The sequence below is a fragment of the Asterias amurensis genome, chromosome 1 (genome assembly GCF_032118995.1).
Source record: "Asterias amurensis chromosome 1, ASM3211899v1".
In the NCBI taxonomy this organism is placed as follows: domain Eukaryota; kingdom Metazoa; phylum Echinodermata; class Asteroidea; order Forcipulatida; family Asteriidae; genus Asterias; species Asterias amurensis.
In genome coordinates, this window is record NC_092648.1 from 30132261 (window position 1) to 30541496 (window position 409236).

A 409236-nucleotide genomic window follows, 5' to 3' on the forward strand; every position below is an offset into this window, starting at 1 on the left:
CATGTGGGTGGGCCACGAGCCACCCCTCCCCCTTGGTTATTCCGCCGCAATATTTGCGTTTACATTAGTCAAATTGTGCCCACGTATTTAGTAAGAAAACATTACCAGCATATATGCCACGTGTGATCACTGTCTATTGAAAGGGATGCCTTTCAGGTGAAACCCATTTGCTGACTGTTACTATTATCAAGACTTATACATGACAATTGGTTTTTTTATTATATATTTTGTTCAATTAATTTTAACGATACTGCATACGCTTACAATAACATTTTAACGACGACCCTGTTTCCCTGTAGAATTATTGGTTTTTCTCGACTCATTAAAGCCATTCACTGTAACAACCATTATATATATTAATTAAGCGGAAGAATATCACAAAAGATATTGTGGGATCATTTAAAAGGTTACCACAGAATTTAATCGTGTAGTGGAAGAAATGACAAAAGAAAACACCACCAAGTGTTCATGTTTTGTATTATCAACCGCATAGGCCTACATAAAACATAAATCATGTGAACATTCGGGCTTCTGTTGTGTTAGCCAGGAGAAAGTAGTGAAGATCGTACCCAATCAGCATGCAAACACGTTGTTCTTAATTAGATTGGCTACCAACTGAAATCTTGGTTGGAAAACCTTTTTTTAAAGGTTTACAAGTCCAGTTTTCTCGAATACGTCTTCATTCAACATGAACATTGTTCGCAGACAAAGAAATGTTCTATTGTGAACTTCAAATGGTTTCCTGGCTAAAAATAGACATCGATTTGTTTTCTCCTTCTTCGATCATCCTGTATAGTCTGGTTTTGCTTGTGTTTTAATGATTTATTTTGTGTGATTTTAAAATGCTTCAGTGCAATCACCTTTTTATATTGTATAAATATATTTTTTATCGTTGGCAGGGGTCTGGTTTTACACATCTTCTGATGACAGTTTTTATACTTTTGTTTTAACCTTGACAGCCCCTGTACAACTTGTAACTATTGTGTATGTCTAAAGATTTAAAATAAAATAAAAATAAATAAATAAAATATACAAATATCTTCAGTAAAGGCATACAAACGGTCTGCATCTGTTTTATCCCCTCAGCTTGCATTTAATAGCTTTTCAATTCAAGTTATTTCAATTTTCGCTCCGGTCTTTTTTTTTATTACAATTAATACAGGAACCATAGAAATAAAATACCTCAACGAATGGAGCGTCTAGAAAACAATCATCGTCCAAGACATCTAAGGAGTAAATAATACACCCAATCTTACCGTCTCCACGCGCGCCAAACCTGTTGCTTAGCAACGTCAGAATAACATGACGTCAAAGCCCTGTTTGACGAATGGTGTGTATACCGTGGTTTTACAAGAGCAGGCGCAATCTAATTTACACCTCGACCAGTTGTTAATTACTATTGATGAGTTAAAGCATTTAAAGTGTGGGCGTTTGAGTGCGTGTCGACGATGACACAACACTCCACCTTGCCAGTAGTTTAATTTAAAGATTCTTAAAGACGGGTATAAGACAAATGTTGAGTAACCTCGACTGTTATTAACCTCTCAAGTTTCAATCGAAGTTCGTGGTGATTTTTGTTTTGACACGTTAAACGCAATAAGCAATATGAAGCAAATTGTCACATGTTAACGTAAATCGATAGGCCTAATGCCCGTTACGGCGGGCACGTTCGTAAAGGCAGAACAAAACCATTGGTTCGCAGGCTGAGTGACGTCATCATAATCTCTAATGCCACCGCAGCTCTTTGTAATAATGGATTGCATCTAATTCCCATAGACCTTATCGCAAATACCAATGCGCAAGCGCAGACTGTTGAATGAGGTGCATTGTGGGATAGATATGCATCAAATTTTGCTACCAGCTAGACCACAATGCACCTAATTCCAAGCTTTACGCGCGCGCCCCGGTATTTGCGAAAAGGTCTATGGCAGTGGTGTCCGATCTTGCCGTGTCATTTTGTACTTTGTCTCCAGAATGCCTTGCTCGATTATAGTGAAGAGATAGCTGTCCATGGTAGCGAGGCTGGGATTGCACGATATGTCATCGACCGCCATCTTTGATGAAAAGCGAGGTCATTGAGGTTGTTTAGTGAATGTGTTTATATCGCTTTGATCGGAAGTTAAGGCCATCTACCCTACTCATTATAAAATATACATAAAATATGTTTAAATAAACGAGTCACTCAAACCCCGCCCAAACAAGGCAGTCATCCGTAGTGTATTTTCAATTATAATTCTTCGAACAATTGAATTGTGAAACGACAACTTGTCTCCATGATTTCTGATCTTTAAAGTCCTGAAGCTTTGTACAATAAAAAAACATTACTATAATTAGTTTTTACCATCAAGACGTGCCTCGTGCCATATTGCTTTTAGGGCGGTCAATTGACATTTAAAAATAAACAAATACAGGAAAACAAAACTTTCTATAATAGGAACAGTGTTAGATCACGGACTCGTAGAAATAGTTGGTTAGTGCCCGGAATAACCAACCGTGATGAAGAATTCCAATATACTACGACCGCGGAAAATCACAGCGAGTCGAGAGTAAAGTCAATTTGCTTTTGGTTCGAGTGTTGATCTGCTATAATCAATTCCATCAGATCAACTGCATCAGATAGGCATGGGTCTGTAAATCTCGCGGCCGATTTGTTTAGTAGAAACGAAGGGTTTGGATGAAGTTGTGTGTTTTATTACTGGCTACACTATACTGATATGGCACACTGATGAAAAAGATTGTGACTTGTGATTTTACTTGTCAAGTTAGTTTCCAAAGCCCAAATTACAAGAAGCCCAAATAACAAGATTCAACGGCTATCCACTGCTGTGTGCTGCTATTAGATATTACTATAGAGATATCGTCATGTACAAAATTATGATGTGTGGGAAACTGAGTTTCATTATTGCGTAGTCCCAACTATCGGATACAACGATCACGAACTCTATAAGCTTAAGTTGTATCCAATATATCAACCGACCTTATAATTTCATACCGTTTATTGCAATATCGCTCTACCTCTCGTGGAAATGTATCATGGTATGTATCATGATATCTGCACGACGTGTAACTTCACGGTCGATTTGCGCTAAGAATTTCTCTCACTACATCTTCAAACCCCCCGAAAAGTATCAAGTTTTATAAGTATAAAATTAATAACATCAAATCCACTTCAACCCTGAAAAGCGAAATATAACTTTTGTGGTGTGTGTATTGTGATAATGCTACCACTGAGTATAGCTAGTTATTGGGAACAGAATTGGCGCATGTTAATGCGCCCATACAATGGTATCAAGGAGCGGCCATCTTGATTTTCTCAAACAAATCTTAATGTTACCAAACCGAGGCTTGAAGGAGAATTAGTCGGTTTCCGGTTGGTGCCATGAAAATTAGCATCCTTAATTGCCAATTGATACATGAAACACGGCCAATATCGTGGCAGAATGATAAAGATCTGTGCTAACAATTCTTGACAGCAACGCAACAATGTTTATTTTACAAATTTACACGCGTCGAGTTTTGAGTCAATTTTTACGCGACCCGTATTAGTCTGCAAATGTATAAGTCTTTATGAAACACACGTACGCTCAATTGTTTCCAAGCTAACTTCACACAAATCTAACTTCCCAGAGAGATGCAATTACTCGAATGAAATTTTCCCATTTACTTCTCACAACGGAGAGAATTAGAAAAGACTACAAGCCGCAGAGGCGATGATTGATTTCTTATTGCTTGTTGATTTAGGTGTTAAACCGCTTGATAAAGCACGTACTTGAGTTCATACCCAATGCACTGTTACATCGTCTGCACCATCAAGTGTTCATTTCCTCTAATTGCAGTATGCGAGCGAGCCTTAACTTAAAGGCCTGCCTCAACTCGCTAAAAAAGCACTAATACCAGACATTCTATGATGTTAATTTGAAGCGGATGTGAAGCAGAATAATCTGGTATCATTTATACTTCAATAATTTTTAAAATAGGATCAAAGTTTCATGAACAAGACATGGTTGGAGTGCCATAAATTAAAGGCGGTTTTAGACGTCACCTACCAGGTTGTAGTTTCCTGTGAACGGACTAACGAGGCTCGTCATTAAGTACAATTAATTGTTAAGTGCCAATTAATGCAATTTCTTTCACAAAGTTAATTTGGGTGGGTTTTTAATAACTGTACTTTGCACTTAAAGTCACCTGGAAGTGGTAATTTGTCAAAACAAAGCTTTTGTTACTAAAATATTATGTGTTTTGATGAGTGGAATATGAATAAACAGTTAACTAAGGTTTAAAAAAAATTGTTTCCATTTTATTTAATTTAAAAGAGGGCGCTGTTCGTGACGTCAATAGAGGCACGATATTTGAAGAGAAAATGTGTAGTCTGGCCCCGTACACTACGTCTGGGTACCTGATCGGTATGATGCCTACGTACAGAAATACGGTCACGGAGCAGACTGCACGTAGTGTATGGCTGCTGTGCGGACGGTCCACTCGGATTACCCAGCACGGTGAACACATGCAGTGCCAACACAAGATAGTGACGCTTGGCGCAAGCTAAAAACATGCCTTCAAAGTTGAAACAATACCCAATTTTTTTCACGTTAGACAAATGCTCCTTTAGGTTCGTCACGTCTTTCAGGTATTTTAATTAATGAAATACTAATGTTGAGAAAAGTTAATTTCACCTTGTGCGTCAACACTGTATGTAAAAATAGACACAGTTTAAAGATGTTATTCAGTCAGACTTTCTCAGAAGGTTCGGGGTCATTTTCAACTTTGATCCGCCGCGACCAAATTATTTTTGTCCGTAAAAAGTGTGGCGTTATAAGTACATTCTTCCAGATAAGAGGAGTGTCTGTCCTTTCCCGCGTTTCCCACGTTTGAACGAATTGCGAAGAAAAACAAAAATGCATCTGCAGCATGCAGCACCTCCAACATGGCCGCAGTCATGACTTGTAGACCGGCACGCAATCCGACTATTCGAGAAGCGTCGAAGGAAACATCTCTAACATTCATCAAGGGAATTGAGTGCCGGAGAATAATGGGAATTTAATCCAGAATATCTCCGAATGGAATGTAACTAATCATAAAGATAAGCTCCACATAACGAAAGCTCAGCCTGTTTTCTGAAAAGGGTATTTTTAAATCATGAACCACGTTGCAGTTTCACGGTCTTGTGAGTAGACTTTAAAGTTAATAATAAAAAACACATGCTGGGCTTGTTTTTTTTTTAACCAGAAATATTGAATTTTGAGCTTGTGAGTTGGTCCGTTCTGAGATTAGTTCCGTTGTCTGGCAGGTGTTTTGCTATTGAACATTGTAGACAGTCTTAAAGACATTTGTTCACAACTGTCAATGTATCAAGAAACTCAGCTGCCCGGTAGATTTCCCGCCATAAATCTGCAGCAGTATGTCCTTCTATCGTCTGGAGGACAACATTATGAAAACGAATTCAGAATGGAATTATATGCGTATTCAGATAGACATATTGTCCTTTATAAGAGCTAATTGGGTGTCTTTTTTGTATTATAACACCCCTTGCAAAGATTCTGCCTGCTCATTGGTTTAGAGCGCGTCACATGACATGTCTTAGTTTTGCTACACGACGGCCGTCGGTTTGCCATGCGCTAGTCCGAAGACTAGCACATGGCGCCGTGCGACAGACTAGCACACGGCTTGCAGTACCCAGACGTCCGTTGCGTGTACGAGTATGATAAATTAATAGTCTGTAACCATTTCGGATTGCACGACACGACATGCAACACATTCAGCAAAAGTGTTTGCAATCTGTATTCGGGTCGTCCGTGGATTGTAGCATTCAGGTCTGTAACTTAATAATAATAGTACAGTATTTAGAAATGTTTGGGGTGTTATAAAACAAATATTGACTGCTTTTACTCGTGCAATGGTTAAAAACTATGACTCCCTCGGTGCGGTGATCCCCGGAGCGTTCTATTTTCCCTCGGCTTCGCCTCGGGAAAACAGAACGCTACGGGGATCACCTCGGGAGTCATAATTTTAACCATAGCACTCGAAGCAGTCAATATTTGTATACTACACAATTCCTCTCTTCAATGCTTTTATTCAGAATAACATGATGGATTGAAGGTTCTTGATAACGATAGTCCTACATATGAAAAGGAAGTAACACCGCGTGTATTATGTTGAACAGAACTGGAAATTCATTGATGTGTCGAACAAGCCTGCTAAAATGGCTTGTTCGTGGAAAGAGAAATTGAGATGGAAACTACAGGTCAATGGCAAGGTGTATACCCCTATAAAAAAAGGTGTACCCCATGTGCCCCCTAAAACCTTACCATAGATTCTGCACAGAATGTATATTTTTGAAAATAAAACTCGTAGTAAATTAGAAATTACTCAAGGTCGGTCAACAAATTTGTCCAAAGATCGCCTATACAGGCGATTGAAAAATTTCTTGATGTACATGCCCCCTCCCCTAATACGACCAGTGATGCGGTTGGTACCAGCATTTAATATACCCCTGGTGTTGCTGAGCAGAAGGTTGCTAAACATTGCAGAAAGTTGCTTTATTTTCAGCACTTTTAACCAATGTGGCGTACAAACTGAACACTTATGTCTCCTGGAAATATATTGTAAACAAACTCAAATCTGCACTATTCACACTACAATTATCTACCCTTCCTGTCAACGCATTTAAGAGGAAGATGTAATTCCATAATGGGGCATACGGATGCAATTTCCAAAAAGCCTCGCAGCTTAATAAGATGAGAACAACACGTACGCGTAATATGCCAAGGGGAACATTTATCTTGAAATTGGACATTTTTTCTCTCCTCTTTTGTCCCCCTTCAAAATGGCATTTAATTTTCAATTTCCTTATGGAAAACCCTAATTGAATAATGGTGTATTCGTTGCAGACAGAAACCCCATCACAACAACCAGAAATTAATTTCCGCTCGAAAAATGTCATTAATTTGTGCATCTTGCTGTTACGCAAAACCAATTCCGACTTTATGATTAGCCCGCTAGGTGCTATTACAGGAAATTACTTCCTGACTAAAATTTTTCAATTTCATGTGGTGATTTATCTCTTTTCCAACAAAGATTTCTAAGTGGTTACGGCTCAGTCTACAGCCTCGGCCAAAGCTAAAATCAAAACTTCGTTTCTTGCATGTTGGTGCAAGGCAAGTCTAAGACGCCAAGGTCTTGCGTGTAAGTCGGTTTTAAGGAGCCCGCTGGGCTAATAATAAACTCTGCATTTACGTGCCGGAGGAAGTTTAAAATAGCCCAGACCAGAGAACACAGATTTAATGTTGTTGTTCTCATACAATATATCTTTCGGATTGATTAATAAAAGCGATCACAACTGGTACATTAGTAAAATGAAGTCACATTTAAACACCTTTAAAACAAAGTGTAATATTCACATCTGAAAAGGAAGAGTTTGCGCATGTTAAATATTCAAGTAGGTTGCTCTTGTTTGTAGAAGCACAGAGCCGCACAGAGCCGCACAGAGCCGCACAGAGGCAGGGCGAGTCGAGAGTGGTGTTTTACTACAGCCCACAGCAGTTTTTATTAAAGCAGTGCAGGCCCGTTCAGCGCTCATTAAAGGAGAGCACTGCCATGTTTTCCTCTCTCCTCCGCATACAACTTTGTTACATTGCCAGTCACTCTTTGTCATGTCGTCCCCTTTCACTGAAACATTACAACGACCTCCATGTTATAACCAACCCACACAGAAGACCATACTAACATTCCTCAAGCCTCGTTTTGATTACATTGTATTCGAACATGAGAAGGCAGATAGACTATATAGACTTGTTTTTTTTTTTTTTTTTTTTTTTTTTTTTTGAAAGAGCTACTGATGAGATGGACGTTTTTATTTTTTCGTTAGTTTAGAATATTCCTAGCACCGGACACGTTTGGTAATTGCCAAAACCAGGCAGTATTTTCACTTGGTATATCCAAACGTAATGCATAAAATAACAAACCTATGAAAATGTTGGCTCAATTGGTCATCGTAGTTGCGAGACTTTAAAAGAAAAACACCTTTGTTGCATTACTTTGTGTGCTTTTAGATGCATGACAAAGGCTTTAGCTGCTGAAGTCTTATATAGTTTCAAACGTTACTTTAAGCATGGAGGAATAATTAGAATTTATTCCTCCATGCTTTAAGGAACACGTTGCCTTGGATCGGACGAGTTGGTCTATAAAAAGCGTTTGTAACCGTTTGTTATATAATGCATATGATTGGAAAGATGTTTTAATAGTAGAATACAATGATCCACACAAATTTACCTCGAAATTGCGTGGTTTTCCTTTTACTTTGCGAACTAACACGGTCGGCCATTTATAGAAGTAAAAAATTTGACTTTCATAAAATGGCCGACCGTGTTAGTCGACGAGGTAAAAGAAAAACAGTGCAATTTCGATGCACGTTTGTGTGGATCATTGTAATCTACTTTTACAACAATCTTTCTAACCATATGCATTTTATAACAAACGGTTACGAACGCTTTTCAAAGACCAACTCGATCGATCCAAAGCAACGTGTTCCTTTAAGAGGGAGCCGTTTTTCACATGGTTTTATACCATTCATAGTCTCTTTATTGCTCGTATGCTTACAATGAGTAATTTCCAATGATGTCCAGAACGGGCAGTGGAGCTTTTCCTCGTCCGAATACAACGGGTTATGATTCACTTTGAACATCATGAGTTAAGCTGAATTCATGGCTACCACATAAATTACATTCACGCTGACTCCTGGGTCAATATATCAGTCACGAAACCCAGGGGCAAAACAACATTGACGCACTTCAGTCGGCTGGCTATAAACACCATGCACAAAAACCGTTCAAAACGTTTGAGATTAACATCCTTGCTGGCTCGCTTTGTTTGTACATGCTCCATGGTTTGTATCCTTTCTTCGAGATCGGGTTTTAGTTGTACTGAAACTAGTATGTGCCGTTTATATCGCGCATTGTACAGAATAACTATTTTTTTAAATGTTTATCCAAAGCTCTTTTTTTCCTCTCAGTGGTTCACGCGTCAGAGGTTTAAATATATCTATATACCGCACACATAGATACTTGTTATTTGATTGGTGGATTACTTTCTTTTTTTTTACTGTTCAATATCGATCAATATAGGACTTTTGGGGTGCTTTGCGCGTATGACTGTGCAAGTCTCGCACGTCAAACGAAGAACTTTATAAAATCAAATCTTTGCTTTTTAAGCAATATTTTTGGGGAAAAGATTTGTAAATCGATTCGCGGACAAGATCAGAAAAAAACCTCTACCTAGCTATGAAAAGAGGGATAGAAACAGACCAAAATTCCTATGAGTGGCCAGCAGCAAGTGCAGAAAATTGATTCTCGTGCCGAACTGTTTTGGAATTTCGCATGCGGTTCCAATCGGCACTTTGTCTGAATAAAGACGCAGCTCAACTTCAAAGCCAAATATCGTTAAGATGGCGTTTTGTTGTGAACTATCAATGACAAATATTTCAACCAAGTGTTCTTTTGTCCTAATACAGAAAAACATGTATATTTAAAAAACAATTATGCATAAAATACACAGGCTAGCAATCAGACCACTGGTTTTATCATAAATAAAACCGTGTACCATAAGTGCTATAAACAGGAAGTCATTTTTGTGTTTGTTGAAAACAATCAGTTTCTATGTACACATTGGCATTGTTTGTGAAACGCGAGTGAAATTTTGTTTATTAGCCCAACTGATCTAACTCCCACAGACAGTGATAATTCATGCAATATAGGCATTCAGTAACTGAAACCCAATGAAGATACGAGAGGTGTCACACAACCAGCTGTTGTTCTTCTCTCACTCTTGCTAATGAGCGGTGAATACACAAATCCCCTCGAATTTGGCTTTGTTGCATGCTAAGAATAATAGTCAACGTTGTTTTTTAGTGGTTACGATATCGCCTGATACCTTCACACCCTAGTCGATTGTAACGCAGGAGCGCAGTGCGATGTCATTTTAATTAGCGCTAGTGCGTATCAATAAACCGAGGACGGCCACATAATCATTCTTACGCTACGTGAATGGGGACTATTAATTCATTACGCTCAATGCAGTAATTTTGATCAGTGCTTGACGAAGAAACACCATCCAGGTTAGACTGGCGCTATCTTCACATACAATGACCCTGTATTGAACAATTTTTAGGATTATAATTTGTCGTTAGTCATGAAAGTCACATGGCAGGTGCTGTAGACGTCGTGGAGTGGCCGTGGATCTGGTATGGAAATGAACTGTTGGAAATTCACTAACGGCTAAACGACCAATAGAAGGACACCTTCTACGATGCATTTTGTTGGGTAGCAACGGACTTCACTCACTGCCCGCCTAGCCTGCACACATCACTATACTGCACGTCGTCATGAGCACAGTTATGTTGGAACATTTTATGATGTGGACACTTCATTTGTATTTGCGATATTAGTTCCGTCGCGTAACGACCAGTAATGCGACCTTTGTGTTTTGGGTTGTTTTTTTCATCAACACAGCTAATGTTCCACGCGATAACACCATATTTTGACATGATGTATATTTGCTCCACTTCGGTGTCAGGTTTTCGCCTACGTTTGCATCGACGCGGTTTGCATACATAATAACTGCACCATAAACCATCGCAATGTAGGCATACACAGTGCAATGATCTGTCGCTTTTCGCAGTACGCACCATGTGGACAGTAACTACTCGTATTGGTACGCTCTACATGTACATTCCTTGATTTGGTCATGTGGAATGACAGACGGGACCGCAAGCTCCCGTCGGCGATATTCCGTCGGCAATCCGTCAGACAGGCGAAGTCTACCCCGAATAACAAATCCATCAACAAAATACGTGTTCACCCGCAGCCGAATGTGCCGCGGCCGACATTCACCGGGGCTCAAGACTGGGTCCAACGACATAGGGGCGACATCGATACCGTGGTGCAGTTACTGGATATATACCCGAATCTCATTCAGTCGGAAGGGCTCGACTCTTTGTGGAATTTCCTACAGCCTGTGTTGAAGGGGACAACTTCGAAAGATTCGGACACCAAGGAGGAGGGGAGGACACGAAAAAAGAGCAAGGGAAAGGGACACACACCGAGTCGGCGAGAGACGTTCAGCCGTTCGGTACCGGACAAACTCAACGCACGGTACGTTTATGTTTGTGATGTGCATAATTCCAGTGAGTTAGTCCATACCAAATCTATTAAGGAACGTATCGTCACAGCACTGTCTAGCTACTGCTACGTCAGGGCAAATCCCGAGTTACCAGTCAGCCAAACAGATTTAATGGACGTTCTGAACACTGTCAGTTCAGCGGATGCTTTTTTGTTTCTGATGAGCGATAGGTCCGTTGGTAGCTGGTTTTGTTTACATCAGTTAGGCATTGCCATCGCTTATAACATACCGATTATTGCCGTTCGAGAGGCAGGCTATAACCTCCCCACAACCCTACCCTCGGAGTTCAGCCGACTTGAGATCGTCAAAGCCACTGTCGACGAATCGACATCCCCTAAAATACAGCAGCACGTCCGGAGCAAGTCTTCCGAGACCTGGCCGGAAATCCACGCCAAAAGTGAGTCCCAATCGAGTGGCTTTCATTCCGATTCAGAGAACGTTCTCTCTCATCAGCACACGGATAATAAACCAGTGTATGCTCTGTCGGATGTGATCAGGGATTGCTTCAAGACCTCTGTGGTGTACGTACCTAACTTCCACGACTCGTGCATCGCTAAACTCTTCGGACGCCTTTCGGATTACCTCGGCGATATTTTCTTGGATGCCGAGATAAGCAAAACGGAGAAGCGCCAGCGAGTGAGAGACTCTCAGAGCACCGACAGCGACGTGAGCGATCGACTCCCGGATGTCAAAGGGAGTTCGGTGTTTAGAACGCTGTCGCACCACCGCAGCTCAAATGAAAAACAGGCGCAAAGGACACCGTCTTCGGACGGCAGCCATGACCCTCCTGATACCCCAACGTCCACGGAGAAGTCCAGTGCCACGCCTTCAAGCTCACCCGTTAAGTTTCCTCCCATCGTCCCGGTTCCTGAAGTCCCGGAAACACCGATGCCTCGCAAGAAGAATCCGGGAGAAATCAAAAACACAGCACGGACGAAACAGAAAGGTAACAACACTAAAAGGACGGTACAAATCCCAGACCCTACAAAGTTTTTCATTTCTCCTCCGTCTTCCCCATTTATGGAAACACGGTACCTAGTTTTCCCCGGCGGGAACAACATTGGGGCATCATCTAAGAAACCTTATTTGGTATCTTTCCCGAACGACGTTTTTGACGATTTGGATGAAAAGACCGACGATAAGGAAGAAGATGAGCTGAAGTCCATTCAGATGACGGATGAACCTACATTCGATCAAATCAAACTAGATGTGCGTTTGAAACACGATGTCATAAATGACAAATCGCCTTTCAGTACCCCGTTGCCGTCGGCCGAACAGCACCCATCGTCCGGATCAACAACAACCAACGACTCGGCTCGTCGCCCTACGCGAAAGGACGGACGAAAGGTCGCCAAAGACCACAGTCTGTCGTCGTCATCGTCATCGGGTGACATGCCCAGACCACCGAAAGCAGCTGAGAGACGCGATAGGTTTCACACAAGGAACGGTATGATTCGTGGGATTCAGCTTGCAGAACAGAACAAGCAGGCCCATCTTAATACACACCCTACTAGGAAGTACATCCGCAATGATCCTGACAGGTGGATGCCCAGTGACACGTTCGGTAAAAAGAACATCAAAATGGCCAAAGTAACGTTGCAGTATGGACCCAATGGGAAACTACCGAACCCCTTGATCTGAATGTGGAAATCATTTTTTTGTAACGAAACGATTGAAACACATTTTACAAGTGTGTATATATTAATAGTCTTTATTGAGAAATTGTAATAATTCAACTTTTATAAAACTACTGACGTCAACGTGAGCATTGACCAAATGTTTTGGCATGTTGCTCTACAAACCTTATTCGTGCTAATTTTGTTGTTCACATTGAAGCCAATTTAAAGATACTGGACACTATTGGTAATCGTCACAGACCAGTCTTCTCCCTTGGTTTATCTCAACATATGCACAAAATAACAAGCCTGTGAAAAATTGAGCTCGATTGGTAGTCGGAGTTGCGAGAAAACTATGAAAGAAAAAAACATCGTTGTCACACAAAGTTGTGTGCTTTCAGATGCTTGATGTCGAGACCTCAAATTCTAAACTTGAGGTCTCGAAATCAAATTCGTGGAAAATTACTTCTTTCTCGAAAACTACGTCACTTCAGAGGGAGCCGTTTTTCACAATGTTTCATACTATCATCCTCTCTCCATTACTCGTTACCAACTAAGGTTTTATTTTAATAATTAGTTTGAGTAATTACCAATAGTGTCCACTGCCTTTAAGTCTGAAACGAGGATGGACCACATTTCAATCTGTCCCCTTTAACATGAAAATCAGTATTCCTTGTCATCATTAATTTACACATGGAATAATACATTAATATGAAAGCAGCCTAAGGCATGTACATGTACACACTATGCCGTGTCCGAACTGGCGGCTACGGCCACTGCTATGGCTACTGCTATGGCTACTGCTATGGCTACTGATATGGCTACTGCTGTGGCTAGATTGCCGCATTAAAGGCAGTTGACACTATTGGTAATTACTCAAAATAATTATTAGCATAAAACCTTACTTGGTGACGAGTAATGGGGAGAGGTTGATAGTAATAGTAATTTTTCACGAGTTTGATTTCGAGACCCCAGATTTAGAATTTGAGGTTTCGAAACCAGCCATCTAAAAGCACACAACTTCGTGTGACAAGGGTGTGTTTTTTCTTTCATTATTATCTCGCTCCTTCGACGACCAATTGAGCTCAAATTTTCACAGGTTTGTTATTTTATGCAGAGGAAGACTGGTCTTTCACAATTACCAGTATAGTGTCCAGTGTCTTTAATCCGCGGTGAAGTATAGGATGTCCATAAAGCAATACCCTTAGCAACAGTTGTAGCCGTAGCTGTAGCCGCCAATTTAGATAAGGCTTAGGCTTCGGAGTCAGACACCGTCTGTCTTTTCGAAGCCCCGATGGAGCATAAGGCCCCGATGGAGCATAAGCCAGTAGCTAAAACCGATCGAAATGGTGGTCAATACATATGCGGTGTCTGAATTGATTGCTTTTGGCTTTGCCTGTTGCTACGGCCCCTTTGCTTTAACGCATTTAAACATGGCGAGAAGTCGTAGCCTCTAGTTAAAACTGAGCAGTAGCCTAGGAACCATAGTCACCTTGACCGTTCTCAAAAACACGCACATCGTTCTTTATGGCGGTAAAATAATTGTCTGCAAGGACACCGTATTTATGCTAATTTAGCTTTTGGTAATGCACAAACAATACGATTTAAACGTGCTATTTTGAAATGAAGTGATATTATTTAGGCACATTCCAAAAACAAGTTAAAATAAACAATTCCCTGCCTTTTTCCTTTATCAAAAAACGAACATTTTTAATGAGATGCTGGTCTTGCATCGGGATTATTGGGGGAGGGGACAGCAGCACCAACGGTTTTCCCCAGAAGTACATTACTGCTATTTGAACAAATGATATTCAATCCACCAGCTATTTTAGCTTTTGGTAATGCACAAACAATACGATTTAAACGTGCTATTCTGAAATGAAGTGATATTATTTAGGCACATTCCAAAAACAAGTTAAATAAACAATTCCCTGCCTTTTTCCCTTATAAAAAAAAACGAACATTGTTAATGAGATGCTGGTTTTGCATCGGGATTATTGGGGGAGGGGACAGCAGCATCAATTTGTTGACGGTTTTCCCCAGAAGTACATTACTGATGTTTGAACAAAATGATATTCAATCCACCAGCTTTCATGACAACATCGATCTAGCTGCTGTGCAGTGCCGAGTTTTCTCATTAACAACCAGACATGAAAACATTTTACCAAATTGCATTTTGCTTTTTGCGAGATGGTTGATGAATGAAGAATGCTCATTTTCATTATAAAAATGATCGCTCAAAAAATTTCATTAGAACTAAATTCTCCAAAACTACGAATACAAATGCCTTAAATGTCTTGATAAACAACAACCAAAATTAAATCCTTCACCTTGATGTGAATTTCAATCAATTCGACGTGATCAATTTGGGGAGAGCAAACAAAGACAGATATCTTCTGACCTTAAATTACTTCTTTTTTTGAACGTTACATCAGAGGAAACCGTTTCTCACAATGTTTTATACTATCAACAGATCTCCATTGCTCGTTACCAAGTTTATGTTAACAATTATTTTAAGTATAAATATCAATAGTCAATAGTGTTTGTGCCTTTAAGGAATACAAGAAACGGAATGTGCACTTGTTTGAGGTTATATCTTATCAAATAATAAACTGTTCGAGCATTTTTGTCTGTTTTGATTACATTACATTCTCACAGTCTTGTTGACATGGCAGGTCAAGTTATCTTTTCTGTATACCTTAGCTTTACAACATGTACTTTACGGATATTGATAACGACCCTCCTGGACTATCAAGTACAAGATATCGACTAGTATCAAAGTAAACAGTTGATAAAGGTCATTTTAAACCACCACAATCGTTGTTATTTTTCTCTGTTAAAGGCATGGACACTATCGGTAATTACTCAAAATAATTGTTGGCAAAAACCTACTTGGTGACAAGCAATGTTACAAAATGGAGACCTGCTGATAGTATAAAACATTGAGAGAAATGGCTCCGTCTGAGATAACATGGTTTTTGAGAAATATGTAATTTTCACTCAAATAATAAAAGACTTCAGGCAGGCCTGAAGCCTTTTATTACACATCTGAAAGACACAAATCTGTGCAACAAGGGTGGGTTTTTTACGTTCGAAATAATATCCTGCAACTTCGATACCAAATTGAAATTGAGTCAAAATTTTCAAAGACTTGTTATTTTAGATACGTTGGGACAAGAAGTGAGAATACGGGTCTTTGACAATTACCAAAGGTGTCCAGTATCTTTAAGGGATGATATTTCCAACCCACAGAGATGTACGCATTGTTATTGCTGATTGATTATTGTGACTGAACGGTTCAGATTCGTGTCCGGACTCGAGCACACTATATGTACCGGATCGTGTCGTCAGAACACATATAGGGGTTGCCACCCCACTAATAACACTCCCATATCAAAACAGTTAAACCATGGAGGATTCAAAAATGTCCAGAAGCCTTGCAGCTTTTAACTGTACGAAGGAAATTATCCACCAACTCTTGAACTTTTATCTTCGGCTCAAATTGGCATGGGGTGTCCCAAGGCAAGGTGCGTCGAGTTATTCTCCCGTCAAATGAAAACAAACCCACACCTGTGTCAGTTTCCAAACATCCGAGCATCAATGTTTGAAAAGCTACCTCTGGGCAAAAACAACAATTGTTCCGGTTCCCAGTCTTCTTATTTGGTTCTCAAAATCGTTCCGCTGTAGAATGTTTTGTTTGGGGGCCTTCATGCACGAGGCCATCGCTCTGTTTTCTCCATTATTAATGGGGTGCACCCTTAGGCACGAATCCATGTAAAAAAAAAAGAAGCTTATTTCAGGTTGACATTTTGTTCAAGGTAATAAATAGTCGCTTACTATATAAACACGAAGAATGTATTTATTTTTATAACCATTTCTTTGTGTCTAATAACATAAATTGTCAAAGGATGTTGGTCGAAAACAGAAATCGATTGTCTCATTAGTAATTAATTTTGCCACAGGGCAAAATTTCATATAGCTGCGAAAGCAGCGCTGTTTAAAATAAATTCCTTATTATTTATTTTTGAGGAAAACAGTTATAATTGGTGTCAGAGTGTTTTTGCTGGTAACCGTTCATAACTTGGTAAGCAATTGTTGTGTGCTTACCTTAATTAGTTACTCTATGCTTATGGAATTGAGCCCAGAAACAGTCATGACACTTACTTGCCTGCTAGTGCAACTGTTTCTCGTTCAAATCAATTTGTACAAAACAGTCCGGCTCCATTTTGGTGGAATGACGTTTATTTCTGCTTGGTCTGAATCCATGCGTCCGCAGCCGTAGCCATATAATGATGTCAAATTTAAGCGGTAACTTGTGATAAACCAAGTCAATTGTATATTTTAATCCAAACCACACAAATGGCTAAGGCCATGTCAGAAACGGCGACATCGGCTAACGACTACGGCTAGATCACGCCCTTCTGCCTATTCTTCAACACGCGCTATTAGCCGCAGCTGTAGCCGAAGTCGCCGTTTTTGGACACAGCCTTACTATTTGCGTGGTATCTCGCAAATAATAATAATAATAATAATAATAATAATAATACTAATAATAATTACGTCTTCTATAGCGCCGGCATCCACACAAAAAAGTGCTCAGTCATGGCGCTTGCTACCATAAAAAAAAGTTCCCTCCGGACACAGAATGTTCCTTGTGAAGGTTGTCTCAATCTATGACAGGTACAGCTTTGAAGGAGGAAATAACGATTTTGCCAAGCAAAAAAAAAAAAAGAATTGCAGAAACAAGTGTTTTCTCTATTAAAGCCAATATACACATTCGGTAAACAGTATTGTCCAAGTCCCACACTTCGTGTATCACAACTTTTATATAAAATAACAAACCTGTGAAAATTTAGGCTCAATCGGTCATCGGAGTCGGGAGAAAATAACGAGAAAACCCACTCTTGTTTCCGCACGTTTCGCCGTGTCATGACATGTGTTTAAAATAAATCCGTAATTCTCGCTATCGAGAATTGATATTGTTTTAATGTTTTCTTAAAAAGTAAAGCATTTCATGGAACAATATTTCAAGAGAAGTCTTTAACCATTACCTTCTGTAAACCCTGTAAATTATTTGTAAATCTGTGATTTTGATTTTTGTTTCTGTACCGAAAGTGTATAATGGCTTTAATGGTTGTGAATCAATCTCTGAAAACACAGTTTTGTGAAAGCTTTTTTTCTGGCAAGCAATGTCAAAGTTGTCGTATATAAAGAAACGTGGTTTCTCTTTCTGGTAATTGAGTTATTAAAAATTAAAATACACATTACCGAAATAACAAGCGCAGTTTGATCGCTGTCTCCTATAGTGCACTTTATGTTGGTCATTTTTATAGACCTTGTGTAAAATGTCGAATATAGTAAACTTTCCTGCCGAATTTAGTTTTCTTTTGTTAATAATTCTTTTTATCAGCAATACTTCTAGCTGAGAATGATATTTCCCAAGGTACTTTTAATGCGATAACTGCCGCAAGCTTCCAAATTACGAACAATCCCCATATTTTTTAAATTAGTTAACAAGGGACGCTGGTCCGTCCCCCTTTATCGTTTAAATTGAATTGCCGTTCGCAGCATTTGAAAGCATGTGAATGACTGTAGAGTGGGGTCGACAAGCACAGGTTGCGATTATTCTGAGGAGTGTTTTATCTGAAGGAAATTCGTTTTTTCTGTTTTTGTCACATTAAACGTTGGTTGCATGCCCGAGAGGCAATTTGCATGTTTTGTTTTTTTTCAAAAACGAAAGGGCTTTATAGTTATTGGTTTACTTCACATACTACTTTCTTCTAATGAGCCTTACATCTTCACGAACTATTATACGTTTTAGTTTAAACTGATTTGGTTTGTGTTCTTTGTAAGTCTACTTTTACTGAGAGATCGCAAACCATCAGTGCTGTTTTGAAATGTCATGCATGTTTATCAGGGTCTAGTTTTCAGTAAAAGTAGATTGTTAGACCCTTTAAAGGCAGTGGACACTATTGGTAATTACTCAAAATAATTATTAGCATAAAACCTATACTTGGTAACGAGTAATGGGGAGAGGTTGATGGTATAAAACATTGTGAGAAACGACTCCCTCTGAAGTGCCATAGTTTTCAAGCAAGAAGTAATTTTCCACGAATTTGATCTCGAGACCTCAGATTTAGAACTTGAGGTCTCGAAATCAACCATCTAAACCCACACAACTTCGTGTAAGGGTGTTTTTTTCTTTTATTGTTATCTCGCAAGTTCGATGACCGATTGAGCTCTAATTTTCACAGGTTTGTTATTTTATGCATATGTTGAGATATACCAACTTTGAAGGCTAGTCTTTGACAATTACCAATAGTGTCCACTGCCTTTAACATTCACCGGTAAAATACGATAATTAAAATCGATTGGGTTGCAAAGATCATTCAATGTCGTTAAAGAGAGCAGCGGCAGAAGGCTGTTAACATTCTATTTCATCACTTGTAAGTAATTTGTAGTGAAAATTCATCTGAAGAATGGTGAAATGTAGTCTTGAAGGTCTATCAATTAAATAGAATGACTGAAACAAGCCTGAATGACGAGAACGAAATCACGAATGTGCACGAAAACGAAACTAAATAAAAAAGGGCCTATATAATTGCTGAAAGAAAAAAACAAGTTTTGATTGAATTAGGGGGGACATTCGTAAATTTTAATGCGTGTTATTGAAACAAAAGTACTGTTTTACTGACAAAGACGGAAATCTGTGTTTGTTGTCACTGGTCCCCTGAAATTTCTTGCTTAGGAGACCAATTAACCAAGCGATGTTTTTCTGCGTAATAAAAGATCTATGAAATTTGGCCTTTTAAAAACATTATTTCAGTAAACGTACATATTCTTGTTCCAAAAACTAAATGCAACAGCAAAAGGGGTTTGCAAGGGACACAGTTTGTTGAAAAAAAAGATGCAGGAAAACTAATCAAACTCTTAATTTGTTTGATGTGTGCCATGCATGGAACGTGCAGTCATTTTGAATAACGATTATAATTATCATGTTACCCTTTAAAATCTCACCGCTTTCTCCGAATTACTTCTGCCCGTGTTTTCATATAATTTCACATTGATTCGTATTGATAAACTTGTTACCATGGCTACCTCTAGTGGTGAGGATGCAAGGCAAACACCAAACTTTAATATAATGAGAGCATGAGCTATTAAAACCGAAATGCACTCGCGCTCGTGCCAGGTGTTCTGGCGCGTCCCGATGAGTAAATCGGCACGTGGCGCAATGATAATTAGCTCTCCAAGTGTGAAGCCACACACTCCAAAATAATCGGGTTTTTCTTCTCCCTTTTTCCGCGTTGATGTTCATGGGTTCTTATAGAAGCGAAGTGGCGTGGCCATGCACCGTGAAGAGAGCGAAGGGTAGGAACACTAGCGACGGCACTTCCTTCCTCCCGTGTTGCTCAGTAACAACTAATACACGTATACTGTGTTTATAAGAACGGTTGCTTGGACAACGCACCGCTGCCTATTTATGTTTGCACAGCTACCCAACAAAATCGTTATTATTTTCAATGATTGATTGCTAATCGCTCGGTTTTGTTTTTGACACTTCAACCGTCTGTGGCTAGTTCGTTCTGGACTGTGTGTATTTGATGAACAGAGCAATGCAATCAGCGAGGCCTTTGACTGTTAATTATTCGTAGATTTATTGTTTTCTTCCGTTAACTGTGGAATTCTGATTTTTAATCAGAGCATTTCAATTTCCCCCTAGAGGTGTGAGGAACTGTTCTATTTGAATAAGGACACTGTTTTGTTTTATGTTATGTAAGCATGACACCATAATTGAATGATGTTTACTCAGAGTTGCATACTGTACTCTGAGATAAACTATTCCGAAGGCATAATGGATGTATTTGGTCTAAATGATGAAAGTCCAAATTGCTACTCGGCACACTCCAGTTTTGTTTATAATTGTTTGTTTGTTATTTGTTGGGGTGTTTGTATATTTGTAGGTGTATGTTTGTTTGCTTGTTTGTCGCTTGGGGTGCAAAATAGCATTACTCGATTAATTGATTGATAGTTTAGGCTGTGGTTCACTGAGAATATTGAGTTTAAAGATTGGTCTATGGCCTGTTTATCGTTCAAATTTCGAACGATGAAAAACACTGTTGAAGAAATTTTAATGGATTTTACACTTGCATTTGGGCAGCACTATAGGGATACCTCTGACTTCTTCATCAGTAAGGGACAGATTATTGTTCAGGAACTCTATAACTATGCAGGCCTTTGTCTCATGCATTAGCCTATTTCAAGCGCTTTACAGTTTAGTGTACCCAAGGTGACCACCTGCTGCCTCCAGAAAATCGAACATCAAGATTGCTGATAAATGTCTAGAAAGCCATTTGGAGGCCCTAATCGATGCTCTGATCCTGCTGACCTGGTGATGTAGCTGGAAATTTAGTACACAAAATTACCGTTGTAATTCTTTCATCTCTTTCCAAATCTCATCTTTGCCCTGAGAATTCCACCGAGTCCCTCTAGTCATTTTGATATCCATCAATTTCAAACCTGTGATGCCTCCGAGGAAGGAAACACAAGCTCAAATCTCGCCGTTAGCCGGATCCTCTACCGCCGCCCAAAAGCACCAGAAGACCTGCCGTCAGGGTCACGGCAACCAGTGTAACAACAGAGGGTCAGCCATTGTGCGATTTCTGGCGCGCAATTCAAGCAGTTACATCTGAGATCTAAACCTGGACAAAGCCCGCCGTCAGCAATTGGACTCCCTGCTACTGCTATCCAGATTGGTAACGTATAAGAGACGGAGGGCGCTTAATTATCTTTACATCGAAATCCTTCGAAGAGTTAGAGGACAAAAATGAGATCATGGCGGATGGGGATTTCACCAAGCTGGAGTCCGCTGGAAAGGAACTCACCGACGTTTAATCAGCAAGCCACTCTCCAATTCAAACGGTATTCCCGAGGTTTCAACCTGAGATTCGATGGCATGCATGAGTCCAAACCAGACAATCCATCGGTCTTACACAACAAAGTAAATCAGCTTTGGCTAACCACTTCAACAAGCCCGACGCATACAACACAAACTGAACTGTCAAATCTCCCAAGGCACCAACTGACAAGCTGAGAGACTTTTTGCCTAAATTCCTTTACAATCGTCCAGACGGAAAAATTATGAGTCGAGCAAGGCCGACCCTTGATTAAAAAAAGTATTCGTAAGTTGGTGCTATACAAATTGTGCTTGTCATTCTTTTTGTAGTGCAGCAATAGTGCTGGTCATTATCATTTATTGGTAGTTCTACAATTAAAGGGGTGGTTTCCGGAATTTCTAAACCCGTAACTGTTGATATGAAGCTTTCAATCTCTACCGCAATCGTTCCAGATGCCATGGAAACATTTTTTGCAAATGACTCCTATTTTTCAGAATGGTGGTTCTAAGATTGCTGAAGTACAGATGGACTCATTTCATCAAGGATAACAATGTTTTATCTTATTCTCAATTTGGATTTCGTTGGAAAACACTCCTGCCATTAGTCAGTCATTAGAAAATATCACATGTAGTAATAGATACTATAGGTAAATGGCATATTCCCGGATACCTCTGAGGCTATTGACACTGTCAATCATGATACCCATTTATCCAAACTTAACTATTATGTTATGGATTGCCTTGAAGTGGTCCAGAAATCACCTTTTCTAGTATAAAATATATAAGATACGTGGAAAACAAGCAGCATGGTGACAAGTCCTGCCGATAGCACAATGCAAATAAGGTCTAACCATCTTCAATCACGAAGGCTGCACTACGAAGGAAGAAAGAGAAGGAACGAAGCGAGTTTACCAAAAACAAGCTCTCGGGGGCAATAGCACGGGGATATTGACTAGAGTCACTTGATAACTTCAAACCGCGGGGGGGGGGGGGGGTTGAAGTTGTCTGGACGAGAGATAGGTTCGTGTCTTGACAAGCTCCTCCAGCACGTCAAATGGCGACTGTTCTCTGATCGTCCTTTTTTTCTTTAAACTCCGATCTAACGGGATATCATTACAGGATTTTAACCCTATTATTAAGGATGATGTTGACAATCAAGTGATGGAACTCGTGCCTTCCACCTTGCACTCGCTGTCTTTGGATCACTTCAGCTGCAGTGGTACATTTGCTGCGCGGGGCCTGCGAGGTGGGAATTTAAAGCCAGTTAAATCCCAAGCTAAGAAGCTGCTTTGAGACAAACTACGTTGAAATTCATGTACCCGTAAATGATAACTTAAAACAGCAGTTCCAAAGACTATATGTAAACCGTACACATTGCGTTTTACACACTTTCTGATGCTCTCATGACTGTGTTGTATAATGGCTTGTCAACTGAGTTTCGACAGCCATCATTCGTTTAATTATTTTAATCTGACTGTCTCCATTTTCATTATTTGGCAATTTACGACCGTCCAACGTTCCGTCATGCGTGTTGTTGAAGGAACCGAATGTTACTTCAAAAGGGCAACTTTGTGATGAAAACGTTTAGTAAATAATTGATTGCTCCGAGAGGCAGAGCCAACTGCTATCATTCTGTGTATGTACCAATCTCTTTTTCGATGGAAACGGAAAATAGTTGAAGTAATAAAAGAAACAAAATGTCCGTAACTGCAGCGGAAGCTTCATGATGCAGTGCAAAATACAATACATCTCCTCAGGGATGGGGGTGGTACTATTTTTTCTCGATTCTTTGCCATTCTAATCTATTTATACCTGGCTGGACAATTTTGAGCCAACGCGTAATTTCATGACGATGTACTCACCCACGTCTCCTCGTACAAAGCCCGGTCAAGCGAAAGCAAAAGCGAGGTGTATCTTCTTGCGTCACAGTTGGACATACGGAGCGTACCGATTATTGCGTCACTAAAATTATCTTCGCATTCACTTTTGCGTGACGTCATCGACCGTCAAAATGGCGGCCAGGATAGGCACGTGGAAGTGCTCCCGTGATAGTGTGCTGCGCGTCGTGCAAAATCGTACGTGTTCCAAGAACACTTGTAGCTTTAACCTTCCTACAAAGTTGTCAAAGTAAAGAGCGTATAGTGTAGTGGTGAGCAGCCGGAGGGTGGGAATTCGGCTTCAATCTGTCCTTGTAATGTGGTTATATGGATTTGCAATTAAGAAGTTGAGACTTTCTCGGAAAATCTACAGCATCACGCAATGTGACGTTGGTACATTATGACAGTATGGGACGTAAGGGATTGGACATGTTAAGAGGACACATCTATAATTGTCTGTTGACCCCTTGCAAAACGCGCAGCTATAGTAGTATACACTTACTGTCACCTTTCCTTTCCGCCATTTTGGGTTTCAAAATATAGACTTGGGGATTGACTCACCAAAAGGCGGAAACGGTGGACTTTCATTTTGCAAACGTATAGTCAACGTTGAGCAAGGAGTCCACGGATTACTTGATTGGTTTCCGTTTCGATTGAATTAAATAAATCTGACACTACACGATACATATTTTCAACGATTGTTCAAAGAAATAAGAGCAAATGTTTTTTTTAAGCCATTAAACTGTGCATACCTTAAAGAAAATTCAAGACCCACCCTTCATATTGCCTTCTTCCCTGTGCACAATCTGTATAATTATATCTGACTGAATGCACTTTTTCCATTTAGGGCCCATGAGAGAATGCTCCTTGAAAATTAGGCACAGTTTTAGTAGCGCGCAATTCCCATTAGTGGCGTCGTCTGTGAAGACACAGACCAACGAAGACAGACCAACGACAGTGTTTTGTTAGCGCAGCAGTCAAACTAATTGATCCTCGACCGCAGGGACTTGAGTAATTCTATCTCTAATTTGTGTCCCAACTCATCCCCGTTTATTCCATTAGGTTCAACAAAATATCATTATCTTTTATCTGCATGATGTGCGTACACCGTTATCAAGATATAGACCTACCCAAACCATCTGGGTTCTCCTGTATTTTTAGAACCAAATGTAACAAACCAACGCCGAAGGCCAAACGAATGATCTGTTTTTTGTTGCTATTGTGAGATGAATAAACAGAGATGGCGTGAAGAGTGTAATCATAATTTATAGCAAGGAACCAGGTTTAAAATCACTGGACACCTTTGGTAATTGTTAAAGACCAGCCAGCATTCTCACTCATAGTTTATCCCAACATAAGCATAAAGGAAACAAGTCTGTGGAAATTTTGACTCAATTGGTCATCGAAGTTGCAAGAGAATAATGAAAGAAAGAAAAAATGCCTAATAAAAGGCAATTTAGGCCTGAAAGTCTTCTAATATTTGAGTGAGAAGTTACCTCTTTCCCAAAAACTAACAGTACTTCAGAAGTAGCCGTTTCTCACAATGTTTTATACTATCGAAAGCTCTCCATTACTCATTAAAAAGTAAATTTTAATGCTAACAATTATGTTGAGTAATTACCATTTGTGCCCATCAGAGCCTTTAAACCACAGAGACAGAAGACTAATAATGGCACCTTTATGTCTAGATAATATAAGGCTATGTAATCGCGAAGATCGCAAATTGCACTATACTTAAAAACGTCATGGACAAAAATATGTCGTTTTCTTATGATGTCTGTCACTCACTCATAATACGTTTATTCAATGTTGCAGAAATCACCATTATTCAAAATGAATAATACAAAATGCTAATGACTATATGGCTATGTTTATGGTCCGGGCTGAAGCATCAGCTTTTGTTCCCTAGGCCAAGGACGGACATAAAATAGCATTGCTGCCGATTATGGGCAGACAGACAAAAATTAATGACAGACATACATGGAAAGACAGGACCGAAAAAGGGCCGCTGTCATTCCCATTATCTACAAAATTACATATAGTGTCTAAGTTATTATTGAAAATAGACAGAGTTCGCAATGATTCAAATCAAGAAATCGATAGCAATGGGGCATAATCGGCAGCAATGCTATTTGAAATCCATCCCTTAAAGACACTGGACACTTTTGGAAATTGTCAAAGACTATAGTCTTCACAGCATAAAATAACAAACCTGTGAATATTTGAGCTCACTCGGTCGTCGAAGTTGCGAGATATTATTGAAGGAAAAAACACCCTTGTCGCACCATGGTCACACGAAGTTGTGTGCTTTCAGACGCTTGATTTCGAGACCTCACATTCTAAATCTGAGGTCTCGAAATCAAATTCATGGAAAATTACTTCATTCTCGAAAACTACGCCACTTCAGAGGGAGCTGTTTCTCACAAAGTTTATACTATCAACCTCTCCCCAGTACTCGTAATCAAGAAAGGTTTTTTAATAATAAGTCCAGTGCCTTTAAATACCGATGTGGAAGTCTTACAACGTGTCACCTGCCTTCCTTCAGGCGGCTTTCCTGATTGTAATTGTCTTGTTTCCTATACTCTACTATTACAACTACTTTCTGTTTCATTCATAACGCCAGAGTTCCTTCGTTGAATAATAACAATTTTATTGATTTTGCATTTTCGGAGGTCGTATTTTTCCAATTCCAAGGTGACGTAGCCTAATTGTGTGTTTCCAATTAGTGCGTTGTTGTGTTGCTGAGGAAACTCTCACGATGTACAGCGGTTATACGTTGGAGGTTTTAATTAATAATTCACCAGAAAATTAAACACTTCAAACAATCAATTATTATAGCATGCTGATACTCGGGCAAAGTTTAAATTAATTTTTTGGTTCACTGTTGTTGTTTTTTTATACCGTGACATTTAAGAACTAGTATTTAATTATTCTCAAGAATTTGTGACAATGATATCAATCTTTTTTTTTTATAAAAAATCAGTTTATGAAACAGTACTTGAGTGTAAAAACATGTTATGACTTTTTAGTTAACAATAGTTATGACGTCATCTGCACCATTTTTGTGCCTGTCTTGTGAAGCCACATCATGTGTGTCCTAATATTGTCGAGATCTTTATAGAATGAAAATGTATTTACTTTAACATGTTACAAGTTGTGAAACCTTGAAGCGTGAGTCGCATGTCAACGTAATTTGATAAAATGAGTTTTTATAAAATGAGAAATATGAACATCTTTATAATGAACAATAAGAGATACCTCTATTATCACCTCAAATTTCTTTACTATTAAAGAGGTATTTATGTTATTAATAAAGATAGGCTCTATTAGACATATAGCGATATTTATATATATAACAGAGATACCCATTTTACAGGAATAAAATGTTGTAATGAATTTTGGATTAAAATAATGTCAGGGACAACCCATGTTCAACGGTGAAACCTTATAGCATTCTGCAATGCAGCTATAGCACGACCTATCGTTTAAAGCCATTGGACCCTTTCGGTACAGAAAACAAAAAAGTTCACAGATTTACAAATAACTTACAGGGTTCACAGGTAGTGGTGAAAGACTTCTCTTGAAATATTATTCCATGAAATGCTTTACTTTTTGAGAAAACAGTAAAACAATATCAATTCTCGATAGCAATTACGGATCTATTTTAAACGCATGTCATGACACGGCGAAACGTGGGGATACCGCAAGGGTGGGTTTTTCCCGTTATTTTCTCCCGACTCCGATGACCGATTGAGCCTAAACTTTCACAGGTTTGTTATTTGTATATATATAGAAGTTGTGATACACGAAGTGTGGGCCTTGGACAAAACTGTTTACCGAAAGTGTCAAATGGCGTTAAAGCTGGATACCAACAGGTATTACTGTAAGGCACTATAGGTAATTACTCAAAATTATTGTTAGCGTAAAAAACTTACTTGGTAACGAGCAATGGGGAGCTGTTGATCGTATAAAACAGAAATGTAGTTTTTCGAAAAAGAAGTCATTTCTCACTCACAATATAAAAGACTTCAGCTGAAGCATTTATTAGGCATCTGAAAGCACACAAAGTAATGCTACAAGGGTGTTTTTTCTTTGTTGTTTTATGCATATGTTGGGATACACAAAGTGAGAATATTGGTCTTTTTTGACAATTACCAAAGGTGTTCCAGTGTCTTTAATACTTACCTCGGCGCAATGGAACTGTTAACATAAGGAATGAAACAACAATATAAAATGTTGACTTTGTAATGAAGGTTACTATACAGTGTAACGAAGGGTACCAATAAAAAACACATCATCAGTTAACTGCATAGGCGGCCAGTCGTGACGGGCACAACGGTAAAAGCGTATATAGGCTACATTTACAGAAAATGTTGTTTGTTGTAGTTTATTTTAACATTTCTCAACCAAGGGGAGAGAGAAAAGTATCAAAATGTAAATCAAGACATTGAGATTAATTAAGACATTAAGTGGAAATTATGTCATTTGTCAATTGAATTGAATTGAATTGAATTGAATTGAATTGAATTGAATTAAATTGAATTGAATTGAATTGAATTGAATTGAATTGAATTGAATTGAATTGAATTAAATTGAAAGACTACTGAAGATATTGTTTTTAAAACATGCACATAAACCTAAGTTAAATGAGGAGTGCATTTTACTTAACGATAGACAGACCAAAAAAAAAACGAGGTGAAGTCGATGACCGAGAATGAGTGTCGTTATGGACATTTCTGAATTATTGTGCAGGTTCTAGAAACTTTCGTCTGAATTATTCTGAAATTAGAGTGGGATATCAGATGACAATATCATATCGTGTCAGTGTCTGAGCATAGACGTGTGAAATTAGATTAGTACAGATTGCACTCATGTAAAGCCGCTAGTGAGTTTAGTGACTTCTTTGCTATATAGGACATTACGGGCAGTTGATGTTATAATCAACACCAAATGAAAGCTTTTTGGTGTCGTTTTTCACATTTAAAAAGGAAATTTGAATCCACGTAACGATTTTGTTTCTAAATTGTGTATTCTGGGAGATTTGGCCCCTTAACATGTTTTCTTTTTGGAGATGGGACCATGTTAAGGACAAATATTCGCTCACCACATGACGGAGTGCAACACACTTACTTTTTTCATCGGCCGCCAAAAGATATCGCTACCTCAGATCGATAACAAAAATATGCACGGTCTGAATCCGGGCAAGAACCCTGTCATTTTTATGTTGGACAAAAGCTTCTCAAAGCTTTCGTAATATTACGATGGAAATGATTCAAAATAAACGGTATAAATACTTTTCTTATGTGCGGATAAAGAGAAAATGTACGGCAGAGAGCGGGTGGGAATGAGAAGCATTCAATATGAAGTTATATTTACCGCTAATTGGGTAGTCATTACAGTCAAGGAGCGGAATAAGTTCTAGTTTGAAAACGTGTTCATTTTGTTTTCGAGGTCTTTAGTCTTTTAAATTTTTGCTTAACTTTTAGTGTGTTTAAGTTAATTGGTAATGATTACCCATTTTAAGTAACGGTAAAATAACTAAAAGCTTTGATGTCAAGCCGTCTCCTTCCGTTTCATAGTGAGTGGCTACTGTGGCATTTATAAAAACCACTTCAACAACACTAAAACCATCTCGACTAAAGCACTTTCTTGTACATTGAACTATGACATTTCCCACCCCTTTTTCCAGTGCGGATTCTTGATCATAATTGTCATAATTGTTCCCTTTTTCCCCCTCCCTGGTCGTGTATCGTCGATGTTGGACTTAAGTTATATTTCCCGTATGGGGACACTATGACAAGGATTAGCTTATAAATGCGAGACACAACAAGTCCACAGTTTCTTACAAAACAGTATCCATCCAAAGCTGATTCTCTAAACTGCACAGTCCTCTTGCATTCACTTTAAATTTCCAATTTTACACGCTATGTAGACCAACGTAATTTCCCATGGTGACAATAATGGTGAGAATGTGTTGGAATTGAGGACAGTCGTCTGATTATGGCGTCTAGTTTGCTACTTCGCGAAGTTAGTAATAAATTAACAAAAAGAATAACATTCACCGAGGCTTATAGAAAGGTTTTGTTTCTGTATTTTTTTTTAATCTACCGTGAATGATGGGTGAAGAACCGTATTATCACACAGTTCCTAGTTAAATCAAAAAAGATCCAATATTCTAGTCTAGTCTTAATTTGAATTATGTTGTTATGAAATCAATACACGGCAGAGATACTTGTTTTTAAAAAAAACTAATAACTGTAGAGTTATATTTATAGCTAGCCGTTCACAACATCGATCAATCTTTTAACACAAGCTTTCAAATATTTCATTAGCTAAAAAGCTTGGTTGACTTTCGAGTGTCAGTAAAAAAGAGATATATTGTGTTTCCCGCCTTCTATTTTGACAAACGATCACAGCGATGAGTATAATCAGTTACTTGACCTTTTCAAAATAACGGCGTTGCAAAGTTGAGCATTAAAGATATTAAAGATGGAAGCGACAGTGGTTCAGATTGTTTACTTTTGTGTGGATCCCGGCAGGTTAGCGAACCTGTGATTATTTAGATATATTTTGAAAGGTTTTTAACTTGACAACTATGGCCAGACCAAAACATTGTGTATTATTGTTCTAAACCGTTATTGTGTGTATCATCAAAATATACAAATGACTGTGCATTTAGGATCTGATTGGATACTCGTGTGTTTATAACAGGGGAAGGTAAACGTTTAGTAATCGCCCATTAAATTAATGGCAATAATGGCATCTGTTGTTTAGAAGCATATACAGCTGATTTCGATAGTATAGAGCATTTTGAAAAACATTTCCCTTAGAACAAATGTTGGTTATATAAAAGATATCAGTGTTTTATGCACCAACATTTGAATCTGAGAAGCGAACGTTTCTCGGTTTGTGTATTATTCTTCCCGCGCCTGGATATATAATCGCTCCAGATTGTTCGGCGGTATCTCAAAAACGCGAACTTTTTAAATGAAAGTTTCAGACGTCAGTTTTGCTGTATAGGTCTACATCACAGTTCTTGTTTTGAATCTGCTTTCCCAATATTTAAAATGAACAATATTTAGCTACCCAAGTGTCTCAATCACAACCAAAAACTTAAGTTTACTACATGTATAGTCAACTTGGCGAGATGACGTTCTGACTAACCAAAGATTATTCACTGTTGATACAACATAAATTCGTCTGAGCTACAATGAATGCAAAACGAATCTACACTAACAAGACATGAACCATGCCTGTTTTGCCTGTTCATCTCAAACCGTATTGATTCAACGGATTGAAATCGGATGGTTATGCCGGTGTCGCATGCAATTATGTCCTCTATGCAATACTATCCGGAGGACATTATTGCATGTGCAATAATGTCCGCCGGACTGTTTTGCATATGCAATCGTGTCCGCCCGGACGCTGCTGCATAATGCAATTGTGTCCGCCCGGACACATTTGCATATGCAGTTGTGTCCGCCCCCGTGCAAAAACGTCCTTGCAGTAAAATAAAAGCCTTGGTCGACGGAACACGTTCGCCTTTTTACAAGCTAAGTGCATGTCATGAATGACTATCTCACTGCCGCGAGAGGCCATTAACGACTTGTCCACAAGTCTAGCTTAAAAGGGACATTGAACATTTTGACGTAAATATTAACGTAAACATTCAAGATTTGATTCCAAAATCGCAAACCCACGTAACTATTAATTATGGTTAGTATTATTTCGGTCGTGTTGCTCGTATTAGTACACGTGAATATTCATGATTAGCGTACCCCAATCGTGAGTTCTTCCGTAAATATTTTCGATTTGGGGGTACAAATCGTGAACATTAACTTATGAAAACGTTTGAAGTACTGTGGATGGTTCAATTTTAGCAAATGACATCTATGGTGAAGAGAAGGTCAGCAAACTGCGACTGGTTTATCCCTCGGTCACGGCCTTGCTCGGGTCACTCTACGGTGGAACTTTAATCAGGACGAATGACCAACAGCAGCGTCGGCTGTGAGCTCAAGAGCAGTAAACCCCCAGGAATTTTGTCCCCCACGTCTTCTTCCTTTCACTCGAAATCCAGTCCGGAGTTTTTTTTAATCAGGGAGCAGAATAGATTCACTTAGGTCTAATCCCGTGGGATTTTGATATTATTCCCGTTAATTGGAAGGGGATGAAATACGGGTACGAGTTGTGTTACTTAAGTTGACTCCTTCGGACGCCTTGGGATGGAATTACAGGTGGCCACATGAAATATTCTGATTATCAGCAAAAACTATGCTCTAGGATAGATGCTCCCTCGGATGGAATTCCTCAGCAGAGATGAGGAACTTAAAACGAATGTGAAGTTGATATCGGTTGACTCTGCGGTCGTTGGTGTACGTTTCAAGTGAATTAATTTTTGTATCACGTGCATGTACAAGATGGCTATGGTTTCACACTAAGGTTCATCGAAGATGAGTTGTTACTGTAGTGGTGTGTGTGTTTCGGTATCACAGTTTGTTAGTGATTCGCAGTTGGATCGATCTCTTTGTAAAATCGAACCCAAATTAGTTTTTTGTGTCTCAAAATCAATATGACGTGGGGCTACATTTAGGTCCGGGCTACATTTAGGTACATGTTTGAGGCTACATTTAGGTCCGGGCTACATTTAGGTACACGTTTGGGGCTACATTTAGGTCAGGCTACATTTATGGCTCGGGCTAAATTATGGTGCCGCACAGACGTCTGATGTACATCCATATTATATACCAATGACCATCATCGCCTTTTTTTGCCATGACCTTTTCCTTATCAAATATTTTGATAACTAGACTTTAGAAAAACCTAAGTTGAACCTCTCAAAAAAGTTGTAGCATTCTCATCCAAAGGAGTATAATTTGTTTTAAATTTAGGGTATAGAAAACCAAAAAACACGTTGTTTTACCTCGAGCTCGCACATGACCACAAGAGGGCGCTATATCAGGCTTTCAGACTGACATAAAAAACCACACACCCAAAACCCAACTAATAAACAAACATGATTGACTTTGAGTCTGAAATCGTGGTTAACACAGTCGGCAAGAATCTGAAACCACCCCAAAAAGCTTTCCACCATGGTGACGAATAATTATGCAGATGATACGAAAACAGAACATCGCTTCATACGAGTCTATACTGGAGCATTACTAACTTAATGAACAGTTCCCCTTGTCATTTACAATAAAAAATAAAAAAGCTTAAAGGAACACGTTGCCTTGGATCGGACGAGTTGGTCTATAAAAAAGCGTTTGTAACCGTTTGTTATAAAATGCATATGGTTGGAAAGATAATTTAAAAGTAGAATACAATGATCCACACAAGTTTGCCTCGAAATTGCGTGGTTTTTCTTTTACTGTGCGAACTAACACGGTCGGCCATTTATGGGAGTCAAAAATTTGACTCCCATAAATGGCCGACCGTGTTAGCCGACGAGGTAAAAGGAAAACCGTGCAATTTCGAGGCATGTTTGTGTGGATCATTGTATTCTACTTTTACAGCATCTTTCTACCCAAACGCATATCATAACAAACGCTTTTCAAAGACCAACTCGACCGATCCAAGGCAACGTGTTCCTTTAAATAAACTATCACTTTAGGTCCCAAGTCCACATCGTTTTGCAAAAACAGTTTTGCGGATGAACAGAATTCCCACACGACCTATTAATTAGCAAGCCAAGTTCATTTTGTTAAGTGGCCATGGTTTAATTTATACTAATTAGCTCAAATTGAAGATGGAGGCATTCCATCCATGAGGTTGTTGGGTGCATCCAGTTGTATTATTTATTTACTCTTCAAAAAACCCACAACTAATTATTTTGTTCACAGGAAACCCACAGAAATGTTTGCGGAATTGATATGTTAGACAAGGGAGAACAGAAAGTGCTCATCGAGACTAAAATAATAACTAAACAGTTTTTGAAATCACAAAAATCTTTATTTAAAAGTCAATCAAAACAAGTTTAGAAAATTCATGATTAAAAGAAGAAGATAGGAAATGTAAAACTGTTATAGAGTAACACTTATTTGCATAATAGTGGGTTTCTAAAGCCGTATACTACATAGAAAGATATATTTGACTTTATTTAAAAATTCACAACAGCCATTTTGTAATTCTTTAAAATCTGTGAAAGCATTCCATGAGTGGTCAAAAAGTGAAAGTTATATCTCAGTCATAAACAGAAATACTTATTGACATTGGTACAAACACATATGGATCAGTGGTAGATTTCACAAACAAGACTACTCTTATCTCGAGTTAGGACGAGTTGGTCTACTCGTTCTTAAGCACTAGCCATAAGTTTCCAATAACTATCTTTTCTTTGTGAAATCAACCCCGAACTCTTAAAAACTATCCCCTTCAAATATTTTATCACTGATTTGATGCTTGTGTTTTGTTACGGTAAATCAGAATCTTAACCGCAAACTTTAGAGTTGCGATAATACTGTTGTAAAAAACACCTTGATCTACCTTCTAGGATATTGTTCTGAGGCAATAAAAGTGAGGAACAAACCTTGAAGGATATGTACGTTATAAACGAAATACAATCGTTGAAACATTGTAAAATTAAGCCACTTCGAGTAGAACACTTGCTGCTGATTTGATGGTGAAGATGGCAACAGATAACTGCTTTTTGACATGATTCCATTTCTCAGGGTCGGGATTGTTGTCGATGTCGAACATGGTGTCTACAATGCCAGGGAATTTGTCGTTCGAGTAGGCATCCCTGCTGCTTGGCGCAAACACAATATGTCTGGGAAAGAATTAGAGATAAACTTCAGATTTTAAAACACCTAAATAGCTAAATAATAATATCTTTTAGAAGAAGAAAAAAAAGAAAAAACATCTTTTTATTTTTGTTCTCTAATATATTATGCGATATGATGGTTTGAGGAATTCTTTTTAAATGTTCATGTTCTTTTCCTATACTTGTAAGCTTATTTTGCAAAAGAAATGCTTAATTGAATTGATTGGATTGGATTAAAAGGGCGCTTATTATCAACTTGAAGAGTTGATCAAAGTGTTTTGTGTGCCTCTATTTTTATTCCTGAAAATGCATAAACTGATCGAAGAAAAGTTACGAATGTAAAACACATCACTAAGCAAGGCACATGGAAGTAAAATTATTAACTAAACAAATAAAACTACACATTTTAACCGTGGGAACTTCGAAGTCTCACTCGTGCTGCTAATTTAAGAAGTGGCAATTGCTTTAAAAAAAGTAATCAAATGACAAGGAAACATTTCATATCATCCGTGACAGATCACTTACCTGACAAAGGGGCGACCCGGAAGACCTTGAGGGTCTATAAAGGCTCTCTCGAACCTGTGCATTTGGTCATTCAACATTCGCACCTGGAGAACACTGTGTAAAGAAATAAGTATGAATTATTTAGTGTTTTCTCTAAAAACAGATGATGAGAAATTACGCTTGGTTTAGGCAGAAAACTTGGTTCTTTTGACAGTTTGGGACGCTTGGTTGCAGCAGACTTACCAGGGGTGCGTTCCACTCGCGCAGACGTTGCCAACAGTTGCGCACGTTCGCCAACAAATTCAAGTGAAACGAGTTGTTCGACGTCACCGTTGGCGAACGTTGGCAACTTTAGGCGAACATACTTCTGAGGTGTTGGCGAGTGGTTTTTAAAATGGCGGCCAAGCATACGGTATTATTTCTTTGTCACAAACATAATTACATTGTATTTTCGGTGGATGATGATGCAGATTTGGGTTAACAAAGTTAATTAGTTGATGTAATGATGTCAAAAAGAGTTCTATTGCAGCAAAAACAAAGTAAAAAAAAACTACGTATGGTGCGCGCCATCTTCATTTCAGGGCGCTGCCATATTGACATCGCGTAAACGCACCAATCGTTCAAAAGATAAAAAATGTTTGCGCGAACAGTTGCGAGTCGTTTGCGCGGGTGGAACGCACCCCAGGTAAAATCCATTGTTCTCTGTCATGTGCGCACCTGGTAAGTCTTCTGCCACCTATAGCGCCTCAAAGTCTCCCATTATATAATATGTTGTGTAAGTATCCCATGGGATAGTTAGACATGACATTGATGTAATGACATTTTGTGTCCGGGTTATTTCAAATAACCTAAATAATGAGACATAACCTTGTAAATGATTCCATATAATAAACAATGAGGTATGACCTTTTAATGGGAAATCATGTGTCAGTAGGGCCTATCCCAAAATATGATCTTGATAAATAATGAGATATGACCTTAACGAGCTAACCATTGTGTGTAAGTACAATTTAAGATAAACAGCAATAAATATGACCTTATAACGAGAAATCATGGATCTGTATCCCAATATGTGACACTGATAAATAATGAGAAATGACCTTGTAATGACCAACTCAAGTATATTCAAGATATGACCCTGAAATATAATGAGATAGTCTCATGATCTTTTAACGAACTAATCATAAGTGCATATAGTTATATATAACCTCGATACATAGGATTAATGAGGTATGACCTTTACTAAATGATATGAACTATACTGGGTTTAGAGAATAGTATCAATAAAATGACAGTCATACTCAGTCCTGTCAGCTGCGTCAACTCTCCGTACAAATGCATTAGCAGCCTCAGATAACTCATTCACAGCATCCTGCATATAAACTGAAATGAACCAAGAAAATACTTAATCTTTCATTTTATAGCTGCTCATGTACTCTTGCAAACATTCAATTGATGACAGCTACTCAACCAAACGTAAATCACTCGTTTGTTGAGTGCAACTACTCATCGAAGCTTTGTTAAACACTCACTGTGTGATTGCAATCACTGCTCATTAAAACCAGTGAAACAATCACTTGCTGGTGACTCAAGCTAAATTTGTGAACTAGTTAATGAACTGAAACTAATTTTCCGAGTTATTAAACAAAATACTTGATTTGTGGCAGCTTTTGGCCAGCACTTAAATTTTGGCCAGCACTTAAATTTAATAGTTTTCCCTTTACAATTTTTTACACAAAAGCTTAAAAGAATTTCTAGAGGTAAGAAAATTACCCAGTGAGATTCCTTCTTGGGTGAGTCTTTGGCCAATGTTTCCCTGGCGTAGATTCTCATAATATCCCATGACGTATTCAGCATACACCCCAACATCCATAGGGAGTAGGATAGACTCCGCTAAGTTACGAGCAATCTCTCCCATAAGCTGCGACATTGCTTTGTGATACTTAAAACCAGGATCGAGGTATCTGTCCACCAACGTGAAGGTCTCATAGACGGAGTGGTATAATGGGTAGAATGCAGGAATCGGAGTACTTATCTGTAAACAGCGAAAAACAAACAAAAAAATACCACAATAAACAAATTTAAAAAAAAGAGTAGTTGAATGCTCGTATAGCCAAGTAAAACAACAACACAACAGCAATCCATAATGTATGAATATTTGCTTATTAATTGTTGTTGGTGATGGATTAACGAAGCTGTATAACTTCCAAGCAAGCAAAACACATCCACACAAAATGGTGTTGCTTTTGCCTTTAATAAGAATTCAAGCTAATATCTTGGTAGAACATTGACAGGTTTTGGACGATAATCCCAATCATTTAAGTCACCAAAATCGAAACGTTAAGCTACAACAGGTGTTCTCATTCATCCAATTCATATCTATGAATTTCTTAGCATGGATATTTAAAAAACGACAACCATTGTTAACAAAGCTTCCTCAACAAGGGAAATTCAACAATTAAAACGTATGTCAAGTTAATCATAGCATGAAGTGTCACACCCCGATGAAGTGGCATATATAGCAGTATTGGAGCACAGATCACTGCTCCAATACTGCTATTGGTTGACTATGTGGTTTGTAAAACGTTTGTAAAGGGAATGACGTCAAATTTGAATTACTATTGGACATTTGACATTCACATACCTCTGTACAGATAACGTGAATGTAAACGTGAATGTCCCATGCCCAATATCGGAAATAAGAAAGTCGACATTTGCAGTGACGTTAACGTCCAATGTGCAATTTCAAACTAACTTTACTGTCATTCAAAGGAAATACATGTTTAGGGAAACGAAATTAAGGGGTCAAGTATTTATAATTGACATAGGGGACCGTCAAAGAAGAGTAAAACAGTTTTTAGATATAAATTCCATTGTGCTGTAAATGCACATGATTATCACTGTTAATGGGAGACTTTTGGGACGCTTGGTGGCAGCAGACTTACCAGGTAAAGTCCATTGTTCTCGGTAACGAGCGCATGCTCAGAACTACGTAAACAATGGAAGTTGGCCTGGTAAGTCTGCTGCCACCTAGCGTTCAAAAGTCTCACATTCCTACCCGATCAAAAGTGTATCTGAGGTCGATTGCTGAGATACCAGCAAGCTGAAGGAAAGATGCATAATCACTGCCTGATCCAAGATCACCAACACTGAGGGTAGAGGGGAGGGGGGGGGGACCAACAGAGGGGGGGGGGATGATTTAATTGAATTTCATTAATTAATTTCACATGTAAAAATGCAAATTACAAAAATAAGAACGATAAAGAAAACACATATTATGCACATACTACAAAAATGTAACAACCCTGATGAATTTTTGAAAACATTAAAACTAAATTACTGTCACGTTAGTCTCCTGATGTCACAATTTAAGAAACGGACATTAAAGAGCATTATGAACACTTAGTAACTTACGGCTATGGCCTTTATTGTGTCTACAAAAAATAGTCAGTTGTGGGGAGGTATCGTACAAAACTTGGTGCAATTATTGCCAAATCCTCATACTCGTGATCATGTTTGTTCAAATTTTCTTCTAAAAGAGCTTTCGATCAGGGCGTTTGAAGTTTCAAGAATAACTCCATTAGGGGGGCATAAATGTTGAGTTCGCAAGAGTAAATACGTGTGAAGTACATGTTGAGCGTGTGACGGTGACAGGTATTCGGAATTGGTATAGAGCTGACAAAGTAGTCCCAGTATGATAAATGTTTTGGTGACCAGCAACATACATGCAATAAACACAACTGTGGAAACTTTTCGTTGTCATTAGTGGAAACCATACAAAGTAATTATTGTTCATGTAAAACAATTTGTCCTTAACGTTGGTTGTTACAATCAAAGTCAGCTTTTGCTTTTCTTTTTAAGAATTTCAGAGGGAAATGTTTCAAATACAAAAATGCTCTAGTATGAACTTATCAAGCAAACTTCGGAAGGCAAAATGGTGCGCTTATCATGTAATGCGAAATGGATACCGGCGCAGTTATAGATAATTCGAGGCAGAGGCCGCCCTAAGCTGCGCTGGATAGACTTTGTGACAAAGTGGAGTGGCAGTTGAAGCTTACGAGGGCTGGGAAGAGCAGCGGTTTAAAGAAAACAGGGCCCAACTTCATAGCGCTGCTAAGCACAAAAATTTGCATAGCATGAAATTTCTTCCTTGATAAAAACAGGATTAACCAACCAAACTCCATTTGTTGCATGTTGGTTCTTACACCGGATGCAGTTGTTGTTTGCTTATCCTGAAAATCACGTGGAAATTTGGTTGGCATTCCTATTTTTATCAAGGAAGAAATTTCATGCTAAGCGAATTTGTGTGCTTAGCAGCGTTATGAAATTGGGCCCTGGTGACGGCTGCAACTCCATGGTGTGCGCCCCCATTACAATTTGAGCATGAGAAGGCAACGGCCCCAGTCTTTGCCAAATGATGATGATTATGATGATGATGATTATGTTATACAATTATACATTTGCGCTATGTATCCTCACCAATTCTGTATTTAACACCTTTAACCTCATCATATGAGTTACTTACGTTGGATTTCCATCGACGGTATTACCAAAGAAGTCTCTCTCTTTCCACGTGTCATAAACGGTCATTCGTTTGCCCTCTGGGTTCGGGTCAGGAATCTTAAACGAACAATAAATTAATGCTTAAAACAGATTGTGGACCTTTTGCACATGACTAAAATCGAGTTGTTTGCCTCCAAGTAGCCTGGAAGTATTGCCCCATGTGACACGGTATGGTGGTGTGATGACGTCAATGCGTCAATGCATTTCATATTATGTTTAGTGGTTAAAGGCAGTGCACACTATTGGTAATTACTCAAAATAATTGTTAGCATAAAACCTTTCTTTGTGACTAGTAATGGGGAGAGGTTGACAGTATAAAACATTGTGAAAAACGGCTCCCTCTGAAGTGACGTAGTTTTTGAGAAAGAAGTAATTTTCAACGAATTTGATTTCGAGACCTCAGATTTAGAACTTGAGGTCTCGAAATCAACCATCTAAACGCACACAACTTCGTGTTATAAGGGTGTTTTTTTTTTCCTTTCATTATTATTTTGCAACTTCGATGACCGATTTAGCTCAAGTTTTCACAGGTTAGTTATTTTATGCATATGTTGAGATACACCAACTGTGAAGGCTAGTCTTTGACAATTACCAATAGTGTCCACTGCCTTTAATTTGTGTTGTCAGTTTTAGTCGATATTACCTTCTGAGCAGCCTGATGTACTGTTTTGTGCAAGTTTGGCGTTCCGAAAGCCCCCAGGGTGTAAGTACCTATTTTATTAACAAACGAACAAACAAACAAACAAACAAACAATGGTTACCATGCTTGATGTTATTGAACTTGAAATCAGTTTTACATAATGTGTGTGGAAGAACCAACACTTACAAAAATTAGATAATTAGTCCCAATCGTTATGATCCAATTATTCCCCATACTGGTAGCCAATTAGGGCAGACGAATCAAAGGGCGAACCTACATGATTAAAGGGACACACCGGCCGAATTGGGCTTTTTGGGCTACAAAATAGACTAGGATATGACTTCAACGGTCTTCCAGGAATGAAGAAGAACAGTCCTTAAAAAAAATCATCAAATTTAGCCGTTTTTGAGCATTTTAAGACAAAAACGCAGGTCGCGTGATTGTTCTAACCAAAAACTTTCAGCCGTCTAAAAGTAACTTACTTAACCAAATTTAAATATTTTTTTTACAAAATTATTTACGAATAATTGACGAAAAAGACCATGTATTCAAATTATCGCTACAAAATGTAAATAATGGTAAAAAATCTAACGTAAGATTCACATTCAAAGAGTCCGTGTAACGGAAGCTTGTTATATGGCCGCTTTTTTTTTTCTTTTTTTTCATTTTTCGCTAAGTACGTGACATTTTGATGATTTTCTTTTACAGCAACCATCTATAAAAACATTATTTATGATTCTACACCCCTAAATTGCGTAAACGGTGAGCCGGTGTGTCTCTTTAATGGTCACGTTCATATGTCCCATGACACCCGGTACATCATGAGGCACAGTGACTAATGGTATTGGCATAAAATAGCGAATAGTTCACACTGGTGAAACACTGGGTACAAGTTCAGATCCTGTTCTAAATTTACAAATGTAATCAACACTAATGGCATTGAAGGCATGTGCTGGAAGTAGCGTGGGACCAAGAAGGGAAACAACAATGATTAATCATTTTTGTAGGGAGGTTTATCCACACAGAATATGCGATACACATTTGATACAATATAAACATCTACTATGAAATCTAATCACGAGAGGGAATACTTTGTAGATTCTGTCAGGTCCTGCAAGAAAGCTTTTGCCTTTATCACATCTTTCCAACGCATGTTTTCTTCATCAACAAGGGACAATCTGACCCTTTTTCAGATTTCTCCTTACCTATTACAGCAGTGTCTACATTGAGATATGCCACAGCTCTGCCTCCTAGTTTTTGAATATATTCCTGTAAAAGCAATCAGATTTAAAAAAAAAAATCCATAATTGCTGCCAAAAAAATTAAAGTGTCTAAAAAACCGCTTATACGGTACGTGCATTCATGTTGAAAATGCGGTTTGAAATTTCTCCTATAATCGTTTTTAAATGTTACTCTTGAAGTATAACTAACAGAACATATGCCTACGGTCCTTGGTATAAAAAAAACATGTTCTGCAATTAAATTACACGAAACACACACAATTTAAAGGAACATTTACGTGAAAAATTATGAAAATATCTTCCTAACCATATTATTATCTTTCAAAACGATTTTTCTTGTATAGCTAAAAGCACCCGGTCCAAAGGCAACGTGCCCCTTTAAACCTTAATACTGACCACACATGGCGCCAACGTTTTTACACGAGACTCTCTTCTGGGAGATACAATTCTTCTACAAAATTAACATCAGCATTTGTTGCACTGGTCAGAAAATATTTTTGATCACGATATGATCATCTGGGTGCCAAATAACCAAATCAATGTGAATTCCAATGTTTCCAAAAAACATGTGTGAGCTGAGGAACCATGGTGCTTTGACATAGCATAGAGAAAGGATTGATCAAGTAGGATAGCGTTGGGACCAATAAATTAAAGGTGAAGTTAATAACTCGATCCACCAGGCCGAATTCCCACCGATTTCTAACTCCCAAGATAGAAATTAATTTTTCAGGACAGAACTCGGGAAAGTACAGAGTTATATATGAGTGCTTACATACATCTGTGTTTATCCTATTTATCTTTCGTATATCGCCTGTATATTGTAATACTTCTCATAAATGTTTATATTATATATTCGACGTATTTGTGTATAAATGGTAAATTTTTTAGTGTGCGTTTTTATATAACATATTTTTAGACACGTAAAACCAAAACGCATTTCACTGTACAAACATTTTGGTTTGTTTTTACAAGTGACAATAAAACATTATTCATTATTCATTTTTACAAGTGACAATAAAACATTATTCATTATTCATTATTATCTGTGTAGGGGAAACACCAAATTATACTCGCGGAAGTTGTTTTCAGAACTCACTCTTCCAACATTCACAAATCACTCCGTGGTAGTGAAATATAATTATAGCAAGCCAAGTTAAAAAAAACAAGAAACCTACACAGAAAGTACACAACTTGCAAACCGAATAATACAGCCACAAAAGAAATACTCACTTCGGCTGCAAAAGCAACATGTTTGTCAAACTGGCGTTGTTTGTGAGACTGATACCAAAGTGAATATCATCACAAACTAACTACAGACAAAATATAACGGGCAATAATTTGTTATACCTCAACCCATTCATTTGATCCAATGAGTCCATACTCCTCAGCTCCCCAACTGGCAAACATGATGGTGCGTCTTGGTCTCCAACCTGACATAAACCAACATTTAAAAAGAAATTTGAGTACATTTGGTCATAACTTTATGAAGGACTAGACTTTGAAATGCATAGGTTTTATAGAAAAGGCCACATTCAAACCCTCCATTTCAAAACGATATAAGCTTCAAAGTCAAATGTAACTATACCGTGAACTTATCGCCATGTTCATCTTATATTAAGAGCATATAATATCAAAACGTCGAGACTCAATATATTTAAAGGCAGTGGACACTATTGGTAATTACTCAAAACAATTATAAGCATAAAGCCTTACTTGGTAACGAGTTATGGGGAGAGGTTGATATAATAAAACATTGTGAGAAACGGCTCCCTCTGAAGTGGTATTTCAAATATCATGTAACAAACCGCAAGGGAAACTGACTAGGTTTATTAATCAAACTGACCATCCTTCACGAAGGAGCCAAATAGACGACTGATTTCCATCATACAAGCTGTACCGCTGGACGGATCCACGGCACCATATCCCCACGCATCACGATGGTTGCCAATAATCACATAACGATCTAAGACATCAAGGAAACATCATAAAAATATTTATGTTAAAGAGCTTTAATTTTCGTCTTTGAGCCCATTGCAAAGATAATTTTGGTTATGATAATTTCTTGGGAAATTAAGACACGTGGTGGCATAAGGGTTTGAAGTGCCCAAATATTATAGAGGACCGAGACTTCAATTGATGTGGAACTCAAATGTAATGTGCACCATTTCAGCAAGCAACTCTGTTGATGCAACAATAGTTCACTGCAAGCAATGACTACATCAATACATTTGCCAACACTGCCTCCTGATGGTGTAGAAATCAGCCATATTTTGTTCGGTAAAAGTCCTCATCGCTACTTTGCACAATGTTTAAAACATTTGCTTGCTAAAATGGCACCTGTGAGTATTTTACCTTCCAACAAAAACATAGAGTTCCAGATCCCCATGTTGCACCTTGTCACTTTATAAAATCTTTAAGATTTGGAATTGATACATTCCCATGACCCTATACAAAATTTTACCTTTGGATGTGTTGGTAGATAGTCCTCAACAGTAATATAAGACAATACCCTCAAGTTAATCAAGTTATGAAAGGTGCAAGCGCACTATCAAAATGAAAAGGGGAATAACAGAAAGAGTGAAGCACGCAACGAAACCTGGTTCAACACTGCCTCTGATTGTCCCGATGGTGTTGTAGGCATTAGCCATTCGGTTCTCGGTGAAAATTCTCATCGCCACTTTCCTGCAAAATATTGAGAACAAAAATCATTTAAAAAACTACCAGTATTATGACACAAACTGAAATGAGTAATGTTAGGTCTGAAAAACCATTGACTGTGATTGTTTTGTTATAGCTGTTTGTGTTAGGAATAGCATGATTTGACTGACTGTCTATTCCAAATTCATACCCCCCCCCCATAGTGGGGAGCTTGGGGGTGGGGGTAACAGCAATGCTATCCACTAAGCAGAAGTGCATCGTGAACACATTGATAACAAAATACTTAACAATAATAGTAATACTTCGAAACATTTTGCCTCGGAATCTGTGTTAAAATGTCCCAGAAATTGGTCAAACTGATACAGAATCTCATTAAAAGTCCAAATCTGGACCAGTGTCAAGGTCAGCCTGAGCCATTTCTGGTTCCATTGGACTCAGAAACTGGTTCTAACCAAGGAGATTTTAGAATGACTGTGTAATGTCTTCTGAGGTAGCTATGTGATAGTATTAATGTATACTTACTTGTCTTGGTTTGTGGCATTGAATCCAGGTCCATACCTGTAGGTGACATTAGATATGCTCCCTGCCCAGTCTGAACTTGTTTCTTCACCACCCATAATCCTTCGGGGGGAAATAAACAAATTAAAGGCCTGGGTATTTTTCTAAACTAATGTGTACGTGTGTATATAAATTGTCAGAATTTCAATTTCAATTCAATTTTGGTGTATTTGAATAAATACATCAACAGATAAAATCTCAAAGACTTAAGGAATTTGGTTTACAATTTAACAATTAAACTACATTAAACATTTGTACATACTGCTTTTAACACAATATTAAAAAGATTACTTGAGTGAAGAAGATAATAGGAAACAAAAAAGAACTCGGAGTAAACTGTATAAAATCACTAACTTACCCGAGGAAGTGTGCAGCATCATTGTACCCTATGGGATGGACTGGAATGTTGGGTAGATTGGTCTCATTTATTGGGGTACGGTATGCAGAATCTATCAAGAGAAATACACATCAAGGATTGCAATAATAATTGACTTGCGATAAAACATGTGTTATGAAGGAGTTCATGGTCCAAATATACAGAGAATGCTCAGCTCTGATAGCGGCTGGAAATGCCATTTAAACCTTTTGGTGAGAGCTTCCATAGACCCTTCCCAAATCCTCCATTATACCTCACTTCATATGATGATCACTCGTCAATTTTTATCACATTTGATGATTGTTCCAACGATAAGCAATTCTTATACCGAGCTCTTTAAAGCCATTGGACACTTTCGGTAAACATTATTGTTCAAGGCCCACACTTCGAGTAACACAACTTATATATAAAATAACAAACCTGTGGAAATTTAGGCTCAATCGGTCATTGGAGTTGGGAGAAAATAACGGGAAAACCCACCCTTGTTTCCGCACGTTTCGCCGCGTCATGACATGTGATATCGAAAATTGATAATTGTTTTAATGTTTTCTCAAAAAGTAAAGCATTTCATGGGATAATATATTAAGAGAAGTCTTTCACCATTACCTTCTGTAAACCCTGTAAACTACTTGTAAATCTGTGACTTTTTAATTGTTTTTCTGTACCGAAAGGGTCCAATGGCTTTAAAGTCGGACAACTACTTAAGGACACAGCCGTCGATTTCACCAAACTCTTCCTAACTTAGGATTAATCTTAGGACTTGGACGAGTTCAATAGACGTTAGGACGCATTGAACCCATCCTAAGTTAGGAAGGGTTACTCGTCCTAACTCGAGTTAAGATTAATCCTAGCGTTTTGTGAAACCGACTGCTGGACACTATTGGTAATTGTCAAAGGTTAGTCTTCTCACGTGGTGTATCTCAACATATGCACAAACTATCAAACCTGAATATTTGAACTCAATTTGTCGTCGAAGTTGCGAGATAATAATGGAAGAAAAAACACCATTATCACACAAAGTTGTGTGCTTTCAGCTGCTTGATTTCGGGACCTTAATTTTTAACTCTGAGGTCTCACATTCAAATTGAAATATTATAGCTGAAAATTACTATTTTTCTCAAAAACTACGTTACTTCAGAGGGAGCCGTTTCTCACAACGTTTTATACTATCAACGGCTCTCCATTGCTCGTTAATACCAAATAGGTTTTAATGCTAACAAATAGTTTGACTAATTACCAATGGTATCCAGTGCTTTTTAAAACAATTACGGCTACTCTAGTCTCTGGATCTTACCAATGGCAGGGTATCCAGGGGTCAAGGGGTCACCAGTACCAGACATAAGTGTGCCTCTTTGTGTTCCAGTTCCTGGTAGGTAGATACCATCTGGATACACGGGTTCCCCTGCTACTGTATAATCTAATGGATCGCTGTAAAGAATCAACCCAAGACAACCAGATTTCTCTGCAAAAGCAGCCTGGGAAGAAAAGAAGAGCCTGTATCAGGATAATCAACAGGACCTGGACCCAATGCCAACTAAAAATTAGCAGGGCTTCGTGTTAGTCAACCGTTTCAGCTAAGCAAAACTAGTATAGGAAACCAATCGCAAAATGTAAATCCTCACTCTCGATCCCGGGTCAGAGGTCAACGGGAGCCTGACCCATTTCCGGGTCAGGCTGACCAAGAAAATGGTTTAAAATGTAATGATGTACCTGGATTACGTGATTGTTTGATATTGGGGCATTCTGAGTCCCGAATCTTACCCAGAAATGGGTCAGGCCCCACGTGACCTGGATCCTGGACATCTCTGACCCGGATGTTTGTTGGCCGGTAACGGTAGAAAATTGTTTTGTGCTATAGCATGAGTAAAGTGCTTACAGGCAGGGCAATTGGCTTCGCAGATCCTCCAATTTTTTTATGTCAAAAAGCCTTGTTTTATAAGCATGTTACTCCCAAAATAGAGTGCTCTCATTTGACGCAATCCTTTGTAAGACTTATTCTCATTAACTTAGTGTGTAAATAATTCAATTCAATTCAATTCAAGGTATTTTATTCAAATATTTGTAGCCAAAGGCTAAATTACACTTGAATTTACAAGGTAAAAAACAACAAGATTACAAATAAATACCAACTTTAAAGGAACACGTTGCCTTGGATCGGTCGAGTTGGTCTTTGAAAAGCGTTTGTAACCGTTTTTTATAAAATGCATATGGGTAGAAAGATGTTGTAAAAGTAGAATACAATGATCCACACAAACATGCCTCGAAATTGCGTGGTTTTCCTTTTACCTCGTCGACAAACACGTCGGCCATTTATGGGGGTCAAAATTTTGACTCCCATAAATGGCCGACCGTGTTAGTTCGCACAGTAGAAGGAAAACCACGCAATTTCGAGGCAAACTTGTGTGGATCATTGTATTCTACTTTTAAAACATCTTTCCAACCATATGCATTTTATAAAAAACGGTTACAAACGCTTTTGTTTTGACCAACTCGTCCGATCCAAGGCAACGTGTTCCTTTAATATAGACTGCATTCAACAGTCTAGTACCCGTCTCACCTTTGTTCCCCTGAAAATCTTTCCATAGCGAGCAATACATATTTTACCAATGACACTTATGTTAAGTTCTCTTTCTAACTTATGGAAGTCTTCAACCCGACCGTAGTTCACATACACAATATCTCCCTGAAAAAAAAATAGGTAATTGAACCAGAGCTCGATTTCACGATTTATCTTAAGATGAGATGTGGAGAGGTTTGTATTGGACATCACACTTAGCTTAACATTAAAACAAATCTTAGCTTTTTGTGAAATCGGCCCCACAATTAAAGGAACACGTTGCCTTGGATCGGTCGAGTTGGTCTTTGAAAAGCGTTTGTAACCGTTTGTTATAAAATGCATATGGTTAGAAAGATGTTGTAAAAGTAGAATACAATTTGGCCTACACAAACATGCCTCGAAATTGCGTGGTTTTCCTTTTACCTCGTCGACTATCACGGTCGGCCATTATAAAGTTTTTGACTCCCATAAATGGCCGACCGTGTTATTTCACAAAGTAAAAGAAAAACCATGCAAGTTCGAGACAAACTTGTGTGGATCATTGCATTCTACTGTTAAAACATCTTTCTAACCATATGCATTTTATAACAAACGGTTACAAACGCATTTTTATGGACCAACTCGTCCGATCCAAGGCAACGTGTTCCTTTAAACAATTGTCCAGACACACTATGGGTCCAAATCCAAAGTGGATACATTATTCAATTAGTGTTTTCTTCACAGACAAACATTGCAAGATAAACCAATTATTCCATCTGATGTTTTGATTACAGTGTGTCAGTAGAAAACTGACATGTGTTTCTAAGCAAAATTAAACAGTAAACAATTGTTTATTTGTGGGTTTTGTTTTGTGTGTGTTTTTTTCTCCTAAATATCCTCCAGCTGAGTCAGGGAAGTATGAACGAATAAATAAATAAAATCAACGAAATGTCTACAATTAATTCGATTTTCCTCAATTAGAAACAGTGCAATAGGCTGATTATCATTAAGGGCCAATTTTAACCACAGGAATTACACAACATGCAGGAAGGCTCTACTGGTTTCTGGCACAAAGCAAAGGCCGACATTTTTTAATGTCGGGGTGGGGTTGAGGTATTGGAAATCTCAGAAAATAGCACAAGCTGTAATTAGGACATCTAGAAGCCTGAATTAAAGAATAGATTGCCCGCATTGACAGAGTGTTTAGATCGGCTTAGGTCTGTATTTGTTTGTTTCTACAATTTGTGAATAGAGTATTCGAGTAAAAATGTTGTTCCTTATTTCTGTGACATGGTCCCCCTTTTAAGTGGAACGGTCCTGTCTGTCAATGACCTTGATCTCCCCCAGATATTGCATTTCGGAGAGAGAAGGTGAATTACATACAAAGTGCCATGATTTCAACAATCAAAAAAGTATAAATCTTTGCTTTTTGAAGTACACACTGTACCTCAATTTCACCACTTCCTGAGTATGCATTGAATGGTGCCAAGATGTCAAGATCTCCCACTGGGGTGTCTGTATCTGGGTCCAGAGGGGGTTCCCGTAACTGAGTGGTAAACTCAACAGCACCTCCGGATGACGTCAATAGTTCAATCTACATGTATAGCAAGAAGGAAGGATTGGTGTTAGTGAGCATTGAATGGTGCCAAGATGTCAGGATCTTGGGTGTCTGTAGCTGGATCCAGAGGGGGTTCTCGTAACTGAGTGGTAAACTCAACAGCACCTCCAGATGACGTCAATAGTTCGATCTACATGGATAGCGACATGAGGCAGACAGGCATAGACCCCACCAGCTGTGAGGAAGCTGCTCAAGAACGCAGCGCCTGGAGGCAGACAGTTGCCACAGGGGTCCACCACGCTGAAGAGAGGCGCACTTCCTTGCTGCAGGAGAAGAGGCAGAGGAGGAAATTGCGAGTAGCAGCCCCACCCCTGTGTCAGCCCCCTCCCCGTATGTCTGCAACAACTGTGGCAGAGACTGCCATGCAATAATCGGACTTCTCAGCCACAGCCGCAGCTGCAAGAGAGAGGACAACCCCCCGGGCGCAGTCCATCGTCAGTATTGACGGACGGATGCCTACTACTACTACATGGATAGCGAGAAGGAAGGATTGGTGTTAGTGAGCATTGGATATTGCCAAGATGTCAGGATCTTCCACTGGAATATCAGTATCTGAATCCAGAGGGGGTTCTCGCAACTAAGTGGTAAACTCAACAGCACCTCCAGGTGACGTCAACAGATCAATCTAGGAAAAAAACAATCAACCACCCTTAGCTTTACGTCCAATCTTATGGATCCTGCTGATTAAACCAACGTAAACGTAAACGAAAACGGAATAAAGTACAACTAAACCATGAAACACAAATTAATGCTCGTTTTCTTAATTCTTCAGAAATAATTTGCAAAATTTTAGTAAGAGTAGAACTTACCAATAAGTGTTAGGAAATTAATAGGACCCTACATGATTATTTGTAGAAAGTAAAAACTAAGTTTCCAACATCTTTAACTGAAACTTAATCAAGGTTTCCAAATTGAGAAAACCATTTTTGAGCATCACTTTATTCTTTCTTGTATCTTAACAGTCGTGAGTTTTTACATCCACGGATCTGTCCGAGTGTGATACAAATCTATTGAGATCTCTTATCCCCAGTATATTTGGCTACAGATCCCCTTACCCGCAACCGTCTCTACTCTATGGTGACTTATCACCGAAGTGTTTGGTAAGATTGGTGTCGCTCTTGACTCAATGGAAAGCATTTTGTTATTTGGCTTGACAAGTATAATCCTACAATGCCAGACAACTTCCTAAAGTTGATTTTTGAGGTTTGAATCATGTAGGCCTACACTGCAAAAACATGGATGTCAAATTTATTATCTTGGTATTATGTGACAACACCGACGTGGTGTTAATTTCACCAACGATATTAATGGGAATAATTAACACCAAGTCTTGGTGTAATCAGATCCCAGGAATAATCAATTTAAAGGGAAGGTACACGTTTGGCAATTACTCAAAACAAATATTAACTTAAAAACTGACTCGGTAACTATTGGAGAGCTGATGATAGTATAAAACATTGTGGGAAACGACTCCCTCTGAAGTAACGTAGTTTTTGAGAAAGAGGTGATTTCTGATTAAAATAATAAAAGACTTCTAGCTAGAAGTCTTTTATTCCTACCTGAAAGCACACAAATTCGTCCAACAAGGGTGTTTTTTCTTTCATCATTTTCTCCGATGACCAATTGAGTTCAAATTTTCACATGTTTGTTATTTTATGCATATATTGAGATACATTAAGTGAGAAGACTGGTCTTTGACAATTACCAATAGTGTACCTTCCCTTTAACACCCCAGTTTTTGCAATGATACGATAAAAGCAGTAGTTGTCACAGCTACGTTCTGTATGAATCTAAAACAATATTTCAACGGTTCCAACCCTGTTTTGTTGAGAGTCGTTCTTCTCCGGTGGATAAGAGAGTAAGACATTGTAGGTTGTCAACTCGGCCTTGTCCAGCCCTTGCTCCAACCATGAATCTCGTATCCATTCAGCCTGCTCTAGACTGACCGCACTGCCAGCTACATGTGACTTCGCAGATAGATATCTGCAGCACAAAAAAAAACCATGTATATATAATATGTTCGTGGTGTACTTCTTTAAGTCATTGGACACTTTCGGTAAACAGTATTGTCTAAGGCCCATATTCGTGTATCACAACTTGTATATAAAATAACAAACCTGTGAAAATTTAGGCTCAATCGGTCATCGGAGTCGAGGAAAAATAACGGGAAAACCCACCCTTGTTTCCGTACGTTTCGCCGTGTCATGACACGGTGTTTAAAATAAATCCGTAATTCTCGTTATCGAGAACTGATATTGTTTTCTCAAAAAGAAAAGCATTTCATGGAATAATATTTCAAGAGAAGTCTATCACCATTACCTTCTTTAAACCCTGTAAATTATTTGTAAATCTGTGAACTTTTAATTTTTTTCTGTACCGAAAGTGTCCAATGGCTTTAAGAAAATAATCAGGCATTTGCAGAGCGCCATCACTCTAATAACCTGTTCTGCGGCGCTCATCAAAGTATATGAAAACACAAATTTAAGACAACAGAGTTCACACAATGTCATTCGAATATGAAAGTGCAAGAGATGGAGTCTTGAGCGGCATTTGAAGATCTGTAATGAGTCAAGTGTATAATACGGTTGTTGATATATCATCCCATAGCTTTGGTGCACATTATGACAAGAAGCTTCTCATCTGAAGAAAATGAGTTCTAGGAATGTTTTGTGTGATGATCTCAGATTGGGCCTAGTATGTTCACAACATGTCAATTATTGTATCAATGGGGCTAGGCATGAAGTACCAGTTTCCGTAATTTTTTTCCCCGTGGATATTAAGCGCTGGTGGTTTTGGTTCCCCATGTCCTGTTCATAGGGGGAATGCGTAGACGCGCATATGTACCACGAAGCCGCTACTTTTGAAGAAGAGCATTATAAACCGCCTCGCTGGTGGTAAACTGAAGCCCGTAGCCGGTGTCAGATGTAATTGTGTCCGCCATGCAATACTGTCCGCTCCGGACACTTTAGCATATGCAATCGTGTCCGGGGCTATGCAAAAACCGTCCGGTGGACAGAACATGACTGTACATGTATGTGCGCGCGTAAGCGAGCGTGCATGCACTGAACCTACATAATATGCAGCATGAATATTCGCGTATTTTATGATTGCAGCGAAAACCCAACGGATGTCATTAATACCCAACGGCCGAACATTTCCCATGTCATTCATGACATGCACTTAGTTAGCATGTAAACAAAATGGCGAACGTGTTCCGTCGACCAAGGGTGTTTAATTTACTGCAAGGACGGTTTTGCACAGGGGCGGACACAACTGCATATGCGAATGTTTCTGGGCGGACACAATTGCATTATGCAGCAGCGTCCGGGCGGACACGATTGCATATGCAAAACCGTCCGTCGGACATTGTTTCATATGCAATAATTTCCTACGGACAGTATTGCATAGAGGACATAATTGCATGCGACACCGGCCCAGTGAACGTGGATATGTACACACCAACAAAGCTGGCATCCTAAGTGAACGCTCTACGGACATCGATTTGGACTGATTGCCTGGAGAATGTCAAACTACCAAAGCGGTGAAAATGCGGGAACAGCTTTTTGGTACAGAATTACGTCGCCGCAGAAAAGAGATGGATAACATGATTGCTTATGGATATGTAATTGATAAAGATAACAGACATTCCGTAATGTTATCACTAATTGTATTGGTCATGGTAACAAACATCATTGCTCATGGTTTTCTCATTAGAAGAATTTTATAGAGTGTGTGTGATATTGGCGTCATTATCATTTACCATTTCTGGAACTTTGTGAGAATATAGCGCCGATATGTCAAATAAATTTTATACCAAAGATATTAATAAGTAAGGGGACATTAAACTGAAAGGTGAACCCAATTTGTCATTATTTTTATCTTATTTATTGTTAGTTTCCTAAACAAGCATTCACTATATAGCTTAGGCGCATATCACGCACTTATATTATTTGTATACATTAATTACAAATTTGGTTGAATATTCAAAGCATACCATGGTACCCACTACAAAAATCACTCTCCTTGTTAGCCACAAAGGATATACTGTATACGTTTTGTGGAGCAATATTATTGGCTACCTTCACATGTTAGGGTTTAACCCCTATCTCCCAATGGCACATCAGTCACCTTACGAACTATAAAAGGTCCACCTTGTTCGGTACAGTCAAGAGAGTGTCACTTAAAGGCAGTGGACACTATTGGTAATTACTCAAAATATTTATTAGCATAAAACCTTTCTTGTTGAAAAGTAATGGGGTGAGGTTGATGGTATAAAACATTGTGAGAAATGGCTCCCTCTGAAGTGCCATAGTTTTCGAGAAAGAAGTAATTTTCCACGAATTTGATTTCGAGACCTCAGATTTAGAACTTGAGGTCTCGAAATCAACCATCTAAACGCATACAACTTCGTGTGACAAGGGTTATTTTTCTTTCATTATTATCTCGCAACTTTGATGACCGATTGAGCTCAAATTTTCACAGGTTTGTTATTTGATGCATATGTTGAGATACACCAACTTTGAAGGCTAGTCTTTGACAATTACCAATAGTGTCCACTGCCTTTAATAGCTCGGAATGTTTCCATTATGGGTTGAATGCATTTTGTATTTCCCACATGACTTATGCTAGCCGTGTAATGAACCCCAAAATACCATCTGGTACACCCGTTGCTGCAATATTGGTTCCTTAACACAAAACAGTAGACTTCTCACCTTGCAAAAGCGAGCTGTTCGTATTATTTCTAATGCTGGTGCCCGTGACCATACGGCTCCATTATTTTGTAATCTTAGATTACTACAAATTATTGACCTTTACCAACTAAATTTGGGTAAATTTATGTATAAAGCTATGAATAACGCATTGCCAAGTTGCATTAATTCACTTTTCACACTAACATCCAACATCCATTCACACTATACTCGTAGCACTGCCAAAAAAAACCTGTTCATTTCCCGCCAGAGAACAACATTATACTAAAATAGTCTTGTTCAACGTGGCGTTATGTTTTGGAATAATTTGAGTTACTCAATTAAATCTTCAATCACTCTTCCTGCATTCACAAGCAAATTAAAAAAACAACTTCTTTTTGCTAATTTGTAGGTTTATTTAAGTATATTGTTAACTTACTCACCATCATATATTAGCCTCTGTCGTGTATTTTGTTTGTCTAGTCTGTCTTGTGTTTTCTTTCTTCTGTATAGTATTTTATGTTGTTTGTCTGTCCATAGGTTAAGGCACAAAAGCCTCTGCTTCACCCTAACCTAATTGTTGTCCTAATTTAAAAGCTTCCTAATATATAACTATCTAAATCATTGTAAACTTTCATATCCTAAGATACTAAGTAATACTGTAAACTACTCATAATTTGAATATATTTATAAAACTTTGTAAAATGTGTAAGTTTAAATGTAGGGCAGCAATGAAATAAATGTGTGCAAATACAAATACAAATACAATATTGTCCATTTAAAAAAAAAGAGAGAGTAAGCATTCCCTGTGCAAACGTATGCGAATAATGGCTACAAGCTCATGTTGAATTTGTTTAGACATTTGCCGTGTGACATGTGTTTAACTTAACTGCCGTTTTAGTCGACTCCTTCGAAAACAAATGTCCGACCTTTTTGAAACCACGCCCAAAGAAAACATTTGGCGGATTATTTTAGCCTATTTGACTCGCAGGAGTAAAAGCCTCGTCACAAAATAGTTCTGTTTTTCATGTATCCTGCGCTGTCTGTTGCAAAACAAATGCCCCTACAATATTATTCGTTCAGATCTCTATCTCTTCTGTATTGTCTCCCTGTTTTTTCTTGAAGTCCAATTGGTTGTTTTTACATGTCCACCTTTTATCATACCTCGATCTTATCACACCTCTTTCCTATGTGGCCTCATGCCCATCTCTACTTACGCGGACTAAACCCGCATACAAAGATATTTGAATCTTGAACTGTGTGGGTATTGGTAAATAATAAAAACACTAGAGTGTGTGTGCAGGCGGGAAGTTTACGGGAAGGCGGGAAGGCTGTTACAAAACGCACCTTGATAATTTTGAGGTAAATTTTCCATTTCAGATAATAGTGAACACATTCAATTAACCTTTTGGGGTTTGGGTAAATTTATCTGCATGTAGCCTACCCCAAAACCAAACAGTGCACTCCTATGGTGTCCACCATACCTCAAAAGAGGCTAATTACGCTTCCACATAACATTTTACGTCTCCCCCTGAAGAACTCATTTGTTGTGTCTTTATGACCTATTCAGGAAGTAGTGGATTGTCGATGGAGCCATGCTCTCTGTAGTTTTGATTCAAGTAGGCCCACGTGTCGAGGACAGCGGTAGGCCTGTATAATTTGGTTTGCGGTTACACCATGTGTGTATCTATACTTGCTATTGGATTATGTTCTTTTGAGAACTTGTCTAAGTCATGCTTCATATTTTTGTCTACTACATACCGCGGAGTAAATTTTCGGAATTCGGGACACTTCTCACCAGTTCTGAAAAGAACTGTTCTGCTTTGTAACGGTATTGAAATGAACAAAATGAATGGCTTGTTGCGAAATGGTGTACTATTGATATTGATCAAGATTTACGACTTTGCCTTCGATTGGTTTGTCCTGTGTTCCACATCAATGGCTTTAAGTACAAACCCCTCAAAAACAGCACCTATAATGGAGAAGTAGATATGAATTGCCCACAAAGATTTATATTTTAAAAAGAACTAACCGCACCGTTGGCTTCACTCTGGTTTTAAGAGCAACGTCTTTATATGATCCAGCTCCAGAAAAAAAACCGATTCCGAATTTAAACCACGAAAATTAAAATTTACAACTACTATAGTTGCTCGCGTTTTGAAGGCGCATGTTAAAGTCTCGCTCACGGGATGTAAAGTGATTGTGTATTAGGCAGGATATATAGGCACCACATTAAACGATAAAACGTACTTGGCAAAGGGTGATATTCTCAAAACATTGTTAAGCACCCCCTTCAATGTGTTTTTAAAGATCGAAATAAGCAACTTGTTCACAAAAAGAATTGTATCTGAGAAGAGCATCAAGCATCAAAGTATTTCTAATGCATCTGAAAGCACACATGCAACAAGGCTTTCTTTTCTTTACTATTTTTTTTTGCAACTTCGATTGCCAATTGAACTCAAGTTTTCACAGGTTTGTTAGTTGTATGCTAATGATGGGATATAGACCAAGTGATGATATAGTACTGGTCTTTGACAATACCAAAAGTATGCCGATATACACTGCCTTTGAAATCGGACAGCATTTCATACCGGATAACTTTTTGGAAACATAATAACCTTTACATAAAAAGAGTTCACAAAGTAACTTTTGTTCCCTTTCATTGTGTGTCTTCCTTATAAGCTTTAAAAGACCTTGAATTTACCCACGGTGAGTTGGATTTATTGTATATGAATGGTGTCGAATAATACTGAACGCGATTATTGGCATCAATTTGACCTCGTTATGGGCAAATCAACGAACCGTTGATGCTGTTTTTGTGATGTAGGTTTGGTTCAACTGTGCTTGTGCACTGTCTATTACACACCCGGCCCCATCCAGTGCACTCCAAGATCTCCATCAGTGTCCACCATCTTAGCAGGGCATGTAATGGCTTCACTGAACTTATGAAGTTGCTTGTAGGTTGACCCTTTTCATTATAAAGCACGAAAATAGCCATACAAATATTGACACTCTCATTAAATTGACAGCAACTCACGTTTCCTATACTATGCAAAGAATCAGACATGCATTTTTTGTCAAAATGTTTGACGGGTGTTTTAAGGCAACAAACCCATAAACTTTTTGGAACAGCTTTACAGAAATAAATACAAATTTTAAGTTGGATAAAAAAATAAAGTTTCAAAAGGTGGTTTGATTTCATTTCAGGTATAGCCTACGGTCTTCATAAATTCGTCTAAAACTTTAGTCGGTGGTGGCCATTGTGGTAAATAGGACTGCTTCGCTTCGCTAGAGACGATAGCAGAACGAACATGAAACCATGGAGAAAGTTTTTAGATAAAGTTTTGGGCGGGGTGTGCCCTTAATTGATTTCAATATATCGAAATGTCTTGAGTCCAACCATTAAATAATTTAAAGAAAACATGAAAACTGAACTCACTCGAGATTTTCTCTGATTTTGTCCGGGTTTATGCCATTGATAAGCCGTCCGCTTATACTGGAGTCCGGTTTCCTCACCGCATCCTGGTAGCTCTTTGGCACCGTAGGTTCGGAACTCCCGCTCGGGGGTTTATTACCTCCTGCTGCGGGAGCAGTCACGTAATGTCCAAGTAGGATCCCAACCACGAGTCCCACTACTAGTAACACTACAGACACAGCAAATACAACCTTCCCGCTCGCCATAATGACTGTGCTTGGTTTCGAGCCAGTTGCAAAACTACCGAGTATTATACCCAAAGTTCCCTAAGAATAATGTACTATACAGAGGCCGGTAGGTGCCAATATAAACTTCGCGTGTACTTAAAACTTAAAGCCGCGTTTTGGCGGTCCTAACCAATAACTGTTTCGGTTGAGTTTCCCATTTTTATGACCGAAACAGTTATTTGCTAGTCTGATGAACATCTGACGTCACATAATTCGCAGCTCGTGACGAAAGAGAGTGCCGTTGAGCCCCTGCACATAGTCACCTAGAGATGTTTTCGACAAAGAAGCAATTTTGAGGTCTCAAAATCAAGCATCTGGGAAGGCACTTTCATTATTAGTTTGCAACTTCGACGATCAATTAAGCTAAAAGTTTCACAGGCTTGTTATTTTATGCACATGAGATACACCAAGTGAGAAGACTGGTCTTTAACAATTACTAAAGGTGTCCAGTGCCTTTAATGTGGCTTTCAGCTGGAGATTTGCAGTTATATCTGATCCGTACATGTGTATACGTCCTTGACCTTCAGATAAGGAACGGCTGTGTCTCAACATGGAGGACGAAATGGAACTATATTGTACTGACAATATAAGGAGATCAATGGTCTAACTCTAATATTATTTGGTTGCGCCATTTTTCGGAGTCGCCTACCATAAATGCAACAATAAAATTGGACTCTCAAGCCACATGTGACGTCGGTGCTTTGAACTTAAACGGGTCAAGTGACATAAACCATGGAGGAACAACTTCCTCCATGCATAAACAAACTATTTATAAAGTCTCTAATAAATGCTCGTTAGTCAAAGCTCCCCTTTTGGTTTTTTCTAACAACAATTAACCATTCGGTATTTTGCCTGAAACACAAAAACTAGCCCAACATCAAGAAATATCATAATAAACAACACGCCTTCGAGATGGTAGCTATAGGATCGATACCACTGAATAAATTAGTTCACCTTCCTTAACAAAGCTTGGTATTATAGTCGTTTGGTAATAAATGACATAGAAGCTGATACAAAGTCGTCACTTCGGCAAACACTCAGTAAAAGCACGTAGAATGGTCTCTCTTGGCTTCCGTATGTTTATTTGCTGTCGCTTGAGGGCGTGTTGAGATTTACTTTGACTTTGGTGCTGCGCGTTTTTTGAAACTGACTGTGCTACTCACTGTGTGTACGGACGGTGGTGCAAGACACTTCACTACACTTAATTCTGCTGAATATTGTGGGACTACAAATGATATTTCTCCACCCACGTCTTAGCTTGATATTGAGTATTGACATTGTAAGTTACGTTATCAACCCTTTCTTTTTCAAATCGTGATGAGATCTGTATCTAAATCTGAGTCTCACCTCTGACCTGACAAGTTTTTTGTTTTGTTTACAAATTTCCGGCAACAACGCAAAAGAAAAAAAGTGCCTCCTCAATTTTCCCATTCTCAGTCAATGTTATTCTTTAAGTGTGTGTGTGTGGGGGAGGGGTGGGGGATTCCTTCCAGAATATTGCGCTATCTGCTATTGGAAAAGTTTCCGTATGGCGCCACCACTTTTTCATTCGATATGAGTTAGTATCTAATTTACCTCAACGAGATATCCCTTTTTGTAAAAATTAGTGAACAAGTGGTGGCGAGGTGCGGAAAGTTATCCCTGCTATTAATTGTGTTATAATTATAAATAAGATTAAGAAGCTACACAGTCATGACAGTCCAGAAATTTTGTTATGTGCCTTCATAAACGTAGTAATGTTCAGCTGATATTAAAGCTTGGTTGACATGTAATGATGGATGTATGTTGTAATAAATTTAATATTGAAACAATCTACTCCTACTAGAACTTAGTTGCGATAACGGAACCCTCCTGACGGAGAAGCGGATGAGTGTTACGTTATCGCAACTACCTGAACTAGTATGAGAATGAGGTTCGATCCGCTATGGGACGATAGACCTTATGCATTGACGTCATCCAGCCCCCATCTTTAAGGTCAAACAGTGACGAAACAATCAAAACGCACATAGTTTGACCAATGAACAATCTCCTTTTGACCTCAATGCGGGGGCGCCGTACTGAAATGACGTCATGTGCATAAGGTCTATAGCAGAACGAACCACATAGTTCTACTTCTAGGGTTAAGAGTAGAAACAATCATGACAATTTGAATCAGGATTCAGACGATAGCGCTACAAAAAGCAAAGTTACACTTGAATTTCTGTATCATCATTTAACAGTTTACTGACCTATTTGAACAAATTTTGTTTTCATCTTTTCAATAAAATTTTGTTTACCATGCAAAGAAAGTAAGTTTGGACCGGTTAGTAAGTTAACAACAACAATAACACTACAGAACAACTCTCTTCAATCAGTCTATGTTTTATTACTAAGCCCTACAATTGTTACCGATTCAAAAATCATGACGACACACATTCTGAAATAAGATCACAAATTTGATATTAAGTTTGTTTTGTTTGAATAAATTTAGGACAAGGAAACAATCATCGTGATAGTATTTTGAAGAAAAGAACCTCAAAAAGTTACCAGAGAGTATACTCTCTATAGAGACTGACCAAAATATCACTTATGATAAAAATGTCCGTGAAATGTCTGCGAACAATGAGCGCTCTTCACTACATTTAGGTGCATGTTAGTGGTGCAGATTGTATACAGAAACGTAGGCCCTATGCAGAACAAGAAGACTGCATACTGTAATGAAACTGCAACATTACTCTTTTTATCTCAGACAGTTTGTTGTTTCTCTTTCTTTTAGAGAATTTAATCCCAGTGTTAACAGGACTTCATATGCTGCCCATTGATTCACCATAATTAAGAATGGGTGCAGAGGAAGAGGACAAGCTACCCAGTGTGACGGGTTCATACACATTCCGTGGCATGGACTATGTGGTCAGTATGTGGGTGGATGATGACCAGAACACAGTGACCACTGAGGTTGAAGACAGACTGACTACTGACCAGTGGAGGGGGACATTTGATGCTGCTTGTGAGTAAATAATAAATAAAAAAAAATAATAAAAATAATGATTGTTTACCAAAAAATGCTTTCTAAAGTCACATAGACATCACAAAGCAATACAGTTAAAAATCCACAATATATACAAATACAAAGCAGTCAAAACAAACTAACAGATTTAATTAAGTAAAGTTAAAAGATGGATCTTAAAAAGGTGAGGTGGTTTTCGAAGAAGTCCATCTTCCTCTGTTAAAGTAACATTACTCCAATTCAAACTTATCATTTTCCATTTCCACAGTACCTCTTGGTAAAATGATTCTTTAAAAATTGTACACTGCTGTCCTTCTTACCAAACAAGTTTTGTAGTGCCTTTAATTTTTGTATTGCTTTTCATTTTAGGAGTGGTTACCAATCGTATTCTTTCCCTTTAAGCTAAATATTTATCCACTTTGTCACAATTTCCTTAGATATTGAAGATTTGACCCACAAGACTGGCAACTTCAAGCAGTTCTCAATATTCACCAGTATGTTGGAGTCTGCCATCAAGAAGGTGTAGTTGAAAATCTCTTCACGAATATTTTATTTCTGTTTTTACTACCATCCAACAGCACAGTTGGGGCCAAAACAGGGATGAAAAGAAAATTAGAGGAAATTTTCATTTTTAGATGAGGGAGGAAAACCCCAATTGGGAAACCTAGTCAAGTTGGTAAGGGCTGAAAATCCAAAGTACATGAGAGGTTCAAGTTTGGGATTTGAAATCGGGGTCCACAATAGGGAAAATAACAACTGTAGACAGCCTGTTCCAAATAAATGGACCAGGTGGATCGTATGGACCAAATGAACGTCATTGCTAAGGGATACCTGTTTAATGGATTTATAGTAATAATTATTGTGTTTTTACTCTTTGTATATATGCATCCGCAATTCGGCTTTTTGGCCGCCATGTTTGCATTTTGAATAAACCAATAACAATAATAATGTTTTTGATATTTTTATATGGAGCCGGTCTGCTATTGTGATTGCCTGCAAAGGATGATTAAAGTTTGTTAAATTGAATTGAATTGAATTGAATTGAATTGAATTGAATTGAATTGAATTGAATTGAATTGAATTGAATTGAATTGAATTGAATTGAATTGAATTGAATTGAATTGAATTGAATTTGGAGTAAAGAAACAACTGCTAGTCTTATGGGACAGACTAATGCCTATAAAATAATGGCAGCACTTACTGTAATACATGTAATCATTCAGGTTTGTCTAATTTTCTCATGTAACAATCTGGCATTGTTTTAATTGGCTTTTCACCATTATTTTTTCTGAACAGTCAAGTGATTCAGTGACCCTTGACCTGTTGACCTATTCTGACCTGGAGACACTGAGGAGTAGGAAAGCGGGTGTGACTAGAAGCAATATACCAGGAGCTCAGAAGGCTGCTCTGAGTGCCAAGCGGTACCTGATTGTTACATACACAGTGGAGTTTGACAGGTAAGATAAGATGAGTAGAAAATCTTAAAGGCAGTGGACACTATTGGTAATTACTCAAAATAATTATGGGGAGAGGTTGATGGTATAAAACATTGTGAGAAACGGTTCCCTCTGAAGGGACGTATTTTTCGAGAAAGAAGTAAATTTCCACGAATTTGATTTCGAGACCTCAAGTGTAGAATTTGAGGTTTTAAAATCAAACACCTGAAATCACACGACTTCGTGTGACAAGGGTGTTTTTTTCTTTTATAGTTATCTCGCAACTCCGACGACCAATCAAGCTCAAATTTCCACAGGTTGGTTATTTTATGCATATGTTGAGATACACCAAGTGAGAAGACTGGTCTTTGACAATTACTAAAAGTGTCCACTGTCTTTAATAGGATAAAACCTTACTTGGTAATGAGTAAAGGGGAGAGGTTGATAGTATCAAACATCTGAAATGACATAGTTTTTGAAAAAATAAGAAAACTTCCACAAAATATCTTTCTAATCATATGCATTTTGTGACAAACGGTTACAACTGCTTTTCAAAGACCAACTCGACCGATCCAAGGCACTGCATTCCTCTAAATAAATTTACCTCAGAAAATGTTATTGTCAGTGTATTTCTTCTTGTTGTTTTACAGGATACACTATCCATTACCCCTGCCATACCAAGGCAAGCCAGACCCTGTAGCTCTACAAGACACAGTCAGGGAACTCAAGAAGGAAATAAGAAAAATGCAGTCACAGGTCAGTTGAACAATCTTAGTGGGTTTTTTCTGCATTTTTGTGACCGTAACCAATTGACATCTCCGCTACAGCAGCAAAGGGTGATAAAATTATGATGTAATTTACAGTTGAACCTACGCCCAACTCGGTAAATAGGAATGAATAGTTAGCCCTGCAAAGTGATGACACAACCCTCTATCTTACATTACAGGTGCATTCAGATTTCAGGAGTAACGAGCTTCAGAGACTGAAAAAAGAGTGAGTTTTGCGCTGACAGTTTTTTAGCTTTGTTTTGGTGTTTTAAAATAAGGGCTAGTCTGTGGTTAGCGTCCACACTCAAATACTTTCTCTTTCCTGTTGTAGCTTTCAGGAAGTTTGTTTGAGAGTTAGCTGGTTTTTATAAACAGAGAATGAGGTTACAGAGTAGCAGGATAGCTACTGGTTTTCTGGCTTTTACCATGGTGTTGGAATCTCACCTTTGGCAAAAGACTTCAACATGGCTTTTATATTTAATTATTTTCCTCAATTATTATGTCTATAGTGGTACCCACTGCTTATTACATAAACTTAAACTGGCCTTTTGTCACAGGACATGCTCAATGGTCTAATGGTAAAGACATCCGTGCTAGAATGCCTGGGTCGTTGGTTGAAATCCCATGTTAGTAGTAAGCCACAATGCTTACCGCACAAAGAGCAAATCAATATCAAATAAAGGGTTTCCCCATCATTTTCTCCTCACAGGTTGTTCAGGCCTCTGAGTTACACTGCAAAATAAGTGTTTTGTACAGATACTTAACCAGAAGTAGAGAATGATAATGAGAAAAGTTACAATTCAAAACATTAAATAGCTCCCCCAAATAGCTCCGCTTGCAACCCCCACCCCTCCTAAAAAACAAACCTAGTTGCAAAAATATACAAATGTTTAGTTATGCCACTGGATAGAAAGTCATTTAGAATGGTGCTTAATAGGCCCTACTTGTATGAATTGAATCCCCTAATTACATCCATCTTTTGTTTTATCATCTCTGAAGTTATGAAGATCTCCTAAAAGAGAAACAGAACCTCGATGATGAGTTCTTACAGTACCGGCGAGAGGTCAAGAACACGTCCAAAGGAACAGCAGTTAAAGAGGTCCGCATCTTGAAGACTGTGGTCAGAAACCTTGAGGAGGAATTGATGAATGAGAGAAGGAAGTTTCAAAGGTCGTCCAGTAAAAGGAATCAAGACTATAAGAATCTTATGGAGGAGGTAAGTTACAATGTATTTCATTAGACCACATTTTAAAGATATTTAGTCTGGTATTAAATGTTGCGCCTTTGCATGTCAGCTCCCTCTCCAGAAGTGTTTCTTAATGTACCTTAATGTTTTTTTAACATTACAATTCTGCTTAAATGTATTATATAGAATTGGTAAGGATCAAATACACAGATTATGAAGTTCATACAAGAATCATTTTTGTTCTGTGAACTGAAATTAAGTCAAATGTGAGAAAACTTTATCTGAAAACCTAGACAAAAGATGCAACAGCTTAATTAAGGACATTGCTGAACGTTTTGCATGGTTTTTCACTCTTTTGTTTATAACATCATTATTTTTTGAGTGTACAAATAAAAAATGTACGTTCATATTTTGCAAATATCTTTGTTTTCAGGTAGAGGAGTTACGTGCCAGTGAGAGAAATCTGAGGGTGCGAGTCAAGAGTCTGATCAATGAACTTGCCGTCATTAAAAGGTCATTGAAGAAGCTAAGAACCAGACAGAGATCAAAGACCACTTATTATCATTTACTATATTTTGTTCAGCTTGCTTGTATGTATGGGTTTTCAGTAATTGCATGGTGAAGTATCAATCCGTGTATACAAAGTTTTAAGGGAACACCATGTGTATTTATCTACCATGATGGAATTTGTTCTTTGAAACCTTGTCTTGCTATTTATTCTAATTCTACTGCCGTGGAGAAGATTTTTGGAATTTGGGAGACTACTTAGATCTGAAACTGTCCTGCTTATTTTACTTCTACCTGGGGGACTTAGGAAAATCTCTCAGGACTACTACTTCTGCTTAGTGGATCGAGGGGACTTCTCTTTAAACTTCACTGATGGAGTGAGTTCTTAATTGGTCTCAACGTTTATGTTGAGTCAGCCTGATCCAGTCATCGCTGTCTCACTTTTTACATAAGTATGAAGTTTTCCTTTTTCTTTGTGAATTTACAGGATTCACCATTTTGTAGAACCAAAGTTGTTACTACACAAAGTACGGACTAGTTCTCAAAGTATAAGGAAAACCACACAATTTTTCAGGGAAATATGTGTGAATCCATAAATTCACTTTAAAGCCATTGGACCCTTTCAAACCCTTACAAATACTTTACAGGGTTTAAAGAAGGTAGTGGTGAAAGACTTCTCTTGAAATATTATTCCATGAAATGCTTTACTTTTTGAGAAAACAGTAAAACAAAATCAATTCTCGATAGCGAGAATTACGGATTTATTTTAAACACATGTCATGACACGGCAAAACGCGCGGAAACAAGGGTGGGTTTTTCCGTTGTTTTTCTCCCGACTCCGATGACCGATTGAGCCAAAATTTCCACAGGTTTGCTATTTGATATAGAAGTTGTGGTACACAAAGTGTGGGCCTTGTACAATACTGTTTACCGAAAGGGTCCAATGGCTTTAAATCATCTTTCCAACCACTTATATCATACAAACACTTATACAGCCAAAAGCGCCCAATCCAAAGGCAAGGTGTCCCTTTAATTCACACATAAAAACGCAGCCTATCCAAACCAGTGAATAAATGACTATGATATTCATTTCCTAACAGCTCATCACGACGAGTTAGTAGGTCCCCCTCTTTACCACTTCCCATCTCCCAGCGGTCCACCTCCAGACGTTCCATATCCACCCAGGAGAGGGCTCGCCTGGCCAACGCCAGGGATGCAAGTCGGGAGAGGGCTAGAATGGTCAGTAGGGAGCGGTCAACTTCAAGAGATCGGAGGAGGCCTCCATCTGTCTCCTCAGTTGGGAGCCGGTCACCATCACCTGCAGGTAGAACTGATGCAGATTATCGCCCAATGTATTTATAAAGCTGATCAGCTGAAAATACTGCTTAGAAAATGTATTTGCTAAGCAAAAAGTTAGGTGGCACCAATCAAAATAATGCAAAGTTCATGGAAGTTTTGAATGTATTTCTGCTAACAGGCTTTAAGAAGTTCGGCTAAGATAAAGCTGCCTAGCGGCCAATTTGCATTGAGAAAAAAGAACTGTTTTTGTTTCACCCATATACCAATACTCGATATTTTCCAGAGTCCTGTGAAAAAATCCACTGGCGTGTTACTCGGGTTTTAGTTGAACCCACAACTGTTGCCATTCCAGAGCAGATGTCTTAGTACTAGACCCCAAGAATCTGATGTGGTATTTTGTTGTTTTATTTCATGACAGGTGCAAGAGTTCCCCGATTTGACCCCACAGCGTACACACAGGAGAAGAAACGGAGGCAAGATGAAGCCAAATCAAGGAGGTTTGTCACATGACCTGTCTGTACATTCTTGAATTCTGTGACCCTTATCTAAATCAATTAATGGAACTTGTGGTTTCTCTTGTAGTGTTTTTCTGAACAAGAAGTTAATTTATTGACTGTAAAAAAGAGAAAAACTTCCTCTACCTTCCTCTATCTCTTTACCATTTGGTCAGCCACAAATATCTCTGCTGTAAACGCGACCTCTAATCTCTCTGAATTGCGGTTGGCCACTTATTTCTCTGCTGTTCCGTCAGCAACATCAGTCTCAGCCACTTATCTCACAGCTGTTCTGCCAGCCACTTATCTCTATGCTGTTCTATCAGCCACTAGTCCGTCTACTTTTCTGCCAGTCAGTAATCTCTCTGCTGTTCCGTCAGCCTCTTATCTATATGCTGTTCCGTCAGCCACATCAGTCTCAGCCACTTATCTCACAGCTGTTCTGCCAGCCACTTATCTCTATGCTGTTCTATCAGCCACTAGTCCGTCTACTTTTCTGCCAGTCAGTAATCTCTCTGCTGTTCCGTCAGCCTCTTATCTATATGCTGTTCCGTCAGCCACATCAGTCTCAGCCACTTATCTCACAGCTGTTCTGCCAGCCACTTATCTCTATGCTGGTCTACCAGCCACTAGTATGTCTACTTTTCTGCCAGCCACTTATTTCTCTGCTGTTCCGTCAGCCACATCAGTCTCAGTCACTTATCTCACAGCTGTTCTGCCAGCCACTTATTGCTATGTTGTTCTATCAGCCACTAGTCTGTCTACTTTTCTGCCAGTCAGTAATCTCTCTGCTGTTCAGTCAGCTACTAATCTCTAAGCCTAACTGCCAGCCACTTATTGCTATAATAATAATAATAATAATAAATCTTATAAAGCGCTGGTATCTAGAAAACTATTCACTGCGCTAAAATATGACCAAGGGAAAAATTAATGGTAGGCTTGACTGAAGAGGTAAGTTTTGAGATTGGATTTGAATGAAAAAATGTCAGGTTGTGATCTAAGGGTGAGAGGCAGGTCGTTCCACAGGTTGGGGGCAGCAACCGAGAAACTTCTATCCCCATAAGTTTTCAACCTGGAAGGTGGAACGGCAAGCAAGTTGGCATCACTGGACCTTAGCTGGCGAACGGGCTTATACGGCAGGAGAAGCCTCTGCAAGTACAACGGGGATGAAGTCTCTGTCATACAACGGTATGTTGTACAAAGGAGTTTGAAGATGATGCGTTGCTCAACAGGGAGCCTTGAAGTGCTTGAAGAACCGGGGTGATATGCTCAAACTTTTTTGAGCGTGTTAGGATACGAGCTGCAATGTTCTGGATTCTCTGAAGGTGATGCAAGGTGGAAGCTGGAAGTCCATATAAGAGTGAGTTGCAGTAGTCGAGTCGAGACGTTACAAGTGCGTGAATGAGTTGCTCTGCTGTTTTGTCAGAGAGCAATGAGCGGATGTGGTTTATGTTCTTCAAGTGGTACATGGCGATTCGGGAGGAGTTTTTGACGTTGGTTGTGAAGTTCATGTGCCTGTCAAAGATGACACCAAGGTTTCTAGCTGTGTTGCTACAAGGAATGACATGGCCATCAATCAGGATGCTGTGAATGGTGTTGTGGCGATGTTGACTTTGGGAGTTCAGCAAGAGGATGACTGTCTTATCGCTATTGAGTTGAAGTTTGTTTGCGACCATCCATTCCTTAACTTCGGCAACACACGCTTCTGTACGAGCAACTGCAGTGTTTGCGTCCGTGGAGACAAATGGCAGATATAGTTGTGCGTCATCCGCGTAAAGCTGAACGGACAGACCGTGGTTACGAGCAATGTTCGCAACAGGTGAAAAGTACAAGGAAAATAACACTGGACCGAGCACCGACCCCTGAGGGACGCCAAAACGTGATGTAGTGTTAGATGAGAAGGACCCGTCAATTTTTACATTCTGGGTGCGATTTTCCAGATATGAAGTAAACCACTTCAAAGCAGTTCCAGTGATACCGAAATTGTAGTGAAGACGTTGAAGGAGGATTTGGTGGTCGATAGTGTCAAAAGCAGCAGAAAGGTCAAGTAGCACTAAAATTACAGAGAGTTTCTTGTCAATGGCTCCAAGGATGTCATTTTGAACACACAGGAGCGTAGTCTCGGTGCTGTGGTGTTTACGATACGCTGACTGTGCCAGCTCAAGCAGGTTGTTAGATGTTAGGTAGTCATTGAGTTGACCAGCTACCACTTTTTCCACAACTTTTGAGATGAACGGCAGATTCGACACAGGTCTGTAGTTACTCAGCTTGTTCTTATCTAGCTTTGAGTTCTTTAAGATGGGGGTGACGTGCGCCTTTTTGAGCTGCTGAGGCACGATTCCTGTTTCTATGGATGAGTTGACAATGTTTGTAATGGCAGGTAGGACGGATGACAGACAAGTTTTCAACAAGGAGGTGGGTATTGGATCGAGGTCACATGATTTCGAGGGTGAGCGGCGGATGAGCTTTCCAACAGTTTCTTCCGATTCCGTCTCGAAAAGTTGGAGTACCGATGTAGAATGAGTATCATGGACAGAGACTGCAACTGATGATATCTGACCATCAAGCTCCGACCTGATGTGCGTAACTTTGGTTTCGAAGTGAACATTAAACCTTTCCGCGAGGTCTAATGCAGATGGACTGTCAGGAAGACACAGTGATGGTTTACTGTGTAGCAAACCATCAACAATAGCGAAAAGTTGTCTTGGATTTGTTGCATTGTCTGATATCTTCTGTTTGAAATGTGCACGTCGGGCATCTCTAGTTAAACGAAGAACCAGGTTTCTTTGCTCTGTAAACATTTGGCGGTGAACAGTAGGACTAGATTTCCTCCACTGCTTTTCGTACATCCGCTTTTGCTTTTTGGCCTCCATGATGTCATGCGTATACCAAGGGCTATGGGGACGTACGGGTAGTAGTCGCCTCTGTATTGGGGCGTGTCTGTCAATTAGTTGTTTGAGGGTAGTTTCATAACACTCTACCTGAGCAGACAGCTCAGAATCTGGTGCAACTTGTAGTAGATGGGTCATGTCCCTGGTGAACTCAGTAAGATCTATTTTGTTCAATTTACGGTAAGTAGCTACTTTCCAAGAGCGCTTTGGTTTACCTAGTTTCAGTTCACAAACCACGCTACAGTGATCAGATATAAAGGTAGATACCTTGACCGAAGATGAAATAAGTACATCGTCACTGGCTCTCCCTATGACGTAGTCAAGAATATGGCCACTGGTATGTGTAGGTGATTCAACGCACTGAAGTAAGCCCATGCTGTCTAAAAGTTCGTCTAACTTTTTGGTGCTGCTGTCTTTCTGTGCCCAGTTGAAATTAAAGTCACCAACCACAACCAAGTTGTTCTCAAGTACCATGGACTCAAGCAACGTCGAGAACTCAGTCATGAAGTTGTTGTGAGAGGACGATGGTGGTCGGTAAAGTACAATTAAAGTTACCGCAGAGTTGTTGTTGCCCGAGGAAATGTTAATAATCATGTACTCAAATGAAGCAAAACACTGAGTTTTCAAAAGTTTCACATTGAAGCTTTTACGCAAGATGACAGCAACACCCCCACCACGCCGGCCGGTTCTAGGGACGTGTGTGAAAGTGAAGCCACTGGGACAAATTTCACCGATGTATTTTTGATCATCTTCAGTTCCAGTAAACCAGGTTTCTGTCAGTGCCAGAATATCCGATTTGCTATCTACAATGAAATCATTTATCAGTTCAGTTTTATTCCTTGCAGATCGGCAGTTAAGAAGGGCTAAGTTCACATTTTCAGTATCTGGAGTTGTGGTTTGGCTTTGTATAGGGCCGATGGTGGTGGTGTGCAGTGGAGTGGTGCCTATGGTTACCTCTGATTGTCCAGTAACAATAGGTGAAGCGAGTTTCCTTTGTTTACGTGCACCTCCACGGCAACCCCGTCGTGTAGGATAGCGAAGCGCTATCCCTGCATCGCAGGCCGATCTCCATGCTGCATGGTCAAGTAAGCGACAAGAGTCAGGCCGTAGTTCAAGCAGTTTCCTAGGGGTGTAGGTCAGGCCCATAGCAGTCACGGTTGGCTGATCCCCGAAGTCACCCGGAGTCAAAATCGCGATGGATATTCCCAGAAAAATCCACCACATAGTAATCAGATTTATCACCAATAATCAGTCAAACAGCCTGTGTACTCGTAATATGACCATCATTTAAAAAATCAGCCACATCAGGAACAGCTACGATGAAAAATTCAAATTTTTCCCAAGAACAGATGGAAAAGCAGTGCAGCCTGACAGCGCTCTAAAAACGCCTTTTTGAGATATGGCGGACACAATGCTACAACACTACTGGCGCGTATGTACGTGTGGCCGATCTAGGTATTATGTTCTATATCTATGAGTTGCCCCCGTTTGGGGCGCGCGCGTAAAACATTGTATGTCCGCCACACCTCAAAAAGACTTATGCTGATCTGTCTGCAACTAATCTCACAGCTGTTTGTTCAGCCTCTTATTTCTCTGCTGTTATCCCATTTGTAGGGAGAGAAGGAGAAGTCGAACATTATCATCTGGGTCTCAGCCACCTCGTTCCCAGGAGAGAGGAAGACCAAGAACAAGGCCATCACCATCTTACCCAGGTACCTAAAGCTAAGCAGATTTGCGCTATCACATCAGTGTATGAAATATGTAGTAATTATCCACAAGGAATACTGATTGGGGTGAACTTCAAAATAACTTGGGTTAACCAAAGAAATTTTTCTTAAAGCGGGACTTGAACTGCGACCTCCAGATGAACATTCTGACGCTCTACCAACTGAACGATCTAGTCCTATGTTGGTGCAGGGTGGTGGTCTCCATATTTTGGTAATATATTTATTCAAAGGTGCCAGTCAGAAGCCATTCATTCTGCAACTGCTCCATAGCCAGGGATTACACCAAAGTTTGTGATACAACCTGGGAAGCAGCAGTAATATTAAGAGGGTTGCAATTTTTTATTTCAAATACCAAGTAAAAAAACTGACTGCGTATTAAAACCTATTCGGGTTGAACAAAGAAAATTTGACTAGAGTGGGACCTGAACCTGAGACCCCTGGATTTACATGCCGGTACTCTACCAACGGAGTACTAACCCTAATCTTGGCAGTGTCTCTTACCAAATATACAATATGATTACATTTATTTACAATTCTGGTTGCAACAACCAAAATGATGAATTTTAAAATCTTTTGATCGTTATCAGAATAAGACAGGTCCATTATAACCACATGATAATCCTCATTGTCTCCTGGGGCTACTGCAAACTTCACAATCAGGCTACCTGGGAGTTTCATTAGAATAATCTCTGATCCTTTTTAAATAATTCTTCAAAGCTTACTCAAGACCTCGGTCCAGGAGTAACTCATCAGTTGGAAGTCGTGGCAGTCGAGTCTCAACGAGTGGATTGAGTGACATCGATGTTCTCTCGGATTCCTCACAGAAGAGAACAAGGTGAAGGAAAATCCCTTTAAAGTGTATCCTCTTCCATTCTTACATAATTTTTCTGTTGAAAATTATTTTGGTTTACCCTTCACACTATATGTGTAGTGTGTTCAGTTATTTGGATTGTACATTCATATTTGAGCTATATTCCATCTCTGTATCATCAATTAACACTGTAGTAATAATAATAATAATAATAATAATAATAATAAGAACTCTTATAGTGTGCCGGTATCCAGAATCCACCACAAGTGATACTCCTGGCGTAAGGAAGAAACACAAAATTAGTGAAAAGCAGCTGTGGGTTTTGAAGGCCTCTTTGAACTTATGAATAGAAGACATGTTACTGATATTAAGAGGTAGATTATTACAAAGTAAAGGACCAGCTTGAGAAAAAGCCCTGTCTCCCCAATTGTTGTTGTGGTTTTTAGGTACAATTGTCTTTGTTATTTTCATAGGCCCCAAACCAGGTTTTCATTGTGGATATCTTATCTAAAAACAGGACTATGTTGGTGACTACCATTGATTGCATTGAATCATTCACTGTAGTAGCACGTGTTTTTTGTTAACAAGTTGTAGGTCGCTTTATAGTGGGTGCGTTCGATAAGCTTCCCTGAGTCTACCCCTCGGTGCTCACTCCTGACAAGAGCTAAACGAACAATCACTCGCCGCTCTCGCACCTGGGGCCAGCCCCCAAGTGACCCACTATACAAGCAGGGCACTTGGGGGCTGACCCGGGTGAACCCCTTGAATGACCTCAAAGCTATTTGAATGCACTAGGGGCAGACCGGGGTCGACCCAGGGAAGCTAAACGAACGCACCCAGTGTAGAGTAGCACTTGGTCATCTGAGTAGCATGGTTGAAATGCTAATCATAAGCAGAACTTGAATTTAAAATGTTTGTTTTTTCTCCTGTAGAGTACTTAACAATGTAAGAAAGCAACGCAGGACTGCATCTACTGCCTGGGACAACCCAACAATAGTGAGTTTTTTGTATCTCATTAAATTGGTCCATCTCTGACCTAAATTTTTTGCTGTGATGGGTGAATGTGCGATTTAATGTGCAAATCAAAATTTATAAGAAAACCATTTCAAATGGTACTTCCACCTGGCATGCAATTTCTCAGCTGATTTTCTCTCGTTTTCTCATTTCAATTCCATGGTTTAATTTGTACACAAAATTCTGGTCCAGTAAATATTTTGAGCTTCAAGCCTTGCGCAATCTTGTGGTTCCGCCCCCCCCCCCACCCCCAAATTCAAGCCCTGCCTATTATAGCCTTCACAAATGATAATATTTTCCAACTGTTTATTTAACATGTTTTGATTTCCTTTTACAGCCGTACAGGAGAGCTGCACCAGTAGGCAAGCCCAAAAGATATCCTTTTAACAGGTTCACTTATAACTCTTTCAGTGACATCACCTTACAGTGTACGCAATTTTTCAGCAGAATTCCTCTAGAAAAACAATTAAAAGCTGCCAAAATGAAAACCGAAAAGCACTGTGCAAAGTTTTCTGTTTTTGTTTTCATATAGCTACTTAAGCACAAAATGATGCCAGGCACAACAAAATTATGCTCACCAGAATAAGGTTACCAACCAAACTACGATGTCACATATACTATTTATGGCTGGTATGCTGCTCATTTCTGCTTAGCAGAAAAATGTTTAAGCCATATTTTGTGCTTTAAGCGGCTGTATGTATTTGGGCCCTGTTGGCCAAGTCATCAGGGTGAGGGCTCAAATCTTGGCCATGACACCTGTGTCCTTGAGCAAGACACTTAGTTATATTTGCTCGTGTTCACCTAGGAGTATATGGGTACCTGTGAAACGTAGAGATGATTCTCGTGATTAATTTAGCTTGGTGCACTACTTGCTCGGTGGCACAGTCGCCAGAGAGCAGAGATGGTTTAAGGAATGATCTAAATGGCCCAGTGACCAGAGTAATATTGTTCATGTGTTATGAGCGTCGTAATTGGCGGATACCCCCGGAACGTAAATATCCATTATCATTACTATTAACCACTAAATGCAACGCAGTAAATGGTTCTACCTTAACCACTTAGTACGATGATGAGTACGCCTGATCCACTCCATGATCCTGACAGAGCCCAACGAGTAACTAATCAAGCTAAGATCAGGCAAAAGGATCTATACGACTATGGAGTAGACAGAGGTATGCATCTCAGCCTGTAAACAATAAAGAACCGCGTCAACATTTGTATATTTGGGGGGTTTACCATACACTGATGTGTGATCTAGCAAACCAAGTTCAACTTGTTGTGGCTGAGTCATCACGATGTGGGTTTGAATCTCAGGCCCGGCATTTGTGTCCTTGACCATTGGTGTCATTGCTCCTTAGCTTTTATGTCCTAACTTATCAATCCTGCCAAGTAATAAGGTAGAAGTAAGCACTGTATTCTCTGCACGACATGGGCATGAGTAATTTGTTAACAGTGCTTTTCACACATTTTTTATAGCAGCCGTATTTTTCACTAACCAGTCGTCAGTCGTGCAATAAATTTTGTGAAATGTGGGGGTGGTGCACATGCGAAAAGCACAATTGTGTGTTCTATAGTGATCTTGTTTTCATGTTCCTTTTTTGTATCATTCAGATCAATCCATGTACAACCGCTCATCAGAAATGACCGAGATTGACGCTCGTCTCAACGCACTTCAGAAGTTCATGAGTAACATCCCCCAGTGATCAGCCTACGAGTCTTGGCACAGTTTGTATCTTGCTATCTGGACTGGTTTCTGCAAAAAGTTCATCTCTCAGGTGGTTATGTCCCAGAGATTCGGTTTTCGAAAAATAAAGATTGTGATGGTCTTACTTATGACACCGACACAATTAGTGGGGTGGCGTGGCAGAGCAGTCTACGGGGATGAACCCAGGTTCTGTAGTTTACAGAATGTGGGTGTGAATCCTGCCCTGGTCAATCGCGACACTCGTATCCTTGAGCAAGGCACTTTATCATAATTGCTTCTCTTCACCCAGAAGTACCGGTGAGAGTTGGGAAGTAACCTTTGATGGACTGGCATCCTGTCCAGGGGTATACAAATATTCTCATTTGTTTAATGCCAAGGTAATCGGATATAAACACCAGCCTTTACTTACAGCTAATTAGGGGGTAGAACATCCGAGTGCTTATTTTTGGCAGGATAGTGTTAATCTTTTAGGAATTTTCTGGGGTTTTCTTCACTGAGAATTGCCTCTGTAGTGTGAAAAGGGTTTATTACAAATTGACAAAAAAATAAGGCATCCCTCTGATTTCCGCAGAGTTTTATCATTGATTGTAAATACGTACAGAGACATTAATTAAAACAATTTTATTTTAAACATTTTAAATAATTTTTTAATCAGATTCTTGCAGATTGCATTCTGCAGGTAAACCACATTCTTCCATTTTAAATACAATCTTAAAACATAGTTTGCACAAGAATATTTCATTTCATACAAAGGGAAAACTAATATTAAGGTCACAATAAAAAACTTAAAACTTCTTGGGGCTCTGTAATCGTGATCAAAGCAAGGCTTTGGCTGTACAATGAACTATGGCTGCTCACCCAGTTACTGCACACATGTGCGTGCTCTACATAGATTGATATGGTGGGAGAGCGCACAAATACAGTAAAGGTCTAGTCACACTGCAGCGATAATGAAATCGATAACGATAACGAAGCAAAGAGAATGCATTCTATTGGTTGAACTGCTCCACGCAGAATACGCCCACGCTTATTCAACCAAACGAGGGCATACTTTTTAAACGTTTTTGTTCTTGTTATCGAGGCCTGTGTGACCAGGCCTTTTCTCGGTAAGATTTCCTGATTCCATGTACAGCCACAGGCCTGCATTGATCAAGACGACACAGAGTCTTTAAAATTCATACCAAAACCAAAACTTATTGGCGGAAAGCAAGAAATTGCTGTGTTGCAAAAGTAAGGTTTGTGAAAACCAAATTACTATTCTAACCCTTCATAGACCATTCATTTTTGTTTATACACCCATACATGGCTCAAATAATTTTGAGAGAAATAGAAACCATGGTTTTGTACATATACAGAATTGGCGAGATAACGTGTAAATACTTTTATATTGTTTGTTTTTATGATAGTTTTATATTGAATAAATACATAAAGTATATAATAAAACTTTTCCCTTTGTCTTATATTAAAAAAAGTTATGTGCACGGGAGTTTTGTAGAAGTAACACAAAATTGATTGTACTCCGGCATCCAACTTGTACCAAAGAAAATTCACCCTGTCAGTTTCCCTTTATGGTTAAAAATCTTCATACCGTTTACGGTACAACCACAACCATTCAAACCATCTATTTTACAAAGCATTCACAAAGCATTCACTACATCTCTCGGCAATTATTTTATCTGGCATAATTTTGGTTGATCAATGATAACTTTTAAGTATTCCAATAAGGCTGTTAAAAGAGAAAGACACACTTTGGGGGGAAGAGTAAATTTCTATACATCCTCTACTTTTCAATAACACTCACCAAGCTACTCACCATCAAATTAACCTGTGAACATTTTCTCAACAGTATAGTGTAAGCCAGAGGGGTGTATGGCGTATTTTAGACACCCTGCTTTGAATCTGTCATTTACATGTAATCCACGTAGCAAGTGAACAATTAAAACTCGGTTTACAAATTTCCAGCAAATTTTGACAACATTTAACCAAATCCTGCCTAAAACTTTTATCAATAGTCACATTTCAGGGGATTGGTGCTCATTCACATCTGGCTTGTTTTAATTTCAGAAATTTAATTTTGAGGAAAACATTTATCTGGAGGATTGGCACTGGCATGAAATTCATAATCATGTTTCTTTTAACTTGCAATCTTTTCAAATACTGTAAATGCAAAAATATTTTGGGGAAGTCTCCGTTTGATACACTACATGTAGTTGTTGTAAAGCATCATGTTTTACATAAATCTAGGAAAGGTATGTTTATGATTATAATTTTCATAGTGGCATCTCCCCTCAGACTTTCACCAATGTTGTCCCTAGTTCACGTCCCACCCTCAAACCAGAGCCTCAAAGGTGTATACTGGTACATGTTGATTGGTGTTTTTATTGTTGGATTTCCATTAAACACAGAACAAGCAGCATCAGATTCCATCTTTCCTCCAAAGACAATCAAGGGGATACTGAATGAAACATTAAGTTGTTAGAGGGATTATTTCATGGCGTTACTGCAAACCTGAATTTACAGATTGTTTTCCAAGATGGTCTATAATTTGTGTCACTGTTCTGTCCTGGTAACACTATCACAATGGGTGCGTTCATTTAGCTTCCCCGAGTCGACCCCGGTCTGCCCCGGTATGTTCGAATAGCTTTGACGGGGCTCACCCGGGTCAGCCCCCAGTGCCCTGCTTGTGGAGTGGGTCACTTGGGGTGACCTGAGGTGCATGGCCGCACCATGAGAGGGTGAGTGTGATCGTTCGATTAGCTCTTGTCAGGGGCTCACCTGAGTGAGCACTGCGGGGTCGACCGAGGGAAGCTAAACGAACGCACCCTCAGTCAGAAGGTGATCCCAGCTATTGTTGGGCTGCCCCAACTGTAACACCCAATCAGGGATCGGTCCCAACTATAGTTGGGGTGATTGTCAAGTTGGGGTGGGACGTCACCGCCAAGTAACAAATGGCTCTTTATTACAAAACTAATAGCTCCTCACATTCATACCATCAAGTATACCAAGAGCAACTTGATCATTTCCTTGTTGGTGTAAGATTTAACATATTCCTCTGGAGTTCCCTAATCTTAGCATCTTGCTGTTCTACGAAGATTCCCAGTTCTTCAACTCTACTCTGTAGTTCACTAATGGCCGACGTCTGCTCCCCTTCATGCTCTTGTTCCTTCCTCTGTTGACGGAAATATTCAAACGATATCGTTCCCACGGCTACCGAGAAGAGAAAGGTCTCGCCGATGATTTCTGCTCCTAGCTCGACGGCTGCTTCCTCGCTCAGAGGTTTGACCGAAGAGGCTTTCCCAAGACCCAGAATACGCATCTTGAGATTGATTTCCATCCAATGATGTACTGTTGAAATAGAAATCAAAACAAGTTAACTATAAATAAATAATCTAGAATTATGTACAACAAAATCAATTGCAAAAGCATGCTCTAAAAAAATAGGAGACCTGGGAAGAGAAAATGAGAGCTTAATGAATTCTTTCACCCTGTAGTAAACAAATAAAACATTTGAGGCACATAATCGATGTTTACTTTAAGAAACTATTATAAGGCTGATCCCCATGAGCTCACGAGGGAGTAGTTAATCGATGGTGTACTCAGTCGATATTGGGGTACTATCTTCAAGCAACCCTTGATTGTTTTAACTCCGCGTATTCAGCTTTTGAAAGCTTAGTATGCGCCAAACTACTCCTAGAACTATAAGGTTTCTTCCGCTATTGGCTCCTGTCGGGAGCCGATACGGAATGAAACCTCATAGTTCTAGGAGTAAACGAAACCTCATAGTTTTAGGAGTAGTGCCATTCGTACAGCTTTTCCAACACTGCGTAATGTGCATCAAGTTTTCTTATTTAAGACTATTTCGTTATCACACTCGCGCTCAAGGAAGATAGCGCATCTCAGCATTCCATTCTGCCTATTTGGATATGGATGCAGAAGCGCTATATTTTCCTTCTACTTGCACGTTTGTGTAGTTGCGATAATGGTTACTCTCGATCCACTTGTTAGTCGGAGGAGGTGTGATACTATTTTGGTCCAGATAAATATCAACCTCTTTCATTTTTCCCTGGCCGGACACAATCAGGCGAAGGTAAAAGTTTCTACTTACACTGAGCGGGAGGCATGCAGATGTATTTGCGAATGAACGGTCTCGTCTTGGCCATCAGCTGGATTCTCTTTGCCAGAGGTTTACTGATTTGCTTTATGGCGAGTGATGCAAGCTTTATGACTGGAAAGGCTGCCTGCTGAAAACCTGCCATGTTGTCGACACTTTGATTCGGGCTTGATTTAAATCATCAGTTGATATTTTTTATAGAAGATAAGACAGAAGTAAGACAGAACTTTTTCAGCTGTACAGTAGTTTGTCAATTAGTTTTATCATGGAGGTATTTCACTCTGTGTCAGACTTCATCATACACAGTTAGTAAGCATCTGACATGTCTGAGTTGATTTGTTACTGTTCCACTCCAGTTGACACCTCCATTCCACACAACACTGCCACTGCAACACTTGTGGACAGTTATTGAGTTTTTAACTTTTACAATTTCTTGTAGTTGTACTAAAAAATGTTCAGTATCATTTGTTAACTGTTTCTTTGGATTTTTAAGTGTAGTCACCAACTCATGAACAGTTCAAAAACACCATACCGGTACAACAAATTATGCAATACCGGAAAACGTTACAAATTACTATGGAACGCCACATAGAAAAATAATCTACACCAGTGACCGTGAGGAAGGCTGCCCATAGTTGTAGAATGGTCATTGAGGAAGATCACGTTGTAATCAAAACCTGCTTTTTTCTTCACAACAATTTTTAAATTAATCATCTAACAATAATGATACGTTTTTGGTTGGTATCAATTTTACGTCACCAAAAGTAATCGAAATTTGACACAAGAGGTGTGCGGAAAAACTTTAGAAATTTATACCACGGCGCCCTCTGTTGGTTTGTTGAAACCAATTCACACAGCGCCACCACCAGCAGCAGCCGACCGCAAACCACACAAACATTACCTAGGCAGGGTGTGTGTGTGCCGGTGTTTGTCTGGTCCGATGATCGTCTGTCCCGACATCTTCGCCTTGAAACGAGAAGTCCTTCAAATGAATTAAAACCTCAAAATAAACATGGCAGTTCCTGAACATCAAGGTGAGTAATCAACATAGGAATATTGAAATTAAATATATGCAAGGCATGAATTTTACTAAATACAAATTATAACCCACGTCGCAAAAAGAAGTGGGGTCAAAAACGTGAAGACTGCCTCTGATGAAGGGCTTTCGGACACACACAGGAATTATGGGGATTCTGATTGGTCCTCCCTTAATCTGTAGTCCTGTACTGTCAGTGTTATGACTGTATGTTTTTGTGTAAACTTGTTCTTATGTTATGGTAAACTTACATGACTGAAGTCTCTCTTTTAAACTAGAAGTTGAACTATGCCAGTCGGCACAGCATGCAGGATTAGAGGGCAAGGGGATAGGCCTACATGTACTTTAGATTAGACCTAGTAAAAAAAATGACTGGGGCGCTGTATTCCTGTTTTTTCTTTGAAATTCTATTTTCTGGCAAATTTTACGATAATTATATTCAAATATTATTTGTAATGTTATTACTAATAACTTTATAAAAATAACAGAATCAAGCTTTTTATGGGACTATCTATGCCCCTAGGTAGGTGCATGGAGGAAAATTCCTCCATGGTCAGATGGTAGGTGGGACTGAACTTTTAGTTTTACATTTATATAATAAGGCCTACCATGCAGTGTGAAAATCGAACTTTTTTAACTCGGTGCCGAGTTTGTTTACGTACGTACATGTGCCAAGTTTGTGGGTGCCGAGTTTGCAAGGTGCCGAGGTAGGTGCTGAGTTTGCAAGGTGCCAAGTTTGCAGGTGCCGAGTTTGCAAGGTGCCGAAGTGACCGGTACCCACTTCACTTGTTAATAATTCTAAAGTTGATTTGCATAGGCCTACTTTATTCAAGAAGACGTGACTTCCAGCGGCAAAATTTAGTTTTCTTAAAATCTCTCCCCACTAATTACAACATGAAGTAAGTGTTTTTAGTGCACAAACAACTTTCAAAAACTACAAGCGATAAGAAGAAATTCCAAGCAATGCAATCTGCCTGGGGTTTTTTCTTTTTTTCTTTTCAAAAACATGTGATGAATCGCAGTAAAATTCTCTTACTTATCATCAAAACAAAATCACATCAAATTGAAATTGGTAAGTGTGACTATTGCTTAATAGTAGGGTCATATCTTTGGATTCCGTGACCATTTTTTGCTACCTTTTTTTCTCGATGGATTTGACTTCAGGAACCATTTAAAAGGAAAATTAGCTCCTATGAACCTCTGAAATGTGATAGGAACTTTTTTTATTGCGCAATATTCAAAATGGCCGTCGACGCCATCTTGAAAAACATAAATTGTAATAGCTCTGGCACCAGATGACCTAGATGGACAAAGGAGATGTCCTTTTCCACTATATCTGACATGACAAATACACTGGAGTGGTAATTGTAAGGTTTGGGGGCCATCTTGACCTCTAAATCCAAAATGGCCGCCGGACGCCATCTTGAAAAAACATAAATTGTAATAGCTCTGGCACCAGATGACCTAGACGGACAAAGGAGATGTCCTTTTCCACTATATCTGGCATGACAAATACACTGGAGTGGTTATTGTAAGGTTTGGGGACCATCTTGACCTCTAAATCCAATATGGCCACCGGAAGCCATCTTGAAAAACATAACTTTCATTAGCTCTGGCACAAAGATGACCTATATAGACGGACAAAGGAGATATCCTTTTCCACTATATCTGGCATGGGCCATGGCAAATACACTGAAGTGGTTATTGTAAGGTTTGGGGACCATCTTGACCTCGAAATCCAATATGGCCGCCGACGCCATCTTGAAAAACATAACTTTCATTAGCTCTGGCACGAGATGACCTAGAAGGACAAAGGAGATATCCTTTTCCACTAGATCTGGCATGGCAAATACACTGGAGTGTTAATTGTAAGGGACCATTTTGACCTCGAAATCCAATATGGCCACCGAACGCCATCTTCAAAATTTGAAATGTGAAAGCTGTGGCACAAGAAGAGCTATAAGAACAAATAGTGTGTCATTTCCCACTATTTCTGGCATTACAAATTAATTTTTAAATGTTTTTCATAGTTCTGGAGTCATCCTTACCTCTAAATCCAAGATTCACATCATAGCAGCTTCACTATCACAACCTATCTCACTTTTCACTTACGCTACCGCTATCACTGTTGTCATGTGTCTGCGGGTTTGTTGGTAGGGACATGGATCAGGGAATGGGGGGCTTAGTATAACGGATTGGCAGACACAAGCCATTTGCAAGATGCAACCCATGGCCTATTGGTGAGGGGGTGACTTCTTAACTTAATAAGTATGCACGCTCCAAGTGTGGACAGAGACTGTCCAAGTCAGGCACAAGCCAAATAGTGCTCTTTTTCCTGCACTCTTCACTTGGCAGCTCGGACTTCTCCCAGGGCCTTGCTTTTACAATCGCCATACACGTATGACAAATTGCTCCAAATTGCTGATAATCTTTTGTGTCACAGGGAGCTGTTTAATACTGCTAGCAGGTCTTGTGCCTCTTTGGACTTTTCAACCCGATTGATCCATAGAAACCAGAGTTATTGTCACACCCAAAGAACATAAAGTGGTATGATGGAAGTGGCTTGATAAGCTGATGTTTGCGTTGTACACACACATGAGCCCTGATGTATTCTGAGAATTATATGCCACTTGTACAAAGTTGTCAGTGTTCTCAGTATCAAAAATGACTGCTTCTGAGTAGCCATCAGAACAAAGCACAATGTACATGGTGAATATGGCAGTGTCTGCCTCTGCATGGGCACAATATTAAGCTCTGGCATCAGACTGCCTGCGAGATTCTTAGCAGTGCTGCCTACTACACGTTGATGATCTCAATACTGGTTGACTCTGCTGTTCTCAGGAAAGCTTCTTGGAGGAAAACTTGAAGGCGGATCTTGCCTTGTTCTCACGTGTGCTCAGGAGAGCATGGAAATCTTCTGATTTCATGAAAACATTGCTGATTGGCAGTTTGTCTTCAGTGGTAGGAATGGTCAAGCGCCATATGAGGCCCATATCGATGATCTATGTGAATACATCAGGCTCTGGAATGGCAATCGAAGTGAGATTTTTGCGGGAGCTTGCTTTTCTGTGTCTTACGCATGGTTCCATTGACGTTGAAGATTGCAAGGCACAACACGATGCTGCAGGATGTCTTCAAGATTGGGCACCACTCGTTTCGACCAGCCAGAGAACAGAGGCCAAAGCTTTACACTCCATTTCCTCCATCCTTACTGCAATTCTCGAGTTGAAAAGTTCTGATGCTTGCTATTTCGAGTCTTTGAAAGGAGTTGCTTTTCATTGTTTGGAATTGCCAGTCATCCAGATTTCAGCTTAGATATCAGCTTAGAGCCCTTATTCATTGTTGGCTCTATCCAAATGTCAAGGGCGACACATGAAAGGTTTTCCAATCATTGAGTGCGCAACATACCATATTCCTTGAATGCAGCCTGGTCTTCAGGAAGGGTATCAAGTACTGCCGTAAAATCGAGAAGATGCCGACCATACGTGTCATTGTCATAGATTCACATCCATGGAAGCATGAGGTTGAGTGAAGACTTGAACTCGTAAAATCGGGAAGATGCCGACCATACGTGTCATTGTCATAGATTCACATCCATGGAAGCATGAGGTCGAGTGAAGACTTGAACTCTGTCCAGTTGCTCGTTTTGAGTCAGAATCTCCACCATTTCCATGAAGAAAATCCAGTATTCTGCTTGTTGGGAACCCTCAAAGTCCTTGAAGAGAGTGTCAACTACAATCATGTAGGTCAATCAGATCAGCATTGTACTTAAGTTCATCATGTGAATCTGAAAGTTCTTGAACACTGTTTGAAAGTCGGAGCTTAGCAAGAAAGCCTCAATACGCTTAGCAAATACGCTTCAAGTCATGTGTTTTTGTCCTGGCATGACGGAACAGTCTCGTAGTAGAGTTATACAGGCACGAACCCGCTCTTTTCCCACGAAGGGCCCGAATAACAGAACAATCTGCAATGACACCCGCTGCAACCAAAACATCTAAGATGCCAGATCCCTTTAAACCTCTTGAATATAGCGTAGATGAGTGACATTGATGTGGAAAGGTCCCGTGAAAGGTATGATTTTGTGGAAAGTTTACAGGATGGTCACCAACAATTATTGCGAAAGGCATATTTTTCTCTTTGATTGGCTTTCCAAGTTTACACATCACATCAAATAAATCGTCTTATCAAGTGGGTTGGGGTAAGTCGTATGAAATTGCTCGACTTTCCTCTGGTTTTGACATGTTGGCTGAAGCCCTGAAAACCCTGGCACAGTCTGTTCTTCTGGTTTAGGTCTCACTTGGTCATCTTTGGCCCTGGGCCAATGCAAGGATTACACAGCGAGTTCTTTGCCCGTATGTATCGAGAGTGCTTGAATCAGTTAAAATCAGTTGTAATGCCAGAAATAGTGGACAATTACACCATATTTGTTTGTACAGCTCTTCTTGTGCCTGAGCTATTACAATTCATAATTTGTAAGATGGTGACAGCGGCCATCTTGGATTTGGGGTTTAGGATGATCCCCACTCTCTACAATAACCGTTCCAGTAGACTTGTAATGCCAAATTTAGTGGAAAATGACATATCTTTTGTCTGTCTAGGTCATCTGGTGCGATAGCTAATGAAAGTTATGTTTTTTAAGATGCCATCCGACGGCCATATTGGATTTCGAGGTCAAGATGGTCCCCAAACCTTACAATAACCACTCCAGTGTCTTTGCCATGCCAGATATAGTGGAAAAGGATATCTCCTTTGTCCGTCTAGGTCATCTGGTGCCAGAGCTAATACAAGTTATGGTTTTCAAGATGGCGTCCGGCGGCCATATTGGATTTAGAGGTCAAGGGGGTCCCTAAACCTAACAATAACCACTCCAGTGTATTTGTCATGCCAGATATAGTGGAAAAGGACATCTCCTTTGTCCATCTAGGTCATCTGGTGCCAGAGCTATTACAATTTATGTTTTTCAAGATGGCGTCGGCGGCCATATTGGATTTAGAAGTCAAGATGGCCCCCAAACCTTACAATTACCACTCCAGTGTATTTGTCATGTCAGATATAGTGGAAAAGGACATCTCCTTTGTCCATCTAGGTCATCTGGTGCCAGAGCTATTACAATTTATGTTTTTCAAGATGGCGTCGGCGGCCATTTTGAATATTGCGCAATAAAAAAAGTTCCTATCACATTTCAGAGGTTCATAGGAGCTAATTTTCCTTTTAAATGGTTCCTGAAGCCAAATCCATCGAGAAAAAAAGGTAGCAAAAAAATGGTCACGGAATCCAAAGATATGACCCTACTATAAATAACAATTCAGCAATTTAAAACTATTGTTCATGTTTTGGGGCCTAGGCGTAGGAGTACAACTTACGATTGTATTGTGTACATGTGCCAAGTGACCGAACGACGTTACTCTAAAAGGAACAGAATTCCTAAATGGAAAGACAGAACAGAGACAACTCTTTCACAACAATACAAATATTGATTCCCCCCCCCCCCCCCCCTTTTGGAAGCGAAGAGCAGCAACAGATCTTGTGAAGGAAGAGTAATCTATATTGTCAATGGGCTTAACTGTATTCTTCCAAATCCACTTTGTCAATAAAGGAGTTCAAAATGCTTTTAAAAATTGATTAGTTTCGTGTTGTGTTTCAATATGCAGGATAGTAGGGCCTAATGATACATAGTATGAAAATTACCATTTACTGTGTCTTACCATAGAAAGCTTACCAGGGTGGCATGAAGATAAAATTGAGGAGTAGGCTTAGTTCATGTACTGCAGTGCTTAAAAGTTTGGAGAAAAATCCACACAAGTCTGCATGGCTTTTACATGTACATGTAGCTCAAATTTGTTACTGGTCCAGAATTTCAAAATAACGGACAAAATATCTACAGTTAATCAATCCCGAAAAACTTGTTTATTTGAACAAGTAGGCTGTTAAGAGAAGATTTATCTATTTGATTTTAGAATTTAAAAATATTTATCAGGCTCAAAGTCAACAATAGAATCATTTTTGTAAATAAAGATAATACACTTGATACTGAAAAATTGGAGACCACCAGTCTGGTCGTGAGGTTACTGGCCCATTAAACACTGGCCTCTCAGGCTTCTTGTCCAGGGTAAATTTTGAGCTTGGAGAAATATGTATGTGTTTACATGAAACAAGTATTTTGAGCTCTAATGATTTGTAAATATTATTTATGGATGTTGAAGGTCATACCTTGTAAACCCTAACTAGTGATCAGAAAGCTCCCCACAATGATGATGACAGTGGCACTGTTTCCTACAATGTTATGTACTTTTTATGGGATCACCCAAATCCAAAAACACAAATTTTCTATTAATCTGCCTCTGTTGTAATTCCTCTGTAGGCCTAGGCTTATTCTAAGATATTTTTTTCTCAAATTTATTCTTCCAAATTCTCTCATTTTTTCGAATATATTGAGTAGCATCTTGACAAAGCAATTGAAGTAATTTGTTAGACACCATTTGTTTAGACATTAATTGATACACCTTTGTCAAAAACCTACATGTAGGATCGATAAACCAAATTCTCTAAAAATGTCTTCTGTATGAAAATCTGCTTTGGTTTAATCCTCTTTTAAGATCATAGTTTTAAGATTAAGGCCTTAAAGTAAGATGCAAGTATCTTAAGTTTTTTGTTTAGTATGAACCAATGACACTATGAGTAAATGACAAGTGTGTTTAAAAAAGAAAAAATTATGTAGACCTTCTGTCGTGTCATCTTTGATGGGATAGTCCTCTAAAAGCAATTTGACACTAATGGCTTAAAGGCAGTGGACACTATTGGTAATTACTCAAAATAATTATTAGCCCAAACCTTACTTGGTAACGAGTAATGGAGAGAGATTGGTAGTATAAATTTTTGTGTGAAACGGCTCCCTCTGAAGTGGAGTAGGTCTCGAGAAAGGAGTAATTTTCCACGAATTTGATTTCGAGACCTCAGATTTAGAATTGGAGGTCTCGAAATCAAGCATCTGAAAGCACACAACTTCGTGTGACAAGAGTGTTTTTTCTTTCATTATTATCTCGCAACTGTGATGACCGATTGAGCTCAAATTTTCACAGGTTTGTTATTTTATGCATATGTTGAGATACACCAAGTGAGAAGACTGGTCTTTGACAGTTACCAATAGTGTCCAGTGTCTTTGAAATAGAACTCAAACCCAAACTATCCTAATTAATTCTGTGTTTTATGTAAAATGTTCTCAAATTCAGGATGCATTCATTTTATGTGATAATTTACATGGTATTTAGGTTTATATTCATACAACCAAGGTGAATGGTGTAAAATGCATTAGTTACATCATGGAAATATGTCCCAATAACTATTTACATTGATGTTTGATCCTGCAGAAGTTTAATCACATTGGGAGCAACATTATTCTGACTGGCACCAGCATCTATCTTCAGCCGATTCCATCACATAATAAGTGTTACTATAATTAGCAAAATGGAAGACACCGTTGGAGGCAGTAAGCATGTTTTATTGTATTATTCTTGTCTTAATCTACATTATAATATGTCATCTTGAATATACATGTAGGCTTCAGTCTAAGTGTGTGTTCATTTGTCTTCCTCAGAGTTGGCTGTTTTGTCATTTAAGAATAGCTTGCACAATATGATTTATTTACCTGTAATCCGAAATCTAGATAATACATGTACTTACGATGGTTCACGTACTACATGTAGTTGAGTCCAAAAGAGTTAAAAACAAAAAATATTGGCTGTGAATTTTTGCCAGCAGTGGCATGAGAAAGATTAAAACATATTGTGCACAGCCTTAGAAAATGGCAAAGCGTAAATGTCTCGCTATAATCATGCGGTAGCTGGGGTTAAGATTGAATCACTTATACTGATGGACAAGTCCATTTGAAAATGAAAATCACCATTTTTATTTTTAAAAAGTATCTTACAAGTCTTGGACTGGACTTGTAGCTTGATCAACTTATTATTTAATACAATTTTTAGCTCAACACAAACAGTAAGTCCAGAATTTGCTGGAGATTTGGGTGGCATTTCTGTTTGAAAAGTGGATTTTTCCATCAGTATGTTTTTGGTTTTGGTGAAATAACCCCAATATTCATTTTCATATATTTTTATCCATGCAGAAAATATTAACCCAAGCTTCACCCTTTGTCAGGTACATTGTAGAAATTTTATTTATAGCAGGTCGCCATTAGTCATTGGACATGTGGGGCATGCAGGGTCATTCCTTGAACATCGTCATGGACCCTGTGTAAAACAGTGAAAAATGAGTTTATTGTTTAAGACTCTTTCAGTCTTAGATAATCTTCTTGATTTATGCAATTTGTAATCAAAGACGTTAAACCAATATTTGTATGAGAGTAATTATAAGTTATCACACAAGCGTGAGTGGAATACAGAAAAATATAGCGCTTCTGCATCTCATATCCAAAGAGGCCTCGTAGGATATGGGACACAGACGCGCTTAATTTTCCGTATTTCCACGAACGTGCGTGTGATAATGTATTTATCTTCAAGCAAACTTGGCGCGTGACATAGAACACACAGTACGCATGGTAGTGATATTAGCCGTGCAATATAGGTTTTATCACCACTCCATTCTGCGAATGTGATTGGAGGTTTAGCGCGTACTTGAAGATAATATATAAGTTATCACACAAGCGTGAGTGGAATACAGAAAAATATAGCGCTTCTGCGTCTCATATCCAACGAGGCCTCGTTGGATATGGGACACAGACGCGCTATATTTTCCGTATTTCCACGAGTGTGCGTGTGATAATGTATTTATCTTCAAGCAAACTTGGCGCGTGACATAGAACACACAAGACGCCGGTAGTGATATTAGCTGAGCAATAGGTTTTTATCACCACTCCATTCTGCAAATCTGATTGGAGGATTAGCGCGAACTTGAAGATAATGCCTGTTTCCAGCATGGTGTTTATATCCCTACTTTGGAGTTTGCCTATATTGTCAGGAAGACCATCTAAAATAAACAAACAAACAAACTGGAACAAATCTCAGTGTGCTAACATAACAAGTAAATTAGCAGTCACCCAGAGAATGATCAACTTACAAATCCAGAAAAAAAATTCCATCGCAATTTAGCTACCAGTGAATTTTTTAAAAGTAAACAAATCACTATAGCTCTGTCTAAACACATAAGTGTACATATCACTTGCCACATGATCATTTGCTGTTTCACTTGTATTTATAAGAACAAATGCAAAGAGAGAAAAAAATCCATATAGTATGCCACAGCATCATCAGGCACGGGATTACACCGAGGCCAAAAAAGGCCTCTTGAAATTTGAGGTTGGTTGAATTATGATTGATTTTAAAAATCTTTTCTTGGGCAGGAAGATTTACACACTTACCGTAAAGGCAGAAAGTACATGCCCTGTTTTTCCTTGGAGGGGGGGGGTCTGAAGGAAAAGAAATAAGTACATTTTGATCAAAACATTACCCATAAGGCAATACGAAAGGAGAATTGTATAAAGTGATTGCTTCAAATATAGTATGGTATGTCTATGACACGTATGCGAAATACATTTGTGGAACAACACACTTTTGGAAAGTACGGAATACATGTATTACAATCCATGTAAGTTTTTGCAAATGATTAAAAGCAGTGTTTGTATTTCATCCATTTACTTGTTTCATATTTGCCATCAGTTCTCTAAATCCCTGCTTGTGTGGAGGAGTAGCCCCCCCCCCCCTTTTGGCCAAGTGTATCTTCTTAAGAGACTTGCTCAGTCTTCCCCTATTGTAGGTCCACCAGGCAGCTGCTCAAACTCAGCAAAATGCTTCGTGAGTTTCCATCCTGCATGAAATCTGCCTGATTGTCTCAAATCAATATCTAACTACCTATAAACAATGTTTCTCTCTAGAAATCACTCCAAACCTCACTCTTTAAAAACAACTTTTACAAATTTCTGTTTCTGTTGCAACAGACTCTTATGATTTTTTTATCTTTCTTCTGTTGTGCATCTTTCTACATTAATTACTTGTGGTTTATATTAATTAGTTAAAGGAACTTTACAGAATTGGTAAGAAAAAAACTTGTCGTAGATCACAGATACATAAAACTCACATGTTCTAATGATGATGCTAGTAGAAAACATCCTCGAAATATTTTTATTTGAAAAGTTATATTTGATGAGAAATTAATGAAACTTATTTCCCGTTTTGATAAGAGTTTTATGCTCAGTGAGCGTAATATACCTCTTTTTTTTTTAATCGTTGTCATGCGAAATGTGTTATCGGCTTTTCACGATTTGTTTGTGACCCAGATGGCCGATCAATTACAAACTTCTACAGGTTTGTCAGTTTACAATGTAATGTATGTATAGGTGGTTTACAGTAGGGCTTACACTGACAGCAACTGATTTGTTAGCAGAAAAAAACAACAATTTTGTAATGTTCCTTAAATCTGCAATTAATGTCAAAAAGACATGTAACGCAGTACAACAACACGAAAATTCATTATTAAAAAAAATGATGCTTGTTAATTTACTTGATTTATTTGAGACCAAATGAAGGTTTTTAGTCTTCCTTTCAACTGTCTTGAGTAACGAAGTGCAATCCGTAAGAACGCATTACATGTATATATAGAAAAAAGATGCATGGTAGTTGACTTAAAAATACATTTTACCACAAGCAATGAAAACAAACTGGTGTTAGTCATCCAATGTAACATGTGCATGTAGCTTCAGTTAAGTGTAAAATTAGCTGGCACATGTTTCAAGTAATTTTAGATGCGCATTGAAAACTTGCCGCATTGCCTGTCCTTGTTATAAATACATTTTACAAGCACCATCAGTTTGTAATAAAAATAAATATTGTAAGTGGCACTTGCATGAATTGCTCTACCATTCCCGAAAGGTCATCAGTGATCGCATATTATAAAAACAATTTATAAACAATTTATATGCTAAAGGCTATTATATCAGGGCATTTTTTTGTTGTTTCTTGGGCAACTTGGAAGCAACATATTCCACTGGAACTGTATGCAAAAGGAACACTTTGGCCGCACAAGGGACATTTTTTTATTCATGTTCTGTGTCACACTCACTATCCACTAAGAAATTAATTTCAGAAATCTAAGGTGTGAATGAATTTTCTAATTGGAGGTTTTTCTGGGGTTGGTTGTTTGTAAATTGCCTCGTGTGACATGGCCTTAAACCGGACAGGGCATTGACAATCTGAAAGTCACAGAACATAAATAAAAAACCTACGCAAACAAGTGTTATACTTCATAGAGCTTTATTCAACCATGGTTGGAGCATGGAGATGCGCGCGCGTAAAACAATGTAGGTCACAGGTATAAACCAGAGCACTCGATTTTGGCGCTGTGCCAGCCGTGTCTTTAACGCACAGAAAGGAAACTGTCTGTTCGTGAAAACGCAAATCAAGGATCTTGAGGTTTTTGTCCTTCACCATCTTAGCATATCTAAGAAACTAGACGACTTTTAGGTCTATAAATTAGAGAATTGTTAGATACCGTTAAACTAATTCGAAACCACCAAAAAAAATCAAAATGAGTTTTTATTGATTTTTCACAATATTGTCCCTTCGTGAAAACAGTGACGATGTGTTACAATTCATGGAACTTCATTCAACCATAACTACGCATTTTTATGTCTTTAATAGATGTTAATCATTAAATTTCTTCTCTTGAAAAAATAAAAATATCCAGGGTCAGCCATATTTTTTAGTGTAGCATAGGTCGGGTTACGCCAACATAACATTTTATTCAAGCCTAACCTGTGAAAAATGCTGGCACAAGCACATAGTTGTCCTTTCTCTATGGTTATAACGATTGCTTATCATTAAGGAGTTCTATCAAATTGACTCCTGTATGCTGTATTGAGTCTCATGTAGCTTTGACTACATGTAGCTTTATGTAACACAGTACTCCAACAAATTGTCAATTTGCTGTACCAGTATATCTTGCACTAGGCCTGCCCGCCATGGCACACTGTATGGAAAGGCAAAAGAAACTTCTTTGCATGACTGCATCATAGTACATCATCAAAGAATGTGATTATTGTCACTAGGGTAGATTCAGTCGTTTCACAATCAGAGTGGCATACACTACAGGTAAATAAGACACTCCCACAAACTCACACAAAAAGTAGAAAATAAACAGTCTGATGGATGCGTACTTGTTTGTTCCAAGATTTTAAATTTTGTAACTTTGGATACACACATGGCACTGGTCATCAAAACTGGCATCAGAGAGATGCGCCCTCCCAGACCCCAGCTCATCAAACACGTCAAATATGCTACTTTGTTGTAAATTAAATTTTAAACACAGACATCAAAAGAAAATTGTTCTTTGGCCCATCCCGAGGGCCACAAATATGTGAATTTGCCATCATTACATTGGTGTGTCTCCTCTAAGATTGATATCAATGTATTTGGGCTCTTTTGACGTTTTTGAAGCCTCGTTTTATTTTTGTGTACATCTGAAAATTTTCTTTACCCTGATCATCAGTATCTGCAAGGTTCATACCTTTTCAAAGAAATATAGTCCTCATAAATCCTTTAGTTTTTGCTAAAATATCAAGAGTTATCTGTGCCTAAAAGACATACAAGTGTGAGTGAGGAAAAAAAGAAGCAAAAAAACCACTAAATTATAAGCAATCACTGAACATTTAATCATACTTCTATTTCCCTTTCAAATTTTATTTGAATGAAAACATTCATGAATAAAAACTGGTTTAATGTACTAGTTGGTGTGCTAGAATTTCTAATTGTTAAGAAATACTGTAAGTAAAATATCATGTATCATGACTCCAACATGTCTTTACAGGCGAAGTTAAACACAAAAACTTTATATATAAAAAAATTATGATCAGTCTACACAAATATAGATGTAGCTGGAAGAAAACATTTCAGACTATCTTTGGGGTTTTCCTCCCACATCATATACTGCAACTTCCTTCCATGTCTTCTCTCCATTTGGGTTCTTGGCTAGTACAGTGATTAAGTTCTCTTTTCTGAGAATCCTTTAGCTTCCAAATCAGAACAAATTAAATGAAGTGAAAAATTAAATTCAAATGGTAAAACATAAATAAACCAGCGCTGGAAAGGTTAAGTATGTTACGTTTCAATATAGTTTTGTGGTTTACTCTTAAGAATATCCTTGGTTTCAGTTGCTATATTTCTTTCTCAAACTTTTGTATTCTTCTTCTTCTTCTTAACAGGAGTTCAATCTTTCTCTTGGATTCTTCCGTGGTGAATAAACAAGCATTTTCTCTTATTGGTGGTAGTGCTATTTATTGCATGACATGCATGTACTTCCCGCTCCGCCCAAAATGTTTTAATGTAGTTGGATGTGATGTTGATTTCTGTTGTACAAATGTTGTATTGCAATGTGTAGATAACTTACTGATGAATGAGTTATGTTATCAGGGAGTTCCACCATCCAACATTGACCGTTAATGAAATCACTGATTTGGTGTAGGCTGTGGCTTAGGCTATGGCTTAGGCTCTGGCTTGGACTATGTCAGTAATTCTGAAAATGTACAAATGTGAACCGCTCTGTGAAAATGAGTCAGATGTAGGCAATTTCAGGAAATGAGTTATATGCATGGCTGGAAAGAACACATCAGCAGCAGTAATTTGGTATATGTCTAAGCTTTGGGGTGTATCGTGTTGCTGAGTTACTTCCGTTTGAAATTAGCCACTACACCATTTTTTGTGAAAAACGAATTACAAGTAAAATGATATTTTAAACTACCATTGTGTGTAAAAGGATACAAATTAGACATAAGTTCGATCACAAAATTGTTGTATTCATAGCTTTATTGCCTTTTTTTTTTTTTTTTTTTTTTTTTAAATACATTTTCCACATTATTAACTGTCCATAACTTAATATTGCATTGGGCGTCATGTGACTCATTTTCATAGAGTGGGTCACAATATACTTTCAGTACAGGAGGACCATGCCTAAGCTGGAGCCAGTGTCAAAAGCTTAAGTCGTGGTTTCGGAAAAGGACTATAGACAAAGCCGTCCTCCATGAGTTTTGGAAACACTGTAGGTTTTATCATTTTTAAATACATTGTACAAGTTTATCTTAGTGTTATTATTTTTCAGAAACTTTTCGAGCTCCTGGAGTAATAATGTCCCTGCAAATATATTGTTTTCAAAAATGAAACCCTGACTTCCAAAGGAAAGACAGTTTCTCATAATAAGCATTGCGATTTGCTCCCTTTGGGAGAATAATATGAGTATGCGTTAACCATGAATCGGAAAACCTGCTTCGGTATGCTGGAATTTCAGAGCACTTGGTAGCTCTAAAGGTAGCTCTAAATTATGCCATCCATCATCCATTTCAGAAAAATTTGGCGTAAAAAGAGAAGGCCCTTAACAAGAGTAGGCCCCGAAATAAGGGCCTACACTTTATCTGACACAAATTTGTTAAAACCCTTGCTTGTAATTTGCAAATAAAACTGACCAACGAAATGTACAGTATGGCAGGAAAGTTTAAGTTTGAATGAATTTATATGCAAACAACTAAGGTGGAAATTAGTTGTTTGTACTAAAGACCGTTTGGTTATGTACATACTGCACACTACTAGCAATTATTATTGAAAGTAATGCATACTAATGGAAGGGTTGCCAGCAGTTTGATGTTGCAATGTATTTCAAATGGTGATCCCTTGTGCTATTGGAATTATCAGAGCGTCAGCTGTCGCGCACAAATGAAAATCTTCATGAAATTTTAATTTTGTTTCAAATACATAATGAATACGACAATGGATAAGTCACAATCCTGCAGACTTGTTTTTATAATTATTGGAAACTTCAGATGTCCACTGGATAAAATTACACAAAACTGACAGAAGTCTGTGGCAAAATGCAAGTGGCATCATGCGTGCAAAAGAGAGATAAGTTTCTATCGTAATAAAAAATTATAATTGCAGGAAAAACTGACTAGTAGCTGCCTGTAATATGTCACGCATGAGCGATGCGTCATGGATGTCTTCTAGTACATGCCAATAATGCAATTTTACTGCCTTCTTTATTACCACCAAAGGACCGAGATGGCATTATTTACATAATTAAAAGCAGTTATGGGGAACAAATATTGATGACACCAGACAAAAAAAAAATTGAAAAAAAAAAACGTGTACATTTATGTATTTTGGGGAGGTTTTATTTCAGAAGACATTCCGTTACATTAATTGTTTCATAGAACCTTTACTTGCTGAGGGGTTGTAGTATACATGGCCTTGTTGAAGATATGTTTGCTCACAATTTGTCTCTTGCTGACCATTTGACTTGAGAGAGTTGGTTGGCCTTTGAACCCTTCACAAATAGCCTTGAATGTAGTAATTAACAACTTGATGATAACTGCATTTAAATGGTCCTTGAATATGTCAACAACACTTTTACTACACCAGTGGTGTTAGTGTTAATGTTAATTGTCAAATTACATGTAAGTGACCATAAGTGGTTTTTTTTTAGCTACTTACGTGTTCATGATTGATAGATTGTATTGTGTTGTGTAGTTGCTTCGGTCATTCTTGTATGATTGTCATGGATGAAGATGATAGCTTTCAGTGTACCTAATTACATGTGTATGTCCCCTCATAGATTTATATTAATACGTGCCTGTACAGCCCTGTGCCATTAGTGTTTTACCTGAAGTACATTTTATATTATTGTGTTGGTGTTAGTGGAGAGTCAACGCAGCGTTCAGCAATTGAGAATTTGCCTGTAAATACACATGTACTTGACATAGCTTTTTTTAATACTCTGTACTCTATGGTGTCTGAAGAAAAAAAACGGAAAAGAAAAAACAAAATGTTTCCATAGAGGAATTCTAAAGAATGGGTGCTCCACAAGGATTAAAGGAATTTTAAATGAAGTATATGTGAGGAATTAAAGTACAGGGAGAAAAAAGGATCATAAATTGTCATGGGTGTTAACAATATAATATGTGAACATTTATAATGCTTCAAATGTTAGTGACAAGTTGTTTATGTGTGTGTGTTGTGTCATTTATGTGGCTGTTGTAAAGTATCCGTTTATGCATCTAGGGCCCTTGTTCTATGTGGCTTGTGCAATTGTGCGTGTCTGTACTGGGCATCCTATCTATCTGCATGACACCTGTTACCAATCAATTTATTTTAACTCTGTTTATTGTCATCACTTTTAATTCTGGTTTGCTTTGGATTGTGTTCACACCTGTATGTAGAATACAGCAGTAAGTATGGTGTGTCGTGCTTTTTTATAATTTCTGGCGTGGTCTCGTCTGCAGTTTAAAACAACTATAAAGGTACACACTAATAAAATAATGGCTAACCTCATTATTATTTTTATTTTTTAAGTGCTTGATACCAAATGTGTCTTTGTAGCATTACCAATCTTACAATCGAGCAATATTTTCATCTGAAGGAGGTACAGAAACAAATAAGTTTTATTACTTTGCTTCTTGTTTCTTCCTATTGGCAAGTAGCATAACTCCTTATAACTTTTGTTTTGCACTCCGCAAAATTTCTGCCGTCCTATTACATATAACTGGACGGTTTTTAAAAATCATTTTGGTCATGATAATGTATGGAGAGAAAAAATGTTACTTTGCCACTTGTTTCTTCCTATTGGCAAATAGCATAACTCCGATAACTTGTTTAATAACTCTGATAAATTGTTGGTTGCTCTTCGCAAAATGTCTGCAGTTGTATTACCTGCACATGTTTTCATAATCATTATTTGGAAGATGTGAACCTCTCCAAAGTTTTCAAGCTGAACTTGATCTCAGCAAAACAGCACCCAATTAACTTTGGTTAATACTGCACAATAACAAATTTCCAATGAAAATATTTGTTCATGAATTCACCTTCATCTAATATCTGACACTTGTGAATATTTCATGCTGTGAACGTGAGTAATACAACCTTCAATGCCTAACATACTAATTTATTAATTTGAAATAAACTTTGCATTCAGTGTTCTGAGTAGAATAATTTGTCTGATTTGTATGAACAAATCCCAAACATTGGCAGCATAAATTAGTGAATATATCCATCAACTCATTATCGGATAATTAAATTTAACAATACCCTCTCGAAGGACAAAGGGGCAATTAAATTAAATCACTAATTATTTGCTGTGCAATAGCTTTATGCATTTGAAAGCTCTCGAACATCACCACACACAAAAAACTCTGCAGTTATTTCTGGAACGTTATCCTCAAATTCTATTTGACATTGTTGTCTTGCTGTTTTGTCCAGACCCAGCCCAAGACATTCTGTCAGGTTTTCCCTGACCACACCTTTCACACCCCACCAAATCTTTTCGTCCCTCACACAAATCACCCTCTATCATACTGCTTAAAATCATTTAATGTTAACAAGTGCCTCCTTGAATAGTCCAATTTGTTTCTTGAACACACGGACGCGAGTATTTTCATGGTCTTCCTAGCCCAATTGTCTGACCCCACTACTATATTTTGTCTTTTGACTAGTCCCGTTAGCGGCCATCATTTTCATCTCCGTCATCGCTGGGATGCTGGTGGTGCTGCTTCTCTTCTGCATGTACCTCAACAAGATGGCCTGCTTCGTCAACTGTGGAGGCTGCGATTGCTTCGAGGAGAAGAAGGAATCAAAGAAAGATAAGAAGAAGTCCCAGCTGGGTAGGTTTGAGGGCAACGGTCCTGAAGCTTTTGCGCCATAGACCTTATCGCAAATACGCGGCACGCGCTCCTTAGGCATCAAATCAGGTGCATAGTGTTCTGATCAAGTTTGATCGCTTGCTAGACCAGCATGCACCTCATTCAACAGTTAGTGCTCACGCAATGGGTATTTGCGAAAAGGTCTATTTGCAAATGATATCATTTAAGTAGGGCGCCCTCTGACTAGAGGTCAAAAGAAGGTTGGTCATTGGCCCAACCTCTGCGCCACGCATACAAAGCTGGGTGTTTTTATTGTTTAGAGCTCTCAAGCCCGACTCATACTTCCTGCAAATGCTAATGCCATATGCATGTTGATGTCGCAGGGCTGTTTTCCCAGCAGATGTTTCGCAGGAGTTGAGCACAAGTCCACTGATGCAAGTTATGTGTCACATTCGCAGGAAGTAAAAACCAGGCTTAAGATGGCTGCTTGGTTATGTCAATGCCTAACCTCAATCCCTTTAGAAAGTGGTACACAATGATACAGGTGCCTTCTTATACATAGCACTCATATCTGTCACTAATTGACATTCGAGGCACTTCAAAATTTAGTATTTAAAGGCAGTGGACACTATTGGTAGTTGTCAAAGACCAGTCTTCTCACTTGCTGTATCTCAACATATATGCACAAAACAACCAACCTGTGAAAATTTGAGCTCAATCGGTCATCGAAGTTGCGAGATAATAATGAAAGAAAAACACCCTTGTAATACAAAGTTGTGTGCTTTCAGATGCTTGATTTTGAAATTCTAAATCTGAGGTCTCGAAATCAAATTCGTGGAAAATTATTTCTTTCTCTAAAACTACTCCACTTCAGAGGGAGCCGTTTCTCACAATGTTTTATACTACCAACCTCTCCCCATTACTCGTTACCAAGTAAGGTTTTATGCCAATAATTATTTTGAGTAATTACCAATGGTGTCCACTGCCTTTAAGTAACCTCCCAGAATAAAAAAACAAAAATTTGAAGACCTGTAAAAAACAAGCTCTTTTTCCATTTTGGACAACAGGTGTTTCTGGGTAACTTGTGAACAAGACTGATAAATAACCAAATTCTAGATGTATAGACCATGTGCTCTTTGTTTACCGCCCTCTATTGAAATGATAATTTGATATCTACTTGTAACTTGGACAAAGGGATGACTTTACATGTTAAATTGTCATTCTTTAAGGTGCTTCACCTAATTTTTGCCACATTGTTGGGAGGGGGGATGTGTATTAGAGAGCTAATTTTGTTTAGCCGAGGCAGTTGTAAACTTTCATTTTAGGGCAGTGAACAAAGTAATCCGTCAAAGATTATAGTATTAGTTAGCTAAATGTACAAGCTATTTTTTAGCGTTTTTCACTTTGTTTCTCTTTCACTTTCTAAATGGCATTATCTGTCAAACCTTTGGGAGAAAATGTGCATAATTTGTTGGTCGCTTGGCCAGATGCAAAGACTTCAAGATCACGTTAAAGGAACACATCGCCTTGGATCGGACGATTTGGTCCATGAAAAGCGTTTGAAACCCTTTGATATGAAATGAATATGGTTAGAAAGATGTTTTAAAGACAGTGGACATTATTGTCAAAGACTACTCTTCACAGTTGGTGTATCTCAACATATGCATGAAATAACAAAGCTGTGAATATTTGAGCTCAATCGGTCGTCGAAGTTGCGAGATAATAATGAAAGAAGAAAAAACACCCTTGTCACACGAATTTGTGTGCTTTCAGATGCTCGATTACGAGACCTCAAATTCTAAATCTGAGGTCTGGAAATCAAATTCGTGGAAAATTACTTCTTTCTCGAAAACTACATTACTTCAGAGGAAGCCGTTTCTCACAATGTTTTTTACTATCAACCTCTCCCCATTAGTCGTTACCAAGTGAGGTTTTATGCTTATAATTATTTTGAGGAATTTCCAATAGTGTTCACTGCCTTCAAAAGTAGAATATAATGATCCACACAAGTGTTACTCAAAATTGCACGGTTTTCATTTTACATCGCGAACTAACATGGTCGGCGATTTATGGGAGTAAAATTTTTGACTCCCATAAATGGCCGACCGTGTTAGTCGATGAGGTAAAACGAAAACTAAGCAATTGCGAGGCATATTTGTGTAGATCATTGTATTTTACTTTTACAACATCTTTCTAACATATCGATTTTATAACAAACGTTGCAGAACGCTTTTCAAGGACCAACTCGATTGATCCAAGGCAACGTGCTCCCTTAAATACGTCTTTAAATACATATTCAACCATTTTTAAATGCTAATTTATCTCTTAAAATTAATCCCATTTCCACAGGTGAGAGTTATGGTTATGATGAAGATGATTCCTCATCAGACAGCGATAATGAGATGCTGCTACGCTATGAGCACTACGTCAGCAGCGCCAAGGACAACGGCAACGGCAGCGGACTCGCCAAGAAAACCAGGGGTGGAAGCTTCAGGGCAAAGAGCTCCTCATCTATGATGAATGGAGGTATGATCCTAAAGTGTTTTTTCTTTAATAGACCCCTTGAATACGATAAACCTTTTCGCAAATACCCATTGCATTTGAACTACCTGTTGAATGAGCTGCATGCTGGTCTAGCTAGCAATCAAAGTTGATCACAAGTCAGACCAGCTTGCACCCCATTCCACGCCTAAAGCTGCATACCAAGTATTTGCGATAAAGTCTATGTCACAGACGTAAATAGCCCCCTCGCTGAGGTCAAAAGGAGGCTTATCGGTGGTGGGCAGTTTGTTTGTGTGTAGTGAGAAGTTGGTACTCTTTTCCCCTATTGGACCTTGGCAATTTCAGCTGAAGATTGACGGAAAGTGCTTGTGGTTCTTCATTTTTGTTTCAGTTTTAATAATTACATTTCAGATATTAAAATGGTATCATAATCTGGTTAAGCTGTATCAAGTACAACAACCTGCGTTTAAGAAGCCATGTTTGGTACCCAAAAGTGCATGTGTATACACAGGGTGCTAGACTAGGCTGCACTTGGGTTGTGCTGCATGTGGACAGAAAATGGGCGTCCAGCAACCACTGGACTGAAGAAAACTGGTCCCTCTCACGAATGGAATTTTTTTTTGTGGGGGGAGGGGGAATATAGCTCAAAATTTGTACCGGACCATACATGTTATTTATTTTACAACACCAGAATCAAAATCAAGCACTAAGAGAAGATATTCACTATCCTTGATACTCGACGGAATTGAAAGACATTAAATCAACTTTGACGTCAAAAATGTTTTCACAAAGATATTCCACAATAAGGTACCTTAACAATAACATCTATTAAAAAAGAAACCTTAGCATACTACTATTCAATAAAAAAAACCACACAATACCACCGGGCTTGCCATTTGCGAATTTACTGGCCCTTCGCTTGAATCACTAGCCTAGGGCCTGTGGTTCAGTGTTAATTTTGAGCCCTGCCTCCATGCCGCAACTCTTAAAGCCAGTGGACACTATTGGTAATTTTCAAAGACTAGTCTTCAAAGTCCGTGTATCTCAACATATGCATAAAATAACAAACCTGTGAAAATTTGAGCTCAATCGGTCGTCGAATTTGCGAGATAATAATGAAAGAAAAAACGCCCTTGTCACACGAAGTTGTGTGCTTTCTGATGCTTGATTTCGAGACCTCAAATTCTAAACTTGAGGTCTCGAAATAAAATTCGTGGAAAATTACTTCTTTCTCAAAAACTACCTCACTTCAGAGGGAGCTGTTTATCACAATGTTTTATATCATCAACCTCTCCCCATTACTTGTTTTCAAGAAAGGTTTTATGCTAATAATTATTTTGAGTAATTACCAAAATGTCCACTGCCTTTAATACATAGCTTTGAGAATCATGACCAGTCCAAGTCCATTATTGTGTTTTACGAACAACAGACCACAACGTCTCTGGCTAAAGCATTGGGCTTGGATTTCTTTCTTTTATTGCAGCAAAATCATACATCCTCAACATCTTTCAATAAACCCCTTGGTTCAAATATTTGTTGTTGGTATTGCAATCAAGAATCAAAAATGATTCTACCTTGTTTTTTGACTACCACTGTTAATCAACATATTTTCAGTCGCTTATATGTACATAAATGTTTTTGTAAACAAGAAGTTGTTTGTGGGTATTCCAAACTGACAGAGAATGCATTTACAACTGCATAGTTAAGTGGTTAAATGAGTCAAATTGGTCCCAACTGTGTAATTTGATGACGATCACTTAACTGCGCTGTTTAAAGAATCCAACTCTCTTGTGTTGAACTCTCGTTTAATAATAATAATAATAACCGGTTTTTATGTAGCGCTTTTCACACCTGGAGGGCGTCCCAAAGCGCTTCACATTATTACCCATATACTTATAGCATATGGATGATCGCTCTTGGAACACTCCCGATTACTTACGACAAACTGTAATCTTGATTGTTCCCGGTACTGTAAGGCAAGAGGAAAGAGATCTCTTTGGTCCGATTATTTTATTGTTTGTTTTATTGAATAGTTTCCGACAACTGCCGCATTTACTGAGAACTTGGGTTGTTGCATTTTATGGGCTGTGCGAGCATTCTTTCTTATACTCAGCCAAGAGGAAGTTCGAGTTGGCATAATGGTTAACAAAAGGTTGACCGTTTGCACTCGAACCCAGGCTGTTCGACCATGGGTTGACTTCTGTGGTCGACCATTTGGAACCAGCCTCAAGCCGATGGTTTCTTCAGTGGTCCCAACAGCATGTTTCATTCTAACATGTGTGCTGCTAAACTAAAGGTTGACTAGACTTCGAAATGAGTCGTTCGAGTAAGTGCATTACTGCGCATGTTTGCTGGTCAGCAGTCAACCACGGTTCGACTCTATATGCCCACTCAAACTTGCTCCAAGTGGCTCAACAACCAAATTTCAGGTTAAAGAACGTTTTCTCCACAGGTATGAAGTTTTCCTAAGAGCCTTGCAATGACCTTATAGAGGATTGCTCTGAACGTTGTCTAGTACCGTAGCTGCACTTTTCATTTAAACAATCAACCAGAACCTGTGGTGCAGTAGACTATGTCATGTCTGTCAAACATGGACAAATCTGCACAATGATACTTGTTGATTATTTCCAAGATGCATTGTGAGATGTTAAGAAGGCGGATATACATGTAGGAAATCATTTGGCTGGTTTATTTTGTCTCGAAAACACTTTACAGGAAGAGCCTCAAGACCCTTGCCAATATTCAAGACCGTGGATGAGCGCCAGCCAAGAGTTCAGTTCATTTATCAATCAGTTTGAACTTTCAAATTGTCTGGCAAAAATTTGACGATAAATTAATCACATGATTTAATATGACTATGGCTGTCTTTGTTTTAAAAAAGGTATAATATATTACAATGTTAAAGTTTCTGGAATTTCATTGAGGCCAAGGAGGCACTGCCTCTAATAGTATTTATGATAATGGATAGTTATATAGTGCTGGTATCTAAATGTTTTTACATTTGTGGCACATAAACGTGTTACCATATTTACTGAGACTTTTTTTTTCAGTCCTTAAATCATCCTAGCTCTATGCTTTAAAACCAGCTTTCTCGGAAATATGCAACCTAAATCAAGTAAAATTAATAACAAGACACTTACATGTAGGTGCATTTTTTTGGGTTGTAAACAACAACTGTTTCCGTCATTGTCCCGGGATAAACCAATGGCCAATTCAACTGAAACAGTTGGTTGCGTCTGCAAAAATGCACCCCCATGTCCTGCCCTCACATGTTATACCCATTTACTTGTGTGTGATAAGACGGTGAACTGTCTTGCTCAAGGACAAAAATGTCATGAACAGGATTTGAACCCACACACTGATAACTTGGCCATCAGAACGTTTGTCTGGTGCACTAGTGTAGACCGCTCAGTCACAATAACCCAGGTCCTATTCTTGGTAAACTGTCTTAAAAGTTTCAATTTGTGCTTATGGACCAGCAATATTTTCTCTGCCATTTATAATAATGAGTGACAAAACAAAATGGTAACGCTTGACGCGGGTGTGGTATATTGTGTGCACATTTTAAAATGCATGAGTCGTTTTTTGTAGCTTCATGTAAACTAGCCTATCCTCATTATGAAAGTTTATTCTTAAAAACTAATTATGGTTGATATTTTGTGTGAATTTATATCGTTTTCTTTTTTCCTTCCACCATTGCTACCTAAGACATACTTGTGGAACACGACGTTGATAATGAAAGCATGAGTTCTTTTGGTATGCATTTATTGGGTGTGATGTTTCTGCCGTGCTGTTCACTACTAACTAACTCATCATTGTAACTAGTAAAAAACATCAAGTAAATACCAGACTGCATAATGTGAATTGCTTTTATCCCTTAGGTGTAGGAACTTCAGGATATAAAGTAAAACTTTAACATATATTATGAATAAATTCTGCATAAAGTTAAAGCTGTTATTTTCTGAAGTTGTTTTGCAGTGATTGATACACAGCACCAGTACAAAAGAATAAGAAGATGTACATACCAGTAACATGAAGGTTTATTAATATTTTTGTTTTTTACCCATACACCGATGTGTGTTAGCACTGTATACTCAGTACTTTCCCGAGTCCTGTGAAAAAATATTATGGTTTATATGCCCCTTTCACATAAGATAAACTTCCCAAGAAATTAAATGGTTGACCTCTCTACACCTAAATTACTAACCCTGGCAATCTCCTGGGATATAGCAGTTTCCTTGGAAATAGCTTAGGGTTAATGGACATAACCTAGGGGTTAGCATTTTAAGTCCTCATTTTACACAGGAAAATTGCAGCAAGTGTTGCGGTCCTGCGGTTTATTTTCTGGAAATTGGCTCTTTACTGTGAAAAGGTCTTAATTTACACCAGAGCATTTGGACTGATACTTTCCCTGCACTATGTGATACTGTCATTTATTTGAATCAAGCTTTCAAACTTGTATGAACTGGACTGTCCGATGACCCTTAATGAACTTTTCTTGAAATCATTCATGCATGACACGCATTCCCATCTTGATCCCTCTAAAAAGTCTTCATTCTTTTAATCAGTTTTACAATGAGAGTAGCTCCAAACCCAGAAGCACCAAGGACACCAAGATAAATCAGTTAGTTGTAACAAGCTTCTTTCTAAACTCTGTTTTGTACACCCTGATGACACTATGCATGGTTGAGGATTAACAAAAGGACTCACAAGAATGAGTTGAGATTTGGAGTTTGCATCTGAATGACCCGCCCACTGAAGGGCAGCTCCTGTGGTTTGTGACTTTATCTGGTAACTTCTACCCGGAAAACAACTTTACAAGGCTTGCTTCCCAATGTAAATTATAGTCTTTTAAAAGGCTTGCTTTGTTACATGGCGGAGCTGTTGGGTGTGGCAAGGATCCAAGAATGTGTCTGCTTGTTAGGATCTTCTATTACAAGTCTGATCATATCATTAATGATCCTTCCTCAAAACCCCTTAAATCCTGTTTACTTTCAAGAGTCTGATTATTTTCAGTGTTGCATTGGCTGCTTCAGTAGTCAGTACCACTAAGAACATGAAACCATGATGAAACTAACTTGTATTTGTTTTTTTTACAGACAAATACGTGTAATGTAGACCAAATCTTACTGTATCTTCATTTGTAATCACTTTAACTATGAAGGAAGTTATTCAGTCACACAAACTATTACTCATGTTTTTTTTTTCCAGACAGACATGAACAGTATTATTATTTGTGTTATTTTTTTTACAATTATCATTATTATTATTATTATTTAACACACTATCCCTCAGTGGTTTCTCATATTTTGAAGAAAATGTATGCATGCTACTTGGACCATTGAGGTAGAAATGCTTGGACGATGTTTAAACCCATGATCCTTGCATCTCTTGACCACTAGACAATCAAGCATAACCATGGCATAAGTATCTTAAGTGGAAGGGTTCATTTCTTCTCTCTTATTTCATGTACAGCTGTTGCTTTGGCATAAAGTTAATCATTAAAATCCTGAACCTAATCTTTAACAAGGTGTGGATTATTAACACTTTTGCGTTTACTTTTTGCTTAACTCTTTACTATGATCATACATTCAGGGTTTTTTTCCACTTTCTTCCTGACAAAATAAACAAATATTTATTATTAAAGCATTAACATAATCGGGTAGTTTACCATGATGCTATTAACTTGAAGTCTTTTGCAAACATTTCCAGGGTGTTGCCTGTGAGTTGAAATCAATTGAATTGATCCTGATGAGAATGTGTTCGTTTATCAGTCATTTTCCCAATCACATCAGGCAATATTGATCTCGTTCAGCTGTCTTGACACAGTTGTTTTCTCTCTTGGTAGTCTTGGCTCCAAGACGTTTGTTTGTTTGTTTTTCCTCCCCACAAGTAAAACTGACAAGTCTGCCCTCAATGCGAGCCTAGTTTCTGTAATATAAATCAACTCGTTCGGACTTGAATTTAACTTGAATTTGGTTGTAGTATCTCTAATGGATATTGATTCACTATTGATTCCCAATGGACTTCTATTCGATTCTTGTTGACATCCACGTTACGTAACACTGTTACGGTTATGCTTTTATCGTGTAAATTGCTCCCTCTGTTGTTGGAATTCTTTTTAAAGTGCAAAAGTGCTTGTGAAATAATCATGGATAGTAACATCTTTGAAACAAGGCAACTCGCGTGGCTTTGAAAAGTTGCAGTGTTAGATCTTCTGGGATGTCCTGGTGCCACGTTTCTGCATATAGGATTGCACACTTTGAGACCTCTTAGGAAGGACTGTGAGGCCATTAACTATTTTTTTGCATTTGAGACCTTGTGTAACCATCCTCCATGGTTCCATCTACTTGTTTAGTGAGGCATGGAATTAAAGCCAGAAACCAGACTCATGCATAATTCATAACTTGTTGGCCTTTGTTCCCATTTGTCAATTGATTTATTGTCTGCCTCTTCAACTCCAGCACATGAGTACAATGTACCAGGCATGCACTAGTTGCTCTGTGGTTTGATGATATAGGTCTGCATGCAACAGTATGTCTATGGTGTGTTATGCACATGTAGTAGAACCCAATTGCTTTTAGTAAACACTCCCAGTGCAAGTCCATGTGGACCGGTCTTTCTCTTGCTGGTATCACCGCACGCCATGGGATTACGGTTGTGATTTCTTGTTGATTTCTCTGGAGAGGACATCCACCGCCAGAAACGACCATGTTGGACATGCTTACAGACTGGTTTGGCGAAGTCGTCCAGTCTATGTCTTCGGATGCACGAGTTGATCTACAAGTACAGCATGATGTAGAGGAAGCTAAAGAGAAACCAGTCTCTAATAATAATAACAATGGGAAGATTGGTATTGATAACCCCGGACTAATATTGGAAGAACTCGAAGACATCGATGGAGAAGTTACTGTCGTTAGTTGGTCATGTCAGAATGAAGTGACCGACGATAGGTCGGATGAAGTTGATGCCTGTGAACTGGATGATAATCCTATAACTCCTAGTGAACTTGAACCACAGACTCCGACTAAATATTCATACAAAATACCTGGTTGGTTTGATCCAACTAATAGTGAGGGTAAGTTCTGTGATAAAAAAATAACTTGAGGTAAACATATAAGCATCTAAAAAAATATATCTACATATTAAAATGCAATGAAAAAGTAAATTAGTAAAAAAGTAAAAAAGTAAATTAGTACGTATAGCTTATATTCCGAAACAATTGTTTAGATACATGTTTTTAAAAGGTTAGTATTTAGGTTCATTACTAGTGGCTGAAAATAAAGGCAACCCTTGGAAAAGACCAATTGGATTTATCATTTGTACAAAGGGGTAAAACTAGTTTCCTGTTGCTAAAACTTTGTGTGCGAAGGGAGGTTTGTGGGGGTGGTATGTGGACATGCATAATGCTTGTGTTAGTGCACTATAAGTGAAAAGTAGACAGGTATGCTGCAATTTCTGGTGCAATATAGAACATTGTATTAGATTTAGGTTAGATAAGATGGGATTAGGTTAGATTACATTAAATCAGATTAGATTGGATTGGATTAGATTAAAACTTTTTGATCCCCTACTGCAGTATACTGGGGATATTAAAATGGATTTGACAAAGAACTGTATACAAAATTATCTGTAAACAAAAGGATTTACAAACAGGGTAGTTAAATGTTTTGGTGATATTGTCCTTAATTTTTTTCCCCTTTTATAGTTAGGACTATAACCTAAGTAATAACAATAACAATGATAAACTTAAGTGTGTAGCATTTTTTTACCATCAACAAATTGGCACATGTTTTCATAAATTTTAATAGTTTTGTTTATAGATTTAAAAATTTAAAAAAATCAAAATTGTAAAAAGCGCCCATGTCTTCATTGTGTTTGAACTGATTTATGAAACGCAAATGTAAAGTTACAAGTGCAAGCAATACTAGCTAAAATTACTACATCTATATCATAAACAATAGCCATGATATTAATGATGATTTGGGTATATTCAAATTAGCATACACAGAAAGCTACATTAGGGTTTACAGGCCTACTTTATTGCAGAACTATGCGTTTATGTTGCCTTGCAAAGTGTGTGATTCTACAATTTGTTAGTTCAGAATTAAACTGTAAGCAGGGACATGAAAATATACCTGGGTTTCTGTTGGTAGTTAAACCTAAAAAAATAACATAAATAAAACAATACACTTTGCTGAACCAGGGGTTTTATGATGCACTAAAAAAAGAAGAAATTATTAGATAGATGAATAAATGTTGGACAGCAGTAGTAGAACTTAAATTCATTTTTATTACTGTATGTATTTAGGTATATAGTATTTACTGTCAATCATTGGTTGGGTATTGGGATAACTTACCATTGAGTTTATGAACCACTGCAGTTGGTCATACGTGGACGTAACACCTCAGTAAATGTACCTCATTTTCAGGTCAAAGTCAGCAATATGTCTCTGTTATGAGTGGTGTTTCTCTGAGACCTCAACCACAAAATGATGGCATTTGGTATAGCAGCTTTGATGGACAAAGTAATGGTACGCTACATGTAGATTTCAAATGGTGGTTCTCATGGTGTATTAACATTTAACTCTAACCCCCAAATATCTTTGCGGAATTTGTCCTACAATCAACAACAACCCTCAGCAAATATTATTTTATTTTAATTTATTTGATAACACATCCAACAGCACAGTATGAGCTAAAAACAATATGAATGGGAAAGGAGAAGAAATGTTCAGTTTTATATGTGGGACTGAAAACCCAATCCACATGCAAGGCTCCGGTCTAAAGTGAGTTTCTAACCAGGGTCCACAGGGGTGAAAGGCAGGGGAAGAAACCACTGAGCCAACCTGATCCACTGATCTGAGTTGAACTTTTCGACTTGTTATCAGACCAAAAAGGACAAAATTGGTTTATGAGCGAGTGCTACAATAAATTTTAGGTTGATGTTTGTATACCTGAATTGCCTATTTATATTGATCTCAGAAAGTCTCATTTCATGTTAACCTAGATTAACTGGTGGTGGAAACTTAAGTCCTGTATACTTAATGATATTTTGTATAGCGTATTGTATGTTATGTTCCTTATGGAATAAAAGTAGACATCAAATCAAATCATTTTTCACACTAACATACAACATGTAAACACCAAACTAATGATAACAGCACTAAAACTAGCACAATGTATTTTGACAGTTGTTAGTTCTCAAGTTGAGATGATGCATGTCTAGAAAGCACAAAGTCTGATGTACATAGTCTCTTGACTATCTTTCTTCACTTTTTGAAATCCAAGGCTGCCTGTAGTCACTTCCAAGCTATAATGCTATCTCCCTCAAGGTGAACAAGCCATGCAAACTCTAGTTTGTGACACGCCTTTTCCTCTGGAAATGGTCTTCCCGGCTCCATTCAAGGTTCTAAGACTGTTTTGTCTCAAGGGTCTCAAGACTCACTTGTTCTCCATCTTGTAGCTGGTTGTCCCCCTTAATTTTATCTTCTTCCTGAAGCGCCTTGCATCCTTTGGCAATTTTGCGCTATATAAATCCTATGGTTATAACATTGTACTATATTATTAACACTTATTTTATACACATTTGGTCCCACATGTTCATGCATAATTGGCACACATCGTATGTAGGTTGGCACATGTCACCATTATGTACCAAATGTTAGTCACAACTTGTGTTAATAATTACTTGATTCTACTTTGATTCTACCTACCCTTGAGTGTTGTTTGGTGTTTTGTAGTGACACAAAATATGCCATATCATTTTTTTAGGCATGATATTCTTTCTACTTCAGTCTGATTTCCGATATTGGGGCCCTTGGAAAATCAGGAAAACTTTGACTTCTAAAAAAGTCTGTTTGCCTTCACCATAGGTATGTAAGTCAGCCCAGTACTCAATGAAGTTTTTGTTATGTTTCAAAGAATTGCATTTATCAACTTGTTAAGAAATAGACTAGGCAGCTTAAGAGGCATTTTAAGCCAATTTCATCAAGAGGTAACACAGACATCAACAAGATGTGTAAACAGAACCTACTCAGGGAAGAGCTGGAATGTTGTCATGGTTATTTGCCATTTGCTGCCTGTAGATTATTTGCACACATCAGTGCCATCACTGTCACTTTTAGGAGAAGTGTCAATGTCATGGTCATTTAAACATTGGTGTTACTGTCAAGAGAGGACTCTTCAATGCAACTACATAACGCCATATTGATTGATTGATTGATTGATTGGTGACAGTATCAGTGCTGTTTTTTTGTCACATGTTGTCATTGTCATGGTTCGGTGTCTGTGGCACTCTTCAATACCATCTTAGCCACTCATCAAGACATTGTAACTTCAGCTACAATGATATTTTACATACAGTAAGAAGCACTAACATCTGTCAGTAAATTTGGTGTACGCACCACCAATAAATGTTTAAATTTGTTGAAAATGAATTTTCTTTATACGATTTAATCTAAAAATTGAGGGGTCTATTGTATTTCACTTCCTTGTTTAATTTCAAAAGGAGTTGATGATTTCTTGCAATGAATTGTAGCATCACACCAAAGTTGCTATTTGTTTGAGTATTTCCCGTGTTTCCATGGTGATGTGGTGTGATCGAACCCACCAAGGTTGAATGTGGTGGTGTGAGGTATCATCATCCCATCCTAAGTCCGTCAACGATTTTATTTTTTTTCTTGTACATTTTAATGCAGCAGCTGTAGTGGATTGGAAAACAATAGAAATTATTGATCGAAGGTCATGAACAAAAGGTCCATCAACACATTCAACTTGTTTGGTCACGTTCAAAATGCAGGGATTTGCAGGGAGTTGTCATGTTACCATTGTTTCATTTTTACACCTCATCAGTGTGCCGAAAAAAGTCTTTCCAGCATTATCGTGTTATGTCTGAGCCATTTTGTGTATAAATATTTGAGTTAGTACGGGGGAGCTGAAAAGATTTCTGAATCGGATCGTTGTGTTGTGTTGAAAGATGTTTTCAATGAAGTCAGTGTAAAGAGGACAGACCATTTTGCTATGGCGCTGGATCGCTTCAAGCAGTGGATGGACGATAAATTGAACAGTATTTTTGGCGATGAGGAGGAAAATAGCGCAGAGGGGGATGCCCTTAAGACTGATGAGACCGACGCTGGAGAGACAGGGACAACAAATAACATTGAGACGGGGACCACTGACAAGGAGGATGGGGAGCAAACCAAGGATACCAAAGGGCTGTCGTCATTGCTTGCTTTACCTGATTTCTTACTAAGGAAAGGAGAGAGCACGAAGGATTTGGATTGTAGTACAGATCATGATAGCGGTACCTGCATGTCTGAAGGTAATCATTGGGTTACATTTGTATCCGGAATGTCTTTACTTGAGTCACTGTTTCATGGTCTTCCGACTCGATGGATACTCAAACTTGGAGCAGTGAATGATTTCCCTTGTCTAGCAGAGCAAAATGCTACTCAAATATCATCATTTGCTACTCAATATTACCATTCAGTGTGCACAAAATCTGTTCACGGGAAACAATTTGCTATGCAAATGTGCTGAGTGAAATTGTTAACAGTGGAGTTTATCTATCAGACCGTCATCTATGCCAAATATGCGGTTTGCCGTGTGTTACTTTGGTCCCAAAAAGTGTTCTGCGGCTGATACACCTTAGGGCGTATGTGGTTATATGGTTATAGTAGTTATTATAACTCACACATAAGTTCTTGATCGCGAGCCGAATTCTCACTGATACATTCACTATCACAAACATTGCAGATGCTATTTTTGTTTTACTCAGCGTGCATACCAGTATTTATGCATAGTAGACTGTCGCTTGTGCAATAGAACACTAACTGTGCAGTTCTACTTAAAGGAACACGTTGCCTTGGAGCGGACGAGTTGGTCAAAACAAAAGCGTTTGTAACCGTTTTTTATATAATGCATATGGTTGGAAAGATGTTTTAAAAATAGAATACAATGATCCACACAAGTTTGCCTCGAAATTGCGTGGTTTTTCTTCTACTGTGCGAACTAACACGGTCAGCCATTTATGGGAGTCAAAATTTTGACCCCCATAAATGGCCGACGTGTTAGTCGTCGAGGTAAAAGGAAAACCACGCACTTTCGAGGCATGTTTGTGTGGATCATTGTATTCTACTTTTACAACATCTTTCTACCCATATGCATTTTATAAAAAACGGTTACAAATGCTTTTCAAAGACCAACTCGACCGATCCAAGGCAATGTGTCCCTTTAAGTGTGCAACTGCACTTTATGAAGTGCTTTAAGTACCGGGCACAATTGTAGTTCATACATACAAACATCCCCATACCTTAAGGTGGTGCTCACATAATCATCAGTTTGGGTTTCACAGAAAAAGATGGTATTATTGTGCCAACAATATGACCCAAATATTCAGATTTAAAGCCATTGGACCCTTCGGTTCAGAGAAAAAAAATAAAAGTTCACAGATTTACACATAACTTATAGAGTTTACAGAAGGCAATGGTGAAATACTTCTCTTGAAATATTATTCCATGAAATACTTTACTTTGTGAGAAAACAGCAAAACTATATAAATTACGGATTTATTTTAAACAAATGTCATGACATGGCAAAACGCGCGGAAACAAGGGTGGGTTTTCCGTTGTTTTCTCCCGACTCCGATGACCGATTGAGCCTAAACTTTCACAGGTTTGTTATTTGATGTAGAAGTTGTGGTACACAAAGTGTGGGCCTTGGACAACACTGTTTACCGAAAGGGTCCAATGACTTTAAGTTTGATATAGCTTTTTTTATAGGTTCAAAAATTTAAATCTGCAAATAGTAAGTGGTATTAATTGAAACCCTCAACATTTATTAATGATAGCTCATGTCCGATAGCCATTTTAAAATAAGCGAGTCGCATGTATTTTGTGAAATTTCAATAGCATGTATGCAACAGGTTTGGTTTTGGTTAGTTTTTAAAAATATTTTTAACAGCATCTGTCAAAATTCATTTGTAGAAATAATTTGATTTCACTCAGCAAAAATTGGGTTGTACAACTTCTTGACTAATTGTTTGAAGACTTGATTACAATGCTTTTGATTAGTTGATCCGAACAACAATGGTGCTAAAAACATTCTTAGAGATCAGCTTAAACTAATTTAACTATTTATCCTTGTTTATTTTGTGTTAAAATACTATTCAATCATAAAGTGCAAAGTTTTCTTCCCTTTGATTTTGTTGACATTTGATCGGGGAAAAAACTAGTCCACCAACCCTGCCCCCCTCACCCCAATTTGCCATTAGAGAACTGGTGTTTTTTCCCGCCGTTGGCATTGCCCTGCATGGTTCCCAGCACAGAACCGTGTAAAATTAATTTAAAATGGAATCAACACCGGAGTACCAGTGCCTCGCCTCATCAACGGTTGTAAAACCAGCCTGTGTTGTGACATAAAGACTGTGTCACAACACAGACTGGATGAAAGTTGTTCATCTTCATTACTATGCATTTTCCAATGTTTTGTTTGGATGGAGTCTGTAGTGCCACAGTGTTGTTTTGATTCCTAGGTGCTATGGGTCTTTTCGTGACACTTATGAAAATGTTGCGTGTTTTTTTTGGGTTATACTTTAACACAATTTTTTTTATAATCATACACTTTTTATAACGAAAGAACAATGTTCATTTTGTTTTTAGTACTCTTATCCTTTCTTTGGACTATAAATTCAAATACCTCATGGTTGTGCTAGGTATTAGAGATGTATTACCTTAATATATGGTACACGAGCCACAGAACCCCTTCCCCTTTTTGAGCCCCATCTTGTGGTCTTTCTATAACACTAGATAATCTGGCAATAGTGATGTGAAGGCATTGCTCATTGGTAAACGCACAAGGCTCTCTTGTTTTCTCATTGCTTGCAAGACCGAGATCATAGAATTGAAGTGTAGGAATGTTGGCCTTGTGGTCGTATGAAGCTGACTTTATTATGTTTGGCGTGCTTATAGGATCTGAAACTTACTCTATTGACAAACAAATAAACTGTCAAACTGCATTGCCATGGAGATAGCAGTGGTTAATTAATGTTACCAAAAGCCACCTAACCAACTACCTAACTTTCTGCCTAAGATCTATCGTTTTTTTCTTTATCTTTTGTGTATAGTTTTATAAACTATCTATACCTTTCTCTAACACCTTTTGTTTGTAGGTCAAAGAATTTATCTTAATTTTTACAGTTACTCCGTTATGAAGAAAAAAAAATTAAAATATGAAAATATTTATTATTAGTTTCTTCATGAATTAATTTTTTTTTTACCTGTTTGACTGTTTTTCTAGCAAAGTACCAATTGTTTTGTTTTTCTTTATTGAAATAACACCATTTTATTATAAATGTTTAACCTACAATGTATTCCACAGCTGAAAAACAGACCAAGCAAAATTTTCAAACCAGTTTTTACAATTAAAAATACAACCAGTCTCCATCATCAACAAACAAAATAACCTGGATACTAGTTGTCTTGGGTTTAAAAAAAATGGGGAGGGGGTATGAGTTGACTTGGGTTTGAGTTTGACCTGGGAATGAGTTGACTGATTTCCGCCATAAAAATAAATAACTATTGACGAGTCTTAAAGTTAGCTCATACATTTTTTTTTTTAAATAGTCTTAGAGTTACCAGCAACATGCTTCTTGTTCCCCGGTCTCGTCTAGCCAGCTACGGGGACAGGGGGTTTTCCCATTACAGCACCCAGGCCTTGGAATTCACTCCCTGAAAACCTCAGGAAAATACATGACATCTCCATCTTTCAGCATCAACTTAAGACACACCTGTTCACACTTGCTTTCCCCAACACTTGAGAATTGTCCCCCTTTCCATCTTGACCGGTGCCTTTGAATGGTTTTTCACCAGATTAAGCGCGTCTTTATAAATGCTGTGTTATTATTATTTGTTATTATCTTCCTTGTTTTGTGTATTGAACCAAAACTGCTACATGTATATGCATATTGTTATACCTCCATGTTTAACAACCAGTATGATGTTTGAAGTGAATTGATGAAATACCATCACAAATTCCTCAGCTGAGGTAATAGTGTGTAATTGTATGTCCAGCCATGCATGTGGGTAGTATGGTTTTTTTTCAGCTCCAAATGCTCAGTGGCTAAGTCTTTTATGTTACACCATTGAACCATGGGTCCTACCTCCATGGTTGAATCATACAAAGAAGCCCTAGAACTCAAGCTGGTTGAGTTATGCAGACGTTGCAGACCTTGCATACAGTGCAGATTTCTTCCAGCAACCCATTCAGCATATTGAATTACATTCAAGCATGTACATGTGTACTTCAACCATAGAGTTTCCTCTATATCTACCTCAATGCTTCACACACTCAGTTGTTGGTGCATGAAGGTCCCTTTCCTTCCGTATTGTTTGTTGACTGTGGCTCCAACTGTGTACACCAGTATCTCAATACATGTTTCTTGAGCTGGGACCTTCCTGCATAGCTTCATGGAGGCGAACACAACCAGGCATACACCATTGTTACATTAACTGGACTCGACGTTAAACTTTGTTTTCCTTGCTCAATGATTATTGGTAGTTCATAATACTTTGGTCTGCACCTTGGTGTTGAAGACTAAACTATAGTTAGAAGAGATGGGCAAGGCTGGGAGTCTATGCTGTTGCTGTAAGTCTCCTACTAAGGATGATGATGATGTGTTCTCTGTGTCTAGTGGCAGTACGCTGAAAGAAACCACACCCCTCCTGTCCTCTGCTCTAACCTCTGTATCCGAGCTGCCAAAGAGCGAAACCCACTCCCAGAATAGCGACACCAGCGGGAAGCCGGAGTTGCTGCTGCTTGCCAATGCTCCGGACCTTGTACAGACAAATTCAAACGATAAATCTTATAATAACGGCAGGGATGAGTTACGGAAAGATAACATCTATAACCAAACCAAAGACAATGGATCTTGGGGAAGTCGAACTAGGAATATTGATGATGGAAACAGTGATGTCTCCTACACATTTAAAAGGGTCGGTAATACTCAAAAAGCGACTGGAACAACAGGTGAGAAGACTCCTTCACCTTAATTTTTTGAGGGCAAGGGTTTTGACCCATTTCACCTGAGGTCATCACATTAATCTTGATTGTGTAATACTAAATCGATAATTTTCTTGGGTGTAAAAATGTGTTGCTTTTTTTTACACAAATCTGTTATTCTTTTTAGACTTTGTGACTGTTTTCTTTATATGAAAGTTTCGGAAAAGTTTCCGTATGGCGCCACCACTTTTTCATTCGATATGGAATAATATAGTATCTAATTTACCTCAATGAGAAATCCCTTTTTGTAAAAATGAGGTAAAAAGTGGTGGCGCCATAAGGTGTTTTTCCGAGATATTTTATTTGTGCTTCCTTTTTTATGTGCTCAGAAGCCCTCAATCATTTACTCGATATTAAGGGTTTTATTATTATTTTATGCACGGAGTCTATTACTACTGATATAAGTTCAAGCGATCCATATGTGAAGGTTACGTTCTGTGCAAAGTACAGTGATCCTGTTTTAGATGGAGTGTACTTAAAACTGCACCATATATCTTACGGAGAAATTGATCATATGTACACATTTATTTGTTTAACCCTTTCATTTACAAATGGTGACCCCCCCCCCCCCCCCCCCGGTAACATTTTTCAGATTCAATTTTGGGGGATAAAAACATCCTTTTCTATAATTGCATTACTTCAAAGTGTCATTTTTCTAAACAAAAAATACTCCATACCATCGAAAGCTGCTGAGTTTCTAGCCAACTAAATTTATTATTGCCATTAAATTTTAACACGAGTGGACTACACTTCCATAGTTTTTTTTTCAATTTATTGTTAATCTATGCACATGTACAGCATATCGGAACTGTTATACAACTAGTAAGTCACTGACTCAAATTACCATGTGATGTGGGAATTGAGTTATTACAGTGTTTGGTGACATTTTCTATGGTATTGGTGATATACCTTTTGCTGGTATTCAAGTCGAGGGCCATTGCATTGGCAACAACCCCGTGATAACTCTGCTGGTATATCGTAGAATTAACATTTATCGTGAGACAAAAACTGGGCAGTCTCTCTGTATTTTCATTTGCGTATGAAGAGTTTCCATGTATGGTAACTCTTAATCTCCAGGAAGCCTGCATTGATGCTCTGTTTGTGAGCCACTAAGCTTGAAATGTAGAAGATGAGACCTTTGTGTGACTGATTAGTAATTGATGGATATATCAGTGAAAAATGCACGATACATTTCCTGTGCGGAGTCAGACCAGATCCCATTGCTGGATGGCTGTAGTTATCATGTGTTTATTGTTCACAATTTGTCTGCCATTCAAAGGGTACAGCTTCAAATACTGCCACTTTAACGCTGCCACAATATAAGTCGTTCTGATGCCGGGAACTCCGAAACATGCAAGTCTCTGTTGTGTTGTTGGGGTATTCCCAACATCTTTCAACATAACATCATCAGTTCCAAGTTTCTTATGTTCTCAAGAACAAGCCTTGCCGGCAATAAGTCGATGGTCAGATTGAACCGATTTTCTCAGTGAATGTTCAGCAGCTAGTATCATGCCCATTGGATATTACCTTAGAAGGTACGTAAGTTGGTGTAGCTGCACTACTCTACCAATCAGCGAGACAGACTCGGAGCTCTCTTTCGGTGACCCCGTTCTACTGTTACGAGACTGGTGCGTGATAAATTTATCTGCCGAGTGTTCACCAGTCGTAGACGTGCATGGCTCTGCTAAAGTCCACAGTTTGGATGATCACCGATCTGACACAACCAGTAACCCTGAAATTATTCTGACTGGAACGGATGCATCAGTTGAATATCTGTATGCAAAACCTCTGAATCAAACTAGCAACTTGAGAAAGAGGACGCTTGAGGATTCAAGCTTCTCACGGTCAAGGCAACATCGAAGCGAACCCGGCCAGGGGGTTAACGAAATGGGCAGCAGGACTCGGTCAAGAAAAAATGCAACCACATTTAAGCCACTGGAAGAGGAATTCTTGTCGAGGGAACAGATCTACAGGTTGTATGGTGAGCTTGGATTTGAGTCATAATCAAGAGTCCTTACATTGTATTTTTTTTAATAAAGTAGGTACAGATAAGGAGCCACAGACTTATGGATGCACCGCACCTGACACAACGATAAATCACATATTGCAATATTATCTTTGATTTGCCATAATAATAATAATAATACTGGGATTTGATGTTGCACTTTATCACGCCCCTAGGGGCGTTTCAAAACGCTTATTGTTTGTTTTTCAACATGATAAGAGAGCCATGTTTTTTAATTTGAGCCCATTTATGTAGCACCTTCTAATGACGTACAAGGTGCTGCTCCGCATTCAGCAGCCACTACCAGAAACACTGGGGCAAACTCCTTGTCTTAATAAATAAATGTAACTTGGTTCTTTTACATGCATAATGTGCAATGTACAAAATGCCGCTTCACATGCTTTACGTCCCATAGGAAGGACAAATCAATACTGGTTTTTAAAGCTTCTTGCTTTGACACAAGTGTCAAGACCTGGACTCAAACCCACACTCTGCTGATCAGAAACACCAGAGCTTGAGAAAAAACCCAGATCATGGCCCATTTCTTAGAGCTGCTTAAGCATAACAAATTGTTAAGCATAAAACAATTTGACCTACCAGAATAAGGTAACCAACAAAAACACCCTGTGTTATACCTCCTGTGAATGTTTTCTTGCTTAAATGTTTGCTGCCAATGTTCTTAGATACAACTATGTGGGTGTACATAATTGTGAGTAACTTCTTGGGTCCATTTTATCTTTCTACACCAACTTTGGAATTTCTATAAGTCCTTTTTTTGGTTTCTACATGAAGTTTGTAATGTATTTTTTTAGCTCACTTTTTGGTCAAAAAGTAAAATAAATGCAAAAGTTTTAATTGTTAAATGATTTCTTTCAACACAGCACCCCTACAGCTATGAAATGGTAAAGCCCTCCGCCGCCCTCGGGTAAACAACTCCTTATAAGGGAATGCTGTGCGCATCGCACGTATCGCGTGATGTGGCACAAATGTTTCAGCCGTTGCTCTTGACCAATAGGAATGAAGAAACTGTCTTATAAGAACAGGTGCAAGGTCGCGTGTCACGCTCATGAATTAACACTTTTTACCGGTCATAAACAAAGGTTTATACACACCCTCGTGACGCGCTCTCCACCAATAGGAATATCAAAACTGTCTGAGGTATTTATGAATATATTATTCTCTTGTCATTATCAGCTTAAATATTTTTTCATTTTATTTTGACCAGCAAGTTTAAAACACATTGGAACTTTTTTAGGTTGAATTCACATTCATTTTGACGGTTTCATTATAATTATTTGCAACCACTCGCCATGAGTGTGTTTTATTGATTTGATAAACAAGTGCAGTTACATTACAACCAGCACATTGTGCTCATATTTCCCCACTTCTGTAAATGTACGTACTTCAAATTTCTTCGGTTAGCATCTGTAATAAAGAGTACTTTTTTAAGTCCCAAATCTCTTTTCTGCTTTGTGTTTTGCTGTCCTTGTTTCTTAACAAAATTTCTTGTATGAAAAAGTAAGTTTGTCTTGTCCCATTGACTGTATTTTCTATTGGTCTGATGCTTAAAAGGTTTCTCTTGCATAAACCAAGGACATGTATTCATCTAGTAATCTCAACATAGGCTAGACAGTTGAAAGGCGGTTTTGTAAACCCTAGTATGCAGCGCATTTTGTAACGTTTACAAAAAATATACATATATTTTTGTGCACACTGAATGCATATACTGGGTAGAAAATGATGTTATTGTTTGTAACATTTTGCTCTGCAATTGTCTCCAGGAAGTACATTGTATCATTGGCCTGATGTTGAGGTAAACTACCATCAACAAATTTATTTGGAAAGCAACAAAGTATAACTGTAGTATATCATCAGCAGGACACTAGGAAGCCAATTCAGCAAATACTTTGCAGGCCTGCATGGAATTACATGGATGCCATTGCGTTAGGGTCATGGCCTTGGTGCCCCTTTGAAAGTTTCCAATAGAATTTCCAATGGAAGTGCCCTTTGCTAAATGCAAATGGTCTTGCCCTCTCAAAGATAAAAATCCTGGCATGTTTTTTGGGACTTCATAGTTATCTTTCTCCGTCGGATCATGGAGGTAGAACCTCCATGGTCAAATTTGGACTTCAGTTTCCTTTCAGTGTTGTCATAGCTCACTAAACAGCTAAAATAAACTGATTGTACTATGAAAATAATGAAGATAATTTTTTGCTGCAGAAAAAGTTGAACTTAAACGTTTCCCAACTTTGATAAAGCGCAAGTGGGTTAACTTCACAGAGTTGTTCATGTTGTTATGATTTTGTCATTTAAAATATGCTCACATCTACAGCCGTGTTCAGGTATTGGCTGCTGTGATTGTCAAAATAAAGTGGATTTCTTTTGTGGCGTTGGTTCATGGTATTTATCACGCTGAATAGTGCCCAGGGCATGTTTAGAGCCGCAGCCCTTGTGACAGGTGAATACTCCCAGTATGTGGGACACAAATTTTAGCTGGTATTTGTTATGTAAATGATTAACCTTGCCTGTGGATTGGTAGACCATAGCGCTTTGACTGTATCAGAGCCTTTGCGGTTCACAGTGGTATGCAGCAGGGTCAGTGGTAGATGTGTGCACAGACCACAGGTATGATGATCATGTGCTTGTCCTATCATGCAGTGATTGATGCAAAGATTTTAAGAATCCATTAAGCCTGTGTTTGTTGGTGTTTGTCAGCGGCAGCATCATGTGCTTGAAGTGTATAACTTTGTGCCCTCCGTTTGGACAATCTTTTGGTTTACGAGGGTTAGTCTCTAAGCGATCAGCCCCACCACCAGACGACAGAGATGTGTATGAAAAGAGTGAGTCTGCAAGCGCCGATGGGGTCGAGGTGGCCTCAGCAAAGGATTTATTCAATGGGTCTCTGAGAGGCTCGAGTCATGACTCTGGACATTATGAGAATGGGATCGGTCTGGAAATTGAAACGGATGAGGTGGAACATACAACAACAGTTGATGGACCAGCAGGTAAATTCATGTCAGACTATGGCTAACATGAAGTTTTAAATAGGAACTGTTGTAGCATGATCTGCAGGTAAACTTTTCCTCTGGTAAAAGCATGTGTTTACAAAGAAAGTGTTAACTTCTTTTAAATTTACCTTGGAGTACCACCATCTAGACTTTTGGCATCTGTGTCTTTGAGGAAAGAACCATCCTCACAGGTAGCACAAATTTATATACAAGGTCTGAGACACTTACGACGAGGGAAGTTTCTTTTGAAAAACTGGTTGCGTAAAATCATTCATATTTTTTTATAATGAATATCTGCATTCTTGTATAATTGAAACATGTTGACGAGAGTTCATTCATCACTGAACTTTAACTAGGATTTTCAGGCACATACTGACTGTACGGGCAGGCACATAAAAAATTTTCTTGAAGATAACACTTCTTAGAAAAATTGTATACTTGGTTTGGTGGCATTTTTGAAGTGTTTTAAAATCCATGTAACGGAAGCAGGTTTGGTGTGGGTTTTTTACGTCAAACTTCAAAGTACATGATGTAAAAGATACAACCAGAGTGCACACAGGTAACATGAAGGGAAGACAAGTTTCATACAAAAGTTATGTTGAAACAAATGAACTGATTACTCTTGAAAGTTGTTTATATTATTTGATTTTACTTGCATATATATAAAAATGCTTGAATTACATCTGCAGTACAAACTTTTGGCTATATGTACAATCAAATATCAGTTACCCTGTAAAATATCTGTAACACAGATTCACAAAATATTCTGCATCTTTCACGTGTACCAGTTTACAGGATATATAATATCCTTTGGTTTTTATTTAATTGTTGAACTTATTCCAGACTAATTTTGTGTGATAGTGTTGACGAGGTGTACTCAATTCACTGTTAGTAGATCGTGTTGACATTACAAGGGAGTTCCATTGCATGAATAGAAATACCTTGGTTATACCAAGTTGACTATTGTGTGCCAGTCAAAGTAAACACAGTTCTTTCATGAACCCACATTGCAGTAGAATACATGTATGTGCGTACCTTTAAATAACTACACACAATTTTCTGTTGGATTTCAAGTTTTCCTGTCGACGAGCAGAGTGTACTGTTTGAGACTCCTTTGTGACCACACCAGCTCTTTCCAGAGCCAACACTCCTACCAAAAGAGATTTAATTGTGGTTGCAGTGGTTGTACCCGCAAGTTTATAGTTACCTCTAACACCAATCAAAGGAAATCAAAAGCTTCAAACATCACTGACAACTTTTCCTTTACTGCTACAGTCTTGGAGAAATATTTCACTTTTACCGGTTTGTTTGAGGTTGGTGTTGGTTGTAAGATGACATCAGGGCAATATTTACTCTATTGTTAGGATCTTGTTTGCACTCTTTGTACTCCTTTCCAATGATCTGTGTCCAGCTGCTCACACTCAAAATGGATCAAACTAAAGCAATTCAATTCTTGTGGGAGTATTCACCCAGTTGCACTTTTAAGGATCAAAGACTTGGGCCATTCCAATCTTGCTTATTTATTGAACATTCAATTGCTTTGAAGAAGTTGTCTATCCTGGGCTCGATTTCACACTAAAAGATTCCTTTTAAGATTTTATGCCATGGTCACACTTTTCTTAGCAATTAAAACTGATACACATTTGAAGATCAATTTTCATTCTTTTTCAAAATTTACCCCAAGTTTGAAAAAAGTTACTTCTTGTTGCAATTTGTGAATGGTCATGTAATCTGGATTACTCTGCACACACAAAATCATAACAATAAGTTTTGAGAATATAGAATTAGCTGCTTACCAACCAAAAGGATCTATGGTATAAATGCACCAAAAATAGTTAATGGCCTCAAATGCTAAAAAAGTATCATGGTTATTATGATGCTTTTAAGTTTACCAAATACTTCATAATCATAGATTAACTTATCAATTTGACTAAAAGGCATATCAACGTCGATAGACTGTACCCATGCACTGTAGAATGGGTGCATACAAAAACAACATTGATCTTGCCACATACAGGTATGTATCAAAGCCGTCACCCTTTCAATCATTTTCATATCAATACTGGCAATGGACCTTGACCATTTGTTTTTGTACTGGTATAAATGCAAGCGGGACATTGTTATGTGCACATTGTGTGTGGGATGGTGATATTAAACTGATATACAGTAGAAACAGAGACGACTTAATTGAAAAACAAAATTGTACGCTCATGCGTAAGCAAGTGTTTTTAATAGATGCCAGCCGAGTGCTGCTATCCTTCTTATTTAAAAGCTTTCCTGATGTCATAGTTCTTTATTTAGTTCTGTTAAGTTTATATTTAGTGAAATTTCTTTACATTGTAATCTGAGTTAGTAGACATGTGCAGTAGATTCTTTCTCTTGTTTTTATAATTCTGGTAATGAAACTATGGAAGGCCTCATAAGTGAACTTTATCTAGCTCAGAAAACTTAGGAAACCTGTAATTAAAGGTCCTTGTGAACCAAAAACATTGGGGTTAACCCCCACTCTTCTGCAGTAATTTTTCTGAGTTCATTTATGTGCACAATCCTAGCACACCGTACCTATAGCTTAATGTCCCATCCGAAGGAACAACAATAATAAATATTGCTCAAGGACTGCATGTCACGACTGAGACTCAAATCCACCCATCGCTGATCAGAAACACCAGAGTTTTTGTAGCTTTGTACATTGAAGAAACTTGAATAAATTTCCCCCTCCAGGGAAAACAAAAACAAAAACAAAAAACACCAGAGCTTGAGTGCGGTGCTCATAAGCGCTAGGCCATGACAACCTCCCAAAATAAGTGATCGAAATTGCTTCCCAAAGTTCATCAATTGCTATTCAATATGAGCACTCAGTGTGCACAAGACATGTTCAGTCTTAATATTTTGCTATTGGAGAATGAAATTGTTCCCTGGTGTACACACACGCATGCAGGCCTGACACGCTTCACAGAGGCAAATTTACAATTTCCTCATAGGATGCCCTTTACCAAAGAGAAAATGCACTGGTACCATTGCCCTTAAAAAATGAAGCATATAGGCCTGCTGCATGTAGTCTGGTTGACCACACCTAGTTTTACATTGTCTAGACTGAGTCTGATTCCAGACTGATCAAGATTCTGGGCTGCTGGTAGTGGTTACCTTTGTGTGCTATTATTTGCTTCTTAATGGAGTTGATGAATTGAAGTGCATTAAAGCAATCCATAAGCCATAAGAAAGGACCAGTTCACAATACAGTCCACTCTTATTATGTAAAATGCCGAGATTTCTTGGCATGGCCAGGTAACCTCTTTATACTAGGAAGGTCGTTATGAGAGGACAACTAAACCAGACATACCAAGCAGAAATGCAATCCAGGACTCTTTAAAAATCAGAACCTCGTTATGAGAGTGCTCTGTACCTCTACAAAGATGATGGTCTCAATATTCAGCCGATTACATAATGACGTTGGGCACATCTGATTAATCTGATTAACACGTTATTGCTTAAAATGTTTAACTAGTTGGACATTAAAGTGCTGCATTTAAGCGCGTTCTCCTGTCTGACGTAAGACCTACTCACAAACTTTATTGAGTTGGCTACCCAATATCAGTACTTGTGTAGTTCTTCTTAGGGAGTAGCTAACATGACTTGGTGTAAACAGAACAAAATTGTAACCTTGAGGTTGGCCACTTTCAACTTTTCTAAAAGAGATGGCATAGATTGCTGGGCCCAATTTGTTATCTGTTAAGCCAGGAAATTGCTTATTACAGCACAAGTTTGCTTTGCAGAGACAGGTTACCAGCCAAAGTATATGATGTATATTGTTTTCTCATCAGAAAAATTTGCTAAATCCCCATTTTGGGGGATAAACATTTTTCTAAAGAAGGGCCCTTACTTATCGTTACATTGAATCTTTACTTATTGTTACACAAACAGAACATTACCACAAAAATGTTTACCACAAATTGTTCAGACAAGTTGTTTTGTGTTGGACAAATTACCGTTTTGATCACAAGTTGCAGTTATACAAAAGCAGGGCTCACTCACCCTTAATGTTAGCCTTGTGTACATTGTCAGTAAAAACTGCTGCAGGCTAGTAGACACCACTTGTCAACTTGCCCTGTGGGCTACTAAAAAACTGTGCAACCTACTTTAATGAAAAACACTTAGATTTCTTCTTTTTCAGTTGTCTATAATAAATTCTGTAAATGCTTTAACTTATTTATGAGTGTGTGAATGTAACTTCATTTGACCCTTAAAATTGTTGCGATTGCTACCATGAATACATCTGAAAGACACATTGACAATACATGTTGAAAACCTAGGGGCCATTGCACAGAAAATGCACAGTTTACAAGCCCTGTAAGCTACTTAACAAAAAGCTTAAGCGATAGGTCTGAAAAGGCAACCACATAATACAGGGAAGTTTGCAGGCCTGTATGCTTCATTTTTGGAAGGGCAAGGGCACCAGACATGTTCTCCTTGGTAAAGTTCACCCTTTGTAAATTTTACTGTACATGTAGCATTTCAATGGCACTAAAGCGATGACATGGATGAAATTAAAAGTATTAGGCCTGAGTTTGAGACCCGTTACTTACGAGACAACCTTCTTTATTTCTCTTTCTCCGGAAGGTGTTCGAGGAGATGACGTCTCATTGGCAGAGCAGGGTATGACTCGAGGAAGTACAGGTTCTTTGGAGTATCACGATGATCCAGAAGAAATCCGGGAGGAACGCGGAGACGAGGCCTACCTTGTGACTGCAGAAGAACCTGAACCTGTGCCTGAGGTGGGTAGACACATCTTTGGTTTTTATCTCTCTCTTTACTCGGTGGGGTTCGAACCCACGACCTGTGATGTTGTTTTCTGTCATGCCTGTGATATTTGTTTCACAGGACTCCGGGAAAGTACCGAGTATACAGTGCTAACACACATCGGTGTATGGGTATTAACCAAAATTAATATACTTTATTCCCGATGCAAATTTAACATCTTTAATCTCTCTCTTTGTTTCTATCTTGTTTCTCTCTCTCTCTGCTCTCTTTTTTCACCAAGAAACTCCAGATGGTTGTACTTAATTCCTTAAAGCCATTGGACCCTTTCGGTACAGAAAAAAAAAAAAAAGTTCACAGATTTACAAATAATTTACAGGGTTTACAGAAGGTAATGGTGAAAGACTTCTCTTGAAATATTAGTCCATGAAATGCTTTACTTTTTGAGAAAACGGTAAAACAATATAAATTCTCGTTAACGAGAATTACGGATTTGTTATAAACACATGTCATGACACGGCGAAACGCGCGAAAACAGGAGTGGGTTTTCCCGTTATTTTCTCCCGACTCCGATGTCCGATTGACCCTAAATTTCCACAGGATTGTTATTTTATATATAAGTTGTGATACACGAAGTGTGGGACTTGGACAATACTGTTTACCGAAAGTGTATAATGGCTTTAAAGGAACATTACAGAATTTGTTTTGCTAGCAAAAAAGTTGCTGGCAGTGTAAGCACTTTATGTAATCCACCATATACATAAACTGACAAACCTGTAGAAGTTTGCGATCGATCAGCCATCTGGGTCTCGAGAGAATAGTGAAAAACCGATTTCAAATTTTGCATTGCACCGATGCCAAAACAAAAATGAATAAAACGCTCACTGAGCGATAAACTCCAAACGCGAAATTAGATGATTTATTTTTCATCAAATATGAAATTTCAGACAGAAATATTTCAAGGGATGTTTTCTACTACCATCATCATTAGACTGTGTAAGTTGTATGTAAATCTGTGATCTTCACGATATTTGTTTCTTAACCAATTATGTAACGTTCCTTGAATACCCAAAGTGTTTCTAAGCCCTTTCAAGTTTTATGATTTTGTAATAAGCTTTCAGGTGATAAGACGCCTATTAAAGGCAATTACCAGTTGTGTATAGACTCTTAAAAGTCAATATAGTTTTTATCATGTAATTGTTGGTGAAAACAGTTTATGATTCACAATAAAAGTTACAAGCATATGTGGGTAATATTTATTTTTTTGGGGTGGGGGGGGTAGGGGGTGGCGGGTAAATAACAGAAAAGTGCTGTTGCTCATGGTCTGTTATGTGACAAAAGTTGTTCGCCTGTAACACAACAATTCACCTTGCTACAAGTGATTTGGATTTTTTTGCCAAGGTATAAGTGTACAATAACAGGCTCTGCACAGAGGACACATTTTTAGGTGTGACTGCAATCATGCCTTATCATTGGAGTGCAAACATTTATTTTGTAGAGTTTATTGTTGGTTTCTGCTATCTAAAGAGCAAACAATTGTGGTGGTCACAGTTGACCTATAGAATACATGCAGATTATTTATCAAAGATAATGACACCTTTCAAGTTCGGAGTGACATATTAATTAGTTTGTGGTATTTTTTGGGTATATATACAGGATGTTCTCAACTATCAGGAGTCTGCCCCCACAATTGGACAGTTAGAGGTAATCTTCGACTACAACGGAGACGGTAACCGAATGAACGTCACCATCATCAAGGGCCTTGGACTGCCTACCAAGGAGAACGGGGGCGCTTCGGCGTGGAGGTTGCGCATCATGCTCTATCCCAAGAAGCAACGCACCAAGACCCGAATCCGAGAGAGCGAGGAGCCCATCTTCAAGGAGCTGTTCCGGTTCACCCGCATCCGACCCCATGAGCTGGTCAACTCTGCCATACGCTTCAGGCTGTACGGTGCCGAGAGAATGCGCAAGGAGAGACTGATCGGCGAGGGCCTCGTCAAGTTCTCATCCCTCAACACCTCCTCAAAGGAGAGCGTCATAGTCAACCTTGTCTCGAGAAGTGAAGCTGTAAGTTCTCAATTTCAGACACATATGAAAACATATCTGTTTTGAACTTTGGTTGTCTTTTTTGTATGTAGCGGAGTTCTTCTTTTTTGTGCCAAGAGTGCCGTCATTGACAGACAAGACACAATATTACTTGTATCTCGTGTTACATCTTCCAGTCACTAAGATTCATTTTAAATATCGGTCAAAAATTACAGGTACTGAAATATCTCCAGTATTGTGATCAAACCTTCCACGTTTATTTGTATTTTTTTCATAGGTTGGAGGTGGCACGGCATCCCCTTATTCCAGTAACTCAGACCTATCAGCCAGCGGAGAGAGTAACGCTTCGCTACAGTCTCTCGCTCACGGTGGACTACCTGAACTTCTGGTTGGATTGACTTACAACGCCACCACGGGGCGTCTCGCTGTCGAGCTGATCAAGGGAAGTCACTTTAAGCAACATGCAGCAGGCAGGGCACCAGGTTAGTCAGTATACCAGTTTACCCTCTCCATTCCAACCCATCTCAATATTTAAAGATGTACATTTGGTAATTACTTATAAAACACTTTTGGCTAGAAGTGCACTGTAGCTTTCAATCGTAGAAAGCATTTTGAGCAAACAATGCACGTCAAAGTAATGTGTTCAAATGTAATGTGTCCAGAACGTATGAATCTGCGTTACTGTCAGTTACGTTTTTTCGGATTGTGTATACAGAGATTATTCTTCCTGCGTGGACATTTTTGATCCAGATTTTTGGCGATAGTATTTCCAGGATACAACCACCTTTTAAAATGAGATTTTCTCATGGTCGTTATATTGTTTTAACAAATTATAAAGGATTAAAACAATTTGAACGGTTCCAAAAAGGTATACTTTGCCTTTCAATAGACCAAGAGCAAACATTTAGAATTTTAAGGTTTCAGAGAATATCCAATCTTTGCTTCCCTAGTTTTTACATGTAAATATGTTGAAGAATAGTGGAGCGCGAACAATTTGTGTTTCTTCCTTTGTCATTGTGGCCTTGTTCATTGTTATATTGTGGCTATGGCATAGTGCTATTGTACCCATTATTGTTATGACGTTGCTATTTTTTTTTTAACCTCTATTATCCGCTCATAAACACACATTGCAGGCAATTTTATAAAGTTCATTCAAGGAAAAACATATTTTTAATTTTGAGGTTCAAGGTAGGCATATAGTTGACATAGTTGACAGGTAGTGTTTGCGGTATGGGAGGTATTCAGTGCCTATACAAAGTTTCACACATGGATCGTTCAATTACAAGGCTAACTACAATGTCCTTAAGCTTGGATGGTTCCATATTCAACTCACTTTTTCTGGACATGCCGAGAAATATTGTCCTTAAGTTTGGTGGTCACAACCAAAATTATCTGGTTCATGTTTTTTTACAGGTTTTCAGGGGTACAGTTTTCTCAAATATGCCTTCATGTGAAAGGGAATGTTTTACATAAAAAAGGCTCTTGTATGAACTTCATCATCTGTTAGCTTCATACTAAATTTCAACAATGATTCTTTTTATCTATCTATTTTTATTGAGATCTATCAACATGGTTTATTACACAACCTGGTTTTTAACGCAAATTTCTGAAATAATACCTTTAAAGCATGTTTTTGTAAAATAATGCTCTCTGGGAATGCCCGCAAATTACATGTGAACTCGCTGGTTGAGAAATGCTTGAGCTACTTGCACAACAGTACAGGCCTGTATGGTAGCAAGGGAATTTATACAGACGCTTTGGCAATTGTCGGCAAAGTTGTTTGTTATTCAACTGGTCTTACATAGCTGTAAAAGAGTCAATTTTTCTATTGAGCATGTTGAATTACTGCATTCGAGAATTATTGCACATGGGCCAATAGTTTCTTGTGGGCGCTTTAAAGTGCTCAGTAAAAATTTGAAATTTGGTTGAGCTACCAATAGCACATCACCCCCTTTAAAGGCAGTGAGCACTAATTGGTAATTGTCAAAGACTAGCCTTCAAAGTTGGTGTATCCCAACATATGCAGAAAATAACAAACTGGTGAAAATTTTCAAGATAATAATGAAAGAAAAAACACCCTTCTCACCTGAAGTTGTGTGCGTTTAGATGGTTGATTTCAAGACCTCAAATTCTAAATCTGAGGTTTTGAAATCAAATTTGTGGAAAATTACTTCTTTCTCAAAAACTATGGCACTTCAGAGGAGGTTGTTTATCAAAATGTTTTGTACCATCAACCTCTCCCCATTACTCGTCACCAAGAAAGGTTTTATGCTAATAATTATTTTGAGTAATTACCAATAGTGTCCACTGCCTTTTTGAGGTATGGCGGACGCAATAGGAGTGCACTGTTTAGTTTGGGTGATACACATAGTTGCCCAAATTTAATAATTGTTGTAGCATTGTGTCCGCCATATCACAAAAAGGCTTATTGATTGTGTGTGAAAAAAAGGTTTTGCTGAGATTTTGATCAGCGGAAGAATGCGGGTTAAGTGGAGAGCGAATGCATGCATTCCAGGGCGCTTTATAGAGATCAAGCCTGGGAAGGTTTCTAACCATTGAAATACACAATGAGCTTAGGAAGTGTGTATAGCACTATTCTTCCACTGAATAGAGGGATCAAGCTCTGTTTCCTTCAAGACAGAATATTGCTTAATAGACCAGAAATGTAGGGGTTGAAAAAGAGGGAAAGTGCAGGGCTGGAATTTCACTTCAGATAACAGAACTGAGGCCAGTAGGTGTAGGCCCTTTTCAAAACTTTGGCTTTTGATTCGGCTCAGGATAGCTTGGCTTCGCGGTTGTTTTGAAAATTGTGCGTGCTTTGCGCATCGCTCTCAGGGCTTCAGACGAGAGGCAGGAGCCTGAAGCCGAATCCAAAGCTGAGAATATGGTTTCGAAAAGGACCTTAGTGTCATGCCAGTAAACTTGTGACCAGACAAATACGTCTTGTGTTTTTCAATTGAACATTGACAATACCGCTCTGTGTAATGTTGTGAACGAAAACAAATTATGTTCAGATCATCAGATATTGACTATGATTCTGATATATACCTTTCAATTCTATTAAGTAAATGAGGTGTACTTAAGTAGGATTTGAAAGTAAAGCAGGTGTACTTAGAAACCACAAGAACAATTGAGATAAATGTTCCAGTACATGTCTAGTGCTTGTTAATTTTTCTAACAAATGCATGCTAAACTGTGTCATGGAGTGTTTTTCTCATTTTGAAGTCGATCATTTTGGTTAGTGGTTCCATATTTATACTACACCTCACAGATCAAACCCAGTTTCTGTTCTGTTATAAGTGTATAATCATAGGTTTTTTATTTTTTTATTCATCTCATCTTGTTAATTTTAATTGTAATTCACTTTCACCGTAAAAAGTCACAGTTTTGTTGATGATTTTGTTTGTTAGATTTATAGCTTTTATCGATGTGTGTTTAATAGATTGTTTTTCAGATGTGTATTTCTAATACCCAATGTAATTAAGATTCAGGGGTGTGATTTGTTCAGGATTTTTCCTGATGTTACTTTTAGGATTCTCTTAAAATCTCATTGAACTGTTAAAGTTTCCTCCAAGAAGTATAGCCTTCATCAAAGGCAGAAATAAGTTCTTTGCACAAGATGGGAATCTAGGCCTTTAGGCCAGTTTTGTTGGAATTTTGTAAATACATTTTAATAATATCAATGTAGATATTTAAGAGGCACCTTTAATGTTATACAACAATCTTTAATAATAATAATTATTTAGGTATTTATAAAGTGCCTTTAACTTAATACACCATAGGTTTTATTGTACAGTGAAAACTGTATAGTCCCTCACTAGTTAGTGATGCCAAGTTATTCCAATAGAAAATAACTACCAGCATGCATTCTAATGAAACCTTGTTTGACCCCTGTGTGATATTCAGATTCCTATGTACGCATTGCACTGATGTCTTCAAGTGGATTTGAAATGACGAAGAGTAAGACATCGGTCCGACGAGGTCAACCTAACCCTACCTTCAAAGAAACATTCATCTTCCAGGTAAATAAAAATGAGAGCCATTGTTTGACCCTACACATGTACCTTTAATACATGAAGCTTTAAGGAAAAACAAAAAGAAAAACAGTACAGTTACACTCACATAAATTATCTGTATAGCTTACACTTTTGACAAAATACCCTTCATGTGTATTGCTTTTCCCACACAGGTTGCACAATTCCAACTTGCTGATGTGACCCTGATGTTCAGCGTCTTCAACAAGCGCGGCATGAAGCGAAAGGAGACCATCGGCTGGTTCACAATGGGTCTTAGCAACAGTAGCGATGAAGAGACGGCCCACTGGAAAGAGATGAGAGAGTCTAAGGGCCACCAAGTCTGCAGATGGCATGCCATGTCGGACAAGTAGTCGCCAACTCGTAGAAGGAGTAAAGCCCGTTTCATACTTCCTGTGAATGCAATGTCAATTTTGACGTTGCAAATTTGTTAAAGGAGTAATTCGCACTCCTGCCCTGCGAAACATTCACTGTGAAAACATCCATATGACGTCAAATTTCATACTTGCATTCGTAGGAAGTGTGAACCAGGCTTAAGAAAGTGTCATGCCAAGAATAATACATCGTCCATGATGTGCATTGAGTTAAACAAGCAAGAGACTCTTCCTTGTGGCCTACTAATATATAAGTACTGACCATAAGCGGTTGCTTGATTAATGTTTCATTCCTCACCTAGCTTGAGTGGGGTTTAGTTTACAACTTGTATTCAAATTTCAGAACTTTCAAAAATTCCATATGAATGACACTAACTGCAAGACCAAGAAGTTTCACTAACAAACTGATATAATATTATTGTTAATATTATTGTTAATGTTTTCATAGATTAAGGGGAAATTAAGGGATACTAACTGGAAAAAAAAGAGAAGAGTTTATAAGATGTATTCATTTAGTCATTCCATGTCAAGTAGGGCTTTGGTGTTGAGATCATTCGATTCCTACTCTTAATGTTTTCAGAAGCGATGTTCGAGACTTTGCATGGTATTAATCATAATAAAAACTATAGTAGTAAATTTGCGGTTACAACCATGTCTTGAAGAAATATATTTTGTTTATCAAGCTCTACCACATCATTAATTCAAGCCTTTGAGAAAGACTCTGCTAGGGTCAAAGCATCGGGCCATTTACTTTTTTTTATTTTATATTAGTTGAGGGGGTTGCCACAAGCAGTTTATTTAGACTAAAAATAAGCAAGTGCTTGATGTAAAATACTGAAATTATTATAAAGAATGCCATAATGTACACTTAAAAGTAATTTATGAAGGTTGTCTTACCAAAAAGTTTAATTAGATCAGGATTAATTAGTGATATACTAATAATGGCTTCTAATTTCGCATGGGAAGTGGCTAGAGATGCAAGTTATAAGTCAATCAATCCTTCTCACTGACGTCACATAAACACCGGCGGTTTGCTTTGCTGGAGCATTATGCAAGTTGTTGCTAGTTGTTGCATTTTGTAGCACATGTTCGCGCAGTTTTTAGTTGCGTGTATGCATGATCTACTTATGTTAGTGCTCCAGCATGGCGAGTGATAAAATAGAAATGTCATTTGAGAAGGATTTTTTGTTGTATTCTGCAGGGAGAGTGAGAAAAATATTTAATTTTTTAAAACTTTTTTTTATGTTTTTTTTTGTCTTCATCCTGTTGAAAACTATTGCTACATGAATGCGTCACCCATTTAACTTTAAAATAAATTACGTGTTATATCAGAATTTACATTTTTAGCTAGACTACTTATATTATACATACAAGTAAACCATCAGTTAAATGCATTCAAACTTAATGCATGGTATAATTTCAGCCTAGTTTGGGTGTTTTTTCTGTTAAAAACCTTCAGAGACTTTTCTTTCCTTATAAAGTGTTGCCGAATGACAATTGTGGGTAATATTGCTTACTGAACCAGTTTGTTTCTTGTGAAAATGTGAAGAAATACCACAACAACAACAAACCTTTGCTTCATTTTAGACCGATATACTGTTGAAATCATGATAATTGTCAGTCACAACTTTACCTATCATTTGGCTTTTCATTTTGACTCGGTCAAAAATTCTATGACCTCTGAAGTATTATGAAAAAGCACTAATAAGAACAATGCCTCAAGTCTTCTTAAAAAAACAGTTTATTTAGTCTGTTTTTCTAGTGCTTCATAACACTATTAAGCTTTTTCAGAGTTTGCCTTTAACTTGTTCAGTGACTAGCCAGCAGGACCAGTTGGCTGGACATTTCACTAGTCCACCTCCTTTTTTCACAAGTCTATATTTCATATGAAATAGGGATGCTTTTCAACACTGAACTAGACAGCTGGGACTACTTAGAGTGAATTTTTGCTGGTCCTTTGGTGTTTTTATGTGCATTTGGCCAGCGGACCAATGTTAAAGCCATTAGACACTTTCGGTAAACAATTTTATCCAAAGCCCACACTGCATGTATCACAACTTACATATAAAATAACAAACCTGTGAAAATTTAGGCTCAATCGGTCAACAGGAAAACCGACCCTTGTTTCCGCACGTTTCGCCGTGTCATGACATGTGTTTACTATAATCCGTAATTCTCGTTGTCGAGAATTGATAATTGTTTTAATGTTTTCTCAAAAAGTAAAGCTTTTCATGGAATAATATTTCAAAAGAAGTCTTTTACCATTACTTTCTGTAAACCCTGCAAGTTATTTGTAAATCTGTGAACTTTTTTTTTTTTCTGTTCCGAAAGTGTATAATGGCTTTACAGGAGAACAGTTTGTGTTGCTGTTTGTCTTTGTGCATGATATCAGTAATACTTTTACTAAGGTTGAAGGAATTTCCCATAAAACTTTAATATTATTATCATCAAATACAGTAATATATTTCTTCAAAACAACTTTCTTTCATGAGCTTAATTAATCTGAAGTTGATCTTTTCAACAATAAACTGCTTTTAGTAGTATTCTTCAATCCATTGTTACCATAAGGTTTACCGCGATTCAGAACCGCAATAAATTATGGGTAGGCAGATGGGGCATTTGCTACCGCGGTATATGTTGTCATGCACGACGTGCACACGCATGGCTTATATCTTTGTGTGGGTTCAACAGCTCCCTCTCTTGATATTTTGCTATTCGCTATAAACCTTATCAACATGAATGGCACATTATAAACAAAAACCTAGTTTTTTGTAAATAACCTCTTTAACTACCTCTTTTTGGAAAACAAGAGGTTGTATTTTTCTCTTGGCTTATCTACCTGACCTTAGAACAAACAGGTTTCAAGAAGATAAAATATTGACTATTGAGCACTCTGGTTTCACCATTTGAACACTTGATTGATCAGTGATTTTTTTTTTTTTTTTTTTTTTTTTTTTTCCTCTCTCCACAAGTGAGCACATCCAGAGAAAAAGTTCACTTGCAAACTGCAGATTTCTCAACATGTAAAAAGGGTTTCCTCACTTCTATTTTTTGGTATAGCTTTCAGCTTTTATTTTTGGTACTGTATAATTTAGTTCTTGTTTTTTAGTACTAAGCTGCATTAGTGGGTCCATTACCAGCTATGCGATTCTGCAATAATACTAAACAACCAGTTTCTTTGTAATATATTTTGTATAAAGGTTTTTCTTCTATTGATGAATCGGTTTGGGTAATTCTAAATGTACATGTATGTGCTTATATAACACTTATGTGGTCTTTGTAGACACACAGTAGCGGGTCCTTTTGGTGTAGATATTCATTTTTTGACATTAACTTATTCCATGTATACATTATTTTGTCATTGTGCACAGAGGATGTGCAAAGCTGTACTAAAATGGATTATTAACAAGAATGAAAAACAAATTCAAATTTTGAAAGATGTCTCCTTATTTTGTGTTTGAAGAGAATAATTGCAAGGTAGATGTACGCGGATACATTTTTGTGTGGCAGGCGCCCTGCGAGGTGTTTAAAAGTGGGCGGCCATTTAGTTACAATCCCTGCGAGCAGTGGTGCTATCTGTATACAAATCTTGACATAATAGTATCCATCAACTGTAGCAGTGGTTGGGTGGGTGATATAACCTTTTCCCAAGAAAGTTGTTTTTTAGTGCAAAAATGTTTCCTTTAGACAATATAGTCAAGTTGTGGGCGGTGCTCCCGCGCGAACTGCTGGTTGCACACTTCTACGACCGTAGTCATGAGAGCAGTAGTCTCGCGGGGCCAGCAGTCTCACAAGAATACCGTGGGAATCGCAGGGAGAGTCGGAATCAGAACGCTATCACCGCAACAGACATTTAACGACTTGTCCACAAGTCTTGGTGCTCTTCACTATTAGAGGGTTCTTATAGATATGATATTCTTCCTATTTTCATCTCGTTTTGTTTCTCCCCCTCTGAAAATCAGTAAGATATTTATCAAAAAGCCTACACCATTGTACGGTAAAGCCATGTAATCCTTTCCAGCCATAGCCACACACAGACAAAGCCATCAACCCATACATGGCTTTACTTACAATAATCTTAGGAATTCTGGTTCTGAGGAGCTACAAAATGTTACTGGTATCAAGTATTTTTCATAGGTGTTTATAATAAAAAATTAAAGAAGAGTAAGAAGAAACTATAAATAGTAAACTTGCGGGTACAACCATGTGTTAATCTCTTATGAGCTGGTGTTGGCTCTGAAAATAGCCGATTTGGTCTCAACGTTTTGAACAGTATACTCTGCTCGTCTTCAGGAGAAATGAAAACAGATCCATGGAGTCTCCAGTTAATGTTAGACGCATCAAGGACGTTAAGGATTTTGTGACTTGCTTGCGCTGTGCAACGCAGGTTTCTCCTGAAGATGAGCAGAGTATACTGTTCAAAACGTCAAGACAAAACCGGCTCTTTTCAGAGCCAACACCTACCCATAAAGATTTACACAAGGGTGTACCCACAAGCTTACTATTTATTTATTTCGCCACACCATGCAAAGCTTCAAACAATACTAAAATAAAAGAAGAGGTTGATATTCCATACTTGTGTTGCACAGCGCCAGCAAGTCACAAAATCCTTATTGTCCTCGATGCGTTAAATATTGACTGCAGACTCAATGGAGCCGTTTTCATTTTGGTATACAAATATGACGCAAAAACTATTGACATAGTAGTACCAACATGCAGAATATCAACAAGCAGGTATTGCAACAAGCAAATAATATCAACAAGCAAGATGATTTATTGATCATTATGCAGACATACATGTATACTGGCACAGGTGCAGGTGTAGGCTGCACATACATCACATCAACAATACAATTAAATATTATAAGTGATTGCCACAAGTATTTAGAGTTTAACTAACACATCAGTATTTCTTTCTGTAACAACTAATTTTTGCTTTTGTAATTACTTCATACCTCTATTAACCTTTACTTCTCTTTTTCATCTCAAAGCGCATAGAGACTTCTCTGTGATTGAGATAATGCCCTATACAAAAAAGGTTCGTTATTATAATTATTATTATTATTATTATTATTTTAAAAAACATGTTTTTTCTTTAATATTAAACCTACAACAAATGAGGTAAAAGTCAACTATTGACAATTTAATGCACATTTTTATTCTGGCTTTGACGACTGTATATGAATCACACACTGAATTGAAATGATCCTTTATACCTTCCTGAATTTGCTTAAAACATTTATGCTAAGCAACAATAAGCAGGATACCGGTCAAAGATGCTATGTGTGAAATGGTATTTTAGCTGACAACTTCTTTCTGGTAAGCATAATTTTGTTGTGTTTAGCTAGGTTTTTTTTTTGTGTTTAAAAAACTATGTGAACTTTTGCTCTGAGATTCTTTAAAAATATATATAGGGATATTACATAACAAAACATCCTTATCATTACGCTTCCCTTTAAATATGCAACAACTTCTGTGTTTTTTAAGAACACTTTAAAGGGATCAAAACTATTTTATTATACTATAGTAATAAATGGTTTAACTATTTATTTAATGCACATCAAAACTAACCCTGCAAGAACAAAGTTGTTGTCAAGAAGAAGGAAACAAACAAAGTTTAATAATGTTTTCTTGAAAACAAATTCTTCCGCAAATTTCAAGTTTTAAAATTGGTTGCCTTTTAAAGTTTTTCTTAAAACGCCACGCAAAATGGACATTTAAAAATGTGATTATAACCATGTTTAAAATCTTGGGAAAAAAAAGCATTTTAATCAATATCATAAACCAGAAAAAATACGTTTTAAGAGGTTAATATTTAAAACAATAAAGCATTTACCGGTTCATTGCATAGATATCTACATTGGCTTGTATTTGTACTTTCTACAAAAATCAACAATTGGCACGCTTACCCTGCAAATAATACATCAAATAATATCAAGTAATTTAACAATTTCATAATGTAACCTGATTGCAATGTAACCTGATTGCAGAGAATTTAAAAACATATAACCTAAAAACAACTTCAACTGTAGTCTTGGTGCAAGATGAACCTGTTTTTTATTTCCACAAACTTCCGCTTCGCAGTGGATTGATAGAGCCCTCTTTAAGTGGAAATTTGTGGAAATACAAACAGGTACGTCTTGCACCAAGCTACTTCATCTGCCGTACCTGGCATTTGAAAATCAATCTAAAATATACAAAGATTTGAAACAAAATATTGTTAATATACCATAAACCATTCACATTTTAGACAATAAAACACATCTTAATATTGCATGATTTGGAGAATATACAATACTATTAGAATCACAAGCTAAAAATGTCAAAATCAAATCAGATAGCACCAACATTTATGTTGAGTGTACAGTACAGCCCATGTGACCTGGGCCCAATTTCATAGTTCTGCTTATCGCCAAATTCTGCGCTTACGATTCCCTGCTTAAATGCAAGCGCTGTACTTAAGCACTAGCCTTGTAAGCGTAGAATGCAATGCCTAGTAACGTTGAGTGCGCACCGCAGAAGCCAAAATTGGCTGCTAAAATACACTTGCCATAGGCAATTCCATTCTAGTAATTCCATTCTTCCAAAAGTGCCGATTCTGTGCTTACAGTAAGCAGATCCATGAAACTGGGCCCTGCTGTTTACAAAAACAGTGACCTTTGTCATTCCAGGACCTTTCTGGCAGGCAAGATACTACACTGGTCATATGGGAAATTTATTTACACTTAGTGGCATATTTTCCACATAAATACAAGAGTTCAGAAAATAATTGGAAAACCGACCCTTGTTTCCGCACATGACGTGTTTAAAATAAATCCGTAATTCTCGATATCGAGAAATGATATTGTTTTTAATGTTTTCTCAAAAAGTAAAGCATTTTATGGAATAATATTTCAAGAGAAGTCTTTCCCCATTACCTTCTGTAAACCCTGTAAGTTATTTGTAAATCTGTAAACTTTTATTTTGTTTCTGTTTCGAATTACTTAAAATAATTATTAGCATAAAACCTTACTTGGTACGAGTAATAGGGAGAGGTTGATAGTATAAAACATTGTGAGAAACGGCTCCCTCTGAAGTTACGTAGTTTTCAAGAAAGAAGAAATTTTCCACGAATTTGATTTCGAGACCTCAAGTTTAGAATTTGAGGTCTTGAAATCAAGCATCTGAAAGCACACAACTTCGTGTGACAAGGGTGGTTTTTTTCTTTCATAGTTATCTCGCAACTCCGACAACCAATTAAGCTCAAATTTTCACAGGTGTGTTATTATTTATGCATAATATCGAGATACACCAAGTGAGAAGACTGGTCTTTGACAATTTTAAAATAATTATTTTGGGTCTATTGAAGTAATGAGTGGTCTGGGATTGAAGATTTTACCAACTTGAGCACTAGGCCATTAACACCAAGGATTTAAAGACACTGGACATTAACACCAGGCATTTAAAGACACTGGACACTGTCCAGTGTCTTTAAATGCTTGGTGTTAATGGCCTAGTGCTCAAGTTGGTAAAATCTTCAATCCCAGGTCACTAGTTATTTCAATTATACCCAAAATAATTATCTTAAAATTGTTGACCATTCCAGCTAGCTCATTCAACCACTTTGGTTTACAACAATACAATAATAGCCTTCATAGGTCAAACCAAATTTTAATGTATAAATGCACACTGATAATTAACATTCAGAATAGCAGCTGCAGTAATGTGAAATAGAAGGAAATTTTGAAAACTACCCAGAAACAAATAAAATATTTGAACCTGAGAAACAACTCATATGCATAAATTGTTTCTCATGTTTGTGAGGGTTGGTGCCCATGCATTAAAGCTGTGACTTTCATTGTATCTTTCTTGATCATTTCGCTAATAAATCAGAATTCCATTGAAAGAAACAAACGACCATACCTTTAAGATCAATCTTACCTCTTTATGAAACCAGCCCCCTCGGATTTTGATGTGTGAACTTTTAAAATGAATTTTAAGAATTAAGATTCTCAAAGGCCGGTCATTCTTTCACTGACTTCCCATAACTTTTTGGCAACTCCCTCATTCATGCCGTCTTTCCCTACTGCTTTTTCCTTACAATCGCTGAAATAACTTCCGCTCATACCCTGCACTTCACTAGCAACAGCACAGTAAATAGCCGTCTGGGCACCGGCTCCAGGGCTCTTAATTGTTAGCGCCATTAAGGGGTCACACACAGGCATAGCCCACTGTGGTAGAAGGTACCTTGTGATGTCAGTGTGGACACCACCTGGGTTGAGAGAAAACACATCTATGCCCATTCCCTTGGTTCTACGCGCCAACTCCTTGGCAAACAGAACATTAGCCAGCTTGCTTCGCATGTAGGCCTGCATTCGACCGTATGAATGCTTGTAATTGAGATTGTCAAAATCCAAACTGGTAAAGTTATAGGTGAATGATGACACTAGGACAACACGACTGTTGGGAGTCTTCTTGAGAAGCTCCAAGAGGAGGTTTGTAAGTAGGAAGTGTCCAAGATGATTGACGCCAAAGTGGTACTCAAAACCATCTTCGGTCACCATTTGGGGGCAGAAGAAAACCCCTGCGTTATTAATGAGCACATCCAGTCTCTTCTCCGTCTTTAAGAATGTCTTGCAGAACATTCGAACAGATTTCAAGGAACCGAGATCGATCTGTTGCACGATCAGCGTTCCGCCTCCTCCAAGTTTCCTTCGGATGTCATCAGCGGCCTTGTTGCCCCTCTCCATGCTCCGACACGCCATGATGACCCGAGCACCTCTGCTCGCCATGTCTGCAGCTATCTCCTTTCCCATCCCAGTGTTTGATCCAGTGACAATGACAGTCTTGCCGTCCATTCGTTCCTCACTCCGGCATACACCACCCTCGACAAACTTCCTCCATAAGATGAAGGCCATACCAAGGATTAATGCATACAACGCCAACCATCCTGCTCTCTCAACCCAAGCATCCATTTTTTAACATCAGCCTTCAGTGTGGGACTGGAGGAAATCTACATCGAAAAAACAAACATCACATCAAGTAAATAATGACTGCAATTTTTATTATTAAGTAATATATTTACAGTGCAACAAGGAAAAATAAAGTCTTAATTGTTGTTTACAATACATGCATTACTGAAGTGCTATCTCTCTGTTCCAAATGGCACATTCAAGTGGACGGACAAGAACTTGCTCACAGCTTTGAGATAAGGCCACAAACTACAGTATTTGCTCAAAGAAACTGCACTTTTTTCACTGTGGTTATAATGCTAGTTGATTCTCAAACATGATAAAATCACATAGATTTTAATATAAACTTACGCACAAATTGGAGCTCTAGAAAAGCAGCACTTCAGTGGCAGAATTATTGGATTGACACAAATGTGGTAACATTAACCATGTAGCCTCAGAATAAATACTGCATTCTGACGTGAACTTATTGAAAGAGATAAAGATCGGACAAAGTCTTTGCATTATGCAACTACAATAAAGATATGTAGCATTATCAAGTAACAATGACCGGTTGTGTTTACCTTGATGAGATATTAAAGTAAGAGTTAACAAACTTTTGTCTCATTGGGAGACAATATCCAACCACTGGAACTAGCAGATTGGCATGTTAATTGCCTCTTACATGTCATCTCCAAAGAACGGGAAGGGGGGGATTTGGGGGAAACCACAAGGCTGTATGACTTGTACGTAGCTCAGAATCTTTACTGTTACTGGACCGCGATTTGGTTTACAAGACCAGAATTAAAACAAGAAGATTTGTCTTTTCTGTTTTAATAATAAGGGTGACACTCTGCAGGATTCAAAGATACTTGTGAGACTCAAACTCAACATTTGAACTAGTTCTGTGCCGTTGGGAGGAGGGTTTCGTTATTATTGCAACTACATTTGAACATAATTATTTTGAGACAAAGATGTTGAACCATCTTGGCCCATCTTGAGTTTACTGGCTCGACACACTAAAATCACTGGCCTTAGGCTGATGGTCCACTGTAAAATTTGTGCCCTGATGAAAATGGGATAACACCTCTACAGCATTGGCCATCAAATTCAAGCCCAGCCTCCTTCCTCCCCCACAGCCACTACCCCTTATATTAGTTTTACGTACGATAAACGGATTACCGTTACGACGTGTGTGCGCGTGAACGACTGCTGATAAGCCTAATCAAACAAAGTTAAGTTGTGACAATCTTTACCCTCCTTCATCCCTACATTACCTGCGCTATACGTTATCCGTTATCAGTTATGGGATCTTCAATTTTGACATTTGAATTGTTGAAAGAAGAGGAGGAACTTGCTGCGGCTTCTTCTTCCTTCTTGTTGAGGTATCCTTCTACTGCTGGTTATCCTTCTTTAGAAAAAAAAATTATACAAAGAGCGCCACCAATTGTTCAATGAGAGAAATGAGGAAATAGATAATCCTCGTTTGTGTGTACAATAAGTCTGTCGTCTGCTAATCGTCAACATGAGGGACACTGGACACAGTTGTTTTAAATATCTTATATGCTGGAGATACATATGATATTTGAAAACTTAACTATTATTTGCGACTTTTCTTGCAAATTGAGTCATAGTTTCTTGTTATAACTCAGTCATATGTGAAAATTTATGAGTGAAAACTATTGTTCATTATGTTTTATTTTTGTATTGTAAGGTAGGTCATCAAAATGATGCTTCAGATTACAGATGACAACTGATTGTCTATGAATTTGCTGGGGTAAAACATTACTGATAAAATGTTTCCAGCAGACTTTTGGGACTTCCTCATAATTTTAAGGCTATTAAAAGATTTCAAAATTGAGTTAATTTAAAAGAAAATTTAACATTTTCAATGAGGGGCAAGAATTTGTTACATCCCATGTTGAGAAACAACGATCACTCAGCTTTCATTCCTCTCACTTGTCTTCAGTAAACAAACCATTTTAAAACCAATTTTCATAGATCTGCTTAAAGGAACACGTTGCCTTGGATTGGACGAGTTGGTCAAAACAAAAGCGTTTGTAACCGTTTTTTATAAAATGCATATGGTTGGAAAGATGTTTTAAAAGTAGAATACAATGATCCACACAAGTTTGCCTCGAAATTGCGTGGTTTTCCCTCTACTGTACGAACTAACATGGTCGGCCATTTATGGGAGTCAAAATTTTGACCCCCATAAATGGCCGACGTGTTAGTCGACGAGGTAAAAGGAAAACCACGCAATTTCGAGGCATGTTTGTGTGGATCATTGTATTCTACTTTTACAACATCTTTCTACCCATATGCATTTTATAAAAAGCAGTTACAAACGCTTTTCAAAGACCAACTCGACCGATCCAAGGCAACGTGTTCCTTTAACAACACTGCACTGGAGACCTTTGGTAATTGTCAAAGACCAGTGAAAACTTGAAGTTGAACTCAATTGGTCATCGAAGTTGCGAGATAATAATGGACGAAAAAACACACTTGTCACGGGAAGTTGTGTGCTTTCAGATAATGATTTCAGGACCTCCAAACTTAATTCTGATGAGGTCTTGAAATCAAATTCAAATATTTTAATGAAAATTACTTCTTTCTTGAAAACTACGTAACTTCAGCAAGAGCTATTTCTCACAATGTTTTATAATCAACAGCCCTCCATTGCTTGTTACCAAGTAAGTTTTTATTTACAATTATTTTGAGTAATTACTAATAGTGTCCAGTGCCTTTAAGCAGAAAAAAAATGCTCGACATTTTTTTTTGCTAAGCAGAAATGAGCAGAATAGCAGTTACAAATTGTAACCTTATTCTGGTAAGCATAATTTTGTTGTGCTGTAGCTACTTTTTGTGCTCTCTATGAAATTTGGCCCTGGAGCCAAGTTCACACAAGGATCACTGTTGACTAGAGGATGATAATGCCATTATTTTGGAGCATGAGTATGTTATTAATCAGCCGCAACTCATCAAATGGTCCATGTGCGATATTGGCCTGGGATGGCCTGAACGCTTAACAGATGTCTACCAATGTTAAGGAGCAAAAACAACCCTGACCAGTTGACAGTATTCTCCATTAGACAAACACAAACACAAATAAAGACATTTCTTTTTCCTTTTCAAAACCAGCATTTCAGTATTTTTAATAATACAATGTCTATTTTAATGCATGGTTACTTTCACAAATACTATATTTGTTTACCGAATATTGAACACAGGCCATTTTGACTCATGCGATCAAGCTACGAGTCATTTCTCAGCAATATCAGTATGGAGACACAAGCCAAAACATGCTTACAGGGTTGTCATTTTCAACAATATTTTTTGCAATATTTTTTGTTGTTGTAAATATCTTATTTCATGTTGGCAATTTCCTTTCTGATTATTACATCAAAAAGGGGTTAAAATTAGTTTACATAAAATGCGCCAATGTATTTTCAGCTCAAGTTTATTATCTAGCACACTCTTGGTGTTTTTACTTTCAAAACTTTTGAAACGAAGCTGCTACCAACCATGGTTTTTTACTGGATTAAAGCATAATCATAGATAATGTTTTTTTCCAAATGTATCACAACAGTTTAAACGACCTAGAGCCGGCTTCACAAAGAGCTATAAGATTGATTGTAACTGCAAATCAATCGTAGTTGCTTAGTAAAGTGTGATGTCACAATACAAATCACTATGGTGATACTGACAATTTTTCTTACAATGGATTTAATTGCTTTGTCAAATCGGCCCCAGGGTCGACAAACGACTCATTTTGATTGATTGCATCACAATTTTAAACTTCAGGATTCCTATAAAAAAAAGTCATAAAATAGTAGGCACATACTTCTTTCTTTCCTTCACCAACAGTAATGCAAAATGAGATGTGCTTCAGCCTACTGTCTAAAAACACTTGCTACCATTTTACAAAAGGCATTATAAATGCATTTGCATACAATTAATTTTTTTTTCATTTTCAAAGACGTTTCCATCACATGCATTATATAGTTCTTTTAGTTGTTCTTAAACTAACTTGAAAGTGAAACAATTAAATCAAACATAATCGATGTAGTAGTTATACTTGCATCACTGAAAACTAATATTATTTGTGTTTTACAGATTCACCGATATTTGATAAGCACCCTGTAAACTCTATACTTTTCCGAGTCTTGTCAAAAATATTAATCAATATTAAATTATTAATATTCCAGATGTCTTACCACCCAGACCGCCCAGTAGCTAGAGGCAAATCATACAGTGGGTACTGCGGTTATTTCATAAAATCATGTATGGCTGGCCACTAAATATAAAGCCTACTTGATATAAAATATTACTTCTTCAAATTAAAGAAAAAAAATTAATATCTGCATAGTAAACATCAGAATTTAGTCCACTTTAGACAGTCCTGTTAATCGCTCACTGATTTCCCACAACTTCTTAGCAACACTCTCATCTGGTCCAGACTCCACCTTTGGAAATGGCTCCTCCTTACAGTTGCCATAGTAACGGCCACTGAGACCCTCCAGCTCTCCCGCAACGGCGCAGTTGATAGTAGTCTGGGCACCTTGAGTTGGTGTCTTCACAAGAAGTCCAAAGAGTGGTCGAAACAGACGCAGCAGTAATGGATGCATCATATGGCGGTTCAGCTCCGTGTTGATTACTCCAGGATGGAGCGTGTACACAGAGACACCTGCGTCTTCCGCTTCGAGACGGCGGTGAAGCTCTTGACCAAACAGAACATTGGCAAGCTTGCTGTCATAGTACGCCTCAAACTGATGGTAGCCCTTCTCGGATTTGAAGTTCCCAAAGTCAATTTTCCCCTTCTTATGAAGGGAGGAGGAGACGATGATGATGCGAGCACTGGGAGACGACTTCTTCAAGCGGGGAAGAAGCTGATTGGTGAGGAGAAAGTGACCAAAGTGGTTCACTCCAACTTGCATCTCCAGCCCATCTTCTGTCTTCGTACATTGTGGAATCCAACTCACGCCTGCATTGTTGATGAGAATATCAAGTCTTGGTTCCGTCTCCAAGATGTCTTTGCAGAATTGATTGATGGACTTGAAGGAGGCGAGGTCCAGATGTTTAACTACAACATTTTGCGAATTGGTTGACTTCTGGATGTCATCTGCAGCCTTCTGAGCTTTGTTGATGTCCCTGCAAGCAAGTATCACCCGAGCATTTCTTCTTGCCAAGTCCAGCGCGGTGACTTTTCCAATCCCAGTGTTAGCTCCTGTGACGATGACAGTCTTGCCACTCAACTGAGCGAGGCTTTTGCATTTGGCTCCATGAAAATATCTTCTGAACAACAGCAAACCAAAAGCACTTATCCCTAACGCAAAGCTGAAGCTAGTCCAAACTTTGTTGGATTCTGTGTTGCTGTTATTACCAGCAGGATTTGCCATAGTTAAGAATGAAGATTCTACAAAGATTTATGATCTGGAAAAACTGGAATCAGTCTTCCTTGCCAAATTGGTCCTTTCTCTATGATTGGATTTGATAAATTCTGTCGGTTGTGTTCAGTTCAGTTTATGAGTTGAGATGATAATGCACGTTTCTCAGCTGTTGTACCGCAGACAGATATGTCCCTGATATTTGATAGCCTGTTTACAATACTAGTGGAGGTCTCCAAAAGTGTGTTGTGAATTGTGACCTTTGCATGCTTTGACCTTTGTCCTTGTGTCTCTGCAACTGGTACCCGCCGCACCGACGGACGTGAGAGGCAAATTTGTTTTATACGCGGTTCGTGAAGTTTGTGATAGTTACCCGCGCACTTGGTTTACTTTAAATTACACAGACACACACAGAGAGGCAGCCGTGAATGAGATAAGGATGGCATTTAAAGCGTTCTCAAAAGTCATTTGCCCTTCTTTACACAGTAGACTTTCTGGTACGTATGGTTAAACAAAATTAAGGCATTAATAAGTTTTAATTAAAGTATATAAAGGAAGTGTTACTGTTTTTCATAATTTAATTGGCTATTTTGTAAAAATTATAATAAATATTCCCGAATGCCTGAGCATGCACTCATGCAGAGCAGAGGCAGAGCAGAGTTGATCCTTACTCTATGAGTTGATCAACCAGAGGTAGAAATAGAGGTTGCAGTTAATGAGTGAACTGGACTTGGTGAAGTGTGCCCCTCAAAATCCCATTCTCCCATGAATAAAACTGTGTCCAAGCATGGAGCTAGTTTATTGCTCCATGGTCCAAGTGTATTTGCCAGTGTCTTTAATAGGAAGACGAGGGGGAGTGGCACTGCAACAGAGGGGTCCAACCTGGGCTAGCCAATCGCCCGACTAGTCTTCATTTAAATAAAAGACATTGGCAAGATATAGAAAGTTTTCCAAATGAGATTATTTTCATATGGTAGCACTTGTACTTGTAGGATATATAATTTTTTCCAATGTGCACCAACCAATGTTGCTTCTAGCAATAGCATGGAGAAAGGAAATACATGGAGTTCGAACAAGCCTACATCAAAAAGACAAGGTTGACGAATGCCGCAGTAGCCACTGGCATTCTCGAAATTCCATTAGCGTGGTTTGGTGAGCCCACAAGAATGATGTCTGAGATGGATGACGTAACCTGTGAATTTTGCGCGTGCAAATAGGTAGTTGCCTGCGTTTTCTTTTCAAAAGTGTATTTTTTTTAAACGTCTATAACATTTGTGGACTTCTCTGGACAGCACAAAAACATACACAAATGGACGTGGAAAAGTGCAAGCTCTTTTACCATTAACTTAACCAGCACTGGAGATCACTGGAAAACTACTAAAATCCTAAATAAATGATCACGTGTTTCACTCTTGATGTTGGCTTTTGTTCTGACATATCTTACCTTCAAAAAAAAAAAGCTGATTAGTATGGGAGAAACTGGAAAAGATTTGGAAATTCAACACCTATCAAACGAGACATAGCACTTACAGCTGTTAGCATTAATAAGGTACTGCACATGGGTTCTACTTCTATTGTGTAAATGCCCGTATGAGCGAACTAGACTATCTACCGGGCAATGGTCAGTGTCGGCAGCCTACCTTGAGCACAAAGGACAATGTAAATCTGCCGCACAGCTGGTGGTTTGGCGGGTCGATCGAACTCCATGTATTTCCTTCCTCCATGCTTCTAGAAACTATAAGGCATCCTCCTGATTTTGTTGCGATATAGCAAATTCTGATACATTTATAGTAAACTGATTATTAATTTTTAGCCTCAGAAGTTAAAGGGGAATTCATGCTTTTCTATTTTTCAATTTCAGACATTTCCTCTTTTTGACCTAATTAAAGCGGTATTACCTGAATAAAAACTACTAATACGCCGAGTAGTCTTTACAAATAAAATATGCCACAATACCTGGACCATAATATTTTACCAGATGATGACCCAATTTTTAGAAAGCGTTGCAAGTTCAACTTGAACATCTTAATTGGACCCTAACAAACATTATTTGATCGTCATCTGGTGAGTGTCTGGTGAGTGGCCAAGCTGTTCATGATGCTTTTGTCCTCTTGCGAGATACTTAAGAAGAATTCATTTGTCCTTCAGATGGGGCATTCAGCCGTAGGTCCCATAGAACACAGAATGCTTATGACAGTGTAAGGGTTTATCTCGATGTTTCTGCTGGAGAGATTTCAGTCAAGTTAAGTAAGAAAACTACTGGAATTCTGTGCTTTTTAGACAGGCATCAACTTTACTCTTATTAATTCATTCTTTCATATCAGGTCAATCAAGAACGGTGCTACTTCGCAATATGTCGTCAGATACTTCATACAAGTTTGAGACATTAGCAGTAACAAAGCTGAAAGAATATGTCATACAGGTTGAAATGAACAGACCAGAGAAACGCAATGCAATGAACATGCAATTTTATAGGTGAGATTTTATCAATAAATTATAATATTTAGTACAACATCCTTTTTGTGTTTGTAGAATGCTGTTTTGATAGTTGAATGATAGTATTTGTGAATATTTTTATAGTTTGTAAAATATTAAGATATTTGTAAGAGAAACAACTATAGATGGCTTTTCAAGAAATGTTTATCACTATTTAATTATTAATTAACATGAAACCCATTATGAACCTGAACCTATAAATAAGATATTTTCCGCACAATTTTTGTTGGACGTGTTCGGTCGATTTGAACGATTGTCCAATAGCGCTGTGCTATAAGATGATCTATCATTCTCTCAGGTATAATTCGATTGCGCAGCCATCGGAGGTACTCGCAGCAAGGTTCTGTGCTGTGCGTTTGATGGACCACCTTACCCTAACCCTTTCCTTAATCGAACCTTTTACCTTACCCCATCTCCACTGGTGGTATTTCATAGATCGTGTTTACTTTTGTTTCAGGGAAATGAGGGATTGCTTCAGGAAGTTGGCAACAGATTCAGACTGCAGGGTTGTTTTATTAACTGGAGCAGGCAAGATGTTTACATCAGGTAGGCAAACATGAAGGAGGAAATGTCAATGTGTGTTGCCAGTCTTTGCCATATTATCATTTGTAATAATTTAGAAAAGTTTTTGTGAAGAAAAGTTTTTTTTACAACATGAAATAATTTTTTCTGATGAGTTTTTTTTTCTTTTTTTTCGACATGAAATAATCTGGGTTTTTTTTTTGGTTTTGTTTACGTATGTAAAGTTTATTGGTGTTTTTACCCTCTTTCTTTTCAGGTCTGGACTTAATGGACAGTGCTGAGTTATTGTCAGCTGCATCTGATATGGATGTCGGCCGTAGGGCAATGTATTTAAAACACTCAGTCACCGAGATGCAAGAGTCGTATTCAGTCATGGAAAAAGTAAGTTGGTTTATTGTTCCGAAACCAACATAGTGTATTTTGTTTTAGTCTTGTGCTAGCAAGCATGTCGAATAGAGCAGTCTATAGAGAGTCAACCTATTAGGAACGCACTCCGTTGTAGTGAAGTTAATAACAACCCAATATTAGCTTAAGTACTAGTACCAGCTGATTTTCTACCTTCCGCCAAGGTAGTAGTTAGAAAGCAGGACAGTACTTTTCAGATCTAAGAAGTCTCATGAAATCCGAAAATATTAGAATATAAAGCAAGACAAGTTATCTAAAGAACATAATATTCCTGGGAAGTAGACACACTCATGGTGTTATCGCAGATCCAAATATATACTATAACTGATACCTCACCATGCAATCCCTCAAATCCCTCGTGAAGTTCAAATTCTAAATAACCAAGCTTACATGGTGAGTTACTGACTTATTAACTAACTCTTTGTCCACAGAGCCTGAAGCCTGTCATAGCTGCAATTCATGGTGGCTGTATAGGAGCAGGGCTGGACATGATCACAGCAGTTGATATGCGATTCTGCACTAAAGACGCTTGGTTTCAAATCAAGGTAAGTCATTGGATAATTGCCCCCTTCCCCCCACCCCCACCCCCTTGCACAATGTGGATTGCATCTTCACAAAGTGCGCGTTCAGCATTTCCAACATTTTTTGAGTCAATTCCTTTGTGAACACTTTTATTTCCCAAATGGTGGGCAGGATAGGTGCCAGCACATTAGCACCGGGTTGTCAGTAGCTGGCCATTCCTGGTGTTTGATCCTTCGCTTTATTTTTTTCTTGAGAAAAAAACCCATACAAATTTTGTATTTTCCCTTTCAATCTACGATTCAAGGAGGTAGATCTAGGACTGGCAGCAGATTTAGGAACATTGCAGAGGTTTCCAAAGATTATTGGAAATGACAGCTGGCTGAGGGAGATAGTCTATACAGCCAGAAAGTTTGGTAGCGATGAAGCAAGGGAAATTGGACTAGTCAAGTAAGTTTATTCTTTTGCTTCAAATTTACCCCATATTGATAAATAAAAGGAATGTTTGTATTAGGTATCAAAAGATTGTCAAATGTCAAGTATTGGACTAGTTAAGAGCCAGATAGAGAAAGTCTTAAGTTATGTTTGCTGGTTCCGATTTCACAAAGAGCTTATTGTGTGTCAATCTTATTTCCTATTAGCAAAGTGTGATGTCACAATAACAATTACTATGGCAATATTGACACTCATCTTTAAATTAATCTCAGTGCTTGTTGAAATCGAGCCCTAGTAACCATGTGAATGCTGGTTTGATTTGTAACTAAATGTTAATTATTATGTATTATTTAAATTTGAATTATATGTTTGTTTGTATTACTAAATTGTAATGTATGTGATTTTAGGCAATGCTCAGTGGAGTATTGATATATACTTAATCATGGGTAACACCGTGTGATAAAAAAGACTTGGCTGTGTAAAACTTGTCATAATAACTTATCCTGCTGTTCATCTACTGCCACAAAGTAGTTTTGGAGTTGAGAGACTATCAAGTTCAAATAAGATCTTGTCATTCTGTTGATATGTGTTGCGCCACCATTAACATTGCTCCCTTGTGAAGCACTGTCTGGTTTCCCTATATTAAGTTGCAGTGTAATCAATTGTGTATGTTGAAGCTGCTGTTTACAGGTTCAGCATTCGTCTTAAAAGAAATGTCAATTTCTTTACCTTTCTTTGCCGCATTTGATATTTTTCAGCTATTACACAAAGCTCTTTTACTCATAAATAAACCATGGATTTTTTGGTCTGTAACTGAAGTTCACAACTGGCGTCCAAGTGGTTCCTTCATAAATGCTTGTTCTACTCCTGTTAACCACATTTACTAGTCCTATTGTTCATTATGGATTGACCTATTGGTTGTTGTTGAGACTCAACTACATTTTCTCTTTACAGCCGCATCTTTGATACACGAGAAGCAATGTTAGAAGGTGCTATTGAAATTGCCACCTTAATCGCAAGCAAGAGCCCCATTGCTGTACAAACATCCAAGGCAAGCTTGGTGTATTCCAGAGACCACAGTGTACCAGAAGGGCTCAATGATGTGGTAAGATTCAAGTCGATTTGTAAAAAAAAATATTCTACAATGACAAGAATTGGCTTAAAAGAGAATTGCAAGTAAAATAACATTATCAATCAATCAATCAATCAATTGGAATCAATTAACAAAGTGCCTAAATCAAAGGTTTGCTCATAGCAATAATGAACAGGAGAAGTAAATAAGTCTTTGTCGATAGGCCTCCTGAAACAAGTGGGCTTTCAGAAGTGCCTTGAACATGTTGAAGGATGTAATTGTGTCCCTGATGTTGTGCATCTCAAATCTAGATTCTGACATATTGATTTTTTTGATTCTGTTGATATGACAAGGGATCTTTGGCCACTAATTGGGTAACTTTGTTGGACCCCGACTGACACTTTGTAACAAGGTTTTTATGACAAGGTGTGACCACTTCTGGTGGATTGTACATATTATGTACAGTTTTATTCAGCCAGAAATCGTTTTGAAAGAGGCCATTATTGTTGTTTCTCTCGGAAGCTTTACATCAAAAAATAAACCACCAGGAGAACTTGGGTGAACTTAAAATAATTGAGGGTTGAAACAAAATTAGTTTTACTAGAGCAGGACCTGAACCTGCTGAGTTTTTACGGTCTCTTTATTTTGTCGATGTCTTTGTTTGGGATGCCAGTCAGAAGCCATTCAACATGTATTTGCTGTGTAGCCAGAGATCACAACCAAGTTTTAATACCACCTGGGAAGCAGCAGCAGAGGGGTCACCTTAAGTGAATGCGACTTTTAATTTCAAATGTTAATTAATAAACCACAAAAAAACTTTCTTGTTTCTCGGATTTTTGACCCAAACTTTGTTCTCATTTTACAGACAACTTGGAATGCAGGGATGTTGCAGAGTGAAGATTTGATGAAAGCCATCTCTGCATCCATGCAGAAGGTTGAACCAAAGTTCTCAAAACTTTAACTTTTGTGTTTAGACTTGCCTCAAAACTAAAAGATTTTGCATAACATTCGGTTGGAGAGAAATTGCACTATTCTAGTACAAAGAAGTCCATTTGAAGCATAGCTCCAATCACAAGTACAATGCATGTGATCATTGTAATTGGCTGAAACCAAACGTTGCAAGAATGTTAAAAGTGGTACTGAACCAAAAAATTATTCGCTGGTAATCAGAAAATGACTGCGTGTAGTCAGTAACACCAATGTCTACAGAGCCCTTGCTTATGATGTCACAAGCTCAAACAGCCCCCCCCCCCCCCACTGAGGTCAAAGGAAGACCTGTCATTAGCTAAGGGTGTGGTGATTGCTCTTGTTAGGGGCCTCCTATGCTTCAACACAGGAATTTGGAAAATGAAGCTGCAGCCCAAGAAGCTCAGCTTATTTATGTTCACAAAAACAGATTTTAAAGGTTTGTTTACTCTAAAACTGAATTTAGTTCATATTTAGGATTCTCATGTAAAAAAAGAAAAGAATTTAAAACACAATTATTTCATTCAACTGATCTTTATTGGTACTGAGGACTAATTTATTTACTTCTGCAAGTTAACATGTACATTGGAACGAAACAAGTAAAGAAGTTTATACTAAAGTTCTGTAAATAATAATCTTTGTAATGAATAAAACAAATTACATTTTATCAGAAATCTGTTTTCTTTTTTGTGTGTCTTTGTTATACTTATTGGGAAACCATATTTTTTTCTTTTCTTTTTCCAATCTAAAGTCTCACTGATTAAAAATTCATACATTCACCAAGTCTCCAGAGAAATGTTTCCATCTGAAATAAATAGAAGTTGGGAAACAGCATTTGAAGACTCCACACATCACAATTCATTATTTTGATTGCCACAAATGTAGTAGTTAACCCAATGAGGATCAACATATAAACTGACAAAACATCAACAAAACAAATATATTATTCCAAAACCCAATGATAAAGACGCGTTTATTGGCCCAGTCAAAGTTTTTCAATAGCTTGCTCGGGCCTCGGAGAGTATCTGATTTCGAAAATATCACAAACTCATTCCCCCTTACCAGAGGGATAATTTAAATTTAAAATGACACCGTTAACTCATCATTATAATACAACTTCAAAAAATACTTCTATTTACAAAAGTCTATAGTGGAAATGGAAGGAGTATTTCAAGCTGTTTCATCAACAGCCATAAGTGAGGCGTAGTCTTTGTACAGAATGACACCTTTATCTGGATCCACTGCTGCAGAGAGCATCTCCTCCAACTCTTCTTGGGTGAAGGGCTCGGCTGGAAATTAAATGAAGGAGAAAAAATTCCACAATGTTATCTTTGTTGTCGATGGGAAGGTGCTCGCTCTGTGAGAGTGTACATTAACATGTATACTAATGTAACATTGCATCAACGTAGTATGTTGAATGCTAAATAACTAATAATATACATGTATACCCAAGTTACTCAAGGTGCTTGAACAAAGAGTTACATTTTTAAGACGTTTTTTTTTAGTTTTTTCTAAATTCAATTTAGGTAGCACCTTGTTAAAGACACTGGACACTATTGGTAATTGTCAAAGACCAGTCTTCTCACTTGGTGTATCTCAACTAATGCAATAAATAACAAACCTGTGAAAATTTAAGGTAATTGGTCGTCGAAGTTGCGAGATATGAATGAAATAAAAAACACCCTTGTCACACGAAGTTGTGTGCTTTCAGATGCTTGATTTCGAGACCTCAAATTCTAAATCTGAGGTCTCGAAATCAAATTCGTGGAAAAATACTTCTTTCTCAAAAACTACTTCACTGCAGAGGGAGCCGTTTCTCACAATGTTTTATACTGTCAACCTCTCCCCATTCCTCGTTACCAAGTAAAGTTTTATGCTAATAATTGTATTAATTAAATACCAATAGTGTCCAATGCCATTAAGGATTTACAAGGTGCTGCAGCATACTTAGGAGCCACTCTAGAAACACATCCTGTCATTTACACATCCTGAAAGTTTAATCATGTGATTTTCATTCTCGACTGATTCCTACCTTCCTCTGTCATGTACTTCGTAAGTTCTTCAACAGTCAGGTGTCCCTTCTTGTCCATGTCTAATACCTCAAATGCCTTTTGTAACTGGTCTTCAGGCGAAGCCTTGAATCTGAAATAAAGTACGAGATTGAAACAATGTCTAAGATTTAGGAGATCAACTTTTCTTTAAAAAGAAGAAGAAAAAAAGGGTTTTGAAAAATTTCAGAATATTTACATTTCATCGGCAATAAAAAAATAAGTTAAAATTGCTAAATTTGTGTCCAGCCCTCCCCCTTTCTTTTTATGAGATAACAAAAATTAGCTGTTGGAAACTGCTTGCCAACCTAAATAAAATGGTTTAAATGCTAAAAATTGTAATGGCTTCACGTGTTGACCGAGAGTCTTTCTTGAGGGTTAAATAACAACACAACACAAGACACACACACACAAACAAGTTAACTTTATTTCTGTATCAATAACTTTGTTTATGTGAACCTCATGAAGAAATGTAAAGTAAAATACTACTAAAAAATCCCCTCATGGATTGTTCGTAGATCGTTGGACGAAACTTTTACTCACTTTCTCTCCATCAGCACCCCAGTCATTGTCTTGAGAAAGCGGTCAAAGCGAATGTAACCAGTCGGTTCTTCCTCCTCCATCTCGGCTAGGAGATCATGAAGCTCCCCCTCGCTTGGGCAACAATTCAGTGACCTGATGATTGTGCCCACCTCTCTGGAAAATTAGAACAGTGGTTTTGTTAACTTTTGTAACTTATGGTACGAGCTGTTTTGACACTTTCAAGAGCGCACAACTTTGTACCAGTTCTGATAGCACTCTGCACTAATGCTACCAATTGAAGCTATGTAAATGGAACTCAAATTTGTGTCAGCAGTATGTGAGCATACATCTCTGAGTAATGAGTATAATGATTACTCGCTTGCACTGACTATACTTAATTATAGAGCAATTGGTGCACTAATGATGCTGGGATCATGTAAGTGGTAGAATAAGAAAACATTAGAACCATCCAATTATCAACAAAAATGTACCTTTGCAATTGGTAGGCTAAATGTTAATCACTGTAGATTTCCAAATTTCTGACAGAATGTCTTTTAAGTAAAAAGTGTTGGTTATTAATAATATACCGAGTTCTTATAAAGCGCTATCTAACATCCGATGGGTGTATCAGAGCCCTCAACAACAAAAATCTGCAAGGTATAGACCAATCCGACGAAACAAAATTGGTAGCGCCCTGTATTGAAACTTACCAACTGCGGTGTCTTTTTGCGCACAATCTAGGCATTGAAGACACCCAGCAAATGGCGCGCGGTGCTCGACACTTGCGTGCCCGGTGCGTGTCGGAATGGTCTATACAGAGCTGGTTTTGAAGTATGAGAAGCTTTTCATTTACACAGCACCATCTGAATAACAAGTTGCTGTGGCGCAATATATGCTGCCTATTAAACCAAGAAATGTGTCAGTGTTTTTACTGTGTGCGAGCATTTGAGTTACCCTTTTTGGGAACTAATAAAGATTATTGTTTGTATTGTATTATAACTTCTAAAATGTTTAAGTTTACCTGACATCAACAGTCTTGTTGGATTCATGGTCAAAAATATCAAACGCATCAGCAATCTTCTTTTGGGTCTCCGCCAGAAGTGATTCTAGAAAAAAAAATAACAAGTCAAAAGGAGAACCGTCTGTGATTGTTGTTTTGATAAGGAAAATGATCATTGAATGATTGATGGACCCGTTTTACTAAAAAAGAAATAACTCTCTCACTGTCTCATTCATTCATTAGTATTTAGTAAGGTATTTTTATTTTTTATTTTTAAATTAACCTCTCTTTGGTTTTGGAGGATGGGTGGCCTACTCGGACTCAAAAAAAAATTATGTATAATTTTGCCTAAAATAATCATATTTGACAAACACCCATCCTACTAAAAAAATATCCGGCCTGCACTGCCTCTCCCATTTTCAGGTGACGTGTGAGGAAACACCACACACCAGACCATCTAGAAATTACCACGAAAACAACTTTAAAGGGTCGCAGTTGACAAAGATTGCTACAAGTTTTCACTATTTTAGTAGATTTGGTCACTTTAAACTTAATTTGCATTCTACTTGGATATTCTTATTACATTATTAAGTGTTTAGGAATTTTTCAGTTTTTTGTTTTTAAACTGTGCAAATTTTCTCAAATTTTACACTCCTAAAAATGGTTTTACTCTCACATAGTCCATGCTTTATCTTATTTTGTGTTTTAGTTGCCAACTTTTGATGTACATAGACATGTTTTATTTATAGTTAACTTTCCTATCTTTTTGTACATAAATTGTTTTATACATATTTTATTACTCGTTGTAAAACTTGTATTACTTGTTTTACAACCTGATGTGGGGAGGCAGGTCTATGGACCACAGTAACTATTTTGCTTTTGTTTCTCCTAGCCTATCTGGAAGTATTTTTGTTTTGTCATGTATTGTTGAAATGGCTGAATAAATAATAATAATAATAATAATAATAATAATAATAATAATAATAACAATACCATAGACTATAGAGCTATGAACAATACCCATCATTCATATTCATTTCATAGTCATACACATACACTAGCCCACCTTGTTGAGCTGTTAATGGCTCCGCTTTTAACATCGATCTCATCACTGTCACCATTACTGTAATGGTGACATGTAATGGTGACAGTGATGAGACCGATGTTAAAAGCGGAGCCATTAACAGCTCAACAAGGTGGGCTAGTCATACACAATCCTAGATTTAGATAGAAATGTAATATTTAATAAAATGATTCTAATTCACTGAAATGAGAAAAATTTTATGTAAAAATCAGTGAAAAGTGGTGGCGGGATAGGTCAGTTTTCCCTACCTAACCTCTTACATTTAGACTTTATTGGGGCGAACTTAAATTTTACAAAATATAATCATTTACCTGCGCTTTCTTTTTCATCTGCGGGCGCAGCCATGTTGAATGATTGTTTACATCTCCAAAGGGTTGCTACCAGCCTCGCAACCATGAGCAGCGCGGCGTATCGATACCTCTCGCCAGTAACCCCTGGATCAAGCATTCTTAGGTAACACGGTGCAGCGAGATCGTGTACTACTGAGAACGAGGTTAGGTTGCTACAGCTCCAGTTGAGTCATTTTTAATGTAGCCTCATTTCGAGACGTGACGGAACCACAATGATTTCAGGTCGGACGAAACTGACTGACCATCTATTATTTCAGATGCATTTTTTTCATGTCAACATCAATCAATACACTGTGATAACAAAATCACTAAATCAGTGGGTTATATCTTCTTTTCGTTGCCATTTTCATTGAGTCAATTATTGACAATGCTCTGCATTATCATCTTGAATTGAAAGTTTAGGTAAGAAACTTGCACAAACCATGGAGGAATAATTAGAGGTAGAACCATGGAGGTAGGATTATTGGTAGGATTAGTTGAAATGAAGTCAGCAGCCGCTTCACCGGATTTTGTTATCGTAAATCTTTTAAAACATTACATTTAGATCCAGACTGATTGACTCATAAAAAAGATTAATAGGCAAGTCTGCAAGTATCGCGAGAGAATCTTGCGGGGGCATGTTTTAATTGTTTCCTTTTGACTGTAGGGGGCGTAATGGAAATAAGAACTAGTGCCCGCAGTGAGCGATTTTGCCCCAAGCTATGCCGCTGGATATTATTTTTGGCCTTTAAAGGGGGGGGGGGGGCTCAGTGAGCTTTGTGAGTATTCTCCACGCACAGAATGTTTTTATGTGACTACCCCTCCGCCGCCGTTGGTTTCCTTGTAGGTGAGACTAGTAATCTCTGAGCACGCATGAGTGAGCTGAGTCGTTTTGAGAAAAACAACGCGGTAAAATTACGCTGGTTCCATACTCGAATCAATAGTCCGGGTACCACCCTAATTTACCATCTAAGTAATGCTGCAATTGGTTCATTTGCAAATATTTTGATCTTAATTATTAATAAATTTGATAATTTAAGATACAAGTAAGATTTATTTTAATAATAATATTCAAAAATAGTTGATTTTTATCATAAACGCAAGTCAAAATCAAAATTGAAATATAATACAGGCAAAAATGTTAACAAAACCCACATCATGACCAGAACAATTGGACCAATGAAAACACGTCTTGTAAGTGGTTGAACACAAAATGACTTGGTAGCATTTTGTGATGCAGAGTACGGCGGACGGCGTGTGTTGAAGAAATAAAATACTAAATAGCTAAGCGGTGAGGCGTTGGAAGTAAGTAGGCTATTTTACGATTTTTCGTTTTGATATTTTGAATAAATATTCATTCCACTTTATTAAAATTGCATATGCTTCATTCTGTTGACAAATATTTGAGTGTGGTATTTATATAGGTAAAATGACAGGCCCCCCTGAGCAGCGCAAGCAGGCCGGGTACTCGGTAGCTCGGCCTTCCACCAACATGCACCGCACACGGTCATGAGCTGATGAGATTGAGAGCACCCGTCGCCCCACGTAAACCAAGTCGCCCCACACGCGCGCAGAGCAGAGCATATAATGCACATAAATTAAACGCACCAGCACAAATTAACAATTTTATAAAGCAATTTTTATTTCTGTGGGGTGGGGGGAAAGGGAGAGATTTCTGTGTTAAAATTAAATTTAAATTCTGAATTGAAAAGGAAATTGTACGAAAAAATCCACGGATAACTTTCCGTATGGCGCCACCACTTTTTCACTCATTTTTACAAAAAGGGATATCTCATTGAGGTAAATTAGATACTAGATTATTATTTCATATGGAATGAAAAAGTGGTGGCGTCATACAGAAATTTTTCCAAATCCACTGGCATGACTGGCTAATCACTCCTTTGGGATTTACATTAGTAAGAAATATACATGCATCTAGTGTCGAAATCACCAGTCAATTTCACTAGTCGCCCAGGCCTAGTTGTAGTTCTCACTAGACACACTGGAAAGTCAGGGTGGATATTTCCGTCAGCCTTTACCATGTTTACTCAATAGGTTGCCAGCAAAAATTGAGGAAGTTGTTCCAGTTGAATACTGTCATTGTCGGCCGTACCGTAAGTGAAGACAAATTTGCTCGAAAAACATGAGCTGAAGGCAAGGAACATTAACAGTGGCCAGCCACACGTTGCCCAAATATAAATCAAACTCAAAGCTTTGTACACAGTACGTGTTGATTTTTCTTTTCTTTTAAAGTGCATTATTTTGATCTTGTGCAGGAACATTAAATTGCTAGCAATAGTTGCTCAATCTGCCAAAATGAGTGAAATCACTCCATCCAAACTGAAAGTTGCAGAGCTCAGGAGTGAGCTGCAGCTGCGAGGCCTGGATACCAAGGGTGTAAAGGCAATACTTGTGCAACGACTTGAGGAAGCTCTCTTAGAGGACGATGATGCTTCCACTGACGTTTCCCCAGCACCTGAAGACAAAGAAGAAGAAGATTTTGATGGTGGGTTAGAAGACAATGGAGTGGAGACAGGACAGGAGGCCCTTGAAGAGGATGTGAGCGATGCTCAACCGGACATTGGACAAGTTCTTGATGAAGACAGTTTGTTACAAGACTCTGAGGACAGTGCTGCTCCTACTGAAGAAGGTGAACCAGCTGAACCTGAGCAGGAAGAGGGGGCTCAAGAAATTTCTCAGGAGACGGAAGCTCCTCAGGAGCAGATGGAGCAAGAGACCGAAGCCCCTATGGAGCAAGAGCAAGCTGAAGAGAAAGCGGAGGAAGCACCAGCAATGGAACAGCAAGAACCGGTGACAGAGGTCAAGCCAGAAGAAGAGGTCAAGCCAGAAGAAGAGGTCAAGCCAGAAGAAGAGGTTAAGCCTGAAACCATTGAGGCTGAGGTCAAAATGGAAGCGGAGGAAAGCAAGCCAGATGTTAAGGATGAAACCGGTCAGCCAACAGCCGAAGCAGAAGTGAAAGAAGGTATTATTATCATCATTCATTATTCAGCAAACTTAAAGGCAGTAGACACTATCGGTAATTACTCATAATAAATATTAGCATAAAACCTTGCTTGGTAATGAGTCATGGGGAGAGGTTGATAGTATATAACATTGTGAGAAACGGCTCCCTCTGAAGTGACGTAGTTTTTGAGAAAGAAGTAATTTTCCACAAATTTGATTTCGAGACCTCAAGTTTAGAACTTGAGGTTTTAAAATCAAGCATCTGAAAGCACACAACTTTGTTTAAACAGGGTGTTTTTTCTTTCATAAATATCTAGCAACTTTGACGAACGATTGAGCTCAAATGTTAACAGGTTTGTTATTTTATGCATATGTTGAGATACACCAAGTGAGAAGACTTGTCTTTGACAGTTACCAATAGTGTCCAGTGTCTTTAAACAAGAATAACAATCACTAAATTCGTGAACTTTACAGTTGTTAAATCAAAATAAACATTTAAAAGGAGGTTATATGTGAGAATAAAACCAGTGTGGTGTCCCAGAGACAGATAAGGTCTAAAACACTGGAAAGTCAGAGAAGCAAAACTTATTCTGTGTTTAAATCCTGTTTTTTCGTCTTTTGTTTTTTTCATTTATTCTTTTAGAGAAAAAAGAAGCCCCTGCCAAAACTGAAGAGCAAGAAAAAGAGAAGGACTCTCGTGACAGAAAGCGCGAGCGTGACCATGACCATGGACGAGATAGAGGACGCCATGATCGCTACAGAGATCGCTCACCTAGGAGAAGGTATGTGCAAACACACAAAAAAATGACAAAATAAGAAAACATTTCTCGCTACAGAAATGTTGTTGATCAATGGGATTTGAGTGGGCCAGTCACTGTTAAACTTGTTGCTTCCTAGAGTAAAGCCTTGATTTGTTCAGGCACACAACATGAAGCGCGTCAGATGATTTTTTTCAATTTAGTTGGCAACTGTTCCATAAAAAAAAGAGGTTTTTTTTGCACTTTTCTCTTTATATAACTGCAGTGGCATGGCTGCTTATGTATGGTGTATGTGTATTTTAAGAATAGAGAGAATTTGTTTTAGTTATTCTAGTTGGTTATATTACTGCAGACCTGCCAACCTGTACGCATTTTGCGTACCATGCACGCATTTTGCGTACCATGCACGCATTTTCACCCCTGAGTACGGTGGTACGAGATATTCTGCAGAACGTACGCAAAAAGCTAAATCTATATCGCGGTGTTTTAAAACTGCAGCACGCGTGGACAATTTTGTTCTCAATTTAATCAACTGTTATTCGTTTGACCCCAAGTGCAAAAACAACAGATCAAAAACACCCCATTCACCCCACATCTGAGTGATCATTATGCCCTTCGATAAAAAAGAGGTTGTGCTTAGAATTATTTTTTAAATTCTTACTCCCCCTGGAAAACTAATAAACCAATGCGTAACAGAGGGGGTGGGAATGGCGCATACCAGTTCGGTCAACCTGGTATAGTACATGACATGTACAGCCTTATGCATGGATGTACATGTACGTGCACACAACGCACGTGTTCGGCTCGAATTCGTTCGGCGTCGCCGTGTGTTTATACTATGCAACATGGATGCCGATCGAAGGCGAAGTGTCAGTGATGGGGGAAAAAGTACTCCTCCACCCAGAAAAAAAAGAATGCATGTTCCAAAGAAGGTTCTCCCTCAACGTGAAAAATTATGCATTTTGCACAGTGCACGTGTGCAGTCGGCAGTGCACACACTTTGACATTTTAGACATCTCAAAGAGCGGCAGCAGTTTAGGTCAGGAGGTAGCATTCATGTTATTATTTACATCACAATTTTTTCCCAACTCCCGAGAATTTGGGGAGAATAATGGGAATTTGATGGCTTGTAATCTTTGTATAAGCCTGATAAGGGAAACAAATGATGAATTGAAGCATGCCTGAATTGAAGTGGAACTGGAAAACTCTACAGTGGGCTTTCGTTTGTCCGTTTACTGGGCAACCAAAGATGGATACCAAGTTATAATATTTGCATTCCGAGTTTAAGTTACTAATAATGTAGGAACATTGTTCGACAGAGCTTGTCAATGAAATAAATATATGTTATGGATCAGAAATGTGTCAAAATGGGCTCACCGCCCGTAGGGAAACCCCTGGCCAATTTTTTTTGTGCCCCTTCCTAGGCATTTGGAACATGGTTCCAGCAGTCAACTGGTTATTTCTTTTTCATGTTTTTTTCAGACTGTTCAGGTCACGAGCACAAAAAGTCAGAAAAGGCCACATCAACCACCCCTAAAATAACCACTGATATCATATATAATAGATGTTAAATTTGCATCGGGGATAAAGAATAGTAATTTTTGTTTTTTACCCATACACTGATGTGTGTTAGCACTGTATACTCAGTACTTTCCCGAGTCCTGTGAAAAAATATCACAGGCATTTTACTCGGGTGGGATTCGAACCCACGACCCTTGCAATTCTAGAGCAGTGTCTTACCAACTAGACTACCGAGTTGCCCGGCAGCTAGAGGCAGTTCGAATCCTATGTTTTGGCAGCGGGTACCGCAACGATATATAATAGATGTTAAATTTGCATCGGGGATAAAGAATATTAATTTTTTTGTTTTTTACCCATACACCGATGTGTGTTAGCACTGTATACTCAGTACTTTCCCGAGTCCTGTGAAAAAATATCACAGGCATTTTACTCGGGTGGGATTCGAACCCACGACCCTTGCAATTCTAGAGCAGTGTCTTACCAACTAGACTACCGAGGTTGCCCGGCAGCTAGAGGCAGTTCGAATCCTATGTTTTGGCAGCGGGTACCGCAACGATATCATGATACAACTTTTTTTTATGAAGTAGCCTGTATTTTGTGTGAATATGATATATAATTACATTAAATGAATGGTTCATCTAAAATGAAGTGGTCCATGGTTTTTGCTGACTGACCGTAAGCATTGTGCCATATGTCGTTGTGCACTGGGCGATCATGTTTATGCCGCTGCGATAATGTGGTACTCAAAAAAAAATTACAAGGTTGGCAGGTCTGTTACTGCAGTGCCATGTGTTCAGGGCTCAAATTTTGGGGAAAAATCCACAAGATCGCAGGGCTTGTGGCTCAGAATTTTTACTGGACCGGAATATTTTTTACAAGACCAAAGAAAAAAACAAAAAGTTAACACAATAGTACCAAATGGGTTCGAATCCCATCCGAGTAACATGTCTGTGATATTTTTTTCACAGGACTTGGGAAAGTACTGAGTATATAGTGCTAACACACATCTGTGTATGGGGGGGGGGGTAATTAATAACAAATGAATGTAGCAACAACCTTGATCCCAAATGCTTAAGCTACATTTGTTAAACAAACTAATGGGAAGGAGTGTGCTGAGTGTATTTCCTTGAAAGGGACTTCCCCTTCACCGATCCAAAAAACCATGGCCCATAGTTATTACTCACTGCAAGTAGACTTTGACCTGAATCCATACTACATTGTACCTAAAGTCAGGGTGCCAGTGCACTTCCATCATACCTGAATTATTTTTGAAGTAATTCATCGTTAGACACAAACACACACAGCATTGTTTGTGTTGAGCAAGTTTGATCTATTCAAACTATTAGACACAAACACACACAGCATTGTTTGTGTTGAGCAAGTTTGATCTATTCAAACTATGCTTGATCAATCGTATTTATATGATGGATAAGTTCAAGGTTTGCTGGCATGGGGCTGAATGGGGCTAGTTGGTAAGTTTGGTAACATAAAAGTACAACATATATATGTCTGTACAGTGCTTAATGTATGCTGCCATGATTGCTCTGTCTTTGGCGATGTTTGAAATCCACTTCTTGTTTCTAGGGGAAAACTTTTTTTCTGTCATTTGGTTGAATACTGGTAGAGGTAAATGCTCATATTTTAGCCCCGTTAGACAGACAGTGTCTGTGTCCATCATTTGTTATTATTTTGCCTATAACGGGCGTGGTCACCAGTTTCAAAATCAGCCTTTCTGGTTTACTTGGACAGATTTGTTGATATTGTTGTCTTTTCAAATGTAATTTCACAAGGAAACAAAATTTGCCATTTTTATTTATGCTGGTGAAATTTAAAAATTGGTGACCTTTTGACCTTGAATTTGATCTTGTAGCCAGCGTTGTAGCCACGGTGGGCGAGCCCGCCCAGCACTGACAATTTCCGCCCGGCACTTCAGCTGAAAAATAGACTGCCGCCCACCACAAAATTTCCCCCCAAATTAATAAAAAATTAAAAGTTCTACTGATATTGATCACATTGCAAGACTAAAATGTCATGTTTTTTCGTGTTTTGTCATTTTAAATGCAGTTTGTAATTTGTTTGAGCCAGAATTACGAGCAATTAAAACCTCAAACGTGTTTTCCCATTTTACTTGCCTCTTGCCATCTTGTGAAGTTTTCTTCGTGAAATGTGCCCTGACGTTTTTATTGAACGAACTATATATTAGTGTAGAAGGCGTACCGTCTATACAGGCTGGCAGCAGTGCTGGTACTGTGCACATGTACACGATGTATGTATGTACATGTGGTGTACACCAGCGCGCTAGTGGTAGACCCTAGAGTGCACAACATGTACAAGTCTAGTCGTGAGGTTTTCGCGGGGATTTCACGCATTCCATGTACACACAAACAGTATCGCCACACAACAGTACGAGGGGGCTGTGTAAAGTCTAGTGTACGAGTTCGCGTGTCCCGGATGTAGGCATGTAAACACGTTCGCTTCGTCCACACGTGTGACAGCGCGATAGGTTTTTAACTTGAATGAGATCTGTGTAAATTTTAAGATGGCCTCGCAACGTACGGTAAGCTGGACGACTTTTTTGGAAAACGGGAAAAGATTGGAAGATGATATAAAAGTATCTCGTGCAGCTTCAGTTAGTGCTGAGAATGAAACTGTACCTGAGACAATCAAGACAGTTACTCCACCTTCAAAGTTCAAGTTCAACTTCATCGCGGCGGGATTACAACAAGCAAACAGCAGAAACTATTTCAAAAACAGTCTGTTCACAACAAATGCATCACAATTATTTTGTATTAACACATTTTTGTAATAACAATTGTCATTATACTTAAAAATTGTGATTCTTGAATCTTACATAATGTGCATTTGGCACGATTGGAATGTTAATATTTAGCCCTAAATAAAAACAATCCTTACAACAAAGTACGTGCACTGCTCGCAATTTCTGACCAAGTTTAAATTCAGCTGCGCTCACCACTAAAAATGTCCTAGCTACAACGCTGCTTGTAGCTCACATGAACTTTTCAGAAAGTTGGGGGGGGTGTAATGCCATTTGTTGCTTTCCAGCTCGGCATACTTGATGCTAAAAAATGTGATTCTACACAATGTTCTATTTATGTAATGTAAGAAGATTCAAATGTGAAAAAGTCGCTATTCTTTCTTCTATATGGTTGAATCTCTGCTTTTCTGTTACATTTTATTTAAACAGCCTGTCTAAATCCCTCATGTTGATTTCTTGTATATTTTTAGGAGCCCTTCCCCAGCAGTGATGGAAGAGGATGATGATATTCCAGAGACAACATGCGTACTCAGCAAATGTAAGAAACAGTTTCATACTATGATGTTTTTGTTATCATTTAAGGATTTATTTATGGGATTTTACTAAAGATATCAGAATATTAACTTTTCAGAAATATTTTTTATATGGGATTGGAAAGTGTAAATCATTCTAGTTTGGTTTGCTTGGACTGCGTTTAACTTTCCATTGGATCTTGATTATTGGGGAGGGTGCTAGATTCAATAGTAGCATGATTGCCTTTACACTTCAGGGTTTTCCCAGGATTTTTTTCAGAACTGGTGGGGATTATTAAACCAAATGTTTGCCCGCTGATTTGAAACAAGGCTCTCAGAATGTTTTGTGCTTGGTGTTTTTCTTTGGTTGTCAAAGATGTCCTGTGCAATCTGGGGCATTCTAAATGGTGTTATCTTATTTGATTTTCGAGATTTGAAATCTTTTTTTTTTGCACAGATATTTCTGATTTGAACGTTAAAGTGAGCAAAGACGGCACAACAGCTCAGCCTCTCACCATGGATGGCTTTGCTTTCTTGTGGGGAGGAGTCAAAGGAACACACGGTGCTGCCAAGGGGAAAGTGGGCTTTGAAGTCAAGGTACATGATGATCCTTCTCAGACTTTCAAACAGGAAATCCAAATAATTCTAGTTTCTTAATACCATCCGCTTTACAAGAAAATCCCATTGCCTGCATCAAGGGTCCTGTCTGCATTCACGGTTTAAAAACTCCTTGCAGACCAGCAAATGCGACAGCGTTGTTTTGTCTTAATTGTTTTTATTTGAACCAAGTTTGCTTGTACTTTTGTTTCTTCTACACTTTGTATTTTGCCCTGACAAATAATAATAGTTAAATGGTGTTGGATTTAGCATTTACATCATTTGCTCAGTAATTGTGAAAAGTCAAATCAACTTAAATTTTCCTATGGTACTTAGTTTTTAGGAAACGAATCTTGATAAGGAAATTTGGTTGGTCAAGTTGAAGAACCAATAAAATAATGCTGGTTTGATTTTTACTTGTTGCTGTTCTTGTAGCTGGAAAAACATCTTGAGGTGAACCAGCTTCCAATTGATGAAACTAAAAATGTTGTTCGAGTCGGTTGGTCTACAGACGACACCTCTCTTCAATTAGGTAAATTTTAAAACATACTCCAAGACGGTACACCCATACCTTTGCACAAAGAGTTTGGGGTTCTTCTTTTTGTTACAAAGAAAAACATTGTGGGTGACCTTGGTTCCATCGTGTAAAAGTCTCCACAGCTCTGAGTATGAGTGATGTCAGTTTTTTACTTTTTTACAGTTTGTTAAGGCCTACAATTTTATGAAGTTTCAAAGCTTCAAGAGCGTTACTTTTTTTATGCATTGCATCCGTCACACAAATTAAAAAATTTTTGAGTTAAAAAACTGACACACGGGTTCCATTTACCTTTGTAATTCCTAACAAATGGCAAGCAAAACAACATTTATGCCAAGTAGGTTTTTAGACAAAGCATTTTTCAGTTTAGAGCTCTGTTTTCTTTTCTTAAAATCACCAACACTGTTCCATGTTCCTTAAAGGTGAGGAGGCCTTCTCTTATGGATATGGAGGAACTGCCAAGATTTCTGTTCAGTGCAAATTCAGTGATTATGGTGAAAAGTTTGAAGCTGGAGATGTGATCGCCTCGTACTTGGTAAGGAACTTTATTTTGTTCTTGTCTTGTCATTTCAAGAAATCTTTAGAAAAAAAACATCTCTTCAAATATTGACTTTGAATCTGCTTTAGAACTTTAAATTCTTATCAAAATATACTTTTCATTAGAGTGAGATAAATCTTCCAGAAGTAATTGTTCAAATAAAAACTATTTTTTCTCAATTGAACCTGTTTCTTTCAAAATCATTTGGGGTTCAGGAAAAATATTGAGCGACAACAATCCCTGCCGTCTTGTAGATCACCCCCCCCCCAACCACCCTCCCCCTCAATTAGAACCCTGTTCGTTTGGCATTGACATTCTGTCTTTTTCCATTTCTCAAACCAGGATTTTGAAGGAGAGAAACCCACCATCTCATACAGCAAGAATGGCAATGATCTTGGTGTGGCCTTCACCATCGATGAGGATCTGGAGGGCAAAGCACTGTTCCCCCATGTGCTTCTCAAGAATACATCTATTGCAGTTAACTTTGGTCAGAAGGTAAGGGTTAATCTTCCTGCTTAGTTCTCCCCCTCAGAAAAATCAGCAACATTTTTTATTGAATAGCCTATTCCATGTATATGTGTACATATTTATGTCGGCTCTTGTATTAGATAAAAGTTTACTACCATTTTTTCAAGGGCAATATGTCTTAGGTGAGTCAATTCACTGCAAAAAAAGAATTGGTGGATTTCAAGTGACAGATTATTGTTTGGTATAGTGGTGAATGACATTTCAAAACTAATTATTTTGTGTTGTGCATCGTACAGGAAGAGCCATTTTTCCCTGTGCAAGAAGGCTTCACACTGATTGGTTCAGTACCCGTTGAAGATAGAGTCCGTGGGCCTCTTCCCCCAGCCACTAAGAAAGACTCAGAGGTAAGCAACCACCCAGTCTGTCTGCATTGTAGAACCTAGATTGAATATGATTTTGCAAATATATGAAGTCTTTGAAAGTGTGTGGTGTACTAGCAAGGTCGTTTGCCTCAAGAAAGGCATGGTCAGGCCTGGAATTACATTGAGGCCTTGGCCCTGGTTGGCCCTAGTGCCCCTTAAAAAAAATTCTCCATAGACTAAGATTTTCCAATGGAAGTGGCCTTTTCAAAATAATAATGGCCTTGCCCTCTTGAGGATGAAATTCTAGGTCAGCATGGTTCAGGCTTGGTTTTACACAGGTTTGGGCCTTCATTGCCCTAGTCTTTGCCTTGGTGTCCCTTAAAAAGTTTCCCCTTAGACTGTGAGATTTTCCAATGTAAGTGCCCTTTCTAAAAGAATAAAATGGCCTTGCCCTCTAAAAAAATTCAGTATTTGCTTGGTTTTGTTTGTAATTTTACTGTTTAATCTTGGATTTTCAGATCTTGATGATGGTCGGCCTACCAGGTGCTGGTAAGACCACGTGGGTAGAGAAGTACTGCAAAGAGCACCCTGAGAAGAAGTACTACATCCTAGGCACCAACCTTATCATGGATAAGATGAAGGTAACATAGAATGCTCATCCAATACATCCCACACGCTGAAAGGCCTAATTTACTGTGTATGACAAGTGTAGCTTACACACAAGGTTGCAATTCACTGAATGCTGTTAGAAATTAGTTTAAGTAAAGTTTCATTTTGAAGAATAGTTTTTAGGGACTGGGGGATTTTTTAGTTGTGCTGTTTCCCTTTATTCAAAATGTATTAGGTTTTATAATTATATAGTATACGTGTGTGCCAAATACCTTCTTCTTTTTTTGTGTCACATATCACCAACTTAGGTAATTGTGCTATGCAAGTGATCCCCTCTTCATCAAATAATCCCTGTCCATTGTGAATTGTTTTTAGCCAAAACTTCAACGGTTGTGAACATCTCAAACTCTTGTGCAGTAAAACTCTGAGTGCAGTAGAATACATTGATCAGACTTTGATTTGAAAGACTGTGTGTAGCTTTTGAATACTATATACAAAGGTCGAGGTATAACTCTTTTGGTTTTGAAGCAAAGAATATAATCTTAAAGAAACTCAAATTTGTCTCCTTTAACTCAAAAAGTGATCTTTCAAATAAAAAATAATCAATTCTGAAACCAACAAAGTGTGATCCTTTGGAGATGGCAACATGCAATGCTGAAAACATACTTCTGTTGAAAGTAAGCAGTTCTAACTGTTCTGTTAATTACAGCAATATTTTGGCTTTAATCATAGAGCAACCCAATGCAGTTTCTATTTCTGTACGCACAATGTATTGGCCATCAGATGCAGAGGTATATTTTTCGGCAGAGTTTGAAATGTGGAGAAAGTACTGCGCTGCTATTCTTAAAATCTTTTGTGTTACACTGAGTTGACAGATGAGGTTGTGCAGTTGATGACAAATTTGAAATATTTTTAAAGGAGTTCACCAGTATTTGCCATCGGATTAGTGGAGCATCTACGTGTACATTGGAAGGATTATTTCCAGTTCCATTTAAAGTTTAACTGTACATAGCTAATGTTAAGGGGTCTTCATAAAGCATTTTTTTAATGTTATTTTGTAAAACATTTTTGATACGGATTTGCAAATTGACTTTATGAAAATTTAGGTTTTTTTCTTAAATAATTGGAGAATCAGTGAACCATTCCTTAATTTTTTATATTATTTTTGTTTACTTTATTTCTTTTAAGCATTGAATGTAATGTACTTTTTAATTGTTTAAAACACTGTTAGGAGTGTTTTGATGTATTGCAGGCCTACCGTACTTTCTGTTTTCTTTTTAACCAAAGTTAAAATACTTGAAATCAGCATTTTGTGAATTGCTGCCCTGAAAGTGAGCTACACAGTCATACATCAGGCTTTCTGGAATGGCCTATAGAACTTCCTGAGTTGTTAGGGTCTGACATTTCCAAGGAGATTCTATTTATAGTTTGTGACATAATGTACAGGCTACTCAGCCTTTATCCACACAGATGCTTGATGCTGAACACCAATGATAAAACCTCCCTGAGGATGATACTCTATACGAGATTGCCCAGCGATAACATCACAGACTAACAGTCACAACACAGAGTTAAACATTTGTAAGTAGAGAACGATGATGACCCTGGTGGGATAAGTCCGATCGACATAAGCTTCGGAAACACAGTGAGTCTTTGTGACTTCAAGATCGTCTTTCTTTAGTCAGGGATCTAATCTGAATCTTTCTTCCCAGGTTGGTTTCATTAGTAACTGTGTGATGCACTTTCTCTGGCATTGCACAAAGTTTTAAAGCTTGTATAATAACCACCTCAACCCCACAAATCTGTAGGTGATGGGACTCCCTCGAAAGCGCAACTACAGTGGCCGCTGGGATACCTTAATGGACAGGGCAACTAAATGTCTGAACCGCTTCTTTGACATGGCTTCTCGTAAGAAGCGCAACTTCATCTTGGATCAGGTTAGTAATACAACTCAAACCTTTCAACTCCTCTCTAACAGTTATTATTATTTGGTTTTTTTGTATTCACCTTTTTTAGCTGTGTAAGTTTAAAAGCTAAAGCGTAGTTTATTATCTAACAGTTTGGTGATGCCAAATTGCTACATTTGACACTACTTCTTTCCAGGAACTTTTTATTTATTTAATTTTTTTTGGGTGGATTATAGTTTTTTTGTACCCTTGAAAAGGAATGTTTCCCTAAAGGTGACTTTCATGTTAAGATGGAATAGTACAGTATGTGTAATTGTATATAATTTAAACAGTTACAGAATGGCTACCCTCAAATATTAAGAGGACGAAGTGAACCTTGGAAGGGAATACATTGCAGGCATGATATTCTTCCTAGTTAAGTCTGATTTCTGATTTATTTAAAGTTTCCCCCGTGAGGGGGGAGGATTCAGCAAAACCGATAAGCCCTGAATAGTCGATTAGAGTCTACACCATGTACACATGTAGGTCATCCCTTGATCGATATTAAAAACAGTCACCATTTTTATCGAAGAACCAAATACCATGCCTGAATTAGGCGGTGAGATCAATTAAGAAGTCCTGCTGGAAGTCCTGCCGAAGAAAGATGACCATCCCAAAGCGATAAATCAGTCCAGTAGACAGTTCTGTACATTTTTTTTTTAAACAAATACCTGCATTGGAAACAATAACTTGGTTTATTTTGAAGCATAGTTTCATATAGACATTCACACTTTGAATGCCCCCACAACATCTCAAATCTTTGCCTGTAGGCCAGAAGTCTTTTAATGAAGTAAGAATGAGGAAAAGAGGAGAGACTTGTAAGGTATATGAAGTAATAATGAGGAAAAAAAGAGGAGAGACTTTTAAGACATTATTTTGCCTGAAGTTTGAAAAAGCTTGTAGGTAATTATTTGTTAATTTGATTTTTCAATATACACTTATAGGATCTTAATGGGTCTGAAGTCTAAAACTTGTGGACACCATTTTAGAAGGTGGCTTGGTATTTCTTTAGTTGATTGTATGTGCTTGTATTATAAACTGATAGATTAAGGTGTTTCAAGTAGTGTTAATGGCACTGAAATAACCCATTTTTAATTTGTCATTTTTCTCTCAGCGAAAGGTGAGTTCCATAAAGTAGGTGGTTAGTAGGGGTAGAGAGACAGGGGCGTGGGATGGAACTCAGACACCTGAGACTTACTTTACTGATGTTATAATCCATGTTGTGGAATTCCTCATTGCAGAGAGTTACCAAGCCGGCCAATCTTGTCCCTTTTTATCGAGAACTTTAATCCTTTCTCCATTTATTACCCGATGTCAGACAAATGTGTATCCCTCTGCAAGAAGACGAAAAATGCGACCTTTTGAGGGTTTCACCGGAAAAGCAATCGTAGTAGTACCCACAGATGAGGAATTTCAGAAGCGAATTGAAAAACGCACAAAGGAGGAAGGCAAGGACGTGCCCGAACATGCAGTGTTGGAAATGAAAGGTAGGATCAACATCGCAGACTCCACACAACCAGTGAGACAATCTCATAGCTATAGGTACCAGCTTCAGGGAATCGCCCTCTAGGGGTATAGTTGTAGGGCTTGCGCACCGAAACATGCACCACTATTTGTTCTAATGCTGGTCGATTTTTATCACTCTTTTAACCAGCCAATTTTGAGCTGCCAGAAGGCGGTCAACTCTTTGAAGAGGCCATCTTTGTGGAGCTGAACAAAGAGGAGTCCAAGCCCCTGGTAGAAAAGTACAACAAGGAGGGACGTGATGCCGTTGGATCAGCTCCAAAGCGATTCCGAGATGACCGTGACCGTCGTAGTGGTAGCGGTGGTGGGTACAACCGTGGAGGGGGAGGCTTCAACCGTGGTGGCGGCTTCCACCGTGGTGGCAGCGGAGGTGGTTTTGGCGGAGGCTACAATCGTGGTGGTGGTGGTGGTGGTGGTTACAATCGAGGTGGTTATGATCGAGGAAATGACCGTGGTGGCAACCGAGGTGGATACAGGGATCAGAGACAAAACCGTGGAGGTCAGTAGCAGCTAATTTACTCTTTTATAACTTTTCCCAAATTTTTTTTTAGGGAATGGCATGTCACCATTCAAATTTCGAAATTTGTTGCAGGTGTCATAATATTCTAATTGTAGTTGAATTTGTTGAAAATTTTCCTCAAAAGGAGTGGTGTGTAACCATTCAAAATTACAAATTGGGAAATGTGGTATTCATATCGCTTTTATTGATGCAGGTGTGATGTTATTCTAATGGCTGTTTGATTTGTCGAAAATGTCAATGAAATTGATGAATGATTAATCAGTGATACAAATCTTGTTTTCTACTAACACAGGTTATGGTGGTGGAGGAGGAGGATACGGCAGTGGAGGTTACGGTGGTGGCAGTAGCGGTGGAGGCTACCGTGGAGGTTACGGAGGCAGCAGCGGCGGTGGTGGCTACAGAGACAACAGAAGCTCTGGTCATAGCGGCAGTCACAGTGGTGGTGGCAGTAGCTACGGCGGCAGCAGGGGTAGCAGCGGCAGCAGTTATGGCAACCGAGATTCAAGCAGCTACGGCAACCGTGGTGGAAGTAGTTACGGAAGCGGAGGTGGTGGTGGTGGCAACTATGGCAGTAGCTACAACAGACGAGACCAGGGATCCTCTGGATCTTCATATAACAGACAGGTAGGACAGTCTTGCCAATGGGAGTCTTTGGAACGCTAGGTGGTAGCAGACTTACCTGGGGTGGATTTCACAAAGAGTTATGACTAGTCTTATCTAGAGGTTGGACATGCTACTCGTCCAAACTTAGGACTAGCCTTAAGTTTTTAATAATTAAAAAGAGTCATCGGACTTGCCTAAATTGGAAGAAACTGACCCCAGGTAAATTCCCATGTTTATGTAGTGAGCACGCACACATTACAAAAAACCCAATGTACTTGCCTGGTAAGCCTGCTGCCACCACCTAGTATCCCCAAAAGTCTCTAAGTCTTGTCTGTACTCTACAGGGTGTTTGTTTGTAATTTCCCATTTGCAAAATGTAACTATATCTCCTAGTAATGCATTGTGTATTTACACCTTGGTTGTTGAGTTACAGTCGCAGTCCAAAAAAAGAGTTGTGCTTGGGCCTTCTTGGATGAACTGGTACAAAGTTTACTTTGTTATGCATAGACATGTGTTTCTTTGTATTGTATGTCTCTGCTGTATGTATGTGCATAGTTATGTGGTAATCAGTGCCATACAATTTGGCACAGCTCATTTGTTTTTCTTTCTCATTTAGTACCATATTGAGTGAACTGAAGAACACTGTACAATGTTGTGTGTTATGGGACGTTTCCTCTTATCATGCCCCCAAAAAGTTGCATGTCTGATAACCTTTTGTCAATATATTGTTTTCAGGGGAGTTATGGTAGTTCTGGTGGCTACAGTAGTCAGGGACAGGGAGGCAGTGGTTATGGAAGCAACACTGGGGCGAGCAGCTACAACAGTGGTAGTGGAGCAAGCAGCACCACTGGTGGAAGCTACGGCAGCGGCTCTGGTACCTCTGGCTATGGCTCCAGCGCCAACACTGGCTATGGCTCCAGCCCCAACACAGGTGGTACCAGTCAGGTGGCACCCACAACCGGTCAACAGGGATACACCAACCAGCAGTATCAACAATATGCACAGCAGTATCAGCAGTACCAACAATACTACCAGAATAACCCTCAGTACGCCCAGCAGTACGCCCAGTATGCCCAGCAGTATGGTAACTACGGAGGATACGGTCAGGGCTCGGGAGCCAGTGGTGGTACCTCTCAGTAGAAGCCATTTTGGTCAAAGCAAACCTTTCCAACCAGTCTGCTTTTACTGGCGTCCTCTTTTTTTATACTTGATAAAGAAATTCTTTCTTGGGAATGTGATTTAAGGCTACTATTTTAACGATGGGTTTACGGTGGAATAGTGGTACAAAAATCAAAGTGATATTTTTCATTTTAGAAATTTGTAAATATTTTAGACATTAAATCCTGAATCTTGTTCTGCATTACTCTTTAATGGTAATGCCTTGTTTTAGATGAGCGTTGTGAATAGAGTATGAAACTTTGAACCAAGGATACTTCCAATAGTGTGTTCTTCACCATCTGTGTTAAAACCATGAGGGGAAAAAACGAAATAAATGAAGACAAAAAATGTATTACTCCGTTTCTGAAACGAGTAAAAATTAATGATTTGTTAAACCATATTCATATCAAATGTAGTTAGGGCAGTTAATTTGCTTTTTGCTTTTAAATAGTTTAGCAAAAGTTTAAATGGCGTGTTAGAAATCAAGGAAAGATTCTTTTGATATGGTTGTTTTCTACAATTTTTTTATTTTTTATTATAATTTTTTTTTGCTTTTTGTTTATTATAGTTTATTTAAGAGTGAAATTCTGTCATTCCAATTTTGTATCGATTTGTTCTGAAGGTTTTATTGTAACAGTGCCATTGTATTTGGTGTACTTTGTAGTAGCAGTCAGTTAGAAGGTGCCCACACGCCCATGTTTTCATCCAAATTATAACCCTAAACCCACAAATTGAGTAGGGTAATAATGTCTTCTCATATATCTTCATTGGAGATGAGATTAATTTTTGTTATCTACTGTACATGCCATACTGTTTGTAAAGTTGTTGGTCATCCCTTCCCCAGGCATTGTTGCTTCAATCCCAACCAAAATGGGCTTTTGAAACTAAACATACCCTCCAAGTCCTTCAAGCAATATTGTTACCTCAAGCTGGAGCGAAGGACCATGCAATGAGAACTAACATGGAATGGGGGCCGTTTCCATGATATTTGGTTGATTGTCGTTGCCGAGTTCTGCTTTTTTCTAGACCTTAAAAAAAGAGATATTATGTGGTTGGGGGATGATCCATTATTTCCTGTGATTGTGTAGGTGAACCAACAGTTAACGCTAGTATGTTGTTAGACATGCATGATATCAGTATGTTTACATATTACAGTGTTCTCTATTGAAATATTTTGCCTGTAAATTAATTCATTGTACATGCACCATGAAGTTAATGTTAAGATGAGTGGGAGACGCGGCCTATTATGATAGATGACTGTTCCAAAGATACCTCTTTTGCTAGAATCATTGATGAAAATGTTTTATGTGGTAGTTTTTTCTTCGGTTTTTACCTAGATCTTCAAAAGTGATCGAGAGAGTCGTCTTGTTAAAATAAAATATTGATGTTTACTTTTTAAATGAATCAATCTTTTAAAAATTATATGCAAGGAAAAAAGTGATGCAGGTGTTTTTTGTAATGATACTTGAAAAATGAATGAATGATTGAAGATATTTGTTTAGGCTTTTTTCTTCATTTCATGTTTTTGTCAAAACAGGATTTTAGTTTTAGATCCATTTATGAGGTATGTGAAAAAGCACGGATTATTTTGGGGGGTATAAGCTTTTGTTCCTCATTTCATGTTTTTGCCAAAACAGGATTTCAGTTCATAAATCCCATGTATGAATAGCACCGATAATCTGTTTTGGGGGTTTTAATCAAAATAAAGCTGCTGTAATTTGCCAATGCTTGCTTCGTTCTCGCAGAGTCGTCCAAACGGACTGGTTTTAATTATCTATTTTGGTTCTATATTTTCATTTGTCATTAAGCACATTTACACAATCATAGAACTCAGGGACCCTAGTTCTGTTATTCTTACTTTTGTATAGTGAAGAAGAAAAAAACTGGAGAATTCTGGTGATCCTGGTGAAGAAGTGTTGATTCTTTCAAATTAAATACTGGAACTTTTTTAACTGATGAGATTAGAGATTCTTGAGATGGATTAATAAACAAAAACTGTGGAGATTTATTCGCATCCTTGACATCAGATTTGCGTCTTGTAACAATTTATTTTGTCAAAGTCTTTGTTTCTTATTAAAAACAGATTATGCAAATATGCATTGTCGGCAAATCATAAATGGCTTCTTCAAAGTGGTGCTCCAGTCGCAACAAAATGTAAACTCAATGTAATTTTGGCTGGTAACTTGTTTTTGTTGGCAAGTTTTTCTGCTTTCTTTTTGAAATTGTGCTTTTTTGTGAACTTGTGACCTGGTAACACATGTTTATTTTTACTGGCAACCATTGCAATGTATGGAAAGCACAAGAGGTTTTTTCCTTGACAATATCTTGTGATGTTTAAGTAAATTTTATGCAAATTGAAAGGCAGTACTGTGTAATTGTCTGGGACTGGTTGCCTGTAAATTGCCTAGTGTGACATGGCCCTGTATGCCCCCAACCTACATTTTTATTCAGCATTTTTTTTCCTGCTGAACACATGCATATGATTTGTCTGGTCTTTTCCTGATTTCATGATGTTTCTCTAATCGCCATTCACCATTAAATTGTCTGTGAAAAGACAAACTAGCCACCACAGAGTCAAAAAGATGGCCCTTCAAAATGATGCTTACCAAAGCAAGGTAACAAGCCAGAATACCATTGAACATGCACCATCTGTGACAAGTATCCCTGCTAATTATTACTTTTCTAAAGAATATTTTTAAGCACAATTTGCTGCTTAGGTAGCAAATACATGTAGTGCTATTAAAATGATAAAACATTGTTGGCACAAAAATTATTTTTTTGTAACTTTCTTGCAAAGACATGACATTGAAACCATTTTTCCCTGAATATTTGATGTATATGCTACCATATAAGCCCAATTTTTACTTAAAAAACACAATTCTAAATTTTGAGGTCATGTCCACTTCTTCATGGAATTGCCCATATAGTGCTAACACACATCTGTGTATGGGGGGGGGGGGGGGAATTAATAACAAATGAATGTAGCAACAACCTTGATCCCAAATGCTTAAGCTACATTTGTTAAACAAACTAATGGGAAGGAGTGTGCTGAGTGTACTTCCTTGAAAGGGACTTCCCCTTCGACGACCCAAAAAACCATGGCCCATAGTTATTACTCACTGCAAGTAGACTTTGACCTGAATCCATACTACATTGTACCTAAAGTCAGGGTGCCAGTGCACTTCCATCATACCTGAATTATTTTTGAAGTAATTCAACGTTAGACACAAACACACACAGCATTGTAATTGTTTGTGTTGAGCAAGTTTGATCTATTCAAACTATGCTTGATCAATCGTATTTATATGATGGATTAAGTTCAAGGTTTGCTGGCATGGGGCTGAATGGGGCTAGTTGGTAAGTTTGGTAACATAAAAGTACAACATATATATGTCTGTACAGTGCTTAATGTATGCTGCCATGATTGCTCTGTCTTTGGCGATGTTTAAAATCCACTTCTTGTTTCTAGGGGAAAACTTTTTTTCTGTCAAGGTTGAATACTGGTAGAGGTAAATGCTCATATTTTAGCCCCGTTAGACAGACAGTGTCTGTGTCCATCATTTGTTGTTATTATTTTGCCTATAACGGGCGTAGTCACCAGTTTCAAAATCAGCCTTTCTGGTTTACGTGGACAGAGTTGTTGATATTGTGGTCTTTTCAAATGTAATTTCACAAGGAAACAAAATTGCCATTTTTATTTATGCTGGTGAAATTTCAAAATTGGTGACCTTTTGACCTTGAATTTGATCTTGTAGCCAGCGTTGTAGCCACGGTGGGCGGCGGTGGGCGAGCCCGCCCAGCACTGACAATTTCCGCCCGGCACTTCAGCTGAAACATAGACTGCCGCCCACCACAAAATTTCCCCCCAAATTAATAAAAAATTAAAAGTTCTACTGATATTGATCACATTGCAAGACTAAAATGTCATGTATTTTCGTGTTTTGTCATTTTAAATGCAGTTTGTAATTTGTTTGAGCCAGAATTACGAGCAATTAAAACCTCAAACGTGTTTTCCCATTTTACTTGCCTCTAGACCTTTCTTTTGCAACGTCACAGCCCGAGTTTTTGCCAACCCAGATTGGAAAACTATGGAAAGCCATAAGTGCAAATCAAGAAAAGATCGCTATTTTTTATAACAATGTTCAAAAACAAAACAACTAATTATGAGAGGTATTTTATTTAATTGAAAGTTTGCAGAAAATGTTGAATTTTGTTGAAACATTTGTTTTTACGATTTAGTGTTTACTAACATTCGGCCGACCATGCCAACCAAGGCGGTTTGTTTATCAACAAAAGAAAGGTCTCTTGCCATCTTGTGAAGTTTTCTTTGTGAAATGTGCCCTGACGTTTTTATTGAACGAACTATATATTAGTGTAGAAGGTGTACCGTCTATACAGGCTGGCAGCAGTGCTGGTACTGTGCACATGTACACGATGTATGTATGTATGTACATGTGGTGTACACCAGCGCGCTAGTGGTAGACCCTAGAGTGCACAACATGTACAAGTCTAGTCGTGAGGTTTTCGCGGGGATTTCATGCATTCCATGTACAGACAAACAGTATCGCCACACAACAGTACGAGGGGGCTGTGTAAAGTCTAGTGTACGAGTTCGCGTGTCCCGGATGTAGGCATGTAAACACGTTCGCTTCGTCCACACGTGTGACAGCGCGATGGGTTTTTAACTTGAATGAGATCTGTGTAAATTTTAAGATGGCCTCGCAACGTACGGTAAGCTGGACGACTTTTTTGGAAAACGGGAAAAGATTGGAAGATGATATAAAAGTATCTCGTGCAGCTTCAGTTAGTGCTGAGAATGAAACTGTACCTGAGACAATCAAGATAGTTACTCCACCTTCAAAGTTCAAGTTCAACTTCATCGCGGCGGGATTACAACAAGCAAACAGCAGAAACTATTTCAAAAACAGTCTGTTCACAACAAATGCATCACAATTATTTTGTATTAACACATATTTGTAATAAAAATTGTCATTATACTTAAAAATTGTGATTCTTAAATCTTACATAATGTGCATTTGGCACGATTGGAATGTTAATATTTAGCCCTAAATAAAAACAATCCTTACAACAAAGTACGTACGTGCGCACTGCTCGCAATTTCTGACCAAGTTTAAATTCAGCTGCGCCCACCACTAAAAATGTCCTAGCTACAACGCTGCTTGTAGCTCACATGAACTTTTCAGAAAGTTGGGGGGGGGGGGTGTAATGCCATTTGTTGCTTTCCAGCTCGGCATACTTGATGCTAAAAAATGTGATTCTACACAATGTTCTATTTATGTAATGTAAGAAGATTCAAATGTGAAAAAGTCGCTATTCTTTCTTCTATATGGTTGAATCTCTGCTTTTCTGTTACATTTTATTTAAACAGCCTGTCTAAATCCCTCATGTTGATTTCTTGTATATTTTTAGGAGCCCTTCCCCAGCAGTGATGGAAGAGGATGATGATATTCCAGAGACAACATGCGTACTCAGCAAATGTAAGAAACAGTTTCATACTATGATGTTTTTGTTATCATTTAAGGATTTATTTATGGGATTTTACTAAAGATATCAGAATAATAACTTTTCAGAAATATTTTTTATATGGGATTGGAAAGTGTAAATCATTCTAGTTTGGTTTGCTTGGACTGCGTTTAACTTTCCATTGGATCTTGATTATTGGGGAGGGTGCTAGATTCAATAGTAGCATGATTGCCTTTACACTTCAGGGTTTTCCCAGGATTTTTTTCAGAACTGGTAGGGACTATTAAACCAAATGTTTGCCCGCTGATTTGAAACAAGGCTCTCGGAATGTTTTGTGCTAGGTGTTTTTCTTTGGTTGTCAAAGATGTCCTGTGCAATCTGGGGCATTCTAAATGGTGTTATCTTATTTGATTTTCGAGATTTGAAATCTTTTTTTTGCACAGATATTTCTGATTTGAACGTTAAAGTGAGCAAAGACGGCACAACAGCTCAGCCTCTCACCATGGATGGCTTTGCTTTCTTGTGGGGAGGAGTCAAAGGAACACATGGTGCTGCCAAGGGGAAAGTGGGCTTTGAAGTCAAGGTACATGATGATCCTTCTCAGACTTTCAAACAGGAAATCCAAATAATTCTAGTTTCTTAATACCATCCGCTTAACAAGAAAATCCCATTGCCTGCATCAAGGGTCCTGTCTGCATTCACGGTTTAAAAACTCTTTGCAGACCAGCAAATGCAACAGCGTTGTTTTGTCTTAATTGTTTGCTTGTACTTTTGTTTCTTCTGCACTTTGTATTTTGCCCTGATAAATAATAATAGTTAAATGGTGTTGGATTTAGCATTTACATCATTTGCTCAGTAATTGTGAAAAGTCAAATCAACTTAAATTTTCCTATCGTACTTAGTTTTTAGGAAACGAATCTTGATAAGGAAATTTGGTTGGTCAAGTTGAAGAACCAATAAAATAATGCTGCTTTGATTTTTACTTGTTGCTGTTCTTGTAGCTGGAAAAACATCTTGAGGTGAACCAGCTTCCAGCTGATGAAACTAAAAATGTTGTTCGAGTCGGTTGGTCTACAGACGACACCTCTCTTCAATTAGGTAAATTTTAAAACATACTCCAAGACGGTACACCCATACCTTTGCACAAAGAGTTTGGGGTTCTTCTTTTTGTTACAAAGAAAAACATTGTGGGTGACCTTGGTTCCGTCGTGTAAAAGTCTCCACAGCTCTGAGTATGAGTGATGTCAGTTTTTTACTTTTTTACAATTTGTTAAGGTCTACAATTTTATGAAGTTTCAAAGCTTCAAGAGCGTTACTTTTTTTATGCATTGCATCCGTCACACAAATTTAAAAATTGTTGAGTTAAAAAACTGACACACGGGTTCCATTTACCTTTGTAATTCCTAACAAATGGCAAGCAAAACAACATTTATGCCAAGTAGGTTTTTAGACAAAGCATTTTTCAGTTTAGAGCTCTGTTTTCTTTTCTTAAAATCACCAACACTGTTCCATGTTCCTTAAAGGTGAGGAGGCCTTCTCTTATGGATATGGAGGAACTGCCAAGATTTCTGTTCAGTGCAAATTCAGTGATTATGGTGAAAAGTTTGAAGCTGGAGATGTGATCGCCTCGTACTTGGTAAGGAATTTTATTTTGTTCTTGTCTTGTCATTTCAAGAAATCTTTAGAAAAAAAACATATCTTCAAATATTGACTTTGAATCTGCTTTAGAACTTTAAATTCTTAAAAAAAATATACTTTTCATTAGAGTGAGATTAATCTTCCAGAAGTAATTGTTCAAATAAAAACTATTTTTTCTCAATTGAACCTGTTTCTTTCAAAATCATTTGGGGTTCAGGAAAAATATTGAGCGACAACAATCCCTGCCGTCTTGTAGATCACACCCCCCCCCACCACCCTCCCCCTCAATTAGAACCCTGTTCGTTTGGCATTGACATTCTGTCTTTTTCCGTTTCTCAAACCAGGATTTTGAAGGAGAGAAACCCACCATCTCATACAGCAAGAATGGCAATGATCTTGGTGTGGCCTTCACCATCGATGAGGATCTGGAGGGCAAAGCACTGTTCCCCCATGTGCTTCTCAAGAATACATCTATTGCAGTTAACTTTGGTCAGAAGGTAAGGGTTAATCTTCCTGCTTAGTTCTCCCCCTCGGAAAAATCAACAACATTTTTTATTGAATAGCCTATTCCATGTATATGTGTACATATTTATGTCGGCTCTTGTATTAGATAAAAGTTTACTACCATTTTTTCAAGGGCAATATGTCTTAGGTGAGTCAATTCACTGCAAAAAAAAGAATTGGTGGATTTCAAGTGACAGATTATTGTTTGGTATAGTGGTGAATGACATTTCAAAACAAATTATTTTGTGTTGTGCATCTTACAGGAAGAGCCATTTTTCCCTGTGCAAGAAGGCTTCACACTGATTGGTTCAGTACCCGTTGAAGATAGAGTCCGTGGGCCTCTTCCCCCAGCCACTAAGAAAGACTCAGAGGTAAGCAACCACCCAGTCTGTCTGCATTGTAGAACCTAGATTGAATATGATTTTGCAAATATATGAAGTCTTTGAAAGTGTGTGGTGTACTAGCAAGGTCGTTTGCCTCAAGAAAGGCATGGTCAGGCCTGGAATTACATTGAGGCCTTGGCCCTGGTTGGCCCTAGTGCCCCTTAAAAAAAATTCTCCATAGACTAAGATTTTCCAACAGAAGTGGCCTTTTCAAAATAATAATGGCCTTGCCCTCTTGAGGATGAAATTCTAGGTCAGCATGGTTCAGGCTTGGTTTTACACAGGTTTGGGCCTTCATTGCCCTAGTCTTTGCCTTGGTGTCCCTTAAAAAGTTTCCCCTTAGACTGTGAGATTTTCCAATGTAAGTGCCCTTTCTGAAAGAATAAAACGGCCTTGCCCTCTTGAAAAATTCAGTACTTGCTTGGTTTTGTTTGTAATTTTACTGTTTAATCTTGGATTTTCAGATCTTGATAATGGTCGGCCTACCAGGTGCTGGTAAGACCACGTGGGTAGAGAAGTACTGCAAAGAGCACCCTGAGAAGAAGTACTACATCCTAGGGACCGACCTTATCATGGATAAGATGAAGGTAACATAGAATGCTCATCCAATACATCCCACACGCTGAAAGGCCTAATTTACTGTGTATGACAAGTGTAGCTTACACACAAGGTTGCAATTCACTGAATGCTGTTAGAAATTAGTTAAAGTAAAGTTTCATTTTGAAGAATAGTTTTTAGGGACTGGGGGATTTTTTAGTTGTGCTGTTTTCCTTTATTCAAAATGTATTAGGTTTTATAATTATATAGTATACGTGTGTGCCAAATACCTTCTTCTTTTTTTGTGTCACATATCACCAACTTAGGTAATTGTGCTATGCAAGTGATCCCCTCTTCATCAAATAATCCCTGTCCATTGTGAATTGTTTTTAGCCAAAACTTCAACGGTTGTGAACATCTCAAACTCTTGTGCAGTAAAACTCTGAGTGCAGTAGAATACATTGATCAGACTTTGATTTGAAAGACTGTGTGTAGCTTTTGAATACTATATACAAAGGTCGCGGTATAACTCTTTTGTTTTTGAAGCAAAGAATATAATCTTAAAGAAACTCAAATTTGTCTCCTTTAACTCAAAAAGTGATCTTTCAAATAAAAAATAATCAATTCTGAAACCAACAAAGTGTGATCCTTTGGAGATGGCAACATGCAATGCTGAAAACATATTTCTGTTGAAAGTAAGCAGTTCTAACTGTTCTGTTAATTACAGCAATATTTTGGCTTTAATCATAGAGCAACCCAATGCAGTTTCTATTTCTGTACGCACAATATATTGGCCATCAGATGCAGAGGTATATTTTTCGGCAGAGTTTGAAATGTGGAGAAAGTACTGCGCTGCTATTCTTAAAATCTTTTGTGTTACACTGAGTTGACAGATGAGGTTGTGCAGTTGAGGACAAATTTGAAACAATTTTAAAGGAGTTCACCAGTATTTGCCATCGGATTAGTGGAGCATCTACGTGTACATTGGAAGGATTATTTCCAGTTCCATTTATAGTTTAACTGTACAGCACACAGCTTATGTTAAGGGATCTTCATAAACCATTTTTTTAATGTTATTTTGTAAAACATTTTTGATACGGATTTGCAAATTGACTTTATGAAAATTTAGGTTTTTTTCTTAAATAATTGGAGAATCAGTGAACCATTCCTTAATTTTTTATATTATTTTTTGTTTACTTTATTTCTTTTAAGCATTGAATTTAATGTACTTTTTAATTGTTTAAAACACTGTTAGGAGTGTTTTGATGTATTGCAGGCCTACCGTACTTTCTGTTTTCTTTTTAACCAAAGTTAAAATACTTGAAATCAGCATTTTGTGAATTGCTGCCTTGAAAGTGAGCTACACAGTCATACATCAGGCTTTCTGGAATGGCCTATAGAACTTCCTGAGTTGTTAGGGTCTGACATTTCCATGGCGACGTAGAGATGAGATGAGATTCTATTTATAGTTTGTGACATAATATACAGGCTACTCAGCCTTTATCCACACAGATGCTTGATGCTGAACACCAATGATAAAACCTCCCTGAGGATGATACTCTATACGAGATTGCCCAGCGATAACATCACAGACTAACAGTCACAACACAGAGTTAAACATTTGTAAGTAGAGAACGATGATGACCCTGGTGGGATAAGTCCGATCGACATAAGCTTCGGAAACACAGTGAGTCTTTGTGACTTCAAGATCGTCTTTCTTTAGTCAGGGATCTAATCCGAATCTTTCTTCCCAGGTTGGTTTCATTAGTAACTGTGTGATGCACTTTCTCTGGCATTGCACAAAGTTTTAAAGCTTGTATAATTGTAGAGTCTTACTAGACAAACGGATTAAACCAATACTATAGACGAATTCAATCTTATGTGCATCAACATGTGTCTTTATTCTGTTCCTCGGTTTTCCACCTCCCTCCGTGTACTCTTACACAAGGCCAACTCATTTGCATAAATGTATAACATTACATGTATTACAGTGTGATCGCGTGAACACTACATTCTCTCCTTTCTTTAGAATAACAAACCCTTAGTTAAACTGGAAAGTAAACGCACAGTATCAAACTTTAACTTTTAACAACACCATCAAGTTTAAACAATGTTAACCGTTTAACAAAACAATTGTGTTTCTTTTAAAAATAGTAGTCCATAATGACTTATCATATTAGACTTAGACCGAGCTATTGCAAATTTCATGTTGGTGAGATATTTAAAACTATCCCAGAAAACATTTGTTTATCCCAGAAAACATTTGTTAGTTATATCTTGTATCTCCTCTGGTAAACAATATTTATCCTTACATCCTGTGCTTACTGCTTATAACACATACTTTAAGTTTTATCTAAACATCCATTACAAAATCATCAAAACGCTTAGGGAGACAGTTTCTTGTTGTACGAACTGCCCTTGGTGGACCTAGCATTGGACTTGAGATGGAGACTTGTGGGTCTACCATGTCTCCACTAATATCCTAATTCTGTATTGGATCTTCGATACTCTCCTGACTAGTGTCAGACTCTGTTTGCTGGTATTTCTTTACATGAGTGCTATTTCTTTTGTATTTCACTCCCTCTGGAGATTCAACAGTGCAACTGCTACCCTGTTTCTCCACTAACGTGTATGGTACTGCATGAAATGGTGTACTCATTTTGTTTTGTTGACTTTGCTTCACCAGTACAGCATCTCCCTTTTTCAAATCACTTTCTTCTGCTCTTCTTTTGTTATCTACATACAACTTATTTTTGTGTTTCATCAGAGCATCTCTGTCTTGAACTTCCTCATCATTTCTGTACTCTAACTCCTCTATTTGTGGTAGTTTTGTTCTGAGTTTTCGCCCAAACATTAACTCAGCTGGGGACACACCTGTAGTGCTATGGGGTGTTGTTCTGTAAGCAAACATGTACGACCGGATTTCCTTTTTCCAGTCCTGTGACTGAGCATGAGCTATTCTAATGCGCTTCATCAACGATCTGTTTTGTCGTTCGACTTCACCATTTGCTGCAGGGTGCAGAGGTGTCACTAATCTATGGTTAATACCATTTTCATTTAAGTATTCCTTGAACACTTCTGACCTGAACTGTGGGCCGTTGTCCGAGGTAATTGACCTTGGTAGCCCATAACGAGAGAACATATTCTCTAGTGCATTCACAATCTTAGCTGTTGTAGTATCTTTCATAATTTCTACTTCATAAAATCTACTGTAATAGTCTACCACAACAAACACATAGTGTTTTGATGGGAGAGGTCCCAGTAGGTCAATGGCCAAGTCTTGCCAAGGACCCGTAGGCATTTGCGTTGGATGCAATGGTTCTGGGTTGGGCATCGCACTTACTAGTTGACATCCATGACATGATCGAACTAATCTCAAAACATCTTTATCCATGGTTGGCCACCACACTTTACTTCTCAACCTTTGTTTTGTGCCTACTATGCCCAAATGACCACGATGTGCTAATTCTACACATTTTGCACGTAACGTCTTAGGTATAACTAATCTTGTTCCTCTCAACACCAGGTAACCGATTGAACTCGACTCATTCCTGATTGGAAAATAATTAACACTAGATTTATCAAAATCACCTTTCGCTAGACACTTTCTAACTTCGATCAATTCTGCATCGTCCTTTGATGCTTCTTCCACTTCACGTGTAGTTAAAGCTTGGGGTGTTGCCTGTTCTGCAACAAACTTAACATACTCCTCAGCTTTATTTGCTAGTGTGTTTGGTTTATCAGCTACATTGCTTTTAACCAACCTTGACAACACATCTGCAATGTTCTGGGGCCCAGGTGCATATCGAATTGTATATGTGAATGGCATTAATCTTAACACCCATCTCTCGATTCTGGCATTTGGTTTTGACTTTGGCCCATACAACACTTCTAGTGGTTTATGATCTGTGATCAATTCGAAATTCAATCCATACAGGTATATCTGAAATTTCTCACATGCCCATACAACGGCAAGTGCTTCTTTCTCAGTAGTAGAGTACCTTGTCTCCACATCACTTAATGTCCTACTTGCATAACTAATGACTCTAGTTTCCCCTTCATATTCTTGAAGTAACACAGCCCCTAAACCAACATTACTTGCGTCTGTAACAAGTTGCGTACGTGTAGCATCAAGACGGTAATACCCTAATGTCTCAGTCTTAGTTAGGCAATCCTTCAACACATCAAAACTGTTTTGTTGTTCTTTGCCCCATGTGAACTTCTCATTTTTTCTAGTCAGCCTACGCAATGGTTCAGCCACAGTCGCCAAATTAGGAATGTATCGTGCTGAGAAATTCACAAGTCCCAGAAAACTCTTGATTTCGGCTGCATTGTTGGGGGGTCTTGCCTCTTTCATGGCTTTGATTCTCCCCTCTGTGGGCTCAACTCCATTTTTGGATAACACATGACCCATGAACGTAATCTTTGTCAAACCAAACTGACACTTTTCCTTATTTAAGGTCAAGTTCTTTTCCTTCAGTCTCTGCATGACTTTCACTAGTCTTTCATCGTGCTCGGCTTGGTTTTTTCCATGAACAACAATATCATCTGATATGTTTTGAACTCCTTCACAATCATGTAGTACCTGAGCTATTACTTGCTGGTACTTCTCTGGTGCTGCACTTATGCCAAACATCAATCGTGTATACCTATACAGGCCTTTATGGGTTACAAACGTTGTGATTTCTCGTGAATCTTCTTCCAATTCTATCTGGTGATACCCATACTTCATATCTAACTTACTGAATACTTCACTACCATTCATATTGTACAAAATCTCATCAACAGTAGGAATAGGATGCCTTTCTCTGGTTATGGCCTTATTTGCTTGTCGCATATCAACACACAGTCGAATATCGCCATTTGGTTTGGGTACAACAATCACTGGGCTTACCCACGAAGTTGGGTGATTAACTTTCTCTATTATATTTTGTGACTCTAATTCATCTAGTTTGTCACTGACCTTCTCTCTTAAGGTGTATGGTACCCGGTACATGTGTTGTGCCACTGGTCTAACCTCTTTGTCAATGTGCAACTTGAGCTTATGATCCTTCAACTTTCCTACCCCTTGAAAACATTCTGGATAACTATCTATCACTTCTCCAGCCACAAGGTTTACACCAATCTTAAGCACACCTAGTTCAACACTTGTATCTTTACCTAGCAGTGCAGGCCCTTTACTTTCTGTGACATAAAAATCTGCTTCTACTTCAGAGTCTTCATGACTCATACCATCAACTTTAATGTTGGTTACAAATTTACCAAGAACCTTTAATGGATTAGTTGATCCATATGCATACAACTTCTTATTGCTTCTTTCAGATTTACACTGAATTCTTTTACCTTTCAATTCCTCCCACAGACTTTTGTCAATGATATTTACTGAAGCTCCACTGTCAATGATAACATCTACTGGTATGCCCTGCCCCAAACTTACTTTGATCTTTTCCTCTGTATTACTTCCCACCATGCCTACATGGAATGCAAATTCAGTGTCACTACCAGTTTCAGTGTCTTCTTGCACTGTGTGAACTTTTCCTCTTGGTTTATTTCCTCCGGTTCCATTCCATTTTTGTCCTTTGTTATTTCTCCATTTGGCATCCTTTTGCTCGTAATTGTCTTTTCTGTTTTTGCTCGTCTGGGTCTTGCAAGCAACTCCATAATGTCCGCGATTTCCGCATTTGTTGCACACCGCATTTCGGGCTGGACACTCCTGATCACGGGCGTAATGTCCTCTGTGCCCACAACGGAAACACTGATCACCGTTGGCATGTTGTCTTGTCCCAGCGCCGCCTCTATAACCCTTGCTGGCGTCTCCATGTTCACCATTCTTTCTCCTTTGCTCGTAGTCAGAGGCCATGTGTCGCCTTACAGCATTTACATGTGGACCATAGTCTGGTTTCTTCGCCTCCATATCCTTGGACTGTTTCTCAGTCAATTCTACATTTGTTGCGATCATCCTCAAACGGTCAAGTGTTAATGATTGCCCCTTTTCTAACAGTTTGGTACGAATTTTATGTGACTTACATTGTGCAATCACCTGGTCCCTGATCTCCTCGTCTGACTTGTCAAAATCGCATAATAATGCCTTCTGTCGGAGCCTCACTATGTACTGATCAACTGTTTCCCCGGCCGCCTGTTCCATGTTGCGAAAACCATAGCGTTCGTACGGCACGTTGATTTTCACTTCGAAATGTTTGTTCAAGGTTTTCACGGCTTTATCATACTCGTCTGTTCCCTCCTCCTCCGTCAGGGAAAAGAAAATATCCTGAACGTCAGGACCGGTACAATGCAGTAGAAGGGCTTTCTTCTGTCCTTGATTTGTGACTCCCTTTCCAACAGCAAAATACTCAAACCCACGCAACCATCGCCGCCACATTTGTCTCAACTGTGCGGGGTCACCATGAGGGTCAAATTTCTCAACTCCATTCAGCTGGATATTCTGCGCCATTTTCGTCGGTGTTTCGCACTTTTCCTCTGTTTCAAAACAACTTAAACTTTTCCAAAAGTTGCTATGATGTTTATCCTCGTCGCCAATTGTAGAGTCTTACTAGACAAACGGATTAAACCAATACTATAGACGAATTCAATCTTATGTGCATCAACATGTGTCTTTATTCTGTTCCTCGGTTTTCCACCTCCCTCCGTGTACTCTTACACAAGGCCAACTCATTTGCATAAATGTATAACATTACATGTATTACAGTGTGATCGCGTGAACACTACAATAATAACCACCTCAACCCCACAAATCTGTAGGTGATGGGACTCCCTCGAAAGCGCAACTACAGTGGCCGCTGGGATACCTTAATGGACAGGGCAACTAAATGTCTGAACCGCTTCTTTGACATGGCTTCTCGTAAGAAGCGCAACTTCATCTTGGATCAGGTTAGTAATACAACTCAAACCTTTCAACTCCTCTCTAACAGTTATTATTATTTGGTTTTTTTTGTATTCACCTTTTTTAGCTGTGTAAGTTTAAAAGCTAAAGCGTAGTTTATTATCTAACAGTTTGGTGATGGCAAGTTGCTTTATTTGACACAACTTCTTTCCAGGAACTTTTTATTTATTTAATTTTTTTCGGGTGGATTATAGTTTTTTTGTTCCCTTGAAAAGGAATGTTTCCCTGGATGTGACTTTCATGTTAAGATGGAATAGTACATTATGTGTAATTGTATATAATTTAAACAGTTACAGAATGGCTACCCTCAAATATTAAGAGGACGAAGTGAACCTTGGAAGGGAATACATTGCAGGCATGATATTCTTCCTAGTTAAGTCTGATTTCTGATTTATTTAAAGTTTCCCCCTTGAGGGGGGAGGATTCAGCAAAACCGATAAGCCCTGAATGGTCGATTAGAGTCTACACCATGTACACATGTAGGTCATCCCTTGATCGATATTAAAAACAGTCACCATTTTTATCGAAGAACCAAATACCATGCCTGAATTAGGCGGTGAGATCAATTAAGAAGTCCTGCTGGAAGTCCTGCCGAAGAAAGATGACCATCCCAAAGCGATAAATCAGTCCAGTAGACAGTTCTGTACATTTTTTTTTTAAACAAATACCTGCATTGGAAACAATAACTTGGTTTATTTTGAAGCATAGTTTCATATAGACATTCACACTTTGAATGCCCCCACAACATCTCAAATCTTTGCCTGTAGGCCAGAAGTCTTTTAATGAAGTAAGAATGAGGAAAAGAGGAGAGACTTGTAAGGTATATGAAGTAATAATGAGGAAAAAAAGAGGAGAGACTTTTAAGACATTATTTTGCCTGAAGTTTGAAAAAGCTTGTAGGTAATTATTTGTTAATTTGATTTTTCAATATACACTTATAGGATCTTAATGGGTCTGAAGTCTAAAACTTGTGGACACCATTTTAGAAGGTGGCTTGGTATTTCTTTAGTTGATTGTATGTGCTTGTATTATAAACTGATAGATTAAGGTGTTTCAAGTAGTGTTAACGGCACTGAAATAACCCATTTTTAATTTGTCATTTTTCTCTCAGCGAAAGGTGAGTTCCATAAAGTAGGTGGTTAGTAGGGGTAGAGAGACAGGGGCGTGGGATGGAACTCAGACACCTGAGACTTACTTTACTGATGTTATAATCCATGTTGTGGAATTCCTCATTGCAGAGAGTTACCAAGCCGGCCAATCTTGTCCCTTTTTATCGAGAACTTTAATCCTTTCTCCATTTATTACCCGATGTCAGACAAATGTGTATCCCTCTGCAAGAAGACGAAAAATGCGACCTTTTGAGGGTTTCACCGGAAAAGCAATCGTAGTAGTACCCACAGATGAGGAATTTCAGAAGCGAATTGAAAAACGCACAAAGGAGGAAGGCAAGGACGTGCCCGAACATGCAGTGTTGGAAATGAAAGGTAGGATCAACATCGCAGACTCCACACAACCAGTGAGACAATCTCATAGCTATAGGTACCAGCTTCAGGGAATCGCCCTCTAGGGGTATAGTTGTAGGGCTTGCGCACCGAAACATGCACCACTATTTGTTCTAATGCTGGTCGATTTTTATCACTCTTTTAACCAGCCAATTTTGAGCTGCCAGAAGGCGGTCAACTCTTTGAAGAGGCCATCTTTGTGGAGCTGAACAAAGAGGAGTCCAAGCCCCTGGTAGAAAAGTACAACAAGGAGGGACGTGATGCCGTTGGATCAGCTCCAAAGCGATTCCGAGATGACCGTGACCGTCGTAGTGGTAGCGGTGGTGGGTACAACCGTGGAGGGGGAGGCTTCAACCGTGGTGGCGGCTTCCACCGTGGTGGCAGCGGAGGTGGTTTTGGCGGAGGCTACAATCGTGGTGGTGGTGGTGGTGGTGGTTACAATCGAGGTGGTTATGATCGAGGAAATGACCGTGGTGGCAACCGAGGTGGATACAGGGATCAGAGACAAAACCGTGGAGGTCAGTAGCAGCTAATTTACTCTTTTATAACTTTTCCCAAATTTTTTTTTAGGGAATGGCATGTCACCATTCAAATTTCGAAATTTGTTGCAGGTGTCATTTTATTCTAATTGTAGTTGAATTTGTTGAAAATTTTCCTCAAAAGGAGTGGTGTGTAACCATTCAAAATTACAAATTGGGAAATGTGGTATTCATATCGCTTTTATTGATGCAGGTGTGATGTTATTCTAATGGCTGTTTGATTTGTCGAAAATGTCAATGAAATTGATGAATGATTAATCAGTGATACAAATCTTGTTTTCTACTAACACAGGTTATGGTGGAGGAGGAGGAGGATACGGCAGTGGAGGTTACGGTGGTGGCAGTAGCGGTGGAGGCTACCGTGGAGGTTATGGAGGCAGCAGTGGCGGTGGTGGCTACAGAGACAACAGAAGCTCTGGTCATAGCGGCAGTCACAGTGGTGGTGGCAGTAGCTACGGCGGCAGCAGGGGTAGCAGCGGCAGCAGTTATGGCAACCGAGATTCAAGCAGCTACGGCAACCGTGGTGGAAGTAGTTACGGAAGCGGAGGTGGTGGTGGTGGCAACTATGGCAGTAGCTACAACAGACGAGACCAGGGATCCTCTGGATCTTCATATAACAGACAGGTAGGACAGTCTTGCCAATGGGAGTCTTTGGAACGCTAGGTGGTAGCAGACTTACCTGGGGTGGATTTCACAAAGAGTTATGACTAGTCTTATCTAGAGGTTGGACATGCTACTCGTCCAAACTTAGGACTAGCCTTAAGTTTTTAATAATTAAAAAGAGTCCTCGGACTTGGCTAAATTAGAAGAAACTGACCCCAGGTAAATTCCCATGTTTATGTAGTGAGCACGCACACATTACAAAAAACCCAATGTACTTGCCTGGTAAGCCTGCTGCCACCACCTAGTATCCCCAAAAGTCTCTAAGTCTTGTCTGTACTCTACAGGGTGTTTGTTTGTAATTTCCCATTTGCAAAATGTAACTATATCTCCTGGTAATGCATTGTGTATTTACACCTTGGTTGTTGAGTTACAGTCGCAGTCCAAAAAAAGAGTTGTGCTTGGGCCTTCTTGGATGAACTGGTACAAAGTTTACTTTGTTATGCATAGACATGTGTTTCTTTGTATTGTATGTCTCTGCTGTATGTATGTGCATAGTTATGTGGTAATCAGTGCCATACAATTTGGCACAGCTCATTTGTTTTTCTTTCTCATTTAGTACCATATTGAGTGAACTGAAGAACACTGTACAATGTTGTGTGTTATGGGAAGTTTCCTCTTATCATGCCCAAAAAAAAGTTGCAAGTCTGGTAACTTTTTATCATTATATTGTTTTCAGGGGAGTTATGGTAGTTCTGGTGGCTACAGTAGTCAGGGACAAGGCAGTGGTTATGGAAGCAACACTGGGGCGAGCAGCTACAACAGTGGTAGTGGAGCAAGCAGCACCACTGGTGGAAGCTATGGTAGCGGCTCTGGTACCTCTGGCTATGGCTCCAGCGCCAACACTGGCTATGGCTCCAGCCCCAACACAGGTGGTACCAGTCAGGTGGCACCCACAACCGGTCAACAGGGATACACCAACCAGCAGTATCAACAATATGCACAGCAGTATCAGCAGTACCAACAATACTACCAGAATAACCCTCAGTACGCCCAGCAGTACGCCCAGTATGCCCAGCAGTATGGTAACTACGGAGGATACGGTCAGGGCTCGGGAGCCAGTGGTGGTACCTCTCAGTAGAAGCCATTTTGGTCAAAGCAAACCTTTCCAACCAGTCTGCTTTTACTGGCGTCCTCTTTTTTATACTTGATAAAGAAATTCTTTCTTGGGAATGTGATTTAAGGCTACTATTTTAACGATGGGTTTACGGTGGAATAGTGGTACAAAAATCAAAGTGATATTTTTCATTTTAGAAATTTGTAAATATTTTAGACATTAAATCCTGAATCTTGTTCTGCATTACTCTTTAATGGTAATGCCTTGTTTTAGATGAGCGTTGTGAATAGAGTATGAAACTTTGAACCAAGGATACTTCCAATAGTGTGTTCTTCACCATCTGTGTTAAAACCATGAGGGGAAAAAACGAAATAAATGAAGACAAAAAATGTATTACTCCGTTTCTGAAACGAGTAAAAATTAATGATTTGTTAAACCATATTCATATCAAATGTAGTTAGGGCAGTTAATTTGCTTTTTGCTTTTAAATAGTTTAGCAAAAGTTTAAAATGGCGTGTTAGAAATCAAGGAAAGATTCTTTTGATATGGTTGTTTTCTACAATTTTTTTTTTTTTTATTATAATTTTTTTTTGCTTTTTGTTTATTATAGTTTATTTAAGAGTGAAATTCTGTCATTCCAATTTTGTATCGATTTGTTCTGAAGGTTTTATTGTAACAGTGCCATTGTATTTGGTGTACTTTGTAGTAGCAGTCAGTTAGAAGGTGCCCACACGCCCATGTTTTCATCCAAATTATAACCCTAAACCCACAAATTGAGTAGGGTAATAATGTCTTCTCATATATCTTCATTGGAGATGAGATTAATTTTTGTTATCTACTGTACATGCCATACTGTTTGTAAAGTTGTTGGTCATCCCTTCCCCAGGCATTGTTGCTTCAATCCCAACCAAAATGGGCTTTTGAAACTAAACATACCCTCCAAGTCCTTCAAGCAATATTGTTACCTCAAGCTGGAGCGAAGGACCATGCAATGAGAACTAACATGGAATGGGGGCCGTTTCCATGATATTTGGTTGATTGTCGTTGCCGAGTTCTGCTTTTTTCTAGACCTTAAAAAAAGAGATATTATGTGGTTGGGGGATGATCCATTATTTCCTGTGATTGTGTAGGTGAACCAACAGTTAACGCTAGTATGTTGTTAGACATGCATGATATCAGTATGTTTACATATTACAGTGTTCTCTATTGAAATATTTTGCCTGTAAATTAATTCATTGTACATGCACCATGAAGTTAATGTTAAGATGAGTGGGAGACGCGGCCTATTATGATAGATGACTGTTCCAAAGATACCTCTTTTGCTAGAATCATTGATGAAAATGTTTTATGTGGTAGTTTTTTTCTTCGGTTTTTACCTAGATTTTCAAAAGTGATCGAGAGAGTCGTCTTGTTAAAATAAAATATTGATGTTTACTTTTTAAATGAATCAATCTTTTAAAAATTATATGCAAGGAAAAAAGTGATGCAGGTGTTTTTTGTAATGATACTTGAAAAATGAATGAATGATTGAAGATATTTGTTTAGGCTTTTTTCTTCATTTCATGTTTTTGTCAAAACAGGATTTTAGTTTTAGATCCATTTATGAGGTATGTGAAAAAGCACGGATTATTTTGGGGGGTATAAGCTTTTGTTCCTCATTTCATGTTTTTGCCAAAACAGGATTTCAGTTCATAAATCCCATGTATGAATAGCACCGATAATCTGTTTTGGGGGTTTTAATCAAAATAAAGCTGCTGTAATTTGCCAATGCTTGCTTCGTTCTCGCAGAGTCGTCCAAACGGACTGGTTTTAATTATCTATTTTGGTTCTATATTTTCATTTGTCATTAAGCACATTTACACAATCATAGAACTCAGGGACCCTAGTTCTGTTATTCTTACTTTTGTATAGTGAAGAAGAAAAAAACTGGAGAATTCTGGTGATCCTGGTGAAGAAGTGTTGATTCTTTCAAATTAAATACTGGAACTTTTTTAACTGATGAGATTAGAGATTCTTGAGATGGATTAAAAAACAAAAACTGTGGAGATTTATTCGCATCCTTGACATCAGATTTGCGTCTTGTAACAATTTATTTTGTCAAAGTCTTTGTTTCTTATTAAAAACAGATTATGCAAATATGCATTGTCGGCAAATCATAAATGGCTTCTTCAAAGTGGTGCTCCAGTCGCAACAAAATGTAAACTCAATGTAATTTTGGCTGGTAACTTGTTTTTGTTAGCAAGTTTTTCTGCTTTCTTTTTGAAATTGTGCTTTTTTGTGAACTTGTGACCTGGTAACACATGTTTATTTTTACTGGCAACCATTGCAATGTATGGAAAGCACAAGAGGTTTTTTCCTTGACAATATCTTGTGATGTTTAAGTAAATTTTATGCAAATTGAAAGGCAGTACTGTGTAATTGTCTGGGACTGGTTGCCTGTAAATTGCCTAGTGTGACATGGCCCTGTATGCCCCCAACCTACATTTTTATTCAGCATTTTTTTTCCTGCTTGAACACATGCATATGATTTGTCTGGTCTTTTCCTGATTTCATGATGTTTCTCTAATCACCATTCACCATTAAATTGTCTGTGAAAAGACAAACTAGCCACCAAAGAGTCAAAAAGATGGTCCTTCAAAATGATGCTTACCAAAGCAAGGTAACAAGCCAGAATACCATTGAACATGCACCATCTGTGACAAGTATCCCTGCTAATTATTACTTTTCTAAAGAATATTTTTAAGCACAATTTGCTGCTTAGGTAGCAAATAGATGTAGTGTTATTGAAATGTTCTGCTAAAAAGCTCTATGTAAGGGTCCAGACCTTCAGACAATGAAACACTCTGTCCATTCGGAGACCTTCGTTTCCACATCAAGAGGATTCTTTCTTCAAATTGGTACAATCTCATCCCTTGAACAGCATTGTGAAGTTGAGCTGGTTTTTATAAGCTGTAGTAGCTCTATGGACTAGTGGTGTTTGTCTCATGTTAACTGCAGACATTTCGAACGAACTGCAGAATGATCCCATTGCCTTATGGAACCAAACATCCATACAACATGTTGGTATGAATAATATTAGCCTACATTTAAAATATAATGATTATTTTTTGCTATAATACATAAATTAAATTTCAAATTTACAGCAGGGATAGCAAACCGAACAATAATTATAGAGATAATTGACTGCTCCCACCTTTGTCACCAAAAGCTATAGAAACAACCCTGTTAAAAAAATACACCTAACATTTTTCAAATCGAGAGCTAGAAAAAGTGATGAAAACTTTTTAGTCTTTGTACGAACACGGGTTGGGAGTCACAGACCACAATGCACTGACTGATGAAACGGGTATCTTCGTTTCTATGGGCGGGCCTATCTCCAAACCTTGCTCTAGCTGTTTTCAGTCCGGGTATTGTAGGCCCAGCCACATTGGTATCGGTCTGTTTGGATTCTGCATGACTTGGTTCCATTGGTCCAGCTCTTCACATGTTGCAGACCAGCCAAGCTCACACTGAAAGAAATATCATGTTCATAGACAATTAGTTTGAGGTTTTTATGATGACTACAAAACCAAGTCCTAAAATTTTAATATCTTTCGTTTTTGCCCCTAACTACGGAAGCGTAAATAGGACATACCGGGAAAAAAAATCGGGCTCCACTATTTCGCCCGGGCGTATTACTATTTCGCCCGGGCGGATTACTATTTCGAGTTGTTTACCACCGGGCTCTTTGCATGGTGTCTTTGCAAACCCAACTAGTCTGTATTACCACAATTAAAGATTTCAAATCTTACTAACCTTGCCAACAACATGTCCCCCTTTGACCATGTCGACGTGGAGCACTGTAACAACGAACAGAATGTCTTGTAGTTTGGTGTTGGCTTCCGGTACGGTGAACACGATTTGATTGTTCCACACGGGGTTGTGGGCCTCCCTAACTACCCTGGATTTCTGTTTCTCCAGCCGCTTCCGGGAACACAGCATCTCAACTTTGGCAACAGAATCTGTGATGAAAACATGAAATAGTGTAGCAAGACATAGTGGAACTGAAATTAAAAAAGTGCAACGATGAGCTAATGTAGGACGGTCAGACCGTATCTCTGATGAGCGAAGAGTTCATCGGGAAAGCAAGTAAAAACCGGCACTTTACTCGGAGGAAAAACTGAATTTTAGAAGTTAACCATTAATAGGCCTCCCCCTTCATTTGCATGTCTCCGTTAATTTGTGGCAAATCTGAAAGCGATTAATTTTAAAGTTGAGTTGAGTGTTTCCCGAGATGGCGTCGGCTGAAGACAACCTCTCGCTCAACTACTAGGCCTATACTAAAGATAAGTTCAGAGGGAAATACACAAACACATCTTAAGAATGGTTGAGAAAGATGATGCCATGTCTGTTGATTGGTGTCATTTTGGCTAAGAATTTTGACTTTCATGTCTTTGTTATCCCGAAATGTCGTAGATGGGGTTTTACAACATTCCGTAATTATCGTGTCCGAACTTGTGACTAGCGGCTATGGCTGGATATGGCTGGATCGCAGCATCACCATGCATAAAAATACAGAAAGTCCTTATCAACAGCCGTAGCCGGGAATTCGGATGTGGAATTTAGAATAGATTGACTGCACATGACGTCATTGACCGCCATCTTTGATGTAAAATAATAGGAAAAGTATACGCGCTGTCAGCCAATGATAACCTTTCACGCGTGCATGTTTCCAATATGGCGGCCAAATAGGGGTCTATATACTTACGTATACTTCCAAAGAGCGTGCTACGAGGGAGGTCTCTGGCTTCTATAATGAGGAATACGATGCGTCGAAGCTGTGGCTGGTAACATAGGGACACGTGGATATCTCCAAGGTCAGACTTTATAAATGGGTAGAAACAATTTCAAGATGTAGAAGTTTTAAAATGTTAATCATGTCTGATCTTTAGTTTGGGTATCCATTATGACCATGGTTATTTCTGATCGCTTGGCTATGAGTGGGAATAGGCCTATCCATTTGTGTAGCAGAGAATTTTGAAGAAGTCGGGGATGGAATTTCACACTGTTGACCGGAAACGTCTTCTGTTTTTAGATTGCATAATAATATCTCACTCTGCAATATCTTTAATTTAAAAAAAGGTAACTTTGAAATGTTGAGTTTGAGTCTAGAAGGTATCGAACTCTATTGAGTGTCTAAAGTATAGGCCTACTTACCCGTAAACAAATGAGATAAATCTTCTCTTTGGGCATGTTTAAAGAAAGTAAACAAATCATTTACACGAAATTTCTATGTAGAAATTACTTCTTTCTATTACTTAACTAGCTGGAAAACTTCCCCAACTTACACATTGCCTCTCACTGGAGAAGAAGTTAAGCGTAATCTCCTGAGAGTTCTCGAGATTTATCTGGCCGAGTACTACGTCACAAACTCCGATAATTTGTATTCTGTCTAGTTTGTTCTCCCGGTAGCATAGGTGTAGACGCATAGTCAGCTGCCATGCTGCTGACTTGGACACGCCCAGGATGGAAAACTCATTGCACCATGTCACATTCTGTATATTATTTAGTGGATAAAGATCGAAAAAAAAGCATCATTTTTTATTATCGCAAAATGATGAAATTTTCTTCACGTGAATCCATGTTTTCAATCGGTTTGAGCTCAATCGGTCGTCGAATTTGCGAGATAATCATGAAAGAAAAAAACACCCTTGTCACACGAAGTTGTGTGCTTTCTGATGCTTGATTTCGAGACCTAAAATTCTAAACTTGAAGTCTCGAAATCAAATTAGTGGAAAATTACTTCTTTCTTAAAACTATGTCACTTCAGAGGGAGCTGTTTCTCACAATGTTTTATACCATCCATCTCTCCCCATTACTCGTAATCAAGAAAGGTTTTATGATGATAAATATTTTGAGTAATTACCAATAGTGTCCACTGCCCTTAAAGGAACACGTTGCCTTGGATCGGACGAGTTGGTCTATTAAAAGCGTTTGAAACCGTTTGTTATGAAATGCATATGGTTAGAAAGATGTTTTAAAAGTAGAATATAATGATCCACACAAGTACCACTCGAAATTGCGTGGTTTTCCTTTTACGTCGCAAACTATCACGGTCGGCCATTTATGGGAGTCAAAATTTTGACTCCCATAACGGGCCGACCGTGTTAGTCGACAGGGTAAAAGGAAAACCGTGCAATTTCTTGGCATGTTTGTGTGGATCATTGTATTCTACTTTTACAACATCTTTCTACCCATATGCATTTTATAATAAACGGTTAAAAACGCTTGTCAAAGACCAACTCGACCGATCCAAGGCAACGTGTTCCTTTAAGTCAAGGCTGCCAATTGAGCACAGAATAAAATGACATTTCATGACAGTTGCTGAAGCAAATAAGCTTCGATTACACATTGAATCGTCGTTGTATTGACATAAATATTGATAGATAAATGTGACAATTTCCAAAATAATTCTCGACTATTATTGTCGCGACTGCCATTCATTGTGTTCGTCCGTACAACTAATATTTTTAAAGTTTTTAACCACGAGGGATACTGACAGGGAACATTTTAAATGATTTATGGTTGAACAAAGAACAAATTACTGGAACGGGATTTGAACAAACGACCTCCGGATTGATGTGCCGGTGTCGCATGCAATTATGTCCTCTATGCAATACTATCCGGAGGACATTATTGCATATGCAATAATGTCCACCGGACGGTTTTGCATATGCAATCGTGTCCGCCCGGACGCTGCTGCATATGCAGTTGTGTCCAACCCCGTGCAAAACGGTCCTTGCAGTAAATTAAACGCCTTTGGTCGACGGAACACGTTCGCCATTATTTACACGCTAAGTGCATGTCATGAATGGCACGGGAAATGTTCGGAAGGCACTAAATAATAAACTCCACAGCGGTTCGGCCCATCGGAGAATACCCGAGCGAGAATGACCTTATGACGTCATTTTGCATATGCTTGCATCTTTTAGACATGAAAATATTAACAACCAGGTTCTAGTGGTTAGTCCACTCTTATGTAACAACTCCCCAAACCCGCTGCTACAAATGTACTTAAATATAGAGGTCTGAAGCAGTACTGATCTTTTAGACATGAAAATATTAACAACCAGGTCCTAGTGGTTAGTCCACTCTTATGTAACAACTCCCCAAACCTGCTGCAACAAATGTACTTGAATAAAGAGGTCTGAAGCAGTGCTTGCATCTTTTAAACATGAAAATATAAACAACCAGGTCCTAGTGGTTAGTCCACTCTTATGTAACAACTCCCCAAACCTGCTGCGTGGGGGATCTTCGCGAACCGTGCCGGAATGTTCCGAGAGCACACGAAAAGTTCCGAACCGCTGTAGAGATTAGTTTTTAGTGCCTTCCGAAATGTTCGGCCGTTGGGTATTCGCTGCAATCATAAAATACGTGAATATTCAGTGCATGCACGCTCGCTTACACGCGCACATAGCCTACAAGGTGTACAGTCAAGTATATGTCCACCGGACGGTTTTTGCATAGCCCCGGACACGATTGCATATGCAAAAGTGTCCAGAGCGGACAGTATTGCATGGCGGACAAAATTGCATCTGACACCGGCGCTCCAACATTTAAACTTCAACAGGGTTGTTACTTTCGATAAACAGCAACAAAATGCAAGTGTTCCATTATTTTTCACCCTAAAGAAGATTTTGGGAGAAATGAACCACAAAAGTATGAGATTGTACCTCTGCAAGTGGGGCGTATTTAGTGGTGAATCGTTGCCCCATTGTGGGTAGGAAACCCCCTTTGATATACAGCACCGGGTTCAGACTCTTACTCAGCTTGACACCGGCTGGCAATTGCAGATCCTTTACCTGGGGATGAAGAAACATAATGGACATTATCTCAAGGTTTAACATTTCAGAAGTACACATAATTTTGAATGGATCTATTCCAGATACTGCGCGCCTTATAAATTTTATGTTATTATTATTATTATTATTATAATCGGCATCGTATACTTTCACATCTTCTTGAAACGAAAGACAATATAAGCTTAGCTCGCTCCGTGAATTTTTGCGAACCTTATTGGAAATGAAATCGAGTACTTTTTGTGGGTCCCGAAGTTTCAATTCCCGCGAGGCAGTTGCACAGACCAGCAGATCATGCAAAACCTACATTATTTCATATAGATTAAGCCCAATGTTACTTCAAAAAAACAGCGCAATTTTATACTCTATGGATAGTTTGGTACAGAGCACGGCTTCGGTTGTAGTTGTATCCATCAATCAGTGGCTTACCTTGTTGATTAACAATATCAACTTCTCTTCTGTCGAGTTGTGACGGATTCTGATGAACAACTTTCCGATTGGTTCAACTAACAATAAAAAAAGTTTGAAGAGCGATAGGAGAAACCGGTTATACAACATATTATAGGCCTATTATGTGACAGATTATTATAACTAATGTTGTCATCATGCTGGCACAGTTGCATTAAAGGCACTGGACACTATTGGTAATTACTCAAAATAATTGTTAGCATAACAACTTACTTGGTAACAAGCCATGGAGAGCTGTTGATAGTATAAAACATTGTGAGAAACGGCTCCCTCTGAAGTAACGTAGTTTTTGAGAAAAGTAAAATATTTGAATTAATTTCGATACCTCACGCGTGAGGTCTCGAAATCAAGCCTGAAAGCACACAACTTTGTGTGACATTGGTGTTTTTTCTTCCATTATTATCTCGCAACTTCGACGACCAATTGAGTTAAAAATTGTACAGGTTCGTTATTTTGTGCGTATGTTGAAATACACCAAGTGAGAAGACTGGTCTTTGACAATTACCAAAGGTGTCCAATGTTTTTAAGGCCGTACTCAGAATACAATAACGTTGTCATTGAAACCAACGGAATACTCGCAGTCAGACAGGGACTGAAATTCCAAGGGAAAACCCTTGCAGTCAGAGGGACTGAAAACCCAATCCACCCCCAAACGTGCCCCTGGTGGCATTCGAACCGGGGTCATAAGGGTGGAAGGCGAGGAAAGAAACCACTGATGCCAACCTGACAGAAATTCATACCGTGAGTTTTCAGAGTGCAAGGAAACTTAAAGGCAGTGGACACTATTGGTAATTGTCAAAGACTAGCCTTCACAGTTGGTGTATCTCAACATATGCATAAAATAACAAACCTGTGAAAATTTGAGCTCAATCGGTCATCGAACTTGCGAGATAATAATGAAAGAAAAAATCCCCTTGTCACACGAAGTTGTGTGCGTTTAGATAGTTGATTTCAAGACCTCAAGTTCTAAACTTCAGGTCTCGAAATCAAATTCGTGGAAAAATACTTCTTTCTCGAAACCTATGGCACTTCAGAGGGAGCCATTTCTCACAATGTTTTATACCATCAACCTCTCCCCATTACTCGTCACCAAGAAAGGTTTTACGCTAATAATTATTTTGAGTAATTACCAATAGTGTCCACTGCCTTTAAACTAAACATGCATCTGATCTCAGTCATAGATTACCTAATCCCAGTATGCTATCTGCTGATCCAAATCGACTCTTCATGAGGGAGTGATCGTAGATGCTTGAAGAGGCTCCCTCTGACTTCCTCTGTAGCCGCGTTGGCAAAGTGATGTGAGGTACACTCAGTACTCTCTGTAAGGGGGAATTTAATGTGAGGTTTGATCAAGAGTCATTGTGAATCCCTGTTTATATCATTTAGTTATGCAAAATCGGTGATTATGCTTTCTGATAGGCTGTTCGAACATTTGTTTTCATTCATTTGATCTTGGAAGTGTGTTATTTGTTTGTATTTCCTTACCTGGACAAAAACTACAATATAGGACAGAGGCCGTCCAAGGAAGGGCAAAATTAAGAGGAAGAAAAATCATCGGAAAATTTTGCCCTCCTATATAGACCCCGCTCACTTAAAACAGTAGTAAATAAAACGAAGCCATTACTCCGTATATAAATCTGACTAACACAAGATGTTTTCCATGCAAATGAACAAGTCTACAAAGAAAGCATGATGTAAACTTGTTATCTTAACTGCGCATGTAGTAAAATAATCACCAGAAGTCGATTCTGTTTTACTGACTCACATGGGAAGACATCAGGCTGGATAAAAAGAGTGCGGTCCAGTGATTATACCGAAAATATAGTTTAGATATGAACAACATGAAAATTGTACTGTTTTTCTATTGATATCGTAATGCGTTCTCACCCGTTTTCGTTTCTTCTTCGTTTCGAGTGTGGGTTGAAGCAAGTGGTTATCGACGATGATTTCTTTATCCTGCTTGTTAGTGCTCAAGGATCTTAGGACATCTGAAAAATACGGCAAATTTGATTTAATTGTGCGGGCATAAAGCAATGCCCATCATTTAGTTTTAGGTCGGTTTCTTTCAGTAAAATATTGGTGCATGTCCATCTGTTGCCGTATCATTGTTATGGATGACCTGCCCATCTCCACTTTTTTAATTGAATGGTCTTAAAACCACGCACTCTAGTTTTCTTTCCAATGTTCTCATTTGTCATACTGTTACTTTGTTACTCTTACCATTTATCTAAGATCCATGACCCTCTCTGTCACCCGTGGCTTTTTCTCAAAAACTTTTTGCACTGGGTTTTCAAAAACTAAACAATGGTCAATACCTTCAGTTCCTGAATTTATTTAGACAAACCTTTTTCATGTTGATACACCGAATATGCAGCTTCTTCATAATCACTCTCCGTTGCAGACTTGCTGCCGGACGGCCCTCCCGTGTTAGACCTAGGCCTGCTCCCAATACTCTCGACGTTAATCTCCGGTGTACACGGAGCACTATCCTCTCCATCTGCATCTCTCCCATCACTCGTTATGTCGCCTGCCCCACCAGCTCCCCGTAAACCGTCTCTCTCACCGTCCCCAGCACCGTGACCCTCCCCGGGAATCGGCTCTAAAGCTCCCTCCTCCTCTGACGACGAGTTACTACTGGAGTCCGAGTCGGATCGGTACCGAGCACTGGTGATGGGGATGTGGATGGTGGTTATCTTAGGCGTGGATGACGTGAATGGGATGACTAGGTGGGTGGGGTTACTGCTGTGTTTGTTACTCACTAGTGGAGTCGTTGAGGTATGCGAATGCTTGGAGGCTGACGGTATTGCATCTTGGAAGAAAACAAGCAATAGGCTTATCACATGTATAGACAAAGTTTGGTGTCAAGAAAATCAAATTATAAAGAGCATTTTTCTCTCTCGAGATAAAGCAGCAACTGTCATCTTTGTTTATTAGGCCTATACACAAACAAACATTCATACACCCCGACAATCAAAACAAGCAATTAGCTTCTTTCTATATCCGTGCCATTCATCTTTACCTTTGTGTTCAACTCAAACAATACACATTTGTGTGAGGTAACGTTTTGATGTAGGCGTATGTATTTTATGTCAAGTTTTTTCTGCCTTGTGTTCAAGTTTACGGGTCGAAAGGTGACATTGGTACGTCTTTGCTACTGTGAGATTTGGTTGTTGATTAATATGAAAATAATATATATATTAATCAGACAGAATGAGGTGGTATCTTTATACAGTCACCTGTTTTGTGAGTTTGTTCTTTTGTTTCCTTCAATGGGTTCCACAACTGATACTCTGGAGGCTTACTCCTGCACTTGTAGTAAACCAGTACCAGAGTTATGGTTACAAAGAAGATAGCAATGATGACAAGAACGGTTAATCCTCCTCCAGACACTATAAGACAAAGGGCAGATTATTTCATTTCAGTTTGGTTGTGAAGCCAAGGACTCTCAGAAAAGCGAACCTAACTAGCCAAGAACCACATATGGAGAGAAAACAAGGAAGGGTATACAGTATTGAATCAATAAATTATTATACTTTGGGAAAATAGGGCGACACTTGCATTTTTTTGCTACAGAACTTCTTTTCTTTCCATCAAATATAATATTTATTTCACATACAGCAATAAGGGCATTACAACCAAACAGCAATGTTTCTACCTCAATGTTTCAGCGTGTATTTTTTTTAATGTTGTCGATGATCCCTGCCACTTTGGAAGAACACCACAGCAATACCACTGGTGTTTTTTAAATGAATAAATTAATGTAGAACGCGATGGTTTTATCATGTTGTTTTCCTGTTATCTCTCTGACTTTTTTTTTTCAAAAGCCAGAATAAAGTAACAAATTCAAAAAGCCGTTTATGGCTGGATATTTTTACCCAGTGCAGAGTCTTTCTCGAAGGCTCAACGTGACACCACAATGCGAACAGGTATTATCAATGTAATAGAAGCAGTCAAGTGGGGAAACATGAAAAGAGAAAGAAAAAAAGAGAGAGGCAGACAAAACACAGAAAGAGCAAAAATGAACAATTAAAGAGACAATGGGGGTATTGGGGGAAGCGTTGGTTTAACTACACAGAGTTTGCAAACACACACATAACAAAATCAAAGATGGGGAGAGTGAGGGAGAAAACAATTTATTAGTAAATGAGAAAGACTAAAAGGGGATACCAATGTAATCATATACTTACGAGCCATGTTATTTGGACTAGTTTATTATTACCACACAAACTCCAGTCATCCCAGTTGTCACGTTACTTGTCACCATTCCAACTCAAATCAAATCAAATCATATCATAATCTGTGCACGACAATCCGAAGCAAATTCAGCAAACTGTTCGAGCCAACAAACTCACAAAATGTATTCCTTCGTTCATGACAGTTTAGACTTGGGTCGTAATAAGTGGTGAACCAACTCATGAGAAAAAGTCACTAAAAAAACTCCGTGTATGGCTATGGATATATAGTGCACCAAGCAACCGTGAAGCACCGGCCCACATAAGGGTGCGCCCACTACAGATAGAGGCCTATCAGTACCTCGTTCCCAACGAGTTTCGTGGGTCGTAAACAAACCAAGACCAGGCAATAATTATCAAAGATAGTTGTCTGGATCCAGGAACACAAATAATCACTGAGTAAATACACGTAAGGCACACTATTGACATAAGTCAGTAAACACTTTGCTCTATTTGGTGTCTATCTCACGAGGCTGATAGCCTGAGTATTTTGTGTTTATTGACCAACCAACTTTGTACGGTACTTCAATAACTTAATTTTTTGTTTTGTCAATTTATTTATTTATTTATTTATTTATCAACCATTTTAAAAATCCATTGACGGGTAAAACATGGTTGCGATATGCAAGTTGGTGTTTTGTTCAAAAAGAACAATTTCGACAGTTAATTCATTAATTAGGCCTGATTATGATCTGACATGCCGAACTCTTATCAAAACCTCTTCCTCGCTCATATGCAAAGTTCTACGCAAGTTTAAATGCAAACGTTTATGCAACTTTCATGGTAAATGTTCGTATAGGCCTATAATACAGAACGAGTCGTCAATAATAATAGTAATAATTAACCATTCTTATATTGCGCATAACACATAGTAATAAAACATGTCCCTAAGCGCTCTTGAGAAAAACACAACAGAATACAAAGACAAGATGTCAAGTCCGAGTCTCGAGTTCGAGTTACGGAAAATGCGACTGGAGCGTGGAGGCAATATTATAATCATTATTATTATATTATCATTCCTTAACGATTTGGGGAGAATAATGCAATACAGTTAGTTCGCACTAATGTAACGAAATTGCGTGTGAAAAAGGCCCTTAAATAATTACAAAATGTACACATTTTGTGCCAAAAAGCTTTCTTATGTCGCAGTGAGACCGTATAGTCGCTAAACAAATATACGCCCATGTAGTATGCGCCCATAAAGCTCAAGCCCATTAGTTTAACATGAGTCGTACATGCTCATCAAACAGCTGTTGTATTGTGACTTAGCAAGCATGGCTGCCTGTCAACAAAGTTTCTCTCTGCCAAAATGCTGCTCTTTAAAAAAAAAAAAAGTCTTCAAGAGGTATAACGTAATAATATGTTTCATTTTGATAATAATTCCATTTTGATAATGCTTATGTAAAATTTCAGCCCCTGGCTCGTGGTCTATTATGGGACCATTGTCTACAAGTTTTGTCCTCAAACACAATTTCTTGCGTTTTCAACCTCAGGGAATGGTCGGAATGTGTTTTGTTAACCTGCTTGAAGCGATGATGAATGTGCCTACGCTGATTGGTTCAAGATTTGTGAAAGAAATTCCATTCCAAAGATCTTATACAATTAAATGAATGGACTGTTCACTCGAGGGGAAAAGACTAATGCTTTAGTTGCTGACCATCCCCAAAACATCTGTGTCGATCTTTGAATAACAAAAGCCCACAAAAATCACCTAACTCTGAATATAAACCAAAGGAACTTGAGTATTGGTCATTCACTACACCGGTCACCTCGCACAGTGCTGCAAGTAACCGACGTGTCTCACCATACCGCTGCACACAAACCGCACAGCGTTCTCGGCATCATGGCACCGCCTTTGGTGATGGGGGTTTTCGGGCTACTTCTAGTAGTGGCTGCATTGGTGAGGACAGCTCCTGTACATGAGAATGGTGGTATTGGCGACCAGTCCTCATGCACTGAGCGAAGGGTTCAATATTGGTCCGAGCGCTCGAGGGATGCCGTCCAACGCATCAAAGATACCCGGTACGATCTCGATACAAAGATTGAAGTTCTGGGGAACTTGGCAACCACGAAAGATCTGGAGGATTATGAAGAAATGGTATGTTGAAAACAATCTGTGGCAACGTTAATTTTGACAGAGATATGATAAAGAATTAATGGCGCTGTCTCATTCAGTGACACTTCACCACTTTTTTATCTAAAATGAACGGGAAAATTCAAATTATTTTGGAGAGCGCACGCTATTAATGCATTCAGTTTCGTTGTCGTGCGCAAATGAATTTCATTTCCTCATTCGGTTTCGATTCAGTCATTCTATTTCATTTATAGACGTTCAAGACTACACTTTGACCATTCTAAAGCTTAATGTCTACTTGTTTCTACACGTACTTTCTTATTTCTATACATACTTAAGGCCCACACATGATGAAAATGAGCGGTTGGTTGACCCGTTTTGATAGCTTTCCGAGATCAAAGGAGTCTTATGACCTAATCAGTGAAATCTAATTATCTTTTTGGGCGGTCATTCGGCGTGACCAAATTGTTTGAACGGGTGTTGAAATGAATGGATTTGTGTTCAACTTATCTTTTTCTGCAGACCCTCCAAAATGAACAGAAACTTAAAGAATGTTTTTAGTGCAACTACTGCGTCTTGTCTTTGACTGTCACAAACAGACCATGTGATTTGATACCATTATCCGTGTGTTCAGTCCTTACTATTTGATGTCAGATGACTCAACTATCGTTGTATGCAATTGTTATTATGTCTTTGTTGTTTCTATATTATAGGGCCTCTCATTGAAACCAAACTATACTAGTTCTGTTTCAATCCATCTTTGAGATTGGCGGTAAGGCTGCCGTGGGGGTTTGTCCAGAATGATTTCCCCCGCAAACCATTCACCCATGTACACTTCATTTTTATACACTTTATTCCACGTACTGCAACTCTATAACAGAACTCCCTGTCTGGTGCAGCTGTTACTCCATCCTACAACCTAGATTGTTTTAAGAGAAATTTATCAATTCCTACTTTAAAGGGAAGGTACACGTTCAATTTTGGTAGTTACTCTAAACAAATATTAAATAAAAAAAAACTGACTTGATAACGAGCATTGGAGAGCTGTTGGTAGTATAAAACATTGTGGGAAACGACTCCCTCTGTAGTAACGTAGTTTCTGAGAAAGAGGTAATTTTTCACTAAAATAATAAAAATTCCTATTCGAAAGCATGCACACAAATGCGCCCAACAAGGGTGTTTTTTCTCTCATCATTTTCTCGCAACTTCGATGACCAATTGAGCTCAAATTTTCACAGGCGTTTTATTTTATGCTTATGATGGGATAAACCAAGTGAGAACACTGGTCTTTGACAATTACCAAACGTGTACAGTGCCTTTAAGAAGGTCTGGTTCCCGAGTTATTTTAATCTCAAATAGGTTATAGGCCTACTTGTAGCCCCTTACAAAAAATGGCTTCTCGTTTTTTTTTTTTTTTTTTTTTTTTTTTGGGGGGGGGGGGGGTGGTCTTGCATACGACAAAATTCTGCAATTTCCCTTTCACGAGGCAATGATTTTTGTTTAACTGTTTGTACATAACTTTGTTTTGCTGCTCAATTGTTTTTATTTTCTTGACATCCTGGAAAACGCAGTGGACACTATTGGTAATTACTCAAAATAATTATCATCATAAAACCTTTCTTGATGACAAGTAATGGGGAGAGGTTGATAGTAAATATAAAACATTGTGAGAAACAGCTCCCTCTAAAGTGACGTAGTTTTCGAGAAAGAAGTTGTTTGCCACGAATTTGATTTCGAGACATCGAGTTTAGAATTTGAGGTCTCGAAATCAAGCATCAGAAAGCACACAACTTCGTGTGACAATGGCGTTTTTTCTTTCATTATTATCTTGAAACTTCGACGACCAATTGAGCTCGAATTTTTACAGGTTTGTTATTTCATGCATATGTTGAGATACACCAACTGTGAAGACTAATCTTTGACAATTACCAATAGTGTCCACTGTCTTCAGCAACTTGGGTCTAGCGCCGCGACAGCACAAACACAAGTGAGAGAGAGGTTGTCTTTAAGTCGGCATTATTTTAGTTTCTGTTCAAATGATGTCGTCATCTTTGTGTAAATATATCAAATGTAGTTTTTTTTTTAAATCTGTAGTCAACTCGTCAAACCTTATATTAATAATCATACCCTCTTTCTGATTTGAATAGCTGGTTGAATCTTCACTAGACTCCTTGAATGAAATCTTCCAATATGGAGCATTGATCTTCGGTTGCCCACTAGAGGAAGAGGACCATTATACCGTACCTAAAAGTGAGTAGCTACAGAGTCTATTGAAGTTTGCTAACATTTTAAAATTCTCCCTCGCATTACTTTTGAGTACATTTTCAAGATCATTTAGGGCGACGACATCATGAAACGTATACGTGCTGAATTCGCAGGATAATTCATTATGGGAGAACCAAAAAAAATGAATAATTTGAGAACCGACTTATTTCCAGAATGTCATCACCAAGCAGTAAATCATCTCGGGATCCCAATAGGTTATATGGCACTTCCAGGGCTCCGTAAACAAATTGCTTGAAACGAAAACTTGTGCATTATAATCGCAATCTGGGTGAGCTGATGTCACTTCCTTGTGACACAACCTTTGTAATTTGTTATATTGCTTGAAAAATCATCCTCTTCCTAGGTTTAAAAACGTTAAATTTCTGACCTAATAGAACAAAACGGTGCCTTCACCGTTTTTTTTTTTTAAATAACTTTCTGGGGTTTGTGTTCACTTTCATTCAGAAGGAGTCATTGTGGATCGAATCCGACAAGAGATGTTGGTCATAATGGAACATCTAAGAGACATTCTAAGAGAAGGAATACCCGAGCAACAGCAGGATCAACCCCGGCAGGGTCAGCCCCAGCAGGGTCAACCCCAACAGGATCAACCCCAGCAGGATCAACCCCAGCAGGTTCAACCCCAGCAGGTTCAACCCCAGCAGGTTCAACCCCAGCAGGATCAACCCCAACAGGATCAACCCCAACAGGATCAACCCCAACAGGATCAACCCATGAAGGGTCAACCCCAGCAGGGTCAACCCCAGCAGGGTCAACCCCAGCAGGGTCAACCCCAGCAGGGTCAACCCCAGCAGGGTCAACCCCAGCAGGGTCAACCCCAGCAGGGTCAAACCCTGCAGGACCCGCCCCAGCAGGACCAACCCCAGGCAGAACAACCGTAAGTATATATCAGTCAATTTTATTTGTGTTCCCTAATGCTGATACCTGCTGCCGCTTCCCAAATTGTATATTGGCTGCGATTCCCAGCTGTACGGCAATTACAGGTTGAATGGCTTCCGACTGGCACCCCCAACAAAGACATTGACAGCGTAGGGAATCGGCCAAGGGCTACAGATAGCTTATTTGGGGTGTGAGCGCAAGTTCAAATCTCTAGTCAATTTTTCTTTGCTGAACCCAAAACTTGTAACTTTATGATACACTGTGCGGAACACCCCAGAGTAACGCAAGTACACCCAAAAGGCTTTAGTTTGGAGTAATGGGCTTGTTGCCCCCCCCCCCCTGAAACTTACATTGCAAATTCATAACAAGGTTCCATCGTACATTTCCCCCTAGGACCTCAAAAACGGAAAATGAATTGTTTAGCCTAGAGGTGTTTTTATTTGTGCGAAATATAAAAATAAAACATTCTACATGGTAGGCAATGTCAATTAATAGGCTGTGTGACGTTCGTGCTTTTTTTCTTCCCTGAAGTAAAACACAGTTTCATAATTAAATTGATAAACGATGCGTTAATTTTGTATACCCTTCCAGCGAGAAAAACAACCAGGACGACGATGAAGCCACGAGAGGTCAAACACAATTTGGTGTATGCATCGCTCGAGTTAGACAACAACATCAAGGTCAAGACGAAACATCCATCTTCCAAGCCATCTTGAGTCAATGTCAAAGCAAACGAGAAATCACCAAAGAACCTCCCAGTGAAGATGATGAAACCAAGAGAGGGAATAAAGAGATGGGTTTATGCATCGCTCGAGTAAGACAACGAAATCAAGGTCAAAACGAAGCCTCCATCTTCCAAGCCATCTTGAGTCAATGTCAAAGCAAACGAGAAATCACCAAAGATCCTCCCAGTGAAGATGATGAAACCAAGAGAGGGAATAAAGAGATGGGTTTATGCATCGCTCGAGTAAGACAACAAAATCAAGGTCAAGACGAAGCCTCCATCTTCCAAGCCATCTTGAGTCAATGTCAAAGCAAACGAGAAATCACCAAAGATCCTCCCAGTGAAGATGATGAAACCAAGAGAGGGAATAAAGAGATGGGTTTATGCATCGCTCGAGTAAGACAACAACATCAAGGTCAAGACGAAGCCTCCATCTTCCAAGCCATCTTGAGTCAATGTCAGAGCAAACGAGAGATCACCCAATATCCTTCCAGTGAAGATGATGAAACCAAGAGAGGTGATAAAGAGATGGGTGTATGCATCGCTCGAGTAAGACAACAACATCAAGGTCAAGACGAAGCCTCCATCTTTCAAGCCATATTGAGACAATGTCAGAGCAAACGAGAAATCACCAAAGATCCTCCCAGTGAAGATGATGAAACCAAAAGAGGTCAAACACAATTTGGTGTATGCATCGCTCGAGTAAGACAACAACATCAAGGTCAAGACGAAGCCTCCATCTTCCAAGCCATCTTGAGCCAATGTCAGAGCAAACGAGAGATGTCCCTTCCTTTAAGGTAAGCTTACATAAACAAAACCCATTACTTTTTTCAGAAATGAGAAAAAAACAAGTCTGAAGATTGATTCCCTTTCTGGAAAACGTAGTATTCATCTCATGAAAATTTTATGTTCCTTTTTTATTTTTTTCTATAAAGCAAGCCAGTGATAAGATGCCAGGGTTTGTCAATGCTAAGCAATCCAAAACCATCGCCTACTTAGCGCCTTGTTGTTCACCAATAATAAGCAACTCTTTGACAGAATGTGTGCAGTTTCACTCAAACTTACATTGTTATGATTTGAAATAAAAATATAATATTGTTGTTAATTCCCTCAGTGAAACACAGAAAAACCAAGAGGACGAAGACATCAAGAGAGGTGCTTCAGAGATGGGTTTATGTATCGCTCGAGTAAGACAAAAACATCAAGGTCAAGACGAAGCCTCCATCTTCCAAGCCATCTTGAGTCAATGTCAAAGCAAACGAGAAATCACCAAAGATCCTCCCAGTGAAGATGATGAAACCAAGAGAGGGAATAAAGAGATGGGTTTATGCATCGCTCGAGTAAGACAACAAAATCAAGGTCAAGACGAAGCCTCCATCTTCCAAGCCATCTTGAGTCAATGTCAAAGCAAACGAGAAATCACCAAAGATCCTCCCAGTGAAGATGATGAAACCAAGAGAGGGAATAAAGAGATGGGTTTATGCATCGCTCGAGTAAGACAACAACATCAAGGTCAAGACGAAGCCTCCATCTTCCAAGCCATCTTGAGTCAATGTCAGAGCAAACGAGAGATCACCAAAGATCCTCCCAGTGAAGATGATGAAACCAAGAGAGGGAATAAAGAGATGGGTTTATGCATCGCTCGAGTAAGACAACAACATCAAGGTCAAGACGAAGCCTCCATCTTCCAAGCCATCTTGAGTCAATGTCAGAGCAAACGAGAGATCACCCAATATCCTTCCAGTGAAGATGATGAAACCAAGAGAGGTGATAAAGAGATGGGTGTATGCATCGCTCGAGTAAGACAACAACATCAAGGTCAAGACGAAGCCTCCATCTTTCAAGCCATATTGAGACAATGTCAGAGCAAACGAGAAATCACCAAAGATCCTCCCAGTGAAGATGATGAAACCAAAAGAGGTCAAACACAATTTGGTGTATGCATCGCTCGAGTAAGACAACAACATCAAGGTCAAGACGAAGCCTCCATCTTTCAAGCCATCTTGAGACAATGTCAGAGCAAACAAGAAATCAGCAAAGATCCTCCCAGTGAATATGATGATGAAACCAAGAGAGGTGATAAAGAGATGGGTGTATGTATCGCTCGAGTAAGACAACAACATCAAGGTCAAGACGAAGCCTCTATCTTCCAAGCCATCTTGAGCCAATGTCAGAGCAAACGAGAGATGTCCCTTCCTTTAAGGTAAGCTTACATAAACAAAACCCATTACTTTTTTCAGAAATGAGAAAAAAACAAGACTGAAGATTGATTCCCTTTCTGGAAAACGCAGTATTCATCTCATGAAAATATTATGTTCCTTTTTTTTTTTTTTATTTTTTTTTTTATAAAGAAAGCCAGTGATAAGATGCCAGGGTTTGTCAATGCTAAGCAATCCAAAACCATCGCCTACTTAGCACCTTGTTGTTCAACAATAATAAGCAACTCTTTGACAGAATGTGTGCAGTTTCACTCAAACTTACATTGTTATGATTTGAAATAAAAATATAATATTGTTGTTAATTCCCTCAGTGAAACACAGAAAAACCAAGAGGACGAAGACGTCAAGAGAGGTGCTTCAGAGATGGGTTTATGTATCGCTCGAGTAAGACAAAAACATCAAGGTCAAGACGAAGCCTCCATCTTCCAAGCGATCTTGAGTCAATGTCAGAGCAAACGAGAAATCACCAAAGATCCTCCCAGTGAAGATGATGAAACCAAAAGAGGTCAAACACAATTTGGTGTATGTATCGCTCGAGTAAGACAACAACATCAAGGTCAAGACGAAGCATCCATCTTCCAAGCCATCCAGAATCAATGTCAGGGCAAACGAGAGGTTCTGTTCGAACCTTTTATGTAAAGAGATACACATTGAACTGACTTGAAAACTTCAAATGAACTGCAATAGTTATGATTATGATGACTGTAATAACGTCCATCAGTCACGAAACACGATATACCAAATGCACATGAAGTGCGTTTCCGTTATTTCCTAATAAGTTTACTTCTAAGATGGCGAGTTGATGACGTCCGTCAAAGGTCTAAACGGAATGGTACTTTGCCACAGTTATGTTACCAGTTTTTTCCAATTGTCGGATTTAAAAAAACTACCTGACCTGACACCACTCCAAATGTGTTTCAATAATATGTGAATGCACATGCAGGAATATACTGAAAATAAATTGAGGTAGTTCATTAGGCCTATAGAATGATGTTCAAAATATCATTGAATCATCCTCAACATTTTCCACTCAAAAGGGGTCAGAAAAGATTTTTGAATCAACTGAAATTTCAGTATTTAGCATGTTGGAGGTTTCAGTTATGCTAGTTAAACAGTTACCACCATTTGAAAAACTGTTTTAAACATGGCGGTAGCAAGTTTTATTGTGTTTCAAGTGAACTGGTATTAACTATATCAATTTATCAAAACAAAATTTATTCAGAGTTTGAAGAAACAAAAAAACTGGATTCGGCTTATTAATATTATGTATAAAGTTATAGCCTATTTATGAACAAATTATATAGTGAGATAGCCAATAACTATGGTTGTGTTAAACAAACAAAAATATAAATTTTGAGTAGGTCCTAGTTTGTTCCATCCAAATCTGCATACTAAACCCAAATTCAATTTACCTGTGTGCTTATCGGTTGACTTATCCATACGATTACACAAAACCACCCCCATTCTATTACATGAGGCCCAAAGGGTATAACAAATGTTTAAAATTACTCCAGTTATTCGTTGATGATGAAATCATTTTAACTTTTACCAGATAATTATGAAACATTTGAAGGGGGCTATCGATCCATACCTTTACAAAAACGCTTGTCCTCGTGATGAAGTATCTGTTTTTTTGACAATAAATGCGTTGTGAACGCGGCTTATTTTTGTGCAGCAAATTTGTGTTTCCGAGACATTAATTTGGTATTTCTAGTCAATCAATAATTAATTTAACATAATTGATTAAACTAGGCCCTCAAAATATGCACAATGGCTATAGGCATGGGCCCTACTATTTTGCCCAAAAAGGGAAAATTGTTATGCAAGCAAGATTCATTTAATTGCATCATACAAATTAAACTGGTTGCTCAATTACGTGTGTGAAATAGTTTACATGGTTGCAGGAATTATACATTATTGATCAAGTTGCCTAGTTTTCTCACCGCACTACCTATAATATAATAGACTAAAAATACTTAGGCCTTGCTACATATTAAGGAACGACTGTTTAGGTACAACGCCCGTAATGAGTGGGAAAGGCATTCCGTCTTTTACTAAATGGACTGTCGGTAGGTAGGTCCGTATTACATAGCCCGAGGAACTTTCGGAGATCCCGCGGCCCGCGCGTGCGTGCGCCCCTTATCTAGTGTTATTTTTAGTCTGGTGCATGTTGTGGTCTTTAATGTCATCATTTTTTTGGAACGGGATACTGGGATTCAGTTTCAGCTAAAAGGCAGCGCTTTTTCCAAAATTCCAAAATGAGTTTAGAGCCAGCTCCGAAAAAGAGGAAAAAGAAAGTAGACCGCTGCCCAAATCCACTTTTTGTGAAGTGGTTGACAGAATGGCGGGACGAAGCTAAAGATCAAGGAAAGAAAACTCAGTACGCCTACGGGAAGGTAAGTAATCTGCCAAAATGTCTTGCTTCAAATACTTGCCCAATTCCCGGACTGTACTGGGTACTCCTATTCCTAGAAACATGAGGTTCGTTCGGCTATCGTCTCCGCGAACGATAGCCGAACGAACCTCATATCATAGTTCTAGGAGTTACTGATTTAGCATGGGCCATGATGGCTTTCTATTTTAAGGGTTGACGCTAGCCGTTTGTTTATTATTCAATCGCCCATCAATCAATTCAATGATAAATAAAACAAATAAAAGTGTCAATTCACCTTTAGTTTCGTTTGGCACCATTTATGGTGCTATATAAAATATATCCTCTGCTTACCAGTTTTCACGCTATTATGCCTTTTTCTTTGAATTGGGAAAAAATTAATGATGCCATATATCAACCGATGCCCTAATTATCTTCATTTGTTAATATGAAGTATGCAAACATGTATTAAAACATGATGGACATTGAAATGTTCACACCACACACCGATCTTCGATGACTTCAACTGGCCCCATTTGTTTTGAGTTTTTCCTGTTTTCACGGCAAACGAGAAAGTATGGTTTCCTGGTGAAGCCATACTTTGGAGAAACATCTGCAGTGACTACAAGTGTTCTTTGAGACTCTGTGTATGACTGTGTAGCCAGCAGTTGCCTTCATTTTATTCAAAATATTTTTTTGTTAACTTTTTAAAATTACCATGGCAACTTGCAAAAAATAAAAAATAAAAAAAATAATATAAAAAGTGTGAATAATTAATGGCTTCTAAATCTGATTTTTATTTATTTTTATTATATATATTTTTCTTAATATTTATAATAAAGCGTATAAATAAACAGTGATAATTGAATCAACAAGCTGATGTTTAAATTTTAATATTAATAATAGTCTTGATACGAGGGTTACAAAATAAAAATCTCCAAAAATATTAGAAAATAATATAAGTCACATGGCTTCTTTAAGCCTCTGTATTTTTTTTACCAGAATACTCAGCAAAACATTCAGTCACATGATTTTGATCATCATGAATTGTGAATTGAAATAGCGTTTGATGAAACTTTTTCGGTGGGCAAATATTTTTATATGGCCTCAACATTATGACATATTTTTGTACCTTGTAGAAATGCCTAAAATACCAAACTTTTTGCATTTACAAGTGCAAATGACCAGTGGAGCCTTACGTGTTTCTAAGTTTTGGTCAAGGGAGAGGAGACTCTTTGCTTGGCAAATAAAACCACACAATTTTTATCTAGAGACTGTTTACATCGCGCACAGAGAGGTAAAAGATTTGCCACGATTTCAGGGACACCTCGAAAACAGGACCTCCTACGATACTATTGCGAAAGTGCTAAATCGACAAGTTTTTCTGTGTCATGTCCCGGCCTACCTCCTCTCAGACCCAGTAACTGAGGCACTGTAGTGTATACTTCTTTTATATTTAATCGCGATTCAGAACCGCAATACATTATGGGTAGGCAGATGGGGCGTTTGCTACCGCGGTATATGTTGTCATGCACGATGTGCACAAGCATGGCCTATTATATCTTTGTAAGGGTTCAACAACGCCCTATTTGATATTTTTCTATTTTTGTCATTATCGGCCATAACGACAAATTTACAAAAAAAAGGAGTACAGTGCCTCGGTTACTGGGTCTACTCTCCAGGGACATTTATAGCCTCACTATCTATCTTCGTAAGTTGATACTTGATCAAGATTGATCATTTATTAAAACTGAAACTGTTTTTTCTTGTAACCATCAGGCGCTGAGTTCCCTCAAGAAGTATCCCATGCCCCTGACGTCTGGAAAAGAAGCCAAAATATTAGATAACTTTGGGGAAAAGATCTGTAAGATGTTAGATCACAAGTTGGAAAAACATGTCGAAGAAAATGGTAAGTCAGACTGTCCTAATTTTTTGTTTGTTAAAAACAAGCTTTGAAAAATTGTTTTGCTTTTGGGGGAAGTGGTTTAATTAAGGGTTTGAGTTGACGAGCAAAGTTATTCATAGTTATTAATTGCGAATTTCATTGTCAAATTGTAGCTGTGTATGATATAACGGAAAGAGTTTTATGTGTGTAAGTGTGACACCTATGTTAGAGACTATGATTAATGGGCATATGAAGATAGTGTTCCGTTAGTTTAAGTCTATTCTGCAAAATGTAGAGAAGAAGAGCAGAGTCCATTATGGTCTTTTTTCTCTTGTAGACTGGTCCCCTGTCTTTAGGATAAATACAGGTACTATTTCTCACATAATGTTATCAGTGGATAAACTTGCAGTGACAATTTTTGTGTTATGATTGGTCTGCTCCGAAGTGCATAGTTTGTCAGATACTAGCCCACCTTGTTGAGCTGTTAATGGCTCCGCTTTTAACATCGGTCTCATCACTGTCGCATGGCGAATGGCGACAGTGATGAGACCGATGTTAAAAGCGGAGCCATTAACAGCTCAACAAGGTGGGCTAGTCAGATACATACACCAGCTCAGTTTTGTACTTTTGATTGTCTGCTTCTGCAATGTGCATAATGACTTTATGTGTAATGAGTGTACATGTGTGAATGGATTTGAGGTCAAGGGTACATTTAGCAGGTAGGTGCTCAAGGCTCTGGCTGGTATTATTCACGAGCCTCAAAGTGCGACGTCAGATGTTCAGGCTATTTATACTACTGAGGGCGCCAGTTAGAACAGGTTTAGCTCATAAATAAAAAAAGCAATCGGTGGATGCATATAAATCAATGAGGAACAGGCCCTAGTATGATGCACTTATAAAGGAATAATAAGTCAACTTTGTGAGGGATATCTTTATAACAGTCACAAGATTCGTACACCAAAAGCACTTTTTAAATAATAATAATAATCTTTTCACAGAAGATTGGTCATCATTGGGAGCTGACGATGGACCATCAGTGTCACCACAAGCTCCTTCCACATCCTCTACGCCATATGAAGACATTCTGGCCGTTCCTCCACCCCCAGACCCAGATGATTTTATCGGAGTGGGCCAGCAAGTAAGCAGATCTGAATAATAACCCTACAAAAAAACTTTGAGTTAAATTATTTGTTACAGTTTTTGAATGTGTTTAAAAAAAAATAAAAAATTGTTTGTCAAACCAAATCTCCTTTTGTAAAAGTGTATATTTTTTGTTTGGGGGTTGAACAAGGAAACATTTACTAGAGCAGGAGTTGAACTACTGACATCCGGACTAACAAGCCGGCGCTCTACCGACTGAGCTATCTAGCTATACGTTAGTGGTATCCCTCTAATGGCAAATTCTTTGTTCGAAGGTGGGTGCCGGTCAGAAGCCTTAGAACCGTTAAAGACACTGCACACTATTGGTAATTGTCAAAGACCAGTCTTCTCACTTGGTGTATCTCAACATTTGCACAACGACAAAATAACAAGCCTGTGAAAATTTGAGCTAAATAGGTCGTTGAAGTTGCGAGATAATAATGAAAGAAAGAAACCTTGTCTCAAGAAGTTGTGTGCTTTCAGATGCTTGATTTCGAGACCTCAAATTCTAAACTTGAGGTCTCGAAATCAAATTTGTGGAAAATTACTAGAAAACTACTTAACTTCAAGGGAGCCGTTTCTCACAATGTTTTAAACTGTCAACCTCTCCCTATTACTCATTACCAAGAAAGGTTTCATGCTAATAATTATTTTGAGTAATTACCTATAGTGTCCACTGCCTTTAACTGCCATGTGGTAACGGTTGTATGGCTTCTGACCACCACTGTAAGAATGTCCTGGGGTGTAATTAAATGTCAACCAACATGCCCATCACACCCAAAAGAGATTTTTCAAAACGTTTCCAAAACATAAACTTCCACTGTTATTCAGTGTGGAAGAGTTTTGTTAGTAACACATTGTCTGATGTCTAGTTATTTAACGTATTACGTTCTCAATTTAGATTCTTCATAACAGGGCCCAATTTCATAGAGCTGCTAAGCACAAGAATGTGCTTAGCATGAAATTGCTGTAATAAGCAATATGCAACAAATGGGAATTTGGTTGGTAATCCTGTTTTTTTTTTTCAAGGAAGAAATTTCATGCTTAGCAAATTTTTGTGCTTAGCAGCTCTTTGAAACTGGGCCCTGGTGGTCGGGGAAAACTGACAATCTGTTTAGAACCAGCTTCATTGTTAATCTCCAATATTGAGGTCAAATTCTCCTACTAGATTGATGATAAAAATTATATTCTTTTCTATTTGTAGAGGAAGAGAAGACCATCCAACCGTGGGCCGAGGGAGTATGTTCCAGTCTACAGGTCCGGGCCGTATGCGCTTGTTCTAACACTCTACAGGCATTATATGGTAAGTTAGACTGTGGTAGTAAGCTTATCAGCAGACAATTGAAAAAGACTTTGTTTTTGTGTGAATAAGGAGCATGGCATTGTGTGTTCCCTGCTTGAACGAGGAATATACATATAGTAATAATAGTGGTTTCTTATAGAACTCATGTTCGTCACTCAGTGACGCTCAAGGCACTTCAAAATTCAGTATTTTCCTGTAAGGACTACAATTGAATTATAAGAACTTCTCCTTTTACATAGCACCTAGTAATGGTTTACAGAGTGCTGTGGCGCAATATGCTGCCAATCCAGCCGGGAACACCGGGGAGATTCCCTTCTCTTTATGATAAGTGCCCTGGGGTGGATTTCACAAAGAGTTAGGACTAGTCCCAGGAGATATTAAAAACATATGGCTAGTCCTAAGTATGGACGAGTCCTAAGTCGAGATAAGACTAGTCTTAACTCCTTGTGAAATCCACCCCTGGGTTCTTTTACGTAACCATCTCTCTGGTCACAGCTTAAATCAAACTTTGAAACAAGTTAGTGTTGCTGTATTGTGATTTCACAAAGAGTTAGGATTAGTCCCAGGAGTAACTCGTCCTAAGTCTAGATAAGACTAGTCTTAACTCCTTGCGAAACCCACCCTTGGATTCTTTTATGTGCATGATGTACCTACCATCTCTCTTCACAGCTTAAATAAAACTTTGAACCAAGTTAGTGTTGCTGTAAGTCTAAATCTTGGATTTACACTGTAAAACAAATTTCAGTTGTGTCGAGAGACTGAAAGGGGGAATTGCCACTATACAATTGTTGCACGCTGTGACGTTCACCTCGGGTGCCATTTGCCACCGAGGGTGTACAAAACCTATGGACCGCAGTCACAGCGTGGAACAATTGTTTTGTCATACTTAGGTAACATTGTTATTTCTCTTCTTGAAGTTCTGTTGTCATCTTCAAACATTATTACGTTGGAGTATGCATAGTTTAATAAGCAGACGAATTGTTCAAATGAGAAACAATTCTACACTGTTCCCTCAAACTCGCTGGAAATCGACCATGAGTGGGAACAATCAAGGAGATGTACACCGGTGTACATCACTTTTCATGTTACCCGACGTCGAGCCATGTAACATGCGTCTATGTGTTATATCACGTGATTGGTTCTCGACCAATAAAACTTCACACTTTTTAACCGAGGTGTAACAATTTCATTCAACATTTTAAATTTTTTTTTCCAGATACCTGCAAGTAAAAGATTCATGCTGAAAACTGAACTCCAGAGAGAAGCACAACCACTAAGTGAAAAATCTTTCACGATGGTAAGTACAGAAAACAAGATGTTAACACCAAGAACAGCACCCCCCCCCCCAAAAGAAAAGAAATAACAAAACAAACAAACCTCAAACTCTACACATTAGAGAAATTGAGAGATATTCTTCAAAAGAATGGCAAAAAGGCCCTCTGGCTTTCTGAACTGCTCTCTGTGAACAGTTTATATGGGTACTCAAAAAGAACAAAAAGCCATTAACTATACTTTAAAATATAACAGTTAACTTTTTCAAAATTAAAGCGTGTGAAATGCACTACCATTTTGCTGTGTTTTGTTAAGCAGAATGTTGGTTTAAGATAAATTTATTAAAAATAAACCCTATGGCATGCACTCTTGCAAAAAACCCAATGCTGTACCATCAATTGATTCATTGTTTTATGCCGTTTGAATATTCACAGCCTGATCCGGGATCCCACTACACTGCATGGTCATCTATGAGTACTCTAATATCCAAAAGATATGTATTCAAGGAAGGCAATCCTGCAAGGTAAGGAAGTGGTTCTCAACTCAACTCCTTCTACCATCCTAACCTCCTAGAGAAACAGTTATTAAATTGTGTTTTTTATTTTTATTTAAAAAATAAATGTAAAAAATAAAAACAGGCTCTCAGGAAGAGACTTAAAGACAATGGACACTATTGATAGTTGTCAAAGACCAGTCTTCTCACTTGGTGCATCTCAACATATGCATAAAATAACAAACCTGTGAAAATTTGAGCTTGATTGGTCGTCGGAGTTGCGAGATAACTATGAAAGAAAATAACACCCTGGTCACACGAAGTTGTGTGCTTTCTGATGCTTGATTTCGAGACCTCAAACTCTAAATTTGAGGTCTCAAAATCAAATTCATGGAAAATTACCTCTCTCTCAAAAACTATGTCACTTCAGAGGGAGCCGTTTCTCGGAATGTTTTATACTTTCAACCTCTCCCCATTACTCGTTACCAAGTTAGGTTTTATGCTAATAATTATTTTGAGTAACTACCAATAGTGTCCAATGTCTTTAATGAACCCAGTTCCAAATACGCCCAGTTCGTTCAGAACTGTCTTGCCATGTATGGGACTGAAAACATAAGTTCAATCAAGGACCCAAAATCTGTCGGGATTACTACTTTTGCTAAGTGGATCGAGGGGACTTCTCCTAATTAACTTCACTGCCACTGAGTCTGCTCTAGTCATCACCAGGGGGTAGATTTAGCGACCTGTAAATAACTACAGTTGTTTTGCTTTGTCAACAACAGGAAATTGTGTAGTAAATTGGAGGATTAATGTATAGACCAATCTGACGAAACAAAATTGGTAGTGCCCTCTTGAAAATTACCAACTGCGGTGTCTTTTTATGCACAATCTAGGCATTGAAGACACCGCAGCAAATGGCGCGCGGTGCTCAACACTTGCGTGCCCGGTGCTCAACACTTGCGCACCCGGTGCGTTTCGGATTGGTCTATAGAAGGATAAACTAACAATTTCATGCATTTATTTTATTGTAACTGGTTACAGATACAGCATTACTGAAACTGGCAGAGAACTTGCCGACAGGCTGGAAATAGTTGAAGCAAACTTTGGACAACAAACTTGTGGTACGAGCCCTCCCATTGGTGGAGCACCACCACCAGTCAATAAGAGCGCAGTTCCTGCTGGCCAATCAAAGAAAAGAAAAGAACCTGGCAGGTTGGACATTTTGTTATCACAGTTCTTGCCAGAACACTTGGTTTTGAATTTACCTTCCTATTGGTTTTCATTCTAAGTTCCGAGCTGGATTGTTAAGGAAAAGCAACATTCAAGAAATAAAATATCTGATTTTAATTTATAGTGGAAGTGTATGAATAGTTTGTTTGAAGAAAGGATCATAAAATTGTATGCCTGTGTAAACTTGTGTGCCACAAAACACTCCTCTCCATGTATATATTACACTTTCAAATATGGCCACATGATCTCCTCTAAACCAATCAGAATGGATTAACTGTTCCAGGTATTTACATTTTGTAAATAAACCTCATGATGTGTTAGTGTTTAACATTTCTGCCATTGTAATCTCTAGAGGCGTACCTAAGAACAAGTTTTGTTGAAATGTTTTTATTATCGTTTGAATTTTCAGACCACACAAGAATCTCCAGAAAGCTGCCCCACCCCACACTGTCACCTGCGTTGACACACATGGTGATATACCACAGACTGCTCAGGATGATAAGTTGACATACTGGTACATCAACGATAGAGGAAAGCAGGTGATTTCAAAGGATGAAGCTGAAGTCACAGTCGACGGTAAATCTAAAAATAATCCCCAAAGAATTTTGAACTCTTCAGGCATGTGGTTTTTTCATGATTTCAGAACTTTCTAAAAATCTCAATGATCCGTTAAATTTTCTCAAAATAATGTAAAACAATCATCAGAGGGAGAAACAAAATAGTCTACATTGTGTCCATAATCTTGTTTTATTGGTGGTGCACTGTGAGTGGAGTCTGTAAACCTCCTAAAATGTAACGCCTGGTAAGTTCAGGGTCTAGAATAAGTAGGGAACCCAGGCCAGCAAGCCATCAGGAAAGTTTGCATTCAGCAAACCACAGCCTTCTGAAGGAACTAGACCTGCTTAATCCTGAAGGAACTAGACATGCTTAGTCCTGAAGAAAATAGTCCTTCTAAGCTCTGAGGAACTAGTCCTGCTTAGTTCTAAAGAGACTAGTCCTTTAGGAACCAAATAGTGTTCTTGAAGATGTTTTCCTGCTAATCTTGTCCTGCTTGATCTACTGCTGCAGAGTATATGAGAGTGGATTGGGGTATTCATCATCACTAATCCCGAGTTGGATAACTTTGTTCTCGACATTTTAACAAGCCTGTTCTATTCATTGTGTTAAACAGCTACTTGAGCGGAATGTTTTTAACGGAAATGCTATTTTAACTTGTTTAATGCGTTTGTTCAAATAATTTTGATTACACTTGTGCCCCAACCTCAAGGATTTGAAAAACTAAAAACACTTTTGCCAATGACGGCGCGCGTCAAAATGACAATGCTTTGACTAGTCTGGGAGTTTGCTTTGTTATACCCCCCACGCTGCAAAAAAGCGGCTATACAAATTGGAGCTCCCAACTATGACGTAACATGACTGATTACGTAACAGAGTTATGCGAATCTTTCAGAAAAGCACTGGATAAGGGTCTTCGGAATGATTGTTTTTTTTACACAAATAAAATCTATTTATAGTCAAATGACTCAATTTCCTTATTGATTGAAAACATTCTAAATAAAATTCAGCCAAACTCAGGACTTGACATTTTCCGTTCAGGCAGGTCTTTAAGGATTCATTCATTCAGCCGATGCGGAGCATTGAATGATGGCCCTCCAAACATGTTGGTCCTCCATTGCTGTACGCAGCTCTTCCCGTCGCAGGTCAGAGTCCCAGCACAAGGTGTCTACATAGGTGGTCGGTGGTCTGCTGCGGGAACAGTGTCCCTGAGTAGGGGCCCATAGCACCAACCTGGTCAATGCCAGCTCAGTATGTCTGGGGCAGTGACATGCTAATCTCAGCCTTCTTGTCCTAATTTTGGTGCTAACTCTCAGTTGTTAAGGTTACCAGCCTAAAAATGTTCAACTTATTTTCCGATGAATCACCAAGATCCCTCTTTGTTTGGAATTATTTGCCACCCGTTTTGTGTTTGTCTTTACAGATGAGATATCCATCGGGTTCCTAATTAAGGCTAACGAGGCAGCTTTAATTAAATCCGGTATGAGATATAAGCGTGATTACTCCAAACCATCCGAGGGTTTTATGGTCTACGCATACCTACATAATGATGATGCCGTTGATTATTGCCCTGTTCCAAGATTGTCCTCTCTTCCAGGTATAAGAATGTCATTTTTTATGTATCTGGCATACAGATCCTTGTCATTTGATGGTGGAACTTACTTCACGTGACATTCACTATTACTCCCAATCCACACCGGCGATCAAAAAGACCTATTCGCCCATGGGGAATAGCATTACCCATTCAACAGTTAGGATCATCCTTGTTCCCATGTTTTTGAGCAGTACAGCGCCGCTGCGCCGCTGCTAAAACAAAGGAGCACGTGTGCAAAAGGTTGTGATCCGATTGCTATTAATTTGTGCATTGTTGCCGCTACGTGGGGCTCTATGATTTTTTCACAATTGAAATCAAATACAATTTGTTCCAAACCAGTAAATTGTGTGTTTTTTCTGAAATACTACAATACTTCAGAGGGAGTCGTTTACCACAATGTTTTATACTATCAACAGCTCTCCAATGCTTGTTACCAAGTCAGTTTTTAAGTTAATATTTGTTTTGAGTAATTACCAAACGTGTACCTTCCCTTTAACACACATCAGTGTAAGGGTAAAAAGAAAATGTCCCCGACATCTATCAATTGACTTACTTTTCAAAGCATGACTGCTTATTTTGGAATTGAAATTAGCTTCTGAATAATAAATGGGTGACAGTCTTAAAGGCTACTGGCTTGAATGTTAATGATTAAACATGCAGATTAAGACCCTTTCAGGTTCCATTTGTAAGAGTGCAAATAAAATGTAGATCTCTTGTAAAATTGGATTTTTAACTCTCTTAATGATTGAATCATTTTCATTTCCATCAGCTTCGCGTACTTCAAATTTGCCAACAACCTGTGCCCCGAACTCTAGCCTTTCATCTCTTGCCTCATCAAACGCAACTGCCCCTTCAAAGCCTAAACCAAAGAAGAAACCTCAGTCATCAGTGGTGGATGTGAGAACAGAATCAAGATTTACTGCGCTCTCCTCCATCCCAACGTCAACTACAACCTCAGCAAGAAAGCCAGACAGCCAAAACAGCAATGGGTCTTCAAGCCTGTACCCATCTGTGTCTGACAGGGGTAACTCTGGGCCAGGCTGGTCACAAAACTCAAGACAAGACGCTGACTCACAGGGTAGTAGCTCAACCTCTAGTGTTTCCAATCGGATTGGAGGCTTTCCCAGCACCAGTAGTAGTCACGAAGGGAGGACAGAGATACCTGTGGATGCAGAAGAAGCTCCGACTTCCCTGTATGTGTTAAAGCCAGGAACGTTTGACATTGTGCTGTGTGTTGATAGCTGTGAGACTTCTGGAGGGTGAGTACATTGCAAGACTACTATCAATAGACCGATCCATTAAGCTCCGCCCCATTGCGTATTGACCAATCACAACGCAACGAAGGTCCAACAAATAAGGTCCGACATGCGTGCGCGTATGCTTGGCGCGCGCGGCAGATTGTGCAGAGAGGCATTGAAGAGGCTCACTTGTTCTTGCTCACACATGCGTCGTGGGCGGAGCCTAATGGATCGGTCTATTAAAGACACTAGACACTATTGGTAATTGTCAAAGACCAGTCTTCTCACTTGGTGTATCTCAACATATGCACAAAATAACAAACATGTGAAAATTAGAACTCAATTGGTTGTCGAAGTTGCGAGATGATAATGGAAGAAAAAATACACTTGTCACACAAAGTTGTGTGCTTTCAGATGCTTGATTTCGAGACCTTCAAATCTTATTCTGAGGTCTCGAAATCAACTTCAAATATTTGAGTGTAAAATTACTTCTTTCTCGGAAACTACGTTACTTCAGAGGGGGCCGTTTCTCGCAATGTTTTATACTATCAACAGCTCTCCATTGCTTGTTACCAAGTAAGTTTTTATGCTAACAATTATTTTTGAGTAATTACCAATAGTGTCCAGTGCCTTTAAGGTCACCTGGAAGTGGTATTTTTTCAAAATAAAGCTTTTGTCACTAATATATGTGTTTTGATGAGTGGAATGTGAATAAACAGTTAACTAAGGTTTTAAAAAATCAGTTCTTATGTTAGTTACAAATTTAAGAGTAGACCCTGACCCGAGAGGGCGCTGTTCGTGACGTAAATCGAGGCAGACTTTGCCTGTAATGCGTAGAGTAAACACAATTGCAAAGTACATGTACGGACCAAGTCGTGAGTTTGTACGTTTCAAAAAAAATAAAAAATGTTTTTTTCCGGCAATGCCGACCAGGTGTATTGCTGCTGAATGCAGAAAAACACTTTTTGAAATGTACCATCTCACGACTTGGACGTACATGTCCTTTGCACGTGTGTTTACTATACGCATTGCAGGCAAAGTCTGCCTCGATTGACGTCACAAAAGGGGTAGGCGGAGTCAGCCCCCCAAACAACTTTATATATTTTTTAAACATATAAATCGTGACAAACAATTACTAAAAAAATTGTTTTATTGTTCGTAAGCATATACTCTTATGTTTGAAAGAAAAAAAATTCTATTTCCAGGTGACTTTAAATTAAAAGTTTTTAGCAAATGACTGCTGATCCTACAGTGGTTATAACAAAACCTGACTGAATAAACTATAACGGACTCTTCATATTTTCAGCTTCCTTTTACGCAAACTGACATGTATGCATTGAGCTATTTTTGTTGTTGAAGATTTATGTATTAGAAAAACTGCCCTGCAGAGAATGTCTGCTCAGAATTATCAGTTGCTGTCATACGAAATAACTTTGAAAGATGAAATTAGGAATTTTATGTTTCCAAAACTTTGTGCCTGTGCAGTTTAAGCGCTCGATGTATTATGACAAATGTACCAACAGGATAAGTTGTTTCATTATTATTATCTACTGATATTTGAATTGATCTCAAATGAGTCTCATGAGCATCTTCCTCTGTCTGTGTATAACCTTATCCTTTACAATAAACTAAAATTGCAGTCAAGTGAAGACACGGAAGCAGCTACTTCTACCAGAGCTCCAGAGGAACGGTGTAACTCTTGACGTAAGGAAGCTACAGGTGGGTGATTTCCTTTGGATAGCTAGAGAGAAGCGTGTACCAGTCCCTGGGATGATACAGATGCCAACGAGCCGAGAGCTGGTCCTGGACTACGTAGTAGAAAGGAAGAGGATGGACGATCTGTGTGGGAGTATTCTGGATGGGAGATTCAAAGAACAAAAGGTAATAAGAACAAATATCTGTTATTAGGTACTTGGGCATTCAGTGCTCATCCCTAGAGCGCGTGATGTAGTTTCATGTATAGTCTGTGTTCGAGGCATTTTCAACACACATTTCCCTCTCGGATAGTTAGTCTCTTCTACAGTCGCCAATATTTCATAAGTTCATATTTCCTCAACCAAATAAGCTATTTTGACAATCTATACATCATATGAAAAGGCTTTACATACTTTACAAAGGTGAAATGAAGCTTTCATGTACTCTAACTGGGATGTGTTACGACCAAAATTTGAACGACATTCCGAACACCTTGTTTTTGTTCGACAAAAACTTAAGTCTAGTTATGATATTTTCTGCTGGGTTTCAATCCAGTGATTTGCATGTGCTTGTGGATTGGTGTATGGCTAAACAAAAGTTATAATCTTCATCCTGATGCAAAATTATCATCTATTAGATTTGAAATGTGTTGTGGTATCTGATGATGTAATTTGTATATTGTAGGACATTCAAATCCATAATTCATATTGATATAATTGTGTTTCAGATCAGTGCAAACTGCACACCCAATGAGATTTCAAATGAAAAAGTAATGATTTTTCCTGCCTATTTTTACTTGTCTGTTCAGTTTCGTTTGAAGCAGTGCGGTCTCCGTAAACCCATTTACCTGATTGAAGATTTTGGTTCGATAGACCACCTGAGTATTCCAGCATCAACACTCAGACAAGCAACTGTCAACACACAGGTAAGTAGCTCGGCACACATTCTATTTTTTATGCCATTTGAGGAACATATTTTGTCCTGTGTCTCTGAACTTAACATCCTCCCATATTGACCCAATTCACCTGACTTCATCATCAGAATAATCTTGGATGCGCCATTTTGGTGGTCAATGTCACTGTGCGTTATTCAGTGAAGTGCGCATTTTAGGCATGTAAACCTATTGACCACCGAAATGGTGTGCGTGGCACAGTCACTCTGGTGACGTGTGTGCAAGGGGTCAATACTCTGCTCACCAAATTCCTTGTGGAGTACCCCATTCTCTAAAATCCCCCTATGTAGACCTTTTTGGGGCTGAGATTAAAACATTTGTTCTAACATAAACACAGTGTGATTTTGACAGTTGATTTCACAGAGCCTTTTTAAATTTTTATAAAATGTAACTTTAATGTTGTGGTCCTACCAGCCAAAACCCTGTCTAGCCCCCCCCCCCCTGCTCTGTTAACTTCTTGATTACTTCTCTTTTGTTTAATTGTCAATAATGGTTCCATGATTATCTTTCAGGTTGTTGATGGTTTTTTTGTGAAACACACCAGAGACAACAAAGAATCGGTTGCCTATCTGACTGTTATGACTCGGTACCTTCAGGGATATTACTCGGTATGTACTACAGATGGGAAGAAGATTGATTCGTTTGGGGTTTTGGGGGTTTTGTTTTGTCCTTCCTCACAAGGGAATTTGGCAAGGCTCCCACAAGAGATTACCTGGCTTATTTTCTCAGGTTTTGCTTTTAATGCTGTGTATATATCGTTAACTTTAGGTGTTACCCATATAATGTGTTAGCGCTGTATACTGTGTACTTTCCCAAGCTCTGTGGAAACAAACTCACAGGCATCTTACTCAGGTTGGATGTGAACCCCTGACCTGTGAATAAATCGTTTTGCTTTACTGTGTACAGATTGTTTTGCACTACTGTGTATTAATCATTTTGCTACTGTGTATTAATCATTTTTCTTTACTATCAATATTTTTCCTGTAATGTATTCCTTTACCCATAAAATGTGTTCCTTTACCCATATAATGTGTTAGCACTGTGTACTCTCCCGAGCTCTGTGGAAAAAATTCCAAGCATCTTACTGGGTTGGGATTCGAACCCCTGACCTGTGAATAAATCGTTTTGCTTTACTGTGTACAGATTGTTTTGCACTACTGTGTATTAATCATTTTGCTACTGTGTATTAATCATTTTTCTTTACTATCAATATTTTTCCTGTAATGTATTCCTTTACCCATAAAATGTGTTCCTTTACCCATATAATGTGTTAGCACTGTGTACTTTCCCGAGCTCTGTGGAAAAAATTCCAAGCATCTTACTGGGTTGGGATTCGAACCCCTGACCTGTGAATAAATCGTTTTACTTTACTGTGTATAGATATTTTTCCTTTAATGTGTATCAATATTTTTCCTTTAATGTGTATCAATATTTTTCCCCTAATGTGTATCAATATTTTTCCTTCAATGTGTATCAATATTTTTCCTTTAATGTGTTTCAGTATTTTTCCTTTAATGTGTATCAATATTTTTCCTTTAATGTGTATCAATATTTTTCCTTTAATGTGTATCACTAAGTTTGCTTTACTTTGTATCAATAACTGTGCATTACTGTGGGTCAATAACTTTGCTTTACTGTGTATCAATAATTTTTGATTTACTGTGTATAGACCATTTTGCTTAAAAGTGTATTCTTGCTCTGTTTCTTTTTTAAATTTAGAGACTACTGACAGGTCAAGTTATTTATTGATTTGTTAATGTTGTTTATTAGTTATTATTATTAATTTTTCAATCTATCTTTTTACTTGTTTACTTGTTGTATTCAAATTAACTTCCGTTGCGCATTTGCTTATTTAAATTACAAATTTCCTTGTATTACTTTGCTTATATAGCGGTCGTTTAGGATATATTAGTCAAGGTTAAATAAGTAACCGAAAATCAAAATTCAGACCTTAAATGTCTGGTTAATCTTGTTCTTCAGTGCAAAGATTGTATAATGAAGTTATTCAATATAGGCTAATCACAACTTGGAATAGGTTGGTGGGTCAAAACAATTTGAAAAATAAAAAACTTTTTATTTGTTTTAATTTTGACTAATTTGAATGCCCCCCTTTAGTTGTAAATAGTATATGGATCTTAATTTAAAGCTTTTTTAAGGCGCCTTTTTGGTTGATGTGAGGTTATTACTTTTTTATTATAAATATTAATTAATTAATCAATAAACTGTACTACTAAGTAAGAGCCACGGTTTCCATGTAGCTGACCAATTGGCGAATCTTGTACAACTTTTCAGAACAAGACATTGGAGGCTTATCGTCGTGATGACATGGTGAATCTGCCTAGCAACCCAAGCTTGACAAACCCCACTCAGAAACTGATGACGTTCAAGGAATTCAACCAATCATCAGTCAAGAATAAAGTGAGTAGGCGAGGAACATTTTTATTAATCAGAAAAAAAAGTATATTTTTGCTTTTTGAAACCGTTTGATTATTTTACTCCTATAGATGTATACAATAAAGTTAACCTGTGAAAATTTCAAAGTAGCATGTTTGGAGTAGTAGTGTGCATTTATGTATATTCCTTGTAATTTTTTAAGATTGTAATATAGGAAATGTTTTTTTTTTCACAGAACACAACCATTACCGAGACATTTGCAAAGCAACTTCTGCAGTTCAGTGGACTGACTGCTGAGAAAGCGCTTGCCATAACACAACGGTACAAGACGCCCTCTGAGTAAGTTGATAACAGTACCCTCTTCTCTCTCTCTGAGCCTAATGCTGCGTCCAAATGAGTGCCTGTGGCTGCAGCTTAATGACAACGCCCCTAGCAACACCATTAGCACCAGCCGCAGGCGTAGCCATAGCCGCCAGTTTGGACAAGGATTTAGTTCTATTAAAACTCTTTCTTTTCAAGGTCTTACATGTATGATCTAATTTATGTATTCCAAAAGCGCCATTATCAGGCATTTACAATCTTTGTTTGTGTACTCAGAAAGTGTCTTCAAATGTAAAACTCGATCATAATATACATATATACATGTAGGATTTGAGGCATTGCATGGTGAGGTATCAATAAATATTTGGTTTGCGGTAACACCATCATGTGTGTATCTACTTGCCAGGTAGAGTTTGTTCTTAGAGAACTGTCTTGCTTAATTCTACTACCGCGGAGTAGATTGTTCGGGTGTTCGGGAGACTTCTCAGTTCTGAAAAGAACTGTCCTGCTTATTAGTTATTACCTGGGCGGATGGTAAAGAAATAGGCTGGGACTACTACTTTAGCTTATAGGATCGTAATTAACTGTACTACCACGGAGTAAGTTCTTGGGTTGGTCTCAACGTTTCGACTAGCTTGCTCTAGTCATCGTCAGGAGACTGAATATAATAAACATGATACATAATATACATGTTACATTTGTCAGTGTTTTGGTGTCTACATCTTTCTCTTTGTTATTGTCAAATATTTTCTGCACACATTTCTTGGATATATTGTAAAAGCCAATTACAAACTTTCAAAAGTTGGGTGTGGCTAACCTTAGACTGTTGTTGGTTTATATTTCTACAGTTTGGTGGATGCTTACAGGGCCTGTGCAGTGGAAAAGGACAAGGAGAAACTATTAGCTAACATGAAGTTTGGAAAACTACAGAGGTGAGAACAGGAAAACTAACAATAGATGAGTTAATGTTTTTTTGGACACTAGGAAAGTTTTGCCTGTATTCAAACATTTTTTAAAACACTGTTGTTCTATGTACATTGTTTCAAACTTGCGTACTTTAATGGGTCCCAACGTTTTGATACCCCCAGAGACTTGCGTAAAATATACAGTTTTTAAATTACATCAGTGGAAGGTCAAAAACCAAATAATAAAATGTTAAGTCTCTTTTAGATTTCTCAGCTTTTCTGAATCGGCTACTCTGTCGAGAAAACAGCAAATAATTTAATGAAACAGGGGTTGATTTTGTCAATATGCTTAACAGATGTTTTAAACACTTGTTTTCTTATGATAAAAGGGAAAGTGGTTTTGTTTGATTTTCATGTTGATTTTACCCCTCATTAAAAAAAAAAGAGTACCTTCCACAGTGTTTTTTTTATATATTTTTTTATTCAAGTTGTCTGCATTTTGATGATGACTATTTTTCTCACTTTTGTTGACTTTGTTTAGAAACATGGGTCCTGTTCTGAGTAGGATGGTGCACATGTTCTACTGCTCCCACGGTCCCCTGTCATGATATGGAAACTGCAGGGCATAAAGCTGTTAAGCAGAAAATTCTGCTTTGCAAGTTTCCTGGATAAGCAAGAAATGACCTGGGAACAAGTCGCAGCAATGGTAACTGTATAGTGTTCCGGTTAGTAACCTATTTAGTGTGCTAAGCAAAGTTTTTGTGCTTACAGGCTTTATGAAATTAAAGGAACAGGCCCGTAGACCTCTACCCACTACCCTTCATCTGGTTGATTATAATTCAACGATGGGAGACTTGCACTGGGTGTTCGTCGTTTCAGTCCTCAGTCCGTCATGGCCTCTAATCGGTTTGTCAGATAAGACGTCTCCATTTTGTTTTTATATTCATAGTATATTTTTGCTTGGCTAGAGTGGATGCCAATACTACTGGAGCCATGCCAATTCCTACCATAGTGTTTTATTTGTTTTGTTGGAGTATTTATTGTTGCCGTCGCTTTGGGGATTTTCTTTGTTTTTGCATTCTTGGACTTTCTCTTTGCATAGTGTATATGTACCATGTAAAAAAAAACATCTGTAAAAACACATCCAGTGGTTGAACCAGTTGAACTTTTCTCCTACAATACATTTGCACCAACGCTCACAGGAGTTCACCAATATATATGGGGTTACCTTTTTACATTTGAGAAGAATGCAATTAGAAACTACAGCTTTAATTGGCCAGAAGTGCCCCCCTTAAAAAAATTGTGCACCCCTTGTGCTTTCCTAAATCGTTACCCTAGTGTTTGATCAGCTGATTTTCTTCCCTTACCGAGAGGAAACTAAACAACAAAAGTTTAGTTTTTACAGTGTATCTCAATTTTCTTTATGTGTATTTATTTTTACCTCAAAGTGATAATTTGTTATTTTATGAAACGACTGGTTAACTATAAGTTTCACCCCATTACTTATACTCGGCAAGAAAAATTCATGTACTTAAGATATATACTCGGTACTGAAAATGTTCTGTGGACAAAATACTGTTTCCTTTTTCGCTTTACATGTGTTACGACAAGGAATAGAGGAATAAAGCTGGAAAGAGTAAACTTTGAGATGTCTTTGATGTAGTCATATTAACAGGCACACATTGTCATCTAGAAACAAAATTTAAACAAACTATTTTTACGTGTAAATGCACTTTTTCAGCCTGCTTGGCTGCCAGTGCAGTTAATAAATAAACCATAATAATATTAAAAAACAGTAAATGTATTTTTACCTCATTAATGCCCAACCGCTGAAGCGGAACAGGCATGTATTAATTCAAATGTTTTTCAGTCAAACTGGTGAAGCAGGCGTGAACACCCCTTGCTTTAATTGGAATGGTTGATGAGTTATGCCAGTTTATACCTCCATGCAATTTACAAAGGATTAGAAACAAGTAATGGATAGTGAGATCCGCGATGTCTATACAACCTGATGTGAGTACAGACAAGTACTAGGTACACTTAGTATTACTTAGTAAATATATTACGCAATTTTACGACCATTGATTTCTGATGTGTTAGGCAACACTGTCTATTGAATAGGAACAAATGAGATGTAAAAACCTACGTGTTCTGCTTTCTTAATTGGTTCAACTAAATCTTAATGGATTTCATTTACGGAATTTTTTGGCCATTGATTTTTGATTTGTTAGGTAACACTGTCTAATGAAAAGGGACACAACTAAATCTTAATGGATTTCATTTACGCAATTGTACGACCATCGATTTCTGATGTGTTACGTAACACCGTCTAATGAGTAGGAACAAATGAGATGAAATAGCTTTGTGTTCTGCTTTCTTAATTGGTTCAACTAAATCTTAATGGATTTCATTTACGGAATTTTTTGGTCATTGATTTTTGATTTGTTAGGTAACACTGTCTAATGAAAAGGGACACAACTAAATCTTAATGGATTTCATTTACGCAATTTTACCACCTTCACTTCTGATGTGTCTGGTGGCCACTGCCTTTTTTGCTTTCTTGATTCTTTCAACTCAAAGCGCCGACAACATTGTATCACAGTTAAGTTGGTGACGCACCCGAGTGACACTTTCCACTCCGTTCTTTTCTGCTAAAGCTATTATGTGCATCTTGTAGGTACGCATAAGTCGAGCATATGGTCAAAACTAATTGACTTTAATCTCGAAGACGCTGATAATGAGATCTGAACATAATCTGACGACAACCTTCTTGCAAGAGTTTCTGTTTCTTCCTCCATGCTTCCGTACAAAAGTTAATTTCTATTCTATTTTCACATCAAGATTCAGGAAAAATGAATCACAGTAAATAAAAATGGGAATGGAAAACAAGTTGTTGTTTTCTGTGTGAACTGTTGAAGTAAGGTGAACAATGACCGAGAGTGAGCTTGAGGATAATGGGTCATTTATTTATAGTAGCTGAGATTACGTAATCCAGTGAGTGGAGCCTGTTGTTCGAAAACGAAAAGAAAATCTACAAGCTGAACATCATTCTGACTCTGTATCTGAATTATATAGTCGGCATAGCATCTTAGGAAACACCACTTAATAGAGAAGACAATGGAGAAGTTTCAGTGATGTTGGAGGAGAACCACTTATAGTGAAAACCCACACAGCAAGGTAGGAACTGAAAAACCCAATCCACATACAAGGAATCGAACCAGGGTACACAGAGGTGAAATGCTTGGAGAGAAACCACTGAGCCAACCTGACTGCTTGCATGCAGAAAAGAGGACCAGAGAAAACTGTGCACACGAAGAATACTTTCTCAAAGAATGTAGAAGTTTGCCCCAATCAGAGTTTATCCGTGCAAGAGTTAGCCATGGAATGAGCCTGATCAACCCATCATTCACACGCTTGCCAGGAGACCGGAGACATATCTGTAACCATGAAGGATATCTTCAAGACTGTCAGTGGAATATCCAACTATGTTTCACAATGCTGTCTTCATCTAATTGTGATAATTGCCGTATTATTTAATTTGAAATGCCTTTGGACGACACTCCATAAAACTATTCAAATTATCGTCCTTTTTTATCGGATTCCCCTTCCCTTTTGTGATATCAATTACATCCATATCGAGAACAACACAAACTTCAATGACATTCTATGGTGATGCCATGTGAAGCTACACCCAACTTGGAGGCAACTTGATTATCAAGACATTGTCAATTCTGAAATTCTACACATGAATACTGGAGTTTATGTTAAATTTGCATCGGGGGATGAAGAATATTCATTTCGGTTTTTACCTATATACACCGATGTGTGTAATAGCACTGTGAGTCAGTCGCCCTACTTTCCCCGAGTTCTTTGACAAAAATCACTCAGTTTGGACTCGAACCCACGACCTTTGCAATTGTACAGCAGTGTCATACCAACTAGAATTATTTCTCAGAATGGATAACTCCACCGAGCCGGCTGTTTCCATCGACGGCACAAACTATGTATTCCTCTGTGTTTGCCTCATCATAATAGTCAGTAATATCTTCTCATTGATCGTGCTACATCGTATACACGACACGCATGATATCACTAAACAGCTCATGATAGCATTATCAATCGCTGACGTGGCTGTGGGTTTATTTGGCTTTTTTGATTACTTATTTGGTCATGTGTTGGTGCTAGGTGTTATAACTCTATTGGTTCAGATGGTGGGACTTAATATAATATCAGAGATTACTGTTGTACGCTTCATAGCAGTGTCACAACCACTGCGACGCCACACAATTGTTACAATAAAACGAGTGACTACTTTGTGTTGTGCAACAATACCTAGCATTATATTGTTCTGTAGTTTAATTACAAGCTCTACTGATGCTGTAGATCCGTTAGTTAAGCAAATTGCTCTGGTATTTTCCTTTGTTCCTCTCTTAGTTCCACCCCTGATTGTAATTGTCTTATATGTTAAGATGCCGTTGACAGCTCGTCTTCAAGCTCGGCGTATATCTGCAACTGAGGTGGGTTCGAATCCCGAAAACGTAAACGCTCAGCTTCGTCGTTTCAAATCTTTAAACACATTTATGATTATCACTGGTACTTTGATAGTTACCTGGTTCCCAACCATTATAGCGCTTTATCCACTGTATTTTTCACCAAATAAAGTTATCTCAACAGTTCTTAATATTTTGCAATTCAGCAATTCATGGCTTAATACAGTGATCTATTACTGGAGAGACAAAACTTTCATCAACGTCGCAAATAGTCTTGTTTTTTGATACCGCGAACACTTAGGCCTCGACAATCTATAAACAAAACAAAACAGTTGTATTAACTATTTGTTTTGCATTTTACCATAGGTCCCTTTGCTTGGTAAGAAGTTGATATTAGCTAATAATATTATATTTTGAACAATGTTTTAAAATACCAACAGTCTCCAGTGTTCGTTATCAAGTAAGTTTTGACAGTCATTTATGTGGTGTAATTTCCAATACTCTTTGCCTGTAATTATTTTGTTGTTGAAGATAACTTGGCTAGATTAAATATTGTCGTCTGAATTAATGACAAAGTCAAAGTAAAACACAAAAGAAACAGACATTGACTGTTAAAGACACTGGATACCTTTGGTAATTGTCAAAGACCAGTCTTCTCACTTGGTGTATCTCAACATATACATAAAATAACAAACATAAAATAACAAACATGTGAAAATTTGAACTCAATTGGTCGTCGAAGTTGCGAGATAATAATGGAAGAAAAAAACCACCTTATCACATGAAGTTGTGTGCTTTCAGATGCTTGATTCCGGACCTCAAAATCTAAATCCGAGGTCTCAAAATCAAATTCATGAAAAATACTTCTTTCTCAAAAACAACGCTACAGAGAAAGCCGTTTCTCACAATGTTTTTTACTACTAACATCTCTCCATTGCTCGTTACCAAGTAAGGTTTTATGCTAACAATTATTTTGAGCCTGCCTTTATCACAAACTAGTTTTTCACCGTTTACACTAAAACGTGACCATTTCATTTTGTAAATCTGAAAACTCTTGATTGGATGTTTGGTTGACCATTCCCAATATACATTACTGTGTTTCACCGTGGGATTTGAGGAATTGCATGGTTTTATTTATGGTGAAGTAACACCATGTGTATATCTAGTAGCTGTGTAGATTTATTCTTTTGAGAACGTGTCTTGCTATATATTCTACTACAGCGGAGTAGATTTTTTGGAATTCAGAGACTTCGTGGAGTAGATTTTCAGAATTTGGGATACCATCCCACAGGATTCAGGAATTTCACAAGAGCAAACATTTCAACATTTACTTTGCAAATTTACCTCTTTAATGAAACTACTTGCATCTGCTTAATAGAAACATATGATAAGTATTGGTTTATAAAGAAATAATTACGTTTTTTTAAAACTGAAGTTGGTATAAAACTGACTGTATTGAAATCAGTGCAAAGTTGTCATTCAATACTCAGATAAGAACGTGTAGATTTTGTTCTTTGACAACTTGTTTTGCTATTCATTCTACTGCTGCAGAGTAGATTTCAAAATTCGAGAGACTAAAATAGTTCTGAAAAGAACTATCCTGCTTATTAATTACTACCGTACCTTGGTGGTAGGAAATCATCTGGGACTACTACTTTTGCTTAGCGGATCTAGGGGACTTCTTGTTTTTAAAGCCATTATACACTTTCGGTAAACAGTATTGTCCAAGTCCCACACTTCGTGTATCACAACTTGTATATAAAATAACAATCCTGTGGAAATTTAGGCTCAATCGGACATCGGAGTCGGGAGAAAATAACGGGAAAACCCACTCCTGTTTTCGCGCGTTTCGCCATGTCATGACATGTGTTTATAACAACTCCGTAATTCTCGTTAACGAGAATTTATATTGTTTTACCGTTTTCTCAAAAAGTAAAGCATTTCATGGACTAATATTTCAAGAGAAGTCTTTCACCATTACCTTCTGTAAACCCTGTAAATTATTTGTAAATCTGTGAATTTTTTTTTTTTTTCTGTACTGAAAGGGTCCAATGGCTTTAACTTCTCTTCCGTACAGTGAGTTTCAATTGGCTTCAAGGTTTCGTATAGCCTGCTCTAGTCATTGTTGGTAGTGTACACCTGAAAGCTGAAGCCTAATGTCTATAAAGTAGCTGGATACACATATACACCTATTACAGCTGTATATACTACGTCTAATAATTTGTACCAAACATATTGTTACTTTGAATAACAAAAAACATATTTTATTATATATAATAACCACCATACACCCCCCCCCCCCCCCCTCAAAACAGACATTTGAGCCTGTTTTCTAATGTCTTCATACCCTTAGGCTAGTAGTGGATTGACTTTAAAGGCATGGAAACCTTTGGTAATTGTCAAAAACCAGTCTTCTCACTTGGTGTATCTCAACATATGTATAAAATAACAAACCTGTGAAAATTTCAACTCAAGAATAATGTAAACAAAAACACCCTTGTCGCACAAGTTGTGTGATTTCAAATTAAATTCTCAAATTAAATTCAAACATTTTAGTGAGAAATTACTTCTTTCTCAAAAACTACGTTACTTCAGAGGGAGCCGCTTCTTAGCTCTCCATTGCTCGTTACCAAGTAAGTTTTTATACTAACAATTATTTTGAGTAATTACCAATAGTGTTCAGTGCCTTCAAACAAAACATATTGGCATTTAAGTTTGCTCAGTGATTGTTACTAAGACTCTAAAACCTTGTTGAAAGTAAGATTATTAACTTTTGTCATACGCTGTTTGGCTTGATATTTTGGTATTGTACGATCAATCCACTGTTTTTCTTCCTACCTGTTAACCTGTTAAATGTTTTACTTCATTAACCTGATCTGAGAAAAGAATAATCATAATAATAATAATAATAATAGTAAATATTTATATAGCGCCATATCCATCGAAAGTAATGCTCCATGGCGCTAATACAGAGAAACATTTAAAATATAGATAATCAGCAAAAACAACAAGATATAAAAATAAGTTTAAAATCAGCAGCAACAAAAAATCAAGTGAACAATGACAAGCAATTAAAGAAATTAACAATAATCATAATGATACTCTTGAGTAGATAAGGTTCGCACAATCTCTTTAACTTGATTATGTTGGTTTATCCAGTAATAGAGTCTGTGTAGTTTCAAACATTGCAACCAGTTCAAAGTGCACGATTTTGTTTTCTTCACATATTTTAACTGGTTAGTTAGAAGTTACCCGAGACTTGCATTGTCTTGAGCGATAAGTAAAAAAATTCCATCATGGCAGCCTGAGTGGCCCACATGTGGTTCACTACAGACGGATACACTCCTCTCTGCTGACTGATCCAGTAAACAGAGTGGTAAATCCTCGCAGGCAGCTGTGGCAGAGTGTAGCGCCCTCTTGTGACTGGTAGGTTCCAGTGGGACATTCACGGCAAGCGTCTCCATCATCAAATGTACCAGAAGAACAAGGAACTGGGTTGAAAGACAAATCAAATGACATTTTACACCTGAATATGCAACTGGATGATATTGTAGGCCCTAAGTTTTTAACACTCCACAGAATGGTGCAACTGGTGTCTCGCCATACTTCTGGTGGTCCAAAATTGTCAAATTAATTGCTTAGCAAGAGTGTGTGGTCACAATCAAGCCACTTTGATAATACTGACAACTCATCTTGGTTGTGAAATCAGCCCAACATCTGGTCTTTCTGGAAGCATATATTTGTACAAAGAATCAAATTGTCAGGTCACAAGAATATACACAAATCACTGCAAAACATAAACCCTTCTTTTTTGTTTTCATTAATGAATCAATGAATTTTTCACAGGTGAATGTTATTCTTAGTTGCGCAGCAATAAATTAATGTCTGTTTATTTACAATGGCAAAGTTAAGGAAATTTTATTGTAGAAGTTCACAATTTTGATGAATCAAACTTTGAAAATGTTCACCGGCACACAAAACACCCCAGCACTTACCACATCGTGCGTCCTCCGGATCAACTCGAACCATTCCGGATGGGCAGACAGGCACACCAAAGCTCAAAGACTTATTTGTGTCAATGTCATATGTGTCACTGTCAATGCTGATGGCAAAGTGACCACCCACTGTCTGGTTGACGAGATAACTTGCACCATCCTGAAGCTCACTGATTGCTCTCACAGAACTGCTATGAGTTGTCACTGGTCATTTAAAGGAAAACAATAACGCAATCAAAGTTTTAGTTACTGTGTATAAATGTCTCCTAGGAATAGCACCAGGCTACTTATCATCTTGCCTTGCTCTCTACCAACCGCCACGCTCAAGCTTGCGATCAGCTTCTGACAACACACGCCTATCCCGAACACCCAACCATCAGAACACTCTCATCTGCTCACAACCGGACTTTCTCCTTTATTGCTCCGCGAATATGGAACAACCTCCCAGTACGCATCAGAAATTGTAACTCTTTGCCTTTATTCAAAAAATCTCTCAAAACTCACTTGTATCAGATGTAATTTGTTGTATTTATAGTTCCATTGGTCTTGCTCTTTCCAGCGCTTTGATCTTGATGTAAAGGCGCTTTATAAATATTTAGTTGTACGTATGTATGTATTGTGAACTTTCTCTTCAGCTCAACTTCTTTATAGTACATCTATAATGGATTGCTCGTGACGTCATTAACCACATGGCCGAGTTGTTAAGAGCATCAAATTCAAGTTCTGGTGTAAGTCATTGGAGTGTGGGTTCGAATCCCAACCATGACACTTGTGTCCTTGAGCAAGGTGCTTTACTATAATTGCTTCTCTTCACCCAGGGGTATAAATGGGTACTTGTGAGGGCAGAGATGGTTCTCGTGATTGGTTTAGCTTTGTGCACTACATAGTTTGCAGCACAGGCTGTATGTATACTCCCAAGGGAGCTGAGATGGTTTAAGGAATGAAATAACATGGCCCAGTGACCAGGGGTAATAATGTTGAAGCATCATGAGCGTCACTGCGTGCCGGACCAGAGCGCTATATAGAAGCCACTTATTATTACTATTATTATTATTATTATTATCTGGAACATTAGAAACATGCACATGTGTAAGCAATGCGCACGACTCTTAGCCGTAGCCTTTCACGCATGCAAATTTCATAAACGATGGCGGCCAATGCAGGGGGTGTCTATGAACTTTTAAAACTGATTTCAGTACCATTAGGTAAGCTCTGATGGTAACAGGTCGCTGTGACCTGGCTTGACCTCATCATTGATTCCATGCTTTATGCATTGATTTATTACCACTAGTAACAACGTTCATATGATCAGCTACTAATGTACTTGCCTTGTTCATTAGTGAGGTTGTGGGTATCTGGGATGTTCACATCATGCTCCAATATGATGCTGACTTTAATCCAATTCTCATCAACTGATCGCTTACGTGGTTGACTTCCAGAGGGACTACAGCCAATAACCTGAAGAGAGACAGAAATGTGTTTTTGAAAAAGGTTTTGTGGTAATCGGACCTCATAATATTGCCCTGACAAGGACGGTATATACAGTTTCTTGGTATACATTGTCAAGAGTGGCTGCATCGCAGCAACAGCAGAATCAATGCTCATTGGACTCTATATCCTCCTGCAATGTACACACCTTAGACTGCTTGACAGCGCAGGCCTTGTCCTTGACACACTTGATAGAGTTGACACTGGATGTAACTGCGTTACTGACTTGCTGATATACCATGTTGTCCTTGGTCACATTGATTCCATTACACACCAAGTTGTCGTATTCCATGACTAACTCCAAGGCAAACTTGGACGGTGGTTTGTAGACTAAGAAAAACATAATCCATACAATAACCAGTTAATAAAGACATTTAAATCGTGCAAAAACATATCCACCCAAGGAGTGCTTAAGGCGCTAAGTTAAGCCAAATGTAGTATTTAGAAATTGACAAAATATATCTTATTAAATGAGGGCAATGTAAATAGTTTTAAGATGGGTATGCTTGGAGGTTTGGAAGGGCCAAAGGAACAAAACAAAAAACACCTGGAAGGCTGTGACTAGGGGAAGAAACATCACAAACTGAACTCAGCCTAACGCCTGAAATCATGACAATGAATTGCTTGCATTCTATTGCATTATAACCTCAAGGTAATAATAATAAATAAATAAATAAAACTTATAACGCGCATATATTTAGCAACAGAGTGCCCACGGCGCCTACAATTACACAATACAATAACTTACAAAAAACTATACATGGAAAATGATGATCATACCAGTGAGTGACAAAAGGCGAGATTTAAAAGTACTTAAGTTACTAGATGTTTGAATATGCAGTGGTAACAAATTCCACAAACGAGGAGCAGCTGTTTCAAATGCCCTGTCCCCCAAACTTCTTTTGGAACGAGGCTCAAAAGGTTTTGGAAATGAAACATCACATTGTGATGTCTTCTTATGGAGCCAATTCAAATTTTTAAAAAGCTGCTTGGCGGAAAATTACTGAAGCTTTACTTCATAGGTTTCAAATAGCGTATCTTTTGATTTTTATAGAGTATGGATCCTATTCGAGACACTCCCTTTAGAAAAGTTGTCCACTCTGGTGAATTTAAGACCTACTGGTATTTTCCTGATGATATCTTTCTGAAATAATGTTCCATGGAGAAAACAAAAAATGATTGACCAACCTGTACACTTGGGGAAGTTGACTCTTGGGTTCACATCCGTTTCATGTGACCACTGGTAGTTGGTCGATGGACCACAGCGATAAGCTGACAGAATGGTCCTGCTGAAGCCATAGCCTTTGAGGCATGAGATGGTACAATTCTGCTCTTCACCGACAGTCTCACAGTGTAGCTCTCCATTCAACGGGTGTGTCAAGATCTTACAGCCTGAAATCATACAGGGTTAAAGAATTAATGTGTTGGAATATTATCTCATCCTTATCTTCTCTTAGCCTTTGAGAAAGACTCTTAAAGGGTCGAATCGTCAGGCGATTAACAACATTTAAAGGCAGTGGACACTATTGGTAATTACTCAAAATAATTATTGGCATAAAACCTTTCTTGGTGACGAGTAATGGGGAGAGGTTGATGGTATAAAACATTGTGAGAAACGGCTACCTCTGAAGTGCCATAGTTTTCGAGAAAGAAGTAATTTTTCACGAATTTGATTTCGAGACCTCAAGTTTAGAGCTTGAGGTCTCGAAATCAACTATCTAAACGCACACAACTTCGTGTGACAAGGGTTATTTTTCTTTCATTATTATCTCGCAACTTCGATGACCGATTGAGCTCATATTTTCACATGTTTGTTATTTTATGCACATGTTGAGATACACCAACTGTGAAGGCTAGTCTTTGACAATTACCAATAGTGTCCACTGCATTTAAACCATAGGTCCCTTTGGTTGGTAAATAGTTGGCATCAGCTAATTCTATTTTCTCTTCCTAATGTGTCGGAGGAGTTGGCCAAAATATAATCAAATTGTAACAGTTTTTTCCTGATGTAATTATCAGATGTTGGAAGTATACTGTCAGGTTCTTATTTTCCCACAATATTTGTGAGTGTTTCTGAATAAATACGTAAACATTCTAGATAATTTTGTATTTTAGATATTTCAATGGTATTCCTTGACAGAAACTAATATTTTATAACAAATGACTGACAAATCCTAAAATCTATAAAGGTGTCATTAATCAATCTTGATTTCGGAAGAAACTTCTAAGATGTGGGTGACTTACTTGGGCATGGTCCAATGTTGCATTGCTGGGTTTCAGTGAGAGCGCCAACACAAGGGTTACCTCCATGAGCTGGTTGGGGGTTGGTACAAGTACGTTGATGTGACTGAGTACCACCATTACAGGATACACTACAGACACTCCAGTCACTCCATGCAGTCCAACCACCATCAACTGTCAGGGTGATGAAATAAAAAACATTAATCAGGTCGACTATATAGTGCTTCCTTGCATCTACCGCTGTGGACCCCGGTTCGAATCCCACCTTGGACTAGAATCTTGGATTGGGTTTTAAAAACTTTTTAGTACCCCCTGACTTGTTTTCTTCACATATTTTAACTGGTTAGTTAGAAGTTACCCGAGACTTGCATAGTCTTGAGCGATAAGTAAAAAAATTCCGACATGGCAGCCTGAGTGGCCCACATGTGGTTCACTACAGACGGATACACTCCTCTCTGCTGACTGATCCAGTAAACAGAGTGGTAAATCCTCGTCGGCAGGTGTGGCAGAGTGTAGCGCCCTCTTGCGCTATGAGGTTTCCCTATTTGGGGTTTCCCTCCCAGAGTTTAAACAGAAAGTCTCTTCAGAGGCTGTTATTCATCCCGATATTGGAATTGCTGCGTAAATTTTTGGTGAATGATGTTTACCTTGTTCAAGCTCACACAGCTGTCCTGAGAATCCTAGTGGGCATTGACAAGAGAAAGTTGCTATACCATCCACACAGCTGCCACCATTCTCACAGGGTGCTGGTGTTCCACAGTCATCGATGTTAATCTCACAGTGTAGTCCAGTGAAACCAGAGGAACAAAGGCAGATGTAGTGACCCAAGTCATCTTTGCAGGTACTGCCAAACTGGCATGGGTTGGAAGCACAGTCATTCACCACTGTAAGGATTGGGTCACAAGAGAGAGCAATACATCAATGGAGTTTGGAAGAGTAAAGTCATTCCATCCTCTAGTTTGCTGTAGGCCTATAACACCCCACACATAGATACTGCCTTGTGATTGGTTTAGAGCGCATCACACGGTATCTTATTTTTTAAACTAGAAAGCCATGCGGATGTGACGACCTTTACTCATAGCAACTAATGTACTGATGAACCCATAGAATCCAATGTTTACCCATAGCGACCAGTATACTATATTTGTAGAAATGGCAGCTTCTTAAGTCCTAGCTGCTATAGTACAGCTTATGGGATCAACAAGTTTGGACTGCTTTTACTTATGCTATGGCTAGCTCCCTGTTGTTAACAATTTGTCTTCTGACAAAGGTGTTACTGTAATACTAGTAGATACCAGACCAAGATCACCTAGAGAGTTGTAACACAGAGTCTTGGAGGGCACATCCCTTTGATGACAGTTTGTTTAACTTTTGCCTCACCCTGGACGGCCCCTGCCAACAAAGAATTATGTCCGAAGATTTAATATTAAAATAAATAAATAAATAAAATACACAATACAAAACCCAATCTATTTACCGTCACACTGTGAGGGGGTCTGAATCTGAACTCTTCCAAGGGAGGCTGTCTGGAGGAAGTCAGCTGCTGTGATGACATTACCAGGGTTTACAGAGCCACAGGTACTAGCAAGGTTGCTAATCACTGACCCCTCTAATGCTGTGTCCCACATGTTTACACCACTTAGTGCACCATGTAGCTTACTAGTGGATGCTGGTAAAACAAATACAGAACTGCTGAAATATTTGAAAATGTCCCCTCTTACTTTACAAAAAATCAGCTGTATTAGGTCATGTCGTGCTGTATTAACTTGTCTGTGAAACCAATATTATTCAGGAAAGACTACAATTTTTTGCAAGAGGTGCTTGTTTTTGCGGCATCACAACCAGTCAAAAAGATCATAGTCCACTAACATACTGTATCCCTTATCCCCATTCAATACAGCCCTGGAGAGGCCTCAGGACTTGTTTGGGGCATGGTTGGCTTTTGCGTAAAGCGCTCACTTCTCAGCATCAAGGTGACCCTGGTTCGATACCCAGCCAGGGCCATATGTGAGTTGAGTTGTGCGCTGGTTCTCTGCTGTGCCACGAGGGTTTTCCTCCCTCGAAAAAAAATCAAACACTTTTGATCTCTCTGCTGTGCTCCATGGTCATAATGGATTGATGTGGCTGGCTGCCAAAGCGCCCTTGCATGCCTGCTTCTCGAACACGTTGTAGCCGCTTCCTTCGCAATTCAGCTCTTAGCTGCGAGTAGGGAGGATTATCCTCCCGAATTATTTACCCCATGGTTATTCCTGTGCACTTTCACACTGTGTCCCTATTCCACTGGGTTCCGTTTGCAGGTTTCAAGACTACCCCAGGGTTTTACCGCTTACCCCTATTCCGGAGCAGGGGTGGCTAATCCCTGGGGTATACCCATTTGCCTGGGTAAACCAGTGTGAAAAGGGCCAGCTGTTATTTAACCCCAGGGATAGAGTAGTGTGAAAAGGGCTCATATGTAATCAATTTGCAACTCACCTGAGCCATGTATCCCTCCAAGTGTGAATTGTCCTCCACTATCGATACGGCGACCAGGTCGTATTAGATGTTGATTCTGGACTACATGACCATCTTTATAGATGATCAGATTCCCTCCGTGCTCATTCCAAGAAACGGCAAGATGATGCCAATGATCGTCGTTTACACTGACCAACGTGAAATACTGGTATCTAGGGTACAAACATAAATACAAGGGCATGAGACGCTTACAAAGAAATACAGTGTTTAGAATGCAATGTGCCTTAATGTCTGTTTTATTCAAGTCCGCTGTGAGGCCCTTGATCAATAAACAGAAAAAAAACTCATTAACAAAAGGTAAATGACCCTTCAATCAATCAATTATCTTGCAACATATCTCACAGGACATTGGCTCCTTGAATTTTCACTTCCATTCTTGCCTATCTTGCGCTCTTTGGTGTTCCAGGTAGAAGGTGCTGTTAGCGCAGGTGTCTGTTTCCCATCTCCCGAGGCCTACCCCGTCTATTTTTTCCAGTTACTGTTTCATGTAGGATGCATTTTGGGAGTCTGTTGTTTTTCTTTCTCACTTTGAGGCCAAACCAGGAAAGTTGGATCGTGTAGATGCGTAGAGATTGATCAACTCTGGTTGGTTACCACCAGCTGACACTTACCCCTTGATAAAGATAGTCAGGGCCTGAGGATCACTGATGGCAAACTGGGCAGCATGAAGTGTTATGTAGGACAGTATTACTGCATCGGTTGACGATGAGCGGGTGCTTCGAATCCACAGGGACAGGGTGAAAGCTTGCAGGCTCTCCTCCACGGCTTGCTCTATGGTGACAGACTGGCTGGATGTATTGCTCTGAAACACCATATCATAATCACATGGGGCAGCTGTTGACATAAAAATGGGGATAGACTTGTAGATCACGATGTTCACATCTTTGCTTTCTTCTCTCATATTCAAGTAAATAAAACCACATTAGGGCGCATTTACCACACACACGTTGGTGTAAGGTGAAATCACAACCCATTAAATGGAGGCATTTGTAAAGCACTGGGACTGGAAAGGCAAAGGCAATGGTCATTAAAGCCATTGGACACTTTCGGAACAGAAAAAAATTAAAAGTTCACAGATTTAAAAGTAACTTACAGGGTTTACATAAGGTAATGGTGAAAGACTTCTCTTGAAATATTATTCCATGAAATGCTTTATTTTTTGAGAAAACATTAAAACAATATCAATTCTCGATATCGAGAATTACGGATTTATTTTAAACACATGTCATGACACGGTGAAACGTGCGGAAACAAGGGTGGGTTTTCCCATTATTTTCTCCCAACTCCGATGACCAATTGAGCCTAAATTTTCACAGGTTTGTTATTTGATATATAAGTTGTGATACACGAAGTGTGGGCCTTGGACAATACTGTTTACCGAAAGTTTCCAATGGCTTTAAAGGACATTCATAGTTAAAGCATGGAGGAAAGGCAATTCAGTTTCTTTACTGCCAGTGTCTTTTTTAAATATTGTTGAATAAATAATCATTAATAACAGTTCAACAACTACATTTTTCAAACAGAATTAATTTTGTTGTGCATATACAGGTCCCTGAAATCTATATAGTAGAATTTGCATATCTGATTCCAAAAGTTCCAAGAATTATGTTTCTTTTAACTGTAAATAAAACAACGCCAGGAAACTCAAACTCTTACGATCATTGCAGTATGTGCCGACAAATCCTCGTTGACACTTGCACCGGTATTCATTCAAGCTGTCAATGCACTGAGCCCCATTTTGACAGAGATGTCCTATACAATCATCAATGTCTTCCTCACACTGGTCCCCACTGCAGTGAAATCAAAGCAAAAAGAAGTGGCTGAATGGAGGCTACTATTTTTGGTTATTTCAGCAGAGATATAAAAGTTACCACAGAGAATGTATGACTACAACTTTGACTAAAAAAATGCAGAATTGTTTTTTTAATGAGTACTTTCATTCTAATCCCCCGGTTTTGTATGCTGAAAAATATGAACATGGTAGGGAACAAATAAAAATGTCTTGTCTTTTAATCTCCAATATACTGCCTTTCTCAAAACTGTGTTACTTCAGAGGGAGCCATTTCTCACAATGTTTTGTACTATCAACAGCTCTCCTTTGCTTGTTACCAAGTAAGTTTTTATGCTAACAATTATTATGAGTAATTACCAATAGTGTCCACTGCCTTTAAGCTACAGTAACTTTGAGTTTGTAACGCTGGAAAATGTAGGTCTCTGCTACGTAACAGAGACGTCATTTGATTTATTGTGATGTGTACACACATCAAAATAAATCTTTGACCGAGATTCAAATCAATCACTTTTGAGTTTAATGCGGACAATAAATGACAATAAAACATTCGCGGACAATGAACAATGAAGCATTTGGGCAAATCAAAAGGTGCGGTAGTTCTTTGTGAATGTTCTTTGTGATGCGGACAACAAAACATTCTAATTCTAGTTTGTCGTGTTCAAAAATCGTTACTGTAACAAAAAACTTGTAATCAAACTACAGCATCTGTTGATGATGTTGACTTACGTGTAGCCAGATGGACAAAGGCAGGAGTGAGCGTTCAAACCATTGATGCATGTACTTCCATGAAGGCATGGGTCAGGCTTACAGTTGTTGATTTCAACCTCACACCTCACACCTGTGAAACCTTTAAGTGGAAAGATACAGGTATTCAAGATTAATAATTAAGGTGGCTGACTCATGATCAGCATCATAGTTAAAACGTTTGAATGATGGACGGTTGCAAAGATTGTAGTTCTGGACCAGTGTGCACATTGCATGCCGTACATACACATTCCAAAAGTTTTAGTGCAATACATTTCCATCGGTGATGCTCGGATACATGTAGCTCCCTCATTGAAAGCTCGGAACTTGGGAATTATTTTTGATTCATCAATGACACTTCAACCACACATCAACAACATTAATCGTCTGTTATCATTTCACATCAGGAATATGTGATACGCAAGTACTTGGACAAGTGCCACTGAAAAGGTCATTCATGCATTTGTTACTTCTCGTCTTGACAACGGCAATGTTTTTCTCTACAGACTTCCTAGCAACCAGATTTCCCGTCTTCAATGCCTCAACACAGCAGCCAGCATTCCTGTCTAGGAAATCCTGTTCTATCATCACCCTCGTTATGAAAAAACTTCACTGGCTTCCTGTCTCTCAACAAATCATCTTCAAGCTGATACTCATTGTTCACAAGTTTACACTCCATCAAGGAGTCTTCGATTCAGTTCCATGCTTCTCCTCTTTGAACCCAAGTTTCGACACTCCTGGTGTGACAGGTCTTTTTTTTCAGCTGCGCCACGCATCTGGAACTCTCTACCACTTAATCTTAGAACTTGTCTTTGTACCACAAAATTCAAGTCTCTTCTCAAAACTTATCTTATGTCGCAGGTTTTCTTTCGTTTTGTTTTTGGTTTTACTGTGCCTTGAACAGCCAGCAGGGTGGATATGTGCGCTTAACAAGTCTTTATTATTATTATTATTATGGTGACACATGATATTAACAGATGAACAGAAACAATCAAGTAATGGTTAGTTTGAGGTAAAAACAACTTGATTTACCTTGTGGGCACACACAGTGTCGAGTGCCGAGGGAAGATGGGACACATTGAGCATTGTTCTGACATGGCTCAGCAGCACAGATATCTAACGATGTCTCACAGTGAGTTCCGGTATACCCAGCACTGCATCGACATGTATAACGGTTGGCCTAGTATCAACAGAAACAAAATAATTGGGTTTTGATCAGAAACTTTTTAAAGCCATTATACACTTTCGGAACAGAAAAAAAAATAAAAGTTCACAGATTTACAAATTACTTACAGGGTTTACAGAAGGTAATGATAAAAGACTTCTCTTGAAATATTATTCCATGAAATGCTTTACTTTTTGAGAAAACATTGAAACAATTATCAATTCTCGACATCAAGAATTACGGATTTATAGTAAACACATGTCATGACACGGCGAAACGTGCAGAAACAAGGGTGGGTTTTCCCGTTATTTTCTCCCGACTCCGATGACCGATTGAGCCTAAATTTTCACAGGTTTGTTATTTTATATTTAACCTGTGGTACACGAAGTGTGGGCCTTTGACAACACTGTTTACCAAAAGTGTTCAATGGCTTTAAGAGGGGCTCTGAAGATCAAATACAAATGTACTTTTCTAATGACATGATTATCATAGTATTAAAGTTAATACATTTTGAAATCGGAGCTTGAATTCTTACCTGATCTATACAGCTGGCTCCATTTTGGCATTGGTGACCGACACAATCATCGACATTAGTCTGACAAAAATCCCCTTTAAAACCAGTCTCACATTGGCAAGTGAACCCAGCCTCATTAGCATTGCAGGAGCCACCATGCCTGCAGGGGTTTGGCTGGCAGAAGCCTGGGTTGATCTGACAGTGGACACCTCTCATATTATTCACACAACTACAGGTGTAGGAGTTGATTCCATCAATGCAGAGGCCCTGATTTTGACAGGGATTGCTGAAGCATTCATTGATGTTGACTTGACAGTCCTGGCCAGTAAATCCAGGCCTGCATTTACAGGTGTAGGATTGCAGGCCATCGATGCAGATCCCAGAGTTTTTGCAAGGGGAGCTCAGACAGTCATCTACGTTGATCTCACACTGTTCACCGATCCATCCGTCTGCACAGTTACAGGAGAACATATCAACCATGTCATAGCATGTGCCACCATTGGCACAGGGGTTGGATTGGCACTCATTGATGTCAATGCTACACTCACGACCAGTGTAGCCTGAATCACATCTACACAGGTACGATTCAATCCTGTCAATGCACTCACCGTGATCACAAGCACTGGGGAAGCAATCATTCTTGTTGTTCTCACAGTAGATCCCATTGAAACCAGAAACACACTCGCACAGGTAACCATTGATCCTGTCTACACAGGTGCCTCCATTCTGGCAAGGGGACGACACACATTCATCTATTTGAATATTGCAAAGGGTACCAGTGAAGCCATATTGGCATTCACAGATAAATGTATTATCTCCATCAATACAGATTGCATTATTGGCACATGGCTCCTTGGCACAGTCGTCAAAGTTGATTTCACAATATTCACCTATAATGGATAAAGAAAAACCAATACAAATTGTTCAAATAATAACAAAAAACAAATGAATTGAATTGAATTGAATTGCGTAAATGATAAGTAGAGTTTTAAACTGTTTAATCTGTGTAAAGTGTTAACACAATCTTGTGTTCTAAAGACAATCAGGGCATACTGATCAAAACATCAAGTTTATTCACCTTTCTTTTATAAGCTACCACAACTCATAAAAGACACTATAAGTACTTGAAGTAACCGCAAGGGTTGCTAAAACACAGAAGAAAACAAAAATTCTCCCACCAAAATCAAATTGCAAAGTTCCTGTTTCCCTCTGATATATGTAAAGACTGTCATTAGAAGCATCTGCTGATTTCCACTCACCAATGAATCCATCCCTACAGAGGCAGAGTTCGTCACTAGAGGGCGATGAACATGAGCCACCATTCAGACAGGTTACTCCGTTAAGGCAAATGTCCAATTCAATCTCACAGTCTTGGCCTGACAGACCAGCTGGGCATGTGCAGAAGTAGTCATCCCCTTCGTCTTCACACGGTGCGTCATGGTGGCAAGGATTGGGGCTGCATAGATCACTCCTTTCTTCACAATTTGGTCCTGAAAAAACAATTTGATTTGACATGGTTAAGTTTTGAAGGCTAGTAACACTGATAGATGGGCAGGCCTGATACCTTGTATTTATAGAGGCAAGGCGGTCGTAATCGGGTAAATGCAAGCTCTATATGATTGAAATGTATACTGGAACATTTCAAGTGGTGTCAGGTAAACAAGAGGTTGGTGGAGGAAGTTGTCTTTGTTAGGGTATCATGCAGGTCAGCCTTTTCTCAACAAAAGAGGTCATAATGAGTCACTTCTTATAATCAAAGTTATACTAAAATATCTTGAGATTACCTGAGACTAAAATCCTCCATTATGCAAAGCCAAATATCTGTCATGCTTGAAGATGTAATGAACAGCCAGATTTACACTCACCCTCATAACCATCTGCACAGATACACTGATAGCTATTGATGCCATCGATGCATGTACCATTATTAGAACAAGGCTCATTCGTACATTCATTCAGGTTTGTCTCGCAGTGAAGACCTGTGAACCCAGGCTGGCACTCACAACTGTAGTTGGCACTTTTAGTGGCTACCTCAGAGCACACACCATCATTGTTACAGGGATTGGGATCGCATAGATTTAGATCCAAATCGCAGTGAACCCCTCCATGACCACGAGGGCAGGCACACTGATAGTGGTCATCTAAATCTTGACACGTAGCCCCGTTTGCACAGGGGTTGACAGCACATAGGTCCATATCTATCTCACAGTTGTCTCCCTCATAGCCTGTAATGCAGGAGCAGCGATAGGAGGCGTTTCCATCAGTGCAGGTGCCACTATGCTGGCATGGGTTAGATACACACTCGTTGATGGAAGTCTCACAATTATCACCTGTGAAGCCAGCAGCACAACTGCAGATGTACTCTCCCTCACCGTCAGTGCATGAACCACCGTTCAGACAGGGTTGGCTTAGGCATTCGTTGATGTTTGTTGCACAGGTGGCACCAGTAAAACCCACATCACATGTACATGTGAACCCATTGGTCTGGTCATTGCAGGTTCCACTGTTCTCACAAGGTGCATCGATACAATAGTCTATGTCAATAGAGCAATCAACACCTGTATGTATTAAAATAAAATTCATCAGGAAAACAATCGAAACGCTGGTCATCTTTTTAACTAGCAAAGTCACTCACAATAACAAAATCAACCCCACCTTGCAAGCTTGAATGTCACCCTCCCTGCCCCTACAGAAATGCTCATAATCTAGAAAAACAAAAGGGGAAACTGAAAGACTGGTTGCATTTAATAGCAAAAAGTCCATCTCAAATGTGACTGGTTTTGGCAAAACTTCAAACCAACTAATTTCAACAGTATGATATTAGTATGATTTGAATCTTTAATATTGTTTTCTTTCATTTGAATATTTACTGTTTCATTTTTGTATCGATAAAACAATCACACACAAAATAGTTAATGGCCTGACGTTTCAAACCTAGCAGAGTCTTTTTCGAAGGCTAAAACAATTGATATGACTAAGAGTAAGATGCTTTACCCAACTCATGGCTGGCTTGATGCAAAAGTCCAGCATACAACAGGCATTATCAGGGATCCAACATCGATGCCAAGTTCCAGGTTCCAATTGCAATAAACAAATACCAAACCATATTGTTTCAAAAAGGAGTCAGAGTATTTGTGTTCCGACCTTGCCTCAGTTTGGTTACAACAATTTGAATAGCAACTGAAGAAAAAAGTCTGGTTACCTTTGAATCCTGTCGGACATAAGCAACTGAAAGCATCAAGTTCATCTAGACAGGTCCCACCATTGAGACAGGAATCTTGTTGACAATCATCCACGTTGGTCTGACAGTGCTGGCCTGTTAAGCCCACTGGGCACTCACAACGGTACGTCCCTATCTGCTCTACACAAGTTCCACCATTCAGACAGGAATTGGCCAAGCAGAAAGTTTGCACTGTGGAAATGAAATTTCAAGTTTTGTCATTCATAAAACATTCTTGGCAGAATATCTGATATTAATAAGCGTCTTTGTACTGTCTCGTTTTCCTTTTTTCTTCACTGCCTTGTATCCGTTGGCAATTTGGCGCTTTAAAAATACAGTGACTATTACTACATTTATGTTCAAGATACCTAAGGAATTCTTATTATTCTACTAGAAAGCCTGCCGTCGATTTCACAAAGAGTTAGGACTCGTCTTATCTTGAGTTGGGCGACGAGTAACTCGTCTTAACTTAGGATTAATCTTAAGGTCTCCATGCTACAGTGCAGGGTTGGGACTCGTCCCAAGTCCTAAGATACGTCTTAAGTTAGGAAGAGTTTTGTGAAATCGACGGCTGGGGTATATATCAAAGGTGAGTCATTGCTGACAAAAAATTATGAAACTAGGATCCAAATTTTAAGAGGTTGGTTGAAATCATGACATTGCCACCTTGTGGTAACCCCTTGAGTTGTACATTTCAATGAGTTTTTAGGAACAGTATCCTAAGGACTACAGAAGTAGAGTAAAAAGCAGAATTTATTAGAAATGTGGGGAAACTACGGCGCATTTTCTTCACCAGGCTGACATAAAAAGACTGAATTCAGATAAAAGTTTTAAATTTGTCATCCCTGATTTATAGTGTTTATCACACATCAAACTAGTATTGTTGCTGGCCTTCAAATTGTTGAAGGAAAAAAACAGTATAAGACCAAACTCATATTTCAAAAGTTATGTGCTTGTTCAACCAAACATAGAGAAAGCAATCACTAAGAAAATATATAATGCAACATGGAATCAAGACTAACAATAAATTTAACTGTTTACTTACTTTGACACATGGCCGATGTTGTTGCACCAGTGCTTTGGGTTAATTCCCACTCAGGGCATGAGTCACATGAACTCTGACCTTCCTCTGACTGGTAGCTATGAAGAGGACAAGAGGTACATGGCTGCACCCCTGTAGAGGAAAACGTTCCTAAACCGCACACATCTGAAATAAGAGTTGTGCCATTGAATAAGAGTTGCGCCATGAGTTGTGCCAATTCATTTGGCAAGTTTATTTCAGGAAATGTGTAAGTCTCAGTTAAGTTCATTTAGTTGTAAAAATGAAGTCAAGGATTAATTCATACCTGTACAATTATCAACAGTAGAAGAACCCATTCTGGCTGTAGACTGACCGACTGGACATTGCTGACAGTAGTTAGACCCTTCCACTGCCTGGTATGAACCTTTGTCACATTTCAAGCATGGCTGAAGTCCAGTGCTCGAGAAGTGACCATCTGGACAAATACCTGAAGTTTATTATAGGAGCAAAAAAAACCAAAGCCGTAATGAAAAGTAGAATTTGGTTCGTACAGGTCACTCCCTCATACGGTCAAAAATACTGCAAATTGACAGCCTTAGCAGCGGCTAACTAAGCTGGAGTTGCTTGGTTTGGTCACAGCCAAACACTTTGGTAGAGAGGAAGGAGACAACCGTATAAAAAATAGACCTCATTCAAGGGAGTTCAGAGGGAGCAACAAAACAATGGAGACAGAGAGAGGTGAGCTAGAAAGATGGCCTACAGGATGAGACTGGTCTCAACATGAAACTGTTAACTGTACAAAACAGGCAGAGGTGGCAAAGCCTTCATCGGAAAGATCCAGTGCTCGATTTCACTAATAAGATTCATCTTAAGATGAGATGTCAACATTTCTAAATTCATTTGGATCATGACATCACACATTGCTCAGCACTTAAGGTTGATACACAGTTAAGACCAATCTTAGCTCTTTGTGAAATTGGCCCCAGTGCTTGTAAATGTGCCAGCTGACTACAAGCTGCAGACCTTTATGGATCCTTAAATTGGTGGTTGACTGGTCATTTGTCTCAGGCCTTGATTATTTCCACTAAAGGTTTGATCATACTTCACACATAAACCAGCGGGTCCCTGACTATTTCCTTCCCCCACATGACACAACAAGTTCAAGAACACCTACCTAGACATTCGTCAGCGTTCTTGGTTGTATTCCCGAGTGTTGATGTTCCTGGGGGACACGTCTTGCAGGTTAACTGTGCCTCTTCATCTTGGTAGGATCCTACTGGGCAACTCCTACATGTAATGCTTGTATTGTCGAAGTACAATCCCAACCCACATTCCACTACGGTACAGAGGGAAAAAAGGTTTTAATTTTAATTCTTTAAAGGCACATGACACGTTTGGTAATTGCCAAGAACCAGTCTTCTCACTTGGTGTATCTAAACATATGCATAAAATAACCAACCTGTGAAAATTTGAGCTCAATTGGTCGTTGAAGTTGCGAGAGAAACATGCAAGAAAAAACACCCTTGCTCACACAAGTTTTGTGGTTTCAGATGCTTGATTTTGAGACCTCAGCTGAGGTATCGAAATCAATTCAAATATATTATTGAGAAATTACTTCTTTCTCAAAAACTACGTCACTTCACTATGTTTTATACCATCAACAGCTCTCCATTGCTCGTTACCGAGTAAGTTTTTCTGCTAACAATTATTTTAAGTAATTACCAATTGTCACGGAGTGATATAAGTTTTTTAAAGAATTACTTAAGTTTCCTCAGTTTGCTGGCCGTTATGTATAATACAGGAAGAAACAAGGTTTTAAATAGTTATGGCCAAAGCGCCGCCATCATGACTTGGCATTTTCTTTTCATTGTGTTCAAGTTCTGTAAAGGTTAGTAAACTTTTGGGGCAGTTTAAAGGTTCTGATTGGCCAAGAAGGCATCAGACCAATAGTTCTTTTATGTTAAAGGTTTGGAATGCGTGCAAGTCACGAGATCTTACAGCGGGAAGTTATTTTGTGTTAATTTAAGGGGAACAGAAATTTAGGTGTGTCACTTTGCATTTTGAGATTCCCGAGGAGAGGACTCTGTCAGCCTCGACGATCGAGTTATTGAGAACTCCTGTATTTTGCTTATGGGTTATTGAGAGCCCTAAGTATACAGTCATCCAGCCTTAGTTGCTGAGTTTTGCAAAAGCAGTTTATTCTGGCGAGTGAGACACACCGAAATTTTGTTGAAGAGATCCGCCACTGTAGAAACCAGGATCGACAAATCGACCTGTAAGTAGCTATTGATAATGTTATTTATTTCAAAGAGATTGTGTTAATGAAATTCAGTTTTGTTGTATTTAATTGTGGAACTTCTTCTCAATAGAACTGTGATTTACTTTGATTTAATTGTTCGAGGAAGTCGTGAAAAGAAAGTTTTGTACATAGCATTGATTTGAATTTATGCGTTAAAGATGGAAGTGCGTTGTCGAACTTCCGTAAAGAAAACATTGATCATAAGTTGATAATGTGCTATTTTACTTTAAGTTTTGTAAATGTAGATTTGGGTTTATTTGCTTATTGCAGGGTTTTTCCCGCAAGGGCTAAAACACCACACTTGAAGTTGATGTGCTAAACTGAGGGCTAACAGAAGGCCGGGCAGAGATACGACCCAGTGCCAAAGACTAATCTAAACTTAAAGAATACTCGAAAGACGTGATGGGAGTGATGTTAAACTAGGAACCGAAAGAGACACACAGAGAGAGCAAGAGAAGATTGTAATATTAACCGGCAACCATTATTGAAAGTCATTGATAGGACAACGTTTATTTTATTAATTTTGTGAAGACACACTTAATGTAAATTGTAAATAAATCTGTATATTTTCTTGTAAATACAAACTTGTTTCCCTTGCCTTCAATTCTCTGTTTGTCCAACAACTACCGAAGGTCATGGCCGCCGAGGTCGGGGAAAGACTCGGGGCATGACAACTGGGGGCTTGTCCGGGAAAATTTAAAACAATCCGGTAGTTGTTGTGTGGTTCAAGCATGCGGAATTTGATTGTAATGTGACAAACTAAACCTTTTTGCTGTATTGAGTAGCTATTAGATTAATAGACAACTATTCTCTGGGTTAACAGAAAGTTGGTAAAGGTCTATGTTGAACTTGTATGCTGCCAAATTGCGTTTAGTTTGCGATGATTTTAAGACATTATGGCTTTTGTTGTAAGGTGTTACATAAATTGATGAGAGCTAAACCCAGTGAACCAAAAACAGAAGCTCGTAAATACCAGATCACAAAAGGCAGCGTCAAACATAGAGTCAGTCCCTCAATTTGTGTGTTACTAATTGCATTCATTGTGTACACTATGGAATTTGAGACATACCTAACCCTTGGTAAAACACTAGGTTTGAATGGTAAAGATCTTGTGGAATTTGCACAGAATAGAGAGTTAAAAGAAGAGAAGAAAAGAGACAAAGAGGAATCGCTGAAGCGCGAACAAATACAGCGCGAAGAAAGGCTTGCCAAAGAAGAACAAGAGCGAAATGAACGCGCAAAAGAAAGGGCGCATGTTAAGGAAATGAAGGAAATTGAATGGAAAGCCATACAGCAACAGAAAATATGGTCGGGGGAAAAGAGTAATTCTGGTCATGAAACACACATCAAGAAACCTAAGCTCCCTTCGTTTAGCGATGGCCGCGATGATATGGATGCGTATTTAAGGCGATTCGAAAGGTTCGCAACAATTGCAAAATGGGCGAAATCGGAATGGGCGCTAGCGTTGAGTAGTTTGTTAACAGGCAGGGCATTAGAAGTATATTCTCGGTTACCAGTTGACAAAGCCAGCGATTACAAAGACCTTAAGTCGGCACTTTTGCATCGCTATGAGTTAACAGAAGAAGGTTTTCGAGTAAAGCTTCGTAGTTCTAGGCGGGAAATTGGGGAAACATTCTCACAGTTTGCTGCTAGGTTGACAAGTTATTTACAACGGTGGGTTGAACTAGGCGGTGCGACAAAAACGTACGATGGCCTTTCTGACTTGCTTTTGCGCGAGCAAATAGTTTCAATTTGCGGCAAAGATTTGTCAATGTACTTAAATGAACGCAAGCCAGAAACAGTCAACGATATGACAAAATTAGCAGACCGATACGTAGAGGCCCATCGCAGACTAGAGACCGAGAAACCAGTAAGGAAAGCTATAAATGACAAGTTAATTGGTATACAGGGGGCCGAGCAAAATGCAGGTTTAGATGCGTCAAGGCGCGAGTTTGACAAAACGCGTAGTTCAGATATGCGTAACTGCTATGTATGCGGCGGTAAGGGTCACATTGCTAGGAATTGCAGAAGTAAGTTTCCTAATCAAAGTCGAGCAAATTACAAGAGACCACAGGTATCATGTGTAGAAGTTGAAACAGACGTCAAAGATCAAATCCAAGAGGTTGCTGCGTGCATTGGGCAGAAATCTTTGCTGTGCGACTGCGCAGGAAAAATTGGCGAGAATGTAGAACTATCATGCGGTCACTCAATTCCTTTGATTAGCGCTGCGTGCACAATGGGCCACAATATGCCGGTCAAAGAGGGTCGATTAGGAGATAAGCGCGTCAGTGTGCTTAGGGATAGCGGGTGTAGCACGATAGTTGTTAGACTTGACTTAGTCGAAGACCATCAATTTCTTAAGACTAAGCAGAAATGTTTACTTCTTGATCGTACGGCGCGTAGTCTTCCTGTCGCGCGCATATCAATAGACTCCCCATACTTCGTAGGCACGGTAGATGCATTATGTATGACGAACACTCTGTATGACATAGTGATAGGCAATGTTAGCAATGCTCGAGAACCAAAAGATCCTGATCCGGATTGGGTACCTCAAATTGTAAACTCTGAGACCGTTCGTGACGATAGCCAGGCGGTAACTACTCAAGCAGCCGCAGTTGAAACTAGAGCCGGGAAGATTAAGAAAGCGAAAAACCTTCGTCCACTCAAAGTTCCGCAAGCGGAAAGTTTTACAGAAACGCGCACGGATATCCAAAAAGCGCAACGCGAAGACCAAACTTTGGATAGGTTATGGAAGTTTGCCGAGGATGGTCAAACGCGTTTCTCTGGGAAGGAAAACGAAGCGAAATTCCTAATATCTGATGAACTTCTCTTCCGCGAGTTTCAGTCTCCCTCTGTAGAACACGGCCGAGTTTTCAATCAATTAGTTGTGCCGGAGAATCTGCGACCTAAGGTACTCAAACTCGCTCACGACTCAACCATGTCCGGTCATCTCGGAATTAAAAAGACCACAGATCGAATACGTGCAAACTTTTATTGGCCCGGTTGCCAAGGCGACATTCGTAGGTACTGCATTTCATGCGATATCTGTCAGCGAACGGTAGCAAAAGGTAGTGTACGTAAGGTACCGCTAGGTCGAATGCCACTCATTGATACGCCGTTCAGACGAGTCGCGGTAGATCTCGTTGGCCCGATACAACCCGTGACAGACCGCGGTAATAGGTACATTTTGACTCTTGTTGACTACGCCACTCGGTATCCCGAAGCGGTAGCTCTCTCCCGAATAGAAACCGAACGCGTAGCCGAAGCATTATTTGAAATATTCTCGCGTATGGGTGTGCCTCACGAAATCCTATCCGATATGGGAAGCCAATTTACGGCAGATTTGATGAAAGAAGTAGGTAGGCTGATGTCGTTGAAGCAATTACACACCACGCCATATCACCCCATTTGTAATGGACTAGTCGAGAAATTCAACGGGACATTAAAACGTATGTTACGTAGAATGTGCAATGAACGTCCTCGCGACTGGGATCGTTATATTCCGGCACTGCTCTTCGCGTATCGTGAATCACCACAAGAAAGTTTGGGATATTCACCATTCCAACTTATTTACGGTCACACAGTTCGGGGTCCATTAACCATTCTAAAAGAATTATGGACAGGTAACGCACCCGAAGAGGTCAAAACAACTTACCAGTATGTTGTAGACCTAAAAGAACGCCTCGAGACGACATGTAAATTAGCGCGGGAAGAACTTGCCAAATCTAGTACGCGTTATAGAAAATACTACGACACCCGAACGAAAGATAGAACATTTCAAGTAGGCGACCAAGCTTTGGTCCTCTTACCCACTGATAACAACAAGTTGCTTATGCAGTGGAAAGGACCATTTGATGTAGTTAGGAAAGTAGCACAGAACGATTACTGCCTCGAAATGAAAGATAAGCAGCGAACGTTCCATGCAAACTTGCTGAAGAAATACATAACCCGGTCAGATACTAGAAATCAAGAAGAGCCAGAAGTCATACACGCTGCAGCGAGCCTTAGACACCTTACATCTAGTGTCATTGATGATGAAAACGAAGAAGGGTTGATGGAAGTCAAGTTGTTTCCAATCGAACAAACTGAGATGTACACAGATGTAAATATATGCGAAAATAGAACTGAACAGCAGAAGCAGCAAATTAACACAATGCTAGAAATGTATTCTGATGTCCTTACTGATGTTCCAGGTCACACTGAACTCATGCAGCACAGTGTGGAGTTAACCACAAATCATGCGATTTATTCCAAGGCATACCCAGTCCCATTTGCAACTCAGGAAATAGTCAAAAACGAAATAAGTTCAATGCTCAAACTTGGTGTGATCGAACGCTCAGAATCTAAGTATGCGTCACCAATAGTACTGGTCAAAAAGAAAGACGGCTCAATTAGATTTTGTGTTGACTATCGGAAAATGAACAGAGTCACCATTTTCGACCCAGAACCCATTCCCCAGGCTGATCATCTCATGGCGCAAGTCGCGACTGCGAAATTCTTTACCAAATTAGACTTGACGAAAGGGTATTGGCAAATACCTATCGCCGAATCGGATAAAGAGAAAACTGCGTTCATTACATCCGAAGGGTTATATCAATTCACAGTCTTACCGTTCGGTATGGTAAACGCGCCAGCGACGTTCACACGCATGATGCGCAAGCTTCTTGAGAAACAACCAAATGTTATAAGTTACATTGATGACATTTTGATTTATACGGATACCTGGCAACAACACATGCGTACAGTAGACCAAGTTTTTGAACGCCTGCGTAACGCGCAACTTACGGCAAAACCTTCAAAGTGCATGATGGCTTACGATTCATTAGAGTTTTTAGGACACGTGGTAGGAGACGGTTTACTCAAACCCCAACCAGCGAAAATCACAAAAATCATGAATGCGTCACGCCCACGTACGAAGAAAGAAGTTAGATCATTCATGGGGCTAGTAAACTACTATCGGAAATTTATACCGAACTTTGCCGCCATTGCTGTGCCGATTACTGATCTAACCAAAAAGGGGAATTCTAACACAGTAGACTGGAAAGAGCCACAAGAGCATGCATTTAACACACTCAAAGAGCGACTCTCTGCTTCACCTATATTGCGCTTGCCTGACCATGAAAAAGGGTATGTTCTCAGAACTGATGCCTCTGATATTGGTATTGGGGCCGTTCTCATGCAACAAGAGGGTGACACATTGTTTCCAATTTGCTATGCAAGCCGAAAATTGCTACCAAGAGAGCGAGCTTACGCAACTATTGAGCGTGAATGCCTAGCGTTGGTATGGGCAATAGCTAAGTTCCACATGTACCTTTATGGGAAGGAGTTTTTGTTAGAAACTGACCACCATCCTTTGGTCTATCTAACCACAGCCAAGGTTAATAATAATAGAGTAATGAGATGGGCATTAAGTCTCCAACAGTACAGGTTCACTATTAAGGCAATAAAAGGTAGTGATAACCTTGGAGCAGATTTTCTGAGTAGGTGTCCAGTCGATGACAACATGTAGAGTTTTGGATTAACATGTTGATGACAATGTTCCAGTTAAGAAGATGGTAATAATAAGCGATGTAAATATAATAAGATGTGTGATATACTATGGTAGATGGAGGTGTCAATCACCATAAGAATGATGTGTTTAAAAGTATTGTCAAGTAATTCTCTTGAGATGGGAGACGTGTCACGGAGTGATATAAGTTTTTTAAAGAATTACTTAAGTTTCCTCAGTTTGCTGGCCGTTATGTATAATACAGGAAGAAACAAGGTTTTAAATAGTTATGGCCAAAGCGCCGCCATCATGACTTGGCATTTTCTTTTCATTGTGTTCAAGTTCTGTAAAGGTTAGTAAACTTTTGGGGCAGTTTAAAGGTTCTGATTGGCCAAGAAGGCATCAGACCAATAGTTCTTTTATGTTAAAGGTTTGGAATGCGTGCAAGTCACGAGATCTTACAGCGGGAAGTTATTTTGTGTTAATTTAAGGGGAACAGAAATTTAGGTGTGTCACTTTGCATTTTGAGATTCCCGAGGAGAGGACTCTGTCAGCCTCGACGATCGAGTTATTGAGAACTCCTGTATTTTGCTTATGGGTTATTGAGAGCCCTAAGTATACAGTCATCCAGCCTTAGTTGCTGAGTTTTGCAAAAGCAGTTTATTCTGGCGAGTGAGACACACCGAAATTTTGTTGAAGAGATCCGCCACTGTAGAAACCAGGATCGACAAATCGACCTGTAAGTAGCTATTGATAATGTTATTTATTTCAAAGAGATTGTGTTAATGAAATTCAGTTTTGTTGTATTTAATTGTGGAACTTCTTCTCAATAGAACTGTGATTTACTTTGATTTAATTGTTCGAGGAAGTCGTGAAAAGAAAGTTTTGTACATAGCATTGATTTGAATTTATGCGTTAAAGATGGAAGTGCGTTGTCGAACTTCCGTAAAGAAAACATTGATCATAAGTTGATAATGTGCTATTTTACTTTAAGTTTTGTAAATGTAGATTTGGGTTTATTTGCTTATTGCAGGGTTTTTCCCGCAAGGGCTAAAACACCACACTTGAAGTTGATGTGCTAAACTGAGGGCTAACAGAAGGCCGGGCAGAGATACGACCCAGTGCCAAAGACTAATCTAAACTTAAAGAATACTCGAAAGACGTGATGGGAGTGATGTTAAACTAGGAACCGAAAGAGACACACAGAGAGAGCAAGAGAAGATTGTAATATTAACCGGCAACCATTATTGAAAGTCATTGATAGGACAACGTTTATTTTATTAATTTTGTGAAGACACACTTAATGTAAATTGTAAATAAATCTGTATATTTTCTTGTAAATACAAACTTGTTTCCCTTGCCTTCAATTCTCTGTTTGTCCAACAACTACCGAAGGTCATGGCCGCCGAGGTCGGGGAAAGACTCGGGGCATGACACCAATAGTGTCGACTTCCGTGCCTTTAATAAAAAACAACACAATTATCTCAGAAACAAAAACAAAGTTTTTCCACCTGTAATACACCTTCATTCATTTCCCTCCAACAAAAGCAAATAACAAGAATTTAGAAAATCGTTGTGCATTTCTGTATAGTATTTTAAGATTGTGTTTTACATCTTACAGCATCAAAAAAGCTTAACATTGACATTGCAGCAGTAAGGGACAAATTGTATTAACAAAGGAATAAATACATGGACTCACCACAATCTAACTCAAATGTTGACACAAATCCCAAGGGGCAGGATGGGCTGGGTTCAATATCAACATAAACATCAGGATGGGGATTTACATTCAGGCCCTGAACATTCAGAATAAGATTCCCTTTATCACTTTCATCCACTACGTTGTCTGATAGCATGAAGAGAGTATCGTACCCATTCCATTTCTCGTCCTCAAACACATCACTTTCCACTATTGGATCAGTGGGTAAGAGATATATCATATCAAATGATATCGTCAGCTCAAAGCCCATTGATGAGACATCCCTTTGATGGCGAGTTTGACTTCTTTTGCGATTCTGGTGTATGGTTGGATGTCTACGACGATACCTCTTGGGATTATCTCTTGGATCTGATGGAAGTCTACCCTCTTTTTTCATTTCACTGAGCCACTTCTGTGCATGTTCATGAAGCTCAATGTCAGAGTCAATCCCGAGATCGTTGTCATTCTTAGGATGAAACATCTCTTGGTCATCGTTTTGGAAATTGTTGGTCAAACCTCCCAATCCGCTGACATCACGGCGCTTTCTTGAACTTGGTCCACAGGTTACCTGGACATTGTCCACATTGCATTCCTCAGCATTGTCTGTGCATATGGGGCTGAATGCGGACTGGTTAAGAAGATGAATGAATTGTTCTTTGATCTGTTCTTGTGTTGCTGGATCAGAGCAGTCTCCACTGAAGTAGTGTAGCTCAGATGGAAGCTTTATTTTGTCCGATCGTTTTTTTCCTGTTTAATGCATTTGAGAAAGGAAGGCCTGTCAAAAAACGAATCTTATAAACACACATAAATTTTTTATATATGAATTTTATTATTTGTTTTACAACCAGATGTGGGGAGGCAGGTCTATGGACCACAGTAATTACTTTACTTTTGTTTCTCCTAGCCCTAATGGAAGTATTTTTGTACTGTCATGAATCGTTGAAATAATAATATTTAAAAAAAAAAATCAAACTGAAAAAAAAAAAAAATGTGCCATTCAATCAAAGTCTTCAGTGTTTCCTGTCAGCAGTGTTGATGCGCATACGCAAACATAAGTGTTGGTCAGGGCTATTATTGTTATTATTATTTATTCAGCCAAGATTTCAACAAACAATGGGTGCGTTCGTTTAGCTTCCCTGGGTCGACCCCAGTGTGTGGTGTGTTTTTTTTCCAGGATGAACGTGTGCAGATAATTACCCACGTTTATCCTGGGAAAACACACACCAGGGTAGACCCAGGGGAGCTAAACGAACGCACCCAGTACAAGATACAATATTACGGAAAAAAATATAACAGTATAAGAAAGAACGAATGTAAACTTAAAAACATGTGAAACCTAGAACAATTGTAAACCAATGATGGAATTGAAAAAGAACACTGGCAAATCAAGCAAGACAATTTATAAAAAACAGACAGGACAAGCCCGTTCTAAGATGGCATGGATTAATAAAAGTGAACCTAAACACTGTGACTCAAAAGCTTATCAATCCAATCTTAAAATGAGAATAGGATCTTTTACAAACATTTATGAAACAGTAAAGATAAACTTTGGAAAATAAAAAATATGAAGAAAAGAAATATGTTCATACTATGAAGAAAAAAGAAGTTGTACAAAGTGCTGCCAAGCCTCTTAGTCTACACAGCAACTTTGAAATGGTTCGTCAAATCATTTTCTGAAGAACACTGCCGTTGGAAACACTAACATTTGACTGGCACTCTTTGATAATACTCACTGTTGCAATCAGGAAATGCCTGCTGAGGTGCCCACCCATTTGCGCCACAGACAAGGAAAGTTGTCCCCAATTCCCTGCTTACATCGAACAACGTGTGACACAACATTGAACAGTAGCGGCCATACGCCCACTCATCACAAACTGCAGCTCCGTTGATTGGTGCATTAAGCTCTGGGCATGAAATGGCTAAATTATAAGGATTGAGAAAAAGAATAATGTGATTAAATTTTACTCCATTTACTTCATGTTTTTGGTAAGCTCTCTAGCCCAAAACACACAGATTTGATGGCCCAGTAATTCTGTTGACCTCTCTTTGCTCTCTTATATTTTAAACTTTTTCTTTTCAAACAATGCCTCCATTTGTACACAAATCTTAAACTGAGGGCATCTTGACTTTGTCGAACGACAGATCCACACCGAGGTCCTTGGTGTGTAGAAATACTTACCCACTGATCCAACAGAAACTGTTTGACTCATTGATTCTAGTGATATTTTATGCCAGGCTTTATGCTCAAAAATATGATGAGTCGGGTCAGCAGGATCGATGCTAGTTGCCAACGAAGAAAAGTTACTCCAAGTAATAACAATATACACTTTTATCACACTTAGTGTTACGTTTCTGGTGCTGTTGTCCTTGCAGACTATGAAGGAAAACCAGGGCAACAGCAAAAAACAAAAAAATACAAATTACAAAAACATAACAGAAGCAGATATTATAACAAAGGAAAGGTATACAAAACAGCAAGAAAACAAAAAGAAATAAACAAGCAATGGGTTAAGACCAAAAGGGGGGAAATCACTGAGGTACTATAAAAGTTCAAACTGTACAATAAAAAAAAAAACATTCTTACGTGTGATTGTCACTGTAAACTGGCATACGCTGGTCTTTCCACTATCCAGATTGGTTGCAATGCATTGAACGTTAGTACTACCCCATTGAAATTCAGTTCCACTTGTGTGAGTGCAGAATATATCCAATTCATCCCCAGTCAGCTCTTGAAATTTTGGCTGCATAGAACAAAAGAAAACCCAAAAATCGTTCGATTAAAATCACATTCTACTGTTAAAATCCGTTTTCACTCTCGTACTCTTATATTCAGCGCTGAATGGTATTTGCTTAATGGTGTTTTGCTGCAATGTGATTAAAATTAAATAAGCCATACAAGAGTATACATCAATAATTATAAAAATTAAACATTACTGTAGTAACGCTTCTCAGATTTTGTTTTCTATGTACGGACTATTCTTCTTGCGTGGACATATAATCTCTGTGGATTTTAAGCGATATCTCAAAAAACATGACCGCATTTTGAAGTGAAATTTTCACAGATCAGTTTTATTGTATAATATTTATACATGATTAAATAAATTAAACAGTTCACAAAATCAACTACATACTTTCCCTTTAATGGTGGATTAAGCTCTGACACTATCAAAGTATTTTAAGACTCGTATAAAATCTTTACCTCTTGCCAGTAGACAATAGTTTCTCTTGTTTTAGTGATGATGTATTGATCATCCGGACATGATACGATGAATGGCGACAGGTTGTCTGAATGGAGAGAAGTTTAAGATTCATCATTAACGCTTGTTAGCATTATTACTAAACTATTATGTTTTGGATCCCGAAACTTGGTGAAAATGTTAACATCAGCATTGACTACATCAAGACTTTGTAAACATCTCTTTATCTCTTATCAACTCGGCCCATGTTCGTTAGTGAGCCAGGCCAGTATAGGGATTGTTACTCATTTATATACTTATTTACCCCCGACCAAAGGTATTAACAAAATAGGGAGACAGCAAACATAGGGCTGGATAGCTCAGTTGGTGTAGCAATAGCAAATAAATCTGGAGATCATTGGTTCAGATCTCACTCTGGTAAATTTTTCTTTGTTCAACCCCTAATTCATTTACTTTCTTCAAAAGAAAACTTTGTTTGAGCAATAATTTGTCCATGGCAAAATTTTGATATGGCCCGCCATACCAAATCGCCTAGGTTGAATTTTTAAAAAACCATACCCTCGATATGGACATTGAAAGAACACACAATGCTGTTCCCGGTGCCATCGCTGAAATTGTATGACACCACTGTGTCCCGGGTGAAATTGTACGGTGAGTCGATGTCATTGGGTGTCTTGACAACTGTGGGTTCATCACCAGAGTTGTCAGTTGCCATGGGAACATCAAAGGAGAGGAAAACCCCAAGGGTCTGTCCAGACATTGATCCTGCTAATGACTCAGGGCATACTTTGAGTACCGGTGGCACAATATCTAAAATATAAAATAAATACAAAATAAATAAAAACATTTTGTATAAATTTAGGATGACATTTTTGCCTCTGAGGTTAAACAAGTAAGAGACTAGATTAGATTAGATTAAATTAAAGTAGATTTATTTTTTCATTCATCATGTAAACATGAAAAGTGTTTTCCCATAAAAACAACACTCATTACTCATTACAAGCCACAAAAATACAGACAATAGAAAAAAATTGTACAAAAATTGTATAAATATAAATACAACCGTAATTGAAACAGTCAACATTCAAAGCAGTTGAAAAGTAAATTATTAAGAAATATTCTCGCATGCCCCCCTTTGAGAGAACTTGTTAATTTATTTTACTGACCTTTGCATGTCACAGAGAGCTTGATCTGATCCCATGTACCACCAGCGAGGCACGTCACCATTCCATGTGAGGCTGTCAGCTCAAATCCATTACGACAGAAGAAACTGCAGGTAGTACCATAATAAGGTTGTCCTGGACCTCGGCAAATTGAAGGATAAACACCTCCATGGCTTGGGATGAGATCTGCTGATAAGGGGTCACATCTAGCCACTGCAAATAAAATTTAAACAATTGTTATTTCACTACACTTCCAACTGTGAAAGCCCCAATAACAGAATGAGTAGGAGTTGATAACGAAATAATTGGTTTTAGACGTGGGAGGAAAACTCTGCTTATCCCCCACAATGATTTCTTTCCAAAATCCATGCAATCCGATGCACATGTGCTGACTTGTCCAGCCTAGTTTAGGCTACAAGGTTTCTACAATGTTATCCAAGAATGAGATACGCAATGGCACCACTCTTCCGCCTCCTTGCAGTGCCTATGCGCAACAGTGTCTGGGCAGTAGTATGTGTATATTTAAAACATTCTCATAAGTTATTTGCCTTCATCTTTTTCCACTATTGGTCAAGATGGCCAAAAGGCAAGGAGAACATATCTGGAAACTTTGAGCCCCAGGGTTTTCAAGTTTCACAGTGTATGTCAGCAGAAGATGAACACACAGCAAAAAATAACGATTAAAAGTATGAAAAATATATTTGAGTCAACAGTAACACTATAATCCTACAGAGTGGCTAAGAACTTACGTTGACATGATGGGCTCTGACCGTCCCTGGTCCAAGACAAAAGACTAGTGGTAGCATTCCTGGAGCATTTTGCTGTTTCCGAACCTCGCAGGGTATAGCCATTTAGACAGCCCACCTGGCAGGTAGTTCCAAGTTGATCCTCACATGTTCCGATGAAATGCCCGAAGAACGGTGGGTTCAGTGGTCTACATCTGGCAACTAGTAAAAAAATAAATATTACAACACAAAGTAAATAAAGGATGTTTTGTCAGACGTTTCTTTTATGCAATTGCTAGCAGAGGTTTGTTTGGTAAGCAAAGGTTTAAAAAAATTAACTTTAGTAGCCATAATTTTTTTACAAGATTTTCAGTCATACAATTAGACACATGATACTGTTTAGTGTTGTGTTTGTGTTAGATTCAGAAATGTGTCTAGTGAATAATTCAACCCAGTCTCATTGCAAATTGAGTTCATATACACTTAAATCTTTGTCTCACTATAATTAGCTAGAAATCGTTGACTGTGTGCGTTCATACTTCAAACAGAAAAGCACTATTGCGGTAACCAGCACCATGAAGTTGGGATATTATGGTACAATGTACATACCTCTGACACTGACTTCAAAACTACATGACGCTTGATTCCCTGCTGTATCTGTAGCAATACAGTTGATAGTATTATCCCCAACCGGTAGCAGTGCTGGTTGAGCTGGATTGCAGGTTATAGTTGGCGACTCACCAGAATTGTCTCTGGCTGTTACTGTCCATGTAACATTTACTTGTAGTGAGGTGTCCGTTGGGTATGCCACAAAGTCAAGTGGACAAGTTGTGAAATGTGGGCTTTCATAATCTACACATTAAAAAAAATATATAGTTGAAAAAATTGAAATCAGCTTCGTTATCATATTTTCAATCAGAACATCTATCACACTTAGCACTTCCCAGGGACCCTAGGAGTAACCATGTATGGCCAAATAACATTTTGGAGCATTACTAATATTAAGAATATGATCTGCTACAGTTTAGACAAACAGTTCCATGTGTAGATTTCTAGGAGATTAAACAGAATCTTACCAAGACAGCTGAATGCAGTGCTATCATGAGACCAATCTCCACTACCAAGGCATCGGATGAAGGTATAGGAAGGAGGGTCTACTCTATACCCAGATTGAGAACAGCGAAGGTAACAGATGTCATTGTAATCTGGAGAGATGAGGCATTCAGCTGGAGATATCTCCAAGCCCTCAGTAACAACTAAAGCTGGACAACTTCTCTCTGTAAAACAGTATTGTTAGTTGTTTAAGAGAATTAGTTTCGGGTTAGAATAATGAGAGGGTAGATACATTGAGTGCCAGCTAGTGGTGGCCAAAACCATCCTCCAAGGAAGAGTCGAGGTCAAGCGATGAAGAAAGTCCTGGTCTAACAACGTCCGAGATTGTACAGAACAAAACATTGCTACCCTTGTACGCATAACAGAGGAAAGAGAGCTGTGGCGATCATGTTCAGTAGTTGCCTCAAGCATGGCACCCCTAGGACCAGCATGACGGTAGCAGGATGAATGAATGAATGAATGAATAACGGCAACAAACAAAATGTAAAATATAAAACTTTGAAACATTAAAAAATGTATGCCACAATTGAATTTGTGGAAATAAATCAAATCACATCAAGTGAATTCTAATGAGTTTAACATGTAATTTTCTATGCAATCCAAACACAAACGTCACCAACATTGTACAGTTTCTTGAAAAATTAAAAAAGAAGAAAAAAAACACCCGTGTTTCTTAATACAAAGGAAAAATTCAGCTCAAAAGCTGAGTTTTTCATACACCTGCGATGTGTTCTCAATCTAACATGATAATTTGGATGTAATAAAAATTCTCGAATCTTTATTTGCAAGACGTATTTATAACACATTATGTGGATGGTTTTATGCTTCTAGTAGCAACTTAAATTTAGTGTGAAAATCATGTCACATACTAACCTTCACAAGTAAAGTCCACCACATCCCATGTACTATTGGCAAGGCAGGTAGATTGCGGGTTACCAACACCTCCATAGCCATAAGGACAGTACCAATGGCAGGTGGTACCCAGCAGTTCAGTTGCAGGTGGGTAATGAAGGCAGCCTGAACGAAGCACTTGACCAGGCTGGTCAGCCAAAGCAGGACACGAGATTGCTGTGAAAATTAAACAAAGAAAATTCTCTTTTAATACAATGGGAACATTTTGGTGGCATGGGTGGCACAAAGCGCAGAGCTGTCGCCTCTCCCTAATGTACCCCTGGTTTGATACCCGGCAAAGGCCATATGTGAGTTAATTTGTGTGTTGGTTCTCTCCCTAGCCACAAGGATTTTTCAGCCAAAAGTTCCTAGCAAAAAGTTCCTTCATTCACTTCTAGGTACTGGCATTTACAGAGTCATTGATTTTTTTTTTTTGCATCTGGCAATTTGTTGCCTTGTTTTTCTCTGCTTTTGTTCCTGGTGTTATAGAGTGCTGTTGTTGCTTTTGTGGGGTTTGTTCTATATACATGTACATGTGTATTTGTTTATCTCTTGTTATGTGTTTCTGCTTTTGTTACAGGGCCCCCAGGGAGAACAGTGTTTTTACACTGATGGGGCTACCCTGTATAAATAATACTTAATAATAATAATAGTAACTCGCTGTATGGATGAAATCCTGGATATAAATCCTCACTTTTGTCATCTAAATGCAATTACATGGAGCATGTAGGAGTCAACTGTTGGCTTGCCTAGTACATGTATGATGTTTGGAAACATGTTGAAGTTGAAGTTGGTGCTGTTATAATTATATGGACTAAATAAATAGTTGGCTTGATGGAGGAAATAACTGTAAGTTTTTTTGCAGTAACATCAGTGGCCATATAACCAGATGCACAGGAATCTTCTTAGCAGAGTTTTAAAAATCTGACGAATCAAACTTTGGGTGCTAGTGAGATAAATGTTTTGAAAACCTCTACCATGCATGCAGAACGTCAAATCCATCCAATGAGTAATATTAATCTCCACCATGGTTCAAAGAATGGTTCCCCATCCCCACCCCAAGCCTAATGTGTGAACAGTGAAAGCATTCCAAGCCTTATCTACATCAACAAAAGTGTAAAACATAACTTTGTCAAGAAAATTCAGGGTAATTTTTTTTCCCTTAGAAAAAATCCTAAAGACAGATGAATCCTGAAAAACACAGCTTCTTTACTTACGTGAGCATGTAGGGTTTTGCTCTGTCCATGACACCAGAGGAGCTTCACCGTTCTTTTCACATTTCCTACTTTCAGGGCCTATCAGTTGGTACCCCGCATTGCAGGTGAAGCTACAGGTAGATCCATAGATGTTACTTGGGCACTGGACTAGGGAACCACTGGCTGGTGTTTGTAGGGGCTGGCAGCGTAGAACTGACAAAGTACATTAAGAGTTACCAGAAAAATGTATCAAAATGTACCCAAAATATATCCCCCCAAAAATGTGTACAATATTTTTGTTTAATATGCTGATGTGTTTTAGGTTAGGAAAACCATTAAAAGTAATCCATTTAGGAGCCATCCTAAATATTAAATAATTCCAAGGTCTTATCTAGTTCATAGAAAGAGGGGGAGGGGCCTTTGTATGACTAAAAAAAGTGAGTATACATAGGAACAATTTAATTCAGTTTTGTGCACAATAAAAGGCATTTACACCACTAAAAGACTTGGCAAGAATTTCGCCCCATCTCAATTTAAAAATAAATATCTTACAGACGGTTCCTTTTTTTTCTGCAGCTAGCATCACATTGTTGATACAAAAACCATATGCCGCAACTTAGGGGCAGTGCGCGGGAAAAAGGTTTAAAGCATATGTATCACTTACATTGTACATGTGTACAGTGACCTGACAACGAGCAGGGAGCAACCATTTAGAATTTTGACACTACTCAACAAACCTAATTTTTGACACCCCAAAATCGTGGCAGGCCATGATGGTTCACAAAATAAAAGGAAAACCAGAGAATTTCAAAGGATTTTTGTGTGAATCACTAAATTCTACTTATAAAACATCTTTCCAACCATAGTTCATAACTAATATACACATATTGACTGGCAATGAGGTAACTAGTGTACGCCTATTCCCCCCGAGGGACTTTGAGTGACCAGAAGAGTGACCTATTTCCCGAGGCCGAGGGAAATAGGCCCCTCCTCTGGTCACTCACAGGCCCGAGGGGGAATAGACGTACACTAGTTACCGAATTATGCCAGTCAATATGTGTTTTATAACACAGCTCGGTCTTAAATGTGAAATAAGAACAGAAATCTGGAAGCTTTGTAGTTGCTGTTCACAATTTAAGTCAGGAGAGGGCGCTCTAACCGGGCACTATTTTCAAAGACTAGTGCCCGCTCGGGAACTAGTTCCCGCAAACACGCGCGAGCGATCACTAGACTATATTAGTTCATCCCCTGTGATCGTGTTTCAGCCAACCAGAATACAGAAAAAGCAAGAGGTGTGTTATAATACTTTTTATAACCCAAAGCACACCAGTCCGCGAGGCAATTATATGTCCTAATAACTCTTGGAAAATTTGTGCAGTGTATGAAACCACCCCCATCTAACTGGCCCTTTTCGCTTGGTGATCAACATTTTTCAAAATACAATTTAGAGGTTTGAGTTAATGGCTTTCTGCATAGCTTATATTTTATTTTATTCTTACCAAGCACAGTGATGTAGTATTCACATTGTCTTCTATTTGAAGCTTGGTCTTTGGCAATGTAAGTCAAATGTGTTGTGCCTTCAGTAAATGATGAGCCAGATCCGAGGGAATTATCCAAGCTTGGGGAAAAATTAACATTGGTACATAAGTTCTTTGTTCAATGGATGATAAATTTGCATTGGGGATAAAGAGTGTTCATTTTGGGATTGTACACAAATACATTGATGTGTGTTAGTACTGTAAACTCAGTACTTACCCAAGTTCGAACCCACAACCTTTATTGTTCATGAAAATTTGTGCACACTCAGAGTTTCACAAACCATAAACAAATTACCTGGTATGTTTAATGCCCCTTTGTGTCCTTAAGTCTCACAGTCCAATAATTTTTTTATTTTCTGTAAATATGCATTTAAAGATGCACTTTTTGACAACTGGCGGTGAGGGGGGGGGAGGGGGGGGGGGTATTATGAAGTCTGGCCAATCCAAATGAATGACAATAACTTTGTTCAAACACATACCAGAAAACAGTTACGTTCCCAGAGTTATCAGTTGCTACCGGTGTTTGAAAGATGACAACAGCAGACCGCATTCCTGGTGGAGCAGTCTTCTCAATATACACTGGGCAACTCTCAGTAAACACTGGTGATTGATGATCTGTTCACATAAAAGTTAGGGGTAATATTAACACATCCAAAAGGATAGTTTTCTATCTGCATTTAAGAGCCACTTCTTAATAGGGAATACAAGTGCGCCCTCAATCTTTCTTTTGGGACTATTTCTAAAACTTTCCTAATTGATCTTTGTATTCATTTTCGTTTTGAAGATTTTTTTCAAAAAACATAGCTTCGTGACACTTCTTTTTACACAACGAGCTGGCATTATACACACGTGTGTCCCTATGAATGGACTGCTAGTCTTCGCTGCACTCTTACTTCCTAATAAAGCCAAAGTTTACCTGTGCATGAGACGACCCGTGAATCACTCCAAACACCCTGAGCAGTACACGTCTTACTGTAAGGACCATTCAAAGAGCAGCCCTCATCACATGTGAATGTACATCTTGTGTTGTAAGGAAGTTCAGACTCCGTGGAGCAACTACTCGGTTGAACTGTGCCCTGATCAAGGCTCAAAAGCCCGGTGCAAACCACAGCTGTCAATGAAAGTAACCAATGTTTTTGAGATTTTGTTTCACTTTTTCCTCGAACAATCAAATATTTTCCAAAAAATAATCAAACATGTAGAGACCACTCATCACAGATTCTACACAACAAAAATAGAACCTGGAGAACGCTACTGCTAACGCTTACTGCTGGATTTTGTGCTTATGATCATCATTCTCTGCTTGCAGCACAAGCGCAAAATTTCTCCACTAGCTGTAAGTGAAGAATGCCCAGAACATGGAGTACACACACGCACAAGCAAAAATTCCCCAATAATCAAAATGTTGAGCAATAAGGTCGACCAAGCACCTGCAGCTCTATACAACGGGTCCTGCCAGTTGAGAGCAAATTTACAGGAGTGTGGTGACTAATAAGTGATCTGGTTTAAGTTCTGGTAAAGTAAGAGAGTAGGTTTGAAGCGTAAAAAAAACACATAAAAGAACAAAATTGCTGCCATAATTGTTCTCACCTTCACAGAGTAGGTCAGAGCCAGTCCACGATCCATCAGCCAGGCAACTTCTTCTTTGACTGCTCAAATATGTCTGGTTGCTATGAAAACCAGGATTACATACAAATGTACAAGTAGACTGGTAATCCACCTCCTGCCCGATACATCCTGAAACATAGCCATTTGGAATGACTGGTACTCTGCATGTGTTTGCTGTTGATGAAATAACATGAGTTCAGAATGGAATAAGACACTTAGATTGAGATTGTTTATGTCTGTTACATCACCATGGGAATCTCAGTTTATACCTTCAGAAGGACGGCAGCTATTCTCCCTTGAAATTAAACCTACAAAGTTTTATAACAGTAAAAAAATACATCTTTTTCAAGAATGTTGCTTTAAGGGGGAACACATTCTTTTGAATAGTTAACTTGGTGCTGGTAACCTGTTTCTGCTAAGCAAGATACTGTACTAAGAACTTTTTGTTGTGATTATAGCTTTATGAAATGGGGCACTGTTTTCTTATCAAAATAGTCTGTTTTGCATGTGTCTTTGAGAATTCTCCTAAACAAAATGAAATGTTTTGCAATGTCGTTGAAATGGCAACTTACGTATGCAGTCTACAGACGGGCCATCCCAGTAGCCAATGGTAGATGATGATACGATCTTACTGCAAACACTGGATACTACTTGGTTCTGACTGACTGGGGTCACTGTGTAGCCTTCTTCACAACTAATGTTACACACTGAGCCGTATACTACAGAGCTGTCACAATTACCCTGGCCTGAAGCAAGGCTAGTCACACTGTGCTGGGGGGCAGGTAACGGCGGACATCTTGTGACTAATCATTTGAAAAAGAAGAGGAAGAAAGAGTAAAATGTTCTTTTGCTATCACAATATGCTACTGGTGTAGAATTTAAGGTCAGTAGAGCAGAATGCACTTCCTTTCCCAATTCTTTACGAAACAACTATGGTCAAGTGCCTTTCTAATCAACGGCACAAATGTCAAGACCGGGTATCGAGCCCACACTCTGCTGCTAACGAGAGCTTGGGTCCAGTGAACTAGACCACTCGTCACGACACACCATACAAGCCAAGATCCAAATGGAAAGAAGACAAGGAAGAATTAGTTGCAGTTTTATATAATGGAGGAAAACTAACACAATGGGTTTGTTTCTTTTAGGTTCCCTGGGTCGACCCCGGTCGACCCCGGTGCATTTGAATAGCTTTGACGCCATTCCAGGGGCTCACCCGGGTCAGCCCCCAGTGCCCTGCTTGTGCAGTGGGTCACTTGGGGGCTGGCCCCAGGTGCATGCGTCACCACAAGAGCGGTGAGTGATCGTTCCTGTAGCTCTTGTCGGGGGCTCACTCGAGTGAGCACCGCGGGGTAGAACCATGGAAGCTAATCGAACGCACCCAACATAGTGCCCCCGGCAAGATCAGAAGAGGTGGATGAGGTGAAAGGCTACTCGACCGACTGAAGTTTGTCAAAAGAATGTTTTAATACTCTCTTTTTGAAACAATAAAATGTTTCCTCACCTTTCACATTAAGATAAATGTCGCATGTTGCTGAATTTCCGCTGTTGTCTGTGGCTCTATAGATCAGGCGATAAGTCCCTTCTGTAAATACTGTGCTCTTATTGGCTGGTACAGGTTCTCCATTTATACTCACAAGCGTTGCTACAGTGTCACCGCTAGCTTCCACAACCTGTGCACATGTGAAGACATAACAATTAATTAGAACACACAAGTAGACAAAGAGAAATTACTCATCATGTGAACCCTCAAGCAGAGAACTTTGCATTCCAAGTGTGATTCTAAGGTGCTGCTTTTTTAGCAAGAACTAAAAAAATAATTCAATTTTCTTTTTATAGTCCCTCATCCTCATCTTTTTTTTTTTTTTTAATCCAAGGCGATCAATGAGTGCATTTTTTTAACTTGGCCATATTTCTTTAAATCATACAGTAACTTTGCGTGGTTCACAACGGAAAATAAAGTAACGTTGTGTTTTTAAGACAAAGTTTCAGAAGGTACTAGGAAAACTGGCCAGTACAGCAGATCAATTAAGGAGAGTCAACAGTTGAGCTAAAAGTTTCAAGAGTAAAAATGAGTGCCAATTTAAACCTTTTCTCTATAAGTTTTCCGTCATACATGAAAGCCAAAATAAAACTGGTTATCATACCTGTATGGGCTCCCAGTCGTAGGTAACCACAGCAAAGTTGGTTCCCCGTTCAGCAAATACATAGATGTGAGGCGGGCATATCAAAGTGGGTGGAGTTATATCTGTCAATCAAAAATCAAACCAGTAGTATTCACGTTTTAAACAACTTAAAAGTAATTATTCACATATGACAACAAGACCAAACCAACACAAGAACAAATGTATTTGATCTTTCTGACTCTGTTTCCAAAGTGAATCGCCCTAAATATTTAATATAGGCCTGCGAAGAAAAAGCCAGATGGAATTCAAATCAGATAACTTCTTACCATTACACTGTGTTGGCGTTCCATCCCATTGACCAGACAACAGACAGGTACGACTTCCTGATCCACTGCCCATGTATCCCAGATCACATGGTGTAACACACACAGTGCCATAACTCAGTGGTTGGTCTATCTCTGTAACCTCTACGCCATGAAGTGTGCAGGTGACGGCCATATATCCCGCTGTGATGTCTGGTACAGGTAATGGGTCACACTTTACCTCTAAAGTTGGGAAAGGAAAATAAAACTATAGTGACTTTTTTTCCTTCTTATTTACACTGGGGAAACTTTTCAGTGAGAACACTGATTTTCAAAGGTGCCCAGCATTTAAAACACCCATTACAAAATGTATTTATAATATCGAACACTTGTGTCACTGAGCAAGACACTTCACTATAACTGCTTTTTTCCACCCAGGGGTAAATGGGTACCTGTGAGGGCAGAGATGGTTCTTGTGATTGATTATTATTATTATTATTATTATTATTATTATTTTTATTATTATTAATATTATTATTAATATTATTGGTTTCATCTATAATATTAGTTGTTAACAAAAATGTAGGCTCTACTTTAGTAATACAATTTATAGATTAGCATGAGAAGCTTGTAAATAATGTGCAGTCATTTACATGGTACAAGAATCTTACACAGGGCATCACACCAAAAGCACAGGGCAACACAGCAATTGCTGTCGGTGCCATTGGTTATTTTTTGGCCTTTCATGGGATCTTTATTTAACTTTTATAAAAGATGAAGCGACTTGTATTGGCAAAAACCAACCTTCACATGTGATCGTGTTGCCATTCCATTCACCCACACCATTTCCATCATCAGTGCATGTTACATAGGTGGGTTGTGTCGGCATGAAGCCAACATTACAGATCAGTGTACACGTAGTGCCGTACGTCTCCTCGGAGTGGGGGCAGCCATTTTTAGTGCCATTTCCTGGTGGAGGTAACGCACTGTTGTCACAAGTTACAGCTGGGGGAAAAAAAAGAGAATTTTGTTGTAATGTTCTTCATCAGTGGAATAGAAAGGGGGCATTCGAACAACATGATTTATTTGTGATTAATTTGATGGCAAAAGGAATTATTTGTCAATTCATCTAAAGATGTGTCCATTCAAGGAAGGCAAGAGTAGAAAAAACCCAAAATGGTGTTAACTTGTCCTTACATACATGAGTCATGTAAGAACCAAGACGATCGTGCGGCTAACACCATACCAAAGGCCTTAGACCTCATTTTTAAACTTCACTGCATGTAACAACCAAGATGACCCACTGGCTAACACCATACCCAAAGGCCTTAGACCTCAGTTTTAAACTTCACTGCATGTAACAACCAAGATGACCCACTGGCTGACACCATACCCAAAGGCCTTAGACCTCAGTTTTAATTTTCACTGCATGTAACAACCAAGATGACCCACTGGCTGACACCATACCCAAAGGCCTTAGACCTCAGTTTTAAACTTCACTGCATGTAATAACCAAGATGACCCACTGGCTGACACCGTACCCAAAGGCCTAAAGACCTAAGAATTAAACTTCACTGCTTACCTTCACAATAGGGGAAGTCTAAATCCCAATTGCCATTGAGTCCACATGTGACCTCTGTTGACCCTACCAGTACATAACCCTGCTGACAAGCATAGCGACAGGTAGAACCAGCAGGGACCTGATTGGTGGCTGGACACTCGTCTCGGTTGGTGATCAGACCGTAGTTGGAGATATAGGCACGAGGGCAAGTTTGCACTGGGTTGAAAAATAACAAATTTACTTCTTATTTTTTTAAATCACAGACTGTCAAGTCAAGCCCGGTTCATGCATCCGGTGAAATTGAATGTGATGCAAAATTTGACCCGACAGCTGTTTTTGCTGGAAATGTTTCAGAAGAGCTGAGCAAAGCTCCTAGATGTTTTATCAAAAGACTGAACAGGTTTTCTTCCCAATAAGTTTGTTTTTTCAGACTCTATTATCGGCTCTTACAAACTTCTACTTTACACTGACTTATAACTTTTGAAGGACTGTAATCATTTCCAACTTAGCTTTCTCAAAAAAACAAGTTTTGTATATTAAAAGGTACAAAGATATTCGCCTGATCGCATTATTTTTTGTAAAAAGTTTCCAGGTAGTTTCTTGTAGACAAACAATTATGTCAGTTAGTTTATCTGCATGAAATGTTTGTTCTTACCTTCACATCGAACATCATCACCGTCCCAGTATCCTTCAGACGCTCCAGACAATGCAATACACCAAAACAATCCACTTCCTGTGAGTTCATACCCATCGTCACATTCAATCTCACACAATGATCCATATTCAGTAGGGCACTGTGATGAGTTACCAACAAAACTACCACTCATTGGTGGGGTGAGTGCCGGGCAGTGAATGTCTGAAAAGGTAAATAGAATGCAAACATTTTTTAAACTGTTGGTTACGGATGAACGAAAACATTTTTGTTGTTGTTTGCTAACATTAACCCAAGAAAGGTACTTATGTTTTAGACATATAGCATCAAGGATGACATACATATAATAAAACTCAATAGAAAGGAGCATGATTCGTCCTAGAAAAAAAGTTCGTTACCCACTACACAACCACCACAAGTACACCACAAGTACAGTCAAAATAAACAAGCCATACTCGGTTTTTACCTTCACAAGTTGGTTGTGGTGCACTCCAATTACCATTAGTGGTTTCCCCTTGTCGTAAGCATTCATTAGTTTCAGTTCCAATCAACACAAAGCCTGATGAGCATTCAAACTGACAAACAGAGCCATAGTTGAACTGTGATGAGCACATCATCCGCTGGCCAGGAAGGAAGGATCGGGCTGGACACTGAATAACTAGCAAAGGAAAAATGTGTATTACTAACATCTAGCTGTACAAACAAAGAAATGACCACTGCACAATGCACAGCTTACTTATACCTGCGCCTATCCTGTATTCCATTTCAGGTATCAAAACATTCACAAAAAAATTGACACAAAATAATGGTTACAGATGCACAATTTGCGGAGGTGATTTCTGCATCTGCAAAGAATCAAACATAAGGCTTTTCAGGCCTAGTGTAGATCCCGTTTATCTTGGTCATATCTCCCTTATCAAACATCAGCAGAGAATATTGATGTTTATGTCACAAAAGAAATAACTGATTACTTTTCGTCCATTCTATGTTGGTTACATTAACTTTTACTGGGCAAAAACAAGATGACTCCATTGGTACAGAATATGATTTAAACTTGTCCATGCAATACCTTTACTCCGTAATTACTGAGTATGCAATTTGATAAGATAACAATAGAGGGCATGCTGGATCTCATGTTTGGGTTACATTGGCACTATCAACATACACACTAACCTTGCACAACAACACTGAATGAACTTATAGCGTTATTGCCACTCGAATCACTGACTTCATATTTGATGAGAAGTGAACCGCTGCTGAAGTCGGCTCCCGGAGGAAAACCCTCTTTCTGCTCTACGGTGAGTACCTCGTTTGAGTTGTCTGTCACAGTCGGAAGGTCCCAAGTGACTGTAGCAGTAGTTTGACCAGACCCTGCATAAGCCAAGATGGTACCTGGGCAGTTCATAACTGGAGGCTGCGTGTCTGTAAAGAGAAAAGTTACTTTTAATAAAGGTTATGGTCAGTTGTAGAACATACATTTACAGCGAACAAGGTACTGCCGAGAACAAAGGTGGCCAAGTTGCGTTTTTAGCAAGACATTCACACCCTCCTTTCATTCTTGAGCAGATTTATTTCGCCTAAAAACAAAGTAAAAAAGAAGTAATTTTTCCACTAAAATATTAGAATTTTACTTTGAGACCGAAAAATTAGATTTTGAGGTCTCGAAAACAAGCATCTGAAAGCACACAACTTCATGTGACAATGGGTGTTTTTTCTTTAATTATTATCTCGCAACTTCAACAACCAATTGAGTTCAAATTGTCACAGGTTTGTTATTTTGTGCATATGTTGAGATACACCAAGTGAGAAGACTGGTCTTTGACAATTACCAAAGGTGTCCAGTGTCTTTGAATTTAAAAACAAAATGAATGCAAATTTGCTAAAAGCCACTTTTGGTAAGGGGCTTCAAGAAGATAAAAGTTAAAACGACTCAGAGAAGCTGAAGGTAGGAATTGATATTCTTCTTAAAACAGAACTGATTATAGAATAAAAAGGGAAACATATGCACCAGGCAAGGAGTTCCATGCAGATGCAGTACCGGGTGTGTGGAAAAAACACTTTTGAAATGGCTCTTTGTTCAACATTTCAGCAGAGCTAGAGCGTTTGTTTGAGCAGAAAGTATGGTTTCATGCTCAAACATCCAGACAGGAGGAACCAGGTCGGACACACTGGTGGCAGAGTTGTCATAAAAATGTCTGCAGAAAAAAACACAGGATGGCTACAAACCTATGTCTGTAGTAGAAACCTATGTTGATAAAGAGGTCGGCACGTGTAAGTTTTCCAAAGATTATCCCACTTCTGCACTCAATCTATAAAGACAAATGACACGCAGAGGCTCCAGCCCAAACGTGACAGCAGTACTCCTTTGGGGGCAATATAAAGTTCTCTTGTACAGTATAACACTTAAAAAGTATGTTTTTCTCACCATTGCACACTGGATTTTCTGACCCACTCCACAGCTTACATGCTTTACATACTCTCTTGCTACTGGACAGTAGGCTGTAACCAGGTGGACAGATGTAGGAACAGACACTGTTATAATTGTAGCCGTCTGTGCAGTTTGTTAATGTTGAGTTGTCTGGCAGGTTCGGGTATGGGTCCGGGCACTGGATTGCTGTTAGGATCAACATGGGAAGAGGAGTTACATTGACTTTCTGTTAATGCCATAAATTAAAATGTCAGGAAATGTTGTTTTTTTCCTTTTTCAAAAAATTACTAAATATCGTCACCTGTGTACCTCAAAGTCAACTTTTTTCTCCACAGCAAAACAAAACATGTTTGGAGAGAATTTCAATGAAAGTTGCATTTTTTTTAAGTCTTTTTTTAAGTTTACTATTTCATTTTATTTGTAACTTGAAAGATGCACAATCAGTTCAAATTAAGAACTGCTACCATTTGCTGTATAAGCAATGTTCAGAAAGTTGCAACTACAGCACATATTATGTTTGTGTCCTTCTGGCAACCTAGCCTCTGGCTATATAATGAGTGACCCACTGATAGTTACCTTAATGAAGGGAAGTCATTGGTTCTGCAAAAGCAAAATCACATTTGATTTTTTCCCTTATAACACTCCTATACTGTGAGACCTCCATTAGCCTCTCCCAGTATAAACCATGACGGTGTTGAGTAATGATAACAGTATGAAACAGGTTCAGCTATCAAATCAATTATCGCAATACTTTAAACATCTGAGCATGTGTTAACGGGTAATTTCTCTTGCAGAAAGAGCTAACAGCAGGAGATATCACAAAGAGATGGCTAGATCTGCATGCAACAGGCTTTACCAACCCCTCAAAGCAATGTCATTATTTCTTTGACCTCAGTGAGGGAGAGGGCGCTGTTTCAGCGGGGGGGGGGGGGGGGGGGGGCGTCATCCGAAAGTAGTCTTTACTTACGTGTGCATGATGGTTTGGTCCCTGACCACATCCCAACATCATCACTATGGTGATATAAATGGCCTTGATGATGACTATGACCGTCATGATATTGATGGCCATGGAAGAAGGACAGAAAATCTACATTGCTTTGACAGGTGCGTTTATCATTTCCTCCAGTAAGGTAGTATCCATCGATGCAGCTAATAGTACACGTTGATCCATACGAGTTTCCACATGAACAGGAAACTTGCCCCCTGGAGATTGATGGATGGGTCGGACATTTGTTTTCTTAAAAGAAAATATATAAAAAAATATAAGGTTTAAGAGTAAAACAGCATCTAGCAAGAATCTACAAAGTAGCGAATACCATCTGAATGACATTGGCACAAAATATTAGAGCTGTATTATTTAATCTAAAAATTCTAACCTTTATCTGTATCTGAAGTACTACTAGTACTACTTATATTGACTGCTCCCAGCAAATAATCTATTCCTCAAATGCTCCCAATACAAATTATTCCCGATGGAATTTAGGGACGTTTACTGAACATCTCTTTTCATCAACAATGCGGCCATCAATCCTCCAATGGCCCAGATAAACTTCTCATCTCTTTCTCACCTTTATTTCCATGTTAAAAAATATAGGCCTAATGTTAGTTTAATGTTTTTGTTACATTTAATTCAATTCAATGTAATTTTTTCTCATTTTGAATTGGACATATTTTTTAAATAAGATACTATTTTCATTCATAATAAATACATTTTTTATTGTAATATAACATGATGAATAAAATAAAATGGTATTTTACCTATTTATACTCAAATGAGATATTGCTAGGTTTAGGTAGGACTTCAGTTGATCATGTTGATCAAATTTTATTTGTTAGGGTTTTTTTCTTCTCAAAGAACAAAAAACATTAGTATATTTGAGGTATGGTGGACACAAAGTCTTTGGTTTGGGTGTATACAGACCAATTAACCCAAACCTATTTCCCCTGTGTCCAGCAACATATCTCAAAATGGCTTACCCTTGTTGCTGAAAATATCCTGGTGTCATGTGTTTTCAGTAGGATAACAGGAAAATTGTTCACAATCAAAAACTAATTTTTTTTTTCAAATCATCTATCCAATTTTTTAACAATAACACTTTCACTTCATGGTGTGTTGAAATTTTTAAAGTTTTGGTTTTACGTTGTGAGAGACAGTCCGCCATTAACAGTGCGTATGCATGCACGACTTTGGAGCAACGTCATATGTTTTCACACCTTTCATTGGTTGGTATTTTATTGAATATTCAGAAGCTAGTATGGCGTGCAAAATAAATCAAAAATATTATTCAATTACTACTTAACAAATTTAATTACATTTTTGTCCTAAGGCATTATGGCTACTATATTATAATCCAGAGATATCATAAGGCATGAAATTAAAACACCCCCTCCCCCTTGATGCACTCACACTTCATAACAATCCGTTTTTCCCCATTTCAGAACAGTAATGTTTGGTTTCAGGAGATAAGAAACCAATCTATGATATTTTCTCTTCAATGTAGACTTAATATTTATTACGCTTATCGGAATTTATTACAGTATATGCAGTAAATAAAATTAAAAAATTGTTGTCATTTTCACTTAAAACATTTTAATATTTTCCCCACATTTGCACACCATATAATACCAAATAGTAACCACCTCACGTGGTCCATCTAGTGACTAAAGCAGAATGAAACTCAATCTAGCATATAGTAATTATGTTTTGAACTTTCGAGGTTGGATGATGTTTCTTTGACTCATTTGAAAGTTGGCATAATAATGCACTAGTGATAGTACAAAAAATCAATCATTTTATAAATGTTTGAGCATAACCAACGACAGGAAACTTTATTCTCAGCATGATTAAGCCTGATGAAAATACAGACCGTGAGTAAACTGCATATAACTTCCGTCACCGGTGCAGCTTGCACAATTTCGCGGTAAACGGGAATCAAAGTTGGGGACCGAAAACATATGAGGGTCGATAACGTATGATCATGACAAAAACAAAACTACGTTCGAAATTACTTACCTTTTACATTGATCATGAACGAGCACAAATCGTCGTTTCTGTTCCCAAGGCGATCGGCAGCACTATATTTGATTAAGTATGGAGACTCATGGGCACTGAACTTACAACCAGAACGAGGATGATGGTCCTCCCTTCTTACACTGAACGACGAAAGCGAGAGGAAAGTAATAAATGTGAGCGCAGCAGACGATACTTTTCAAAAGCAAAGTCAAAATCATGCGCCCTCATGTGTCAGTTCTATGTCAACTATCTCTACGTCACATTACTGCGAGACTCGTTATCGGTAAAAAACGTGTGGGTTAAAATTGTCCATTGGTATTTTTTGAAAGACTGTCATTGATTACTTACAACAGCAATTAACAAATTGTGGGCACATTGTTTACTTGTTATCAATGTCGGATAGCAGCACAGACCGATGAGCGCAGAAATATTTTAGATCTAGGTGCCTTTGTGATCTAACCCAGACGGGTTATGGTGAGGTAATACGGGACAATTTTTCACTATGATCAGGGGCCAATTTCATAGAGCTGCTTATGCAAAAAATTTGCTTTAGCACGAAAATAGCTCGCTTATTTTTCACATGTTACTGGCAAAAATTTCATGCCAAATACATTGCTTGTGACTGGTATTTAGCTGTTGTTTACTTAGCATAACAATTGAGTGGAGTCTTGGCTGGTAATCTGATTTTACTAAGCAAGGATTTTTTGCTTAAGCGAAATTTTGTGCTTAAGCAGCTCTATAAAATTGGGCCCAGGTCGTCAAGAACTATGAATGGTTTGGGGTAATTTGGGACACTTTTATATAGTATAAATACAATTGTAATAGTTGTTATTTCAAAAATATGTTGGTTTAAACAATGGTTTCGCTTACTCGTCAGTCAATAATGATTGACGGTTCATGGTCATACATGTCCCATCTTGCCCCTTTGACCCTATTGTTTAACACATAATAGTATATGCCTCTTTGATTATTCTTTAACCCATCATTGATACAATGCGGGCGTCCCATCTTGCCCCAAATGATGAGGGGAAGGGACACCAACAAAGTAAACGTTTAAGTATCTAAAAACTGTCAAAAACCATATTTCACGGGAAATGTGCACAGCATAAACAACCTTTATCAGTAAAGCCCACGTTGACAAAATTAAGATATGTTTTATTTTAAAGAAAACAAAAACTTGACAATGTTTCATTCATTTTTCAAAAACTATACAGCACCTCAGGAAATTTTAAGTGCTTTCCTGCCATCAATATCTCACAAACCGTGTAAATTTAATGTAAATATTATGGACATTGTGCTTTGTGTCCTACAAAAAGTACCCGCAAACATCATACGGACTCCTTAGGGCACACAGACCCTGCTTTTTTAACCACGTGTTGTGAGTGTTCAATGGTAAACCTTGGTTCGAACTCGAAGATGCTTTGATTTCGTGGTTTCAAGGCTTTCATAAACCAAATGTTTTTTAGGCACTTCAGTTGTCTATAAACGATCCTTTATGACGCCTTCATGGTTTCTCAGGTAAACCATGATATCGAAGGAAATTTGATTGTTCATGCACCATACAACAAAATGGGAGCTGTTTCATGGTTAGAACGTCAAAAAAACAATTCGCCAAACGGAGCCCACAACCCTGCCTGCGGCGCATTCTATTTTCTCACCGTCGCGACGCAAAAAAATAATAATAAGTTTCGTGTTGGTACATGACGATACAGGAGTGGTGACGTAACAGGGGTTTCGCAAATCTTTTTGAAAAACACCTGAAAGCATTCTATTCAAATTTGATGGATTTTTGTTACATCGAAATCTAATTAATGTATGAACTCAATTTCCTCTTATAGGTCTTACAATTGAAATAATACTAATAGGCCTGTTGAGTAAAACAAATTAAATGAACATCAAGATCAGTAATTGTTGCCGTTTTCTTCCAAAGATGTCTTTAACTTACTCAGCAGTTTTACAGTCTTCATTGGCGACGGAAGCCGTTGGATCAGTCCAATAGACAGTAGTGGTATCTGAGCAAGCGTCATCAGCGTGGACGTGGATATCATGAGGGCAGGGATGACCCAGCTTCGGAGGAGGGTCGCCATTACGACAAGGGCCTAAATAAAACAATAATGATTGTATAATAGGCCTAACATTACATGTTGTAGTATCATGCTTTACTCGTTGTAATGATGAGTACACATTAGTTCTCAAGTGTAAAAAAGAACCCACTGACACAATGTTTATGATGAATATCTATGATAGACTGTGTTTGTGTTTGTGCACAATTGTAATAATCAATATAAACCACAAGGGAAACTGACTTGGTAAATTTTGAAATGATTTTGGGGGTTGAACAAAGAATTGACTAGAGTGGGATTCGAACCAACGACCTCCGGCACGTTAATCCGGAGGTCGTTGGTTCGAATCCCACTCTAGTCAATTCTTTGTTCAACCCCCAAAATCAATTTTAATAATTAACACAATATTATTTGTAAAAGTTATTGTCAATAAGAGGCATTTCGGATAAGAATACCATGCCACGGTAAAAGAGGTGTACTTTGTAAGATGAAAGCATTTAAGGAACACAATCCACCTTTTCATTAAAATTAATGTTTTTGGCATGGGTTAAAATCTCGGTAAGTTTTGGGTGAACGTTAATTTTTGTGGGTGAACGTATTGCATATTACTTAAAAGAAAACCAAGTACCCCAGGTCATTTCATGAGAACATTTGTTTTCTTTACTTTGTTTAGTCGTAGTTTCATTGTGAAGAAAAAAATGATGTTCCCAAAGACATAGGCCTAAGTTCCGACAACAGTGAACTGAATAGGCTGTAGGGACCTAAATTATTAAAGCAAAAAGAAAACTTTAAAATAGTTAGAAAATAAATTTTATGTTTAAATGATATAGCCCAGTTCTCATTTGATTACACGAAACTGTACGCAACTGTGTAGGCCCGTTCACTTACGCAACGTTTATGTGGTAAGTTGCGCCATAAACGTTGCGCAAGTGGACTTACGCAGCAGTTGCGTACAGTTTCGTGAAATCTCCTGCTGGAATCTTTGCAAAAAAATAGCGCATTGTTTATTAATGAAAAAGAAAATACAATAATGTCTGGAGAAATTAAAGAATTACTTACGGCACGATGAAACACATGGAATGTTCACAATAACTATTATTAATAAAATAGTTACAACTGGCTTCATTTTCAGTCGAAAGTGTATAATAGTCGATTTGGTATAGTATCCGGCAAAAGATACTCCCAAAAACTAAAAATGTATAATGGATATTAAGTCGAGTGACATGGCTTATATAGTGACAGTCTTCAATGTGCAACTATGTCAAAATCTATACTTGTAAATGAATAATGATCTAGAACTCAACGTGTTTACTGTATATTTGTTAGATGCCCGCCAATAACGATGAAGTCATGGTTGTCCGCATGGTATGGTGGTCCTAGAGAGACACCGAACAATAAATATTGATGTCAAAATGGCACTGCTTTCACGACAATTAAGCGTGATGTGCCTCCACAGTCGTAAATATTGACGCCAATAATATAAATACAAAATCCACGACTCACTTGTGATAAAATCGTGTTGGTATAACGTTGGGCAAAAGACGCAAACCCAAGAGGCCGCTGAGACTTAGTGATTTGTTTTTCTTTAGCAACCTAATGGTACAATCCTGGCCATTTGGGCCCTTGAATTTTGATTTTTGATGAATTTGATGATTACGGCCAAGCAATAATTTCGTTATAATGTGATCGAACAGTAACAGAAAGTCAAGAAGACTATTATTTATTAAAAGTGAACCAAACCAGTGTAACTATAGAAAGCTATAAAACGGGAAAAGAATCCCGAACAAAATACATTTAAATGAAAACAAAAATTGGCGGGAGAGCGGGGGAAGGTGGAAGTATGTTTATTATATTGATTTTTGTTATAATAACAATAATCGTTTCCAATATTCACGACTTGAGGCCCAAATAGAGAATTTTGGTTTCATGAATATTTTCGTCAATATGTTCGGTGTTCTTTCAGTGCCACCATATTTTGTAAAGTCTTGGTGATCTTCCGAGCTTTCCAAATGGCTCATTTTGGTCTCGGTCTCAGTTTTGATCTCGGTTTCGTCTCATCTCGGAATCGCAGGTATCGAAAACAACATTCAACATAGTGCTGCAAACAATGCTATACAAGACATACAAATGTAGTCATGTGGTTGACTGTTGGAGGACAAAAGTCGGCTAGATGGAAAAAAAATTGAAGAGCCATCCATGTTTTGAGGATTTTTTATCTTCTTTAGAGTTTCTGAAACTGCTTGTTGTTTGCGTACATGATGAGGAAGGAGCGCTTAAAAGAAGGTATAATGAGTTTCGTCTATTGTTATCAGTGGTATGTTGAGCACTAGAGAGAATATTGTTTGTTTTTTAGGTCTATTTTGTTCAACAAGAGTAATGTAACATTGACTTCAGTGTCAGGCGGGCAACAGGGAACTGTGATCACGTGCTTGGGCGGAGTATTTGTTCTCTCTTGGAAAAACCGTCCTTGAATTTATCCAGAATAAAGGAAGGCCAACCCTCGTATCCAGGTTTTGCTATTCTCTTTTACAGAAAATCATTTCAAACGTAGGCCTTGGATCGGACGAGTTGGTATATAAAAAGCGTTTGTAACCGTTTGTTATAAAATGCATATGGCTGGAAAGATGTTTTAAAAGTATAAAACAATGATCCACACAAATTTGCCTCGAAATTGCGTGGTTTTCCTTTTACTTTTCGAACTAACACGGTCTGCCGATTATTAATAAAAAATTGGACTCCCATAAATGGCCGACCGTGTTTGTCGACGAGGTAAAAGGAAAACCGTGCAATTTCGAGGCATGTTTGTGTGGATCATTGTATTCTAGTTTACGACATCTTTCTAACAAACGGTCACAAACGCTTTTCAAATACCAACTCGACCGATCCAAGGCAACGTGTTCCTATAACCGAAACAAACCTCGCGGTCTGTCAAACCATGGAGATTCTACCTCCATCAACCACCTAAAAAACGGGCCTAATGGTCATTCGCAGTGCGCCATCTGTCAGAGTGCGGTCCTTGCACATAGCAAGTGAACTGTTGACGGTATTTATAAAGCCAAGGCGGAACAAGTTTATAGTTTTCAAGTTTAGTTTTAAAGCTATAGAGAGGGTGTCTATATAAAAACGGTCTGCTGATATTCAGAAGTGGTGTTATAAAAGGGTATGCTCAGGCCTGTCTCAACGTGGCTCCCTATATTTGATTCCTATAGTGTCGAGCTGTACATTGGACCAACACACATAAGGAATACTCAAAATGATTAAACTAAACTCTTCAACTGTTTGAATAACAAAAAGGCGTTTTGGGGGTGTTTTTTTGTGGGGGGGGGGGGTTAAGTTGGTCGTGACGGTTATCTTTCAACCCCATCCCAGTGACTGCTTGTTTACTTCTGCATTTTACAATAGGTGTTTTTTGTTTGCTTAAACTCATAATTGTCAAACTGCAAATTTTACAAACTAAAATGTAACATTTTTAGACAAGCGAATTCGGCGCACATACTTCTGACCATATATGCAGGGAACTTTCTACCAATCAGAGGGACGGTGTTGTGGCGCACTCAACAAACGCCATATATAAGGCCTAAGCCATTTTGACTGATGGACACCAGTATGACACTACTTTAGGCTTGGATAATTTTGTCTGTAGACACTCAAACCAAAACTGCAACGGTGCAATAATAGATCCTCCATACACTCCTCTATAAACACCGTGCCACATCGTGAACCGAAAAACACTAGAGAAGGCGCCCTCTGTTGACTTTTGTTGCAAAATACAGCAAAATGGCTGCGCCCACATGTCTCTCTGCTAAGTGAGGACGACGGAGGTGTTTAAAAACAGTAAGTAGGCCTATTTTTATATTATGAGTAGAGAGTTTGAATAAACAAATGAACATGCTTTACACATACGACGTGTTTTCAGCCTCAGTCATAATAACTGTTTAGAACAAAAAGTCGAATTCAACTGCTACATTTTAATCCACTTCGAATTGATTCCTTGCATTTGCAATTGCATGTTTTTGCATGGTTGTTTGTTTGTTTGTTTGTTTGTTTGTTTGTTTGTTTGTTTGTTTGAATGATCTTTCCATCAAGGGAACTCGGCAAACTCCCACAAGGGATACAAACACCAAGCTGGCAACAGCCAATCTCTTCACAAACATTGGTTTATTGTCTATGATTCATTAAAAATAAACTAGACGACAATATTTATTCTAACTAGTCATTGGGGATTGTGAAATCAGCGGTTAGCTGGATGGGTAGCCTTCGCTTATTGCTTATTAATAATTTATATAAATATCATGTTATATTAATTTATTATTATTATCAATATCAGTCCGCGCAAAGTGCAGATAAGGCAACGTTGCCTTATTGTGCAACGTTGAGTAGCAGAATTCGGAAACGTTGACGAATTGCACTACTTTAATTAAAGTTGCACTATTCGGCAACTCTTGCATTCAAACACAAAAAGGGAATCGAAAAAGGCTTTGTTGGAATAGTTAAAATCATATAATAGTATTGTACAGTTCCTTACCCAACTTTCTATCTGTGCAAATCAAAAAGTTATCTGTGCATTTTCGCGCAAATGGCTTTTGAAAATCATCACTCCACACTTGCCGTTCAGGAAAACTGCGACGCCATTTTACTGTGTCAGATTGTATCCTCGTCCAGCGGTGTTAATTTATGCAATTTTAAAAACCACTCTTACTTTAAAGCAGGGAACCTAAGTAAATATAGTGACAACTTTGGCAAGAGTAGGCCTGTCTATGTCCAAGGGACCGTGGTTTGAAACTTGAGATCGGCCCGATGCCGGAATTTTTCATTTACGCCAGACAAGTTCGTTGTGGTGGACCCAAAATATTTTGGAGGTTGAGAGAGGGGGAGATGTGCAGTCGGGTCTCTAACTTAGCCATCCCGGCCCGTCCCATTGACATAATTGATTTAAAACAGTAGATTGCAACCAAATGTAAACAAGTAAAAAGGAAGGTACAGTAATTATTTCGGAAATAAATAATTATTAATAAGTAATTATTTTAATTGTGCAATCTTTGTTATGTATGGCTACAAATTAAACATCAGTGATATAAAATAATTAATTTTGGTTTATGCAATCTTTATTAATTAGGGCAGAACTAAACTTGGTATATCCACTTGTCATTAAAAACTATTGGGCACGCCAATCAGCAGGAAGTTATGTACTAATTAGATGTCCTATTCAACATTCTGAACACACATGGTGGCAACATTTTATTAACTTGGTAAAAGTGTAACATTGTTGTAGTTGCTGACTTCCATTTGATTTGAAAATCACATTTTTTGTTAATTTTTAAAGATTTATAAAATGTTTATTTAAGAAGTGTTTTTCACTTTAATGTTTACTGAAATTGTGCAATCTTGATTAATCATTACCATAAATGAAACTTTTGTGTTTTTGTATGCGACAAATTTTTAATTATTTTTATTTACATTTTGCTAAGTGACCATGCAGTTTGCAATTTGCCATTTTTTATTTTAAATTATTCAATCACTGTCAGTAAATTTTTCTAGAAATAATTTTACTTTAAACACAAGTTATAGTTTATATTTATTATTTATTGCTCTTTCAATGTTAAAAATAATACCTAGAAAATGTACACTTTTGAAATATGAGACTTAGAAAAAAGTAAAACATTTGAGAGTTGATAATAATAATAATAATAATATAGGTATTTATAGCGCCTGAACTAAACAAGAACCAAGCAAAGAAACAAGAAAAACAAAACTTAAACAACAAAATATTAATGTCGAGGCTGACTGAAACAGTAGGTTTTGAGGTTTTTCTTGAAAATGGCAGTAGAAGATGATTCCCTGACGAGTTTAGGTAACTTGTTCCATTCCTTCAGCCCATCCAGAGAAAAAGACTTGGAGCCGGCAGATCGAGAAAGCCTGTGCTCACAGAGAAGGAATTAAATCGTCATTATAAATATAAATACAAAAAAGAACTAATCAACGTTCAGAAATAATTTTATTAAAGAAATGTATTACAATTAAAAACTCAATGTAAATAGAGAATATAATTATGAAGCTTAAAAAAATGAATAAATAAACCTTTGATCATGACGCTATTGTCACGTGTAGTATTAGCTCCGCCCCCATACCCCACCCCTCCTCCATGCTCCACCCCACCCCATCCCCAACCAGCCCAACTGTCCTAAAACAACAGTAAAGATGTTTTATTTTACCCTCAGACCACATAAGCTGATTAGCATTGACAGTATTTCACCTTGTTTTGAACGTAGCTTACATTTTTCTACTTTTACACCGGAAGTTGCATTATTGCGCTACTGGTTGCACAATAAAGCAACGTTGCCTTATCTGCACTTTGCGCGGACTGATATAGTTAAGGTAATAACGACTGTCTTAAAAATTATCATTTGTTTGGAGGTAGTGCTCTATGCTGGTTGAATCAGGACAGCGCTGTCTTAAAAATTTTGACGAAGTACAATTTCATTCCTGGTGTTTTCTTACTCCTAGAACTATGATAGCGGAATACAACCTCATCGTTCTAGGAGTATTTTGTTCCTTATACTATGCCATGGAGAGGCCAGTGGGTGGTTTTTCAAGCTATTTCTTTGGTAGTTGCGACCTCCCGTCGGATAAGAGTAGGGTTATGTTATTGCAATTATTTTGTTGGGTATTTTTGGCATTTTTTGTGTGACAGTCGTGGAAAATGGTGGTTTATTCGAGGGATTATTACAAAAAGTATCTAGGGCGCTAGGTAAGACCGATAATGACAAATTTCTAAAAAGGGAGTACAGCGCCCTAGTATCAACTTCGTAACCTTACTTTACTGCTAGCAATACAATCCCGGCCAAAATGCTTTGGCCCTGTAAAACCAAGCTAATAATAATAATAATAATAGCCAGTTTTTTTTATAGCGCTTTTCAAACCTGAGGGCGTCCCAAAGCGCTTCACATTATTACCCCTGGTCACTGGGCCTTAATTCATTCCTTAAACCATCTCAGCTCCCTGGTGGGGAGTATGCAGCCTTGTGCAACATTAATATGCGCTACTCGGCTAAATCAATCACAAGAACCACCTCTGCCCTCACAGATACCCATTTACCCCTGACATCGTCCAACCAGGGGGATCCTCAATTCACACACAAAATATTATTAGTTTGGTCGTAATTACTGAAGTAGTTGAATAGAGCATATTTCCAAAGATTTTTTGTGACCATTTTTCAGACTTATACTAGAAACCTTCTTCGAAATGGACCCAATGGAAGGGTCATCGTCATCGGGATCGAGTGAAGACGAGGACTTTCAACAAGAAGAATTGGAGAAAGAAGACAGCGCCCTCGTAAGTTAGAAGATTGAATCAAAACAAAAGGGGTTTAGAAGGTTCCGGAATTTAACGAAATTTTAATTTACAATCTGAACTTCTTCTGAACCCCTTTGTAGTTCTACATGTAGAGGCAATCCTCCTAAGAAAATAAATAATATATTTCCATCTGATATTTTTTTAGATAAAAGCAATCGAATACCCTACAAGCCATCACTGCTTATTTTGATTGCCGCTTCATTGTTGTTACTTTACAAATGTGACCCTTGAATTCAATGACACTTTCCTACAATTTCAGGGGATATTTTTGTGAATCATTATATTCTAGTTCATATCATATTTTACTCTTCACATTCTTGCATTATTTTGTATTATTGTCATTTTTTATGTCACTGGTGTCTTTACATTTCCAATTTACTGTGGAGCTTTCACTAGTAAAGATTATAATTAAAATATGTTCTTCTTGTATTAAACCCACCGATGATCCTTCAACTGTTTCACAACCATTCTCTTGCTGTGACTAGGATCTCATAAGAAAAGGTAAGATCATTTTGAATACAAAAGAACCAACAGTCGGAAGAAGTAGACAAATCAGATGAACAGTGTTTTTTTTTTTACCAGATAGGTCTCGAATCCCCAGCCGAAAGAGAAGGGGTTCGCCCCGGTGTTCCTGGTCCGATCGGCAGCAAATTGCGCCACAGCACCTTGTAAAACATTACATGGTGCTATAAGAATTAGGTCTCATAATTCAAAAACAGTCCCACATCTTGCAGGAAATACTGTGTTACAGCGCCAGGAGCGTCACTGAGTGACGGACATGTGCGCTATATAAGAAGCCACAATTATTATTATTATTATTATGATTCCTAGCATCTAAAAATTGTAACCTTTTTTTTTCCTTTTTTTTTTTTTTAAGTCAAGCACTTTTTTTAATTGCATACATACTATGCACTCACAACAAACCACGAACATACAAACCAAAATTGTAACATTTGAAACATGTTTTTCATTGAAGAATTATTTTCATATGAAATCTTGTACTCTTACACTGATTTGTTTTGTAAAGTGTTGATTTGCCATCAGTGGTATATATTTAGGGTTCGTAGTGCCTCAGGGCCTTTGACCCCCCCCCCCCTCCCAACAACTACTTCGCAACTGTTCACCATCATATAGGCCTACATTTATTACTTGGGTTTACGCTGAACTTAAAAGCCATAAAGCTGCCTAAACCCTACCCTCACATCTGCTAAGCATACACAAAATGCCACTTAGCAGGAAACAGTTACCAGTTTTAACACATTGTATTATATGCTGTTTTCTGAATGGTTCACTGCACATTTTCGCAAAACATATATATTTTTATTTAATTCATCAAAACCAACAGAACTATCTGAGGTGCCCTTTGAAGATCTTCATAAATTACAAGAAAGAGTCGGGTCCAAAGTGTAAGTTTGTTTGTTTCTTATTTACATAATTAATTCTTAAACATTTAGACCTTTCAAAGAGTTCTTATTGATATACCTCATGATCTATTCTTTCCAATACCAATCCATTCTTTAGAGAATTATTTCCAACCGAGATACTGATCCCCCAAATCACTGTTGCATATTTTTATTGTTTTGAACAATCGTAATAACATGCACAAAATCCCAGACAAAACATAAATCCATTTTGGGTTTTAAAAATACCTTTGTATAGGTTGTTTGCTCTGTTTGAACTGAAAACTAGAGAATGGGAGTTAATTAATGGTCTTTATTAAGTCGTTAATATGCTAAGACATAAGTTTTTGAAACTGCTTCTAGCTAATGGGCAAGCTTGATGGTCTAGAGGGAATATGTCTGATGTAGTAAGGCAAAGGTCGTCAGTTCAAATCCCACCGGAGTAATATACCTGTGGATTTGTTTTCACAGGACTTGGGGAAAGTACTGAGAATACATGTACAGTTCTTGACAAACACATTGGTGTATAGGTAAAAGACAAATAATAATTTGCTCTTCCATCAAAACAATGAAATACTTTTCCTTTTACCTTAATAGTTAATTTGTTATGTTCCTTCTTGTGATTCTTCAGGTATGACAAAGCTCTGTTTGGCAGTAAAGAAAAAGCTTCTAGTTCAACTACACAGCAATACTCAAGGCGAAAGAAATTCAAACGAGCTAATAAGAACAGGTAAAGTACTCATTACCCAGTAGTGTGTTTAAAAATGTGTTATAATTGATTGAGTGTTTAACTTTTTAATATTTTCCAGGAATATTTAGCTGTTCCGATCCAGTCGGAACAGCTATTGTTTTCGTCGAGATTTTTATTATTTTTATTATTATTATTATTATTATTATTCTTTGTTTCCGCCTAAAACCCCATAGCGTTTGTACGGCGTTTTTGTTTAGGCCACTACTCCTAAAGTATTAGGATAAAATAGTTAAATCATATATCAAATTGAAGCTTAGAACCTAAGCTTTACTCTCACAAAAAAGTGTAACAATTCTTCATTAATTAACCACGTGGTCTTCATTTGAATTTTTAATTTGTAAACTTGATGCAGTCACTTTCATGTTATTGTGAAATATTCTCTTTGGTAATACAACACAGTATGTACCTCTATGAGTTGTTGACTTCTCGAGAGGAGTCTATACTATTTTGTTTCCTACCCGCGTTCTGGACACATTACTCTGTACACGCACAACGTACGGAGGTTTGGGATTTTCGTTAGAACGTGCGTTAAATTTGTCCTTGTTTTTCTAACCGCGTTCTGGACCAATTACTCTGTGCATGGGTTTTCGTTAAAACGAACGTGCGTAATCAGATAGGGGTTTTTAACGACATCGACGTCGTCGTCAAAAAACCCTAAAGGCATCTAATACTACATTTCAACCATACTTAATAGTTATATTAATACTTAACAGTTCATATTTAGTGACAATTGTCGCAAAATCATGAAACGAGAATTATTCGCCGAATCATAATCCCCTCTGTTGATGCACACATGTAAAAACCCACCATTTTTGCATCGTGCCCTTCTAGCCTAGTGGTCATCAGTCGCGACTACACATCAAAGAGTTGCGAGTTCGAATCTCCGTCCGATATCAATTTTTTTTTTTATCCCCCAAAACTAAAAATATATTTTTTTTTGTAATATTTAAGTTTGATTCTTATCTCAATATCGATAGTGTTGCCTTTTCTTTTTCTCAATTGTAAGCCCAACATAACCTGTGTGCATGCATGACATGATATGATGTTTAAAAACACAGTAAGCGAAAAATGGTGATCATAAGCGCAGAGTTTGGTGGTTAAGAGATATGTGAAAACAACTTGTACTAGATCAAACATCAAACCACCGACCAATTTTTTTTTTTTAATTTGAATTAATTAACCACGTGATCCATATTTGCATATTTAATTGGGAACTCTTTGTAGCACCATATCTCAAGAATTACACGGCCATTTAACAGACTGCTTGTAGATATAGACTCCTGGGGGATTGGGGATTAATTTTGAAAAACCGTGACCTCAAGTTGACCTCTATTTCCGGGTCAACCCGAAGTGGGACCATATCTCAAGAAGTAAACGGCCGATTTTCAAACTTGTTTCAGTAAGAGACTCCTTGGGCATTCGAGATTCGCTTTAGGTTACCATGACCCCATGTCGACCTCTACTTCCGGGTCAAACGGAAGTGGGACCATATCTCAAGAACCATGCAACCGATCATCAGTTTCTTGTCAATTAAAGACCCTTGAACATTGAAAATTAAAAACGGAACAGCTGTGTGTTTGTTCACAAACACTAGATGTCTAGTTTTCTTTACATTCACTACTAAGTTGTCTGCTTGTGTGAATTTTAATGTCCTTTATTTGAAAGTTCTTTTTTTTTAATGTTTTTTTTTGCTTAAATGTTAAACCCAATTTTACTCTTTCTGTAATTGTTCATGTTTTGTGGCCTTCTTGGGGATTCCTTCTGTTTATGTGTCTGGTTTTAAAATGTTTACTTAAGTTTAACTTAGGTACTGATGTTTTGCTAGGAAAAATTGCTATTAATTTTGCTATTAATTTTTTTTTTTTTAAGGCTTAAAGGCAGTGGACACTATTGGTAATTACTCAAAATAATTATTAGCATAAAACCTTATATGATAACGAGTAATGGGGAGAGGTTGATAGTATAAAACATTGTGAGAAACGGCTCCCTCTGAAGTGACGTAGTTTTTTGAGAAAGAAGTAATTTTCCTGAATTTGATTTGAGACCTCAGATTTAGAATTTGAGGTCTCGAAGTCAAGCATCTGAAAGAACACAACTTCGTGTGACCATGGTGCGACAAGGGTGTTTTTTCTTTCATTAATATCTCGCAACTTTGATGACCGATTGAGCTCAAATTTTCACAGGTTTGTTATTTTATGCATATGTTGAGAAACACCAACTGTAAAGACTGGTCTTTGACAATATTACCAATAGTGTCCAGTGTCTTTAAAGTTAGTTGCTTATTTTTTGTTTATTTATGTATTTATTTATTTTTTTGGGTGGGGGTGGTGGTGATTAATGGAACGGTCTAATTTTCACCCTTTTTACTTGGGCAGAGAATATTCATTTAAAACTTCAATCAATTATCGCATAAACATGGACAGAATGTCAAAACAATGTATTTTTCAGCTAGATTTAGCTCCGAAATACAACCACAAAGATCTTCCGTTGGTGTCATTCCTCTGACCAGGAACGACTGTTTGTTTACGAATCTTTGCTTCTTTTTTTCTCTCCCTGTTTTTTGCAGACCTCAAGAGGTTACCTCCAAAGTCCCAGTTTCCCGGTTCAGAAATGTCATCGCAGTCAAGGAGTCGGTATGTAGAGGCTAGCCTTTAAAGGGTTTAGGTGCTTTTTGTATGCCACAAAAGAAATTCCACAGATTCTCTTTAAACTTACCTGGTTTGAAGGTAATGATGGTAGAAATTTCCCTTAAAATAACGCTTTCTGAAGTGCTGTAGTTTTCTGAGAAATTAGTAAAACAATGTCACAAAAATAATTTTTGTCTCAGGAAATTGATCTACAAAAGGTGTCAAAACCCTGTAAGCAACCCCAACTGTATTTTATTCATATATTGTTTCAGACTTTTATCTGATTCCAGACCTTTTTATATCTGCCCAGTGAATACTACTCAGTTTTTTGTTCAAGGAATAGCTCCTTTGTCATTTATCTGTCACTGAGAATACTGTTTCCAGTTGCTCCTAAAAGTCAATCATTTTTAGGGGTTACCAAGGTTGTACTTTTTTCTTCTTAATATAGGCCTAATTACTAAAATCATGACTGAAATCTTACTTTGGGTGACATTTCTTGTTTTGTGTTTGCTGTCCTGGCAGGTACGAAGGGATCCTCGTTTTGATGACTTGTCTGGACAATACAACGAGGCAGCCTTCAATTCAAACTATTCATTCATGGAAGGTGTCCGCAGGAGAGAATTAACGGTAATAATAATAATAGTAATAATAATAATAGTCAGTTCTTATAAAGCGCATACCACAAGAGAAAGAAATGTGTTAAAAAAGGGCAGAAAAGAATTAAATTAATTGTGATAATAGTGATTGAACAATGTGTGTTTCAACCCAGGTTTTAAATTGATAAGTAGTTTCAGCCTGTTTGACATTGTTTGATAAACTGAACCATTCAAGAACCATTTGAAGTATTTGTGATACCTGAGGCTATCTATTGACCCAGTTCACCTGACATTATCATCAAAATAATCTTGATTGCACCATTTTGGGAGTCCATGTCTCCATGTGCTATACAGTGTAGTGTTTTTTTTTTCAATGACAGTGTTTTTGTCTATAAGGGTTGACTCCCTCAATGGCAAGCGTAGCAAGCAGTATAGGCGCTTGTGCTGTTGGTGTAGTGTAGGGAAGTCAAAAGTAGTTATTTTTTAAGACAGATTACATTGATGTTGTTTCTCTCTGCTTTACATGACAATCGAAAGTCATAAGTTAGGGGTTGATACAGTCTATTATAATGTATAATTTAATGTCTAAAATAATGTCCTAAAAGAGTTTTTTAACCAACTCCCCTCCCCACTCCCCTCCCCCCAAAAACAAATAAATAAATAAAAACAAATAAGTAAACAATAATAAACAAACAAAAAACATATGTCTCAACATGTGTTTACAAGTGTTACTAATTCAGATTATTTGTGCCTGTCAAAATAAATTCAATTAAATCCAATCAATTAAATAGTGGTCCTTAAAAATTTAGTACAAATCTCGTACAGGATTGGTACTGGAATATATTTTGGTACTTATCTGAAATGTTATTGTGTTGTTGTTTTGCAGGAAGTGAAAAATGAGTTGAAAGAAGCTGCAACTGAGGAGAAGAAGGAGGAGTTATTGAGACTCATGCAGAGAATGGTCAGTATATCTTATTGGTCGAATAAGTGTAGTATTTCATTGTCTGTGTAGCTATGTAGCTAGACCATCTGGCGTAACACCACGATGCTTGTGGAGTACTCCAGATTTTGACCTGTGGCAACTGAGTTTCTTGGAGATGTACCTTGGAATTTTTGTTTGGTACATAATCGTAAATATGCTATATAAGAACTAGTTAGTATTCAGAACTCATCGTTTCATATTAATACTTTGATTTACAGAAGCAGCAAGAAATTGAACGAAAACAGAAACAAACAGAGAAAGAGGCATCCACAGAGCATAAGAAAAAAGAGAAGGAACTGGTGAAGCAGGGCAAGAAACCATTCTTCCTTAAGAAATGTGAGTAGGACCTTAAGACAAGAGACAAGTAAGACCAATAATAGGGCTCGGTATGCATTTGGCTCCCAAAAGTAAATCACTGTATGACATGAAGTGCACGTTTACTAATCCAACGATGTAGACCATACTCAAATATTAACATAGAATGCTTGAAATTTGGGCTACAATGAAAAAGAAAGTTCCAAATTCTTTTGGTTGCTGAGATGAGACTAGTCATGTATTGAGTTCAGTCAAATTGGCCTTGCCCGAATTGGTCGCAGCAATACGACTATGACTGGATTGTTGCGTCATCATGTGCCACCAAACTTTGAAACAATTTCCACATCATCCGTGATTCCCCAATTGTGAACATGTTCAAAACTACAATCTCGGCCACAATGCTTGAGCCACCCATTCATAACATTACATTAACCATTCCCTGTCCACTTCCCCTGACAATAAATATTCTCTCCCCATCCCCTCGCTCAATGTTGATTGTAACGCAGAAGATCGTGCAACAATGAGAACCAACATTAAAAGGGGTGGGGGGGCCCAATGAGATATGGCCGGGATTGTAGATTGAAAACTTACCTATTTAATTCATGAATGCTCTTTCTTTGTTGTTTGTTCATATTGTATTTCTTTTTGTAAAGTGCTTAAAAACACTCTGTATGAAGCACTATATTAATGTTGTATAGTATTAAATTAAGTAGGGTAGATGGCCTTAGATTTCAATCCAAATCGGGCCTTCTTCATATTTATAATGTGTATTTTTATTATATTATTTGATGAAGTATGACTAGTAATAGTTTTAGCTGTAGCCATAGCCTAATTGATATAACATCTTGCTTCCACCAATCAAACAAAATTACAAAGCTTGTGACACCTTTTTACAACTTTCTGATGTTTGCCGAGCTCTGAACAATCTTCTCTCTCTCTCCTGCTATCTTTCAACAGCTGAACAGAAGAAGGTTGAGCTGGCGAACCAATACATGAAGCTGAAACAGAGTGGAAAGCTGGACAAACATCTCGCCAGAAAACGAAAGAAGAATGCGACCAAAGACAGGAAACATCTTCCAAATCTTCACTCACAGCAAACATGACATAGTGGAGTTTAAGCAGCAATATATATAGGAGAAAAGTAGTCGCTACTGAAAGAACATTTTGCTAAGTTTGTACATCACATACCATGACCATGACCCTCCTAAATCCATTCTCTTTGCCGAAATCAAGGATTTGGAAGGACTGAGGGGTGTAAGCTCAAGTAACAATTGCCCATCACTGGGTCAGGCATTCATTCCAGTCTTATCAAACTCCAAAAAAGTCAGTGTGGAGTGACATGGGAGAGGAAAATATAACGAGGATTGAGGTCTCCTGTAGGCAAAAAGGCCCAAGGATTTTTTTAAGAAGACCCCTCATGTTTCACAGATATCCTTTGGAAAAGTTTATGCACTGCGTAGTTAATGTAAGAAATTTGTCGAGAGTGCTTGACCACTCGGCCACAACTTTTAAAGTGAATGAAGTATAGCTCTGCGATCATCTTGGTCAGGAATTTTACCTCCAAGTTTGAGGTTGGTGAACTAGACTCATGCATTGTCAGTTCCACAAAGGGTTCACTCCTTGTAAACCAATCCACTGATGAGAATAACCTATAAGCGATATGGATTAGTCAATATCATGCGGCCATCGTGTGTTTTCTTCCATTCAAACCAATGTAACCAAACTGAGGCTGGAGGGTAAAAATAGTCAGGTGCCCTTTCACCATAAATGGGAATCATAGGAAACAAGACAAAGATGGTTGCCAGCAGGATAGATGTCTTTAAGTGACTGGATTGAATGACAGACTGTAATTTTAGGGGGCATCTTTTTAGTGGCCAGATTAATTGTAGTGTTTGAAATATTAAACAAACATGTTTTTGCATGGTCTGTCATGGTCAACAAAGCTAACGGTGCCAAACTCTGTCATCCTAAAGGTTCTTTTTAAAGGCATTTCTAATTTTATGTTTACATGTAATAATGCTGTACAAATAACACCTTTACCTATGTACCTGAAACTCAATATTTCGATTGTGATTTTTAATTTGTACAACATAACCTTGAAGTATAGTCAAGGCCGACACTTGTCTAAGCGGCCTATCTCTCTCTAACACTATGCTCGAGAGAAACAGATTGGCAGAACTTGTCAAGTCATCATGGTGGTGAATGAACACATGAATGCATGATTAACATGGTCAGTTGCACTAAATTTTCATAAAGTTGCCAGGTAATTGGATGCTTAAAGGCAGTGGACACTATTGGTGATTACTCAAAATAATTATTAGCACAAAACCTAACTCTGTATAGAGTAATGGGGAGAGGTAGGTAGTATAAAACAGTGTGAGAAACGGCTCCCTCTGAAGTGGAGTAGTTTTTGAGAAAGAAGTAATTTTCTACGAATTTGATTTCAAGACCTCAAATTTAGAATTTGAGGTCTCGAAATCAAGTATCTGAAAGCACACAACTCCTTGTGACTAGGGTGGTTTTTCTTTATTTATTATCTCCCAACTTTGATGACCAATTGAGCCCAAAATTTTCACAGGTTTGATATTTTAAGTGGGAAGACTGGTCTTTGACGATTACCAATAGTGTCCAGAGCCTTTAAGACACGTTGCATTGAATTAGCCGCTTTGGGTTAAAGAAAAGAAAAGGAATCAATGTTTGGTTCTCATTGAGTTGTTCCAAGGCTGCGTAGGAACCACATTTAATCATTTTAAACTCATTCTATTGAACCTCTTGCATTTGGAAAACAAAGAAGAAGAAAAAAGAGAGAAAATAATTGCATACTTTCCAACTAAGGCTTGTACAGAAGAAATCTATAAGTACATGATTAGACTTCAAATAGACGAATACACTGTACAATGTTTTTGTAAAAAATAATATATTATTCACAACAAAGGCTTGCACAAGACAATCCAGATATCCATCAACTAAATTTGTGAGATTTATTTTTAACCAAATCGAGCGAGCACTAAGTTTGGTGTACTTCTGTTTTGTTTTTTACTGAGACAAAAACACTAACGTGTGTTGGATTAAAGGCAAGGCTCTTTTAAGGGAACAGTGGCAAAGTCTTTGGGAATTATGTTAAAAAAAAAAAAAGAGGTATCCACCAGGTTTTTGTCCTTCTCCTTTTCCCCTATTTTTAATGTAGAAATTCAGAGAATTTGAAGTGTCTTTTTAAGACTTGGTTAGTTGGTAATGCATTATGCAAGTCTCTCACTTCTTCAAATAGTTTAGGGAACTTTAGGTATCCGCTTTAAGATACTTTTACATCTGAAGGAAACAAATTCGTGCACTTTATTATTCAAATATGCGCAAGTGTTTCACCGCATCCTAAGAACCCCTATTAAATGTGGTAATTACATTCATCTTTGACACTAACTCTGAAAATAAGACACTGGTGGGGAACAAATGTTCTTTTTGCCGCATTAAAACTTGACCTTTTAAAGAAAATTTCCTCACAACTCGAGGATTGCAATCAGTGTCAACCCAGTTGACAGGCAAATCACATTAACAGATCTAAATCATAAAATATGTACAACTTAGTTGCAAATGATATCTTCATTGTTTACAGTTAGCCTCGGGGGAAAAGTTTGTACCAGTTCGTCCCTACTTTTCAAGCTCGTACTGGTAGAGATTATAATGACATCCAGTTGATTAAAACTTTTGTTTTTAAGTTAACTGTTTTAAAACCACATACAGAGATCCCTGCCATTTAGTGGTGGAACACGTCTCGACCATTATTGCCCAAGGACTTTTACTGCCTCGAGACTCAAACAATTAATAATGGACAGGCGCCATCCAATATGTATAATTATTGATTGATTGATTCAGTGTCATTCCAAGAAAAAAAAATCACTCCCATCCATTTGTCCAAAAGAAAAAGTTGCTTCACGGTAGGCAATGTTTTTTGTTTTTTTAAGAGTTGTCCACATTGTTTGTATAGGGGCTTTTTCAAAAGAATTTTCAGAGTGTGGGATGGAAAAGTTTCTATGCACATTTTGTGTTTATTGTGAACAAATTCAAATGACAAGGATCTGTGCGAGTTATATAAAACAAAGTATGGAATGCATTTTGATGGCATTGTTGCACAATATAATTACTTGGTAGAATCTTCTTTTGTCCCCATTAAATTTGGCTTTGTCTCTTGAATTGGACAAATAATTAGTGGCTTCTCGTATAACGCTAACATCTGTTACTCAGTGATGCTCACTGTGCTTCAAGATTCACCTCAGTCCAAAATTCCACCTCATGATAATTTTCTGTGACAATACACTCATTTTGTTTCCATAATTTGAGTTTCAATGGTTTGCCCCTGCAAGTCCACATACAAAAGAACTTTTATCAAAATAGGCGAGTGCAAAATTGGACTGCTGTTTCCACCCTAACAGAGTCTTTCCAACACAGCCTCTGAGAAAGACGCCTCTATGGTAATTACCTCAGGCCATTCAAAAATGTTGCATGTTGCATGTATATGCACATGTTATTTTGGTTGGTAAGGAGTTTGCAAAAGCTATATTTATTTTTACCTCAATGTTAGAGTGGCCACAAAGATAAAAACTTCAAAATATAATTTTCTATCCGATAAAACTTGACTCGACTGCAGAAAAAAAGAGAGACGTATTCCTGAAACATCAATATTATCTTGTGAAAATATGTACAAAATTTGTTCATGATTGTACAATACAACACGCATGCTACGGACAATAGGTTAAAACTACATTAAACGAAATACCACAACAGGGGGGCTAGAATTAAAACAAGCTCTTGAAATTGAGGCCATCTGTAGCACCATTAGTTTTTATCATAATCAACTCAAAATTAAAACCTGTGCACTGCACAGCAACCTTCAGGTGGGAAAAATGTATCAAAGGGAATATAAAACGGCCAAACAATTTAAACAAAAGTTATACAATCTTTATGTAGCAGTTTCAATTAAATGTTTTGCCAGAGCTTGTCTCCTGATTAATAACTAGTTTGTGACAAAATAAATATACTTAAAAAAACAAAAAAACACTTGGACAAACTTAATTGGGAAAAATGTTACAAAATCCACGAAATGGGTCCTTGTTTCAGATTATTATTTTAATTATTAATACTATTAATATAATTGTATGTTTAGGTTTAGGAGCACGACTCTATCAAACACTTGTGTGAATTTATTATTGGACGTTCTTTAATATTAATTGTACATGGTGCATCTGCCATCACTACTTCAAATTTGATACAGTCTTGAGCAGATAACTATCTTGTATCAAGTTGCATCCCCAAGTTGCATCCCATACGGTGATCACCTGGCTGCTGCTTCCCAGAAACTTTAGTGTGACCCCTTAACAGTTGTATACTTTCTAACTGGCACCCCCAAAAAAGATAGGGAGACTACCAACATGGGGCTAAATTGATAGCTCAGTGGATAGAGCGCTGGCATGTTACCCGGAGGTCGATGGCTCAAATCCCGCTCTAGTAAACTTGTATCCACATTTGATCAACCCCCAAAAATATTTTAAATTTACCCTGTCAATTTCCCTCGAAGTTTATTACTTGATAGGTTTTCAATGTATGATGCATTGTTGATCTTGTAAATTTCCCAATTTGTGGATAAGGACAGCAGTGAAAGAGAAAATTCAAAAGACGGAATACAATATAGCTTATTCAAAAGCACAACCTTAAGTTGTCTATTTTGTCAAGAAATAAAATACAAAATACGGCATTAATGACAACACTTTAAACATTATCATCTAATATTTCAACATGTTAAAATCCTTAGGAAATGGTGTTTATATAAAGCCAAATCAAATACCCTAAAACTGACATAGTGCTCAATATTTAAATTATTTACATTACTGTGTTTTACACTTCATTTCAAGCTACTAACGTCTACCTAAAAAAATTATAACACTTTTCATACATACTTACATTACATCACCTTGACCCTAATGGTCCCATAAACTCCAAAATCCTATCTGAAAAGTCGTGTGACTTTGTAAGATAGTGCACTGCAGTACCCATAATACAGTCCATTATAATTGTAACCACCAGTGTACTTATCTTATTCAAGTCAAAACAATTTGGTGGTTTCTTAAACTAGACAAATTTCCCAAGGAAAGTTGGAGGTAAATATGGTTTACCTGTTCACACTTGAATTGCTTACCCTGGCAAGTTACCATTTTCCAGGACAAAGCGACTCTTGCTTGGGAATGGACGGTTCCGGCTTTCCACTAAGCTCCGCCCACCGCGCACGTGAGCAAGACACGTGTACAAGCACTCCCAATGAAATTCTGCCGCGCGTGCCAAATATACGCGCACGCGTGACCGAGTTTGTCCGACCACAATCATTGCTGTGATTGATTAAATGGGTGAACGCGCACAGTTTGATTGACAGGCCGGATCGGTCCATTGTCCCTTGCTTGGGAAGTGACCCTAGCTTGGGAGTAGGCTAAGCTTAAAAAACCTGATGTAAGCGTACATGTACCTAGTGTTGATGTTTCCCAAGTGTGAAACATCAATAGGGTTCAAATTTCCCCCTAAAGTTTTCCTGGTTTTTTGGGGGGTACAGTTTGGGAGGGTCTCTAGCTGAGGAGTTTGGGTTAAAGGCATTATCATGTCACACTTTCCCTACACAATTCGTCAACTAAAATCTGACCTTTGACCCTCTCTAGAGCTACATGTAGCTTGATAAATAATTATCTTAAAATAATAATTGTTTACAATGTGCACCCAGTATAAGACGGCACATCTTGACTAACTAATTTGTTAAATGAAGTACAGGAATGCATCACTTTTTAAAATTGAAATAATAATTGATGCCCAATCCTAAGGAAACAACAATTTTGACCACTCAGGCACTTGGTCCTTTTTCAATTCATCGATGCTTGATTATACATGTATAAGGAAATCTTTCTCCAAATTTAATTTTTATTTTACAATGCCTTCGGCATACAAAACAAAATTCAAAGTTTGCGATAAAATTTAAATTAAAAAATTGTTATCATAAATATAAATAGCGGTGGAATTCTAGGTGTAAGCCAACAGACCATTGATGACACAACTTGTCCTCAATTTTTCTTTGATTAAAGTTTTGCTTTAATCCATGGTGAACTTTGGCTTAGAACCTTCAAAATTTTGGACAACTTTGTAAAACTTGACAACCTACCTCAGCATAAACTTAAATTCAAAAATCAAACCTTTTCGTCAAAGTGTAGTAATTCATTTTTGTACTATGTGAAATCAACTTATTTTCTAATACTTGAGTGGTCTTTTCCACTTCATAATGAATACAAACAAACTTACATCATCTTCTAATGTGTGTTATTAACCGTCAATTCCCATCGGTACATATCTCTCAATACTACCACAGTTTGGATACTTTCCTTCACAAAAGTTGTAACAAAATGTAAACTGACCTTAATTCAAATCTCAGACATGGCAAGAGTAAAACGAAGAATTCATAACACAATCTTTTCCTCCCATTTTTTTTATCTTGATGCGATGGGCATTACAAATTACAAACTCGCCATGGCGAAACCCAAGCTTTCCTTTTCATTGAAAGCGGCTGAAATAAATTTTGATCACGCCCAAAATTCGCAAGACTTCAGTAGAACCTTGGTCATCAAGAGTGGATGTTTTGCCACAAGTTTTCACATTACATGATAAACTTGCCATGGTACATGTAGACCTCAAATTAACCCATGGCACTCACAACAATTGCCATAGTGCCCTGGGCTTTGGCTGTAGCTTCCTTTGCCAAATTCCAATAAAAATGACATTTTCCTCATAAAAGTGTCCCTTTCCAGAGGGAAACTACTGTTCCCCTTCAAGAGCGAATTCAAGGCCTACCATGCTTCGATTTACATGTATTGAAAAGCCTGGGAGAGTCTTAACAGTCTACGCTCTGGCTTGGACGAAACTTCCTATTCCTAAAGATTACTAGCCATTAGATCAATGCCAAGAGCTGTGCTCCTCACACTCACTACCTCACATAAGATCGTCCATACCCACAAAGCTATGCAGACTTGATCAACTATCATTGACACTGATCCTATCAACTGGCTTTAGACAACCAAACTAACTGTGTAGCTTATGAGAGTGGAATCGGTTACGTTCTTCAAACCCAACAGTGTAGCTTCAAATAATGTTAACAATAATTGTAACCGTAAAACACTTTAAAATAAACGCCACTTTTATTGAGACAATTGTCTTCAATGTATTGACCTTGGTGAATCTTTGAAATCTCTTCATAGACATTAAAATTGTCTAATGGAAATTAAATTTTGTTTACCTCGCCCCTTGAAACAAAGAAGCCATATTTCCAGGCCTCCTCTTCATTAATTTAATACTTTAAAAAAAAACTACAGAATAACAATCTGACTGGATACTATTTATTTACGTAATACAAACATTCAAAGTTAAATATAAAGCAACTAACTCATTTACCAAACTCATCTAAAGTGTATACAGCTATGCATTCAACTGAGTGGAGTATACAGACTTTCAATTTACAAAATACACAAGAGTTTTTTTAGTGCCACACAGAGGCAGAGATTCATTTTTGTTTCTAGTTAAGAAATTTGTTGATCACTCTCACCCAATGGGTCAGTGGTTATTTGACACCATTCTGGAGGAGGATCATTTTCCGAGACACAACTTCCACAGCCGTAGGGTCCAGGTAACCCCTAGAAATAATCAACTTGAGAGCCTCTACATCGTTAACCGATTTAAGTGCATCCAGTTGGTTGTGTAAGAGTTCATTGGCAGACACCCTTTGACCTTCAGGATTACTCCATACCCTCTCCAGGACCCCTGTCTGGGTGATCTTCAGGAGTATCTCACAGGCTCTCTTCTCCAGAGTCTGTTCCTTTCTTTTCCGTTTCTTGCGTAGGTTTTCCTTTCGGCGACGCTTCAGCCTCCGAACCTCGGCCGCTGCAGCCGACTCTTGAGTAAAGTTCTGTCTTAGATGAGCTAGAGTCTGGTTCATGCAGGCCCTTGCAGTGACAAGATCTGTGTACATATAGTCAACTCGAGAAAAGCACTGCTCAAGAAATTTGAACTCATTGTGAATTGGTTCCACATTCATGTTCCTGGACAGAAGATTTCCCTTTCTGTGCAAGAGCTCTGTTCTTGATGCTCCAACTCGGTTGGCCATTGCATCCATGGCTTTTACTGTCGCCTCACACCTTTTTACATCTTCACTCTTTGCATTCGATGGAATTGTCTTGTACCTGGTGACGTTTTGGGCCACACCACTGTTGGGATTGAACATCAAATTCTTTACGCGTGTTTCGAGTGTTGTCACGTTGTTGTGAGTTTCCCAGCGCCACCTCTGCTGTTCTGTGACATAAGCCTTGAACTCAGTAATACCACTGAACTTTTTAAACTCATCTTCAAAGAGCCGTCTGGCAACATCGTTTGTGAAATTTTGTCTTTCGTTAATGGGTTTCGACACAGTGAACTCGTCTAAGGATGGCAATGAGGATGAAGGCAGAGTAGATTTTGGTTTTGATTTCCCGGATGGTGAACTGGGAACTGATGAGGCGCTTGAAACAGCCTGAGCAATGGAAAATGGTAAGCTGTTGGTCACAGAAGGGGTGCTGGTACTTGGGCTAGCATCACCAGCAGGTAGTGTACTACACGTAGTAATGGCGTGGTTGCCACCTGTACCTTCATGACTGCTGGAACCTCCACGGGTACTGCTAACAGTATTGGTGTTGGAGCACTGATGGGAATTGTTAACTGGCAAGGATGTGTTTATAGGCAGCATCGAACTGGTCACTGGCAGTTGCTGAGTGGGAGTTGTGTTTGCCTGGGACAGAGTTACAATTTGCTGAGATGAACTGGTTGCAGGCTTCATCGACGGTGATGGTATATCAGGATGTTGAAATGGAGATACGTTGGGCTGAAGAGGATTGCCATACATCCCAGATATACATGTATAAGGATGTGTCTGAGACATAACAGTGGCTGTAAATGGTCCCAGTGGTGCTGTTCTGGGGTGCGGGGATGACATGACGGGTACAGCGTGGTGGTCACCGTATGGCCCAGGAGAGCTAACCGGGCCAGAGTAAGACGGAACTGGTTGTGCGATGGACGCATTCGACTGGTGTAGCTGGCCACCTGACATGTTTGCTGTAGTAGCCATATTAGCCATAGTACTTGATCCTGAAGATGAGAATCCCCTGATTGGAAATACTATTCTTGGAATGCCTTGACCTGCAAATAAAGTAAAAAACAAATACATATTGAGTATTACATGTATTAGTTTTATTTTGATGATATATTACTGCTTGCATGGGGAAAATAGCCTATGGCAATCTTTCCAGTAAAAGGTTCCTATTCCCTCCATCAATCCATCTCACCTTTAACTCCTAATGTGTGTTAGTAACTAACTACTATGGGTATTCTTCTCTATAACAATATGGAAACAACAGACATAGTCATAACAACATGGAAACTTAAAACCCCAAAGTATTGGACTTTGGTTATAGTAAGTAATGAGCTGCAAAGTATTCAGTTTTACACTTCGGAATTAAGCAGAAGTAACTGTACAATTTCCATTGATGCTGGTGTAGCAAGGCCTGGAAGTAGCAGGCCTGGTGGCCATGGCTCTGTTACCCCTGATCTTGATGGTCCTTCCAACATTTCCCATTTAAAGATCAAAGATGGAATTCCAGGCCTGGTGTAGGAGGATTTTGGAAGTACAGTCTCAATAGACCACAGCAAAGAAGCCAGATACTAAATCACTGGATGTCATACAGTAGAACTTACTTTTTATGTGTTCGCATGCCAAGTCAGAGTTCACCTTATTCAAAATATGACAGAATAAATATAGCAAATAAACTAAGCTGACAAATGCAAACTATCACTACCCATAAATGAAGCTGGTGCACACAAGATTTAGACCTACTAACTTAGGATTGGATATGTTTGCGTATATTTCAAAACTTACAATTTCAAAATAAATACACAAGTTTTCGTGCATTAGGTGACAAGCAGGGCTAAGGAAACTGAAGGAAGTCCAGCGATTGTTTATGTGGCTTACAATGCAGACCCTGTATGAGACATAAACAAGAATGGATAGTGTACAAAGATCTTGTTAGGGTTAGTACAATTACTGAAAATGGAATTAGTTGGAAGCTGAAGCAACATATAAACAAATAACAAGCAACATATAAACAAATAACAAAAACAATTCACAAATGAAATCATTACAAATAATGGACAGTGCTGAGTGATTGAGGTTTGGTTATAATTTTTAATACTTTGCATTTATAAGACAATGAGCATTTATGAATTTACGATGTGAACATTTCAAAAGGAAGGGAAGAGCATTAAAATTCATAGTTGCGATAATGTAACCCTCCTCCTTCCTCTTCGCCGTCGGGAGGAGGGTTACGTTATCGCAACTACATGTATATTACTCAATTAAAGAGAAAGCTTACTCCTGTCAATCACACTCACACTGTTCGATTTAATTTCAACAATAATTTTGCTTGTCAATTTTGTTTATCTTAAACAAAACTTTGTTTCTGGCGCATGAGAACGTCCAGATTATGAAAATTGGTTGGTAGTTTCTCACCAACACCATCATAGACGCTGTGGCATTACTTGAAATTTAAACAAAATCATGTCCTATATAAAAGGAAAATAATCAAAGTCTGAAAGTTGAAACATCTTCTCAAAAAGACACAACACAAACAGTACAATCATTCAATTAAAGTGTCATTGGCTATATTTTAATGTTCATTAAACAGCCCAATTTATTCTAACATGGGCTAGAGACAAGTGCATTTGCAATACATACGTCCATTCAAGGGTCCTAATTGATAACACTCATTCTCAATTTTTGTTCACCTTCCCTTTTGAGTTTTCTTTTTAATTTTAATTGGGTTTATTTTGATTTATTTATTATAAAATTTATTGTATTAGTTGCTTGAAAGGCCAAAGTGTTAGATGAGGTGAAATTACATAAAACCATGCCATGCTTATAGTCATATTTCACAACTTTTCCAACACAAAAATCACCAAAAGTTGAACGCAAACAGCCATTGCAATGCATTCCCAGTACGCTTTGTCCGAATAATGGGCAACCCCTGCTGTGCGATAACGTCACCACACACGACATAAATAGTTTTATCGGCTTATAAAAATCAACTAAAGCACACAAAAAGGCTCAAAAGAAGCCACTATGAAGAGAATTAAGTCCTCTACACATAAACTATTTAACTTGTCTACAAAAATGTCTACATAAGGCTATTTTTCCGACATTTGCCGTGAATTTTTCCACTCACCGGGGAGCTCATTTTCGGTCGCCATCATGAATGAATGATGGGAAGGGGTGACATACAACGAGTGATCCCATTGGCTTGTTGCTCGGGTCACCCAGGTCACGTTCCTGGGCGCGGGGACTTTCCAGAACATCGGCCCTACATCAATTTCCTATATGATTTAACCATTTTTGAACCGCTTTTTGCCGGTAACTATGGCAGACAAAACGGCCCCTGGTTCAGCACTTCGTCTGGAATGGGTGTATGGCTACAGAGGTCATCAATGTCGGAATAATCTCTTCTATACGGCGGCCAAAGAGGTGGTGTATTTCGTAGCGGGTGTTGGAGTGGTTTACAATGTCCGTGACCACACACAGAAGTTCTTCCTTGGCCACGATGATGATATTGTCAGGTAGGTGCAACAAACATCAATATCATCCATAGGTTATGTTCCTTAAAAGTACAACTATTGTAGTAGCCGAATTCTACCACATGTTAGGACGTATAATTAAAGATATTTGTTTAGCTTCGCTTTGGATTCTCAGTTCAGTATCCCCAGAAAATGTCATTTTATTTGTCCAAAGACACTGACTGAGTGAAATAAGGAAGACCAACATGACCGAGTTCCAAATGTTAATTTTTTTTTTCAACGGCCTTAATAAAGTAGTTGTGACTTGTGTCAGTAGTTGAGTGCTGGCCCCTGCTGTGTGAGTGTGCTGCCTTGGAACCAGGCAATGGCAATATTTCCTCATTGACTTGACTTGATTTCTTTACCAAACATTTACCAGTGTCTCATCTCGTTGTGCTGTGATTGTGTAAACTGTTTCCTTGTTTTCATTCTTGTTCATGGCTGAATAATTAAAAAACATACATACTTCTTGTATTCCTTCACTCTTTTGTTTTTAATGTTGCTCCCATCTTTTTTATGAATTGTTGACAATATCAATACAATATTTTCCGGAATTGTTACTACTTTGATTTATTTTATTTTATGACGAATGCATTATTAAACATCTTAAAGGGAAGGTACATGTTTGGAAATCGGAGGCTGGTCATCTCGCCACCTAGCAAGCTTGCCACCAACAAAGTCGCCCCCTAACCGGCTCACCCCGAGTTGTTACAAAGTCGCCTCCTGACAATTTCGCCCCAAACAATGTCGCCCCCTAGCGACATTGCCAGGGGGAGACTTCGTTTCAACTCGGGGCGAGCCGGGTAGGGGGCGACTATGCAGGGGGTGACTTTGCAGGGGGCGACTTTGTTGGGGGCGAGCTTGTCAGGTGGTGAGAACTGGCAGCAATTTTGGAAATCAATCTTAAAATTAATGGCAATCAAAACTTATTGGTCAGACGCCTACAGGACAACAGCCAGCTTTCGATAAAAAAAAGCTCTTTGAGAAACATTTCACATTTCAAAGTAATGTGGTTAAATGTAAAAGATAAAAGTTTATCTCACAAAATTTTAATCTCAGAAGAGTTTTGAAGTGATAAGTACCAAAGCGTTTTAAAGTGATCAGTACCATTTACTCAGATTGTGTATCTTCCGGCATGGACATATTCGCTCCGGATATTTTGGCGATAGCGACCATCTTTTTCACATCCAGTAGTTTAATTATATTTATAGGCCTAATAGTATAGGACTAAAACAATCAACCGGTTCAAAATTTTAGGTATTTGCCTTGAAACTACATGACTGGAGTCTCAAACAAAAACATTTACTTCAAAATGTGCACTTGAATGATTTATAAGGTGGATTGGATGGGTAGGCCTAATTGTTAATTGAACTATTTTGTGTCACTTTAGATCTCACAATCTGCTCATTAGTCCCCAAACAACTCAATAGAATCTATTGATATTTTGGTTGGGAAATAGATTTGATTGATGTTATATCAGTGTTAGCCAAAATATTGTTGAAGAGTACTCGTTCCAAACTAAACCAACTCACTGCACACTCAATTTAATATTTTTTATTTTTGAATTATTATTTATTGTTATCACTTTTTTGTGAGAGTTTTTTTCTTCATAATTGTTTATTTTGTTCAAAATTTTGGTTTATCGTGGCTCTTAGACCTAAGGGACCATGGGACATACCTAAGAACTGCTAATAAGTCCGTGCTACTTGTATACTTTTATTTTCTTTCACTACAGTGGATTTTCATACTCCTGACTTTGTACCAATACTAGGCGATACAATTTCCTTAAATTTCTCAAATGGTTGGCACCACTACTAAAAAATTCAACTATCAACTATCACATCAGAAACATCTCCAAAATACGCAAATATATTGACACAAACACATGCCGCGCTGCTGCCAGAGCCCTTGTGTTGTTTAGACTGGATTATTGTAACTCTCTCCTCAATGGTATTAAGCAAGCTGACATTGACCGTCTACAAAGGCTCCAAAACAATGCTGCAAGTATCATTTTCTTGCAACCCAAATACACACACGCATCCACTCTTCTCAAACAATTACACTGGTTACCAGTTAAACAACGCATCACCTTCAAAACATCAGTGAACATGCACAAAGCACTCTCTAACGTACTTCCACAATACCTTACAGAGTCGCTAAATTTCAACAAACCTGGCCGGAGTGGGCCCTGCTCCGGCCAGAATCTAACAATCCCTCGCACACACAAAATGGCAGGGGACCGGTCCTTTTCAGTCGCTGGTCCCCGGTGCTGGAATGCCCTACCAAGTCATATTCTGAACACCAACACACTCCAGACATTCAAGAGTAAATAAAAAACACATCTATTCTCATAATCGTCTTTTCCGTAGCACTCTTCCAGCGCATTGAATTTTGTAAAATTCGCTTTATAAGTCTCGTTTATTATTATTATTATTATTTAAAATTAGTAGTTCTCAGTCATAAGAAAACTCAAATTCAATCATTCAACCTTTCACTGTCATCCAGGGAAAAATGGTGAAAGCACACACAACCAATTACAAGGTAGTAAATTTATAAAATTGTGTTTTCTTCATTTCCTTTGTGCATTAACACATTGCAGATGTTATCACGCTCAAGATGGCAACCATGCTCTAGAAAGTGGGAATAATATCAAAATTTGTTGTCAATATAAAAACAGGACAGTTCAAAGTTCTCAAGCAGGTGTTGTTAGCAAGGCCAGATGGATATTAATGTGTAGAATTACTTTTAAAAACATTTTGCCCTAAAGTTCATGACACCCCTCTTGTTTAAACCACTGGGATCACCTACTGCAATCATGCCAAACCAAGTAACATGGTGATCAATCATCTCTTACTACACAACCATGGGTACATGTTCGTAATGATCATAATTGACAAGGATGCACTTTACACATGTCATGTTCAGTTCACTAGTTTGACCAAAATGGTTCGTTGAGTCATCATCTGCAAGCCTTACATTGACACATTTTAAGGGATGCTGGATTGCAAACGTGCAGATCAGTTGTTTGTGTAAAGCACTTGAAGCAGTGTCATTAAAGGAACACGTTGCCTTGGATCGGACGAGTTGGTCTATTAAAAGCGTTTGAAACCGTTTGTTATGAAATGCCATAATACACCGTACTTTGACATACTTACTTTCTCTATGGTCAGAGTACAGGCACTCTGCCAAACTAGGCTAATACTTTATGTATTTTTTGTATCTATGGAAATATGATGGTCTTATTTCTGTCTTACACCTGTATTTTAATGTATGGTCTGTCTTGGTTGTCTGTCCATTCATAGGCTGGGGAACAAAAGCTGTGCTTCTCCCTGAACATAGATGTTACAATTTGTCTAAAGTTAACCTTTGCACCACTCTTATTTTTGACCATATTTTAGCACTCTGTACTATACACTATGTATTTCAACATTGAATAAACGTAAACAGACCTATCTATATCTAGGCATGGTTTGACTTCAATTGCATTTTTACGAAGCCACAAAACTGTTCACTTTAGGCCTACTGTTTTGACAAACCTGTGCATTGATTTGTATACAGCACTCTGCAGGTTGTGTTCTTGGTTTTAACAAAATGACAGATTGTGTAGAAATTTATAATTCATCAAAACAGTTGCAAGATTTAAAATAATACTGTTCTGTAGGACTGAACAATTTTAAAGCTTTATTTTGATAGTAAAAAAAACCACCCAAAACACACACCGTGATTTATTATATTCAGTTCAATTCAATATTATATTCAGTTCAATTCAATACACATTTATTTCTGTTCTGCCCTCACATGTTAAAATACATCATTGGTGTTTCATAATATTAACAGGAACAGTTTCAGACCGTCAGAAGGGCAAACATTTAGTAGGCCTACGTACATCAATGTGGAGTTTTTAAAAAAATTAGTACAACTTCAAGCATTTTTTAAGAACATATTTTTGGCTGCAAGGCTAAATTTGTGCTTTGTGATGAATGGTGGCAACTTGTAAACTGTGCCTATTACCCGCTCCAGCATATAATACCATGGAGCCAATTTGTAACTGACATGTTGGATTGCTGCACCTTTCATTCCCTCGGGGTAACCTTTAGTAATGGATCAATACGTTTACATGTATTAATAATGCCTTGTAAAAGATCATACACTATTCAACTAATTACGCCCACGTAAGCATCCAAAACCATCCCTCCATGCATGCCTCATGATATAATACACAATACACAATATCTAATAAATTAGATGATGGCTTTTCCAGACGACCACTCTCGTACAGTGGTAAATTACACTTTTCTTAATGGCAATATGTTTAGGCCTATGACATGCATCTCTCAGAGTACAATTACCAGATTTTGGGGCACACTTTTATGGCGTTGCTTATAATACCACAGAATTAATTTTACCACATAAATGTATGCTCTTAAAGACACTGGACATGGACACTATTGGTAATTGTCAAAGACCAGTCTTCCCACTTGGTGTATCTCAACATATTTATGCATAAAATAACAAACCTGTGAAAGTTTGAGCTCAATCGGTCGTTGAAGTTGCGAGAAAATAATGAAAGAAACAACCCTTGTCACACGAAGTTGTGTGCGTTTAGATGGTTGATTTTTAAACCTCAAATTCTAAATCTGAGGTCTCGAAATCAAATTCGTGGAAATTTACAAATTCTCAAAAACTATGTCACTTCAGAGGGAGCCGTTTCTCACAATGTTTCATACCATCAACCTCTCCCCATTACTCATCACCAAGTAAGGTTTTATGCTAATAATTATTTTGAGTAATTACCAATTTAGTGTCCACTGCCTTTGGGTGCTTTAAAAAATAATTCAGTGGTGCAGCAAGTGCCCTGGAATTGGACCATGACACTGACAGTCTGATCTAATTGTACATGATGTGACTGAGCATTGCAATACTTTAATTGTGATCTTTCTGCCAAATGGTTGTAAAGCCTTCCTTTCCATATTACACAGTGTCACTTCCTAATTCAAAATACTCTGTGTTTATGAGGCAAGAAGTACTATAAATAATGCACTGTAAATAGCATGGGGTAGTTATAACAGTTACATGGTGTAAACTGACCTTTTTTATTTTATTGAAAGCAGTGAATGGCAAACTGTACAAATTTAAAATGACAGGTATTGAAACATGTATTGCATCCGGATGTGCTACATATTATTATAAAGCACTGTACAGACACTGCACAATTCATTGAGAAGTGCTACATCATTCAGTTGACAGTTGGTGTACATGCTAAATACTGTAGGCCCCTACTGTTCAGTTTTTGTTACACTGTATGTTTGGAATCCAAATTAGATCCCAACCTAGTGGTAGAATGCTTGTGCAGGCCTGGTGCTCCAAGGCATTTTCTCCTTGGTAAAGGTCCCACCTCTATGGAGTATAAGGAAATTGTAAAATTGTGTTGGAACATTTCAAGGGTCACCAAGGCAATGACGGGCCTCAGTGAATTATCAGGCCTGATGGTGGATATTTTTCACGCAGGACTCAGGAAAGCACTGATAACTACAATGCTTATAAAATTACTTGTGGTGTAGGATACAATCCAAAACCGAGATCCCTGATGCAGTAATTACATTTATCTAAGAATAAATCAAAACAGTTAAGCTGTGGTTTTTCAATTTATGTGGGTTTTTTTTCAAACTACTGGAATTGTACACATTTCCATTTGAAATTTACATCAGAAAAATAGTGTTGCCTAGCTGTCTCATTGAATTTGCGAATTTTAAACATTTGAATTTCAGAAAAAAATGTGTTGCATGATTTTTGCTTGAAGTACAGTGAGTTTGACTTTAATTTTCATCTTTGTTTTGAGTGAGCACAATTTTTAGAACATTTGAGAAAGTCCTTTAGCGATGCAATTCAATTGCCCCTTTGAAATTTCATTTCCTTAAAAAAATAAAGAGCCAAATTATGCAATGACAGGAGTCTCATATGTGTGTGCAAAGCCACTGATTGCCTCATAGTTCAGAAAATGCAGTCAAATCTGTGACAATCATCATGTATTCACATTTTGTAAATATGTTTGAACAGGTCTGGTGACCTGATTTAATCATTCAGAATGCAAAATACCAAATCTGAAGCTATAGTATTATAGCACTGGCAGGTGCATTCTACTGCTAAATGTATGAATAAATTATGCATAATACTTCACTACACAGAACTATGTATTCATATGAGTTTGTATGCAAGAAACCAGCCTACAATCCCTTTAATCAGCAGTCCTACCCTTTCAGTTCCACGGTTCATGTAGTTTGTACAGCTATTTTTTTCTAAGAGCTGTACACATGTACCAATTTGTTTGATATTTTCTCCATTAGTCGACTGACTACACAATTTTTTTATTCTGAGCAAGCCTTTGTTTGACTTTAGAAATGTCATGATTTCAATTTCAGTGAAACTCTACTTTGGAATCTGTCAGAAGTTCTCAAGCAGCAATGTCTAGCAAGCACATGTTCTACGTGTGCATTTGTGTAAACAATCTGGTTTTCTGCTTTGGAAGATTAATCTAAAGGTCACGGCACTGGTTACTCTTTATAGCCTGTCCCACCCGGTCCTCCCCACTTGCCAGTAGAAATGAAAGGAAGTTAATGATTTTGTCTCTTCCTGGAAGCCATTTCCAATTTTTCTGTCATCTTTTTTCTTTGCACAACGACCTTTGGTATTCCTGTCTGACTTCCTGATCTTAGGCTCACACTCAGTGAGAATTGATCCTGATGCTGAATCTCGCACACAAGCTGGGAGTGTAGATATACTCCAGTTACATCGGGATATTAAAGTTACTCTTCAACAGTTTCCATCTTAAGGCCAGCTTAGTTTAGCCATTGTTTGAGTTTAATTGTTAAATACAACACTAGTAACAGCTTTTAAACTAGTTAGCCTGCAGGGCTACATGTATTTACTTAGCATTCAAGACTAGTTAAGGTTATAGTTAGCCTATAGGACTGGTTAGCCTGCATCTTGCATGACAAGTTAGCATGCAGGACCTGTTAGTGTGCAGGACTAGTTGTAGGTCGCATGACTAGTTAGCCCACATGACTAGATGGTTTGCTGGACCAGTAAGCCTGCAGGATTAGTTAGCCCACAGGACTAGTTGGGTTGCTGGACTAGTAAGCCTGCAGAACTAGTTAGCCCACAGGACTAGTTGGTTTGCTGGACTAGTGAGCCTGCAGGACTAGTTAGCCCACATGACTAGTTGGTTTGCTGGACTAGTAAGCCTGCAGGACTAGTTAGCCCACAGGACTAGTTGGTTTGCTGGACTAGTAAGCCTTCAGGACTAGTTAGCCCACAGGACTAGTTGGTTTGCTGGACTAGTAAGCCTTCAGGACTAGTTAGCCCACAGGACTAGTTGGGTTGCCAGACTAGTAAGCCTTCAGGACTAGTTAGCCCACATGACTAATTGGTTTGCTGGACTAGTAAGCCTGCAGGACTAGTTAGCCCACAGGACTAGTTGGTTTGCCGGACTAGTAAGCCTGCCGGACTAGTAAGCCTGCAGGACTAGTTGGCCAAAGGACTAGTTGGTTTGCTGGACTAGTAAGCCTGCAGGACTAGTTAGCCCACAGGACTAGTTGGTTTGCCGGACTAGTAAGCCTTCAGGACTAGTTAACCCACAGGACTAATTGGTTTGCTGGACTAGTAAGCCTGCAGGATTAGTTAGCCCACATGACTAGTTGGTTTGCTGGACCAGTAAGCCTGCAGGATTAGTTAGCCCACAGGACTAATTGGTTTGCTGGACTAGTAAGCCTGCAGGACTAGTTGGTTTGCTGGACTAGTAAGCCTGCAGGACTAGTTAGCACACATGACTGCATGTAGGTAGCCCACCTGATTTAGCCCTCAGTACTAGTCAGCCCACATGACTACATTGGTTAGCTTGGTTGTTGTTCCACAAGTCTTCCAGCTACAAATTCATTGGTCTGCAATGAGTAATTTTTATATCAAAGCAAAACATCGTGCTGTAACTCCTTACTTTAGGCACTGTGAACAACAGAAACCATTTGTACAGTGGCTATGTTTGCACTTGATTTGATGTGATTTAATTAGGAGCATCAGTAAACACTTGAACCACTTTACATTGCAAATCGTTTCCTGGTCACTACACACATGTAGGCCTATCTATTCATAAGGTTCAATCGTCTGGTTTATACTGAATAGTGTGGTATGGGTTTACTAGCCTGTTGTAAACTGCTAAATACCAACCAAAAAGACACCATTTAGTATGCAAAAAAGTGCTAATGGTCTCATGTGGGACAGTTGGACACTAGCAGAAAACTCCACCATGACTCCAGAATGACTCTACTACTAGGGTCAAAACGTGAGGCAATTAAAAAAAAGAAATTCACAATGAGTGAATATCGAACTGTGGTTTGTTTTGTTTTGATTGAGTAAATCTTCAAAACTACCTATAATTTATTAATGTTGCAAGCTTTGAATTACATAGGGGCAATGTCTTTAGTTGCCCTGATGGTGGCCTTGGTGCCCCTTCAAAAGAATTTCTTTAAGATTTTACAATGACGTGCTTCTTCAAAATTATAAAAAAGCCTTGCCCTCGAGAAACAGCTTAATTGGCCAAATGGTTGTTGAAATCGCAAACTGAGAAAATAAACCAGCATTTTAGGATGAAAAGGGGGCTGAGCAAAAATTTGTACTAAATGATATAATAACCCTGGTAGAATGACATACATGTACTAGCTTTCAGTTTGTGTTTTGCATATTTTAACATGGGCAAAATGTTGGATAAAATTTCTCTGGTGGAATGACAAACATGTACCAGCTTTCAGTGTATGTTTTGTGCTTCTAACATAATTTTGTTTTTCTGTGTTATAGCCTTGCACTTCATCCAGAGAAGACGCTGGTAGCTACTGGCCAAGTGGGTAAAGACCCCTACATCTGCGTCTGGGATTCCTACAATGTACAGACAGTCTCTATACTCAAGGACGGACACACACATGGCATCGGGGTACTTGCCTTCAGCAAGGATGGAGCGGTACGTTTCGCTTGCTCGGCAGATCTCGTTTAATTGACTTTAATACTCCCTCTTGAGTCGGAGAGTGTGGAAATCATTGGCTGTACTTTCTATAATTTTAGTTTCAACTTTTCAGATACTTATTAGATATCGTTGAATTATGTGGAAAATGAAAGTGTATTTAGCCTAAACTTATTTAAATGAAAGCAATCTTTTCTTAGTGCTTGTTGAAATCAAAACAGTAGTTTATTATGAAACTACATGTGAAACCAAATAGAAGAAATTCTAATTTGATTTATTTTATTGTATTTAGTTTTCTGTTTCAGTTACTGTTTTGAGCTACAAGCCCTGCGGTCTTGCAGTCTTGTGGTTTTTTCATCCTTATTTGTATTAAGTTTTCTGTTTCAGTTACTGTTTTGAGCTACAAGCCCTGCGGTCTTGCAGTCTTGTGATTTTTTCATCCTTATTTGAGACCTGGACTTGTTATTGCATTCATTGTTTTCATTGGTTATGTAATATTAAGTTTTGACTGGGCAAAACAAAAAACAATTTTGGATGAGTAAACTGGCGAGATGAAACGTAAAGATTGGTTTGTGGTCCCCTTGTGATTGATTATTGTCTGTGAACTTTCATACTTTGGGTGATAAAGTCTGATGATGCCATTTTCTCTATCAAAACATCTTTCTCTCACCTAATTTTTGAAACAATTGTCAATATTACTTTTAAAATAATATTGTCATAAAAAGAAAGAAACATCTTATTCCTGTTTATTATTATTATTCTTGAGTTGCTTTTAAATTTTATTTTCAACAATATTTTCTTTACCTTACTTTTTGCTTGTCTTTACAGCAACTGGTTTCAGTCGGCATGGATACCAGTAATATCATCAATGTGTGGGATTGGAAAAAAGGCAGGATACTATCCACGGTTAAGGGCCACTCTGATCGGGTGGGTACTTCTGTGTATACAGAGTTATACAAAAAAGTATTAGCTGTTACAAACTGCTTACCAACCAAAAGGACCTATGGTATAAATGTTGTAAAATAGTCAGTGGGGGTTGTTTCGACCCAGAGTCTTTCTTGAAGGCTTAATAAGAAGAAAGCCTTCGAGAATGATTCGAAACCTCAACCTACTAACAATTTTTTTAATAGTTATATTAACTTATTTAGAAAAACTGTTTTGAGTGACTGCAATGCATACTTTGAACTCATGTGGAAATTACTGAGCATACATTGCCTAAATAGTACACGTCGACTGAGAGGCAAAATTCAAAACATTTTTGTTTTTCTCCATGCAAAAATAACATACAGTTTGAGTTGAATAAAAATCAAAGCCTACTTTTTGTGGTTTTTAATAGCTCTGATTTTAAAAATGTGTTATATTGGGAGGGGTGGGTGTAGTCTGGGATTTAATTGATTTTACATACACACATCAGGTGCAGTTTGATTTGGGTTCCTCCCTCGACCACCTTACAGCTCTCTTGGGTGTGATCAACCCTGTCTAGCAAAATACCGAGCCTGCTTCAGGCAAATGCTGGAAATTACTTCACTCCCCGTCTACAAGGACTCAAGAGTCCTTAAAAGTCAAGGTTCAAACTCATGTCTTGAAGATTTAGGAACCAAATCCGAGAACACCATATACGACATTGTATGACATAAACCATTTGGATGCATTTAAAGCGATAAGCTTAACCTCCTGTGTGTCTGAGAGACAGGGGCATTTATTTAAAGTGACATTTGTTTCGTGAAATTGAGCTTTCTTGTGTTTCAATGAATATCTCATAATGCGGGAAAGTTTCATCAGAATGGCTGCCCTAGCTAATGTGACAGTTAATCAATGTTTCAACTTCAATTTTCAATGTAACATTTATTTCCACTTTACAGGAATAGTAGGGCCAATAATACCTTACTGAAAAGAATACAATATGAAAAGGTTTGCGGTAACACCATGTAATGACTTTTGTTTTGGGGTGGTTCTAAAAAGAACCATTGGTTTCAACTCTCGTTCCGATCAGTATGCTCTGATCGTGTTCTGGTGAGAATACAGTCGAGGCAGAACCCCAAAAGTGGGGCCTGTGGTGGATATACCTTGATAAAACATGACAATCAGCAAAATAAATAGAGAACATTTAACTGCAACAATCAATATGGCCAACAATTAAACAGTATTTTTGGCTGTCATTCCTTTAGTTCTCAAATTGTCAAGTTTGGGAACTAAAGTAGTGACTAACCAATTACATACATATTTTGTAGTAGATTTCTAGCCTTAGTTAAATGTACGAAATGTATATTTTTTCACTCCAGTCCTCATGCCTTGAATTAGCCCATGGCTACCAAATGGAATGCATTGAGTGCCACTTGCTTTGCCATTGCCCCTTTGCCCTTAACCGTGCTTTGCTCTTCTGCCATGATGCCCTTTATAAAGTTTCGAAAGAAATTTACATTTGCTTTTGAGAAGTACCGAGCAACTTCATATTGTTCAAATTTGTCCATAGATGTCCTTTTATTTGACTGGCAATTTTCTTTTATCATAGATCTTTGACTGCCAATTCAACCCCCACAAAGAGAACAGCCTCGTCAGCTGCGGAGTCAAGCACATCAAATTCTGGTCTCTCTGCGGCAACTCTCTCACTGCAAAGAAAGGGGTCTTTGGGAAGGTTGGTGAGATCCAGACGATGTTGTGTCTGGCGTTCGCTCCCAATGATACAACCTACGCTGGTACCCTGAATGGGGACATTTACATGTGGGGTGGAAACAACCTACACAAGGTTATTCAAAGTGCGCATGCGGTGAGTGTTTACCGTTGTTACTCATCAGGGTCAACTAGAGTCATCAATTTTTTTAAAAAAATGTATATTTTTTCGAAGTTTACAATTTAAGTAATAATATTATCTTTATATGCCACAAACATAGATCCTTGTCATTTGATAGGTGGAACACGCCACATCTGTGTCTTTATTTAGCCATAACATCTTTACTGCCTCAACACTCAACACTAAATCAGAGTCCAAAGAAAAGTGCTGCTTTTAGTTTTTCAAAGAGGTCATTCTGATTTATTGTTTTTATAGGAAAGATTCAAAGCACAAATTTTTTTATTTTTTTTAAACCAATGAATTTAGTAAAAATTTTCTTTTAGTCTGGTATGTACTCCATTGATGAATGTTTTGCCGTTATCTTTTAGTCCGGGATCTATACCATTGATGGATGCGATGAGGGTTTTGCAACGGGTAGTCGTGATGGTTACATCAAATTGTGGACCACAGACTTCAAGCCTGTCACAAAGGTGAATCTGGCAGAATCCTCACATGGTTATCAAGGTTTGTAACCAATTTCTATTTGGCGCTATATGTTAGGGGTCTCCCTATTTTTGTTCAGGGGTGCAAGTGAGAAGACATATATTCCTTAACTGCTGTGTAGTCAGGAAACACACCCAAGTGTACGATACAACCTGGGAAGTGACAGCCAGGGGATCACTTTTTTTAACAAACCATGACTAGATACACTTTTAATAATTTGGGGTTGAAAAAAGACAAATTGACTAGAGTAGGATTTGAACTAATGACACCCGGTTTAATGTCCTAGCGCTCTACCAACTGAGCTATCTCAGCCTAAAAAGCACCCAAAGCACCCAATCCAAAGACAATGTGCCCTTAAGAATTGCTGGACAGTTATGACTGTCCTAAGCTGCATCCAAATTAAATGTACTTGCAGTGGTTATGGCCAGGGCCCAATTTCCCAGAGCTGCTCAAGCACAAAAAGTAGCTAAGCACAATCAAATTATGCTTACCAGAACAACGTTACCAGCCAAACTACAATGTCACATGTACAATTTGTGACTGGCATCATACTCATTTCTGCGTCGCAGCCAATTTTAAGCAATATTTTTTGCTTAAAGGGTATTTTTTGCTTGATTGTACTTTTTGTAGGACAAAAAACACAATGTCCACAGATTTACATTAAACTTGCACAATTTGAAGATAATGATGGTAGAAAGCTTCCCTGAAAATATTACTTGTTAAGGTGCTGTATTTTTTTAGAAATGAGTTAAACAATGACATGAAAATAATTTTCGTCTCAGTGATCATGAGTCGAAAAATATTTTAGCATGTTAGAACGTATTTTCATTACATTGTTTAACTCCTTACTCAAAAACTACAGCACTTCAGCAACTAATATTTTAAGGTAAGCTTTCTACTATCATTATCTTCAAACGGTGTAAATTTAATGTGAATCTGTGGACATTGTGTTTTTTGTTACAAAAAGTACCCAAATCCTTTAAGCAGCTCTGTGAAATTGGGCACAGATAGCTGCAAAGGCTTATTCTACTATATTGTCAGTACCACCATAGCAATAGCCAAAGTGCCTTGATACAGACATAGCCTAATATTTACTTCTCCCATGCAGGTCTCACCATACGTAGTGTCCACTGGCGTGGTGATCGTGTTCTAGTTGGTACTCAAGACAGTGAAATTATGGAGGTGTTTCTTAGGGAGCCTGATAAACCCAGGATCCTTGTCCAGGGCCATGCCGAGGGGGAGCTGTGGGCCTTGGCTGTGCATCCAAAGCGACCATTCATAGCTACCGGTAGTGATGACTGCAGTGTCAGGTTGGTTTACACTCATAATGTTTGTAAATTTTTTTGAAAACCGAAAGGTCTATCCCCATATGAATATTTTTAAATAAGGAAATAATAGGGTAGCTACTAGTTCTTTCACGGCCATTTAAAACAGGCATGGTCGAATTGCTATTCAGCTCAGGCCTTTATCACACGACAATTCGACCATGCAAGGTTTTAAACGGCTGTAAAAGAAAAAGTAGCTACCCTTTTTTTGGTTAAAAGGTGTAAAATAAATAAGAAACTCTGTAAAACTTATCCGTTTCTGAGTGCTTGAGCTCTGCTGTATGTTGCCACCTCCATGGTATGTTCAGTATACATGTTACATGTACATGTACGACGTCCCTACGCATGTGTTTTCCGGTTCTGTTCGTGCGCATGCGCGTATAGTCTTTTAGAATAGCGGCCAACTCACCGACAGTGCCTGCATCGCCCGTAACAAGAAACCTCTTGCATCAAGACTAGCGCGGAGTCTCCGCTCACAACCGATTATAAACACTGGTCATTATCAAAGGTTTAAATACCCCCACGTGACGCGTTCTCAACCAATAGGAATAGTGAAACTGTCTGAGGTATTTATGAATGAATACTTAATTGGGTTGTATCCCTGTGTTTATTTTCCTACGTGTTTATGAACTCTGGCTTACTATTACCTTTGGTAATTGTCAAAGATTAGTATTCTCACTCTCTGAAAATTTTGCCTCAATTGGTCATTGAAGTAGCATGAGAATAATGAAAGAAAAAACACCATTGTTGCACAAATTTCAGATAATAAAAGGCAATGTTTTATACTATCAACAGCTCTCCATTGCTTGTTACCAAGTAAGTTTTTATGCTAACAATTATTTTGAGTAATTACCAATAGTGTCCAGTGCCCTTAATAGGCAGTGGACACTATTGTTAAATGATTATTCGCTTAAAATCTCACTTTGTCACAAGTAATGGGGAGAGGTTGATGGTATAAAACATTGTGAGAAACGGCTCCCTCTAAAGTGACGTAGTTTTCGAGAAAGAAGTACTTTTCCACAAATTTGATTTTGAGACCTCAGATTTAGATTATGAGGTCACGAAATCAAGCATCTGAAAGCACAAACACCTTGGTGTTTTTTCTTTCATTATTATCTCGCAACTTTGTTGACCAATTGAGCTCAAATTTTCACCGGTTTGTTATTTTATGCATGTGTTAAGATACACCAAGTGAGAAGACTGGTCTTTGACAATTACCAATAGTGTCAACTGTCTTTAACCATTTGTACCGATTCCAATTGCGAACTATGAGCATCTTAAACAAAAAAGCAAATGTCGACACTCTATCTAGGATTTACCAGAATTAAAAATAGACACTCTTTGCTCGTTTGGTTTGTACATGATCAGAAGTAAAAAACAATGGTGATTACTTTAACACTGTTCCCCTTTGAAAGAGTTTAGTTGACTTGTGGTGTGACTAATTTTAACAAGGATTACAACAAGCGAGTCAAATTGTTCTAAGCGAGTCAAGTTTGTTTTGTAAAAAAAATGAAGCTAAAAGCTCCGTTCATAAATACCTCAGACAGTTTTGCTATTCCTATTGGTGGAGAGCACGTCACGTGGGGATGTTTAAACGGTTGATAATGACCAGCTGGATTCTGTTTATTACTGGTTAGTCTTAGTGCAAGACGTATCTTGTTACGGGCAATGCGAGCACTGTTGGTGAGTTGGTCGCGCTGTGTGAAAGGAAAACGAGGCGTCTCAGTCAATGCAACACATGGCCCTCGTACGCACTGAGCTCAAGCACGTCGGAAACAGTAAAGTTTTACAGAGTTTCTTACTTTATTACGCCTTTTATAACCAAAAAGGCATTTATGAATGGGAATAACAGAGTAGTGACTCGTTCTTTAACGGCCGCTTAAAACCTTGCAGGATCGTTGCTGTGTGATTAATGCCTTCTGCTCAAGCCTTTATCACACGGCAACGACCTTGCCTGCTTTAAACGGCCACTAAAGAACTCGTCGCTACCCTTTTATTCCCTTATTTAACTCATTGTTTCCTTTCTAGAATTTGGAACACACAGGAAAAAACGCTGCTTGTCCGTGAAACAATGGATAACAATGTACGATCAGTGACCTTTAATAGCGATGGATCAGCACTAGCAGCGGGAATGTCAGATGGTTCATTCACTGTACTCAAAACAAAGTAAGTCCCAACAATCTCTACATCTCTCCTTGCGTAATTTTAATGTGTAACTGATTTATTAGTCACAAATTTATGCTTAAATTTGAGTTCCTCAGACTTTATCCTCAGACTTTTTTACTGCCAATGTCTTTTTAAAATTGTTGAATAAATAAACTATTAATTGATTAATTATTGTTACTTGATTCAGGGCAAGCTTTTGCATGCTGACACTGACGTAATAGACAACGAACACCCATACACAATTCTGAAGTAATGTGTATGGCGCAATGATACCAGGGTTTTTCCATCGGTAATTGCTATCCAAAAGCTTGCCCCAAACACCCATACACAATTCTGAAATAATGTGTATGGCACAATGGTACCAGGGTTTCTCATCTGGAGGTTGCTGTCCAAAAGCTTTCCCCAGAACCATTTGACATAGCAACTGTCTCTTTAGCTTGAGGAATTTAAATTTAAGCGATTACTTGTCACTGAGCAAGTCATAGTACCAGAAGTTATTAAAATCTAACTTGTAAATAGCTTATTGATGGCTAACACCCGTTTCAGACAGGCGCTCCAGAGTTGCGCCGAACCAAATTCTGAATTAAGTACATAAAAAGTTTGACGTCTGAAACAGTTAGGAGCGACTGGCTGCGCTAGAAGTCGAAAGATCGACTGTTGCAGTTGTTTGGAGCGACTCTGGAGCACCTTGGTTTCAAACGTCGATCTTGTCATGAGCCGAGCCAATGTAAATGTTATGTGCAGTTCGCCTGTCTGAAACAAAAAGTTATTTGGGTCGTCCTAGAGTCGCTCCTAAGTTATTTGGTTCGGCGAGACTCTCTTGCGCCTGTCTGAAATGGGCGTTACGTAGTAGCTGAATAGTCCTGTTGTTGAATGTTGCAGTTGCTGCCAACACTCATAGCCATAGTCAAAGTCATTCAATTCAGACATAAATTAATAATAATCAATACAATAGACCCTCTGGGAATGCCTGGCAAAAGACCAGCCTGCTTGGCGACGGCTTGTTCAACAGGGCGCTGGGCATATACAAGATTCATGGGCCCAGAGCCAGGAGGAGCGACGTGCACGAAGGCACGCCCGTGCTGAAGGACGACCTCTGCAGGCATCATCTGACAAGATGGCCTGACGATGATATGATAGACCCTATTTTCAATGTCCAGCGCACATACCCGCGCATCTCCTGTCGGCCATTTTGTGGGTCAAAACTTGTACAAAAGGAACAAACTCCACGAAAAGGCAGAAATTGTAGTTGCGCATTGTTCAGAGGTGGGTAAACACGTGTACCTTCATTTTGTGCACGTTTTGACACTTCGTGGGGGACAGGAGACGCGCATATATGTACGCTGTGCTTTGTGAATAGGGTTTATAGGAAGTTTCTCAGTTTGCTGCCACTTACAGTCCAAACAATTACTTTTATTAAGTGCTCTGTATTTTTACTCCAACCACAGAGATCTTTCCACAGTAATCCACATCAAAGATCGTAAAGAGGTCATTCACGAGATGAAGTACTCGCCCGACGGTAACTACCTCGCCGTGGGCTCAAATGATAACTACGTGGACATCTACGCAGTTACGCAGCGCTACAAGAAGGTTGGACAGTGTTCAGGCAGCAGTAGTTTCATCACTCATCTAGACTGGTCTGAGGACAGCAAATACTTACAGACCAACAGCGGAGCTGCGGAGAGACTCTTCTTCAGAATGCCAGGTAAGGCAGAAATATTTTGGTTTGGAAATGTCGTGGAAAGATTTTAGGAAAATATTTATGAAGGGGCTGATTGTATTTCACAAATGTGAACCAATTGCACAAAAATATGAAGACTGCTTTTTTTGTGAAACACTCTCAAGAAGGGTTTTTAATCTCATGTGGATTGATTCATATAAAGACAGAAAAATAATATGTTTGGGATATCACGATCTTTTGTGCTATTAAATTCTTCAAGTAATTTCAAAGTTTGATTGTCTGTCTGGATAAAAACACTCTTACTGAAGTTGTTGTACATACAGAATCCTTATAAAAATATCACTGCTACTCCCAGTAACATTTACCAGCGAAAAGACCAACCATTTTGAAACCATTAAACTGCGCAGGTTTTGTATGTTTGCACAACTGTGTAATGATCAGTTACGTGATATTGCATGGTCTCACAGAAGAAGGGTTGACTGCGTGATTTATACACGCAATCATACCATGATATCATACTACAGGCTTGCATAGTTTAACTCTTTTTCAGAACTACCGTCGATGATTATGACAATAAGAGGCTTTAAAAACTCACTCACTCACTCACTCACTCGGTCGCCCACAGGTAATTAGGTCTTGCATGGGGGTGGCCAGTTCGTCAGTTGATTCTACTTAAAAACACAGTAGTAAACAAAATATTGTTAGTACATTTTCGTACTGCTGTCTAAGATTCTTTTGTTAAACTTCCTTGTGTGTACTCCTCAGCCGGAAAGCAGGCCACACAACGTGACGAGGTGCGTGCCATCAGATGGGCCACGTGGACTGGGGTCCTCGGTCCTGAAGTGAGTGGAATATGGCCTAAGTACTCAGACACCAATGACGTCAATGGCGTGGATGCTTTCTTCGGTGGTGAGGTTATGGTGACCGGGGATGACTTCGGAATGGTGAAGATGTTTCGATTCCCTTCTCTCAAGAAAGGTACTTTCATTGTGTGGTTCATTAAAGTCAAACAGTTTATTCCCAACATCAGACAGTTTCGGTAAATTTTACTTTAATTTGGCATTGTTCAGTATTAATTTATGTTGTATCATATTGCTAAAAAGACGGTGTTGATCGGGGCCCAATTTAATGGCTCTGCTTACTGTAAGAAAACAAGCAGTGCTTGACAAAGCAGGGAATTCTGTGCTTTCGTCAAGCGTATTTAAAGGGTTAGCGGGGAGTTTTGGCTTGTATGCGTGCGTACTCCACGTTACTAGGCATTCTACAGCTAGCGCACAAATACGGTGCGTTCACATAAGCGGAGAATGGTGATCGTAAGTACAGAATTCGGCGGTAAGCAGAGCCATGAAATTGGACCTTGTTCCCATCCCTCTGGAAAAACTCTGAACTTCAACCAATTTATAAAAGTGAGATATAAGTATAAAATTGAATTCCATAACACTTAATAAATCTCCAGATTTGTTTATTAACACTTGATCGCCTTATTGTTCCTAGGGGCTAAATTTCGGAAGTACGTCGGCCACTCTGCTCATGTCACTAATGTGAGATTCTCTCACGATAAGATGCATGTGATCTCAACTGGTGGTGGTGACCATGCAGTATTCCAATGGCGCTTTGTACCCGAGGGTGTTAATGCACTGGAGAATGATGAAACTGGACATAACACAGGTAGAAAAAACTATTAATTCTTTGTTACCCTTCTTCCCCAAATCCTATCCCTACCCTACTCCCTGTTCACCCAACCGACTACCCTCCCCCAGAGTGTATTTACTCTGTCCATGTATTATTGATAACTGTCTATCTGTTCTAGTGTGTTTTTTTTTTAATTATGGGGATTACTCTTTTAGATTTTGGGCAACCCCTAGGCTGTTTTTTGTTTTTGTACATATTCTTCTGTTTTTCATAATTCTTGGTCAGATTTGTTTATTCTCAGTCTTCTGTGTATTGTATTGCATGTTTTTAAAGCCTTGTGTCCGTGAGCAAGATACTTTACTAAAATTGCTTCTCTTCACCTAGGGGTATAAATGGGTACCTGCAAGGGCAGCTGAGCGCTACGGTTGCCCAGGTTGTACACTCCCCAGGGAGCTCAGATTACAGGAATATTTATTACCTAATGACCAGGGCATAATATAAAGTGCATTGAGATGGTTATTTTGAAATGCGCTACATATGAACTTGTTCTGATTATTATTTATAAATAAATGTATGTCTGTTTGTAGGGTATGTGGATTCAAACAGTGAAGAGAGTGATTCCGACTTATCGGACGTTGCCGAGCTGGACTCTGACATTGAGAAGGAGAAGGAGATAGATTACGACCGGCCAGTCTACAAGGAGGATCTATCTCGTATCAAGAGGCTGAAGAAGACGGATAATTCAGGACAGAAGCGGCAGCAAGCACCGAGTGAAGGAATCAAACTAGAATTTATTCACGGGTAAGAGCAGGGTATTTTAGGAAATGAAAGAAAGTACGCTTGATCAACAGGGATGATAAAGTTGCAAGTTGATGTAGCGACTAGGATATGTGTGCTATATGAACTTATTGTTATTAGTTAATGTTATTATTTCTATGTCTCAGGTATCGAGGTTATGACTGCAGGAACAACCTGTTCTATACGCAAGCTGGAGAGGTGGTATACCACGTAGCTGCAACTGGTATCGTCTATAATCGGGATACACACTCACAGCGATTCTACCTGGAGCATACCGATGATATATTATGTCTATGCATTCACCCACTTAAAGATATTATTGCAACAGGACAGGTAAATATAGCTGAAAATACAATTTGGTTTATTTTAATAGATGTTAGTTGTGCATCGGGATAAAGAAAATATATTTCGTTTTTAAAGCCATTGGACCCTTTCGGTACAGAAAAAAAAAAAAAAGTTCACAGATTTACAAATAATTTACAGGGTTTACAGAAGGTAATGGTAAAAGACTTCTCTTGAAATATTAGTCCATGAAATGCTTTACTTTTTAAGAAAACGGTAAAACAATATAAATTCTCGTTAGCGAGAATTACGGATTTGTTATAAACACATGTCATGACACGGCGAAATGCGCGAAAACAGGTGTGGGTTTTCCCGTTATTTTCTCCCAACTCCGATGTCCGATTGAGCCTAAATTTCCACAGGATTGTTATTTTATATATAAGTTGTGATACACGAAGTGTGGGACTTGGACAATACTGTTTACCGAAAGTGTATAATGGCTTTAACCCATACACCAATGTGAATGAAGCATCGTATATTAAAACCATTGCGGTACCCACTGCTAAAGATTTGGATTGGAACTGGGCTTGCAAAGGTCAATGGTTCGAATCCCACCCAGGTTATTTATCTGTGGGTTTTTCTCAGAACTCAGGACTGATTATACAGTGCTTTATACACATCAGTGTTAGGGTAAAAAAAAAATTGGGGGGGGGGGGATTGGTGCTGGAAATGTGTTTTGGGGATTGGTGCTTGAAATGCGTTTTGGGGATTGCCACCTGAAGTTTGTTTTGGGATTTGTGCGATAAGATGTTCATGGAAAAGCTCAATTTAATACTATTTATTGGTCTTATTGTCTCAGGTTGGTCGAGATCCAACAATCCACATCTGGGATGCAGCAACCACCAAATCACAAGCTATTCTCAAAGGCCAGCACATGAGGGGAGTCTGTGCCGTGGACTTCTCAGGTAACTAATAAACCTTTCAATCTAAAGACTGCCACTCTTTTTGTAATGTTCCTTAAAATACAATAGTGATTATGAGTACTGAGTCTCTTATTCAAACAAACGGCACCAGTCTATTTTACCCCTTCTAACCTTGGTTTGGTAATGTACATGTATGAATGGGATTGTACTAATTTCCATTGTTTACGCTGTCCTGAGCATGCATTTACCTGGTAGGTCTGCTGCCATCTAACGTCCAAAAATACCTCTATTGAAGAACAATAGTATGGTTGAACGTGTGGCTCTACAACCTGTAGAGATCTTGCATTTCTGTGTGTCTGAATTTGAAGAAATATTACTTGGTCTTTTCCAATGTTACATTTGTACGAAAAAAAGAACATAATTTAGCTGAACAAGTTTTGAGATGGGCCCCTTTATACATATCAACAGTTGATACAAATCAAACAGTGCAATCTCCATAAAAAATATAAGATTTAATATTCTCTTTCATTGAGCTCCGTATAAGTCATGCTTGCGTGAAGTCCAGGCTCTGGGGCTCTATTTTAAACTTGTGATGTCACAAGTCACAAGCTCTGTTGACAAAAGATGGATTGCACATGGGCAACAGTCAGACATCAAGGCCCCCTACTCTGGAATCAGCTCATCCCAATACCTTCATTTAGAACTGTGCACAGCTTCAAAAAATACATGAAAAACCTACTTATAACCAGTATCGTCTAAAATGACACCACCTGTAACTACACGCGTACCATGATTATCCATTCCAAATTATCAAGTTTTGTAATTTCCTAAATAATGTTCTGTTAATTTTCCTTTTTGTTATCAACTCTCAATATGTATTTATGGCTGCATAGCAAACAAATTTTTTCAAAACAGTTTAATTACAAACAATCATTGTTTTGTGTTATTTTTGCTGTTTGCACTATACCTTTCACCGTACCTTAATTTCAATAATCAATATTGTTATTGTTATAAACTAAAACCTATTAATTTACATTATCAAGGGTCCAGGCTCTGTACAAGCCTAGGCTTTTTCCTGGTGCCCTCCTCTTATCACTCGTTGTTCTTATTTCTTGTATGTTTCATGATTATTTATTGTGATATTTGGAAAAAAAAAAAAAAAAAAAACAAACAAACACATGACATCATTGATCAGCATCTTTGATGAAACGTGCTTGTGTGCAAGGCTATCATTGTGCACTTTTCCATTGTCCAATATGGCAATCGATGACACTATGTTTTAATCCATCCATGGTTTAATTTGTAGGAGATGGTAAGAAGTTAGCCAGTGTGGGTCTTGACGACAATCACATGATCGTCGTCTGGGACTGGAGGAAAGGAGAGAAACTAGCCACGACCAGAGGACACAAAGATAAGATTTTCGTCATTAAGTGGAACCCGCATAACGTGGATAAATTGGTGACGGTCGGAATGAAGCATATCAAATTCTGGAATCAAACTGGTAAGTGAAGCTCAAGCAAAAATTTATTTATTTTCAAGAAATAAATCCTTCAGTTCTTAGGAACTACACTTTATTTGATATTACATATATATGTTGTTGGAAAATATTTGTTTTGGGTTTTTGTGTGTTTTAAAAATTGTTCTTGTTATTCTTTCTCCGTGTGCTCTATTGCCAATAGGTTTCCTCAATCCTCCAATATCCTCCTCTCCCAAGTCACTCCACTCCGAATGGTTTGGACTTGTGATAAGACTGGAATACCTGACCCAGTGATTGGCAATAGACCGTATTGAATAAACCCTTTTTGCTCTGAAAAGTCGCCATCTTGGAGGGCAAACCGTATGCGCGTCCAAACGCGTACATCATCGAAGCACGCAGCATGCATCATTCCCGGTTTGAATGCTATGGCACATGCACGCACACGCACAGATGCCATCTTGTAGGTCATATATTTGAGCCGCTTGACGTCATACTCCATACGGTCTATTGTTACTTGGCCCTACAGCCCTCAGTTCTTCAGAATCCTTCATTTTGGCAAAGAGGATATAGAAACTCCTTTTAACTACTCTAAGTTTTGAATCTGTACCTCTTTTCCTTTTTCCCATGGCCAGTCATATCAGAGTCCAGATATTTTGAAAGTAAGTGGCTGTAAACAGAAGAATAGGGGAGGATTCAGAAGGACACTACAGAGAAATTTCCTCTAAACTTGTTCAGATTTGTAGACATCTTGATGTCATTTTGACTCATTCAGCTCTATGGTTACTTTGAAAATAGGTGGTGGATTTACCTCTAAGCGGGGTACATTCGGCAACGTTGGTAAACCAGATACAATGATGTGCGTGACATACGGCCGCTCACCAGAAATGACTTACTCTGGGGGCGCTTCAGGGAGTATCTACGTCTGGCAAGACGTCACACTGACGAGGACAGTCAGTGCACACAAAGGACCTTGCTTTGCAATGCACTCATTGGATAAGGTGAGTAGTATTCAAGGGATGAGAAACTGTTGACTTTTATCTGGATTTATACTCTTTTTTTAGTGTCTCTACTACACGGTGAAAGAACCCTGTTATTTTGTTATCAGATGTAAAGAGATCGTTTTCTTTGATTCGGTTCTCTAGCGCTAAGGAAACTTTTCCCAAAAGCACTTAAAAATCTATAATTCTATGGGTTACTACAAGGGAGATATGTCATAATTTCAAACTGGCAATCAGGTTGGCTCGGTGGTTTCTTTCCCTGCCTTTCACCTCTGTGGACCCAGGTTTTGAATCCCACCTCAGAACGAAACCTTACACGTTGATTTGGGTTTTCAGTCCCTACCTTATTGCGTGGTTTTCTCACTTTTGGGTTTTCGTGCCACATCTAAACTGAACTATTCTTCTATTCATCCTGTTTTTGGTGCTAATTGTGCTGTTGTGTGATCAAATGAAATTTAAAAAAAAATATATAAAAAATAAAATCCCTTCTAACACTTAGATCCTATGTTAAGACATTTTTGTCATCTTTGAGTCTTACCCCAGATTATTTTAATGTCAAGTTAAGAATATGCTGCCTCTTTCTTCTCAGGCCTTTCACTTTGAATTGAGCTGCCAAATGCATGCTCAAGACATGGCAGCTACTCGCCACCTTCACCCCCATGAATAACTGACTAAATATTGAGTTGAATGATTACTCAAGATGTTGAATATCCCCCTGCAGGGTTTTGTAACTGGAGGTAAAGATGGTGTCGTGTCTCTCTGGGATGAAGCCATCGAGCGTTGCCTCAAGACGTATCCCATCAGGAAGATGGACCTGGCACAGGGCAGCCATGGAATACTCCTTGATGACAACCCGTCTATCCGCTCAGTGATTCTCGGACATGGACACATCCTAGCGGGGACTAAAAACGGTGAAGTGATTGAGCTGGAGAAGAGTGGTCCAGTCCGGATTCTTGTACAGGTAATAATAATAATGATAACAGTTAAGCAATTGTCATTTGCGCCTAATACAAAAGCATCTAAGCACATAAAGAGGTAGAGTTAATAATGATGATGACAGGGAAGCTTGCATCAGTTTAAATCTATAGGCTCGTTGCTTATGTATCAAAGTGCCACCCGTGAGGCCAAAAGGAGGCAGATAATTGGAGATAGCTTTTGTTTGTGCGTTAAATCATGTGAGTGACCTACATGTAGCATTTCTGTGTATGCAAGGAGGACTATTGATTTCACCAGACACTTTACTCAAGGCACTTCTTTATATAGAGGCATGTTCCTTAAAGAAATGGCTGTGACGAAATCACAGCATAAGCTATATCACAGTGACATGAAAAGGAAACAAAGAGGCTTGTTTATTTTGAAATTCATGTTGTTTCTCTACTTGTTTTCCAAAAGGGACACATGGAGACAGAGATCTGGGGTCTGGCCACCCATCCCAGTAAGTCAATGTGTGCAACAGTCAGTGACGATCAGACTATCAGGGTGTGGGACCTCGGAGCAGAACATAAGATGGTCAGTGTACGGAGACTCAAAGGAGGAGCGAGATGCTGTGACTTCTCACCGGACGGGAAAGCTATTGCTATTGGATTCAAAGATGGTAAAGATGCCAGTGTAACTTTTTTAGGAAGGAAGTCTTCAGTAGTTTGCTTGTAATATTCATAGTTTTCAGATTCCAGCTTTAACTTTTGTGACCTACTGTTATGTACTTAATGAAGGTTTTTATGGTGTTTTTTTGTGTGCAAGAGATTAACAAAATTATGATTTTTCATCTTCCAGGTAGTTTCTCTGTTGTGAGCAGCGACAATTTAAATGATGTTGCCAGCTTCCATCATAGGAAAGAAGAGATCTCGGATATTAAATTCTCACCAAGTAAGTACAGACTTTCTTACACTCACTGCTCAACCCTACACCCCCTCCATCTCCCCTAATGTTTTTGTTACTAGCAAGCTCAATGTTGGAAATGTTGACTTGCTTGGTCAACCAAAACTCTTTCAGTTGAATTGACCATAAGTTAATCAAAGGCCAGTCACCCCAACGGTTATTGGTTACGACTGCCGAAAGGCATCCCCTGATAGTGTTTGCAAAGAAATGGGATATTTTGTTACGGATTCTGAAGAGTATTGACTGGCTATCAGTAGAATTATATTTCAAGTTTATGTTAAAGAAAGAAAGATTGACTAGAGCAGGACTTGAACCTACAACATCCAGAATAACATGCCAGCACTCCACCAACTGAGCTAACTAGCCGTAATGTTGGCAGCCTCCCTATTTTGTCTATATCTGTGTTCGGGGTGCCAGTTTGAATCTGTGTTCGGGGTGCCAGTTTGAATCTGTGTTCGGGGTGCCAGTTTGAATCTGTGTTCGGGGTGCCAGTTTGAATCTGTGTACGGGGTGCCAGTTTGAATCTGTGTTCGGGGTGCCAGTTTGAATCTGTGTTCGGGGTGCCAGTTTGAATCTGTGTTCGGGGTGCCAGTTTGAATCTGTGTTCGGGGTGCCAGTTTGAATCTGTGTTCGGGGTGCCAGTTTGAATCTGTGTTCGGGGTGCCAGTTTGAATCTGTGTTCGGGGTGCCAGTTTGAATCTGTGTACGGGGTGCCAGTTTGAATCTGTGTTCGGGGTGCCAGTTTGAATCTGTGTTCGGGGTGCCAGTTTGAATCTGTGTTCGGGGTGCCAGTTTGAATCTGTGTTCGGGGTGCCAGTTTGAATCTGTGTTCGGAGTGCCAGTTTGAATCTGTGTTCGAGGTGCCAGTTTGAATCTGAATCTGTGTTTGGGGTGCCAGTTTGAATCTGTGTTCGGGGTGCCAGTTTGAATCTATGTTCGGGGTGCCAGTTTGAATCTGTGTTCGGAGTGCCAGTTTGAATCTGTGTTCGAGGTGCCAGTTTGAATCTGAATCTGTGTTTGGGGTGCCAGTTTGAATCTGTGTTCGGGGTGCCAGTTTGAATCTGTGTTCGGGGTGCCAGTTTGAATCTGTGTTCGGGGTGCCAGTTTGAATCTGTGTTCGGGGTGCCAGTTTGAATCTGTGTTCGGGGTGCCAGTTTGAATCTGTGTACGGGGTGCCAGTTTGAATCTGTGTTCGGGGTGCCAGTTTGAATCTGTGTTCGGGGTGCCAGTTTGAATCTGTGTTCGGGGTGCCAGTTTGAATCTGTGTTCGGGGTGCCAGTTTGAATCTGTGTTCGGAGTGCCAGTTTGAATCTGTGTTCGGGGTGCCAGTTTGAATCTGTGTTCGGGATGCCAGTTTGAAGCCATTCAACCTATAACTTCCATACAGCCATGGATCACACCCGAGTTTGAATACAACCTTAGAAGCAGAAGCAGAGGGGTGTGATTAAGTGGATGTGGATGAGATCTTTTATTTCAAATTTCTCTTACAATTATTTCCTTGTAGATTCCGGCAAGTATCTGGCCGTTGCGTCCCATGATAACTTCATTGATATCTACAGTGTACTGAACACCAAGAGGGTTGGAACATGTAAAGGCTCCTCCAGTTATGTCACACATGCAGATTGGGACACCAACGGTAAGAACTCTAAAACTTAATCCTTGACAGTCCATAAAACCCGCAGCATGTCATGTCACACTCTCAAACAGTGTCTCAAGGACACACATTCCATGTTCGGATTCGAACCCACACTCGGCTTCCAACAACACAAGAACTTGAGTGTGATTAACCAGACTCGTCAGTCATAACACTTAACAGCTCTAGCAACTCTAAATAGGCCTAGCAGAACTAGCAAGTAGTAACCTTGCACTATCTGCTCTAGAGTGCAGGGGTTGTGGGTTCAAATTCCACCCGAGTAATATTCCTTTGGATAATTTTGGGTGTATTATAAAACAAGAGCATTATTAAGTAACCTTGGAGTTTTAAAAATCATATTAAATGAGCCTTCCATTTTAAATGCTTATTAGGAAAACTTCTAATGATGAATTCCGGCGCCAAGGAACAGCTATTTTTCGAGGCTCCCAGAGGGAAGCGTCAGGCCCTACGCAATGCCCAGATAGAGACCCAGGGTTGGGCTACGTGGACCTGCGTGCTCGGTCACACCTGTACAGGGATATGGCCATCTAAGAGTGATGTCACCGATGTCAATGCTTCGTCTTTGTCCCACGATAAAACCACACTTGCGACGGGAGATGATTTTGGTTTTGTGAAACTGTTCCAGTGGCCTGCATCAGTAAGTTCTTAGTTACCCTGTTGTATTTTATTTTATTTGTGTGTTTGTAAACATCAGGTCACAAAGGTTACATTGGGTCGAGTAGTCAAATAGGCTAACAAAATAATCGGTTGTCAGCACGCTGTACCGGGTGATTTACACAAATTCCCCATTTCATGTAAACCTCAAATTCATTCAGCTCCAAGTATTATTGAAACTCTTACTATAACTCACTGCGGTAGCCTTCTCTGAAATCTTGACAAAGTCAAAAAAGGCAAATCATTGTTACCTCTTTTAGAAAATAAGCCCAATAAGACTGTTTACTAAATCCCTGGCATAACATGAACTGTTTCTTATCATTTCACTTTAATATGATCACTGAAATTCAACGGTTTGATTTGATTAAAATTTTATTTTGATTCAAATTGGAATGAATATACTCTTCCGAAAATCTTTGTCTTTGAGTTTCAATGATTGACAACATTTGCAGCTGAGCTGAAATCCTGTGGTCGTGACCACTCACAAACCTGGGTTTTTTAATTTGTGCAACTTTTACAGGGCAAGAATGCAAAGTTCAAGAAGTACGTCGGTCACAGCGCCCACGTCACCAACGTGAGATGGGCGTACGATGACAGGGTGTTAATATCAGTGGGTGGGGCTGACACTGCCCTGATGGTTTGGTCACACGCCGTGACGGGCACCAGGGAAAATCGCCATGGAGAAAGTGACGACTCGGACACAGATTCTGAGGAGGATGGTAACTCAACAAAAAATAATATTTGTCTTATGGAGGGGGTGATTTCATCACTTGATCTCAATTGCTAAGCAAAGTTTGATTTTTTAGTGTTCTGTTTTGGAGCTTTAATCAATGTTTAGACTTTCAATTTTTACCTTTTAAATGGACAGTAAATTAATAAGCCTTTTTGAGGTATGGCGGACGTGATAGGAGTGTATTATTTGGTTTGGGTGTATACATACAAATTTACCCCAACCTTATAGTGTTTTCATTGTGTCCGCAATATCTCAATAAGGCTTATTGAATTGAATTTAAGACTTCAGAAGTGTTACTGTGACTCTCCACTCCCTGTTTGATAATATCAGTTTTGTTTCCTCAGGATACGACAGTGATGTACAGAGAGAGACCACAATGGACTACGCTTCTAAGACTTACACAAACCCCCTCCGAGAAACCACAGGTGTCAAACCTGATCAACAAGAAGTGGAGGAAGATGACACGTAAGTTCACCTCTACTATTAAAGGGAACAGGTTGCTTTCGGATTGGGCGCTTTGAGCTAAAGAAAATTGTTTGTTATGAATTTGTCTGGTTTTCCTTGTCCTTGGTGAACTAACACAATCCGAAATTAGCAAAGATTTTTGGGGTTTGCACTGCTGTTTATGGCAGTGGCTGCTGTTTAGTGGGGCTCATAAATCTTGTTAAAACAAACTAATCATGGGTGCTTTTTGTGTAATAAAGTGCTTTATAAGAACCCAAAATAGTAATGATTTTTAAACGATACAAAGCTTCAAATCTTTCTTATACTAACTTCTTCAACCCCTTCTACAGGCCAAGTGTAAGCAGGGGTGGCCTTAAGCCTCCAAAGATCAAGAAGTCTACCGTTACCAATGGCAAGAAGACGAGACCCTCAAGAGTAGAGGTGAGTTTTGCCTGCTTCGTTTGTTATGTTTTATCATAGAAAGTATTACTGTTCAACCCAACGCCATGGCAATGTTGAACCCCTTTACTTTTATAACCAACCATCTGGAAGATTTCACTTTTTAAGGATACTGCAACAATTAAATAGTTGTTTATTTGTTTTGAGGCATTGCATGGTGAGGTATCAAGATACACTTGGTTTGCGGTAACAGCATGTGTGTATCAACTGTCCAGGTGGAGTTTGTTCTTAAGAGAACTGGGCCCGATTTCATGGCTCTGCTTACCGTAAGCACAGAATCGGCGCTTACGGAAGCAGGGAATTCTGTGCTTACTGCAAGCATATTTCACGGGTTAGCGGCGTATTTTGGCTTCTGCGCGTGCGTACTCCCCATTACTAGGCATTCTAGGGTTACAAGGCTAGCGCAGAAATTCGGCGCTTGCACGTAAGCTGGGAATCGTGATCGTAAGCACAGAATTCGGCGGTAAGCAGAGCCATGAAATTGGGCCCTGTCATGCAGTCTGACAGTCTCCTGACAATGACTAGAGCAAGCTAGTCGAAATGTTGAGACCAATTCAAGAACTGACTCTGAAGTAGTGCAGTTAATAACAATTCTATAAGCTAAATATCAGTCCCGGCTAATTTTCTACCTTCCGCCAGGTAGTAGTCAAAAAGCAGGACAGTTCTTTTCAGGACTGAGAAGTCTCCTGAACAATCTGACAAACTACTCCGCGGTAGTAGAAAATATAATAAGACATTTCTCTAAAAAACAAACTCTACCTATCAAGACACACATGGTGTTAACGCAAACCAAATGAATAGATGTTCTATTGATTTTGGTTTTGACCCTACACCGATGTGTGTAAGCACTGTATACTGCGTACTTTCCCAAGTCCTTTAAAAAAAAAATCATGGACATATTACTTGGGTGGGATGTGAACCTATGACCTTTGCAATTCTAGAGCAGTGTCAGTGTCTTACCAACTAGACTACCGAGGTTGCCCGGTAGCTAGAGGCAGTTGGAATCCTATGTTTAAGGAACAGGTACTGCAACGATGTAATAGATGTTAAATTTGCATCTGTGATAAAAAATAAAATATTAATTTTGGTTTTACCCCTTTCACCAAAATGCCCATCTGATCTGTGCTCTGATAAAATCACCTAGTATTCATTGCTCATTGATAGTTTCCCGCTTTTCTTTTGTAATAATCAGGATCTGACACTGAAGCATATCCATGGTTACCGAGGCTTTGATTGTCGAAATAACCTCTTGTACCTGAATGAAGGAGCAGATATCATCTACCATGCTGCAGGAGCATGCATCGTTCAGAATCTAGCAACAGGTATGAATTGGTCTTGAATCAAAATCGTTAATTATAATAGATGTTATATATTGGTTTGCGGTAACACCATGTGTGTATATCTACTTGCCAGGTAGAGTTGTTCTTAGGGAACTGTCTTGCTTTATTCTACTGCCGTGGAGTAGAAAATCGGAGGTTCGGGAGACTTCTCAGTTCTGAAAAGAACTGTCCTGCTTTATAACTATTACCAGGGCGGATGGTATAGAAATTTGTCTGGACTACTACTTTAGCTTATAGGATCGTAATAACTGTACTGCCGCGGAGTCAGTTCGGAGTTGGTCTCAACGTTTCGACTAGCTTGCTCTAGTCATCGTCAGGAGACTGAATAAAGCAAGACAGTTCCCTAAGAACAACTCTACCTGGCAAGTAGATATACACACATGGTGTTACCTCAAACCAATATATATTGATACCCCACCATGCAATGCCTCAAATCCTATATATAATAGATGTTAATATGCAAAAAATAGTTAATGGCCTGACGTTTCGACTCTAGCAGAGTCTTTTCCTAGCAGAGTCTTTCTTAGATGTTGATTTGTTAAGTATCTAGCTTCAATTTGTCGTTTGGAACTGATTCAGGGTGCTGCTTGCTGTAAAATAAATTAAAAACCTTAAAGTGGCAGAAAATTTGACTGTAGTAAGTATACATTGTATTTCACTGTCCATGAGGAAATGTTGCAGTTCAAATAGTTTTCCATTCCCTTTTAATTACACAGCAGTAAAGGTCAAACCAAAATAAAATGTATTTAGAGTTTAACCAATCAAAAGAAAGAACACAAGAAAACATTGAAATTCATTTTTTGCAAAATGAGTCTTTCTCTTTTGATCAGAGTCTGTCTCAAAGGATGACAATATTTGCAGACTCTACGAGGGTTGAAAGCGCCCTATAACTACTTTGGCATTTATACCATACATGTAGGTCCTTTTCATTAGTATACAGTTTGCAAGAGCTAATTCCATAATTTGTTTTTCATATTGACTTGCTATAATATTGTTGACAGGTACGCAGGGTTTTTATCTTGAGCACACCGATGATATCATCTGTTTGACGGTCAACCAACACCCGAAGCATAAAAGTGTTGTGGCCAGTGGACAGATCGGTGCGACACCTGCTGTCAATGTCTGGGATGCGACCACCAAGCAAACCCTGTCTATCATCAAAGGGTTCCACACCAAGGGGGTGTGCTCGGTGAACTTCAGTGGGTCAGGAAAGTTGCTATTGACGGTTGGGATCGACGATAATCATTCTGTGGCTGTGTGGAGGTGGCAACAAGGTAAGCCTATAATTTGTTTTTATCCTTTCGATTATGTGTATTTATTAGCACTGTACACTCTGTCTAGAGTTCTATGGAGAAAGAAAACCCACAGGCAAATCAGTCCGGTGGGATTCCAACCCACAACCTTTGCATTGATAAAGCAGATGTTTTACCACTACACCACCAAGCTAGCCTGATGGTTTGAATCTTATGTAAGCGGGTTTTGCAAAGTTTGAAAGGGAGGCCTACATGTATAATGAGAAACAGCTGTTGAAGTGTTTTTTGGGGGGGTTTTTGTGTTTTTTTTTCACAACTTGGGGAAAGCTGGCACAGTGGTATCTTTCTTCGCCTTCCACCTCTAGGACCACAGTTTGAATACTGCCACTGGCACTAGGTGGGTTGTGTTTTCAATCCCTACATGATTGCATGGGTTTTTTTCCTGGGATAATTCCTCCCAACCTCTTAAACTGATACTTGCTTGCTTGTGTTCTGACTAAGTTTACTTGTCTAAGAGTCCTTGGCTTCGCAACCAGAATTAAAAAATAAATACATTACGAATTTTTTGCTGTTTTTGTTACTACTTTTTGTTAAGATAATTTGACAGGTATTATTTGTTTTTACAGAGATGTAACACACTTTCTTACTATTTTCCATAAATCGTGCCTGATTGAAATTATGTGTGCTGTTTCTTATAATGTTTATGTTCTTTTCCAAAGGGAGAGGGGGTAAGAACAAACAATTTCCTTGAATAAAGATTCATCAAAGCCTTAAAACGAATCTCAGCCTTTCTTCCCCAGATCAGAGTTTCATTGGAGTTTGTTTTGTTCTTTGGCAGGTACCAAGGTAGCAGGAAGCATCGGTCATACCAAGCGCATCTTCCTTGGGGAGTTCAGACCGGACTCGGACCAAGAGTTTGTGACTGTTGGGGTCAAGCATGTCACCTTCTGGACAGTTGCTGGTGGTCAGCTGATGGGCAGGCGGGGTTTGATGAACTCCTCTGGACAGAACACGCAAGATGTGAAGATGCAGACGATGCTATCAATTGCCTTTGGAGCTGTGAGTATTGAGTCTGGTTTCTCTCACCAGTGTAGCATTATATTATTAGTAAAGATTATGGTTTATAAAAGAAACCTGTCTATTATTGGGGTGAAGCTCCTGCTGCATCTTGTGGCTTCGGTTATAGCTACGGCTGTTTCTAATGGTGGTGTTAAGGATGTCCTATACTTCAACTAACGTTGATACAGCAATCCTGCCGAAGCCGTAGCCTTAGCCGCCAATTCGGGTTTAGCCTTAGTTTCATTTTTCGCAAAATGAAGGCTGGGATGTGTTTAATGCCATGGTTCAATTTCCTAAAGCAATCAAATTTGCTAAGCACAGAAAAATCATGCTTAGCTCTAATTTGTTATCTGCCGATATTGAAGAATTCCCTTGTTCAGGAGATCATATAAACAAACAAACAAACAAACAAAAATACCATGTAATTTACATTGCATTGCCCATCACTGACTCCTTACTAATGGATGTCTGCAAGTTGCAAATACATTTTTTGTGACTTTCCTGTCACTAGCGGTGGTTCAAAATTTGGGTATTAGCACACGAGGGTGGTTGGTATTCAATTGTGTTTTTCGGTGGGCGAAAGTGTACACAATTTTTATCAGGTCAGGTTTCTGTATTATATCCATACGACATACGACACCATAGTTGAGTGAAGAACCAAGTGCGCACGCGCAAACTCACATACGCCAGGTCACCCATTGTCTGTATAAGGTATGTGGGTGATTACGACGTGTCGTTAAACGACCGCGGTACCACGGGTTTGACTTTTGAAGTCCCTTCGTTCGAGCTCCTTCTCTTCCTTCCTCCCTCCATGGTGTACCTAAGGCATCTTAATAAAAAACTGGAGCATCAAAATTAGAAAAAGGCGTAAATTCTTATTTATTGCTTTATCCGTACCTCCAGAATGAAACAACCTTCACTGGAGCAATGAGCGGTGACATTTACGTCTGGAAGAAGAATACTCTAGCTCGAGTTGTCTCCAGAGCGCACAATGACGCTGTCTTCACGCTCTACACGACCTTGAAGGATGGCTTGATTGTATCCGGTGGAAAGGAAAGAGCGTGAGTAGCAAAATTAAAGCAGATTTTAATTTTCACAAACGAGTCCAAGTTTCTTTTCACCCTTTGCAGACCATGACAGGGACAATCTTGTTGTGGCCAAGCGGTCAAGTTCACTGAATTCAAACTCGAATTCGATTTCACAAAAAGTTAGGTAGATATTTAAAACTTAAGACAAGTCCTAAGTTAACTCGTCCTAACTCGAGAAAAGACTAGTCTTAACTCTTTGTGAAATGCACCCCCGGTGTTCCGATCAGCAGAGTGTGGGTTCAAATCCAAGTCGTGGCACCTGTGTCCTTCAGCAAGGCCCTTGACCAATATTGCTCCGTCGATTGAACCTAAAGCCACAGCCCTTTTGTGTTGTGTAACACATGTGAAAGAAACCAGAACACTCGTCATAAAGGTGTGTTTGCAGTATGGTTTGGCAGAAAATTACGCCACCACACTTGCACCAAAATGCCTATAGTGGCCTACAGCCACAATATTTGACCTAAAGCTAATGTCATGAATTGTCGTATTCCAATATTTTATTTTATTTATTTTATTTATTTTATTTATTTCTTGTTTACCCTGGGGAAACCTCTCAGTAAAACACTATTTTTCAGAGGTGCCCAGCAACTACAAACACATCAAAATTTTAACATTTATTAATTAAAATATATATTTTTAAAAACTAAATTTTCTGTCTTACTATTCAAATTGTAGCCCTAAAACCAAATTCGCAATAGTTTTCCAAAGAAAATTGTGTTAAAGGGAAGGTACACTATTGGTAATCGTCAAAGGTCAGTGTTCTCATTTGGTTTATCTCATCATAAGCATGACATAACAAGCCTGTGAACATTTGGGCTCAATTGGTCATCTGAGTTGGAAGAAAATGATGAAAGAAAACACACCCTTGCTGGATGAATGTGTGCTTTCAGGTAGGAATAAAAGACTTCTAACTAGAAGTCTTTTATTATTTTTAGTGAGAAATTACCTCTTTCTCAAAAACTATGTTACTTCAGAGGGAGTCGTTTCCCACAATGTTTTACTATCAACAGCTCTCCAATGCTAGTAACCAAGCTAGTTTTTAAGTTAATATTTGTTTTGAGTAATTACCAAACATGTACCTTCCCTTTAATACCCCAACAATATTAGTCATAACTGGCCTCATGGTGATAATTTTACAGAAATAACTGGTCTCTAAATGGTTAAAAGACTGACTCACCTCGGAGACACAAATAAGATATTTTAGAGTCTGAAAGTTTTCCTCCGATGCTATTTATTGGACACTCCTTGAATGACAGGTCCAAGAATAAAGACAGTGGACCTGTGAAGCTCTGGGACCAAGAGATGAAGCGATGTCGAGCCTTTCAGCTGGGTACCGGCAGTTCCATCGATGTTGTCAAATCGGTCTGCAGGTGCAAGGTTAGTGGGATATGATTATAAAGATTGGGAAAAATAGAATTAGCTGTTGCAAACTGCTTACCAACCAAAATGACCTATGGTATAAATGCAAACAATAGTTAATGGCCTGACGATCTGCTAGGGTCGAAACGTCAGGCCATTAACTATTTTTTGCAATTCTAAACACTGGTAGAGGGTTGAGTGTTAGTGACTTTCACATGTGACATTCCATTGGGTATAAACATATCAAGATTGCTTCCAAGACTCGGCTTTCCAGACAACTTTCTTCTGCTTCAAAACAATAAACTTTGTTGTTGTTTCTTTGCTTGTTTGCTGATTGCTTAGTTCTTACATGTATCATTCCCACCTGTTGTTAGCTTATTAATCATTATAGGTAAGGATCATCGTGGTCGTTCAGAAAGCCCCATTTCTTGATGAAGATGTAACTCTATTATTTTGTTTGGTGTCCCCCCCCCCCCTCAGGGAAAGATCTTAGTGGGTACCAAAGACAGTGAGATCATTGAGATTGGAGAGAAGAACGGACAGGTGACGATGCTGGTACAGGGTCATGGTGAGGGAGAGATCTGGGGACTGGCTACCCACCCCTCCAAGGAGGTGTTTGCATCGGCTAGTGACGATGGCACAATAAGGATATGGGATGTACAGAAGATGGTAGGTGATTATGGATGGTAGTAAGGGGTTTTGTGGCGTTTTTTGGCCGAGTAATCAGTTTCAAGTTCTGGTGGCTGAAGCCTGGTTCATACTTACTGCGAATGCGAATGCGAATGCGAATTTTGACGTCCCATGGCTGTTTTCGCAGCGAATGTTTCACAGGAGTTCAACTGTTGTGAATTTTTTTCACACAAATTTGTGATGTCAAAATTTGTGTCGCATTCGCAGGAAGTACGAACTGGGCTTCAGTCATCTGGATTTGGGTTTGAATCCTGGTCATGATGCTTGGTGTCCTTGAGAAAGACACTTCACTGTAATTGCTTCTCTTCACCCGGGGATAAATGGGTACCTTTGAGGGCATAGATGGTTATGTGAGTGATTTAGAAGGTGCGCATATTTGTTGCACAGGCTGTATACTCCCAATGGAGCTGAGATGGTTAAGGGATGAAACAATTGGTCGATTCACCAGTTTGGAGCGCAACGAGTGACATTAGGTGATGGATTTGAGCACCATAAAATAAGAAACCAATATTGTTATTGTTATTACTAAACCTAGAAAGAAACCATTTCATTTATGTACCTGTTTCTGTTAGGAACACTCCTGCTGCTGGAAAACATAGTAAATAATGGTTTTATTGGAAGAGTATAAAACTGATTCCAACTCTCTATAGTTTCAAGGAACATCCCCCACAACCAACATGTGAACATTTCAGTGGTTAAAGTTTCAGTGAAAACTTTTAAATTATGTATTGTTTTCTCACTTTCAGCTTCAGGCTTATTTGCAATTGCAGCACTCAAAATAACAACAGTGGTTTGGGGTTAGAATAAATACTGTTTCTTTCAGACAGAGAGAGTTATCTTGAAGATCGGTGCAGGTATGGCCAGTGAGAACTCAGATAAAATGGAAAACATTACTAATTCTATATTTTTTTCACATTTTTCGTTTAAAGGCGATGGTAACCAAAGTAAGCATGGGATCCTCCGCCCGGTCTATTACCTACAGTCCCGATGGGGAAACCCTTGGTGTTGGCTTGAAGAACGGAGAATTCCGCCTACTCACCGTAGCAACCATGAACACTTGGGCCAAGAAGAGAGAGCGTAATAAGGCTATTACAGATCTGAGGTAGCGTAAAAAAAAAAAAGAGAATATCTTGTTGTGTCGGTGCAAAAACATTGCATATCCTAAATAAGCGTTCATTATGCACGAGTTGAAATTCTTGCTTAAAATAGCCCGGATGCACCAACAAAACAAGTGGCGCCGAGATACACATAAGTTTTTTTTGTATGGAGGATTTTTGTGCATGATGCAACATTTTTGCACTGACGTGACGATGTGAAAAGACAACATGTTTAGGAAACTGGCATTGGCAAATGTTGATCACTATTTTTACATTGCAATGAGGTCATGCACTTAAGGGTTTGTTCTAAACATTGCTATTTTGAAAACAGCTTTTAAACTTTTGTTTTGATTAGATACGTAGAAATTCAAATCTGCAGATAGTAGATTGACTCCAGGGAGTATCAGTGGCTAGAGTCTCTTTTCTATCTATTCTACTCATCTTTGTTGCATTGTTGTCGAACAATACATTTACCACTTTTATGGTCAAGTTACCCATCCTTTCATTCTAAACATCCTTTGTCCTCGCCACTTCACTCCTATTGGTTCATAGCCACCAATATTGTTTCTGAAATAGAAACTTTGATTGGCTGTTATTGTCCCGCTTCTTTCTGGATCCTTTCCTTAATCCCTATCCCCCCTCTCTTCTTTCTATAAATGGATATGTTTTTGTTTTTTTGTACTTGTATTATGCCTCTGAAGAAGGTCCGGATTGGATCGAAAGCTAAGGCCATCTACCCTAATCATTATATTTAACTTATCGTATACGTAATTTGTCTTTTGTTCCTCTGAGCGCTTTCAAGACTTTCTTTTTGAGGTGTTATGTGCTACAAAAATGCAGTTGTTATTATAATATTATTATTATTATTATTATTATATCCTCCTTTACCTTAATAATTTTGTAAAATTAGTTAAAGTTGAAAATTCTATTAAAAATGTGTAGGCAGAATTTACCTAGAATCTTCAACTAATTGAAATGAAATATTGCTAGTTGAAATCATTGGTAACTAGTTAAAATCATTTATCACAAGTTGAAATCATTCATAACAAGTATAATTTTATTCCAGGTTCAGCCCCGATGCCAAGTACCTGGCCGTCGGTTCAGAGGATGGCTGCGTAGATTTCTATGATCTGACCCAAGGTCCTTCCCTCAGCAGAGTAGGAATGTGCCGAGGCATCCCAAGCTTTGTGTTCCAATTGGACTTCTCTGCTGACTGTAGATACATACAGGTAAAAGAATAGACCCCCCTCGCTTATTATTGTTATAGACCTTATGCACATGACGTCATTTCAGTAGGGCGCCCTCACCTACAGGTCAAAAGGAGGTTGTTCATTGGCCAATCCTGTGCGCCGCGCGTACAAATCTGTGTGTTTCGATTGTTTCGTCACCGTTTTTCCACTAAGATGGCCTCTAAATGACGTCAATGCATCAGGTCTCTTATCATTGGTAAACATTTCTGGTACTGAAACGAAGGTTGCTTCATAAGTAAACTTAAGCCCGGTTCATACGAACGCGATTTGGATTTTGACGTCACATGGCTGTTTTTGTAGCCAATGTTTCGCAGGAGTTGAGCACATTTCAACTGATGCCAATCGTCGTCGTCGTCGTCGTCGTCGTCGTCGGCGTCGGCGTCGGCGTTGTTGTTGTTAATACCTGTTTCGCTATTCCTGTTGGTGGAGAGCGCAACACGTGGGTGTGTATAAACCGTTTGTTATGACCGGTAAAAAATGTTAATTCATGGGCGTGACACGCGACCTTGCACCTGTTCTTATAAGACAGTTTCTTCATTCCTTTTGGTCGAGAGTAACGGCTGAATCAGTTGCGCGATACGCGCGACGCGCACAGCATACCCTTATAAGGAGTTGTTTACCCGAGGGCGGCAGAGGGCTTTACCATTTCATAGCTGGAGGGGTGTTGTGTTGAAAGAAATCATTTAACATTTATAACTTTTGCATTTATTTTACCTTTTTACCTAAAAGTGATGATGTTTTTGACCGAAAAGATAGTTATGAATGGGAATCAAAGTCAATTGAATCGGTTTTCAACTAGTGGTTTAAACCCGCCGAGGCCTGTTTCTTGAAGAACCAGGCCTCGTTGGGACTAAACCACTAGTTGAAAACCTCTTCACCACACATTGATTCCCTTATTTAAGTATGCTATACAAAGTACATGTATAACTATATCACAGCAATTACAATAGTGTATATCATAAACAAAACAGCAATAATACATCAATTAGGAAAGAGGTATGTTTTGAAGATCTTCTTATCTTAACACATCCACTGACAAAACAGATTTAATATAGGAGGGAAGTTCATTCCACTCCTTAGCTGCTGTAACAGTGAATATACCATTTCCTGCTTTACTACGGGTCATGGGAAAAGTTAGCCGAGATGGATCTGCATTGGAGCAAAGATTTTTACGCCAAGGCCTATACAACTCAAGACACTCATTAAAATACTCTGGTGCCTGGTTATGAAAGAATTTGTATACGAATAAACAAATAAAATAATTATGAATAACCATTAGATGTTTATGTCGGTTCTTTTTTAAGGTCGGTACTGGAGCATACAAGAGACTACTCTATGAAGTACCAAAAGGGAAGCCAGTCACAGACACTGCAACGACCGATAAAATCACATGGGCTACATGGACAAGGTTTGTTGTTAATTACACAGCTACAATTATGAAATTATATTTGTCTCCAATGTTATGGGATGAAGAGTACTAACATCAAGTTTAAACCATCAAAGTTTGTCGCCAAGTTTTTACTCAAAGCTTAAAATTGATTTGTTTGTCACATGTGAACATTGGTATGTCACTGAGCATGCTGACTTGCCTTGGTGAAATTGTCAACTGAGATTTATTGCTTCTGGTAATTCAAAGTTGCATGTCCTGGTTTTCACCCAAAACAGGTTTTTGAATTCTTTGTCTATTAGAACTTTTCCTCTAAACTAATTTTGTCAGGTGATGCTGTTTCAAAACGAAAAACATACAAAACATTTACCTTATATGCAATGAACAATGCACAAAATACAACATGCAAATTTGTTTGTACCATGGACTTGAATTAATGCTGGTATTCTGACCAAACATGTTGTTCATTTTTAGTTTCAAACAACTAAACTACCCTTGAAAGCTTGTTACTTTCTCAAGTCTACACACGTATTTAAAATAGAAATCTGGGATTTTTTCTTTGTCAAATTGGCTAAAAATCAAATTGGCTAAAAATCAGAATATTTACATGTGACATCTCATGAGCAAAATATAATTTGATGATGGAAGATGACACAAATTTGCTTTAACAATAACCTACAACTAATCTATGTGTGACACTTTTATAACTTACCAAAGCGGTAAGTAAACATTGTCTTGTGGTAAGTTAAAGTTTCGCAGTAAGTGAACATTGTTCTGATAAGGTCTTTGAATACAAGTCTTATGGTTAGTGAAAAATGTCTTGTGGTAAACAAAACTTGTCCTGCAGTAACTGAACATTGCTTGTGGTAAGTTAAGAATGTCTCGCTGTAAAGTAAACCTTGTCTCGTGGTCATTGCCTGGCCAAAAAAATAAATGGCGCCGCTGTTTTTAAGATTTAACATGAACATCTGTTCAAGCAGTTGGCAAACTTGTTGTGAGAAATGAACATAGGATACAAAATGGCCAGCGTTAGTTTGTTTTGTTCTAGTGGGTGTTGGTTGGTGAGACTCCTCTATGCATTATGTTCATCCATAGCAATCTCAACCCCAATCCGATTTGGCCTCGGAGCTCCACCAATGCAGCAACATATCATGTCTTGAAGTCCTTTGCGAAACTTGTTGTACTTAAAGACATAAATGATGGGATTTATCACAGAGTTCATGTAGTACAGAAGAGTTAAGGATCTAGATAATTTGTAAGCAGTTTCAGAATCGCACCATTTCGAAACGCAGAGTATTTTCTGGAGAAAAAATGGCGACCAGCAAACAATAATTGCACCCATGACAATCATCAGCATGTTGACCACTTTCTGTCTTGCCCTCAAAAGCTCATTTCCTGCTGCTTGTACATTTTGTTGTTTGAGTTGATGAGCATTTCTCTTGAGAGTGGCCTGGATTTTGTAGTAAGCCCAACTCATAAAAAGGACAGGTAAGATGAAGCTGAAGAGAATAAAGATAACAGTAGCTGTGTACTCTAATTTACGTCCATGAGGGTTCCGATAACATGGCCTATTGTTTGCTTCATCACTGGCTGATAAGGCGAAAAGACGAGGACTTGACATGAGAAGTGATATCAACCATGTAATTAAAACAAATACTGTGACTTTCCTCTTAGATATCATCTGTTGATAATGCAGTGGATGCACAATTCCTATATATCGTTCATATGTCACCACACACAGAGTATAACTTGAAGCAGAAGCAGTCACTGTTTGTGGAAATACATTGTAGATAAGTCGACAGTAAAATTCCCGCCAAGTTAAAGTTGATTGGTGGAAGATTTCATGTGTGGCATAATAAAAGAACATAAAAAAGCAGGATAAAGTATCGATGATAGCAAGATATGCCAGCAAGTAGTTTGTCATATTGTGGAGGTTTTTAGTGCGAAGGATGACCAGCCAAGCGAGAGTGTTGCATGCAATCCCAACGATACCTTCAGCCATCCCAAACTTGCGAAACAATTCTTTGAAATCGCTCTTGTCGTAAGAACCATCAGAACTGCCGTTTGCTGAGAAAATGTTTGCCATTATTCTGAAGCGCCTTTGCTGCTCAGTTGCTATACTTCAGAATCTGAGAGCAGGATTATTATCGGTCAGAAATAAATGACTTGAAGAAAGAGTGAGTCCGAAGATGTTTCTTTTTCTTGAAGAGTAAAGTCTGTAATCTGCTGCAGAGTGTTGGTTGAGAGTGTTCGTGTTTTTCATCACCGCTCTTTAAATCACAAAATTAGATTCTTGGGATAATGGCTCGAAAAGAGCTATATAAGAGGACTCTTTGTTGACTGAATGGCAGTGAGAGTAGCGTCAGTAATGAACGATTAATAAACTACTCGCTGTCACTCAGTCTTAATAAGCTTTTTTTTATTAGACATTGGATAAATTTTAACCAATTGTACAATCTTATTGTTACTGCAGTCCAATTATTTTGACAGTTTGTTAATCAAGCTGACAACTCTGTTTATCTTCCTTCTTATTACCACTTTTACTTTTGACTTTGTTGCGGATATTGCTTCTTTTTTTTTTTTTGTCTGAGGGTAGATTATTCCATTATGCACTGTCATTCATCCTTTTTATCTCGACAGATGGGTTGATGTAGTACTATGTCAACCCGAATGCCACTTGGTATCTTTCCTTGCCTTCCACCTCTAGAGGACCCCGGTTTGAATCATGCCGGGGCACAACTTGTAGGGGGGTGTTAATAGTGCTTACATGACTAGTGTTCTGTCCCTGGAAACACTTTATGGGGGGTTTTCCTCCCACATCTAAAACTGAAACTTCCTTCCTTGTCTTCTCTCCATAAGCCTTTTCAGTGAAGTGCGCATTTTAGGCGACGCAGCGTTTACACGTAAACCTAATGACCACCAACATGGTGAGCCTGGCATCAGTCGCGGCGTGTGACGCGCGCGTATCACATCCGCCATACCTCAAAAACGCTTATTGGGTTCTTAGTCAACGTTCTTAGTCTGAGAATCATTGGCTTTACAATCAGAATAAATAACATGAAATAAGAATCTGTACATGCACTTTGTATTTGTTCAGACTAATAAGGAGTTTTGAGATGCGCCAATTGTTCATAAACAGAAAACCTGAGTGTGTGATCTGTCTTTGTTCACATTAGAAAAATTGTACACACAACAAAAAGCTCAAACTAACCAGTGACCTCTTTTCATTTGTCCCACAAAAATATTTTGTGCCATTTGTTTAAGAAGCTATCATTCTGCCAGGTCGTATAGCATGTTCATCATTGAGAAAAATGCTTTAATTTGTTTGGTTTAAAGTTCAATCAAATTTAAACTGATACAGAGATGATTGAACGTTTACCCAACGTTTTGCATAAGAGTAAACCCAGTGTGGTACCTTCTTTCTAAAGTGGCACAAAATAATTATTTCCATGAAGTTAATGAAACTAGAAAGAAAGTTTGTTTACGCTCATTAAATAGTTTCTCTGTGGCATCGGAAATCAGTTGTCTTAGCTGAAGGTAACACTTGGACCCTAATAACTAAGGGAAAGGTCAATATTTTAAACAATCTGGTCTCTTCAGATTTTTGTGTCGCTTTAAAACTTACTGTTTATCTTTGTTCATATCCTGTAATAGTTAACAATCTATCAAACTGGCTTCTATCATTTTCAACTTCCAGACTTTTCACTGCTTTCCTGGATACCATTTTCTGGTACAGGATTTTATTCAAGAAAATCTTGTACAAAATAACCAGAGTGAATTTTTTTCCTTTTTCTTGTGGTGGTTGGCTGGTGATACTTCTCTATACATTATGTTCATCCATAGCAATCTCAACCCCAATCCGGTTTGGCCTCGGAGCTCGACCAATGCAGCAACATATCATGTCTTGAAGTCCTTTGCGAAACTTTTTGTACTTAAAGACATAAATGATGGGATTTATCACAGAGTTCATGTAGTAAAGCAAAACGAAAGATCCAGAAAGTTTGTAGGCAGTTTCAGAATCTGAAAAGCACAGCATTTCCCACAGAGCAAGTGGTGACCAGAAAACAATCATTGCACACATGACAATCATCAGCATGTTGACCACTTTCTGTCTTGCCCTCAAAAGCTCATTTCCTGCTGCTTGTACATTTTGTTGTTTGAGTTGATGAGCATTTCTCTTGAGAGTAGCCTGGATTTTGTAGTAAGCCCAACTCATAAAAATGATAGGTATTAGGTAACTGAAGAGGAAAAACAGAATACTACTTGTGGTGTTTAATATTTGTTCATGAGGGTTCCAATAACATGGACTATTGTTTGTTTCCTCACTGGCTGAAAATGCAAAAAGGCGAGGACTTGATGTGAGAAGTGATATTAACCATGTAATTAAAACAATCACTGTGACTTTCTTCTTAGATATCATCTGTTGATAATGCAGTGGATGCACAATTCCTATATATCGTTCATATGTCACCACACACAGAGTATAACTTGAAACAGAAGCAGTCACTGTTTGTGGAAATAAATTGTAGATAAGTCGACAGTAAAACTCCCGCCAAGTTAAAGTTGATTGGCGGAAGATTTCACGTGAAGCAATATTAAAGAACAAAGAAAAGCAGGATAAACTATCCATGACGGCAAGATATGCCAGCAAGTAGTTTGTCATATTGTGGAGGTTTTTGGTGCAAAGGATGACCAGCCAAGCGAGAGTGTTGAATGCAATCCCAACGATACCTTCAACCATGGAAAACTTTTCAAATAGTTCTGTCACTTCATCAATTCTTGTGAAATCGTCAAATCCGTAATAGTAATAAAAACTGTTGGCTGCTGAATTGTTTGCCATCATTTCAAAGTGCCTTTGATGGTGAGTTGCTATTTGTCATAAATAAATGACTAGAGGAAAAGTGCAAAGTTAGTCCAATGATCTCCTGTAGCTCTGAGGCCTTTCAGCTCACCTTACTCTCTTCAGTGATTCACAAGAAAAATTCAATTCGCAATCTGCAGTTGGTGTTTCAGCGTCTCTGTTGTCAGAGTCCTTTCAGCGCAGGATTCACAAGAAAGATTCAGTCCGCAATCTACAGTTGGTGTTTCAGCGTCTCTGTTGTTTGAGGCCTTTCAGCTCAGGGTATACAAGAAAGATTCAGTCCGCAATCTACAGTTGGTGTTTCAGCATCTGTGTTGTTTGAGGCCTTTCAGCTCAGGATTCACAAGAAAGATTTAGTTCGCAATCTGCAGTTGGTGTTTCAGCGTCTCTGTTGTTTGAGGCCTTTCAGCTCAGGATTCACAAGAAAGATTCAGTCAGCAATCTGCAGTTGGTGTTTCAGCATCTGTGTTGTTTGAGAGTGTTCATCTCTGCACTTTACATCATTATATTGATTGAGTCAAATTTGTCCCGTTGACATCAAGTTTTTTTTTTACTGGTCACTAAGCAAGAACAGGTTACCAGCCAAAATGCCATGTACTGTATACAATTGTCTCTGACTGGTTCTCTGTGATTGTTTGTTCAGCAAATGAATTGGTTTTTTTCAGAGGACTCTTTTCTAAATGGTGGTGAGGTTAAATTAGTGAGAGTAGTAACATTAATTTATTTATGGGATTGGAAGTCACGCCACTATGTCAATCCATTATATTTTGTGCTTTTTAAATGATAAGAGTCAAAATAAATAAAAATTATCTAGAAACCATGGTGATGTTTTCAGTAAATTAATTCAGTCCATTCATGTTGACTTATCGTATTGGTAAAACTCAGCCTCTGTTTGCTTTCTTTGTAGACCTCTTTCCAGATTTTGTCTTTTTTGATGTTTGGAAATTCAAGAGGGTGGTTGATGCAGTTAAAAATGCACACTCATTCTTTCATTCATTTATTCATTAATTCATTTATTAATTTTTCTGGCAGTAAAATTCATGAACTAAGAAAGCAGTGACGATTTTTCTTAGTTACTATTAATACAAATATTGAGAAATTAATGTTTTCTGGTCACCAGTCGCCCTGTTGATTGCTCCATAGTTATATCACTAGGGCGACACTATCTTTTCCATAACTCCATGTGATCACCACCTTTACGAAAATATTACCAGATAAAGTTGCCAATGGGTATATTAGAAGTTTGAAACTTTGATTTCAAGAAGCGAATTTTAACATTTAGTTTTTAGGTGTTCAGCCAACAGCTGAAAAACTATTGTTTTTGTACCATTGGGGGTGGGGGTGGTCAGTGGTTCCCCACGTCTTCTTCTACTTGAGCCTTCTCTAGGAGATTGAAAACTATTGTTTTTGTACCGTTGGGGGTGGGGGTGGTCAGTGGTTCCCCACGTCTTCTTCTCCCTGAGCCTTCTCTAGGAGATTGAAAACTATTGTTTTTGTACCTTTGGGGGTGGGGTGGTCAGTGGTTCCCAACGTCTTCTTCTCCCTGAGCCTTCTCTAGGAGATTGAAAACTATTGTTTTTGTACTGTTGTGGGTGGGGTGGTCAGTGGTTCCCCACGTCTTCTTCTACCTGAGCCTTCTCTAGGAGATTGAAAACTATTGTTTTTGTACTGTTGGGGGTGGTCAGTGGTTCCCCACGTCTTCTTTTCCCTGAGCCTTCTCTAGGAGATTGAAAACTATCGTTTTTGTACTGTTGGGGTTGGGATGGTCAGTGGTTCCCCTCGTCTTCTTCTACCTGAGCCTTCTCTAGGAGATTGAAAACTATTGTTTTTGTACTGTTGGGGGGGGGGGGGTGGTCAGTGGTTCCCCACGTCTTCTTCTTCCTGAGCCTTCTCTAGGAGATTGAAAACTATTGTTTTTGTACCGTTGGGGGTGGGGTGGTCAGTGGTTCCCAACGTCTTCTTCTCCCTGAGCCTTCTCTAGGAGATTGAAAACTATTGTTTTTGTACTGTTGTGGGTGGGGTGGTCAGTGGTTCCCTACGTCTTCTTCTACCTGAGCCTTCTCTAGGAGATTGAAAGCTATTGTTTTTGTACTGTTGGGGGTGGGGGTGGTCAGTGGTTCCCCACGTCTTCTTTTCCCTGAGCCTTCTCTAGGAGATTGAAAACTATTGTTTTTGTACCGTTGGGGGTGGGGTGGTCAGTGGTTCCCAACGTCTTCTTCTACCTGAGCCTTCTCTAGGAGATTGAAAACTATTGTTTTTGTACTGTTGTGGGTGGGGTGGTCAGTGGTTCCCCACGTCTTCTTCTACCTGAGCCTTCTCTAGGAGATTGAAAACTATTGTTTTGTACCGTTGGGGGTGGGGGTGGTCAGTGGTTCCCCTTGTCTTCTTCTCCCTGAGCCTTCTCTAGGAGATTGAAAACTATTGTTTTGTACTGTTGGGGGTGGGGGTGGTCAGTGGTTCCCCACGTCTTCTTTTCCCTGAGCCTTCTCTAGGAGATTGAAAACTATCGTTTTTGTACTGTTGGGGTTGGGATGGTCAGTGGTTCCCCTCGTCTTCTTCTACCTGAGCCTTCTCTAGGAGATTGAAAACTATTGTTTTTGTACCTTTGGGGGTGGGGTGGTCAGTGGTTCCCATCGTCTTCTTCTCCCTGAGCCTTCTCTAGGAGATTGAAAACTATTGTTTTTGTACTGTCGGGGGTGGGGGTGGTCAGTGGTTCCCCACGTCTTCTTCTACCTAAGCCTTCTCTAGGAGATTGAAAACTATTGTTTTTGTACTGTTGGGGGTGGGGGTGGTCAGTGGTTCCCCACGTCTTCTTTTCCCTGAGCCTTCTCTAGGAGATTGAAAACTATCGTTTTTGTACTGTTGGGGTTGGGATGGTCAGTGGTTCCCCTCGTCTTCTTCTACCTGAGCCTTCTCTAGGAGATTGAAAACTATTGTTTTTGTACTGTTGGGGGGGGGGGTGGTCAGTGGTTCCCACGTCTTCTTCTACCTGAGCCTTCTCTAAGAGATTGAAAACTATTGTTTTTGTACTGTTGGGGGGGGGGGTGGTCAGTAGTTCCCCACGACTTCTTCTTCCTGAGCCTTCTCTAGGAGATTGAAAACTATTGTTTTTGTACTGTCGGGGGTGGGGGTGGTCAGTGGTTCCCTACGTCTTCTTCTCCCTGAGCTTTACTTTACTTGAACCTAGATTCCATAGTAGTTGATGAAACTGCAGTTTATTTCTGAATGATGGATGTCATAACATTATAATAAAAAAAAAATAACAATAAATGTACAACAAATTCATACATAGAGAGCCATCAGTGATTTATAAAAGATTGTTTCACCATATGAAAGGTGTTGGTGCATTTTACAAATCTTACACAAAATGTGACTCCATGTGAGAAGGTTATGGCATTGAATTTGAATTTGTTACAACAATCTATCTTATTAACAAATCATGGAACATTAATTATTCTTACATCATGTAAAATGCCCCTAACATTCTACGAATCTTCCATAGGCTGCGAACCCATTTGACTTTTACTTCCTATTGAGTTTAGAGGTTACCTTTAATTGACCCAATTCACCTGACGCCATTATCAGAATAATCTTGGATGCGTCAATTTGGTGGTCAATGTCTCTGTGCATTATTCAGTGAAGTGTGCATTTTAGGCCACGCGGCGTCTACACGTAAGCCTATTGACCACCAAAATAGTGAGCATGGCACAGTCGCTGCGTAGGACGAGCGTGCAAGGGGTCAATAGGCTGCGACCCCATTTGACATTTACTTCTGGTCGAGCCGTAAGTTAAATGTTCATATTTAAAATAAAATAAAAAACCATTATCTCATGAAGTAAAAGGATCCAGACTTAAAGGGTCTGGGTACTTTTTGTAGGACAAGAAACACAATGGCCACAGATTTACACTAAACTCCCAGTTTGAAGATAATGATGGTAGAAAGCTTCCCTTAAAATAATACTTGCTGTGGTGCTTGGTTTTTGAGACATGAGTAAAAGAGTCACCAAAATAATTTTTGTTTCAGTGAGACAAAAATTATTTTAGCATGTAAAATGTATTTTTGTGACATTGTTTTACTAATTTTTCAAAAACTATAGCACCGCAGCAAGTGAAATTTTAAGATAAGCTTTCTACTATCTTCAAACGGTGTAAGTTTAATTTAAATCTACGGACATTGTGTTTTGTGTTGCAAACAAAATACCCAAATCCTTAAATAAATACCATTTACTTAGATCTTGGTGTATAAACATGAAAACACAAGAATGACAGTCTGTAATCTGCTACAGAGTGTTGTTTGAGGGTCTTTATATTTTGCATCACCGCTCTTTAAATCACAAAAATTTGATTCTTTGGATAACGACTTGAAAAAGAGCTATATAAGAGGACTCTTTGTTGACTGAATGGCAGTGAGAGTAGCGTCAGTAATGAACAATTAATAAACTACTCGCTGTCACTCAACCTGAATAAGCTTTTTCATTAGATATGGGATAAATTTTAATCAATTGTAAAATATAGAAAGGTTTGTGGTTACACCATGTAATGACTATCTCTAATGAGTTGGGGTGGTTCTGAAAAGAACCGTTGGTTTCAACTCGACGTTTCGATCAGTGTGCTCTGATCGTCTTTGAGAGACTCATTGCATGGTGTTATCGCAAACCTTTCTATATCGTATTTCCACCATGCAAAGTTTCAAATCCTACAATTGTAAATTGTCATTGTTACTGCAGTCCAATTATTTTGACAGTTTGATAATCATGTTGACAACTCTGTTTATCTCCCTCCTTTGCCGCTTCCTCATTTGACGTTGTTTTTTGAGATATTGCTTTTTTTTAGTCTGAGGGTAGTTTATTTCAAAGAGTGGATTTTACAGTTACAAGTGGTCGTGTTGACGTAGTGGTATCTTTCCTCGGTCCGAATCACGCATGGGACACAATGTGTATTGGTTTTCAGTTCTTACCTGACTGTCAGTCTCTTGGGTTTTCTTTCCTCTTCTAAAACTGAAACTTACTTCCTTGTCTTTCTCCATTTAGGTTGTTGGCTAGTAGTACAGTGATACGGTTCGCTTAAATCAGCTGTGAGAAATACACACAGGATACAAAACAAGAATTTGAGTTTGTTTTGTTGAAGTGGGTGTTGGTTTGTAATACTCCTCTAAGCATTATGTTCATCCATAGCAATCTCAACCCCAATCCGGTTTGGCCTCGGAGCTCGACCAATGCAGCAACATATCATGTCTTGAAGTCCTTTGCGAAACTTGTTGTACTTAAAGACATAAATAATGGGATTTATCACAGAGTTCATATAGTAAAGAAGAATGGCAAATTCAGATAATAAGCCGCCAGTTTGAGAATGGCAATAACTAAAACTACAGAGTATTTGCTGGATCATGATTGGGGACCATAGAACAATAATTGCTCCCATGACAATCATCAGCATGTTGACCACTTTCTGTCTTGCCCTCAAAAGCTCATTTCCTGCTGCTTGTACATTTTGTTGTTTGAGTTGATGAGCATTTCTCTTGAGAGTGGCCTGGATTTTGTAGTAAGCCCAACTCATAAAAAGGATGGGTAAGAGGTAGCTGAAGAGAAAAAAGAGAATTCTACCTGTGTAATCGAATTTTAGTCCATGAGGGTTCAAATAACATGGACTATTGTTTGTTTCCTCACTGGCTGAAAATGCAAAAAGGCGAGGACTTGATGTGAGAAGTGATATTAACCATGTAGTTAAAACAATCACTGTGACTTTCCTCTTAGATATCATCTGTTGATAATGCAGTGGATGCACAATTCCTATATACCGTTCATATGTCACCACACACAGAGTATAACTTGACACAGAAGCAGTCACTGTTTGTGGAAATAAACTGTAGATCAGTCGACAGTAAAACTCCCGCCAAGTTAAAGTTGATTGGCGGAAGATTTCACGTGAAGCAATATTAAAGAATAAAGAAAAGCAGGATAAACTATCGATGAAAGCAAGATATGCCAGCAAGAAGTTTGTCAAATTGTGGAGGTTTTTGGTGCGAAGGATGACCAGCCAAGCGAGAGTGTTGAATGCAATCCCAACGATACCTTCACCCATGGAAAATTTTTCAAACAGTTCTGTCACTTCATCACTTTTTTTGAAATCGTCAAATCCATAATAGTAATAAAAACTGTTGGCTGCTGAATTGTTTGCCATCATTTCAAAGTGCCTTTGATTGTGAGTTGCTTTGCAGGAGAAGTTTAGGAGCAGCACTACTTTTTAATATTACAGAAGTCCTGATGATATTTGTCATAAATAAATGACTCAAGGAAAAATACAAAGTTAGTCCAATGATCTCCTGGAGCTCTGAGGCCTTTCAGCTCACCTTACTCTCGACAGTGATTCACAAGAAAGATTCAGTCCACAATCTGCAGTTGGTGTTTCAGCGTCTGTGTTGTTGGAGGCCTTTTAGCTCAGGATTCACAAGAAAGATTCAGTCTGCAATCTGCAGTTGGTGTTTCAGCGTCTGTGTTGGGTAAGGCCTTTCAGCTTAGGATTCACAAGAAAGATTCAGTTCGAAATCTACAGTTGGTGTTTCAGCGTCTCTGTTGTTAGTGGCCTTTTAGCTCAGGATTCACAAGAAAGATTCAGTCCCCAATCTGCAGGTGGTGTTTCAGCATCCGTGTTGTTTGAGGCCTTTCAGCTTAGGATTCACAAGAAAGATTCAGTCCGCAATCTGCAGTTGGTGTTTCAGCATCTGTGTTGTTTGAGAGTGTTCATCTCTGCACTTTACATCATTATATTGATTGAGTCAAATTTGTCCCGTTGACATCAAGTTTTTTTTTTACTGGTCACTAAGCAAGAACAGGTTACCAGCCAAAATGCCATGTACTGTATACAATTGTCTCTGACTGGTTCTCTGTGATTGTTTGTTCAGCAAATGAATTGGTTTTTTTCAGAGGACTCTTTTCTAAATGGTGGTGAGGTTAAATTAGTGAGAGTAGTAACATCAATTTATTTATGGGATTGGACGTCGCATCATTATGTCAATCCATTTCATTTTGTGCTTTTTAAAGGATAAATGATTCAAATTGTCTGAGTCAAAATGATTAATTTCACCTAGAAACCATGGTGATGTTTTTAGTAAACTAATTCAGTCCATTTATGTTGACTAGTCGTATTGGTAAAACTCAGCCTCTGTTTGCTTTCTTTGTAGACCTCTTTCCAGATTTTGTCTTTTTTGATGTTTGGAAATTCAAGGGGGTGGTTGATGCAGTTAAAAATGCACACTCATACTTTCATTCATTTATTCATTAATTCATTTATTAATTTTTCTGGTAGTAACTTATCATGAACTTAGAAAGCAGTGACGATTTTTCTTAGTTACAATTAATACAAATATTGGGAAATGATTTTTTTCTGGTCACCAGTTGCCCTGTTGAGTGCACCATAGTTATATCACTATGGTGATACTATCTTTTCCATAACTCCATGTGATCACCACCTTTACGAAAATGTTACCAGATAAAGTTGCCAATGGGTATATTGGAAGTTTGAAACTTTGAGTTCAAGAAACGACTTTTCTCGCAAGTTCTATAAATCTTTGTTTTTCTTCCACGATAAACTGCTGGTTGCTGTCTTCCTGTACTTGCAGCTGGGAGGAATAAACAACGGCTATGAAATAACCAACTTTTATTTTGAGGTGTTCAACCAACAGCTGAAAAAACCATTGTTTTTGTACTGTTGGGGGTGGTCAGTGGTTCCCCCTTACTTCTTCTCCCTGAGCCTTCTCTAGATTTTGCAAAACGTTAAGCTCATGCTGACTTGAAACTTTACTTGAACCTAGATTCCATAGTAGTTGAGTAAACTGCAGTTTATTTTAAGAATGATGGATGTCATAACATTAAAATAAAGAAAAAATCACAATGATGTACTACAAATTCATACATAGAGAGCCATCAATGATTTATAAAAGTTTGTTGAGCCAGATGAAAGGTCTTGATGCATTGTACAAATCTTACATAAAATGTGACTCCATGTGACATTTGAAGGTTGTGGTATTGAATATAATTTTTGACAACAATCTATCTTATTAACAAATCATGGAACATTAATTATTCTTACATCATGTAAAATCCCCCTAGCATTCCATGAATCTTCCATAGGCTGCGAACCCATTTGACTTTTACTTCCTATTGAGTTTAGAGGTTACCCTTAATTGACCCATTCACCTGACGCCATTATCAGAATAATCTTGGTGCGCCATTTTGGTGGTCAATGTCTCTGTGCATTATTCAGTGAAGTGCGCATTTTAGGCCACGCGGCGTCTACACGTAAGCCTATTGACCACCAAAATAGTGAGCATGGCACAGTCGCTGCGTGGGACGAGCGTGCAAGGGGTCAATAGGCTGCGACCCCATTTGACATTTACTTCTGGTCGAGCCGTAAGTTAAATGTTCATATTTAAAATAAAATAAAAAACCATTATCTCATGAAGTAAAAGGATCCAGACTTAAAGGGTCTGGGTACTTTTTGTAGGACAAGAAACACAATGGCCACAGATTTACACTAAACTCCCAGTTTGAAGATAATGATGGTAGAAAGCTTCTCTTAAAATAATACTTGCTGTGGTGCTTGGTTTTTGAGAAATGAGTAAAAGAGTCACCAAAATAATTTTTGTTTCAGTGAGACAAAAATTATTTTAGCATGTAAAATGTATTTTTGTTACATTGTTTTACTAATTTTTCAAAAACTATAGCACCGCAGCAAGTGAAATTTTAAGATAAGCTTTCTACTATCTTCAAACGGTGTAAGTTTAATTTAAATCTGCGGACATTGTGTTTTGTGTTGCAAACAAAATACCCAAATCCTTAAATAAATACCATTTACTTAGATCTTGGTGTATAAACATGAAAACACAAGAATGACAGTCTGTAATCTGCTACAGAGTGTTGTTTGAGGGTCTTTATACTTTGCATCACCGCTCTTTAAATCACAAAAATTTGATTCTTTGGATAACGACTTGAAAAAGAGCTATATAAGAGGACTCTTTGTTGACTGAATGGCAGTGAGAGTAGCGTCAGTAATGAACAATTAATAAACTACTCGCTGTCACTCAACCTGAATAAGCTTTTTCATTAGATATGGGATAAATTTTAATCAATTGTAAATTATAGAAAGGTTTGTGGTTACACCATGTAATGACTATCTCTAATGAGTTGGGGTGGTTCTGAAAAGAACCATTGGTTTCAACTCGACGTTTCGATCAGTGTGCTCTGGTCGTCTTTGAGAGACTCATTGCATGGTGTTATCGCAAACCTTTCTATATCGTATTTCCACCATGCAAAGTTTCAAATCCTACAATTGTAAAATGTCATTGTTACTGCAGTCCAATTATTTTGACAGTTTGATAATCATGTTGACAACTCTGTTTATCTCCCTCCTTTGCCGCTTCCTCATTTGACGTTGTTTTCAGATATTGCTTTTTTTTAGTCTGAGGGTAGTTTATTTCAAAGAGTGGATTTTACAGTTACAAGTGGTCGTGTTGACGTAGTGGTATCTTTCCTCGGTCCGAATCACGCATGGGACACAATGTGTATTGGTTTTCAGTTCTTACCTGACTGCTTGGGTTTTTCCTCATACTACAGTCTCTTGGGTTTTCTTTCCTCTTCTAAAACTGAAACTTACTTCCTTGTCTTTCTCCATTTGAGTTGTTGGCTAGTAGTACAGTGATACGGTTCGCTTAAATCAGCTGTGAGAAATACACACAGGATACAAAACAAGAATTTGTTTTTGTTTGTTCTTGTGGGTGTTAGTTGGTGACACTCCTCTACGCATTATGTTCATTCATAGCAATCTCAACCCCAATCCGGTTTGGCCTCGGAGCTCGAACAATGCAGCAACATATCATGTCTTGAAGTCCTTTGCGAAACTTTTTGTACTTAAAGACATAAATGATGGGATTTATCACAGAGTTCATGTAGTACAGAAGACTGGCAAATTCAGATAATATATATTCAGTTTGAGAATGGCAAGAACTAGAACTGCAGAGTATTAGCTGAATCATGAGTGGGGACCAGCAAACAATAATTGCACCCATGACAATCATCAGCATGTTGACCACTTTCTGTCTTGCCCTCAAAAGCTCATTTCCTGCTGCTTGTACATTTTGTTGTTTGAGTTGATGAGCATTTCTCTTGAGAGTGGCTTGGATTTTGTAGTAAGCCCAACTCATAAAAAGGACAGGTAAGATGTAGCTGAAGAGAATAAAGATAACAGTAGCTGTGTACTCGAGTTTACGTCCATGAGGGTTCCGATAACATAGCCTATTGTTTGCTTCATCACTGGCTGTTAAGACGAAAAGACTAGGACTTGACATGAGAAGTGATATCAACCATGTAATTAAAACAATCACTGTGACTTTCCTCTTAGATATTGTCTGTTGATAATGCAGTGGATGCACAATTCCTATATATCGTTCATATGTCACCACACACAGAGTATAACTTGACACAGAAGCAATCACTGCTTGTAGAAATACATTGATGATAAGTCGACAGTAAAACTCCCGCCAAGTTAAAGTTGATTGGCGGAAGATTTCATCATGTAATGCATAATAAAAGAACATACAAAAGCAGGATAGACTATCGATGGCCGCAAGATATGCCAGCAAGTAATTAGTCATATTGTGGAGGTTTTTGGTGCGAAGGATGACCAGCCAAGCGAGAGTGTTGCTAACCATTCCGATGGTACCTTCAACCATCCCAAACTTGCGAAACAATTCTTTGAAATCGCTCTTGTCGTAAGAATCATCAAAACTGTCGTTTGCTGCAGAAATGTTCGCCATTATTCTAAAGTGACTTTGCTGCTCAGTTGCTTAGCATCAGATTCTGAGAGCAGGATTATAATCAGTCAGAAATAAATAACTTGGAGAAAGACTGTGAGTCCGAGGATGTTTCTTGAAAGGATACAGTCTGTTATCTGCTGCAGAATATTGTTTGAGAGTATTCTTCTTTTGCCTTTATTCTAAAGTGCTGTTGCTGTACAGTTGCTAAGCATCAGAATCTGAGAGCAGGATAATAATCAGTCAGGAATAAATAACTTGGAGAAAGACTGTGAGTCCGAGGATGTTTCTTGAAAGGATACAGTCTGTTATCTGCTGCAGAGTATTGTTTGAGAGTATTCTTCTTTTGCCTTTATTCTAAAGTGCTGTTGCTGTCCAGTTGCTAAGCATCAGAATCTAAGACCAGGATAATAATCAGTCAGGAATAAATGACTTGGAGAAAGACTAAGAATCCGAGGATGTTTCTTGAAAGGATACAGTCTGTTATCTGCTGCAGAATATTGTTTGAGAGAGTCTTCTTCTTTTGCTTTTATTCTAAAGTGCTGTTGCTGTCCAGTTGCTAAGCATCAGAATCTGAGAGCAGGATTATAATCAGTCAGGAATAAATGACTTGGAGAAAGACTAAGAGTCCGAGGATGTTTCTTGAAAGGATACAGTCTGTTATCTGCTGCAGGGTGTTGTTTGAGAGTCTTCATATTTTGCATCTCTGCTCTTCACATCACTGCCTTGAAATTAGATTCTACGAATAATAGCTTGAAAAGCGCTATATACGAGGACTCTTTGTTAACTGAATTGCAGTGAGAGTAATGTCAGTAAAAAAACATTAATAAACTAATAGCGGTCAATTAATGCTTTCAAGCTTTTTCATTAGATGGGATGAATTTTAACCATTTATTATTAATAATAATAATACTAATACTAATAATGGAAATTTATATAGCGCCCATCCATACTGCAGTCCAATTCTTTTGACAGTTTGTTTATTATGCTGTCAACTCTGTTAATCTTCCTTCTTATTGCTTCCTCTTTTGACGTTGTTCCTGATATTGTTGATTTATGTCTGAGGGTAGATTACTCCCTTCCGAGATGTTAAAGATAGAACTGCAGCCTCATTCATTCTTGTCTCGGTGGTCGGGTCTTTTCAGAACTTCAAAATATCGCCACAGAACTTTGTATTGCTCTAAAACTTACTGTCTATCTTTGTTCATATCCTCTAATAGTTAATAGTTTATCGAACGGGCTTCTATCATTTTCAACTTCCAGACTTATCACTGCTTTCCTGGATACCACCTTCTGGTGCAGGATTTTATTCAAGCAAATCTGCCACAAAATTACCAGCGCTTGCTTGAGTTCTTGTTCTTGGTTTTTGATACTTCTCTATGCATTATGTTCATTCATAGCAATCCGGTTTGGCCTCGGAGCTCGACCAATGCTGCAACATATCATGTCTTGAAGTCCTTTGCGAAACTTTTTGTACTTAAAGACATAAATGATGGGATTTATTACAGAATTCATGTGGTACAGAAGGATGAAAGATCTGTTTATTATGTAGGCAGTTTTGGAACTGCACAAACTCAAAATGCAGAGTGAAACAATACTTAATGGTGACCATAAAACAATCATTGCACACATGACAATCATCAGCATGTTGACCACTTTCTGTCTTGCCCTCAAAAGCTCATTTCCTGCTGCTTGTACATTTTGTTGTTTGAGTTGATGAGCATTTCTCTTGAGAGTGGCTTGGATTTTGTAGTAAGCCCAACTCATAAAAATGATAGGTAAGAGGTAGCTGAAGAGGAAAAACAGAATTCTACCTGTGTAATCTAATTTTAGTCCATGAGGGTTCCAATAACATTGCCTACTACTGTTAGCCTCCTCACTGGCTGATGCTGCAAAAAGGCGAGGACTTGATATGAGAAGTGATATCAACCATGTAATTAAAACAATCACTGTGACTTTCCTCTTAGATATCATCTGTTGATAATGCAGTGGATGCACAATTCCTATATATCGTTCATATGTCACCACACACAGAGTATAACTTGACACAGAAGCAATAGCAGATTGTGAAAACTTATCGTAGATAAGTCGACAGTAAAGTTCCCTTGCCATGAAAGTTGGTGCTACTAAAGTCTCATATGTGGCATAACTAAAGAACACCAAAAAGCTGAATAAACTATCGATGGTCGCAAGATAAGCCAGCAAGTAGTTTGTCATATTGTGGAGGTTTTTGGTTCGAACGATGACCAGCCAAGCGAGAGTGTTGCTAACCATTCCAATGATACCTTCAGTAATCCCAAACTTGCTTAAGATTTCATTCACTTCACCATCTTCTTTGAAATCGTCAATGTCGTAAAAATTATAAGTACTGTCATTTGCTGCTGAAATGTTTGCCATCATTTAAAAGATCCTGTTAGGGCCGATTTCTTTGAAGGAGAAATCTTAAAGCAGAATATTTATCAAGACCTCACGAATCTTGTACTTGTCATAAACAAATGACGTGACGAAAAACAAAGTTAGTCCAAGGGTCTTCCTGGAGCTCTGAGACCTTTCAGCTCTTCTTAATCTCTTCAATGATTCACAAGAAAGATTCAGTCCGCAATCTGCAGTTTGTGTTTCAGCGTCTGTGTTGTTTGGGGCTTTTCAGCTCAGGATTCACAAGAAAGATTCAGTCTGCAATCTGCAGTTGGTGTTTCAGTGCTGTGTTGTTTGAGGCCTTTTAGCTCAGGATTCACAAAATAGATTCAATCCGTAATCTCCAGTTGGTGTTTCAGCGTGTGCGTTGTTAGAGAGAGTGTTCATCATTTTGCATCACCGAATCACTGCTCTTGACATCACTGCTCATTGTAATAAGGTCCTGTGGATTGTGGCTTTATAATAAGCTTTCTTGTTGATTTAATGGCACTGAGAAGAGTCGCGATAAGGAACAAATAATTGACAAATTGGCCATCAAGCCACTTTGCTCTGTCATGAGGAGGCATCCTATTAGGCATCTTAGGTTTCATTAGATATTGAGTCAAGTATTAAAGTGCTAAAGTAATCATTTTTGGCAGATTAGTGTTTTGACGTAATTATTGGTAATTTCTACTGTCTATCTCTGAGTCAGGCTAGACAGTGTTTTTATTACATTTGTTGTCAACAGTATTTCTTTATACTTGGGTTTGGGGTTTGTTTGCCTCCTGTTTTGATGTTTTCAGGTGGGTTGTTTTTTATCTTGTGGTGGAAGAGATTTCTGGGAGGGAATAGATATGTTCTTTTATTTTTCTCTTGTGTTTGTATATATTTTGTGTGTGTGAATAAAGGGATACCCTTCTTTTCAGCTGTTAATGTACAAGTATGTAAATGTTTTACCATCAGAGAAAGTGAGCCAAATAAGTATTTCCAAATACCTGCATTTTAATTTTTTATTTTTTTCCAAACATTGAAATACACTATCTTTGGTTTGCATAGAATTTTATTACATATTACTAGTTACTTTGGCTAGTCAGGGCATGTGATGTGAATCCTAAGCAACAATAAGTATGACATTAATTGAGCTAATGTCCGTTAACAATTACCCTTTTTTATTTAACAAGACATTATTTGGGATGGCAGATCAAGCTGCCCCTTCTGTAGCTGCAACCATTGTAATTCAATATATGCAGTAGCATAAGACTTTGATTCTGTTCCTCTTTAAAGACACTTGACCCTTTGGTAAAGTCTTTTCGCAAGATTATCATGCAAACGCGCAATTCTTAGCTATGTAACAGCGCGTAATCTGTTTCTAAGCGCGCATACACACAACCCACGCGCAACATATTCTTCACCAAGTTTTTGACAAAAATATTTCAAACCTAGAATTTTCAACTGTCAAAGTGTCTGTAATTGTATTTTTTTTACGTTTTTTAACAAAAGGGCATTTATGAATGGGAATAAAAGAGTAGTGACTCGTTTTTACATGTCCGTTTAAAACCTTGCAGGGTCGTTGCCGTGCAATAAAAGCCCTCACCTTCGGCTCGGGCTTTTATCACACGGAAATTCAACCCTGCCGACTTTAAACGGCCGTGTAAGAACTCGTCGCTACCCTTTTATTCCCTTAATCAATGTGTCAATGTATAATTTCAATAAATGGGAAATAAATTTGAATGATTTCCTGTTTCGGTCATTAGGGTATCATAATTTACACTTCATTATTAGACAATATGACAGGGAGGAGAAATTTCAGACTTTTTTATGAGTTCAGACTTTTTAAAGTCTGCGTGGTAACAATACAATGCTATTTTATTTCTCCAAATTAAATAAGTCATGCTCTTGATCTACTTCTCTTGCACTGAAGATACCAGTCTCCAAAGTTCCTTGAAACTACAACACTCCACATAAGGTAGAAAAGAAATCATTTCTGTACATGTACCTTCTAAGATCTGGATCCCCATTTTGATACTAATCTTGTAAAAACGTTTCTGCCACGGTAGATATTTCTAGCTACCAGCCCTGCCAACTCATGGATTTTTACTTCAAATTTGAGCCGTACATTGTTAAAGAATTTACAGGACTGTTTCAGGGCTATGACATATGTACTGGCATCATCCAAGGGAATACAGGAGTTGTTTTTTCTGCTGCTCTAGTGCCTTTCTTCACTCCTGCCCAACTCTGTTGTAATGTCGTTGATCAAACCTGGTCAGTGTTTAAGCCATAATTCCTTTTGTTGAGATATAACTTTGTGGATTTTGTAGTAAGCCTCCCAGGTTTTCTATAATTCCATGTGATTTCTACCTTAAACAAACTTTAAACTATTTCTGTGACATCAGTGTATTGTTGAAAGTGTAGATTATTTTTACGAATCTACACCTCGTTACGAATCTACACTTCAATACGAATCTACACTTCAATACGAAGTGTAGATTCAGAACATAATCTACAGTTGAGTGTAGATTCATAATACAAGCTTTAGTAAATAGATCAACTTGAAAATTCTACTGTGTTTCCAATCTGAAAGATAGCATGAAGTGCAACAAAACATAGCTGAAAATGTGTTATCTTTCAATTGACAAAAACATTTTCCAGTTGGAAAAAATCACTTTAGTATCACCTTTTTTTTAAGCTGAGGAAACTGATGTTGTACTCGATCATGTTTCAAGCACTTAAGTATCGCCTGCCTATATATATTGTGAAATAATTGTAAAATGTGACCAACCGTCATTTAACAATGTATATGAAATTAGATAGAAATGAGATAGACTAACTAGTGTTGTTACCGTAGAGAAATCCAATTGATTGAAACTGTTACATAACAAATGGGGAAAATAGTTTAAGTTGGAGAAAAGACTCGAAAGTGTAGATTTGTGACTACAATGTACTCGCCTTCGGCTCGTACATTCTATTCAGGAATCTACACTTTCTCTGCCATTCTCCTTAACATAGCCCTATTAGGTTAGCAATGAGTAGATTTTACGTTTGGAACTTTGAGTTGGAAAGACAACAATTTTAAAGACTCTTCAGTTTTGTTCAAGGATAAGCTGCTGGTTGTCCTCTTCCAGTACTTGCAGTATTGAGAAACGCACACAGGATACAAAATAAGCAACCAGAGTTGATTTCACAAAGAGTTAAGACTAGTCTTATCTCACTCGTCTTAACTCAGGACTAGCCTTAAGATTTTAATATTTCCTAGGACCAGTCCTAACTCTTTGTGAAAACAACCCCTGGGGTGGATTTCACAAAGAGTTAAGACTAGTCTTATTGCGAGTAACTCGTCCTAACTTCAGACTAGCCACACGTTTTTAATATCTAATAGGACTAGTCCTAACTCTTTGTGAAATCGACCCCTACCTTTATTTTTTTGTTCTTTGGGTTGTTGTTGGTTTGTGAGACTCCTCTATGCATTATGTTCATCCATAGCAATCTGGTTTAGCCTCGTAGCTCATTTCATTGCCTGGCCAAAAAAATAAATGGCACCGCTGTTTTTAAGATTTAACATGAACATCTGTTCAAGCAGTTGGCAAACTTGTTGTGAGAAATGAACATAGGATACAAAATGGCCAGCGTTAGTTTGTTTTGTTGTAGTGGGTGTTGGTTGGTGAGACTCCTCTAAGCATTATGTTCATCCATAGCAATCTCAACCCCAATCCGATTTGGCCTCGGAGCTCGACCAATGCAGCAACATATCATGTCTTGAAGTCCTTTGCGAAACTTGTTGTACTTAAAGACATAAATGATGGGATTTATCACAGAGTTCATGTAGTACAGAAGAATAAAAGATCTGGTTAATATGGAACTGCACAAACTAAAACTGCAGAGTGTTTGATGGATAGTAAATGGTGACCATAAAACAATCATTGCGCTCATGACAATCATCAGCATGTTGACCACTTTCTGTCTTGCCCTCAAAAGCTCATTTCCTGCTGCTTGTACATTTTGTTGTTTGAGTTGATGAGCATTTCTCTTGAGAGTGGCCTGGATTTTGTAGTAAGCCCAACTCATAAAAATGATAGGTATTAGGTAACTGAAGAGGAAAAACAGAATAATACTTGTGGTCTCTAATATTTGTTCATGAGGGTTCCAATAACATGGACTATTGTTTGTTTCCTCACTGGCTGAAAATGCAAAAAGGCGAGGACTTGATGTGAGAAGTGATATTAACCATGTAATTAAAACAATCACTGTGACTTTCTTCTTTGTTATCATCTGTTGATAATGCAGTGGATGCACAATTCCTATATATCGTTCATATGTCACCACACACAGAGTATAACTTGACACAGAAGCAATCGTTAATTGTGAAAATGTATTGTAGATAAGTCGACAGTAAAGTTCCCTTGCCATGAAAGTTGGTGCCACTAAAATCTTATATGTGGCGAAACTAAGGAACACCAAAAAGCTGAATAAACTATCGATGGCTGCAAGATAAGCCAGCAAGTAGTTTGTCATATTGTGGAGGTTTTTGGTGTGAAGGATGACCAGCCAAGCGAGAGTGTTGCAAACCATTCCAATGGTACCTTCAGCCATCCCAAACTTGCTGAAGAATATATCCACTTCAGTTTGTTCAGAATTGTCAACGTCGTAAGAACCATAAATACTATTGTTTGCTGCTGAAATGTCCGCCATCATTTGAAAGATCTTGTTATGGCCTATTGCTTTGCAGGAGAAGTTTGAGAGCACAATATTTATCAAGATCTCAAAATCTTGTTTTTGTCATAAATAAATGACGTGAGGAAAAACAAAGTTAGCCCAATGATCTTCCTGCTGCTCTAAGGCCTTTCATCTCACCTTACTCTCTTCGGTGATTCACAAGAAAGATTCAGTCCGCAATCTGCAGTTGGTGTTTCAGCGTCTGTGTTGTTAGAGGCCTTTCAGCTCAGGATTCACAAGAAAGATTCAGTCCGCAATCTGCAGTTGGTGTTTCAGCGTCTGTGTTGTTTGAGGCCTTTCAGCTCAGGATTCACAAAATAGATTTAGTCCGCAATCTGCAGTTGGTGTTTCAGCGTCTGTGTTGTTTGAGGCCTTTCAGCTCACCTTACTCTCTTCAGTGATTCACAAGAAAGATTCAGTCCGCAATCTGCAGTTGGTGTTTCAGCATCTGTGTTGTTTGAGGCCTTTCAGCTCAGGATTCACAAGAAAGATTCAGCCCGCAATCTGCAGTTGGTGTTTCAGCGTGTGCGTTGTTAGAGAGAGTGTTCATCATTTTGCATCACTGAACCACTGCTCTTGACATCACTGCTCATTGTAATAAGGTCCTGTGGATTGTGGCTTTATAATAAGCTTTCTTGTTGACTCAATGGCACTGAGAAGAGTCACGATAAGGAAAAAATAATTGACAAATTGGCCATCAAGCCACTTTGCTCTGTCATGAGGAGGCATCCTAATAGGCATCTTAGGTTTCATTAGATATTGAGTCAAGTATTAAAGTGCTAAAGTAATCATTTTTGGCAGATTAGTGTTTTGACGTAATTATTGGTAATTTCTACTGTCTATCTCTGAGTCAGGCTAGACAGTCTTGTTGTTACATTTGTTGTCAACACTATTTCTTTATACTTGGGTTTGGGGTTTGTTTGCCTTCTGTTTTGATGTTTTCAGGTGGGTTGTTTTTCATCTTGTGGAAGAGATCTCTGGGAGAGAATAGATATGTTCTTTTATTTTTCTCTTGTGTTTGTATATATTTTTTGTGTGTGAATAAAGGGATAACCTTCTTTTCAGCTGTTAATGTACAAGTATGTAAATGTTTTACCATCAGAGAAAGTGAGCCAAATAAGTATTTCCAAATACCTGCATTTTTATTTTTTTGTTTTTGTCCAAACGTTGAAATACACTATCTTTGGTTTGATAGAACTTCATTACAAATTAATAGTTACTTTGGATAGTCAAGGCATGTGATGTGAATCCTTAGCGAATTTGAGCTAATGTCCGTTAACAATTACCCTTTTTTTTAAAACAAGACATGATTTGGGATGGCAGATCAAGCTGCCCCTGCAAAGTAATCTTTTCTTTAGCTGCAACCATTGTAATTCCAGATATGCAGTAGCATATTGACCTAAGACTTTGATTCTGTTCCTCTTAAAAGACACTGGACACCATTGGTCATTGTCAAGGACCAGTCTTCCCAGTCTTCTCACTTGCTCACTTGGTGTATCTCAAAAACTTGTGAAAGTTTCAACTCAATTGGTCGTTGATGTTGCGAGATAATCATTGAAGAGAAAACACCCTTGTCACACGAAGTTGTGTGCTTTCATATGCTTGATTTCGGGACCTCAAAATGTAATTCTGAGGTCTTGAAATCAAATTCGTAGAATTCGTCGAAATGTTACCTCAGAGGGAGCTGTTTCTCACAATGTTTTGTACTATCGACAGCTCTCCATTGCCTGTTGCCAAGTCGGTTTTTATGCTAAAAATTATTTTGAGTAATAGACCTTATGCGCATGACGTCATTTCAATAGGGCGCCCTCACCTAGAGGTCAAAAGGAGGCTGTTCATTGGCCAATCCTGTGCGCCGCGCGTACAAATATGTGCGTTTTGATTGTTTCGTCACCGTTTTTCCACTAAGATGGCCGCTGGATGACGTCAATGTATAAGGTCTATTACCAATATTGTCCAGTGCCTTTAAACTTATCCACATTAAATGTCTTCAATTTCATTATCTTTACTTTACTGTTGTTTTCATGTAGTTTCTGTAGTAATGTTAATTGTTTCTTATTTTTGTTTTTATGCTGGGATCTACAATTCAATCGAATGAACCACCCAGCTTTAACAAGAATTCATAAATACCCCAGACAGTTTCTCTACTCCTATTGGTCCTGTGGGGGTGTTTAAACAGTTGATAATGACCAGTGTTTATGACCGGCTGGCTTCCGCATGTCAGCGCGCAAGATTATCACAGAATTCGCAATTCTTAGCTATGTAACACCGCGTAATCTGTTTCTAAGCGCGTGCGCGCATACACACAACCCACGCGCAACATATTCTTCACCAAGTTTTTGAAAAAAATATTTCAAACCTAGAACTTTCAACTGTCTGTAATTGTATTTTTTTTTACGTTTTTTAACAAAAGGGCATTTATGAATGGGAATAAAAGAGTAGTGACTCGTTTTAACACGTCCGTTTAAAACCTTGCACGGTCGTTGCCGTGCAATAAAAGCCCTCGCCTTTGGCTCGGGCTTTTATCACACAGAAATTCAACCCTGCCGACTATAAACGGCCGTGTAAGAACTCGTCGCTACCCTTTTATTCCCTTAATCATTGTGTGAATGTATAATTTCAATAAATGGGAAATAAATTTGAATGATTTCCTGTTTCGGTCATTAGGGTATCATAATTTACACTTCATTATTAGACAATATGACAGGGAGGAGAAATTTCAGACTTTTAATTGAGTTCAGACTTTTTAAAGTCTGCATGGTAACAATACAATGCTATTTTATTTCTCCAAATTAAATAAATAATGCTCTTGATCTACTTCTCTTGCACTGAAGATACCAGTCTCCAAAGTTCCTTGAAACTACAACACTCCACATAAGGTAGAAATGACATCATTTCTATGTACCTCCTAAGATCTGGATCCCCATTTTGGTTCTAATCCTGTTAAAAACGATTCTGCCATGGTAGATATTTCTAGCTACCAGCCCTGCCAACTCATGGATTTTTACTTCAAATTTGAGCCCTACATTGTTAAAGAATTTACAGGACTATTTCAGGGCTGTAACAAATGTACTGGCATCATCCAAGGGAATAAAGGAGTTGTTTTTTCTGCTGTTCTAGTGACTTTTCTTCACTCCTGCCCAACTCTGTTGTAATGTCGTTGATCAAACCTGGTCAGTGTTTAAGCCATAATTCCTTTTGTTGAGATATAACTTTGTGGATTTTGTAGTAAGCCTCCCAGGTTTTCTATAATTCCATGTGATTTCTACCTTAAACAAACTTTAAACTATTTCTGTGACATCAGTGTATTGTTGAAAGTGTAGATTATTTTTACGAATCTACTTTTCGTTACGATTCTACACTTCTTTACGAATCTACACTTCTTTACGAATCTACACTTCAATACGAATCTACACTTCAATACGAATCTACACTTAATTGTAGATTCGTAACATAATCTACAGTTGAGTGTAGATTCATAATACAAGCTTTAGTAAATATATCAACTTTTTTCATTTTTTATTTCTGTGACGTCAGTGTATTGTTGAAAGTGTAGATTATTTTTACGAAGCTACACCTCGTTACGAATCTACACTTCTTTACGAATCTACACTTCAATACGAAGTGTAGATTCAGAACATAATCTACAGTTGAGTGTAGATTCATAATACAAGCTTTAGTAAATAGATCAACTTGAAAATTCTACTGTGTTTCCAATCTGAAAGATAGCTTGAAGTGCAACAAAACATAGCTGAAAATGTGTTATGGCATCATCCAAGGGAATAAAGGAGTTGTTTTTTTCTGCTGCTCTAGTGACTTTCTTCACTCCTGCCCAACTCTGTTTTTATGTCGTTGATCAAACCTGGTCAGTGTTTAAGCCATAATTCCTTTTGTTGAGATATAACTTTGTGGATTTTGTAGTAAGCCTCCCAGGTTTTCTATAATTCCATGTGATTTCTACCTTAAACAAACTTTAAACTATTTCTGTGACATCAGTGTATTGTTGAAAGTGTAGATTATTTTTACGAATCTACTTTTCGTTACGATTCTACACTTCTTTACGAATCTACACTTCTTTACGAATCTACACTTCAATACGAATCTACACTTCAATACGAATCTACACTTAATTGTAGATTCGTAACATAATCTACAGTTGAGTGTAGATTCATAATACAAGCTTTAGTAAATATATCAACTTTTTTCATTTTTTATTTCTGTGACGTCAGTGTATTGTTGAAAGTGTAGATTATTTTTACGAAGCTACACCTCGTTACGAATCTACACTTCTTTACGAATCTACACTTCAATACGAAGTGTAGATTCAGAACATAATCTACAGTTGAGTGTAGATTCATAATACAAGCTTTAGTAAATAGATCAACTTGAAAATTCTACTGTGTTTCCAATCTGAAAGATAGCTTGAAGTGCAACAAAACATAGCTGAAAATGTGTTATGGCATCATCCAAGGGAATAAAGGAGTTGTTTTTTTCTGCTGCTCTAGTGACTTTCTTCACTCCTGCCCAACTCTGTTTTTATGTCGTTGATCAAACCTGGTCAGTGTTTAAGCCATAATTCCTTTTGTTGAGATATAACTTTGTGGATTTAATAGTAAGCCTCCCAGGTTTTCTATAATTCCATGTGATTTCTACCTTAAACAAACTTTAAACTATTTCTGTGACGTCAGTGTATTGTTGAAAGTGTAGATTATTTTTCAGATCTACACTTCTTTACGAATCTACACTTCTTTACAAATCTACACTTCAATACGAAGTGTAGATTCAGAACATAATCTACAGTTGAGTGTAGATTCATAATACAAGCTTTAGTAAATAGATCAACTTGAAAATTCTACTGTCTTTCCAATCTGAAAGATAGCATGAAGTGCAACAAAACATAGCTGAAAATGTGTTATCTTTCAATTGACAAAAACATTTTCCAGTTGGAAAAAATCACTTTAGTATCACCTTTTTTTTAAGCTGAGGAAACTGATGTTGTACTTGATCATTTTTCAAGCACTTAAGTATCGCCTGCCTATATATATTGTGAAATAATTGTAAAATGTGACCAACCGTCATTTAACAATGTATATGAAATTAGATAGAAATGAGATAGACTAACTAGTGTTGTTACCGTAGAGAAATCCAATTGATTGAAACTGTTACATAACAAATGGGGAAAATAGTTTAAGTTGGAGAAAAGACTTGAAAGTGTAGATTTGTGACTACAATGTACTCGCCTTCGGCTCGTACATTCTATTCAGGAATCTACACTTTCTCGCCCATTCTCCTTAACGTAGCCCTATTAGGTTAGCAATGAGTAGATTTTACGTTTGGAACTTTGAGTTGGAAAGACAACAATCTTAAAAACTCTTCAGTTTTGTTCAAGGATAAGCTGCTGGTTGTCCTCTTCCAGTATTTGCAGTATTGAGAACCGACTAAGGAACCAGAGTAGATTTCATAAAGAGTTAAGACTAGTCTTATCTCACTCGCCCGAACTTAGGACTAGCCATAAGTTTTTAATATCTCCTAGGACTAGGAGATAAGTCTCTATGCATTATGTTCATTCATAGCAATCTGGTTAAGCCTCGGAGCTCGACCAATGCAGCAACATATCATGTCCTGAAGTCCTTTGCGAAACTTTTTGTACTTAAAGACATAAATGATGGGATTTATCACAGAGTTCATGTAGTACAGAAGAATGACAAATCCAGATAATAGAACGACAGTTTTAGAACAGCACAAACTAAAAATGCAGACTATTTGCTGGATAATAAGTGGAGACCATAACACAATCATTGCACCCATGACAATCATCAGCATGTTGACCACTTTCTGTCTTGCCCTCAAAAGCTCATTTCCTGCTGCTTGTACATTTTGTCGTTTGAGTTGATGAGCATTTCTCTGGAGAGTGGCTTGGGTTTTGTAGTAAGCCCAACTCATAAAAAGGATGGGTAAGAGGTAGCTGGAGAGAAAAAAGAGAATACTACCTGTATACCGTAATTCTCGCCCATGAGTGTTCCAATAACATTGCCTACTATTGTTAGCTTCCTCACTGGCTGATGCTGCAAAAAGGTGAGGACTTGATGTGAGAAGTGATATCAACCATGTAGTTAAAATGATCATTGTTACTTTCTTCCTTGTTATCATCTGTTGATAATGCAGTGGATGCACAATTCCTATATATCGTTCATATGTCACCACACACAGAGTATAACTTGACACAGAAGCAATTGCTAATTGTGAAAATTTATCGTAGATAAGTCGACAGTAGAGTTCCCTAGCCATGAAAGTTGGTGCCACTAAAATCTTATATGTGGCATAGCTAAAGAATATAATAAAGCAGGATAAACTATCGATGACAGCAAGATATGCCAGCAAGTAGTTTGTCATATTGTGGAGGTTTTTGGTTCGAAGGATGACCAGCCAAGCGAGAGTGTTGCAAACCATTCCGATGATACCTTCAACCATCCCAAACTTGCGAAAAAATTCTTCAACTTTCAAATCGTCACTGTAGCAAGAATCATCAATACTGCCGTTGGCTGCTGGAATGTTTGCCATTGTTTAAAAGATCTTCTTATGGCCTGTTGCTTTGCCGGAGAAATTTTAGAGCAGAATATTTATCAAGGTCATACAAATCTTGTACTTGTCATAAATAATTGTCCTGAGGAAAAACAAAGTTAGTCCAATGATCTTCCTGGAGCTCTGAGGCCTTTCAGCTCACCTTACTCTCTTCGGTGATTCACAAGAAAGATTTAGTCCGCAATCTGCAGTTGGTGTTTCAGCATCCGTGTTGTTTGAGGCCTTTCAGCTCAGGATTCACAAGAAAGATTTAGTCCACAATCTGCAGTTGGTGTTTCAGTGTCTATGTTGGAGGCCTTTTAGCTCAGGATTCACAAGAAAGATTCAGTCTGCAATCTGCAGTTGGTGTTTCAGCGTCTGTGTTGTTTGAAGCTTTTCAGCTCAGGATTCACAAGAAAGATTCAGTCCGCAATCTGCAGTTTGTGTTTCAGTGCTGTGTTGTTTGAGGCCTTTTAGCTCAGGATTCACAAAATAGATTCAATCCGCAATCTGCAGTTGGTGTTTCAGCGTGTGCGTTGTTAGAGAGAGTGTTCATCATTTTGCATCACTGAACCACTGCTCTTAACGTCACTGCTCATTGTAATAAGGTCCTGTGGATTGTGGCTTTATAATAAGCTTTATTGTTGACTCAATGGCACTGAGAAGAGTCGCGATAATGGAAAAAATAATTGACAAATTGGCCATCAAGCCACTTTGCTCTGTCATGAGGAGGCATCCTATTAGGCATCTTTGGTTTCATTAGATATTGAGTCAAGTATTAAAGTGCTAAAGTAATAATTTTTGGCAGATTAGTGTTTTGACGTAATTATTGGTAATTTCTACTGTCTATCTCTGAGTCAGGCTAAACAGTCTTGTTGTTACGTTTGTTGTCAACAATGTTTCGTTATTGGGTTTGGGGTTTGTTTGCCTCCTGATGTTTTTCAGGTGGGTTGTTTTTCATCTTGTGGGAGAGATTTCTGGGAGAGAATAGAAATGTTCTTTTAATTAACCTTCTTTTCAGCTGTTATGTACATTTTTTACCATCAGAGAAAGTGAGCCAAATAAGTATTTCCAAATACCAGCATTTGTACTATTATATTTTGGTTTTAATGCTGGGACATGCATCGCTAAACCTGATTGATATCGTTTTCGTTATCGCTGCAGTGTGACTGTCCCTTAGCACTCCACAAAAGGTGGAAATTGGTACGTTATACGTGTATGTTATACCGCCCTATGGTAACTATAGGCAGACTTTATTTCTATTTAACAGAAATAACAGAAATAACCGAAATGTCTTTGTCTCTATTTAAAGGCAGTGGACACTATTGGTAATTACTCAAAATATTTATTAGCATAAAGCCTTTCTTGGTGACGAGTAATGGGGAGAGGTTGATGGTATAAAACATTGTGAGAAACGGCTTCCTCTGAAGTGCCATAGTTTTCGAGAAAGAAGTAATTTTCCACGAATTTGATTTCGAGACCTCAGGTTTAGAACTTGAGGTCTCGAAATCAACCATCTAAACGCACACAACTTCGTGTGACAAGGGTGTTTTTTCCTTTCATTATTATCTCGCAAGTTTGATGACCGATTGAGCTCAAATTTTCACAGGTTTGTTTTTTTATGCATATGTTGAGATACACCAACTGTGAAGGGTAGTCTTTGACAATTACCAATAGTGTCCACTGCCTTTAACAGAAATGACATCATTTCAATGTACCTCCTAAGAACTGGATCAGAGTTTTAGACTTTTTGTCAGTTGTCAGTGACTCTCACTCTTGCAAATAAGTTTTAATTGAATTATGCCGATTGATCATTACAGTTGTTTGTTTTGTTTTCCTGTGTAGTGTTTTAGGTTCTGAAGTAGTTGGCATCTGGCCGAGGAGCTCACAGAAAGCTGATGTCAATTGTGCAGCGGTAACAGGAATGACAAATTCAATTGCGACCGGTGACGACTTCGGTTTTGTGAAGCTGTTCAAATTTCCCTGTCCAGATAAATATGTAAGTCAATGTAGCAAGCGTTATTTGTAAATGGCACTCCATGCACCATCATGGCTGATGTTTAAGGTGTTTTTTTTTTTCGCTTTTAATGATGTTTTAAAAGCAATATATATTGGATCATACAATCCCATTGAAATTGTGTGGTTTTCTCTTTTCTTTGTGAACTTAACAATCTTTAAGCTATCCTCCCTTTTTTTTCTCTTTTAACAGGCACCACACAAGAAGTATGTAGGACATTCTGCCCACGTCACTAATGTGAGATTCACATATGACGATAGACATCTTATTAGTGCAGGAGGAGACGATTGCTGGTAAGTGAACCAATCCCATTCATCTCAAGATCTGTCTAATTTCTCAGATCAGATTCAATCCAGGTCCAACTTCATGGCTCTGCTTACTGTAAGCAAAGAATCGCTAACGGAAGCAATGAATTCTGTGCTACTGTTGAGGGTATTTCATGGGTAAGCGGGAAATTTGGGGTTGTGCACATACGTACTCCACGTTACTATGCATTGTACTAGGCTTACAAGGGTAGCCCAGAAATTTGGCGCGTGTCATGCAACCGGAGAGTGGTGATTGTAAGCGCAGAACGCAGTGGTTAGCAGAGCCAGGAAATTGGCACCAGGAATCCATTGCTAGAAAAATTAAAGAATTCTCAATGACAAGCGAGCCTTTTATTTTAGATCAAGGGAATCAAAGTGCGAGGTGCGTACTTGAGTGGCATGCAAGTGTTACAAATACTTGGGTTGATACGCAAGACACAATATTGCACTTATGTGTGCATTATGTAGTAAGATCTTGTATATTCTGAAAAGAACCGTAGGTTTCCGAACCTCCCCTAACCCCAGATTATCATTACATGGTGTTTAAGCAAACCTTACTGGCTCATAAATCCACCATGCGAAGTTTCAAATCCTACTTATCTGTCGTAAAGGATGAATTCATTCTCTCCTCTGACTTTATTTCTCTTCTCTTTTTCCACAGCTTATTTGTGTGGAAGAGTTCATGATGACGCTTTTCCCAAAGCTACATTGAACCATTCAGTACTTTATTAATGTGTGATGAACGTCAGCTTCAGAACGGTGAAGAATTAAGGAATTTGATTTGATTCTGTCTGTATTTCATTTTCTATTCTCAAAAGACTTAGATTTTGGCAATATTTATTGAAAGGGACGAAAGACATAAAGGTATAAGACTTCTTTGGGTTGTTGAAGACATCTTGCAACCAATTTCTACTTTTTAACTTGTGTACCACTGAGTCAATATGTGATCATTTCGTCATGTTTTTCAATCAGAATATTTAGAGTAAGTAAAATCACATGTTTTGACTAGATTTTCTAAAGAATTGTAGCATTTTGTAAACTGAAACTTTCAAAGATGTGCCTCTGTCAGTGTTTTGGGGGTTTTCTTTGGCACAATTGTCTTTCAAATGAAACATTTCTGGGTTAGGCCCGGGGGTGGGTTTTTGTTTTTTTATTGGGTAGGGATACAGTTTGTAAAAGTTTCGATTTTTTTATTTGTTTCCTTTAATTTTATTAAACTATGTGTTTAAGATTCTACCATACATTTTTTCTAATCCACTAGTGACTGGCACTGACCACCTTCAAATTTGTTCAAATGCTACCAGTTTGTAAAAACATATTTCTACGTTATAATAGTCCAAAGAAGCTAATAATTATAAACAAAATCCAGTCAGAATTCTGAAATTGTGATATCAGAAAAGTATTTTTACATCTGGCCCTTGGATATTTAATTTTGCTTTTTATTGGATCAATTCTCCATCTTCTGAACTAGCAATGAGTAGTAATAACCAAGGCATGAAAGACTGAGTGAGTCTCCCGCATATGGAAAACGACCCAAAGGCAGACTATATTTTTCTATGAAATCGATCTTCATCTCATTCATTTGAAGAAAAAAAACTACCCTAAGCAGTTTGTCATAAATGCGACATCACACTTGGCCTTGACACGCCATAGATATTCAAAAGCAATTTTGTGAAATTTCTACAAATTGAAGTAAGGACCTCTTAGCAGTGAACTTTCAATAAGGTGGTTAGCATTATGGACACTTGGTTCCATACATTTGTTCTCTATAATAATATTGTGTGTATGGTTTACAATTCAAATCATGGCTTGCATTCTGATGGTAGACCTTCTGGGACACTAAGGTGGTATCTGGTGTTGATTCTGTAAACAAAGAATTACCTAATAAATTTGCTGTCTACCTAGCGTCTGAAAGTCTCCCATTATACTCTTCAATCTTATTAGTCCTGTAGTCCTGTCAACGAGCCTAGTATTGTTCTGCGTGTGTAAATGTTTAGCTTTTGTGAAGCTAGGTTGGGGTTTCACATTTGGGTCGGTGAAACATATTCTCATCATGATGAAAGAATGTCTTTTTATTTTAAACCAAAATACAATCATCACAAAAGCTTACTTTCTTCCATTGAGAATACTGGGGTGGATTTCACAAAAAAGTTAAGACTAGTAAGTCTTATCTTGAGTTAAGACGAGTTACTCGTCCTAACTTAGGACTAGCCATACGTTTTTAATATCTCCTAGGACTAGGCCTAAGTTAGGTCCAGTCCTTACTATTTGTGAAATCGACCCAGAATTTTGTTGAGCATTCTGAAATCCCTTTTTATATATGTTGTTCAGGTCTTTGCCATCTCCTCACTTTTTCTCTCATCATATGTGACGCCCCGTGCCAAAATCAAGCAATTCTTGGAAATAGTTTGAAGAGTGAAGACTACCAACTCTCGCTAATTCTGCAGAGTTCCTTGAAAATAAACCAATTGTTCTGATGAACACATTCAGAAGTCTCCCAGACAATGGAAATTTTTCCCTATAATGTTGAATGTAATTCTTAATATCTTCCTGATTGTTGTACAAAATCTCCCCAATTGCAAGATGCAAATGTTGGCATTTCTGCATCAGCCAAAAACATTCCATATGTTGAGATTCGTACATGGGAAATTAATAGGCCTACTTAGGTGTTTTTCGAACCATACTATTATCTAACGGACAAGCAAATAAACCCAGTTTGCATGGAGTATGAGTATCAAATTAAAAGAGAAGACACACAAACTGAGGGACCTTTGCTGTCGGTTCAGTGTCTTGTGATCGTAGTTCTAGGATGAATTGTAATAATTGTGTTTTCCTGAGTGACATATTAGAATTGTTTTGGTCTTTCTGTTTTCTTACATTGAAATAAAGTTTTGACAGATGCGAATTGTGAACTTTATAAGTCACACTGCTTTGTTATAAAGATTGTAACGTGAGTGAAACATTTCACAGTATGTACTTGTACATAATGTTGCAAACAAATGTATTTTGTTATACGTTTATCTTACAGTAATTGTGTTTATTATCTCCTTTTAGTTTCATGGTGAAAAAAACAATCATATCTGATGACTTTGTGTCTATGTGGCACATTTAACAATTTCACTGAGTTGTGATTTTTTGTATCTTTTCTATTTGATGTACATATTTGATGTAACTTCACACTTCCTTGATAAATGTTGTGGTAAAGATCAAGATGTTGTCGTGCAATTATATTTTTCTTAATCCCCCTCCCCCCCCTTTTACCCCACAAGTCATACAATACCCTACAATGCATGTCCAAATGGGCAAGATCTGTGTACAAAGGGTAATGTCTGAAATCCGAATCCAAGCATGGTGCCCTGATTTTAAAGACAGCCTGTACACAACACATACCGGGTAAAACCTGGCACAGTTACATGTAAACTACATCTCGGTCTCATTCTTGTTGTAGGTTCCCAGGATGCATTGTTGTATGTTTTAAGATGGTGCTTGTGCATTTGGGCTATAGACCGTTCTTTTGTTGATAAACAAACCCCTGGTTGTCATGGACGACTGAATGTTAGCAAAACACAAGTTGCTCGTTGGCTCATCATTTGTGGTGCACTTACATACATGTACAGTTCCATTGGTTCATCTGGCCGTTTTACCTTGTAAAATGGCAACACTTGTTTAAAAGATCTATTGGACCACACCTGGCAATCACCATTCATAAGGCTTAACTTCAAGTCTTGTGTGTATTTTAGGCAGAGGTTGTGTGGAAATGGAAAAGCCATGTCACACGAGGCAATTTACAGGCAATCTCCAATAAGAAAATTCATTCACATTTCAGTGTTCCCATTTTCTTTGGGATAGCGAGTTACAGCTAGAAGACCGTCTCTTGTAATGCGAAAGTGTTCCTGATGCATACAGTGTAATTTATTTGATTGCCCCTTAAAGTTGCCTGTAAAAGCTGCCCCGTGTACATGACCACAAGACTTGGACAACTATATTTACAAGTTATTTGTGTATCCCACATTTGGCAGACCATGGCCACACAGTAGCTTTAGATTGGTACTGGACACTATTGGTAATTACTCAAAATAATTGTTAGCATATAAACTTACTTGCTAACAAGCAATGGAGAGCTGTTGATAGTATAAAACATTGTGAGAAACGGCTCCCTCTGAATAATCGTAGTATTCAAAAAAGAAGTAATTTTCCACTAAAATATTTGAATTTGATTTTGAGACCTCAGAATTAGGTTTTGAGGTCCCAAAATCAAGCATCTGAAAGCACACAACTTCATGTGACAAGGGTGTTTTTTCTCTTTGAAGACTAATTGAGTTCAAATGTTCAAGTGTTTGTTATTCTGTGCATAGTTGAGATCGAAAAAGTGAAAAGTCAATCACCTAAGGTGTCCAGTGTCTTTAAATAACCAATGACAAACGTAGTTACATATTGCAGTGTATTCTACTTTTTTATTAAAATATCTGTACATATCGAAAATTGGAAGTTACAACAAAAAGTTGGTAGTTAAAAATCAGTCGTGAAGTTAAACTTCTCCATTTGTCCATTTGAAGACTTGGTTTGTATCCAAGCCAAATTTGGTGATTCAAAAATAATCCTGCCATAAATATGTAGATTATATGAAAGCATTTTTTTAAAGAAGCAACTAAAGCATACTTTTTTTGCAAATAAAATAAAAACAATACATTGCATCACATCAAACCACACAATGAAATAATACCTTTCAGGTTAAGTGATTAATAGTTATCAATATAAACCACAAGGGAAACTGACTGGGTAAATTTTGAAATGATTAGAGTGGGATTCGAACCAACGACCTCCGGATTAACGTGCCAGCGCTCTACCAACTGAGCTATCTAGCCATATATTTGCGGTGTCCCTATTTTGTCAATATCTTTGTTCGGGTGCCAGTCAGAAGCCATACAACCGTTAACCCCCAAAAATGATTAATAGTTAATAACTTTCTTCATAAAGACCAATTGAACAAGTTTATTTTGCTGCAGCTTTTTGCCGATGAAAGAAAAGCTTGAAGTTAGTCGCTTGATTCTTATCAGACTTAAGGGTGGAAATATTTATAAGTTTGTGGTGAAATAAGAAACCTGTGTAAGTTCAAGCTCAATGCTAATTCAGTATCGCAAGAAAATAGTGGGGGGGGGGGACTTGAATACATTTTTCATACTTCATATTTTTGAATTGTGAGATCAACACTAAATGTTTTAACAATTTCTCAGAAACCGCATTTCAATCAAAAATGTTTCAATGGATATTTTCCACCAACCATCATGCAAGTTATGTTTGTAATTTGTTTTACACAACCTTGTCAAACTCTTTACACACAGGTTTGTTATTTCATGTATATGGTCGATCACATAAAACATAAATGTTGTCTGCAACTACTTTGTCAGCTCTAACAATCCTGTTTAATGCCAATATCAACCCTCTTAGAATAGAGTATAACAAGTTTCTGCTTTAACTTTCACTGAAATTATGATAACCAGGAAAATTCGATGCTAAAAATTGTTTCACTTACCATATTTGATTAAATTCATGCATTTTTCATTAAATAAAGATGACAAAAAAAATACTATTTGGCACATCCTAGGAAGGTTAACCCCCTACAGCAGCAGGTTTACCAGAATTGTAAAAAAAAATGGGGGAAAAATGCAAATAAAAAACATACACAAACAAATCTGAAACTGAAACATTCATTTTGTGCAAAGTGGTCTTTTCAATTTCCTTGGTATTCTGTGTTGTTCCTTACAGTTTGATTGCACAAAAAAATGAATGTTAAAAAAAAAAAAAAATCCAGAATGAAACGAGCTTTATCATAGTTAACTGTTTAGTGCGCAACACACTCTGTGACTGTGTAATACTGTATAAAAACATTGTCTGCTCTCTATGTACAGTGTAGAAAAATAAAATCTTTCCAATTAAATCATGCAAGGCATGGTGCACCACTCTACAAGCATTTAGAATTCTTGATCATCAAAAGTTATAGTAAAAACTGACATTTTTAATTCAATTGTTAAGTTTGCGCTGCATTGCAGCGTAAGAATCTCATGGAGATACAAGGTTCGAGTCTCATGGAGGCTCAAACTGACCTTTGAACTGACCCTCCTGAATCCTTGCTAGCCATCCTCTGCACATAAATGACTAAGATCCAATTTCAAGAAGCATGTAAGCACAAAAACTTGCTTAAAGTAAGCACAGACAAAAATATTGCTGTGCAGAAACTGGTTGCTAGCCAAAAGTCCATAAACTTTTACATTGTTGTGACTGGTGCCCCGCCTATTTTTGGCTGATTATAGAAATTTGCTAAGCAGTATTTTCTGCTTAACGGCTTTATGAAGTTAGACCCAGTTCCACAACTTCCGACACTGTCTGTCAATGTGATGAAAGGGTCTTTTACTCCAAACTAAGCCCACATGCCCACAGGTGTCCTCAATCCTCCACTGTTATTCACTCTCATGCATGTCAATATAGCTCATCGACCCAATCCAAACTCTTCACCCCCCTGTGCTTAAGAAGTTGCCACAAAAACGTAGAACAAGTTTCTGCCATGAAGATGACTTGAATCACATGATACTGAAGAACAATATCTCTTACAATATCGTTGATTGCTTTGTAGATATCACATGATCGGAACTCAAACAGTATCCCTTTGATCCAATGAGGTCAATGAACGGAGATGACTGCTGCATGCTGGGTATCGGTATCCAATATGGAGAGTCAATAAATGCAGACACGTCTCTTTGAGATCAGTGTCATTGATGGGTCAAAGGTCATCACACTATACCCGCGCTTTTGAGTGTTTCCTCTCGCTTAAGTTCTCTCTCTGAAACCATTCTATTCAGTTCATCCAGCATATGCTGCAGAGGGTCGGTGGGTTTGTGGTAAACAATCTCTGCTGTTAAATGCTGTGAACATAAAGTAACAGTGAGAGGAAAGTTATTTTTAGTTGACAAAGTACAGTAGTAATAAAAAAGTCACAGAACTTTGGGTAAGGGTCAAATTTACAAGTGTTAAACATCCCAACAAAGTCGCCGGAAAAGCTTCCGTATGGCGCCACCACTTTCAGACTTTTTTATTCCATATGAAACAATGAATTATCTAATTTACCTCAATGAGAAATCCCTTTTTGTAAGAATGAGTGAAAAAGTGGTGGCGCCATACGGAAAGTTATCCAGTCGCCCCCTGCAAAGTTGCCCCCTAACTGGCTCGCCTCAGGTCTTCACAAAGTTGCCCCCTGACAATGTTACCCCCCCCCTCCAAATAGAGTCGCCCCTAGCAGGTCGCAACCTGAAAATGTCGTCCCCAGACAATGTCGCCCCTAGCATTTTAGCAAAGTCACCCCCAGAAGTATGTTTAGTTTGTGCTTCAGGCTCAGGCAGGAGTACAGACAGACACAGACAGCGCCTTCTTGGCTCCTTCAGCCTCACTGACCATGCTGACTGATGGAATTGAAACACTCTGGAGTGAGATTATGATGAGCAGGGGCATAGGCAGGTTGATCACGAATAGCAAAATATCAAGAGAGGGTGCTTTTTAACCACACCATGCGTGCGCACGCCATACACCGCCATAGCAAATGCCCCATCTGCCTACCCATAATGCATTGTGGTGCTGAATCGCGATAAACCTTTTTTTAATTTAATTTTATTTGTTTGGCAGTGTGGACACTATTGGTAAGTACACAAAATAATTATTAGCACAAAACCTTTCTTGGTGATGAGTAGTGGGGAGAAGTTGATGGTATAAAACATTGTGAGAAACGGCTCCCTCTGAAGTGCCATAGTTTTTGAGAAATATTTTGAATTAACTTTCCATGAATTTGATTTTGAGACCTCAGGTATAGAACTTGAGGTCTCGAAATGAACCATCTAAACGCACGCAACGAACTTCGTGTGAAAAGGGTGTTTTTTTCTGTCATTATTATCTCGCAACTTCGAAGACCGATTGAGCTCAAATTTTCACAGGTTAGTTATTTTATGCAACTGTGAAGGCTAGTCTTTGACAATTATCAATAATACTAATAGTGTTCACTGCTTTTTTAATTGGTAAGTTTACCAAGATTCTCAAGAATATTATTTTATTTACACAATAATATTATACTGAATACAGTTTGTTAATTAATAGCGAATGACATTTCAGAGAAAAAAGTTAGCATTACCTGAAAAATCTGCATGACATTGTGTTTCTCCATGTACTTAACACTGCGAGAGTACGGGTCCTGTAGCGGTGGAACGTATTTCAGTTCGTCCTGCGGTTCTTCCTCGTTCAACTCTTCCAATCTGTCAATTTTCTGACTCAACGTTTCATCTTTTAAGTCATTCTCCGACGCTACTGGAATTGTTTCACTAGTATTCTTCTGTTCTGTGGGAACATCGTCTACCGCAAAACTTCCTTCTGTAAGTAGAACGGGTTGCGACGGCTGTAAATCGTCGGAATTTGATAATTTTGTTTCCGACTCAGTGATGTCCGTGGTGGATGCCATGTTGATTGATGAAGAATCGTTGTTACAATCTTCCACATATAGCCCAAAAGGGTGCCTCTCTTGAGTATATTATCAACCTTGTATCCAAAGTCCTTGCCTGTGTTTTTAAGTTTAGGGCTACATCATTGGGCTACAAGGGCTACACATAGAACGAGGTTGTGAAACGACGTCCCCCATTTTTAGTTGGGCTCTTTTTCAAACGCCGACTTGGGCTAAAATTAATTGGCATAGCAACTGTGTGTGAGGGGGTGGGTGGGGCGGCGCGAGGGAGGGGGAGACATAAAAGGCCTTTAATCACGTAACTTACTGTTGACATTTAATTACATTTAGAGGAACACCTGCTTTCAAAATTCGTATGCGCTGATTTTGGGCATGCACGTTGTTGAAACTACAGCGGCACTAACGACGTTTGGTGGGAGGGGGTCGCGCTTGGGGGGGGGGGGGGGGAGGGGTGCCACCACTAAGATCCGGCTATTAAGTGCGCACCACGGCATTTATAATTACAACAATATTAATTCGATTCAATTAATCTTTATTTATTAATCTCCAAAAAGGAGCAGACCTACCAAGTCTCACGCATTAGGCGTGAGACTCACGCATTTGGGCTCTGTCTCACGCTCACACGCACAGCAATCATTTTGGGGCCAAACCGGGAAAAAAATGGCGTCATGCTTTGCCAAATCGCGATCGTGTGTACAAAAAACGCAATCCACAATGTCTGCACAATCTTCAGATTGCACGCAGTTTATCAGAATCATCATTTTTTTGTACAAACTTTGTACAAACAGAGCGCAAATTTGCAGATTGCGCACGCTTTTGCTCTTCCAGCAGGTTCAACTAAAATTCCCGATTCACTTAGCAAACTCGTTAAATGCGCTCCACGAGCGAAGACACAACAGGCAGAGGAAGTCAGCGGAGGATTTTGGAAATCATTTTTAGTCAATTTTGTTTTTAGTTTGGAAGGAAATAATCTGACACAATCGTACCTCCACATTAACCATCAACATATTCTGTGTACCTCATGTTAGTTTTAATTATTACGAAGAGTTTTTTGATGCATTTTGGAACACTTTTTTGTCCTTAATTAAATTTCTGATTTTTTTTTTATAAAAAAAAAGAGTTGGGCGGCGATTTCGAAAGGTCTTCTAAAACTGGCAATTTTTTCGGGGGAGGGGGGGGGGATTGAGCTTTGAAAAATCTCACGCATAGCTGGCCTCTGGACTTCGCATCTCTGGATGTGTGTATGGTTGTGTGTATATTCCCATTGACTTGTGTATGGTTGTGTAGTTTCCCATTGACGTGTATGGTTGTTTAGTTTCCCATTGACTGGTGTATGGTTGTGTCAATTCCCATTGACTTGTGTATGGTTGTGAAGTGTCCCATTGACTTGTGTATGGTTGTGTAGTTTCCCATTGACTTGTGTATGGTTGTGTAGTTTCCCATTGACATGTGTATGGTTGTGTAGTTTCCCATTGACTTGTGTATGGTTACTGACTTGTGTATGGTTGTGTAGTTTCCCATTGACTTGTGTATGGTTGTGTAATTTCCCATTGACTTGTGTATGGTTGTGAAGTGTTCCATTGACTTGTGTATGGTTGTGTAGTTTCCCATTGACTTGTGTGTGGTTACTGCTGTGTGTATGGTTGTGTAGTTTCCCATACCTGGCCTCTGGACTTGGCATCTATGTAGTTTCCCATTGACTTGTGTATGGTTGTGAAGTGTCCCATTGACTGGTGTATGGTTGTGTAGGTTCCCATTGACTTGTGTATGGTTGTGTAGTTTCCCATTGACTTGTGTATGGTTGTGTAGTTTCCCATTGACTTGTGTATGGTTGTGTAGTTTCCCATTGACTTGTGTATGGTTGTGAAGTGTCCATTGACTTGTGTATGGTTGTGTAGTTTCCCATTGGCTTGTGTATGGTTGTGTAGTTTCCTATTGACTTGTGTATGGTTGTGTAGTTTCCTATTGACTTGTGTATGGTTGTGTAGTTTCCCATTGACTTGTGTATGCTTGTGTAGTTTCCCGTTGACTTGTGTATGGTTGTGTAGTTTCCAATTGATTTGTGTATGGTTGTGTAGTTTCCCATTGACATGTGTATGGTTGTATTAAGTGTCCTATTGACTTGTGTATAGTTGTGTAGTTTCCTATTGACTTGTGTATGGTTGTGTAGTTTCCCATTGACTTGTGTATGGTTGTGTAGTTTCCCATTGACTTGTGTATGGTTGTGTAGTTTCCCATTGACTTGTGTATGGTTGTGTAGTTTCCCATTGACTTGTGTATGGTTGTGTAGTTTCCCATTGACTTGTGTATGGTTACTGACTTGTGTATGGTTGTATGGCTGAAGTGTCATCGATGAATCAAAAATAACCCCTAAGTTCCGAGCTTTCAGCGAGGGAGCTATCCGAGCATCACCGATGGAGATGTATGGCACTGAAACCTTAGTTAACTGTTGACGTGACCCAAATAGAAGGAACTCTGTCTTATCATCATTTAACTTCAGGAAGTTTTGTTGTGTCCAACGTCGAATCTCTTGGATGCATTTCTCAAGTCTTGCAATAGATGCATTGGCTTTTTCTTGAGAAGATTTAAACGTGATGTATAGCTGAGTGTCGTCTGCGTACACATGGTAATTCAGATTAAATTTCAGGATGATGTCACGAATCGGTAAAGTGTATAGCGTAAACCACTGCGGGCCGAGTACCGACCCCTGTGGCACAGAGTAGTTCAAAACAACAGGGTCGGATATCGCGGTGCCAATACATACATGCTGAGTTCTATTGTAGAGATACGATTTGCACCATGCTAGGGCTGTGTCCTCTATGCCAAGGTGATTCTGGAGCCGAGAGAGAAGGATGTTGTGATCGACAGTGTCAAAAGCAGCACTCAAGTCTAGCAGGACTAGTGCTGTAAGGTTACCATTGTCCATTGCAGAGAGAATATCGTTGCTCACACGGACTAGTGCAGCCTCGGTCCCATGGAAAGGCTTGTATGCTGACTGGAACACGTCGGACAGGTTGAAAGTATGAATGTGATCAGAAATACGTGATGAAACTACTCGTTCGATGACTTTTCCAAGATATTTTAAGTTTGCAACCGGTCTGTAGTTTTTGAATATCTCCTTGTCCAGGTTTGGTTTCTTGATGAGCGGCCTGATGTAGGAAACTTTGAGGATGTCGGGGAAACAACCGGAACTGAGGGATTCGTTTACAAGCTTAGTGATGTAGGGTACAAAAATATCGATGTTTTGCTTTATCATGGATGTTGACACAGATCCAGCTCACAGGATTTTGAAGGAGATTTCATAATAACCCTTTGAATCTCAGCAACAGTCGCAGGCTCAAACACAGATAGTCTACACTCTGGTTGAAGTTGTGGCAATGTCTGCGGCACGTTGTAAGGGACTGATGAAAATGATGAGCGGATGTCTGAAATCTTGGTGACAAAGAATTTCTGGAACTCATTTGCTAAGTCCTGGTCATTGTAAGTGGATGGAAGGACAGGGGTTTTGGGTTTGAGCAACAACTTACCAATTATCTTGAAAAGCTTCTTTTGATCTCCTGAGGATTCTTGTACTTGAGATGAATAATGGATGATTTTTGCCTGGTTGATCAAATTCCTAACTACTTTACATTGGTTGCGATATTCTTGTCGTTGAATTGCCAATTTGCCATTTTTCCGCCACTTCCGCTCCAGTTGACGACAGATCTTTCTCGCTGTACGAATATCATCATTGAACCAGGAGACTTCAGTTCGGACCTTGATTGATCTTGTTTTCGAAGGTGCGTATTTATCCAAGATGTCACTGACTGTACTCTCATATTGGATGACATAGGAATCCAAGCAGTCGTGATCAACTTCTAGATTTGCTAAATGGGAGCCTATGTCGCGGAACACTTCGGTAGGATTCACATGTTTCCATTGTCGGCTCTTTATAGTAACGGTTGGGACTTTGGGCTTGCACAGACTCAAGTTACACATGACTGCATAATGGTCTGATAATCCAGGTAGAATAACAAAGTTTGAGACAATTGGTGGGGAGATTTCACGAGTTATGACAAGGTCTAGGCAATGACCGAGACGATGAGTCGGCTCCTTGATATGCTGGGTAAGACCAAAAGCCTGAAGTAGATGCTTAAACTGGTTTGCATTGGTGTTGTGGATGTCATCAACATGAATGTTAAAGTCGCCTGTGATGATGATTTCCGATGGATGAGCAGATATTCCAAAATCAAATTCTCAAACTCCCTTAGAAAACTTGAGAAAGTCACATGTTGGCCGTTTGAATCTCTTTCAGGTCTGTATACAATGACAAGGCGAACAGACTTGGAGTTTCCGAAAACTTCAGCATGAAGAGATTCAAAAGTTGTGTACTGGACGTCATTACTTTTCACAGAGAGGGATAAAGTAGATCTGTACAGTATTGCAACTCCTCCACCAGTCTTGTGAGGTCTTGGGGTGTGATGAAAGTAGTAGCCTGCAGGGGTACACTGACGACATGTTAAGTTGTCGTCTGGTCTCAGCCATGTTTCTGAAACGGCAACAAGGTCCAGATCTTTTTGCAAAACAAAATCAGCAAAATCGTCATACTTGTTACAGATGGACTGTGTGTTTATAACACAAAGGCTGAGTTGAGATTTGGCTGGAGTCACTGGTACTGGACTTGTGTATGGTTGTGTAGTTTCCCATTGACTTGTGTATGGTTGTGTAGTTTCCCATTGACTTGTGTATGGTTGTGTCAATTCCCATTGAATTGTGTATGGTTGTGAAGTGTCCATTGACTTGTGTATGGTTGTGTAGTTTCCCATTGGCTTGTGTATGGTTGTGTAGTTTCCTATTGACTTGTGTATGGTTGTGTAGTTTCCTATTGACTTGTGTATGGTTGTGTAGTTTCCCATTGACTTGTGTATGCTTGTGTAGTTTCCCGTTGACTTGTGTATGGTTGTGTAGTTTCCAATTGATTTGTGTATGGTTGTGTAGTTTCCCATTGACATGTGTATGGTTGCATTAAGTGTCCTATTGACTTGTGTATGGTTGTGTAGTTTCCCATTGACTTGTGTATGGTTGTGTAGTTTCCCATTGACTTGTGTATGGTTGGGTAGTTTCCCATTGACTTGTGTATGGTTGTGTAGTTTCCCATTGACTTGTGTATGGTTGTGTAGTTTCCCATTGACTTGTGTATGGTTGTGTAGTGTCCTATTGACTTGTGTATGGTTGTGTAGTTTCCCATTGACTTGTGTATGGTTGTGTAGTTTCCCGTTGACTTGTGTATGGTTGTGTAGTTTCCAATTGATTTGTGTATGGTTGTGTAGTTTCCCATTGACTTGTGTATGGTTGTGTCAATTCCCATTGACTTGTGTATGGTTGTGAAATGTCCTATTGACTTGTGTATTGTTGTGTAGTTTCCCATTGACTTGTGTATGGTTACTGACTTGTGTATGTGTGTGTAGTTTCCCATTGACTAGTGTATGGTAGTGTAGTTTCCCATTGACTTGTGTATGGTTGTGTAGTTTCCTATTGACTTGTGTATGGTTTTGTAGTTTCCCATTGACTTGTGTATGGTTGTGTAGTTTCCCATTGACTTGTGTATGGTTTTGTAGTTTCCCATTGACTTGTGTAATACTGACATGTGTATGGTTGTGTAGTTTCCCATTGACTTGTGTATGGTTGTGTAGTTTCCCTTTGACTTGTGTATGGTTACTGACTTGTGTATGGTTGTGTAGTTTCCAATTGACTTTTTTAGTTTGGAAGGAAATAATCTGACACAATGGTACCTCCACATTAACCATCAACATATTCTAGCCTCATGTTAGTTTTAATTATTATGAAGAGGTTTTTGATGCATTTTGGAACACTTTTTTGTCCATAATTAAATTTCTGATTTAAAAAAAGAAAAGGAAAAGAAAGTTGGGCGGCGATTTCGAAAGGCCTTCTTAAACTGGCATTTTTTTCGGGGGGGGGGGGGGTGAGATAGATTTGAAAAATCTCACGCAAAGCTGGCCTCTGGACTTGACATCTCTGGAATTGTGTATGGTTGTGTATATTCCCATTGACTTGTGAATGATTGTGTAGTTTCCCATTGACTGGTGTATGGTTGTGTAGTTTCCCATTGACTTGTGTATGGTTTGTAGTTTCCCATTGACATGTGTATGGTTGTGTAGTTTCCCATTGACTTGTGTATGGTTGTGTAGTTTCCCATTGACATGTGTATGGTTGTATAAAGTATCCTATTGACTTGTGTATAGTTGTGTAGTTTCCCATTGACTTGTGTATGGTTGTGTAGTTTCCCATTGACTTGTGTATGGTTGTGTAGTTTCCCATTGACTTGTGTATGGTTGTGTAGTTTCCAATTGACTTGTGTATGGTTGTGTCAATTCCCATTGACTTGTGTATGGTTGTGAAGTGTCCATTGACTTGTGTATGGTTGTGTAGTTTCCCATTGGCTTGTGTATGGTTGTGTAGTTTCCTATTGACTTGTGTATGGTTGTGTAGTTTCCTATTGACTTGTGTATGCTTGTGTAGGTTCCCATTGACTTGTGTATGCTTGTGTAGTTTCCCGTTGACTTGTGTATGGTTGTGTAGTTTCCAATTGATTTGTGTATGGTTGTGTAGTTTCCCATTGACATGTGTATAGTTGTATTAAGTGTCCCATTGACTTGTGTACGGTTGTGTTATTTCCCATTGACTTGTGTATGGTTGTGAAGTGTCCCTTTGACTTGTGTATGGTTGTGTAGTTTCCCATTGACTTGTGTATGGTTGTGTAGTTTCCCATACCTGGCCTCTGGACTTGGCATCTATGTAGTTTCCCATTGACTTGTGTACGGTTGTGAAGTGTCCCATTGACTGGTGTATGGTTGTGTAGGTTCCCATTGACTTGTGTATGGCTGTGTAGTTTCCCATTGACTTGTATATGGTTGTGTAGATTCCCATTGACTTGTGTATTATTGTGTAGTTTCCCATTGACTTGTGTGTGGTTGTGTAGTTTCCCATTGACATGTGTATGGTTGTGTAGTTTCCCATTGACTTGTGTATGGTTGTGTAGTTTCCCATTGACATATGTATGGTTGTATAAAGTGTCCTATTGACTTTTGTATGGTTGTGTAGTTTCCCATTGACTTGTGTATGGTTGTGTAGTTTTCCATTGACTTGTGTATGGTTGTGTAGTTTCCCATTGACTTGTGTATGGTTGTGTAGTTTCCAATTGACTTGTGTATGGTTGTGTCAATTTCCATTGAATTGTGTATGGTTGTGAAGTGTCCATTGACTTGTGTATGGTTGTGTAGTTTCCCATTGGCTTGTGTATGGATGTGTAGTTTCCTATTGACTTGTGTATGGTTGTGTAGTTTCCTATTGACTTGTGTATGGTTGTGTAGTTTCCCATTGACTTGTGTATGGTTGTGTAGCTTCCCGTTGACTTGTGTATGGTTGTGTAGTTTCCAATTGATTTGTGTATGGTTGTGTAGTTTCCCATTGACATGTGTATGGTTGCATTAAGTGTCCTATTGACTTGTGTATGGTTGTGTAGTTTCCCATTGACTTGTGTATGGTTGTGTAGTTTCCCATTGACTTGTGTATGGTTGTGTAGTTTCCCATTGACTTGTGTATGGTTTGGTAGTTTCCCATTGACTTGCGTATGGTTGTGTAGTTTCCCATTGACTTGTGTATGGTTGGGTAGTTTCCCATTGACTCCTGTATGGTTGTTTAGTTTCCCATTGACTTGTGTATGGTTGTGTCAATTCCCATTGACTTTTGTATGGTTGTGAAATGTCCTATTGACTTGTGTATTGTTGTGTAGTTTCCCATTGACTTGTGTATGGTTACCGACTTGTGTATGTATGTGTAGTTTCCCATTGACTAGTGTATGGTAGTGTAGTTTCCCACTGACTTGTGTATGGTTGTGTAGTTTCCCATTGACTTGTGTATGGTTGTGTAGTTTCCCATTGACTTGTGTATGGTTGTGTAGTTTCCCATTGACTTGTGTATGGTTTTGTAGTTTCCCATTGACTTGTGTATGGTTGTGTAGTTTCCCATTGACTTGTGTATGGTTTTGTAGTTTCCCATTGACTTGTGTATGGTTGTGTAGTTTCCAATTGACTTTTTTAGTTTGGAAGGAAATAATCTGACACAATCGTACCTCCACATTAACCATCAACATATTCTAGCCTCATGTTAGTTTTAATTATTATGAAGCGGTTTTTGATGCATTTTGGAACAATTTTTTGTCCATAATTAACTTTCTGATTTAAAAAAAGAAAAGAAAAAGAAAGTTGGGCGGCGATTTTGAAAGGCCTTCTTAAACTGGCAATTTTTTTCAGGGGGGGGGGGTGTGATAGATTGAAAAATCTCACGCATAGCTGGCCTCTGGACTTGACATCTCTGGAATTGTGTATGGTTGTGTATATTCCCTTTGACTTGTGAATGATTGTGTAGTTTCCCATTGACTTGTGTATGGTTGTGAAGTGTCCCATTGACATGTGTATGGTTGTGTAGTTTCCCATTGACTTGTGTATCGTTGTGTAGTTTCCCATTGACATGTGTATGGTTGTATAAAGTATCCTATTGACTTGTGTATAGTTGTGTAGTTTCCCATTGACTTGTGTATGGTTGTGTAGTTTCCCATTGACTTGTGTATAGTTGTGTAGTTTCCCATTGACTTGTGTATGGTTGTGTAGTTTCCAATTGACTTGTGTATGGTTGTGTCAATTCCCATTGACTTGTGTATGGTTGTGAAGTGTCCATTGACTTGTGTATGGTTGTGTAGTTTCCCATTGGCTTGTGTATGGTTGTGTAGTTTCCTATTGACTTGTGTATGGTTGTGTAGTTTCCTATTGACTTGTGTATGCTTGTGTAGTTTCCCATTGACTTGTGTATGCTTGTGTAGTTTCCCGTTGACTTGTGTATGGTTGTGTAGTTTCCAATTGATTTGTGTATGGTTGTGTAATTTCCCATTGACATGTGTATAGTTGTATAAAATGTCCTATTGACTTGTGTATGGTTGTGTAGTTTCCCATTGACTTGTGTATGGTTGTGTAGTTTCCCATTGACTTGTGTATGGTTGTGTAGTTTCCCATTGACTTGTGTATGGTTGTGTAGTTTCCCATTGACTTGTGTATGGTTGTGTAGTTTCCCATTGACTTGTGTATAGTTGTGTAGTTTCCCATTGACTTGTGTATGGTTACTGACTTGTGTATGGGTGTGTAGTTTCCCATTGGCTGGTGTATGGTTGTGTAGTTTCCCATTGACTTGTGTACGGTTGTGTTTTTTTCCATTGACTTGTGTATGGTTGTGAAGTGTCCCATTGACTTGTGTATGGTTGTGTAGTTTCCCATTGACTTGTGTATGGTTGTGTAGTTTCCCATACCTGGCCTCTGGACTTGGCATCTATGTAGTTTCCCATTGACTTGTGTACGGTTGTGAAGTGTCCCATTGACTGGTGTATGGTTGTGTAGGTTCCCATTGACTTGTGTATGGTTGTGTAGTTTCCCATTGACTTGTATATGGTTGTGTAGATTCCCATTGACTTGTGTATGGTTGTGTAGTTTCCCATTGACTTGTGTGTGGTTGTGTAGTTTCCCATTGACATGTGTATGCTTGTGTAGTTTCCCATTGACTTGTGTATGGTTGTGTAGTTTCCCATTGACTTGTGTATGGTTGTGTAGTTTCCCATTGACTTGTGTATGGTTGTGTAGTTTCCCATTGACTTGTGTATGGTTGGGTAGTTTCCCATTGACTTGTGTATGGTTGTGTAGTTTCCCATTGACTTGTGTATGGTAACTGACTTGTGTATGGGTGTGTAGTTTCCCATTGACTGGTGTATGGTTGTGTAGTTTCCCATTGACTTGTGTACGGTTGTGTTATTTCCCATTGACTTGTGTATGGTTGTGAAGTGTCCCATTGACTTGTGTATGGTTGTGTAGTTTCCCATTGACTTGTGTATGGTTGTGTAGTTTCCCATACCTGGCCTCTGGACTTGGCATCTATGTAGTTTCCCATTGACTTGTGTACGGTTGTGAAGTGTCCCATTGACTGGTGTATGGTTGTGTAGGTTCCCATTGACTTGTGTATGGTTGTGTAGTTTCCCATTGACTTGTATATGGTTGTGTAGATTCCCATTGACTTGTGTATGGTTGTGTAGTTTCCCATTGACTTGTGTGTGGTTGTGTAGTTTCCCATTGACATGTGTATGCTTGTGTAGTTTCCCATTGACTTGTGTATGGTTGTGTAGTTTCCCATTGACATGTGTATGGTTGTATAAAGTGTCCTATTGACTTTTGTATGGTTGTGTAGTTTCCCATTGACTTGTGTATGGTTGTGTAGTTTTCCATTGACTTGTGTATGGTTGTGTAGTTTCCCATTGACTTGTGTATGGTTGTGTAGTTTCCAATTGACTTGTGTATGGTTGTGTCAATTTCCATTGAATTGTGTATGGTTGTGAAGTGTCCATTGACTTGTGTATGGTTGTGTAGTTTCCCATTGGCTTGTGTATGGTTGTGTAGTTTCCTACTGACTTGTGTATGGTTGTGTAGCTTTCCGTTGACTTGTGTATGGTTGTGTAGTTTCCAATTGATTTGTGTATGGTTGTGTAGTTTCCCATTGACATGTGTATGGTTGCATTAGGTGTCCTATTGACTTGTGTATGGTTGTGTAGTTTCCCATTGACTTGTGTATGGTTGTGTAGTTTCCCATTGACTTGTGTATGGTTGTGTAGTTTCCCATTGACTTGTGTATGGTTGGGTAGTTTCCCATTGACTTGCGTATGGTTGTGTAGTTTCCCATTGAATTGTGTATGGTTGTGTAGTTTCCCATTGACTTGTGTATGGTTGTGTAGTTTCCCATTGACTTGTGTATGGTTGTGTCAATTCCCATTGACTTTTGTATGGTTGTGAAATGTCCTATTGACTTGTGTACTGTTGTGTAGTTTCCCATTGACTTGTGTATGGTTACTGACTTGTGTATGTGTGTGTAGTTTCCCATTGACTAGTGTATGGTAGTGTAGTTTCCCACTGACTTGTGTATGGTTGTGTAGTTTCCCATTGACTTGTGTATGGTTGTGTAGTTTCCCATTGACTTGTGTATGGTTGTGTAGTTTCCCATTGACTTGTGTATGGTTTTGTAGTTTCCCATTGACTTGTGTATGGTTGTGTAGTTTCCCATTGACTTGTGTATGGTTACTGACTTGTGTATGGTTGTGTAGTTTCCAATTGACTTTTTTAGTTTGGAAGGAAATAATCTGACACAATCGTACCTCCACATTAACCATCAACATATTCTAGCCTCATGTTAGTTTTAATTATTATGAAGAGGTTTTTGATGCATTTTGGAACACTTTTTTGTCCATAATTAAATTTCTGATTTAAAAAAAGAAAAGAAAAAGAAAGTTGGGCGGCGATTTTGAAAGGCCTTCTCAAACTGGCAATTTTTTTCGGGGGGGGTGTGATAGATTTGAAAAATCTCACGCATAGCTGGCCTCTGGACTTGACATCTCTGGAATTGTGTATGGTTGTGTATATTCCCATTGACTTGTGAATGATTGTGTAGTTTCCCATTGACTTGTGTATGGTTGTGAAGTGTCCCATTGACATTTGTATGGTTGTGTAGTTTCCCATTGACATGTGTATGGTTGTATAAAGTATCCTATTGACTTGTGTATAGTTGTGTAGTTTCCCATTGACTTGTGTATGGTTGTGTAGTTTCCCATTGACTTGTGTATGGTTGTGTAGTTTCCCATTGACTTGTGTATGGTTGTGTAGTTTCCAATTGACTTGTGTATGGTTGTGTCAATTCCCATTGACTTGTGTATGGTTGTGAAGTGTCCATTGACTTGTGTATGGTTGTGTAGTTTCCCATTGGCTTGTGTATGGTTGTGTAGTTTCCTATTGACTTGTGTATGGTTGTGTAGTTTCCTATTGACTTGTGTATGCTTGTGTAGTTTCCCATTGACTTGTGTATGCTTGTGTAGTTTCCCGTTGACTTGTGTATGGTTGTGTAGTTTCCAATTGATTTGTGTATGGTTGTGTAGTTTCCCATTGACATGTGTATAGTTGTAATAAGTGT

General features: G+C 38.5%; 17 protein-coding genes, 1 non-coding gene and 1 pseudogene across 29 annotated transcripts; 9 read left to right on the plus strand and 10 right to left on the minus strand.

The window, feature by feature from the left end:
- Positions 1 to 33573: 33573 nt before the first annotated feature.
- LOC139940843 (putative N-acetylated-alpha-linked acidic dipeptidase) lies at positions 33574 to 57509 on the minus strand. Its single transcript, XM_071937227.1, has 18 exons — positions 57139 to 57509; positions 50829 to 50994; positions 48841 to 48987; positions 47415 to 47540; positions 46152 to 46332; positions 44840 to 44930; positions 44446 to 44544; positions 43862 to 43947; positions 43109 to 43228; positions 42613 to 42695; positions 41230 to 41293; positions 40028 to 40095; positions 39347 to 39441; positions 37880 to 37970; positions 36595 to 36856; positions 36123 to 36204; positions 34843 to 34935; positions 33574 to 34323 (listed from the first exon to the last, which is right to left on the minus strand). The coding sequence occupies exons 1-18, from the start codon at positions 57378 to 57380 to the stop codon at positions 34137 to 34139; spliced, it is 2283 nt and encodes a 760-aa protein (XP_071793328.1). The 5' UTR covers positions 57381 to 57509; the 3' UTR covers positions 33574 to 34136.
- A 1033-nt stretch (positions 57510 to 58542) lies between these two features.
- Positions 58543 to 75671, plus strand: LOC139936301 (centrosomal protein CCDC61-like). The gene is made up of 16 exons (XM_071931095.1): positions 58543 to 58680; positions 60157 to 60387; positions 60825 to 60907; positions 61684 to 61844; positions 62474 to 62579; positions 62770 to 62816; positions 63590 to 63806; positions 64210 to 64289; positions 65384 to 65607; positions 66001 to 66079; positions 70582 to 70679; positions 71412 to 71529; positions 72438 to 72501; positions 72857 to 72894; positions 73585 to 73691; positions 74131 to 75671. The coding sequence occupies exons 2-16, from the start codon at positions 60219 to 60221 to the stop codon at positions 74220 to 74222; spliced, it is 1683 nt and encodes a 560-aa protein (XP_071787196.1). The 5' UTR covers positions 58543 to 58680; positions 60157 to 60218; the 3' UTR covers positions 74223 to 75671.
- A 145-nt stretch (positions 75672 to 75816) lies between these two features.
- LOC139936358 (optic atrophy 3 protein homolog) lies at positions 75817 to 79135 on the minus strand. Its single transcript, XM_071931168.1, has 2 exons — positions 78330 to 79135; positions 75817 to 77569 (listed from the first exon to the last, which is right to left on the minus strand). Exons 1-2 carry the CDS (start codon positions 78478 to 78480, stop codon positions 77241 to 77243), a joined length of 480 nt encoding a protein of 159 aa, XP_071787269.1. The 5' UTR covers positions 78481 to 79135; the 3' UTR covers positions 75817 to 77240.
- A 101-nt stretch (positions 79136 to 79236) lies between these two features.
- Positions 79237 to 135200, plus strand: LOC139936308 (synaptotagmin-16-like). 8 transcript variants are annotated; one of them, XM_071931118.1, is made up of 10 exons: positions 79237 to 79369; positions 86739 to 86857; positions 96848 to 97015; positions 99344 to 99520; positions 103205 to 103252; positions 125186 to 125340; positions 126980 to 127390; positions 127647 to 127851; positions 131276 to 131391; positions 131559 to 135200. In XM_071931118.1, the coding sequence occupies exons 2-10, from the start codon at positions 86836 to 86838 to the stop codon at positions 131754 to 131756; spliced, it is 1500 nt and encodes a 499-aa protein (XP_071787219.1). In that variant the 5' UTR covers positions 79237 to 79369; positions 86739 to 86835; the 3' UTR covers positions 131757 to 135200. The 8 variants fall into 8 exon arrangements, with proteins under 8 accessions (XP_071787219.1, XP_071787242.1, XP_071787235.1 ...); XM_071931141.1 differs by lacking the exon at positions 103205 to 103252; XM_071931134.1 differs by lacking the exons at positions 79237 to 79369; positions 86739 to 86857 and adding an exon at positions 89069 to 89177.
- A 4083-nt stretch (positions 135201 to 139283) lies between these two features.
- On the minus strand, positions 139284 to 142109 carry LOC139936367 (retinol dehydrogenase 14-like). The gene is made up of 2 exons (XM_071931180.1): positions 141985 to 142109; positions 139284 to 140769 (listed from the first exon to the last, which is right to left on the minus strand). Exon 2 carries the CDS (start codon positions 140729 to 140731, stop codon positions 139769 to 139771), a length of 963 nt encoding a protein of 320 aa, XP_071787281.1. The 5' UTR covers positions 140732 to 140769; positions 141985 to 142109; the 3' UTR covers positions 139284 to 139768.
- Positions 142110 to 143812: 1703 nt separating this feature from the next.
- On the minus strand, positions 143813 to 146347 carry LOC139940872 (retinol dehydrogenase 14 pseudogene; annotated as a pseudogene).
- Positions 146348 to 146473: 126 nt separating this feature from the next.
- Positions 146474 to 152548, plus strand: LOC139936377 (delta(3,5)-Delta(2,4)-dienoyl-CoA isomerase, mitochondrial-like). The gene is made up of 8 exons (XM_071931189.1): positions 146474 to 146591; positions 148419 to 148569; positions 149048 to 149136; positions 149369 to 149493; positions 149949 to 150062; positions 150344 to 150486; positions 151426 to 151576; positions 152409 to 152548. The coding sequence occupies exons 1-8, from the start codon at positions 146534 to 146536 to the stop codon at positions 152502 to 152504; spliced, it is 927 nt and encodes a 308-aa protein (XP_071787290.1). The 5' UTR covers positions 146474 to 146533; the 3' UTR covers positions 152505 to 152548.
- A 1111-nt stretch (positions 152549 to 153659) lies between these two features.
- LOC139936387 (dynein regulatory complex protein 8-like) lies at positions 153660 to 157625 on the minus strand. Its single transcript, XM_071931201.1, has 5 exons — positions 157475 to 157625; positions 156101 to 156185; positions 155101 to 155253; positions 154542 to 154651; positions 153660 to 153798 (listed from the first exon to the last, which is right to left on the minus strand). Exons 1-5 carry the CDS (start codon positions 157608 to 157610, stop codon positions 153680 to 153682), a joined length of 603 nt encoding a protein of 200 aa, XP_071787302.1. The 5' UTR covers positions 157611 to 157625; the 3' UTR covers positions 153660 to 153679.
- Positions 157626 to 158718: 1093 nt separating this feature from the next.
- Positions 158719 to 176904, plus strand: LOC139936396 (uncharacterized). The gene is made up of 15 exons (XM_071931214.1): positions 158719 to 158797; positions 159769 to 160475; positions 161100 to 161238; positions 165982 to 166049; positions 166481 to 166620; positions 167056 to 167152; positions 167578 to 167690; positions 168036 to 168188; positions 168458 to 168565; positions 169042 to 169164; positions 170941 to 171069; positions 172397 to 172565; positions 172733 to 173101; positions 173415 to 173746; positions 174461 to 176904. Exons 2-15 carry the CDS (start codon positions 159809 to 159811, stop codon positions 174863 to 174865), a joined length of 3012 nt encoding a protein of 1003 aa, XP_071787315.1. The 5' UTR covers positions 158719 to 158797; positions 159769 to 159808; the 3' UTR covers positions 174866 to 176904.
- On the minus strand, positions 162900 to 162972 carry Trnas-aga (transfer RNA serine (anticodon AGA)). The gene has a single exon. It is a non-coding gene; the product is annotated as a tRNA-Ser (tRNA).
- Positions 176905 to 178037: 1133 nt separating the features above from the next.
- LOC139936401 (heterogeneous nuclear ribonucleoprotein U-like protein 1) lies at positions 178038 to 196152 on the plus strand. Of its 2 annotated transcripts, none has more exons than XM_071931225.1 (13): positions 178038 to 178240; positions 180314 to 180381; positions 180811 to 180950; positions 181369 to 181465; positions 181891 to 182003; positions 182350 to 182502; positions 182773 to 182880; positions 183357 to 183479; positions 190189 to 190317; positions 191646 to 191814; positions 191982 to 192350; positions 192664 to 192995; positions 193711 to 196152. In XM_071931225.1, exons 1-13 carry the CDS (start codon positions 178167 to 178169, stop codon positions 194110 to 194112), a joined length of 2277 nt encoding a protein of 758 aa, XP_071787326.1. In that variant the 5' UTR covers positions 178038 to 178166; the 3' UTR covers positions 194113 to 196152. The 2 variants fall into 2 exon arrangements, with proteins under 2 accessions (XP_071787326.1, XP_071787333.1); XM_071931232.1 differs by lacking the exon at positions 178038 to 178240 and adding an exon at positions 179501 to 179614.
- Positions 196153 to 196292: 140 nt separating this feature from the next.
- LOC139936418 (uncharacterized) lies at positions 196293 to 206864 on the minus strand. Of its 2 annotated transcripts, none has more exons than XM_071931247.1 (11): positions 206582 to 206864; positions 205631 to 205783; positions 204739 to 205188; positions 204282 to 204382; positions 203581 to 203713; positions 202356 to 202432; positions 201801 to 201929; positions 199416 to 199622; positions 198836 to 198950; positions 197884 to 198089; positions 196293 to 197597 (listed from the first exon to the last, which is right to left on the minus strand). In XM_071931247.1, the coding sequence occupies exons 1-11, from the start codon at positions 206586 to 206588 to the stop codon at positions 197487 to 197489; spliced, it is 1689 nt and encodes a 562-aa protein (XP_071787348.1). In that variant the 5' UTR covers positions 206589 to 206864; the 3' UTR covers positions 196293 to 197486. The 2 variants fall into 2 exon arrangements, with proteins under 2 accessions (XP_071787348.1, XP_071787344.1); XM_071931243.1 differs by having other exon boundaries at positions 204739 to 205203.
- A 1531-nt stretch (positions 206865 to 208395) lies between these two features.
- Positions 208396 to 215839, plus strand: LOC139936435 (uncharacterized). The gene is made up of 6 exons (XM_071931256.1): positions 208396 to 208724; positions 210848 to 210950; positions 211431 to 211863; positions 212457 to 213386; positions 213704 to 214792; positions 215120 to 215839. Exons 1-6 carry the CDS (start codon positions 208470 to 208472, stop codon positions 215445 to 215447), a joined length of 3138 nt encoding a protein of 1045 aa, XP_071787357.1. The 5' UTR covers positions 208396 to 208469; the 3' UTR covers positions 215448 to 215839.
- Positions 215840 to 217039: 1200 nt separating this feature from the next.
- On the plus strand, positions 217040 to 236308 carry LOC139936443 (crossover junction endonuclease MUS81-like). Of its 2 annotated transcripts, none has more exons than XM_071931263.1 (17): positions 217040 to 217204; positions 218959 to 219088; positions 220063 to 220202; positions 221409 to 221507; positions 222724 to 222804; positions 223214 to 223302; positions 224314 to 224484; positions 224912 to 225078; positions 226481 to 226654; positions 227421 to 227910; positions 229530 to 229770; positions 230393 to 230509; positions 231049 to 231144; positions 232829 to 232954; positions 233166 to 233269; positions 234100 to 234183; positions 234698 to 236308. In XM_071931263.1, exons 1-17 carry the CDS (start codon positions 217067 to 217069, stop codon positions 234762 to 234764), a joined length of 2514 nt encoding a protein of 837 aa, XP_071787364.1. In that variant the 5' UTR covers positions 217040 to 217066; the 3' UTR covers positions 234765 to 236308. The 2 variants fall into 2 exon arrangements, with proteins under 2 accessions (XP_071787364.1, XP_071787369.1); XM_071931268.1 differs by having other exon boundaries at positions 220066 to 220202.
- Positions 236309 to 238411: 2103 nt separating this feature from the next.
- LOC139936460 (uncharacterized) lies at positions 238412 to 291580 on the minus strand. The gene is made up of 49 exons (XM_071931275.1): positions 291456 to 291580; positions 290279 to 290432; positions 288334 to 288473; positions 286288 to 286557; positions 285318 to 285506; positions 284066 to 284314; positions 283359 to 283550; positions 282896 to 283096; positions 282262 to 282456; positions 281484 to 281684; positions 280704 to 280922; positions 280399 to 280499; positions 279756 to 279924; positions 278827 to 279057; positions 278237 to 278428; positions 277563 to 277757; positions 277126 to 277261; positions 276608 to 276726; positions 275130 to 275321; positions 273895 to 274089; positions 272985 to 273185; positions 272518 to 272760; positions 271933 to 272130; positions 271187 to 271396; positions 270579 to 270830; positions 270023 to 270108; positions 269408 to 269564; positions 268557 to 268742; positions 266824 to 267570; positions 258512 to 258673; positions 257663 to 257824; positions 257362 to 257523; positions 256299 to 256508; positions 254962 to 255654; positions 254356 to 254586; positions 253118 to 253986; positions 252450 to 252597; positions 251400 to 251520; positions 250538 to 250671; positions 249493 to 249715; positions 248843 to 249033; positions 247848 to 248039; positions 247018 to 247254; positions 246374 to 246544; positions 245318 to 245521; positions 244278 to 244459; positions 243970 to 244099; positions 242642 to 242845; positions 238412 to 242137 (listed from the first exon to the last, which is right to left on the minus strand). The coding sequence occupies exons 1-49, from the start codon at positions 291520 to 291522 to the stop codon at positions 241974 to 241976; spliced, it is 10677 nt and encodes a 3558-aa protein (XP_071787376.1). The 5' UTR covers positions 291523 to 291580; the 3' UTR covers positions 238412 to 241973.
- A 2579-nt stretch (positions 291581 to 294159) lies between these two features.
- Positions 294160 to 306479, plus strand: LOC139936488 (ribosomal RNA processing protein 36 homolog). The gene is made up of 10 exons (XM_071931321.1): positions 294160 to 294230; positions 297614 to 297728; positions 298235 to 298250; positions 299095 to 299155; positions 299781 to 299879; positions 302467 to 302533; positions 303050 to 303154; positions 304010 to 304084; positions 304324 to 304441; positions 305378 to 306479. The coding sequence occupies exons 2-10, from the start codon at positions 297639 to 297641 to the stop codon at positions 305521 to 305523; spliced, it is 777 nt and encodes a 258-aa protein (XP_071787422.1). The 5' UTR covers positions 294160 to 294230; positions 297614 to 297638; the 3' UTR covers positions 305524 to 306479.
- A 968-nt stretch (positions 306480 to 307447) lies between these two features.
- LOC139936478 (uncharacterized) lies at positions 307448 to 316870 on the minus strand. 2 transcript variants are annotated; one of them, XM_071931309.1, is made up of 3 exons: positions 316741 to 316815; positions 315399 to 315501; positions 307448 to 314662 (listed from the first exon to the last, which is right to left on the minus strand). In XM_071931309.1, the coding sequence occupies exon 3, from the start codon at positions 314598 to 314600 to the stop codon at positions 313056 to 313058; it is 1545 nt and encodes a 514-aa protein (XP_071787410.1). In that variant the 5' UTR covers positions 314601 to 314662; positions 315399 to 315501; positions 316741 to 316815; the 3' UTR covers positions 307448 to 313055. The 2 variants fall into 2 exon arrangements, with proteins under 2 accessions (XP_071787410.1, XP_071787399.1); XM_071931298.1 differs by lacking the exon at positions 315399 to 315501 and having other exon boundaries at positions 316741 to 316870.
- A 61-nt stretch (positions 316871 to 316931) lies between these two features.
- LOC139936471 (echinoderm microtubule-associated protein-like 6) lies at positions 316932 to 391692 on the plus strand. The gene is made up of 35 exons (XM_071931285.1): positions 316932 to 317128; positions 325973 to 326132; positions 326961 to 327059; positions 328645 to 328899; positions 329292 to 329427; positions 330515 to 330716; positions 332760 to 332897; positions 334346 to 334602; positions 335344 to 335556; positions 336073 to 336246; positions 336798 to 337011; positions 337155 to 337341; positions 338150 to 338255; positions 339520 to 339714; positions 340486 to 340688; positions 341410 to 341649; positions 342081 to 342282; positions 342462 to 342554; positions 344071 to 344202; positions 344592 to 344857; positions 345395 to 345593; positions 345952 to 346072; positions 346402 to 346492; positions 347703 to 347832; positions 348852 to 349124; positions 349942 to 350162; positions 351066 to 351223; positions 352507 to 352627; positions 353090 to 353278; positions 354229 to 354401; positions 355463 to 355625; positions 356951 to 357054; positions 388212 to 388365; positions 388576 to 388676; positions 389350 to 391692. Exons 1-35 carry the CDS (start codon positions 316932 to 316934, stop codon positions 389372 to 389374), a joined length of 5892 nt encoding a protein of 1963 aa, XP_071787386.1. The 3' UTR covers positions 389375 to 391692.
- A 1901-nt stretch (positions 391693 to 393593) lies between these two features.
- Positions 393594 to 397195, minus strand: LOC139936497 (uncharacterized). The gene is made up of 2 exons (XM_071931331.1): positions 396862 to 397195; positions 393594 to 395608 (listed from the first exon to the last, which is right to left on the minus strand). The coding sequence occupies exons 1-2, from the start codon at positions 397183 to 397185 to the stop codon at positions 395477 to 395479; spliced, it is 456 nt and encodes a 151-aa protein (XP_071787432.1). The 5' UTR covers positions 397186 to 397195; the 3' UTR covers positions 393594 to 395476.
- Positions 397196 to 409236: the final 12041 nt, after the last annotated feature.

Excerpts from the sequence above, each read along its gene's own strand:
- LOC139936488 (XM_071931321.1), top strand. The coding sequence starts at position 297,639 with ATGGACCCAATGGAAGGGTCATCGTCATCGGGATCGAGTGAAGACGAG. Across the intron at positions 299,880-302,466 it reads AAACGAGCTAATAAGAACAG|ACCTCAAGAGGTTACCTCCA; the intron begins GTAAAGTACTCA and ends TGTTTTTTGCAG. Across the intron at positions 304,442-305,377 it reads ACCATTCTTCCTTAAGAAAT|CTGAACAGAAGAAGGTTGAG; the intron begins GTGAGTAGGACC and ends ATCTTTCAACAG.
- LOC139936435 (XM_071931256.1), top strand. The coding sequence starts at position 208,470 with ATGGCACCGCCTTTGGTGATGGGGGTTTTCGGGCTACTTCTAGTAGTG. Across the intron at positions 208,725-210,847 it reads TGGAGGATTATGAAGAAATG|CTGGTTGAATCTTCACTAGA; the intron begins GTATGTTGAAAA and ends TGATTTGAATAG. Across the intron at positions 211,864-212,456 it reads CAACCCCAGGCAGAACAACC|CGAGAAAAACAACCAGGACG; the intron begins GTAAGTATATAT and ends ATACCCTTCCAG.
- LOC139940843 (XM_071937227.1), bottom strand. The coding sequence starts at position 57,380 with ATGGCGAGCGGGAAGGTTGTATTTGCTGTGTCTGTAGTGTTACTAGTA. Across the intron at positions 41,294-42,612 it reads GATCAAATGAATGGGTTGAG|GAATATATTCAAAAACTAGG; the intron begins GTATAACAAATT and ends TTGCTTTTACAG. Across the intron at positions 37,971-39,346 it reads ACCGTCGATGGAAATCCAAC|TGTTGGTGATCTTGGATCAG; the intron begins GTAAGTAACTCA and ends CTCTACCCTCAG.
- LOC139936358 (XM_071931168.1), bottom strand. The coding sequence starts at position 78,480 with ATGGCAGGTTTTCAGCAGGCAGCCTTTCCAGTCATAAAGCTTGCATCA. Across the intron at positions 77,570-78,329 it reads CTGCATGCCTCCCGCTCAGT|TACATCATTGGATGGAAATC; the intron begins GTAAGTAGAAAC and ends CTATTTCAACAG.
- LOC139936387 (XM_071931201.1), bottom strand. The coding sequence starts at position 157,610 with ATGCTTGATCCAGGGGTTACTGGCGAGAGGTATCGATACGCCGCGCTG. Across the intron at positions 154,652-155,100 it reads GGGGTGCTGATGGAGAGAAA|ATTCAAGGCTTCGCCTGAAG; the intron begins GTGAGTAAAAGT and ends ACTTTATTTCAG. Across the intron at positions 153,799-154,541 it reads GAAGTACATGACAGAGGAAG|CCGAGCCCTTCACCCAAGAA; the intron begins GTAGGAATCAGT and ends TTTAATTTCCAG.
- LOC139936460 (XM_071931275.1), bottom strand. The coding sequence starts at position 291,522 with ATGAAGCCAGTTGTAACTATTTTATTAATAATAGTTATTGTGAACATT. Across the intron at positions 283,551-284,065 it reads ATTCAGTGTTGTTGTGCAAG|TTATTCAGTGTCCAGCCCGA; the intron begins GTTAGTGTGTAT and ends TTCCTTTGCTAG. Across the intron at positions 270,109-270,578 it reads TTTCAATGTCCATATCGAGG|ACAACCTGTCGCCATTCATC; the intron begins GTATGGTTTTTT and ends CTCTCCATTCAG.
- LOC139936377 (XM_071931189.1), top strand. The coding sequence starts at position 146,534 with ATGGCATTTAAAGCGTTCTCAAAAGTCATTTGCCCTTCTTTACACAGT. Across the intron at positions 146,592-148,418 it reads TTTACACAGTAGACTTTCTG|GTCAATCAAGAACGGTGCTA; the intron begins GTACGTATGGTT and ends CTTTCATATCAG. Across the intron at positions 149,494-149,948 it reads CGTATTCAGTCATGGAAAAA|AGCCTGAAGCCTGTCATAGC; the intron begins GTAAGTTGGTTT and ends CTTTGTCCACAG.
- LOC139936396 (XM_071931214.1), top strand. The coding sequence starts at position 159,809 with ATGAGTGAAATCACTCCATCCAAACTGAAAGTTGCAGAGCTCAGGAGT. Across the intron at positions 169,165-170,940 it reads TTATCATGGATAAGATGAAG|GTGATGGGACTCCCTCGAAA; the intron begins GTAACATAGAAT and ends ACAAATCTGTAG. Across the intron at positions 172,566-172,732 it reads TGCAGTGTTGGAAATGAAAG|CCAATTTTGAGCTGCCAGAA; the intron begins GTAGGATCAACA and ends TCTTTTAACCAG.
- LOC139936308 (XM_071931106.1), top strand. The coding sequence starts at position 117,065 with ATGCCCATTGGATATTACCTTAGAAGGTACGTAAGTTGGTGTAGCTGC. Across the intron at positions 117,537-125,185 it reads ACAGATCTACAGGTTGTATG|GTGTTCGAGGAGATGACGTC; the intron begins GTGAGCTTGGAT and ends TTTCTCCGGAAG. Across the intron at positions 131,392-131,558 it reads AAGAAACATTCATCTTCCAG|GTTGCACAATTCCAACTTGC; the intron begins GTAAATAAAAAT and ends TTTCCCACACAG.
- LOC139936367 (XM_071931180.1), bottom strand. The coding sequence starts at position 140,731 with ATGGATGCTTGGGTTGAGAGAGCAGGATGGTTGGCGTTGTATGCATTA.
- LOC139936478 (XM_071931298.1), bottom strand. The coding sequence starts at position 316,870 with ATGTTCTGGAAAGTCCCCGCGCCCAGGAACGTGACCTGGGTGACCCGA. Across the intron at positions 314,663-316,740 it reads GACCGAAAATGAGCTCCCCG|GTCAAGGCATTCCAAGAATA; the intron begins GTGAGTGGAAAA and ends CTTTATTTGCAG.
- LOC139936418 (XM_071931243.1), bottom strand. Across the intron at positions 205,204-205,630 it reads AGAACAAACTCACAAAACAG|ATGCAATACCGTCAGCCTCC; the intron begins GTGACTGTATAA and ends TTTTCTTCCAAG. Across the intron at positions 198,951-199,415 it reads TCTCCAGTGAGAGGCAATGT|TCTGACCTTGGAGATATCCA; the intron begins GTAAGTTGGGGA and ends CCATTTATAAAG.
- LOC139936497 (XM_071931331.1), bottom strand. The coding sequence starts at position 397,185 with ATGGCATCCACCACGGACATCACTGAGTCGGAAACAAAATTATCAAAT. Across the intron at positions 395,609-396,861 it reads ATGTCATGCAGATTTTTCAG|CATTTAACAGCAGAGATTGT; the intron begins GTAATGCTAACT and ends TTATGTTCACAG.
- LOC139936401 (XM_071931225.1), top strand. The coding sequence starts at position 178,167 with ATGCTTGATCAATCGTATTTATATGATGGATTAAGTTCAAGGTTTGCT. Across the intron at positions 180,951-181,368 it reads AAGTGGGCTTTGAAGTCAAG|CTGGAAAAACATCTTGAGGT; the intron begins GTACATGATGAT and ends CTGTTCTTGTAG. Across the intron at positions 192,351-192,663 it reads TCAGAGACAAAACCGTGGAG|GTTATGGTGGAGGAGGAGGA; the intron begins GTCAGTAGCAGC and ends CTACTAACACAG.
- LOC139936443 (XM_071931263.1), top strand. The coding sequence starts at position 217,067 with ATGAGTTTAGAGCCAGCTCCGAAAAAGAGGAAAAAGAAAGTAGACCGC. Across the intron at positions 230,510-231,048 it reads AAGCAACTGTCAACACACAG|GTTGTTGATGGTTTTTTTGT; the intron begins GTAAGTAGCTCG and ends ATTATCTTTCAG. Across the intron at positions 234,184-234,697 it reads AAGTTTGGAAAACTACAGAG|AAACATGGGTCCTGTTCTGA; the intron begins GTGAGAACAGGA and ends GACTTTGTTTAG.
- LOC139936301 (XM_071931095.1), top strand. The coding sequence starts at position 60,219 with ATGGGTGCAGAGGAAGAGGACAAGCTACCCAGTGTGACGGGTTCATAC. Across the intron at positions 64,290-65,383 it reads GAACTTGCCGTCATTAAAAG|CTCATCACGACGAGTTAGTA; the intron begins GTCATTGAAGAA and ends ATTTCCTAACAG. Across the intron at positions 66,080-70,581 it reads GATGAAGCCAAATCAAGGAG|GGAGAGAAGGAGAAGTCGAA; the intron begins GTTTGTCACATG and ends TCCCATTTGTAG.
- LOC139936471 (XM_071931285.1), top strand. The coding sequence starts at position 316,932 with ATGGCAGACAAAACGGCCCCTGGTTCAGCACTTCGTCTGGAATGGGTG. Across the intron at positions 336,247-336,797 it reads TGAAACTGGACATAACACAG|GGTATGTGGATTCAAACAGT; the intron begins GTAGAAAAAACT and ends GTCTGTTTGTAG. Across the intron at positions 338,256-339,519 it reads CTGTGCCGTGGACTTCTCAG|GAGATGGTAAGAAGTTAGCC; the intron begins GTAACTAATAAA and ends TTTAATTTGTAG.